This window comes from Hemitrygon akajei, chromosome 23 (assembly GCF_048418815.1).
Source record: "Hemitrygon akajei chromosome 23, sHemAka1.3, whole genome shotgun sequence".
Lineage (NCBI taxonomy): Eukaryota > Metazoa > Chordata > Chondrichthyes > Myliobatiformes > Dasyatidae > Hemitrygon > Hemitrygon akajei.
The window spans coordinates 59,790,719-60,367,434 of NC_133146.1; the positions used below are offsets into that span (position 1 = coordinate 59,790,719).

Here is a 576,716-nt window from a genome sequence, read left to right on the forward strand (position 1 = left end):
TATCTAAACTTCTCTGAAACATTGAAGTCCAGCTCACACGCAGCACTTGTGCTGGTAACTCATTCCACACTCTCATGATCCTCTCAGTGAAGAAGCTTCCCCTCACATTCTCCTTAACATTTTCACCCTTTACTCTTAACTCATGACCTCTGTTTGTAGTTCCACCCAAGCTCAGTGGGAAAAGACTACTTGCATTTACCCTATCTATAGCCCCATAATTTTGTACACCTCTATCAAATATCCCCTCAATCTGCAACATTCCAAGGAATAGAGTACTAACCAATTCAATCATTCCTTGTAACTCCAGACCTGGCAACATCCTTGTAAATTTTCTCTACACTATTTCAACCTTATTTACATCTTTCCTGTAGGTTGGTGACCAAAGCTGTACAGAATACTCCAAATTCAGCCTCACCAATGTCTTCTACAACTTCAGCATAACATCCCATCTCCTGTACTCAGTACTTTGATTGTAAAGTGCCAAAAAAGTGATCTGCAGGTCAGGCCAAGGCAGCCGGTAGCGGAGCAGCTGGAAGTAGACACACCACAAGAACCCCTTGTGGTGTGGGGAGGTGTTGGGAAGGGTTGAGCACTTTAACCATATAACAATCACAGCACGGAAACAGGCCATTCCGGCCCTCCTAGTCCGTGCCGAACTCCTAATCTCACCTAGTCCCACCTACCCGCACTCAGCCCATAACCCTCCACTCCTTTCCTGTCCATATACCTATCCAAATTTACCTTAAATGACACAACTGAACTGGCCTCTACTACTTCTACAGGAAGCTCATTCCACACAGCTATCACTCTCTGAGTAAAGAAATACCCCCTCGTGTTTCCCTTAAACTTTTGCCCCCTAACTCTCAAATCATGTCCTCTCATTTGAATCTCCCCTACTCTCAATGGAAACAGCCTATTCATGTCAACTCTATCTATCCCTCTCAACATTTTAAATACCTCGATCAAATCCCCCCTCAACCTTCTACGCTCCAATGAATAGAGACCTAACTTGTTCAACCTTTCTCTGTAACTTAAGTGCTGAAACCCAGGTAACATCCTAGTAAATCGTCTCTGCACTCTCTCTAATTTATTGATATCTTTCCTATAATTCGGTGACCAGAACTGTACACAATATTCCAAATTTGGCCTTACCAATGCCTTGTACAATTTTAACATTACATCCCAACTTCTGTACTCAATGCTCTGATTTATAAAGGCCAGCGTTCCAAAAGCTTTCTTCACCACCCTATCCACATGAGACTCCACCTTCAGGGAACTATGCACTGTTATTCCTAGATCTCTCTGTTCCACTGCATTCCTCAATGCCCTACCATTTACCCTGTATGTTCTATTTGGATTATTCCTGCCAAAATGTAGAACCTCACACTTCTCAGCATTAAACTCCATCTGCCAACGTTCAGCCCATTCTTCTAACCGGCATAAATCTCCCTGCAAGCTTTGAAAACCCACCTCATTATCCACAACACCTCCTACCTTAGTATCATCAGCATACTTACTAATCCAATTTACCACCCCATCATCCAGATCATTTATGGATATGGTTCTAAAAACCTTTAGAACAGGTTTTTATGCCAAAGTCTGCATTTAAGGTGAAAGGGGGGAAATTTAAAGCAGATGTGTGTGTGGGAGGGAGGCGTTTTTTCATAAAAGAGAGTGATGATGCCTGGACAAAGCTGCCGGTGTTAGAAATTGAAGCAAATATGACAATGCTACTTAACGGCATTCAGATGGATATGCAGGGAATGGAGCTGGCAAGTGATGGTTATGTGATGATGCCCGGGCAGTTTAATTTGGCAATATATTTAGTATAAGCATCCCAGCTCAATGTTCTAATTCAGGGGTTTCTATCACGTCCACCCAACCCTGTAAAAGTATCATCAGCAATAGAACACACCTGGAGTCTGGTTTTGCTGTTAACAAAACACTGTTTTATTAGTAACTTAAACCAGGTAAATCAAGAGTTAACAGTGTTATATAGGCGTGAATAAAGTTCCCAAACTTTTTCAAGCTCAGGTGGTAAGAGTTACAGTCTTTACGACGGCACGTAAGAAGAGTTCATTTCAGATGCACGGGATTGAAGTGAGAGAGAGGGATTTGCAATCTGAATAAACAGGTGTCCTTGATCCTCCTCGATGTCCTCCAAATCTTCCAAGTCAGCCAAACATGACCAGCTTAAGAGCGCCGTCTTCAAGTGATAATCTACCAACTCAGGCAGGGGTGAGACACACCGGTAGATTCCACAGAGTCGCCCTTACACGCACTAATAGTCACGAGTCGATCCCTCTTAATCGATCCTCATCCCCACCCTTTGTGGGTACTTAAAAGTTCAGTGGCAATTTCTGCCACCAGTCTGCGTGTTCTGAGAAGCAAGCGGTAATGCCCATTTAAATATCATTGAGCTGAACACCAGCTGTCCATCATGTACCTCCTCCCCTCTCTCTCTCTGCTACAAGCTGATGGTGCTGCAGCCAGTCTTGCGTTGTCTTTCATCTCTCTCTCTCTCTCTCTCACAGACATGGTTCTTAAAGGCACAGTCCATAATGAATAAAACTTAAGATTCCATCATAGTTTCCAACCTTTTTTATGCTATGGGCCCCTACCATTAACTGAGGGGCCAATGGACCCAGGTTGGGAACCCATGTACCATGTGACAAAGTGTGAAAATTTGAGTTACTAGCCAGGTTCATAGAGATGCCAAGAGACAAATCCATAGACTCATCTAGGAAGAAATAAAGCAGTGATTTTCCAAGCTAGGAGGCAATGAAAGGCATGTGTTCAGGGCAGATGGGTGGGGGAACAGTAGACGGAGGGGATCATAACGTGGGCAGCAGGGTTTCAGATGAGCTGATGTTTATACACAATGGAAAATGGAAATGTCATGAGGAGGGCACCAAATGTGGTAATAGAAGTACTGCATAAGTTTACAAAGGAAGATCAGGGTAAGGTTTTGATACAGGGATGGAGACGGATGTTGGGGAAGCTTAATCTAGGAACAAGGTTATCAAATCATTTATTCAGCTACAGACAGGTTCCAAGAGAAAAGATGAGCTAGTTGCCAAAGACAAAAGTTTTAAGTGTGGACCAAGGGCAGATATATGGACCAATCAGAGCCAGTGGAGGAGATAAATTAATGATGGTTTGTTGTTCATAAGAGATATCAGCCTTCATATAGAACCTGCTATGAGACTTACCATGGGCACTAGCCTCCCCAGCATCCAGGAATCTTCAAAGACTGATTCCTCAAAAAGGTGTCATCCATAATTCAGTACTCCCATCACCCTGGACATGCCCTATTTTCATTGCTGCCATCAGGGTGAGGGTAAAGAAGCCTGAAGACACACACTCAACAATGCAGAAATAGCTTCTTCCACTCTGTCAGCAGATTTCTGAATGGACCTTAAACTCATGGACACCACCTCACTGTTTTTTTCTCTCTTTTTGCACTACTTATTTAATTTAACTACTTAAAATATATATATTTCTTACTATGATTTGTAGTTTTTATTAATATTATGTATTATAATGCACTTCTGCCATGTAACAACAAATTTCACAACATACAGTATGCCAGTGATATTCAACCTGATTCTGAGGGAACATTTCCAAATAGCTCAAAATCTACCTTTGCAAAATTTCAATAGAAATATTTTTTCTATTAACTACTTTGATGCAAAGTATTTACCGTCTGAAGTACATGAACACAACATTATGTTAAAACATGCATGCTATTACAATGATCTAGCATTTTAAAGAAAATGTCCCTTAAATTCCTGAACTGTTCATACCATCAGTAACATAATTTGAACATTTTGTTGAGCTTAGTGGAAAGGTTGATCCTCATGGGCAAGAACACCCTATGACAATGAAACTAAGCTTCAAAAAGCACAAAATAAGCCAAATAACCAATAGAACTAATTCCATCACCTGCATGGCTTGGCACACCTCCTCCACCACACTGGTAAAATCAATAGATACTTCCCTAACTGAGCTAACTATCAAAACTTCTATGGATCAAATTATTTATTATGATAACTAACAGTTGTTGAAGTCAGGCCAAAAGCACAGCCTTGCATTGGGTTCATGAGAAGGTTAAACAAGCAAACTAAATTGCTGAATTCTCCTTGAACTTCACTCCGCTCATCTTTCTATTAATTATTAATTATTTCTATCTTTCTACAAAAACAATCAGATTTTTGAATAGACAATGAACCCATGTACACTACCTCACTATCTTTATTTCCTCTTTTTTCACTTATTGTTTAATTTAACTTTTTAAAAAAATATACACATACTTACTGTAATTTACTGTTTTTATTATGTATTGCATTGTACTGCTGCCATAAAACAACAAATTTCATGAGTTATGCCAGTGATATTAAATGAGATTCTGAATCTGAATTTTTGCTTGAATATTAGTTGCTTGATCCAGGTAGAATTATCCAGGTGTTCCTAAGCTTGGGCAGTATGAAACTTTTAATAATGCCCATTGTAGCTACTTTTCAACAGAAGTACTTATATTTTAAAAGATTTTAAAACCTTTGCACCTCCTAGGACACTTTTTGAACCAAATATTTAACACCTACTCAAAGGCATTATGAAGCCAATCTGCCTTGTCCAATTGTACTGTGTCAATGCACAGCAGCTCAATGAGTTTCTCCTCCCCAGTCAATTATCTCAGTAGTATTAGGCTTAGTTCTGATATTATTCAGGCACTGTTGAAAGCACTTATATGAATTCCCCGATAAACAGTTGTGTCATTTTGATTGCAGAATATTTCTTAAAAGAATCTGTACTTTAAGCTAAGTAATCATGGATGAGGAAAATACAAATCACTATTTAAACAACTGTAATTTAAACACAAGAGATTCTGCAGGTGCTGGAAATCCAGAGTAACACACATACAAAATGCTGGAGGAACATGACAGATCAGGTGGCATCCATGAAAAGGAATAACAAGTTGATGTTTCAGACTGAAATCGGTATCGACCTGATTCCTTTCCATAGATGCTGCCTGACTTGCTGATTTCCACCAGCATTTTGTGTGTGTAAAACAAAGGAATGCTTTAAAAGGCCCCCAAATAATTTAAACTACATTTTCAGAAAGATAATTAAACATTTTTAAATGAAGTCTTAAGTCTGAAGGGACACTTTTATTTGGAAGAAATTGATGGTCGTGGTTTTGTATATATACCATTGCATCAGCTAAAATGTCAGGTATATGTGAGTCCTGAAGAAGGGTCTCGAACCAAAATGTCAAATGTTTATTAATTTCTTTAGATGCCTCCTGACCTGCTGAGTTCCTCCAGCATTTTCTATGTGTTGCTTTGGATTTCCAGCAGCTGCAGATTTTCTTGTATTTGTGAGTTCAAGCACTATTCTACTACACCAACCTGAGCTTGTTGCATAACACCGTCCATCAGCTCCATCATCATTATGTGCCATGTCTTGTGACATGGGTGATTATGGTCTTTCCATGACCATGATTGTTCTTGGCAAATTTTTCTACAGAACTGGTTTGCCATTGCCTTCTTCTGGACAGTGTCTTTACAAGATGGATGACCCCAGCCATTATCAATACTCGTCGGAGTTAGGTCTTTATTCTTTGGAGCGTAGAAGGTTGCGGGGGGACTTGATAGAGGTATTTAAAATTGTGAGGGGGATAGATAGAGTTGACGTGGATAGGCTTTTTCCATTGAGAGTAGGGGAGATTCAAACAAGAGGACATGAGTTGAGAGTTAGGGGGCAAAAGTTTAAGGGTAACACGAGGGGGAATTTCTTTACTCAGTGAGTGGTAGCTGTGTGGAACGAGCTTCCAGTAGAAGTGGTAGAGGCAGGTTCGGTATTGTCATTTAAAAAAAAATTGGATAGGTATATGGACAGGAAAGGAATGGAGGGTTATGGGCTGAGTGCGGGTCGGTGGGACTAGGTGAGAGTAAGCGTTCAGCAAGGACTAGAAGGGCCGAGATGGATTGTTTCTGTGCTGTAATTGTTATATGGTTATATGGTCTGCCTGGCATCAGTGATTGCATAACCAGGACTTGTGATGTGCATCAGCTGTTTCTATGACCATGGCTTCATGTGACCCTGATTGGTAGTGGGGTGGGGTGGGGGGTAAGCAGGTGCTACACCTTGCCCAAGGTGGCCTGCAGACTAGTGGAAGGAATGTGTGCCTTACACCTCCTTTATATCTCCACCCCACCACCCATATCATGCCCATACCACCTCAATTAAGATCCATGATCTGACCTGAGGAAAGATGGATCACCCATACCTAAGCACTGATAATGTTCTCAAATGAAATATGGAAAGAGTTGTTAGCTCATTGGTTGACTCTGTTCCAGAAAACTGGCCATCATTGTTAATTTTGAAAACATTTTATTGTCATTAATAGTGAAGAAAACAGAATTCACAAGTGGGACAAGGTACAGTATATTGAGCAATCAGTTGGCAATAATTAACTCCAGGACATGGACCTAGAGTGTTTGAATATGTCACTTGGACCCTAACCTGGGCCATGGAAAATATTGACGCACATTGATTGATGCACTCATCCACCACTATCCTTGACCTGGGAATATCCCTGCAAATTAGTGGCAATTTCCTCCTTTATTTCCTGCTGGTTGGCCAACAATCACCTCATGCTCTTGGACAATGACATACTATCTCCACAGAAAAGTGTGTGTTGATAAGTACTCTCATTGGCTACTTTATTGGGTACGCTGTACGCCTGCTCATTCATGCAAATATCTGATCAGCCAATCATGTGGCAGCAACTCAATGCATAAACGCTTGCACACGCCATCAAGAGATTCAGTTGTTTTTTAAACCAAACTCACAATGGGGAGGAAACATGAACTAAGTGACTTTGACCGTGGTGCCAAACTGTGGGGTGGCTTGATTATCTCAGAAAATGTTGATATCCTGAGATTTTTATGCAAATCTTATGTTTCCCCCTTCTTCAAATCCCACCCTTCCCCCCTGCCCACCTTTTACCTCTTCTCTTCTCCTCACATGCCTATTTCTCCCCCCCCCCATTCTTTCCCTTTCTCCTGTGGTCCACTCTCCTCTTCTATCATATTCCTTCTTCTCCAGCCCTTTATATTTTCCACCCACCATATCCCAGTTTCTTTCTTCATTCCTCCCTCCCCGCCCATGGCTTCACCTAGCACCTTCTAGCTTGTACTCCTTCCCCTCCTCCCCACCTTCTTGTTCTGGCTTCTTCCCTCTTCCTCTCTCGTCCTGATGAAGGATCCTGGCCCAAAACATTGACTGTTTATTCATTTCCCTGGGGTTGTCTTTCTACTGTTTTTGTTGAATTTTCCCATGAGTATTTTCCCTTCCCAAAAGCTCTGATTTAAGCTGCCACTATTTAAGAACTCATAGTAGAGGGCATGTAATTGACCTGGGCTTTCCATGAGGTCTGACAGCAATATACCAGAGCCGTAGACCATGGGTTTTAGAAGTACTGGATACAATCCTAAAGTTTATCACCAGTAAAGCCCTCCCCACCAATGAGTAGATCTACACAGAGTGGTGTTTTAGGAAACCAAAATCTATCATCAAGAACCTCAACCACCAAGGCCTTGCTCTCTCTTGATGAAAGGTCTTGGCCTGAAGCATCAACTGTACCCTTTTCCGTAGATGCTGCCTGGCCTGATGTGTTCCTCAACATTTCGTGTGTGATTTCCAGCATCTGCAGATTCTCTCTTATTCATGAACTGTTTTCACAACCTATGAACTTACTTTTAAGGACTCTTCATCTCATGTTCTTGATATTTATTGCTTACTTATTATTATTATTATTATTTCTTTTTATATTTGTACAGTTTGTTGTGTTTTTCACATTGTTTGTTTGTCCTGTTGGGGAAGGCTTTGGATTGATTCAATTAAATTCTTGTATTTACTGTGAATGCCTGCCAGAAAATAAATCTGGTTGTATATGGTGACATGTATGTACTTCAATAATTAAATTTATTTTGAACTTTGAGCCTTGCATTGGGTTTGGGGTTTTGAACTTTGATGCACTTTCCGTTCCATGGTTAGTTGGAAGAGCAGTGAACTTCTTCATCAACCATTGCTTTCAAAGTTTGAAATTCAAAATACAAAATAAATTTATTAAGAAAGTGCACACATGTCACCATATACAACACTGATATTCATTCTCTTGTTTCACAGACAAGAGGCAGCAAAATAGGGAAAGATTCTGTGTTTTCCAGGGATGTGTTGTAGATCTTTACTTTTGGGGTCATGGTTCTCGAGAGAAGAAGCAGAATGGTCAAGGACCTTTACTGTTGGGATATGGTTCTAGGGAGCAGGGACAGAGTGGTCAAGGACCTTTACTGTTGGGATATGGTTCTAGGGAGTAAGGACAGAGTGGTCAAGGACCTTTACTGTTGGGATATGGTTCTAGGGAGCAGGGACAGAGTGGTCAAGGACCTTTACTGTTGGGATATGGTTCTAGGGAGCTGGGACAGAGTGGTCAAGGACCTTTACTGTTGGGATATGGTTCTAGGGAGCTGGGACAGAGTGGTCAAGGACCTTTACTGTTGGGATATGGTTCTAGGGAGCTGGGACAGAGTGGTCAAGGACCTTTACTGTTGGGATATGGTTCTAGGGAGCAGGGACAGAGTGGTCAAGGACCTTTACTGTTGGGATATGGTTCTAGGGAGCAGAAAGCAAAGTGGTCTAGGACCTTTACTGTTGGGATATGGTTCTAGGGAGTAAGGACAGAGTGGTCAAGGACCTTTACTGTTGGGATATGGTTCTAGGGAGCTGGGACAGAGTGGTCAAGGACCTTTACTGTTGGGATATGGTTCTAGGGAGCTGGGACAGAGTGGTCAAGGACCTTTACTGTTGGGATATGGTTCTAGGGAGTAAGGACAGAGTGGTCAAGGACCTTTACTGTTGGGATATGGTTCTAGGGAGCAGGGACAGAGTGGTCAAGGACCTTTACTGTTGGGATATGGTTCTAGGGAGTAAGGACAGAGTGGTCAAGGACCTTTACTGTTGGGATATGGTTCTAGGGAGCAGGGACAGAGTGGTCAAGGACCTTTACTGTTGGGATATGGTTCTAGGGAGCTGGGACAGAGTGGTCAAGGACCTTTACTGTTGGGATATGGTTCTAGGGAGCAGGGACAGAGTAGTCAAGGACCTTTACTGTTGGGATATGGTTCTAGGGAGCAGAAAGCAAAGTGGTCTAGGACCTTTACTGTTGGGATATGGTTCTAGGGAGTAAGGACAGAGTGGTCAAGGACCTTTACTGTTGGGATATGGTTCTAGGGAGCTGGGACAGAGTGGTCAAGGACCTTTACTGTTGGGATATGGTTCTAGGGAGTAAGGACAGAGTGGTCAAGGACCTTTACTGTTGGGATATGGTTCTAGGGAGCTGGGACAGAGTGGTCAAGGACCTTTACTGTTGGGATATGGTTCTAGGGAGCTGGGACAGAGTGGTCAAGGACCTTTACTGTTGGGATATGGTTCTAGGGAGTAAGGACAGAGTGGTCAAGGACCTTTACTGTTGGGATATGGTTCTAGGGAGCTGGGACAGAGTGGTCAAGGACCTTTACTGTTGGGATATGGTTCTAGGGAGCTGGGACAGAGTGGTCAAGGACCTTTACTGTTGGGATATGGTTCTAGGGAGCTGGGACAGAGTGGTCAAGGACCTTTACTGTTGGGATATGGTTCTAGGGAGTAAGGACAGAGTGGTCAAGGACCTTTACTGTTGGGGTATGGTTCTAGGGAGCTGGGACAGAGTGGTCAAGGACCTTTACTGTTGGGATATGGTTCTAGGGAGCTGGGACAGAGTGGTCAAGGACCTTTACTGTTGGGATATGGTTCTAGGGAGTAAGGACAGAGTGGTCAAGGACCTTTACTGTTGGGATATGGTTCTAGGGAGCTGGGACAGAGTGGTCAAGGACCTTTACTGTTGGGATATGGTTCTAGGGAGCTGGGACAGAGTGGTCAAGGACCTTTACTGTTGGGATATGGTTCTAGGGAGTAAGGACAGAGTGGTCAAGGACCTTTACTGTTGGGATATGGTTCTAGGGAGCTGGGACAGAGTGGTCAAGGACCTTTACTGTTGGGATATGGTTCTAGGGAGCTGGGACAGAGTGGTCAAGGACCTTTACTGTTGGGATATGGTTCTAGGGAGCTGGGACAGAGTGGTCAAGGACCTTTACTGTTGGGATATGGTTCTAGGGAGTAAGGACAGAGTGGTCAAGGACCTTTACTGTTGGGGTATGGTTCTAGGGAGCAGAAAGCAAAGTGGTCTAGGACCTTTACTGTTGGGATATGGTTCTAGGGAGTAGGGGCATAGTAGTCAAGGATCCTTATTTTATGTATACTTAGCACAAGGCTCATTCTCTTTTACACCTCAGTGCAAAAGTTAGTGATGACTCAGAGCAGTAAACTACATGGTGGAGGAACTGAATAAGTCAGACAGTGTCTGTCGGGGAGAGGATTTGTCAATGTTTCAGGTCAAAAACTTCAGTCCTGATGCAGGGTTTCGACCAGAAACACTGATCCTGCTAACTAACAACAGAACCTGCATCAGAATCAAACTTAGGTTTAATATCACTGGCATTGTCATGAAATTTGGATTCATACAGTACATAATAATAGAAAAAGACATGAATTATGGTAAATCTACAGTGCGGATGCCACTACACCGATGGCCAATGGTGTAGCAGCATCTGCACTAAACTTCGAGGTGAGTGATCCTGGGTTCAAATCCGGCCGACTCCTTTCACCCGTGCCAGGTTGAGCAGTGAGCTGGCAACTCAGCCTCATAGAATAAACAGACAAAATGCTAAAGAAACAGCGAGGTTGCTGCCCAATGCAACACAGAAACAGGAAGGAACAACTCTACAGATAATAGTCAAATTAAGTAAGTAGTGCAAAATTAAAACATTCTGGATGGACGTCTTCAAAAGGTGATGCCTCAACATGCCCTCTTCTCATTACTACCATTGGGGAGGAGGTACAGGAGTCTGAAGACGCACACTCAGTGTTTTTGGACAGCTTCTTCCGCTCCACCATCATATTCCTGAAGAGTCCATGAACCCATGTAAACTACTTCACCATTCCTCTTTCGAACACTTATTTTATTTTCATGTCATAACTTACGGCCATAATTTGTGTACTGCTGCCGCAAAACAACAAATTTCCGATTCATGCCAGTGATAATGAAACTGATTCAGATTCAGACTGTGTGTCAGTCTAGATTCTGGCATCTGTGTACTACAGCTCAGCCGGAAAGGTCAGTAGTTGAATGAGTTCCTGCTGGCCCTGGACACTCACGCCATTCCAGTATTGTTTTAAAGGAGGATTGGAGTGATAAGACATCATTGTTTGTCTCTGTACTAGACGGACTGATTCTGTACTGAATCCATTATTAGGATTACAGCTTGTATACTATTGTGAAGTATTTGTAGAAAGGTGGCAAATTTCTCCACAATCTCTCTCAGATGACAAAGTCAAAGACTTCTGCAAAAAAAAAAAATCACGTCTTGTGGCTGATTCTGTTCTCTGTATTTGTATTGGAGTTGTCATGTATTGGTGATCATATCTATGGTACTGCTTGATGGATAGAATCCGCTCTGGGATTCTGGGACCAACTCTTTGACCAGGTGAGAAGTTTCCCTATGTAAAACAGAAGGGTGGCAACTGGCTGATATGCTTCTTGTTCCCTATGACAAAGGTCTGTCAGCAGGTCTATAAAAATATCCTGGGGCCTTTCAGCTCAGTGCAAGAGGTGCTCCATGCAAATCTGTGGCACACAGCACCACCTGGTGGCTGATGAGAAGCTCTACATCACACTGGAAGGCTGCATGACTCACAGCATCTACCCACACAACAGGTGGACAGCACCACAACAAGCAAGAACTTTGTCGGCTTCTAATGTCTAATCCAAAGTCAATTCATATGTTGGACTCATCTCTGCTGTAACAGTTGTGCAGTAATCAGGACAGGCTGTAAAAGACACTCCATCTTGTGGTTGGAACGAATTGAAAGAGATTTCACCACAGTATCTATTCCCACAGATCCAAATCAGAACAGTAAGCATTTTAAAAAAAACTCTTGCTCTTACATGAGTGGTTTCCTCAGTCACTAGATCTTCCAAAACAATTTATAGCCAATGAAACACGGTTGAAAAGTAGCTGTAATATTACAGCTTTAATATTAGAAACTCCCATTACAGATGAAGAAATAAAAGGTGTTATTCTTTCAATGAATTCTGGTAAAGCACCAGGTCCAGACGGTCATACAGAAATTTTTAAGTGTTTCTCTTCCATTCTCTCTCCTTGGCTAGGTAGAGTTTTTAAAGAAGCAATTAAATTAAATTACCACAATCATTTTATAGGGCTTCTATTTCCTTAATTTTAAAAAATAAAGACCCTACTGATTCTGCACCATATCGACTGATATCTTTGTTGAACGTAGATTTTAAGATTTTTTCTAAGATATTGGCGACTAGGTTGGAGAAGGTGTTACCTCAAATTATATCTGTGGACCAAACTGGATTTATTAAAAACAGTTACTCTTCTTTTAACATTAGGAGATTAATGAATATTGTTTACACTCCTTCACGTAGTACTCCAGAATGTGTCATTTCATTAGATGCTGAGAAAGCATTTGACGGAGTTGAATGGCCATATTTATTTACTGTACTTGAGAAATTTAATTTTAGTTCAATATTTATATCTTGGACTAAATTGATATATGATACCCCAGTAGCTTCGGTTAACACTAATAATCAAAGAGCTCCCTTTTTTTGTTTATTTTGGGGCACCAGGCAAGGTTGTCCTCTTAGTCCATTACTATTTGACATTGCTCTGGAACCTTTAGCAATTGCTATTCGAGAATCACCTAATATTTTTGGCATTACCCGCGGGAATGAGATGCATAAACTATGATTATATGCAAATGATTTATTATTGTATATTTCTAATCCTAAGGAATCCATTCCCACAATTTTATCTTTGTTGGCTCAGCATAATAATTTTTCAAGTTACAAACTGAACCTTAATATGAGCGAACTGTTTCCTCTAAATACGCAGGTTCCAATTTATGGAAGTTTACCCTTTAAATTGGTTACCAACTATTTTATATATTTAAGGGTTAAAATTACAAAAAAAATAAGGATTTATTTAAGGCTAACTTTTTACCTTTAATTGATCAGATTAAGCATTTAGTTACCAATTGGTCATCAATGTCTTTGTCATTGATAGGTCGGATCAATGCCATCAAGATGATTATATTACCTAAATTTTTATATTTATTTCAAGCGGTACCAATTTTTATTCCGAAATCTTTTTTTGATAGTGTTGATTCTAAAATTTCTTCTTATATTTGGCAGAATAAAAATCCCAGGCTAGGCAAAAGATATTTACAGAAGTCTAAAAAGGAGGGTGGTCTAGCGCTGCCGAATTTTAGATTTTATTATTGGGTAATTAATATTCACTATTTGAAATTTTGGCTATGGGACTTGGATACAACTTCAAGCCCTCACTGGGTAAATCTCGAAAGTAAATCGGTACAAGGGTTTTCACTGGGTTCTATTTTAGGGACTTTGCTTCCCTTTGCTCTTTCTAAATTGTATAAACAATTAGATAATCCAATAGTTAAATACACTTTATGAATATGGTTTCAATTTTGGAAATTTTTTGGGTTGAATCAATTTATTTTAGCAAGTCCTATTATATCTAACTTTTTTTTCTATCCCTCTATTAAGGACCAAGCCTATTTGACTTGGAAAACTGAAGGTATATTACGATTTTGTGATTTATTTTTGGATAATTGTTTCATGTTATTTGAACAATTATTTAACAAATATAATTTACCTAGATCCCATTTCTTCAGATATTTACAGGTTAGAAACTTTTTAAATACCATCCTTCCTACTTTCCCGAATCTATACTCTATGGATAGTTTGGGAAAATTTTTTGATTTAAATCCTTTTCAGAAAGGTGCAATAGCAACTACCTACAATATAATTATGAAAATTCATTTAGATGCATCTAATAAAATTAAAAATGATTGGGAAAGGGAACATAAGCTTACTTTACCTATTGAAAATGGGAAAAAATTCTTCAATTATTTAACTCATCCTCTATATGTGCTAAACATTTGATTCGTTGATATAATTCAAAGCAGTGCACAGGGCCCATATGTCTAAGGATAAATTAGCTCCTCATCATTCTCATATAAGTCCAGTGTGTGATAGATGTCACTCTGAGACAGCCTCTTCAACCCATATGTTTTGGCCATGTTCCTCTTTGAAAAAATATTGGGAAGATAGCTTTGACACTATTTCAAATGTTTTGAATATTGATTTACAACCTCATCCTATTACTGCAATTTTTGGTTTACCAATGATAGAACCACACCATTTAACCTCTTCAGTGCGTCGGATGATTGCATTTCTTACATTAATGGCTAAAAGATCTATTTTGCTGAATTGGAAAGAGATTAATCCTCCCACCACATTTCATTGGTTCTCTCAAACCATGTTATGTTTAAACTTAGAGAAAATCAGAAGTGTTATATATGATCCATCCATTAAATTTGAAAAGACTTGGAGGCCTTTTATTCAACACTTTCATATGATGTGATTTGACCTCCTTCCAAACCTATTCTCTTGTGTTAATATATGCAGGGAGGTTTGGAGTTGATGACACTAAAGGTCCTTTCTTTTTTTTGATGTTATAAACAGCCCATGTTCTTTTCTTTTCAAACAACACACACAAAATGCTGGTGGAACGCAGCAGGCCAGGCAGCATCTACAGGGAGAAGCACTGTCGACGTTTCGGGCCAAGACCCTTCATCAGGACTAGTCAGGACTAGTGCTTCTCCTTATAGATGCTGCCTGGCCTGCTGTGTTCCACCAGCATTTTGTGTGTGTTGTTTGAATTTCCAGCATCTGCAGATTTCCTTGTGTTTGCTCTTTTCTTTCCTTAGTTTTTTTGGTTAGTATTGTTTAGATTAGTTTTTTTGGGGGGGTATATTTTCTTTTTTTTCTTTTTGGATATGTTAATCTTTTTTATGTATTCTACATTTGTACTTGAACATTTTTGGGAGCTTTATTACCTTTGTATTAACTGAATATATAATTATATATGTTATCCATTAACAATGTAATCCCAATAATTGTGTAGCAATATTATGTTATATCCACTACCTTGATATTAATAAAAAGATTGGAAAAGAAAAGAAAGAAAAAGAAAGAAAAGTAGGTGTGTTTTTTTCAATATAGTAAAATCAGCAGCTGATTTACACTCAACTAGGTCCACAGCAACACATGAAGGGAACTCAGAAAGTCAGCCAGCATCTACAGAGGGGAATAAATAGTCAATGTTTCTGGCCGAGCCCCTTCATTAGGACTATACCATGTGATAATGACTAAATCATCAAGTTACCTTTCAACCAGAATGATTAATATAAATGGGTCAGCATGGTAGAATAATGGTTAACACAACACTTTACAGTACAGGCAACCCAGGTTCAATTCCCACTGCTGTCCATAAGGAGTTTGTACGTCCTCCCCGTGATCGCGTGGGTTTCCTCCGGGTGCTCCGGTTTCCTCCCACAGTCCAAAAAAGTGCCAGTTGGTAGGTTAATGGTCATTGTAAATTCTCCTGTGATTAGGCCAGGGATTGCTGGATGGTGGGGCGGGAAGGTCCTATTCCATGCTGTATCTCAACAAATAAATAATTAACGTCCAAGACACTGGAGCACCTCTTCAAAATAGATTTCATTATCCATATGACATTCACCCTCCCATGCTAATGATTGGGGTACAGTCAAGGAATGAATGGTACAATCCCATTACATTAACACAGCCATCACTGACCCACCACCGCATCTAAGCTGATGGCCATGTTCCAGCAGCTTGAGGTAGGTTGGCAGTGCCCTGCACTGGAGAGACTTGGATTTCACTCTTCCTGTTGATGCCAATGGAAGGTCGCTGTGGCTATCCTGCCACTTCTGGAAGTGGAAGCTGTTTTATGCTTATGTTGTCATTATTTCATCCTGTCAGTGATTCATATACTGGCATTTTGAATGAAACATATAATACACTATATTACGGTAGTGTAGCAGTTAAAGTGACCCTGTTACAGCTCAGGGCATCAGAGTTTGGAGTTCAATTCCGACGTCACCTGCAGAGAATCTGTACATCCTCCCCGTGGATTGCGTGTGTTTTTTTCCAGGCTTAGCCCCCCTTCAGAGTCATGTGAAGCCCTGGGAGCAGGAGGTGGATGGCTGTATAGGCAGCCGGTGCATATCACAAGTCCTGGTTATGTGACCACTGACACCAGGCAGACTATCTCTGAAGAATATTGATATTGGCTGGGGTCACCCCTCTTGTAAAGACACTGCCCAGAAGAAGGCAATGGCAAACCCCTTCTGCAGCAAAATTTGCCGAGAAAATCACGGTCATGGAAAGACCATGATCACCCACATCATACAACACAGCACATAATGAATGAACAGTAGAGGAAACAATATCAACATTAGAATTAGTCCATTATGCAGCAAAGAGAACTGCTATAGGAAAGAATAGTGCCAGCACTCTGTCTGTCTTTGCCTATTATTCCATAAGCCTTTGCATTCAACACATCATCCTCTGCAACTTGTGCCACATCTACCACCAAGCATATCTTTACCACCCCTAGCTCTTGCTTTCCACAGGGATCATTCCCTCCACAATTCCCTTGTGCATTCGTCCCTCTCCACTAATCTCCTCCTAGCACTTTTCCTTTCAAGCAGCCAGAGTTCTACCCCTGCCCATTCACCTCCTCCCTCGCCTCCATACAGGGCCCTAAACAGTTCTTGCAGGTGAGGCAACACTTCACCTGCAAATCTGCTGGGGATGTTTATTTTATCTGTCTCTCCCGATGTGGCCTCCTCTACACTGGTGAGACTGTCGTAACTTGGGAGACTGCTTCGTTGAGTACCTCCACTCCATCTGTCAAAATGGAACTTCCCATTCTGAGATGTCAATCCATAGCCTCCACTTGTGCCGTGATGAGGCCACTCTCCGGGTGGAGGAGCAACACCTTGTATTCTGTTTGGGTAGCTTCCAACCTGATGGTATGAATAGCGATCTCTCCTTCTAGTAAAAAAACTTGCTTCCCTCTTTCCTTCTCACCTGCTATTCACCTCCCCCGGTGACTCCTCCCCTCTCAGATTCCGTCATCTTCAGCTCTGACTTGTCTCACCCACTTGTCTTCACCTATCACCTTCCAGCTATCCTTCTTCTCCTCCCCTCATCTTTTATTCTGGCATCTTCCCCCTTCCTCTCCAGCCCTGATGAAGGGTCCCAGCCTGAAACATCAACTGCTTATTCATTTTCTTAGATGCTGCCTGACCTGCTGAGTTCCTCCAGCATTTTGTGTGTGTCGCTCTGGATTTCCAGAATCTGCAGAATTTCTAGCATTTAAGATTTTCCTGTGTTCTGTTAGGGAATGTTGAATTTATTCAGGAAGGCACTCAGGAAGTGGTGCTTAAATTTGCCACAATCTTAAATGCCCGATATTTCAAAATATTTATTTATATATTGAGATAGAGCGTGGCATAAGTCCTTCCAGCCCTTTGAGCTGTGCTGCCCCGCAGTCCCCTGATTTAATCTGAGCTTAATCATGGGACAATTTACAATGACCAATTAGCCTACCAACAGGTACTTCTTTGGAATATGGGAGGAAATCGAAGCACCCAGAGGAAACACACAAGGTCTCAGCATACAAACTCCTTACAGACGGTGGTGGGAATTGAACCCAGGTCAGCTGTAAAGTGTGGTGCTGCGGAATTTTGTGAAGGCACAGAGAACAGAGGGCAAATACAGGAACACGGAGCTGAACATTGGTTTAGCTATGCTAGAATCAAATGATAATTCAATGGTTGAACGGCCTATTCCTGTTGCTACATACAATGCTCTTACAGTAATGAAAGGGAACTAGCAGACTGGCTCCCTGTGCTTCAGTCCAACTATTCCAAACAACAGAAACATCCACACTGTATATCACTGCAAAATGAAACATATTTACGAATAACATTCAATTACATTTTCAATTTTAATTCTCTTAGTGAGTAAAATAATTTTTATAAGTTGGGACAGATATTTAATGAATTTAAAGAAAGAGATAAATGTTGCGACTGATGTCCTTCCTATTCAAAGCAATCAACCCAATTTTATGAAGGATTTCAGTGTTTTGAAAGCACAAATGGGTCCGATAATGGATTTTACCAGAATCAGATTTATTATTGTTGAGGTATCATGAGATTTGTTGGTTTCCAGCAGTACAGTGCAATATATAGAAATTACAAGAACATATAAAAATCACGTGAAAAGAGGGAAAAATACTGAGGTCGTGTTCATGGACCATTCACAAATCTTACGGCAGAGGGAGAGAAACGGTTTGTAAAACACTGAGTTTACAAGTAAGCCATAGACTTGCCTGCTACTAAATGCCAACCTATGTACCTCACTAAAGGTCCATCCATATGAAAATGATGCCAGAGTGTTGGATACATTTCTGGTCTGGGCAAAATGATGTATGTGCAGATTTTATTTCCATGAAGCCTGATGCTAATAACTTAAGTTTCAAATAATCCTCCTGTGCTTAGATTGCAATAAAGAACTTCAGTTTTAATTGAGAACTAGGCATCATCATACCATCCAGATAGATGAGAAAGTTCAGTTAAATTGAAGCCAACTGACTACACAGTCTTAACAGTTTCTTCTCATTATTATGATCTATAACTAACAATAAACAGATATCCATCTACATATATAAGCTCCGGGTAAATATATGTATTTATGTATCTATTTATTTATTTATTAAGATACAATGCAGAATTGGCCTTTTCAACCCTTCGAGCTGCATTGCCCAACAATCCCACGATTTAATCTGAACCTAGTCAGGGGACAATTTACAATGACCAATCAACCTGCCAGATGGTACGTGGGAGGAAACCGGAGCACCCGGAGGAAACCTACATGGTCACGGGAAGACCATACACACTTCTTACAGGCAATGGTGGCAATTAGAACCCAGGTCGCTGTAACTGTAAAGTGCTGTGCTAACTACTATATTGTATATAGGTTATATTATATGTGGACCAAGCATCTGTTATCAGTTTTATCTTTTTACTATATTGCTGGTGGTGGAATATATATACACACACACAGATATATAATGGGTACTCTGTGCTCTAGTGAAGCAAAAATAATCTTGGCCTTTTCATTTGAGTGACTACTTTCGTATGAGCATGAGACATGGGAGCAAAATGAAGCCACTTGGCCCATTGAGTCTGATCCACCATTCCAACATGGCTGATTCATTATCCCTCTCAACCTCATTCTCTCACCTTATCCCTGTAACCTTTAATCAAGGACCTATCAACCTCTGCTTTAAATACAGTAGTCAATAACTTGGCCTCCACATCTGCCTGTGGCAATGATAATGAGATCTCCCCCTTTCTTCTAAACTCCAGTAAGTACAGGCAGGCCCAAAGCGATCAAATGCTCCTCACATATTAACCCTTTCATTCCCGTAATCATCCTAATGAACCTCCTTCTGAACCATTTCCAATACCAGCACATCTTTTCTTAGATAAAGGGCCTGAAAGTTTGGATAAAGCATAGTAGCTGCCTTGACTTACGCATATTGACAAGATTGGACCTGGCCATGTTATCTCTGCATGATCATAGTTAAAGTTAGACAACATGGAAAACAAGTCCTTTAGCCCACTGAGACATAAAGTCATAGAAAAATACAGCACAGGAATAGGCCCTTCAGCCCATCTAGTGCTTGCTGACTGCCTACTTCCATCGAACCGCACCAGGACCCTAGCTCTCCATTCTCCTCCCATCCAGGTACCTATCCAAACTTTACTTAAACGTTGAAATTGAGCTCACATGCACCACTTGCACTGTCAATTTGTTCCACACTCTCACAAACCTCTGAGTGAAGAAGTTCCCCCTCATGTTCCCCTTAAACTTGTCACCTTCCACCCTTAACCCATGTCCTCCTGTTGTAGTCCCACCCAACCTCAGTGGAAAAAGCCTATTTACATTTACCCTATCTATACTCATAATTCTGTATACATCTATCAAATCTCCCCTCAGTCTCGTACATTTTAAAACATACAGTCCTAACCCATTCAATCTTTCCCTATAAAGTAGCTCAGGTCTTCCAGACCCAGCAACACACTTGTGAATTTTCTCTGTATCCTTTCAAACCTATTTGCATCTTTCCTGTAGGTAGGTGACCAAAATATCCACATTAGGCCTCACCAATGTCTTATACAACTTCAACATAACATCCAGCATTCCAATTTATAGTTAGGATGGAAACGGTCTGTTCAGAAAAATAAAAGAAGATAACTATTTTTCCTCTAAAAATAAACATTTTAATCTTAGAAATTAATAATATGTTTCAAAGATTGTTTTTGTCTCTCTCTCTCCCCACTGCATATCGCTGGCCTAGACTTCCCCCTTTCTTTAGGGAGTTCACGCAAAAATACCAATGAAGGCGCCAGGCCAGGACTTGAGCAAGCAAACTCCCAGTTTGTCACAGAGTGAAACATTTGGTGCAAACTATTTTTAAATCTTAAAGAAGAAGAGATGAAGAACAAAGCACAAAACCATCTTTATTTACTTGATTAACATTGATTATGGTGGTGTCGAAGGGGTGCACAACATAAATGCTCCCTGCAATATAACAACATCAATCAAAGGAAATGATATTTAGGGGAACAATGACAGTGGCAGAACAAATTCTCCAATAGTGCATATGTGGAAAAATATTGAAGGCAAAACAAAAACTATACAATCGCAGCTGAAACATTTTACACTGAAATAGTAAATACAAGACAAAATGAGGTTCTGTAATTCATTCTGCTCTTTTATCAGGCACAGTGCCATTTATCTAACAGCAAATGAGTTTCAGATTTTTCTTTTGTCTACAGCAAAGCCAAACTAAACACATTATAAATGAGATATTGTTAGCAACGTGGATTTTACATTATGCCCCATCACATTAGCGGCGTGTCAAAGCACTTTTGGAGGAGAGAACGACATTGCAGAGGAGTAAGACAAGGAATGGGAGAGGTGAAACAAGGCATTATTTAAAGAGAATACATTTTCAAGTGCCTATAAGCTTGAAGAGAAACAAAAAATGTGATGGGGGAATATTTTACAACTGAGAACAAATACAGAAAAGGGTGAATGATTTGTAATTGTGGATAAAGATTTTCATCTCAATATACTGAGCTGTAGAAGCTGAGGATGGCAGGGTATAGGGAGGACAGATCTCGATTGAGAAAGGGAGAGGATTGAGTGTACAAAATCTTCATTAACTGCGACAGTTAGAAGGCTAGGAAGTTTGGCAGGAAAGTGATCAAGCATTTTGGGCAGCCGGAGTTCAGGACAAGACTTCAAGCAGATGACGGTTCAGGAGGATGTTTGGCGGTCAGCTCGGGGACTAACAAAGCAAATGGCAGAGGCAGGTAAGGCCCTGGTGAGCACCGCTGAAATGGAGAGCTCCAAGTCAGATCCTTAGCTGCTGCTTTCTTGAACTGAGCAAACTGTGACTTCAGTGAGAATTGAAAAGAGCAACAGGTAGGTTAGCAACAGACTGTAGTTATTGGCATTGGTTTTGGAGACAGTTACAAGCCCTGAGGAGTAGGCAACTGGAGCTTTGGTGTAAATCTAAAGGAGTCCATCACACTGGAAATAAACTCTTGAGAGGAGAATGGAAAATGGAGGCAGAGGGTACGGAAGAAATTATTTATGGTGATGAAGCACAGGAGGCCTATGGTATTACAGAAAAGATGCTAGCCTGGATAGAGCATTAGCTGATTAGCAGGAGGCAGAGAGTGGGAATAAAAGGGGCCTTTTCTGGTTGGTTGCTGGTGACTAGTGGTGTTCTGCAGGTCAGTATTCGGTGGAGCCACTGCTTTTCACGTTATATATCGATGATCTGGATGACAGAATTGATGGCTGTGGCCAGGTTTGTGGCCAATACAAAGACAGGTGCAGAGACTAGTAGTGAGTTTGCAGACGGATGGGGAGAATGGGCAATGAAGAGGCAGATGGAGTATAGTGTAGGGAGTTGTAATTCTGAGGTTTGCACTCGGTGTATTAGGAGCAGTTTTGGGCCTCTTATCTAAGAAAACTGGCATTGGAAAGGGTTAATTTATGAGGAGCCTCACATGGTTCTGGGTTGTACTCTCTGGAGTTTAGTAGAATGGGGGGGGGGGGTGGAATCTCATTGAAACCTATCGAATATTGAAAGGTCTGGATAGAGTGGATGTGGAGAGGGTGTTTCCTATAGTGGGGGAGTCTAGGACCAGGGAGCACAACCTCAGAATAGAGGGCTGTCCATTTTAGAACAGAGAGGAGGAAAATTTCTTTAGCTAGAGGATAGTGAGTCTATGGGAATAATTGCCCCAGGTGGCCATCATTGGGTATATTTAAAGCAGAGGTTGATAGGTTCTTGATTAGTCACGGTGTCAAAGGTTACGGGGGAGGCAATCTCATTGATACCTCCTGGAAACTGAAGGATGTGGATAGAGTGGATCCATTTGTGTGAGAGTCTAGTAGGTGGCCAAATGGCCTAATTCTGCTTCTATATCCCATGTCTTACTCCTTTGGAGTTCCAGGGTCACCTTGCAGTGATCAGGAGAGTGGACATGTTATTGCTGGAAGTGGCAAGGCCACCAATTTATCCAATCTGAATGATAGCCCATGGGACTTAAGACCATGCAGTTCAGTGTCAAAGCTGATGATGGTAAGGGTCAGTGTGCTTAGTGAATTTGGATGAAAGGGAAACAACATGACAGTTGATCTGCCCAGATGGATCATTCAGAGCAAAGCATAAAACGCGGGTTATACCAGTGCTTCCCAAATCTTCTTTATACCATGGAATCCTACCATTAAACTGAGGGGTCCATGGACACCGGGTTGGGAACCCCTGGGTTAAACAATCCAGCGCTCAGGGGGTCCCCTCTACTCAGATTACAGCAGTGGTCTGAAACCATCTCAGTCTGACAAGTCTTACCACAATGGACACTCAAAGTGTTAGAGCAGGGGTTCCCAACTCGGTTAATGGTAGGGGTCTGTGGCACAAAAAGGTTGGGAACCCTTGCATTAGAGAACGTTTCCAAATTTCTGTGAGACTACTGCTGGATCAAGCCAGTTTCATCAAAGGCAACAGCAAATAATAATCATTTAAGCAGGCCAAGTATTTAAAAGTGATTTGTACTTAAAGAGGTTCAACAGAAGTGCATTCTGTATTTATAGGTAGCAGGTGTTGTATTTAGTAAATGGTTACAAAGCAGATGTGACTACCTTTGCCTTTGGATACATTCCCTATGAAAATGAACATACCAATAGGATTCTCTTGTAACACACATTACTATGGAAGTTGTGCACAAAACAAGACACGTTTCATCCAAAACTCTAACCTTTCTCCACAGTCTCACTCCTCATCAAAATATTATTTTAGTTATGGTTCACTTCTGATAACTCAAAAAACTCTTCTTGCACTCAAGTGGAATGCAATAAAACTGAATTAAATTGCAAATAATGCAACACAGTGGGTGATCAGTATAAATGACAAACATTGAATTAAGCTGCTTTTAATTAAAATAATTGGACTGAAACTTAAATCTCCATTTTTATGTGCTTTGTTGAATCTAACACCTATGAGGATTGGAATGATTATAATGGTTAATAAAATTAAAGAAAGCATCACCATTTCATTCTCCCTATTGAAAAATGTTTTTTTTCAATTAATGAAATATTGCTATTCTTAAAATAAACCCCATTACATGTTGTCACTGATGATGAAAGAAGGAAGCAAGTTCCATCACCTTGCTGGCTAAATTCCTTGTTTACAGTTTTGGATGGAAGAAGGCCAACTGGAGACGGTAACATGTCTCAGGAAAATGAAGGGGAGAGGAATCTGTTAATCTGGTGGGAAATTCTGACTCCTTGTCAAAACCCAAATGCCTTCAGCAAAAATTTGGAATGAATTCAGCTTCCCAATGGCTAGTTACACACATGCGACTTCTTCAGATCAGAAAAAACTTTACTTTTTTTAAAACTTTGAAATAAATTTGGAATGAAAGTTCATTGTGATCAGTGGCTTCATAGATCTCCTTTAATGCTTAATTGTAATTCACAGCATCATAGAGATTTATATCAAGAAAGGAAGCCATTTGGCCCATCGAAGGACCACTGACAATCAAGCACCAAGATTTCCTGAACTAGTATTATACAACCAAGTGCACAGTGTGACAGTTCCTGCCGTTTTTTAACTCCAGTTTCTAAATACACATCTTGATCAATGTGCTGTCACAAGGAAATGGTGGGAAAATAAGTCCATTATCATTGGAGTTTAAGAAAAATAATTCATCTAACTGAAAACAGTCATTACTTCAATGTTGATGCTAGTAGCTTTTTCTCTTTTATGGTAGAATGTCGAACGGGTGGATAGTTTTTGAATAAGCAATTGTCCATTTAAAATGGTGAAGAGAAATAATTTCTTCTGTCAAAGAGGCCATGACCCTTTGGATTTGGCAGAGGCCTATTTATATTCAGTAATTCAATCTCTGCAAAGGCAAAGTAGAGGATATTGGGTCTACAAGGGATCGAGGGTAAACAGGTCTGAAAGTGGAGCAGAGATCAAGATCAGACTGGACATGGTCTTATCGAATGCCTGAGCAGACTCAAGGGAACCACATGACTTGGAGCTGCTCTTTGTTTTGTTGTAATGCTTTGATCACTGATTGTCTTAATACCACCCTGTAAAAACCTGTCACAATTATTCAAGCTTACAGCTATGATTATCAGTTCAAAAAGGTGGCATGTATCGTTAAAGACCCCCATCACTAGGGATGTGTGCTCTTCTCATTGCTACCATCAAGAAGAAGGTACAGGAGCCTGAAGGCACACACTCTACATTTCAGGAACAGCTTCTTCCCCAGCACTATCAGACTTTAAACCCATGAACACCACCTCAATATTTCTGCTTTCCTTTTAGCACTACTTATTTATTATTTTAATATATATTATATTTCTTATTATAATTTATAGTTTTATGTATACATTGCACTGTACTGCTGCTGTAAAATAATTAATTTCATGGCATATGTTAGTGCTTTTGAATTGAATCTGATTATTGATTTCAGCAGATCATTAAAATTGGTTTTGACTTCTGGTAAAGTTGCCAATGTGCTTCCCACTGACCTGTAGTGCTGGATGCCTGGATGAGACAGAGTAGCAGCAAACACCATTTAACATACAACGTCCAAAGGTCATTCTACTATAATTTTAAAATAACAGAGGGGGAGCAGTGAGAGAGTGTTTCAGTGAACTCCTTGGATCATAGAACAACAGTGAGAGAGGGATCACAGAGGGAGGGACTGTGAGAGAGGGTCCTGATAAAGGGTCTTGATCTGAAACATCAACTGCTCGGTCATTTCCACAGATGCTGCCTGACCTGCTGAGTTCCTCCAGCATTTTGTGTGTGTGTTGCTCTGGATTTCCAGCACCTGCAGAAATTCCTGTGTCTATTATTAAATCACCATTTACACAGTATAATAACGCTAACAATAAAGTCCAGTTTAACCAAGAGGCTCAGACTGCTGTTTGAAAGTCTTTGTTACTTTACTTTTATATTCGCTCCATATTGCACAACACAGATTAGCTTTTCATTAACGACAATGAAGCAACCACAAGGCATGCCCCGGAGACTGTAAATCAAAATGAGTTCTGACAACGAGCTCTCTGTGTGCACATGCACTGTGCAACAGTTATAGATTGTCAACATGATTCTTTGCACTTGCTCATAGACAGCACTGGTATGACCAAGTTAAAGCAAGGAGAAAATAAATTAAACACTAATAACATTGCTTTATTAATGAGCAATTATTGATGGATTGAAAGCAAGGCTAAATGTAATATATAGCTGGCCTTATTGCTCACTCTTAGCTATTACACTAATACCATAATACTTCTTTCTACTGGAATATTCTTTCTGGAATATTACATGAAAATGGCATATTTTATGAAATCAGAATGCTAGCTGTGTGGGTAGAAAGCACTAAGAGTGCAGAGCAGAAATGAACCAGTTATTGCAAAAGCAATCCAGATGAGAATATTGGCTTATCTAATATAACGGATTCAGTCAAATTAGGGTAAGGACCAATTGGGCGGACTTCTGATAAATATAGTAATATCAGTAAGTGAACACTCCTTTTTCAAAATTTAATTCCCTTGCCTATCACAAACATTTATTTATTAATTGAGATACAGTGCAAAGTAGGCCCTACCAGCTCTTTGAACAACCCCAGACTTAACCCTAGCCTAATCATGAGACAGTTTACAATGACTAATTAACCCCCAACCCGTAGGTCTTTGGACTGTGGGAGGAAACCGGAGCACCGGAGGAAACCCACACGGTCACAGGGAGGATATACACAATCTTTACAGACAACGGCAGGAATTGAACCCGGATCGCTGATACTGTAAAGCACTGTGCTAACCACTACGCTACCATGCACCCTATTAGCAGAATCAATTGAAGTTTCATATATATATATATATATATATATTGCTGTTTGTAGAACAAAACTGCTGGCTATTCAATAAGTGTTTATGAAGCCAGTTTTACCTTGTCAAAGGAAGGACAACCAGGAGAAATTTTGAAATAGAAACTGAGATCTCAAGAACTAATTATTCACCTCCAGTCACTGTGCCTTTCCCAAGAAGCTGGAAGAGAGATGCAAAGCTTGTGCACAGGGATTCTAGGCAAATGCAGCATGATGGATGAAATAAATGCCAAGGAGATAACCACCGTCTCATCCCTTAAGGTTGTAATTTAGATTTGACTGATTGTTCGGAATCTGGCAGAATCCAATCACGTCAGGCAGAATATGCTTGAGGGGAAAGATAGGGAATTGCACTGGAAAGTTATCAGATGATTTAGATGGGGTTTATCATCAGAATTGAGATCTGTTTGAAACAGTCTTCTTCTGGAGTGGATGACCTGCTGTCTATGTCTAGCATTTACAATTTTAATTTTAGACTTTAGATATCAAGTTATTTTACCTGCCGCAATGAAAGGCCAATTTTCATCTTGTTGTTTAATCAGTAGAAATTATAGCAATCATTATAAACAGCACCATTTTTGAGAGGGGCTTGCCTCATCCTCCCAAAAGAATTTCATGGATGTGGGATAGACGGAACTATGGGAATTATTGTTAAATCATAAAATTAAAAGTCATCAAAGTAACTATTTTTTAAATGGCTATTGAAAGTAAATTTGCCTGACTCTTACACAATTTATTTCAATGTAAATCTGATAAAAATATAATCTCATCTAGTTGCAGGCATTAACTGTACATTGAAGTCAGGAGGGAATTTTGCTTCATCTTGACACTGGCCACTTATCATTCTGTTTATCCTTCAGAATATCACCATGCCCACTTGAAACATGACATTAGCAACTCTGAGGTATAATTTAACCTTGAGCAGTAATGCAAATAGGATGCAGTCCATTTTCAAATCAGACCCAATCTCTCTGCATAGTCATAGAACACTACAGCACAGATCAGGCTCTTCGACCCGTCTAGTCTATGCTGTCTACTCCCATCGACCTGCACCGGACCAGAGCCCTCCATACCCCTACCATCCATGTAACTATCTAAATTGCTCTCAAATTTTGAAATCAACTTCATACATCAGGATTTTGGATACAGCATAAAAACAGCTGATTTGCTATTGACCGGAAAAAATTTGCACCCCGCTCAGTTCAGAAACACTGAAACCAATGCATTTGTTTCCGTTAAGCACAAAAAAAATTAGAAATAGAGTAAATTCGCTCTAGAGGTTCAACACTAAATTTAAATTTGAAATTTAATATTTGGGGGTTGAAGCATCAGTTAAATATGTTGATTGCTTTTGTTAAGTACTCTCCCCTGCACAAACACAATGAGAATTGTTTAATGGAAAGACTCCACAAAAAAAGTATTCTGTTAAACTCCTGTTTAAGAGTCTATGTGTCTAATAAACTGCAAACTTGCCATTGTCATTAAGATGTTGTTGAGGTTTTTACTCTGACATAATAGAAGCAGACAGTGAATTTAATTAATAAATAATCTTGCATGCAAAAAGAGCCAAATGAACATGTACAAGGAAACACCTTACCATACAAATAGGAGTATGTACTTTTTCTGTTGTATAATTTAGCCCTATCTAATTGTATTCCGTATTTGTTAAAGTAGCATTTCTAAAATTTAGTCTATGTGGCCTGCCTCATCTGAATCAATTCCTCACTATTACACAGACATGAGCAAATAATCAGATTTTGTAAAAATGCTGGATCAAATTCCACCCCCCCCCCCCCCCATCCAGAAGCACTACAAAGCAAATCTTTGGCAGGTGCACTGCAGAACTTCAAGACTAAATCCCATTTTCAAAACAGGAGGATATTAGTCTAGAAATTATACTGGATAACATTGTTGAATCCAATTACTTTGAGCACTATTATGATAGAGACAATCTGCTCACGTTAAACAAATAACTGCCTCAATTAAAACAGTTTGCAGATAATTACAGAACTTACAAACCCATTCTAAATTAATCTTCTCACAGTGCAATTTCCAAGCTATTAATTACAAATCATCTGGGAATGATATGAAAAAGAAACTGACCTATTAATTCAGAACGAGGACTTGATATGCAAGAGGCATTGCGTGATTTTTGTGTACACACCGTCTGAAATGCACAATGCATAAAAGAACTTTCCTGGTACTAAAGGTTTCAGTGCAAATGACGATTTGTCACATTAAGGCAGGTACAAACACAAGTAACAATTTGATACTGATACAAAGTACTCAGGCAGTAATTCCAACATTCTTTGTTTTGTTTTCAATAGAATTAATAAAATAACACACCAATGTTGGCTTTTGAGCTAAATGTTTTGTCCCTAAGTCAGCTGAACAATAAACTTTAAAGAGCATTTCTCTCCTCTCCATTTTTTTCTTATATATTTCTGTTTGGCATGACGATTATGTATAGCAGATGTAAATACACTCTTTCAACTACAGCACACTGTGTAAAAGATTTCAAGCAGTAAAGCCCAAAGAGCAACTTGTGTTCAAATCTCTTCCTAGTTAATTCCCCACTGTCCTACTACCTATAAATCCACACTTTCACCTTGCAAGGCACAGAACATGAGTTGCTGCACTTTACTTCAAGCAGTATGGCTAAATATTAAAATCTGTTTCCAAAGAATAGTATTCCAATCATTTAGAAAATAAAATGTTGTCCAACTCAGTATAATTTCCAATCTATTATAATTCTATAAAGATCAGAACAATTTATTATTTAACAAGAGTTATTACTACTCTGGCTCCCATTATTAAGGAAATATTGATAGAATTCTCAGAATGAAATCTTAGCAACTTTTGTGTGGGGATCTAATCTCCGTGTTCACACTGGTTGTTTGCTGCAACACGAGATGACTTTTTCTTGTTAATTTTTTGAACTGCTTCCCCACAAAATATAATGCAGATATTTAGACTGGAGGGTGCCCCTTTCCCAGCATGCACTGCTTGATTTAGAAGATGTGAGCTCTTTTCTTCAGCTCATTGCGCTTCCAGAGAGGCAACCTGTCAAATTCCTGGATGTTCATATGAAAGAGCTGGTAAAATTCTTCAGGGGCAAGATGACGCTGAAAGAGTAAATGACAATGGCAACAGTCAGTTACAAGTGCCCACTTGCATTCAAATGATTTCAATAAAGTTTTAATTGATTTATAATACATCTCCCCATTACTATGTGGCCAGTTACTCCTGAATTACCAGCCATATTTCTATTTTAATGTTATTTTTGTAGAAGATAGAATAGTACAACACAGAAACAGGCTCACTGGTCCACAATGTCTCTCAGAGCAGATTAAACTAAATCTCTTCTGTCTGTTTATAATCCATATCTCACTTTTCCCTGCATATTTATGTGCCTATCTCAAAGACCCTTCTAAATGCCACTGTTGTATCTAGCCTCAGAATCCTTCCTACAATGAGTTAAAATAGATTTGACTCTCAGAAGCAGAACACAATGCACAGTTGCTGCATTTCTTTAAGTTTGAGTGATTGTCGGCAATTTTGTCTGCTTTTGATGGAAGTATATTTTGATTACTTGGTTCAACAATGGTGCCAGGACAATGGGAGAGAGAGGGAGTGATTCACAGAGGTGATCTCTGATGTCAGAGAATCTAGTTATGAAGCTGGTTGAGAAAAAAGGCAGAGGATTTAGACCATAACATCAAAAGACATACAGTCATCATCATCATTATGTGGCATGTTGTATGACATGAGCAATCATGGTCTATGGCCATGACTGTTCTTGGCTAATTTTCCTACAGAAGTGCTTTGCCATTGCCTTCTTGTGGAGACATACAGTAGGAGGCTTGAAATCTATGTGGAGATTTACAGTTCTGGTCACCTGAGTTGCCATTTACTGGTCGTTGCACTGGTCAGAGCTCTCTGCAAAGGGTGAGATTGAAATTTAAAGCTCAATCATTGACAGTTTACTTCTTGACTAGACAACTGTCAGTGTGCTATATGAACAACCTTACCTATTCTACTTCAGCAAGGAAGTGCACCAGGATACTTATTATATACGTAGTAGAACACCTTGCAGTTCTGGAGATATTATCTTTGCAAATGACATTCAAATCCAAGAACATCTACACAATATTCAGCTTAATCTTAGGTGACTGTGATTCTTTTAGTTTTGACACTAGTTGTGTCAGCTCTTCAGATTTTTAGACCATAAGCAATAGGAGCCAAATTAGGCTCCACCATTCCGTTGTGGCTGATTTATCATCCTTCCCACCCCATTCTCCTGCCTTCCTCCTGTAACCTTTGCTGCCCTGATTAATCAAGGTCCTCTCAATCTTCCCTTAATATACTGGCAATGAAATTGAAAGATTCACCACCTTTTAGCTAAAGAAATTCCTCCTCATCTGTATTCTAAAGTGACATGCTTACTTATTTTTTCTTTACCACTTGCTTACTTTTATTGCTTGCAAGATTTGTTTCTTTTTCTCTCTGCACATTGGGCGTTTGATTGTCTTTGTTGGTTTTAATGGGTTCTATTGGGTTTCTTTGCTTTGTGACTGCCTCTTAAGAAACGATTCTCAAGGTTGTATAAAATATACTTTGATAATAACTGTACTTTAAACTTTGTATTCCGAGTCTGTGCCCTCTGATCCTAGACTCCCCCATTTTAGGAAGCATCCTCCCCATGAGCCCTCTATCTAAGCCTTTCAATATTCAAAAGTTTTCTCTGGCATCCACCCCCCCCCCCCCACCCTCAATTTGAAGAAAAACAATTACAGTTTGTTAAATTACAATCCAATGGATTTTGAAGAATACTTTTCAAGTAAAGAAACAGTATTATCTAGCATGCTTCCCTAAAATAACTGGGGGGGTCCGTCAATGTCTCTGGTATAATTTTTCTTTTAAAATGCTGATGTTTTGAATGAGAGGTTTCTCTGAGAGGATGGCCTGGGCAGATGGGACGGTATTCCTCATCTTTACTTTGTGATTTGAATATTCAGTAGTTTACCACCTACAGGACAAAATTACTTCATCAACCCCTCAAATTGCTCTGATGTTGATCACTATTCATGCAAAGTTTTAGCAGCCCAGGTTTTTTTTTTCTGGAGGAACTCGGCAGGCCAGGCAGCATCCACGGAAAAGAGTACAGTCAACGTTTCGGGCCAAGACCATTCAGCAGGACTGGAGAAAAACAGATGAGGAGTAGATTTGAAAGGCAGGGGGAGGGCAGAGAGGAACACAAGGTGATTGGTCAAACCAGAAGGGGGAGGGTTGAAGTATAGAGCTGGACAATTGATTGGTGCTCCTCCTCCTTCCCCTTTCTTTCTTCTATGGCCCTCTGTCCTCTCTGATTGGATCCTCCCTTCTCCAACCCTGTATTTCTTTCCCCAATCAACTTCCCAGCTCTTAACTTCACCACCCATCAATCACCTTGTTTTTCTCCCTCCCCTTTCCCCACCTTTTGACTCTGCCCCTCATCTTTTTTTCTTCTCCAGTCCTGCTAAGGGATCTTGGCCCAAAATGTTGATTGTACTCTTTTCCATAGCTGCTACCTGGCCTGCTAGAGTTCCTCCAGCATTTTGTGTGTGTTGCTCTGGATTTCCAGCATCTGAAGATTTTCTCTTGCTTCAGGTTGTTTTTCTTCCTATCAGATCTGAAAGAAGAGAATCCTGTGCCAATAATTAGGATTGAAGTGTGAAAATCTGAGAGGGATTGACAGAGAGACTGTCTAGAGCAAGGGAGTTTCCTCTCAGTGGAGTGTTCAACACTGTTTACAGGGAAAAGAGCCATTTTGGACTGAGTTAAGATCTTTTTCACACACATTATAAATCTTTGACATTCTCAGCCTCAGGGGGCAATGGATGCTCAGTCACTGATTTTGTTCAAGTGTAAAATGCTTTGAACTCCAAAGTTTTTTGTGATAATCAGGAAACACCCTCATATATGATTGCTGGACCCACCTTAAGGGTCATATGGTCTACACCTGCTTTTTTCCCCAGATAATGTTTCTCAGTTCCTTAATAGATAGACTGTATTCTCACCTCCAGTCTTGTTCTGTCTACATCTCTTGGTAGTTTGTTACGTCCTCGGTTGGTCACTGAAAGCACGTGATAAGGATAAATCTGTACAGTAGAAGAGAAATTAAAATATTACGGGAAATTCAGTATACACTACTTAGCTCAGTCAAGTATTTGTATAGCAAAAGTCTTCTGACTTAAGATCTATACATTTGATACCATGTTACTAACTATGCAAATTCCAGACCTACTGAAATACTTTGAAAGGCTTTATTTAAGTAAAACACATGAATTTAAAACCATTGATTGTGGCAACTGATAGACAAGTTCATAGGTCCTCACAAAATGAAGTTCTACATGTTTGTGTGGGGGAGACCTGGACACCATCAGCATGTTAAGAGGCAAGAAACATTCAGGTCAACTCTACTGTGGATGGTCCCCAGCCCAGCTGTAAAAGGAGAAGGGTTGGGCATGAGACTAGCTATCCCATTCCGTTAAAAACCCAGAGCTACAGAAGTGCCAACAGAAACTCCAAAGACCTAACCCCTGGCAGGGGAAGGAGAAGATGGGCTACATCTGAGATAACTTGAAAGACTGGCCCAGGACAGAGGAGTTTGGTGAGCTGGTGTTGGCGGCCTATGTCCTCATTGGGGTGATAGTCTTAAGGAGGTAAGTAAGTAACATACAAGTCACAAGAGTGACATGTAATGACCACCTTCAATAAAATAATGACTAAACATATACCCTAAACAATGACCATCACCAAGTGCCCCGCCATCAACATCTTAGGGCCATTTTTAACAAGAAAAACAACTGGACCAATCATATGAACATTTTAGCTGAAACAGCAGCACAGAGGCTGGTATCCTGTGGTGACCTCCTGACCCTCTCCATAGAGAAAATGAGAAGAAAAGCAAATGGCAACTCTGACCAACTTAAGGTACAGTAATCCTTCCAGCACCTATAAACATCTCCACTGTGAACCAATTTGTCAGAGAAACACCAAGTTTTTTTTTGTTTAGTTTGGTTATGCCTATCATTTGCACCAAGGCTACTGTTGTTTGTTACATTGACATGCTTTAATATAAACTGATTGCTTTGGACTTGCCTTTGGCTCCAGCATGTTAGGCATTGAAACTCCCCTGTCCATCCTTGCTCCCTGTACAGGTCCTTCCTGTGGAGGCTGGGAGAGACAGTGAGATACAGATGTTGTTCTGATGGCACCCAAGACTAATATGGATGCATGAATACAAGTTTTCTACTATAACTTTAAGGAACTAATGATTAGCATTTCAGTTAAAATTAGCAACACAAATTCTCTCCAAATTCTACATTACCGTATATCACAAAAAGATCTGGTTACCCTCATTGGTATGGTAGTAATTATCATTCATAATGATTTTAATATTAAGAGATTAACTGTAGTATTTACTAATAGGTAGCACTGTTGGATGGGGTGTAAAATTGTTATTTTTCTTGCAGATGAACTTTCCTATGGTTGCTTATAGTTTTTATGTAATTATCTATAGGTACATGTAATTGTTCAGTAAATTTTCCAGTAATTGTAGTATAACTTATTCTATATCTGTCTGAAAACTTCTCCATTTTTCTGCAGTAGGTATCACACCACTTTGAATCTGGCTATTTTATAGGTTAGTGGTCAATCACAGTTGGGTGGTGGGGAAGCGGTACTGTACATCTCTAGCAAAGGAGCTGTAAGATGCTCCATTTCTCTGCAGGTCACACTTGGGCAAGGAGTGGCATCTGCTCAGCCCTCTGATCAGGATCACGTGAAACCATGGGAGCAGCTGGTGCTTATCACCTGTCCTGGTTATGCGACCACTGACACCAGGCAGACAATCTCTGAAGAGCATTGACAATGGCTGGGGTCTCCTGTCTTGTAAAGACTCTGCCCAGAAGAAGGCAATGGCAACCTTTGTAGAAAAAGTTGCTAAGAGGAGTCATGGTCAAAGACCATGATCACCCATGTCATACCACACAGCACATGATGAAGTTATGATGAATTGTTATCATGGAGATTTTGTTTCCCTCTAGTCTGAGTCTGAAACAATCACAGATTCATTTTCTGTCTTTTCTTAATTCATTCTCCATTCTTGTAACACTTAATAAAACGGCCATAATCATCATTTTATGCTTCATTCTTGACTTCTGAAGAACCTCAGATCAGTACCACCAAATCCAATGTTCTTTGCATTGTTTTATTGTACATAACTAACAATAGGGTAGAATATACTTTCTATTTGAGCTTCACCTACAATTTAAATGGAGCATCATTTTGAAGTGAGGCTGCTTTTACAATATTCTGCAACTACACTATAAATGAATCTGAGCAGGTCCCCCCTTGATATGTCAACACACGATGATGCCTTACTTTCAGAGAAAATTTTAACTTCAATTATATTGGTCCATGAAGGAGAAGTAACTTTTCTTCTCACTGCCACCTGGCCAGAAGTGCTTAGATAACTTTAACAAATTTGATGAGGTTGATTTACACAACAACAAACAAGGCAGCCTACTGAACCATAATGCAAGTTCAAAATCTAAGTTGAATATAATGTGTTGAAAATAAATAGGCTGGAATGTCAGAGTTGACAGTCAGGGTAAGTGGGTTATGACTACTGTATTTGTTTTAAGATGATTAAAGTAATGAATAAAATAACAGGTTAAAATCCAAAAGTGAAAAGAATTAACTGCATTGTGGCATTATTTCTTTTGAAGAGGTGTGTGTTTCAAAGAATGAAAATAAAGTTTGTTAAACTCAAGTTTCACTCTTAACCCACTTTGGTGCCTATGTAATAAACTTGCACCAAGCTGTAGTTCATTTGTTGACAAGAATTAAACCAGGGCTTGCATCATACGCCAGGGAGATCTCTTCAGTAATCATTGCATTTGATTTAGTTATGAATTTTTATCTTATCTCATTATTATGCGCTGTGACATATGATGTGGGCAATCATGGTCTTTCCAAGACCATGATTGCTCTTGGCAAATTTTTTTACAGAAGTGGTTTGCTATTGCCACCATCTGGTCAGTATCTTTACAAGAAGGGTGACCTCAGCCATAATCAATACTCTTCAGAGATTGTCTGCCTGGTGTCAGCGGTTGCATAACCAGGACTTGTGATATGTACCAGCTGTTCGTACAACCATCCACCACCAGCTCCCATGGCTTCACGTGACCCTGATCCAGGTGGGGGGGGGGGGTGTGGGCATGAGCTAAGCAGGAGCTACACTTTGTCCGAGGGTAACCTGCAGGCTAGCAAAGGGAAGGAGCACGCCTTACACCTCCCTTGATAGAAACGTATCTCCGCCCCTCCAGCCAACATCTTAACTATTTGCACTTAATAGATATAAAAAAGGAAAAACATTCATTGTTTGATTGGCACTAATAACTTAAAATTACTCTACTGAAAGTCAAAAATTTTGAGGATTTCTTAAGAAAAAGTAACAATACTGGTACATAATACATCCTTGATGCATTGTAATAACTTTAAATTAGCTATTCATCTTTTTGAAACACATGATAATAATAATAAATATAGAAGATAAGAACATGCAAAACGTTAGCCTTTTTCCACAGTGTTCAGTTTGAAGTATTTAAAGCCACCAACATACCAGGGGTTCTGGAAAACAAAAGGACAGAACATTATTACTTTGCTGTTCATCAACTGAATATTTTATATACATCGTTACATTTTCTTTAATTATCTCAAGAGAAGTGAACCAATTGTGTTCTGCTCTATTGATCTCATTGTAGACCGGTGTTCAGCTCACTACTCAGTGAGGCTTCACTCGCCTTGGTGCTGAACTGACCCTGTAACTGCAGCCTGCGTCCATTACGCCCAGGATCCTCTTCAGTTTGCATATAAGGAGAAGGTGGGAGTGGAGGATGCTATCACGTATTTGCTGCACAAATCACTCTCTCACCTAGAGGGGGTCAGTTGTGCTGTGAGGATTACATTCCTTGACTTCTCTAGTGCCTTTAACACCATCCAGCCCAAGATCTTAAGGCACAAACTAACGGAGATGGGAGTAGACTCTCACATGGTGGATTGGATAGTGGACTACTTGACAGATAGACCTCAGTATGTGCGGTTGGGAGACTGTAGGTCTGACACGGTGGTCAGCAGCACAGGGGCGCCGCAGGGAACTGTACTCTCTCCGGTCCTGTTCACCCTGTACACATCAGACTTCCAATATAACTCAGAGTCCTGCCATGTGCAGAAGTTCGCTGATGACACGGCCATAGTGGGGTGTGTCAGGAATGGACAGGAGGAGGAGTATAGGAAACTGATACAGGACTTTGTGATATGGTGCAACTCAAACTACCTGCGTCTCAATATCACCAAGACCAAGGAGATGGTGATGGACTTTAGGAGATCTAGGCCTCATATGGAGCCAGTGATCATTAATGGAGAATGTGTGGAGCAGGTTAAGACCTACAAGTATCTGGGAGTACAGTTAGACGAGAAGCTTAACTGGACTGCCAACACAGATGCCTTGTGCGGGAAGGCACAGAGTCGAATGTACTTCCTAAGAAGGTTGGCATCATTCAATGTCTGTAGTGAGATGCTGAAGATGTTCTATAGGTCAGTTGTGGAGAGCGCCCTCTTCTTTGTGGTGGCGTGTTGGGGAGGAAGCATTAAGAAGAGGGACGCCTCACGTCTTAATAAGCTGGTAAGGAAGGCGGGCTCTGTCGTGGGCAAAGTACTGGAGAGTTTAACATCGGTAGCTGAGCGAAGGGCGCTGAGTAGGCTACGGTCAATTATGGATAACTCTGAACATCCTCTACATAGCACCATCCAGAGACAGAGAAGCAGTTTCAGTGACAGGTTACTATCGATGCAATGCTCCTCAGACAGGATGAAGAGGTCAATACTCCCCAATGCCATTAGGCTTTACAATTCTACCGCCAGGACTTAAGAACTTTTTAAAAGCTATTATTAATGCTTTTTGAGATGGTGATTTAGATGCATATCATATTTTTTTACTGAGTTAAGTATTGTATGTAATTAGATTTGCTACAACAAGTGTATGGGACATTGGAAAAAAAGTTGAATTTCCCCATGGGGATGAATAAAGTATCTATCTATCTATCTATCTATCTATCTATCTATCTCTATCATTAACACTCGCCTCAGTACTGAACCCGGCTCCACAGCTGCGGCCTGCATCTATCGGAACTCGCCTCAGTACTGAACCTGGCTCTGCGGCCGAGGCCTGCATCTATCGGAACTCGCCTCAGTACTGAACCTGGCTCTGCAGCTGCGGCCTGCATCTATTGGAACTCGCCTCAGTACTGAACCTGGCTCCACAGCTGCGGCCTGCATCTATCGGAACTCGCCTCAGTACTGAACCCGGCTCTGCGGCCGAGGCCTGCATCTATCGGAACTCGACCTCAGTACTGAACCCGGCTCCACAGCTGCGGCCTGCATCTATCGGAACTCGCCTCAGTACTGAACCTGGCTCTGCAGCTGCGGCCTGCATCTATCGGAACTCGACCTCAGTACTGAACCCGGCTCCACAGCTGCGGCCTGCATCTATCGGAACTCGCCTCAGTACTGAACCCGGCTCTGCGGCCGAGGCCTGCATCTATCGGAACTCGACCTCAGTACTGAACCCGGCTCCGCGGCCGAGGCCTGCATCTATCGGAACTCGCCTCAGTACTGAACCCGGCTCCGCGGCCGAGGCCTGCATCTATCGGAACTCGCCTCAGTACTGAACCTGGCTCCGCGGCCGAGGCCTGCATCTATCGGAACTCGCCTCAGTACTGAACCTGGCTCCGCGGCTGTGGCCTGCATCTATCGGAACTCGCCTCAGTACTGAACCCGGCTCTGCGGCCGAGGCCTGCATCTATCGGAACTCGACCTCAGTACTGAACCCGGCTCCGCGGCCGAGGCCTGCATCTATCGGAACTCGCCTCAGTACTGAACCCGGCTCCACGGCCGAGGCCTGCATCTATCGGAACTCGCCTCAGTACTGAACCTGGCTCCGCGGCCGAGGCCTGCATCTATCGGAACTCGCCTCAGTACTGAACCTGGCTCTGCAGCTGCGGCCTGCATCTATCGGAACTCGCCTCAGTACTGAACCCGGCTCTGCGGCCGAGGCCTGCATCTATCGGAACTCGCCTCAGTACTGAACCTGGCTCTGCAGCCGAGGCCTGCATCTATCGGAACTCGCCTCAGTACTGAACCTGGCTCTGCGGCAGAGGCCTGCATCTATTGGAACTCGCCTCAGTACTGAACCTGGCTCTGCGGCCGAGGTCTGCATCTATTGGAACTCGCCTCAGTACTGAACCTGGCTCTGCAGCTGCGGCCTGCATCTATCGGAACTCGCCTCAGTACTGAACCTGGCTCTGCGGCCGAGGCCTGCATCTATCGGAACTCGCCTCAGTACTGAACCCGGCTCTGCGGCAGAGGCCTGCATCTATTGGAACTCGCCTCAGTACTGAACCCGGCTCTGCGGCCGAGGCCTGCAGCCATCAGGCTTCTGGACCAGTAGGCCCTGAACTGGCTCCATGACTTTTGGGGACTCTGCGGTTCATGTTCTGTGAATTGTTTGTTTGCTTTTTATTATTGTAAGCATGATGTGTTCTTTCTTTTTCACACATTGGATGTATGACTGTTTTTGTGGTGTGAGATTTATTGTGAATTCTGTTGTATTTGTTTGTGGCTGCCTGCAAGAAGATGAATCTCAAGATTGTACGTGGTATACAAACTTCAGTAACAAATGAACCTTGAACTTTGATTGCCTTTAATAGTTTGGGTGGTGATCTCAACACAGTCACTGGTAGTACTGATCCACATCCAACTAACATGCTGCAGTAGAGCTGGGGAAATGTTGCCTGCTTATCAACACGTACTCTTGCCGGGCACTATGAGAACCAGGCAGATCAAAGGCCGAAGAGGTTTCTGAGTGATGCACCATCAATAACTCACGCTGAGACGTAGGAAGCGAGATATCGGCTTTTATTGACTGGAAGAATGAACAACACTACATCCTGGAGAATGAGGCTGGGCAACAGGCCTCAGTCGCCTTTATACAGGGGTCTGTGGGAGGAGCCACAGGAGCAGTCAGACAGGTATATCTAGTTCACCACACTGAGCAGCACAGTGTTAACAGGAACTCAGACATCTGCCTCAAATGCATACACTCCACCTTTCCTCAGTTGCTATTTTTATCTTGGTTGTGTGTCTTTTGGATAAAATTTGCTTTCTTTTTATTTCAGAAGAAAACACATTTGTTGATAAAAACGGATCTGTCAGAGACATACCCATCTGATGTTTTTAACTTGGTGTCTAGTATGCATAGCCAGGCAGTTCAGCTCGCTGTTTTTGAGACGGTTACCTGGCTCCACACTGAACTGAGGCCGTGGCTTCATGTCTGTGGACAGACTCACTTCTGTAGACTTCAGTTCTGAACACTATCTGCTTGCCTTTATTGTTTGCACAGTTTGTTTTTTCCCTCTCTGCACTGGCTGTTGATTTCTTTTTTTAAAATGGATTTCATTGTTGTGTGTCTGCCTGTATGGAGACGAATCTCAAGGTTGTACAATGTATACATACTTTGATAATTAATGTGCTTTGAGTTTTGAACTTCGGAGAGTGGTGGAAGCAGAACTGTGACAGCACTTTATTCGAGCCGAGATGAGCACTTGAATCACCCAGGCAAAGGCAGAGCCAAGTGCTGGGAGATCGGATTAAAATCGATGGGTGTTCACGGGCCAGCGTGGGAATGGGAGAGTCAAATGGCTTGGTTCCGTGTTGTGTGACACTTACGGTGCATTAAAATCAGGCTTAATTAGGCTAATCTATTGTTCACATTGTAACGATTTTACGTATAAACTGATCTTACACGCTGTTTACTTCAGCAGGGCTGATTTTGTGGATGGATGGATGGATTTTACTGTTTATTCTTGCCCTCGGCACTACAGTTAAGATTTGTCTTCAGATTAAAGTCTTCTGTTCATTGCTGTTGGGATGGTGTTGTAACTACCCCAATAAACTAAGACCACAAGAGATAGGACCAGAATTAGGCCATTTGGCCCATCAAGTCTGCTCTGCCATTTTCCCTCTCAGCCCCAATCTCCTGCCTTCTCCCCATAACCCTTCATGGCCTGATGAATCAAGAGCTATCAACCTCTGCCTTAAACATATCCATTAACCTGGCCTTCACAATGAATTCCATAGATTCATCACTCTCTGGCAAGAGAAATTCCTCTATTCTGAGGCTGTGAACTCTGGTCTTAGACTCCCCCATCTTAGGAAACATACTCTCTGCATCCATAGACCTTTATACAGACAAAATAATGGAGAGATTTCAAATCAATGGACCCCAATTTCAGCTTTAGGTTGGGGGTGGTGGCCGAGATAGCTGTGAAGTTATGGAGAGCTATTTGAGTGTGGGTTTTCACAGTCATTTTGTCTGCTCCTGCCCTAATATCTTTCAACCTACACTGACCTGCTGCCAGGGATCCTCAGGGCTAATGGATTTTCACATTGGCATATTGTGTTTTCCTATGTCACTGAGCAATGGTCACTGTCTGTTCTCCTGTGGTGGCAGTGCCAAACTACTAGTGAAAGAACCCTGGAGCCTCCTACATAGTTTTCCAGAGTCCTTCACACACACACACACACACACACACTTCAAGAATAAATGGGCACATTATGCTAGCTTTTCCTTAAAGTCGCAAGTGATAAACTTTGAAAAATAAATGGTGTGACAATGTGCTGGCTATAGATTAGAATTCAGAAACTATTATAAGCCAAGTTACAGGAATGTTAATGAACTCCATTTGGTCAAATGAAGAGAATAATATTTTCATTGGAACAACGTGGGGCACAGTATGCTACTAGAATGGTGGCCTTTGATACCCAGGGGAGCACCAGGCGGGATGGAGGGGAAGTAAAGCAGAAAGATTCTGGTAAGCACTCAGGAATGGTGGCACAGACCAAAGTCATTGTCTCAGATGCTTTGAATGAGATCATAGAAAAGGAATAGACTGTTCAGCCACATCAAACAGATACCTTCAAAACCTTTAATGTGACTATAGACTCTAGATAGGACATTAGGTGCAAGGAAAGCAGTTCTTGTGATAAAGATCCTTTTGGATGGTTATTGGACAAGGAAATCTGGAATTTAGACTCTGGGATGGCGATGTATCTTCAAGTCTTCACAGTGCTTAATTTGGAGGAAATCTTCAAAGTGGTTGCAATCCCACATGGAAGTAACGAGATCACGAGTCGAGTATGACGTTCTCCTAATGCAGGGCTTCCCAACCTTTTTTATGCTGTAGATCAATGTCATTAAATAAGGGGTCTATGGACCCCGGGTTGAGAACCCGTCCTAAAGGGTTGACTATTGGTAGGTGTATCAGTTGCTGTAAAGATCAATCCGGGATCCACTTAAATAGAAAACGCCTGTGCATGTCTTTGTTTAATGTGGGGAGGCTGATGCACGGGCAGCTACCACACGGTCTTTGACAGATCTGGGTCAAGTTCCATTGGTATGGAATGCTACATGACTGGGGACTCTTCACTGTTGCAGCACTCCTCTGCTTCACTCTCATTGTGAAGCACCAACATTGTCCACCAGCTCCATCTTTGAGGTCTTTGTTGGATTTCTCTTTGTCTGGAAACTCCTCTTTGAGCTTACCACCACAGGTGACCCCACCAGGAGCTAAATTCCAGATAGCATCACTCTCGGGATCTCAGCAACTCACAAGCCTCCTCTCCATGGCAAGGAGAATGCAGCACAGAAATCAGATCAGCAAAGAAACATGGCTGTGTACTGCTCTGTAATTACTGGTTCGGGTGCAAAGCTCTTAAAGAACCTATTATTTGAAGTGTTAGCATTTGAACTGCGAGTTTCTACACTGTTTTAGCCTATGGAGCAGGTGCATCCATTCATCTAAAAGCATGTGTTTAGAGAAAATGCAGAGTTATGCCATAGGTCCAGGTACAGGAATAGTAAAACTCCCTTTATAATAGAGCAACTTACTTTTATTCAGAGCATTTAATGAAAGACATACATATATGCTTGGGGCAGAAACAGGCAATACCACTTACATCAGAGTTGAGTACTACTGAATTTATAAATATTTCATAAAGACATGAGTAGAAACACAAGCCAAATGGGCATCCCCTACCTCTGACACCTTCGCTTACATCACTGCAGCTGTCGTACTGGGTGAAATCTGTCGACAATGGCTGCCAAAGAGAAGGAAGTGCAATCAGTCTTTGCAGGCTTTTTCGGTCAATGGTTCAGTCTACTGATATCGTAGTATTTCTCATCCAGATGCTATAGAATTACCATTGCATGGCCATGCTCTATCATAAATATGTAAAACCAGTAGTCAGCCAAACATTATCTAATAGTCATTGCTTAAATGTGACCAATTATGCATGATGACAGAGAAAGGTAACAAAGACTGTCAAGGAGCTTATTATGATCTAAGTATTCATATTTATAAATCCTCTAAGTGCTAACTTCAACCATTGGTAAATATACCAAGTGTACAGAGGGCCACCTTGTGTGTATTCTGCTTTTAAAATATACTCTGTGACCACCTTATTAGATACACCCGCTTGTTAATGCAAATATCTAAACAGCCAATAATCTTGCAACAACTCAATGCATGCAGACATAATCTAGAGGTTCAGTTGTTGATCAGATCAAACATCAAAATGGGGAAGAAATTTGATCTAAGTGACATTAACTGTGAATGATTGTTGGTGCCAGATGGGGTGGTTTGAGTATCGTAGAAACTGCAGATCTCCTGGGATTTTCACAACTCACAGAAAATGGTGTAAAAATAAAATAAAATCCAATGAGTGATGGCTCTATGGGCAAAAACATCTTTTCAATAAGAGAGGTCAGAGGACAAAGGGTAGACTAGCTCTAGCTCACAGGAAGGTAACAATAACTAAAATAATCATGTTACAGTAGTGATGTGCAGAAGAGCTTCTCTGAATAGACACCACAACGAACCTTGAAGTGGATGGGCTATCACCGGCAGAAGACCAGGAGCGTACACTCACTGGCTGCTTTATTAGGCACAGGAGGTATGTAATAAAGTGGCCATGGTGTTTATGCAGTGACGAGGTGGGTAACGGGTGAAAGCACAGATTAATCGACAATAGAATTTAATTACTAACAGTCTTGGACAGAAAGAGGAGTTGAGACAGCTGGACCTGACTGCTCTAATCCTGCTGAGAAATTACCAGTTCCTACAGAGAACACAATACCACCAAACAAACAACATCCAAATGTATTCTAGATGTTATCAATGCACTTAGATCAGACCATCACACAAAGTATAAACAAACATATTTTAATTCAGGTTCTATGTTGAATTCTGATGAATTCAGCCCACAATTCTAAATTTAATCAAAAGAATGAACACAAGCCCCTGGACTGAACGATGCTGGTGAATATTTATGACGCATGTTTAACTGTATTCATCGGCATTCTTTTATGCAAGTTAGATGATAAGGATAAATGCTGACGCTGTTACATCTGTGTTGAGTCAGAGATTTCTATAGGTTAACTTTCAAGGATAGGAAAGAAGTGTGGAAAAAGTTTACATTTAGCTACATTTGGTGGTAAAGCGTGAGCAGTCAAACATTACACACAAATGCACTTGTTCTTTAAGCAGTTTAAAGCTTCACGATTAAGGGGTGAACTTACGCTCCTGCTGCTCTCCTACCTCCCACTGCCCCCACTTCCCCATCTTCCTGCCTCCCTCTGCCTCACTTCCCCATCTCCCTCTGCCCCCACTTCCCCATCTCCCTGCTTTCCTCTGCCTCCACTTCCCCATCTCCCCCTGCCCTCACATCCCCATCTCCCTGCCTCCCTCTGCCTCACTTCCCCATCTCCCTGCCTCCCTCTGCCTCACTTCACCATCTCCCCATCTCCCTCTGCCTCCACTTCCCCATCTCCCTCTGCCTCACTTCCCATCTCCCTCTGCCTCCACTTCCCCATCTCCCTCTGCCTCACTTCCCATCTCCCTCTGCCTCCACTTCCCCATCTCCCTCTGCCTCACTTCACCATCTCCCCATCTCCCTCTGCCCCCACTTCCCCATCTCCCTGCCTCCCTCTGCCTCACTTCCCCATCTCCCTGCCTCCCTCTGCCTCACTTCCCCATCTCCCTGCCTCCCTCTGCCTCACTTCACCATCTCCCCCTGCCCTCACTTCCCCATCTCCCTGCCTCCCTCTGCCTCACCACCATCTCCCTCTGCCCCCACTTCCCCATCTCCCTGCCTCCCTCTGCCTCACTTCCCCATCTCCCTCTGCCTCACTTCCCCATCTCCCTGCCTCCCTCTGCCTCACTTCACCATCTCCCCCTGCCCTCACTTCCCCATCTCCCTGCCTCCCTCTGCCTCACTTCCCCATCTCCCTGCCTCCCTCTGCCTCACTTCACCATCTCCCCCTGCCCTCACTTCCCCATCTCCCTGCCTCCCTCTGCCTCACTTCCCCATCTCCCTGCCTTCCTCTGCCTCACATCCCCATCTCCCTCTGCCCCCACTTCCCCATCTCCCCATCTCCCTCTGCCTCACTTCCCCATCTCCCTGCCTCACTTCCCCATCTCCCTGCCTCATCTCCCCATCTCCCCATCTCCCTCTGCCTCACTTCCCGCATCCATTGCTTGTGCACTTCAATGACACTTTGTGTTGTTATAAACATCGGTCTCTGGGACAAAATCTGTCACAAATTCATCATTCATTTTGTGTTTAATAACATTATGCATTCCAACATTTTTGATAACATTGTCTGATTATTTCCTGAATTTATCTGGAAATATTCCAGACTGTTGTTACCAAATTGAAGTTGAGTATCTCTACAATTATTCAGCGATAGAATTTCTCCAACCATCACTTCTTCAAACCAAAACCAAAATTTATCGAAACATTTCTATTCATCACCTGGATAATTAGTTTCCTTTTAATTTAATGTGCTGGCACAAAGTGGACACAATGAGATCAACATATGCAACTCGCACCTTGCCCAATTTCACTAAAATAAATCGGGCTGGTATTTGACATACTTCTTCCCAATACCTGCCCCCGGACACAGTAACTTGTGTTCAAGGCTGAGCTTTGATTATACTGCATGTGGAAAGTTTTACCGTCTGCCGACAGTAAGTCACTGCTTCTATTGTTCATATGTGATATAATACTCATCTTTAATCTTGTAATCCTGTAATTATAAATTCAGAACTGACATCAATGCATTACTACTTAAGTAAATGAAATGCCGATATCTTCAGGTTTTTTTTATTATGTATAATTTTCCAAGTTAAATAATTAACACTCAAGTGGGAAATGTTTCATTAAACTCCCCTCTTCATCACTCAAATTTATTACATTTCTCTGGAAACTCATCTTGCTCATTTCTTGTTGGTACTGAACTTGAGCTTTATAGGAAGTGGTAACTACCTGGTCATGGACTACATTCCTAAGTTATTTGGAACCAAGACACACATGTTCTTGGCGGCCCAGCGGCAGGGCTAGTAGAGCCATTCCCTCACTGCATCAGAGACTTGGGTTCAGACACGTTCTCTCAGTGACCATGTGGGTTCTCTCTGAGTGCTTGGATTCCTCCCACATCCCAGCAGTGAGAGGGGTTGGTAGATTAGCTGGTCATAATAATATGCCATCGTGTGTTGGTGAGTAGTAGAACCACAGGGGGTAGAAGTTAATGAAAGTGCAGAGTTAGTGTAAATTTGTTCCTTTTTCACACATCTCATGGTCTTGTGGTACGGAGGTTTTCTTTAAATGAGTTCTATGGTGTTTCTTTATTTTGTGGTTGCAAGGAGACAAATCTCAAGGTTGTACACTGCGTACATGCTTTGATAATAAATGAACTTTGAAATGAGCTGCTGATTGTCGGCATGGACTTGCTGGACAGTGGGGCCGTTTCCATGCTGGCTCTCCAGTCAATATTTTACTGTCTTTGCAATATTGAGGAAAGGGTTACTCACAAAACTCTGTCAATGCTCCTTTTGCTCACCTGCCAAGAGACACACAACTTCATCCTGCTGGTGACTTATCCCTATCCTCTGAAATATACTCCAAGAAACTTACTATCAAACTAATCTCTGACCATTCTTTGCTACCGAGAATGCCAGGTTATAGTACGTTATTAATCACCTTACTGATTCAGGACTACAGCATTGTGTGGTTAATTTACTTTCAGTCTCTGTTCAAGGAACAAATTAATGTTCAATTTCTTTTCTTTCCTTCTGAGCTGTGCCACTACTTTACATTTTGGGTTAAATGGGGTATGGGACTTATCTAAACAAGTACAAAGTAGTGATAATTCAACTCTCAGCTGCAGATTAAAAGCAGAGGATGGTGATCTTCACAGCTGGAATATGAAGTGCAAACACAAGCTGGTCCTTGGATGTTGATAATTCACGTTTGTAGTTCACTTTTCTATGGGGAAATGTTTGCACTTATTGAATCCTGGCAATGGATTTCAATGGTTAAGAGAAATGTTGGTATTACTTGAATGGAAGGGGTATGGAGGGGGGGGGGAGGTGCTATGGTCCAGGTGCAAGTCGATGGGACTAGGCAGAATGATAGTTTGGCATGGGCCGAAGCAACACACACAAAATGCTGGAGGAACTCAGCAGGCCAGGCAGCATCTATGGAAAAAAGCGCAAATGACATTTCAGGCCGAACTGCTGAAGGGTTTTGGCCCGAAACATCGACTGTACCTTTTTCCATAGATGCTGTCTGGCCTGCTGAGTTCCTGCAGCATTTTGAGTGTGTTGCTCGGATTTCCAGCATCTGCAGGTTCTCTTGTTAGATGGGCTGAAGGCCCTGTTTCTGTGCTGTAGAGCTCTATGTCTGTGGGAAAGAGCATGTTTGAATTACAGACAGGCTTTTTCATGGTATCAAATGGTCCCAGAGTGAGGACTGTCCCAGAGAGTGGTGAGGGTGAAGTGAAAAAGTCTTCATCTTGTCCTCTATTCTTAAACCCCTCCAGAATATTGACATCATGCTGAGTCCTGCCCACCCTCGTGGTGGCCTTGCTGAGTGAAACAACCGCTTATTGCTGATCTGGGGGCAGTTAGACCGTTCAAGACTATGTGAAATCGTTTCTCACAGTCCTTTTGTAGCAAGGTTTCTACTCCTGGTTCCGTATTTTAACTTGGCTTTCAGAATCTGTCAACAGAGTCGGTGGCATCACTGGTTTCCCTTGTTAGCAGTTTATTTATTTTATTTATTTAGAGATACGACACAGAACAGGCCCTCTGGCCCTTTGAGTTGCACTGCCCAGCAACCCTCACTTTACCCCAGCCTAATCACGGGACAACTTACAATGATCAATTAACCTACTAACCACTACGTCTTTGGACTGTGGGAGGAAACCAGAGCACCTGGAGAAAATCTATGCATTCCATAGGGAGGATGTACAGGCTCCTTACAGATGTCGCTGGACTCTAATGCCCTGTGTTGTGCTAACCGCTATGTTACCATGGGGCCCACAATAATTATAAAATTAGGATCAAAGGCTTTTTGCCCCCAGGTTTCTATAAAGATATGGCATTAGCTCCAAAATTATTCCTCCCTTCCATCTAAATTCAATAAATACATGGGTTATTCTATTACTTTAATGCAAAGCAGATAAAAGTTTGTTGAGATGGAGTGTTAACTGTCTATCTCTCTCCACAGATGCTACTGAGAATTCCCAGCACATTGCTGTTTATATTTCAAAAATGGCACAATGACTTCCACATGTGGAGAACTGTACTAAGACACTGAACATTTATTCTCAATACTCTCAGAACTCTGCAGCCTGAATAGCATTATGCCTGGGCATGAACAATTTATCCCGTAGAAACCACATAGGTAATTACAAATTTTAATTTACAGTCAGGCTTCAGAATTATTCTTACAAATCTCCAGAGTTAGCAGCAATATCAGGAATAGAAAATGCGGTGGGGGGGGGGGGTAGATGGAACATATTGAAAACATGTAAGAAATACCAGTCATGGGCTTCTTGCCACTCCAGTACATAAAGTGCAGTGTGTGCTGGTCATGCCTTACCCTATGCAATCCACTTCGTCCGTAACTAGGGAGGGAGGAGGTTTTGGATGCAGAAGCATGCAGGGCTAGAGGACAAAGGAGTAAAATCTGTATTAGAACCACAGAGAACCAGACAACAGACAACAAACAAAGACACTTTTGAGTTTATATTTCAAAGCAACTTTCCACTTCCATTTAAAGGAAATGGACAATTTTGTGTGGGTTCCTCTGCCTAGTGTGTGACATACACAAAGAGGACTGGATTGGGACCACAAAGAGGAAACTGTTTTCAGTCCTATTTAACCTCTTCTCTTGCCAGATCCAAGGACCAAAGAATCCTTCCAGGCACGGCAGTCACTTGCTGTCTGCTTTCAGTGCTCGTAATGTGTACTGGACATCAAACACAGATTGCTTTGCAGTACGCTCTACTCCGTTCAGAAGGGCCCATAGGCTTGGCGAAGCTCATTTTCCAACTAAACACCTTACAAGATGCAAGACTTAATACTGGAGTTTACTTATTCAGGGGAAGACACACCCGTCCTGTCCTGGAACATCGAATCTCTTATCTTTCCTGCTGATGCTGTCTGACCTGCGAAGTGCTTCCAGCATTTTCTATTTTTGCTACTGAGTGTGAGTTGCCAAGTTTTGGGTGAGTGAGGACACTGTCCGACCACAAGTTTTTGTCCTTCCAGTCCTGTACTTACTGCCAAAGTTCCCATCACGGGTGCTAATATTGCAGGCAGCAGGAATCATGTGCTCTCTGCCCCAATAACTTTGAGTATGGTGTGACTATTACCTATGGCTAGCTGTCACCAACTGATAAACTGGGAAAGATTTTCACAACCCTGAAAACAGCACAAGGCCCATTCACAACACAGTTTGGTCCTGCAACAAGCAATTTTATTCTCTTCTTGCTTTAACCTTTGAAAACAAAATTGAGATATCAAACAATTCCAACCGAAGCATAAATCTGACTCCCCAAATGCTATCGAGTTAAAATGATTCCGGGACAAAAAATGTCCGCGAGAGTTTTATAGATGCTAAACTGAATTGATCGCTGTGTTATATGCTTCAATATAGATAAGAAATCATAACATTTCTGCTATTTATGTTATGTGCTGTTGGTAATATGTGTGGCACCTTGGCCCGAGAGGAATGCTGGTTTGTTTGGCTATAATCATGTATGGTTGAATGAAAATTAAACTTGAACATGAAGAGTCCATGGTGTTACGTAGTACCAGGAAGGATTGGCTGACTGAGAGAAGACAAAGTGGTGTTAAAGGGGTTCTTTTCAGGATGGCTGCTTGTAACTAGTGGAGTTCAATGGTTCACTGGTTCCATTTAATATCACAGAATGTATACAGTACACAACCTGAAATCCTTACTCTTCTCAGACATCTATGTAACAAAAGAAAACTTTAGAACCCCAAAACTCCCTTCCCCCTCCCGTGCACAAGCATCAACCCCCCTCCCCCTCCCTCAGCAAGATCATCAGCACCCCCCCTCCCACCACCCACCATGCAAGCAATAGCAAACCCCCCCAAGGTGTGCTGCCGAGAGTAGGATTGGAACCACAGCTCTTAGCATTGTCCATGAATGATCTGGGTAGCAGAACTGATGGCTCTGTGGCTGAGTTTGCAGAAGATACCAGGACAGGTGCAGGGACTGGTAGTGTTGCAGAAGGAGGAAGTCTGCAAAAGCACTTGAACAAGCTCAGCGAGTGGGAAAAGAAGTGGCAAGTGGAATAAAATTTAAGGAAGTGTGGGGCTATGCACTTTGAAAGTAATAATAAAGAATAAAGGATAGTTTTTAATGGGCAAAGAATTCAGAAATCAGAGGTGCAAAAGGGTTTGGGATTCCTAGTTCAGGATTTCCTCAAGGTAACCTGTAGGTTGAGGTTGGTAGTAAGAAAAACAAATGTAATGTTAGCATTCATTTCGAGAGGACTGGAATATAAAAGCAGGGATGTACAGCTGAGGCTTTAAAAGACATTGGTCAGTCCACATTTGGAATATTGTGAACAATGTTGGGTCCTGTGTGCAGGAATGTACTAGCTCCAGAGAGGATCCAGAGGAGATTCACAAGAACCACCCGGGAATGGAAGGCTTAATGTACGCAGAGTATTTGATACCTCTGGGTCTGGAGTTCAGAAGGATGAGAGGGAACTTTATTGAACACTATTGAATACTATAATTAATGCTTGGACGGTGAAGAGAAGAGAAAAGAGAATTTTTCCATTAGTAGAAAAATATAAGATTTTAGGGTCTAGCTTCAGAATAATGGGACATTTCTTTAAAACCAAGACAAGGAACAATTTCTTCACCAAGGTGGTGATGAATCCATGGAATTCCTTGTCATGGAGGCCAAGTCATTTGGTGCATGCAAGGCGGAGACTGATAAGTCCTTGATTGATAACAGGGTCAAGGGTTACAGGAAGAAGGCAGGAGAATCGGGTTCAGAGAAAAAAAATCAGCTTTGATTGATTAGCGGGGCAGATTAGATATGCCAACTGGCTAATTCTACACCTATATTTTATGATATTTTTAGAATATGATGCAAATAGAAGGCAAATAACATAGAGAAGCTTGGCAGAAAGTAATGTGTAGAGGTCTATTAAAATAATTGACAATCAATAAGGAATTGATCCATCCCAGACGTTTGATGGATGATTGATAGTCTTACATGCACTCCCTGCAGAATCATAACGATGCCTGAAATGAGGGTCACTAGAGAGAGAGTGAGATGCCAGGCGGGCTTGCTTCTCTCTTTCCAATTCTTCCTTCAGAATCAGCTTCCCGAGGCCTGACTGGATCTGTAAATTCACAAAGGCCAGTTGCAAAAATAAGTGAATCAATTATCTCTGAACAGCAACCAATGTAGCATAAATGAGATATGCTAAATATGGCACAATTTTTTCTTGTGAACAACGATCCTTTATAAACATGCTTCCCTTTGAACTGTTTCAACAGTAATAGTAGTTGTGGGTAGGAATTTAAGACAAACAATTCTATTTTGGTTAGGGATTGATTTATTTTCTATTAACTCTACCATTACTGAAGGAGAACAACTGGAGCCTGTGTGACATGGTCTTGATTATGGTAATACCTTGATTATGCTCAGGGGCATAAAATCAAAATAAAAGGAAGAAAGACCTGTATTTGCATAGAGGTTCTCGTAATCTCAGCACATCACAAATGCTTCTTGCTAAATGAGTATTATTTTTGAAATGAAAAATATGGATGCACACCAGTCACTGACTGAGCAACAGAAGACATCTGAAGAATATATTTGCACTCTCTGAACATATCCATGAGCGTCTAGAAATAATTCAGAAGATGTGTAACTCAGATAGTTAATGGTTGGGTTGAGTTGTTCTCCAATCTTGGCAAGTCGCTTGCAACATGTTTCATCACCACGGGAGGAGACATTGTCAGTGAACTGTTGATTGTTGATCCGAGGCAGCAAAGTGGCAAGACAAACTCTCTCTAGTCTTTACCCACGAAGATCGAGAGAGACCCAAATTCGACTGGGCATCAGTGAAAGTCATGGCACAAGCAAACACACAGCATACAAGAGAGTTCCTAGAAGCATCAGTTTCCACGGACAATTCTGCAAACAAGCACATACACTTTGATCCTATTTATGAGTTGACGTGGGCAAAGTTCCAGACCACTGCACAACAAGTTCGCCATACAGCCAATCAGCGACAAGATTTCCTCCCCACATCACAAATGAATTTTCAAAATGGCGACAATCAGCTGATTGAAAAATGCAAAAAGGCCAAGCATTTGGAAAACACACACAGTCAACAGCGCACTGACGATGTCTGCTTGCACAGTGACAAAACATTTGCAAGTAAATTGCCAAGATCGGAGATCAACTCAATCCAACCATATCTATTTGCTGCCTTGAAATTAAATTTTATCTATTTCCAGTCTGCTAATTGGATGTAATTTTTCACCTCAAATGTCAGATTAAGTGGTACCTTAAATAAAAAGCACAATATTATGAATGATATCGCTGTTTAAAAAAATTATTGTAGTGTAAGAAGCATTAAGACCGCACCTGTAAAATTACTCAGACAGCTTCTATGTACCTGGTGTATTGACTCAACACTTTAAGGCTATCATGGTCACGGAGGAGGAACAGGGTGGATCTGGTGGAGGAGAAGGGCATGGTAGTGTAGCAGTTTACAGTACCAGTGACCACATGGATTTAATTTAGGGTTAAATCGGGGGATTGCTGGGCTTCATGATTCAAAGGTCCTATTCCATGCTGTATCTCAGTAAACAAACAAACAAACAAACATGGTAATTGGCAGGGTGGCAGGCCAGGGATAACATGGGAGAGGAGTGAAAAAACTAATGAAGCACAGTTCTCCAGATATTAAAACTACCCCTGACTTCAACTGGAGCTATGCCAAGGATAGTCGCAAGGCAATGTGAGCAGCAGACTGGATCGAAATAACTGGGCATGATGCTATTACAACTCAGGGCGTCAGAGTTTAGAGTTTAATCCCACTGTCCTCCCGTGATGGAATGGGTGTGCTTTCTCTGGGTCCTCCCACAATCCAAAATTATACCGATTAGTAGATTACTTGATCATTGTAAATTGTCCCGTGACTGGGTTAGAACTAATTTGTGAATTACTGAAGGTTGCTTGGTGGCATGGCTCAAAGGGCTGTATCTCTAAATCAAATAAATAAAAGAGAGTAACTATGGTCTACAACTTGTGCTCAGGCCATGGGCTGGCTGCATTAGAATTCTAAAGCATGTGGGCAGTAGCACCAAAGCAATGTATAAGAAAAATTGATACTTTGCCTTAAATTATGGAAGGTCCACTAACTTTGGGCAGATGTTGAAAGAAGTAACTGTGTAGAAATAAGAACATTTTTCAGTCGGGGGGGGGGGGGGGGGATATCTTCGGCTTTCTTCACTCATGAAAGCCGTGCATTTGCAGTTTCTGAGGACCTGCTCTACCGTGGTCCACAGACACGCACGGAATGTGGGGTTAGCACAATGTGGGGAAAAGTACTCCTCACGTCAAATATCAACCATGATCTTAGTGAGTAACAACAGACACAAGGAGGTCTATTCCTACTTGTATTCCTTGCATTTTATTTGTTCCCTGCTTTAAAGAATTAAAAACAAGGGTCAAAGACACGACCTTTAGATCCATCTTCTGACAGTAATAACTACTGAATGCCGCATACATTGGTGATCTTGCCACGATACGTATATTGAACATGGAAATGATACGTGCATCAATGGGAATCATGACCGGATACACCGTCAAATCCTGTTCCATCATTGCCTTTGGGTGGGTCAGGAAATGGCCAAGTAAAGGATATTAGGGTAAAATATTTTGGGTGGCATGGTGGAGATACGTGTCTACCAAAGGAGGTGTAAGGTGCTCCTTCCTTCCACTAGCCTGCAGTTCACCACTGGGCAAGGTGTAGCACCTGCTTAGCCCCCCGATCAGGGTCATGTGAAGCCATGGGAGCAGCTGGTGGATGGCCGTATGAGCAGCTGGTGCACATCACAAGTCCTAGTTATGTGATCACTGATACCAGTGAATCTCTAAAGAGTACTGATAATGGCTGGGGTCGCCCGTCTTGTAAAGACACTGCCCAGAAGAAGACAATGGCAAACCCCTTCTGTAGAGAAAATTTGCCAAGAACAATCATGGTCATGGGAAGACCACGATCATGACTATGAAAGACATGGCTCGTAATGACGATGACAAATGATAATGGGCAGAGGTAATGGTAGTCACCTTAGAAGAATGCACGGATATAAAATGCTCTGGGGTATGCTAAAGCATGTCAGTAATTATTTATCATAAAACGATGCAAGAATTATTAGAATGAACAGCTGGAAGCGGGAAATATTACTGATACAAAGTAAGCAAAATAAAGATATTTTTTAAAATCTTTACAAAATAAAATAATGTAAAATAATACAAATAAATGCAAAAGGTTGGCTTGAATAGATTTTTCTTCCTAATATGTGCTATACAACAATATGAAATTTAAGTTATATTTATTTATTGAGATACTGTGCGGAATAGGCTCTTCAGAACCTTCAAGTTGCGCTACCTAGCAACAGGTTTAACCCTAGCCTAACCACAGGACAATTTACAATGAGAAATTAACCTGCTAACCACTGCGTCTTTGGAATGTGGGAGGAAGCTGGAGCACCCAGAGGTAACCCATGCACTCTACAGGGAGAATGTAAGAATCCTTAAAGATGGCATCAAAATTGAATTCCTAACTCTGAAGTCCTGAGCTGTAACAGTGTCACACAAAATAATTACGATACCTTTCCTATCAGCTTAGCCCCAATGGACAAGACAAGGAAAACAAATAAAGCTACCCTATGCATCAACACACCAAGTACTGACTCTGCCTCAGTCATGCTGTGCCTTTATGCGAAGATGTAAACTCCATTCTTTTTAACAGCCTTAGGTACACAAACCGAACATACTTTATTGAGTTGCTCCTCCTGGAGTTGCCTTCGTCTGAGTTTTTCCTCATCTTCCTCTTCTCGTTCACTGCCTCTCCTCCTGTCTGTTGTGAAACAGTCACAAAATACAGCTTTAGAGATCTACAAGAGGGACAGGCTTTGTATAAGTTAAATCAAAGAGAGATGAAGCTCACAATCTTCAAGATGGCATGGCTGCATCCAAGAAGATACTTACAGAAGGCTTCTTGAGATAAACTGTATCATGGGCATTCAATATCAATCTTCCTCCAAAAGAGATGTGTGGGACATCTTTTATCAAGTATTTGATTGAGGCAAGTGGCTGTCACTGTGACATCACCTAATGGTGACTCTACCCATATGATACACAACCCTCTTGGGAGCTACGTGTCAAATCGGGGCTCTGAACCACCACAAGATGGTGAGAAATTACTTTAGTCAGAGGGTGGTAAATCTGTGGAATTTGTTGCCATGGCTGTGGAGGCCCAGTCATTGGGTGCATTTAAGGCAGAGATAGATAGGTTCTTGATTAGTCAGGGCATCAGAGGGTATGGGGAGAAGGCAGGTGAGTTGGGATGACTGGAAGAATTGGATTACCGGTAGTCATGATTGAATGGTGGAACAGACTCGATGGGTCTACTTCTGCTCCTACATCTTATGGTCTTAAGATGCAAGGAAGATTGGAAGGAAGCTGGTTTTGAAAACTAAGGAGGGGACTTCAGTAATATACTAGTAACTGAAGGAATAGGAGTATCTTTCTCCTGATCACACAGGAATTAAAGTAGAAAGAAAAATTGGTTTTAGGGTTGACAGTAGAGTTTTTAAATATCTTATGGCAAAAACCAATAGCCAGGAGATATGCTCATCCCACCCATAACTCCATGAAAGTTGGACAAATATTCTGTCCTGAGAAAAGAGCAGGGCTGAATTATGGCCTATTTAATGGTCAGTTGGCAATATAAATGAGATGTAGGCATATGAAGGTATGATTCATTAATAATAGGAAGGTATACTTTTTAATATAGCAAAATACTTTAACTCAAACAAATGTACCTGTAAACTTATTTTCTTCAGGACTTTAAAATGTAAAATTCATTAAGATTTGTAAGTTCCAATGATAATTACTTCGGCATCTTATTTAGTTGTACATGCAGTTAGAGGATTGCTCATACTGCTCGTGATGACTACCTTTTAGCATGTGCTCGACATGAATGTGTGGTTGCATTCGTGACAGACAGTAATCTCAGTTGCGTGAACAGCAGTGAGCAGCAACACTGGGTGGCCATTCAGAAAGTCATTTGTTAATAAGATGGAAAAAAATAAACAAAATAGTCACAGAGGTTAGTGAGACGTTCTAATGGTAAAAAAAAATGTCTTTCTTCCATCTTCATTCCACTTCAAAAAATAATTTGAGCTAAAAGATCAAAATCTTTTGTACTGAAGACCCAGCAAAGAACCCAAGCCAAGAGCAAACATGGTTTATATAAACTTTACCAGTTGCCACGTCCAACCACGTTAAGTGAATTGCAGATGCTGCTGTTGTTTGTTATGAAGGAAATCAGGGCTTTGATAGAATAAAAACCACTCCATAACAAAAATGAAAAGTACAAAGCAGTTACACATGAAAAGTTCTATTAGGTCATAATATGGGTACCAAACTCTCTTTGATGGTAATGGATGAAATCAGTCAACCAGAGTGATGATGACCTTTGGAACTAAAATATTTATAGTGCATTATTCAAAAGACTCATTTCAAAGAGATTAATTGATTCAAGTTCCAATATTAAAACCCTATCAATCAATCCACAGTGCAGACCATTTAAATACTTTAAGAGCTCGGATGACAAAGTAATGAGAAATTAGAGATGTTTCTAATTTTAGGACATCGTGCTGGTGACAGTTTTCCTTAATGGAGCTGAAAATATATTCACTCAGTTTGAAAAAAAAGCGAAGGAACATCAGTGGAATGAAAACAAGGTCTGACGGAGATGGAATTAAAGGCGCCTTGGCTCGATGGCACGTATTGCCTTTCTGCATAGAACCAAGTGCCCCTTGTGACTTGGCAGGATGCACTGCATCAGAAATCTGAATCTCACCTTAGAGACAGCTCCAATTATGTGATAAACCCCCCCAAAAAATAAACATTAGTGCAGGAGCCAAGCATCTGTTTTCTATCTGCATTGTATTCTGTGTTACGCACTTGAACATGTTTATTACGGTAGATAGTCATGTGGATGGGGGGCGTGGCAGAAGTGAATAATTTTAATTACGTGTTCATGCTTTTTAGAGTCAGTCTGGCTAGTTTAGAACTAGGGAATGGGTCGGGATGATATCTTTTTGTTGAGCGTTTAATTTCGTTTAACTATTTGTGTTTAACTTCACTTAATTTCATTAGTTTAAGTTTCATTAGTTTTATCGTTTCAAGACTGTTTTGTTAGTTTCTATTACAGGATCGAATTAACTTTTTCAACTTTGAACACTACTATTATTGGATTCTACAGAACATACTGCCTGGATTCTAAGTGGTGTTGGCTTGTTCCAGTAGCCGCTAAAACTAGTATTAGCACTAATTAGCCGTCAACACCGGGAAAATCCATCTGATTCTACAATACATTTTTAGGGAAGTAAGCTGGTTGTATGCTTCCCTCATATAAATCTGGTCTTTATGTGACCTAAGCCCACAACACTGAGGTTGGTACTTAACTGCTGACTGAAGCATCAGTCAACTCAGGAGTAATTTGGTATGTCACCCGCAAATTTCTACAGAGGTACTGTGTACAGCATTCTAACCACCATCTGGTATGGGAGTGGGAGGGGGATGGGAAGGTTGGGCTGCTGCACAGGATGGAAGTAAGCTGCAGAGAGTTGTAAACTTACGTCAGCTCCATCATGGGCACTTAGCCTCCATAGTATCCAGGACATCTTCAAGGAGCAATGCCTCAAAAAGGTGGTGTCCATCATTAAGGACCCCCATCACCCAGGACATGACTTATTTTTATTGCTACCATCAGGAAGGAGATACAGGAGCCAGAAAGCACACTCTCAATGATTCAGGAACAGTTTTGTCCCCTCTGCCATCCGATTTCTGAATGGACGTTGAACTAATGAACATGAATTCACCACTTTTTATTTCTATTTCTGCACTAATTATTTAATTTAACTATTTAATGTGTATCTACTTACCGTAATTAAAGTTTTTTCTATTATTATGTACTGCAATGTACAGCAGCCACAAAAACCTGAAACTTCACAACATGTTGGTAATATTAAATCTGAGACTGATTCTGAGATGGGTAATAAATACAAAACAGCAAGGTCCATAAACATTTATAAAATAAACTTCCAATAAAAGGAGCCAATTAAGAATTTAAATGGTACTGCACAGTAGTCTTCACCTTTTCCCTGAATGATATGACATATGAAGATGTATTAATGCAAATGATAATCAAAACAGAAAAACCTGTTTGCTGTGAATTTATGTTTTGTTTCATTTAGAAAAGTTATTTTTAAAGAACTAATACCCAGATAAAAAGAGAGATTTTGAAATGTGCTTTAAGATTTTAGTTTTGTTAAATTTCACCTGAAAGCATTTACATTATTCCCTTTTAACTTGAGAAGGCAGAAAGAATTTTAAAAGTAATTAATGAACTGCAAGGCCTATGTGTCAGGCTCTTATCATACCTATGGTACCTGGACCTGGCCAGTAGTCAGTCTCCACCTCGGAAGTCTGATCAGGATCTGGAGCCTGGGCGGCGGGGAACTTGGATGACTTGATGATCTCCACGCCTGTCTTGAGTTGTGCTGCCATTGCAGCTGCATCTAGAGTGGCAATCAGTGGGAACTCAGCACAGGTTACTGTCTTTGCAATAGACTGGGGGGGTTCCCTTTAACTTCTGTGTGCCTTCAGCACCCTTTGCTAAAGAGTGTCATCATTGTAAACAACATCATAGTGTTTTGGCATAGAGGTAACACATTCTGTTTCCAATCAAATCACCATTATTGGACCCAACTGTTTACTCAAATATCTGCTGGTATTTTATATAATGACTGAAATACAAGTAATTCCCTAGTATGCTTGCTAGTGGTAATAGTATGTATAGAGCAGTTTGATATGTCTTCAGTGGTTATACAAAGTATAATTCTGGAAATCTCTTGAAGCTTCTTTGTTCTGCATTATATAACCATATATAACCACATATATAACTACTAGAAGCTCGTTCCACACAGCTATCACTCTTTGAGTAAAGAAGTTCCCCCTCGTGTTACCCTAAACTTTTTCCCCCTAACTTTCAACTCATGTCCTCTTGTTTAAATCTCCCCTAGTCGCAATGGAAAAAGCCTATCCACATCAACTCTATCTATCCCCCTCATAATTTTAAATACCTCTATCAAGTCCCCCCTCAACCTTCTATGCTTCAAAGAATAAAGACCTAACTTGTTCAACCTTTCTCTGTAACTTAGGTGCTGAAACCCTGGTAACATTCTAGTAAATCTCCTCTGTACTCTCTCTAATTTGTTGACATCTTTCCTATAATTTGGTGACCAGAACTGTACACAATACTCCAAATTCAGCCTCACCAATGCCTTGTACAATTTTAACATTACATCCCAACTCCTACACTCAATGCTCTGATTTATAAAGGCCAGCATACCAAAAGCTTTCTTCACCACTCTATCCACAGAGGAGTTCAGGGAACTATGCACTGTTATTCTTAGATCACTCTGTTCTACTGCATTCCTCAGTGCCCTACCATTTACCATGTATGTCCTATTTTGATTAGTCCAGCCAAAATGTAGCACCTCACACTTATCAGCATTAAACTCCATCTGCCATCTTTCAGCCCACTCTTCTAACTGGCCTAAATCTCTCTGCAAGCTTTGAAAACCTACTTCATTATCCACAACACCACCTATTTTAGTATCATCTGCATACTTACTAATCCAATTTACCATCCCATCATCCAGATCATTAATGTATACAAACAACATTGGACCCAGTACAGATCCCTGAGGCACAGCACTAGTCACCGGCCTCCAATATGAAAAACAGTTATCCACCACTACTCTCTGGCATTTCCCATCCAGCCACTGTTGAATCCATTTTACTACTTCAATATTAGCACCTAAAGATTGAACATTCTGTGTGGAACCTTGTCAAAGGCCTTACTGAAGTCCATATAGTCAACATCCACTGCTTTACCCTTGTCAACTTTCCTAGTAACCTCTTCAAAAAATTCAATAAGATTTGTCAAACATGACCTTCCACACACAAATCCATGTTGACTGCTCCAAATCAGACCCTGTCTATTCAGATAATTATATATATCATCTTTAAGAATGCTTTCCATTAATTTACCCACCACTGATGTCAAACTTACAGGCGGATCATTGCTAGGTTTACTCTTAGAACCTTTTTTTAAAGAAAGGAACCACATGAGCAATACGCTAATCCTCTAATGACATTTCTAATGACATTTGAAATATTTCTGTCAGAGCCCCTGCTATTTCTACACTAACTTCCCTCAAGGTCCTAGGGAATATCCTGTCAGGACCTGGAGACATCCACTTTTATATTCTTTAAAAGCTCTAGTTCTTCCTCTTCTTTAATCATCATAGTTTTCATAACTACCCTACTTGTCTCCCTTACCTTACACAATTCAATATCCTTCTCCTTACTGAATACCGATGAAGAAATAGTTCAAAATCTCCCCCATCTCTTTGGGCTCCACACATAGCTGTCCACTCTGATTCTCTAAGGGACCAATTTTATCCCTTGCTATCCTTTTGCTATCAATATGACTGTAGAAACCCTTTGGATTTATTTGAATATATTTTTGATTTTGGCATTTAATTTTGGCATTATTTGAATAAGTGCTTTTGCATTGGTTAAATCTTATCTACAAACTTGAATGGAATTTTCCTCATCTCTGTAGTATAAAAATAGCTGTTCTATACAAGGTACCATCTTTGTTCCTTTCTCTCTCTCTCTCTCTCCCTCTCTTTGCTTAGCCGACCTTCTATCATTGTCTGTTCAAATTTCCTTTGCTTCATCAACTCTTAACATAGCAGCTGTGAAGCAACAAGTTTTTTTGCCTCTTTCTTGACTTCTGAAAGATCAGAAAACATCAGAATTAAATACCATCAAGGTATTTTTATTATTGGTTAGTTCTGAAGACAAGCCACAATGTAAATGATTGACATATTTATGCAAAGTTTATAAGACTTTGTGATGTAAGATCTATAAGATATGAAAGTCTGCCTTATATATTCGAAGTAATTCTTAAAAGTTGTCTGCAATACTCAATGTTCATTTTCTTTAGCATGCTCTACGCCTTGATTTCATTTAGAATGGTCATTAATTTTTACAGTTTTAGTTGGCATAGGAACTGTTAGCACAAATGCAATTAAGATGTTGACAAGTTAAAAATAACTTCTCATCAAAGTGAAATCTCGGAATAGACATGGGCTTCAGATTGGAAACATGAATATTACAGCTTTGATCCTTTCACAATCTCACTTTATTTCAGAAAGGTTCCTCAGCGGAGGTGTAGGGTCAATAAGCTGACATCAAGCAAACAAAAAGGCAGGAGATCATCTCTGAAAAAGGTTTCCTTATGTTGCTCTCCAAAATCTACCCTGCACAACATATTCTGCTCTGTCATATTATTTGATCAACCTACATATTGATTGATAAACAAACTCCAACACTGTGATACAGTCTGATGGTAAATTCCCTGTGTTCCAGTCCATTTCAACTATCCCTCTTAACCACTGTTCCCTAGAAAAGTTACTTATGTTCACCTATGCCAAGGAAGGAGAAGCCCCTTCACCTTCTGAGCCCAAATCCACTGCTCCTACAACCCCAGAATGCCCAAACCTGGTGTAAATTGACAAATCACTCATCAGCATAAAAACTCTGACCTAAGAGCACCAAGAATGTGCATTACAAGAGGCTCTGAAATTCACTTTGGGATTAAACTGTCCCTCTCTTGGATCTTGTTAAAGATGAACATCTTGCTCAGTACCATCTTCATCAGCTTATTTGCCCTCGTAATGAAGGTATTTTTGTGGCAATTTGGCTTTAGATTCTTCAACTATTGCCGCAACTCCGCACCCCCCCCCCCCCCAATGAAATCACGTATGTTGAGTATCCTAATTCTCTGGTTTTATTACTTATGACCCAATCCCCAACGGCAATAACTCTGGTGCATGGTAAACTTACACTTTAGTTTCCTGTTAAATTTCTCCATCTGTGCTGCAGATGGTAGCTTGTTGCCTGGATATTTTAAACTAATGTGCAGGCTTTTTTGCTAGATCAGCGAAGTTAGTATCAATAACTACAGTGTCCTTAATATAGTATGACATCCCCTCAGCATAAACAAACAAATGCTGAGATTTGGTCATACAATGGCAAAGAACAGCTGCCTCACATCTCCAGTGTCCCAGGTTCAATCCCAAACTCTACTGCTCTCTGTGTGGAGTTTGCACACCTCCCATGTCCCGGTGACAGTGTGGGTTTCCCTGGGCCCTCTGATGCCTCCCACATCCCTGTGACAGTGTGGGTTTCCCTGGGCCCCCTGATACCTCCCACATCCCTGTGACAGTGTGGGTTTCCCTGGGCCCTCTGATGCCTCCCTTGTCCCTGTGACAGTGTGGGTTTCCCTGGGCCCCCTGATGCCTCCCATGTCCCGGTGACAGTGTGGGTTTCCCTGGGCCCTCTGATGCCTCCCACATCCCTGTGACAGTGTGGGTTTCCCTGGGCCCTCTGATGCCTCCCTTGTCCCTGTGACAGTGTGGGTTTCCCTGGGCCCTCTGATGCCTCCCACATCCCTGTGACAGTGTGGGTTTCCCTGGGCCCCCTGATGCCTCCCACATCCCTGTGACAGTGTGGGTTTCCCTGGGCCCTCTGATGCCTCCCACATCCCTGTGACAGTGTGGGTTTCCCTGGGCCCTCTGATGCCTCCCACATCCCTGTGACAGTGTGGGTTTCCCTGGGCCCTCTGATGCCTCCCTTGTCCCTGTGACAGTGTGGGTTTCCCTGGGCCCTCTGATGCCTCCCACATCCCTGTGACAGTGTGGGTTTCCCTGGGCCCCCTGATGCCTCCCACATCCCTGTGACAGTGTGGGTTTCCCTGGGCCCCCTGATGCCTCCCACATCCCTGTGACAGTGTGGGTTTCCCTGGGCCCTCTGATGCCTCCCACATCCCTGTGACAGTGTGGGTTTCCCTGGGCCCCCTGATGCCTCCCACATCCCTGTGACAGTGTGGGTTTCCCTGGGCCCTCTGATGCCTCCCATGTCCTTGTGACAGTGTGGGTTTCCCTGGGCCCCCTGATGCCTCCCATGTCCCTGTAACAGTGTGGGTTTCCCTGGGCCCCCTGATGCCTCCCACATCCCTGTGACAGTGTGGGTTTCCCTGGGCCCTCTGATGCCTCCCTTGTCCCTGTGACAGTGTGGGTTTCCCTGGGCCCTCTGATGCCTCCCACATCCCTGTGAGAGTGTGGGTTTCCCTGGGCCCCCTGATGCCTCCCACATCCCTGTGACAGTGTGGGTTTCCCTGGGCCCCCTGATGCCGCCCACATCCTTGTGACAGTGTGGGTTTCCCTGGGCCCTTTGCTTTCCTCCCATGTCCCTGTGACAGTGTGGGTTTCCCTGGGCCCCCTGATGCCTCCCATGTCCCTGTGACAGTGTGGGTTTCCCTGGGCCCTCTGATGCCTCCCATGTCCTTGTGACAGTGTGGGTTTCCCTGGGCCCTCTGATGCCTCCCACATCCCTGTGACAGTGTGGGTTTCCCTGGGCCCCCTGATGCCTCCCATGTCCTTGTGACAGTGTGGGTTTCCCTGGGCCCTTTGCTTTCCTCCCACATCCCAAAGACACGCGGCTGGTAGATTGATTGGTCACTGTAATAGGTGAGTGGTGGAATCTTGGAGAGTCGAAAATTTGGTCAGAATGTGGAGAGAGCCAAATTGGGAGCTTGATTGCCTGAATGTACTTGTGGGCTGATTGGCCTGATTCCATGCTCCAGCTCTTGATGAAAGATACTGAACAATATCAGGAAATACAAGGGCAGATGATCAAATGCCTGGTCAAGGTGATGAGTTTTATCAATAGTCTTTCAGAGGGGGAAGAATAGATATAGTTTAATGTCTACAAGGATCGTACTGCCCAAGTCCAATAGTTCCTGGAAAGTGACCACACCGGGTGGGTAGAGATGACGTATGGCATGCTTGCCTTTATTAGTCAAGGCATTGAGGAAGTTTTATTATAGCTAACTATAGTTAGGCCACATATGGAGAATTGCATTAAATTCTGGTTGTCCCATTATAGAAAGGATGTCGAGGCTTTGAAGAGGGTGATGAAGAGTTTTACCGGTTTGCTGCCTGGATTAGAGGGATTGGCTAATAAAAGCAATTGAACAGACTTATGTTCTTTTCTCTGGAGTATTGAAAGTTGAGGAGAGATCTGATAAAAGTTTATAAGATTATGAGAGGCATGGACGGAGTAGACATCACTATCTTCTTCCAAGAATTAGAATGTCCAAAACTAGAGGATTTGCCAGGATAGCAAGTTTCTCATGCTTAGCTAATAGATCACCAGTGCCCTCTCATGGCCCACCTCTTTTTCTTTGGCCTGCTGCTGGTATGATGATGAAGTGTCTTTAATACCCAGCCTCTCAAGTGGCAATCACACAAGAGCAGTATCACAGAGCATAGTGATTAGACTTTGTGTACATATGGAACAAACATGGAACAACCCAAAATCAGCCAGAGTTACAGAATTTTACATACAGGGTGGAAACTCTGAGTGATCAGAATTGACCACTTCAATTGCCATTTAACTTCCTCAGAAATCTCAGAGGAGGGGCACTAATGCAGGCAAGTGGTACATTTTGTTTTGATAATGTAAAGATTAAATCCATTAAAACTGATTATTTCCATTGATTGCATCATAAAATCTAAACTCTAGTTGATGCTGGATTAATTTTACGTATGGTAGAAATCAAGCCATGAATCTGGTTCAGAGCACAGCTTGAAACAATAACTGTAGTTGCAATTTAAGGGCTCATTAACGGAACAAATTTAAAATTTCTTTGCTTCAAAAGTTTGGGACTGTTAATAGAGGTACCTCTTTTCTTTCCACAAGACAACTGAGAAGCATAGATTGAGAAAGGGAATCGAAGACTTTTTTCCAATAATTTGATCATTATTATCATGTGTCGCATGATGAAGGTGATCCTGGTCTTTCCATGACCATCATTGTTCTTGGCAAATTTTTCCACATAAATGGTTTGCCATTACCTTCTTCTGGGCAGTGTCTTTTCAAGGTGGGTGACCCCAGCTAGTATCAATACTCTTCAGAGATTGTCTGCCTGGTGTCAGTGGTTGCATAACCAGGTCTTGTGATAAACACCAGCTGTTCAGATGACCATCCACCACCTGTTCCCATGGTTTCCCATGACACCTTGCCCAAGGGTGACCTGCAGGAAGTGGAGGGAAGGAGCGCCTTTGGTAGAGATGAATCTTCACCCTGCCACCCATAATTTGGTAAATTCATCAATCGCGATTCCATTGGGAAGTTACAGAACAGGTCAGTGACACTACTAGAATGCTGTGAGACTGATTACCTAATCTACCCTTCCCTCTGAGAGCAATGAATTGTGGGATTCATGAAGCGTCTTGATTTACTGTAAATAGTTTAAAACTGAAATTAAATACAAAGGTTAAATTATGCTTTTCTTCAATTATAAGTTTAAAAGATGGTTAAGTATGAAATATTTATGTTACTTAAACATTCCAATAATCAGAATTTTCTGCCAAGGGGTTTAGTGGAAGCATTTTAAATTATTTAGACATTTAGAAAGACTTGCAGTTAAGGAAATTCACAAGCAAACAGTACTTAGAGATTAGTATGAGTATTGTTAATAGGAAAACAAGGAACATATTAATGGAGAGATGAATTAGAATGAAAAACTGTCATAAATAATAAAGAAACAAGGAAATAGATTTGGTAACATTTCAAAAGTATTCTTTAAATTGCTGTAAACTATATATTATGAAAAATTCTATTCATACTTGAAAAAGTAATTTTTCACAAAATGGCCATTTGGACAATAAGTGTTGCTGTCAGTTAAGATAAACTAAATTTATATCCATGAACGAAGGTACGAATTCATGTCAAGGACAGTCACTCAGCCGTCCTTGATGGAGGAAATGAATTTTATCAGTTTCAATCCTGTTCAGTGTGAGTTTGGGTTTGAAATACAGACCCTCTCTCATTAGGCTCTGACTGTGCTGAATTTGCAATTGCACTCAATGGAGCAAATGTATAAATTGAAAAATGTTCACAGCAAATAGAGTAGAAGCAGCTTTCAGTTCTCATTCACAAAATCACTCTCTCCAGAACAACATGGTGCTGACTTCCATGTTATTTGCGGATCTTGACAGAAGAGAGTGCTTAAAAAGCTGCTCCACTCTCAGCCTGATGAGTGAGCGTAAGCACACAAGGTAGATGTGGGCCAGAGTGCTAAACTTCAGTAAAATGGGGTGGTAATCTTCACATTCTAAATTCTGGAATTTCATCTGGTACTCAAAAGACCAGAGTTGAGGGTTGAGCAAGTTGTGTTGCGTGGCATTTTACTCTGATCTGGTCTGTGCCACGGCTGGGGCTCTGAGGCTGCTCTGGGTTTCACAAGGGAATGCCCCACTGTGTGACAAACTAAGTCTGAGGCTATGGGCCTACTCTGGCTGCTCCGGGCTTTGGGTTTATGGGTTCAATTTGGTTCTGAATCTCGATGCTTTACTATTCGTATGATTTGTTTTTTTCCTCTCTCTGTGCATTGGATGTTAGTCCTTTTTTAAAAAAAAAATTGGGTTCTTTCAGGTTTCTAGTTTTGTGGCTACCTGTAAGCAGACGAATCTGAAGGTTGTGTAATTTATACATACTTTGATAATAAATGTATTTTGACCTTTGAGGAAACTGCCTTAAATATGACCTTATGTAGCATCTATTTTACAAGATCTTTATATTGGTCCTAATATCTTGACAGATATAACAAGCTGTTATAGAAAGCAAAAAAAAAGAGAATTTGGCACTATAATATACAATATACCAAAGAATCAGAAGGTAAATACAAAGTAGTAAGGAACTATACCATATTGCTTGTAGATAGGAGGCTTTCTGTATATATTAGTTCCTTGATCTGTGGAAAGAAAGTTGAACAGTTTACTGATTATTACACAAGACAATGAAGATTCTTTCCAATTTGAATTACAAATAAATTTGAAAATACACATTGATTTAATACAGGATGTTAAACACAGAAGGCAAATATCAATGTGTCATGTCAGAGTGCATCATAGAAACAGCAAAAGTAACCTTCACCAACCACACAGAAAAACATCAACCAATGTGGAAAGAAAAAGTGCAAAATATAAATACTTCTGAGCAAGGACAATGGCAACAATGCTCCACACAGTTTCTGCTTCTGACCTTTTCTTATTTAAGTACATTAATCGGGCTGATAACTGAGGATTACTATTCTTCGGATAGAAGTCAATTTGGTTGCGAACTGTCCTGTTCCCACTGGCTGCAGCACAGTGATCCAGCAGGTAAAGCTTTCACCTCACAGCTGAATCCCAGCCTCTGGAATTTGATGGTACTCACTGTGACCACATGGAGATCCTCTAGGAGCAGTGGCATTATTTATAGCATGCAATAGGCCTTCCGACCCTTCAAGCCATGCCACCCAATGTCCCCCCGATTTAATCTGAGTCTAATCATGGGACAATTTACAATGACCGATTAACCTACAAACCAGTATGTCTTTGGACTGTGGGAGGAAACCTATGTGGTCATGGGAAGGATATATAAACTCCTTACAGACAGTGGCGGGAATTTCAAACTTCCCAAATATGTGTGGGTTAGTAGCGTGATTGGGCACTATAAATTGCACTTGCTGTGTGGGCGAGTGAAGAGAGAGGAGAACTGATAGGAACGTGGGCAGAATGAGTGGCATTAAAAATGAATGTTTAATGGTTGGTGGGCTAAAGGTTCCATTTCTATGTTATTTCTTCCTTTGACTAACCCAAGTTTAACATAAGCTCATAGGTTCCTATCAGAAAAGTAATGAAAATATATTAAGAAATTCAGATATTTATTAAATAGGAAAAATTATAATTTAAAATGCAATGAATGCTTCGTATGTTACAAGTCAGATGGAGTAAGATAATAGAGAGACACAGAGTAGTACAAGGTATACTCTATTAGCCACAGTGCGAATAGTATTAAACCTGTATGCAGCCAGACAGATCTATCATTGTGTAAGGTCAGTAATGTTACTCGACTGCCATTGGACGAGGACAAAATTGATACAACAAAGAGTTGAGTGAGGAGGAGATTTATTTGAAGCCTGGTTCAAATTAGCCTATCACCTAGTTCATTAATAATTTGATATCTTGATACCGTGGGGTATGATAGCTTGGTGGTTAGTACAATGCTTCACAGTACCTGCGACCCAGGTTAAGTCCCTGACCCGGTCTGTAAGAAGTTGGTACGTTCTCCCTGTGACCATGTAGTTTTTCTCTGGGTGCTCCTGTTTCCTTCCATAATGAAAAACGTACTGGTTGGCAGGTTCCTTAATCATTGTAAATTATTATGTGATTAGGCAAGGGTTAAATTGGGGGTTGCTGGGTAGCGTGGCTCAAAGGGCGGGAAAGGCCTAATCTGCACTTTATCTCAATAAAATAAAATAATAGCATTTATAATTTAGAGTAAGCAAAGAAAATGACTGAGTGGAAGCAGTGCTTAAGTAGATAATAGGTTGGTTGTAAATGTTCCAGCCCAAGAACTGATGCAGGTAAACCAATGATTGTGGATTATTCATCTCAGTAAGACTCCGGGACCTGATCATGAGTAATGTACATCAATAATAAAATGCCTGAAGCAGAGCACTGAGTCATGAAAGATCAAAGGCTTGCTGTTGCTGATAAAGCATATAAACATGAAACACGGACAATGCTGTGTTCTGGCAGAGATCTGAAATGATGCCACAAGATTCTTTATTGTGCCTTCATCCTGCTGGTTAACCAGTTCAGTGCATATTTACATGTAGGAAGCTTATCAATTTAAATTTTGTTTCTCAGTTTTTGAGTTGCAGTTTCTAAAGTTGAGGTACAAGTGGGCTGTACTGGGAACATTAAAACAAATACTTATGGAACAGTACACCATTGTTATCATTTTTCCATTTGATTATTTTAATTCACTTTTCAGCTTTGCTGTGCACAGGTTTTGATGTCATCCCGCTAAAGTCCATTAGAAGCATCAGGGCCAAACGTCATTCTCCTGAGACCAACAGAAAAACTGGTCCTTCACAATATCAAAGTTAAGAGTAGTTTAGATGGATTTAAATTTGTTCAATTTAGTAGTTCATTACAGCATCAATAAACTACCAAAGAAATTTAATACTAAGCTTGAGTTATCCTCATGCCTTAGTGGCTCTGTCTGCAGTACAGAGATTGTATTTGTCATCTTCAAAGCAAAGACAGAGGATGGATAAGAAGTCTAGTTTGACTTTTAATGTTTATTGCTGAATATTCTTCAGAACTAACAATTATTTCCCGCACAATATATATAGCAATTAATCGTATTTCCATTTAAAAGAGTCTGCTGGGGAGAAGTTCTTCCTTCATTGTAGTGATAAATGACAATGTGACAGCATATCCTGCTTCTGAAATTTCTCTTTAGTGATGAATAAAATCAAATTTTGGAAGCAAAGCCCATTGCACAGAACAACCATATTGTTCTTGTTGCATTCTTACCGGTGGCCAACAACAAATTTCTACCCCGTGTTTCTCCCCCTCGTCCGCTGAAGGAGTCCCTGATCAAACTGAATGGGTGTGAATTCTGATCGATGTCGAAGCACTTTTGGGATTTATGAGCAATTCAAAAACACTCGAGCAAACCACACATTCTAAAGATGTCTGTATTAGCAATCACTGTGTAGGACTGCTTCGTAAGTGATCAGATAACTTTAAGCAAGGTGAACTCATAGACTGAAAAACTACTCCAAAGAATCTGTGAGGAGAAATGTAGACAGGACATATAAATAGAGACATAGCTACAGCCTAGACTACAACACTGACCATTGTGATTGAACTCCTACCTGGAAGATGGAAATGTTTAGGGGTCTGAACATAAGATGGTGTTAGAGGCCTGCTGTCTGGCCGCATAGGGAGAGGGGAGCTCCGACCACTGGATGGCTCAGTGCCTCCAATAAGAAGAGTAAAAATTAATGAGAATGGCACAGCTTCTTAAAATTTAATACAACAAAAATGGATCAGTAATAACATAAAAGCAAAATCAATTCAAAAATTACTTTACAGTGTTGCAACTTACATGAAATTGGGTTCACTTAAAGAACTCATTCATACTAAGATAATGAAAAAATACTTTGACCAAATAATATTAAATTTTGCTTCAAATGAAAAGCAAACTATCTATTTGACTCTCAAGTACAAATATTTTAACACACCTGAACAATCTTAGATTAATTTTACAAAACAATAACTTTTAGTTTAGTTGTAAACGTAATTTAAGAAAGCAAAGGAAACAAAAGATAGTGAGTGATGGTTTCCATCCCACATTAAAGTCACTTACTGCAAACAGTAAACTGCACGTACTTTAATCCAGGCATTCCCAACCTGGGGTCCATGGACTCCTCGCTTAACAACAGGGGCCCATGGCATAAAAAAGGTTGGGAACCCCTGCCTCAATCCTTTCATGAACATCAAAATGTTACTTTTGTGAAAGGTCTTATTTAGTTGTTCTGTATAAACCTCAAGAAAATCAACAGCTACTGCTCATTGCACAGGAAACATTACAGGACCTTTGAAAGAAATTTGCAATGAACAGTAAATGCAGTAAACACACAGCCGGACAGGCAACATCCAGAGAAACAGGGCAATCACCTTGGGTGGATTGGGACAATTTGTTTTATGGGAAGGATGTAATAGAGAAATAGGGGTCATTTAAAGGTGAAATTTTGAGGGTACAGAATCTTTATGTTCCTGTTAGGTTGAAAGGAAAGGTTAAAAGTTTGAGAGAGCCATGATTCTCAAGGGATATCGGAAACTTGGTTTAGAAAAAGAGAGAGATCTACAATAAATATAGACAGCATGGAGTAAATGAGGTGCTAGAGTAATATAAAGTATATAAAAAGAATCGTAAGAAAGAAATTAGAAAAGCTAAAAGAAGATACGAGGTTGCTTTGGCAAGTAAGGTGAAAATAAATCCAAAGGGTTTCCACAATTATATTAATAGCAAAAGGATAGTGAGGGATAAAATTGGTCCCTTAGAGAATCAGAGTGGACAGCTATGTGTGGAGCCAAAAGAGATGGGGGAGATTTTGAACAATTTCTTTTCTTCGGTATTCACTAAGGAGAAGGATATTGAATTGTGTAAGGTAAGGAAAAGAAGTAGGGAAGTTATGGAAACTATGACAATTAAAGAGGAGGAAGTACTGGCGCTTTTAAGGAATATAAAAGTGGATAAATCTCTGGGTCCTGACAGGATATTCCCTAGGACCTTGAGGGAAGTTAGTGTAGAAATAGCAGGGGCTCTGACAGAAATATTTCAAATCTCATTAGAAACGGGGATGGTGCCGGAGGATTGGCGTATTGCTCATGTTGTTCCATTGTTTAAAAAGGGTTCTAAGAGTAAACCTAGCAATTATCCACCTGTAAGTTTGACGTCAGTGGTGGGTAAATTAATGGAAAGCATTCTTAGAGATGGTATATGTAATTATCTGGATAGTCAGGATCTGATTAGGAACAGTCAACATGGATTTGTGCATGAAAGGTCATGTTTGACAAATCTTATCGAAATTTTTGAAGAGGTTACTAGGAAAGTTGACAAGGGTAAAGCAGTGGATGTTGCCTATATGGACTTCAGTAAGGCCTTTGACAAAGTTCCGCATGGAAGGTTAGTTAGGAAGGTTCAATCATTAGGTGCTAATATTGAAGTAGTAAAATGGATTCAACAGTGGCTGGATGGGAGATGCCAGAGAGTAGTGGTGGATAACTGTTTGTCATGTTGGAGGCCGGTGACTAGTGGTGTGCCTCAGGGATCTGTACTGGGTCCAATGTTGTTTACCATATACATTAATGATCTGGATGATGGGATGGTAAATTGGATTAGTATGTATGCAGATGATACTAAGATAGGTGGCATTGTGGATAATGAAGTAGGTTTTCAAAGCTTGCAGAGAGATTTAGGCCAGTTAGAAGAGTGGGCTGAATGATGGCAGATGGAGTTTAATGCTGATAAGTGTGAGGTACTACATTTTGGTAGGAATAATCCAAATAGGACATACATGGTAAATGATAGGGCATTGAGGAATGCAGTAGAACAGAGTGATCTAGGAATAATGGTGCATAGTTCCCTGAAGGTGGAATCTCATGTGGATAGGGGGGTGAAGAAAGCTTTTGGTATGCTGGCCTTTATAAATCAGAGCATTGAGTATAGGAGTTGGGATGTAATGTTAAAATTGTACAAGGCATTGGTAAGGCCGAATTTGGAGTATTGTGTACAGTTCTGGTCACCAAATTATAGGAAAGATGTCAACAAATTAGAGAGAGTACAGAGAAGATTTACTAGAATGTTACCTGGGTTTCAGCACCTAAGTTACAGAGAAAGGTTGAACAAGGGTCTTTGTTCTTTGGAGCGTAGAAGGTTGAGGGGGGACTTGATAGAGGTATTTAAAATTATGAGGGGGACAGATAGAGTTGATGTGGATAGGCTTTTTCCATTGCGAGTAGGGGAGATTCAAACAAGAGGACATGAGTTGAGAGTTAGGGGGCAAAAGTTTAGAGGTAACACAAGGGGGAATTTCTTTACTCAGAGATTGGTAGCTGTGTGTAACGAGCTTCCAGTAGAAGTGGTAGAAGCAGTTTCGATATTGTCATTTAAAGTAAAATAGGATAGGTATATGGACAGGAAAGGAATGGAGTGTTATGGGCTGAGTACAGGTCGGTGGGACTAAGTGAAAGTAAGCATTCAGCATGGACTAGAAGGGCCGAGATTGCCTGTTTCCGTGCTGTAATTGTTATATGGTTATATGGAAGGACCTTTGCTAGTCTTGATGTCTAACCTGAGAATTTCTAAGATTTTATGTTTTAGTTACAGATTTCCAACATCTGCCATTTTTAAAACATTTTGTTAACGAAATCTACACTTGTTTCACAATCCTGATAATACACAACATAATTGATAATAAAAGAAACAAAATTGACAGTTCCTAAATCATATAGTTGATCAATATCATTACTTAACAAAATAACATCAATTATCCAATTGACACCAACTGAAAGATCATTTGAGATGTTTGCTTTAAAAGTCATTGAAAGCTGAATAATTACTGCAGGTTCCATATTTTAGGCACAATATTATACCACCTTTAGTGACAATGGCTCAGATGTTGCAGAATTTTGCTCCTGCAAGCACAGTCCCTGCCTGCCCACAGGTACATGAGCTCAATGAGGAAAGATGGTCTTCCTGGTCCTTTGCGATACCCTTCAGAATACTCCTGGTACTTGACAGAGGCAAAGCTAGGACTGCAGCTTTGTCACTTGTCCAAGTTGGTATGGAATTAAAAAAATTTCTCTAATATTCAAGCTGTCTCTGCTGGTGGTGCAGTGGTATCCACACCCAGTCTCCAGAATAGGAGGTCCTGGGTTCAAATTCACCCAGCTGCTTGCACACTTTGCACTGGTGCTGGGGTGAGCTTCAAGCTAGCAACTTGGCCTCATAAAACAGACAGACACTAAAAAAGGCAAGGTTACCGCCTGATGCGCCAAAGAAGGCATGGAGAAGAACTTAATATTCAAGTATAGTGCTTCCCACATACCCAAACACCCAAGGTGCATCACATGAGTGTGAGTGAGTAAAACTCCAACTGAGTCAAGGGGATATTGAGGACAATGACCCCGAGTATGGTCAAGGATTTTAGAGGAGGAAATTCAGGTTAAAAAAGCAGAGATTATAGGGAGGATACTGCAAAAGGAATGCAGGAACTGGCAAAGCAACGACATTCCAAGTTGCACAAAGGATCAGAACTGGAGGACTATGGAAGTTGTAGGATTGGGGGAAGAGGCAGGAGAGAGGGGTGAGAGTGGGAGGCTGAAAGCAAGAATGTGAATTTTAAAATGAGGTGTTCCATTACTGCTGGCTAGCAAGAATGAGGTTTTCAGCAGCAAATGAATTAACTGCACAAATAAGCAGCATCTCAAATCACTCCTGCATTTCTGTGGCACTCTAGTAAAATTCATGCTCCCTTCTTTGTTCAAAATTGATTAGGAGAACACTCCAATATGTGGAAGTTACACCTTCAAGCCAACACACAGTGCATAATAATTTTGTTAGTATGCTTGTCTTTGAAGAGACAGCAGCATCCATGCCATGCAAAGTTATCACACAACACATTTGTTATATTTTCTGTGTATGCTTGTGTCACAAATTGAGCTTAAAACCGTGAACATGACATACCTATGTAAAATGGGAAAGCTGCAAAATAAAAATTGAAATGCAAATAAACAAGATTGGAAAATGCCAGATCACTGCATTTAGGAAATCAAAGTGTAGCTCATTCTATTTCTCAAGCACATTCTCTGGAATGAGGGCAAAAGAATGGAGAAATATTTATTCTTTTCTTACCTATAACACCATTAATTCAACTTTTGATACTGAGAACAAAATTAAACTAGCTTTACTTGCAGATTGGGTAACTGTGGACAGCATCCTGATTTGGAATGTCTAATACAATCATTAAAGCTCAAAACTTATAATGGGCTCTGGGAGCTGAAATCGATGCCTTGTTACTGGTTTCATGAGTAGAGTCAAATATCAGGCAATCAAAACATCCCTTCAGGGGATGTCTATTTATATATTGCATGTGAAATACATTTGTACCTAGTAATAGTAGTAAGATCAACATTACTTCTTATTGGATCTATATATATATCTCGCCATTAACTCTATAATTGAACATCCTGTTTTATTTCATTGATCTATTGACACACAGTGCAGAACAGACCCTTCCAGACACACTGCCCAGCAACCAGCACTTTCACCCAATCCAATCGCTGGACAATTTACAATGCTGCAGCAACTTGACTATTCCTTCCAGAATTTTAGTTTCCCGTGTAAGAAGCAAATTCATTCATTCTTGTACGGTCTTTCCAGTCTGAAGCTTCAAATTCTTTTACTATAACCAATTTGGTCAGGATGACATGCACTAAAGCAAAAAAAAATGTTGGGAAAGCACAACAAATTAAATATATTTGATCAAAAAAAGAAAGACTTATTTTGTAGGTCAGAAGTGAAATTAAATCTCTTTCAGGTGATGGCTATATTTCCCATGGGTGGCTTCTATTTTAAGTCATAAATAAGCAAAGATAATTAAAATTGCCCTGTACATTAATATTTTACCTGATAGAATTGTTATGGTTTTATGATACTAAAAAGAAAGAAAATACATCTCACAGATAGTAAAATGAAAAAAATCAATTGTTGGATGTTTAATAGTATGAGAATTATGATAACTGTATGCCTGTTTTAAATTATACTGTCCAAATTATATAATACACAGTACATGTAAATACATTGAGAAGACTATACTTTAAAAAGATTAGAGCATGGCCTGATGATGGAACAGGAGGCCACTAAAATCTACAGTTAGGCTATTCATTCATTCGTTATGTGCTGTGTCGTATGATGTGAGAGATCATGATCTTGACCACGATTGTGCTTGGCAAATGTTTCCACAGAACTGATTTGCCTTCTTCTGGGCCATGTCTTTACAAGACAGGTGACCCCAGCCATTATCAATTCTCTTCAGAGATTGTTTGCCTGGTGTCAGTGGTCGCATAACCAGGACTTGTGACATGCACCAGCAGCTCATATGACCATCCACAACCTGGCTTCACATGATTGGGGGGTGGGGGGCTAAACAGGTGCTACACCTTTCCCAAGGGTGACCTGCAGGCTAGTGGACGGAAGGAGTGTCTTACACCTCCTTTGGTAGGGATGTATCTCTACCTTGCCACTTAAACTTGGTTTTAATCTAAATTTGTAGGGAATTGGGAAACGATGATGTAAAATATGTTGGACTCTGCCAAAATCAATCATTATGGAGATAAAAAAGATCTATACTCAGCTGCAGTATATTGAAATATGAACAACGATTAAAGTCATTTTGTTGTCCGAACAGTGAAAATTGTGGTTAACATGTTGCATTGTTAATGATAAATATGCTTAGCTAAAATCTGGCTTGTACAGAAAATCATACGGTTTTCGACATCAATGTGACTGCGATTAGAGTCAATTATTCGCAAAACTAAGGCTGATCTTTTTTCCAATTATTGTGGCAATTAAAGAATTAAAGAATTGGACCAGCCTGATGCAGGTTACACAATTCTCCTTCTGGAATGGATGAATTTAAGATGTGAATTAATAAAATAATTTACATGGATTGTGTAGTGTGGGAGCCAGGTTTTAAATGAAAACAATCTGAGCGAAATGAAAATGTAATGAGTGAAGATATTTAAACATTTCATTTGCTTAACTGGATCAAGTGAAGAGCTCAAGAGTGCACATTCTTAAATGTTATTCTGGACTTATTTTCTCTCTCAGCTGTATATTGAAGCATCCATTATTAAAGTTGGTGAATGCTACAATAAATACTAGAACTCTAAGAAGATTTGTATTTTTTAAGCGATGCATACATACTCCTATTAAACCTATGGAAGATACATCATGCTATGATTGAAAGCTAAATTCCTTAGCTACAAATGATCAAATTGAAATGTTGCAAATTAATAAAGGATTTGATGAGGACGTCCAGTACCTTAATATTGGGGCTCAGAATTTGTAAACCAGGTGACTGCACAGATAGCCAATGCATTAGTGGGGGTGGTTGGCAACATCCGTCTGTCTCGGAGGACAATGGGTGATGTTCTTCATTATCACAAGCCTGGGCAGAAAGTATGGAGATCCTGAGATGCCCAGTTGTTAAGATCCCCCTCTCAGCCTCACAAGTGTAGTTCAAAGGAAAGCATATGAAGCAATATGTTTGGCATCAGCTTGACTGCAGGAGCTGCCAGAAGAATGTTCAATGTTATCTGGCCACTATAGGGACTCCACTTCAGATTTCTGTCTGGGTTTACTCCCACAGCCTTCGTCTCTCCTGAGACATCCCACAGGGCACTGGGGCTATTTAACCATTGCTGGGGATCTGGTTCATGAGCACCAGGGCGTGTCTACACATTGGTGGGCCTGCAACTACATGTGCGGGGGCCAGACCTCCTCCCTGTCCTCTGTAGCTCAACCTGAGTCCGAAGAGAGTTCAGTTTCCATGTGCTGTCAGTGAGGAGGCACTACATGAGGCTTGCTGTTGGAGAGGCTCTGTACTGGCACGGAGAGACTTACACATTCAGCTCTCCTCGCGAGATCGCTAGCCAACAGTGGAAGCTGAAAGTGAGAGCGTTAAGCACGACCCACTACACTACCACACTAGATGCATCACAACAACCATTTTCAACATAGTGACCATCTTTCAAAATCTCCAGACTTCTGGGAAAGTTCAGGTACATCAGATGGTAGCAAGTGCAGCAGTTTATTTCAGAAAGTAAAGTGAAAAACGTCGGAAAACTAATTATAAACACAAGAAATTCTGCAGATGCTGGAAATCCAAAGCAACACACACAAAATGCTGGAGGAACTTAGCAGGTCAAGCAGCATCTACTGAAATGAATAAACAACCACCATTTCAGGCTGAGACCCTTCTTTGGGATTCCAATTAGTTTCAGGAAACTTTTTAGTTAGTTATTTTGCTGACAACAAATTGGAACCCAACAGTACGGTAACAGGAAAATTAGGTTGAGTTTAAAGCCATGATTTGTCCAAAAGGACCACAACCTTGTCATAGGGTTTGGAGGCTTGAGTGCCTCAATGACCCAGAGAACTATGTTGGCTGGAATCAGGGCTCTATGCTTAGGCTCTTGGTAGGGTCACCCATGCCAAACAGGTCAAAGGGTAAAGGCCAGATTAAGAGTGGTCCACCAGTCCTCTGGGTTTGGGGGCTCAGTTCAGGGTTAACAACCCTGACTGGTAAAACAAAATTGTTACAGAAACAGCCATGAAGAATCCTTCTACATCTGAGTGAGCTGACATGGACAGACAAAGATGGAGGACTTTCATTGCTGCCCTAAATGCCAGTAGCATAATGGCAGTAACTAACTAAAGCCATGATTAGAACAGCCATGGACCCATTTTGGATATTGAATCAAGCTTGAGGGTCTTACCCCTTACTTCCAGAGTCATCAAATACCTCGTGGAATAGGCTATTCAAACTGAATAGTTCATTCTAGTTCTTATTTTTAGGAAAAATCAACAACCCTATTCAAATGGCTGATACGTCAACTAAAGCTGGTCCAAAGCTGGGGACCAATATTGTGGATACCTGACCATCATCTGAGTCTGACAAGGAACAACACTGGGCTCATTGTGCCTGCATCTGCTTCCAGCCATTGTGTACCGCCCATACAGTGATGTCTGGGATGCTGACATGCTCACTGCAGCTCCCCCAGAATGACAAGGTGGAAATCAGGGTGACCCAGCACCAAGTTCCAGATCGATGAACTTCATCTGAACCGGGAGTTGTCAGAGTAAAACAAGTTTTTGTTGCAGAGAAAGGGGGTTGGAGTTGAAGGTCTGTGATAGGGTGGAGACCAGGAAACACAGTTTGTGGCACTGAATGAAGGCCGGTGAATATCTAAGATTACACTTGTGGAATGAGGGGTCAAGGGTGAACGTTTAAATAGGTAAAGACATGAAAACCAAGAGAAAAAGCAGCAAAACAATGTTAAAATGTGAATTAGAGGTGATGGGATGAATTTTATTTATATATTAACAGAGTGTGGAATAGGCATCCTCTGGCCCTCCAAGCTTCTCCGCTCAGCAACCCTCTGATTTAACTCTAGCCGAATCACAGGACAATTTGCAATGATCTATCAGTCTACCTATTGGTACGTCTTTGGACCGTGAAGGAATCCAGGGCACCCGGAGGAAACCCATGTGGTCACAGGGAAAATGAACAAACTCCTTACAGGCAGCGGTGGGAATTAAACCCTGGTTACCTGTACCGTAAACCATTCTGCTAACCACTACACGACTGCGGCACCCCAGGGGGAGAGGAGAGAGATTCTGCTGGGACCTGAGGGACAAGTCTTTCAACCAGTGGGTAGTCCAGATCTGGAATGAGCTGCCAGAGGAAGTGGTTGAGGCGGGTATATCAGACGCATTCTAAAAGCACTTCGGAGGTTCATGGATAGGAAAGATTTAGAGGGATATGGATCAAATGTGGACAAATGGGAGCACCTTGATGGGGATCCTGGTCAGCATTAACCATGTGGCGTGAAGAGCCTACCACCCTGCTCTAGGACTTAATGTGAGAGACAAATCTGGGGCCAATTCCACTTTGGATATCTGAGAAAATCCAGCTGCTTCAACAATGGAACTTTCTCCAGAGAAAGTCTATCAAAGCTGGACAATTATGATAGTGTTCGTAAAGTAACAATAAACTGTATTCCAAAAGTTTTTGTATTTAGTTTTCCAGAATCCTTGAGGTATAAAAACACAGGAAATGATTTTTCATTGTCTGGGTTAAGTTTCAGGTCACAGGCTGATCAACACTGTGAGCTCATTTAAGTGCTCTCAGTCCATGACTAACCTCGACTGGGATGAGTGAGGGTGTAGATTTACATCTGGGGAGGAACAGGTGGTCAGCACTGTCTAAGTGAGGAAAGAGCTTGTGAGGGTCATGTGGGAGTTTATACGGGCAGATGAAAGGGAGAAAGGTGTCTGGAGCAAATTTATGCCAATATTGGGCTATAAAAGATGTTTTGACTAAACTTTTGGCCTGATTCACACTGCTGACCTGTTTCAGCCTATCAGGAATGTTGTCCTCTTTGAGATGTTCTGACTAATCCCTGAGGACCTCAGTTAATGTAGATTAGTGAGGGTAATGCAGCTAAAATGTCTCAGTGTTTCTAGACCTATGCCTGTTCACAATTCAGACATTTACAATAATCATGTACAGGCAAGTTAACTACTCATTGACAGCTCATTCAAAAGTAAAATTTTGTGCTGAAACAACACTCTTGGTTTTCTTTGGAATGCTAATTAAACAATAAATTACACAGGAGTCAGGGACTCCAGCCTGAATGAAATGAATGCTGTTGGATGTTCAGATGTTGGGAAAGTGCCAAATAATTAAATATTACTTTTACATTATTGAGATTTATGTAAATCTGTAACTTACAAAAGCAAGCCTCCCATGTTAAGCAAACACTGAGAAACATTTTAGCAAGAGACAAAATGGAAACAAAGCCACTAAAATCATATGCTAAATCTGAAGAGAGTTGCAGAGACTCTGTCGTTCCTCAAGATGGGGGGGGCAGGGTGGGGCTTGAAGAAGTGGTACGGACAATAGTAGCGTCGGAACGGTGTGCTGCTAATTTCCCTCAAGGCTGATTTATACTAGTGCGTATGGGCTACGCTGCAGCCTACGCTGTAGCCCTGATTTTCACTTCTGCGTTGCTCTATGGAACTGGAAACGTAAGTGTATAGTGTGATGCTACCGAGCGGACCAATCACAGTTGTTGCTCTCTGCGTCGCCGCGACGCGTAAGTAACTTTTCTGGAGAGGTGCACATCATCCTACTGCATAGGGTACAGTGTAGGTACGGTGTAGGGTATGCGACACCTACGACGTAGATGCGACACACAAGTATAAATTAGCCTATACTTGTTGTTGCAGGAGTGACCTCTCTCTCCTTCGATGCTACTATTGTCCGAGAGAGACTGTCTGATATACCGAATTGCTGGGTTGTGGACTGTAGTTTTGATGGTCTCTGCATCGATGTCTCTTTGGGGCGGGGGTTGGCCTTTTGCTGTTGCTTGCATGGTGGGGGCAGAGTCAGTGCTTTTGCTGGCATGAATGGAAGGGGGGAGGGTTAATGCTTCTGCTGCAGCTTGTGTGAAGGGTGGGAAAGGAGACTTTGATGTTTCTAGCATTCATGCTATGAGGTTTCTCGATTGTGAATATCTGTGTAGACTACGAATTTCAGGCTGTATACTGTATACATTCACTGATATTAAATGAATCTTTACAGAGTGCCTTTCATATATCTGCCAAGATTTCCCAATGTGCTTCATAGCCAATGAAGTAACAATATGAACACCACCAGTTCTTGTAATTAGCAACATACTTTTGTGAGGTTTATATTGTATTGTAGCGATGTGCTACACACAGCGCTGAAATAACGACACGCAGTCGGTAAGTCGTTTCGAGACTAGTTTATTCAAACTTCGTGGCGCTGGCATTTAGTCCCTAGCGCCCACCCTCTCCAGGCGGAAATGACGTCAGAGTTGCATTACCAAAGTCTCTACCCGCGCGCTGGCTATTTGTGAGCCGGTTCGCCTGCGCAGAAAGTGGGTCACCACATAACCCCCACCCCCCAGAACCGGCGATACACCCCCACAATGTCCACAGTCTGGATCAGCCTCTGCGCCGCGGTGCCTGAACCTCGACCGGCTGCGCTAAGTCCACATGCGCTGGTTTGAGTCGGTCCACCGTGAAAACCTCCTCTTTCCCCCCCAATGTCCAGAACTTACGTGGACCCATTGTTGTTGATCACCTTGAACGGCCCCTCGTACGGCTGCTGTAGCGGTGCTCGGTGTCCGCCTCTTCGTACAAACACAAACTTACAGTTCTGCAGGTCTTTGGGTATATGGGTTGGGGTCTGTCTGTGTTGTGAAGTTGGCACGGGGGCCAGGTTGCTGAGCCTTTCGTGTAGTCTGTCCAGGACAGCTGCGGGTTCTTCCTCTTGCCCCCTTGGGGCTGGTATGAACTCTCCCAGGATGCCCAGGGGCGCGTTGTACACCAACTCAGCCGATGAGGCGTGCAGATCCTCTTTGGGTGCTGTACAAATTCCAAGCAGGACCCAGAGAAGCTTGTCCACCCAGTTAGGTCCTCTCAGGCGGGCCATGAGAGCCAACTTCAAGTGACGGTGGAAGCGTTCCACTAGTCTGTTCGACTGTGGGTGGTAGGCAGTTGTGTGGTGCAGCTGCGTTCCCAACAGGCTGGCCACAGCCGACCACAGGCTGGAGGTGAACTGGGCGCCTCTGTCGGAGGTAATGTGGGCGGGTACCCCGAAGCGTGCTACCCAGGTTGCAATCAGTGCTCGGGCGCAGGAATCGGCAGATGTGTCGGTGAGCGGGACCGCCTCTGGCCACCTCGTGAACCGGTCTACCATAGTTAGGAGGTATCGCACTCCTCGGGACACTGGTAGGGGGCCCATGATATCCACATGAATGTGGTCGAACCTCCGCTGGGTGGGTTCGAAATGCTGCGGTGGGGCTTTAGTGTGCCGCTGCACCTTGGCTGTTTAGCACTGCGCGCACGTTCTGGCCCATTCACTGACCTGCTTGTGAAGTCCATGCCACGCGAACTTGCTGGAGACCAGCCGGACAGTTGTCCTGATAGATGGGTGCGCCAAACCGTGTATGGAGTTGAAAACTCACCGCCTCCAGGCTGCCGGGACGATGGGGCGAGGTTGGCCGGTAGTCACGTTGCACAGGAGGGTCTTATCACCTGGGCCTACGAGAAAGTACTGCAGCTGCAAAGCCGAGACTGCGGTCCTGTAGCTGGGCATCTCGTCGTCTGCCTGCTGCGCCTCCGCCAGTGCTGCATAGTCCACCCCCAGGGACAGGGCCTGGACAGCTGGTCTGGAGAGTGCGTCCGCCACAACGTTGTCCTTTCCCGAGACATGCTGGATGTCTGCCGTGTACTCGGAGATGTAGGACAGATGTCGCTGCTGGCGAGCCGACCAGGGATCGGACACCTTCGTGAACGCGAAGGTCAACGGTTTGTGGTCTGTGAACGCGGTGAATGGCCTGCCTTCTAAGAAGTACCTGAAATGCCGGATTGCCAGATACAGTGCCAACAGCTCCCGGTCGAAAGCACTGTACTTGAGTTCGGGTGGTCGTAGGTGCTTGCTGAAGAACGCCAGGGGTTGCCAGCGCCCCTCGATGAGCTGCTCCAGCACCCCACTGACTGCTGTGTCGGATGCGTCCACGGTGAGGGCGGTCGGAACATCTGTTCCGGGGTGCACCAGCATCGCGGCATCTGCCAAGGCTTCCTTGGCTTTAACAAAAGTGGCCGCGGCCTCCTCGTCCCAAGTAATGTCCTTGCCTTTACCCGACATCAGGGTGTACAAAGGGCGCATGATACGGGCTGCTGAGGGGATAAAACTGTGGTAGAAGTTCACCATACTAACAAACTCCTGCAGGCCTTTGACCGTGTTGGGCCGGGCAAAGTGGCGGATTGTGTCTACCTTGGCAGGCAGAGATGTTGCCCCGTCTTTGGTAATCCTGTAGCCCAGGAAGTCGATGGTATCGAGACTGAACTGGCATTTGGCCGGGTTGATCGTGAGGCCGAAATCACTCAGGCGGGAGTAGAGCTGGCGGAGGTGGGACAGATGCTCCTGACAACAACTGCTGGCTATTAGGATGTCATCCAAACAGATGAACGCAAAGTCCCAGTCACGTCCCACCGCATCCATTAGCCGCTGGAACGTCTGTGTGGCATTCTTCAGGCCAAACGGCATTTGGAGGAACTTGAACAGGCCGAACGGGGTGATGAGTGCTGTTTTGGGGATGTCTTCAGGGTGCACCAGGATTTGATGGTATCCCCGGACAAGGTCTACTTTGGAAAATATTCTTGCCCCGTGCAGGTTTGCTGCAAAGTCCTGTATGTGCGGCACGGGGTAGCAGTCTGGAGTGGTAGCCTCGTTCAGTCTGTGGTAGTCGCCGCATGGTCTCCAACCCCCGACTGCTTTGGGCACCATGTGCAGGGGGGAGGCCCATGGGCTGTCGGACCTCCGTACGATCCCCAATTCCTCCATCCTCTTGAACTCCTCCTTCGCCAGGCAGAACTTTTCCGGGGGGAGCCTTCGTGCGCGGCCGTGGAGGGGTGGTCCCTGGGTCGGGATGTGGTGCTGTACTCCGTGTCTGGGCATGGCTGCCGTGAACTGTGGTGCCAGAATCGATGGAAAATCCGCCAGGATTCTGGTGAATTCGTTGTCCGACAGCGTGATGGAGTCCAGGTGTGGGGCCGGCAACTTGGCTTCACCCAGGGAGAACGTCTGGAAAGTCTCGGCATGTACCAGTCTTTTCCCTTGCAAGTCGACCAGCAGGCTGTGAGCTCGCAAGAAGTCCGCCCCCAGGAGTGGTTGGGCCACTGCGGCCAGTGTGAAGTCCCACGTGAACCGGCTGGCGCTGAACTGCAGCTGCACTGTGCGGGTGCCGTAGGTCCGTATCGTGCTGCTGTTTGCGGCCCTCAGGGTGGGTCCTGGCTTCCTGTTGCGGGTGTCATACCCCGTTGGGGGCAAGACGCTGATTTCTGCTCCGGTGTCGACCAAGAAGCGGCGTCCCAACTGTTTGTCCCAGACGTACAAGAGGCTGTCCTGGTGGCCAGCCGCCATAGTCATTAGCGGCAGCTGGCCCTGGCCCTGGCCCTTACAGGGCGGGCGACAACGGCTTGCTTTTGTGCCCCACCACTGGTGGTAGAAACACCAATGTTCACTGGCCTCCTCACTCCTGTCTCTGTGTTGTGTGTGCCCCCCTGCCAGGCCTGGTCTGGTCTGCTGTTGGGCGCGTAGCCTAGTAATCTGACAGATGGACGCCATGCTCTCCCTCTTGGCTTTCCACACCACGTCTGCCTGGGCCGCCACCTTCTGGGGGTCGCTGAAATCTGCGTTGGCCAGCAGCAGATGTATGTCCTCGGGCAGTTGCTCCAGGAACGCTTGCTCGAACATGAAGCAGGGCTTGTGTCCGTCAGCCAGGGACAGCATCTCGTTCATCAATGCTGATGGCAGCCTGTCTCCCAAACCGTCCAGGTGAAGCAGGCAGGCACCCCGCTCACGCTGTGAGAGGCCAAAGGTCCCAATGAGCAGCGCCTTTAATGCTTCATATTTGCCTTCTTCCGGGGGCAACTGTATGAAATCCGGAACCTGGGCGGCCGTCTGCTGGTCAAGGGCACTCACCATGTGGTAGTAACGCGTGGAATCAGAGGATATCTGTCGAATCTGGAACTGGGCTTCTGCTTGGCTAAACCACACGCGTGGTCGCAGCGTCCAGAAAGTCGGCAGTTTCAGCAAAACTGCGTGAACAGATGAAGACTTGGTCATCTTTGGTCCGAATCCCGTTTGGACCGTCGGGGTCACCAATGTAGTGATGCGCTACACACAGCGCTGAAATAACGACACGCAGTCGGTAAGTCGTTTCGAGACTAGTTTATTCAAACTTCACGGCGCTGGCATTTAAATCCCTAGCGCCTGCCCTCTCCGGGCAGAAATGACGTCAGGGGTGCATTACCAAAGTCTCCCCCCGCGCGCTGGCTATTTGTGAGCCGGTTCGCCTGCGCAGAAAGTGGGTCGCCACAGTATATTGATAATGATTGACACAAAGTTTAATTGTCTTCCCTCAAAATAGTGCACTGGATTATTTTTTCTAAACATACTTAATAGAAGAGGCTAGGCTTGATAATTCAGTTCGAAGCGAGTTTGCCCGATAGTGCAATGCTACAGTACAAGAAGCTCAGTCTTGGTCTCTGGACTGACAGTGGAAACCCAACTCAGAGACAAGGGTCTCTCACTCAAACCATTGTTTAGACACCATAATGTACATATAAAGATCTTCACGTCAACATTCAATTCACAGTTTACATTGCTGTTACTCCTGAAATGAAACAGGTAATACAAAAAAATCGATGAGTACTCGTAGAGTCATAGAAAACTCCACAACAGAAACCGTGACTTCGGCCCATCTAGTCTGTGTTGAAACATTTAAACCGCTTATCCCATCAACCTGTACCCATCGTCATAGAAAATTCATTTTTCTCAGAAAACCTCAATTTCCACCTTTTTCTTTTTTTTATACACACACACTTCTTACTGTAACTTACAGCTTTTATTACGTTTTGCATTGCGCTGCTGCCGCAGGACAACAAATTTCACAACATATGTGACATATTAAACCTCATTCTGATTCAACCTGTAAAGAACAGCAGCTCATTATGATCTTTATGGCCTGTCAATTAAAACAAATTGATCATTATTATGACTAATATTGATCATTATTATGACTAATTTTGTAGTCTCTTTCCATAAGAAGAACTCTGCCACTGCCAGAGTTTAGAGATCAGAACCCAGATCTCCACAATGGATTGCTTTACTTACCAGGCCTGTGAAAGTGCTGCGGGGAGCGTGTAACCGTAGGTGTATAGCAGTGACGACTGTAGCTGGGTGAGCTGATGGACCCCTGACTGGATGACCTGTGCACCAGTCGATCACGAGCATCCTGGTATCCCTGAAATATATTTGCAGAGATTACATTCTCTGCCCAGGTAAGGAAGAGAGGCATACCACATAATGTTTTAAACAGAGAGTGAGGCATCTCTGCTAGAAGGCTCAGGAAAAATTCAACAGTGGAATGGACACACAATGGATAAATGTATGAATAGTTAAAGCCTAATGCATCACACTCTACAGCTGAATCTATCAAACTCTATCATCCATCACTGGCATCATCTACTCAAAGATCATTGCACTATAATATACTTCTTGCCTCTTGGGTGACTGGCAGTGAAGATTTAATTATCTACACTATAGGGTCATGCTGCATTTCCATTGGGCAGATCTAGAGGTAATGGCACAGGTGTAATGAAGCAGGGAGTCTCCCCTAACCATCTAACAACCTAGCTCCAATTAGCTTAGGGCAAGAGCAGACAGTAGACTTACAGAAGACCGGACATCTGAAATGGAGAGAAAGGAAAGAATTCTATGCTCTCAGAAACCATTCCTGCTAAGCAAATGATGATGTAAAATACTTGTGAGATCTTTGGAATCACTTCATTACATTCAGGTTTGATGTTGAACAAAGGTGAGGAGGAAAGAAAGTTGAGACAGAGGTCAAACTGAAGGTAAAAACAGGCTCACAGAGTCTGTAACACCATAAGACTGTAAAACATAGGGGCAGAAATAGGCCATTTGGCCCATCAAGTCTGCACCGCCACATCATCATGGCTAATCCATTCCCTCTCGACCCCAACCTCCTGCCTTCTCCCCATAACCTTTCCCGTCCTGACTAATCAAGAATCTATCAACCTCTGCCTTAAATACACACAATGACTTGGCCTCCAAAGCCAACTTTGCCAAAGAATTCAACAGATTCACCACCCTGAGGCTAAGGAAATTCCTCCTCATCTCTATTCTAAATAGACATCAAATGACTTCCAGTTTTTACATTCCGACATGAATGTCAAGATTGTGATTTCGAGGTCAGTCTTGGTCAAAATAAAATTGTATCCCTAAACTGTATTGATTGCTATCGATTCTCTTATCTACGGAATGGATTTATGTGATTTGAAGTCTTACCAACAACTTGCATGGTGATCACAGATGTTTCACCAGCAACAGGAGATAACGGTCTGGGAACACCATGGAGAATGAGGAAGTTAACATTTGTGCCGAAGAAAGAGGACGGAAGCTGGGCCGTGAGGTCAAAGAATGGATAAATACAGATAGAGACAAGGGAGCCAGTGGCAAATGTTGGAAACAATTGACAGAAAGACATGGGATTGACTAGCCACCCATAAGAAAAGTGCATGAGCTACAGTGTGCCTTGGGAAAAAGCAAGATCGGAAACAAGAATAGGCAGTGTTTGAATATCTCTCTCACTCTCACACTCTTCAAGTTCCTGGGTGTCAAGATCTCTGAGGATCTAACCTGAACCCAACAGATTGATGTAGTCACAAAGAAGGCAAGACAGCAGCTATACTTTGTTAGTTGTTTGAAGAGATTTGGCATGTCAACAAATACACTCAAAAACTTCTATAGTTGTACCGTGGAGATCATTCTGACAGGCTGAATCATTGTCTGGTATGGAGGGGCTACTGCACAGGACTGAAAGAAGCTGCAGAACGTTGTAAATTTAGTCTGCTCCATCTTGGGGACTAGCCTACAAAGTACCCAGGACATCTTTAGGGAGCAGTGTCTCAGAAAGGTAGTGTCAATTATTAAGGACCTCCAGCACCCAGGGCATGCCCTTTTCTCACTGTTACCATCAGGTAGGAGGTACAGAAGCCTGAAGACACACACTCAGCGATTCAGGAACAGCTTCTTCCCCTCTGTCATCTGATTCCCAAATGGACATTGAATCTTTGGACACTACCTCACTTTTAAAAAAAAATACAGTGTTTCTGTTTTTGCACATTTTAAAAAAATCTATTCAATATACATAATTGATTTACTTGTTTATTTATTATTATTATTTTATTTATTATAATTATTTTTTTCTCTTCTGTATTGCATTGAACTGCTGCTGCTAAGTTAACAAATTTCACATCACACGCCGGTGATAATAAACCTGATTCTGATTCTCACTCTCATACACACAAACACCACTGTCGCACCCCACCCCCTCCAATTGGCCCTTCCAGACCTTTGAGCTGTGATGCCCCAGCAAATCAGATTTAACATCAACCTAATCTCGGGATCTCGGGACTATTTACTATGACCAATCAACTTACTAACCCAAACACTAGGAAATCTGCAGATGCTGGAAATTCAAGCAACACACACAAAATGCTGGTGGAATGTTAATGCCCCTCTCCCCTTCTTACCCCATCCCTTATCTGTTTGTTTATTTATTTATCTCTCTCTCTCCCCCCCCCCCCCCAAACTTTTTCTGTTTTCTCTCTCTGCCCCTCTCACAATCACTCCTTGCCTGTTCTCCTTCTCCCCTTGGTCCTCCCCTCCCCTTTTCTTTCTCCCTAGGCCTCCTGTCCCATGATCCTTTCCCTTCTCCAGCTCCGTATCCCTTTTGCCAATTAACTTTCCAGCTCTTAGCTTCATCCCTTCCCCTACTGTCTTCTATCATTTCAGACCTCCCCCTCCCCCTTCAAATCTCTTACTATCTTTTCTTTCAGTTAGTCCTGACAAAGGGTCTCGGCCTGAAACGTCGCCTGTACTTCTCCCTATAGATGCTGCCTGGCCTGCTGCGTTCCACCAGCATTTTGTGTGTGTTACTCGACTTACTAACCAGTGCTTGTTTGGACTGTGGGAGAAAACTGGAGCACTGGGGAAAACCCACATGTTGCACAGGAAGGACATACAGAGGACACCGGAATCTGATGCCCTGAGCTCTACTAGACTCACGCTAACCACAAGGCCAGGGGAATTGGAGCGTTAAGAGCCAACATGAACTGAAAATTTGGGAGGTAGCTGGCAGAGCCTGTGAAATGGATCGATAACTGACACAGAGATACAATTCAAGATTTCCCATTTCTTCCATTAATTTTAAAAGCTACTATATAGTGCACATGGTCCGACTGATTTACAATTATTAAGAGCTGCTTCTCATTGCATTCAGTTTGAGGCCTTCAAAGAGGGTACATAATTAAGCAGGGACTTCTGGAAATCAGGACACTAGTAAAAGTTTTTAAAAATATTACAATTTAAAATTAAATCATCTTATGAGCTCTGAACTGATACTGTATATCGGTATCCCAATAAAAGATACATTTATTTTAAAGGTTATTTTAATCTTTTCAAAACATGTCACTCATGGGTGATTAAAACTATTTGTTGTGGTAAACCACCTCTTTGCCATTTTCATCTTACTCCAAATTGGCACTCTGAAAATATATTTCAATCCTCTTAAAGCAGATTTAATTAAATGGAATTGCATTGCAAAATACGCTGTGTTTTATTTTAGCAACTTCAGTAGAAACTGATTTGCATATTTTTAATATTTATAATGATTCATCCAATTACATCCAAAGCTTAAGCTCTTCTCCTTTATCCAGACAAAACCTTTTGCCCGGAGGCAAAAGGAGGGTGTGTCTGACCTCAGGCAGGGTGAGCACAGCACCTCCGAATCACGGAGGGCGAACTGGAACTGGAAGCATTAGGCGTGTAGGAGCCACATATCTGTTTTTGATCTGCATTGTATTTTGTGTTGTGCATTTCTTATGGTAGTTAGTTATATGGGTGGAGTGAGGGTAAAAGCAAAGAGTTTTGTGACAGTTTCAAGTTTTGTCTTTAGTTTGATTAGGTGAATTTAGAGTTAGAGACCGCAAGGCGTGATATAGAATCATAGAAAGTACAACACAAAACAGGTCCTTTGGTTCACCTAGTCTATGCTGAGCCATTTTTAAATTAAAAGTAACATTAGCAAATTTGCCAATGACATAAAGATGGGTGGCAGTGTGAAATGTCAGGAGGATGTTAAGAGAATGCACAGTGACTTGGACAGGCTAGGTGAGTGGGCGAATGTATGGCAGATGCAGTTTAATGTGGATAAATGTGAGGTTATCCACTTTGGTGGCAAGAACAGGAAGGCAGATTACTATCTAAATGGAGTCAAGTTAGGAAAAGGGGAAGTACAACGAGATCTAGGTGTTCTTGTACATCAGTCAATGAAAGCAAGTATGTAGGTACAGCAGGCAGTGAAGAAAGCTAATGGCATGCTGGCTTTTATAACAAGAGGAATTGAGTATAGGAGTAAAGAGGTCCTTCTGCAGCTGTACACGGCCCTGGTGAGACCCCACCTGGAGTATTGCGTGCAGTTTTGGTCTCCAAATTTGAGGAAGGACATTCTTGCTATTGAGGGAGTGCAGCGTAGGTTCACAAGGTTAATTCCCAGAATGGTGGGACTGTCATATGTTGAAAGATTGGAGCAACTGGGCTTGTATACACTGGAATTTAGGATGAGAGGGGATCTGATTAAAACATATAAGATTATTAAGGGATGCAGGAAGCATGTTCCCGCTGATGGATGAGTCCAGAACTAGAGGCCACAGTTTAAGAATAAGGGGTAGGCCATTTAGAACAGAGATGCGGAAAAACTTTTTTACCCAGAGAGTGGTGGATATGTGGAATGCTCTGCCCCAGAAGGCAGTGGAGGCCAAGTCTCTGGATACTTTCAAGAGAGAGTTAGATAGAGCTCTTATAGATAGCAGGGTCAAGGGATATGGGGAGAGGGCAGGAATGGGGTACTGATTGTGTATGATCAGCCATGATCACAGTGAATGGCGGTGCTGGCTAGAAGGGCCGAATGGCCTACTCCTGCACCTAGTGTCTATTGTCTACTCCTGATGACGTGCACCAGGACCATAGTCCTCCATACCCCTACTAATAATGTACAGTGCCTATAAAAAGTAGGGACTATACAACCTCGCTTGGAAGTTTTCATGTTTTATTGTTTTACAACATTGAATCACAACGAATTTAATTTGGATTTTTTGACACTGATCAACAGAGAAAGACTCTTTCATGTCAAAGTGAAAATAGATCTCTACAAAGTGGTAGAAATTAATACAGATATAAAACACAAAATAATTGATTGCATAAGTATTCATCCCTTCAAGTCAGTATTTAGTAGATGCACCTTTGGCAGCAATTACAGCCTCGAGTCTGTGTAGATAGGTCTCTATCAGCTTTGTACATCTGAACACTACAATTTTTCCCCATTCTTCTTTACAAAACTGCTCAACCTCTGTCAGATTACATGGGGATCATGAGTGAACAGTACTTTTCAAGTCCAGATACATCAGGTTTTCCTCCAGGATTTCCCTGTATTTTGTTGCATTAATTTTACCCTCTACCTTCACAAACCATCCAGGGCCTGCAGCAGTGAAGCATCCCCACAGCATGATGCAGCCACCACCATGCTTCACAGCAGGAATGGTGAGCTTCTGATGATGTGCTATGTTTGGTGTTTGACTAAACATAGCACTTAGTCTGATGGCCAAAAAGCTCAATTTTGCTTTCATCAGACCATAGAACCTTCTTCCAGCTGACTTCAGAGTCTCAATGTGCCTTCTGGCAAACTCTAGCCGAGATTTCCTGTGAGTTTTTTTCCCCAACAGGGGCTTTCTCTTTGCCACTCTCCCTTAAAGCTGCAACTGGTGAAGCATCTGGGTAACAGTTGTTGTATGCGTAGTCTCTCCCATCTCAGCCACTGAAGCTTGTAACTTCTCCGGAGTTATCCTAGGACTCCTGTTGGCCTCCCTCACTAACTCCCATCTTGCATGGTCACTCAGTTTTTGAGGATGGCCTGCTCTAGGCAGATTTACACCTGTGTCATATTCTTTCCAATTCTTGATGATTGACTGAACTGTACTTCAGGGGATATTAGTGACTTGGAACTTTTCTGTATCCATCTCCTGACTTGTGCTTTTCAATCACCTTTTCACAGAGTTGCTTGGAGTGTTCTTTTGTCTTCATGGTGTAGTTTTTGCCAAGCTAACAACCCTGGTTGGTCAAACAAAACCATTACGGAAACAGCAATAAAGTTTCCTTCTACATCTGAGTGTGACAGCTTTCCTGAGTCTCCACCTGGGACTTGCATGATTGACTAGTGAGAACTGAGAGGAAGCTACTGGCACGATGAAGGAAGCCATGTAAGTTGTCAGAGATGGGGGCATCTTCATTGCTGCCCTAAATGCCAGCGGCAAAATGAACAAAGAAGAACTTCTATGTACAACTGGCCCTTTCCTTTGTCAAATCCCTTTCTTTTCTTGTTCTCAAAATAAGCATTCTGGAAACTTCCAGCGAGTAATGAGATTGAAATCTGCAACAAATTCAAGATGTCTGGCTGTCCCAAGCAAATTTGTTTCAGTGAACATGCAACCTTATTTACTCAGGGCTCTGGCTGTGTTGCCAGCTGGGACTCCTTTCACCTAATACTGCAGCCAACATTGTTCAGTAACTTTTCCAGCTAAACCTCAGGGAGACTCTCTGTGGGGAAGCAAACAGCCCAATGCACAGGTAAATGTACTTGGGATTTACTTCGATTAAGATTTTATTTGGATTAGTTTGGGCCTTCTTAAGCAGACTAAAAAATTGGATTGAATAAAACTTTCACTGAAACTATTTTTATATGTTGCTAATTCTACACTTGTACTTTTGATTTCAGTGGAAAATTTTGTGCTTCCAAGTCCATAATGCTTGATTAACATCAGCTTGGCTAAGACGGGTAAGAAGGGGCCCCTCTACAGTCCTTTAACATCTCCAATTCTTTAGAAACTGAGTTTTCAGTCAACATCACAACCAACCAGAAAGCTCCAAGAAATACAACGTTTTTTCCAGCTTTGTCAGAAACCTTCCCGCTGAAAAGAGCAAGTTTACTGCACAACAGTCGCTGTGTCAATGGAAACACGCCAAGGGAGAAAACAAAATGTTAATCTAAGCCAACTCAATGGCCTGTTTGAGAAAACAAACTGAACAGAAAGCTGAGAGGACAGAAAGATTATTCAGGTAACGTAAGGAGTATCGCAAGAGAGGAAGGTAGACACCACACAGGAAATGAATCCTGCACGAACGAGAAGTGGGGAAGGAGGAGCTAGAGACTGCGGATGCTGGAATATAGAGGAACTAAAAAGCTGCTGGAGGAACTCCCTGTGTTAGCCAGCGGGAGTGAAGGCAGGGGGATAATTGACTTTTCAGTCCTGACGTTGACTATCCCTGCCTCCACAGATGCTGCTTGACCTGTGGTGTTCCTCTAGCAGCTTGTGTTTTGCTCTAGGTAAGATGTGATGACTTCACTGTGGACAGATTGAATCCTGGCTGTGAAAGGACAGGGGTTGGGCATGGTGCTTGCAACCCTGACTTGTAAAAAGCCAGTGCGACAGAAATGCCAAAGACCTCAACACTGGGAGAGGAAAGATCTTCACTAGAAGAGTTATGTCCTGTGGTGAAACCGGAAGCCACAAAGCTGATCAATCAACACACACAAAATGCTGGTGGAACACAGCAGGCCAGGCAGCATCTATAAGGAGAAGCACTGTCGACGTTTCGGGCGAGACCCTTCGTCAGGACTAACTGAAGGGAAAGATACTAAGAGATACTAAGAGCTGATCAATCTTTGTCCTAGGACAGAGGACTCTGATGAGCTGCTGTTGGCAGCCTATGCCCCATTGGGGTGATGGGCTTAAGAAGACGAAGGAGGAGGAGATGTGATGATTTAGGAAGAGTTTTAGGAGGGTAGACAATTTAAACAGTTGGCTTTTTTGGCCCTTCCATTTTATTTAATAGTTTTCATAGAAAATATTTGTTTTAATAGAAAACAAACTCGATACCGAGAGCAGTAGAAAAAAAATCACACAGTATACTTATAATCACATAACCAGGAGGTCAGTCTGATTGAGTGGTGGGACATCTGATTAATTCAACATGAAAAGATTAGGTTAACTGTGACTCCTGGTGTGATCTTCAAAGAGGCCTTTCAATGGTAACTGAGAACATTTATAATTTAGGCATTGAACTATTGTGCAAGTTTATGAACTAGCAAGCAGCCACCACAACCCCATACTGGAGCCTTGGATAGATGTACTACAAGAGAGAGTTCAGGAACATCAGAGGCAAAGGATGATGGGGATGGACTAGGCCTTGTGTAGACCCTATATTTTAAAGGCAGCAACACTGCTGACAGGAATTAGCAAGTGACACAACATTCCAGAAACGGCTCAGTGATCTGTCTGGGCTCTCCTCAGAAATAAACAATGCAGAGGCAAAATTAAAAGAAAACAATTGCAGCTAGCCTGCAATCGCCACGTAGTTGTTACACTCGTATGACACACCCTCAACTCCAATAAAATGATTGCTCCAAAGAGATCGGATAGAGGTTTATAAGATTATGAGAGGCACAGATATAGCAGACAGGGAGTATTTTTGTCCCAGGTTAAAACTATCTAATAGCAGAGGGAATGCATTGAAGGTGAGGGGGTGTTGGTTCAAAGGGGATGTGAGGGGTAAGTTTTTCACTCAAAGACCCCTGGAATGGCCTGGTATGGTGGTACAGGATTTTAAGAGAAGTCAGGCACATAAATATGAGGAAGATGAAGGGATATGGATAGTGTGTAGGTAGGAGGGATTAGTCTTTGGTGTCTTTTGATGTTCTTTTTAGCTGGCTCAGCACAGCATTGTGGGCCAAAGGGCCTGTTCCTCTGCTGTACTCTTCTGAGTTCTATGAATTAAAATCCTTTATTCGAACCTTCATTAATTAGCAAACATACAAACTTGAAGCAATATTAAGTGGTCAGCAACGGTACGACCTCCGCTGGTCCTGAGCTACAAACTGCCACAAAGTAAGCAAGAACATGTAACTTATCCACTTCCTATTTACCACACCTCCACTCATGTGACTAGTTACCATAATAACCAGAATCCAAAACAAATAGAGAACAGATGCATAGTTCCTACAAGCCGGTTCTGCATTTACAGATGTCCATAAAATGATTTGATTCATAAGTTAAAAAGTACACAAAATTCACTCAATATTGTGACCATGACTCCACAGTAATGAATGGCATCAAAAGAACATAAGACTGCAATAATGGATAATTACTAGAAGTGGAAAACAAGAGGAAACTGGTTCTAGCATTGACAGGAGAGAATGTATGTACTTAAGTTGGGATTTTGAGTTTAATAGTATTATGAGAGCACAATTATACATACAGTTGTCCATAACTTTGGTATCATAACCCAGAGACGGCCTATAATTCTCACTGGCTCATCTCACTGCCATCTGGAACTACAATATGTGAGTTTCCTTCCACAAACTGAGCAAAACTTGAATCAGGATATGAAGAAGAATCGTGAAGAGAGATTAAAAATAGTGTTCTCTGTTCCTTTCCCCAATTTGTTACTCAACAGCATTCGACTACCAGACAAAATGAGACTTAAAAATAAACTTAGTTCAACTGGAAATAGCTCTAATGTCGCATGGCTTGGACATATTAATTTGTTCATTTTAAGTGTGACCAGAAATTGGGATTTGCATGTGCCCCAGACAAATGTGGTATTATCCATCCCAAGTAGATCTATTTGTTTAAAAAAGATAAATGTAATTGTAGTGGACATGAATTGACTGTTTTCTGTGTTAATGTTGATCATTGTTCCCTCTTAGCTGCTGCACAGTAACTCAAATGCTTCCACACACACTGCCTTTGTTGCCATACAGCTGGAATTGGACACACCCCATCAGATCTGTTAACCTAACTTTACAGCTCTGCTGATGCACTGAAGGCCCTAATACCCCTCAACCATTGAAGGCCCTAATACCCCTCAATCATTCAGGCTCATGGACCAGTTCGTTCAAATTGCTGCTACCATCAGAAAGGAGGTACAGGAGCCTCAGGACTCACACCTTCAGGTTCAGGAACAGTTATTACCCCTCATCCATCAGGCTCCTGACCAGAAGGGATAACTTTACCCAACTTCACTTGCCCCATCATTGAAATGTTCCCACAACTAATGAACTCGTTTCCAAGGACTCTCATGTTCTCAATAATATTGCTTATTTATTATTATTATTATTATTATTATTATTATTTCTTTTTGCATGTGCACAGGGTTTGTTGTCTTTTGCAGACTGGGTTGTTTGTCCATCCTGTTGCGTGCAGTCTTTCATTGATTCTATTGTGTTTCTCGTATTTACTGTGAATGCCCACAACAAACTGAATCTCAGGGTTGTGTATGGTGACATACATGTACTTTGAACTTCAAACACTATTGCATGAAGCAAAAGGAGAAGGCTGGGAGGCAAATGTGAAGGGATATACTGACCTCAGCTGAAGGTGTAGGGGAAAGTGTCCTTGGCGACTGGAGATATCAAAGAAAAGGAAAAAAAAACATGTAAAACCATTTTGTGGGTACATCAGATAGAAATTAATTAAGTCTCAGAAAGTGACTCACCATAAACCTCTTGGTTTGTTTCTGGGGCATATAAATTTAGCAAAACACACAATTCAAAATGAAACAGGTCATGATACATCAAACAAAATATTCCATAAATGTCATAATGAAACAGATGAAAATCAGGAAAACATGTGGACAAAGTATGAACCAAGACACACAAGTTGTTAATACTAACAAGCAATATAATATGTTGTACATATATCAACACTTACAAGTTTTTTCCTCATTGAATCATTTACTTTAGTTTAGGAATCATAGCAAACCACATTTTTTGGAAAATATGCAGACCAGTTGATCAGTATTGTGTCTCCTTCCTGGATTGGATTAACAGCAGCTCATTTTAATTGAGAGGCTAGACAAAAGGCTCTAACGTACAAGCAAATGCATTCACTCTGTCCCTGTCTCTTTCTGACTTGATAACATCACTGAGGAAACATCACTCAGGACCAAATAACTGCGGTAGAGGCCTGAACTAATGATCTTGTAAAACAGGTTCAAACTATACACAGCAGCTAATTCTGTCACAGTCATAAATTTAGAATCCTAGCTTCAGCAATAATGCCCCTAAAACCACTGGACTGCCATCAAATTCACGACTGGATCATTAATGAAAGTTGATGTCTTCACCAGACTGATTCTAGAACCCCAGCAATGGGGCAGAATTTCTACTGAGTTTTTGAAATGACTGGACAAACTACAGAGTTCAAAGTGAGTTCAGGATGGGCAATCATGTTGCCCTTGTTGGCAACATCCACATTCAATGATTGCACTAAAGAGGCAAGAAATTTTCCATGTAGTATAAAGTGACATGCACTTTTATAATTGCAGATTTTAATATAAACATCTGCCAGGTAATTTGGACAAAAAAGCATGATTTCCAAAATAATTTGCTTCTGATTAAGCAATAACTCCCTCAAAGATGTACGTTCAAATCAGATCAATGAAATTCCATTTTGATAAATTGCAAATTGGTGTATACTTTTATTAGGATAGTTTGATGTTTAGTAGTATTGTTTAGCTCTTTAACTCAAGAATCAATGTAGTATTGCAGGATTTCTGAAAATATATTTTTAAATGCACTCAAACCAGGATGAGGCATTACATAAGAATGTTAATTGACTCTTGGCAAACTTTCAAATCAAGCATTAATTACTTCAGGAATTTCAGAAGATATAAAAATGACCTTTTGTCATATCCCTGTCCTCTGTACAAGAGGGAGGTGCAAATATAAAAGGTATGACAGAGAACATAATAATAGAGTTTAGTCCCTCGGTAAATCATTATTTCCAACCATTTAAATCTCTTCTTAGTATATGCAGTGTTAAGTATCCAATGTATTGATTTAGTCTTTATTTGTTGCTAGTGTTATTGCACAGTTTGATGGTGAGCCACATGAAGTTCACTGACGTGAATCTGGACTGAGTTTTCTGAACTCATCCTCACCATAGATTGGCCTCAGCTCAAATGAGGCAAAATAAAAGAACTGCCAATGTCCCCAAACCCTGAATGAAACCTAATAAATCTTGCTGCAGCTGGACATGGGTTGCTAAACAAGAAGACCTGAAGGGGCTTGTCAGATGCCTAATCTGTCAACGATTATTAAAGTTCCCCTATTTGTAACAGTGAGGCACCAAAGGAGAACTGCTGATCACGAACACAAGAGATTCTGAGGATATTGGAAATCCAAAGCAACACACACACAAATGTTGGAGGATCTCAGCAGGTCAGGCAGCATCTATGGAAAAAACTAAATAGTTGACATTTTGGGGTGAGACCCTTCATCAGATCCTGAAGCACTTTGTTTGTGCTGCTGATCATAAAGCTATGTAGTGACAGGATAACTGTGCTATGCTGTCTATCCTACCTCTGTTCTTCATACTTTCTCATGAACTTTGATCACCCACACTACACAAGCACCTATATTACCTTTGCCTGTGGTAATTGACCATGAGATTGAAAGACTGCTATTATTATTTTACTGCTACCAACATTTCTGCTGGAGAGCTAGATTCAAAGGGAGGGGTACCTTTACATCCTTCCTATTTAAGCTTTGGGCTTGAGTTGATTATTGGACTTTCAAGAGAAGGTGATGAAAACAAAGTTTCTGCAACCACAGCCACCAGAATTTTTTTATTAAGTCTGAGCTGCCACCGAGACTGCCGAATTTATACTACATATGGTATGAAGCTGTGACATCACTTCCTGGCTTGTCATCACTGGACTGGCCTACCATTTATGCCAACATGCAATTATCCTACCAAGTTGCAGGGAGTGAACCTGGTGTGACCTTTGCAGATACCCCAATCTAAGATAATACATTGGGAAATATGGTTTCACCATTTCTTTACTTCATAACAACCTATCACCAAGTACCTCACCACTTCAAATAAATAGTGACAGAATAATTTTAGTCTGGGGAAATATCAGCTGCAGAAAGCAGTACATCTATCCTGTAACTAATATGGTAGCTGAACACACTAGAGAAATTATTATGTGTTTTTCTTGAAAAAAGGGAAACAATGTTCAGGTTATTATTCCCACATCATACAAAACATCCTCCCAGGATGCATCACGTCCAGATAATTAATCTGTACGTGACCACAAGAAACTGGAGAGAGATACGGACACGGCTCAGCACATCACAGAAACCAGCCCCGCTCTATCAACTCCATCTATACATCACAGAAACCAAACTCCCCCCATCAACTCCATCTCTACTTCACAGAAACCAACCGTCGCTCTATCAACTCCATCTATAAATCACAGAAACCACCCCCCTCTATCAACTCCATTTACACATCACAGAAACCACCCCCTCTATCAACTCCATTTACACATCACAGAAACCAGCCCCCCACTATCAACTCCATCTATACTGCACAGACACCAACCCCCCTATCAACTCCATCTCTACATCACAGACACCAATCCCCCCATCAACTCCATCTATACATCACAGAAAACAACCCCCCCATCAACTCCATCTACATATCACAGACACCAACCCCCCTATCAACTCGATCTCTACATCACAGACAACAATCCCCCCATCAACTCCATCTACACATCACAGACACCAACCCCCCTATCAACTCCATCTACACAATACAGAAACCAAACCCCCTCTATCAACTCCATCTCTACATCACAGAAACCAACCCCCCATCAACTCCATCTATACATCACAGACACCAAACCCCCATCAACTCCATCTATACATCACAGAAACCAAAGCCCCCCATCAACTCCATCTACACATCACAGACACCAACCCCCCGATCAACTCCATCTATACATCACAGAAACCTACCCCCATCAACTCCATCTATACATCACAGACACCAACCCCCCCATCAACTCCATCTATACTGCACAGACACCAACCCCCCCATCAACTCCATCTATACATCACAGAAACCAACCCCCCGATCAATTCCATCTATACATCACAGAAACCAAACCCCCTCTATCAACTCCATCTATACTGCACAGACACCAACCCCCCCATCAACTCAATCTATACATCACAGAAACCAACCCCCCCATCAACTCCATCTATACATCACAGAAACCAAACCCCCTCTATCAACTCCATCTACACATCACAGACACCAACCCCCCCATCAACTCCATCTCTACATCACAGACACCAATCCCCCCAACAACTCCATCTACATATCAGACACCAACCCCCCCATCAACTTCATCTATACATCACAGACACCAACCCCCCCATCAACTCCATCTATACATCACAGAAACCAACCCCTCTATCAACTCCATCTCTACATCACAGACACCAACACCCCCATCAACTCCATCTCTACATCACAGACACCAATCCCCCCAACAACTCCATCTACATATCAGACACCAACCCCCCCAAAAACTCCATCTACACATCACAGACACCAACCCCCCCAACAACTCCATCTCTACATCACAGAAACCAAACCACCTCAATCAACTCCATCTATACATCACAGACACCAACCCCACCATCAACTCCATCTACACATCACAGACAACAACCCCCCCAACAACTCCATCTACACATCACAGAAACCAACCCCCCCTCTATCAACTCCATCTATACATCATAGACACCAATCCCCCCAACAACTCCATCTCTACATCACAGACACCAATCCCCCCAACAACTCCATCTCTACATCACAGAAACCAAACCCCCTCTACCAACTCCATCTATACATCACAGAAACCAAACCCCCTCTACCAACTCCACCTATACATCACAGAAACCAACACCCTATCAACTCCATCTCTACATCACAGAAACCAACCCCCCCATCAACTCCATCTATACATCACAGAAACCAACCCCCCCTCTATCAACTCCATCTCTACATCACAGAAACCAAACACCCTCTATCAACTCCATCTACACATCACAGAAACCAAACCCCCTCTATCAACTCCATCTATACATCACAGAAACCAACCCCCTATCAACTCCATCCCTAATTCACCGAAACCAACCCCCCCATCAACTCCATCTCTACATCACAGAATCCTACCCCCCATCATCTCCATCTCTTCATCACAGAAACCAACCCCCTCTATCAACTCCATCTACACATCACAGAAACCAAACCCCCTCTATCAACTCCATCTATACATCACAGAAAACAACCCCCCATCAACTCCATCTATACATCACAGACACCAACCCCCCTATCAACTCCATCTACACATCACAGAAACCAAACCCCCTCTATCAACTCCATCTCTACATCACAGAAACCAAACCCCCATCAACTCCATCTATACATCACAGAAACCAACCCCCTCTATCAACTCCATCTACACATCACAGAAACCAAACCCCCTCTATCAACTCCATCTATACATCACAGAAACCAACCCCCCATCAACTCCATCTATACATCACAGAAACCAACCCCCCTATCAACTCCATCTCTACATCACAGAAACCTACCCCCCCCCATCAACTCCATCTACACATCACAGACACCAACACCCCTATCAACTCCATCTCTACATCACAGACACCAACCCCCCCATCAACTCCATCTCTACATCACAGAAACCAATCCCCCCATCAACTCCATCTACATATCAGACACCAACCCCCCCATCAACTTCATCTCTACATCACAGAAACCAATCCCCCCATCAACTCCATCTACATATCAGACACCAACCCCCCCATCAACTTCATCTCTACATCACAGAAACCAATCCCCCCATCAACTCCATCTATACATCACAGAAACCTACCCCCCCATCAACTCCATCTACACATCACAGACACCAACCCCCCCATCAACTCCATCAACACATCACAGACACCAACCCCCCCATCAACTCCATCTACACATCACAGACACCAACCCCCCCATCAACTCCATCTCTACATCACAGACACCAACCCCCCATCAACTCCATCTCTACTTCACAGAAACCAGCCCCCCTCTATCAACTCCATCTCTTCATCACAGAAACCAGCCCCCCCATCAACTCCATCTGCACATCACAGAAACCAGCCCCCCTCTATCAACTCCATCTATACATCACAGAAACCAACCCCCCATCAACTCCATCTACACATCACAGAAACCAAACCCCCCCTATCAACTCCATCTCTACATCACAGAAACCAACCCCCCATCAACTCCATCTATACATCACAGACACCAAACCCCCATCAACTCCATCTATACATCACAGAAACCAAAGCCCCCCATCAACTCCATCTACACATCACAGACACCAACCCCCCGATCAACTCCATCTATACATCACAGAAACCTACCCCCATCAACTCCATCTATACATCACAGACACCAACCCCCCCATCAACTCCATCTATACTGCACAGACACCAACCCCCCCATCAACTCCATCTATACATCACAGAAACCAACCCCCCGATCAATTCCATCTATACATCACAGAAACCAAACCCCCTCTATCAACTCCATCTATACTGCACAGACACCAACCCCCCCATCAACTCAATCTATACATCACAGAAACCAACCCCCCCATCAACTCCATCTATACATCACAGAAACCAAACCCCCTCTATCAACTCCATCTACACATCACAGACACCAACCCCCCCATCAACTCCATCTCTACATCACAGACACCAATCCCCCCAACAACTCCATCTACATATCAGACACCAACCCCCCCATCAACTTCATCTATACATCACAGACACCAACCCCCCCATCAACTCCATCTATACATCACAGAAACCAACCCCTCTATCAACTCCATCTCTACATCACAGACACCAACACCCCCATCAACTCCATCTCTACATCACAGACACCAATCCCCCCAACAACTCCATCTACATATCAGACACCAACCCCCCCAAAAACTCCATCTACACATCACAGACACCAACCCCCCCAACAACTCCATCTCTACATCACAGAAACCAAACCACCTCAATCAACTCCATCTATACATCACAGACACCAACCCCACCATCAACTCCATCTACACATCACAGACAACAACCCCCCCAACAACTCCATCTACACATCACAGAAACCAACCCCCCCTCTATCAACTCCATCTATACATCATAGACACCAATCCCCCCAACAACTCCATCTCTACATCACAGACACCAATCCCCCCAACAACTCCATCTCTACATCACAGAAACCAAACCCCCTCTACCAACTCCATCTATACATCACAGAAACCAAACCCCCTCTACCAACTCCACCTATACATCACAGAAACCAACACCCTATCAACTCCATCTCTACATCACAGAAACCAACCCCCCCATCAACTCCATCTATACATCACAGAAACCAACCCCCCCTCTATCAACTCCATCTCTACATCACAGAAACCAAACACCCTCTATCAACTCCATCTACACATCACAGAAACCAAACCCCCTCTATCAACTCCATCTATACATCACAGAAACCAACCCCCTATCAACTCCATCCCTAATTCACCGAAACCAACCCCCCCATCAACTCCATCTCTACATCACAGAATCCTACCCCCCATCATCTCCATCTCTTCATCACAGAAACCAACCCCCTCTATCAACTCCATCTACACATCACAGAAACCAAACCCCCTCTATCAACTCCATCTATACATCACAGAAAACAACCCCCCATCAACTCCATCTATACATCACAGACACCAACCCCCCTATCAACTCCATCTACACATCACAGAAACCAAACCCCCTCTATCAACTCCATCTCTACATCACAGAAACCAAACCCCCATCAACTCCATCTATACATCACAGAAACCAACCCCCTCTATCAACTCCATCTACACATCACAGAAACCAAACCCCCTCTATCAACTCCATCTATACATCACAGAAACCAACCCCCCATCAACTCCATCTATACATCACAGAAACCAACCCCCCTATCAACTCCATCTCTACATCACAGAAACCTACCCCCCCCCATCAACTCCATCTACACATCACAGACACCAACACCCCTATCAACTCCATCTCTACATCACAGACACCAACCCCCCCATCAACTCCATCTCTACATCACAGAAACCAATCCCCCCATCAACTCCATCTACATATCAGACACCAACCCCCCCATCAACTTCATCTCTACATCACAGAAACCAATCCCCCCATCAACTCCATCTACATATCAGACACCAACCCCCCCATCAACTTCATCTCTACATCACAGAAACCAATCCCCCCATCAACTCCATCTATACATCACAGAAACCTACCCCCCCATCAACTCCATCTACACATCACAGACACCAACCCCCCCATCAACTCCATCAACACATCACAGACACCAACCCCCCCATCAACTCCATCTACACATCACAGACACCAACCCCCCCATCAACTCCATCTCTACATCACAGACACCAACCCCCCATCAACTCCATCTCTACTTCACAGAAACCAGCCCCCCTCTATCAACTCCATCTCTTCATCACAGAAACCAGCCCCCCCATCAACTCCATCTGCACATCACAGAAACCAGCCCCCCTCTATCAACTCCATCTATACATCACAGAAACCAACCCCCCATCAACTCCATCTACACATCACAGAAACCAAACCCCCTCTATCAACTCCATCTCTACATCACAGAAACCAACCTCCCCTCTATCAACTCCATCTATACATCACAGAAACCTACCCCCCCATCAACTCCATCTACACATCACAGACACCAACCCCCCCATCAACTCCATCTACACATCACAGACACCAACCCCCCATCAACTCCATCTATACATCACAGAAACCTACCCCCCATCAACTCCATCTATACATCACAGAAACCAGCCCCGCTCTATCAACTCCATCTATACATCACAGAAACCAACCCCCCCCTCTATCAACTCCATCAATACATCACAGAAACCAACCCCCCCCTCTATCAACTCCATCAATACATCACAGAAACCAGCCCCCCTCTATCAACTCCATCTATACATCACAGAAACCAACCCCCCATCAACTCCATCTACACATCACAGAAACCAAACCCCCTCTATCAACTCCATCTCTACATCACAGAAACCAACCGCCCCTCTATCAACTCCATCTCTACATCACAGAAACCAAACCCCCCCCATCAACTCCATCTATACATCACCGAAACCTACCCCCCCATCAACTCCATCTACACATCACAGACACCAACCCCCCCATCAACTCCATCTACACATCACAGACACCAACCCCCCATCAACTCCATCTATACATCACAGAAACCTACCCCCCATCAACTCCATCTATACATCACAGAAACCAAACCCCCCTCTATCAACTCCATCTATACATCACAGAAACCAAACCCCCTCTATCAACTCGATCTATACTTCACAGAAACCAACCCCCCCATCAACTCCATCTATACATCACAGAAACCTATCCCCCATCAACTCCATCTACACATCACAGACACCAACCCCCCCCATCAACTCCATCTACACATCACAGACACCAACCCCACATCAACTCCATCTATACATCACAGAAACCTACCCCCCATCAACTCCATCTATACATCACAGAAACCAACCCGCTCTATCAACTCCATCTACACATCACAGAAACAAGCCCCCTCATCAACTCCATCTATACATCACAGAAACAGACCCCCCTCTATCAAATCCATCTCTACTTCACAGAAACCAAACCCCCTCTATCAACTCCATCTCTACTTCACAGAAACCAACCCCCCTTTATCAACTCCATCTATACATCACAGAAACCAACCCCCCATCAACTCCATCTATACATCACAGAAACCATCCCCCCTCTATCAACTCCATCTATACATCACAGAAACAAGCCCCCTCATCAACTCCATCTATACATCACAGAAACCAGCCCCCCTCTATCAACTCCATCTCTACTTCACAGAAACCAACCCCCCTCTATCAACTTCATCTATACATCACAGAAACCAACCCCCCTCTATCAACTCCATCTATACATCACAGAAACCAACCCCCCTCTATCAACTCCATCTATACATCACAGAAACAGACCGCCCCATCAACTCCATCTATACATCACAGAAACCAAACCCCCTCTATCAACTCCATCTATATATCACAGAAACCAACCCCCCTCTATCAACTCCATCTATACATCACAGAAACCAACCCCCCCATCAACTCCATCTATACATCACAGACACCAAACCCCCCCATCAACTCCATTTATACATCACAGAAACCAACCCCCCATCAACTCCATCTACACATCACAGAAACCAACCCCCCCATCAACTCCATCTACACATCACTGAAACCTACCCCCCATACATCAGACACCAACCCCCCATCAACTCCATCTATACATCACAGAAACCTACCCCCCATCAACTCCATCAATACATCACAGAATCCTACCCCCCATCATCTCCATCTCTTCATCACAGAAACCAACCCCCTCTATCAACTCCATCTACACATCACAGAAACCAAACCCCCTCTATCAACTCCATCTATACATCACAGAAAACAACCCCCCATCAACTCCATCTATACATCACAGACACCAACCCCCCTATCAACTCCATCTACACATCACAGAAACCAAACCCCCTCTATCAACTCCATCTCTACATCACAGAAACCAAACCCCCTCTACCAACTCCATCTATACATCACAGAAACCAAACCCCCTCTACCAACTCCACCTATACATCACAGAAACCAACACCCTATCAACTCCATCTCTACATCACAGAAACCAACCCCCCCATCAACTCCATCTATACATCACAGAAACCAACCCCCCCTCTATCAACTCCATCTCTACATCACAGAAACCAAACACCCTCTATCAACTCCATCTACACATCACAGAAACCAAACCCCCTCTATCAACTCCATCTATACATCACAGAAACCAACCCCCTATCAACTCCATCCCTAATTCACCGAAACCAACCCCCCCATCAACTCCATCTCTACATCACAGAATCCTACCCCCCATCATCTCCATCTCTTCATCACAGAAACCAACCCCCTCTATCAACTCCATCTACACATCACAGAAACCAAACCCCCTCTATCAACTCCATCTATACATCACAGAAAACAACCCCCCCATCAACTCCATCTATACATCACAGACACCAACCCCCCTATCAACTCCATCTACACATCACAGAAACCAAACCCCCTCTATCAACTCCATCTCTACATCACAGAAACCAAACCCCCATCAACTCCATCTATACATCACAGAAACCAACCCCCTCTATCAACTCCATCTACACATCACAGAAACCAAACCCCCTCTATCAACTCCATCTATACATCACAGAAACCAACCCCCCATCAACTCCATCTATACATCACAGAAACCAACCCCCCTATCAACTCCATCTCTACATCACAGAAACCTACCCCCCCCCATCAACTCCATCTACACATCACAGACACCAACACCCCTATCAACTCCATCTCTACATCACAGACACCAACCCCCCCATCAACTCCATCTCTACATCACAGAAACCAATCCCCCCATCAACTCCATCTACATATCAGACACCAACCCCCCCATCAACTTCATCTCTACATCACAGAAACCAATCCCCCCATCAACTCCATCTACATATCAGACACCAACCCCCCCATCAACTTCATCTCTACATCACAGAAACCAATCCCCCCATCAACTCCATCTATACATCACAGAAACCTACCCCCCCATCAACTCCATCTACACATCACAGACACCAACCCCCCCATCAACTCCATCAACACATCACAGACACCAACCCCCCCATCAACTCCATCTACACATCACAGACACCAACCCCCCCATCAACTCCATCTCTACATCACAGACACCAACCCCCCATCAACTCCATCTCTACTTCACAGAAACCAGCCCCCCTCTATCAACTCCATCTCTTCATCACAGAAACCAGCCCCCCCATCAACTCCATCTGCACATCACAGAAACCAGCCCCCCTCTATCAACTCCATCTATACATCACAGAAACCAACCCCCCATCAACTCCATCTACACATCACAGAAACCAAACCCCCTCTATCAACTCCATCTCTACATCACAGAAACCAACCTCCCCTCTATCAACTCCATCTATACATCACAGAAACCTACCCCCCCATCAACTCCATCTACACATCACAGACACCAACCCCCCCATCAACTCCATCTACACATCACAGACACCAACCCCCCATCAACTCCATCTATACATCACAGAAACCTACCCCCCATCAACTCCATCTATACATCACAGAAACCAGCCCCGCTCTATCAACTCCATCTATACATCACAGAAACCAACCCCCCCCTCTATCAACTCCATCAATACATCACAGAAACCAACCCCCCCCTCTATCAACTCCATCAATACATCACAGAAACCAGCCCCCCTCTATCAACTCCATCTATACATCACAGAAACCAACCCCCCATCAACTCCATCTACACATCACAGAAACCAAACCCCCTCTATCAACTCCATCTCTACATCACAGAAACCAACCGCCCCTCTATCAACTCCATCTCTACATCACAGAAACCAAACCCCCCCCATCAACTCCATCTATACATCACCGAAACCTACCCCCCCATCAACTCCATCTACACATCACAGACACCAACCCCCCCATCAACTCCATCTACACATCACAGACACCAACCCCCCATCAACTCCATCTATACATCACAGAAACCTACCCCCCATCAACTCCATCTATACATCACAGAAACCAAACCCCCCTCTATCAACTCCATCTATACATCACAGAAACCAAACCCCCTCTATCAACTCGATCTATACTTCACAGAAACCAACCCCCCCATCAACTCCATCTATACATCACAGAAACCTATCCCCCATCAACTCCATCTACACATCACAGACACCAACCCCCCCCATCAACTCCATCTACACATCACAGACACCAACCCCCCCCATCAACTCCATCTACACATCACAGAAACAAGCCCCCTCATCAACTCCATCTATACATCACAGAAACAGACCCCCCTCTATCAAATCCATCTCTACTTCACAGAAACCAAACCCCCTCTATCAACTCCATCTCTACTTCACAGAAACCAACCCCCCTTTATCAACTCCATCTATACATCACAGAAACCAACCCCCCATCAACTCCATCTATACATCACAGAAACCATCCCCCCTCTATCAACTCCATCTATACATCACAGAAACAAGCCCCCTCATCAACTCCATCTATACATCACAGAAACCAGCCCCCCTCTATCAACTCCATCTCTACTTCACAGAAACCAACCCCCCTCTATCAACTTCATCTATACATCACAGAAACCAACCCCCCTCTATCAACTCCATCTATACATCACAGAAACCAACCCCCCTCTATCAACTCCATCTATACATCACAGAAACAGACCGCCCCATCAACTCCATCTATACATCACAGAAACCAAACCCCCTCTATCAACTCCATCTATATATCACAGAAACCAACCCCCCTCTATCAACTCCATCTATACATCACAGAAACCAACCCCCCCATCAACTCCATCTATACATCACAGACACCAAACCCCCCCATCAACTCCATTTATACATCACAGAAACCAACCCCCCATCAACTCCATCTACACATCACAGAAACCAACCCCCCCATCAACTCCATCTACACATCACTGAAACCTACCCCCCATACATCAGACACCAACCCCCCATCAACTCCATCTATACATCACAGAAACCTACCCCCCATCAACTCCATCAATACATCACAGAAACCTACTCCCCCATCAACTCCATCTACACATCACAGACACCAAACCCCCCAACAACTCCATCTACACATCACAGACACCAACCCCCCATCAACTCCATCTATACATCACAGAAACCTACCCCCCATCAACTCCATCTATACATCACCGAAACCAGCCCCGCTCTATCAACTCCATCTATACATCACAGAAACTAACCCCCCCCTCTATCAACTCCATCAATACATCACAGAAACCAGCTCCCCTCTATCAACTCCATCTATACATCACAGACACCAACCCCCCATCAACTCCATCTATACATCACAGACACCAACCCCCCCATCAACTCCATCTACACATCACAGACACCAACCCCCCATCAACTCCATCTATACATCACAGAAACCTACCCCCCATCAACTCCATCTATACATCACAGAAACCAGCCCCGCTCTATCAACTCCATCTATACATCACAGAAACAAGCCCCAAGCCCCCTCTATCAACTCCATCTATACATCACAGAAACCAACCCCCCCCTCTATCAACTCCATCTATACATCACAGAAACCAGCCCCCCTCTATCAACTCCATCTATACATCACAGAAACCAACCCCCCCCCTCTATCAACTCCATCAATACATCACAGAAACCAAACCCCCTCTATCAACTCCATCTCTACATCACAGAAACCAACCGCCCCCATCAACTCCATCTATACATCACAGAAACAGACCCTCCTCTATCAAATCCATCTCTACTTCACAGAAACCAAACCCCCTCTATCAACTCCATCTATACATCACAGAAACCAGCCCCCCTCTATCAACTCCATCTATACATCACAGAAACCAACCCCCCCCCTCTATCAACTCCATCAATACATCACAGAAACCAAACCCCCTCTATCAACTCCATCTCTACATCACAGAAACCAACCGCCCCCATCAACTCCATCTATACATCACAGAAACAGACCCTCCTCTATCAAATCCATCTCTACTTCACAGAAACCAAACCCCCTCTATCAACTCCATCTATACATCACAGAAACAGACCCTCCTCTATCAAATCCATCTCTACTTCACAGAAACCAAACCCCCTCTATCAACTCCATCTATACATCACAGAAACCAACCCCCCCCTCTATCAACTCCATCTACACATCACAGAAACCAAACCCCCCTCTATCAACTCCATCTCTACATCACAGACACCAACCCCCCCCATCAACTCCATCTATACATCACAGAAACCAAACCCCCTCTATCAACTACATCTACACATCACAGACACCAACCCCCCATCAACTCCATCAATACATCACAGAAACCTACCCCCCATCAACTCCATCTATACATCACAGAAACCAACCCCCTCTATCAACTCCATCTCTACATCACAGACACCAATCCCCCCAACAACTCCATCTATACATCACAGAAACCAACCCCCCTCTATCAACTCCATTTCTACATCACAGAAACCAACCCCCCTATCAACTCCATCTCTACATCACAGAAACCAATCCCCCCATCAACTCCATCTACATATCAGACACCAACCCCCCATCAACTTCATCTCTACATCACAGAAACCAATCCCCCCATCAACTCCATCTATACATCACAGAAACCTACCCCCCCATCAACTCCATCTACACATCACAGACACCAACCCCCCCCATCAACTCCATCTACACATCACAGACACCAACCCCCCCATCAACTCCATCTCTACATCACAGACACCAATCCCCCCATCAACTCCATCTACACATCACAGACACCAACCCCCCATCAACTCCATCTACACATCACAGACACCAACCCCCCATCAACTCCATCTATACATCACAGAAACCTACCCCCCATCAACTCCATCTATACATCACAGAAACCAGCCCCGCTCTATCAACTCCATCTATACATCACAGAAACCAACCCCCCCCCTCTATCAACTCCATCAATACATCACAGAAACCAGCCCCCCTCTATCAACTCCATCTATACATCACAGAAACCAACCCCCCATCAACTCCATCTACACATCACAGAAACCAAACCCCCTCTATCAACTCCATCTCTACATCACAGAAACCAACCGCCCCCATCAACTCCATCTATACATCACAGAAACAGACCCTCCTCTATCAAATCCATCTCTACTTCACAGAAACCAAACCCCCTCTATCAACTCCATCTCTACTTCACAGAAACCAACCCCCCTTTATCAACTCCATCTATACATCACAGAAACCAACCCCCCCATCAACTCCATCTATACATCACAGAAACCTACCCCCCATCAACTCCATCTATACATCACAGAAACCAGCCCCGCTCTATCAACTCCATCTATACATCACAGAAACAAGCCCCAAGCCCCCTCTATCAACTCCATCTATACATCACAGAAACCAACCCCCCCCTCTATCAACTCCATCTATACATCACAGAAACCAGCCCCCCTCTATCAACTCCATCTATACATCACAGAAACCAACCCCCCCCCTCTATCAACTCCATCAATACATCACAGAAACCAAACCCCCTCTATCAACTCCATCTCTACATCACAGAAACCAACCGCCCCCATCAACTCCATCTATACATCACAGAAACAGACCCTCCTCTATCAAATCCATCTCTACTTCACAGAAACCAAACCCCCTCTATCAACTCCATCTATACATCACAGAAACCAGCCCCCCTCTATCAACTCCATCTATACATCACAGAAACCAACCCCCCCCCTCTATCAACTCCATCAATACATCACAGAAACCAAACCCCCTCTATCAACTCCATCTCTACATCACAGAAACCAACCGCCCCCATCAACTCCATCTATACATCACAGAAACAGACCCTCCTCTATCAAATCCATCTCTACTTCACAGAAACCAAACCCCCTCTATCAACTCCATCTATACATCACAGAAACAGACCCTCCTCTATCAAATCCATCTCTACTTCACAGAAACCAAACCCCCTCTATCAACTCCATCTATACATCACAGAAACCAACCCCCCCCTCTATCAACTCCATCTACACATCACAGAAACCAAACCCCCCTCTATCAACTCCATCTCTACATCACAGACACCAACCCCCCCCATCAACTCCATCTATACATCACAGAAACCAAACCCCCTCTATCAACTACATCTACACATCACAGACACCAACCCCCCATCAACTCCATCAATACATCACAGAAACCTACCCCCCATCAACTCCATCTATACATCACAGAAACCAACCCCCTCTATCAACTCCATCTCTACATCACAGACACCAATCCCCCCAACAACTCCATCTATACATCACAGAAACCAACCCCCCTCTATCAACTCCATTTCTACATCACAGAAACCAACCCCCCTATCAACTCCATCTCTACATCACAGAAACCAATCCCCCCATCAACTCCATCTACATATCAGACACCAACCCCCCATCAACTTCATCTCTACATCACAGAAACCAATCCCCCCATCAACTCCATCTATACATCACAGAAACCTACCCCCCCATCAACTCCATCTACACATCACAGACACCAACCCCCCCCATCAACTCCATCTACACATCACAGACACCAACCCCCCCATCAACTCCATCTCTACATCACAGACACCAATCCCCCCATCAACTCCATCTACACATCACAGACACCAACCCCCCATCAACTCCATCTACACATCACAGACACCAACCCCCCATCAACTCCATCTATACATCACAGAAACCTACCCCCCATCAACTCCATCTATACATCACAGAAACCAGCCCCGCTCTATCAACTCCATCTATACATCACAGAAACCAACCCCCCCCCTCTATCAACTCCATCAATACATCACAGAAACCAGCCCCCCTCTATCAACTCCATCTATACATCACAGAAACCAACCCCCCATCAACTCCATCTACACATCACAGAAACCAAACCCCCTCTATCAACTCCATCTCTACATCACAGAAACCAACCGCCCCCATCAACTCCATCTATACATCACAGAAACAGACCCTCCTCTATCAAATCCATCTCTACTTCACAGAAACCAAACCCCCTCTATCAACTCCATCTCTACTTCACAGAAACCAACCCCCCTTTATCAACTCCATCTATACATCACAGAAACCAACCCCCCCATCAACTCCATCTATACATCACAGAAACCATCCCCCCTCTATCAACTCCATCTATACATCACAGAAACAAGCCCCCTCATCAACTCCATCTATACATCACAGAAACAGACCCCCCTCTATCAAATCCATCGCTACTTCACAGAAACCAAACCCCCTCTATCAACTCCATCTATACATCACAAACCAGTCCCTCTCTATCAACTCCATCTACACATCACAGAAACCAACCCCCTCTATCAACTCCATCTATACCGCACAGAAACCAACCCCCCCATCAACTCCATCTCTACATCACAGAAACCAAACCCTCCTCTGTCAACTCCATCTCTACTTCACAGAAACCTACCCCCCCATCAACTCCATCTACACATCACAGAAACCAAACCCCCCTCTATCAACTCCATCTCTACATCACAGAAACCAGCCCCCCCATCAACTCCATCTATACTTCACAGAAACCAAACCCCCCATCAACTCCATCTACACATCACAGACACCAACCCCCCATCAAATCCATCAATACATCACAGAAACCAAACCCCCTCTATCAACTCCATCTATACATCACAGAAACCTACCCCCCATCAACTCCATCTCTACATCACAGAAACCAACCTCCCTCTATCAACTCCATCTATACATCACAGAAACCAACCCCCCTCTATCAACTCCATCAACACATCACAGAAACCTACCCCCCATCAACTCCATCAATACATCACAGAAACCAACCCACCATCAACTCCATCTCTACATCACAGACACCAACCCCCCCCATCAACTCCATCTATACATCACAGAAACCAAACCCCCTCTATCAACTACATCTACACATCACAGACACCAACCCCCCATCAACTCCATCAATACATCACAGAAACCTACCCCCCATCAACTCCATCTATACATCACAGAAACCAACCCCCTCTATCAACTCCATCTCTACATCACAGACACCAATCCCCCCAACAACTCCATCTATACATCACAGAAACCAACCCCCCTCTATCAACTCCATTTCTACATCACAGAAACCAACCCCCCTATCAACTCCATCTCTACATCACAGAAACCAATCCCCCCATCAACTCCATCTACATATCAGACACCAACCCCCATCAACTTCATCTCTACATCACAGAAACCAATCCCCCCATCAACTCCATCTATACATCACAGAAACCTACCCCCCCATCAACTCCATCTACACATCACAGACACCAACCCCCCCCATCAACTCCATCTACACATCACAGACACCAACCCCCCCATCAACTCCATCTCTACATCACAGACACCAATCCCCCCCATCAACTCCATCTACACATCACAGACACCAACCCCCATCAACTCCATCTACACATCACAGAAACCAACCCCCCCCCTCTATCAACTCCATCAATACATCACAGAAACCAGCCCCCCTCTATCAACTCCATCTATACATCACAGAAACCAACCCCCCATCAACTCCATCTACACATCACAGAAACCAAACCCCCTCTATCAACTCCATCTCTACATCACAGAAACCAACCGCCCCTCTATCAACTCCATCTCTACATCACAGAAACCAAACCCCCCCCATCAACTCCATCTATACATCACCGAAACCTACCCCCCCATCAACTCCATCTACACATCACAGACACCAACCCCCCCATCAACTCCATCTACACATCACAGACACCAACCCCCCATCAACTCCATCTATACATCACAGAAACCTACCCCCCATCAACTCCATCTATACATCACAGAAACCAAACCCCCCTCTATCAACTCCATCTATACATCACAGAAACCAAACCCCCTCTATCAACTCGATCTATACTTCACAGAAACCAACCCCCCCATCAACTCCATCTATACATCACAGAAACCTATCCCCCATCAACTCCATCTACACATCACAGACACCAACCCCCCCCATCAACTCCATCTACACATCACAGACACCAACCCCCCATCAACTCCATCTATACATCACAGAAACCTACCCCCCATCAACTCCATCTATACATCACAGAAACCAACCCGCTCTATCAACTCCATCTACACATCACAGAAACAAGCCCCCTCATCAACTCCATCTATACATCACAGAAACAGACCCCCCTCTATCAAATCCATCTCTACTTCACAGAAACCAAACCCCCTCTATCAACTCCATCTCTACTTCACAGAAACCAACCCCCCTTTATCAACTCCATCTATACATCACAGAAACCAACCCCCCCATCAACTCCATCTATACATCACAGAAACCATCCCCCCTCTATCAACTCCATCTATACATCACAGAAACAAGCCCCCTCATCAACTCCATCTATACATCACAGAAACCAGCCCCCCTCTATCAACTCCATCTCTACTTCACAGAAACCAACCCCCCTCTATCAACTTCATCTATACATCACAGAAACCAACCCCCCTCTATCAACTCCATCTATACATCACAGAAACCAACCCCCCTCTATCAACTCCATCTATACATCACAGAAACCAACCCCCCTCTATCAACTCCATCTATACATCACAGAAACCAACCCCCCCATCAACTCCATCTATACATCACAGAAACCAAACCCCCCCATCAACTCCATTTATACATCACAGAAACCAACCCCCCCATCAACTCCATCTACACATCACTGAAACCTACCCCCCATACATCAGACACCAACCCCCCATCAACTCCATCTATACATCACAGAAACCTACCCCCCATCAACTCCATCAATACATCACAGAAACCTACCCCCCCATCAACTCTATCTATACATCACAGAAACCAACCCCCCATCAACTCCATCTACACATCAGAGAAACCTGACCTCCACAGCTACTTGTGACAACAAATTCCACAGTTTCACCACTCTTTGCCTGAAGAATTTCCTCCTCATCTCCTTTCTAAAAGGCTGCCTCTTTATTCTGACGTTGTGCGCTCTGGTCCTAGACTCTCCCACCATAGGAAATATCCTCTTCACATCCATTCTATCACGGCCTTTCATAATAAGTCAATTCCAATTACAAAACAAGTTCTGTTCATGTGGTTCTGTAAGCTGTTGCGTTGGGCCAAGGGAAAATTGTGTTCAAGTTTGGTTACTGTCATCTCCCACTCAACATAGCTCTGCATCTCCACTTTCAAATTATTTATCACCTTGACAGAAATTGTTAGTAGGAAAAATCTGCACAAATGCACTTTTGATACCTGCAAATACTGCAAAGGAATTATCTCCCCATACATGGGATTTACAAATTACAACAGATCAAAGCTGTCCAAAGCTTTGCATTATGCTTAACGTGTAAAACATCAAACTGACAACAGATTTAGCTCTGGCGTTTGTTGAAGCATTTCTCTGCATTCTTCACTAGTAACGCTCAAGAGGACTGCAGTCATTTAAACTTCAAACTGACAACAGATTCAGCTCTAGTGTTTGTTGAAACATTTCTCCACAATCTTCAGTGATGACACTCAGAAGACTGCATTCATTTAAATTTCTCGGCTTTTCTCACATAAATAATGTCTTGAACTATGAGACTGTGACAGTTCCTGTCACAAGTGATCACTATCTCAGTAACTGAGAATTTGAGTTTGAATTTGAGAAGGCATGGGACATGCTACACTTGTATTCATAGTAAACAAGTTTTCATTTCTTTGGTAAGTTTTGTGTTGAATTTTTAAATGTTGTGCCACTGTGGACAGGGAACAATCGAAGCAAATGATTTTAATTGTACATCACATACTCCTGTCAGAGACACCTAATGTATAGTCACTGCTGTACCTGATGTCATTTGTACATACAATCAATCTATAAATATAATCTATCCTATGTATTTATACTTAGTGTTCTTTAACTTATTGTGATTTTTTTTGTGCTGCATCAGATCCAGAGCATCAACTATTTCATTCTCCTTTACACATATATACTGGAAATAACATTAAACAATCTTGAATTATAACCAAGCCTCCTGCTCAAAGTGAACTCACAGTAGCAGTAAATAAGACAAGCTGGGACATGAAAAATTTTATAATTTTATAAATTATTATTGAAAATTTTATAAACTAAAATTGGCAAACATTTCTTTCAATTTGTAAAATTGCTCTAAAAAGTAGGAACGTTTGACAATTGGGGATATTCATCTGAAAGGAACTTGTCAATGGTTCTCTATAAAACAGTTCTAATTTCAATGTTAGTAATGTTAGTTGGGTCAACAGAAAGATGCTTCAGCTATTTCCATGAGAAAAACTGCAACAATCTCACCATCCAAAATCAATTAACTTCATTCATGTGGTCAGTTATCCCTATAAATAATGGTAAAGGAAAATATTTATTTAAGAAAATCCAGTGTAGAGTAGGCCCTTTGAGCTGCCTCACCCAGCAAACCCCGATTAATTCTAGCCTAATCATGGGCCAATTCGCCTACCTTTGGACTGTGGGATAAATCTGAAGCAGCCACAGGAACCCACATGGTCACATAAAGAACATACAAACTCCTTACAGGTAGCGGTGGGAATTGAACCCAGGTCATTTGTACTGTATGGCATTGTGTTAACCACAATGATCCTGTGTTAAACAATTTGAAAATATGAAAGTACTCAATTGAATTTATTTATTACTTTGCTCCTGATTTAGATCAGAGTAAGGATTAATTCAAATGGTGGACTGTTATGCAGAGTTTGCCCAGGTTTTCTGCAGATTTCTGTTGACCCGTTAGCTTTAGCATTCACAGAAGTTAGTCATGTTCAATTGCACAAGGATTTTTGTGCAAAACACTCATTTACCAACTTACAGTTTCACTCTGAAAAACTGAGTCGCTGTCGCTTCTTGTGTATTGAGACTGTCAACAAAGAATCCGTTTTTAATTTTCGGCACTGAGCATCAATTTTTAACTGACATCCTCTTTGATAGTCTTGGATTTCTAGCACATTGTTCTAAATACAAACATCACTACCATTCAAGAAAATTGCAGCCAATCTTTGGGCTATTTTCTTACCCAAATTCCATGCATCTTCATTGTCAAAAATCTAGGTACTTATCTTTCCCTTGAGTATACCAAATAACAGTGGACTGATAGCTTTTTGATGTTAAGAACTGCAAATATTCAAATTCCTCTGAGTGAAGAAATTCCTACTCACCTCAGTACTAAAAGACTGACTGTTTATTCTAAGATTACCATCGCTGATTCTAGACTACAGCCACTCTCTCATTGGTTATATTTCTCTCAGATGTTATGTTTTAGTGAGATCACTTTAGTTTGTTTAAAGTGCTGCGTTCAGCACCACCATATTTAACAACTTCGCACAGAATAACTCATTTATTGTGCAAGCAATCTATGCTGCAAAAGTATTACTGAAAAATATATTCTTCTTTAATTAGTCAAAGATAGGTTGGCAAAATAAAGATTAAGGTTATTTCAGTTCTTTGATATTTAGATTGTGCTCTTTACATTTCATGGGACCTCTAGTCTGCTGACTGGTTGACCAGTGACCTGGCCACTCCCTCCTGTTTCAAATGCTCACCTCATCACTGTCAAGTCTGCATCCCACCAGAATTGCTACCCTCCCGAAAGCTAAGTCTTTGATAAACAGCACAATCAGTGCAGGTTTCTGTCCTGCTCTTTGGACCTTTCCTCAACATCATTTGGACGCCTGGGGTAGACACACTTCCCATTATCGACTCCAAGTGGATCAGAAATGAAAGATACTCCCAGAATGGTTAATGAAATGAATATAAGACAGTGGATGGTTGAAATCACCAGTCAGCTATACCATACCTCACCCATACTATGGCGTTCATGTCGATCCTCAATTGTAGCGCCAAAGTATGGCTCATAGGTGATCAGGTCAGGGCGTTCAATATCATAAATAGCCTTAACTTTGGGGATGGCAGCCAGATCCTTGTAGTCAAGAATCTCATTGTCCACTTTGGCCTGGAAAGATAACATAGAAGAATATTTTAGAGCCAAGCAGATCTGATGTATCCATCTTTCTCAATCTCAAGAACACTTATGAGACAACAGTATCACATCTATAGAAATAGGAGTGAAGATCAGAATTTCAAATGGAACAAGCAATTAGGAAAACAAGGCCTTTAGTTGGTCTATGATGTTCTGGAAGTTTCAGCACAACTGGATACAACAGGCTACGTGCAATCAATTGCCAATAATCTTGCACACATTTCATGTTAGAGATCAAAGTGGGTTTTCTTCTCTGTAGTTTAATTTGCCTACTTGTTGGGTGCATTTTACACTAAGGACATCAGCATCCACATTTCAGAATAGCAAAGATTGAAGCTTTACCTGCTTCTCTCCAATATTTGTCATTGGACCTGTTTCTACTTTCAAAGACTACCCTCTGCTATTTCAATGATCTTGAGTGCTTGGCTGTGAACTTGACAAAGAGTGGAGTTCAGTGGCTGAATGATCTTGACTCCTTGGCTGCAAACTTGGAGAAGAGTGATGTTTGGTGGTTGAATGGGCTACTTTTATCCCATTCACATGCCAGCTTTAGAATTTTGTGCTCAACGATAACTCAGGGTAAGACGGATGTTGAAAAAACATATCAATGTAACATTTTACCATAACTTTGTACTGTATATTCTAAAATGCCATAATCAAAAGTAAACATAAAAACATTAAAAACTGAATGTCACATGTCAAGTGAAATTATGGCTCACATTACCAGATCAACTGGTGTTTGTTCTGTTTCCTAGAAAACCATTTTTACTTTGTCACAAGAAATATGACAGTTCACAGTCATACATGTTCAAGAAATGCACCAAAAGTGAAGCATAATCCATGAAATGATGGTCAAGCAGTGACAAACACTGCTAAATGAGTTCAGACTATGAAGAGTGAAGATCATGCAACAGCTATCGGTGGAGACTGTCCTCCGAGGGAAAGTTTTGGCAGATCAGCTCCTGTTGGCTGCTCTCATGCCAAAAGCTTCTCAGAATAGACACAAAATCTTCTGACATCTCAGCCCAACTAACAGGGCAGGGATCCAACCTTCGTTGTGGAGAGTTGAAAATACTGAGTACCTCAGCATGTTGACACCAGTAAGCAGCAAAAGAGCTTTCCATTGTCACATAGGGGAAGAGAGCCCAGCCATTGCAATATGCAGGCAGACGGTGATTGCTTCTTCTAAATAAGCATTTTAGTTTTTTTAAAACACCACCGTAGGCTTGATCAGCACCTGAATTATGGGATGTCTGAGGCATCCAGCATTGTGAAGTGGTATTAACAGCAGATGTAGTGTAAAAGGTTATCACCACCTGATTTATCATTGCAACACGAATCCTGTTTGGGTCAGTCATCCTCTCAAGTTGGGAAAGGTCAGGAGAAAGCCCTCCACATGGCTCTGAATATTATGAATTGAAAAGCAAGCAAATCTGCCGTTATTACTCACATATATTGTGTGACCAGGGGAACTGGGGATACTGGAGCCAGGTCTGGAGGATATACTCTCAGAAGAAGATCGTGTTGGCTGCAAACATAAAGCAGAGTAAAAAGAGAGAATAAGTTTCCTGAGAGTGAACTACATGACACTCTGTGATAACATGTTCAATGTAGAACCCTTTCTGATGGTTTAATTTAATATCAGAGAATGTATACAGTATACAACCTCAATCCAAGAACCTTTACAAAGCAAAAATGGAAAGCGTAAACTCAACATGCCAAATGTTTTTATCATCATATTCTGGAGAAGGCTTGTGCTTTTATCTCCTTTATTTGCACCTTGGCCCAGATATTATTCATGTATTATTATTTAATATGTTGCTAGCCAACAAGGTTAAAAAGCTTCTGATGTAGGGAAATGGTTCTATGTGCTGGCCGGGTTAGTTGGGCTAGGGCAGGGATGTGTCATCACCATCATCATTATGTGCTGTGTTGTATCACGTGAGTGATCATTGTCTTTCAATGACCCTGATGGTTCTTGGCAAATTTTTCTACAGAAGTGGTGTGTCATTGCTTTCTTCTGGGCAGTGTCTTTACAAGTCAGGTGACCCCAGCCATTATCAATACTCTTCAGAGGTGGTCTGCCTGGCATCACTGGTCACATGACCAGGACATGTGACCAATCACCACCTGCCCCCGTGGCTTCACATGACCCTGATCGGAGAAGTGGGGGAGCCAGGCAGCTGCTACACCTTGCCCATGGGTGACCTGCAGGCTAGCGGAGGGAAGGAATGCCTTTCACCTCCTTTGGTAGTGAGGTACCTCAATCCCAGCACCAAAGGGATTGTGTAGTCGGCTGAAATACTCACCCTTCTGAACTGCATACATAAAGAAGAAATCTAGCCCAGACCATGATGACCTTTGATGAACAGGGATGAATGGGCAAATAACCTGATGCCAAAAGGCACAGGAGAAAGCACCAACCACTTGAACAGAAAAGCTTCAGCTTTGTAATATGTAAAATGCCAGTAAGGATCCAGGTTCACTTCAACTATGGGGACCAGGTATTAGTAAAAAAAAGCTGCATGCTATAGGGGTGTTGAACTTTGATGTGAATATTAGGAGTTGAACATTAGAGGTGACATTAAACTGATTTACTCCAGTGGTCTAAAACTAATTGCTGACAAGGGAAGTACAGGTTTTTAAAAACTTTTATTGAGATACAGCACTGAACAGGCGTACGCCGTCCAGCAATCCCCCAATTTGACCAGAGTCTAATCATGGGACAATTTACAACGAACAATTTACCTACCAAATGGCATGCCTTTGGACTGCAGAAGGAAACCCACGCAGTCACAGGGAGAGCATACAAACTCCTTACAGACAGTGGCAGGAACTGAACCCGGGTCACTGGTACCGTGAAGCGTTGTGCTAACCTCTACACTACTGTGCCACCCACTTACAAGCACAATTAGATTGGAAGGGAAGATATGCACTTGCCGTCTAAAACAGCCAAACTCCTTGCAAGGGTGTGACACATGATATATCAGTTGCTGTTGACCGGTATTGTGCCCAGAGAAAACCTTGAGCTTATTTGCTGTCAGTCATTCATGGTCCATTGAAATGTGGTTTCTCATAATAACATACCCAAGGCACTTCCCTTCTCTCCACCACCTCCAACCTTCAAGCAAAAAGTTGAGCAGATGAAATGGTCATTGTTGGTTGCCAATTTAGTTTTGTGGTAGGAAACTGGAAAATGCAACTGCATGTGGAACTGATTACTGGCCCTTCAATTTTCCAGCCATCCTCATTCCGACAGTATCAGAGCCAACACCTGCATCCATAATGCAATGCATTTTTGTCACATCACCACTGTGCCAGATCCCCATATCAAATCCCAAGCCACACACTTTCTGAACAAGTCAGTTTGAAATCCTTAAGAGGACCACATCTATCTCTGAAGATCCTCACCATCTGGGTCACACTCTCTTCTAATTGAAGATCTAGGAGTCTGAAGCCACACACTCAACAATTGAGAAACAGCTGCGTCCCCTCATTCTCAACAGTCCAATGCAGTCCCCCTTTTTCTGTGATTTATTTATTTATCTAATTTACAGTAAATTATGCCTGTGCATTGTACAGTTACTGCAAAACAACATATTTCATTAAAGTCAGAGATAATAAATCTGATTCTGAAAATGTGGAAAAGAACAATTGACCTCAATATTTTATGACTAGATGGTGAAGATGGTGCTAATGAACAATTCAACCAAAAGCGAAATCCTTCAGACAGTTCACAAAGCGTTTCTTCCACTTCCTTTGCTTATTTTTCTTCTTTCAAATATGATTCTGCCACTATTGGAGCCCATGATCTACATTTTGATGGTGTGTTTTCAAGCCTATCGAGTAAGCTAGTGCTTTGCTGTTTCCAAGGGAATTCAGAGAAATTTTGAGCGAACTGTGTGGCCTCAAAGCCAAGAAGCCTGGAGATTGGGCACGGGCCCATGATCGACCCAATTTCTTCCCAATCTCGCCGATTAACGCATTGAGGAAGATTGAAATCATCGAGGACGGGAGCAGAAGGTGAGTGTCTGTTTAGCACCGTCTGCGATTGGCCTTGCTCTCGCTCTCGCTCTCCATAGCCAGCGAAAGGTGCCTGGTCTCTCTCACTCTTGTCCACTGCTCCCGGAGGAAGGTCTGTTCAATCGGCCTCTCTCTTCCTCTCGCTCATGCTGCTGGAGGTTGGTACTGGAGTTTTGGGTCTTGAGCAAGGTTTAATCGATGAGGATTGTGGTTTGATTCTGGTTCGCACTGTGATGTGTTTCAGGTTCCATTTTTTTGAGCTGTTTGCGCAATATGTTGTTTGCACGCTTGGGGCTGATGCTTTTCTTTGAATGGGTTCCATTGTTTTCTTTGTTTCGTGGCTGTCTGGGGAAGACGAATCTCAGGGTTATACACTGCATTCATACTTTGATAAGAAACGTACTTTGAACTTTGCCTGCACAGCAGCAAATTTAATTCACAACTGTTCGGGAGAGCTTCAACTGGAACAGATTGTTGATAAACTCTATTGACAAAGATTAAATCGTCATCTTCCACTCAGCACTCTGAACCCAAAACCACCTTCCTACTCGAGCAAGTTTACCCATGTAATTGCAGTTACAGGCCCAAAGGGAAAATGAATAGCTCATTGTAGTTGCTGCTGTGATGTCTACAAACAGACTACTCCTGATAAATTTTATAATGACCACTTCATTAGCTGTTTCCTGGGCAAACAATGATTAAGATGGCAGTGTAATTTACTCTGCATGACAGTGGCATTTCTCTTGAAGTTACTCCATACTCAAACCAGCATCAGTGCACTTGAGTAGAATAATGACTACTTTCTGTGTCCAATACAATATATTCACTTCATCCATCAGCAACAATTCCAAATTATGTAGTAAACCAGAGCTTCACTGAATCATTTCCTCCAAATAAATCCCCTAAAGATGATGTAAAATATTGTTAAATTACTTCTGGTTTAATTGGTCTACACTTTGAATACAAAGGCAGACTGTTATAGAGACATACAATGTGGAAATTATGGGGGTGGGTGCATGGCAACATAATGGTTAGCACAACGCTTTACAGTACCAGCAGCCTGGGTTCAAATCCCACCACTGCCTGAAAGAAATCTGCATTTTCTCCCCGTGATCACGTGCATTTCCTCCGGGTGCTCCCACAGACCAAAGATGTACTGGTTGGTATGTTAATTGGTCATTGTAAATTGTCCTGTGATTAGGCTAGGATTTCATCAGCAGATTTCTGGGGAGGTGGGGGGGTGGGTGGGTGTGGCTCAAAGAGCCAGAAGGACCTATTCCATGCTGTATCTTAATAGATAATAGCAATGAATAACCATGCTCTTGGGCTCACTAAATCCACACTGATCAATCTCCACGCACCTACAGTCACTTCATGTCCTTTTCAATTCTCTCTGCATTCTCAACCAGTCCCCACACATCAAATCAGTTACATTCTGGGCAAGGATCATTTACAGCAGTCAATTAAACTGCCAATTTGCATATCATTACAACATGAAAGGAGAACATTGGGAGAAAACCAAAATCCTCATGGTCACGAGGAGAATGTGCAAACTCTGCACAGACAGTAGTGGCACCAGCAATGGGACTACACTGTTCTTAAATGCACTGATCACACTAAAACTGTGCAAATTAAACCTGACTTTACCACACTGCCCACCCATCCAGAGTTCCTGCAGCCCAGCCTTTATTGTGCTCAGAAATGAGCAGCAGTTTTACGTTCCTTAAAGTTGTCACAGCATGAGGTGGGGATAAGCTCCCACTACCTATTAAATGCTCCCAATGGTGTGTGTCTCAAATAGCCTCTGACAACCAATTCCAATTCCTAGCCTAGTGTGACTTAACTAGTCAGCCCGGCAGAACAGCTTCTACTGACGGGAAGGGAAATGGCGGGTTACTGCTGCTTTTAAACCAGTCGCTTCGGTCAGATGGAACTCATCAGCTGTACTTGGCAGCTCAGTTAGGAGAAGGAAAACTGATCTCAAACCTCTGCTACCTTGTAGCTAAACTCACTCACGGGGAAGGATTCGGGAGTAAATCTTGAGGAAAAATCCAGGACTGGAATCCCTAAGACAGTCCTACCTGGAGTTCAATGCTGACTAGCAAATCCTGTGGTGCCATTAGTACCAAACTATTGATCTCTGCTGTAACTTTGGATTCATCAGCTGCACGGAGACGGGGAGCCTGCTGCACGGGTAACAGCTTTCTCCCCATATCGTACTGTCCTGGCTTGTGTATCACGTAGCCGCTGGACGCAACATCCAGGGTCGACCATGACCAATGGAGGGCTTCAGAAATGAGTAATGAGAGTAAGTGGGTCATGCACTTGCTTCTTTTGTTACTGATTGTCTGCAGACGGCACGGCACATCTCTACAACCTCATTCACTGACAAATAATAGCAAGGCTGAAGCTCTCAAAGGAGACGTGACCAATAAGGCCGATCAGTTCGAAGTTTGTGATTAACGTGGTCAAAATTGACCCACGTGGTGGAGTTCTTTGAGTCGTGGAGACTGACCTCATGGGCAAGGTAGAGAGGGTGAAAAGTCAAAAAGTGTAACGGCAGAAAATTCCACAAGCAGTCTGCAGGAAACATGAAATAGAGCTAGTTCAGTTCTGGAAACTGATAAAAAAAAAATGGAAGAAAGGAACTGAGAATAAAAGAAACTCTTTCTGCAGATGCCACATGAACTGCAGAGGGTTGAGAGAGGGCAATGTTGTTTTTGGAAGGGACAGCAGAGAGACTTTGCCATTATCAGTGCAGAAAGGCGAGAGGTAGCTGGTTGAAGTTGCTTTCCCGATCAGATGCTACATCTATGTCCTCATCAGCTCTCAAAGTTGAGTATCAGTGACTTCCCACAACAATAACTTCTCATTTAATGTCAGCAAGACCAAGGAGATGAGTATTGACTTCAGGAAGAGGAAACTGGTGGTCCATGAGCCAGTCCACATCTGGGGATCAGAGGTGGAGAGGGTCAGTAACGTTAAATTCCTTAGTGATATCTTTTCAGAGGATCTGTCCTGGGTCCAGCATGAAAGTGCCATCACAAAGAAAGTACGGCAGCGTGTCTACTCCCCTAAGAGTTTGCAAAGATTCAGCATGCCACCTAAAATATCGACAGACTTCTACAGATGTGCGGTGAAGAGTATATTGACTGGCTGTGTTACAGCCTAGTATGGAAACACCAATGTCCACGAATGGAAAATCCAACAAAAAAAAGTGGAAATGGCCCATTCCATCACAGATAAAGCTCTCCACATCACTAAGCACATCTACCTGGAGCACGGTAGCATGAAAATAACATCCATCATCAGGACCTCACCACCTGAGGCCATGCTCTTTCCTCACTGCTGCCATCAGGATGGAGGTCAGGAGTCCCAGGACTCACATCACCAGGTTCACAAACAGCTATTACCCCTCAACAATCAGGCTCTTGAACTCAAGGGGATAACTTCACTTATCCCATCACTGAACTGTTCCCACACCCTATGGATTCACTTTCAAGGAGACTTCATCCCATATTCTCAATATTTATTGCTTGTTTATGATATTATTATTTTTCTTTCTTTTTGTATTTGCACAATTTGTTGTTTTTTGCATATTGGTTGTTTGCTGGGTATGGTCGTTCATTGATTCTATTGTGTTCCTTGTATTTACTGTGATTGCCCACAGGAAAACAAATCTCAGGGTTGTACATGGTGACGTATATGTACTTTGATAATAAATTTACTCTGAACTTTGCTTTTTGTATTATTTCAGTATAGTTATGTATGAAATTATCTACCTGGATGGGTAGCAAACAGAAGCTTTTCACTGTATGTGTAAAAATAACAAACTGATTAATAATCACTGAGGATAAAACAGGAATTCAATCATTTAGTGCACAAAATTGCTGTGCTATGCAATTGAATTTCTAGCTAATTTTCATATACGACCTAAAAGATTATTCTTTGTTTAATCAGGTATCCTGATTGGATTCAATACCACTATTAGTATCCTTAGCTGTAAGATTATATTCATTCTAATACCAGTAATGAATTCATTTGTTTAACCTGCCACAGCAAAAACACTGAGCTTCAAATACAAGCTCATTACTTGTAAATTAATATCATCTTTGACATCAATTTACTTTGAATATTAATGAAATGGCCTCCCCATTGATCTTCCGCCAATTCTCCCATTTCTGACTCTTTTCCTGAATGGCACCTCCAGTTCTCCATCCACCACTTCAATCTCCCTTCTCCTCCTGGTCTATCCACCTGCTAACCATAACCACGGACTTGTACATTTGTACCACACCGCCACACTTCCGCTACTACCCACACATTTTACCCACCAAATCCCCTCCTCCATCTAGTTAAATATTTCCTCCAACCCTCCCCTAATGGCTCTATTATCATCTTCCTGCACTGGTAGGCTTTGTGTTCCCTCATATCACTCTCGAGCACCGTCAACACCTTCACTCTCCCTTCCCTTCCCCTAGCTCTATCTGCCATTTGTTTTCTTCTCTCTTTGCTATCTGTTTCCACCCATCCCCTACTGAGCCCCTTCTCACCACTTCCTCGCTCCTCTCTATACTGACTATATGGCACAGAAACAGGCCCCTTGCCCATGCAGTCGTTATTGAAACATTTAAACTGCCCACTTCCATCAACCTGCACCCAGACCATAGCACTCCATACACCTCCCATCTATGTACCTATCCAAACTTCTCTTGAAAGTTGAAATCAAAATTGCATCCATCCCTTGTGCTGGCAGCTCATTCCCCACTCTCATGACTCTGACTGAAGAGGTTTTCCCTCATGTTCCCTTTAAACATCTTCTCTCTCCACTGTCAATCTGGATACAGGGTCTCAACCCAACATGTTGACAATTTCTTCTTTCCCCATCAATGCTGCTCATCCAGATGAGGTCCTCAAGCAGATTGTTTGTTGCTCCAGATTCCAGAGTCTGCAGTCACTAGTGTCTTCCCAATGGTTTCTCTGATTGAACGATCTTGCTACTGAAAGTGAACAGCAAGGCTGCTCTGTAACCTGCAAACCAAAGTAGCATGACTCCATCACGATGATCACTTACGTCACTGACAAGATGAGTCCAAGATCAATCCTTCCACTTAAGCTCAGCATGAAATTACTGCTTTCTTCATGAAATTTGCAAAACAGTGCAGCTTCCAACCGGGGGGGGGGGTAAAATCTCATCATTCATATGTTACGTACCATGTCGTATGACGTGAGCGATTATGGTCTTTCTATGACCATGATTGTTCTTGGCAAATTTTTCTACAGAAGTAGCTTGTCATTACCTTCTCCTAAGGCAGTGACTTTACAAGGCGGGTGAACCCAGCCATTATCAATACTCTTCAGAGATTGTCTGCCTGGTGTCATAACCGGGACTCGTGTGGTATGCACTCGCTGCTCATACGATCATCCACCACCTGCTCCCATGGCTTCCGGTGACTCTGATCCCGGGGGTTAAGCAGGTGCCACACCTTGCCCACGGGGACCTGCAGGCTAGCGAAGTGAAGGAGTGCCTTACAGCTCCTTTGGTAGAGATGTATCTCCACCCCACCACCCTAAACTCTCAAAGAAGGGCAGAAATTGAGTTGAAAGAGCAGACTGTCCAGGAACCAAGGTTGTTCAAAACTTCTGAGAAGACAATCAGTGCACATTCTCCCACAAGGCTGAAATTTGTTCCTGTCCTGTAGGTTTACATCTGTGAAGTGCAGGGAAGTTAAAATGCTTCAGTACATTGCACTAGAGCAGAGGTTCTCAACCAGGGCTAGGGTCCATGGACTCTTTGGCTAATGGTAGGGCTCCGTGGCATAAAAAAGGTTTGGGAACCCCACATCCAGAGGCAGGAAACATGGTTGGAAATAGCCTCTGAAAATAGCCGTTGATGTTTCACTTCTAATGGAATTCTGGAAAAGTTTTGGAGCATTAAAAGCATTTTCAATTCACTACATTTTAAAATAAATTAGTGCAATTTAACAGGGAGTTTCTAAAATATACACTGACACATGAATCATGAAACTCACACTTTTACTTTTTTTTCCGCTTTTGGACCATGGTTTGCTGAATTATTTGTACAAAAAATAATATTGTTCTATTTTATTTTTGCAAGACAAAATGCATTAGTTGGAACAAGTGATCTATTACACAGTGACAGAATCTGATTTGACAATGACAACCTGTTAGCTCAGTGCTGTGGCCTACACAGAATGAGACAAGGTGGTGTGGAGAAAGCAAACCTGTTCAGATAGGGTTGTCTGTGTTGCTTTTGGTGTGGTCATATCATTCTTTTCAATGGCAAATATTTACTGTATGTACTCTCACCATCTTCTTCCTAACCCACCCTGAAAATCACATAACATCTTCAAACATACTAAATGTCTCAGTAGTCGCACCATGAGCTCAAATTAATTCCTTGTCAACTGGATTATGCAAAGCAGGTAAGGTGAAACTGACATTTGTTTTGCTTTGCATCATCAATGCATTGTCTCTAAATGGTCGATCACATGAACTCTGCATTGTCTCTATGGCTGGTCACATGGTCTCTACATTGCCTCTAAAAGGTTGGTAACACGCGTATTTTATCTTGGCCTGAACAAGGACTAGAAATGATAATATTCTGGCAAGCTCCAAATGCTTCTACGGTGGCAAATTATTAAATGCTTAGAAGTACTTCTTCAATTACAAGGGGGGGCATCCAGGTGGAACATCACTTTATTCACCTGGATGGTCTGAACAAATTGCTCCCTGAGAGAAATGTAGCTTGAAATGAGGTACCTATGGGGAGGGCTTTGTGCCAATCGTGATTTGGTTCCGTAAGTATTCCAGATTGATGGGATGGGCCATAAGTGTACTTGTTGCACAAAAGCTGATTGTAAGAGGGAATCAATTAAAGTAGGAAGCTGATACAAGGTCTCGGAGTAAGTATGGGCCATTTGGCCCTTCCAGCTCGCTCTGCCATTCTGAAAGGGTCTGGCTGGTCTAGTTCAAGTATTATTCTCATTTCACTCAAATCTCTTAATTTCCAGCCATTTTGTGAACTTTGTTCTGAATGAACTTGATTCTATAGCCCTCTGGGTGGAGAACGCTGCAGATCCATTAATACTTCGAGAGAGAAATTTCCCCTCCTCCAAACCCTATATAGTATTTTCCTTATTTGGAGACTCATGATTCTCAGCTCCTCAGTCCACCCCGCTAAGCCCCCTCAGAATCCGCCATTTCAAGAGGTGTTCCTTCTTTTAAACTCCGTAGAGTACATTCCTAGTCTACTCAATCTCTACTCAGGCAGTAAACCCACCCACCCATGAATCAGTCTCGTGAATCGTGTTGTACTATGCAAAATTATCCTATATTTCTGGCAAGCAAAAGGAGACCTAACCAATCCACAATACACATCGTGACCCTCTGTAATTGCAGTATTTTCAACAAATAAAAATTAGCATATCAATAGCATTCCTAATTGCTTACTTCATCTGCATGTTAACTTCCAGTAGTTTGCATAATTAGGCCTCGGGATATTAATAATTCCCCACCTGATATGATTTAAGAAACACTTTTCTCTTTTTCTGTTTTGTACAGGGAGGAGGAGGATCTCTCATTTTCCTACTTAATATTCCGCCTGCTACGTGCTTGCTCATTCAATTAGTTTGCCTCCATCCCCTTGAATTGTCATCAGAGGTTCAAATTGTACTTCGTAATTTATGTAATAAATGTAAGCTCATGAAATTATGTGGTGTCACAGAATGCTTTTCAAGTTACGTGAAATTAACAATTCTAAATTCTGGCGAGGTCTGAACCAATTACTGAAATAAAGCTCGTCTCCACCCCGAATGAAGTGCTGAGTCCTTAGCTACCGCTTCATGAAGGAAATGATTAGTAATAGGTGACTCCACATAAAGAACAAGAAATTGCAGGAACTTGTGCAGAAACAGGAAGAACGCCATATGAACAGGTTTGCACAAATCTTATTCACACCCTAATATCCCACCACCCCTCAAGTGCTGGTTAATACTGACGAGTGACACAAAACAAAAGGTGTTGTGTAAGAGCAGCATCCTACTCGAAAAAGGCAGCAGGCAATCGTGGTGCCGGAATTAGAACACCAATAACACAGAGGAGCAAACCTTTCTCAACAGTGGCCTTTGCAATTGCTTCTTAAGCTAAACAAAAAAAAGACAAGGTTGAATGCAAACTTCAATAACTGAGAGGAAAAGGAAACTAGATTAATATATCAATTCACTCATCAAATCCCTCTCAACAAGCCACCAACACACAATGAATTGCAGAATGATAGGAGGTTGAAGCTAATCACTGATAACTGAATGTAATGCCCAAAATAACATTGACACCTGACGGTAACCCTGGTAGCATAGGGGTTAGTGCATCCCTACTACAGCACGGGGCGTTGGAGTTCAAAGTTCAATTCCGACGTCATCTGTAAGGAATCTGAACATCCTCCCTGTGTAACACATGGGTTTCTCAGGGTGCTCTGGTTTACCACCCCCCCCCCCCCCCACAATCCAATAATATACTGGTTAGTATGCTAATTGGTCATGGCAAATTGTCCCGTGACTGGGATGGGGTTAAATCGGAGGTTTGCTGGGCAGCGCGTTCGAAGAGGTGGAAGGGGTTGAAGCTCTAAATATATAAAAATAAACCACAAGATTCTGATGAAGGGTATCAGCCCAAAATATTGACAGTTTAACTCTTTTCCATTGATGCCATCTTCCCTGCTGAGTTCCTCCAGTATTTTGTGTGTGTAGCCTGCTCCTCTTACGTCATTAACTGCTGGTTTGCATGAAGCACTTAGAAAGGTAATGATTTTCCCGCTGTTTGATTTACTCTGCCCAACCTGTATTTCTGAATCAACAGAATAATCTGTAGCCAAGGAAGTGTCTGATCCATTATAGTGGATGCAGTAGAGATAGAAACCGTGTTTCTGATAAAATAATGAGCAAAGTCATTTCATCAAAAGGCATAAACCTATGTGTACACTGACTTAACACAACACAATTCCTCTCCATCAATACAGTTAATTAAAGTTACTTCTTTCAACAGTTCCAGACCAAAAGCAACAAGCTGCTGGCAAAACAAAAAAAATAAATTTCCAAGTTGGAGTGGTCTTTCATTGGTTTTATTGTCATTATTATTCTATGAGTTGGCCTGCGAGAAAATCAGTCTCAGGGTTGTAAAGGGTGACATATGTGTACTTTGATAATAAATTTGCTTTGAACTTTGAAATAGCTGATCAGATTGCCAATGGTTTGCCTTCTGTCCTTGCACCAACTCTGCAGCTGAATAAAGCAGCAGAATTCTTCCATTAGTAACACTGAATACTAGGTGGAAATTAAAATTCACTGCTGTGCTGAATGTGTGAACGGAATTAATTCAGAAAATCACAGAGGGTGATCTGAGTTAACAATGCTAATAGAGACATTCATCTTCACCTTGATTGTTTATTGGAAGGGTGTACTGCTGAGAAATTTCATTTCACTCTTTGCTGGTAAAGATGTGCTGCAGTTTGTGTTAATGCCCAATAGGATTCATACTAAATATGTCAAACACAGCATCAGAATGGTTTATTCTAAGAATCCTGCATCAAGTGTTTCTGATGGGCCACACAAAACTACTGAGCATCAGAGAGAGGTGGGTGTCAGTCTTTGAAACCACGAAGGATAGCAGGAACACACACACGATGGCTATTGGAGGAGGAGAGGGGCAGGGCAACATAGGTCACTTAGATAGATGTAGAATTTCTGATGTATATTGTAGAAAGTCAGACGAGCATCCCAAAGAGAAATATAGTCTAACTTAATACTCTTACAGGAAGTTGCTTGGAGCTTGTAGACCACAACCTTGCTTCTGAGCAAGGCGATGCTATACGTCAGTATGTGGCTCGCGCATGGGAGAACCGAGCAGATAGCTCTTTCACAGTGGTCGTGCCACAACCATGGACCCTGCTGGTAAGCCTGGGCATCCTCACAGGCTGGCAGCTGAAATGGGTCAGCAATCACGCTGGTGAGATCCAGCCCATTAGAGTTCCCTTGTACTGGTATTTAACTCCCTTCTTTTAGTTTCAGTCTTGTCGGGTTTTGACCAACAGCATAGCAATGTCAATGATCCCTGCTTACCTCTGGCTCTTTTCAGGAAAGAAGACTACCATTTAGATTGACGCTGTACAGCCGCAGTGTTTATTTTGTAATAAGTTACTGCTTCCGTGCCACAGTCTCAGCACTAGCTTTCAGTCTGAGTGTTTTTGTTAACAGCCCTGTTGGCCTCACATTTACTGCTTCTCCCTTTAATTCTGCACAGTCGCAATTAAAAGTCAGTGAACTGATTATCTGCTTCAGTGTTTCTCGCTCTGCACTTGGGCCATAACTGCACATCGCTGTCAGGCTGACCTACAGGAGATCCAGACTGCTCCAGAAGCAGGGGTATACATCCTCCCTCACAACTGCTCCAATGCCTGAGTGAAACACCTCTTCTGTAGTACAGATAACTTCCATTCATTCGCTGAAGATAAAAGCATAACAGGAACCAGGTTCTGTCATCTGGTTCACTTCCAGGTCTAGAAGTTAAAGCAATAATTTGCCCTAAAGTGTTCAGTCACTGACACCAATTAAAAAATAATTAACACAAAAAGTAACATTTTTTCTAGTAAGATCCCACAACTTGTACCTTTCCTATGTCATTATCTTCTGTGATAAAAACCTCTTTATCCTTTAGATCAGCAGCACACCAGTGGAAACAGTTTCAAACTCCTGGGAGTGCACATCACACATAACCTCTCACTGTCACAGGACACATCCTACAGAGTCAAGAAAGCTCACCAGCGCCTCTATTTTCTAAGAAGGCTGAAGAGAGCTGGAATTTGTACATCTACACTCACATCGTTCTACAGACACACAGCAGAGAGCGTCCTGACAAGCTGCATCACTGCCTGGTACGGAAACCGTGCTGCAACAGATGGGGAGGCTCTACAATGGGTCATCAAAACTGCCCAATGCATCACTGCCATCAGCTACCCACCATCAAGGACATATATACAGACAGGTGCCAGAAGAAGGTCAGTGACATCATGAGGGATCCCACACACCCTGTTTGTCCCACTCCCATCAGGGAGGAGGCTATGTAGCATCCATGCCAGGACCACCAGACTCAAAAACAGTTACTTTCCCCAAGCAATAAGACTAATCAACACCTCCACCTACTCTCCACCACTATTTATTAAAATTTCCTGCATCGGATCCAGAGTAACAATTATTTCAGACAGAGTGGTCAGCAGCACTGGGGCTCCACAGGGGACTGTCCTGTCTCCCTTTCTCTTCACCATCTACACCTCAGACTTCAACTACTGCACAGAGTCTTGCCATCTTCAGAAGTTTTCTGATGACTCTGCCATAGTTGGATGCATCAGCAAGGGAGATGAGGCTGAGTACAGGGCTACGGTGGGAAACTGTCACATGGTGTGAGCAGAATCATCTGCAGCTTAATGTGAAAAAGACTAAGGAGCTGGTGGTAGACCTGAGGAGGGCTAAGGCACCGGTGACCCCTGTTTCCATCCAAGGGGTCAATGTGGACATGGTGGAGGATTACACCATGGGATACGAATTGACAATAAACTGGACTAGTCAAAGAACACTGAGGCTGTCTACAAGAAGGGTCAGAGCCGTCTCTATTTCCTGAGGAGACTGAGGTCCTTTAACATCTGCCGGACGATGCTGAGGATGTTCTACGAGTCTGTGGTGGCCAGTGCTATCATGTTTGTTGCTGTGTGCTGGGGCAGCGGGCTGAGGGTAACAGACACCAACAGAATCAACGAACTCATTCGTTAAGGCCAGTGATGTTGTGGGGGTGGAACTGGACTCTCTGACGGTGGTGTCTGAAAAGAGGATGCTGTCCGAGTTGCATGCCATCTTGGACAATGACTCCCATCCACTCCATAATGTACTGGTTAGGCACAGGAGTACATTCAGCCAGAGACTCATTCCACCAAGATATAACACTGTGTATCATAGGAAGTCATTCCTGCCTGTGGCCATCAAACTTTACAACTCCTCCCTCAGAGTGTCAGACACCCTGAGCCAATAGGCAGGTCCTGGACTTATTTCCACTTGGCATAATTAACTTATTATTATTTAATTATTTATGGTTTTATATTGATATATTTCTGCACTGTTCTTGGTTGGTGCGGCTGTAACGAAACTCAATTTCCCTCGGGATTAATAAAGTATGTCTGGCTGTCTGTCTGTCCAATTTCATTCTCCTTAAACCAGTGCACATGAAATGACATTAAACAATCTTGAACCTTGAATGTGAATTTCAAAGTTCTAGCACAGCACTTCCTCATCTCCTGAACAGAAATACTGCTTTCAAGTGCCAGCAGATCTTTGCATCATGGTCCATCCAGGTTTCTCAGAGTTGTCCTGATGCGGAGATTATGAAACCGACATCAGCTCTCCAGAGAGCATCAAGTACTCTGTACCACTGCTTCTCGGGTAGCGCACTCTGCTCTGCCCTCTAGCTGGACATTCTGGACCTCTCCTTCAAGTGACCCTGAGGCAGCTTCCCAAAGCAGACTCACTTGGAGCAAAAGCTTCATGTGGATCATGAAGGATACCCGTGCAGAACGAATGGGAAAATGAACAGTCTTCCTGTAGTCATTCAGGGGTCATAGTAAAGCTGTGTTTCAACAAGGTACAGAAACGAGAAAGGCACCAGATGTTTAATGTTATACACTTGGTGCGTTCAGTCCTGAAGAAGAGTCTCAGCCCGAAGCATAAACTGTTTACTCTATTCCATAGATGCTGCCTGACCTGCTGAGTTCCTCCAGTATTTTCAGTTAAAAATTCATATAATTTTACAGAAAACGTGCTTTCAGTATTATTTGACAAAAAAATTTAGAGATACAGCATTGAAGAGGCCCACTGATCTGCATTGCCCAGGCCCCCCCTGACAACCCTGATTTAACTGTACATGTTACTCTTGGGACAAATTACAATGACCAATTAACCCACTAACAGGTACGTCTGTGGATTGTAGGAGGAAGCTGGAGCAATCTGAGAGAACACACACATCCCACAGGGAGGGTGTACAGAGATTCCTTTCACAAGATACTGGGACTGAACCTGAACTCCGATGCCACGAGCTGCAATAGCCATTACCCTACCTTTATAGTTATCAATGATTCTAAACCAGAAGAAGAGGGCCTTTAAAGATGGTGATCGGTTGGAGCTTAAAAGAGTTCAGAAGGAACTCAGAGTACAGATAAGGGGGGCAAAGGAGCAGTATAGGAGAAAGTTAGAACAAAAGCTGCAGAAAAAAAGCATGAAGGAGGTGTGGGATGGGATGAAGATCATCACCGGATGTGGTGCAAAGCGGGGGGCAAACATAAGTGGAGATGTGGAGAAAGCGAACCAGCTGAACAACTTCTTCAATAGGTTCGACAGCACAATCTCACCCTCACTGCAGAACTCCACACCAGGCTTACTTCCCTCACAGGAAAATAGCCACTCACAGGAGACCTGGCCCACGCCCAGGTTTACGGCTGCACAGGTGGAAGGTCAACTGAGGAAGATCTGTACCAGCAAGGCGGCTGGACCGGATGGAGTTTCCCCACGATTACTGAGGGCCTGTGCGACTGAACTGGGAGAACCACTACAGCGCATCTTCAACATGAGTCTAGATCAGAGAAGAGTACCCAGACAGTGGAAAACATCTTGTATTGTCCCAGTACCGAAGAAACCACAACCAAAGGAGTTGAATGACTTCAGACCTGTTGCCTTGACGTCGCACGTGATGAAGACCATGGAGCGGCTGATAATACAGAATCTGAGGCCACAAACCAGGCACGCCCGGGATCCGCTTCAGTTTGCGTATAAGGAGAAGGTGGGAGTGGAGGATGCTATCACGTATTTGCTGCACAAATCACTCTCTCACCTAGATGGGGTCAGTTGTGCTGTGAGGATTACATTCCTTGACTTCTCTAGTGCCTTTAACACCATCCAGCCCAAGATCTTAAAGCACAAACTAACGGAGATGGGAGTAGACTCTCACATGGTGGATTGGATAGTGGACTACTTGACAGATAGACCTCAGTATGTGCGGTTGGGAGACTGTAGGTCTGACACAGTGGTCAGCAGCACAGGAGCGCCACAGGGAACCGTACTCTCTCCGGTCCTGTTCACCCTGTACACATCTGACTTCCAATATAACTCGGAGTCCTGCCATGTGCAGAAGTTCGCTGATGACACTGCCATAGTGGGGTGTGTCAGGAATGGACAGGAGGAGGAGTATAGGAAACTGATACAGGACTTTGTGATATGGTGCAACTCAAACTACCTGCGTCTCAATGTCACCAAGACCAAGGAGATGGTGGTGGACTTTAGGAGATCTAGGCCTCATATGGAGCCAGTGAACATTAATGGAGAATGTGTGGAGCAGGTTAAGACCTACAAGTATCTGGGAGTACAGTTGGACGAGAAGCTAGACTGGACTGCCAACACAGATGCCTTGTGCAGGAAGGCACAGAGTCGACTGTACTTCCTTAGAAGGTTGGCGTCATTCAATGTCTGCAGTGAGATGCTGAAGATGTTCTATAGGTCAGTTGTTGAGAGCGCCCTCTTCTTTGTGGTGGCGTGTTGGGGAGGAAGCATTAAGAAGAAGGACGCCTCACGTCTTAATAAGCTGATAAGGAAGGCGGGCTCTGTCGTGGGCAAAGTACTGGAGAGTTTAACATCGGTAGCTGAGCGAAGGGCGCTGAGTAGGCTACGGTCAATTATGGAAAACCCTGAACATCCTCTACATAGCACCATCCAGAGACAGAGAAGCAGTTTCAGCGACAGGTTACTGTCGATGCAATGCTCCTCAGACAGGATGAAGAGGTCAATACCTCCCAATGCCATTAGGCTTTACAATTCAACTGCCAGGACTTAAGAACTTTTTTAAAGCTATTATTAATGCTTTTTGAGTTAGTGATTTAGATGCATATCATATTATTACTGAGTTAAGTATTGTATGTAATGAGTTTTTGCTACAACAAGTGTATGGGACATTGGAAAAAATGTTGAATTTCCCCATGGGGATGAATAAAGTATCTATCTATCTATCTATCTATCTTTAGCACTGGGTCATATGTTATCCAATTTTGTCAATCTAATCCACGTCAAATTGTCTGTAAGTGTGGTATGGGCATAACAAAAAGGCAGTAATTGATCCATTTTCCAGGCTAAATTCTTGAAAACTTGAATGTATCTGATTGACTGTTAACACATTAATTAAAGGAACAAGTTAGGTCTGTGTTCGATATGGTATCAAAGTGACAGGCCAATATTATATTGCACCCTGTTTCAGTCTAAACCTGCTATTATATTGTTCATGTATGAATTCAAGGCAATAATTACAAGGCATAAATAACATAGTATTACTTTAGAATTCTGTTGCCAACTGCCACTTCAAAGCCAGATTTTTCTGCAGATTAATTGGTGGGTCTTCAAACTAATTGGCCTCTTCTCCATTTGAAGGATTATCGTTCATGAACATCTTGTGAGCTTGATTCCCTTTCTCTGGAATTTCTCCCAAACATTTCTTAAGCTTACATTTCAGCAATTCCTCCAACTACATTGAATTCCTTGCTACAAGGATAAGCCTATTCCATTTTGACTACTTCCAGACATTCGTTGCTCTCACTTTAGATTTGAGATTAATAATCTCTTCCTGTATGTAGTACATAACAGTGGAAATTCTGGTTTAAGCTGAGTGAATCTTGCCTCCAATATTTATTATTTTGCCCACTGTCGGTTAATAAATCTGGATACAAGGTCCAAACAGATACAAAGTGATCTCCAAACAGTTTCAGTGCTATAAATATCCCAGTAACTTTCTAATCTAAAAAAAAGCTGACAGGCAAGAGAAACGCTGAACATGTTAAGTCACTCCCTGTAATTTCAGGTTAGAATCCCAATTTCCTCTGAAAATTGTCTGCCACGACTGAATGATTCTGGAGTGAGCTTTATTTGTTTTACATCTGGAGGAGAACCAATTAATTTTCTTAAATAAATATTGAGCTTATGTGTCACAGTGTCATCCAGTGAGAGGAGAGGCATCTGAGCCAGGCTCAAAGCCGAGATTTAACCACCCTGATTGGGTGAAGCAGTCATCCCTGTGCAGCCCCAGGGTGACACCAATAAATCACACTATGAGCACAGTTGAAAATCTCCAGCTAGTTACCAACAATATGTCCAAGTCATCAATGAACTCCCAATAATACAGAACAATTGTTGGGTTTCAGGCAGATGGGGCTCATCAGCCATTATTGGCAGCTCATCTAGGAGATGAAAATCTCTGATCGCAAAGCTCCACTTTGGGGAAAGCTTTGGGAGTAAATCCCGAGGAAAATTGCAGAGCTGGAGTCCCTAAGACAGTCCTACATGTAGTTCAATGCTGACTGACAACTCCTGCAATATTGCAAGTACCAAATTGTTTCGGTCTCTGCCATTCCTTTGGATTCATCGGCTGTGTGGAGAGGGAGAGCGTGCTGCATGGGCAACATCTTGCTCTCCATACCATCGTGCCCTGGCTTGCGTATCGACTTTGACAGCTAGGACACAACATCCATAGTCAACTCCAACCAACAGAGACCGTTATCAATTGCTGTGTGTTCAAGCCCACTCCTGCTCATTTGATACGTCTGGAACCTTTCCTTCCTGTAACAAGTTCCACAAACAGGATCGCCAAACCTGCTCTGTCATTCAATATTATCATGACTGACCTGACAGCAATCTCAATGTTACCTTCCTGCCTGCCACTGGTAACATTACACTCACTTGCTTTATCAAAAATTTATTTTCTATCCTAAAGATATTCGGTCTCTGCTTCCAGCATTATTTCAGGAAGAGATCCAAACACTCATGACCTCTTAGAAAGAGAGAAAAAAAAATCACCTTACTTCTTAAGTGAACGACCCATTATTTTTAAAGAGTGACCCCTAGCTCTAAATTCTCCCACAAAAGGAAACATTCTCTCCACATAATTTCATCTGCTTTTGTAATCAATATCATTAGTGTTGTGTATTTAATATTTCAGTAATATTTGAGTTATCTTGAAAATACATTGTTTGATTAAGCATTCTCTATTGTTTACATAATGGTTATGGTTATATTTATTATGAATTGCATACATTATCACACTATCATGTGAAACATGCACACCTTACATGGAGTTAAATGCTCATTTCAGACTCCCGTGACTTCCTCTGAATTAGTTTAATGTTTTAAAGTTACAAAACATAACTTCTAGCTTCCCTAATTACTTGCTATATCTGTTTACTATCCTTTTGCAAATCATACAGCCAGACACTCTGAATACTTCACATCTCTTGCCAGTTCAATATTAAGCTTTTAACTTTTCTCCTGTTAATTTGCATTTTATGAATAGCGATGTGGCATCACTGTTTTCAAGTATCAAATGAAATGATCATAAGCCCCTTGCTGCTGCACAGATCTTGAGATCCAAAAACAGTTTTTAAAACCCTTACATCGGCCATGCTGTGCTATCGCCATGTTGAAGAAAAGAATACAAAACCTGGAGTTGAAAGATGCCAACAAAAAGCCTTCAGTAGTGTCAGAAGTGACTAGGGTGCAGAAGAGGTTTATCAGTAGGCTGCCCCGGATGAGAGGGCATGTGCTATAAGAAGAGGTTAAACAAACCTAAATCATTTTCTTTGGACTGGTGCAGATTGATGGGAGATCTGATAGAGGTTTATAACATTATGAGATAGAGTAGGCAGCCAGTATCTTTTTCCCCAGGGTGGAAATGTCTAATACCAGACAGCACACGTTTAAGGTGACAGGGGAAAGTTGAAGGAGATATAAAACCATAAGATATAGGAGCAGAAGTAGGCCATTCAACCCATTGAGTCTGCTCCGCCATTCAATCATGGGCTAATCCAATTCTTCCACTCATCCCCACTCTCCTGCTTTTACCCCAGACTCTTTGATGCCCTGGCTAATCAAGAACCTATCTATCTCTGCCATAAATACACCCAATGACTTGGCCTCTACAGCCGCTCATGGTAACAAATTCCACAGATTTACCACCCTCGGACTAAAGTAATTTCTCAGCATCTCAGTTCTAAATGGACGTCCTTGAATCCTGAAGACGTGCCCTCTTGTCCTAGAATCCCCTACCATGGGAAATAGCTTTGCCATATCTAATCTGTTCAGGCCTTTTAACATTCAGAATGTTTCTATGAGATTCCCCTCATTCTCTTGAACTCCAGGGAATACAGCCCAAGAGCTGCCAGACATTCCTCATACGGTAACCCTTTCATTACTGGAATCATTCTCGTGAATCTTCTCTGAACCCTCTCCAATGTCAGTATATCCTTTCTAAGATAAGGAGCCCAAAACTGCACACAATACTCCAAGTGTGGTCTCAGAGTGCCTTATAGAGCCTCAACATCACATCCCTGCTCTTATATTCTACACCTCTAGAAATGAAAGCCAGCATTGCATTTGCCTTCTTCACAACCAACTCCAGCTGGAGGTTAACCTTTAGGGTATCTTGCACAAGGACTCCCAAGTCCCTTTGCATCTCTGCACTTTGAATTCTCTCTCCATCTAAATAACAGTCTGCCCGTTTATTTCTTCCACCAAAGTGCACGAACATACACTTTCCAACATTGTATTTTGTTTGCCACTTTTTTGCCTATTCCCCTAAACTATCCAAGTCCCTCTGCAGGCTCTCTGTTTCCTCAACATTACCCGCTCCTCCACCTATCATTATATCATTGGCAAATTTAGCCACAAATCCATTGAAACGATTTCAAGATGGCGGCGTGACGCAGCAGCTTGCAGCGGCCACTCCGGAGCTGATATCTGTATTTGTTAAGCAGAGTGCTGTGCTCAATCCTAATTTGATGAAAAACGGACGTGGGAGCACGGAGGAACATCTGGAAATCTCCAGGAAGGCCTTCTTTGTTGCTGCTGCTGTTGTGAGGTCCGGGTCTCTGCTGAGAAGAACAGGCCCCCAGTCCTCGGGGTCGCGCTGCCGGTGGCCGTTGGCGGGGGCGTCTTAATATGCTCGGCAGAGGATGGTGCTCAGAGAGGCTGTGCCGGAGGGGATGGTCAGAGGCTCGGAGGTTTGACGGACTCAGAGTCCGCTGCGGTCAGAGCACATTCACTGTGTGCTGTGTCTGCGAGGCTGGGTTCAGCGGCGCCATGGAAGTCCATAGCGGGGGTATTCCCTTCTGCCTCCTACGTGGAAGTCCATAGCGGGGGTATTCCCTTCTACCGCCTGCATGGGATGATGAGTCTATTGGGACCCTGAGGACTTGTGGAAACTGTGTGGTGGTTTCTTTTGAACTTATAGTCTTTTAACATCTTTGGACTATTTTTACTGTGCCCATGGTCTGTTTTTTTTTAATCAATTATGCTATTGTTTGCACTGTTGTAACTATATGTTGTAACTATGTGGTTTTGTGCAGGTCTTGTAGCTTTAGTTTTTGGTCTTGTTTTTTCTGGTGGGTTTGGAGTTCCTTTCTGGGGAATGCGCTAAGATGGTAGCACGATATTAATACGCATCAGCCTCTCCGGACTCTGGATTGGGGATTGCCAAACATTATGTGGATTTTCTGGTGTAGTCTGTTTTGTCATATGCTTTTGTGATATCATTCTGGAGGAACGTTGTCTCATTTTTTAACTGCATTGCATTTGTGGTTTCTAAATGACAATACACTGAATCTGAATTAATACCGTAGTCCGAATCATCGACGTACACTGTAAAAAGCAGCGGCCCCAACACGAACCCCTGTGGAACTCCACTGGTAACCGGCAGCCAGCCAGAATAGGATTCCTTTATTCCCACTCTCTGTTTTCTGCCGACCAGCCAACGCTCCAGCCATGCTAGTAACTTCCCTGTAATTCCATGGGCTCTTATCTTGCTAAGCAGCCTCATGTGCGACACCTTTCAAAGGCCTTCTGAAAATCCAAGTACACCATGTCTACTGCATCTCCTTTGTCTACCCTGCTTGTAATTTCCTCAAAAAATTGCAGTAGGTTAGTCAGGCAGGATTTTCCTTTCAGGAAACCATGCTGACTTTGGCCTATCTTGTCATGTGCTTCCAGGTACTCCGTAATCTCATCCCTAACAATCGATTCCAAATTCCAAAGATTTGTAGGGCAAGTTTATTTTTTAAAAAGCAGTGGGTGCCTGGAATGTGCTGCTAAGGTGGTGATGGAGGCAAGTACAACAGAGGCATTTAAGAGGCTCGCGCGGGAAATGAAATTACCTGACCAGGTGCAGGGAGAAGGCATTCATTTAGTTGGGTATTTGATTATTAATTTAATTAATTTGGCATAAGGGTCTGTACTTGTGTTCTTAAATTAAATGTTATGATTATTATAAACAACTAATTACTTCCTTTATCCAATTGAATGATTTTTCATTGGTGATCTGCAATTGTTGTGTATCAGATTAACCCTTTAACACAGATGATAATTGTACCAGAGTTGAAAGATAACAACTCGATCAGTTTTCCCCCTACTGATAAAACCTTCTACACATCCACTTCTTACAATAAGACACATTCTTCACAAAGAAGCTTATCTAAGGAGTGTTTCACATCAACAAATCCTTCCTGACTTGGACTGAAGAGGCAACTAAGAGCAGAATTGATGAAGGATGCGCTAAGACTGCTTCTACAACGGGTAGTCAAAACTGCCCAATGCATCATAGGCACCAGCCTACACACCATCAAGGACATATATACAGAAAAGTGCCAGAAAAGGGCTAGTAACATCATGAAGGGCCCCACCAATTTGTCCCACTCCCATCAGGGAGGCGGCTATGTAGCTTCCACGCCAGGACCACCAACTCAAAAATAGTTACTTTCCCCAAGTAGTAAGGCTGATCAACACTTCCACCTACTACTTGATTATTTCCTGTCAGTCATCTTATGTACAACCTAGTATCACTTTATGGACATGCAATCTATGTTTATAAGCTATTCTATGTACGTACTTATGTTTTATTGTGTGTGTTATTATTATGTTCTTTGTATTTTCTGGGCTTTTTTACTGGAATGGATTCAGAGTAACAATTATTTAGTTCTCCTTACACTTGAGTACAGGAAATGACTTAAACAATCTCAATTCTTTAAACCAAATTGGTAGTAACAAGGTTTTATGAATGTAGATTTTTAAACACAGACCAGTCTTTTCTTAGAATGAGCTCACCCTTTGGTTTTCTTCAGCCCTGGTAGACTTTTTACAATCGGGATGCCAAACTGTAGAGCCTATGATTGAGAAACAAATAGAAAGTGAACATTAAACTCCACAGACCAAATGGCTAGTTCCAATGACTGAACTATATTTGCATCGTCTTATATTGCATTGATTTCCAGCATCTGCAGAATCTCGTGTTTGCACTACATTACTCAATTCAGTTTGAATTGCTACACAACAGAATAGAAAGAAAACAACATGAAACCTTATAAAACAACAAAGTGTTTAATCAAAAATGTTCACAAACTTTCCCACAGAATATGATCCTAACAATGGAGCTAAAAGTCTATTCTACTGGCATTGATGATAAACTATGGGAGGACCTGAGAAAGGTAAAATATTGTATTTATTTAAGAGCAAGAGCATCCATAAAAAACCATTTATTTCAAATAATAATTATTTTAGAATCACAGTGTTGGTACGGTGCAGGAAGGAGCTTCAGCTCATCGACTATATGAGCTAATAGTAAAGCATCCATATCCTATTAACCTACTTTTTCTCCAGAGCTTTGCAATTCATCCTCTTTTCACTGTCCATCCAGTTCCTTCTTTTAAGATATCAATTGATTCTCCTTCCACTATTCCAAAGGCAGAGAATTCCAGATCAGAGCTAATCTTTGGGTGAACTTCTTCCCCTCTGCTATCTGATTCCTGAATGAGCATTGAACTGATCAACACTGTACTTTTTGCACTACTTATTTAATTAGACACACTCACACACACACACACTACTGTAATTCAGTTTTTTGTTATTATGCATTGCAATGTACTACTGCTGCATAACAATAAATTTAATGACATATGTGTGGTGAACTACATACACCTGTCTGGACACGCCCCCTGATGACTGTTCCTGTATAAAGGTGATGGAGGTCTGAGCCCGGCCTCTCTGTCTCCAGGATGTAGTATAGTGGTCACTCACTGCTTGTTCCTTGTTCCAGTCAGTAAAAGCCGATATCTCGCCTTTACGTCTCAGAGTGAGTTACTGATGGTGCATCAATATGCCATTGATATTAAACCTGTTTCTGATTTCAAATTCTCTTTGTATCCTTCATGTAACATTTTAAATGTGTCAAGTCAGTCTTTGAACCATTTGCTAATGGGAGCAAGTTATCTTCATTAGCTTCCATGTGATACTGCACATCTTTGTCAAATGTCCCATCAATCTTTCATAGAAAGGACAGAGCCTCCAGTCTATTCTCTTGGTTGCAAACCCTCATCTGTGTAGCGGTTACCATAACGCTATTACAGCTTGGGGTGTTGAGAGTTCAGAGTTCAAATCTGACATCATCTGTAAGGAATCACTACATCCTCCCCATGGAATATATACATTTTCCTGGGTGCTCCTGTATCCTTCCACAGTCCATTGATTGATCATTGCTTGTGCGTCGAAGGAGGGAATGGGGGGGGGGGGGCTTTGAGGTTCTAATGTTCTTACTGTCACTCTTTAGGATACCCTTGCTTTGTGGATGTCTGTGAAGATCAAGAATTTCAGATTGTATATTGTATACATTCTCTGATTTTAAATGGAGCTATTGTTAGCCCCTCCTACGTAAACACTTTTGTAATGCCTTTTACACTGTAAATCCATGCTGGTATTGCTGTATTGATTCACTTGTTATTCGATATCTGTACTTCTAACTTCATTTTAAATAATTCTTTATTCCTTATAATTGTTTAATGTTTTTTTTTGCATGTCACGCCAACCACAGTAAATCCCCAACGCATGTAAATGTAAATGGCAAATAAAAGTTGCTTGTTGATCCTTGCTATTCAACTGCAATATTCTGCAAAACTTTACAATGACAGCAGCAGTCACAGACCGGCCAGTCTCACTTTCAGGTAACATTATCGTAGGTGACAAAAACTGAATGAAGGCCCATGATTTGTGTGTAACTAATCTCACTGCAGTTTCTGTGAAAACAGCTTGCCTAGAGAGGGAAAAATTATAGAACTTTCTTTAATTACTTGTTTTCTCAGGGTTTTAAACTGTTGCCTGAGAAAATGAACATTGCCAGCTGTACAATCCATGGGTTATGTGATCCTAGGCATGTAGAGAGGTAGACTATTGTTGCAACTGTGGAAGAAGAACACCTGGAGCATCTGCTGCAAAACACAAGCTCCTGAACCATGCTAATTGTGCTTGGTTTCAAGTAGAACAGGGGTTCCCAACCTTTATTATACCATGAACTCCTACCATTAACCAAGGGGTCTGTGGACCCCATGTAGGGAACGCCTTAAGTAGAAGTTTGACTTGCAACCAAACCTTGTCCCACATTTGAACTGAAACTAATCTGTCCAATGTCAGAAGGGAGGTTCAGTTACGGTGGACCAAATTCAATCATCATCAAAATTATACAATTCAAAGTGCAGGTTTTTGTAATTATGTTCCAAATGAGAGGTTTTGTCATTCAATGTCTGTAGTGAGATGCTGAAGATGTTCTATAGGTCAGTTGTGGAGAGCGCCCTCTTCTTTGTGGTGGCGTGTTGGGGAGGAAGCATTAAGAAGAGGGACGCCTCACGTCTTAATAAGCTGGTAAGGAAGGCGGGCTCTGTCGTGGGCAAAGTACTGGAGAGTTTAACATCGGTAGCTGAGCGAAGGGCGCTGAGTAGGCTACGGTCAATTATGGAAAACTCTGAACATCCTCTACATAGCACCATCCAGAGACAGAGAAGCAGTTTCAGCGACAGGTTACTATCGATGCAATGCTCCTCAGACAGGATGAAGAGGTCAATACTCCCCAATGCCATTAGGCTTTACAATTCAACCGCCAGGACTTAAGAACTTTTTAAAAGCTATTATTAATGCTTTTTGAGATAGTGATTTAGATGCATATCATATTTTTTACTGAGTTAAGTATTGTATGTAATTAGTTTTGCTACAACAAGTGTATGGGACATTGGAAAAAAAGTTGAATTTCCCCATGGGGATGAATAAAGTATCTATCTATCTATCTATCTATCTATCTAACTGAAATGACAACCATATCTCATCTGTGCACCGTACATGTACAATGACGTTCACTGACTGAGAGGGAGATGGAGTGACACACACGGTACAGTATATTGTTATACACATACTCTATAACCCCAACATTAATTTGGAGTATATGTGTGATGTGTAAAGATGCCGTGATGGCAGAGAACTACAAACTGCCCTGTCTTCCCATGTGAAGCTAGATTCACCTGCTGGAAGGTAGTTAGTTAGGTAGGGATTTACAGGTGCTTGTGATGTAGGAGTGCTTGTGGAGTTCACGTGAATCAAGAGAATCATAAGATATTCAGTGCCAATACAAAGTGTTTACCTCCACCCCCTTAGAAGCTTTCATGTTTTATTGTTTTACAACAGGGAATCACAATGGATTTAACTTGGCTTTTTCAACACTGATAACAGAAAATAACTCTTTCATGTCAAAGTGAAAACAGATCTCTGCAAAGTGATCTAAATTAATCACAAATAGAAAGCACAAAATAAGTATTCATCCCCTTTAATATGACACAGCAAATCATCACTGGTGCAGCCAATTGGTTTTAGAAGTCACGTAATTATTTAAATGGAGATCACCTGCGTGCAGTCAAGGTGTTTCAATTAATTGTAGTAAAAATACACATGGATCTGGAAGGTCCAACTGCTGGTGAGTCAGTATCCTGGCAAAAACTACACCATGAAGACAAAATAAAACTCCAAACAACTCTGTGAAAAGGTGATTGAAAAGCACAAGCCAGGAGATGGATACAAGAAAATTTCCAAGTCACTGAATATCCTTTGGAGTACAGTTAAGTCTATCATCAAGAAATGGAATTTAAAAAATCTGCCTAGAGCAGGCCATCCTCAAAAACTGAGTGACTGTGCAAGAAGGGGATTAGTGAGGGAGGCCACCAAGAATCCCTGGACAACTCTGGATAAGTTACAAGCTTCAGTAGCTGAGATGGGCGAGACTGTGAATACAATAACTGTTGCCCGGGTGCTTCACCAGTCGCAGCTTCATGGGCGAGTGGCAAAGAGAAAGCCACTGTTGAGAAAAACTCACATGAAATCTCGGCTAGAGTTTGCCAGAAAGCATATGGGAGAGAGACTCTAAAGTCAGCTGGAAAAAGGTTCTATGATCTGATGAAACCAAAATTAAGCTCTTCAATTGAGCCATCAGATTAAATGCTATTTTTGGTATAAACCAAACACAGCACATCATCCAAAACACACCATCCATACTGTGAAGCATGGTGGTGGCTGCATCATGCTGTGGTGCTACTGTGTTAGCAGTGTTCAGTTGGACTCTGTCTGCTATATGCTGTGATATGTCTGTTCTAAAGATGCTCAGCACTGTCACTGAGCGACTGGGGGAATCGAATACTTATCGTTCATGCAGTTGCTGAAATCTGCATCTACAAGTGAGCTGCTGGAGGAACTGAGTGGGTCAGGCAGCATCTGGAGAGGAGAAACGTTTCATGTTGAGACCCTCCATCTGCACTGAAAGAGTAGAGGAGGGACAGCCAGTACAAAGTGTGGAAATAAGCACCTAAAATTCTCCATTTTCCCATTTCTAATCTTGAACAAAATAAACACTTCAATATTTTGAAAGAAGATGCAGCTTACCTTGCAGGTACATTTCTTCCCCTTCTGTGAACATCTGATTGCATTTGCTGCATCGTGCACAGCTCGGGTGATAATGTTTGTCTCCTGCCTAGACCCAAAGAAAAAGGCTGTTACTATTGTGCACCAGAGAACAGCACTGCACGAATCAAATCCTACAGTGGTCTTGAACAATCACAAAGATACAAACTTGGAAAGTTAAGAAGTGAGAGTTTCCAATTAGATTCAGACAATGATCCTAAGATTAGTGCTTCCAGTTCTCAAACTGAATTCTGTAGTTACAGAGAACATTCTCCAAAGGGCATAAATGGGGGCAGTGTTTTGGACACTGCACAAAGTTGTAAGTTCAAAGAGACAAGATACTTAAAACTACATTCTGAACTGTGAAACTTGGAGATCTTCCACATTTCAGCTCCTTGGAAACAAAAGGAACAATGCTCTTTAATTGTCCTCCTTAACTCACTAGTTGCCTTGGTAACCAATGAGGTGACAGGAATAAATTTCTAATGCAAGCCAAGTTGCAATCTGTCACATTAGTAAACACCAACTCTTCCTAAGCTTTCGGTGCTGCTGTGTAGAGTAATGTAGTGTGTAGAATGGTTATCAGGATAACTCGAGCTATATAGATCTCAGAGTGCATTGTTTAGAACAAAATTCACAATCCAAGTGTGCTTTAGACACAATTTTTAAATATGTCAATGTACAGAGTTACACATTTGGAAATGGGGTTAACACCTGGAACGTGTAACCAAGGTGCTGAGAATAAGAATATGAAAAAAAAAATCAGAAAAAATCCTAGAAATACCTGGTAACAAATCACAAAAGCAAGAAATTCTGCAGATACTGAAAAACCAAAGCAACTCACACAAAATGCTGGAGGAATTCAGCAGGTCAAGAAGGAAATGAATATAAACAGTTGATGTCTCTGGCTGGGAAAGGAAGGAGAAAGATGCCAGAATAAAAAGATTGGGGGAAGGGAAGGTGACAGGTCAGGCCAGGTGAGTAGGAAGGGTAAAATGCTGGAGAAATAATCTGATGGGAGAGGAGAGTGGGCCATGGGAGAAGGGGCTCTGGGGGAAATGATAGGCAGGTGACAGGAAGAGGCAAGAGGCCAGAGAAAAAGAAGAAAGAGGGAGTTTTAAAAAAAAATAACCTTTGTTCATGCTGTTAGGTTGGAGGCTATCAGACGGAATACGAGGTGTTGCTGGTTGGGCAGCATATGTGATGAGAGAAAAAGAGTCCCTTTCATCAACCTGAAATGTGAAGTGTGTTTCTCCCTCCACAGAGCCTGCTGAGCATCTCTGACATTCTCTGTTTGCAGATTCTGGGATCTAGAGCAAGAACAACACGTGAGGTGCTGGAGCAACACGGCAATTCTGGCTGCATCTGCGGACAGAAATGGACGGGCAATGTTTCAAAATGAGACCTTTCTTCTGTAATGAGAGACAGAGGGGAGATAACCAATAGAAAAGGGTGACAGGAAGGGGCACAGGAACAGACCCAATCACTCCGTGTGGATGTCCTACCTATCAGTGCCCATTGTGCAGTGTCATTACACTTATTTACATACACCACACTCATTTATTTTTATTTATTTAGAGATACAGTGAAGTAATGGCCCTTCCAGTCCTTCGACCTGCACCACCCAGCAACCCACCTATTTAACCCTAGCCTAATCCTAGGACAATTTACAACGACTGAACTGGTATGTAACTGGTACAAGAAGTGGACCAGCCTCACTGCCAGAGATGCAAAAGGTTTGACTGCTGACAGATCGCAGAGGAAGGAAGTGGTCACTGAGGCTCTGGCAGAGTATGGCACGATGATGATGAAACTGGTATGTCTTTGGACTGGGAGGAAACCAGAGCACCCGGAGTAAACACACAGGGTCATAGGAAGGAGCGCACAAACCTCTCACAGAGAAAATTGAACTCTGAACTCCAGTGCCCCGAGCTGTAACAGCATCTCGCTAACCGCTACACAACTTTGGCACCTTTCCCTTTATACGACAAAGGCTGAGACTAGTTTAACAATAGTTACATGTATACAATTGTGTGGCAAATTATTTTCCAATTTCTGTAATGTTGCTGGCGTTGTTTGAGTCAGTCCAGGGACTCCCAACCTGGGGTCTGTGGACCTCTCAGTTAATGGTAAGGGTTCACAGTATTTTTTTAGTACTACCCCGTATTAATGCCGCTCTAGAGTCATTTGGAGTATTAATTCTTAAATCTCTTCAGTATTGCTCTGAGTCAATTATTCAACAACTGTGGGACCCCCTCCACAGCTACATTCAAACTCACAATCATGGCAATTAAATTTGAATTGGATTGATTTGAATAGAACCTGACTAAATTTCTCAGCTACACTTACGCAATAATTCTTGGAAAAAGAAAATTTGCACAAACTTTTTGCTTAATCGATTGTCTCACTTGCCAAGTCACGTCAGTAAGTCATCCAAATCCCTTTCCTTTACACCATTCATTATAATGTTGGTTTTCCAAGCCCCACTCCCTCCAGCTTTAAGGTGGCTTTCCACCTTCCTTGCCAGGTTTGCTTGAACCTGACACTGAGCCATCTCAAGTCCCTTGCAACCCGTCAACTGCCGGCTTACAGGAAAACTTGCACACGTATACTTCACAGCAAGACCTGATAGGCCAGTGATGACTTGCTTCCATTGTACCTATTGACTGGTCTCCAAGAGGAAGGTGTCTATGTTTGACTGGTCTCTCTCAATGCTGCCAGAGTCCTGAGTCCAGGGCAAGGTTTAAATCGATTTGCAGTTTGCGAATTGGGCTCTGCAGTTCATATTATACATATTTCTGATTATTCCTTTTTTATTGCTATCTTGTGCAATTTTAATCGGGGTGGACTGGCTCTGTGGCCTTCATCAACAAATGACACAGCACTAAACTGAACTGACCTGAACTAAACTGAACATTCCTAGACTGTTTTAATGATTCTGTGGTTTGATGTTTTACATTGTGTTTCTCACTCATTTTTTTGCCGTTTGCACAATTTGTTCTTTCTTTTGCACATCGGCTGTTTGATGTTTTCTTTGAATGGGTTCTACAGTTTTCTTTGTTTCATGGATGTCTGTGGGAAGATTGTCAGGGTTGTATACTGCACACATACTTTGATAATAAGTGCACGTTGAATCTTTGATTTCATTTCAGGCCAGATAAGAATGAGAGGTGAATCGAAGTCCGATCATGTTTCACCTCACAAAATGTCCAAACTGAAATGCTCCAATTTGCAGAGCACCATCTGATTCATTCTCATCGGTACACAATGTATATTGGAAATGAATTCATAATCATGAGCAAATGGCTACATAACTTTGATTGGCTTTATTGAAGTTTAGCTTTATTTATTACATTAAAACAATGAAGTATGTCAATTGTGTCAAAGACCATCACAGTCTGCAGATTGTGCTGGGGGTAGCCAGCAAGTGTTGCCATGCTTCCTGTGCCCACAATTCACTAACCTTAGCACTAACTAATCTTTCGACAGTGGGAGGAAACCAGGGGAAACTCTCATGATCGGGGGAGAATGGATGAATTCCTTATAGACAGCGGCAGAAATGGAATCCCGCTCAGGGGTTGCTGGCGCTGTAAAGTGTTACGCTAACTGCTACTGTACACTCGTGATCGGGGAGAATGGATGAACTCCTTATAGACAGCGGCAGAAATGGAATCCCGCTCAGGGGTTGCTGGCGCTGTAAAGTGTTACGCTAACTGCTACTGTACACTCGTGATCGGGGAGAACGGACAAACGCCTTACAGATGGCGGCGGCAATCAAACCCTGCTCAGACTTGCTGGCACTGTAAAGCATTACGCTAACCGCTATTGTATGGTTAACAAATGCAGTCTTCTTGTTATTTATCACTGACCATGTGGCCATGCTACAAGTGGATTTAGTTGACGGTCTGTGGTAAAATAGATTATTGTTACCACCTTTTCTGAGAAACAAAATTGGCGGCTTTGCTCAATGCATCAGATGGTCATAATTGTCCACTGAGGCAGGAGGGCTGAGTCTTTGGATGAAGAGAAAGGAGAACATTGATAAGGACTAACCCACTTGCTGGTTGAATGTTTTCCAGACCCATTGAGCCACAGCAGATCCCAGCAAATAAGCAAAATGAAGACATATGGCAGACGGCCAGTCATGTCAATGTGCTACCCTCCAACACTGCCTGCTAAACAGTCTGAATCTTCAGGGAAAGGAGGGAGTTGCATTGTGCAGCTGTAGTTTACTCGCCCACCCCCTCACTCAGGGTGCGGCAGGGGTTGTTAACAACTGTGAAATAACAACCACAATAGTGTTTTACCAGAACATTTTAGGCCAAATCACTACCTGTACAGTTCTTCATCAGAAATGCCCGTAAATAGGTGCCATTGCACCTTCCCCAAGCAGTAAGGCCTCCAGCCACCAACTCTACCAGTACTTTATTATTTCCCGTCATTCACCATGTGTCACTTCATGGAAGTACAAACAATCTATACAGAAGCCATCTTAAGTAATTATATTTATTGTGTTTTATTATTACTGTGTTCTTTATCGTTTGTGAGTTTGTTGTGCTGTATCAGATCCAGAGTTATAATTATTTCATTCACCTCACACTTTGTACAGGAAATGACATTCAACAGGAATGTTTGCAATTCTGAGTAGATATTACCACAACGTTGGTTTTGTGTTGTACAGTTCCAAGAGAACCACTGGGAATGGCATTGCTCAGGTCAATGTGATTGGGATTAATATATCTGCAATATTGTAATGCAGAAGTCAGAAATCTGCTGGCAATTAGATTTGCCGCCCCACTCTGCCTCTGTTGGACTCATTACAGAGCCTCACGTGAAGCTGGATGTGTTTTTCACCTGTTCCCTTCAGTTTGAAAAAGATCAAAGTCTGTAAGCTTTTACTACAACCTTTATGTTTTCTATTTATTAATAGTACCGGTAGTTAAATGTGTTAAGTAAATGTGGTTTTAACAATAAATTTCTAAATGTCTGATTACCAAAGACATTTTAAAGCAATTCAATTGCTTTGACCTTGTCAGAAGGTTTCAGGATGAGTTAGCAGAGACCTACTGTGCTGTGCAAAAGTCTGAGGCACGTACAGTATGTATAGCAAGGGTGCTTAAGGTTTTTGCACAATATTGTAGTTTCTGTCCTTCCAGTTACCAAATAACACAATACAACTGAGCTAATATAAAGCTATGCATTCTTATTTCTGTTTCCCACCCACCTTCCTATTTTAACCAGTGTACGGTGTTGTGCAAAAGGTTTAGGCACCCAAGTGCCGGAGACTTTTGTGCAGAACTGTAGTAGTGAGGTGACCTACACGTGCTGATTATTGCAAGAAACAATTGACTTCAGGATGGGGAAACCAGGTGTCCATGAGCCAGTTCTCATCGGGGATCACAAGTGCAGAGGGTCAGAAACTTCAAATCCCTTGGTGTCATTTCAGAAGATCTGTCCTGGGCCTGGCACATAAATGCCATTTTGCAGAAAGGACCCCCACCACCCAGGACATGTTTATTTTTCTCTGCTGCCATCAGGATGAAGGTACAGGAGCCTCAGGACTCACTCCACCAAGGTTCAAGAACGGTTATTATTCATCAACCATCAGGCTTTTGAACCACAGGGGATAACTTCACATCTTCACTTGCCCCATCACTGAAATGTTTCCACTACCTACCGACTCATTTTCAAGGACTTTTCCTCTCATGCTATCGATATTTATTATTTATTTTATTTACAATAGTGATGATTATTTATTTATTTTTGCATCTGCACAGTGTGTCTCTTTTGCTCACTGGTTGCATGCCCAAGTTGGTGCCGTCTTTCACTGTTTCTATTCGGGTTAATATTCTATTATGGGTTTATGGAGTATGCCCACAAGAAAATGAATCTCAGGGTTGTATATGGTGACAGATATGTACTTTGATAATAAATATATTTTCAGGTTTGAAGAGTTAACAAGCCATGGTCATTCGAATGAGGTTTGGAGCTCAGTTTAAACCATGGTTTGCCAAAGGCTGGTGTAGCTGCTGCTAAGTGTGGGTGCTAAGGGTATGGCTTGGGCCGCATTAAGCATGGATGGGGTTATTGCGTAATGAGACACAAGACTGCGGATGTTGGAACCTTGAGCAACACAAACTCAGCAGCATCTATGAAGGCAAATGTTTTGAAATGAGACCCTCCAGATGAACATTCAGCTCGAATCAAAACCGACTGTCCATTTCCCTCCAGAGACACTGCCTGACTCATTGAATTCCTCCATTTCAACATTCACCATACTGCCCAACCCATTGAATTCCTCCAGTACAACATTCAACATACTGCCTGTTCCTCTAAATTCCTCCAGCACATCATATTAATTCTGTATAAATCCTTTCTCAAAGCAATAAGCACAGTTCCTTACCATGTCCATTTCATTTGTTTGGTCTGTCCTTTGACAACTCTTATCACTACATGACTAGGTCACACTAATTGAAAGCAATGAGAGAGCAGCCTTAGATATGCCAAACTTTGCTTATCAAGCCATTCAAACATAATCTTCTACCTCTCCTTACCACTGTTAAAAGAATGGAAGAAGTTATTTCATTTATTCACGTACTGAGATACAACCTGGAAAAGGCTCATCCAACTCCCCGAGCCAGGATGCCCAGCAATTCCACTGATTTAACCTCAGCCTAATCATAGGACAATTTATAATGCCCAATTAACCTACTAACAGATATATCTTTGGATTGTGGTTGGGAACCCACACTGTCATAGGGGGAACATACAAACTCCTTGCAGGCAGCAATGGGAATTGACCCAACTCACCAGTATTGTAAAGTGATGAGCTACCCAGTACACTGCCGTGCTGCTCCGTGAAAGAATTCCAATGGAAGAAACCTTAATTCTTTCTTGCATTCTTTTAGCACTACCTGAACTCTTTCCCAGATTCTACTGCTGCCTGTAAAACAGTCTGTATTTGGTGAGGGAGCCTTGCTCTACATCTGTGCTCTGTACATGTGCCCATCATCCTAGCTGGTGGCATACTTTTAAAGTTTGGATTTACATTTGGGGTGATTTGTAAGTTTTTTCTTGTACAGGGAAGGAATGTAATATTTTTCTTTGAACGATTTCCATCCTTTTCATTGTTTTGTGGCTATCTGGAGAAGATGAATCTCAGAGTTGTATACTGCATACATGCTTCAATAAAAAATGAACCTTCGAATCTTTTAGAAATCAAATCCTCACAAATTACTTCCCAAAACAAAAAACATTTGCTTCATCCATTCCTCATCCACAAAATATACTTTATCAGTCATGTTTTTGATCACTCAATCCAATACTTCCTTCTTCCACACAGTGTGCATCTTCATTATACCTCTACAAAGGACATGGACAACTCCAAAATTCACTGGCCATTGTTGAAAATACAAGAAGGCTAAACATGGAAGATGATATCAGAGTTTCATACAAGACTGAATATCTGCAAACTGCACAATGAAGCTCACCTTCATCAATATTCTTCCTTTGTGTTACAACAATAATTCCAAAGTATTTGATGATCTGTTAAGTACTCAGAAGGCCAAAACACTCTAAAAATGTTTTGGAGACAAAACATAACTAAAGTACATCAATATATACACCAACAGAATGATCAAAAGATCTAAAGCATCATAAACATGAGAAAATCTTAGATGCTGGAAATGCAAAGCAGCACACACAAAATGCTGAAGGAACCCTTGGTTCTCAGCTCAAAATGTCAACTGTTTACTCTTTTCCATAGATGCTGCCTGACCTGCTGAGTTGCTCCAGCTTTTCATGTTGATCCAATACATCAGCTCTGTGTCACTGAACGTAATCAAATCAGTCTCTATGTTTATAACTACTATTATATTCATTATTACCCTTTCAATGGATGTGGTCATCACATATTCAAGCTTAATTATCTAACAGGTACTGTATTCTTGCAGCTGGTGCTACAATCAAACATGCACTAAAGATGAAAGGCAGTAGTCAACACTAATAGAGCACAGAATCACTCATGTAAATATACCTATGAAACTCCACGGTGACACTTCCACTAAAGTACCAAGGGCACCATGTATTATGAAAGTGAGGTTGGTAATGATGTCATCATTATTAAACAAGATATGATTTAATGGATTGCTAGCTGTGAAATGCCTGACTCAGTACTTACAGAGTTACACTGGAAATGATTCAACTGTTTTAAATCACTTGTGGCTTTAGACATAGAAAACATAATAACAGTCTAGGGCCAGAAAAGGCGTCAGCTCTCATTAAAGAGAAGTTTGCCTCCTGACTGCAGGTGTGGCTACGCTTGTTCCCACTCTTCCACAATGTGATATTCTCGGAGCGGTGAGAAAGCTTCTTTCTCCTTCTCTGCATTTCTCACAGGCTATTTTGATTCAATGTAACTAGCAGCAAAACAAATTATAAAAGGTAGAAAAATATTCATTTAATCCTCTCACTTCACCTCAGTAAAGACATACACACGTGAGGACAGTAAACATATGAAAGCTTTAATCAGCTTTTTCTTCAATCAGTCACATCAGATACTGTGCAACAGGTAAAAGCAGCTCACAATACTCCTGACAGCTTCAAGTCCAGACAAATGGATCAGAAGAGTCTGATTAAATAGTTTGTAAAACACCTTGTGCCTCTGATAGAAAAAGACTAGCAAATACAGGCCTTTATTTCTCTTCACGTCTATTCAGTGCATCAACACAACGAACCCTGGCCATCAAAACATCCTCACCACCCATTCAACTGACCTGAGTTCAGATTTCCCACCATCCGCCCCACTTGCCTTTGCTGGGAATGAACACTGCTGCTCTCCCATTGACAACCTGGATCAACTACTTCAGGACTCTCCGGTCACATGACTCTGGGCAAGGGAGTTTCAAAGCTTGTTTGTTCACTTTTTACAGCGCTGTCGAGTCCTACTGACACCACTTACTGCAGGTGTTGCCCTTACAACTTTAATCCTATTGCAGAAATAATTATATTCTCTAGAATCACAGCTCAGTCACATTGCTATTGCCCAAAATGTATATTCCAAACAACTGCCTATTTCATTTTAAGACTGAGCTTTCAATCAACTTAAAATAAGTGCTGAAAGAAAAAAAACATTTTAATCTATTTTATAAATGCTGTTCTGTTCTTCCATTTGGTTCCACCTGATTGGTTCATTACAAAAATGGGCAAGTCTCATATAAATAACATCTTGCTCAAATCACCTTTACAGCTTTGGAATAATTATAAACATGGCCATCAAAGGAAGTGGAAGAAGGTTACCCCAGCAACAATAGCAAGTCTTTAATATAGTGAAATAAGAATGCCTTTAGTGTATGGAAAAATGTCAGGGTGCTTCAGAACAGGGTTATAAAATAAACTGTAGTCCCCCAGACACAAGCAGGAGAAATAAGGTCCATTGCTTGTTGTAAAATTAGGTTTGATGAAACATCTGTATTGGAGGAAAAAGGAGGAAGAGAAACAGAATGATTTATTGAGGGGATTCCAGAAGGTGAATGAATTAAAATCGCAGCTGCTCAGGAGCCTGGATGTGGAGAAGTGTGGATATCCCAGAGTGCTGTTGTGGGGTTGGAAGAGAGATGATCATCATTATGTGCCATGTCATATGACATGGGTAATCATGGTCTTCCATCTGACTTTAATCGGAGAAGTTCTAATAAACTCTTCAAAAGTTTTGTCTGTCCATCCCTTGATGTAACTCATGAATGTCAGACACTTTCAACCACAACTTTTTCTTCCACCACTTTTTCCTGTCACTGTGAGATGTTCAAACTTTTTTTCTCAGCACCTATCCCAGAAATTCCAGCTGCTGTTTCCTGACTGATGATATCTGCTCTCTTCTTATTCCGGCTTTTCTCAACACTTTCACCATTCTTCTCAAAAACCACATTTCTGCAGCTTTGAGTCTTTCCTCATTTTGCTTTGATATTGTCCAACATTTCCTTCGATGTGTTAGTGTGGATTGAACGTAGCATCACAACGCTGAGTTTCATACCCATAGAAATTATGTCATTCTTTTGTATGTTGCTCAAACGCTCGAACGTGCATTTAGCAATTCCAATTCAAGATAACCGAAAGGAAAATGTAAAGCAACAAAAGATGGGCTTATAAAACCAAGGCACTGCTTAATAACAAGTCACGAATGATCAGCTAATGCAGTTCTAATGGGTGAAAAGGATTTTGCACAAGTGTGAACATTGATAGACAGTTCAATAAGCTGAGGTTTATGAAGGTTAAAAGAGGATCCATTCAAGTTCAAGTATATTCCCAACTGATTTTGTACTGCATATACAAAACAACCAAATGAAAATGTTCAGCTGGAGGAAGGGCCACCAGCAGCCCACTGGAATAGTCACACTTCAGTGTGGATTTTGCAATTAGATTTAAAATTTATATCATGAGCAAGCGTCATGAAATTTGCTGTTTTTGTGGCGGTAGCACTACAATACCGCATCATTATAGAAAAATCAGAATTACAGTAAATGTAATGAGGTAGTCTTCATGGTTTTAATGTCCAATCTGAAATCTGATGGCAGAGGGGAAGAAGCTGTTCCTGAATCGTAGTGTTTGTCTTCAGGCTCCTGTACCTCCTCCCTAATGTAACAATGAGAAGAGGGCACGTCCTTGGTGATGGGGGCCCTTAATGATGGATGCCACTTGTTTGAGGCATCACTTTTTGAAGGTGTTCTGGATGCTGGGGAGGTTAGTGCCCATGGTGGAGGGGACTGAGTTTACAACTTTCTGCAGCTTATTTTGATCCTGTGTTCTGGATGCTGGGGAGGCGAGTGTCCATGGTGGAGGGGACTGAGTTTACAACTTTCTGCAGCTTATTTCGATCCTGTGTCTTGGATGCTGGGGAGGCGAGTGTCCATGGTGGAGGGGACTGAGTTTACAACTTTCTGCAGCTTATTTCGATCCTGTGTTCTGGATGCTGGGGAGGTTAGTGCCCATGGTGGAGCTGACTGAGTTTACAACTTTCTGCAGCTTATTTCGATCCTGTGTTCTGGATGCTGGGGAGGTTAGTGCCCATGGTGGAGCTGACTGAGTTTACAACTTTCTGCAGCTTATTTCGATCCTGTGTCTTGGATGCTGGGGAGGTTAGTGCCCATGGTGGAGGGGACTGAGTTTACAACTTTCTGCAGCTTATTTCGATCCTGTGTCTTGGATGCTGGGGAGGTTAGTGCCCATGATGGAGTTGGCTGAGTTTACAACTTTCTGCAGCTCATTTTGATCCTGTGTTCTGGATGCTGGGGAGGCGAGTGTCCATGGTGGAGGGGACTGAGTTTACAACTTTCTGCAGCTTATTTCGATCCTGTGTCTTGGATGCTGGGGAGGCGAGTGTCCATGGTGGAGGGGACTGAGTTTACAACTTTCTGCAGCTTATTTCGATCCTGTGTTCTGGATGCTGGGGAGGTTAGTGCCCATGGTGGAGGGGACTGAGTTTACAACTTTCTGCAGCTTATTTCGATCCTGTGTTCTGGATGCTGGGGAGGTTAGTGCCCATGATGGAGCTGGCTGAGTTTACAACTTTCTGCAGCTTATTTCGATCCTGTGTCCTGGATGCTGGGGAGGTTAGTGCCCATGGTGGAGGGGACTGAGTTTACAACTTTCTGCAGCTTATTTCGATCCTGTGTTCTGGATGCTGGGGAGGCGAGTGTCCATGGTGGAGGGGACTGAGTTTACAACTTTCTGCAGCTTATTTCGATCCTGTGTCCTGGATGCTGGGGAGGTTAGTGCCCATGATGGAGCTGGCTGAGTTTACAACTTTCTGCAGCTTATTTCGATCCTGTGTCTTGGATGCTGGGGAGGCGAGTGTCCATGGTGGAGGGGACTGAGTTTACAACTTTCTGCAGCTTATTTCGATCCTGTGTCCTGGATGCTGGGGAGGCTGTTGCCCATGGTGGAGCTGGCTGAGTTTACAACTTTCTGCAGCTTATTTCGATCCTGTGTCCTGGATGCTGGGGAGGCGAGTGTCCATGGTGGAGGGGACTGAGTTTACAACTTTCTGCAGCTTATTTCGATCCTGTGTCCTGGATGCTGGGGAGGCTGTTGCCCATGGTGGAGCTGGCTGAGTTTACAACTTTCTGCAGCTTATTTCGATCCTGTGTCTTGGATGCTGGGGAGGTTAGTGCCCATGGTGGAGGGGACTGAGTTTACAACTTTCTGCAGCTTATTTCGATCCTGTGTTCTGGATGCTGGGGAGGTTAGTGCCCATGATGGAGCTGGCTGAGTTTACAACTTTCTGCAGCTTATTTCGATCCTGTGTTCTGGATGCTGGGGAGGTTAGTGCCCATGATGGAGCTGGCTGAGTTTACAACTTTCTACAGCTTATTTGGATCCTGTGCAGAAGCCCAACCACACCACACCCCCCACACCGTCCGATACCAGACTGTGGTGCAGCCAGTTCGAATGCTCTCCACGGTATGTCTGTAGAAATTTGCGAGTGCCTTTGGTGACATTACAAATCCTTTGTGCTGATGTAGAGTAAAGGCAGAATTACTTAGATAGAATCAGGGTATTTCAACAATACCACGGATGTGTGGTTGACAGTGCATTTTGGGTCTTCATAGGACACTAAAGCTGCCAATAGTTCCACTTTAGCTGCAGGCAATGAGTCACTCTAATTCTGACTGTTGTTTGGTTTTGTTTACCATCTTAACATAAGATCATTTTTCTTTGAAATTCATAATTTTCAACGGGATTACATCATTTATGGCATGGAATCAGCAAAGCAAAATGACTCAGACTCAAATGCATCCAATCATGCTTGCGGTGACATATCTTTGATCCTTTCAGATGATTTTCACAGTGTGATGCAGAGAGTGCGATTCTCATTCAAACATACATGAAGATCCACTTTTACAGGCAAACAAAACTATGTTCCTTTGAGACGAAGGTTCAAAACCCATTACCAATGGTCATTCACAGCACAAGACACATATGAGATAGCAGTAAACACAGTCACACAAACAAATAATCCAAGTCTCTGAGTCCATGAATGCTGCAGCAGTCTGCAGTCGAACAAAGTACAGCTTGTCTTCCACCAAACGACACCAACACCAGCCTGTGCCACACCAGGTCTCCTGGACAGCTCCCAACAACCCACACCATGGCCTGAGGCTCAATCCTCCCTATAACTGAGGGCACACAGCTGCCCAACCGTCTAGTTCTCCAATAAACCAGTGACCACATTTCCACATTACCAATGTCCGACAGGGCCTTGTGATCAGAAGAAAAGCGAGTAAATTAATCACTCACTGTTACACAGCAAACCGCCTTCACGCACCAATGCCTTTCTGTAGCATGGTCCGCACCAAGTCTAGCTCCTTCAGTTTCTCCGCCAACTTGCTGATGGGGAAGACCTGCAGTACTTTAAGTTCTTAATGTTCAGCAGGGTCTTGCGATCATATTAAATACATTTTTAAAAGACAGTAACACCTTTGGATGGCCCAATAAAAGCCATTATGTCCAAGTGTACCGCCATCTTACGGCTGGTGGCGGTGACATTAGCGTTGGACTTCAGGGCGAGAGGTCCCGAGTTTGAATCCAGCCGGCTCCCTTGCACGTTCTCCATCCGTGCCTGGGTTGAGTGTTGAGCCAGCAACTCAACCTCATAAGAAAAAACCTGGAGAGGGATGGGCTCTGCCAGGTTTCAGATGCCCAAGGCATGCAGCACAATGAGCAATCACCAAAAAGATCAGTGCAAAAAGCTTGTCATGACAGCGCCCCGACGACTCCACCAGCAGTTAAGGCCACACACATGCACACACACTGCCATCTTACCGAAAGAATAATGCAATATTGCAAATAAAATGTTCGTTAAACTATTAACTTTTAGTGTACTATTAAAGGAACATTTAAAGGATTTATTACAGTTTAAAAAAAAATTTAATTAGTTTTTCAAAACATTTTACAAAATTAAAAACCCCAAATCCCAATGAGGAACATTAATACAGTGCAAGATTAAGCATATAATAACAATATGCTACAAAGGAAGAGAATTTAACAAAAAAGCACCTAAATTAAAGACAAGTCAGCTTAGTGTCCTCCCCAAGCCCTACAACACAAGAAAAAAAAACAACAACTCCAGACCGACCACCACACATTATAAAGAGTATAAGTCCGGACAGTCAAACTCCCAGACTGTGAATACACTTAGTAACAGAGGATAATAATGCCTACTACCAGAAAAAAAAGGGAGCTGAAAGTAAGGGACCGAAAAGAAGAAAAAAAAAGAAAAAAAAACCCTAGTCAAGAGGAAGGTTATGAAAGTACTCGATAAAAGGTCCCCAGACCTTATGGAACTTTAGATCTGAATTAAGAACTGAATAATGAATTTTTTCGAGGTCCAAGCAGGCCATAATGTCGTTAAGCCATTGCGCATGAGTGGGCGGGGCAACATCCCTCCATCTAAGGAGGATCAAGCGTCTCGCCAGGAGAGAGGCAAAGGATAGTATTCGGCATTTGGTTGGACCCAGACATAAATCTGTCTCGCCCCAAAAACCGAACAGAGCAATTAAGGGGTTAGGTTCTAGGTGCTGATTCAGAATACCCGATAATGTAGTGAAGACATCTTTCCAGAATTTCTCCAAGCTAGGACAGAACCAGTACATATGGATGAGAGAGGCCACGCCCCTCTTGCATTTATCACAGAACGGACTAATGCCAGGGTAGAATCGAGATAGTTTAGATTTAGACATATGGGCTCTATGAACAATCTTAAACTGTAAGAGGCAATGGCGAGCACAAAGGGAGGTTGAGTTAACCGATTTGAGAACTGAGTCCCAGCTCTCCTCGGATAAGGAGATATTTAAATCCTGCTCCCAGGCCATTTTAATTTTATCCACAAGGGCCCGTTGTAAGGCTGCTAGTTTATCTCAGATAATTGAAATTAAACCTTTACCTAGTGGGTTAATGGAAAGAAATAGGTCCATAGCATTTTTCACAGGCACTTCAGGAAAGTTAGGAATTAAAGGAGCAGTAAAGTGTTGGATTTGGAGATATCTGAAAAAGTGAGCGTTAGGCAGGTTGAACTTAACGGAGAGCTGCTGAAAAGAAGCGAAGCGATTATCAATGAAGAGATCTTTAAAATGTCTAATGCCCTTCCTGTACCAAACATGGAATGCTGAATCATACGTAGTAGGTAAAAAAAAGGTGATTATGTGCGCCAGGGCTAGAAACGGAAAACCCCTGGAAACCTTAGCATTTCCTGAACTGAGCCCATATACGCAAAGTGTGTCTAACCAGAGGATTAGCTATTGATCTGGGCAGACTGCTAGGGAGTGCAGAGCCAAGAAGTGCAGATATAGATAATTCTTTAGTGGAGCTCAACTCCATTGCCACCCAGTTAGGGCACTCGGGTTGACCGTGGAAGAAAGACCAGAAGGCAGCACAACGTATATTAGCTGCCCAGTAATATAAGCGAAAGTTAGGTAAAGCCATGCCACCCTCTTTTTTAGATTTTTGGAGGTGGATTTTATTAATTCTAGAGCGCTTATTCTGCCACAGATATGACAAAATAATAGAGTCTAAGGAATCAAAAAAAGATTTAGGAATAAAAATTGGGATAGATTGAAATAAGTATAAAAATTTGGGGAGAACATACATTTTAACAACATTAATATGACCTGCCAAGGACATAGATAGAGGTGACCATTGTACCAGACTCTGTTTTATAGCATATGAAAGATTGACAAAGTTTTCACGAAAGAGATCTTTAAACTTCCTTGTGACTGTAATTCCCAGATAAGTAAATTGATTATGGACTACTTTAAAAGGGAGATCACAAAATATTAGTTCTTGTGCTTCTTTATTAATTGGGAAAAGTTCACTCTTATGTAAGTTGAGTTTATAGCCAGAGATCTGGCTAAACTGGTCAAGAAGTGAAAACATTAGAGGTAAGGATGTAGACGGATTTGAGAGAAAGAGTAATAAGTCATCAGCATAGAGAGAAACTTCATGCTCAACACCCCCTCTCCAAATCCCGGTCAATTCAGGACAATTTCGAAATGCTATCGCCAGAGGTTCTATAGCCAAATCAAAGAGAAAGGGACTTAAGGGGCATCCCTGACGGGTGCCACGTTTGAGATTAAATACTTGGGATTTCTGAAAATTAGTTAGAACAGAAGCAGTAGGACACAGGTACAGCAATTGGATCCAAGATATGAAACTTTGGCCGAGGTCAAATTTTTCTAAGACTGCAAAAAGGTAGTTCCACTCTATACGGTCAAATGGTTTCTCCGCATCAAGGGAGATAACACATTTAGGAGTGGATTTATTACAGTTTGAAGTTCCAACATCCCAGTTCTTCTCATCATCTATTAGTGTATTTCTACTGAGGGAGAAGCACTAAAGGGAGGCTTTTTGTTGGTTATGTGGAACAGTCTATGTTCCAAGCCTACACCAGTATCACTCCCCGACACTGAGTATTGATTTTATATATCCCTCACTGTAGGAGAGGGAGTTATCCAACATACACAAGTCCCATCAGCAACTACCCTCTGCAAACTAGTTCTTGATCCTAAAAGCCAATTCACCACTGATCCCATGCATCTTAATCTTCTTGGTGAGCCTCCCATGAGGGACCTTGTCAAACGCCTTACCAAAATCCATATAGCCAACATCCACAGCTCTACATTCATCAATGACCCTCGTCACTTTAACAAAAAACTCACCAGGTTAGTAAGATATGACTTGCCCCTCACAATGCCATGCCTACTCTCCTGAAGTCGGCTTTGCCCATGACTCTTATCCCTAAGGATTCTCTCCAGTACCTTTCCTGCACTGACATGAGACTCGCCAGTCTATTCAGCAAGTCCCTCTCCTACAGAGCAGTACTAACTTGGAATTACATTTTGTTGTTACAAATACTAGTGACTTTTTAACAGAGGTGTGTAGTAATGAGTAGCAATTAACTGCCCTGTCACTAAACAAAATGACAAGTATGAAGTTGTTTTCCAGAGTTTGAATTTTTCAAGAGTTAAGTTAAAATATCAATTTATGCGCTTTATCTAGTTTCCCTTTCTGCTTTCTTTCTCTTCAGGACACTCCTGAAGAAGAGTCTTGGCCTGAAACATCAACTGTTACACTTTTCCATAGATACCGTCTGAGCTGTTGAGTTCCTCCAGCATTTTGTGTGTGTTGTTGAGGTTGAATCGATCCTGTTTAATTAATTTGTTTAGAGATACAACATGGAGTTGGCCACGACACCCAGTAAACCCCAGTGACCCCAATTTAACCCTAACCTAATCGCAGGACAATTTACAATAACTATTTAACCTAACTGGCACATCTTTGGACTTTGGGAAGAAACCAGAGCACCCAGAGAAAACCCACAGAGATACAGGGAGAACATAAAACTCCCTACAGAGGATGCCAGAATTTTAGTTCATTTTATTTCTCAATCCTATTAATATTCTTTAAACCCTTAAATTCTTTGTTAAATTTATTTATTACATGTACATCGGAACATCCAGTGAACTGGATTGTGTGTGTTAACAACCAGCACACCCAAGGATGTTCTGGGGGCAGCCAGCAACTGTCAGCACACATTTAGGCACAAATGTAGCATACCCACAATGTTCCACAGAACTTCAAAGAAGCAACAACAACAAAACAAAACTTGGCTATTACTGCAAAACAAGCCCCTTTCCCATCCCTCCCACCCACTCATACACCCAGACAGGCCTCCAGTTCCAGGATAGACCACCTCCGGGCCTCCAACCCCAGAATATACCATGTCCAGGCCTCCAACCCAGGATGGACCACCTCCAGGTCCCCAACCCCAGGATAGACCACCTCCAGGCCCCCAACCCCAGAATATACCATGTCCAGGCCTCCAACCCAGGATGGACCACCTCCAGGTCCCCAACCCCAGGATGGACCACCTCCAGACCTCCAACCCCAGGAGATACCACGTCCAGGCCTCCAGCCCCAGGACAGACCACCTCCAGGCCCCCAACCCCAGAATATACCATGTCCAGGCCTCCAACCCAGGATGGACCACCTCCAGGTCCCTAACCCCAGGATGGACCACCTCCAGACCTCCAACCCCAGGAGATACCACGTCCAGGCCTCCAGCCCCAGGACAGACCACCTCCAGGCCCCCAACTCCAGGATTGACCACCTTCAGGCCCCCATCCCCAGGACAGACCACCTCCAGGCCTCCAATCCCAGTATGAATCCTGAGACTCACAGACATTAGGCTTCCAACTTCGGATTTCATCATAGGATGCTAATCACGTGTTTGACCCATTTGGCCTCAACATCTGTACGCTCAGACCTCTGACGCCAGTGACCCAGGCTCTCATTACTCCTTCAGACCCTCAAGACTCCTTTGGGTCTCTGTCATCAATCTTCAACCTTCAGCTTTTCACTTTGTTTTCTGACTTCACCAGGTTTGACACTTAGGTCTCTACTTCCAATCGCAAGGACCTCTGACCCAATGACCAGGATGGTCACCAAACCTCATGACTCCTGCCTATACAGGCTTCCAACCATGGACCAGTCTCTGACCTGGGCCACTGACTGCTCGGAGCCTGAGCCACTAGTTTCAGGATTGGTGGCATTCTACCACGGAGCACTTGAACCTGGACCCAAACTGCTGACCAGACTCCTCATTTACTCCCCTTCATCCCTGACCCTAAACCCAACCCTGACCCCTCTTTGTCCCCAGAACCATTCACGAACAACCATGAGTTTGACAGGGATCACAGCTCAGCTCCAGCTCGTTGAGAAGTTCCCATCCACTGAAGAACAGCTTGGCACCAGCTGCATGTGCCACAAACTCAATGTTTGGAAATGCCAATCCTTAAACAGAAAACCCTACAAAAAGTAATAGATATGACCTAGTCCATCATGGGTAAAGCTCTCCCCACTACTGAGCACACTACACAAAATGGTGTCGCAGGAAAACAGCATCCATTATCAGGGACCTGCACCATCCAGGGAATGCTTACTTCTCATTGCTGTCATCAGGAAGAAGGTACAAGAGCCTCTGGGCTCATGTCACCAGGTTCAGGAACAACTACTACCCTCAACCATCAGGCTCTTGAGCCAGAGGGGATAACTTCACTTGCCCCATCACTGAAATGTTCTCACAACCAATGGACTTACTTTCAAGGACTCTTCATCCCCATGTTCACAAGTATTTATTGCTTATTTATTATTATTATTTCTTTCTTTTTGTATTTGCACACATTGTTGTCTTTTGCACTCTGGCTGAACACCCTAATTGGGTGGTCCTTCATTAATTCTGTTATGGTTGTTATTTTATAGATAATTATTGAGTATGCTCACAAGGAAATGAATCTTAGGCTAGTATATGGTGACATATCTGTACTTTGATAATAAATTTACTTTGTACGTACATTTTCAGAAACTTGTCTGTAAGAAAGCCATAAGTGCAGGGGGTGGGGGGCAGATACAGTTCAATCTGCCTGGCAGAATAAAATCCATCAATGTTATAGACAACCCTGGCGAACCCTCTATCTCCCAGTGGCCTCTGCTAGAGAAACAACATCCAAGGCTGTTCTCTCTTTAATTTTCAGATCATTTAAGAGGAACACTTGGAAGCAGTCATGGTCAAAATATCCAAATCTTCCATATCACATAGACTTGCAGCTGGGCTGAGGAAATAGTATTTATATATTGGGTAACCATAGCAGCATTGTTTCCAAAATGATGTAACCACTTGTTACTCCTGGCCAGACAACTCAACAATCCTGTTTCCTTTTGCCCAGCTGGAGAAATTTTCCTAAATCCAAAGTAAATCTTCTGTGTTTATGACAAAAATTCAATAATTTGTATGTGCAGCTTTCCATGGACATTTACTTACTGCTGGGAGGATTTTGACCATTATTATATTCTAATGAAGTGCAATGTGCTGTAATAGGAACGGGAAACCTGATCAATGTTTAACTTTGTCTAAAAATAGCACTGAGAAAGACAAATTAAAGATGAGAGTGTAGATTGATCTTTATTTATGGAGAATCAAAACTAGGATTTCTAAATATTAGAGAGCTGCAAAGAAATCTGGTGGGGAAATCAGGGATAACGTCTTTGCCCACAAGGCATAAAACAAGGACTTGAATTTGCATGGAACAATGTAGGCAATTGGCATAGATGCTTTTAAAGACATAAATGTAAGGAAGAAAGGAATAGAAAATTAAGCTGACAGGGTCAGATGGAAAGTGGCGGGAGGAAGTTTATGTGAAGCCTAAACATTGGAGTATTAATTTGCATTATTGCAGTGTAGAAAGATGTGGGAAGCAGTTTCAGCGACAGGTTGCTATCGATGCAATGCTCCTCAGACAGGATGAAGAGGTCAATACTCCCCAATGCCATTAGGCTTTACAATTCAACCGCCAGGAGTAAGATATGTTAAAGTGCCGGGGTTGATTGTATTTAATGTATTTAAGTAAACTACTTAAGAACTTTTAAAAAGCTATTATTAATGCTTTTTGAGAGAGTGATTTAGATGCATATCATATTTTTACTGAGTTAAGTATTGTATGTAATTAGTTTTGCTACAACAAGTGTATGGGACATTGGAAAAAATGTTGAATTTCCCCATGGGGATGAATAAAGTATCTATCTATCTATCTATCTATCACCAGTCCCTGAGAGATTAGAAGTGGAAAGAGTGTGCAGTTTGAATCTCCTCAGGATCTCTGAGGATCTCTCCTGGGCCCAGCATATTGATACAGCTACAAAGAAAGCACAGCAGACATTACATTTCATCAGGAGTTTGAGGAAATTTGGTATGTCATCAAAGCCACTCATGGAGAGCACTCAAACAGGCTACATCACCATCTGATATGGGTGGGGGGTGTGCTACTGCATATGGTCTAGATAAGCAGCAGAGAGTTGTAAACTTAGTCAGCTCCATCATGGGCAACAGCCTCTGTAGAATCCAGGATATCATCTAGGAGCGCTGGCTCAAAAGGGCAGCATCCATCATTATGGACCCCCATCACCTGGGTCATGTCTTCTCGTTGCTACCATCAGGAAGGAGATACAGGAGACTGAAGGCACACACTCAATGATTCAGGAACAGGTTCTTCACCTCTGCCATCGATTACTGAATGGACAATGAACACCAACTAACTCACTACTTTTATATTTCTATTTTTCTACTACTTATTTAATTGAACTATTTAATATATACATACTTATGGGAAATCACATTTTTAAATGATTATTATGTATTGCTGCCACAAAGTTAACAAATTTCTGGACATTTGCCAGTGATATTAAACCCGATTCTGATTTTGGAAGAGCAACACTTTATATTCTGTCTGGGTAGCCTCCAACCTGATAGCACGAATATCGATTTCTCTGGCCGATAAAAATAATATTCCTCCCCCTCCCCTCTTCTTTTATTCCACTCTCTAGCCTCTTACTTCCTCCCACCTGCCCATCACCCTTCTCTGATGCCCCTCCTCCTTCCCCTTCTCCTATGGTCCACTCTCCTCTCCTATCAGATCCCTTCCTCTCCAGCTCTTGACCTTTCCTACCCACCTAGCTTCACCTATCATCATCTAGCTATCTTCCTTCCCCTCTCTATACCTTTTTATTATCATCTCTTCCCCCTTCCTTTCCAGTTGAAGAAGGGACTCAGCCGAAAATATTGACTGTTTATTCATTTCCATAGATGCTGCCTGACCTGCTGAGTTCCTCCAGCATTTTGAGTGTGTTGCTTTTGCATTAATGGTTTGTTTCTGTTTCATATTCAACGTGACTAAATAATTAAGACCCAGATTTGATAATGACAGTAAAAACATTAGCATTTAACATCAATGTAGAATGCGGTATTTGGAATCTTCTCACCTGCAGCATAATACAGAAATTTAGATATTGCTGCAAGGAATAAACTTGCTAGCCATCATGTTTGCCAATACAAAACAATGCAATTTTAATGAATGACCAAATGATGTGGAAAGTTGAGAACAATTGTGTTGGCTTTCCTTTTGGTTCCTTCAATGTGTGTGCCAGTCAAGGAGGAGCCCCATGTGGATGTGCAATGCACGACTGGACCTCTTCTTCTTAAGCCCATCACCCCAACTGGGCGCAGGCCACCACCTGAAGATGATGTTGGAGTCCATGGAATTTATAAAGGTGGATAAAACCCCAGTGCCAGATGAGATTTATTCTGAGATACTATGGAATATAAGGGAGGGGATTCATTAGACACAAGATGAGGTACCAGATGACTGGAGGACAGCTAATATTGTTCTTTTATTTTAAGACTGAGAGCAGGGATAAAACACCACCATATGTGTGTGTCTGTAGTACGTGTGTAGTATGTCTGTAGTACGTATGTAGTATGTCTGTACTACACACATACTACAGGCGCACACATATGGTGGTGTTTTATCCCTGCTGCCAGTCTTAAATAAAAGAACACCATTAGCTGTTGTTATATACGTACTGCTGCTGCAAAACAACAAATACGCCAGAGATATTAAACTGGATCCTGATTCTAATTCTGAATCAAGCATGGGGCTACAAACCCTATTTAGGAAATCCCAGGGCAATGTTGCATGCCACTCTTTTATCAGAACTACTATGTCCTGACTTGTGGCCAACAAGCACTTTACAATGTAATCAGCCACTCCGCTCACTTGATACAGGCTGTCCTTGGGTAATGAATGATTCTGCTTTTACAGACATCCATACGTTGAACTTGTGAGTGAGTCAGAGATATACACAAAAAAACTATTCAAAGCGGTAACCATACCTCCACAGCACTGCAATGAATGTTATCCAAAGCACAAAAGATTGATAGAAAGAACAGTTACTACAAGCTCTGTCATTCATTGCAACAAAAGCATGTACTTATGTCAAACTTTTGAATTTAATATTATGGGACCTCATTTGCACATAGGATATCTGTCAGATCTTCACGACCCAGAGACACACTGATGTTGCTTGCAGCCAGATACTCCTGTCACTCATGGACAAAACACATACCATAGAATTTACTTTATTTATTTCTTACATCCTTTACATAAATGAGGAGTAAAAATCTTTATGCTACATCTCCATCTAAATGTGCAACATGCAATCACAGTAATTTATAATAATTTTATAATAAATAGAACAGTCAATGTAATATGGAGTACACTTAAATCAGCATGAATTAATCAGTCTGATGGCCTGGTGGAAGAAGCTGTCCTGGAGCCTTCTGGTCCTCGCCTGTGGTGCCATTTCCCGGATGGTAGCAGTTGGAATAGATTGTAGTTGGGATGGCTTGGGTCCCCAATGATCCTATGGGCCCTTTTTACACATCTGTCCTTGAAAATGTCCTGAATCATGGGAAGTTCACAACTACAGATGCGCTGGGTTGTCTGCACCTCTCTCTGCAGAGTCCTGCGGCAAAGGGAGGTACAGTTCCCATACCAGGCAGTGATGCAGCCAGTCAGGATGCTCTCAATTGTGGCCCTGTAGAAAGTTCTTAGGATCTGGGGGACCGTACCAAACTTCCTGAACCGTCTGAGGAGAAAGAGGCGCTGTTGTGCCTTTTACACCACACATCTGATGTGTACAGACCACGTGAGGTCCTCGGTGAAGTGGATGCTGAGGAACTTGAAGCTGTTCACCCTCTCAACCCCAGATCCATTGATGTCAATAGGGGTTAGCCCATCTCCATTCCTCCTGTAATCCATAACCAGCTCTTTTGTTTTTGCGACATTGAGGGAAAGGTTGTTTTCTTGACACCACTGTGTCAGAGAGATGACTTCTTTCCTGTAGGCTACCTCGTTATTTGAGATAAGGCTAATCAATGTAGTGCCGTGGGCAAATTTAGTTAGCAGATTGGAGCTGTGGGCGGTGATACAGTCATGTGTATACAGGGAGTAAAGGAGGAGACTCAGTACACAGCCCTGAGGGGCTCCTGTGTTGAGAGTCAGAGGGAGCCCAGTCTTACAACCTGATGGCGATCTGACAGGAAGTCCAGGATCCGGCTGCACAAGTCAGGGTCAAGGCCGAGGTCTCTGAGCTTCTTGTCGAGCCTGGACGGAACTATGGTGTTGAGTGCTGAACTGTAGTCAAAGAACAGCATCCTCACAAAAGCATCCTTCTTCTCCAGATGTGTAAAGACGGTATGTAGAGCAGTGGCTATTGCGTCATCTGTCAATCAGTTGTGTCGGTAGCCACATTGTAGAGGGTCCATCTTGGGTGGTAGCAAGCTGCAGATGTAATCCTTGACCAGCATCTCAAAGCATTTGCTTATTATTGCGGTGAGTGTGACAGGACGTCAGTCGTTCAAGCATGTTACCTCGGTCTTTTTTGGTACAGGGACAATGGTGGATAATTTGAAGCAGGAGGGCACTCTACACTGGGAGAGGGAGAGATTAAAAATGTCTGTAAACACACCTGCCAGTTGTGCTGCGCACATCCTAAGTACTCGCCCTGGTAATCACTACACCTTTGTACACAACTTTCTTTGAGCAGAGAATAAATCAAAATCCTGGATATTATATTGCCTGAGTATAAAACTAAGTATAGGATTTCTACACTAACTATGTACAGGAATAGATGCTTTATTGCATCAATGTATTCCAGAACAATTCTATTTAAATTAACTTAATCCCTTTAAAAAGTCTTTAAGGCCAAATGCAATGAAAGATGAACTCCTTTTGATGATAAAACATTTACAGTTTGTCAATGGCCTTTACATTCAAGGGCTTCTAAGTCTCATGTTTAACCCTTAGAAGTGATGTCCAGTATGTGATGGGCACACAAGGGGAGAAGTGAGTCTGCTGCCAGCAGTAACTGTGTACTGTATTGACCAGGAACTGTAGTCACCCTCCAATATTTAGCTCCAAATATTTGGTGCGGGGGGGGGGGGGGGTGGTGGTGTATACCTGATTGCACATATTTAACAATGCCAACCAAAAAAGCTATTTCTTTTTACTAACTTTGATTAACGCAGTGGCTTGTCTCTCATTGAATACGCATGGCACAACTGAAGGGTACTGTAGAGCGGGCTTGATTAACGGGACGGATCTCTGTTATAAAATCATCTATTATAGAGGACTGTTCCCCACAACTGGAACCATCCTATCAACATTTACTCTATCTAGGTCTTTCAACTGGTATTCTGGTATTATGGTATCTAAAGTTATTGTGGTGCAGGCTTGATTAATGGGCTGGGTCTCTGTTCTGAAGGGCAGCCTTGTATTCTGAGGGGGTGCCCTCTGGTCCTAGACTTCCCCATGATTGGAAACATCCTCAAAACATCTACTCTATCTAGGTCTTTCAATATTAGATAGATAGATAGATAGATAGATAGATACTTTATTCATCCCCAAGGGGAAATTCAATGTTCCTCCAGTATGATATCATATAAACACAAGACAGACCAAGACTAACTGACCAAAAAAACCACATAATTATAACATACAGTTACAACAGTGCAAATCAATACCATAATTTGATAAGAGCAGACCATGGGCACGGTAAAAAAAAGTCTCAAAGTCCCAGATAGCCCATCATCTCACGCAGATGGCAGAAGGAAGAAACCTCCAACGTGGCAAAACTTCCCGATGCAGCCTCTGGAAGCACCCGAGCACAGCCAACTGTGAGTCCGTCCGAAAACTTCCGACAACTTCGTGCCTCCGACCAGCCCTCCGACACCGAGCACCATCTCTGCCGAGTGCTTCAACCCCGGCTCCGGCCACCAAGCAACAGGCAAAGCCGAGGATTCGGGGCCTTCCTCTCTGGAGATCTCTCCGATCGCTCAGTAGCAGCGTCAGCAGCACAGGCATGTCAGAAGTTTCGCCAGATGTTCCTCCGTGCTTCACACATCCGTCTCAATCCAGCATGTACAGGCCCATAGACATCAAACACTCCTCACATATTAACCCTTTCATTCCTATGATAATTCTCTTGGTACGCAAAACTGCACACAATGCTCCAAATGCAGTCTGACCAATTCCTGAAAAGCCTCAGCGTTACACCCTTGCTTTTCTATTCCAGCCCTCTCAATATAAATGCTGAGACTGCATGTGCTTTCTTTCCCACTGACTCAACCTACAATAGAATCAACATTGTTTATTCTCTCCATAGATAACTGCCTGACCTGTTGAGTTCCTCCAGCACTTTGTGTATGCTCACTTGGAAAAGAAACCGGGCACAACTGCCAGATCTCTGATGCATGTCTAGTCATGATCGAAGAATAGGAATTCAATCACTTACAATCTCATGGTACATCTTCACACTGACCATTGCTTCATTCTCACAGCCAGATGTCAATACTTGAGGAACATGAGGTACAGAGATTGAAATCAATTTTTAATTACGATCCCCGATCAATTTGTAATTTATTCACATCTAAGCTTCGCTTCAAATATCTCAAACAGTTTGCAATTAATTCCACCTAGATGCAGCAGCCAATTTTACTCCAATTATACCTGGAAGACATTCTATTCTGAATAAGATTCACTGCTCTTACAATCAAACATTGCATAAATAAATGGCAAAAGGATTCAAGAAAATAATGGAATGTGAAGCACACATTGAACAAATAAAGCTCAAAATTAAATGATTCATTTAAAATTAATTTATAATTGACTACATTCAAAGAAGGAACATTTTAGAGCACTAATATTTCATTCAGTGTAATCTTGGATGCTAAATATACTTAATAAAATCACTAATATTGGATACTACATTTTAAAGTTCATTGTTTAAAAAACAGCAAATATTGAATCAAAGTGTTTTTCTCTAATATAAAAAGGTTCAAAATTGCTTTGTGTTTCCATCTGTGCTTTTCTCAAATTCCGCTCGCCGTGGACTCTGTCCAATTGAAAGGGCAGGTGGAGCTTTTCCACGCATCTCTCTGTATTCTTTCAGCAAAGACAGAGCAGGAACCCAAGGGTGATTTGACCTGGGATTTTTTTGTACTGTGCACTAACACATTGCATAGTCACCGAACTTAAACTGTGAAGTCCTAGTTAATGGTTTCCTCTATGAAACTTGTTTACAAAGGTCAGATGCACAATTTCACTGCAGAGGTGAAAACCTACCCTCCAACAATTAACCACGTGCTGCAATTCTGTTGCACAGCATGGTGAACACAAATGAGCCATGGCAATGTTCCACATGTTCTCGAGCAGGTCTCTCTGGTGTGAGCATTGTAATATTATGTTACAGAAACAGAGAAAACCTACAGCACAATACAGGCCCTTCAGCCTACAATGCTGTGCCAAACATGTACTTACTGTAGAAATTATCTCAGGTTACCCATAGCCCTCTATTTTTCTAAGCTCCATGTACCTATCCAAGAGTCTCTTAAATGACCCTATTGTATCCGCCTCCACCACCATCGCCGGCAGCCCATTCCACGCACTCAACACCTTCAGCGTAAAAAACTTACCCCTGACCTCTCCTCTGTACCTACTACCAAGCACCATAAAACTATGCCCTCTCATGTTAGCCATTTCAGCTCTGACAACCCACACAATCAATTCCTCTCATCATCTTATACACCTCTATCAGGTCAGCTCTCATCCTCTGCTGCTCCAAGGAGAAAAGGCCAAGTTCGCTCAACCTATTCTCATAAGGCATGCTCCCCAATCCAGGCAACATCCTTGTAAATCTCCTCTGCATCCTTTCTATGGTTTCCACATCCTACCTATAGTGCGGTGACCAGAACTGAGCACAGTACTCCAAGTGGGGTCTGACCAGGGTCCTATATAGCTGCAACATTACTTCTCAGCTCCTAAACTCAGCCCCACGGTTGATGAAGGCCAATGCATCGTATGCCTTCTTAACCACACAGTCAATTTTGAGTGCCCTATGGACTCAGACCCCAAGATCCTGCTGATCCTCCACACTGCCAAAAGTCTTACCATTAATACTATATTCTGCCACCATATTTGACCTACCAAAATGAACCATTTCACACTTATCTGGGTTGAACTCCATCTGCCACTTCTCAGTCCAGTTTTGCATCCTATCAATATACCACTGTAACCTCTGACAGTCCTCCACATTATCCACAATACCCCAACCCTTGTGTCATCAGCAAATTTACTAACCCATCCCTCCACTTCCTCATCCAGGTCATTTATAAAACTCACGAAGAGAAAGGGTCCCAGAACAGATCCCTGAGGCACACCACTGGTGACTGACCTTCATGCAGAATATGACCCGTCTACAACCACTCTTTGCCTTCTGTGGACAATCCAATTCTGGATCCACAAAGCAAGGTCCCCATGGATCCCATGCCTCCTTACTTTCTCAATAAGCCTTGCATGGGATTAATTATTAATTGCCTTGCTGAAATTTACATCTACTGTTCTACCTTCATCAATGTGTTTTGTCACATCCTCAAAACATTCAATCAGGCTTGTAAGGCATGGCCTGACTTTGACAAAGCCATGCTGACTATTCCTAATCATACTATACCTCTCCAAATGTACATAAATCCTGCCTCTTAGGATGTTTTCCATCAACTTACCAACCACTGAAGTAAGACTCACTGGTGTATAATTTCCTGGGCTATCTCTACTCCCTTTCTTGAATAAGGGAACAACATCTACAACCTTCCCATCCCCATTAATGATGCAAAGATCATTGCCAGAGGCTCAGCAATCTCATTCCTCACCTCCCACAGTAGCCTGGGGTACACCTCGTCCAGTCCCGGAGACTAATGCTGCTTTCCATAAGCTCCAGCACATCCTCTTTCATAATGTCTATATGCTCAAGCTTTTCAATCCACTGTAAGTCATCCCTACAATTGGGAAGATCCTTTTCTGTAGTGAATACTGAAGCAAAGTATTCATTGAGTACTTCTGCCATCTCCTCCAGTTCCATACACACTTCATTAGTCCTATTCTCTCATGTCTTATCCTCTTGCTCTTCACATACTTGTAGAATGCCTTGGGGTTTCTTTAATCCTGCTCACCAAGACCTTCTCATGGCCCCTTCTGGCTCTCCTAATTTCATTCTTAAGCTCCTTCCTGCTAGCCTTATAATCTTCTAGATCTCTATTATTGCCTAGTTTTTTGAACCTTTCATAAGCTTTTCTTTTCTTCTTGATTAGATTTTCAACTGCCTTTGTACACCATGGTTCATGTATCCTACAATCCTTTCCCTGTCTCATTGGAACGTACTTATGCAGAACTCCACACAAATATCCCGAATGTTTGCCACATTTCTGCCACACATTCTCATGAGAACATCTGTTCCCAATTCATGCTTCCAAGTTCTTGCCTGATAGCTTATATTTTCCCTTACTCCAATTAAACATTTCCTTAACTTGTCTGTTTCTATCCCTCTCCAATGCTATGATAAAGGAGATAGAATTGTGATCACTATCTCCAAAATGCTCTTCCACTGAGAGATCTGACACCGGACCAGGCTCATTTCCCAATACCAGATCAAGTACAGCCTCTCCTCTTGTAGGCTTATTTGCATATTACATCAAGAAACCTTCCTGAACACACCTAACAAACACCACACCATCTAAACCCCTTGCTCTAGGGAGATGCCAATCAATATTTGGGAAATTAAGATCTCCCACCATGACCACCCTGTTATTACACCTTTCCAGAATCTGTCTCCCTATCTGCTCCTCGATGTCCCTGTTACTATTGGGTAGTCTATAAAAAACACCCAGTAGGGTTATTATGTGCTGATTGTGCTGGAAATAAGATAATTTATGTTAGATATTATCAACATTACAAAAGATTTAGTATTCCCTTTGTTTTCTTTCTAAATCCAGTGTTATTCAAAATGATTTTTTTCTGTATTAGCAACAGATTTGTGCAAATAACAAGGCAAATCAGCTCATCATTTGAAACTGAAATTTAACTGAGTAAATTTGATGAAGGACTCTCTCAAACATTTTTGGCGCATCTCCAATGAACAACAGCAAACAGACTCAATGGGCTAAAAAAACATCCTTCTGTGCTATAGCAATCATCATGAAAACCAGTTTGGACACCCAATTTGTTTCAGAGATTTAGAAAAAAAATAAGCTAATTTTAACCTTATCTTGAATAAGGCAGGAACGTGGTTAAAGGTGTTAGTGAACAAAATCTGTTGCATACCTGATAAATTCACCATTTTAACTCTCAAACTTTAGGCAGCAAATAGTCTCATGTTATAAACACACAGAACTCTGATGAGTATAGATTCAACCAACAAGAACTCAAGAAAATAGGAGCAGGAAGAGGCCAGCAGACCCCTCATTCTGCCCTAGCACTCAATATCATCATGGCTAAACTATGTTGTTATCTACTCTTCTTTACTGCCAATTCCCTAGAGCACTGAGTTCTACAACCTTCAAATATTTTTCTACCTCAGCCTTGTATGTCTAACGACATGGCCTCCATCACTATGGAGACAGAGAACTCCAGAGATATACTACTCTCAGAGACAAAATTTCTACGCAGCTCAGTTTTAAATGACTGAGGCCTCATTTTGTACATCCTGCCTGCAAAGTACACTCTTGTCCTCCCAGGTAAAATTAAAGTTTCTGCATGGGTCGAGAGTACATCATCTTGCTCCTCATTGAAACATGGATGTCTCTTTCCCCCAGGATTTCCTTCCTCCTGCTGTGACCATTTACGCCTCAGACACACTGCTCCCCACTCAGTAGATTAGTTTGTGGCCTTATTCCCTATCTCTGGCCTGCTGATTAACAATTTCTCAGTCCTGCCCACCCTTCATATCTACAAAAAATAGTAAAAGATTAGCATGTTCAAAGAGCTCCAGTCCTCATGTCAGCCTGAAGCATATCCTGTGGCCAAGAACACCATCTTTTATAGTCATAACCCAATTTAAATGTAGGCATGGAAGAGTGGCAAAATTGGAACAAAACCTGTTGGTATGCAAACTCAGGGCAACCTACCAGTTGCTCCAATCTGCTTGTCCACATGTCACTTCTAAAGTTGTGCTAAATTTCCAATCCTGTGCAAAAGTCTTGGGCACATATACATAACTTGGGTGCCTAAGACCTTTGCACAGAACTGTGGTAATTTTAGATATTGCACTGTACTGCTGCCACCAAAAAATACACAAATGTTATGACATATGTGAATGATGAGAAACTTGATTCTGATATGGATGTCTACTGTGGACTGAGAATGAGAAGGGTGAGGGATATTTCTCTTTGGTTGAAAAAAGGAAGAGCAGGGTGGGTGCAAGAAGCACCAGAGAGACATTCTGTAATAATCAATAAATCAATTATTTGGAATCAAATGACTCTGCCTGGAATCTCAAAGCTGGGTGTATCTGTACCCCTGCCACCCAACCGCTCTGGCACTCCTTCTCTGCCACCTGTCCCACACCGCTTCACCCTCGCCATTCCCAATATCCTCTGCTCCTGCCTGATTTACAAACTTGCTCTCCACTCCATGTTGGCAAATAAAATACTGTGCAAAAGTTTTAGACACTGAATATAGTTTGTGAATGGCCCACATTCCCTTTGCCAAGCTTCCCTTTCACTTGGAAACACAAAGAATTGGAGAATGCTGATCCACCATCAAATCCCCAAAGTTCCCAATTCGATAGTCATATACATTCTGCAAGAGAGTCACTCTTTTCTGACAGGTGATGCAATAGCAGACAATCTCTCTTCTCTCTCCCTCTCCCTCTCCCTCTCTCTCTCTCTCTCTCTCCCACCCCCCCCAAACTATCTGCTAATTGTAGGCCCTTCTTATAACTGAAACAGTAGTTGAACCAGCAGTAGTTGAAGTTAATCCATCAAAAAAAAGGTTGAGCTTAGTATAAGCAGTTTTATTTCTCCTCCCAAAATTATTCTCATATTATAATAGATAAAGAATAAAGATTGTTTAATATCAAGCCAGATGACCAATGGGTTCATTACTGTGTAAGTTTCGAGTGGGCCAACATTCCAAGGAGCAAGTTAACCTGATAGCTTTGAATGCAAAGATAATCTAGAAATATTGAACCAATTTACGTTACTTCTGGTTACAAATATATGACTGTTTATCTTTAATCAAAATTTTCTAATTTTGAATTTCTACACCTTCACCACACTTTTCTCTCTGGATAAGTATTTTGACTGCCCATTGAAAGAAATGACCAGCACTTTTCATCACCCATTAAGCTCTCTCCAGTGGATAAGCCACAGGTGGCGTCGACACTAGGTTGAGAACTCTTGGGCCATTTTTTCATCATTCCTAGCTGCGTCAGAATCAGGTCTGAATAGTCCTCTGATCTGTGACCAGAAGTACTGAATCCTTTGAATCTGGTTTCAGCTTCTTGGCTATGCTGGTGTCATTTCTGCAGAAAATGCAGGCTGTAGTGATCTTTAAAATTCTACAACAAATAGTTAAAGCTAATAAGATATATTTGAAGGATTGTGTAGTTTCTCAATAGGAGTATATAAAAAACAGAAAAGTGAAAATTGTAACCTCATTTAGTAAGTAGTGGAACACTGAAAGAAGATTTAAAGAGCTTCTTCATATACAGCTGCTATGAAAATTAAAGCAGATCAAGTATCACCTCCCTTGTTTATTTTAAGATATGTTTTTGATCTTAAAACAAGATTACAAAGGTACACATTTCTGTCTTGATTCTACACTGAATGGCTATTAATTTTGATCAGCATTTCAATTTCAGTCGCTTTTCCCCTTCAGGCAAGTGTTGCCATGGTAGCTGCACTCTCTTGGGCACCCAGCCAGGGTGATGTCCTCTTGTGTCATGTCACATAATCAACCTAAGCTGGTGGGAGAGGGGGATTTAAGGCTGGAGATCCAGTTCATCAGTCTTTCCATCACCTCCGCTGAAGAGGCTGAAAGGAACAGTGAGTGCACTGGTGCTTTGGAGTGTTGATGGCAAGACTGGGTAAACCCAAAAATTCAGAGCTTCTGAATTCAGCACGACCTCAAATGATTTGACATTAATGATGGAGCTGAAATATCTACATTACGTGTCAGATTTCCACCACGGTGCTAAGCAAATGTACTTTCATTGCAACTGGACTTCTTGTATAATTGCTGATAAATTCCCACTTCATTCCTTCAAAAAACAATAAATTCATCAAACCAAGCATATTAATCTCATTCTTAAACTGAAATATAATAATTTTCCAATCAATTTCTAAAGCTATGGTACATGGATCTATGTTTTACAGATTTTTTATGAAAACACAAGCTATGAAAAAGAAACCCTCACAGAATACATGAGAGTGGGAATACCCAGTACTCACCCTAATCTCTGAATCTGTCAGAAGCAAACCCCGCTAAGTGTCAGCTTGTTCAGAATACTGAAATGGCTCAGAGATGTCTATCAGTCCCCAGCTTCAACAAGCAGCAGTGATGTGTCCTCTCTCTATTTGACAAAATTGTCTTGCTCATCAACAGACACCGGTTTCAAACCCGCTCCAGTAAACATCTACCTACAACTGCTGGAATAGTCCACTTTGAACAAAGGGAGGATTCAAATCAGAGAGGGGAAAGCACCATTATACACAGTAGATTTTTATTTACACAATCCTGCCACTATTCTAGAACATTACAGCTTTACGATTACTATGCTATTATTGAAATCAAATCTGGCACCAAATGTAACTTTCAATATGAAACTGAATGATGACTGCAATAAACATGGAACAATAATTATGTCCCCAATTTTAAATGTTATTTATTAAAGAGCTTCAGTGTGAAAACTCCCAATGAAGATTTTGAGAACTCAACCCAGAGATTCTTTGGACATATTCTCCTTATTATTCCATGCTTTAGGTATGACCTTTATTTCAGTAATCAAACACAAATTTTACAATTTGATATATGTTTTGAATGAATTCTCTGGTGGTAATATCTGCCATACCGGCTTTGTATTCTCAGCTAATGCTGCAGAAAGAACTTTAACTTGCTCTGACTTTCTCCTGTTAATGGGTGAGAACATGAATCCATCACGTCTCAAAAACAGCAAATTATTCTAAAACAGTTTCAAATAACAGTGAGCAAACAAATGCAATTTCACAAAATACATTTTTAAAGTTCAAAGTACATGTATGTCACCAGATACAACCCTGAGATTCATTTTCGTGTGGGCATACTCAATAAATCCATAGAATAATAACTCTAAAAGCATCAATGAACGACCATCCATTAGGTGAAAAGAATTTCAGACTGCTAGATTTCAACCAATATTGTAAAACACTACAGATCCAAGTAGAACATCACATCCAAGCAGAAAGCATTATCCAATTATCTATTTTGTACTGTTCAGCATTCCTAATATATCCAACTTGCTGCCAAGTCTCAGTGGGAGGTAAAAGCTTACTTTGTAAATCTGATTGACTTAATATGAAAAGCAAGGTTCATTTCTGGGTACTTTACATACTGGTTAAATGCTGTGGTACAATCTGCTAAATAACCCTTTCCTCTCTATTCCATTTTAAGTTCTTAATCCAATATTATCTCCAATTTTAACACTTACAGTACTGTGCAAAAGTCTTAGGCAAATAGAGAGCTAGGGTGCTAAGGATTTTTTCAGAGTACTGTAGTAATTTTATGTATTGCACTGTACTGCTGCCACAAAAAAAAACAAATTTCATGGCATATGTGAGTGATGTTAAACCTGGTTCTGATATGGGTCTCTATCGTGGACTAAAAGAGTAGGAAGGGGCAGGGAGACAGTGATCATGGTTGGGAAAACGGGGAAGGAGCAGGAAGCACCAAACATTCAGTAATTATCAATAAACCAATTGTTTATAATTAAATTACCTTGCCTGGTGTCTCCAGTGCTGGGTGTGTCTACATCTGTTCCACCCAACTCTTGGCACTCCTTCTCTGCTACCTGCCTCACACCCCTCCATTGTCCAATATTCTTTGCTCTTGCCAGATTTATAAACTCTCTTTCTGCTCCACGTACTGTGCAAGGATAAAGGTAACAGTTGCATGCGGATGACATCACCACTAGCAAATTCTCTCTTCAAGGTCCAGCTTGACTTAGAAACACTTACTGTAGTAGTTATTCAATGTCATTGGGACAAAATACTGGGACTCCTTATCCAAGCTCCTTCCACAACTTTTCCCCAGGACGGAAATGGCTAATACTGGGGGCATCATTTTAAGGGGATTGGAGGATAATATGGTGGGGAGGGGTCTTGGGATGTCAGAGGCAGGTTCTTTACAGAGAGACAGGTGGATGCATGGGATGCTCTGCCAGGGGTGGTGATACAGGCAAATACATTAGGGGCATTTAAGGAACTCTTAGATAGACACATACATGGTATAAAAATGGAGGGTTATGGATGAAGGAAAGGGTTAGACTACCGTAATCATTGAGTATGTTAAAAGTTCAACACAACATCTTGGACCAGTGAACCTGTACTGTTCTGTCATATTCTCTGTTCTATATAATTATAGCTGTTCAACGCAATGGCTCAGATCCTGCACCTTTTGAGTAATAAGGGACGGGTAACAAGCACTGCTCCCTCTACGCAGCACGGGTGTGCTCCGCCACACAATAACTGAAATGCTCTCGCACACATAGCCTTTGTTGCCATGCAGATGAAAACTTCTTTTATATAATATTAATGTAACTTTGAAATTATACTGCTATAATTTTGAAATCTATGTTAATATACTTAAGAAATACCCAGTAATAAATGATGTATTAATGAATATAATCTATAAATTTTCTAAATAATAAACATACTGCATGCTTTACCTTGAAGCACTTTAGCACTTCCATGTACTTATATTGCTAATGTTTCAAGTTACAACACTGTTACAAATTGTAACTCTAAACACAGAGTGGAAGCTTACAGTTTCAAAAAAACAGTCCTTCCAGGTGAGGCGACACTTCACCTGTGAGTCGGCTGGTGTGGTATACTGCATCTGGTGCTCCCGGTGTGGCCTTTTATATATTGGTGAGACCCGACGCAGACTGGGAGACCGTTTCGCTGAACACCTACGCTCTGTCCGCCAGAGAAAGCAGGATCTCCCAGTGGCCACACATTTTAATTCCATGTCCCATTCCCAATCTGATATGTCTATCCATGGCCTCCTCTATTGTCAAAATGAATCCAAACTCAGGTTGGAGGAACAACACCTTACATACCGGCTGGGTAGCCTCCAACCTGATGGCATGAACATTGACTTCTCTAACTTCCGTTAATGCCCCTCCTCCCCTTCTTACCCCATCCCTGACATATTTAGTTGTTTGCCTGTTCTCCATCTCCCTCTGGTGCTCCCCCCCCTTTCTTTCTCCTGAGGCCTCCCGTCCCATGATCCTTTCCCTTCTCCAGCTCTGTATCACTTTCGCCAATCACCTTTCCAGCTCTTAGCTTCATCCCACCCCCTCCGGTCTACTCCCATCATTTCGCATTTCCCCCTCCCCCCTCTACTTTCAAATCTCTTACTATCTTTCCTTTCAGTTAGTCCTGACGAAGGGTCTCAGCCCAAAACGTCGACAGCGTTTCTCCCTATAGATGCTGCCTAGCCTGCTGTGTTCTACCAGCATTTTGTGTGTGTGGAAGTTTACCATTTGATTCATTCAATATGTGTATAATCACTTGGATAATAGATTTCCTGACGATGAGTTAAGAGAATGGCAAGCTTTTGATCCTGTTGCTATTGCAAATACAATTGATTCTGAATTAAGAAAAGGGAATGCTGTGTAATGCCCTGGTTAAGATTTCAACTGCTATGCTGCAAGGCATTTCATTTTAGCAGTCTGTAAATTGAATTGAATTGAATAGAATTTCGGTTTATTGTCATTTAGAAACCACAAATGCAATACAGTTAAAAAATGAAACAACATTCCTCCAGAATGGTATCACAAAAGCACACGACAAAACAGACTACACCAGAAAATCCACATAACATTTGGCAATCCCCAAATCCAGAGTCCAGAGAGGCTGTTGTGTATTAATATCGCGCTACCATCCTAGCACGTTCCCCGGAAAGGAGCTCCAAACCCACCAGACAAAACAAGACTGCCCAGACACACCAAGTCAAGAGACCAACTCTACCACCCAACAAACCAAACACTAAATCTACAAGACCTGCACAAAACCACATAGTTACAACAGTGCAAACAATACCATAATTGATAAAAAACAGACCATGGGCACAGTAAAAATAGTGCAAAGATGTTAAAAGACTATAAATTCAAAAGAAACCACCACACAGTTTCCACAAGTCCTGAGGGTCCCGATAGACTCATCATCCCACGTCGGCAGCAGAAGGGAATACCCCCGCTATGGACTTCCATGGCGCCGCTGGACTCAGCGTCGCAGACGCAGCACACAGTGAAAGCGCTGCCAGACCCAGCCTCGCAGACGCAGCACACAGTGAAAGCACCCCAACCGCAGTGGACTCTGAGTCCGTCGAACCTGCGAGCCTCCGACCATCCCCTCTGGCACAGCCTCTCTAAGCACCATCCGCTGCCGAGCGCAATACGACGCCCCCGCCACGTGACCCCGAGGACTGGGGGCCTGTTCTTCCCAGCAGAGACCCGGACCTCACAACAGTAGCAACAATGAAGAAGGCCTTCCTGGAGATTTCCAGATGCTCCTCTGTGCTCCATGCTCCCACGTCCATTTTTCATTAGATTAGGATTGTGCACGACACCCCGCTTAACAAATAACAGATATCAACTCCGGAGAGGCCGCTGCAAGCTGCGTTGCGCCGCCATCTTGAAGTCTGAGTTGATTGTATTAGTTGATGCAGTATTAGTATTTTGGTATCTTGTATTAGTATTAGTATCTTGGTATTAGTAAATGCAGTGTGTCCTGCTGGTAGAATGTTTTGGCTTCGGCTAAAGATAAGGAGCCATGTTGTTCAACTTAGGAATGTTGTGTCAGCCATTCAGGATGGTGAGATCAGGAAAAGGTTCTAAAAAAAGCAGGTGGAGAGAGATTGGTGACAGAGAGTGGTCGGGTTTGTGGTCTTCTGGCAGGAGATGCAGAGAGGAGAGGATCTGGGAGGACACCTAAAAGGGAGACCCTAATGGAAGGAGCACTACATAAGGCGAAGAAGTCGAAGAAGGAAAGTTCTACCAGTGATTGATGATGAGAATTCAGCACTGTGAGTAAAGCGGTACAGCCAACCACTACAGACACAACATGAGCTCCAACACTGTGCGCACATTTAGACTGGTTTAATTGTAATGGGCCCTTTTCTCTCTCCTATTAACTGTTTGATAAAGCTGAAATTGGTAAATATATTTTCTTTATAATTTTATAGGGTATATGATCTGTTATTTTTATCAATAGTAAATTGTGTATGAGCAGTATTTACACAGCTTTTGCTCAAATCGAGGTTCCTTTAATCCAGGGGTGTCAAACTCATTTTAGGTCACGGGCCGGATTGAGCAAAATGCAGCTTCATGCGGGCCGGAACAGTCGGACGCATGCGAACGCAACTTTCGTTGCCTCCGTTTTTTCAGCCTGCTCTCATGTGTCTCAGTCTCTGCTATAACTACAAAGTGTTTCACTTTACAAATTCCATTTCTTATGAAGAAGACTGCCGAGCAAGACTGCCAAATAAACACTAAAAACCCTGAAAACCTGGTACCTGAATAAACTCAGCATTAGCCATATCATACGCCATAGGCGCTTCGATTACTGGGGCCAGCTTTAATAGTAATTAGATATTATCTCGTGGGCCAAAGATAATTCCACCGCGGGCCGGATTTGGCCCGCGGGCCTTGAGTTTGACATATATGCTTTAATCAGAACATCACAATATCCCCGTTTGGTTGAACCCCAAACCATACTGACCCTAGACACATGTTGTTGATGAAAGGTGCCTTTCCCACTGCTGAGTCGTGTGGCTGTTAGCAGAGTTAGCCAATGAGCCTGGTGAGAGGGTCATAGTTTTATGACGGACGAAACAATACTCAGCTACTGTTATGAAGAATGACAAAAGCATTGCCTCAAAAATATCGCAGCAATACTGTGATTTCAAGTTTATTGTTTCTGAGAAAGTTAAGACTGGTTTAATTAAGACATTTACTGATATGTTGAACTACATGCTTAGAAATGAAGAATGTGAAGAACTGTCAATCTTTGTTGACATTGTTGGAACATTTCATGCATCGAGTGCTGACTGTAAACATGAATTCAGTCTTATTAATTCAACTAAATACAAATCCGGTAACGGATTATAAGTGGAACATTTGGATGATTTAATGAGGATTAATATGCATCCTTCACCTGGTTGCAAAATTAATCTGCAGTGTTTATAGTGATGAAGGCGGACAAGAAAAAGTTGAAAGGCTTTCTTTGTTGTAGGGTAATTCATTATAACCTTCAATTAATAAATAAAATCAAAAGTATGTGATTTTTCAATTTTCATTCTAAATATGAATAGTATGCACATTACAAAAACATTTAAAATGTCACGCAGTTTGCAAGCCATGTAAAAATTTTCTGCTCAGAGCAATGGTGGTCTGCACAAATGTCAAAAAAAATTAGAGGGAATGTTGACAATGTGTTTTAATAGTCACCCTTCTCTCTCACACAGCCTATTTCTGATTTCCTTTCCCTCAGGCAGGGGTTCCCAACCTTTTTTATGCAATGGACCAATACCATCAAGCAAGGGGTCACCCCAAGGACAAGGCTAGTGCAAGCCCACTAACTCTACACTTATTCTGACTACACTTTGGTTTCTGGAAAGTTCTCTTTTCTGCTCAGTTCTGATGAAAGGTCATTGGCCTGAGGCTTTAGTTATGATTCTCTTCCTGAAGATGTGGCCTGATCTACTGAACGCTTCTATTACATTCTTATTTTGGATTTCAAGCATTTACAGTTACTTTGATTTTCACTCTATTATATTTTCCCATTTTTTCTGACTCCTCCATATACGCTCTGATTAGGTCTGCCTCACCAATACCTTTAAAAGAGATCTTTAATTTTCCTTAATCAGGCTCCCCTCCACCATAGTTGACAGTACTCTCCACCTGACTTCCTGTATTCTCACATTCCTTTGTGATAGTATGATTTCCTGAAGTCGTAACTATACGTGTTATTTGTGCTGTGTGCTGTTGGTAATATGTTTTGTACCTTGGCCATGGAGAAACACTGTTTTGTTTATCTATATTCATGTATGGTTGAATGATAATCGAATTTGAAACTTGAAACTGGATTCCAGATTCAAAGACCCTCTCTGCAACTTGTAAAACTTATAATTGAGTTCCATAATCCATCACATCTTCTCGTACCCCATCCTTTCAGCATAACAAAGAGCCTGTTCCAGCCATAACCCCCTGGGTCCCCTTCCCCCTCCAATGACTACTTCCCCCTTTCCCATTTTCTCATGCAACTATGAAATATGCTAACCATCTGATCTATTGCTTCAAACCTTCCCACCATTCAGAGACCAAAGACTCATTTTATGGGGAGAAGTCAGGAGCATGGGTTGAGAGGGACAATAAATCAGCCATGACGGAATGGTAGAGAAGACTTGGTGGGCAGAATGGCCTAATTCTGCTCCCATGCCTTATGATCTTAACTCGGAAGAAGTAGCAATCACCTGCATTTCTCCTAATTAATGTAATGCATTCAGTGCTCACTGTGCGATGCCCTGGTGTGTTGGAGAAACCAAACGCAGATTAGTGAATGTTTTGTAGAGCACCTCTGTGAGGATGATCCTGCACATCCAGTCACACGTCACTTTAATTCCCCAGCCTTGTCCTGGCTTCCTAATTTGCTCCAACGATGCTCAATGGAAATGCTAGTTTGCAGTTGCTTGGACTCAGTACTAAATTCAACAGTTTCAAGCCACCTCCTACTCTTACACTTTCTTTCTGTAGACATGGCTATACCATTCTCTTTCAAGCAAACTCACTTTACTCCTGTTTCTAAATGTTTTAAATGTTTAAAATAATTAACTAAGTGTGCCTGCCATTCACAGATACTCTGTTCTCTCCAACGCTCCCCCTCTCTGCCACTTAAAACACAATTGCTTACTCACTAATCCCATTCTGATGAAGGATCCTTCACATACAACGCTGAGTCAGTTTCTTTCTCTACTGACGCTGCCTGACCTGCTGACTGTTTCTGGTATTGTGTCATTTATGCTTCCGATTTACAGCACCTGCAGTTTATTTTGCTCTCATTACAAAAGTACAATTCTACTTTACATATGTCATATTGCTGACTGCCTGTTCACTCAGTTCAAAACAAACAGGGGTTCTCTGAAACCCCAGGGCTTTTCCACATTCACCTTGTCAATAAATAATGCAATTGGCAACTGGAGAACCGATGTCAAACAAAGTAATGATACAATAGGAATGTGGTATTACAAAGTACAAAACACAAAACAAGCCAGATGATTCAATAGAGTGTTTGTAGTGCATTCCATTCACAGCGCTGGGATATACCAACAGCATAATGATGGCATATAAAAATTACTCATAGAGTAACAAACATATACCGGTATATTAAAAAATTAAAAGTTTTGCATCATCTTTTTGCAGCAGCTATATTTCATTAGGGGTTTGAGGAGATTTGGTGAGTTACCACAGACTTGCAAATTTCTGCAGATGTACTGTGGAAAGCATTCTAACGGGCTGCATCACCGTCTGATATGGGAATGGGCAGGCCACTGCTCAGGATCAACACAACCTGAAGAGAGTTGTCAACTCAGGGGCACTAGCCCCCCCCCAGCATCCAGGTCATCTTCAAGGAGGGCTGCCTCAAAAAGGACCCCATCACCCTGGACATGCTCTCTTCTCATTGCCACCATTAAGGAGGAGCTACAGGAGCCTTGAAGAGAGACATTCAATGATTCAGGACCAGCTTCTTCCCCTTTGCCATTGGATTTCTTAATGGACATTGAACCCATAAGCACTGCCTTGCTACTTTCTTTTTGCACAAATTATACACACACACACACACACACACACATATATATACATACATATATATGTGTGTATATATACATACACACACACAGTAATTCAGTTTTTATTGTTATGCATTGCATTGTACTGCTGCTGCATAACAACAAATTGCATGACATATGCCACTGATATTAAACCTGATTCTGATTCTTAAGGCAGGAAGGAGTGGGATCGAGAAGATGCCAGAATAAGGAAGTGAGGGGAGAGAGCAGGGAGGACAAGCTGGAAGGTGATAGGTGTAGCCAGGTGGGTGGGGGAGAGGGGAGGGGGTTATGAAGTAAGAGGCAAAGAGGTAATAGACAGGAAAGGTAAAGGGCTGGAGAAGAAGGAATCTGATAGAAGAGGAGAGTGGACTAAATGAGAAAGGGAGGGAGGAAGGGTACGGGGGTGATAGGCCGGTGAAGAGAGGAGGTAAGAGGCCAGAGTTGGGAGATAAAGAAGGGGGAAGAGAAAAACACCAGAAGGAGAAATTGATGTTCATGCCACAAGGTCAGAGCTACTCAGTCAGAATATGAGGTGTTGCTCCTCCAACCAGAGAGAAGCTTCATCATGGCAGAAGAGGCCATGGGCCTCAATTTCGGAATGGGAATGAGGATAGGAATTAAAGTGGTTTGCCCCTGCGGAATTGACAGATGGCGCAGGGATACCTGACAAAGCAGTTCCCCCGATTTACACTGAGTCTCACCAATGCAGAGGAGGCCACATCGGAGCACCAGATACAGCCACCGATCCCAACAGATTTGCAGGTGAAGCTGGAAGGACTGTTTGGGGCCCTGAATGTTGGTGAGGGAGGATGTGGTTAAGGTCCTTTGGTCTACATTATACTGCCAATACCTATGCTGCTACGGCTGATCTCAAATATCGGTTTAACATCAGAGGTCACTATGGATCAATTCCTTTAAGAATAATACTTGTGATTAATATTTCATGCAAATGAGTCAGAAAATTCAGGGGATTCATGGATATGCTGATGTTGCACACTTCACTAATTTGTTCTTTCAATATTTACTGCTCTGGTGCATATTTTGCCCAGAAGAAACCTCATCCATTTCCCTTCCTGTTAACTACATGCACCTTTGTGTCAGCTGCTGATAGTGAGCATTCCATAAGGGATGACAGTAGATTGCACAATTAACAATTGTTTAAAGTCAGTCATTTGGAGTCCAAAAAGAGAAAAAGTTAACTGCTGAGTATTATTCCTGCATGGATAAAAGTATAAAAATCCAGAAGTTTAAAAACAAACATTTAACATGTATTTCATGATTTTCCTTTTTACATGTTCTTCGATGTCTCTAAATCTAAGCATATTTTCCTATTTAGTTTTCCTTCTATGACGGATTTAATTTAATTTTTGTTTTAATTACATTCCTTTAATTTAAGCAGGTGCACCGGCCAAGCCATTGCTCAGCCAAGTCCCAGATGGCAAATGCTTTCACCACATGATTAGCCTTTGTGGGAAGAGGAACGATTCTGACTGAGCTGGGAAAGTTCCACACAGCAACAAACACAGAGTGCTGATGGAATTCAGCAAGTCAGGCAGCATCCATGGAGGGGAAAAATCAGTCAACATTTCAGGCCGAGGACCTTCATCGGAATATTGTTCAGTGATTTCACACACAGCACAATGATTCAGATAAACAAAGTAACACACAGGGTGCTTCCTGACCCGTGAAGAATCAAACATCTCCTTTTATTTTTGCCTATCCTTAAGGTTGTCATAGCAAGTGGTGGCAGGGGAGAATAGTGAGGATGAGCTCTGCCTATTAAATGCCCCCAATGGCATACATCTCAAATAGCCCTGACAACCAAGTCCAGCTCCTGGCCTACATGTGTGACTTAGCTAGTAAGCCTGTAAAAATCGTTCCTACTGACACCAAAAGGAGCAAAGATGGCTTACTGATGTCTTAAAACCAGTCTCTGTGGGCAGATGGGGCTCATTAGCAGTTCATCTAGAAGGAAAGCTCCGATCTCAAAGCTCTGCTGCTTCATGGCTATACCAGCTCATGGGGAAGGCTTTGGGAGTAAACCCCCAGAAAAAATCCAGAGATGGAGTCCCTCAGGCAGTCCTACATTTAGTTCCAGGCTGACTGGTAACTCTTGCAATGCCGCTGGTGCCTGACTATACCAGTCTTTATGTTCCTTTGGATTCATCAGCTGCAGGGAGAGGGGAAGCCTACTGCATGGGCAACAACATGCTCTCCATACCCTACTGCCAAGGCTTGTGCAGACAACTAGGATACAACATGCATGGTTGACCCCAACCAATGGAGGATCTCTCTTTTACCAGCTGAACTGCCACTGCAGTGGCTAGATATTGGACAACTCACAAAGTTATGACAGAAGTTGCTTGCAATCTGAATGAAAGAGGTTGTCTTGCACATTTTATACCCAACAGCACTCTGTGTCAGCTTGTCTCAAAGCTATAGTGGTGAACTCACATCTCTGGCTGAAGGCACAAAGTCATCTAGGTTTTCTAGACTACATTTCCTGGAGGAAATCTTCCCCACTTTGTCCCCCTTTGTCTTTCAATTGGCAGTGAGTTTTGAGCTAATTTGTCCTGGAAAGCAACAAAATGTACTTGAAGTATCAGCTGAAGAGAACCAGCTTGATGTTTCAGCTGATGAGAACCAGCTTGATGGTTCAGCCGATGAGGACCAGCTTGATGGTTCAGCCGATGAGGACCAGCTTGATGTTTCAGCCGAAGAGGACCAGCTTGATGTTTCAGCCGAAGAGGACCAGCTTGATGGTTCAGCTGATGAGGACCAGCTTGATGTTTCAGCCGATGAGGACCAGCTTGATGTTTCAGCCGAAGAGGACCAGCTTGATGTTTCAGCCGAAGAGGACCAGTTTGATGTTTCAGCTGATGAGGACCAGTTTGATGTTTCAGCTGATGAGGACCAGCTTGATGTTTCAGCTGAAGAGGACACTAGTCATTCCCTCATTCATCAAACAACATTTTGGAATCTACAGATCCCTGCTGATCTAGTTTAGTGGCTCAGTTTGGTCAAACAACATTGAATTTTCCACAAGCCTGTTTCAGCTGGAAATAATCATGAATCCAAGGACCATTATTGGTTCCCCACATAATGATCACAAGTAACCACCTGAATTACATGGTGTGAAGGAGACTTGCCACTGGTCTAACAGTGTCAAGGGGAAGTGGAGAGCCTGCATGTCTTGGTAAAACAACTTACATCAGAACCTTGGCCACAGAACAAATGCTATCTTGCTGAGTAGACCTTTACCGGGAATACAGTATCACATTTCATATACAAGGTTAGCAGAATAGAAAATCACAATGATTGGGTTCTGAACATCTTTGGAGAAAACCGGACTGGGACTTCGTGAGGCTCAACTATCCACAGAAAGCTATGTAAGCACTTTATATGGCATACAAGTTTGGCCAAACTCCACCACAGATGGCCCCAAATGCAGCTATGAAAGGAGGAGGGTTAGGCATGGGGCTAGCAACCCCATCCCATAAAAAACATCTGTCACATCACGTGTTACCTCTGTTACACATGGCCAGAAGTGTCCTGCCCATTGAGGTGAACATTAAGACAGCCTCAAATTTCTTCTCTGAGCAATCGCTCTGGGCTGCTGCTACTGGCTGGTGTCCTTTAACACTAACTCATCATGGAGGATCTGCTGACACTGCTAACCATAGAGTCTAATCCGTGCCTGTGGTGAACTACACATACCTGTCTGGACATGCCCCCCTGCTGACTGCTCCTGTGGCTCCTCCCACTGACCGTGGCTCCTCCCACGGACCCCGGTATAAAAGAGATTGGAGGCACAGCCCCGGCCTCAGTCTCCAGGATGTAGTGTGGCGGTCACTTGCTGCATGTTCTTTCTTCCAGCCAATAAAAGCCTATATCTCGCCTCACGTCTCCGAGAGTTATTGATGGTGCATCAGTGCCCTTCTCCTTGCACTGGAAAGAGTAATATGTGCCAAGGGCTTGGTGAGCATTTTGAGCTACCTTACAGCCAAGAACCTGAATGGACTCTCGCAGCCTTAAGAACACCCAAGCTGGGCTTCTATTTCTGATTAAAAAGAAAACATTTGCTAGATTGTAGAACAGTTCAAAGTTGAAAGTAAATTTATATAAAAGTACGTTTATGTCACCAAATACAACTCTGTAATTCCCTTTCTTACAGGCACACTTAATAAATCCATAATAGAATAATAACCTTAATAGAATCAGTGAAAGACCACACTGACTTGGGTGCTCAACCGGTGTGCAAAAGACAACAAACTGTGCAAATGCAAAAAGAAATAATTTTAGTAAATAAATCAAGAATAAATATCAAGACCATGAGCTGAGACCAGCTGAGGCATGACTACAATGAGAGGTTTCCCCATGGTCAACCCTAGGCATCTGTGTTGCCATCGAGCCCACCTGCAGACTGGCACAAGGATCATGACTAAGCAGTCAGTGGTGTTCTGAGACGCTGAGACAGATTTACAGACACTGATGGGTCTCCAGATTTGTAGTGGCTAGTGTTATTTCCCACAAGCTGCCACTCATGCAGACTCATGTACTAGCAGCATCAGGGGTGAGACCACAGGAAGGGAATGGGCAGACCACAGCCTGCGCAGCAAATGGCCCACAGATCATCAAATCCTCTTGACCACTTTTTGAATTTCATTACCAGTGTACTTCATCAAGCTCCAAATCACACTCGTACAACTTTAACTTCCATAATGGATTTATTTGGAGTTATTTATTTATTTAGAGATACAACATGGAATAGACTTTACCTGCCATTCTAGCCCCAGCAACCCGACAACCCCGATTTAAGCCTAATCAAGGGACTGTTTACAATGACCACTTAACCTACCCAGTATGTAATTGGACAATGGGAGGAAACCGCAGCACCCAGGGAAAACCCATGCATTCCACAGGGAGGATGTAAGAATCCTTACAGAGACCATAAGACATAGCAGCAAAATTAGGCCATTCAGCCCACTGAGTCTGCTCTGCCATCTCACCATGGCTGATCCCAGATCCCATTAAACCCCAATACACCTATGCTCTCACCATATCCCTTGATGCCCTGACCAATCAGGAATCTATCAACAGGCGTGGCCTCCACTGCAGCCTGTGGCAGAGCATTCCACAGATTCACCACTCTCTGGCTAAAAAAAATTCCTCATTACTTCTGTTCTAAAATGTCACCCCTCAATTTTGAGACTGTGCCTTCTAGTTCTGGATACCCCCACCATAGGAAACACCTCTCCAACTTCAACCTTATCCAGTCCTTTCAACCTTCGGTAGGTTTCAATAAGAGCCCCATGCATTTGCCTTCTTTACCATAGACTCAACCTGTGAATTAACCTTCTGGGGGTCTTGCATGAAGACTCCTAAGTCCCTCTGCACCTCTGATATTCAAATTTTCTCCCCAGTTAGGTAATACCTAAGCTATTCTTCCTTTCACCAAAATGCATTAATGTACATTTCCCAAGTGTATTCCCTATTACACTATCCATAACTGCACCAATCGATGTCATCCACAAATTTGCAAATTCACCCATCTACAGTTTCATCCAAATCATTGAGATATGTCCAAGCACAGATCCTTGGGATACACACTGGACCTCCATCAGAATAATAACCTTTCATCCCGACTTTCTGTTTTCTACGGGCAAGCCAGTTCTGAATCGAAACTTGCAATTCCCCCATGTATCATTATCATCTGAATCTTATCAAATGCCGTACTAATATCCATGTAGATAACACCCACTGCCTTACCTTCATTAAGTACCTTTGTCATGTGATTAAGTTTATAGGCATGATCTGCCCCACACAAAGCCATGCTCTCTATCTCTAAGCAGGTCATGCCGTTCCAAAAGTGCATAAAGGCTACACCTCAGTATCTTCTCCAACAGCTTCCATACCACTGATGTGAGGCTCACAGGCTTATCCCCATTTCCTTTCTTGAACAAAAGCACAACATTTGCTACACTCCAGTATTCTGGGACCTTGCTTGTTGCAAGTGAGAACACAAAGGTCTTTGGTGAAGCCTCCAGCAGTTTCTTTCCTTGCTTCTTTCAATACTCTGGGACATACAGTATACCTGGAGGCCTAGGATTTTACCCACCGTAATGATTTACAGAAGTCCCACCACTACATCTTCCTTAATCTCAAAATGTCCCAGCATATTAGCATACCTCCTCCTCTCTCTTTGCCCCATCTTCTAAATCTTTTCCCTCAATAAATAACAGCAAACTACTTTTTTAATACCTCAGCCACTTGTGTAGACTCCAAGCACAAATTCCCTCCTTCATCCTGTAGTGGACCTGTGCTCTCCTTCATTATCCTCTTAGTCCTAAGTATAAAATGTTTTGGGATTCTTGGAGATCCTTCTTGTCAAGGGCATCTTATGGCTCCTTTTGACCATGATAATGGCCTGCTGAGCAGTTTTCTGTAATCCAGAGCCCAGCCTGATTTTAGCTACCTAAACTACATAAGCTTCCTTTTCCTTCCTGACTAAACCTCAGGTCATCCAAGATTCCCTTACTTTAGCATTTTTGTCCTTACTCCTTACCAGAACATGCTGATCCCGAGCTTCCATTTGTCAGTTGTAGACTTGTCCAACAGTATCTGCCCTTTAGATTCTGCCTTATCCGGTTGTAATATGCCCTCCCCCTAATTTGGTACCTTCCTGCAAGACCCATTTTTATCCTTAATCATGACCATCTTAAAACATAATCAGTTATGGTCAATGTTCCCAAAAATTTCACACAACTCACTGATGTTTTTAATTTTTCCAGATACATAGAGTATCTGCAACACAGTCAAGGTGAGCTTTGAAGAAAAGACACAATAATTCAGAAAAGTACTGCAGCTTGCAATATACAAAAAAAAATTACATTAATTTTATTTTGATTCCGTAAGGTTGTCATAGCTGGAGGGTACGGGGATATGCTGCCACTACCTATTAAATGCTCCCAACGGCAGGCACCTCTGACAACCAAGTCCAGCTCCTGGTCTTCACATGTGACTTAGCCACTAAGCCCATAGAACCACTTCTACTGAGAGGAGAAGAGGCAAAGGCAGGTTTACTGGCACCTTAAAAGCATTAGCTTCAGGCAGACGGGGCTTGTCAATCATTGTTGAGAATGAAAACTTTGATCTCAAACCTCCACTGCCTTGCAGGCTTTGCGAGTAACCCTGAGGATAAGTCCAGAGCTGGAGTCCGTAAGGCAGTTCTATGTTGAGTTCAACACTGACTGGCAACTCCTGTGACAATATTGGTGCCAGACTGTGTCAGTTTCTGCCATTCCTTTGGATTCATCAGCTGTGTGGAGAGGGGGAATCTGCTGCATGGGCAACAGCTTGCTCTCCATATCCCACTGGTTTGGCTTGCGTAGACAGCTAGGATGCAAGTTCGTTCAAGTTTAATTGTCATTCAAGCATACATGAATGATGAATAAAGCCAAACGAGACAGTGTTACTCCAGGGCTATGGTGCAAAACACAGTACCAGCAGTCACACACAGCACGAGGCACAAATATCAGTAAAATATAGTCACAGAAACAGAGAGAAAGAAAATGGCAACATCCACGGGGGCCTATAAAATATATTTCAGCATGTTGACTTTATATCTGAGGCAGCTATACTGCAATAATTGCCGAATGATTCAGGGAAACAAAATGCTAAATCTTGCTTACATATCTTTGAGACTATTGTTCTCTTTACATGATGTAACAGTGCTATCTTGTGGTACCTCTGCTATATTTCTTCAAGTTAGTTGTCTTTTTATATCTCAATGGATAAAATCATATAATGATAATGTTAGTCAGATCTCGCAAATAGAAGCTTGTGCTCATTTAATATCAAAAAGCAAAATTGACATTGTGAAGGGAAGATTAATTTTTAATCTTTTTACAGAAAGATCAATTGGAAGGCAAAGCAATGTAAATAGTTTGGGGACCAAATAGAAGCTCCTTATTACTTACTTTCTCAAAGATACTGCAGATAATAAAACTAGTCTCAGAATTATAGCGCATAGTCAAAATAATGCTGGAAATATGCTCATTTCTTTGCATCTATTTACAGAATATAAATTAGAATGTAAATTAACATTATAGGTATATATCATTTATCAACACACAAATGGCAGTTTTTTTTTACATGGTTGAGATCTGCAGCATAAACACATTTGTGTTTCTGTTCTATTGTATTAAAGCTTCGATTGAGCAACTGTTAACAACTATTATTTTGCATTCCATCATGGCTTTCGTGATTGAGGTCTCGACTGATCAATGAGATGATACAAAGGTGACTTTCTATGTCACCTGCTCACTGCAGAACAGCCAGCCACATTCTGGAGAACTGACTATTCAGACCAACAGAATGGACTGCATTGTTGAAAGCAGGTTGTTCAATGGGGGGCATTCTGTAACAGAAACACACTATACAAACAGCAATATGAGGAAGCCCTACTTTTCCACACTCAACACAATGATCAAACACTAGAGAACTTGTTGAAAAAATATTAAATAGAGCTGAATTTCAGAGAAATAAATTATTAGCATAAATATTTCTGCATTAAAATTTTAAATTCAACATTCTGTTGGTGAGAGAAAGCTGCAACAAGTTTAGTATTTGAATTCAACTGTGAGCTCAAGACACACATAGATCTTACTTACTTATTGAGTTACAGTGCAGAACAGGCTCTTCTGACCCTTCAAGCCACACCGTCCAGCAACCCCCAATTTAACCCCAGCCTAATCACGGGGCAATTTACAATGATCAATTAACCAACTAATGGGTACATCTTTGGACTGTGGGTGGAAACCAGAGCATCCGGAGAATATCCACACATTCCATGGGGAGGACGTACAAGTCTTCTTATGGATGACATCAGAATTAAACTTGGAACTTCAACATCCGGAGCGGTAACAGCGTTGCGTTAACTCTGTGCAGCCATGGCGTGCACGGCTGAGGGATCGTGATGCTGCCTTCAGATTGGGGGATGTGACAGCAAGAACTGTGCTTTCCTGCTCCATCAGGAAGACAAAACAGGAGAATATATAGCCACTAGTATGGGAACTAGCCAAGCCTCAAACCAGAAGTCCCTACAAAGGACTGTAAGGATGGCTGAGAGGATTATAGGGGTCTCCTTACCAGAGGGACAACTTCACTGCACTGCTCCCACAACCTATGGACTCACTTTGAAGGACACTTCATCTCATGTTCTCCATTTTATTGCATATTTTAATTAATTAATTTACATATTATTTCTTTTTTTTCCTTTTGTATTTGCACAGTTTGTTGTCTTTTGCACACTGGTTGTTTGTCCACCCTGTGGGGTGCGGTCTTGATTTTACTGTGTTTCTTGTATTTACTGTAAATGCCTGCAAGAAAATGAATCTCAATATTGTACCAGTAACAGGGCTTCAAACGTCAATGTTGTTGGGCTTTCTTATTTAATGCTATTCTGTATTATCATTGGACACATTTCTGATATAATGAATTGTCTTCACACAGTACTTTACTCAAAATGTAGATCTTGAAAGGGTCACACCAAACACTGTTCCACCAACTTGGAACCCACTTGGTACAAGTGCTATAAAATTCAAACTTCTGTAGACCGAACTGAGATTCAGAATACAATTCCTTTGTCCACAGAGTGAAGATGCAGGATCTACAGGTCCCATTCTCTCATGCATCCTTGATTTTGTCTGGGGACATCAGAATCTCCCTTAGACTGCTTCCCTATCTCCCAGAGTCTCCCAGCTGTCCTCTGTTTTCCTATTTGATAATCCCTTTCAACGCAAGAAAGTGCAAATCACTTAGACTGAAGTATAATAAAATCAGCCCCATTAAACTCCCTTAGTAACAAGAGGGAAAAATGACCAGCATGGAGATACAAAAATAGGCCAGTGGACATGTATTTGGCAATGAATCACTTCTTAAAAGCTGTTTACTACTTACAAGATGCAAGTCAGAAGAGTAGTGGAAGCTTGACACTAACTGGGATAAAATAATCCCGTTTGATTGGTACCTTTTGGTGCACCGTGGCCACTATGTACAGTGAGTACAGAAGCAAGTTACAACAGGCTCTCACGCAGCAACTTCCAATTCCAGAGGCAAATGGACACCCCGACTCCAAGTCACGCACCACCCTCATTTCATACACATAAAATTGCTGGTGAATCAATGCTCTATGTCTCTGACCTCCATTTGGGAAGATCCTCCTTCAATTTTGAGGAGAATTGTAAAACATAGAGTGAAACTGCATATAAAAATGCACAAAAGGTAACAGGAAAAATAAAGAGCAGCTAGGTTGGGTGGGACTACAACTAGAGGGCGAAAGGTGAAAAATTTAAGGGGAACATGAGGGGAAACTTCACCCAGGAGAGTTGTGAAAGTATGGAATGAGCTGCCAGTGCAAGTGGTGCATGTGAGCTTGACTTCATTGTTTAAGAAGAGTTTGGATTGGTACATGGTTGGATGGTAGGGGTATGGAGGGCTATGGTCCCAGTGCAGGTCGATGGGAGTTGGCAGTTTAAATGGTTCAGCACAGACTAGATGGGCTGAAGGGCCTGTTCCTGTGCTGTACATTTCTAAGACTCTACACAGATTAAAACGTTCTGTTTACTGTCACAGAAGCAGAGAAAATGGTAGATCTTGCAATGCAGGAATTGCTATTACTCAGTAATTTCCAACAGTGACAGCATTCTTCACATGTTAATGTCATTTCCCCTGTTCCAGAAATTTTTATTTATACTAGTTTCCATTCCAGATGAAGGAAAAACAGGCCTTGCATCCAGGGGAGCAGGGGTAAATTATGGCAAGTTGGAGGAATCGACGTTCGTGCCATCAGGTTGGCGGCTACCCAGACGGAATGAGGAGGTGCTCCTCCAGCCTGAGTGTGGCCTCACTGTGACAGTATTGAAATGAAAATGGGAAGTCAAATTCAAATGGGCAGCCACTGAGAAACCCCCCCTTCGTGGCAGACAGAGTAAAAGGCGCTTTGACCAAATGGTCCCCAGTCTACGGCGGGTCTCACTAAAGTACAGGAGTAGCACTGGGAGCACCAGGTATAGTAGGTGACACTGACAGACTCACAGGTAAAGTGTTGCCTCACCTGAAGGGACCTGAATGGTGGTGAGGATGGCTGTGTGGGGGCAGGTGTAGTGTTTGTCCCACTTGCAGGGATCAGTCCCAGGAGGAAGATCAAGTGAGGAGAGACAAGTGGACAAGGGAGAGATCACATGGGAGATCACTCGTCTCTGGTGCCCCTCCTCCTCCCCTTTCTCCCATGGTCAACCATTCTCTAATGTCAGATTCCTTCTTCTTCAGTGCTTACCTCTTCCACTCATCACATCCCAGCTCCTTATTTCACACCCCTCCCCCACACATCTACCTTCCCTCATCTCTCACCTGCCAGTTTGTACTCCAATCCCTCCCCCCACTTTCTTATTCTGGCTTCTTCCCCCTTCCTTTCCAGTCCCGATGAAGGGTCTCGGTCCCAAAAGATCAACTGTTTATTTTTCTCCATAGATGCTGCCTGATCTGCTGAGTTCCTCCAGCATTTTGTTTGTGTTGCACCTGGAGAATCTCTTGTGTTTATGAATTCCCATTTAACTCACGGTCATTTTGTCTTCTTCTCACCAGATCTCCTCAGATACAACCACTGACCTACGCACTCAAGGAAGCTGGCCGTGAGAGATCAGTCTGCACGTGGTTGGGAGGTAGGATAAAATGGGATCACTCAGTGAAAACCTATGCTGTCACGGGGAGAACAAGCAAACTGCACGCTGACAGCACCAGAGGTCGGCACTGAACCAGGTTACCTGGTGCTGTGAGGAAACCGGATGACCAGCTGTGCTGCCCTGAATGTTCCAGCAGGGGTGATGCTGGGATGGGGACAGGTAACAGAGAAACCTTTATTCAACCACAGGATCGATGAAAGCAGAACAAACACACCAGAATATTCACTACAACCTTTTAACAGCTGGTGAGATAACTGCTGAGGTCCGGGGCCTAGTTTCCAGTTGTTATTTGGCCTTTTCACACAGCAACGTTTGCTGTCTCATTATTCATTTATATGAAGTCAACAGAAAGTGGGCTGCTGATTCAGGCCGAGTGCATTTTGTGCAATAGGCAACAATAATTTCATCCTCATATAGTTCCAAGTATTTCAGCCTGAAGCAAAATAAATCCCTGCGAATCTAAATGTGAGAACTCTTCAATCATGTTTTTGCAGCACCCTCACTGTCAGCCAAACCATCACAGGGATTTTTATTATAAAATATCTCAAGGCACTTTAAGCTGTGAATTTCTTTGAGGTTCAATGACTCATTTTAATCCATCAAAATCAAAACGTCCCTTCAATCAGTCTGACCTATAAACTACATGTAGCATTAACATCACTGGCTCATCACTCTGTTCCTGTCGTCATTTTCTGTTTTAATGTATTACAATCCATCCTGGGCCCAACATATCAATGCAGTTACTAAGGCAGCACGTCAACAGCTATATTTCATGAGGGGTTTTAGTATCTCACCAAAGACACCTGCAAATTTCTACCATGAAGAGCATTCTAACTGCCTGCATCATTGACTGGTATGGAGGTGGTGTACTGCACAGGATTGAAATAAGCTGCAGAAAGTTGTAAGCTCGGTCAGCTCCATCATGGGCACTAGCCACAATATTAACAAATTTCACAATATATGCCAGTGATATTAAATCTGATTCTGAAAATTCAGGCTAAAATATTTACCATCATAAAATAAAGTTCTCAGGAATTAGTAGTAATTCATTCAATCCTGTAGATTATTTGCTTTAAGTGGATCATATAGAGGGGTTAAATAACTTTCAGTTGCTTAAATGTCAGCTTTTGCTTGCATACATCCAGAACCTATTGTTTAATCTATTGGTAAAACACATCAAACACTGTAAAAGATTGAAATAGACAGCAAGTCAGGAAGGGAGCCATCACACAATAACTGCCTGGTGTTTTGTGAATTTGTTAGCTTTGTTTTGGATGTCCAGATTTTACCTTTTTTTTAAAGGAAGATTTTCAGTTTTATACGGCATCTTCAAGAGAGGCAAGTGGGAGAGGAGGATTCAGGAGGGAAGTTCATAGCCTAGGCCCTCAGTAACTAAAGGCAAAATGAAGATAGCTTTGGGACTGGAGAAATTGCTAGAATTAGAGGGTGTAAGTGCTCACGAGAGAGTTATAGAACTGAAAATGATTAAGGAAACATGTAAGGAGAGTTCAGAAAATTGGGATCTTAAGAGTAAAATTAAGGTATTGTTTAATAATTGTCCACAAGTACATGAGTGATGTATGAAAGGGTTTGGTGCAAGTTGGTTATTGGAACTAGAAAAACGATTGAACCAAAACACCTCCAATTTAATAGAATGCAGAATTTGATCTCACTTGGTCATGATTTACATGAAGAACATATGTTCTCAGCAAAACCACTAATTTTTATTAAGGAGTTGCCATTCACATACCTCCAAGACCTTTCCTGTGATGAATTTGTCACACTCTTCACATTTCACACCGAAGAGATTTTGATAATCCATTTCGCAATAAGGAGCACCATCTCTGTCAGAGATTTATGAAGAAAGGAGGAATAAGAACAACTTTGCAAAGAAATGCAATATAACTAAGCTCACAAATTTAAACCAAAATTAAACTTGGTATTGGATACAAAAGATTAATAAAGGTGGTTTGGAGACCAGAGTATGTTAGCAATATACTGCATATGTTCATCATATAACATTGAGGATAATGTTTAAAATCTGAAACTAACATCCGATTCAATTTGACTAAGCAAGCTGCCATATTTTACAAATTAGTCAGTGATAGACTCTTCTAAATACTTACACCAGATAAATATTAACGCCACTTCAAGAGTTTAATATAATCTCGAGAAACAGCACCTTATATTTTAGAAAAGAACCATAAAACATATTTTGACTCAGAACATTACAGAATTCCAAGTTAATTATAAAGTTTAACAAATTCTGTGAGACACTGTTACATTCATTTATGCCACACACAGTCCAGTATTTTGTTTCTTTACTTGTCCCATTACCATCGATTTTTGCCTTGCACAATTGTCTTTTTTTTCCTTTCATTCTACCTGTTCTGCATTCCATTTCATTACAAATCTTCCATTTCCTCCTCTGTATCTTAAATTTATCTTTAACTGCTCTAAATTCTGAATAAAGATACTACCCCTCAACCTTCAGGCTCTTGAACCAAAGGGGCTAACTTCACTCAACTTCACTCGCCCCATCACTGAACTGTTATAACAATCTATGGACTCACTTTCAAGGGTTCTTCATCTCACGTTCTCAATATTTATTGCTTATTTATTTATTATTAGTATTTCTTTATTTTTATATTTGCACAGTTTGTTGTATTTTGCACTTTGATTGAACACCCAAGTTGGTGCAGTCTTTCATTGACTCTGTTATAGTTACAATTCTATGGGTTTATTGAGCGGGCCCACACAAAAATTAATCACAGGATTGTATATGGTGACATATATGTTCTCAGGTAATAATTTTACCTGAAATGTTAACTGTTTCACAATCACTTGTTGAGTTACACAGCTATTTCAGCAATTTATCTATATAGTTTGCTGTGGTATTAAACAGTACTGTGTAATACTGTATTTTACTTTTTTATTTTCAACATGATATTGATATTTCTAAACACAAGAGATTCTGCAGATGCTGGAAATCTAGAGCAACACAGACAAAATGCTGGAGGAACTCCTAATATCAGTTCCCCCAGATTCAATTAATGCCAGTGTTATATTGCATTAAACTTCAAAACAGGATAAAACAAGCTCACCATTGTACTCTGTGCATTTTAGCAAAGAGTGTGATTTGCACTTACTTGCTGATGTACTCTCCGGTGAGAACCTTCCCACATGACTTGCACTTGAAACATCCTAGGTGCCACTGATGCTCGAGAGCCAGTAAGGCTTGTCCATTTTTAATATCTCTGCCACAGCCGGCACAATCTGAAAACAGAAAGGAATCCATGTAAGAGATATAAACAATAAAAATCATTAGCTCCCTAAGCACCGTCCCCTCTAAGCTGTGCAGGTGCGTGGCCTCGCAGTAGCTGAAACGTGCCTGTGCCTATTTACTGAGATACCACGCAGAATAGGCCCTTCCAGCCCCTCGAGCCATACCCCCAGCAAACCCTGATTTAATCCAACTGGCAGCTCTTTGGACAGTTGAAGGAAACAGGAGCACCCGGAGACAACTCACACAGTCACAGACAGAACACACAGACTGGGATTTGAACCCAGTTTGCTGGTACTGTTGAGTTATTGCACTGCCCCTTTGTTGCCATGCAGCTGGAATTTTCTGTTCTATAATGTGCCACACAGTTTTCAGGCTGTGTAAACATTTCCTACTCAGAGCAACGACTGGTTCATGCAACTGTACAAAAATAAAATTGGAGGGAATGTTGCTCCTAAACCAGGGATTGTGGGTTGAAGTCCCATCTGGAGTGGTGCAACTTCTGAATAGGCAATGCACATCGATTCCATTAATACTTGAAAGACTGAGAGTGCCTCAAGTTACAAAACTGCTACAAACTGTAACAACCAACACAGAATGGAAGTCAGTAGATGATTGTTAATAAACCACTGGCCCACTGAATGCCAATGTCATAATATATATATTACAAAAGTAGCATTTAGGGTGCCAGGCAGATTTCAGGCCATGTACATTTTCCTGCTCACAGCAATGTTTGGTCTGTGCAGCTGTAAAAAAATTAAAGGGATGCTGACAAAGATAATTTCCAGAAGCATATATCAAACAAAAGTGATCATTGAATCAAATGAGAAGATACCAAGGGTAGTAACAAACTAACTCTACAAAAAGCTTTGCTTTGATGACTTCTATATTTATAACCAGGCAAGAATCAGCCTTTTAATTCTGACAATTCGATACTAGTTCTAATTTCTTCACAGGAGTAGAGCTATTTTTGTCAACTTCCTAGTCTCACTTACAAACATGTTATTGCTCAGAGAACTATAGTCAGTAAATTATTGGGTTTTGTGCTTTTTCATCTGCTTAATATGTACAGTACTCTTCCTCAAGGAGGCAAGAACCAAATGTAGTGCTTACCAACAATCGCAGAACAACTCATGTCCACATCCAGGTTACTTAATGAACACACACCAATTAGGACCTTAGAGCCCACAGTTCAAGATCGACTATTTCCTGTCCCTCCTATAATTGTAATCCCGTGGGAACAGAAGGATGGAATGATGTATTCCTGTTAAGTTGCAGGAAAAATGACAAGAAAAAAGTACAGTATTGAAATGTGGCAGAATTTGGCTGAAATGTCAATTGGCGTGGTGTGACAGGAACACATCCAAGCATGTTCTAGCAAGTAGCTCATGCAATATTGTGCAGTTTCTCCAGCTTTTTGGGTGTTGCTTTGAATGTAGTATCTGCATTTGCAATCTGACAGAGCCTGAGCAGTTTTGTAAAGAAGAATGGGGGAAAATTGTAGAGTCCAGATGTGCAAAGCTGATAAAGACCTGTCCACACAGACTGAAGCAAGAATTGCTGCCAAAGGTGCATCAACTAAATACTGACTTGAAGGAGGTGAGTAATTATGCAATTATTTTGTAATGAGTAATTGTAATAAAATCAGACCAATTTGTAGAAATCTGCTCTCACTTCCACATGAAAGAGACTTTTCCTGTTGATCAGTGTTAAATAAGTCAAATTAAATCCACTGTGATTCAATGTTATAAAACAATAAAACATGAAAACTTCCGGGGGGGGGGCGGGGTTTAATACTTTTAAAAGGCACCGTATTTCACTATTACAACCCTGAGATTCTTGTCTTGTGGGCATTCACAGTAAATACAAGAAACACTTGTATCAAGAGCCTGATGGTTGGGAGGTACTGTTGGCCCTCCTTATCCGTGGGTTCCACATGCGCGGATTCAACAAACCGCGGATTGGGAAAACCCAGAAGTTCTCACTCCAGTTCTCATTATTTGAGCATGTACAGACTTTTTTTCTTGTCATTATTCCCTAAACAATACAGTATAACAACTATTTACGTAGCATTTACATTGTATTAGGTACTACAAGTAATCTAGAGATGATTTAAAGTACAGACAGTCTTTAAGTCGGATTTGTACGTAAGTTGGAGCAGGTACATCTGGTATTATTATTTAGCATCAGTCAAATGTGTGTCTTAGTATATAGTATATATTTTACCTTTCTATGCATATAAAACACTTAAGAAACGTATATATTTCAATAATTAAACCACTGCGTTGCTTAGTAATAGTTGTAGCTTTCATCCGGGCAGGGCCTTTCCCATGATCCATTATTCTCACTTTATCCTTTAAAATTGTTCCGATCATTGACCGACTATAGCCTAACGCTTTTCCAATGACTGATGGCGTTTCACCTCTTTCAGATCACTTTATTTCCACGTTCTTTTCAACTGTGATCGTTTTCAGTCAACGGAACAGGAACACTGCGGACTCAGCAGCAGCCGCGGGTGGCGGGTCCAGAGCTCCGCCGGGTCCTAAAGACCACCGCGCTAAAGACTTGAGCATCCACTTTTTTTGGTATCCGCAGGGGGTCCCGGAACCAATCCCCCGCGGATAAGGAGGGCCGACTGTAATAACTGTTCCTGAACCTGGTGGTGTGGGCCCTGAGGTTCCTGTACCACTTTCCTGATGGCAGCAGCAAGAAGAGAGCATGGCTTGGTCGGTGGGGGCCCTTGATGATGGATGCTGCTTTCCTGCGACACTGCTCCATGTAGACATGCTCAGCGGTGGGAAGAGTTTTTCTCCTGATGGACTGGACCATGTCCATTACTTTTTGTAGGACTTTCCATTCAAGGGTGTTGGTGTTTCCAAACCAGGCCGTGATGCGTGCAGTCAGTACACTCTCCACCACGTATCTATAGAATTTGCCAAAGTTTCAGATGTCATGCTAAATCTTTGGAAACTTCTGAGGATGCAGATGCACTGCCTGTGCTTTCTTTGCAATGGCACTTGAGTGCTGGACCCAGCACAGATCCTCTGAAATAATAACATTGGGTCATTTAAAGTTCCTGACACTCTCCACCACTAATGACATGGCAGAGCAGATTTGATAGGTTGAATGGCCTAATTCTGTTCCTTTGCCTTATGGCCTGATGATCCCCAGATGAGAACTGGCTCATGGACCTCCAGCTGCCTCCCCCTGAAGTCAACGATCAGCCCCTTGGTCTTGCTGACATTGAGTGAGTGGTTGTTAACTCAGCCAGGTTTTGAATCTCTCTCCCATATGCTGATCCATCACCAGCTTTGGTTCAGCCAATGACATGGTCACCAAGTGCAGGGCAATTTACTACTGAAGCATGCTATTTGCAAGATCACTCTGCATCAGGGTTAACATCATGAGCAACTTAGTAAATCAAGCAGTTGTGCCAGAAGATCCCCTGGTGGGAATGAATAACCTCACTAACTTAATAACCTTGCTTTAATGGACCCAGGCCTGGATTCTACAAAGTTAGCTGATTTCCGCAGCCTGTGTAGAGAGATAAATGGCCCAAGAAATGCTGGGCAGTGGAGGGGATAACATCAGAGGTCCAGTGAAGAATCAAAAATTGATGAATTGCAGCATAAAGTGAGTCCACATGATGGCAGGTGGTGGTTGTGACATGGTCCACGGATGAATAATTGGTTGGAACTCACCGTTCAGACGCTTGCATTGAATGTGATCAGAAGATCGCTGAAGAAACATGAGCAGCTGTTTCAAGACAATCAGATATTCAGAATAATATGTGACGTTAAAAAATTCACTTAGATTATTGTATAACCACATTAATCAACACAGCAAGGAATATGGAAAATGGCAGCTTGTGGTTTAATTGGGTACACCAGTCCGAAATGCCAAAACTCATCCATCCCGCTGACAGCCACCATTCAGCTCCAAGAACCACAGGAAGAATTTCCAGGGTAACTTTAAAGCGAAGGAACAATATATCTCTTATCACCTAGCCAACAACGTTTTTCAAAGAACTGCAGGCTTGTACTTCTCACTGCCCAATACCTTTGGTCTGGACATTGAATACAAGAATTTCTTGGCCAAACGGCAGAATTTTGCAATTTTCCTCGTATCAGAAACTCAATTTTCCAGCTAACACCCATTTTCAAAGCATTTGTTCTAAAGCCTGAGAGAGATTTAATTTGCAGCCAGAGGATTCCTCACATTTAGCTGGCCCTGACAATCGAACACTAGATGGCAGTCATGAATTACAAGATCTGTTAAACACAACAGAGGTGGGTCATCGAACTACAACAGTGCTTTCAGTTGCTGCTCCTGTGTGCAGCTGTAACTGAGATGACTTTCAGGTATCTGCCATACCAAAGAACCTTAGGAAAGATTTTGAGGATCAGCAGACAGGACAGACACACTACCACCAGAGTACTGGAGGAGGCCAACATGAACAGCATCTCCACCACGATAAAGGGACACCAACTCCGATGGACAGGTTATATCATCCGGATGCCTAACTCACGCCTCCCCTAACAGATCCTTTACTACCAGTTGAAGGAAGGTCAGTGAGACGCTGATGGCCAAAGGAAACACTTCAAAGATCACATTGATATCAGTCTGAAGAAATTCACAATGTATCTAAAAGCTGTGAAGAGCTTGTATGTTCTCCCCATGAGTTTCCTCTGGATGCTCCGGTTTCCTCTGATAGTCTAAAGACGTACCAGTTGGCAGGTCATTGTAAATTGTCCCATGATAGTTTAGGGTTGAATCGGGGTTGTAGGGTCGCTGGGCCGTGCGGCTCGAAGGGCCGGAAGGACCTGTTCCACTCTGTATCTCTAAATAAATGGCCATTTGATGAACAGCACAGACTAGGTGGACTGAAGGGCCTGTTACCAGGCTGCATATCTATGACCAAGACACACACACACACACACACACACACACACACACACACACACACACACACACACACACACACACACACACACACACACACACACACACACACACACACACACACACACACACACACACACACACACACACACACACACACACACACACACACACACACACACACACACACACACACACACACACACACACCAGATCCCAAAGCTTTATCTATGTATTTTCTTGCTGATGAGCTGTATACCAGAATCCAGTCTATCCTAGGAATCAGAATCAGAATCAGGTTTATTATCACCGGCACGTGACATGAAATTTGTTAACTTAGCAGCAGCAGTTCAATGCAATACATAATCTAGCAGAGAGAAAAAGTAATAATAAATAAAATAAAACATAATAATAAACAAGTAAATCAATTACATATATTGAATAGATTTTTTAAAAGTGCAAAAATAGAAATACTGTACATTACAAAAAGTGAGGTAGTGTCCAAGGGTTCAATATCCATTTAAGAATTGGATGGCAGAGGGGAAAAAGCTGTTCCTGAATCACTGAGTGTGTGCCTTCAGGCTTCTGTATCTCCTCCCTGATGATAACAGTGAGAAAAGGGCATGCCCTGGGTGCTGGAGGTCCTTAATAATGGACACTGCCTTTCTGAGACACCGCTCCCTAAAGATGTCCTGGGTACTTTGTAGGCTAGTCCCCAAGATGGAGCTGACTAGATTTACAACCTTCCTCAGCTTCCTTCGGTCCTGCGCTGTAGCCCCTCCATACCGGACAGTGATGCAGCCTGTCAGAATGCTCCCCACGGTATAAATAGAGAACTAGAGTGTATTTGTCGACATGTCAAATCTCTTCAGACTCTAAATAAAGTATAGTCACTGTCTTGCCTTCTTTATAACTACATCAATAGGTTGGGACCAGGTTAGATCCTCAGAGATCTTGACACCCAGGAACTTAAAGCTGCTCACTCTCTCCACTTCTGATCCCTCTATGAGGACTGATATGTGTTCTTTCATCTTACCCTTCCTGAAGTCCACAATCAGCTCTTTCACCTTACTGACGTTGAGTGCCAGGTTGTTGTTACAGTACCATTCCACTAGTTGGCATATCTCTCACCACCTGAGATTCTACCAACAATGGTTGTATCGTCAGCAGCCTCTCAAAGCATTTCATCAGTGTCGATGTGAGTGCTACTGGGCAATAGTCATTAAGGCAGTTCACATTATTCTTCTTAGGCACTGGTATAATTGTGGCCTTTTTGAAGCAAGTGGGAACTTCTGCCTGTAGCAGTGAGAGGTTGAAAATGTTCTTGAATACTCTCACTAGTTGGTTGGAACAGGTTTTCAGAGCCTTACCAGGTACTCCATCGGGACCTGCTGCTCTTTAAAGATAGTCTAACATTGGCCTCTGAGACAAAGATCAGAGTCATCAGGTGCAGCAGGGATCTTCACTGCTGTAGTTGTGTTCTCCCTCTCAAAGCGGTCAGAGAAAGTGTGCAGAGAAGGAGGAAGAATAAACAACTTTTCTCACAGATGCTGCTTGTCAGAAGCAGAGTAGGCCAGTCAGCCCCTCAAACCTGCTCTGTCATTCAGCACCACTCTCCTGCAGCACCACCATATCCCTTTGTTCAGTGGATAACTGTCTGGAATATACTCAGCAGTTCTGCCTCCACAGTGCCAGAAGGTAGAGAACACTCCAGCTGACAAATTCAGGATCAAATTAACGTTGATTGTTATTGCTGGGCCGGATTGAAAAGGTCAGGGTGTCAGGACTTGAGGCAAGGGACAGGCCGGTTCAGCGTGCTACTCTGCTCTGCACTGAACCAAGTCTATCTCAGGATGAACTCTCTTTGTGGACTTGCTCAGAATGCTATTTGATTGCATTCATTGCTTTCGCTTTTTATTTGTATGGTTTGTTTTTTTCCCTCTCTGCACACTGGGTGCTGGACAGTCTTCATTTTCTGAATGGGTTCATTGGGTTTCTTTGTTTGGTGGCTGCCTGTATGGAGATGATTCTCAAGGTTGTATAATGTATAGATACTTCGATAATAAATGTCCTTTTAACTTTGATCTGACTGTACATACATACAACCAAGCAGCGCATCCACAAAACATACCTCACACACACCACAGAAACCAAAATATCACCAAAACAAGTTAATAAAATATAGTTGAAAATACAGCACAATTAAACACCATATGCTAAGGGATTTGGGGGGCACTGCACAGGATTGAAATAAGCTGCAGAAACTTGTAAACTCAGTCAGCTCCATCATGGGCAACAGCCTCCCCAGCATCCAGGACATCTTTAAGGAGCGATGCCTCAAAAAGGTGGTATCATTAAGGACCCTCATCACCCAGGTCATACCCTCTTCTCATTGCTACCATCAGGAAAGCGGTACAAAAGCCTGAAGCACTCAACAATTCAGGAACAGCTTCAACAATGAACCCATGAACACTGCCTCACTACATTTTTTCTTTCTTTTCACACTATTTAACCTTTTTTATACTTACTGTAATTCACAGTTTTTATTATGAATTGCAAAGTACTGCTGCTGCATAACAACAAATTTAACAACATATGCCAGTGATGTAAACCAGATTCTGATTCTGAACTGTAAACAGCTCACTGTCCGAGTGACGAGACCTCAGTGGTGGCTGGGTATTCAGGAGTCTCAAAGCCTGAGGTAAGAACCCGTTACCCAGTCTGGCAGTCCTAGTCCTGATACTCCTGTACCTCTTTCCAGATGGCTGTGGGTCAGACAGTTTGTGGGATGGGTGGCAGGGATCCTCAACAATGCCTCGGGGCCCTTTGTATAGAACGTTCCCGGTAAGTGTCACAAATAGGATGGAGGGAGACCCCAGTGATCCTCTCAGCTGTTTTTACTGTCTTCTGCAGGGTTTTGTAGCTTCCATACTACACAATGATGCAGCCAGACAGGACACTCTCGATGGTTCTCCTGTAGAAGATTATTAGAATGGATATGGGGAGCCATGCACATCTCAATGTCTTCTCACATATGTCCCGAACAGCCAACCCCTCATTTTGAGGTGCTATGCCTCATTCTCAGAAACCCAGCAAGATTGGTTCAGCAGATGTGTGGTTGATCCACACATCTGCTGAACCAATCTTTAATATTTCATCGAGCTCAAGAGAGTATAATCCTGCTCTGCTTCACCTCTCATCACACGACAAACGCATCAGCCCCAGGAATCCGTCCAATGAAGTTTTTTTTTGCAATACGTTTCTCAAATCCTCAGGCGAGGTCTGATTACACATTTATAGTCTCACTAGGGCCCCAGCTAATCCTCTTGCAACGAAGCCAACATGTTGTTTACCTTCTTAACCGCTTGTTGGACAAGCTGGTCAGCAAAATGTTGTAGTTCGCTCTGGGCAGGAGGAATGAGTTCCAATGACTCCCTGGGCTTGCGAATCAGTAAGACTAGAGCTCAAGGTTTACTACACTATGTACACTACCTCAACATATTTTGTTCTAGTTTTGCACTACTCATTTAACTTAATTTTATAAATCTATTTCTTATAATAATTTATATTTTTTCTATTATTATGTATTGCATTGTACTGCTGCCACCAGATAGCAGATTTCATGACATATGCCAATGATATTAAACCAGATTCTGATAGCATCTGGGGTCCCATCATCGGCGAGCCTGGAGTTCCTGGCCAAATGTTCAGTGATCAGCGTGTCCTGGGACTAATGTCGAGGACTGAGGCCAGAGACTCGAACTTGAAGTTGGCTAGGGCCTAGTCTGCAAATCTCTGCGAGTCTGCCAGGGAGATCGAAGCCCAGTTTTCACAAGCCTGCTGAAGGCTGGAGGCCACAGGCCTGTCAGGTCTCCAGCGTGGCTGGGAGGGAGGGACAGGGCTGGAGATGTTGGTTTTGCTTGTTGCTTGTTGTGTTCAGTATTATTCTGCCAAGCATCGTGGACATGCTATGTTGGTGCCAGAATGTGTGGTGACACTTGTAGGCTGCCATCAGCATGCCTTTGGGTGTGTTGATTGTTAATACAAGTGATACATTTCACTGTGTGTTTCGATATTTACATGATAAATAATCTTGAACATCCAAGTCTGTCAAACACCAACATTTTGTAACCGCTCCTCACTTAAAAGATCAGCTTTGCTGATTTAATTTTAAATTTTAAAATGACTACATCCACAGAAAACTCTCTGCCACCAAGCTCAATATCATCAGCAAACCTGGATAGTATCTCCAGCCCTGTGCACTGCACCAGTCACAGTCTCCCAGCCCCAAAATTACCAGTTCATTGCTATTTTCCATTTGTATTTCCATTCCTTCCACCTCACTCCCTCCACCCAACCAGCACCCAGCAGTATATTCCACAGTGGTATATACCCCCTCCCTCCACGTTCCATGGTATATAACCCTCCTTCTGCCTCACTCCCCCCCCCCCCCACCAACACCCAGCGGTATATACCCACTGCTTGCGCCTCACCACCCCCAACTCCCCACTAACATTCAGTTCACTAATTTTGTTAAACACTTTTTCTTATCTTCCACCTTACTGAAGGCTTTCCAGAAGACCAATTTCACTACATCCAGTTGATCAAGATAACCTGTCCTGCCAAGAACAGACTCAAAACACAGTTTTTGTCAATTTTTCAATAAATATAAATTCTGATAAATACAAATTGACTCTTCCAAGTCTTAGTATTTCTTTTTATATGTCCTGATCCATAATAATGTATGTCTGTATCTTCCCCGTGACTGTTGTTGAATTTTCTGGCCCATGGTTTGCAGTTTTCTTTTATCCCCTTTTGTAAGTAATGAGGATGCATTTATTGCCATCCAACCTGTAAACCTGCCCTAGAACGTATGGAATGTGGGACGATGACAATGCAGTGTATCCACTATCACAATAGACACCTCCTTTAAAAGTTTGGAAAAGAACCATCATGTCCTGCAGACTTACACTACCTTAGCTCGTCTAGCTTATATTCTTTTAACATAGCTATAGAAGCTCTCTGGGTGGCAGGGTGTTGATAAGTCCAAAGAAGGTGTAAGGAGCTCCTTTCCTCTGCTAGCCTGCAGCTCACCTTGGGCAAGATACAGGACCTCCTTAGCGCCCCCACCACTGCCGGTCAGGGTCACGTGAAGTCATGGGAGCAGGTGGTGGATGGTTGAATGAGCAGCTGGTGCATATCACAAGTGCTGGTTACGCAACGCCAGGCAGACAATCTCTGAAGAGTATTGATCATGACTGGGGTCACCCGTCTTGTAGAGACACTGCCCAGAAGGCAGCAATGGCAAACCATTTCTGTACAAGAAATTGCCAAGAACAGTGATTGGCCACATCATACAACGTGGCACATAATGATGATAATGATAGAAGCTCTCACTTTAGTCGAGGCCCAAGGTTATCAGTACCTGAGATTGGTTTGATCAAGACCCAGAGGTTAGAGAAGTCTGGAAGGTCAAGCCAAAGGTCCAAGTCCAGAGCTCAGCGAGTCTGGAGGTAAGGGCTTGTATTTCACTGCATGTTTCGACGTGCATTTGATAAATAAATCTGAATACTCATCTCCTCATTGACCTTTGGCTCGTTACTCTGTGAGCTTTGCTAATTTCTGCACCAGACTGTGGCTGTGGCCTACAACATCACGGTGTCAACTCACTTTTGTCAACTTTATTTGCTTACTTTTATTGTTTGCACTTTTTTTCTCTCTGCAGGTTGGGTGTTTAACAGTCAGTCTTCTTTTATTTCAATGGATTCTACTGGGTTTCTTTATTTTGTGACTACCTATAAGAAGATGAATCTCAAGGTTGTATAAAAGTATACATAATAAATGTACCTTGACTTTGAATCTAAGCCTATTGTTGTACTCTACTTTGCCTTGCCTTTATCAAGAGCTCGTTCTCTTGACCCTTAGAATTCTGAAAATGTTGCCAGTCCTGAGGATTATTGCTTTTGTTGGCAATATTGTAAGCCTTTTCCTTTAATCTAATGCCATCTTTATCGTGACACCCACAGCTGGATCACTTCCTGGTGTTTTTGTTGCCTGATAAAGAGGATATATATTACTCTTAATTATTATGCTTTAGACCTGGCACTGACTTGAATACCCTATAGATTCCAATAGAGATTGCAAGACAAAGAATTAGGAAGCAAAGTAGAAGGCAAATTGTTTTCATTTAAAATATTTTTGTTTAGCTTAATACTTTTATAAACAATAAGAGAAGGGAAACTCTGATCTCAAAGCTCTGCTGCTTTATGGCTATACTCACCTATAGGGAAGACTTCAGAGTAAACCCTGAAGGAAAATCCAGAGCTGAAGTCCCTAAGGAAGTCTTACATTGTGTTCAACACTGACTGGCAACTCATGTGACGCTGCTGGTACCGAAATGTATCAGTCTTTGCTCTTCCTTTGGATTTATCAGCTGCGTGGAGAGCTTGCTTCCCATATTATACCACTCTGGCTTGCATATCATGAAAGCAGCTGGGATACAACATCCACAGTCAACGTGGCCAACGGAGGGCCTCAATGATACTTCTAAACATTTCTGAGCACTGTAAGTAAGCTTTCATTTTCACACTGAAAAATAAACTTCTTTCACTTCAGTATTTTTAATTCTGAATGTCAAAGACATTTAAGAGATATTAAAATCAACTAAGACTTCCACAATCTAAGCCCCTTTCTGACTTTGCTGGCTGTCATCGCATCAGACTAGACCGAAACAGCACTAATGGACTTGGGGGTGTGGAAGACCAGCGAGAAAAGGTGTCCACCGATGGACAAGCATGGGTGTGGACATAGGTGGGGAAACCACACCAGCAGGAAACAGTCCATCAGACGTGGAACCAGCCTTTTCAGCAGCAGGAAAGGTAATGTTTCATTCTCCACCTTACGTCAACTCCAATGAAGGTCTATGATACGAGGGGAATACTTTCAAACTAAAATAGAACAAAATTCTGATCTCAAACCTCTGCTGTCTTGTGGCTATACCCAGTGATAGGGAAGGTTTCAGGAGCAAACCCAAGGAAAAATCTGGAGTCGGGAGTTCCTAAGGCAGTCCTGCATTGTAGTAAACACATTATTATTTCAGTACAAGCAAACACTGGCACTCATCTGACTAAAGCACCAGTGACCCAGGTTCAATTCCCACTGCTTTCTGCAACCAGTTAGTACATTCTCCTTGTGACCACATGGGTTTCCTCTGGGTGCTCTGGTTTCCTCGCACATTCCAAAAACGTGTGGGTGAGTAAGCTGTGGATATGCTATATTGGCAATGGTGACACTTGCAGGTTCTCCCAGCACATCCTCAGATCCTGTTGGCCATCGATGCAAATGACTTATTTGTTGGTATGTTTCCACGTACGTGTGATAAATAATGCAATATTTAATCTTTACAATCTTTGGATAAAATGTACGTTGAATGGTAGAGCTGAACAGAAGGCAGTGAATTGCTAGCCCATTCAATAAAGAGCCCAATTCAAATGGAGGGAAGTGATAGGGGGTTTATAAGCTGCTTGTTCACCATGATGGATCTCTCTTTTATGCTTTTGCCCAGAACAAATCATTATCATTGCAATATTCAGGTACTCCAGAACGCCCACAACAACCTAACTGCAACCTTTCCCATTGTTATCCTTTGTGCAGTCTTCATCAGGAAATACTCAACCGCAATTTTCATTGTGGTCCATTTCACATTATTTTCCAACCACAGGAATTATCTGCATACAAATCAGCAATCAAATCTATTTATTCCAAACCTCAATCTTAAAAATATATTGTCACATCAGATACATTGGAGAATCTTCAGTCCATACATAGGTATATAAACTCGAATGCCCTTAAATGATAAATCCTATGAAAAGTAGTGGATGTAACCCAATGCATCATGGGCAACCCCCCCCCCCCCCCCCCCAAGCCACAGAGCACTGTTGCAGAAAAGCAGCATCCCTCGTCACGGACTCCCACCACCCAGGCCACGGTCTCCTCTCGCTGCTCCCATTAGGAAGGTGCTAAGGAGCCTCAAGACTCAACCACCAGTTCCGGAATAGTTACTACCGCTCAACCAAAGGGGATAACTTCACTCAACTTCACCATACTCTCGATATTTCTTATTATTGCTTATTTATTTATCTATCATTATTATTTCTTCTTTTTGCATTTGCACAGTTTGCAGCTTTCGTACACTGGATGAACTCCCAAGTTGGTGCAGTCTTTCATTGATTCGGTTATAGTCACTATTCTGTTTTGGATTTTCTGAGTATACCTGCAAGAAAATGAATCTCATGGTTGCATATGGTAACATATTTGTACTTTGATGATACATATATTTTGAACTATTTTGCATAGTGTGGATGGTCAGAGGCTTTTTCCCAGGGCTGAAATGGTTGCCACAAGAGGGCACAGGTTTAAGGTGCTGGGGAGTAGGTACAGAGGAGATGTCAGGGGTAAGTTTTTTACTCAGAGAGTGGTGAGTGTGTGGAATGGGCTGTCGGCAACAGTGGTGGAGGCGGATACGATAGGGTCTTTTAAGAAGCTTTTGGATAGGTACATGGAGCTTAGAAATATAGAGGGCTATGGGTAAGCCTAGTAATTTCTAAGGTAGGGACATGTTCAGCACAACTTTGTGGACTGAAGGGCCTGTATTGTGCTGTAGGTTTTCTATGTTTCTATATTTCTAACTTTGACCTTTGTTTCTTTGACCTAGCTTTTTATGCTTTCCAGTGATTGAACTTTCATCTCACAAATATTTATCTTTTTTGAGACATTTTCCTATTTCTTTAATAAAATTCCAATAATTACATCTCTCAGAAGCTGATTTACTGCCCATCTCATGCTTATCCTATTGATAATTTTGCTTCTTTGAGGACCTTTCGTCTTCCCCACACCACAATTGAGGTTCTGAAATGACAACCAATCAGCTGATTGATAAGTATATAAAAGCCAAGCACTTGGAGGACACACCACAAGTGAACAGCGTACTGATGATGTCTCCTTGTATGGTGACGGAACGTCCATGGTTTCCATGGTGATAAATTATTAATGAAGCCATCTGCTTGAAAGAGTAATGAGCATAGTTAGAGAGATAGAAGAGGAAATGTTAAATATAAACATTTACCCCTGGTGTTCTCAATTACAGAACTGTTCAATCACAAACTTTAAGTATCCATTCCATGCACCAGTAGATTAATTCTCACAATGGAGGCTCACACACTCCCGGACATAAACTCTCTACTCTAAATGCTGTACTAACATAATTAGGGGTGCCACGATAATGTAGCAGTTAGCGTGACGCTATTACAGCTCAGGGCACTGGAGTAAGGAGTTCAATGCCAATGTCCTCTGCAAGGAGTCTGTACAGCCTCCCCATCAAATGCATGACTTTTCTCTGGGTGCTCCAGTTATCTCCCACAGTCCAAAGGCGTACCAGTTAGATGGTTAATTGGTCATTGTAAACTGTCCCATGAGCAGTCTACGGTTAAGTCGGGGTTTGCTGGGTGGTGCGGTTCAAAGGGTATCTCTGGATACAGCCATATATCTACATAAATAAAATGTAAAAACAACTATCTCCACAACTATAAATACCTTGCATTCCATGTTAAGCTTAAAACAGCCTTTTAATCTACCACAGTTGCAACTTCACATTATTGAATATCTTGAACTAATTTTTTTTTAGAGTTCTACTATTTGTAAGTCACCACATGTCCTCAGCCGTTGCTTTCACACGCTCCTGCAACCCTTCTCCTATTCTAATTCCATGCAGGCAAGACCTTTCCTGGCTTTTAAATTTGAGGTCACTAAGTCACTTCCTCTGACAGTCCCAATCTCCCCCTGGATTGTCTCCAGTTTTTGCAATTCTGCCAAAACTAATTTCAGACCCTCTCGTTGTAATTTGGCTCCACTGCATCAGTCAATTGCGAGTGACAGCAGCACCCTCTGGAATTTCGAGCTTTTGAATTGTCTCCAAAATGCAAGGCAGCTCACCCCTTAAACAGCCAGGTCAGTAACTCCAAAACAACATACCCAAAGTTCCTCCTCAATACCTGTGCAGTTCAAGACCCGGAATGGGGAGTGGAAGAACAAGTGATATGATAGTGTGAAGACAAAGGAGGGTGCCAATACTGGAGTTTGAAATTCAAAACTGGAAGAACTGAATGGATCAAGCAGACACTGAAAGGCCTGAATAAGGTCGTCATGGAGAGGATGTTTCCATTTGTAGGAGTTCAGATCCCTACAGACTGAAAATAAAAGGATATCCTTTTAAGACTGCGATGAGGAGGAATGCCTTCAGCCAGAGGGTTTCTTCAGCTGGAGAAGGCTGTGCAGGCTAAATCACTGGATGTATTTAAAGTAGAGATTGATGGGTGCTTGATTGGTTGTGTGGTTAAGGCATACAGCCATTAACCATGGGTTGAAAAAGCAAATCTAAAATATCAGTCATGATAGAATGCCCACATGGCCTAATTCTGATCCTCTGATGAAGTGAAGTGTTTGTTATGACTGGACCACACTCCAAGCACTTTTTCAAGTGAGGAACTCATGGGAATTAGCTTTCCCTTCCCTTTCTTTATTTATTGACTTACAGAATAGCCCTTGTGAGCCTTCAATCCACACTGCCCAGCAAAACCCCAATTTCATCCCAGCCTACTCGCAGGACAAACTGGAGCACCTGGAGAAAACCTGTGTGACCACGGGGAGGACGTACATTCTCAAACAGGCAGCAGCAGGAATTGAACCTGGGTCACTGATCACATCATACCAAAGGATCGCATCCCTTCCCATCCATGCCTTAAAATTACCTGGGGGAATAAATTTATAAGCAACCTTTTGGAGCACAGACATGACTTGTTTACAAGGTGAGAGCGCAAGTTCTTTTTAGCCTCACATGTACAGTACATGAGGCATATGCACTGATGATTAAAGTGTATTTGTTCCATTACAGTGAGTCAAAGAGTTAGAAGATATTCATTCATTCCATGGGGGGGGAGGGAGTACTCTCATCACCTGTGAAATTCCTGATGGCAAAGCTATGAAAACAATCCTCTTCCAGTTATCCTTGCCTTTAATGCCTTATTTATTGAACTCATCGCCTCTTGCTTGACATTCTTCACTCAAGGTAGCAGAGTCAATATCTAAGTGAGGAAGTAAGGTCCCGCAAACTGCTGAAAGCCATTTGCAGAGATCTGAAGCAGGATAACGATTCACACTTAGATCAGGGTGTTCTAACCTGGGGTCAATGGATCCCTTGCTTAATGGAATTGGTCCACCGTTGCTTTAGAGTAATGCCTACTATTGGGTTCATTTGAAGTTGCATCTTAATTTCCTGTCTACTAACATATCGACACCACTCATCTAAAAGGCAGGAATATGCTCTTTATTATTATTATTATTATGCAGATCAAAGAATGTGTTATCTACAGCAAATAAATGAACTGAAACAATAGAATCAAATGGACTGGTCTTGCTGCGCTCAGTGCACGGATGAACAATCCACGTACACACTAAATATTAAATTCCATGAATTATACATTCATGGGCACTGCTGCTTTCTGCTTTACAATGATCAATCAAACTACTGTGCATATTCTTTCCCTTTTTAGGACAGTGTCCTGATTGCAAGTGTACCACTGTGTAACTATTCTCAGCTAGATATTTAGATATATATCTGTAGTTTAGTGGTTAAGTTACTGAACTTGCAGTAAAAGTGCTTGACCTGCAATCCAGATAGAACAGCTCGAGTCCTAGCATAGAGCTGGGGAATTTAAATTTAATTAATTAAGTAAACCTGGAATAAAAGATGGCCTCAATAATGGTGAGCAGAAAACTCTGGAAGTGTCATTAAAAACACTTTGGTTCACACAGGTTCAGGGAAGGAAATCCACCTCAGCTGCACTCAGTGCTCACTTTATGAGATACCTCCTGTACCTGGTGAACCAGTATGTTATGTAATGGATCAGTGGTGTTGTGTGATGAACTGGGGGTGATTACAGAGCTTAAGGTAAAAGAACCCTCAGGAGACAGTGATCACAATATGATTGAGTTCAACTTGAAATTTGATAGGGAGGAAGTAAAGTCTGATGTAACAGTATTTCAGTGGAGTAAAGGAAATTACAGCAGTATGAGAGAGGAGTTGGCCAAAGTAAATTCAAATGAGATGCTGGCAGGGATGACAGCAGAGCGGCAATGGCTTGAGTTTCCGGGAAAAATGAGGAAGGTGAAGGATAGATGTATTCCAAAAACAAAGAAATACTCAAATGGCAAAATAGTACAACCGTGGCTGACAAGGGAAGTCAAAGCTGATGTAAAAGCAAAAGAGAGGGCATACAACACAGCAAAAATTTGTGGGAAGACAGAGGATTGAGAAGCTTTTAAAAACCTACAGAGAACTACTTAAAGAATCATTAGGAGGGAAAAGATGAAATATTAAAGCAAGCTAGCAACTGATATCAAAGTGGATAGAAAGAACTTTTTCAAGTGTATGTAAAAATAAAAGAAGGTGGATATAGGACCTCTAGAAAATGAGGCCGAGAAATAATAATGGGGACAAGGTGATGGCAGATGAACTAACTGAATATTTTGCATCAGTCTTCACTGTGGAAGACACTAGCAGTGTGTCAGATGTTGAAGGGTGTGAGGGAAGAGAAGTGGGTGCAGTTACTATTACAGGGAGAAGGTGCTCAAAAAGCTGAAAGACCTAAAGGGTACATAAGTCATCCAGACCAGATGAACTGTGTCCTTGGGTTCTGAAAGAGGTAGTGGTAGAGATTTTGGAGGCATTAGCAAAGATCTTTCAAAAATCATTGGACTCTGGCATGGTGCCAAAGGACTGGAAAATTACAAATGTTGCTCCACTCTTTAAGAAAGGAGGAAGGCAGTAGAAAGGAAATTATAGACCAGTCAGCCTGACCTCAGTGATTGAGAAGTTGTTGGAGGCATTTGTTAAGGACAAGACTGTGGAGTACTTGATGACACAGGACAAGATAGGACAATGTCAGCATGGTTTTCTTAAAGGAAAATCTTGCATGAAAAACTTGTTGGAATTCTTTATGAATTCTTCATCATCCTCTTAGCTTGATCCAGTCTGGCCATTCACCACTTACTTCTCTTGTTAACAAGGCATTTTTGCCCACAGACTGCTACTCACTGGAGTTTTTTTTGTTTTTCACACCATTCTCTGTAAACTCTAGAGACTGTTGTCTGTGATCAGATCAGCTGTTTCTGAGATACTCAAACCACCCCATCTGGCACCAACAATCAAGTCATTTAAATCACAATTTTTCCTCATTCTGATTTTTGATCTGGACAACAAGTGAACCTCTTGGCCTTGTCTGCATGCTTTTATGCATTGAGTTGCTTCCACATGATTGGCTGATTAGATATCTGCATTAATAAGATGCACAGGTGTCCCTGAAAACTGGCCACAGAGTATAGTGAGAATTGAGCCCCACCATTGCGATTGATTCTTAACTGCACCAATTCTGGATGGACAAAAACAAATTAGGCATTGCCAGTGGCAGCATAAATGGAAAAGGTAATACACCATGTAGTTGCAACGCAATGTTGCATTTCCAGACTAACCCATTTAATACACCATGAACTTTACAGTCAAGGAAACTATTCTTTCCTATAGCTCATGCAGGAATGTTAGGAATCCTGCTGGCAGACACTGATCCCAGCACATCAACACAAACATTCCCATAGACCATCTCACACAAGTGACTGCATGCCGATCATTTTTTTTCTTCCAATGTCATGCCTTTTCTATTTTAACACAAGCACTCTCCAGAGGCAAACTCTCCAGTTGCATTCTTTATGTTGGTTTGGCAAACTGCCTCTTCCATGAAAGAAATGTTCCATAGACTTGTTTTATGCAGATCAGGTTCAATTACATAAAAGATACTAAGTATGTCTGTGTTTTTCTCCTGAAGATGTCTAGATGCCAATGCTTCAGGATGAGGCTACCAGTAACACAGTGACCCACAATCATCCAAGGCAAGGGAGAATGTCAGCATGTTAGCACTATTACAGATTGAGGTGTCGGAGTTCAGAGTTCAGTTCCGGTGTCATCTGAACGGAGTCTCTGGACGCCCTCCTTGTGGAATGTATGGGCTTACTCTAACTATTCCGGTTTCATCCCACAGTCCAAAGACATACCAGCTGCCCATCAACCTACCTATTTAACCCTAACCTAATCACAGGACAAATTATAAAGACCAATTAACCTACTCACCAGTACGACTTTGGACTGAGGGTGGAAACCAGAGCACCCGAAGGAAACCCAAACATGCACAAGAAAGAAAACACAAACTTGCTTGGAGGACACCGGAATTGAACTCTGAACTCTGATGCCCAGAGGTGTAATATCATCAAGCTAACAACTATACTACCCTGGTTTATCACATTGCACTCCAACCAGCTTCCTAAAGCAAACAATCAATGTACCAGTGTAGTCATGCCATAATCTGTGATGAAGGAATGCATTTTACACAAATGCATCTGTGTAGAGACATTATTGCACATTTACCATGGCCGCACAGTTTAATACTCCCCAGACGCTCTGCTTAAGCACATGAAAAGATAGAGTGGTGTCCACAGCTCATTATATGGTGTGGGATGTTTAGGAGAAGCTTGCATTAAAATTCAAAGTAAATCTATTATCAAAGTACACACATGTTACCATATGCTACCTTGAGATTCACTATTCAGAATCAGAATCAGTTTTAAAATCACTGGCATATATCTTGAAATTTGTTAACTTTATGGCAGCAGTACAATGCAATACATGGTAATATAAGGAAAAATGATTACAGAAAGTAAAAATCTGTATATGAAATAGTAGTGCAAAAACAGAAATAAAAAAGTAGTGAGTTTGTATCCATAGGTTCAATGTTCATTCAGAAATCTGTCGGCAGAGGGTTAGAAGCTGTTCCTGGGTGCATGCCTTCAGGCTTCTGTACCTCCTTCCTGATGGTAACAGTGAGAAAAGGGCATTTACAGGGAAAAAGTTATAATAGAATTTTATGAGAAACTATACATAAACTGATAAACACCAATGGTAAATGAATAATGTGTGCAATTAAAATAATATTAAAAGTGTAAGTTGTAAAGTGTTCTTGAAAGTAAGTCTGTAGGTCGTAGAATTAGCTCTGAGCAGTGGTGAATGAAGTTATCCATGCCGGTTCAGGAGCATGATGGTTGTTCGATAATAACTGTTTCTGAGCCTGATGGTGTGGGACCTAAGGCTTCAGTACCTCCTACCTGATATTAGGAGCATGATGAGGGCATGGCCTGAATGGAGGGGTCTTTGATGATGGATGCTGGCTTCTTCAAAATTCAAAGTAAATCGTATTATCAAGATACATATACAGAATGTCATCATATGCAACTCAGATTCATTTTCCTGTGTGCATAGTCAGCAAATCTAGAGAATAGTAACTATAATGAAAGATCAACCAGAGTGCAGAAGACAAACTGTGCAAATGCAAATATAAATACACAGCAATAAATAATGAGAACATGAGATAATGAGATGGAGTCCTTGAAAGTGAGATCATTGGTTGTGGGAACAGATCAATGATGAGACAAGTGAAGTTGAGTGTAGATCTCCCCTTTTATTGAAGAGCCTGATGGTTGAGGGGTAATTGCTGTTGTTGAACCTGATGGTTCGAGTCCTGAGGCTCCTGTACCTTCTACCTGGTGGCAGCGGTGAGAAGAGAGCATGGCCTGGGTGGTTGGTGTCTCTGATGATGGACGCTGCTTTCCTGCAACAGGGTTTCATGTAAATGTGCTCAGTGGTGGGAAGGGCTTTACCTGTGATGGGTTGAGCCATGTTCACTACGTTTTGTAGGATTTTCCATTCAAAGGCAAACACTCTGTGTAAGTGTACTCAGAGGTGGTTTATTCAAGTAGAAATGTGCTAAAATACTTATACTTGAGAACAGATGAAGAAAGGAAATTGGGGTTTCAATTGCATTTGCCATGCAAAGGCAGTGTTACAGAGTCACAGAAAAACACAGCACAGCAGCAGGCCCTTTGGCCCATCTAGACTGTGCCAGACCAATTAAACTGTCTACTTCCATTGACTTGCACTGGAACCATAGCACCCCATATTTCTGCCATCCAGGTACCTATCCAAACTTCGCTTAAATGTTGAAATCAAGCTCACATGCTCCACTTGTGCTGGCAGCTCATTCCACACTCTCACAACATTCATGGTGAAATTTCCCCTTGAGTTCCCATTAAAACTTCCACCTTTTACTCTTAACCCACGACCTCTAGTAGTAGTCCCACCAAACTTCAGTGGAACGAGCCTGCTTGTGTTTGCGCTATCTATTCAAAGATACACCAAGATAAGGGCCCATGTCATAGGCAAATTTGATTCAATGACCCCTACACATATGCTAATTTACTAAGTTAAGCAGTATTTTCCTCTATTCTAACTCAATGTTAAAAGAAAATCAATTATTGTTGTTTCACTCCCCTACAATTTGTGTTCCAGTTTGTTCATAATGATGACTGGTAAATTAGTTGTTTATTCCTGAACTCAAGAGGATCGCTCTGTCATTTCTGATGGGTCTATGCCAATGATGAAAATGAAAGAAAATTTGTCAACGTCCTTGCCTATGCCAGGATGCTCAATAATAACCTTCATGATACAGCTTGGGAAACTGAGTATGCTGAGATAGATTATCTGCTTAATAATTAAGACAGAAAAGTAAAAACAATTTCCATCCAAATGGAAAATTCAGGAGCACATTGTTATTTAATTTGATGCAAACAACCCAAGACTGATAAATAAAAGATAGATCATTGACATAAAATATACAGGTTCCCAGTTATACAAGAAAACACTAACAGATTCTCCTTGTTTAGTCACTGGAGTCACTGATCTAGAAAGTAGCAGAATTTCAGATAAATGGACCAAACTTCCCTTTACTAATGCCTCACAGATTCATCAAGGCTGTTAATTGAAAGTGGCACATTTAATCCTGCAGCAATGGACATAGTCATAGAGAGAACGAATGAAATTCTTCCTCACGTCTTAATAAGCTGGTAAGGAAGGCGGGCTCTGTCGTGGGCAAAGTACTGGAGAGTTTAACATCGGTAGCTGAGCGAAGGGCGCTGAGTAGGCTACGGTCAATTATGGAAAACTCTGAACATCCTCTACATAGCACCATCCAGAGACAGAGAAGCAGTTTCAGCGACAGGTTACTATCGATGCAATGCTCCTCAGACAGGATGAAGAGGTCAATACTCCCCAATGCCATTAGGCTTTACAATTCAACCGCCAGGACTTAAGAACTTTTTAAAAGCTATTATTAATGCTTTTTGAGATAGTGATCTAGATGTATATCATATTTTTTACTGAGTTAAGTATTGTATGTAATTAGTTTTGCTACAACAAGTGTAAGGGACATTGGAAAAAAAGTTGAATTTCCCCATGGGGATGAATAAAGTATCTATCTATCTATCTCTAGCGCAGCTCCAGGATTCCGCAGTGTTAACTTTCTAAGACACAATACTGTGTTCCCTGTTGCAACAACATCCAAAGTTATTTGTAGGCTTTGCTTTTTCACAGATTGTTTGGCACCTCAGGTGGCAACTGTACTGTTTCTTTAGCATTTGTTTAGCTCAATGCTCAACCCAGTATGGATGAAAAGCGTGCAAGCAGCCGTCTAGAGTCGAACCCTGGACCACTTGCCTCAAAGTCCAGTGCAGGTGCCATGAAACCATGAAACCAGCTTTTGTTTTAAAGGGACTATGTAAAAAATAATACTTCAGATTTTATACTGACAAATCAGTCATACACACATATCTAGCATAAAAATTCAGATGCATTGCATTAGTTCCTGCTCCCTACTTTAATCCCATTGTTTCTGCAATAAGACTGCACCTTAGAAAAATGATGACTTCCTTTGTACAAATCTATAGCATCAAATTCAGTTGTAATTATGTCATATATAAACACTGTCGACATTTCATACAAAGAAGGCACGTGTTCCTAAGGAAAGAAGAAATGTTTGTCATTAAAAAATGACAGTATTTAAAGCTGCTCTGCTTTGTATCGTCATTTATTAACAGTCTCAGCCCATGGGTGCAGTGTCTACTGCTGTGCTAGAACCAGGGGAGTCACAGCAGTGTAGTGGTTAGCACGATGCTATTACAGCTCAAGGTGCCTGGGTTCAGGGTTCAGTTTTAAGTCATCTGTAAGGAGTCTGAGCTCCCTCCCAATGGAAGGTGTGCTTTTTCTCCAGGTGCTCCGGTTTGCTCCCAGTCCAAAGATGTACTGGTTAGAAATCAATTGTAAATTGTCCTGTGACTAGGCTAGGGTTAAACTGGGGGTACTGGGCTGCCGGAAGGGCCTATTCTGCACTGAATCTCAGTAAACAAATCTGTTATTACATTTCAACAAATCCTGACTGACATCTCAGTGTAGCACTGCACTATCAGAGAAGTAGGTGGTCTTTGGGATTAAACATGTTTAACTGAGGGTCTGACTGCCCAATCAAATGCACTAAAACAAACATACTTGTGGTAGTACAAGTAAGAGCAGCGTTCCCCCTTTCCCTACCCAAAAAATGCACAAGAGTTATTCAACTAGATTTGCCTCCTCCATATCAAAGGTCAATAGATGACACCCTTTTTCAGAGATAACAGCAGTGATTGCAGCTCCCAAGTACTTTGTTAACAGAGAAGTACATTGTGATGGGATGCAGGTGAAGATACTGTAAAGGTAAACTTGTTGAAGCATTGGTGGAAATTTGAGTTATAACATTATGCTTTTTCCATTGTTTTACTTTAAAGCAGTGTGATCCAAGTGCTCTGCACAGTCAACTTGTTTCAAGGGTGAATGATAAAAAATCCACACAAACATTATAAATCATGACTTAATCTTTTGGCTCTGTTTCTGATGAGCCAAATTCTTTGGAATTTTTTTCTCGTAATACACTGAAAACACAGACTTGGTTCAATTGTTCCACTCAATTTATGATTTAATCTAAAGAACAAGCATGCTTCATTACACCAACTCATCTGTCTTTCTTTCTTGACAGTTTAAAGGGATCTCAGTGACTTCACTCATAAATATGTTAAATAATCTCAATCTCTCCATAAATGCTTTAAGCATTTAGATTCGAAGGAGGTTTGATCTTTCTTAAGTAGTTAAAATTTAATTTAAAATGAAACAAATATTAACATTAAATTTATTATGCAAAAACATTCACTTGAATGCTTACATAATGAAATTCATTATCACAACAATTAAAAACATGCAACTTGCCTAGCAGACTTTCACAATACACTAAAACTATTGAAATGAATGTATCTGACTGTCTGTTCAAATGCACAAAAGCAGACCCTGCACTCACAAGTAGGAGCAAAGTCACTTTCTGGGCTGAAATCATGGGCCACATTGACCCTGAGGCAGCATCCAGCAACAGACTTCCTAGCCTAAATTCTGGGACATTTCAATGGCTTCATATGCTGCGAGGGTTCCACTGGCAGAGCGTACTAACAGACCCAGCAGCTGCAATGGAGCTTCAGCCTTCGGCTCTGCACAATCTCAAGACGTAAATGTCCGCAATTCACCATGAAATTGTTGGTATATACCAACATCTCTCAGACCAATTAACTTTCACCTTATGAGATGGTAAACTTGTACAAGAACTGCACCCAGAATTCCTCTGGTATAATAAATTCCTCTGGTATAATAAATTAGAGAGAGTGCAGAGATGATTTACTAGGATGTTACCTGGGTTTCAGCACTTAAGTTACAGAGAAAGGTTGAACAAGTTAGGTCTCTATTCATTGGAGCGTAGAAGGTTGAGGGGGGATTTGATCGAGGTATTTAAAATGTTGAGAGGGATAGATAGAGTTGACGTGAATAGGCTGTTTCCATTGAGAGTAGGGGAGATTCAAACGAGAGGACATGATTTGAGAGTTAGGGGGCAAAAGTTTAAGGGAAACACGAGGGGGTATTTCTTTACTCAGAGAGTGATAGCTGTGTGGAATGAGCTTCCTGTAGAAGTAGTAGAGGCCAGTTCAGTTGTGTCATTTAAGGTAAAATTGGATAGGTATATGGACAGGAAAGGATTGGAGGGTTATGGGCTGAGTGCGGGTAGGTGGGACTAGGTGAGATTAAGAGTTCGGCACGGACTAGGAGGGCCGGAATGGCCTGTTTCCGTGCTGTGATTGTTATATGGTTATATGGTAATACAAATACAGTGAATTCTGGTTAATTAGGCTATCGGTTAGTCGGGGCAGCTTCCATTTGGGACAACTCGTACAGAACAAAAACTAATTGAGAAAATAGCCGGGATTCTTTTTGTTTATTTGAGACACTGTGCCGTTTAATTGGGGCAGGAGACTCGCTGAAGAGGATCTGTTGCGCACACTTGTGTGGCCATCGGACGCGGCACCATGCTTACAGTGAACAGTGTTTAAGTAGCATCAGTTGCATCTGTTTTTGTTCAAAAAGCAGAGGTTTTTTTTGCCACTGATAGTTGGCGAGAAATGAGCAGTAATTCAATTCCAAACTGTTCTGCCCACCGCGGTTTCAAGCTTTCAGGCTTGGAGATGGCAAACTATTTCACTACTTCAACAAGTTAGATACTACGAAAAATTTGAAGGTGTCAGCAATCATCTTGAATATTGCAATGAAAATGAAAATTTGGAGGATACAGTCATTGACAATTTAGAATATAAAATCAAGGAGATAATGCTGAGGCTTTATAAGACACTGGTCAGGCTGCACTTGGAGTACTGTCAACAGTTTTAGGCCCTTTATCTCAGAAAGGATGTGTTGTCATTGCAGAGATCCACAGGGCATTCACAAGGTGTGGTGAACTACATATACCTGTCTGGACACGCCCCCTGCTGACTGCTCCTGTGGCCCCTCCCACTGTCCGTGGCTCCTCCCACAGATCCCGGTATAAAGGCGATTGAGGCCTGAGCCCGGCCCTCAGTTTCCAGGATGTAGTATGGTGGTCAACTACTGCTTGTTCTTTCTTCCTTTCTTCCAGTCAATAAAAGCCGATATCTCGTCTTCACGTCTCAGAGAGAGTTATTGATGGTGCATCACAAGGATAATTCCGGGAATGAAGGGGTTAACATATGAGGAGTGTTTGGCAACTTTGGGCCTGTACTCCCTGGAATTTAGAAGAATACTGGGGGGGGGGGGGGGGCGGGGGAGATCTCATTGAAACCTACCGAATGTTTAAAGGACTAGTTAGAGTGGATGTGGAGAGGATGTTTTCTATGGTGAGGGTATCCAGAACCAGAGGGCACTGCCTCAAGATTGAGGGGCAACCTTTTAGAACAGAAGTAAGGAGGAATTTTTTTAGCCAGAGACTGGTGAACCCGTGGAAAGCTCTGCCACAGATTGCAGTGGAGGCCAAGTCCGTGGGTATACTTAAGGCAGAAGTTGATAGTTTTCCTGATCAGTCAGGGCATCAAAGGATAAGGCAAGAGGCAGGTGGGATCAGGGATCAACCACGATGGAATGGCGGAGCAGACTTGATCGACTGAATGGCCTAATTCTGCTTCTATATCTTATGGTCTTACAACACGGTATGAGGGCAGTCCATTATCTGCATTGTCTGCACTAATTTTGTTCATTGTATACCTTACACCGGATGAATTTGCCCGTCAATAACTATTAGCAGCTAATACAAAATTTTATATTTCTGTAGTACTATTGGCAATGTTCTAATTTGTTATGTATTTCATTTAAATACATAACTCATCATTTTTGTACATTTTAAATTATTTCCATGAAACTTCAGCTAACTGGGATAGTCACTTAATTGGGACAAAATGTTTGAAGGCAATCCATGTGCATGTCCCAATGAACCAGAATCCACTGTACTCATTAAATAAAACAGTTTGAAATACAATAGGGAACACACAGCGCATCAAGCAGCAACTAACAAAGGTCAGAGTCTGAAATGAAAGACTGTGACTTAAACATTTGTTTTTTCCTCAGCAGACGCTGTCTGACCTGATGAACATTTCCAGTTCTTCCTGTATCACTTCAGATTTTCACCATTTGTGTTGTATTTTGTTTTTGTTGAGTGTGCACAAAAAATTATATTAACTTTGCTTTAAACAAGGCATTAAAGGGGTTTTAGCTACTTGGACAATACAATATATGTATTCAGATAAAACTTGACAAATTTGATTGAAACCTTTTGCCCCTATTTAATCACACTAGAATATTTTGTTTTGCTTTTACATTTTGCAGTAAAAATTGATGGCCACCATGAGAATGTCATGGGGAGAGATGTTGTTCTAACATTTTTATTTTTAACTGATATTTGTGTGATTAATTACTAGTCAATAAATAGATTTCCTTACATTTCTAAAAAGGGATTTGGGATTTCCCATTATTTCAAATTTACCTAAGATTGGAATCAGAATCAGGTTTAACAGCACTGATAACTTGTTATATTGTGGCAGCAGTACATTACAATACATAATAAAACTATACATTGCAATAAGTATACATATAAAAGAAAATTAAATTAATTAAGTAGTGCATAAAGAGAGGAAAAAAATGATGAGGTAGTGTTCATGTATTCATTGCCCTTTCAGAAATCTGATGGTGGAGGGGAAGAAGCTGTTCCTGAAACGTTGAGTGTGTGGCTTCAGGCTCCTGTACCTCCTCCCTGATTGTAGTGTAGGGCAACGTAATTGGGAGAAATGTATATAATTCACAACCACCGACATTAAATTGGGGTTTCACTTTAAGAGGCTGATCTGATGTGATGAAGTTGTTATGTCAGGATTTTTTAGCGTACTTTTGTGTTCAGATTTTAGAGTTCAATAAAATGTGTTACGGGTTTCATCAAACATAAAACGCCTCACTTTGTTTTATTTGCATTGGTGACCCCAATGCTCCAAGACAAATCCAGAGTTATTGAACATGTTTGGCCAATACAGTTACTTTGAAATTGCTGGAGCTTTGGAGCAAAATGTCATTTCTTGTTCTCTGCAAGCTGAGGCCCAGTTCGTGTTGTGGGAAACCACCGCTGACAATACTATTCCATGGTAGTGTCGCTCAGCAGTTCCGTGGCTGCGAGAGTGGTGAGTCTGCTTTAACACCTGAATACCAATCGCTGAAAACTCACCTTTGGACTATCGGAGTCTGAGTGTGCCAAACAACTGTTCTCCTTACCCAGTCTCGGCGAATCTAGTACCTCATCCTGTCTCTCCTGAAAAAACCACTATCCTTGTTTAATTTTTAAAGAAGGCTTCATGCAACACACGCCTGATCAAGCTGGTATAGCCCTCGCCACTACTACTGACACCTCAGACTATGCTGTGGATACGGTGTGTGAACAGTTGGTCAGAGGGGTGTGGCAGCTGCTCACCTTCCTCAGCCCCACACCCCCCCCCCCCCCGACAGGAAGTCCAGCGCATTTGGCCGCGAGCTTCTCAGTCTCTGCCTGGCTGTCCCTCACTTTCATCTTCTACGTGATTTCACAGCGCTCACTGACAACAAACCCCTCATGCACATGATGGCTGAAATATCAGACCCTTGGTCTGCGTGGCAGCAACACCCCCTGGCCACATATCCGAGATCACAACTGATACAGATCAAGGGGAAAATAATGCCGTAGCTAATTGGCTCTCACTGTCAGCCACTGAGGTCATACACATAGTGGCTGACTATGGCAACATGGCAGCCGGCGAAGTTACTGACCCACAGGCCCAGGCTTACCGAGCAGCAGTCACGGGCTTGCCATTGGCTGACATTAAGTATAGGGAAGCTGGGGTTTCTCTCCTGTGCAATGTCACAACCGGTCACCCTCGCCTCAACATGCCTGCAAACTGGAAACGGACTGCTTTTGACTCCACGTGGCCTCCTGTATCCAGGCCGGAAGGCCTCACAGAAACTGGTTGCACAAAGTTTGTGTGGCAAGGCCTCAGAAAGGATGTGCGTGATTGGACTCCAGCCTGTATGAAGTGTCAGTAGGCAAAAATTAACTGTCATGTTCAAGTGCCACTGGCAACTTTTGACATCCCTGAGCAACAGTTTGGCCATGTCAATGTGGACCTTGTTGGTCCTTTGATCCACTGCCGTGCTTCCGTGTACCTGCTTACCATGGTGGGCTGTACCACCGGGTGGCCAAATGTCATCCCTCTAGCATCCATGGTGGCCGTAAGTGTGGCTCAGGCATTCATCAGCACCTCAAGTTGCTTGGTTTGGCACCCCATCTGATATTCTCTCTGACCGCGGTCCCCAATTCATTTCAGATTTCTGGGTTGCGATGGCCCCGAACTTTGGCGTTATGCTACATCACACCAGGGTGTGTCACCCCAGTCCAACGGCCTATGTGAGTGGTTTCACTGCTCCTTAAAGACTGCTCCGAGGGCTTCCCTGACACGTGAGTGTGGGTATGATCATCTCCTGTGGGACTTCCTGGGGCTCAGAACAGCTCCAAAAGAGGGCCTGAGTCATCCAGGCCTGAGTTGGTATATGGGCAGCTGTTATGAGTACCAGATGATTTCATTTCCGATGCTACGACCACCTTGTCAACCTCTCAAAAGCATTGCACACCCTCAGTAAGTTCAATTCCTTTGCACCTATTCCTACCTCCCATCACGGCGTACTGCACCCTTGGGCTCCTGTTGACCTAAATTCTGCCTCGTTTGTTTTCATACGCCATGATGCACACCAACATTCCCTTAGGCCCTCTTTTGATGGCCCATTCCACATTTTGGAACGTGGAGAGAAGACTTTCATTATAGATAAGAATGGTAATCCTAAACATATTTTAGTAGATCGCCTTAAACCAGCCCACCAAGATTTGGAAGATTCCTTTACCATGCCCCTAACATCAGAGCATGACTATGAGTGAATCAACACACCTCTGGACGAGCCAGAGGCACCTGCTGTTCCCCCACCTCCACCCAGGAACACAGGACACAAGCAGGGCAGCTTGTCCGAGCTCCAGACAGGCTCACCATGCCAGTTTGACTGAATTCAGGGGTTGTAGAGTAATGTAATTGGGAGAAATGTACATAATTCACAACCACTAACATTGTGCTGGGGTTTCACTTTAAGACGTGGGTCTGATGCTTTTGTCTTTAGGTTTAGGAGTTCAATAAAATGTTTTATGGTTTCATGAAACGTAAAATGCAAAAACCTAGAGCAGCAATGAGAAGAGGGCATGTCCTTGGTGATGGATACCACTTTTCTGAGGCATTGCCCTTTGAATGTGTCCGGGATGCTGGGGAGGTTGGTGCCCATGATGGAGCTAACAGAGTTTACAACTTCCTGCAGCTTTTTTTCCTGATTAGCAAACTCTGCTCACTAATATCTGCGATAATAATTATGAATGCAACTAAAAATGACAGTAAAAGGAAAGATGAGAAAGGTATCAAGATATTTTTTATAATTAAGTATTCAGTACAATTTGCCATCCTTTCCTATTATAGGTAAGCTATTTCTGCCATTGTACTAAAGGAACAGGTTTTAAACTGATCAGCAAACACTGATCTGTAACTCAAGTGCCTGGGAACTTGGAGAAAGCAAAAACTCAGTGAGAGCCATTGAGTCTTACTTCAGCCTTCCAGAACTTGTTACTGTTGTTACAACAGAAGGAATGTGATTGCTAGCGAGACTTGACCAATTCTCCCTGCTTTATGTACTCACTGTTGCTACTGACAACCGCTTTGGGACTGGAGGACTTTGGCTGGGCACAGCGCTCACACAGACACTCTTTTCCGTTGAAAGTCACACGGTCTCCTGCTGGGAAAGGACGTCTGGAAAGCAACAAAAAAGCATTAGAGAAGTGTGTTGAGCATAGCAAACACAGTCATTTCCTACAACAAAGTCAAACCTTTCCTTTGACTGTTAGCTAAATAATCCAAGAATTACAATTTTTCAAAGTCTAACTTTACCTACGTGAGAGTCTATAGATGAATTAACACAACACCACCTCGAATGGTTAAACCCTATCCTTTGGCTTCAGATTCTAAACTGAAATTAAACATTAGTGCCTCTTTGCTTTGCTTTTGAAAAGTTCAAAGTAAATTTATTATCAAAGTACATATATGTCTCCATTACAACCTTTTTTTTTGCAGATACACTCTATAAATCAATTATAAAATCAATGAAGGACTGCTCCAACAGGGCAGACAACCAGTGTGCAAATACAAAAAGAAAGAAAAATAAGTAAATAAATAAATAAACAAACAAACAAGCAAGCAATAAATATCAAAAACATAAGAAGAAAAATCCTTGAAAGCGAGTCCATAGGTTGAATATGTCAGTGATGGGGCAAGTGAAGTTGAGTTATCACCTCTGGTTCAAAAGCCTAATGCTTGAGGGGTAGTAACTGTTCCTGAGCGTGGTGTAAGTCCTGAGGCTCCTGTACCACCTTCCTGATGGTAGCAGTGAGACGAGAGTTTGTTCTGAGTGGTGGGGTTTTCCTGATGATGGATGGGGCTTTCCTGTAAGATTTTCCATTCTTGGGCATTGGTGCTTCCATACGACACTGCATATAAAAGCTAATTAAAATTCTGGGACATTGTTTCAGCATTGGGTTCCCTGTGCTGCAATTTGCTGTGCAGCCAACTTGTGTGCGCTCAAGGTATTTAATGTGCCAGTCAACAACGTGCACTTGTTAAAAATCCCGTCGCACTGCAAGTGCCTCATCTGCTGTTTTATAGAAATAAAGATATTTCTTTATTATCCGATGGTGGTACAAAAAAGACTGGGAATCCTTGGCTGAGGAATCTTCTCCAACAGGAGACTGGTGATATAATAGCAAGGCCAGGGAAGTTCTCAGTATCAACAGTGCAGACTGGGTTCCGGTGACATCATCGTCCAGAATGGCAGCTTAAGTCACTAGCTTCTCTGGAAAAATGCATATTTTGCCCCGTTAACCCATCAAATATAGGATTTTTCAAAGTATTTGCAATGATAAGAGGGGCAAGAATGGGGAAAAAGAATGGAAATAAAAAAAGCAACACTGCGGAGCCTGTGGACGAGTGGAATGCAGCGAGCGGCTGTCCTACCCGACCACGTGCTAGCGAGGCTGACGATGGGCCTTGTTCAAGCGAAGCGACGAATATGATCAAAATTTTGAAAGAGATACAGGAGTTCCAGAAAGATATAAAACAGCAACTACATGATATTAAGTCAGAGCTCGCCAACATCAATCAAAAAATAGTGGTGGCAGAGACTCGAATTGAAGCTGGAAGATTGCGTACAAAACGTGGAACAGATGCTAAGTAAGACGATAAAAATATTAAATCAACAAGAAGGTAAACTGCTTGACCTGGAAGGAAGATCACAGCGGAAAAATATCAAGATATACAACGTTCCAGATGGAGCGGAGGGTTTGTCTATGACGGAGTTTGTAGGAAAGTTGCTGCGGGACGCGCTGGAGCTTCCCTCGACTATGGAGCTGGAAACTGAGAGGGCGCATCGCGCGATTGTCCCGAGGCAGAGAAGGTAAGCCACGCTCAATAGTAATTAAATTCCTTCGATACAGTACCAAGGTGGAGATTCTACAAAGGGCCTGGGGTAAGAAGAGGGTGATTTTAGATGATAAATTAATATATTTTGATCAAGATTACCCACCCCCACGGTCCTGCAGAAATGTAAAGAATACTCTGAAGTAAAGCGAATACTAAAGCAAGAAAGGATTAGATTTCAAACTCTAAACCCTGCTAAACTTTGAGTGTTTTATCAAAATGGGATCTAACTGTATCAGACAGTGGAAGAGGCCACTACAGACATGAAGGCCAGAGGGTTGCCCGTCAGCGTGATCAAACCAAGGGAAAACCTGGCAGAGGAATTGTCCCACTCTGCTTGGGAAATAGTCCGAGAACCGAGAAAGCAGGAGACGGGAGGAGGCTGAGAGAAGTATATCAGGAAGAGACTGGGAGTTTTCCAAAGACAGCCCTCACCCCCTCCAGAAGAGCCATAAGGTTTGGCTAACTTTAAAAATGTTGAGAAGCTAAATGAAAGCAAAAGTAGATGGTTATATACCTATCTCGAGAAATACTTATTATAATGTGGATTTTATATTACTTAGCTGTTATTCTTAATTCGCTCACTTATTCCTTTTTCCCCACCAAAATGAGAATATATATATTTGTGCGCGTGCACGCGCGTGTGTGTGTGTGTGTGTGTATATATATATATATATATATAGAGAGAGAGAGAGAGAGAGAGAGAGAGGAGGAGTACACAGGGAAATCTTTTCTGTGGAATGAATTTGTTCATCGACTTTTATGAATACTGTAATGGGGGCCCTCAACTCACAAGTAGGAGGGGTTATCCTCCACAGCTAGACATTTCCTCTAGCTCAACGAAGGGTCATCTACTAGAGACCTCAGCCTTGGAATCACAACTTTGTTGCCTTTTTTGATATTATTTGCATTTCTTGGTTCTTATTTGTTCAGGGAGTAGATCGATTAAGTTTTATTCTGCTAATTTCAATGATACATTGACAGATAAATACAGATGACTAAGGACAAAGTAAAATTCATTTCTTTTAACATCAATGGGCTATTAAATCCAATCAAATGTAATAGAATTTTATCCAGAATGAAAAAGGAACAAGCCCATGTAGTATATTTACAGGAAACTCACTTAAGTGATAATGAGCATAGAAAACTAAAGAGAATGGGCTTCACTGATTTGTTTTTCTCCTCATATAAATCAGAACATAGGAGAGGAGTTGCTATTCTTATCTCAAGTAAGCTAAATTTTGAAAAAGAATTTGAAATGGGAGCTAAGGAGGGCAGATATATTCTGGTAAGGGGGAACATAGATGGAAATTCAGTTACTCTATTGAATATATACGCACCCCCGGGAAGTGATATTGGTTTCTTTCAGAAAATTACTGATATTATGGTAGCGGAAACAGAAGGTCTCCTGATATGTGGGGGAAGACTTAAATTTACAATTACAACCAAACTTAGACTCTTCCAATAGAAAAACCTATGAAACAAAATCCTTACATAAGAAAGTTAATACACTTTTTGAGGATGTTGGTTTAATTGATATATGGAGGGACCTTTTTCCTGACAGAAGGGATTACACTCATTATTCTGCTCCCCATTCTGTATATACAAGAATAGACTATTTCATAACATTTGGAAAAGACAAAGACAAAATAAACACCTGTGGAATTGGGACAATAGATGTAAGTGACCATGCACCCATATATATTTATCTGTTGATTATGACCTACAACCAAAGAATACTACTTGTAAACTAATTCAAGTCTACTCTATGATCCGTACTTTAAGGAACAAATTAAAAAAGAAATTGGTCTCTACTTAGAATTCAATGATAATGGAGAGGTTTCACTTCCCATTTTATGGGATACTCTGAAGGCTGTATTAAGAGGGAAAATTATAGCAATATCTTCATATAAGAAAAAAAATAAGGAATAAAACATTAGAGGAATTACAAAATAGGTTGAAGGAACTAGAGAAAAAACACAAATTGAATTTGGCACAGGATACATAAGAGGAAATTTTAAAAATTAGGAATGAAATTAATAGTTTTGCTATGCAAGAAATCAAGAAAAATTTAATGTTTCTGAAACAGAGACATTATGAAAGTGGATCAAAGTCTATGAAAATACTGGTGTGGAAACTGAAAAAAAAAATAGCAGAAAATACAATTCATAGAACTAGGGACCCAAGAACGAAAATGATAAAAAATAAGCTAAGTGAAATTCAAGAAGTGCGTACACAACGCTGGAAGAACTCAGCAGGCCAGGCAGCATCCGTGAGAAAAGAGTAGCCAACGTTTCGGGCCAAGACCCTTCATCAGGAATAGGGGGGAAGAGAGGGCCGAAGCCCAGTAATAGAGATAGGGGAGGGGGTAGGGCCTAGAGGAGCCAGGTGGAAAACCAATCAGAGGAAAGATAAAGGGGGGGAGGGGGAGGAGATAAGCATGAAAGAACTGTAGAGATAAAGAAGCAGAAAGTTGAAAGGGGAGAGAGGCAGCGAGGGACCTGGGATAGAGGAAGGGGAGGGGGAGGGAATTGCTGGAAATTGGAGAATTCAATGTTTTCATACCACCAGGCTGGAGGCTATCCAGACGGTAGATGAGGTGTTGCTCCTCCAATCTGAGTTTGGCCTCATCATGGCAGTAGAGGAGGCCATGTATGGACATATCTAGATGGGAATGAGAGGCAGAGTTGAAGTGGGTGGCAACCAGGAGGTCCTGTCTATTGTGACGGACAGAGCGTAGGTGCTCGACGAAGCGGTCCCCCAATCTGCGTCGGGTCTTGCCGATGTAGAGGAGGCCGCACCGGGAGCACCGGATGCAATAGACGACTCCAACAGACTCGCAGGTGAAGTGTTGCCTCACCTGGAAGGACTGTCTGGGGCCTGGAAGGGTGGTAAGGGGAGAGGTGTGGGGACAGGTGTTAGAAATTCAAGAAGCTTTTGAAATGTTTTACAAAACTCTATATTCCAAAGTTCCAGGGGGAAGCATAACCCAAATTGACACCTTCTTGATTTCTCTAGAGTTACCCACTTTAAGCGAAGAACAAAATAGAACGATGTCTGCTGACATAACTGAAGTTGAATTAAAAGCTGCAATTAGTAGGCTTAAATTAAGCAAGTCACCAGGATCAGATGGATATACGGCAGAGTGGTACAAAGAATTAAAAAATGAGTTAATTCCTGTTTTACTCCCCACACTGAACTGGGTTCTAAAAAAGGCACAAATGCCACCCAGTTGGAAGGAAGCGATGATCTCAACTATACTGAAAGAAGGCAAGGATAAAATGGAATGCGGGTCATTTAGACCAATATCCATTCTTAATGTAGATTATAGATTATTTACCTCTATCACGGCCAAACGATTAGAGGAGTTTCTACTCATGCTGATACGTAACCATCAGACAGGTTTTATACAACAACGCCAGACACAAGACAATATACAAAGGACACTTCACATTATGGGTCATATACAAAAAAAAAATCCAAGCAATAGTGATAAGCATTGATGCTGAAAAGGCATTTGATTTGGTTAATTGGAATTTTCTTTAGAGTTTTACATAGATTTGGTTTCCAAGACACAATTATTAAAACTATGTAGACACTATATGACAACCCTACTGCTAGGATTAAAATCAATGGATATTTATCAAATAGTCTTACCCTAGAAAGGGGCACGAGACAGGGTTGTGCATGGTCACCGCTACTCTTCTCATTATATCAGACAAAATGAAGATATCAGGGGAGTTACTATTAAAGGGACAGAGCATAAATTGGCTTGTTGCACAGATGACATTTTGATCTATCCAGGGCAACCAACATATTCTTTACCTAAATTGATGCAATCCTTTGAACAATATGGTCAATTATCAGGATACAAGATCAACATAGATAAAACCCAATTACTTTCATATAACTATAGCCCACCAAGAGAAATTGAAAGTAGATATCCCTGGGCATGGCAAACAGAGTCTTTCAAATATTTGAGCATCATTATGCCAAAGATGTGGCAAAATTATCAGAATGTAATTATCAGCCTTTATATAAAAAATTAAGGAGGATATGGCAAGATGGAACCTGATTCCTCTTTTTAGTCTCAGTTCAAGGATTGAGTCTATTAAAATGAATATACTGCCCAGACTGTTATATCCCTTTCAGACCCTACCAATAGAGATGAATCAAAATCAATTCAATGAATGGAACAAGATGTTATCAAGGTATATTTGGCAAGGTAAAAGGCCTAGAGTTCATCTCAAAACTTTGCAATTAGCAAAGGAAAAGGGGGGAATGGGGCCTACCTTCTCTTAGAGATTATTATTTTGCAGCACAGTTGAGAGCTGTGATATGCTGGTGCAACCCATCATATGACGCTCAATGGATAAACATTGAGGAGCGGGTACTTCCCATCCCCATACAAGCAATTTTGCCTGATAGCAACCTGCAAAGGTACAAAAATACTATTGATAACCTATAGGTGAAATTGACTCCTAAAATATGGAAAACTACTATAAAAGAACATAAGTTAGAGGGAGATATTGCAATTCTAAATTGGTGTGCATATGACTCGGATTTTACACAGAATAAACTGGATGCTAGATTTAAGGACTGGACAGCTAAAGGAATAACAGTTCTTTGCAACATAATGAAAGAAGGAACACTGTTCAGTTTTGAAATGCTTAAAGAGAAACACTTATTAGAAAAACAAGATTTTTATCGGTATTTACAGATGCGACAATATGTTAATAGGATGCTTAAAAATGTAATCAAGGCAAGAACATGCTTGATAGAGCTATTTAGAAAAGCATATAATTCAGATAACAGTAGTAGAATCATTTCAAGCATTTATAAGGGTTTGTCAAATCTTAAAACACATTCGACTTCATACATTAAAACAAAATGGGAGAAGGAAGGAGAGATAATTATATCTGAGGAAGAATGGACAACAATATGGAGATATCAATGGAAGTGTACCAGTTCACAGAAATGGAGGGAGTTTGGATGGAAAACCTTGTAAGATATTTTATCACACCCTCTCAGAAATTCCATTATGATAGTAACCTTCCTGTTTGCTGGACAAATTGCAGAAATCAAAATGCAAATCATTATCATGTTTTTTGGGACTGCCCTGTTATCAAAGACTATTGGAGGGGGATACACAATGCCCTACAAGACATCTTTAAATGTGAAATACCCTTAGAGAGTAAGACCATATATTTTGGGTATATACCTCAAGAATGGTTGAAAAGAGATAAATATTTAATGAATATACTGTTGGTGCCTGGTAAAAAGACTCTTACTAAGAAATGGTTATCACAGGAGAGCCCAACTTTAAATGCATGGACGGAAATTACAATGGACATTTACAAAATGGAGAAGATAACAACATCCGTTAATCATAAGCTGGAACAATTTGATTCATACTGGGAAAAATGGTTTAACTACATAATGCCCCATAGGCCTGATTTTATTCTCACAAATCAATATGTTGTAAAAAAAAAGATCACTCCCTACTTGTACATAGTTTTTTTCTTTCCACTCTTTTCTATAAGTGTATACCTCAGATAAATACTATGTGGAGATTTGTGACATATATGATTATATGATATATATGTACAGTGTCTGAAATACATCTTATGGAAATGTTTGTTTGATGATGAACTTTAATAAAAAAATTACAAAAAAACAGTGCAGATGATAACAGTAGGAACAAAATAAAGAACAGAAAGAAATTGAACATAATTTCCTTTTTACTTTTGTTATTTTGAAAGATTAATGAAATTTTATGATGGGGATCTGAATTCAGTACAAAATACAACTGCAATAAATTGACATGTCATTTATCTATTAACTGTTAATGATGAATAAAATTTTATCTTTCCAAATTTTAAAAGACTTTACAATGAGGCTGTATAAAGCACTGGTGAGAACTCACCTGAAGTACAGTGAGCAGTTTTGAGTCCCTTATTTAAGAAAGGATGTGTTGACATTGGACAAATGTTTCCAGGATTGAACGATATGAACGGAGACCGAAGGCTCTGGGCCTGTACTTGCTGGAATTTAGAAGGAGGAGGGGGGGGATCTCATTGAAACCTATCGAATGTTGAAAGGCAAGACGGAGTGGATGTGGAGAGGATATTTCCTTTACATGGGGGATTCTAGGACCAGAGGGCACAGCTGCAAAATAGAGGGACATCCATTTAGAACAGAGAGGAGGAGGAATTTCTTTAGTGGTGTATCTGTGGAATTCATTGCCACTGGCAACTGTGGAGGTCAGGTCACTGTGTGCATTTAAGACAGAGGTTAATATGTTCTTGATTAGTCAGGGTGTGAAAGGTTATGGGGTGAAGGCAGGGGAATGAAGTTGAGAGGGATAATGAACCAGCCATGATGAAATGGCAGATCAGACTCAATGGGCTGCTCCTTTGTTTTATGTCCTAATAGAACTTAAAGTTAATGTTTGAATAATTCTGACTGGTGTAGGAAGGGAGTTGCAAAATTAAAAGAAAACATCTCAATGAACAAGTAAGGAACATGGCTAAAATGAAGAAGAATTTAGGAAACTGATCAATAGTCACACTGGAGAAGTTACTTGTCACGAGGGTCTTGCAGTGGAAGTAAGATAGCTACAGAAACCTATCTAGAGGTTACGGGGTATTGCGGGTTTAGTACTCATATTCCTTAAAATAATGGGTCGACACAACATTGAGGGCTGAACGGCCTGTATTGTGCTGTAGAATTCTAGTGTCTAGAAGGCATTCCAGATGATGGGAATATGGCAACAGCAGGTACAGTAACTAGCAGAGCAAGAAAGAAGGATTATCTTCACAAAGATCAAAGATCTTAAGCTCTAACTTAGTGAAAGGAGGAGACAAATATCATGAGGGATCAGATAAGGCGTGATTTAAAACACAATTAGAAGTTTAAATATAAGGTTTAATGCGATTGAACACCAACAATATCAGTCTACAACTCTGCTGTGGAATCACAAAGGAAGGTCTGCAAGGACAATGTGTAGTACTTGTTGCAGAATGGAACGCAAGCCAAAATTTCTTGGCAGCACGAAACAGATCAACATTGTACCGAAAAATAGTGAATCACCACAGAACAGTAAACTAGCTCAGGATCTCTTAACTACGAACTCATTTTGTCTTGACATATAATGCTCAAGAAATGTAAGAGCAGTTACAATTAGGAATGAAATGTTTAGAGCAGAAATCTTGCAGCGAGGTGGTGGAAAATCTGAATCTAAATGTCAATGTTTAGTTAATGTCCTGACCTTATAACCACACAGAGGGGGCAAAATCTCCCCTCTGAGAAATGTAGAGGCAGCTCTATCACATTCGGAGTTTAACAAGAATTGATATGTCACCAAAGGCATTTGCAAATTTCTAGAAATGTATCCTGGGGAGTACTCTACCTGCTTGCATCACTGTTTGGTATCGGAAAAACACTGGATCGGAAAAACAGCAGAAAGTTGTTCAACTCAGCCAGCTCCATCGTGGGCACTAGACTTCCCAGCATCCAGGACATCCTCAGAAGGCAATGCCTCGGAAAGGTGGCAGCTGTCATTAAGGACCCCCATTATCTAGGACATGCCCTCTTCTCATTGCTAATCGAGGGGGGTGAAGAAACCTTAAGACACACATTCAACATTTCGGGAACAGCTTCCTTCTGCCATTAGATTTCAGAATGGACAATGAACCCATGAACACCTCAGTAATTTTTCCCTTTCCTATACAATCCTTATTTAATGTTTTAATATATAGTTCAAATTGTAGTTTATAGTTTTATATTGCAATGTACTGCAGCTGCTGAACAATTAATTTCATGACATGTAGTGAACATTTTAATGGATATTTGATTAAACATTTGACAAGAGCAACATACAGATTAAACATAAGATGGTTTTAGATCATCTCAGTACAGAATTCAACCAAATTATCCTAGCACATTAGCAAAATGACCTGCATCAGCACTATGAAGTTTCAGATTTCAGGTATCGAGGCTAATTCTCATGGTTAACACCACAGTAGTGTAGCAGTTAGCGTGACATTATTACAGCTTGGGGCACTGGAGTTTAGAGTTCATTTCTGGTGCCATCAGTAAGGGGCCACTACTTACCCGAAGAATCACGTAGATTTCCTCCAGGTGCTCTGGCTTTTCCCCCAGTCCAAAGATGTACCAGTTAATCGGTTAATTTGTCTTTGAAATTGTCCCATGGTCAGTCGAGATATTGCCTGCGTACAACAGTCCTTCAGTCGACATCTCCCGGATAGAACATGGAACCATATATTTCATTTTGTTCATGTCGTTTTACATTTTTTTCATCTTTGATGTGACTCTGGAACTGCTGGAACCTGTGATTTGCTGTTTGTAGAACGTTTGGGTGTTCCAGTGCTCTGCAGTCTCCGAGAGAATTCCAGGAGGCAGAAGCAGCGTGTGCGAACCTCGTGGCAGACAGGCTGCGAGCCGATGTTCTACTCCACTTTGCAGATTACAGCTTCCATTGTTTGCCAATTAAAGTGACGAGGGAGACTGAAACATCAAGGCAAATGTGGAAGCTTGGAGATCGGTTGGGTGCTTCAGGCTCTGCATTCTCCGAGAGGATCCCAGGAGACAGAGACAGCATGTGTGGTAAGAAGACTGTGGGATCGGGCGCAAGCCATTGTTTGACTCCATTTCATCGATTAAAGCTCCCATTGTTCTCCAATTAAAGCAACAAGGGAGATTGAAGCTTCAAAGCGAATGCAGAGGGAGAGCACCAGCTGTCTGTCTTTTGATCGACCAACTATGGAGAAAGGAAGGCCTATCATTGGGCCCAGAGAGTGTTGCCCAAGTATTCTGCATTTTGCATGTGGACTTGGATTACAGACCTTTTTTCAGAGTTACGAGTTTTTAAAATTGTGTTTTTCACCCAATCTTTCTTGTTTTTTTTGTGTGGGGAGGGCAATTTGGTGGGTCAATGTGCCTGTTCTGTTTTGTTCATTTTTGTGTGGGAAGGAGGGATTTGGAGGTTGATGTGCATATTCCATTTTTGTTTGGTATTTTTGTGTGGGGAGGAGGGATTTGGGGGTTGATGTGCCTGTTCTTGTTTTGTTCATTTTTGTGTGGGAAGGAGGGATTTGGAGGTTGATGTGCATATTCCATTTTTGTTTGTTATTTTTGTGTGGGGAGGAGGGATTTGGGGGTTGATGTGCCTGTTCTTGTTTTGTTCATTTTTGTGCGGGAAGGAGGGATTTGGGGGTTGATGTGCCTATTCCATTTTTGTTTGGTATTTTTGTGCGGGAAGGAGGGATTTGGGGGTTTGATGTGCCTATTCCATTTTTGTTTGTTATTTTTGTGTGGGGAGGAGGGATTTGGGAGTTGATGATCATGCTGCCCATCTTTTCTTTCTTGGTTTCATAGCTACATGGAGAAGAATAATTTCCAAGTTGTATACATTGATAGTAATTGAACTTTTAAACTTTTGGATTAGGCTGTGGTGAAATAGCTGGCCTGCTGGGCAGTCTGGGTTGATGGGTCGATGGGCCTGTCCTGCCCTGTATGTCTAACTAAAGAAACATAGCACAGAAGAACACAAAATAGCAGGAGAAGGCCAACAGAACCCTCAAACCAAACCTACTATTCAATGGGATCACGGCTGATCAATACTGGCCTCAACTCTTTTTTGGTGCCAGTATCCCATTACTCAAATACTTAACCATCTCCATCTTAAACATACAGTATATTTAATAACTAGTTAATAATTTGGCCTTCACCAATTTAAAAATCAGTGTATTCCAGAGATTCACTACCCTCAGAGGAGGGATTTCTAACAATTTAGTTAGAAACACATCAGAATCAGGTTTATTATCACCGGCATGTGACGTGAAACTTGTTTTTATTTTATATATATATATATATATATATATATATATATATATATACATACACACACACACACACACACAAACACACATATATATACTTTGATAATAAATTTACTTTGAACTTTGAAATAACTGGTCCCTAACTTTACAAATATGTCCCCTTCTTCATGACTCTCCCACAAGAGAAAACATCTCAACTGCTAGGATTTTATATATTTCAGTAAGAGCACCTCTCATTCCTCTAAGCTCCAACATTTCTTGTCAGTTTTGTTTCCCAGTTCCCCCAGATTTCACACATGTAATATGTTATCTTACTTGCATATGGAGCAGACGAAGCACTTGGGGTGATAGGTTTTCCCTAGTGCTGTCACTACTTCCCCCTCAACGAACTCTCCACAGCCTTGGCAATGGGTTCCATACATGCGCTGATAATCCAGGGAGCAAAGGTAATCGCTGTTCTTCATGAAAAATCCACCCTTGGCCAGGTCACAGCCACAAACTGAGAACAAAAAGCAAATAAAAGTAACGTTAGATGAGTGATCTACAATCAACAACTTGTTACAAACAAAGCCAAACATACTCGTCAGTAATCAGGCAGCCATTATCCCACTTCTCCTCAGCTTCTCTCCAAGGAGAGAAGAAAACAGCTGCTTCTCAGAATTGAGAGATAACCACAAACCACAGAACAACTTGCAAATCCTGATGCTCAATAGTTGATCCTCAACTCTACCGTACCAGTTAGATCATAGGGTCAGAAAAGCACAGCACAGAAAACAGACCCTTCAGCCCATCTAGGCTGTGCCAAACCATTTAAACTGGCTACTCCCATGAGCTGTCACACTCTCACAATCTTCTGAGTGAAGTAGCTTTTCCTCATGTTCCCCTGAAACTTTTCACCTTTCACTCTTAACCCCTGACCTCCAGTGGAAGTCCTATCCAATCTCCATTGTGAAATGTAATACTCATTATATTTTCATTAGTTATGGGGGATTATGCTAAGATGCAAATTACTAACATGGACATAATACCCATGCACATATTCTAACTTACATTTTAGCTTATTGAATTGCTGTTGCCAAACAGTCTTTATTCAGGCCCAAACCACATCTCTATGACTACAGTGAAACTCCACCCAGCAGTTCTTGGATACATGTTCCTGCATATATCAACTTGTTAACCTTTAACCCAGAGTGAGTTTACAAGGCACTTCTAGCGTACTTAGCAAACATTTATCCACTGAAGGTCATTGGGAAAATTCCGTCTTCAACCTGCTCATTGTAAAGTTAAAGATGATAGAATACATTCTCATTCTCTCTCTCTCTCTCTCCCTCTCTCTCTCTCTCTCTCGTGTCTATAGGTCATTCAGATGTTTTCCAAATTGTCTACTCTTCCCCAGTATCTATTTGTCTCTGCCCCAGAAACTGGGGGAATTGGTTGCCCACTTCATGCCTCAGTTTCTCTACAAATACTATCTCTGAAACAAATATTAAACAAGGCAGCAGGCGCAGAATGGGGAATTTTCTTGAGATTCAGATCTAAGAATACTCATCCCACGTGGAGGCATGTGGCATACTTGCAGAGCACCAGCTTGATCACCTTCAGAACCATGTACTGAGAAGTTCAGCTAGACAGGGAATGCCAGAGAGTCAGAATTTTTTTCATTACCATCTGAACATCTTTAAGCAACATGTACAAACGACACTTCACCATTTACTACGAAGAGGCAGATGTTTAGCATGCCGGTCTGTAGCTTGACACCTGATGCTGATGATGTAATCTCCGAGCTAGAGCAACACACATGGCCCAAAAGCCACTGCCTCTACTTTAGGAAGACTTCCCTCATACCTTGGGTGCTAAATATTCTTCAATGCTTATGTAATCATTGGAGTCATCAAGGTTGGCCTCTAACTGCACGACCAAGTCAATCACTAAATATTTCACAAAAGACTAGAGCAACATGTACTGCACTAAAACTATTTATTTTTATCCATTGCTTCCACATCACCAGGTTAACAAACAGTTATTGCCCCTCAACCATCAGGCTCTTGAACCAGAGGGGATAACTTCACTCACCCCATTACTTATGATTTACTTTCAAGGACCCCTCATCTCAATTTCTTGATATGTATTGCTTATTTAATTATTATTATTATTCTTATTTTTCCCCTTTCTTTTTGTACTTGCATAGTTTGTTAACTTTTGAACATTGGTTACTTCTCCATCCTGCTGGGTGCAGTTTTTCATTGATTCTATTGTGTTTCTTGTATTTACTGTGATTGCCCACAAGAAAATGAATCTCAGGGTTGTATATGGTGACATATATGTACTTTGATAATAAATTTACTTTGAACGCCTTGTTGTATGTGTTGTATTATCCAAAAGATCCCCAGTATTCTTTGACCACCTTTAAAGTAATCAACCCATTGATCGATTTGAAGTAATTTGAGTGACAATTGTCTAATTTTCTCCCTTTCCATTTGGGAAGATTCTCTCATTTATTCTTTACTTTAAAGCCCTGAAAAATTATTTAAAAGGAGGTCTAAAGAAACATGCAGTGAACTTCCAAAATTTTGTCAACATTTTAGCATTTAGACCATAAAACCACAAGATATAGGAACCAAATTAGACCACTTGGCCAATTGAGTCAGTTCCACCATTTCATCATGGCTGATCCAATTTTTCTCTTAGCCCTAATCTCTTGTCTTCTCCCTGTATCCCTTCATGCCCTGACCAATCACCATCTATCAACCTCTACCTTAAACATACATAAAGACTTGGCCTCCACAGCTGCTTGTGGCAAAGAACTCCACAGATTCACTACTCTCTGGAGAAAAATTTCTCCTCAACTGTTCTAAAAGGACACCCCTCTATTTTGAGTCTGTGTCCTCTGGTCTTAGACTCTCCAACCACTGGAAACCTCCTCTCTACATCCACTCCATCAAGGCTTTTCACCATTCAATAGCTTTCAATTACGACACTCCTCATTCTTCTGAATTCCAGACAATACAACCGTGAGCCATCAAGCGCTTTTCATACGAAAATCCATTCAATCCTGGAATCATTTTTCTGAACTTCCTTTGAACCCTCTCTAGTTTCAGTACATCCTTTCTAAGATAAGGTGCCCAAACCTGCTCATAATACTCCAAATGAGGCCTCACCAATGCCTTATGAAGTCTTAACATTACATTCTTGCTTTTATATTCTAGTCGTCTTGAAATGAATGTTAACATTGTATTTGCCTTCCTCATCACAGACTCAACCTGCAAATTAACCTTTAGGGAATCCTGCACAAGGACTCCCAAGTCCCTTTGCTCCTCAGTTCTTTTGTATTTGCCTCTTTAGTCAACCTTTTATTTCTTCTACCAAAGTGCATGACTATACTATTCCCAACACAGTATTCCATCTGCCATTTCTTTGCCCATTCTGCTAATCTGTCTAGGCCCCTCTGTAGCCATTTTACTTCCTCATAACTACCTGCCTCTCCACCTATCTTCATATCGTCTACAAACTTGGCAACAAAGCCATCAATTCCATCTTTCAAATCATTTACATATAACATAAAAAGAATCAATCCCAACACAGACCCCTGTAGAGCACCACTAGTCTCCGGCAGCCAGCCAGAAAAGGTTCCCTTTATTCCCACTCTTTGCCTCCTGCTTCATCCATGCTGGAATCTTTCCTGTAATACCTGGAACTCAGAGTTTGTTAAGCAGCCTCATGTGCGGCACCTTGTCAAAGGCCTTCAGAAAATCCAAGTACACGTCAACCGATGCTCTTTTGTCTATCCTGCTTGCTATTTCTTCAAAGAATTCCAACAGATTTGTCAGGCATGATTTTCTCTTGAGGAAACCACGCTGACTATGGCCTACTTTATCACATACCTTCCAAGTACCCTGAGATCTCATACTTAATAACTGACTCCAATGCCTTCCCAACTACTGAAGTCAGACTAACTGGCCTATAGTTTCCTTTCAACTACCTCTCTCCCTTCCTGAAGAGTGGAGTTACATTTGCAAATTTCCAGTCTTCCGGAACCATTCCAGAATCTAGCGACTCTTGAATGACCTTTACCAATGCCTCCACAATCTGTTCAGCCACCACTTTCATAACTCTGATGTGTTCACCATCTAGTCCATCTAGTGATTTATCTACTTTCAGACCTTTCAGTTTCCCAAGAACTTTCTCTCTAGTTATAGTAACTTCACACACTTCATGACTAGCACCATACTGCTAGTGTGTTCCACAGTGAAGACTGATGCAAAGTACTTATTTAGTTCATCTGCCATTTCATTGTCCCCCATTACCACTTCTCCAGCATCGTTTTCCAGCGGTCCGATACCCATTCTCATCTCTCTTTACTTTTTCCTCTTAGTTAAAGGATAAAACAATGCGAGACAAAAGTTATCACAAATAATTGAATGTCTTCAGATTCTGTAAGATGTTACTCTGTAGAATAATGCAACACTCATTTTGCATGTTAATCTTTCAAGCTGTCCCCTCATTTTAAAACCTCAAGTCCCTAAGTAAAGATGCACTGCTCCTTCTAAACTGCGCAGGAACACAACTGCGCAGTAACTGAAATGCTCCCAGTAACTGGAATTGGACGCAGCTAGAAAAAGTTTATGAAACATTGAAGATTTTCTGTGTTGTATTGTATTTCATTACACTCTTCAATTAACAGTATGTGATTTTTCAATTTTCATTCTAAATATTCATTATATGCATATTGTAAAAAAAAATAGAATTTAGAGTGCTGAGCAGTTTTTTAGGCCGTGTAAAAATGTCCTGCTCAGAGCTATCGTTGGACTGCACAGCTGTAAAAAAATAAATTAGAAGGAACATTGTGAAGATGGCAGGTAATTTACTGCAGCTTTCTGAATAATATTTACAGGAAATGTGCAGACAGAAAGGGAATTTGGAGAAGGAAATGATTGAAAAGTCAATAGAGACTGGCAAGACACATGTGACAAATAGGCAAAACAACGCTTCTTACAGTTGTCTCTGGAGTCAGTTTAACAAATGAATTTGCTTGTTGAACATTTTCCAGTGGAATCCATCCTGTATTCCTTTAACTGCATCGCTGTGAGCAGCTTCTGTAATCTCAACACATTCAAGTAACACAACACAAGGTTGTCAATTTGGAAAGATGGGGCTGGGCCATTTGAGTCAGTATACCTTACGATTAGCCAAAAGGTATCGGGCACATTTTAGCTGCAATATTCTGCGTGCAACAGGATCAGATTTCTCATGTTTATATCAGGTACTGACCCCCAAAACCCTTGCAAAATGCTGAAATCATATGCAAGATGGTGGATAACTGCTTGTTCTTCTGTGACAATGCGAAGATCTGAATTTTGCAAACACCTAACATAAATAGTGTTATCCAGCTGTTCGTGCTTGCTATGGTTAACTTACCCCAAATTGCCCTGCATTTGCATTGGGAAACTATGTTATTGGGCCACATACTTTCATCACTTCACAGATTCATTCCTGTTGCTGTCTACTTGTTGTGCTAGCAAGGATTCAACAACCATACACGTATTTCAAAGTTCACACTAAATCTATTATCATATGACATAGATGTCACCATATACAACTCAGACAGGCATTCACAGTAAATGCAAGAAACACAATTGAATCAGAAAAAGACCTCCCCTCAGTAGGATGCATGGCCTTGCTCCTGTCACTTATTAGCAAGTCTGTAGGAGTCATGTATCTCTTTATTGATTGTCTGTCTTGTATTTGTGATGTGTAGCCTCACTCCGGGTTAAAGTAATCTGTCACATGGGTTTGTACGCGTCGTTGGGTGGCGGTGAACATGAAACAAGTATAGTCACCTGTTCACGTGCTTTGGCGGTATAGAAAGGGGGTGAGTAGGGAGGGCACATTTTTCCTTGTTTGAATTTGATTTAATTACTTTTACATGAAATACACAAGAGTTGAATGATTTTATTGTTGGTTTGTAATAAAGGATTAAACATACTTTTTCAACTTGGAATTCAGTTAGTTGGAAGCTCGACATACAGTGCAATACTCTCTCACTTTGCCTCTCAGTGACTCTTAAGTTTGTTCTCAAGTAGTCGCTACAAAGACCTAAACAGGAGAAAGTCTGCAGATGCTGGAAATCCAAAGTAACACACACAAAATGGTGGAGGAACACAGCAGGTCAAGCAGCATCTATGGAGATGAATAAACAATCGACGTTTTGGGCTGAGACCCTTCTTCAGGACCAGAAAGGAAGGGAGATATCATCGAAATAAAAAAGTGAGGGGAGGGGAAGGACAATAGCTAGAAGGTGATAGGTGAAGCCAGGTGGGTGGGAAAGATAAAGGGCTAGAGAGGAAGTAATCTGATAGAAGAGGAGAGTGGGCCATGGAAGAATGGAAAGGACGAGAAGTGATAGGCAGGTGAGAAGGGGTAAGAAGAGGCAGAGTGGGAAATGGAAGAAGGGTGGGGAGTGATTTTTTTTTTATCCCAGAAGAAAGATCTATATTCATACCATCAGGTCAAGTGCTACCCAAACGGAATACAAGGAGTTGCTCCTCCATCCTGAGGATGGCTTCATCATGGCACAAGAGGAGGCCATGGACCGACATATCAGAACAAGAATGGGAATCAGAATGAAATTAAAATGTTGGGCCACCAGGAATTTCCACTTTGGTGGATAGAGCAGAGGTGTTCGATTAAGTGGTACCCCAACTCCCAATGGGTCTCACCAACGTAGAGGATTCTTGTTCTTACTAACAAGAATGCTTTTAGTTAAAAAGATTCAGGTAGCAGTTCGGCAACCGTGAATACTGAAAAAAAAATGCCTGCTAAAAAGCTATGATTTTAAAAGGGCCTTTTTAAATCAGCAAGCTCGTTAGCTTGTCATTTTGATGTAAACACTGCTAAGATTAAAAATTTATTTGACATAACACTCTCATTCAACAGCCGGTGTAAATCAGTAATACTATGGAAACCCAGTACACACAAGAACTTTGCACAGTCAAGTTTTGTGGTAGATAATTACGTGAAAATTGAAACGCAAATTTCAAAGATAGCATATTTGTAGCTAAATCAGTTACAATCCAAGTGGATTTAAGGTGAGAGGGAAGAGATTTAATAGAAACCCAAGGGCCAATATTTTCATCCACAGTGCAGTCAGTAGCTGCCAGAGGAAGTATTTGGATCAAACTCACTGGAATCAAGAGCAGTGTAGATTCACTGCAGTGATACAACATCTACAAAATGCTGAAGGAACTCAGCAGGTCAGGCAGCATCGATGGAAATGAATAAACAGTCAACATTTTGGGTCAAGACAGATGAAGGGTCTGACATGTGTGTTGCTCTGGATTTCCAGCATCTGCAGGATCTCTTTGTGTTAGAACATCTAATCAGGGTTTCTTAAATTCTGCAAAATAATGGGGCTGCATGGAAGTGTAGTGGTTAGCACAATGTCTTACAGTACAAGCGACATAGGTTCAACTCCCACCACTGTCTGTAAGGAATTTGTACGTTCTCCCTGTGACTGACTGGGTTTCCAGCGGGTGCTTTGATTTCCTCCCACGGTCCAAAGACATACCAGTCTGTAGGTTAACTGTTCATTGTAAATTGTCCCGTCATTAGGCTAGAGTTAAACCAGGGGATTGTTGGGCAACATGGCTCAAAGGGCTGTAAGGGCCTATTCCGGGCTGTAAGGGCCTATTCCACGCTGTATCTCAATAAAGGAAATCTCGCCAGCTCTGAGAATGTGCATGCAACTTTAATTACTATCAAAAGGAAAATATCTTTAATTGCTTCTTCCTATTTTTGACTCTTTACTCAACACATTTGGTTTACCTTATAACCTGATTAGAACTCTTGGCTGCTCACTACCTATTCTTCAGTCAGTTTGGTTAAGGTACGTACAGCCGTGTCCTTTATTCACCTGGTCACTCGATGGAACACAGCACACTTGTTCTGCAATTTATGGTAGAGTGAGAGAAAAGCAGCCATAAGCCACACTTCACTAGGTAGGTATAAGAAATGGCTTCTTGGTGCTCAGAGAAAGATCCAGCCAATCCATGAAGTGTGTAAATATAGTAAATAAGGCACTTCATTGTGGACAATTCTGATTAATAGCTCAAATGTTTCAATTCTTCCTCCTTCCTTTCCAGTCCAGATGAAGAGTCTCAGCCCAAAACATAGCAGGTCAGGCAGCATCTATAGAGAGGAATTCTCCATAGATTTATTTTAGTCTATGTTATGTAAAGACAAGTGATTCTGCAGTTGATGAAAATCCAGTGTGTGTCCCCTTCGCTTGCCCCCCACTCTCTCTCTCTCCCCTCCCCCTCCTATTCTCCCTCCCTCTCTCCCGCAGTCTCTCACACAATGCTGGAGGAACTCAGCAGGTCAGGCAGCATCTATAGAGAGGAATTCTCCATAGATTAATTCTAGTCTGAGTTCCTCCAGCATTGTGTGAGAGTGTGGGGGAAAGAGAGGGAGAAGAGAGGGAGGAGAGAGGGGGAGGGGGAGGGGGAGGGGGAGGGGGAGGGAGAGGGAGAGGGAGAGGGAGAGGGAGAGGGAGAGGGAGAGGGAGAGGGAGAGGGAGAGGGAGAGGGAGAGGGAGAGGGAGAGGGAGAGGGAGAGGGAGAGGGAGAGGGAGAGGGAGAGGGAGAGGGAGAGGGAGAGGGAGAGAGAGAGGGAGAGAGAGAGGGAGAGAGAGAGAGAGAGAGAGAGAGAGAGAGAGAGAGAGAGACAGACAGACAAGGGGGGAAGAGAGGGAAGGTGGGGAGACTGGATTTCCAGCAACTGCTGAATCTCTTGTCTGTGTTGTTTATCCCATATGCTTTTGGTGTATTATCCACCTACATATACTTTGTAAGTTAAACAGGGTTCTAAATAATCAGGTAGCAGGGTAGAGATATGTCTCTACTAAAAGAGGTGTAAGGTGCTCCTTCCCTCCGCTAGCCTGCAGATCACCCTTGGGCAAGGTGAGTGCCTGCTTAGCCCCTGAGCAGGGTCACATGAAGCATGAGGTGGTGGATGCTTGCATGAACAGCTGGTGCATATCACAAGTCCTATGTGACCACTGACACCAGACAGATAATCTCTGAAGAAGGAAGAAATGGCAAAACACTTCTGTAGAAAAATTTGCCAAGAACAATCACGGTCATGGAAAGATGATGATCGCCCACGACATACAACACTGCACATAATGATGATGATGATAAATAACTTCATCTAAGAAAGAATGTGCTGACATTGGAAAGGGTCCAGAAGTTCATGAGAATTATTTTGAGATGAAAGGGTTAACATACGAGGAGCATTTGATGGCTCTGGGCCTGTACTCACTGGAGTTTAAGAAAATGAATAAATACTGAATATTGAAAAGCCAAGAAAGAGTAGACACGGATAGAATGTTTCCTATAGTGGGGAGTGTAGGATCTGAGGGCACAGCCTTATAACAGAGGGACATCCATTTAGAACAGAGATGGGGGGGGGGGATTTCTTTAACTAGAGGGTGGTGAACCTGCGGAATTCATTGCCACAGACAGCTGTGCAGGCCAAGTCATTAGGTATATTTAAGGCAGAGGTTGATAGGTTCTTGATTAGTCAGGACGAGAAAGGTTACACAAAAAGGACAGGAGAATGGGTTTGAGAGGGATAATAAATCAGCCATAATGGAACAGCAGAAAAGATTCAAAGGGCTGAATGGCCTATTTCTGCTCCAATATTTTATGGTCTTATATCGGCAACTGGTCAAATGAGAGAAAATACATTACATTGTTACACTGTTATTGTTATATTTTGTTACACGTACATTGTATTTTGTTTTACAAATGCATTCCATTTCTTCTACCCTGCAAACTACGTAAAACATTCGGTAGTTTGCTGATCTCCCATTGACCTCATGATAACAGGAGCTAAGATTTCCTGAATGGCTTGAGGAAGTGAGTAGCTGTTGTAATGGGGGGGGGGGGGATAACCCATTATCAGCGAGCAAAACTCAGAACTGAAAATATATTAATTCAAGCTCAGTTCTTTAGTGTTGGTTCCTTAAGGTTGTCGTAGCCAGGGAGCTAGCGGGGATAAGCTCCCACTACCTATTAAAAGATCCCAATGGCACGCATCTCAAATGACCTCTGACAGTTCCAGGCCTTAACGTGTGGCTCAGCTACTAAGCCCAATACTGTAGAATCATTTCTTCTGACAGCAGAAGATGCAAAGCGAGTTACTGGTGCTTTAAAACAAGTCACTTTGGTAGACGGAGCTCATTAGCCATGGTTGGCAGCTCATCCAGGAGAAGGAAAACTGTGCTGCTTTGTGGAAGGCTTTGGGAGTAAACCCTGAGGAAAAATCTGGAGCTGGAGACCATGAGGCGATCCTAAATTCAACGCTGGCTGGGAACTCCTGTGATGCTAAACTGTATCAGTGTCTGCCATTCCTTTGGGATCATGAGATGGTTGAAGTGGGGAAGCCTGTTGCATGGGGTACAGCTTGCTCGCCATAGCCTACTTCCCAACCAACTGATGAGGGGGCAGAGGTGAGCTGCCCACATGATTCAAAGGTGTTCCTTCCCACAGGCCCTTCAGGAGCTCCAGATTTCATCTCAGAAGTGAAACAAGAATAGTGATAAACATTAGTTTGGAACAAAATGGAGCTCACTGGAGAAACTGAACACAGTGGTAATCCATTGTCCCATTATCATCTGAATGATCCACATTGCCAGTCGGACGGGACTTCACAACTTGTCCCATCATTGAAGTGTTCCCACAGTCTATGGACTCACTTTCAATGTCTCTTCATCTTATCTCAATATTTATAGCTTATTTATTTATTTATCTATCTATTCATAGCTTATTTATTTATTTGTTTATTTATTTTTATATTTGCAGACTTTCTGTCTTTTGTTGAACACCTTTTATTGATTCTATTATGGTTATCCTTCTATCATGAATTTATTCAGTATGCCTGCTAGAAAATGAATCTCAGAGTTTTTCATGGTGACATATATGTAGTTTGATAATAAATTTACTTTGAACTTTAAACTTTGAAGAAGCCAGGCAGATGCTCCTTCTGCAGCTACAGTGACCAGTGATAGAGTAAATATTTAAAGAGGTAAATTGAGAGTTCGGTTGAGGTGTGGCATGGTAGACAGTTATGTCTGGTAGTGTGTGATAATCAAACAAGCTGACTGAATTTAGTGAGTTAGTTGAAATAGACTAATTCAAGAAAACTTCATAAAAGATAACAAAGAACAATAGGAGCAGGAGTTAAGACTTTCAGCTCTTCAAAAGCACCTACCTTTCAATGAAATCACTACTGATAGAGTCAACGAGTGATACTGCACAGAAGCAGGCTCTTCAGCCCATCTGAAAGAGTCCATACCAAAGTATTATTCTGCCTAGTCCTATCACAGCCCTCCATGCCCCTCCCATCCATGTACCAAACCAAACTTCTCTTAAATGTTGCAATCAAACCACTTCCACTGGCAGTTCCTTCCACACTCGCATCATCCTCTGACTGAAATTCCCTCCTGATTCCCTCTAAATATTTTACCTTTCACCCCTAAGCTATGACCTCTAGTTCTAAACTCACCCGATCTCAGTGGGAAAAGCATAGACCCCACACGATCATCTAGTTGCCCATACCCATCAATACCTTTCGTGGCTATAATAGCCAAATAGTGCTATCGGCACAAGTTCAAAGCTGACTTCGGGTGCTGAGTGAAGTTTGCACATTCTCTCCCTGACTGCACGTGCTTCCCTGCACACGTTCTGGATTTTCTTGCCTCACATTCCAAAGTAAGTTAGTACGTTATTTAGGACATAGCATAAGATACCCATCTCGGTGTAGATGGGGTCTTACTCCATATCCTGATCAAACACGGGGAAATCTGCAGATGCTGGAAATTCAAACAACACACACAAAATGCTGGTGGAACACAGCAGGCCAGGCAGCATCAATAAGGAGAAGCACTGTCGACATTTCGGGCCGAGACCCTTCGAGACCTGACAAAGGGTCTCGGCCCGAAACTTCGACAGTGCTTCTGATTATAGATGCTGCCTGGCCTGCTGTGTTCCACCAGCATTTTGTGTGTGTTGTTTCCATATCCTGATACTGTGACCCTTCTTTCGAGACACCCCTACTAAGGGAAACGCAATCCTTGCATGCAGCCTGTTGAGCCCTGTAAAAATGTTGTACAAAATCCACAATGTCTATTTTTTCTGCTTCTAATCATGTGATATATGAGTGGTGGGGAGGGGATACATCTCTACCAAAGGAGGTGTAAGGTGCTCCTTCCCTCCACCAGCCTGCAGGTCACCCTTGGGCAAGTTGTAGCACCTGCTTAGCCCCTCCCCCTGATCTAGATCACGTGGGTGGGAGCAGGTAGTGGACAGTCGTATGAGCAGTCAGTGCATTTCACAAGGCCTGGCCATACGACCACTGAAGCCATGCAATCTCTGAAGAATATTGATAATGTCTGGGGTCACCCATCTTGTAAAGACACTGCCCAGAAGAAGGCAATGGCAAACCACTTCTGTAGAAAAAATTGCCGAGAACAATCATGGTCATGAGACCCTGATCACCCACATCATACCACACGGAACACAGTGATGATAGTGAATTACGTGTTACAGGCTCTTATGGGAGTGGCAGCACTGTCCATCACAGGAACAGTCCTCTTCACCACTGAGCCACGAGACTACAGTCTCCACCATCCACAACATGCTCTCTTCCTGTGGCTGCCATCAGGCAGGAAGTACAGGAACCTTAGGTTCCATACAACCAAGGTCAGTTATATTTGCAGAGAAATTACTTTAGTCAGAGGGTGGTAAATCAGTGGAATTTGTTGCCACGAGCAGCTGTGGAGGCCAAGTTATTGAGTGCATTTTAGGCAGAGATAGATAGGTTCTTGATTAGCCAGGGCATCAAAGGCTATGGGGTGAAGGCAGGAGAGTGGGGATGACCTGGAAGAATTGGATCAGCCCATGATTGAATGGCCAAGCAAACCCGATGGGCCGAAGGCCTACTTCTGCTTCGATATCTTATGGTCTTATTCCTTTAACCATCAGGTTCCTGAACCAGTGTGGATAACTTCACTCACTTCAACACTGAACTGATTCAACACATCAGGTTCCTGAACCAGTGTGGATAACTTCACTCACCCCAACACTGAACTGATTCCACACATCAGGCTCCTGAACCAGTGTGGATAACTTCACTCACCCCAACACTGAACTGATTCAACACATCAGGTTCCTGAACCAGTGTGGATAACTTCACTCACCCCAACACTGAACTGATTCAACACATCAGGTTCCTGAACCAGCGTGGATAACTTCACTCACCCCAACACTGAACTGATTCAACACAACAGGCTCCTGAACCAGTGTGGATAACTTCACTCACTTCAACACTGAACTGATTCAACACATCAGGCTCCTGAACCAGTGTGGATAACTTCACTCACCCCAACACTGAACTGATTCCAAACACCAGGTTCCTGAACCAGTGTGGATAACTTCACTCACCTCAACACTGAACTGATTCAACACATCAGGCTCCTAAAACCAGTGTGGATAACTTCACTCACCCCAACACTGAACTGATTCCAAACACCAGGTTCCTGAACCAGTGTGGATAACTTCACTCACCTCAACACTGAACTGATTCAACACATCAGGCTCCTGAACCAGTGTGGATAACTTCACTCACCCCAACACTGAACTGATTCAACACAACAGGCTCCTGAACCAGTGTGGATAACTTCACTCACCCCAACACTGAACTGATTCCAAACGTCAGGTTCCTGAACCAGTGTGGATAACTTCACTCACCTCAACACTGAACTGATTCAACACATCAGGTTCCTGAACCAGTGTGGATAACTTCACTCACTTCAACACTGAACTGATTCTACACATCAGGTTCCTGAACCAGTGTGGATAACTTCACTCATCCCAACACTGAACTGATTCCACACATCAGGTTCCTGAACCAGCGTGGATAACTTCACTCACCCCGACACTGAACTGATTCAACACATCAGGCTCCTAAAATCAGTGTGGATAACTTCACTCACCCCAACACTGAACTGATTCCACACATCAGGCTCCTGAACCAGTGTGGATAACTTCACTCACCTCAACACTGAACTGATTCCATACATCAGGTTCCTGAACCAGCGTGGATAACTTCACTCACCCCGACACTGAACTGATTCAACACATCAGGCTCCTAAAATCAGTGTGGATAACTTCACTCACCCCAACACTGAACTGATTCCACACATCAGGCTCCTGAACCAGTGTGGATAACTTCACTCACTCCAACAGTGAACTGATTCAACACATCAGGCTCCTGAACGGTGTGGATAACTTCACTCACCCCAACACTGAACTGATTCCACACATCAGGTTCCTGAACCAGTGTGGATAACTTCACTCACTTCAACACTGAACTGATTCAACACATCAGGTTCCTGAACCAGTGTGGATAACTTCACTCACCCCAACACTGAACTGATTCAACACATCAGGCTCCTAAAACCAGTGTGGATAACTTCACTCACCTCAACACTGAACTGATTCCATACATCAGGTTCCTGAACCAGCGTGGATAACTTCACTCACCCCGACACTGAACTGATTCAACACATCAGGCTCCTAAAATCAGTGTGGATAACTTCACTCACCCCAACACTGAACTGATTCCACACATCAGGCTCCTGAACCAGTGTGGATAACTTCACTCACTCCAACAGTGAACTGATTCAACACATCAGGCTCCTGAACGGTGTGGATAACTTCACTCACCCCAACACTGAACTGATTCCACACATCAGGTTCCTGAACCAGTGTGGATAACTTCACTCACTTCAACACTGAACTGATTCAACACATCAGGTTCCTGAACCAGTGTGGATAACTTCACTCACCCCAACACTGAACTGATTCAACACATCAGGCTCCTAAAACCAGTGTGGATAACTTCACTCACCTCAACACTGAACTGATTCCATACATCAGGTTCCTGAACCAGTGTGGATAACTTCACTCACCCCAACACTGAACTGATTCCACAACCTATGGACTCACTTTCAAGGACTCCACAACTCATGTTCTCAATATTATTTATTACTAATTTATTTATTATTAGTATTTTATTTATTATACTTGAACTATTTGTTTTCTTTTGTACTTTGGTTGTTAATCTTCGTGTGTAATTTTGGTTTTTTCTTTGTGTTTCTTCGTATCTACAGCGAAGGCCCATAAGGAAAGGAATCTCAGGGATGTATATGGTGATATATATGTAGTCTGATAATATATTTACTTTGAACTTTGATTATAGAGATGGTAGATTTACAACTAACAGACATGCATCATACAGATCACAATCTGAACCTTATTTTGGTTTTTCATCACAGTAAAACTCCTGACAAACAACCAAAAAAAGTCAGCGAACTGCAATACTCCGACATTTAACCTAGAAAGCTACCCAGTAAATGAGTATCATTTCATACATGAAATCTCTCAAACTAAATGATTTTAATGTTTGTGTTTGAAATGTATGTTAATGCACTGTGCAGACCGCTTGAAGTGCTGCAACAGGTCTTTCGTCCACCAATATCTGGAGGAGAAATTCCAGTGAAGTACTATAGTAAACAGTGTTCAGGAAATGTGGATACACGTCACCTAATACATTATCCGTGACAGTGTTCAAACTCTAAGACTAAACTTGATTCACATGACCTGCCTTTTGCTTCCCCAACACAGGAAAACATTGCCAGGGTAGCTGTAGAGGCAGGTCCAACTCCACAAATACATGAAAGGACGTGGACAAGTCATGAACTTTATCATTGTTATTTATCACAGTCTATAGCCAACCTGAGGCAATGCCTTGTATTTCATCTGAGTAGCATCCAACCTGATGGCATGAGCATCAATTTCTCAAACTACTGATAGTTGCCCCCCCCCCCATGGTCTTCTGTCCTCTCCTATCAGCTTTCCCCTTCTCCAGTCCTTTAAATCTTTCATCTTTCAACTTCCCAGCTCTTTTCTTCACTCCCTCCCTTTCCTGGTTTTACCTATCACCTGCCACCTTGTACTTCTTCCTCCCCTCCCACCTACACTTCTTACTCGAGTTCTCCCCTTCCTTTTCAGTCCTGATGAAGGGTCTCGGCCTGAAACGCCGACTGTTTGCTCTTTTCCATAGATGCTGCCAGGCCTGCTGAGTTCCTCCAGCATTTTGTGTGTGTTGCACTAGTGCTTTATTCTGGGAAGCACTGAAGTAGAAACTGATTTCTACTGATTTGTCATCTAAAGGCAATCTGGGAATTTATCAGCGGAAATGGATAGCTGTACAGTTTATTGATGTTGGAATGCAGCCAAAATACTTTATTGCGCATAGTTTTGAAAACTTGGATAATAATTGCTCTGAGATTTATTGTCCATTAATTCCAAGATTTAAGTCTCAAAAAATCCATATGCTTAATTAGGAAAGCGACCTGCTTTGGCTCAAGACCACAAAAAACAATCTCTTAAGTAATTTCTGTCAGTGATGTATTCAATCAGCAGCATGGATCGTGTGTACAAATCAAAGACTGGAAGGATTATCTGCAGGAAAACTGTCTTGGTTTTTCCGAGCACAAATCCTGAAGGTCACCTTTGATCATCAGTATGTTAATCAGCGTCAGGTCATTTGTACCAATATGACATTCCTTCAGTACTTCAATCTCCCCAGTCACTAGCACAAGTGCAGGTGAGCAGATAAGACACAGACCACACGGAACATAATAAATTAGTCCAATATCATACAAAGTCAATTCCAAGCAAAACACCAAATCAGCAAATTGCATGCGTTAATAAAATTCACATCCCAAAGAGTCTTGGATTTGTGCATTCCTGATCTGTGCAATAGATAATATCCACGTGCAAAGAGGATATAACCAGATTTTACAAAAGTATAATTCAATCTTAGCAAGGCTTAAGTAATTGATCTGATTAACTCATTATCTTTTACAATTGGATCACGCAAATCGCATGCGTCTCCATCCAAATCTTGTTTCATAGTAATGGTATTCTGGCACACAGATGCTTCAATCCATTTCCAAATGCATTTACATATTTACACAGTTGGGAAGTGCATCTTTCATCTGGAATCCTTCTAATCTTCAGTAAAGTATTTTATTTCTTTTATTAATCAAAGAATAAGGCAAATCATTTACTTGCTCAACTAATGCCAAGCAGCTCGAGTCTAATCATTTCCAATTGCATCAGATGAAACAATGAAACTACAGTAACAAATGTGGAAAAACTGTTGGAAAAGCAATGAATAAAGTCTGCTTATAAAACCTGCCAGATGAAAACAATAATCACAAACATCTACTGGGAACCTACCGCCCCTCCCAAATTTCCAGTGGGATACTTGGCCACAATCTATTCTCTTTCAGAAGGAGTTTCAGCCATAGTGTAGATGGTGAAGGATTCACCAGTCCAATAACCAAATTTCACACTTCATAACGTTTTAGGTTCCTTGCTTTCTCCACACAATTCCACAATGTTTTCTTGCCCTTCCCAGTTGTTACCTCTCCCCAGAGGGGTCATAGCTCTCAGCCAGAGCCTGCTCTAAACAGCAGCTGCTGCCAAGCTCAATGGAAAAGCTGGTCTTTCAATAAAGTTATTTTATTTAATATGAAGAGGAAAATATCAGAGATTCTGAAAATTAAACGCAAAGCAAAAAATGCTGCATTTATCTTGGTAATCAATCAGCATCCATATAGAAACAGAATTAACAAGAAAATGGAGTTTAAGTTCTTTCCAACATGACATGAATCAAAAGTACCTTTTCATACTATACGCCTTCTGCACAACAACAGCAAAACTGGTAATGTTGAGCTGCTGCATACAACATCCAAGATAAGAACTCCTCAAAGCCAGGAGTGTTGGAAAAACACAAGTCCTGACCTGCTCGAGCAATGACATAACTGCACCAAATTACAGTGCCCTGTGAAACAGTCTAGGAGCCCTCAAGGGTATAATTATTAAAATTCAGGGTGTTTAGGATGCCAGAAAGAAATGACCTTGTTAAGATTATTCACTGAAAGATTGTGCCAGTATTTGGAGCACATTTGGGGCAATACGTACCTCAATTTTTTTACAATAATGTAAACAAGGTTCAACAATGAACCACAAAGTTGGTGATGCACAAGATGATGAAATCTGTCAAAAGGCTAAGTGGGGAGGAATGAGACTGAAGAGGCAGCCAAAGATCCCAGGCACTTGGCAGCTTAAAGAAGAATGGGTAAGACGAGGGAACATGAGCCAATCCTCATAGAGGGATCAGAAGTGGAGGGAATGAGCAATTTCAAGTTCCTGGGTGTCAAGATCTCCGAGGATCAAACCTGGTCCCAACATATCAATTAGGCTATAAAGAAGGCAAGACAGTACTATATTTCATTAGAAGCTTGAAGAGATTTAGTTTGTCACCTAAAACACTCAAAAAATTCTATAGATGTATCATGGAGAGCGTTCTGACAGGCTGCATTACTGTCTGGAATGGGGAGGGGGGTGGAGGGGGAGGTGCTACCACACAAGACCAAAAGAAGCTACAGCAAGTTGTAAATTAGTCAGCTCCATTATGGGTACTAGCCTCTGCAACATTCAAGACATCTCCAAGGAGCAGGGCCTCAGAAAGGCAGCGTCCATTATTAAGGACACCCAGCACCCAGGGCATGCCCCTTTCTCACTGTTACCATCAGGTAGGAGGTACAGAAGCCTGAAGGCACACACTCAGTGATTCAGGAACAGCTTCTTCCCCTCTGCCATCTGATTCTTAAATGAAAACTGAACCTATAAGTGCCACTTCAATTTTCTCAATATATATTCCTTCTGTTTTTGCACTATTTAATATACACATATACATAATTGACTTAATTATTTATTCTTTTTATATTATCATGTATTGCATTGAACTGTTGCTGCTAAGTTAACAAGTTTCATGTCACATGCTGGTAATAATAAATCTGATTCAGAGTCATCAATATTATCTTCAGCATCATCATTATGTGCCATGTCGTATGACATCATTATTATGTGCTGTATCGTATGATGTGGGAGATCATGGTCTATGCACGACCAGGATTATTTTTGGCAATTTTTTCTACAGAAGTGGTTTGCCATTGCTTTCTTCTGGACAGTGTCTTTACAAGACAGGTGACCCCAGCCATTATCAATACTCTTCAGAGATTCTCTGCCTGGCATCACTGGTCGCATAACCAGGACTTGTGATATGCACCAGTTGCTCATACAACCTCCACCACCTGCTCCTACCGCTTCATGTGGCCCTGTTCAGGGAGGGTGGGTGTGGGACTAAGCAGGTGCTACACCTTGCCCAAGGGTGTCCGTAGGGAAGGAATGCCTTACACTTCCCCTGATAGGGGCGAATTTCCAACCCCACCACTATCAGCTAAGAGTAGAGCGATTAAAGTTGAGAGTATGGGGTGGGATGAAATATCTCAATAGATTGTTGGGCTGTGAATTGCAAACATGGGGAGAGAAGCTACAGAGGGATTTGAAAGCAAAGACAGGAATGTTTAAATTATGACATTATTTAATTAGGTCACCAAGCACAGGATTAATGCATGAATAGGACAGTCAAACAAACTAATGACCACATTTTCTACATGATACTTGTTTGAATACAGATGGGATAAAGCAAAAATTTGTGAAGGGAATGACGACCTCATGCTGGGTCAGCAGATGGCACAAGGCACCAATCCAGCCTTCAAGCCAAGACAAACAAAACCCTGGAAGTCAATATTTCTGCTCTGCTAGAGGCAGAGCTGTGGGAAATAAAATGCAACATTTGCACATTAGTCCATTATTACTTCCGCTTACATCGGCATCAGAAGTGACACAATATGCTGTGCATTCTATTGCTAATACTTAAACTAGGCAACATGTTAAAACCATCTGTACTAAGGACACATGTTGATCTGATGCTGTTTACAATATTATGGAAGAGGTATTTATAAGCAGAATCTTGTTGTTTCCATTTCTAACATCCAGCTTCTTTCTCCAGAGAGAGAGAGGTTGATTCAGCATTCTTGTTGATTTAAATAATTCATTATGGGTTAAATGTATACGCAAATGAATTTCATACTTCATCACGAGGCTGCTGCAACATTCATTGACTCAGGGACTTGGACTATATATTTTTTTAATGTGACCATATTTTACAGCTGTCTTATACGTGCTATATGTGCTCTGTGCCGTGTAGAACTGTCAGTACATTGTTTTGCACCTTGGCCCCAAAATAACGCTGCTTTGGCTGTCTTCATGAATGGTTGATGACAACTAAATTTGAACTTGACTTGATCAAAGTTCAAAGTAAATATATTATCAAAATATGTATATGTTATCATGAACTACCTTGAGTTTCATTTTCTTGCGGGCAATTACACAGAGAAATAATAAGTTTTGCAAAAAACTACATAGTCAAAGAGTGACAAAAATACAAAAGAAAACCACCGGCAAATAAATACAACACTGAGATCATGAGTTGTAAAGAGTCCTTGAAAGCGAGTCTGTGGTCATAGAATCAAATCAGAACAGTGGTGAATTAAGTTATCCCAACCAGTTCAGGAGCCAGATAGTTGTAGGGTAATTACTGTTCCAGAACCTGTTGGCAGGGGATTTAAGGATTCTTAGGCTACCATGGGATAGAAACTCTCCAGGACACACTCCTGAAGTCTTCATACTGTTCACGTCAATAGTAACGCCCACCCGCTCAACTATTGAGGAGAAGATCTGTGCACCTCCCCTCCTTTAGGGAAATTGTTTGCCCAAGAGGGCATGGTACCTCATCTTCTCAGTGGATTGTCACCTTATCATGGTGGAGAAGCTTGTGTGGTCCTGAGATCCCAAGAGTGATGCAGTCTGGAGTTATGCTCCTGGTAGGGTCACCAATGGCGGTAAGGTCGAGGGTGAGGTCCTTGACAAAGAACAATCCAACCAAGACCTCAGCAGTGGAACAGGCGGATAAAGTTACTTTGAACTCAATGGCTGTGAAGGCAGATGAAGGCTGCAACAAATCCAGCAGCTCCAATCGTCGTGGTTTCCATGGCATTGGAATCAGTTGGTTGATTTGTGAAGCATCGTGTACTTCTTGGAGTGCAACATCAAGTAAACCTTAAACAAACACACGCACAGGCTTCTTTGCTCTATGATAAATCAACGGAACGAAGACCATCATCCTCGACTTCAAGGGGTAGCCACGGTGACAGCACCTCATCTGTGAATCAGTTAAATGCACATGGAAGAATATGCAAGTGGAGGTTTGGTGTAATGAGAAGGGAGGTAGTGTATATGGAGCTTGTCTGATACCTGTTTCTACACCTCACCTTCCTTCAGTTGTGTGTAACACATTGATGCATTCTCAAAGAAGGCAATGCCAGTGATAACACTCCATTAAGAGTTGGTATGTCACCAAAGACTCTTGTTTCCACGGATGTTCTGTGGAGAACTTTCTGACTGGTTGCATCACCACCTGGGATGGAGGGACTGCTCACCTCAAAGGACTGGAAAAACTGCAGAGGGTTGTAAACTCAGCCATCTCCATCACAGGTACAAGCCTCCCCACCAGCAAAACCTCGGTGCACCTATCGTTACGGGCCCTCACACCCAAAACAAGCCCTATTATTATTACCATCAGGAAAGTGGTACAAGACCCTGAAACCCACACTCGATATTTTAAGAACAGTTTCCTCCCCCAATGACATCAGTTTTCTGAACTCTCCAAGAACACTACCTTACTCTTGTTCTTTTGTGCTACTTATTTGTATCTGAAAGTAACTTTTTGTGTCTTACACTGTACTAAAATAAATTCCCCTACATAAGTCAGTGATTCTGACTGTGATTAATAATTGGCACTGGGAGCCAGATTAAGGAGACGAGTCCAGTAGAACTGAAGACAGACCATATCCACGTTAAAAGTGGCCTTACGTGAGGAATGGTGCATCGATAACAACCTGTCCAAATTGCAGGGAGCAGGCCCTATCACAAGCCCAGGTTTTCAAATCAACTGTCAGATTAAAGGCTCCTGTTACATCCAAAGTAATTAAATTCCTATAAATAGATACAAATGGCTGATCAATTATTTCCAAACAGCAAAATGGCAACTGGCCTTGGCAACATGTCAGATTCAGCTTCGTCACGTCTGTCAATTCAACAAGACACACAGGAACACAAGGTTCTGCTTCCCACTCAACGCAGAAACCTTCTGCAGTTGAGAAGAAAGAGAAGTAATTAGGGCGGGAAAAAAAAGTATCTTTCAAGAAAATAACTTGGCAAGAAGAACTGTTTACTCTTTACTGCCCTTAAATGTGACATACAACACAAAATTAAAACATGCAATATTTGTATCACAAAACTACTTGCAGAGTGAACTTCTAACATTGAAAGTTTAGAGAGCATAAAACTAACGTTTCTAAAGAAATCTGATAGACTATTTAAATATCAGCATTTTCAAAGATAATTGTTGTTAACAGTTTGAAATCAGTTACAATATATTTACTTAGAGATAAGGCATAGAGTAGGCCCTTCTGTCCCTTCAAGCCATGCCACCCCAGCAATCTCCAACAAACCCAATTAACCCTAATCTAATTACAGGACAATTTACAATGGCCAATTAACTTACCCAGTATGTCTTTTGGACTGCAGGAAGAAACCAAGGACCTGTAGAAAACCCACTCATACAGAGACTCCTTACAGACATTCTGGAATTGAACTCCAGAATGCCCCGAGCTGTACTAGCACCTCACTAACTACTATGCTACCCAGCTAACTTTTACGGTGTAGTGGAAGTCAAGGGGTGATTTGTGGGGGGATCTCATTGAAACCTACCATATGTTGAAAGGACTACATAGGGTGGATGTGGAGAGGATATTTCTTATGGTGGGGGTATCCAGAACTAGAGGGCAGAGCCTCAAAATTGAGGGGCGACCTTTTAGAACAGAAGCAAGGAGGAACTTCTTTAGCCAGAGCAGTAAATCTGTGGAATCCTCTGCCACAGACTGTGGTGAAGACCAAGTCCATGGGTATATTTAAGTTGGAAGTTGATAGTTTCCTGATCAGTCAGGGAATCAAAAGATACGGCAAGAAGGAAGGTGCATGGGGTTGAGTGGGCTCTGGGATCTGCCATGATGGAATGGTTGAGCAGACTTGATGGGCTGAATGGCCTAATTCTGCTCCTATGTCTTATGATCTTATAGATCCATGTCAATTAAGAGGAATGGATAGGGCGGACAATTGGAATCGTTGTCCCTTGATAGGAACATTAAAAACAAGAGGGCATAGTTTTAAAGGTGAGAGGAAAGAGTTTTAAATGGGATCTGAGTTGTACAAAGAGAGTGCTGCCAGAGGAGGTAGTACAGTCAGGTACAATAACAACTCTTCAAAGTCATTTAAACAGGTACCTGAATAGGCAAGTTGTAAGAGGAAACAGATGGGATGCAGGAAATGAGATTCGGATAGATGGACAGGATGGGTCAAAGGAATGTTTCTGTTTCTGTTCTGTACATCTTCACAACCATGTGGCAGCTTTGCTCAGCAGTTCCATCTCCTGACATGGATTTATTTATATAAAAGGAAGAACCACCAATCTCAAAATCAGCCCAGTTCAGTGCAGAACTCTCGTCTCAGACTGTGAAAGAGGCAAACCAAGCTCACTGCTGCCAGCACAGTAGTCTAGTGGTTAGCACAAAGCTTTACAGTACCAGTGACTTGGGTTCAATTCCCATCACCGCTGTCTGTAAGGAGTTTGTACATCCTTACTGAGACCATGTGGGTTTCCTCTAGGTGCTCCGGTTTCCTCCCACAGTCCAAAAATCTACCAGTTAGTGGGTTAATTGGTCATTGTAAATCGTCCTGTGATTAGGCCAGGGTTAAATCGTGGGTTGCTGGGCAGCACAGCTCGGAGGCCTGAGGGGCCTACTCCGCACTGTATCTCAATAATTTTTTAAAAATCATATACAAATAAAATAATTTCATTCACCAATTGCTATAGAATAACTCATTAGTTGCGAGAAATTATTGAGAACAGAACTCTTGATTGGCTGTGGTGGATCTCAGCAGAAAATGTTTCATTATGTATAATTTTGTACCTTAGTTTGAAGTCAATTCCAGGGCTGTATTTTCCTCCATTATCTAAATTGAGTAATACATGTAGTTACAACAGAAATTAAAATACACTCATCTATGCTAACATCTCATTTGGGGTTAAAATTAGAAAACTATAATTGCCTTCCAAGAATATTTGATTTTTTAGTACACCACTTCAGGCAAAGCACATTTAATTTGTCAGGTTGCTTTAAATAAATCTTTCAGAGCAGCTAAAAATATTTCATTGGTAAAGTCAAAATTTCAGACCACACTGAAATTCCTCTAAAGAATCCTGACTCCACATTTGATTAGTTCAAAAATTAACAGGATGTGAATGAAACTAGTGGAATGAACATGTTTATAATTCCTTTACAATTCACAGTGAAGTTGGAGAACAATTATTCTAATCCAGTCACTCTGCTACTGGAAAAAAATCTCATTGTAGTTTATCTGAGAAACTGCTCTCAATATAATCCAAGTTGAAAACTGTGACCTTGAAAGATGCATAGAGGGCAGCAATGATTAGATTAATAGATTTGCAATCCAAAAGTGTAATGAACGAGGCACAGAAATTCAAATCCCACCAAAGCAGCTGGTGAATTTAAACTCAGTTATTTAAATAACCAGGAATTAAGTCAAGATTAGTTCTGATGGTCCTAAAAAACTGGAGAGTTGTTCTAAAGAGAAAGAACCCATCTGGTTTGCAAGTGGATCTATACTCATAACACTGAGGATAAAGCTCTCCCCACCACTGAGCACACCTACATGGAGTGCTGTCACAGGAAACCAGCATCCATCATTAGGGAACCCTCACCATCTCCTCACTGCTGAATAGTTCTTACCTCTCAACCATCAGGCTCTTGAACCAAAGGGGCTAACTTCACTTGCCCCAACATTGAAATGTTAGCATCATCTATGGACTCACTTTCAAAGACTCTTCATCTTATGTTCTCAATATTTATTGTTTTTGTATTTATTATTATTATTTCTTTTTGTATTTGCACAGTTCATTGTCTTTTGCCTGCTGGCTGAATGTCCAAGTTGGTGCAATCTTTCACTGATTCTATTAAGGTTATTATTCTATGGATTTATTGAGTATGCCCACAAGAAAATGAATCTCAGGGTGCCGTATGTACTTAGATAATAAATTTACTTTGAATTCCAATCACTAACTGTCCTCTGAAAGTAACCCAGCAATCCAACCTGTTCAAAGGAAATTATGGAGAAATATGCAAAGCTGATCTTGCTCACACCCATAACCTACAATTTTATTTTACAGAAAGGGCAAAACCTTGAATATTCAAAGGCTTTGAGAGATTGTTTTACCTCCTAAGGTAGCATGCTTTCCTTCCACTTTCTGCTACTCAGTTTAACAGACTGAAGGAAAGGGTCTCAACCCAAAATGTAGTCTGCCCCTTTCCCCTCCAGAGATGCTGCCTGACCCGCTGAGGTCCTCCAGCTTTTTAGATGTTATCAGGTTAAATACTTGACGTGCAATGGAACACAGTAGCTGAATCAAGTTTATGCAAAAGCCAACTATGAGACTGAGAGCATAAGAAGCAAATCACATTCAAAATTAAAACCTTTAAACATCGACTAACCAGGTAGCTCTTAAGAATGCCTTGAAGTACAAGCTCCAACCGCAGTAATGTAGACTTCATGCATCACTCAATAAGTAAAATAAAGGTCAATTTGACCTTTTGAAAAGGTAGGTAAGCACAGTGGGGTTAATAAACATGGCTGTATAAACTCATGTCCTGTGTCGAACCATCCCCAGTAGAGTCACATTTAGTGCAACACTATTACAGTTCCGGGCATTCCGGAGTTCAGAGTTCAATTCCAGCACTGCTCTGTAAGGAGTCTCTACACGTCCTCCCCGGGGAATAAGTGAGATTTCTCCAGATCCTTCCCACAATCCAAAGAAGTACTGAGTAGGTTAACTGGTTACCGTAAATTGTCCTGTGATTAGGTTAGTGTTAATCAGAGTTGCGGGGCCTACTCATCACTAAAAATAAATAAATCATTTTAGGCCAGATTTGACAGGAGCCAAAGCAAAGGACTGCACATGCTGGAAAACTGGAAAAAAACCTAGAAACCATGCTTGAAATATTCACCAGGTCGGCCAGTAACTCTGGAAAGAGAAACACACACAAAATGCTGGAGGAACTCAGCAAATCAATAAACTGTTGATATTTCAGGCCAAGGCCCTTCATCGGGACTGGAAAGGAAGCTGGAAGACATCAGGATAGAAAGGTGGGGGAAGGAGGATAGCTGGAAGGTGATAGATGAAGCCAGGTGGTTGGGAAAGGTAAAAGGCTGGAGAGAAAGGAATCTGATAGGAGGGGAGAGTGGACCATGGCAGAAAGGGAAAGGGAGGGGCACCAGGGGGAAGTGATAGGCCTGTGAGGAGAAGAGGCAAGAGGCTAGAGTGGGAAATAGACGAAGAGGGAAAGGAAGGGGAAAATTAAAATATGACCGGAAGGAGAGATCTATGCTTGTGCCATCAGGTTGGAGGCTACCAAGATTGAATACAACATGTTGATCCTCCAACCTGAGAGCAGCTGAAAAGGAAATAAAAGTCCTTAAGAATTCAGGTTAATGGCTTTTCATTAGAATGGGAAATGATAGAGATAAACATATTAACATGTCTAGATGAGGATGAAATGGGAGGTCTGTAACATAACTGGGAGGTGCTTGTGAGGAGAGAATTAGGGCCACAATTAAAGCTACAATATGAAGGTCCCATTGCAAAGGCCAGGTACTTTTTAAATGCCACTAGCATTTTAGAACAAGAGTTGAGAATCTCAAGCACAGAGCAACTACTTCAGCACAGGAGCACTATGAATAGATTACCCAGTTTATTCTCACACTCTAACACCGAATGTATATCCTGCTCCTCTGTCCTTGTAGTGGTACAATCAAATAATTGCCCCAGTAAAGTAAAAGCAAATATGAAGCAACACACACACACAAAGTGCTGGAGGAACTCAGCAGGTCAGACAGCATCCATGGAAATTATTAAGCAGTCAATGTTTCCGGCTGAGACCCTTCTTCAGGACAAATATAAATGACATGTTTCATAAACCATTGATATGGCTTTTGGAAATAACACAGTGGATAATAGATGCTAGCTGTTCATACATTATTAATAACAGGTCTGTGAATGAGGTTAAAATAGTCTATAGCCAGCTATAAACACCACAATATTTCAGTCTTCACCCCCTGTTATCTCCTGTTTCTTGTAATATAAATAAATCGACACCATTGAAAAGATTCAGGTTATGCATGATACCATCATAAAGGATTCTAGCTGGTCTGTCATCACTGGAAAAATGCACTCATCAAATCTTCAATAAGTTACTGGAAAAGAGTACTGTCCCATACATAATAAGGAAGCAATAGCTTCAAAGCTGCCAAATTCAACACAATAGCATCTGGAATTTGGGTTGTCAAGATTCCATTGTCTAATAGTTTTGACACAAGGTTTTGAATTAAAACTACGCAACTCATCTTTTATTTGCTGAACTACCTGTGCCTCTCCCACTCACTTTCCAAGACCATGTCTACAAGAGACATTTCACAACTAGCAAAGCACATAGGTGTAATACCCTACCTGCACAGCACAACATTCGTTAAATGGTCTTTCCTGCTCTCCTTGTTCTGTTGATAATTATTGAGTCTGTTCATATGTTCACATTTACTGAAGTTTAATTATTGACGTTTGAGCATGTGACCATTGTGCTAATTGTTGATTGATCATAGCTGTTTGCACTATGGTCTTGTAAATTGTTGGTTGCCCTTGTTTTGCCTGTTATGGTATTGTCCTGTGTTTTATAAATGGCACCAAACCACAATCAATTCTGGTATGTTTCACAAAGTGGCAATATTTGGATTCTGAATTCCCCTTTGGAATGGAGGACCTTCCACTGTCTATTGACAAATGGCCACAGTGACGTCACTCTCTGCATGGACGTTCCGTTAATGGGATCTTCCTGAATCATCATATCATGCCATGCATACAAATTAAATAATTCTTACATTGGTACCACTTAGACTGAGAAATTGGCAATGCTGTGGCGGGATGGCTCTCTGATCAGCTCAGAACACCTGGAGACTCAGTAAAACAATGTATTCATGCCCTTATTGAACCCCCAGTGTCCTTGTTAATTATATTGACAGCTGCTGAGTGAAGCAATGCCCACTTATCAAAGCCCTATACATCTTTAGGATAAGTGTGGCTATTTCTGAAATCCTGGCTCCTTATCAGCTTTTGAGGATTTTGTAACTGCATCAAAAATAGAAACACCCCAGTGACAAATGCATCTGAGATTGAGTCAGCTGCACATTTATGGTCCTGGAAGAGAGAAGATTTGAACATTGGGATTCTGAGAATGTCAGCTAGGAGGATGAAACATTTATGGTCCTGGAAAATAAAAGATTTGATTATGGGGATTCTCAGAATGTCTGCAAGGAGGATATGACATGGCAATGATGTTAGTCACATAATTAAACTTACAGCATGCTCTAAAAGTAGAACAAGATCTTGTTAAGAGAATTGGGGAAGCATGCATAGTGCAGGCCATTTACAGTATTTAAATATGCAAGATTAGTTTTTATAAACCATTATTCTGTCATCATGGTGGTAATGTATCTAATTCTAGAGAAACAAGGCTTGAGGCTGGAAGCACTATTGGCTCAAAGCAACTCTCCAATTTTTAATAAATTCATTAAAAATTCTATTGTAATTGCATTGCAACACACACTGTAAATCAATTAATGTTTGTTTTTTCCATCTTGCCAGTCTCACCTCTTACTCTGTGACACCTCCCTGTCCCTTTATTAGGACAGTTTTTGTCGTACCGCAGATCGTTGTCTTTCTTGTGGGCTTTGCTGTTGCTTTTTTGGTGGGTGGACTGTGATGATGCTTTTTGCTGAAGTAAGTGAGGGTAGGGGGGCTCGAGGCTTTGCTGCTGCTTGTGCGTGGGGGTGGCAGTGGGGGGGCTTTAGGGCTCTAACATTTTTACTGTGACTCATTCTTTGGGGTACTCTTCTGCTTTCACGGATGTCTATTCAGGTTGTACATTGTACACATTCTCTGATACAAAATGGAACTAATGAACAACCTGAAGTGGGAGTGTCACTGATTGAACAAAATGATAATTAAAATGCATTTGATTAAACTGGAATAAATAAAACATTTGCAACAATTTTTTCCTCTTTGCTTCTAATAACATGGTCAATTGATTAATACTTTCCAGAGAAAATGCACAGGTCCACCATGGATGGACCCAATTCTGTGAAAGGAGAAGAACTCAGTGTTCAGCAAGGAAACCCATCCTGTTTAAAAGAAAGTGTGACAGAAGTTCCAAAGAGATCATTGCTGGGAAGGGAAAGGAGGCACCAAGAAGATGGGCTAAACCTGGGGACAATTTGAAAGACTGGCCCAGGACAGAGGACTCTGTCGAACTACTGTCAGCGGCCTTTGCCCCAGTAGGGTAATGGGCAAAGTAAGACACAACATACATAGTTCAAGATTGTACCCCAGACCTCATCCAAATGCACTTGTCTTCCATGGGCTGATTTATGGTCATGTCCCACAATCTGCACAACAAGCATTTTGTTTCATCATCTTAAAAAGAGGCTAGAAATCCATTCTGAATCAGTAGACTTAAGCATTCTTTATAGCGTTGTTCATGTAGTACATACTGGCACTGAAATTCATTCTGTTTTGTTCACTGTATTCCACATTATTACTGGGCAGTCATGTCTTTACAACCAATTTTATTCTTTCAGATGATGTGAAGAATGTGTCACACAGTATACATCTGATGGCAGAGAGGAACAAGCTGGTCCCCTCTGAGGAAGAACTGAGTATGAGTCTTCAGGCTCCTGTAGCTTCTCCCTGATGGCAATAATGAGAAAAGGGCATGTCCTCGGTGATGGGGAGTGGTTTCTTAAAATTTTAGGGACACCAACAAAACTTGCAAACCGAAGGAATTCTGAGTAAAGTAATTCATTAACTGCTTGCAGGGGGGTGTGGTGGTGGAGGGGTGACAGCTGTAATCCCTTTTCTTACTCCAACCAACTTTCCCTCTATTTCTTATTAAACACATCTGCACAGACCAACCATTGCTCTGAGCAGAATACTATGAATATTTAGAATGAAAATTGAAAAAATACATAATTTTGATTTTATTTATTATTGAACGGTAAAATGAAAGGCAATACACAAAGAAAATCTTTTACATTCCATAAATTATTTCTCATCTGTCTTTATTACAAATCCATTGTCTATAAATACTGTCCAGATTAGTTTCATTCCAAATGTTCAGCAGGCCGGGTGTTTACTAAGAATGAGGTATCAACTTCTATTCTGGGTTTATTGTTCCAATTTGTAATAGTGTTGTACCTTAAAAAACTGACAGTGTAAATATACTGAAGCTCTAAAATACTTCGAAGTAAATGTTGTATATTATTTAGAAAATGTATGAATTATATTAATTAACACAATTAATTACAGGTTATTTGACAATTACATTAGCATTTCAAATCATATTAACATTTTATAAACAAAAATTCCTGCTGCACGGCATCACTCACTACGTGCACCGAAGCTTAGAGTGAACAGTGGTAGAGAGGGTGTCACCTACTTAGCTCCAACTATTCAGTGTCCTTTTATCTGACCATTGTCACCATTTACCTTCGGATCTTATCCTCATCCACCAATCAATCACCGTCCCAAAGAGTTGACTTTAACTACCGTAATCCCCTGCTCAGGATTCCATGTGTAATTCAAATTGAAGAGAAGATTAAAATGCTGTAGAGTCAAAAGGTCCATGACCACTTTGCATCATCTGCATATTCACTGCCTTTGAGGCACCATTTTCTCTCTGATCTGCACAGGCATGGAATTCTGCTCTTTGCCGAGGCTTCCAAAATGCAGCACTCAGGACAGCAAGCTCCAATTTTGAGAGAAAACAGAAATACCTAGGAAATTTAACATCTCTCTGCATGACATGGCCTCCAAGTGCTTTGGATAATCAGTCTGCGATGAGTCATCTTCATAAAAGTAATTAAGCCCAAACTTTCATTCACCATTAAAAAAGGCAACTAGATCACAAGTTCTTTGGCTGCCTTTTCTAAAATAACTGTGCACAAATTTGTTCAATATTATAGTAGTGTATTTAATATTTCAGAAATATTTGAGTAATATTGTAAATAATTGTTTAGGAACATAGAAAACCTACAGCACAATACAGGCCCTTCAGCCCACAAAGTTGTGCCAAACATGTCCCTACCTTAGAAATTACTAGGGTTACCCATAGCCCTCTATTTTTCTAAGCTCCATGTACCTATCCAAGAGTCTCTTAAAACACCCTATCATATCCGCCTCCACCACCGTTGCCAGCAGCCCATTCCACACACTCACCACTCTCTGCGTAAAAAACTGACCCCTGACATCTCCTCTGTACCTACTCCCAAGCACCTTAAACCTGTGCCCTCTTGTGGCAGCCATTTCAGCCCTGGGAAAAAGCCTCTGACTATCCACATGATCAATGCCTCTCATCATCTTGTACACCTCTATCAGGTCACCTCTCATTCTTCTTTGCTCCAAGGAGAAAAGGCCGAGTTCACTCAACCTGTCTTCATAAGGCATGCCCCCAATCCAGGAAACATCCTTGTAAATCTCCTCTGCACCCTTTCTATGGTTTCCACATCCTTCCTGTAGTGAGGCGACCAGAACTGAACACAGTACTCCAAGTGGGGTCTGACCAGAGTCTGATATAGCCGTAACATTACCTCTCAGCTCCTAAATTCAATTCTATGATTGATGAAGGCCAATACACCATATGCCTTCTTAACCACAGAGTCAACCTGCACAGCTGTTTTGTGCATCCTATGGACTGGGACCCCAAGCTCCCTCTGATCCTGCACACGGCCAAGTTCATTAATACTATATTCTGCCATCATATTTGACCTACTAAAATGAACCACTTCACACTTATCTGGGTTGAACTCCATCTGCCATTTCTCAGTCCAGTTTTTCATCCTATCAATGTCCAGCTGTAACCTCTGACAGCCCTCCACACTATCCACAACACCCCCAACCTTTGTGTCATCAGCAAACTTACTAACCCATCCCTCCACTTCCTCATCCAGGTCTTTTATATAAGTGTTTTATAATTGTTTGAATAAGCATTCTGTTTTTTACATAATCCATTATGAGTTATGTGTAAAAGTACATGAATAGCGTATGTTATCATGCCACCACATCATAAATTCACACCCCGCAAAAGGTATAAAGGAAGAGTATGCATGTTATCCCTGGGCTCCCATGTTTTCCTTTCAATTAGTTTTATGTTATTGAGTTATACAAAACATAACAATTATGGCTATCTTACTTTACACTGCGGCAAAGCACTAATTAAACAATCCTTCCTTGAAGGACATTTTCAGTTTTATCCGTTTGATTGCATGAGGTACAACTTGATTTTGCAATTCACGTGAACAAGTTGCTCAAGACATTGCTATCTATCGAGATGGATCCACAAACTAAATTTCAAATTCAAAATTATAAACAAAAAGGAATCACTCGCCACCTGTTAGGTCAATCGTTGGCCTGAGTTCACCATTCTGTGTGAACTCAAGAGTTACAGCAGTGTTTGTAGCATTACTGCACTCACTAAGAGCCCCGGTGAGATAGGGACATGCCTGTCCAAGCATGTCAGCTCTGGTGGACTGGGTGGATGAGACCCAAAGACCGGGAAGACAGTTCTGCAACAGCCCATGGAAAGCGAAGGGGATGATGAGGTACAGAAGACATCGTGCTCATCCACTGCAACCAAGAAAGTCCCCCATTTGTGACTCTTGTTCACACCACTGGACCTAGCCTTCTGAGGTCGACAGAGTGGAACTTTGAAAACTACTTTGAAAGCTCTCCCACACATTTTCTGTTATCATTGGACATGCTGGACAACCACCATTATATTCATTGATACTTGTCAGCCAAGAGCTTTCTTGCTTGTATCTCACCAATAAAGGTCATAGGACAGCATCCAAGAGGCTTTTTTTTAGTATGGAAGCCTGAACAGTCACTTGTTTATAATGTGATATGCATTGTTGATCCTAAGGTACAATATAGATTTAAAAATATATAGTACAGTCTTTACCAAGACTTTATTTAGTGATACAGCACAGGTTGGGCCTTTCTAGCCTCTTCGAGCCGTGCTGCCTCAGCAACCCCCACCAAAGCTGATTAACCCTAACCTAATCATAGGGCAATTTTCAATGACCAATTAACCTATCAATCGCTGACCCCTGAATATGAAAGCAAAAGGCAGTATTGAAGTATCCACAATCACATTCGTCCAAAAGTGGATAACCTACCTTAGCTTTTACTGAGAACCACCACAGTCATTAAAGCCATACTTCAACAACTGATAGCCTGGGGTGTCGGACCAGATAAAATCCAAACTAAAGTACTGAGATTACGTGAAAGATGATCATTTTGAAATAGATCTTAATCAATGCATGCTCGGAAGCAAAGTAATTCCTCATCAAACTTGCATGTGTAAAAATTGGTGGCAAAGAAACCTTGTGACTCCAACACATCCCAAAGTACCACCTGATGTCATCGTCGTAATGTGGGAAACTCTCAAGAGTAAAGCAGAAGCATCTGGGCAAAGGATTACTGAAGTAGTACACCACCAGCCTGAGAAATATCTGGTTCAGCATGAGGAAACATGAACCACTATCGAGCTCCAGCTTTTCCAGTGGAACAGATACTCACAGGTACCATTCAGTTATTGGTTTGGACAAGTCAGAACACAAAACACAGTCATGTCCTCAACAAAGGTCATTCTGTACATGACAAGCAGAAAGAGTGAGAAGTATCACCGGAACAGTTAAGTTCAGGAAGTAACTTGTGTAAATATCCAATGGTGCATCTCAGATATGTTGTTAGATGACATAATGAAATAACCAGGACAAATAGAATATAGTCACAATTTACGCCATGGCTTTTGTTACCCACTGTTTGAGTAAACAACTTGTTATTAGGAATTGAACTTTTCTACTTGACTGTTCAGTCAGTTTTGACATTTTTGACACTGAGATGCTGGACAGGTTCTGTGGAATAGTATGTACACTCAATGGCTGCTGAGTGAATGTCCATGGTCTTCTGCTGCTGTAGTCTATCCACTTCAAGGTTCGATGCACTGTGCATTCAGAGAAGCTCCTCTGCACACCACTGTGGTAATGTGTGGTTATTTCAGTTGCTGTCACCTCCCTGACAGCTTGAACCAATCTGGCCATCCTCCTCTGAACTCTCTCATTAAACGAGCAGCTTTCACCCACAGAACTGCTGCTCACTGGACTTTTTTTTTTTGCTTTTCACACCATTCTCTGTAAACTCTAGACAATTGTGTGCGAAAATCCCAGGAGATCAGCAGTCTCTGAGATACTCAAACCTCCCTATCTGGCACCAACAATAATTCCACAGTCAAAGTCACTTAGATCAAATTTCTTCCCCATTCTGATGTTTGGTCTGAACAACAACTGAAGCTCTTGACCATGTCTGCATGCTTTTATGCATTGAGTTCTGCCACATGATTGGCCAATTAGATACTTGCAATAATCAGCTGGTGTACCTAATCAAGTGCTAGTGAGCGTATGAAACACATTGTCGTCAGGTGATGTTTTTAAGTAGATGCACACCAGACCAATATTCATCACACACAATCCAGTCCTGCTCTTTGCTATCTTACTGGTCATAAAGAGTGATATTCCAGGAGCTAATGCAGACACTGGAATCTGGAACAACGAACTCCCGACTGGGGGAACTCTACAGGTCGAGCAGCATCTGAGAAAGGAAATAAGCTGTTGACGTTTCATGTCAAGATTGTGTAACAGGATGAATGTAGATGCACATTGGTGCAGGGTAAAGACCTAAACTGTCAACAATTCCTTTCCTCCCACAGATATTGCTCAACCCACTAAGTTCCTCCAGCAGACTGAAGACCACAGAAGTGATGAAGGAATCAGCTGAAGATGGCACAGTGACTAATAGATCTGTTGGCTCTCTGCTCTAGACATCAGGTTCATCCCTGAACGTCAATGCTGTCTGTGTGGAGTTTCACACAGATCCTTGTGACCCTACGAGTTTCACTCAGTTTCCTCCTCAATAATGGGTAAATTGTTTTGATTAATTGGTTACTGTAAATGTTACCTAGTGAGTGGTATCTGGAGAGGAAAATAAATGGGAATCAGTGTGTGATTAGTGTCAATAGGTGCTTGATTAGTTTGGAATTGATGGGCCAAAAGCTTTCTTCAGTGTTGAATATCTCCAAGGTCCACCAGCTTTTGCAGGAAGCAGTTACCCAGGTGAAAGATGGACAGACCCACAAAAGGAGAGCAGTTCTGGGCCAACATTTGGGGTGCCATGGTAATGTAGTGACTAGTGCGATGTTATTACAGCTCAGGGGCATCACAATTCAGAGTTCAATCCTGGTGTCTTCTGTAAGGAGTCCCTGTACGTCCTCCCCATGGAGTGCATGGACTTTCTCTGGGTCCTCCAGTATCCTCCCACTGTCTAAAGACGCGCTGGGTAGGATGATTGGCCATTGCAAATTGTCCTGTGATTAGGTCAGGGTTGAAATGGGGTTTGTCAGGGGATGCTGGGTGGAGCAGGCTTAAAGTCTAGAACGGCTGACTCCACGATGAATCACTAAATAAATAAAACACCGTCTGCTCAGTCTACTGAAATGACAGACACAAAGTGAACTGTGGAAGGTGATGACTTCAAGATTTAAATATTAGCAGCATGATAACAAGCCTAAAGAAGCTGTGTTCTTGCCACAATAGCAGCAATGGAAAAGGTTAAATATGGATGACAATTCAACACAATGCAGAAATAGTACAGGATTTCCATATAACACGATTAAGTTCCAGCTTCATAGGACAATACAGCTCAGTACAAGCCCTTCAGCCCACGATCTTGTGCCAGCCCTTCAGCCAACTCCAATATCAATCTTACCCTTCCCTCTCACATATCTCTCATTTTTCCTTCATCCGGGTACCTAGGAGTCTCTTAAATGCCCCTAATGTATCTGCCTCTACCGTCACCCTTGGCAGTGTGCTACACGCACCCATTGCCTTCTATGTAAAAGACTTACTTCTGACATCTCTCTATACTTTCTCCCAACACCTTGAAGTTATGCCCCCTTGCATTAGCCATTTCTGCCCTGGAACAATGTCTCTGGTTATCCACTCGATCTATGCCTCTCATAATCTTATACACCTGTCAAATCACTTCTCATCCTGCTTCTCACCAAAGAGAAATGCTCTAGCTCATTCAACCTAACCTCATGAAACATGTTCTCTAATCCAAGCAGCTTCCTGGTAAATCTCCTCTGCACCCTCTCTGAAGCTTCCACATCCTTCTATGCTGCAGAGCTAAACTACTAGAGCTCCAAATGGCTACAACAGCTAACAACCAAAGGTGAATGAACACAAGAGAATTGCTTGCCAAACAACATTCACTCTAATTTTTTTTTTACAGCTGCGCAGACCAACCCTTGCTCTGCAAAGGAAACTTTCGCACAGCCTCAAAACTGCACGGCACTTTAAATTTGTTTTTGTAATACGCATACTATGAAAATTGAACAATCACATACTTTTGATTTCATTTATTAATTGAAAGGTATCATGAAATACAGTTCAAGAAAGAAAATCTTTCATGTTTCGTAAACGTTTTCTCATCCGCCTTTATTCCAGCTGTGTGGCAACAAAGGCTATGTGCACGGGAGCATGTCAGTCACTGTGTGGCCGTGGAACTTAGTGTTGTCAAATATAACATTCTATGGGCTGAGGGAGTAGTTATGTGCCGCTGCTTTGGAAATTTACGTTGAAGACTTACGTTGATGATGTAGTAGTTCATGTTGAAAAGTCATTAAATTCATTACTTGAATTTGTTGAAACACCAGGATCATAAACTCTATATAACACCGAATACTGTAATCCCCAAAAAAACAATAATAAGAACTGAACACAATATTTCATGTGAGGTCCAACCAGAGTTTTATAGACCTACAATAGTTCCTCCAAGTGAATCAGGAAAACTACTGCAATTGCAAATGAGTCTGACACACGGTCATCTCCATGCCACTGTATGCTGCCCACAATGAGACAGGGCAGTGGCAGCTGAGAACAATAATAATCATTTGTTCGTTATGCGCTATGCCATATGACATTGATGATCGTGGTCTTTCCATGACCAAGATTGTTCTTGCCAAATTTTTCTACAGAAGTAGTTTGCCATTGCCTTCTTCTGGGCGGAGACTTTACAAGATGGGTGACCCCAGTCATTAACAATACTCTTCAGAGATGTTCTGCCTGGTGATAGCCAGGACCTATGATATGCACCAGCTGCTCGTATGACCATCCACCACCGCTCCTGTGGCTTCATGTGACTCTCATCAAGAGTGTCAAAGCAGTTGTTACACCTCGTCGAAGGGTGACCTGCAGGCTAGCAGAGGGAAGGAGTGACTTACACCTCCTATGGTAGAGATGGATCTACACTCTGCCGCCCAATTATAATAATAAGAGGAGAAATAAAATCAAGTTTGAACATATCACAGCATCGTGCAATAGATCAAGCAATGTGACTAGTTCTCCACTGGAGAAAGACAAAGCATTTCATTATCTGTCTCCCATCAATGCTGCTGTCATGCTTCCTCCCAGTAAGCATTGGGTTATGGCATCCCGACATGCAGTGGAATGAGTGCAAAGTCAGCTTTCTTTAACAGCTCACACTGCAGTGGACAAGATTCCGTAACTGGGTTAAATTTTATTTTATTTGCTTAGAGATCCAGTGCAGAACAGGCCCTCTGGCCCAATGAGCCACACTGACCAGCAACCTGTCCATTTAACTCTAAGCTAATCACAGGGCAATTTACAATGACCAGTTAACCTACTAACTAGTAGGTCTTTCGAGCATGGGAGGAAACCCACACATTCACGGGGAAGTCGGGCAAACTCCTTACGGACAGGGCTAGGTTGAACTCCGGACTTTGATGCCCCAAGCTGTAACACTAGCCCCACTGATTAACTTATTTTTTTAAGATGCTGCTACGCAGAGCTCCAGCCCTCAGAATGGTAGCATTGTGAGTGCTGGCAGACAGCTCCACACACTCAGCCACAATAAAAACAGCTTCTTTCGAGATTATTTTGGCAACAGAACACTGGTACTACTTAACATTGTTCCGATACAGAAGAGCAGCCCTTCAGAAGGAGGTCAAGGTCAACAGTTCCCTTTGCAAGGTTATGTCTCACTGGGTCTGGATGCTGCTGCTAGTACTTCAGATCTTCTGGCTATCTGAGTTCATAAAAGAGCGCATTGCAGGAAGATTATTAATGGCAGGCACAGTGAGCATAATTAGATAACAACATATTTAACAAAGCTTTAAAGTGTCACTTTGAACATTTATAAATATCCACTACTGAGCACTATTATATCAAGCTATTTAAGGTCCTGCTCTGGAATGATGAAAGATAATGCAATTCTGTCTCAGGCATTTGGGGACAGTCTTCTAGTTTTATCAGCAGAAAGCATGCAGTGACTTTAAAATCTTTAAACTGGCCTGGATCACAAGAGGCTGCACAGGATTGTAAACTCAGACAGTAACATCATGGGAACAACCTTAAACAACTTTAATTCTTCAAAAGTTTTATATGTTTTCCTGTCATGGGATGGCTATGTAAATATGCTGTACTGTATCTGCTCTATGATATGCTGTGCTGCTTTGTAAAATAAGAATGAATAATAATAAAAATTTGAATTACAAAAAAAGGCAGTACCTTAATGTAACGTTGAGACTTTATAAAGCACTGGCGAGGCCTCACGTGGAATACCGTGAACAATTGTTCAGAAAGGATGTGCTGAAACTGCAGAGGGTTCAAAGGAGGTTCATAAAAATGATTCCAGGATCGAAAGGCTTATTACATGAGGAACGATTGATGGCTCTGGGCTTATGCTCACTGCAAACTCAGAAGAGAGAGGAGTGACCTCATCAAAACCTATTCACTGTTGAAAGACCTCGATAGAGTGGATGTGAACGGGATGTTTCCTCTAGTGGGGAGTCTAAGACCAGAGGGAACAGCCTCAGAATAGAGGAGCGTCCATTTAGAACGGAGATGAGGAGGGGTTTCTTCAGCCAGAGAGTGGTGAATCATTGCCACAGGTGGCTGTAGAGGCCAAGTCATTGAGTATATTTAAGGGAGAGAGGTTGACAGATTCTTGATTGCTCAGGGCATGAAGGGATGTGGGGTGAAGGCAGGAGATTGGAGCTGAGAGGGAAATAGATCAGCCATGATGAAATGGCAGGACAGACTTGATGGGCCAAATGGCTGTATTGTCTTAAGCAAGCAGCATCCATTATTAAAGACCCTCACCATCTGGAACGTGTCCTTTCTGCTTAACTAGTATCAGCAAATAGGAGCTGGAATCTGAAAAACCCATCGTCAACATTTTGAAAGCAGCTTCTTCCCCTCTATCATCAGATGTCTGAATGGTTCATGAACCCATGAACACTACCTCATTATTTGTCTTTTGAATTATTTATTTTGTCACAATAATTTTTATGTTTTGCACTGTATTGCTGCTGCAAAACAACAGGCTTCATGACATATGTCAGTGATAATAAACCTGATTCTGAATTCTGAATTAATTTGATGTCAAATGTGAGGTATTCATTTGGCAATCATTTTGAGCTTCTTGACAATGGTCTCACACCTACAATTTTGTACTATGGGTTAGTTTAAAGTTTTATAGATTGGTTGTCATTTGACAAGCCATGGAATAAACGCACCTCTGTCAAACTGAATCAACGATATAATAGGAAGCAAAGAAAGGATTTATGGGCTCTAACGATCTATTATTTAGGCTAAAAAAGACAAAAGCATGGGAAATTATCTCAGCCTTAAAGAATGAAAATAGGCCCTTCAGCCCACTGAGTTCATACTAACCATCAAGCATCTGTTCATGCCAATCCAACATTCATCCAAATGTTCTTCACTGCTCCACTGGACAACACATTTTTTTCAAAAGTGCTGCTTCCTCAGAATTTTTTTGTTTAGGATAGGCTGCTTGAGGCTGAACACAAATATAATTTCAGACTACTTATATCATGCAGGAATTTGGAGAGACAAGAAACAAATTTTTATTTTTATTAAGTATCATGTGTTTAATTGCATAATAGTTCAACTAAGTTAAAAATGTTTTGTTGATGATTTTCATTTGTACTCAGTGTCTGAAGCTTCTTGCTTAAGTATCAAACAATAATCAGCCAGCATTAGTGGATTCCAGTTGCCCTGAAATTGTTTCTCCATGACTGCAATCCCGGTGAAACCTTTCACCATGCTTGCCACTGATAGTGCCCAGATTTACAAGGAATAACTATGAATGCAGAGAATGAATCTTCAGTGACATGTTGCAATTTATGGTTTTGTATGCTTGAAGCATGTTGTGCTCTATAGTTACCAAGAATATTTTCAACCTCCTTAAGTGCCTTCTATGCAATTTTCTCCAGTCCTACTATAAGTTCTTCGAATTGCCTGTCATTGATGACCAGTTTGATTTGCGGGGACCAACAAAAAAAAAAAGGTGCCTTAAAAGAACTATAGAACATTACAGCACAGAAACAGGCCTTTTGGCCCTTCTTGGCTGTGCCGAACCATTTTTCTGCCTAGTCTCACTGACCTGCACCTGGCCCATATCCCTCCAAACACCTTTCATCCTTGCACCTGTCCGAGTTTTTCTTAAATGTCAAAAGTGAGCCCACATTTACCACTTCATCTGGCAGCTCATTCCACTTTCCCACCACTCTCTGTGTGAAGAAGCCCCCCCCCAATTTTCCCTTTAAACTTTTCCCCCTTCGCCCTTAACCCATGTCCTCTGGTTTTTTTTCTCCCCTAGCCTCATTGGAAAAAGCCTGCTTGCATTCACTCTATCTATACCCATCATAATTTTATACACCTCTATCAAATCTTCCCTCAGTCTTCTACACTCCAGGGAATAAAGTCCAAACCTATTCAACCTTTCTCTGTAACTCAGTTTCTCAAGTCCCAGCAACATCCTTGTAAACCTTCTCTGCACTCTTTCAACCTTATTAATATCCTTCCTGTAATTCGGTGACCAAAACTGCACACAATAATTTTGGCATCAGTTATTCTGAGTTGAATTATGAATTAAAATAGCAAATTGAGGTGATTTTAAATAAATGGTGCATGACAGAGAAATTTCATGGTGATTTTCATGATCAGCAGCTCAAAATCCACTCAAAAGTTATAAGGAAGCAAAATCTTTGTTGTCTAGTGTTATTACAGAAGAGAAAAGTCATGACCTGAACAGAACTAAGCAGAATTTTTATACATGGGTCTGCACAGTAGCGTAGTGGTTAGCACAATGCTTTGCAGTACAGCAACACCAGTTCAATTCCCACCACTGTCTGTCAGGAGTTTGCACGTTCTCTCTGTGACCAGGTGAGCTTCCTCCAGGTGCTCTGGTTTCCTCCCATAGTCCAAACGCATACCAGCTGGTAGGTTAATTGGTCATTGTAAATTGTCCTATGATTAGGATAGGGTTAAATCGGGGGTTGTTGGGAGGCATCACTTGAAAAGACAGAAAGGAATATGCCACACTGTATCTCAATAAATTAAAACTTCCCCTTACCCCAACAGATTCTACATTCAGCTACACACCAGGAGCATTTAAGTGGCCAATTAGCCTATCAAAAGTTTAACTGAAAAAGGCTTCTTAAGCTTACTGATACTGTACATAGTTAACTTATTCTTAAAATTCAATAATGCTTTGTCCAGTTTGACACGATGCCTCTTAAATTAAACTGCTATGAAGAAAATTAAGCAGATTTGTGATCATTTCAAAAGTGGAGATAACATAACAAGCACGATACTTGTTCCAACCACTTCTATTCCAGTCTGGTTTTCTGCCGCCTCCTCCCTCTGCAAGGCCAGGTGCAGCAAGTGGTCCACTCAGCAGAGAAGAGCTTTGGACGTTGGCTACCAATACTAAAAGACTTGCTTGTCGCCAGAGTGATGAAAAGAACTGGAAAACAACTGCTGATTCCACCCACCCTAGCAATCACTTGTTCACCAAATTACCATCAGAGGGACACTACGTCCACCACCACCAGGACTACATGTCACCTCTGAAGCTTCTTTTCTGTAACTAAAGAGTGAGTATGTTCTCCCCGTGACTGCGTGAATTTCCTCCCACATTCCAAAGACGTGCGGTTGGTAGATGAACTGGTCATTATAAACTGTCCCACAATTAAGCTAGAGTTAAATCAGGAGTTGATGGGCAGCACAGTTCAAAGAGCTGGAAGGACCTATTCTGCACTGTACCTGTGGTGAACTAGAGATACCTGTCTGACTGCTCCTGTGGCTCCTCCCACAGACCCCTGTATAAAGGCGACTGTGGTCTGCTGCTCTCCCTCATTTTCCCAGGATGTAGTGTTGTTCTTCAGTCAATAAAAGCCGATATCTCACTTCCTAAGTCTCAGCGTGAGTTATTGATGGTGCATCAGTACCCCAATGAATAAATCTGACTGAGGTCATTATTCCTCAGACAGTTTAGATGACAAAGCAGCTCCAAAGTAGCAAAGATTGGTTTCCATTTGCAACATCAGTTAGACCAACATTAGATAACAATGTATTCTTTTGTAAACTTATTGAAGAGCACAAGAAAATGAGGCAAAACGGAAGGACCTAATGACATCACCTGGGAACATAATTGAGCCAGTTAGATGGCCAGTGTTTTATCCAAGTAACTCTTCCGTCCTCTCACCATACAACTTCAGTTAAACAGGGAGACAAAAAGCCACTGCCATGCTTTGGAAATAAGCTTTCATGGCTTAATGGTTCAACAACCCCCTCATCTCTGGAGTCAACCTGGTGAACCTCCTCTGCACTGCCTCCAAAGCCAGTATACCCTACTTCAAGTAAGGAGACCAGAACTGAACACAGCTGCTCCAGCAGATTGCTGATCCAAATCCCAACATCTAGAGCATGGGTTCTTAACTAGGGTTCCATAGACTCCTCGGGGGTTCATAAATCTTGTTATTAAAAGTACTAATAAAGACACATATTACTATATCAAAGATTGTCTTTCTAATACTTTGATAACTGTATATCAATAGAATTGATTTCTTTTATAATCCTATGTATTTTTATTTATTTATTTAAATAGATTGTTCTGAGGAGGAGTCCACAGGCTTCACCAGACTGACAAAGCAGTCACTTGTATAAAAAAGTTTAAGAGCCCCTGATCTACAGTCTCTTGCATTTCCATGGCTGAATGGTTGCTGAGACAAACTGAGCAACAGTCATAACACTTAATTATTTTACCCTACAAAAGTGAGCACTCTGTTTGTCTACTGCATAGGATAGCTTACTGTATTCAATACCAGGAACAATGATCCTTGCTGAACATTTTTCTGGAGTCCACAGACAAAGAATGGGAAAACTATGAGGTCCTGAGGGCTAAGGATGTGGAAGTAACTGGGCCCTGGGCAGATACTGCACACTCTCCTGCTCTGGACCTCCTCCACTTAAATATTCAATGCCACATCTGACAACATGGAAGGTGACTACCCCTCAGTCTCCAAGTTATGGTGCCTCAGATGCTAATGGAATCATGGAGAGCACAAATGTTGCTCCCACTGCTTCTGAACTCCAGTGGGATGGTAAATCTGCGTCAACACCTCTCGGTGTTCCTGGGCCAGGGTCATTTTCAATCAGCCCAAAAAAGTGCAGTCGAGAGACTCACAAAGAGACAAAGGAAAATTCTGTAATTACACCCAGATGTGAACTGCAAACGAATCTTCTAGATGCTGATAACTTACAAACAGATCACCAGAGGGCAAAGAATAAGTAAAATCATTCGTCAGTCCTCAATGTGCTATGTTTTCATATCAAAGCTCTTCTGCATTTATCTTTCAAGTATTTATCCTTCTGCTTTTGAAGAATTAGCAATTACCATTTTAATTAGTAGTTGCCATCTCCTTTGATTTATTTTTGAAGTCATTACAGGATGTTGGAAAATCAAGAAGAAAGAAATATTTAAGGCATCAGGTATAGAGCGGAAAATCTGATTGTAATCTTGGCAACATCCATATTCCTTTAACTAAGATTCCGAGAATTTATTCAAAATTCTTGGAGAGGGGTTCTAAAATGGACAATTAGCACTTCCAACATTGCTGAGCATTGTTTTCCCACCATACAGCTTCAATGGTTCTATGATTCCATTTAATATTAGAGACCGTATGCAGTACACAACCTGAAATCCTTATTCGTCAGACATTCACAAAACAGAGTGAAAAATCCCCGAAGAAAAAGTGAAAGAAAAATGTTAGAACCCAAAGCCCACTCCTCTCCCCTCCTATGCACAAGCAACAACAAAAGCATCAACTCTGCCCTTCCACACTCCAGCAAAAGCATCACCCCCATCCACAGTGCAATAGCAAGCCCCCAGACACCATGATCTAGAGTCCATCAGAAACTACCGCCCATCCCAACACTTCAATCTCTCTCACTAACGAGGGGAGAGAGAGAGAGAGAGAGTGAGAGACAGAGAGAGAGCTATCACTCCTGCCACAGTGAGAGGGGCAGCCAACAGCTCATTGTTTCAATGTTACAATCAACTGTGACACTTCTCCGAGTTTTCCAGATGGAAAATTTTTTCAAGTACTGACTGAAATACTGACAAATAACAATTAATCCATAGAAATAAGGCACCAACATAGTAGCAGCTGGTTACTACAATGGGAAAGGTCACCGGCTTAGTTAATGAGGCATTTCAGAGTCTGTTTCATTAATTTAGAACAGCTTTAATGAACTTCTTTATAACGTGAAATCCACATGAAAACACTGATGTGACACATAGATAGAAATTGGTCTTCAATCTCCTGCCTAGGCATAGGTACCAGGGAGAGCCAGCTGGGTATTGCACTCCACTTGTGAGATTCAGTTCCACTGACTTCAGGAGCAGCTACAACCAGCATCACCACTCAACGGTAACTGCCTGTGTTAGCTAGGGCTTCTCATGAGGCTTTTATTGTTATCAACACAGCAGAATTTCAGGAATGAAGTTTAACCAAATTATGAAAACTCACAATCTTACTTAATGCAGTAATGGACATCCCGAGCACTGCAATCTGATGTTCATAACCTTGTAATAAGCTTGAGAAGACTTAGGGGTGTAGCAGGCCATTCTGTTTGAGATTGAAGGAAAACATAGAGCTTTAAAGGGGTTAAGGGCATTCATTTTGACAGCTATCTCAGTTGTTAGAAATAACTGGAATACTATTTAATCCCACAGTTAGCGACAGGTATCAGTGTGACAAAGGAATTGAAACTTCTGCTCGGAATGGCCACAGAGCATCAGTAAGCCTTTCTAGCTCCCTGCCAGATGCCAGTGAGAGATATTTTTGGTACATGGTTGATCTAATTACTCCTCTTTAACATTGTTCAGTGAATCAAGGGTCAATAACCATTTGCAGAGGAAATGAGTTCAGCTTAAAGGACCATCACCGCTTACTGTTCATTTATCATTGGAGGTCTCTGGACCATTTCAATGATTTATCACAAATATTCTATAAATTCTCTGCGAACATCAGTTATAAAGGACTTGCTGAATTTTTCTACTTCAACAAAAGAGACAGAAAGGATCATGGAACTTAGTTCACTGAGCTCCGTTGCTCACATCCCAATTGGCGCTAATTCCCACAGACAAACGACTTTCTTCGGAATGTATTTAACAGAGGGATGGAGGAAGACATGTGCCTGCCAGAGCAACACCATCTGTTGCAGGAAGGACATTTGGGAGGCTCTCTTAACTTTGTCAGGGATAAAACAACATTTTTTCTTTCCCATAAACCATATCTGGAATCACCAGTGTAATTTTCAAGAATCTGCACATTCTCTTGCTGATACTCTGAGTCAGTCTGAAACATATTTTTGCATGTCTGCCAGTGCATGCCACAAGGAAGGAATTTGTCTTTAGGAATGAATGGGTATGGGAGCACTGGTGCAGTTTGTACCAATATGCTTTTTGATGGAGAACTATTATTTAGATAGAACTCAATGTCTGAAGATGGAGCTGACAACACGGCTAAAGGTCTCTGTAGCAGCCAAAGTAAACTAAAACAATTGCCACTGCTGGCAACCCTATAGATTTTTATGCCGTCCACTCCGACAAATGACTGCATCCAAAAGTTGAATCCTTTACTGACAATTAGCAAATACACAATCCTGAAGCAATGTAACTTAAGCATACCCAAGTGTAAGCTAAGTGTAATTAATTGTCATTCAGCAGTCAGCAAAAGGTACAACATCTGTCAGGCCACAGCTTCCAAACTGCCCAGAACAAAGCATGATTACACAACTCATTTCCCTCACTATTACCGTGCCTCCACCTGTATGACTAGATACCACAATAAACGCACAACACAGAATATAGTGCAGATAGAGAACAGATACGTGGCTCCTACAGACTCTCATCAGTATCAAGGACAAATGATTTTCCTTTCATAAGCAAATGAAAATGGTGAACTAGAACCAGTTAAAAACCAATCTGATTTATTGGTTCAGGGTCCAGTTCCACTGTTTATCCAAAACAACTTCCTTAATACAAATAGGGTACCCATCACATCTATAAAGGTATACATGCTTCCTGGGTCACATCATGGGCCCGAGAAATATAATGTCAGTGTTGTCTAAGAACTAATGACTATAGTGATCAGAAAGTGGCTTCGTCTATGAAGTATAAACCACTTACTCTGACTCGGCCCCTGTTCATTTTCAGTAAGGTGACAGAAAATCCAGATATATACAAAAGAGACAAACAGCAGTTACAGTCGCCCTACCTTTGCAGGTGAAGCATTTAAGGTGGAAGTGCCTGGACTGGACACGCAACACTTGTCCTTTACATGGATCTCCACACTTGAAGCAGCGGATGGCCAGCTTTTCTGTTGGCTGGTGTGGATCCTGAGGGTGAGCCACTGCAGAGAAGCAGAAGGTGAAACATCATCTCTCTGGGTCAACAATTCTTAAAATTCAACAGTTATTTGTGTTTCCAGCATCAGATTAAACACACACTCACACACGACACACACACACACACACACACACACACACACTCGACACACACACACACACACACACACGACACACACGACACACACGACACACACGACACACACACACACACACACACACACACACACACACACACACACACACACACACACACACACACACACACACACACACACACACACACACACACACACACACGACACACACACACACGACACACTCACACACCACACACTCACACACGACACACAGGACATAGGACACAGTGGGACCAGTACATTTTGGCCCAATTAAGCAGCTGCCCAATTAGCCAAAGTTTCACAGAAGTAGTTTTAAAAAGAATTTTAAAAGAAAGAAACTCAGATTAACTGAGTAACAATTTATGTATTTAAATGAAATACAGAACAAATTAGAACACTTCTGATTTCTCCACAGTATAAAAATGTGCATTAGCTCCTAAGCATTATCGGAGAAGTTCATCTTCCGTGTTGTTTCGATTGACTGTAAATTAACAAAATCAGTGCAGACACCTAGTGCAGATAACGGACTGCCTTCATATAATGCTATCAATGATTGCATCCTGATGCACCATCAATAACTCTCGGAGACGTGAGTTAAGATAGGCTTTTATTGGCTGGAAGAAAGCAGTGTCAGCAGCAAGTGACCACCACACAACATCCTGGAGACTGAGGGAGGAGCAGTGCCTCCAATCGCCTTTATACAGGGGTCTGTGGGAGGAGCCAAAGGAGCAGTCAGCAGGGAGGCGTGTCCAGACAGGTATATGTAGTTCACCACACATCCTCCAAATCTTTATTTTAATTGTAACATTCAAGATACCTTCAAATTCTTCATAATACCTAACCTGTTGAAGTAATGAAATAGTTTCATTTTCACTCCTGGCTCTTTCTGGGAATGTTTGAAATCACAGTGAGCAAAACGGTTCCAAATTGTCTTACTGCTTATTTCTCAACTACTATCAGTGACAATAATCACTGCTTTTTCAACAGTAAAACATGCAAGTGACGCCATTTAAAAACTGATTGTTCTAAGCACGGTGTAATGTCGACCAGCCACTCATGTACATATGACTAACGTTAGTTAGAAACTGTTCAGCAACAGTCTCCTGTCATAATTAAGCAGCACAGTCTCCCAAATAAACACAGGGAACCCTGGCTATGTTCTCAATTTAGTTTTTGTTCTTGTCCCAAATACGCGGCTGCCCCAATTGACTGAGAACCCAATTACCAGAACCGGAAATATGTTTAGGTGATCATATTGTATTTGGCAATTCACAGATGCATCACTCAAACTTTCAAATCATCACAGGATTCTAAAGTAAAGACCCTTGAAGACTATCTAAACTGAATAAACTCACAGGAGAAAGCATTGCTTGTGATTTTCCAAACGAATCTCATCCTTCATTGGACAGGAAGGTAAATCTAACTTACAAATATAAAATGAAACTGAGAAATGTTAGGAGCAGAACTGGAGAGATCTTATTTGTAACCAGGGCGTGTACTGCATGAGCCATTCCTGGCTGCCCTCAATAACAATACAGAGTCAATTTCTTGGCATTGTCAGACCAAGTAGTGACAGTCTCCCCTCCCTAAGGGGCACGAGGACATCAGTACTTCCAACAATGCCACAGCACAACTTTCTGGTTATTATCGCATATCAGCAAACAATTTACCTGATTTATTGAGTTAAATGTTCACAGTTTTCCCTGTGGCATCGCAAGATCCTCATCCAATAACAAAGCCAATAGATTACCGTGACCAAGTCAAATTTAAACTAGGCACCACAGTAGCGGAGCTGTCAGTGCAACACAGTTACAGCACGGGGCTTCCTGGAGTTCAGAGTTCAATTCTGATGCTGGTCTGTAGGGAGTCTCCGTATGTCCTCCCCATGGAATGTGTAGATTTTCCCCTAGTACTCCAGTTTCCTCCCACAGTCCAGAGAGGCACTGGATAAGCTAATGGGTCATTGCAAATTGTCCCGAGATTAGGCGAAATGTGAATCGTGGTTGAGGGGCTGCACAGGGCTGGAAGGGCCTACTCTGAGCTGTATTGCTAAATAAATAAATAAATCATTAATGTTTAACTCAGAAGTCAGTCATGCTGCAAGTTCTGCACTTGTGCAGAACTATTTCACATTAATTGATATGTAACATCAAACCGAAAGGTATTTATAGTTTGTCCAAGAGTGCAAGAATGCCTGGAGGAGAGAGTCATATATCAGTTTGGTTACATGTGAAACACAATGTCTAAACACAAGGAATGCTAGTTCTTGCCCAGTAACAAACAGGTCAGTAATGGCCTGAAACAGCTGACCAAAGCTCTAAAAACACATTATCTAACTATACTCTGCACTTTGTGCCTATATTTCAGTACAAATACACAGGCGTCTGTCATATATATTTATCTCTGCATTACCTCAAAGAAGAGTGCAAGCACAGAACATTTTCCAATTTAACACTTCTATACAGAACTTTGTAAAATAAAAACACTTAACTGTTTGCAAAACTTATGCAGCTCTCTGGCTAATACTAAAACTAGAAACTGTGCACAGATTAATTAACAAAACAATTCCATATGCATTTGGTTTGTGCACAGGTTTGTGCTGATTGTAAAGGTTTTCTGGAGCCTCCAGTATTCCTTCATGTATTTGGTTCTGGCACGAAAAGACACTGGGAAATTTCTACAGAAGTAATGTGGAGATCGCGATAACTGGTATGGAGGAGCCAACGCACAGGATTGAAAAAAGCTGCAGAAAGTTGTAAACTCAGCCAGCTCTATCATAGACACTAGCCTCCCCAGCATCCAGGATACCTTCTAAAGGTGACTCCTCTATAAAGGCATTAATCATTAAGGACCCCATCACCCAGGACATGTCCTCTTCTCCTTGCTACCATCAGGGAGAAGGGACAGAAGCCTGACTCAGTGATTGAGGAACAGCTTCTTCCCCTCTGCCACTGGATTTCTGAATGGACAATGAACCAAGAATACTACCTCACTATCATTATTCCTCTCTTTCTGCACTACTTATTTAATATAATTAATCTATTAATGTAATTTATGGTTTTTATTACTCTGTATCCCAATATACTGCTGCCAAAAAAGAACACATTTCACGACATAAGCCAGTGATAATAAACCTGCTTCTGATCCATGCCTGTAACTCAGTTATCTGTTCCAAAATTATACTATGAAGACAAAGAATGCAGAGTAATTATTGAAAAGGTATTGTTTAATGAGATATTTGCAAAGAGCTAGGATTAAAAAGGTGAAAGGCAAATTGGAAACAGACAGTCCAAGCAAAGGTGCATTCTTCAAGAGTCCCACAGTATCTTGTACACATGCAAAAATGGAGTCACATCAAAATTCAACATATAGAGAGGAAAGTAACGTTACCTTCCCACTTCTGCTGAACAAGGCATAAATCGGCACAAAGATGAGAAAATCTGCAGATGCTCGAAATCCAAGCAACACACAAGGGAACGGGGAAGAGCACCAGAGAGAGGTGTTCGGCAGGTAAGGAGATGAGGTGAGAGGGGGTAAACAGGAATGGTGAAGGGGGGTGGCGTTCACTCATCAGCTTCCCAGCTCTTTACTTCACCCACTCACCTTTCCCCAGTTTCACCTATCACCTGCCACCTTGTACTTCCTCCTCCTCTCTCCCCACCTTCTTGCTCTAATTTCTTTCTCATCTTTTTTTCCCAGTCCTGAGGAAGGGTCTCAGCCTGAAACATCAACTGTTCTCTTTTCCATAGATGCAACTGAGCTCCTCCAGCATTTTGTGTGCATTGTTGAAGGCATAAATTGGATTGCATTAAGATGCCAATTCTTTTGAACCAGGCATGAGATGTGACATCTCAAATTACCTTTATTATGAATCAGGATGGACACGCACGAGTAGGTGCATGCAACTATTTGCCCTTGAGACAGCTGAAACAATGCAAGCAGAAGAGGACAGCAGTTTGACAACCAACTTGTACTCAGATTTCAGACTGAGTTTGCAATGGTGTAGCAGCTAAATGTGTCATTTAATGAAGGAATGTGGCATGGATGATTGGCAATCATTCTGTATTTAATATTTCAGTAATGTTGTAAATATATTGTTTGATTCACCATTCTTTGTTATTTATATAATTCATTAAGGTTAGGTGTAAAAATACATGAATTGCATATGTTATCACACCGCCATGTGATTCGTGCACACCTCTCGCAAAGTAAACACAAAGTTAGAATCATACTTTGGACTCTCGTGTCTTCCTTTGAATTAGTTTAGTCTTTCAAAGTTACAAAACATAACAACAATAACCAGGTTAGTGTAGGAACAACAGAATTAAGAAACAAAACTGAAGTGACAAGTGTACTGTAAATAGGGCAGGAAAGGGAGCAAGAGAAGGCTCCGGTGAAGTAAAGAAAGAAAGGTTCAGGACAGAATTGTAAAATATGATAATTAATATAATACTTATTGGTCATGAATTAGACAACATGTGAACAATGGACATGAAGTTGTAAAGTAACCAAATTAATCTAATCTGATTAAATTGCAGTCATGAAAAATAAAAAAACTACAGTGACTGCCTCCCTCAATCCATTGCCCCTAATTCAACAAGGATTCTACAATGTTTTCTCAAAGTCGACCAAGGCTGTTGGAAAACTAGGACTTGGGTCAAAATACTTTGGAGTGTTCCAAAGTGAACAAATGTTTTACTGGGGGTGGGGGTGGTGGAAGGCTGATGGAATCAGTTACATTGTTTACTTGGAGATGTAAAATTAGTCAGCTCCAACATGGGTACTAACCTCTGTAGTATCCAAGCCACCTTCAAGGAGCAGTGTCTCAGAAAGGTGGCTTCCATCATTGAGGATCCCCACCACCCAGGCATGCTCTCTTCTCATTGCTACCAGCAGGAAAAAAGTTACACTCAGCAACTCAGAAACAGCTTCCTTCCCTCTGCTATCCAATTTCTAAATGGACACAAAGTCCACAAACACTGCCTCACCAATGTTCCCTTGAATTTGTAATGGCCACTGTGCACAAAAGTCTTGTGCTGTGCAGTTTTTTGCCCAGTGACAACGTGTGCTCTGAACTTTAGATATAGAGGTATTCATTTTAACAACTAGCAAAACACTGTCAATAAGAACCTTGATCTCCTCTGATTTTGATCGCTTTCATTCTTGTTCATCTGCACTCTCACAAAACATACATAGCAGGCCTACAGCAGGTAATGAAGGATTTTCTCGCCGGAGCTTTCGCACACTGTCCATGTGCATCCTGCTTGCTAAATGATGTTTTAAAATGTCAAGTTTCCAAATATCACTCCACTTCTTCCCACTGGCAAATTCTCCAGCAATTTTTGCATCACAACAATACACACAGGTAACACCAGTTTCTGTATTGTACATAAATATTTCTCGTAGCTGCACATTCCTGACCTCGTGAGCTTTTAGTGCAGCAGTTTCTACCGTTTCATTCCACTTTAAATGAACTACTGGTTCTTTGCACTTCACGCCCTTTGCTTCTTTACAATTCCACATAGTGAATCAATAAAAACAGTATAAATAACCCAGTTCTAAAATATGCAGACCAATCATCACAAACTCCTTGTTGTCAACACTGTCTGCATCAGAAAGTGGAAAAGGAAATGTGATTGTGTACGATTGTGAAATATACTTAACAGGCCTACGAGGTAGAGGGTGACAACCTTTTGTGTGCAGTTTAAATTCCTTTATGCACTAGTAGCAAAAGATTGTGCACATGCACACACCTTAGAGGAAATATTGTACCTCACCACTTTTTAAAAATTCTGTATTTGCACTATTTAATTTAACTAGGTAATATACATATATATATATCTATTGTAATTCAGTTTTTTCCTATACTTATGTATTACGAAGTTAACAAATTTCACAATGTATGCCAGAGATGTTACACCTAACTCGGGTTCCAACGAAAGCTGGTGTGGGAGGGAAAATGATTCCTGGTGCTACTCAGCTTTGATGAATGGCAATTCATTTACTATTGTCTCCTGTACAGAGAAGCTTTTGTCTATTTACTATCCTGGTATATTATTCCATACACAAGTACACTGCAGTTGTACAAAAGATAAACAATAGCAGAAAAGCATTTACACAGGAAGTAAATGGAAGGTTGACAAATAACATGCAAGGTAGACTGAGTTCATCTTTGTTGTACAAGAGGCCCACTCAAAGTGGGATTAAGCTGTTCTTCAGCCTTATGGTACATATTCTCAAAGATTTTTGCAAGGGTGTATGAACGTGAACTGAACAGATGTGGAGGGGGACTATCATCAGGTAGTGAAATGACCTGTAGCCTCAGCAATGGGAGACAACTTTATGACTCCACTCCAGACTAAACTACTGGAATTTCCAAGCACAAATTTTAATTTTGTTTCTATGATATTTCCTTCCTGCCCATTACACCACTGGCATTTGGGACAGCAACGAAGGTCCTCCAGGTTTAACGCAGGTTTAGCACTTCCCTTATTGTGTCAGTAGCTTCCTTCTGATTTTCGCTACTGTCAGTCATGCAAGTTCAGGTGCAGACTCAGGATACCATCGCACTCAGATGCAGCTGGATTCGTCATTACTGTTTCCATAATAATACCTGAGTTGAACCCCTGAACCTGGAGGACCGGTGGACCACTCTTAGCCTAGCCTCTACCCTTTGACCTGTTTGGCACGGATGACCCTACCAAGAGCCAGGGCACAAAACTCTCTAGGTAATTGAGGTACACAAGCTTCCAAACCCATCAACAAGGTTGTGGTCCTCTTGGAGGTGTATCTATGGTGTCTTCAGTTTATTCTATCCATCCATCTTTACACACTATTGGCAAGCATAGCATTACCTCAGGAAGACAACATCCATCAAAGTCTCCCAGCACTCAGACTGAGGCATCTTCTCACAGCTGCCAATGGTAGAGAAGCCTGCAGTCCCACAGAACCGAGTTCAAGAACAGCTACTTCACTTCCACCACACAGTTCTTGGCAATTAGGCAAAACCCTAATCACTACAGTTTAAGCACTATGTTTTGGTGCGGCAGCACCCAGAACCAAAGAGCAGGTTTTGTTTGCTATCTATTAAGAACCAAATGAGAGATAATTACATTGAATTCTGCACAAAACAGGAACTGAGCTTTTTTTAAGTAACTATAATTCTGAATGAGATTTTCAGTAGACGGAAGAGAAATTATCTTCTGCACTGAACCAAAAACATCAGCCATTAATCTGAAAAACAGTATAAAAGGGTCATTATTGAATTACCTGTCATTCTGTACCAAGCATGAACAGAACAGGATAGAATTACTTATTTCTCTGAACCAGGCAAGAATCAAAAAGAGAATTATTTATCAGTCTGAACCAGGGACAAGTTGGGTAGCATAAGATTACTTATATTCAGAACCATACATGAATTTTTAAACTAGAAGCATTCTATTAAAAGCATCGAAACAGCCAAGTTGATTTATCTTCAGAAAGTTAATTTGCATCAACTTACAGCACATTTCCCTCTGATATGTCCCAGTTCGTCGCAAGTAAAGCTCTCCCCACTATCGAGCACATCTACATTTAACATTATCGCAGGAAAGCAGCGCCCATCATCAGGGACCCCCACCACCCAGGTCAGGCTCTCTTCTCACTGCTGCCATCAGGAAGGTGGTACAGGAGCCTCAGGTCTCACACCACCAGGTTCAAGAACTGTTATTACCCCTCAACCATCAGGCTCCTGAACCAAATGGAATTACTTCATTCAACTTTACTTGCCCCATCACTGAAATGTCCCCACAACCAATGGACTCGGGACTCACTTTCAAGAACTCATTTGATGTTCTCAATATTTATTTCTTATTTATTATTTCTTTCTTTTTGTATTTGCACTGTATTTGCTCTCTGATTGAACCCCCAAGTTGGAGCAGTCTTTCATTGATTCTGTTATGGTTATTATTCTATAGCTTAATTGAGTATGTCTACAAGAAAATGAATCTTGGGGTTGTATATGGTGACATAAATTTATATGAATTTTGAAGTGTTTTAATTCTTGGTCAGAGCAGAGTATACAACGTTAAATATACTGACTTTTAAGAATTTGCATCAGTTTTCTGAGTTTGAGTCTATGTTAGTAAAGAGCCAGAAACTTCTCAACTGCATATTTCATTTCAGAAACACTAACAATTTCAATTATTTAACTGGAATATCATACTCAGTTTTCCCCAGGAATATATTCTCCAAAATATTGGCTGGTGAAATCTAAGACAGAATGTGTCAGCTTCCATTAAATTAAACACAATTAGTTTCATTTAGAAGATTGGCTTACAAAAATAATGCATCAAACTTGCAGTATCACCTTGTAAATACAGGAACCTTGATCAATTTTGTAGATGTTAGCTCCTAAACAGAACTACTCACTCCATTCCCATTGAAATAATGTGGGTCAAAACTCATCAATCAAGTCTCATTCCCAACTCTGACTTTTACTTTTTAACAGTTTACCCTTCAAATGTTAATCCAAGGAAGAAATTATTTTGGCTGAGTGTAAAATGAAAGACTCACCAGATGTTGCATTCCTAATTTGTACACTTAAAAGACAAGGTAGCCAGAACAATACTTCAACCTTTATTTATGCCCAGTAGAACGCTGGTACACGATAAAGAGCAACCTTGCCAAGCTGTTGCTATTCCACACCATGAGCCTTCGAAAGATCCTCCTTATCTTCTGGCCAAGAAAGATCTCCACCCACGCCCTACTCCTTCAGTGTCATCAAGAGGACATGGCCACAATCAACACAAGTAAACATTGGAGATGGATTGGGCACATGGTGAGAAGAAAGGCCAACTCCATCACCAACACAGCATTTCATTGAACCCCTGAAGGGCAGTGGAAATGCAGAAGACCAAAGACAAACTAGCACCATACTGTGAAGACAGAAATGAGGACCTTGAACCAAACCTGGGGTACAATACAGAAGATGGCCAAGACAGAGAAAGGTGGAACACCTTCACTGCTGCCCAAAGTGACTGTGGCATAATGGGAAGTAAGTAAGTGTCAATGAGATATTAGAGGCCCTGCCCTGTAATTCTAATATGCTCTTAACTCTAGTGAGTGCTGTTTTGTAAACTCCAGCTGCTCATTGATTCTAATGTATTAACAACTGACCTTCCAAACAGTCTTTGCCAATTGACAAATATCACTCCCATCCGTGCATAGCAGTGACACTGTAATGTTATCTTAAGCCTCAGATTAAAGGAATAATATCAATCAATTTCAAATTCCCTGGGTCCAGCAGTATTCACAATAAAAATATTTTAGATAAAAACTGAACAAAGATAGCAAACGATAAAGGATGCTTTTCCAAAGTCAAAGCAAATTTTAAATGCTTTACAATTTAAAAAATCCTCCAAAAAGTAATGGATATTGTCCAGTCCATCATAGGTAAAGCCCTCCACACCATTGAGCACATCTACACAGAGTGTTGTCGCATGAAAGCACCATACCTCTTCAAGGGCCCTCACCATCTAGGCCATGCTCTCTCCTCACTGCTGCCATCAACAAAGTGGTACAGGAGCCTCAGGACCCACACAACCAGGTTCAGGAACAATTATTACCCTCAACCACTGGGCTCTTGAGCTAAAGGGGATAACTTCACATCTTCACTGAAATGTTTCCAGAACCAATGAACTCACTTTCAAGGACTCTTCATCTCATGTTCTCAATACTTATTGCCTATTTATTTATTATTATTTCTTTCTTTTTGCATTTGCAGAGTTAGTTATCTTTTGCACACTGGTTGAATGCCCAGTTGGTGTTGTCTTTTATTGATTCTATTATGGTTGTTATTCTGTTATGAAATTATTGGGTATGCCCTCAAGAAAATGAATCTTATTTAAATATGTGGTATATAGTGATATATGTATTTTAAACATACTTATGTAAAATTGAAATCTGTCTCTTCAGAAAATGTAATTGTATTGGTCTTTGAATTCTGTGAGTATTTAAACTATGAATATTTGGAGCGCATACTCCACTGCAAAGTATAGAGCAGAAGATTAAACTGTGGATTTGGGCAGGTAAAGGACCTATCATACCAAAATACCGTGAAATGACTTTGCACTATTATGCAATTGTACCATTGCAGAACTGCTCTTCTGTGCATGCTTACACCATAAATAATACAAATACAAATGTGAGGAGACTTTCTAGTGATCCTCTTAAACAATAAAACTAGGTCATGGGTTAAAAATTTGTCTATTCTGGTACAGGAAACAAGTGGTTATAAAAATAACATTCCCTTACATGGCAGTCATTACAACTCAATAAATAAATCAGAATGAGATTTAATACAACTGGGATATGTCCTGAAATTTGTTGTTTTTGGGGCAGTAGTACAATGCAATACATAACAATAAACACTGAATTAGTTTTATATATATCATACACACACATATACATACAAGGGATGATTGATAAATTCGTGGCCTAAGGTAGAAGGAGTCAATTTGAGAAAACCTAGCACATTTATTTTTCAACATAGTCCCCTGCTACATTAACAAACTTAGTCCAGCAGTCGTGGAGCATACGGATCTTGGACCTCCAGAAAGTGTCCACAGCAGGGGTGATTAATAAGTTTGTGGCCTAGGGTAGAAGATGAGTTATACAGCTCTCGGAACAGGCTCGTTAATAGCTCATCTCCTTCTACCTTAGGCCACGAACTTATCAATAACCCTTGATGCGTTATTAACTGATGAGGTATTAACTTCAAACCTTCTGCATAATCACTCAAAGAGCTGAACTGCATGTGCATGTAACGAGAGCTGTATAACTTATCTCCTTCTACCTTAGGCCACGAACTTATCAATCATCCCTGCTGTGGACACTTTCTGGAGGTCCAAGATCCATATGCTTCATGACTGCTGGACTAAGTGTGTAAATGTAGGAGGGGACTATGTTGAAAAATAAATGTACTAGGTTTTCTAAAATTGACTCCTTCTACCTTAGGCCATGAACTTATCAATCACCCCTTGTATACACACATACAAAAGTTAAATTTATTAAGTAGTGCAAAGAAAGTAGAAGCTGTTCCTGAATCACCGAGTATGTGTCTTCAGGCTCCTATATTTCCTTCCTAATGGTAGTGTTACGTACCCCGTAACTGGGTCACTTACCAGCAAAGATAGAGAGGTCCGTTGAAGTCTGATGGTACTATTTTTAACGGTATTTATTGATAAAAATACACGAAAATAGTATCAATGCAAACATACAGATAATATACGTCGTGAATACTAAATCTAAAAGCACGGGTATAATAATAATCAATAAGAAATAGCTCTATCGTTGTCTAGGGGATAATGTATTGTCCGATGGAAATATAAAAGTCACTTTAGTTCATTCAAGCTGAAGGCTGCAGCCTTTGGTTGGAGTCAAGAGAGAGAGTTTAAACTTGCCCATTCCTTTTATGATGTCAATCCTTCGAGAGTCGGTGGGGGCTGATTTCTCCTTTGGGTTAGCTAAAGCCGTGCTTCCGTGGTAAATACCCACCAATTCCGAGGCAAATGGAAAAGGACGCACGTGGGCTTTTCCACCGGCTTTCGCTATTACGCTGTTACAGGAGTTCTAGCGTTTCTTCTGGTGCGTCTGAAGGGCTGTTCCCACAGACCCTCTTTTATCCTGACTCACAGGGTCTCAGATGTCAATCAGGGTGGAATGATGCCATCCCCCAACCAGCCCATGTTGCCTGAGGGCTTCCACGAAGTACAGTACTCAATACACAATTCCGTCTCCAAGAGACAATGACCTGTTCCGTGGCTTTGTATCGCTGGGGCCAGGACATTCCAAACGTCTCTCTCTCATTTCCTGGGTCTCCTGACCTGACTTAATAGCGATCTTGCGATTCTCAAAAGGGGGGGGGGGGCACAGGCGTAACAGTAGCAATGAGAAGAGGGCATGTTCTGTGTGACGGTGTCCTTAATGATGGATGCTGCCTTTTTGAGTAAAATACAAGGCATTCTTTAAAATACAAGTTGAAACTCTCTAACTCTGATGAAATCAATTGGATTGCTATTCTTGTCTATTTTAACTAAATTTTACACACTTAATACAATGTTTACCGAATTCAGAAAAAGTACTTCAAAAACATTCTTTTTTAGATGCACCTTGGACTACGCCCAAGTGCTCTGCATAGCTGAAAGTACAATCACTTCCTCTTCAAAGCTTTTAAACAGCACATCATATTGTTCAGTTTACTGTAGCAGCATGAGACTTGCCAAGGTCCTCAACAGCAAATGATGCGCTTTCCTGTTATTGCTTTGTTGGCATTCTTGTAATGAAACATCATTTTGCTCTTCTCTGTTTTAGCTATTATCTGAAAAGCTCAGAGCCTGATCTGATCCCTTCCTTCAACAGAACCAAAATATTGATTTATGAATTAGCTGGTTGGAAGAAATTGAATTGCAACTAGTTTAAATGATAGTTTGCATAACTACAGTGATCATAATGTATATCTAAAACAAGAGGAAACAGCCATTCATCATCTCCCAATTATCAACCCTTTAAGAATATATTATTCCTATTTTACATCATACACATTGATTTTTATTTCAGAATTCATGTCAGTTATTTATTTCAGAATATGTTATTGATATTTTACAATATACTCTTGTTTTTATAGTAACTTAGAGTAGTCTTACACTGTATTGCAGCCACAAAACAAATTTCACATTTGTCAGTGATAATAAATCTGATTTAGTTTAAGGATTTTGTACATCTTTATGAGATTCATTGGAATTTCATAGAATATACTAGCTTCCTCAAGTGCACTTTATAGAACAACTACCTCATAAATTTAATAAATTAAAACTGTACTGACAACAGGTAGAGAGATCAGTATTATACCATGCTGGCTCAGCTTCAGCATGATTTGGCCGGGTTGTTATTGAGAAAATACAACAGAGTAGAACCTCTGAGAAAGGGAACTCTTTAAAACTTCCTCAGATTTCTAAGTGTGCTGCTTTATTACATGTAAACAGTAATACTCGTCTTTAGGCCTTGGCCATTGTGATAAGATTAAGATCAACTTTATTTGTCCCAGATACATTGAAGTAACTGCATTTCACTGGATGTTTAGTATTTGCATCAACAACCAACACAGTCCAAGAACATGCAAGGCAGCCACTGATGCCAACGTAGCATGCTCAAATTACTAACCTGTACATCTTCTGGACGTGGGAGGAAACTGAAGCGCCTGCAGGCGGCCCGCGTGGTCCTGGGAAGACCATGCAAACTCCTCACAGACAGCAGCAGGTATCATGTAAAGTTACTTTCTGAACAATTTCAGGTTGGCATTTACCTGTTGCACTGGCAGGGGCATCATCCAATAGTGCCACCATGCTGATGGCTGCACATGCTGTTGGTCTAGGGCAGGGGTTCCCAAACGAGGTTAATGGTCAGGCTCCAGGTGTAAAAAAGGTTGTGAACCCCTGGGTCAAGAGGGAAGCATCAACCCTACGCTGTCAGTCTAGAAAGCTACACGTGAGCCAACATCTAGCTAAACCTGGAGTGGATATGCAAATAACTTGGAGAAATGGCTGCCATTGGAAAAGGAGCAGATTTCAGAAAAATATCAGATTTAGTCAAAAAGATTTCTAGTTGTGAGAGACACAGAGCAAGATGATGTTTGAATCTTTTACTATTTAAAACATCAACAATTTTATTTTTGACACATCCCAGGTGAACATTTGTGAATGTCAAATTTTCAAATACAGTACCCTCTTAGACAGCCAGCAGGCCCAAAGATAGAGCCTCATCAATTGTCAAAGTCCTTCTGAGAGTGCAAGGCCTTTGTGCACCCTGGCAGCCCCTGTATAGCACTTCCATCTATTCTGGGCAGTTGGATGCGGCAAGGAGTCCCGTAGCTCAAGATCCAGTCAACTGAAAAAGCTGAGACTGGACTGGTATTGACTACTTGAGGTGCTGCAGGAGATTAGGGCATCTTGGAGGGAAGCCATGGGGAAATGTGGAAACAAGAAACGTTTCAGTTTTGGACTTCCCTTAACTATGAAGCAATGAGATATTGCAGATATGAACGGTAACTGACATCCTGGTTGTATTTGTTTCCCCTACGCTAACTGGTCTACCGTTACATGCCACACACAAAACTTTTTTTTAAATATGAAGAAACATTTAACTCAAAATAATAGTAAAAATATGGTCCTCAACCACAACAATTAGCATTATAAAGTACCTTGGAATCAAGTCTGGAAACATCCTACATATAACGAAGCAGAAAATATACAAATGTGATAAAACAAATGTTTTCCAATTCTCAAAGGCTTTACGTTTCCTTGTTATTGTAGAGAAAGTATTAAATCTGAGGAATGTGAAATAATTTCCTGCTCACAAACTCTTCTGTTCAGCTTCAGGAGATCGTTGGATGTGTATCTGGGGGTTGATGATAAGCCTCAGTGACTGCACTGAAATTGTAAGCAATAATGCTGATTGTAGGCTCAAAATACATTCTTACAAAAGGCTCCAGCTGCCAATGGGTTTGAATACTGGGTCTCAGTGAATAGAATTATTTTTATGGTTGTACACTTGCCGGAAAAGGGTGTCAGTGCCTGTTTGACACCCTGTCGTAATTTCCCATTGCAGCTAAAATGCAGCAATGTGTCCCCAGATCACCAATTTGTCACTGCTCATCTCCTCTCCATGCAGCCATCTCAACTCTCCACTCTGAACCCCGTTGCAGGGTTTCAACCCAAAACACTGACTCTTTCTTTCCTCAAACAGCTGCTGCTCAGCACATGGAACAAAGAATTCCTTCAGCGTGTCAAGCAGCAGCTGTGGGCGGAAAGAAACTTCCCTTGAACGGAAAGTCCTATAAAAAGTGGTGGATACAGGCCAGTCCGTCAAGGGTAAAACCCTCCATCCACATGCAACGCTGTCACAGGAAAGCAGCGGCCATCATCCGGGATCCCCACCACCCAGGACATGTTCTCTTCTTGTTACTACCAACAAGAAGGTGGTACAGGAGCTTTAGGAATCACACCACCCGGTTCAGGAACAGTTACCACCCCTAACCCCATCATGGTAGTGATGCACCATCAATAACTCACTCTGAGACGTAAGAAAAGAGTTATCGGCTTTTATTAACTGGAAGAATGAACAACCCAACATCCTGGAGAATGAGGGCCGGCCTCAGGCCTCATGATAGATAGATAGATAGATACTTTATTCATCCCCATGGGGAAATTCAACTTTTTTCCAATGTCCCATACACTTGTTGTAGCAAAACTAATTACATACAATACTTAACTCAGTAAAAAATATGATATGCATCTAAATCACTATATCACCTATATCTATATCTAAATCACCTTTATACAGGGGTTTGTGGGAGGAGCCACAGGAGCAGTCAGCAGGGGTCTGCTGGGAGCAAACCACTCTGGTATATGTAGTTCACCACAGGTAGCTTACGTGGTTAACACAACACTTCACAGTACAGGCAAATCAGGTTCAATTCCTGCGACTGCCTGTAAGGAGTTCATACATTCTCCCCATGACTGTGTGGGTTTCCTCTGGGTGCTCCAGTTTCCTCTCACAGTCCAAAGACATACCGGTTAATTGATTAATTGGTCATTGTAAATATTCCCATGATCAGGCCAGGATTACATCGAGGATTTCTGGGCAGTGTGACACAAAGGATCATAAGGACCTATTCCACAAGATATCTCCATAAGTAAACAAATTAACCACAGAAACAAGAGAAAATCTGCAGAAGCTGGAAATCCAAGAAACACACACAAAATGCTGGGGGAACTCAGCAGGCCAGGCAGCATCTATGGAAAAATGTACTTTTTCCCCCCTCATAGATGCAGACTGGCTTGCTGAGTTCCTCCAGCATTTTGTGTGTTTTGCTCAAATACACCATCAGGCTCTTGGACCAGAGGGGAGGATAACCACTCAACTTCACTGCCCCATCATTGAAATGTTCCCATAACCAATGGACTCACTTTCAAGTAACTCTTCATCTTGGGTTCTCAATATTTATTGCTTATTTATTATAATTTTTTTCTTTATATTTGCACAGTTTTGTTACCTTCTGCACTCTGTTTGAACATCCAAGCAACGCACACAAGTTGGGTGGTCTTTCGTTGATTCTGTTATGGTTATTATTCTACAGATTTATTGAATATTCCCATAAGAAAATGAATCTCAGCCTTGTACTTCATGACATAAATTAACTTTGAAATTGAATCCCTCTAGTAGATTATTTATTGCTTCATATTAAATTTAACTGCTTTACTTTCAATTTTGTGACAGAAGATTGGAATGTTGCACAATGCATTCATGGGATCTGGGCTGATGATGGGGTGACAATGGGTTGGTTAGCTGGTTCATTAACTGCATAGCAAGTACCGTAACTCCATTATTTCCAATGGTGCAACTATAGCTCATTGTTAATTAGATTGCCACTCAGGAAATTGTCTTGTTCGACTGTGTTTATTGCTCATGGAACAAAGAACTTCTTTGGCTTCCCACTCCCCCATTGCTAACTGACTTTATTTATTTAGCACGAAGTAGACCCTTCCAGTCCTTCGACCCACACCACCCCAGCAACTGCTGACAAACTCCAATTAGCCCTAACCTACTCGCGGGATGATTTACAATGACCAACTAACCCACCCGATACGCTGTTTGGACTGTGAGAAGAAACTGGACCTGCCAGAGAAAACCAACTCAGTCTATGGGCAGGACATAAAGAGGCTCCTTACAGAACGACATCATTAGTGAACTCTGAACTCCAGAATGCCCCAAGATGTAACTGCGTCACAGTGACCACGATGCTACCGTGACACCCTTCGGATTCCTCCTGCATTCAAATTCAGGACTACTCTCTGTCATTACGGATCTTCACTGGTTTACTAATTTTGAGCAATCAGCAGCGTTCTCTAGTTTGAGCGAAGATTAACTCGATGCACTTGCCTTTATATTTTATGGAGGTACAGCACAGTAACAGGCCTTTCTAACCCAACGATTCTGTACTGCACAACTACACTCCTGTGACCAACTAACCTACTAACCATACACATTTGGAATGTGGGAGGGAAGCCAGAGCACCTAGAGGAAACCCATACAGGTTACGGAGAGAACGTACAAACTTCTTATGGACATCAGCAGAATTGAACCTCAATGACTGGTACATAGTGTTTCACTACGTATCTTTCAATCCTGAGTTAGACTGGTTCCCCCCTCCCACCAAAAAAATGAGATATATTCTGCAGGTAGAAAGAATCAGAGTTAGAGAGTTTCAACTTGTATTTTAAAGAATGCCTTGTATTTTACTCAAAAAGGCAGCATCCATCATTAAGGACACCGTCACACAGAACATGCCCTCTTATGCTCAATGTGTAGGTTACGATAATATTCCTTAGAACATTAATTGATGTAGTAGTTGAGCTGAGTTACATACACCCTAAAATTATAAATATTTACAAGTTTATCTTTCTACTCTTCCAATGGAAATTTTTACCAAATCTGAAGCAGATTGGGAGCCTACAAGCCTCATGAAATCTAATATGAGAAAGTGTGCAGATGCTGGAAATCCAAAACAACACACACACAGAATGCTGGAGGAACTCAGCAGGTCAGGCAGCATCTATAGAAGAGAATATAGTCAGTGTTTCAGGCTGAAATACTGCTTCAGCAGGTGTGCCTCACCCAGTTTCATCAACTTTCCTTCTCTCATTTGAAGACTTATTGATGATTCTCTTAAAATTCACTATTCAACATTCAGAAACCTACCAAATCCTTGGCAGCGATGCTGGAGAGATGAAGGGAGGGGAGATTATGGTGCTCAGCTGACTGTTGTCCAATGGTCCTCAGGGTGAGGCTCATTTCTGGCCCATCCAAATTACTGGGCGCCACCACTTTCTATCCAACTTCAAGTCTCGCCCAATTGGCACCGGGGAGCTTAAGTGGCAGGTATAAGCAGCAAGCTACTGTCTGCAAGTACCAGCTGTGCAACTGATGACTATTTACATTCTCTGCTTATATTCTGTGATATCTGCAGTTAGCATTTCACAATAAAGAAACTGATTCGAAATAGAATCAGAGTCAGGTTTAGTATCACTGGCACACGTCATGAAATGTGTTGTTTTGCGACAGCAGTACATTGCAATACATATTGTTTCGTATGGCAGCTGTTTTTCCTCTTCACACTTCTAATTGGATTTTGTCCCCCCCCCCCCCTCCAGCTCACGGCCGCATCGATGGGCCTCAGATCTCGGTGAGAGGGCACGTTTGGACCAGGTGGAAGATGTCCTGGACAGGGGCAGACTGGGGTTTGTCAGGCACACCGTCAGTGTAGTGTTTGCACTGTTTTGGCATGTTGACTTATGAGTCTATTTGTGGCTGTCCAATTTTTTCTGTCAGCTGTAGTAAAGCCCGAGAGAAACAGGGTGGGGTCACCAATCAGATCTCCACCAGAAAATGTGTTGGTGTGCCAGTATTGGCACCATTCAGTGTGTTTGTCATCGGAGTTGAGGTTTTTCAAGTTGTAGAAAGGATTTCCAGATTAGATTCAGGAAGTTGGAGGAGCATTTTCAATACAATACATATGAATTACAACATGAAAAATTAAATATACTATACATATAATTTATTATAAATAAATACTTATATAATTAAATTAGTGCAAAAGAGAAAAAAAAATACTGAGGTAGTGTTCATGGGTTCATTGCCCATTCAGAATTCTGATGGTTGAGGTGAGGAAACTGTTTTCGAAACATTGAGTTTGAGTCTTCAAGCTCCTGTACCTCCTCCTTAATGGTAGTAATGAGGAAAGGACCTGTCCTGGGTGATACGGTCCTTAATGATGGACACTGCCTTTTTCAGGCATCACCTTTTGAAGGCGTCACCAATGCTGGGCTGGCTTGTGCTCATAATGGAGCTGGCTGAGCTTACAACTTTCTACAGTACCTAGGGCATCTCCAAGAAGCAATACCTCAAAAAGGCAGCACCAGCATTAAGGACCACCATCAGATTTCTGAATGGACAGTGAACTCAAACACTGCCTCACTAAGTCTGCTACCAAAGAACAATAACTAAAGGTTCAGAAGAAACTGGCTCTGCCCTCCAGTGATAGGAGCCTGTGTACTTACACTGGACCTTTGAATCTAATATCATGGAAGCTCATTCACACGCTGACACATCTGTAAATCAGGTGTTCATAACCTAGGGACAGCCTGTACACATGACAACACATTTCCTTCAAGTATTTATTTCAAGTCTCTACACTGAATTTGGGTGGCAGGTTGGAGATATGTCTCTACCAAAGGAGGTGTGAGTCACTCCTTCCCTCCACTAGCCTACAGGTCAAGGTGTAGCACCTGCTTAGCCCCCCTCCCCCCACACCCCATCAGGGTCACAGGAAGCCATGGGAGCAGGTGGTGGATGGTCATACGAGCAGCCAGTGCATATCACAAGTCCTGGTTATGTGACCACAGGCGCCAGGCAGACAATCTCTGAAGAGTATTGATAATGGCTGGGGTCACCTGTCTTCTAAAGACACTGCCCAGAAACCACTTCTGTAGAGAAATTTGCCAAGGACAATCATGGTCATAATATCATTATCACCCACATCATACAACACATACAGATAATGTCATATGACATAGCACATAATGAAATGACGATGATACTGAATTAAATACAAGAGTAAAGTAAAATATTCTGCTTTAATCTTCAGGACTAATCTCAGTTCAATCTAACTTGCATTTTGATTTTGACCTATTTCAAATTTTATGTTGTCCAGACCTATTCATCAGCAGACAATATAATGCCTAAAAATAATTACACCTTGTAACAAAGCACCGCACAGAACAAGCAGCAACATTAAAAGCCGTCCATCTATTTCATACCAAACTAACCCATTAGTGTGTTAATGACAGGCCTTTAAGATAAGCCATACTTTTAAATACATACAATTGAACACCCAATCCGTGCTGAACCGAGGCTGTGGCCTACAACTTGCTCGGATGTAGTGACGACCAGCTTTGTGACTACGGACTCACTTTGCTGAACTTCAGTTGCTGCACGATTAGATATTTTTTTCTGAACACTGGGTGTTTGATGGTCTTTTTCTGGGTTCTAATGGGTTTCTTTGTTTTGAGGCTGCCTGTAAGGGTTGTCGATGATATACATACTTTAGTAATAAATGTACTTTGACTTTGATGTAGAGAAGATGACTGGTTTGTAGTTCTAATAACTATAAGGATGGACACAAGGATAGCAAAGGATTAGAGCAAGGGTTCCCAAACTTTTTTATGCCATGGGCCCTGACCATTAACCAAGAGATCTGTGGACCCTTGGTTTAGTGAGACTTGGGCCAGGCTTGGGCAAATGGAACTTGCTTAGATAGGATTCTTGTCAGTACGATGATGTTACATGGTAACTTCTACTAGGATTTTACTAGATCAGCAAATAAGCCTTGAAATAGGTACAAGTAATTTTGAGACAAAATGCAGCCCTGTCCCAAAAGGCACCTGCCTTGGGCCAACTGAATTATAACAAACTCCTTAGGGAATTCCAACAGGGGAGCACCATTGTCCAACTCCTAGTCGAAGCTGACACAATCAAAACTCAGTCAAACTCTACCCCGGCAAGAAAGGCAACCTAATATTTTCATGTGATTCATCAGTTTAATTGTTTTAAGAACTATTTTAAAAGTCTGTTCTTAAGTTTATGAGTGTTAATATTTTTAAGTAAAGCTCCAGTTAAGGAGGCTTCAAGCTGTTTTGAATGTTTTTGGTCAAAGACTTTTAGTTAATTAATTACAGGAACATTTTTGACAGCTGGTCCTCTTGTCTGTCGAAGCCTATCAATGACAGGGAACTCAACCTTGGGGCATTGTGGTGAACTACATATACCTGTCTGGACACACCCCCTGCTGACTGCTCCTGTGGCCCCTCCCACTGACCGTGGCTCCAGTTAGCACACACTATTACAGCTCAGGGCATCAGAGTTTGAAATTCAATTCAGGCATCCTCTGTAAGAAACTTTGTGTAATCTTCCCATGTGCTTGTGGGTTTCCAAAGATGTATAGTACTGGTTAGTTGGTTGATGGTCACTGTAAGCTGTCAGTGATTAGGCTAGGAGTTAAGTCAGTGAGTTGCTGGTTGGCACAGCTCAACGGGCCAGAAAGGCCTGTTCTACACTCTGCACCTCTAAATAAAATGAACAATGCCGATTCAGTCTAGGTGCTACATTGATAATGAGCTGAAAGCAAGTGCCCAGGGCAAGGCTAAAGGGAATTCTGTGGTCCAAAGGTAAGCAATAAGCAAACAGAGGATTAGCAGATCTGTTCCAATTAAAAACACACAATTCCCCTAGGTGAATGATGCAGCACTTGAGTGCCGTGTGATTGCACCTGATGTCCTGATTTATCATGGAGGAAAATACCTCCCAAACCCTCACTACCAATGTTCCAGATTGAGAGGGATCTGCCTTCATTTTTTAATGCTTCATGATTCACAAATGTTACCGCGGAGGGCAAGTACAATATACATAAACACACTTTTACAGTTTGCCCAGGAGTGACTAACACCTTGCCATAGTTATTAAAATAAAAACTGTAAATAATTTAACAAGGATTTAGCCAAATCCTTCTTTAAACTTAAGTCACTAAGCCACAACTTTGATTTAAATCAGTTCCGTGGAAAGCTTTACAAGTCCATCAAGTGTAAAAAATCCTGTCCCATGTATTACATCCAGCTCAACATTTTGATTAATTCATGACATACAGTAAGTAGTAACAGTTATGATAGAATCATTTACTGCATTTATGAAGCAATAAATGATTCCCACCATAAATGTTACTACTTACAGTATGTCATTAAGTAGTCCTACTTACAAACTGATGAATAGCCTGTACTATGGGTTGTCTAATAAACTCACTTTTACCTCCTGCTCTCCACAGTCACACTGAATATGTGAAGCTCTTTCCGTGCACCATTTCAGATTCACTTCTATTTGCTGCTATGTTGTCTTCTTCGGCTAAATGAAGATGCCAATACAGCATTGATACCATTTTTCCTTGCACTAATGTGTGCAAGTTCACTATCACTGCGTGCCTTTTCAAGACAAATTATCGCTACTCCTATGGTATTCCCTGAAAATTTTACATTCCCTTGTTTCAGCATTTCATCAGTCAGTTCATGCTTTAAAGTCTGACCGATTGGTTTCTCCTAGCATTCTGCAAGCCATGTTTCCAACATGGCACCTCCGGTCTCATTCATTGATTATGATTGCTTGACTAAACAAATGAGGTTCCTGCTTTTTAGGGGTGCACATTAATTCATGTCTATGGTATGGGGGGGGGGGCTACGGTACAGGATTATAGTAAGCTGCAGAGAGTTGTAAAATTAGCAGCTCCATCAAGGGCACTAGCCTCCCTAGTATCCAGGAAATCTTCAAGAAGTGGTGTCTCAAAAAGGCAGCATCCATCATTGAGGACCCCTGTCACCCAGGACATGCCCTCTTCTCATTGTTACCATCAGGAAGGGTGTACAGGAGCCAAAAGGCACACACTCTGTAATTCAGGAACAGCTTCTTCCCCTCTGCCATCTGATTTCTGAATGGACATTGAACCTATGAACACTACCTCACTACTTTTTTCTGCATACTTATTTAACTATAATACATCTTTTTATGTATTATATATATAGATAGATATATACACACACATACCGTTACGAATGAGGAGCAACTCTGATGGGCAGAAGGGTGCAAAGTCCCCCCCCCCCCCACCTTTTGGAGAAATCGCAAATCGCTATTATTTCAAGGCTGCTACCAAGTAAATGAAAGGGACAAAAAGAAATCTGCCAAGACAGTTGTTATTGATAAACAGCTCATGTCAGTTAATGAGAGAGAGACAACGCAGAGATACACAAAGTGGAATGTCTCCTCCTAACAAAAGCGGAACAGAACCACTGATTACTGCTATTGTCTTTTGGAGAAGTTTTGTGTACTAGGTACTGTTCTATTCATTGAAACCCCTCAGGGGGCAACCAGAGTGGGCTGGGTTTGATGGGTTGTATCATCCCAACCTGATTGACACCTGAGACCCCGTGAGTGGGGATAAAAGTAGGGTCTGGGGCAACACCCCTCAGACGCACCAGGAGAGACGCTACAAGACCGGGGGGGCTTGTGTGTGTGTCCATCCTTGCCTGGGTGACGAGCCCTCCAAAGAATGGTCTAGCTAAAGGACGGAGGGGTCATACGTGAATGGCTACAACAACAACACATCGACGGATCAAGATCATAAAGGAAAGTCGGCAAGTCAATAGCTGTTACTCTCTCTCTCTCCCCAACAATTGCAACACAGCGACCAACAACTACCGCAGCCTGCATGAACTGAACTGAACTTTATATTTCCATCGGACAATTCATTATCCCCTAGACAACGATAGAGCCTATTTCTTATTGATTATTATTATACCCGCACTTTTAGGTTTAGTATTGATGACGTATATTATCTGTATATTTGCATTGATATTATTTGTGTATTTTTACTAATAAATACTGTTAAAAATAGTATCACCAGACTCCAACGGATACTCCTATCTTTGCTGGTAAGACACCCAGTTACGGGGTTTGTAACAATACACACACAGACATACACTTATTGTAATTGACAGCTTTCTTTTTCTTTCTATTATCATGCATTGTATAGTAATGCTACCGCAAAGTTAACAAATTTCACAACATATGCCAGTGATATTAAACCTGATTCTGACTTAATTCATTTTATCTAACACTCAAAGCCACGTTATTCTGATTATTTTTGTCTCATCAAATCAAAATCTGCCTGAATTTAATTGACTTTTAGTGACTTTCTCCTCTCCCACTTGGGAGATCTGGTAGATGTTGCAGGTCACTAGGATTAACACCTTCATCACAACAACTGAAACATTCAACATCTGATAAGGAAATTAACAGGTGGTTATCTATATGGACTGCACAGTGACTCCGTTCCAGCAAGGCAGGTTCAATATTGACCTCCAGTACCACGTGGAGTTTACTTCTTCTCTTTGTCAATGCACAGGTTTATTCTTCTCCCAACCCCTTTTATGTCCTAAAGATTAAAGGTTCATTGGTGAATTTAACTTGACACTACTACAGGTGGATGGCGAGAGATTTGGGGGGTGGTGTTAATAGACATACAAGAATAGGTTATAGAGAAGTACAAAGAATGGGATCACTCAAGGAGCCAGTTCAGATATGGTGGGGTGGGGAAAATGGCCTTCAATAAGGAAATGTGAAATATTAGCTAAACACCAGTGGTTTCCAACCTTTTTTATGCCATGGACCCTTACCATTAACCAAGAGGTCCGTGGGCCCCAGGTTGGGAACCCCTGTCGTAAACCAACTTTGAAAGAATCAGCCAAGAAATAACTAAATAATGGTGCCTGCAAGAAAGCCTGCTGAGAAATAATACCGTCCACCTCTGTGTCACGGGCAATCTATATTTTTGCATGAATCAAACAAAAGGAGACCCAAAATGTTCAGTTAAATGTTAACGGTGAGATATTCTCAGCCACTACAATATTATGCAAGTTTTGCCAGTTTGAAGGCGTGTCAGTATAGATAGAAATGGACAGTTTGTTTACATATGCTGCATACTCATTTTAAGGAAGAATGGTGCGGATTCGATATCATGAAAATGAGGAAGTGGTCAAGAAGGTGATTTCAGACAGGCCGACTTTAGACCTCCAACACTCAATGGCAAAGAAATATCCTCAACTGGTTCAGAGATCTCGTGATTAGTTTAAACAGAGAAACATTAACAAAGGAGCTGCTTAACTGCAGTTAGCTCTGTTTATAACTTGTCACATGCTATAAACAGTCCACATTCACTCATAAAGGAATCTCAGTCACAATATTATTGGGGTTAATACAGACACATTGTATTTGTAACACACTAGTACAAACACATCTGAAACAGAAGATAGCTGAGTCATTCACCATTGGATCTTCAGATGAACACTTTCCATGCTGCCATCTCCCATTGCCAACATCATAGGGGCTACCACTGACCTGGACAAGAACCATCAATACCATGGATACATGACAAGGCGAGACGAGCAAAGCTCCTGGGTTGGATAGTCCAGAGGTTGGAGGCCCAGTGTCTATGAATTGGAGCCAGGAAATGGAGGCTTGGAGATACCCTGTCCCTGGGGTTGTGGCCTGTTGCTGCTGCTTGTGTTACTCTGCTGGACACTGTGGCTGTATCATATTGAGGCCAGAATGTGTGGCAACACTTGTGGGTTGACCCCAGAGCATCCTTAGGTTTTAGTGGTTGTTAATGCTAGCAACACATTTCATTGTATGTGTCAATGTATATCTGATAAACAACTTAATTTCAACCTGAGTGGGGCAGTTACAGGCTAATCTGGAACAAGTTTGACTTCCCTCACCAGTCCAATGTACAAGACTTAACTCTGGGATCAGGTATGATGATCAAACATACCACCTGCTCGGATGTGGTCATCAAGTAATAATGCTTGAGCAGTTCAGCTAATTGTGCCCCTTGGATGCTGGATATTTCCTTCATGCTGTTGCAGGAATTCCAGAATGGTATGATGTTGGTGGTCTTACTCTCCTCAAAATATCATTGTTCCTGACTTGTGCAAGTCACTCTGAGTTGGTGCAATGAAATACATCTGACATACAAGGCTGATCTGTCATGATTATGTAGGAAAATGATATTCCCAACAGAAAATGGACTGAGTTTAACACACACACTTACTTCACTATTCTGTTCAACTGTAAAGACAACAATCATAGCAAGCAACTTTATAATATGCTAAAGACTTAATTTGTGAAGGGAGTTTAAATTTTCTTTATGTAATGTTGGGATGCATGCATTGATATTTTTATTTCTCTTTATACAAGACCATCCTGTAAATCTCATATATTTATAATGGGAACATGAACATTTATGACTCAACCATCTGCAATGTGCAATATTCTTCTGCACTACACAATAGAATTTTACCTGCTAAATGCAATCAGCATTGAACATAATGCACATTGGCTCATGCAAAGTGTCTGCTGTGAATGCAGTAATATCAATTCATGTCTTATCATGAATAGCACAGTTCTTGACTGCAGAGGAAACCTCAAACAGATGTACATGCAATCCCTAGATAATCTGCTCCTTTTGAGCTGGTCTATCATCAGTAAATCGGGCACAAAAGCTGTCACCTGATCTCACTAGCAGTCCCATGCTCGCTCTTCTCAGAATTAGAGTACTTTGTTCTCTGTCAGTGGGTTATTCCAACTGTTACAGTCATAGGTGCTCACCTGTCAGCATGATATCATTTCAACTGGTGTTGAAGGCACCAGTTGCCCATCCACTTATTCCACTTCTACTGAGAGGAAAGGCACAAGAGATACAACAAACCATGGTTCTGCATTCTGTGCACAATTATAGAAAGGCAACCCAAGATTTGCAATTCTAACCTGCATGGTTACATGAGTAAATTAGCTTCTCCTAGTTTTCTAAACTAGTACAAGACCTTCACACAAAACAACTAGAATTGACATTCGAGTACAGGGGGATTTCTAGATCCTGAGGATTATAATTTCAGGTCTGAAATTTAAACTTTAATCTTCTCAAATCCATTACTGCAAATCTGACTCAAACTCTTGCATATCAATTTTCAATGACGCGAGGGTCTCTCGGTCATTCTAACACATCTGAAGAGTTTCCAGAAACCAGCCCAAGACCACAACTTGTAGGCAGAAGTCATCATAATGAGCAGTTAAGAATCCAAATCATTATCCTGAAGTGTCCCTCTGTCCTGTATTCAGAGGAACAAAGGAATTGATTGTGAACTTCAGGAAGGGGAAGTCAGGAGAACACAAAACCTGTTGTCATCGAGGGATCAGCAGTGGAAAGGGTGAACAGCTTCAAGTTCCTGGGCATCAACATCTCAGAGGTCCTATCCTGGGCTCAATACATTTATGCAATCATGAAGGCATACCAGCAGTTCTAGTTCATCAGGAGCTTGACCCAGGACTCCAGCAAATTTCTACAGATGTACCATGGAGAGCATTCTGACAGGTTACGCCACTACTTGGTATAGTGGCTCCAATGCACCAGGATCACAGGAGGCTGCAGAGAGTTGCAGGGCACAATGCTCTCCATCAGAGGACATCTTCAACAAACGGTGGCTCAAGAAGTGGCATTCATCATTAAATCCCTCACCATCTGGAATACGTCCCCTTCTCATTACTATTAGAGAGGAGTACAGGAGACTGAGACCCACACTCAACGATTCAGGAATAGCTTCTTCTCCTCCGCTATCAGATTTCAGAAAAGTGTATGACCACTACCTTTCTATTTTAGAGTCAGAGTCATAGAAAAATGTTTTTTGCATTATATTTTTAATTGAAGTAATTTTATATGCTCCCGCTGCGAAACAACACACTTCACATCATACAAGGCAGTGATAATAAATCGGATTCTGAAACAAACATTTCAATGACCATTTGGCCGACAGTGTACAAGGACTTAGGACTAGATGGCAAGTCTACTAAAAGGCTAGATTAAGCGAACACTTCAAAAGTAATCCCCTACTTTCTTCAGTAAAGAGAAACAAATGAGATGCTTTTCTCCCCAAATTGCCATTAAATTGTATATTATCTAAGATCCTTTCCGCACCCCAGTTTAGATGTGTGCACATTAGAGCTTTTTTCTCAGATCTGTGCTACTTCTTCATAGTTGTGAACATCAATTAGATATCCGTTCAGTTTCATTTATGATATAGAAAACAATCACAGGAAATCATTTGGAAAAATATCCAATTTATTGTCAGCCCCACCTACCAAGCCAGAAGCAGCCAAGTCCTGGTGAGAAATTAGAAATAGAGTTGGGTTTCATCCGACCAGATTTACAAATTCACTCTCCACTCCACGTTGGCAAATTCAGTATTGTGCAAAAGTCTTAGGCACCCTTGCTATATACGTGTGCTTAAGACTGATGAATCAGAAGTTAGAATAGGCTATCAAGAAAATGTGTTTCTAAATAAATTCTTGTGATTATTTATTCTGTTGATAATTAACTGAACTTTATACTTCAACCAGGTCTCTAGGTCAGCACACAACCTTGTGGAATTCCAAGGGAGTTTTATATTACCATTTTCTTCAGAGTATTAAATCACTGTTCCCAAATTGACCCAGAGGCCTCAGTGGCCACTTTCTTAGGTACATCTGGTCATTAATACAGGTATCTTATCAGCCAATCAGGAGGCAACAACTCAATGTATAATAGCATGCAGACATAGTCCAGAGTTTCAGTCATTGTTAGGACAACATCAAAATGGGGAAGAAATTTATTCTAAGTGACTTTGACTGATGAATGACGGTTGGTGCCACGTAGTGTGGTTTGTGTATCTCAGAAACTGCTGATCTCCTGGGATTTTCACACATAACACTCTTTAGAGTTTACAGAGAATCATGTGAAGAACAACAAACATCCAGTGAGTGGCAGTTCTGTGGGTGAAAAAGTCTTGTTAATGAGCGGGGTCAGAGAAGATTGGCCAGACTGGTTCAAGCTGATACAGTATCTCAAATAACAAGTAACAACAGCGTGTGCGGAAGAGCATCTCTGAAAACACGCGTTAAACCTTGAAATGGATGGGCTACAGCAGCAAAAGAGCACAAACATACACTCAGTGTAGATCCTGTACCTAATAACGTGGCCTCTGTGCGCACTACACACTGCACACATTTCTTTTCTCTGGTAGCCAGCAGGGAGGCACCCAAAGGATCCACTTACTGTCCTTATCAGTTCCAGTTTTGGCTTGCTCTTCTGGGCTGGCAGGTAAATTATCCATCAGAAATAGAGGGGTAAGTGCACAGACTCTGGTTGCAACCTTAGCCAGAGTCCTCTCACCCAAGTTGCCAGCCGAACCTTGAAACCAAAAATCAAGACTTTTATTTATTATTGAGATACAGTGTAGAACAGGCCCTTTTGGCCCTTCGACCGTGCTGCCCAGCAATCCCCTGATTTAACCCTAGCCTAATCATGGGACAATTTACAATGACCAGTTGGCCTTTTTAAACTGCCGTTCATTCTTTGGGATGCTCCTCTGTTTTTGTGGATGGTTGCAGAGAAGAAGTATTGCAGGATGTATATTGTATACATTGCTCTGACATTAAATGTACCATTGAAACCTACCAACCAGTATGTCTTTGGACTAGGCAGGAAGCTGGAGCACCCTGAGGAAACCCAAGCGGTCACGGGGAGAACGTACAAACTCTCTACAGGCAGCAGTGGGAATTGAACCCATGTCGCTGATGCTGCAAAGCGTTCTGCTAACCACTACGCCATCCCTCGACCTCCAACTGCCCAGAATATTTCACATTTGAAGGGCATTTCTTTTCCCTCTGAGTGCACGCCTGGTCCGCTTAAACTTCTGCTCCTGCTACTTCCACAGTAGGCTGTGATGAGATCCTGACTGGCCCTCTCCAGCAAGTTAACATCCCTTGCAGTCAGTGTTGGCTTCGAATAAAGCAACGCGCACAAATGCCGCAGGAACTCAGCAGGCCAGATAGCATCTATGGAAAATGACCCAGACCCTGCTTCAGGATCCACCCCTACCATCTCTTAGCTCTGGCATTAGCTGAATGTCCTCATTCCCTCTGTACAGCTGTTGTCATTGTGTTCAAAATTACATCTTTGATGGATTTCTGGCCACTCATCCTTCTAATTTAGTGTCTGCATTTTCTCTCCAGAGCTGAAAGGGACATTTCGTTCCTGTAAATGGGGCAGATGGAACAAAACAGGGCATGTGCCCATCAAGTTGGTTAATGTGTTACTAGGAAAATATAATTTTATGAATTTGTTTACAAAGGGCAGTTCCTCTGTTTGCTGACTTTGTGATGGCGATGGTTTTTGACACTTGGTTGATAAACTGAAAAACAACTTGTTGAGGAATTTCCTGACATCTGGTGTGTGCAAGGGGCCAAAACATCAAATGACTAATATTTACCACAATATAAAAAAAACTGAAGGGAAACATTGGCAGGGCCTTGGGGAAAGGGCAGGGACTACAATGGTTTGACTTGCTGAAAAGACCCAGCGCTTAAACCATGTGCCAAATGCCTTTGTGATTTTCTGATCTGTTATCCCAGATCACATCATTAAAAACCACTTCTGTGGCAGTATTCAAAAATGAAATTGCTGAGTTCCTTCCATCTGACTATAAATAAATTTCACTGCAATAGCCTCGTGAATCCAATATCACTGAAGGTCAATAATAAACTTCCACCTATTTTAAATTTCAGAAGCCCTTACTATCTGAAAGTGTTCTCTCGTGCAGATATCCCGTCTACATCCACCAATTCAAGAAAATATTCCAACACCGCGGGACCGTTCCCTTTAAAGAAAATTAATGCGAGCCTTCGGTTTTCAAGCCCCACTGCGGAACCCATCTCTTGGGTGTTTCGTCCGCTCGCTCTGCTAACGCTGTATTCCCCCGCTGTTTCTGGGAGGTTGTCACACCGAGCAAACGCGCTCCCTTATCACACTATCGGACCCAAGTACTCAACATTTCTCATTTCAGGCGGATCTCCGAGTTCTGGCGCAATCTATCAATAAGGACGTTTACCGCAGCAACTTCATTTTAAAAACTGTCACTGCTAATCAGAAAAAGGAAATGCCTAAAAAATAGCGAAGGCTTCATTGATGAAGTGCGGAGTTTGCATATGGGTCTGTATGAAGTTCACAATATGCAAAACGGCCAAGAAGCAGAAATTTAAAACTGCGTGCCGTTTACAAAATCAAAGATGAATATAATGCAGGCTTAAATAGAGACGTAATAACGCCTGGCCGAAACAAAAAATGGACAATATTGTACCTTTTTCATTCACCATGACCATTTCATCTGCAGCGTCTCTTATGCAGTCCGTAAAGCCAGATTCACATCGTTAACAACGTTATTGCCCGCCGTCTGCAGTTATCCCCGGCTGAACGACAGTCGCCGAGCTGCACTGATAACCGAAAGCAAGGTCTGCGAACGACTGGTGCTCAGGAATTGCAGTGCATTCCCCAAGTGAATGTTACCCCCGCTGAAATAATCACTTGGCAGCTGCTCCGACGTGAGCACAAATTCCACTGCTCTCTGTCGTCCTGCCCTTTAAATGACACAATCTCTCTCTCTCTCTCACACACACACTGCAGAAAATCACATGGGTGGGGTCATCGTTCACTGGCGCTATTCTCGCTGTTTGACCTGAGCGAAGCACCAGAAATTGCCAAGGGTGGGGTCATTCACACAGCTGTAATCTCTGCAAGAATGATTCTCAATTTTGTCGTTTTCGATTCAGGGTCGACAAAGCAATCTTGAGAACTCTGTGCAAGGTGCTGCGTAGCGTTGGCGTCCCAAGTCTGTCTGTTTTACCGCCTTTCATTTCTCTGCCCCCGTTGATTATTGTAATATTAACTCCATAGTGGATATGTTATTTTAAATCACATCCAGGGATCTGAGCTATTGGTGGGGAACAGGTGACGGCTGGAAAATTCAAATTGAACTAAATAATAAACACAACCAACATAAAAGTCTGACTGAGGGCGACTTCAGCATTATCAATAATGTCCTTCAGAACAGGAAATCTGGTACCCTTAACTAGACAGTTAGCTGTGTAACTCCCAGACCCTCGGCTGCTTGCCCGATTAGCCCAGAAGGCCAAATGGCCCAAAGAACCTTCACATAAATAATTAAAGATGTCTCTTTCTAAAATTTGAAATAAATCAGAAATATTTAATCAGCAGGTCAGGCATCATCTGTAATGACTCCCTCTCTTCATTGCTACTTTCCCTCAATCAAAGGAAATGCAACATCTGCTCTATTATATCTTTCCTTCTCACTACTAAGGGACTGAAACAGCCCTCCCAGACAAAGCTTTTATTGCAAATGGTGTTCAGGATGAACTCTCCTCTACAATGCAGAAACAAAATACATAGAAACATAGAAAACCTACAGCACAATACCAGCCCTTCGCCCACAAAGTTGTGCCGACCATGTCCCCACCTCAGAAATTACTTGGGGTTACCCATAGCCCTCTATTTTTCTAAACTCCAAGTACCTATCCAAAAGTCTCTTAAAAGACCCCATCGTATCCGCCTTCACCACCGTTGCCGGCAGCCCATTCTTCACACTCACCACTCTCTGCGTAAAAAACTTACCCCTGACATCTCCTCTGTATCTACTGCCCAGCACCTTAAACCTGTGCCCTCTTGTGGCAACCATTTCAGCCCTGGGAAAAAGCCTCTGACTATTCACACGATCAATGCCTCTCATCATCTTGTACACCTCTATCCTTCGTCGCTCCAAGGAGAAAAGGCCGAGTTCACTCAACCTGTTTTCATAAGGGCAGTAGTCAGTCTGCAAAGGCGATCCGGAGCTTTCAGGTGCTGATCACTTTAATTCTCCAACTTGCTCCTGTTGACACCCTTTCTTTGATCACTTACACTCTTCCAATGAAACTCAAGTTGAAGTGCAAAGGATCGCATCTCCACTTCTAATATGGAACACTGAATTCCTTAGAGCTAAGTAATAAATTTCAAATAGCCAGCCTTTCCAGTTGTTTTTTTTTTAGAAGTGGCCATTCATCAAACATTAATTTTGTTTGCTGCTTCGCAGATGCTACTTGACCTGCTGAGCATTTTCATCACTTTTGTTTTACTTCAGACTTCTGGCCTCTATACTGATTTACTCCTCCAGTGCACAAGAGATCCTGCAGTTGCTGGAAATCCAGAGCAGCACACACAACATGCTGAAGAAACTCAGCAGGTCAGGCAGCATCTTGTAATGAGCTCTTCAGGTCTGTGCAGGGAGCTGGACAGCACCGGGCTCTGAGGTCCTTAGAGCACATGAACTGGTTAATTGTTGTTTAACGAGAATCATTAATCATTACATTGAATTGACTTGACTTTATTACTTACATCCTTTATGTGCATGAGGAGTAAAAATCTGTACGTTTTGTCTCCATCTAAATGTGCAATGTGCAATTTATAATTATTTATAATAAATAGTATGTATAACAGGACAGTCAATATAACATAGAAATACAATTGCATCAGCATGAATTAATCAGTCTGATGACCTGGTGGAAGAAGCTGTCCCGGAGCCTGTTGGTCCTGGCTTTAATGCTGCGGTACCATTTCCCGGATGGTAGCAGCTGGAACAGTTTGTGGTTGGGGTGACTCGAGTCCCCAATAATCCTTTGGGCCCTTTTTACTCACCTGTCTTTGTAACTGTCCTGAATAGTGGGAAGTTCACATCTACAGATACGTTGGGCTATCCGCACCACTCTCTGCAGAGTCCTGTGATTGAGGGAAGTACAGTTCCCACACCAGGCAGTGCTGCAGCCAGTCAGGATGCTCTCATTTGTGCCCCTGTAGAAAGTTCTTAGGATATGGGGGCCCATACCAAACATTTAGAGTTCCTACAACAACACACACAAAATGCTGGTGGAACACAGCAGGCCAGGCAGCATCTATAGGGAGAAGCGCTGTCGACGGTTCGGGCCGAGACCCTTCGTCAGGACTAACCGAAAGGAAAGATAGTAAGATATTTAGAGTTCTTTGTGTTTTTCTCGAGTGACTTGCTCTTTGTAATGCGGTCTCCTGGTGCTTTCTGTTTAAGCTTGTTAAGTTTATTTTGATAAGCTCAGGGATTCGTGTTACTTGGATACTTGATTAGCGCTAATCGTGGGGTCCTTGTTTAGAGAATGTTACATCTTGCAGTGTCACTCAGCCAAGCCACTGATGTTCTGTCAAAACTCTCATGAATAAACACTGGTCATCACCTCTACATTGGAGTCTTCTTTCCTCCATACTTGTGTTCACCCATTGCCAGTGCACACTGTGACACATCAATGGAGAGGAATAAACAGTTGACATTTCACAGGGTCTCGGCCCAAAACTTTGAGTTTATTCCTCTCCAATAGATGCTACCTGGTCTGCTGAATTCCACCAGCGTTTTGTGTGTGTTACTTCTCCAGTGTATTTCATTTAATTTCAAAGTCTCATATTTTTTCTCTCTCTCCTCCAGGAAGACCACCTGTGATTAACAAGTCTTCACAAATGTCTCGTATCATCCTCTCTCACTTAGTTTTCTTTCCCATTGTTTTCTCCAGCTCCCCCACATCTCTACAAATGTTAGTTTCTAAGTTATGGCAAAAGGTCATCAAATTAACTCTGTTTTTCTTCTTGACTATTTCCCGTATGCTACGGAAGGTGGAGCAAAGTCAAGATGGTGCTAAACGGTGAATCCTTTGCTTGCCTCTTTGGAAACAGCTCTATTTCTATCTTTGATATTTCTTTTTTCTCTTTTCAAGGTGCTTTTGAAGACCCTGACCTGGAGTGAAACTCTGACTTTGGTTCTCTGTGGGAATGGGACCCACTCTCAGGGCCTCATGACCAACCATCCCAGGACGCAGCCTGGAAGGTGAGAGCACCTTCAGAGTACTGGATTTTTGTGGCTCTGGAGATGGGCTGATTCAAGGCTGATGCCCCTGATGGAGGCATCATGAAACATCGGGAGCAGTGAGGTAGCTGCTGTGGGCTGTGTGTCCGGAGACCTGAGCCTTTCTGGGGCTGATTCTCTGGGCACAGAGCTCCGGAAAAGCGACAGACTTTTAACATCATGAATCAGTGAGTTGTTTGTTATGTCTCCCCTCTCACTGTGAAATGGGGACACCTCCTTTACCCTTATTGGGGAGACAGAGAGAGCCTGTGGTATGTCAAATTACCGAGTGAACAAGTAGTCCTTGGGGTACTGCAAGTCTGTGTCTTTATTGATGGTTTGTTGCACGCTTGAGTGCTCGGTGGAGGGTGCTGATGCCTTTTTGCTGGTGGGGGTAGGGGGGTTATTGCCTTGCTGCTGCTTGTGTGTGGGAGGGGGGTTTGGGGAGGCTTTGGGATTCTAACGTTTAACTGTCATTCATTCTTTGGGGAACTCCTCTGTTTTTATGGATGTTTGTGAAGAAAAATAATTTCTGGATGTATATTGTATACAATTCTCTGACATTGAATGTACCTATTGAATCCATTTTTGTCTGCTTTTGATTAACTTCCTAGATTATTTGCTTTTGTTAGGCTCAGCAAAGTCGAAGTCGAGTTCTTTATCACATGCACAGTATGTACAGGTGCAATGAAAAGCTTATCTGCGGCAGCATCACAGACACATCGCGTCAGGTAACCAGCATACACAAAAGAAGCATAAAGACAATTTTTACAAGAAATAAAACAATCAGCACAAAAATGTAAATTTTCATGCAAAGTGATGAAAATAGCTCTAGTGTTGCTGAACTGTTGTCAGAAGGTTTAAGAACTGAGTGGTTGAAGGGAAGTAGCTATTCTTGAACTTGGTCATGTGAGACTTCAGGCTTCAGAATCTCCTGCTCGATGCAATTGTTTCATTTTTGTTCACACAGGTTAGAGGCCTGAATTAATGAAACAAAGTAAGTGGCTACAAACCCTAGATTTCTGAAGATAAATTAATTTACAAAACCCTCAGATAAAAAGGTTGGAATCAGTTAAGACAAAATGATGTTATCAAATCAATCCTATACTCTACTCAATGCATTGATCACATTGCCGCACTTAAAAATAGCCTTAAAAATAAACCTTTAATGTTCATTAAACTGCCATGATGAGTGGATACCAAGAGTAATGCAAAGCATGAGATGACAATTGCATACCGACCCCAGTCCAGTGGACATTTCCATCCCGCTCACTAACATTGGGTGACTGTTTCAAAGGAACTGACTATTGACTTCAGGAGAAGGAAACCAGAGTCCATGAGCCAATCCTCATCGGGAGATCAGAGATGGAAATGGTCAGCAGCGTTAAATTCCTCAGTATTATCATTTCTCCTGGGCCCAGCACTTGTGCAATTACAAAGAAAGCACAGCAGCGTCTCTACTTCCTTAGAGGTTTGTGAAGATTCAGCATACCATCTAATACTTGGACAATCTTCTATAGATGTGTGGTGGAGAGTATATTGACTGGTTGCATCACAGTCTGGTATGAAAGCACCAATGCTTTTGAACAGAAAATCTGACAAAAAGTAATGGAAACAGCCCAGTCCATCACAGATAAAGCACCCCTCACCACTGAGCACATCCACATGGAGTATTATCGCAGGAAAGCATCAAGGACCCAGGTCATGCTTTCTTTTCGCTGTTGCTAACAGAAGGGTGGTATGGGAGCCGAGGACTCTCAGCACCAGGCTCAGGAACAGTTACTATCCCTCAACCATCAGACTCGTGAACCAGTGGGGATAACTTCAGTCTAATACACTCTCTCCATCAGTGAACCATTCCCACAACCTATGGACTCACTTTCTAGGACTCTTCATCTCCTGTTCTCCATACTTATTGCTTGCTTATTTAATTATTTATCTATCTATTTCTCTATCCATCTATCTTTTACACTTGTGCACTTTGTTGTCATTTGCACATTGGTTGTCCACACTGTTGGTGTGGCCTTTCATTGTTTCCTTTATGGTTATTGTTTCTTTGAGAATGCCCGCAAGAAAATGAACCTCAGCATTGTATATGGTGAGATATATGTACTTTGAACAGTTATCATGCAAAATCAGGCAAGCAACAGCCTGGAAAGAGTTATAAACACTTGTACAGAATAAGAGACAGCTGCTTACTCTTCACTCTCGACCTCAGTAACGCTCATTAAATCAGACATAAGCAAAGTATTGATCTGTGGATTAGTATCTCTCCAGTGCTCTTTTAGCCAGTGAATCAGCCCTACTCCTTGTTGAAACTTACATGGAAGAATCACCAGAGGTAGTATGGATTCACTGTTCATTCTAAAAATGAATAAAAGCTTTCTTTTGCACTCTTTCCCCATCCTGCATCCTGTCTGTGTTGAAATCAGGTTTCATCACAGCATCTCGGTCTCTGTGTTGTTCTTTCCAGCATTCGCTTTGCAGAACACAAAATGCAGGCCTTCCACAGACTGCAGAAAGTGAATGAGCAGCACCCCTCCTTCCAAAATGGGTGGCTGCATCAGCCAAAATTAGTTAGTGCCTGCTGTTCCACACTCTTGTTGATGGATTATTGAGATACAGTGTGGAATTGGACTGTCCAGCAATCCCCCGACTTAATCCTAGCCTAGTCACGGCACAATTTATGATGACCAATTAACCTACCAACCAGTACATCTTTAGATTGTGAGAGGAAACCAGAGCACCCAGAGGAAACCCATGCGGTCACAGGGAGAACATACAAACTCCTCACAGGCAACAGCAGGAATTGAACACAGATTGCCTGTACTGTAAAATGTTGTGCTAACCACTATGCCACTGGCACACCATTTCTGAGTTCTAACATTTGATAAGATTCAAGCAGGAGTTGAAAGTCTTTTAAAATATATATTATGTCCTCAGTGATTCCTGGAACTTCTTGATGAAAAGTTGAGACAATGTGCTTTGTTTCTAATCGAGTTTAGTGGGGGGGGGGGGAGAGGAGGAGGGAGAGAGAAAGAGAGAGGGAGAGAGAGAGGGCAGAGGGAGTGAGAGAGAGAGAGAGAGTGAGAGAGAGAGAGAGTGAGAGAGAGAGAGAGAAAGAGAGAGAAAGAAAGAAATTTATAAGGTTGGTCCTGTCCTACCTTAACAATATAGATGTGGAGAGGATATTTGTCAGGAGAAGTCTCAGACATTGGGCTCATGTTCAAACATAACAAGTCACCATACAGGAGAGAGGTAAGGTGAAGTGTTTTCTCTCAAAGGTTTTGCATCTTTGGAACTCTCTTCTTAAATGGTTGGTGAAAGCAGAGAGTTTGAATATTTTATGTTGATAGATTCATAAACAAGAGGATGAACAAATACCATGGGTAAATGGGAATTCATAGTTGAGTTTATAACCAGACCAGTTATGATCCTACCACATGATGGAACAGGTCCAAGGAGCTGAAAAATTTACACCCAATTCTAATTCATACATTTGTAGGCACAGAAGACCCACGGTATAAGAACCAACTATGCCAGAGCATGTCTTGCTCCATGTGGAAGGAGTTCCAGTCAACATAAATTACAGGCCTTTACAAGTAACAACCTTCAAGAGATATTTGCCTACGTATTAACTATCATCCACTTTTGTAGTGTGAATGTGGGTTGTGCGCTGATCTGACGGGTTTTTGTGTTTAATGTGGGTTGTGTGTTGATTTGACAGTTTTTGTGTTTAATGTGGGTTGTATGTTGATTTGAAGGGTTTTGTGTTTAATGTGGGTTGTGTGTTGATTTGAAGGGTTTTGTGTTTAATGTGGGTTGTGTGTTGACCTGATGGGATTTTGTTGTGTTTAATGTGGGTTGTGTGTTGATTTGAAGGATTTTGTGTTTAATGTGGGTTGTGGGTTGACCTGATGGGATTTTGTTGTGTTTAATGTGGGTTGTGTGTTGACCTGATGGGATTTTGTTGTGTTTAATGTGGGTTGTGTGTTGATCTGACGGGTTTAGTTGTGTTTAATGTGGGTTGTGTGTTGACCTGATGGAATTTTGTGTTTAATGTGGGTTGTGTGTTGACCTGATGGGATTTTGTAATGTTTAATGTAGGTTGTGTGTTGACCTGATGGAATTTTGTGTTTAATGTGGGTTGTGTGTTGACCTGATGGGATTTTGTAATGTTTAATGTGGGTTGTGTGTTGATCTGATGGGTTTAGTTGTGTTTAATGTGGGTTGTGTGTTAACTTGAAGGGTCTTTGTGTTTAATGTGGGTTGTGTATTGTTCTGATGGGTTTAGTTGTATTTAATGTGAGTTGTCTGTTTATCTGAAGAACTTCTGGATTTACCAGAAAGTTGAGAGCAGCACGGTGGCACTTTGAAAAGGATAATTTTGGAGCAGACTCAATGATCGGAATGGCCTAATTCTGCGCCTATGTCTACGGTCTTAATAATGAGATGAGCTGCCAGTGTGGTGCTGGCTGCAGAATTTACATTTGCAATGTCACTATTGTACTGAATGCTTCAACACCAGTCAGCACTTACAGACGTCTCCTGCAGCAACCATAGCACAGCAGTAGGGAAGACCACCATGGAAACGGAGAGAGAGAGAGAGCAAACTTGGGGCTCTCCTGGCCAGATCAGCCATGGTCTGACACCACCCGAAGATTAAGGCTGATGTCAGGGCTAGTGGATGGACTTCGTACAACAGTACCACATCGCACCTTGTACAGATTTCTCAAGATTGCTTCTTTGACCCCAAATCAAATATGGTGGGAGATTGAAAAACACTCATGCAGAGATAATAGCAGCGTGAGTGACTCTACCTTTAGCAAATTCTATCTTTTTCAAAGGTCAACTTTGAGAATTTGCACAGTTTGCTGTTAGTAAAGGACCTCCTTTGAATTCTTCTCTGTATTGAAAACAGAAGACAGAAGATGTTGTGTGCAAGACATTTGTGTGACCATGAATGTCCTGCTGCCTCATTACCTAACTTTTTGTATGAAAAAGATGAACTCTTGTTCTCTCAGTTTACCTCAGCATGGCCTTACACCGTATGGTCTACCTGTACTGCTTTCTCTTTGTAACTGTAACGCTACAGTGCCGATAAAAAGTATTCACCCCCCCCCCCCCAACCGAAGTTTTCATGTTTCACTACATTGAATCACAGTGGGTTTAAATTGGCTTTTTTTGACACTGATCAACAGAAAAAGATTCTTTCGTGTTAAAGTGAAAATGGATCTCTACAAAGTGATCTAAATTAATTACAAATATAAAACACAAAATAATTGATTGCATAAGTATTCACCCCCTTTCGTATGATGCACTAAATCATCACTGGTGCAGCCAACTAGTTTTAGAAGTCACATAATTAGTTAAATGGAGATCACCTGTGTGCAGTCAAGGTGTTTCTATTGATTGTAGTAAAAATACACCTGTATCTGGAAGGTCCAACTGCTGGTGAGTCAGTATCCTGGCAAAAACTACACCATGAAGACAAATGAACACTCCAACTCCACAAAAAGGTTACTGAAAAGCACAAGTCAGGAAATATAAGCAAAGTTTACTAATCAGTTTCCCAATGGATGTGAGTTCAACAGGAAGAGATTGTGAACACAGCCTGCTCTGAGCAAGTACAACCGCAGCTATGAATCAAATCCACATAGAAAATACACACGTACAAGACCATGAGATATTGGAGCAGAGTTAGACCATTCAGCCCATCGTCTACTCTGCCATTCCATCCTGGCTGATCTATTATTCCTCTGAATCCCATTCTCTTCTCTTCTCCCCATAACTTTTGGCACCCTTACTAATCGAGAACCTATCAACCTCCATATTAAATACATCCAATGACTTGGTGTGCATAGCCATCTATGGTGATGAATTCCACAGATTCACCACCCTCTGGCTTAAGAAACTCCTTTGAATATGTGGAAGTGGATCTCATTTCAGGCTATTATTGTAAATGGTTTTGCTCCTCACACACTGAGACATTATTCAATTCTGATCTGAACTAATGGATCCATGTTTACTCTGATTATCTTTATTGGCTATATAGGGAAAATGCAAAAAGCAATTTCATCCACAATTCTCAATGGAAAAGAAAGATACACATTTAGAGAGTGCATCTTTAGAGGACGTCCAAAACACTATAGCTAACAAAGCATTTTGAAGGGTAGTCACTACTACTTATATTACGGGAACATAATACACAGTCGTGCCACAGGAGAAAGGAGCAATCTTCAGTCCTTCTGTCTGGAATGGAATTAAACACAAGGACTCATGGTGGGAAAGCCCTATTCAAACATATGTTAACACGCAGTCTCCACGCTTCATCTTACTTTCTTCCCAACTTCTAAAAGTCATTACTTTTTGGAATTACACCCAGATTAGTCTGACCATCAGTAGCATCTTTTAATCATATCGGTAGGGTAGCAGTTTGCACGGTGCGATTACAAAGTACATTACCCCTACTATGGGTGCCACAGTTAGCGCAACGCTATTACAGCTTAAGGGCGTTCCATGGGTCAGAGTTCAGTTCTGGCACTGTTCTGTAAGGAGTCTCTCTATGTCCTCCCCCTGTATTAAATTTTGTAAAGTGGATGAAAGCTCCAAGTGACTTTTTGTGAGCTCACAGCATGCAAGGTGTCTGTTACATACTGTAGTTTGTTAATGTCTAATGTTTGCTGACAGTGGCTGGAGTCTTTGCTGGTCTCAAGGCACCAGTGGCATGAAAATGTCTGCCAAAGGACACATGAGTTGTCTGAATGAAAGAAACCTTTAATACACCTGTACCACAGCACATTGGGAAACTGGTGCTCCAGTTTCCTCCCACAGTCCAAAGACGTACCAGGTAGGTTATTTGGTCATTATAAATTGTCCCACGATTAGGTTACAGTTGATGAAGTGGCATGGCTCAAAAGGCTGGAAAGGCCTACTCTGCACTGTATCACTTAATAAATAACGAGAGTTTTGCGATGCATCTGCTCACATGCAAAACCCACTTAGGAGAGATGTACGACTTAAAGAACTGAAATATAATAAATGGAAAATAATGCAGTTCACTGGTTGTAATGAGCTAGGTTGATCGGACCCAAAAGAGACAAACTGTGTGTGTCCAGGAAATATGGTAATAATCAGACAAGCACAACGCAGTAACTTAAATCCAATTTATTACTGAAGAATAGAAACCACACAAAATACGACAATGTAAGTCACAAAGATTTCTACACAGGGTCACGATTCGTAGTCTCTACTTGATTGTCGCTGTTGTCAGAGGGATCTCCTAATTCAGACTTGTGAATCCACCCTTGGACTGGGTCCTGGGCACCAATCTATTGCGATTCTCCAGACTTAGTGAAGTCCCAAGAACTGAGGGAAAGGTGCCTCAATAAATAGGGGTTCAGTCCACAGGCATAGAGAGAGACACACAAACTCTGATCTTTTGTTCTCATGGCACTAACCCAGCACGGTTTCTTTCATTCAGACAACTCATGTGTCCTTTGGCAGACATTTTCATGCCACTGGTGCCTTGAGACCAGCAAAGACTCCAGCCACTGTCAGCAAACATTAGACATTAACAAACTCCAGTATGTAACAGACACTTTGCATGCTGTGAGCTCACAAAGAGTCACTTGGAGCTTTCATCCACTTTACAAAATTTAATACACCTGTACCACAGCACATTGGCATTGCTGCTGGATGTTGGTATTCTATGCCAGCACATGTGCTCGGATCCTGAAGTCCAAAATTATATTGTAATTGGTGTTTCCACTGATTTCTCCTTTGCCTAAAATCTAACTGAATCCCTCTGCTGTCACTTCAAAAATTTTCAAGCAGTCAGAATGCATGGAATCATAAAATATGAATCATCACTGTCCTGCATCACAAATCCATTTCAATTGACTCTAAAGCCAGCGTTCAGAAGGTACTTGTACATAAACAGAAGATTTTCCACACTTCCTTCAATCTAAAGCATTAACTTCCTTGTTCGTGCAATAATATTTTTTTCTCCCTCTTCTCATTCTGAACATTGGATCATCTATTGTTTTATACACACAAGGATTCTGGAAGTAAGTTGTGAAGAAGCATGACCTTCCACAAAACAATAGTCTACAATTCAGAAACAGCTTCTTCCCCTCTGCCATCTAATTTCTGAATGGACATTGAACCCATGAACGCTCTCTCACTACCTGTTTATTTCTATTTTTGCACTACTTATTTAAATTAGCTATTATAAATACACAGACACACTTACTGTAATTTAGTTTCTTTTTCTATTATTATGTACCTCTGTCATGAAGACAAATTTCACAACATATGCTGGTGATATTAAAACAGATTCTGACAAATGCAGTCTATAAGATATAGGAGAAGAAGTAGGCCATTTAGCCCATCGAGTCTCCTCTGCCATTCAATCACGGGCTGATTCAATTCTTCCAGTCATCCCCACTCCCCTGCCTTCTCCCCATACCCTTTGATACTCTGGTAAATCAAGAACTTATCTGTCTCTACTTTAAATACATCCAATGACTTGGCCTCCACAGACGCTTGTGGCAACAAATTCCACAGATTTATCACCCTCTGACTAAAGTAATTTCTCTGCATCTCAGTTCTAAATGGATGTCCTTCAATCCTGAAGTCATGCCCTCTTGTCCTAGAACCCCCTACCATGGGAAATAACTTTGCCATATCTAATCTGTTCAGGCCTTTTAATATTCGGAATGTTTCTATGAGATCCCCCCTCATTTTTCTGAACTCCAGGGAATGCAGATCTGGAGATAATGGGTGTAAACTACTTTATTTGAAACAAAATTCTACTTAATATGTAATAAAAAGCACTTGTATTCTGATATTTGAGATTTCAGCCTATCAGATTGAGTTGCGGCTTACTTTTAATCTATATATACAGCTTGGCATGGTCTATTCTTGATGAGTAATATTGTCAAAATAAGATGTTCAGGTAGGTGGCAGAATAAAAAAAAGATAAAATGTACAACTGGTGTTGTAAATAAACCACGTGGCCCTTCAGATTTCAAGTTATTCCCAGTGAAAATTGTTCAGCACAGCATTGTGGGCTGAAGGGCCTGTATTGTGCTGTAGTTTTTCTATCTTTCTATGAAAACTCATTTCCCCAAAATTTCCGCTTCAATGGGAGAACCACTATCCCCTCCCTTCCAAGGAAATCTTCATCTGCACCGACCCCACAGATTGCTGCTGTGGTATAGTTTTATCAAGAGATCACAGTACAGATATTACTGGATGCTGTGAGAGGACAGAAAGTATAATAAAGCTTTCAGACATGGTCATCAGTCCTGAATGCTACCATGTGCAAATTTTTGGAAAGGTCAACACAAGGGTGGTGCTCTACTGTCCAGCTGTCTCACAACACTCAGGAAGATGGGAATTCTGGCTGCTTTAAACATTGCTTTTTCCATTGGGCTCAACCTCCAAATGGTCATCAGATCAACGTTGTGCAAAGTTTGACTCCTGGATCTGTCCGCTTCCAATATGAGCAAGAGACTGTCTGCGATCATGGCCCCGTGACTCATGCACACGGACATTTTGCAGGTAATGCGCTGCAAGTGGACGTGAGTTACTGAAGCAACTAGTGATACTACAAACCCCATTTCCAGAAAAGTTGGGATATTTTCCAAAATGCAATAAAAACGAAAACCTGTGATATGTTAATTCACATGAACCTTTATTTAACTGACAAAAGTACAAAGAAAAGATTTTCAATAGTTTTACTGACCAACTTAATTGGATTTTGTAAATATACACAAATTTAGAATTTGATGGCTGCAACACACTCAACAAAAGTTGGGACAGAGGCATGTTTACCATTGTGTTACATCACCTTTCCTTTTAATAACACTTTTTAATTGTTTTGGAACTGAGGATACTAATTGTAGTAGATTTGCAATTGGAAATTTTGTCCATTCTTACTTGATATAAGACTTCAGCTGCTCAACAGTCCGTGGTCTCCGTTGTCTGATTCTCCTCTTCATGATACGCCATACATTTTCAATAAGAAATAGATCTGGACTGGCAGCAGGCCAGTCAAGCACACACACTCTGTGTCTACAAAGCCATGCTGTTGTAGCCCATGGAGAATGTGGTCTGGCATTGTCCTGCTGAAATAAGCATGGACGTCCTGGGAAGAGACGTCGCCTTGATGGCAACATATGTCTCTCTGAAATCCTAATATAAGCCTGAGAGTCAATGGTACCTTCACATACATGCAACTCACCCATGCCGTGGGCACTGATGCACCCCCATACCATCACAGATGCTGGCTTTTGCGCCTTTCGCTGAAAACAATCAGGATGGTCGTTTTCATCTTTGGCACAGAGAACTCGACGCCTGTTTTTTCCAAAAACTAGCTGAAATGCGGACTCATCTGACCACAGCACACAGTTCCACAGTCTTTCGGTCCATCTGAGATGAGCTCGGGCCCAGAGAACTCACCGGTGTTTCTGCATAGAGTTGATGTATGGCTTCCTCCTTGCGTAATACAGTTTCAAGTTGCATTGCTGGATGCAGAGACAGACTGTGTTAAGTGACAATGGTTTTCCGAAGTACTCCCGAGCCCAGGTGGCTATAATTGTCACAGTAGCATGACAGTTTCTTAGGCAGTGCCACCTGAGGGCTCGAAGATCACGCGCATTCAACAGTGGTTTCCGACCTTGCCCTTTACGCACTGAGATGTCTCTGAATTCTCTGAATCTTTTCACAATATTATGTACTGTAGATGTTGAAAGACCTAAATTCTCTGCAATCTTGCATTGAGAAATGTTCTTTTTGAACTGACTAACAATTCTCTCATGAATTTTGGCACAAAGGGGTGAGCCACGACCCATCCTTGCTTGCAAAGACTGAGCCTTTGATGGACGCTACTTTTGTACCCAGTCATGATACCTCACCTGCTACCAATTAGCCTGCTTAATGTGGAGTCTTCCAAACCGGTGTTACTTGAATATTCTGTGCACTTTTCAATCTTATTTTAACTCTGTCCCAACTTTTGTTGAGTGTGTTGCAGCCATCAAATTCTAAATTTGTGTATATTTACAAAATACAATTAAGTTGGTCAGTAAACCTATTGAAAATCTTTTCTTTGTACTTTTGTCAGTTAAATAAAGGTTCACGTGAATTAACATAGCACAGATTTTTGTTTTTATTGCATTTTGGAAAATATCCCAACTTTTCTGGAAATGGGGTTTGTAGAAACAGCTAGTTATTCTAGCTGAATACTTTCAATTTCAGAGTCTCACTGCCTATGCTCAGATGGTAAGAGCTTTCTGGGTTGTGAAGGTGGAAGACTGCTGGTGTCAATGTCATTAAAGCACCAATCGCTGTGACCTGAGCGGGGGGATGGGGGAGGACAACAAACATAAAGAAATGACCAGAGATGGAATTGTCAATATTTACACTGCAACAGTTTCTCCACACTGTGTGGATGATTATTTCTTTATCTTTAATGGTTGAGGTCCTTTATTTCAGAACAGAACTGGGCTTGATGACCATGCATTTATAAGTCTTGTTTCTTGTACATATGCTCAATTATTAGGTAACCACATAGCTGTTACTGCCTCTCACCTTCCAAAGCTTTGAATTTTTGAACTGATTCAGTAAATCTAGAGTTATTACTGAAATATTGAGGGATTGCTGGGTGGCATGGTTCGAAGGGCCAGAAGGGCCTAATTCTGTGCTGTATCTCAATGAATAAATAAATGTGCTGTGGAGAGACATCTGACTGGTTGCATCACCCTCTGATATGGAAGGGCCACTGCCCAGGATCGGGAAAAGCTGCAGAACATTGTAAACTCAGCCAGCTCCATAATGGGCACTAGCCTCTCCATCATTAAGGACCCCCATCACCCAGGACATACCCCCTACTCATTGCTACCATCAAGGACGTGGTACAGGAGCCTGAAGACGCACAATGCTTCAGGAACAGTTTCTTCCCCTCAACCATCAGATTTCTGAATAGACCATGAACCCATGAACATTACCTCAGATTTTGTTTTCCTATCTTTTTATAGTACCTATTTAAATTTCTAAACACAGTATATATTATTTTTATTGTAAGTCATACTTTTTATAATATATGGCAATGTTCTGCTGCTGTATAATAAATCTCACGACATAAGCCAAGGATATTAAACCCCATTCCAATTTGACAAATCTCTGAAAGTTAACATTCAGCCTCAGCGAACAACTGCAACCACATGTGGTTTCTTGGTTTTCAATACAGGAGGATTTGAGGCTAGAAGTATAGATAGCTTACTGAAATTAAATAGGTAAGCCTGTAGCAGTGATATTATGCACAAGTCCTGTCTCCCTGTTCAAGGAAGGACAAGTGGACTGAACACAAGCCCGTCACCCCTAGCAGGCCAAGGCCACCGACAGCAGTGTGGCAGAGACCTCTGTCCTGGGCCAATAGGCAAGGACCCTTCACTTCCCAGGGATGAGTTCTGTGGAGCCTCTGTTGGCATTTCTGTAGCTCTGGGTTTTTACGGGATGGGGTTGCAGCCCCATACCCAACCCTCCTTTCACAGCTGGGCTGGGGACCGTCCATGCAGAGTTCAGTAAAGACTGATTGGAATGATTATTAGGATAGAGCACTTGTCCAAAGTGGAGAGATTCAGCAAGTTGGCTGTGAGTGTCTAGGATTTAGAAAACTGTGGGTGATTTCAATGAATGTATACAAAAGTATTAGCAATGCAAATGCATAAATAATGTTTTCACTGCCTGTGAAGCCCTCAGGAATGAGTCATATCCTAAAATAATGAGATAGTACTTAAGGACAGATTGGAAAAAAGTCTTCACCCTTAGAATCGTGTAATTTAGATTTCCCTGCACAGGATGGCAGAGGAAGCTCAATCTCAAAGTAAAACTATGACAGAAAATGAAACATTCTTCAATTTTAAGGGAATTAAAGGCTATGGAGTTAGTGCAGGAAAGTGGTATGAAGGGAAAGCTCAACCACAAACTGATGGAAGAGCTGGAACAGGTTCATTCCCATAACATAGGCAACCATGGTCTTCCCATGGCCATGATTGCTCTTAGCTACAGAAGTGGTTTTCCATTGCCTTCTTCTGAGTTGTGCCTTTACAAGACGGGTGACCCCAGCCATTATCAATACTCTTCAGAGATAATCTGTGTGGTGTCAGTGGTCGCACAGCCAGCACTTGTGATATGCGCCAGCTGCTCATACGACCATCCACCACCTGCTCCCGTGGGTTCACGTGACCCTGATAGGGAGGGCGTGGGGCTAAGCAGGTGCTACACCTTGCCCAAGAGTTACCTGCAGGCTAGCGGAGGGAAGGAGCACCTTACACCTCCCTTGGTAGAGACACATCTCCACTCTGCCACCCTCTAGAACAGGTGCAGGTGCTGAATGGCCTATTCCCACTTCTGTTTCTTATTTTAACAAAGGAAGTTCAATCATTTAAGAACAAGGTAGTCCAGGGTCATTCAACAAGCTGTGGATTAATCGAAATCCGACATGATGCACCTTTTGTAGGTATCAGTTAGGCTCAATGGTCTCACTCCTATCTGCAGATTGGAATGCTGTAGTTTCCAGCGTCACTACAGAGGCTGGAGCATAGTCTTCTAGGGCCATTAATTGTTCTGTTTAGGTGGTGAGATTGCACCTCGTCTCAAATTAATATACGAGAGCTCATAGTACAATTTAAAGAGATTAACAGTTCTCTCAGGAACACCTTCAAAAGATAATGCCTCAACCAGGTGGCATCCATCGATAAGGACCCCCATCACCGAGGACATGCCTTCTTCTCATTGCCTCCATCTAGGAGGAGATACAGGATCTCAGGAACAGCTTCTTCCCCTCTGCCATCAGATTTCTGAATGGACAATGAACCCAGGAACACTTCCTCAGTGTGTTTTTTTTTTTGCTTTTTGCTCTCTTTTTGCACAACTTATTCCTCAGACAAGGTTTATTAAACACTAATCATTTGGCTATTGCTGTTTGTGGGACCCTGCTTTGTGCCAATAAGATGCCATGCTTTCTCATGTTACCATGGCAAACAGACTTTTAAGAAGTTCTAAACAGCGTGGAGCAGATTTCCATCGTGAAAGGAATTCTAAAATTGCAAGGCTTTTCTTTCAGTTCTGTTTCACAAAGTAAAATTCGGTACATAGTGAGTTAAAGCAGATCTTACAGAAAGAATCAAGTAAAGGCTGCAATAATATTAGAGGCAATGTTAATCCCATCCAGCTAACTGATGCAATGTGCTGTACCACATCCAGTTCTCTCAGCTGACTTTCCAATGATTAATCCCTTTGCTTCAGGAGAACTGATTTAATTCCCATATTTTTTTAAGGAGCCGCCCATCCCCAGATCTCATGCTTTCACTGAAGTGGCTGTTTCATGCCTGCTCATTACATTGCTCAGTTTGCCTAGAGCCTGTCTGACATTGGCCTGAGGTGGAATGTACACCACTTCTAAAATAATCACTGAAATCTCCCGCGGCAGGGAAAATGAGTGGCACATAATTGAGAGGCATTCCAGGTCTGGTGAGCAATACTGGGACTTCACCAACACATTAATACACCACAAGGAGTTGATCAGGAGGCATATACCTCCACCTCTGTTTTTGAGAGACTCAACCAACCTATCTTGACGATGTGTTGTGAACCCTATTCAAACCACTGCATCTGGCACGGAAGGGGTTAACCAAGATTCTGTGAAACAAAGGACACAAGTGGTCCTAATGACCTTCTGATACAGTGCCCTAGCTCCGAGATCATCAATCTTATTTTCCAGGCACAGTCCATTTGCCAGCAAGATAGCTGGTATAGGGAATCGAAAACATTTTTTAATATACAAATGCACCATCATTTGTGATCAGATAAGCCTTAAAAATGTTCTCAATTACCCACCTGATCTTGACTTTGAACTACAGACAGGGTCTACTGCATATACACCCTCGTAGAGGGGTGAGGTTCAACTCAGGAGCCTCACTGATGTGCATTGATTGAATCCCCAGCTGAAGTAACAGCAAAGTGGCTATAAAGTGGCTATAAAGTGGCTATAAAGTGTCTGCAAATGGAAGGGGTTTACAGCAAATCAAACACAAGAGATTGTGCAGGAACCCAGAACAACACACACAAAATGCTCAGAGGTCAGGCTGTAATTATAGAAATGAATAAACTGTCGTTTTGGAATGATGGCCTTCCTCAGGACTAGAAGGAAAGGGAGAAGATATCAGAATAAAAAGGTGGGGTTTACAGTAATCAGTGAAGTAGAGGAAATGGGATTCCAAGAGAGTCAGGAATGGATAGAATTAGGGTTATTGTAGACTCACTCAGAACTGCATTTGCAGCCTTTAATTATAAAGATAGCAAAAAGAGTCCAGATATTGGCATCAGATTAAAGCCAAATATCTGAAGGTCACAATTTCAAAATGGCAAAGATCAATGGGATGATAAAGATAACAGCAGGCCTGTACACAAATCTCAGGCAAAGCAACGGTGGATGAACTTTCACAGCCCAACAATATTGACTGTCCAGATTAGAACGGTTCAGAAAATTGTCATCTGGTGTCCTTTTCTGGTCAGGCACTCACATCTGTAAAAGTATTTACCAACAACTATCCACTTTAAAATGTCTGATTTCATATTTTTTTCTACTAGCTCTTGGTGGGGGCTCAGAAAACTGATGGAATACTGGTGCACAGTTACCACATTGGCACTCTGCTAACTGTACATACCAGCAAATGGCTGCCACAACCTGCCATTAACCTCACATTGGTTTGGTGATAGTTACTTGATAAGCGGAGCTTCAAGTCTGAGCCTAAGCAAACAGTTCTGCACACCAAGTAACAATCGTTCCAACTTACTCTACTGTTTTCAGCCTGTAAACAAAGAGACAAATGATTTGAAGCAGTTGGGTGAACTACTTAGTTGAGTTTTCGAATGACAGCTTGTGAACCATAATTCTGTGTATAGTCCTCACAAATTTTCCCTTCCTTCACCCCACCTTCTTATTCTGGCTTCTTCACCCTTCCTCCTCAGTCCCGATGAAGGGTATCAGCCCAAATTTTAACTGTTTATTACTCTCCATAGATGTTGCCTGATCTGCTGAGTTCCTCCAACATTTTGTGTCTTTCTCTCGCTATTTTGTCAGAATCAGGTTTAGTATCACTGGAGTATATTGTGAACTTTTTTGTTATGTACATGATTAAAATAAAACTGAATTACATTATATATAAAAAAGTTAAATTAAATAAGCAGTGTAGAAAAGGTAGTGAGGTAGTGTTCATGGGTTCAAAGTCCATTCAGAAATCCGATGGCAGAGGGGAAGAAGCTGTTCCTGAATCACTGGGTTTCGGTCTTCAGGCTTCTGTATCTCCTTCCAAAATGAAGCAATGAGAAGAGGATGATGGGGGTCCTTAATGATAGAAGCTGCTTTTTGAGACATCATCTTTTGAAGGTGTCCTGGATGCTGGGGAGGCCAGTGCCCATAATGGAGCTGGCTGAATTTACAACTTTCTACAGCTTATTTCTGATCCTGTGCAGTGCCCTCACCTCCCCCCCACCATTCCAGATGGTGATACATCTGTAGAAATTTGAGAGAGTCTTTGGTGACATATCAAATCTCCTCAAATGTCTAATGAAAAATTGTCACAGTTTGAATTGTCCATCCTTACAAAAGGATTAATACCGTTGCCTTATTCTTTGGTAAATTACAAATCATGACACCAAAACTCTGATAGTAACATTAACTTCAGATCTATACACACTAATGGAACATTCAGTGAAACATCACAGACACTGGTAACCATTTTTTTGTACACAGCTCATGAGAGACCAATGTGAATCAGTGACCAGGCAAAAAAGGTGGACTGTCACTTGGTCACCAAGGAAAAGGGCTTCATAATGGACATTATTCAGATATATTCCAATTTTTGATTACACGATCATCCTTCGATTTTTCACCAGCAGTATTTGTTAGTCACATTGATAGATTGATGGATACAGAGAAAGGGGCCACTACATTTTCAAAAGGTATTAAAATATTTGTCCCACATAGGACTCCTATCCAAAAAGATCCATGTACTCTTTTAGCAGAAATACAGGTATGCACACTTGTGCACTGACAAATCTTGCAACTAAATCTTACCCAGGCTACCATGTTATTCTGTATAACCTGGTTGTTAACACTTCCTTCAAAAGGATTGGCTGTGGGATGTATGGGGAGGGGTAGTACCTCTGGTGAGGGGGCTTGTTATGTATATTCTAAGGCAACTCACTCATTTTTGGTCCCCACTAGACACAGCTTTCACCTGTGGCTCCAAGTAGCTGTTTGCATGTGGCAGAGGCCACATGTCGGTACACTGCTTTGACAGACAGGCTACACCAGGCAAGGGTAGCCAGTGGCCTAGGACTGCAGTGAGATAGGGACGAGCTTGAAATTAGCTCCGGTGGACTGGTGGATGAAATCTACGGCGAGAACCAGTAGCCTGGAAGACAGTTCTGCAATGCTCTGTGGAGCATGACGGGCATTACAAAGCACAAAAGACGTCATGCTCATCCACTGCAACCAGAGGAGACCCCAGTCTGTGATGCTTGTTTGTACCAATGGACTCTGATTTCTGAGGTAGAGAGAGTGGAACTGCCCCAGTCAGTGGCCTTTCCATTTTAAAAACTCTCCTTCGCTGGTTTCCTGTCATCGTTGGAGATGGCGGACTATCACCACATTGGCTGTAAAGCATTTAGCGGCCCTCAGAGCTCATGAAAGGCACTATAAAAATGCAAAACCTACTGTTGTCCAACAATGTCAAAAATGGAATGGCTTATCCCAAAATGATGATTCAATGCAAAATTGACAAACACTTTCTATCACAGTTATAGGTACTAGTTGAGAAACAGGACCACCATTAATACAGAAAGTGGGGTTCCTTGAGATTAGGAATTGAAATGCAGTGTTAATGTAATGTAAGTAATTTGTTAGCCCATCCACAAAGCTTTGTCTTATCAAACCGATAGAAGACACCAAAATACAAAAGTATGGAATTTTCAAAACTAAACACAAATTCATCTTAGAACTAAAAGATGTTGTGATCCCAACAGTCTGACTTAAACCATTCAATATGTCCATCCCAAATCTCTCCTATCAAAGAAATAAAGAATTGAATTGTAACCAAAAGTGCAAATAAATTACTTCCAAAGTATAGACACTGTATAGATAATAGACAAGTATAGACAATATAGACAACAGAAAGAATACAAAATCCACTGTGATATCTCACTGATCAAAACTCTGTTCTGGTGATGTTGAGCAGAATTATTGATGTAGATGCTATAGAAAACTCATTGTCAAGGCACATTCAAGTCTTTCATTGATATGACAGTCTTTGCCATTGACATGTTGAATCATTTGAGTTGGAATGTTTGGAGCACAACAGCCCTTAAGTTCCAAGATGAATTTTGAGCCCAATTTTGAAACTTTCATACTTTTCTTCAAAATAGTGCAGCAGGGTCCACAACATAGGTCAGTAGCACAGTAAAGTTTTGAGCACTTTAACAATTTGTGCTTAACATGTTCATACAAAAGCACAGTTACTCTGCAGTTTGATTCAATGAGCTCAGTGCAATGGAATTTCAATGCAAAAAGTCCAGTTAGTGCCGTATTGTTTATTTAGTGTGAATGGCTGAGGACAAATTTCTGTTTGCCCATTTTTCCATAGGATTCCAAGTGAAAATGAATAACTCCACATGAGTGAAAAATCCCAGTTTTCAGTGTACAGCTAACAGCACACTTCAGGTGAAGAAATCAAGCAGCAATACTTCTGAAATTAAACACATTCTTGGAGGATAATTCTATGGGTTTTAAATACATCCAGATTAAAAATGTATTTAATAAATAAGAGGTTAAGAGGAGTAATCACCTTGGACTTTCCTGCAGCCCACTATCACAAAAGCAGGAAAAATGCTTCCATTCAGTCAAATGTTAATTTTATTTTGTTATTGAGTTACATCACAGACAGACTCTTCTGCCTCTTTGAGCTGTGCTGCCCAGCAATCCCCCAATTTAACCCTGGCCTAATCCTGGACAATTTACAATGACCAATTAACCTACCAATCAGTACATCTCTGGACTGTGGGAGGAAACCAGAGCACCCAGAGGAAACACCCACAGTTACAGGGAAAATGTAGAAACTCCTTATAGGCAGCAGCGGGAATAGAACCTTGTTCACTGGTTCTGTAAAGCATTTTGCTAACCACTACACCACACTCTCAGGAGGAGGAGAGTGGAAATTATAACAACACCAAGATTTAGTTGATAATTGTAAGGAAATAATAGTTATAATATGGTCGTAATCTGTCACAGAAGGAATCATTTGCTCAGTATGTGGCTTCTATTTCCACTCCCACTCCTTTGTGTTATGTCACTCTACATCTTTCCGGCGTGTTGCCAAATTCATTGTTCGTCCATTGCGAAGTTAATTCAATATTAATTGAGAACCAAGCATCGCTGGTCTCTGTACCCATCCTGAGCTTATCATCAGAGCTGCATGCATAACTCCCCAGAATTAGCCACAATAATATTGAAAATGAGCTGAATGGTATGAATTCATTATGTAGGATATTTGCATGTTATTATTGATGAGAAGTCAAAACACAGGCCTGCCAGCACTTACAAGTTCAAGTGCTCTTTACTTTGCAACTACAGGAAATGTATCAGAAGTAAGATTTGCTTAGTTCTGAGATTTTTTTTTATTGATGATTAATTTATAAGTGCACACATTTGCGCAGCAAAGAGACTGTGGAGAGACAATACCCTAGACTCCCATCCACCAAACACATAAAAGCCATGGCCTTCTGAATTCTTGATGAACCTCATTAAAAAATATATCATTTCATGACTGGTTACAAAAACGGCAAGACAGCAGATGACTCCAAATCAAAAATTTAGCTTTGTGAATGTACCTGACATTTGAGTTGCATAATATAGCTGCAGAATTTCAGTGGTTCAACCTACAGTTGGTGTCTCTCCTGACACTAGCATTCCGCATATAGCATCGCCTTTCTAATAGTAAAGCAACACAACATAACTATTATATGTCAACCTTGAAGACCTTTCAAAGATGTGGTGGGGACTGAGAACTCACTGCGAACTAAACCTCGGCAAATAAACCATTCATCAACTTCTAGTCAGATCTCTAGGTTGGCTGCAGTAAAACTATTTTCCACGGAAGAGGAAGAATTTTGTTGGATACAATGAAACATTTAAATTATCACAGGTGCTCCTACTGGAATCATCCATGCACATTTCCCCCTTTCTGTTGGGTTTGATTTCTGGTTTTACACTCAAGATCAGTTTACAATGGCCAACACAATAAAGCGAAGTTGATTGAAAAGTTATTAACTGGCCAGAAAATGAACCACACAAGAAGCACAAAACAGCATCTGTGCAGCAATCAAATGCAAACATTTCTTGTTCGCCTTCTATGTATAAGAGCAGATTCCAAAAAAAGGGCTACTCGTCTCTTCCATTGCTTTCCATCTTCTTTTTGTTTGATTTCCTTTCTCATGAAAACACATTGAGAACGATACCCAGAAACCCATTCTACACAAATCAGCAATATTAACTCAGATTCTGTCCTTGTTATTAAACAATTTACCCCTTCCTTAAGTTGTTCTGGCAAGTAAGTTTATAGTATGGAAACTTGAACTACAACAATAATCCTTTACATTTATGTAGCACCTTTGATAGAGTAGAACATTCCAAAGTATTAGTCAAGGCAGATTAAGAAATAAAATTTGGCCCCAGGCTACTAGAAGAAATTTTCTGGGCAGGTGATCAAAGAAGCAGGTTTTTAGGAAATTTAGAAGGTTGAAAACTAAAGAAGAGAGGAGATTTTGAGAGCAGTTTTAAACCTTTGGACTTTTCAAGAGTATAAAATAACGGTAAAAAATCATGGAACAATTAAAATCCAGGACATCCAAGAGGCCAAAAAAGGAGAAGAACCAAGGTGACAGAAAATTACAATTGCACCAAGTTTATGGAAGTCACTATTGTAGGATCAAGCTCACTTCCTGATTTGTGCTGTAAGATGTTGAGAGTTCATTATCATCACAATTATTGTCATTAACTCTGCCTATTTTAATCATTTTTACATTAATATTAACTGCAAATTTGGTTTGTTGTTATTAAAGAAGCTCAGAAACTAAGAACATCTAACTATTACCATTTCAGCAATAATTGGGTTGTGGGTGCCTCTGTTGAACTTCAACTGAATATCAAGGAATTTTTATTATATGATACTATTAACATATAGTAGTAAACCAGTATTGTTTGTAAAAACCTCCCCCACCTTTTTACTCTGGCATCTTCCTCCTTCCTTCTCAGTCCTGAAGGAGGATCTCAGCCTAAAACATTGACTATTTATCCATTTCCATAGATGCTACCTGACCTGGTGAGTTGCTCCAGCACTTTTGTGTTTCTTTGTCACCAGTTGCAGTAGAAATAAAGTTTTTCCTCAAAAGCTTCAAAGCTCTTTTGCAACTAGACACAACTTGGTCTAATGTGAAGTTTATTCATTTGTTCTCCCTCTCCCACACTCCAAGAGGATTTATTCAACAAGGGGAAGGAGAGGGGAGTGATATGGAACAGCCTTGTGGCTCGACGGACATCTCGCAGGCACAAACTGATGTCTGTTCATCAAATGAATGGTAGCATTACACTATTACAGCACCAGTCACCCAGATTCTGACTACTGTCTGTAAGGAGTTTGTATGTTCTCCCTACCCCCACATGGGTTTCTTCAAAAGAAAGAAAAATAAACTAATCAAACAAACTGATTAAAATTTATTTCCAAAAATTAGAAAATGTGGCTTGTGTGCAGCTGTTTGCCAAGCCAAGCGGTTTATATATGAGCTGATTTTCTACTTTGACTTTCAATATATTTTTCCTCATTTCAATTATCTTCTGATACAAGGTGTGAGACCAGATGGTTCAAGTCGAAGAGAAGTAGTTTAGCAGCACTGATTAAGTTTTGTAAATGAATTACCAGCTGAAACAAAGCATAACACATACTTGCTGCTGAGGTGTGCTGACTCCTGATAAATTATCCGCAGCTGCTCTCAAAAGATGCTGACAGCTCCACACATCCTCATCTGTTTTCCACTGACGTGCAAGAGGCGGCCAGCCACAGTTCATCTCAATGACAAACAGCAATTATTCTCACCTCATTTCTGTTCTGGAAAACTTATTTGAAAAGGGGGTGAAGAAAGCAGTACCACAGGAGGCATTTTACACGTTATCCATCACTAGGTCCTCACACCCTACCTTTGTGTCTTCACTGGGGTCAAGCCTTATCCAGTCAATGCCTTCTGTTCTTAATGAGCTTTAATGAGATAGAACATGTAATGCCTGCTTTGTGTGCACAAAAATTGTATCAAAGAAATATCACTCCAATTTAACTGCTTTGAAAAAGCTGGATTACCTTGATGGCTATCTGATAGTAATTTTCTACACATATTATTCCATCAGTTGATAAAACTGGGGTTGTAATAGTGTGGAGTTCCTTATATTTCTTATAGGAATTGAACTGACTTTATTATTTACATACTTCATATACATGACTAAAAATCTTTGCATTACATCTCCACCTAAATGTGCAATGTGCAATTATTGTAATTTATAATAAATATTATGTACAGCAGGACAGTCAATATAACATAGAAATACAGTTGCATCAGCGGTAATTAAGCAGTCTGATGGCCTGGTGGAAGAAGCTGTCCCAGAGACTATTGGTCCTGGCTTTTATGCTACGGTACCATTTCCCAGATGATAGCAGCTGGAACAGAATGTGGTTGGGGTGACTCATGTCTCCAATGATCCTTCAGGCCCTTTTCACACACCTGTCTTTGTAAACGTCCTGAATAGTGGGAGGTTCACATCTACAGGGGCAATGGTGGTAATGGGGATAAGTTCCCACTAACTATTAAATGCTCTGAGTGACATGTGCCTCAAATAGCCTCTGACAACCAAGTCCAGCTCCTGGCCTTCACGTCTGGCTTAGCTACTAAACCCGGCGGAACTGCTTCTACTGAGAGGAGAACGGGCAAAAGCAGGTTACTGGTGCCTTACAACCAGTTGCTTTGTGCAGATGGGGCTCATCAACTGTGGTTGGCAGCTTACCTAGGAGAAGGAAAACTCAAGATCTCAAACCTCTGCTGCTTTGGGCTATACCCACTCATGGGGAAGGCTTTGGGAGAAAACCCCGAGGAAAAATCCGGAGCAGAAGTCCCTAAGGCAGTCCTATGTTGAGCTCAATGATAACTGCCAACTCCTGCAATGCTGCTGGTGCCAAACTGTATCGGTCTCTGCTGACCCCGCAGTATGTGCATAAAATAAATCCATACCTCTCGATATATCTACTAAAATCATTTCTGTTCTGATGTTCAAAACAAAATGAGGGCACAGCAATCTTTTAAAACATTATTACTAGTTTGAAAGTTTGAATCCAAGATAAATGGAAAACACATATTGGTAAATAAATTGATAAATTGATTTATTACTTGCACATATACTGAGGTACAGTGAAAATCTTGTCTTGCATAATGTGATGGTCAGCCCTTGGTAAACGCATTCCTTACACACCCACAATCACACAAACTGCTGCCGTTGTGCTGAGTGGATACTCTTCAATGTCTTCTCCGGTATATTCTCATAATGGGTCCTAAACCAAGCTGATGTGCTCAGGTTGACTTTATGGTGCCTTTGTCAGTACCACCAGTTGAACTTTGTCTTTTTGTGTGTTCCCCCTAGCCATCAGTCTGTGGTTTTGTATTGCCATGTGCTCCTGTCCCCGCTTCTGCTCTACTCCGGCCCCTGTATTACTGAATATGTCTCTCACCTGTTTCTCATTATTACCTGTTCTGCTGCCACCTGTGTCTCACTGTGCTCCACCTATTATCTGCCTCTCGGTTTATTGCTCAGTGTATTTCAGTCCTGTGTTTTCACCTGTTCGTTGTCAGGTTGTGCCAGTGAATTTTCCTGAGCCTTTCCAGCATTCGTATCTGAACTCTGTCTGTCTGAATATCGACGCTGCCTGTTTTCCGATTCCGGTTTTAGGATTTCTCTGGACGTTTTGATCTCTGCCTGAACTTTGACACTGACTTTGTTTGCACCTTGGAATTTGTTACTCAATTAATATCATTGTGTGCACGGTACTGGGTCTGGGATTGAATCCCTGCTCCAGCATCCTGACAGCCTTTCCCACCAAACATGACAAAATATTCAAATTTTTCAGTAATGGGGATGTGTGAATGTGTACATGTTGTTTGTATACTGTATTTAAGGTAGATACTTCTCTTTTGTAATATGACTAACTACATTGTGGGGTGCATTGTATTCTAATGTGTTAATTTGGTTGATATTTAAAGATGGCATGTCCTAGTTTTAAAGACCTGAGCTATTTGTACTCAGTAGGACAGAGATATATCAGGGATGCCAGGAGTTCACATTGGACAAGAGTAAGTATGGGCTATTATTGTGTTTTCTTGCAGATATCATTTTATAAGTACTAGTATTTTTCTTTTCACTATTTTCACTAATTTTTGTAAGTTTAATTTTTGACACATCTAATAAACACCCTTGCACTAAAGTGCTAAGCAACTCCAGCCATTTTCCTGTGGTCAGAATCCATGTATGTAGCACACACTATTCATTCAGATCAATTTGCTACAACAGTGCATGTTGTAATAAAGCTAAAACAATAGCAGAATGCTGAACAAAGGGTTACAGTTGCAGAGAAAGTGCAGGTAGACAATAAGGTGCAGTCATAACGAGGTCAAGAGGCCATCTTATTGTACTAGGGAACCATTCAATAGTCTCACAGAAGCTGTCCTTGAGCCTGTTGGTATACGCTTTCAGTCTTTTGAATCTTCTGCCGAAGGGACAGGAGAGATGAGAGAACATCTGCAGCAGATGGGGAGAATATCTGCTGGCAACTTTATCATAATGAATTTGCATTGCATTAAATTCAATAAATTCTTTAATAATATGATAACTGAGAAAATTCAATTAATTGTTGAAAACAATTAGTACCATAAACACTTTATGAAGGATATAAAAGCTGAGAAATTAATTCCCTATCTCCGCAAATGCTACCTGATGTGTTGAGTTCCTCCAGCACGTTGTGTTTCTCAAGATTTCCAGCATTTGCAAAATCTCCTGCATTTATAGTTGTTGACTCAGCCTAAATTTGCATGCAATAGGTGCACATTCTTTATTTTATTTAGCAATACAGTGTAGAGTAGGCCCTTCCAGTAACACTACAAACCCGTTTAACCCCAGCCTAATCATGGGACAATTTGCAATAACCAATAACATACCCTGTACAACTTTGGACTGCAGGAGGACCCAGAGAAGACCCACACATTCCACAGGGCTGACATACAGAGACTCCTTGCAGAATGACGCCAGGATTGAACTCCGAAACACATCGAGCTGTATTAGCGCTGTGCTAACTGCAACTCTATTGTGTCACCCCTAAATAAAGATATTCTCAAAATTTATTTGTTTATTTAGAGGTGCAACACGGTAACAGGCTCCTCCTGCCCAATTACACCTAGATGACCAATTAATCTGGTCCTCTGAAATTTCATACGTCAGACTTTGTCTGAAGTAAATTGCAAAAGAACTAGTTTGTACAGTAAACAGGCATTTTCATCATTTTCAGCATTAATTGGTTGGCCTATATTTCCAGCCCCTCAAACCCGAAAAACACCAATATAAATGATGTTTTAATTGCTACAAAACTCTGGCTTGATAATGATGTTCTGTCATTGATACTAGCTATACACTCAATGAACTCAAGAAAATATTATTTATTTTTCTATTTCTTTTTCTGCTTTTCCATCTTCCCTTCAAGGAAGCATCTGTCATTTCTGCTGGGCAACTTTCCCACATTAATGCCTGAGATCAACATTCAGAATTTTTCAGTGCAGAAAGCTCATAAGTGGAGAGGTTGAAATGAACCTATGTCATTGTTGCTGTACTGGATTTCCTGAATGAAAGAGCAGCCATTGTACTGTGGACCTGTAAGAGTTACAATGGGCAACTGCACAAACAGGAAGCCAGGTCCAGTGAGTTTCAACAGATTTCAACTGTTCATATTTTTCTGGAGTGCAGGGAAACACAAAAGCACTGCCCAGAAACCACAAGGTTGTGAGCTGAGCTCGCTGCTGTCCTCACTTGGCACTGATGACTGTGTGACTAAGCACGGTGCCAATGCCACATTCAAGCTTGATGATCACACGACCGTCATCAAAGGTGGTGATCAATCAGCATATGGGAGGGAGATTGAAAATCTGGCTGAGTGATGCCACAACAACAACAACCTCTTACTCATTGCCAGCAATACTAGGGAGCTGGTTATTGAATTCAGGAGCAGGAAACCAAAGGTCCACACGACAGTCCTCAGAGAATCAAAGGTGGAGAGGGTCAGCAACATTAAATTCCTCAGTGGTAATATTTCAGAGGGCCTGTCTTGGGCCCAGCACGCAATTGCAATTACAAAGAAACCACGACAATGCCTCTACTGCATTAGGAGCTTGTGAAGATTTGGCATGACATCTAAAAACTTTTGACAAACTTCTATAGATGTGTGGTGGAGTGTATATTGACTGGCTACATCACAGCCAGGTATGGAAACACCAATGTCATTGAATGGAAAATCCTACAAAAAGTAGTGGATATGGTCCAGCCCTGTGCACCTCCCCCACACCACCACTGAGCACTCTACACAGTGCTGTCGCAAGAAAGCAGCATCCATCATCAGGGACCCCCACCACCCAGGTCATGCTCTCTTCTCACTGCTACAACCAGAAAGGTGGTACAGGAGCCCCAGGACTCATACCACCAAGTGTGATACCAAAGAGGATAACTTCACTCAACTTCATTTGCTCCATCACTGAAATGTTCCCACATCTTACAGATTCTCTTTCAAGAATCTGTCATCTCTAGCTGTCAATATTTATTGCTTATTTATTATTACTAATTTATTTTTCTATTTGCACAGTTTGCTGTCTTTTGAAAACTAGTTGCCTGCCCTGTTGGGGTGGTCTCTCGTTGATTCTATTATGGTTAAAATGAATCTCAGAGATGTATATGTACTTCGATAATACATTTACTTTGAACTCAACTTTTGTTTGACAACATTCCTGTGAAATGTCCCATTCCTTTGGAACATTTGGCAACACTAAAGCCACAATATTATTGCATTCTGTTGTTATTGTGTTGATTAAAAAAAAACTTATTGCAGTGAAATTAATTTATAAAACACTTTTCTTCCTCAAGAAAAAGAAGAGATCTGTTTTATCTGAAACTGATACATTGAAACATGCACTGCAATGCATCATTTTGCATCAAATCAAATCAGCGAGGGTTGTGCTGAATGTTGTCAAGTGTGCCCACAACTCACTAACCCTAACCATACATCTCTGGAAAATGGGAGGAAATCTGAACACCCAGAAGAAGTACATATGGTCACAGGGAGAATGTACAAACTCCTTACAGACTGTCACAGGGACTGAATCTCGAACTTACAGGCGGGTAACCGCTGCGTTACCATACCACCTCAAAACTTAACCATGACAATTAATCTTCCTCAACACTTACAGACTACTTTTTATTCATTTAAGAAACTGCTATGGAATTTACTTATTTGTACTTCAAGGCAGTTTCTCTGCAACACACTGTTAAACCAAATTGCCTCCTTGCTTTGCCCATACCTGACTGTTTTTCCCAGGGATGTGAACTATTCTATTTTGGTAGAGGCAGAATCGACACACTAATTTCACCGAGTAATGGGAATTTTGCTTACTGTGTCCTCACTCTGTAGTAATTTCCTTTTTGTAGACATTTGGAGATGAAGTATTCTCGATCATTATCCAGTTAACATCACAACTGGCGTAATCCACAGAAGACTGATTTATGGCAGTGGGCCATAAGTTAAAGCTGTTATTGTTTCCAGTAACCAAATGTTCTAGCACTACTTTTTAAAAGGGCAGAAGATGGGTGTTGCAAAAATACTAAAGTAGATAACACGTATAATCTGCAGAGATTGTTAGAGTCAGAGTCATAGAAAAGTACAGCAGGAAAACAGGCTCTTCAGCCCATCTAGGCAATACCAAACCACAAAAACTATCTATTCCCATCGACATGCACTCAGACCATAGCCCTCCGTATCCCTACTATCCAAGTACCTATCTAAACTTCTTAAACATTGAAATCAAGCTTGCATGCACCACTTGTGTCGACATCTCGTACCACATTCTCAGCTTCCTCTGAGTGAAGATCCCCTCATGTTCCCCTTAAAACTTTTCACCTTTCACAATTAACCATTGACCTCTAGTTCAAGTCCCATCCAACCTCAGTGGAAAAAGCCTGCTTATGTTCACCCTATCTAGACCTGTCATAATTCTGTATATGCCTATGAAATGTCCTTTCAATCTTCTATGTTCTAGGGAATAAAGTCCTAACCTATTCAATCTTTCCTTGTAACTTAGGTCCTTGAGTCCCAGCAACATCCTCTGGGAATTTTCTCTGTACTCTTTCAGCTTTATTTAAATCTTTCCTGGAGGTAGGTGATCAAACTGCACACAATACTCTGAATTAGGCCTCACCAATATCTTATACAACTGCAACATAACGTCCCATCTCCTGTATTCAATACTTTGATTTATGAAGGCCAACGTCCCAGAAGTTTTTTTTTTAAAACGATCCTATCTAATGCGACACCACTTTCAACGAATTATGGACCTGCATTTCCAGATCGCCTTGTTCTACCACAGTCTTTAGGGGCTTACCTGGACATTCAGGATGACTGAATTCTTGTTAAATAGTACCACTCAGGGGAGCTACATTAATTCTTTGCAGTTTGTACAAAACTGCAATGCACATCACAGCAGTCACGCAGCACTCACAACAACCCTGCGTGGTTTGAAACTTACAAATCTGATCTTCTGTCATGGAGAGAACTCTTCAGATGGCATTTCCAAATCAGAATCACTGCCATGTAGTGACAGGAAATTAAGTAAAGGTTTCACTTTGAGTGTAAGTTGTGTCCCTTCAGAGGGGAATAAAAAGTTGATACTTGGGGCTTCCTCAGATGTTTTGGGCCAAGACCCTTCATTGATCCTTCCTCTCCCTCCACTTTCTTACTCTGACACCACCTCCCCACTCCTTTCCAGTCCCGATGAGGCGACTCCACCCAAAACTTCAATTCCTTACTCCGCTTCACCGATGCCACCCGACTCGCTGAGTTCCTCCAGCACTTTGTATGACTTTCCAAAGCCATACTCCACTCATGTGAGGGCTTTGTCATAAACCAGTGAGCCCAAAATCTGAGTCTAAAGAGCAACTCAATTCACTGACTTCCATCAGAAAGTCTGAGTTCTGCCATTTCAGTCTCAAGTTAGAACGGATCCTTCACATTCTATTTCACATATCAACTCCATTCCTTCACTTGATGGAGAGAACCAACCAAAGGGCACGATTAATTACTGTCAGCGTACGAATGCAGATGTGTAATCAGAAGCTGAATGGTGATACAGTTGTCCACCAGATCAGTACAGTGCTCAAGTTGTATTTAATCAACCTCTGAACTTCAAATTCTTCCAGGCAGACAGTACAACTATTTACAATGCAAGACTGAAATTCTGCTCCAAACAGAGCTTCCAATCTGCTTGTCTCTGTGCAAACTCTTGACAGCAATTAGGATTCAGCCTTACTAAAAATATACCAAGTGAATGCTGTGGATCATACACATGAGAAAGTCTGCAGATGCTGGAAATCTAGAGCAACACACATAAAATGCTGGAGGAACTCAGTAGGTCAGGCAACATCTATGGAAATGAATAAACAGTCAAGGTTTTGGATCAATGTAATTAATGGAGTATTGCAGCATTGTATGAAATAAAATAAAGTTCATGTTTCCTGTATAGTTTTATACAAAAAAGTGCAGCAGACTGACATAAGATGCTGATTTGTCAACAGACTACCCTCCCTGCTTGAGTGGCGGGGTGGAGGTACATCTCCACCAAAAGGGATGTAAGGCACTCCTTCCATCCGCTAGCCTGCAGGAAGGATCACTCTTGGGCAAAGTGCTTAGCCCCACTTCCCCAATCAGCGTCACATGAAGATAGTGGATGGTCGTATGAGCTGCTGGTGCATATCACAAGTCCTGGTCATGTGACCAGGCAGACAATCTCTGAGGAGTATTGATGATGACTGGGACCACCTGTCTTGTAAAGACACTGACCAGAATGCAACATCGGTAGCGCACTTCTGTCGAAAAATTTGCCAACAATCATGGTCATGGAAAGACTGTGATCACATACATAATATGACACAGCACATCATGATGATGCCTCTCCCTGCAATTTTACAATTATATTCTGGATTATTAAATCCTTTACTAATCTGCAGAAACCAGACTTAATTTTACATGAAAAAACTGAAAATATATGACTTTGTATCACACGCTTTAAATCAGAAAACAAAGAGAATCTGCCCAGTACATTAGGAAGTTGATTGTATCAGAAAATGCAAAAGCATTTTCCCAGATCAAAGTGTATTAATACAAGGTCTAACGGGCAGAGTTATTGCAGAATCATTGAGGTGGAAATAGAACGTGCTTTTCCTCAATCCAATTAGCCATCGCATTATATTCCTAGATTAGCTAAAAGAGTCAGTAGCAAAGAGCTGCTCTACTTGGGAGTGTCTCCATTTTGTAAACTGAAGTTCAGACAGCAGGACGAGAATTATATTTCCAGCTGTTTAACGAACAATATGTATCCTGTAATATTCTGAGACTGAAAACTGCCCTGGGCAGGAGCCAATGTCGATGTTCTTGCAAAAAGAAACTATTATGGCAAACAGAACTAACACTAAATATGTTTTTTCTCCCCAATGGTTTAGATAATCAGTTCACTTAACCACTTTGCAACTGCACACATTTTGGTCTGTATTGATGCAATCTTAAGGAAATGCCATACATCCTGCCATAATGAATGGTTGACGACAATAGCCAAAGTAAAAGTAATTCAGCTGAAAATTTGATTGGTAGCTAACAGGTGTAAGGCACAACTTCCTGTTTATTCTTTCAGAGGATTTTTGCAATGGTGGCTTAACCAGAATGTGTTTCCTAAATTCCTTTTATAAGATTATTGAATGGTTCCCTAGTGTGACAAGATGGCTTAGCATCTACGTGCCATGAATGTAATTGCTACATTGGCCCTTAACCAATATTTGTCTTGATCCATGGTCTCCTCTACTGCCATGATGAGGCCACTCTCAGGATGGAGAAGCAACACTTCATATTCTACCAGGGTAGCCTCCAACTCCATGACACAAACACTAATTTCTCCAACTTCTGGTAATTTATCCCCTTCTCCCTTCTTCCATTCCCCACTCTGGCTCCCCTCTTTTCTCTTCTCACCTGCCTATCACCTCCACCTAGAACCCTCCTCCTATCAGATTCCTTCTTTTCCAGCATTTTACCTTTCCCTGCCTATTGCCACTCTACTTCTTACTTCACCTCTCTCCCACCTATCTGGCTTCACTCATCTACTATCTTTTACTCCTTCCCCCCTCCCCCCACCTCTTATTCTGACATCTCCCCACTTCCTTTCCAGTCCTGATGTAGTGTCTGGGCCCGAAATGCCGACCGTTTATTCCCATCCATGGAGTCTGCCTGACCTGCTGAGTTCCACCAACATTCATTCCATTTACAACATTAAAGCAAAATCCCAGGTACAGCATAGTCCCAGCTTTGCTGGAAATAGGCTGGAAAGAACTAATCCGGGATCTTGGGCCTGAGCCCTGCAGGAGTGGGTATGGGTTATGGAATCCATATTTGAGTGGCCCAATGAGCGTAAATACTGTCATGGTCCACTCTTCCCTCCTATCAGACTCCTTCTTCTCCAAGCCTTTACCTTTCCCACACACCTGGCTTCACCTAACACCTTCCAGCTTGTTCTCCTTCCCCACCCCCACCTTTTTACTCCTGAAGAAGAGTCTCAGCCAAAAACTTGAACTGTTTATTCATTTCCACAGATACTGCCTGTCCTGCTCAGTTCCTCCAGCATTTTCTACATATTCCTCTGGATTTCCAGCACCTGCAGAACATCTTGAGTTAAGGTATACAAGTTCATCTGGTCTCACCTACCACCTGCCAGCTTGTACTCTTTCTCTTCCTCCTTCTCCCTCCACCCTATTTTGACTTCCACCCCACCCTCCCACTTTCCAGTCGTGATCAAGGGTCTTGGCCCAAACCACCAACTTCTATTCCTCTCCATAGGTGCTGCCTGAGCTATTGAGTTCCTTGAGCGTTTGTGTGTGTTGCTCTGGATTTCCAGTGTCTGTAAAATCTCTTGATCTCTTGTGTTCATGATTCTATCCTTTGTATTGTTGGTTGTTTAATATTGTGTGTATGCATCTGGATTTCCACCATCTGCAAAATCTCGTGTTTTTCTTAATTTTGCTGTGTTAATATATTGACTATTTCACCATGAGGAGCTGCAAATTGTGCATTTTATATTTGTCAACAAAATCTATCCAGTGCTGACCTAATGACGAAGCAATTGAAGGTGCACACGTTTAAGATACGTCCCTGGTAAACTGCTGCAGCAGCACCCAAGGACTCTGAGGTGACTGGCTCCTGGAGCAACAACCATTGTTTTTAAAAGCAGTGTGACTCTAGCTGCTGGAAGATTTGCATATGATTCTTATTGACTTCAGTCTCATTGCAACTTCGGGGGACCAAGTGATGTTTTGATACCAAGACTAGTCACTGCTAACTCACCTCTGGAATTGATGTCCGAGTTCAATCTCTAATGACCTGGAATCATTGACAGCTTCAATCAATTTACTGAGGATTTTGAGTAGACTGATGGGGTAGAATTATTTCTGGGAAAGACGAAACTAGATAATATTTCATATTGACAGGTAGATGCCCGTGCATGAGCCTTCGCCGGGATGTTGTAGTCTGTAGCGTCTCCTGTATACGGTGCATTCAGCCACTTCTCAGTCCCCTGGAGTGAGAATAGAACTGGCTAAAGACTGGATTCTGAGTTGCCAAGATCTTCAAGAGAAAACCAGAAGGGATCATCCACCTGGCCTTCCACCTGAAACATTATTAAAAACATATTGGCAGCCAAATGCAAGCTCACAGAAAACGTAGAAATGCTGAAATAGTAATGAGAAAATACCTTGATTTTGGGAGAGAAAAGCAGACTTGAAATCCATGTGTCCCACACATCCATCAAAAATCAATGATTCGTTTCTCCCTTCCCTCCATTTCCAAGAGGTTGGTGAACCTACAACACCCATGTCAGAGTCTGCTCCATATCATCAGCAGTAAGAAATTTTTATGCCAAACTGCTGTTACATAAATTCTGCTTTCATTTGTAAAAATCGTAACAGAGAACTGGAAGAATTTAACTAAGAGCAGTGTTATTGTCAGATTTGGAATGAAGGAAAGCTGGTGTTTTGTTTTTATGCTATTATCATGACCCTGTAAGTGATAGAAGGCCAATTTTAATCTTGCCAGTCTGATGAGAATAGGATGTTGGATGATTATTTCAGCTGTGGACTACTTACTTCACAAGTGCCCTCTGCACTTCCTAAATCCCAGGAATTCCCAGACCACACAGGGCAAGGGCTGGGTCAACATCAGTCCATGGAATGATGCACCATTGATACAGTAACCTGGTGACTTGCTTTCCAAGTCCTCAAGACAATCAGTCTGGAGATGCCTTGGCATCTTCCTGCCACTCTGTCAGCCACCTCCCACCCCGTCTCACCCTGCCCAGTTTGACTAGGGAGTTAAAGCACAGTTCGAATCACATTACTGGCACAAGGCATGCAGAAATACTGAGTGCTTAAATATCTGGCATGCTCCTGCTGAGGTTGACACCCACCTGTAATGGTGTAACAGCAACTGAATAATGAGCCAAGTAAAAACACAAGTATAATTGAAAATTGCAAAGCTGGAGAGTATGCTCAGTTTGTGACTGAGATTAATTCAACAATTAACATTGCTTTAAATAGCACATCACTCCAGACTACTTACCTAGTAATAAGAAGAACGAGTATTACAAACTCTGCAATTAACAGTACCAATAAACTAAGTATGTAATAGAAACATAGAAACATAGAAAATAGGTGCAGGAGTAGGCCATTCGGCCCTTCGAGCCTGCACTGCCATTCAGTATGATCATGGCTGATCATCCAACTCAGAACCCTGTACCTGTTTTCTCTCCATACCCCCGATCCCTTTAGCCACAAGGGCCATATCTAACTTCCTCTTAAATATAGCCAATGAACTGGCCTCAACTGTTTCCTGTGGCAGAGAATTCCACAGATTCACCACTCTCTGTGTGAAGAAGTTTTTCCTCATCTCGGTCCTAAAAGGCTTCCCCTTTATCCTTAAACTGTGACCCCTCGTTCTGGACTTCCCCAACATCGGAAACAATCTTCCTGCATCTAGCCTGTCCAATCCCTTTAGAATTTTATACGTTTCAATAAGATCCCCCCTCAATCTTCTAAATTCCAGTGAGTATAAGCCTAGTCGATCCAGTCTTTCTTCATATGAAAGTCCTGCCATCCCAGGAATCAATCTGGTGAACCTTCTCTGTACTCCCTCTATGGCAAGAATGTCTTTCCTCAGATTAGGGGACCAAAACTGCACACAATATTCTAGGTGCGGTCTCACCAAGGCCTTGTACAACTGCAGTAGAACTTCCTGCTCCTGTATTCAAATCCTTTTGCTATGAATGCCAACATACCATTTGCCTTTTTCACCGCCTGCTGTACCTGCATGCCCACCTTCAATGACTGGTGTACAATGACACCCAGGTCTCGTTGCACTTCCCCTTTTCCTAATTGGCCACCGTTCAGATAATAATCTGTTTTCCTGTTCTTGCAACCAAAGTGGATAACCTTACATTTATCCACATTAAATTGCATCTGCCATGAATTTGCCTACTTACCTAACCTATCCAAGTCACCCTGCATCCTCTTAGCATCCTCCTCACAGCTAACACCGCTGCCCAGCTTTGTATCATCCGCAAACTTGGGGGTGCTGCATTTAATTCCTTCGTCTAAATCATTAATATATATTGTAAACAACTGGGGTCCCAGCTCTGAGCCTTGCAGTACCCCGCTAGTCACTGCCTGCCATTCTGAAAAGGTCCTGTTTACTCCCACTCTTTGCTTCCTGTCTGCCAACCAATTCTCTATCCACATCAATACCATACCCCCAATACCATGTGCTTTAAGTTTGCACACTAATCTCCTGTGTGGGACCTTGTCAAAAGCCTTTTGAAAATTTAAATATACCACATCCACTGGCTCTCCCCTATCCACTCTACTAGTTACATCTTCAAAAAATTCTATAAGATTCGTCAGACATGATTTTCCTTTCACAAATCCATGCTGACTTTGTCCAATGATTTCACCTCTTTCCAAATGTGCTGTTATCACATCTTTGATAACCGACTCTAGCATTTTCCCCACCACCGATGTCAGACTAACCGGTCTATAATTCCCCGGTTTCTCTCTCCGTCCTTTTTTAAAAAGTGGGGTTACATTAGCCACCCTCCAGTCCTCAGGAACTACTCCAGAATCTATTGTCTTGATAGAGAGCTTGGGTTCCACATTACAAGGACTGATCGATGGCTCGTGGCTGTGGATTCACCCTGAGGGACTTTGAGGTTCACAATACATGTGTTTCTGCATTCTGGTTACTTTTTTTGCTGTTTTTGAGCAGTTTGATAGGTGTTTCAGTGCAGTCTATGGCACTTTGGCAAAGAATTGGTCTGCGTCCTGCAGTGGGTTGGCAGCACAGTGCTGAACGTAACGAAGCTGAATACTCCTGGACTCCTGGTTTGACGTTTGATATTCCGTGTTTGCTCACTTTTTGCTGTCTGCACAATCTGTTCTTTCCTCGAGCTTCGCATGTTTGATTCAAACGGGTTCCATGGTGTTCCTTTGTTTCCCAGCTGCCTGCAGGATAATGTATCTCAAAGTTGTATTCCGTATCCATAATTTGATATTAAATGTACTTTGAATCTTCTGTGCTGTAGTGATTTATGACTCTGTATGCTGTGGCTTCATCTACAAATCAAGTTCAAGTTCAATTGTCATCCAACTACACATGAATACAGCCAAACTAAAGAGCATTACTATGGGGCCAAGGTGCAAAAACACAGTACCAACATTCATTCACAGTACAATGCACACGTAGCACAGATAAGACAGCAGTGAAATGCAGTCACACACATTACATATATTTTAAAAAATTATTGTTTTTCCCCCAAGTCCCCGATTCCATGAATTTTGGAGTGGTCTGCAGCTGAACGCAATGCTCTTGCCTTCCGCACAGTTAACTCTGGAGGCAGCAGCAATTCCAGTACGGACACCATGCCATATCGCCTCCAGTGGACTCTGATGTCTCTCTTCAGGGCAGCTGCGAACAGCTGTCCATTCAACAACACAATGGCATCATTAGTATTTAATTAAAAAGCAGACACCATTATTTTAAGTTGCCAAATTTCAGGTTGATTAATCTAAATGCTGAATGTTTGCCCCAGCATTTACTGGGCATTACCAAGCACTCCAATAATGAATCCCCATCTTGAACTACAGACCACGCGATGAAGGGTTTCTTCCATAGCAAATTGTAACATAGAAAGCAGTTTACAAGAGCGAATGGCCAGAGAAACACTAGCTCAAGGAGATGATACATCAGGAAAAATGAGGTCTATATGAAAAGCATGTTTGGGGATATTATACACATCAATTTTCTTACCTGGAGATTTACGAAGTGTTTCAGACTGAACTGCTCGTACAACATGTTAATGAGCACAGATCAAAGTTATGAGCCTTCATGAAATGGCAGTACATCTCACCTCTGCTAAGCCTCATTGACACAAGGGTTTACTGTAATCTCTTAAAGAGAGATGCATTTTAACAAATACAAAAAGGAAGCAACTGCAGACACAGTTCATTGGTCAGCATGTGTGAAGATGGCAACAGAACCAGCAGTTTTTGGTCATTGGCCTTTGGTGTTGTTTAAAGACCTAATTTTTTCCCCTGCATTCTTCATTTTCATTTCACAACCTCTTTTTCTCTTTGGTTTATATTTGGAAACCCCTTTGGAAAAGTTTGCTTCAAAAATAGTCTGTCACTGTTGAGATCTCAAAGTAGAAAATCATCTCCAGGACAAAACAAAATGGCATTACGCTGTAGAAATTGACATATGGGAACTATTTTGCCAGTACCTCAGGGTAATGGTGTCTGTGGACTGATCAGTTTCCTCATTCATTTTTAATCAGGATTTTCATCTGTCCTCATACTTTTGTTCTGGAGTAAAACTGGAGCAAGATTGAAAGAGTACAGGGCAAGTTTACAAGGATGTTACCGGGTCTGAAAGAACTGAGTCATAAGAAAAGATCAAATCGATTCCTTGGAACACAGAAAATTGAGAAGAGATTTGATAGAGGTATAAAAATTATGGGAGGATAAATGCAAGCAGGCTTTTTCCACTGAGGATGGTGAGACAACAACTAGAGGTCATTGGTTAAGGGTGAAAGGTGAAAAGTTTAAGGGGAACATGAGGGGAAACTTCTTCACTCAGAGGTTTGTGAGACTGTGGAACGAGCTGCCAGTGCAAGTGGTGCATACAAACTCAATTTCAACATTATGGATAGGTACCTGGATGGTAGGGGTATGGAGGGTTATGTTCCCAGTGCAGGTCAATGGGAGTAGGCAGTTTAAATGGTTCTGCATGGACCAGATGGGCCAAAGGGCCTGTTTCTGTGCTGTACTTTTCTATGACTACGACTCATTCAAATGATATCAGTAATACAACATGTGAAACTCGTTTGCTGTGAGATTTTGAACCTCTTATGTGAAAAAATGCAGTTCTTACCTATTCAGATGAACCATATTAATGAATGAGTCAATACTTGATATGCAATCTTTGAGACCTAGAACCTTCTGTAACCTCTTACGCCCTGGCAGTTTTCTGCTTGGAGTCAGGGCCAAGGTTTGTCTCAGCTTCCCAGCCACAGAATTCTTCCAGGTATTTGAAAGTTTGCTATTCTCTAATGCAGGGTCTCGGCCCAAAGTGTCACCTGCTTGTTTCCCTCCACAGATACTGTCCAACTTGGTGAGCTCTTCCAGTGTTACCTACTGTTGTACTAGATCAGTCATTCAAATCCAAGAGCAGGACCACATGACTTCATCTGTTCCAGCCCAAAGGGAAGCAGACAGAGTGGGGGTGATCCTTCACCTACTTGCAGACTTTTCCAAAGCGCAGGCATTCAGAGACTGTGCTCCTAACCCTATGGAGACTTTCCAAGGAACATTGAGCACAAGTTCCTGGCTGAGTTCTTGGAAAACCTCTGACTTCACCAAACACAAAGAACATGTCTCCTGTGGGCACCGTTCTTCAACCACAACATCATTCTCTGCTGTTCTTTGAGGTATCCATTCATTCAGGGGAGTCACTCCCATGGATAACTTTTGTTTAAGAGTCCCTTGGAAAAGTGAGTAATTGGGCCCTGAGGAGTTCCCTGAGAGTGGAGTCACATGCAGACAGGTTATTGAATGGGACTTTTGGAATGCCAGTGTGCATCATCAGGGCATTGAGTATAGAAGTCAGGATGTTATGGCGCAGTTGTACAAGATGCTAGTCAGGCTTCGCTTCGAGCATTATGTTCAGTTTCGTTAGGATAGATCTTATTAACTTGGCAAGAGCACAGAAAAGACTTACAAGAACATTGCAAGGATTCAGGGGCCTGAATTAAAGGGAGAGGTTGGACAGGCTAAAATATTTTTATTCTGGCATCTTCCCACTTCCTTTCCCATCCTGAAAAAAGGTCTTGGGCCACAACAGCAACAGTTTATTCATTTCCACAGATGCTGCCCCACCTGCTGAGTTCTTCCAGCATTTTGTGTGTTACTTCGGATTTCCAGAATCTCTTGTGCTTAGGACACTCTTTTTCCTTGGAGCATAGGAGACTGAAATGTGGCATATAAAATCCTGAGGGCATAGATATGATGAATACACTGGGTCTTCTTCCCCCAGGAGCAGAGGATCATGAACTAGAGGCACAAGACACAAGAGATTCTGTAGATGCTGGAAACCTTCAGCTTCACACACAAAATGCTGAGGAAAACAGTTCAGGTAGAATCTATGGAGAGAAATAAACAGTTGGTGCTTCTGCCCCCTTCCACTCCAGTCCTGGTGAAGAGTCTCAGCGTCTCAGCCCAAAATATTGATTGATTCTTTCTCTCCATTGATGCCGCCTAACCTGCTGAATTCCTCCAGCACTTTGTGTGTGTTACTCAAGAACTAGAGGCTATTGGTTTACACAAGAAGAGAAATCAGAATCAGATTTAATATTGCTGCCATAGGTCATGAAATATGTTAACTTAACAGCAGCAGCAGTACTACGCAATATGTGAAAATATAGAAAAATAAGTAAATCGATTACAGTAAGTATATACATGTACATTACATAGTTAAGTTAAAAATAGTGCAAAAACAGAAATAACATATATAAAAAAAAGAGAGGTAGTGTTCATGGGCTCAATGTCCATTTAAGAATCAGATTTAGGATAGTAAAGATTTAATAGGAACTTGAGGGGCAACATTTAAGACTGTCGGTGGTCTGAGTATGGATGATTTGCCAGAGGGAGTGGTCTGAAGCAGATATAACAACGACTTTTAAAAGATGGTGGGCACGTACAGTACTGTGCAAAAGTCTTAGGTACACACATAGTGAGGGTGTCTAAGACTTTTGCTCAGTACTGTAGTAATTTTATGTATTGCATTGTACTGCTGCCACAAAAAACATTTTCACAACATATGTGAGTGATGATAAACCTGATTCTGATCTGGGTGTCTGTCGCGGACTGAGAGTGGGAAGGGGGCAAGGAAAAGGGGATCGTGGTTGGGAAAAGAGGAAGGGAGAAGGGAGGAAGCAGAAAGCACCAGAAGGCATTCTGTAATGACTTGCCTAGTTTCTCAGCGCTGGGTGTGTCTGCACCTGCGCCACCGCCCCCCACCCTGGCACTCCTTCTCTGCCACCTGTCCCACACCCTCCCGTGGCGCTCCACCCTCACCATTCCCAACATCCTTTGCTCCCGCCAGATTTACAAGCTCGCTCTCCACTCCACATTGACAAATACAGTGTAAAAGTCCTAGACACCCTAGCTATGTACAGTATGTGCCTCAGACTTTTGCACAGCACTGTATGTGGATAGGGATTGCTTTGAAGCTTATTCTAGCTGGGATGGGCATCTTGTCCAGTACAGAACAGTTGAGCCAACGTGTCTGTTTCCATACACTATGTTAAAATAGTCGCATCGGCTGTTTTAGATTGTGCTAAGCTGCCAGCATGTACAAAGCATCAACTGGGAAAGCTGTGGTGAAACCAGCAAAGTTGCTTTTAGCAGAGCATGACAGAGGGAAATCCTTCCACACGGTTCTGTGATGCCACCAGAGAAATCCTTGAAGCTTATGCAAATTTCACAGAAAAAGCTTAGTGTAATTTATCATGATGCTTGTAAGTCCAAAAATAGCTGGTTGCTACACTGAGCAGGTTGCAGTCAACAACCCTTTATGCAGGAGATTTACAAAGATCAGGGCTGCTAATACTATACATGTCTCTGTTCACGTGCGAGAACAGGGGTTCGTAACCTGGGGTCTTAACCAGAGGGGTCCATGGATATATTCCAAATGGTCCATAAAAAACAGTTACATCTTTATTTTCACTAACCTCTCACTGAAATTTAGCATCTCCTTCAGTTCTGAACGGAGGCAACTACTCTCAGCAGTATTAGCAATACCAGTGACTTTGTTTTGATATTTTAGTCATAGAGTCATAGAAAGGTACAGCACAGAAACAGGCCCTTTGGCCCATCTAGTCCATGCCAAACCATTTAAACTGCCTACTCCTACATCGACCTGCACAAGGACCATAACCCTCCGTACCCCACTACCGACACACCTATCCACACTTCTCTTAAACGTTGAAATCGAGCTCAAATGCACCACTTGTACTGGTAGCTCACTCCATACTCTCACAGCCCTCTGAGTGAAGAAGTTTCACCTCATGTTTGCCTTAAACTTTTCACCTTTTACCCTTAACCCATGACCTCTTGTTGTCATCCCACCTAACCTCACTGGAAAAGGCCTGCTTGCATTTACCCTATTTAAACCCCTCAATTTTGTACACCCCTGTCAAATCCCCCCTCAATCGTCAATGTTACAAGGAATAAAGTCCTAACCTATTGAATCTTTGAAATTAATATGTAACCTATTTAATTTTGATAACTGTATTTCAATAGAATTGTTTCTTTTGTAATCCTATGTATTTTATTTTTTATATATTTAAACACATTATTCTGAGAAGGGGCCCACAGGCTTCACCAGTCTGACAAAGGGGTCCATGGCATAATAAAGATCAAGAACCTCTGATCTAGAGAATGGCAAAGAAATTGAAAGAAAGATCATTATTGGGCCTAAGGAACTTTGCTGTAAAGTATCAGAAATGGTACAAATTAAAGTGGATCATTTCCATGAGATTATTCTTCAGATATTCTTAAAAGCAGCAAGATTCTCTTAAAAAATATGATATAATTGATCTGACGAAAATTTAGGTTAGCATTTGATAGAGGCATATATTTCTGTAAGTTTCCAACTATGAGGATTTAATAATCACACACAAATGATTAAATGTCCTTTGAAACTACCCATCAAGATCTGTGTTTGCAGATTCTGAGATGTAGAAATAATTCTTCGCTGTCTTTTTGATGCCAAATGACTAATCTCAAAGTCTTGTGTAATACACAGATGCAGGCAGTCTTTATGTCTTCTCCCAAGCACTGAGAAACAGATAAGTGGTGGACTGTACATCAGGGGAGTTATTTCCGAGAGCTGCACATTCAATCCACTTACAAGCTTGCTTATCGCCAAGACAAAATGAATAAAGTTGCCAGGGAATATTTTGCACTTGCACTAGTGCCACCAAAAGACAAAATAAACAGGAGAATAGATTCTGGTCTAAAATGTTTTGAGGCCAGCTGGTTTCCTACTATTGAACCCACCAGACTACATTGAAAAAATTTAAACTACTTATTGCCTCTGAATTGGTTTAGAATTTAACCTGTCACCCTAAACCCTAAACTCTAGGGATTTACATGAAAGCATAACATCCATTCACGCTAATTTATAGACAAACTAAAACTGAAAGTCTCACGAACTAATTTAAAAACACAAGATTCTGCAGATGCTGGAAATCCAGAGCAACACGCACAAAATGTGGGGAGAACTCTGAAAGTCAGGTAGAATCTATGGAGAGGAACAGTCAACATTCTGAGCTGAGATTCTTCAGAGCCCTGATGCCACCTGACTGTTATGGGAAGCAGGATTATGGATTCGGTAAGTGAGACGGAGGACACTGATTATAAGCAAGCATATTAACCATTTGTTTACAGACTAACAGCAAAACTCTCGACCAAACATCCAAGTCAAACAAGTACTCATCTAAGTCACCCTAAATTACAAAAACTACGACACTAAACATTCAGTAACACTTCAAACTCAACAGGTGCCGTAAGTCTCCCCAAGTTACACAACTAGAAAACTAAACATTCAGCAGATAATCAAGTGTGCACATGACCCTCCTATATTTGTCACACACCTTCCCAATGGTTCTCCAGTACTGATCACAGCTTCAGTGTGAAGAGAAGCCCCTGGAGACAAGGGAAAGACTGTGAGTCTCTCGTACTTGCTATTCTTATACACGAGGTGCCCAGAGACAGAAACCGGTGCCATGGCAAGCAAAGCAAACAATTAGAAAGAGCTGCTGCACCCTTTCAGCGGGTCAATCAACGACCGGCACAGTAGAAAGGGCTTTTGACCAGCAAGTACACCAACTCTTTGTATTGCACTGGCCTGCTGAGTTCCTCCTGCACGTACTGTGTCGAACTCCGTGATAAATTAAGCTTCCAGTGATTTTGAGCATCTTGCTTCTGCTTATCAGGCTTGGCGTGTGGCCGGATGAATTGCCTGGGTACGTGGGTGCCGTCATTAAATACGGACAGGTCAGCCACTCCTTTTCCTCAGTCTAGCAAACCGTGCGGACGATGACCTTCCCTCACTGTGCATCGCTTTAGGGTCCAAGATAAAATACACCAGAAATTATTGGAAACATGAGAAAGCCTGCAGATGCTGGAAACCACGACAACACACACAAAATGCTGGAGGAACTCAGCAGGTCAGGTAGCATCTATGGAAATGAATTAACTGTCGACATTTCTGGCCGAGACCCTTCATTAGGACTGGAAAGAAAGCAGAATAAAAAGGTGGGGGAGGGGTAAGGAGTACAAGCTTGTAGGTGGGTGGAAAAGATAAGGAGCTGGAGAAGGAGCAATCTGATAGGAGAGGAGAGTAGGCCATAGGAGAGGAGGAGGAGGGGACCCAGAGGGAGGTGATAGGTAGGTGAGGAGAACCGATGACAAAATATGTCAGAATATACTCAGCGAATAGTCATCTGGGAAGGGGAATGTGACATGACATTTGAACTTTCCTCAGATTATCAATATGAAGCATATGTAATTTTTGTCTGCATTAGTGACCTGCTGAATATGTCTTAACATTTCCAGTTTCATTTTTAATATCAGATTTCCAGCATCTGCAGCAATTTGCTTTTGTAACCCTCTGGGGCTCCAAATCTGGGTGGTTCAGTTCTGCAACAATGAGCTGGTCCAAGGTTAACAGATGTTTCCCTCCTAGTCCAAATCGAAATGCTTACAATTACCAGCAGATACAAAGCATGTCGTTCTGTGATGCTGTGCACATTCCTAATTCCACACGCTGAGATCTGCTTGCGGTGCAAACCAGAGCCTGCATGTACAGGATCATTACAGACTGGAGTCACTACATGGATGGTTTTATCTGACTGAAGTATTAATTATTCAAGCAGAAAAGCAGACTGCTGGACATTCATACAGCAGCAGCTCAAGGCCAGTCAGATGTCTGATTATGTCATCCATAAGAGAGAAAAAAAATCACCAGCTCAAAAAAAAATCAAGTTTATTGTCATCTGGCTGTCCTTTAATTTGGACGCTTGCAAATTTCCACAGATGTACCATGGAGAGCATTCTGACTGGCTGCGTCACCGTCTGGTATGAGGGGGGAGGGGCCACTGCACAGGGTCAAAGTAAACTGCAGAGAGTTATAAAATTAATCAGCTCCATCTTGGATATTGGCCTCCATAGTATCCAGGACATCTTCAAGGAGCAGCGTCCATCACTAAGGACCCCCATCACCCAGGACATGCACTCATCTCACTGTTACTGTCAGGAAGGAGGTACATTTCCCTGAAGGCACACAATCAATGATTCAAGAACAGCTTCATCCCCTCTTCTATCTGATTTCTGAATGGACATTGAAACCATGAACACTACCTCATTACTTTATTTCTGTTTTTACACTCTTTACAATATTTAACTAATTATAAACATATATACTTATGTTTACTGTAATTTACAGTTTTCTTTTTCCATATTATCACAAATTGCATTGTACTGCTGCCACAATATTAACAAATTTCACAACATGTGCCAGTGATATTAAACTTGATTCTGATTATATATAACCAAATGAAACAACTTTCCTCTAGACCACGTTGCACCCACAAAACATATCACACGCAGTACATATAACATAATATTACCATAAATAAGTTAATAAAAAGAAATTCAAAACGCATGTGGTGTGCAGCACAGATAAACAGTAAACAGCTCACAGTCCTAGTGACGAGACCTCGGTGGTGGCAGGGGATTCAGTAGTCTCACAGCCTAGGGGAAGAAGCTGTTACTCAGTCTGTCAGTCCTAGTCCTGGTGCTCCTGTACCTCCTTCCTGGCAGAAGTGGGAAGGAATAAATGATGCAATTCATACAGCTGTAGGTTAGAACGCTGTTTTTGAATTGTGTGAATTCTTGCTCTGACTTTAAATAATGGAGTATTAATCGGTCCTTTCTATACAGTAAGAACTCAAATGGAAACTGCATTGATTAACCTGCACTAGTTCATGACAAAAGTACAAATTGCTGTATATTATTTCTGTGTATCTCACTTGGAGTTCCAGTGATCTACATGTAACACTGGAACACGACCTAGTCTGCACGACGAGATGAATACAATACAGTACTAGTTTAACACTGAGCCCAAGTTTGCTCTCAAGTGAGGCTGACAGACTGTTTTACGAGGCTGGATATTAATCTAGATTTACGGCCATCTGAAATACTCAACGGAAACTGTCTGCCATGAAGAAGAGAAAAATCCCTGGAATGCCTTTGTCAACGTGCTGCCCATTTTTCCCAGTAATTGACATCACCAGTGACTGCAAGGTTTGATTATCCAATCAGTGCCCTCTCTCAGCTACTTGACTCGACACTTTGATAACTAGAAGATTGATCCAAAGCTTTTACTCATTTATTTATTGACCCAATGGTTAACATTCAGCTTGGAGACATCGTTAATATTTTAAGTGCAAAGCAAACAAACTTATTCCAAACTTATTCCATCAAGTAACCTCTTTAATGCATTTGTAAATTCTCGATCTGGGATAGTTGGCATCAAACAAGTTTACCACATGGGTCCTTTGATCCAAGCTGTACCAATGACCCTTTTTTAAGAAATGCATTATTCAATACTGAACTGTATTGCATCTGCAACTAATTAATTAATAAAAAGATAGTTTTTATTTGAATAAAATCATTCCATGTACAATCACAGTTCTTAAACTATTCTACTTTGGGCTCCACACATATTTCAGTGAATGGATACAAAAACTTGCATTTAGAAGGACTTTGAATAATCTCAATGTGCTTCAATGGTGCTATCTGATAAACTAGACTAGGCCACATAATAGGACATCAGAAAATTAGGGTGGCACCATAGCGTAGTGGTTAGCACAATGCTTTACAGTACAAGTGACCCAGGTTCGATTCCTGCTGCAGCCTGTAAGGAGTTTTTAATGTCCTGTTTCCCACCATAATCCAAAATCATACCAAGTAGTAGGTTAATTGATCATTGTAAATTGTCCCGTGATTATGCTAGGATTAAATCGGAGATTGCTGGGTTGCACCAGAGGGCCTATTCAGCGCTGTACCTCAAATAAATATATATAGTAAATTTCCCAAAATCCAGCAGCTTCAGAACATGGGTGGCAGATTACCAGATTATTGTAAGTTATCAATTATGTGGCAAAGTCAAGTTCGTAAGTTGTGGGAATGCTGTGCTGTAGCTGAGAACGTGGTGACACTTGCAGGCTGTATCCAGCATATCCTTGGGCTCTGTTGGTCATTGACGTAAATAATGGATTTCATTTTATGTTTTGATGTACATGTGACAAATAAAATAAAGAATCTTTAATCTTTATTGTCCATATAGTAAAGTCTCGAGATCACTTGTAAATTTCACTCATCCCAATTCTATCAGCCTTGAGGCTGCTTGCCACGTGTCAACAGATGCACTTAAGAAATCAATTAAACCAAATTAACAGCATGGTACCACAGAGCCACCAGATGAGAAACAGATACTGACATCTCTCCAGGACTGCTTACGTGCACAGATACACACCCCTCATTAAACATTGGGAATCATTTCAGCAATTGACAAAATACCAACTTCCTAACTCCACACACCATACATAATTAAACTACAATTTAAAATGTAACAACTGAAATACTCTGATGCTATAGTTTCATGCACAACTAGATTCCCAGCCTCCAACAACCTCAGAATTTAAAATTAAATTTCCATGTGCTTTCCATGTGCATCTTAACCATTTCTAAAATTAAAGGAGAAAGTTTGAATGAGAATTGAATCGGGTCTTTTATCAGAATCAGAATCAGAATCAGAATCAGACTTTAATCACCAAGTACCTATGCACATACAAGGAATTTACTTCCGGCAGATGTTGTCTCTCTGCTCATAACAATAATAATGATAAATATAAATGAAAATATAGATTATACATACAGGTAGTGCAATCCAAGTAATAGTTAACCGACAGTTAACCGGCAGTTAACTGTTCAGCAAAGTGACTGCAGTAGGGAAAAAACTTCTCCAGTGCCTATTAGTCTTAGTCTGGAGGGATCTGAAGCGCCTACCAGACGGAAGCAGATCAAACAGTCCGTGCGCAGGATGGGAGGAGTCCTTTATGATGTTCCCCGCCCTCTTATTCAACCTGGAAGAGTACAGGTCCACAATAGAGGGCAGGGAGGCTCCAATAATGCGCTCGGCAGTTCTCACTGTGTGCTGTAGTCTGGTTCTATCCTGCTTGGTGGCGGCTCCAAACCACACAATGATGGAGGTGCACAGGACAGACTCAATGACTGCAGTGTAGAACTGCAGCAGCAATTCCTGAGGCAGACCGTATTTCCTCAAGAGCCGTAGGAAATACATCCGCTGCTGGGCCTTCTTCAGGATGGAGCTGATGTTCTGCTCCCACTTCAGATCCTGAGAGATGGTGGTTCCCAGGAACCTGAAGTTCTCCACGGTGGACACAGGGCTGCTGAGGACTGTGAGGGGAGACATAGCGGGGGGATGTCTCCTGAAATCCACTATCATCTCTTTTGTCTTGAGCGTGTTCAGCTCCAGATTGTTCCGACTGCACCAGAGCGCCAGTTGGTCCACCTGCCGTCGATGTGCAGACTCATCACTATTCTGGATGAGTCCGATGACGGTAGTGTCGTCTGCAAACTTCAAAAGCTTCACATAGGGGTTGGAGGAGGTGCAGTCATTGGTGTAGAGGGAGAACAGCAGTGGAGAGAGGACACACCCCTGGGGGGCGCTGGCATGTGTCGTGAAAGTTGTTAACTTAGCAGCAGCAGTACAATGCAACATGTGATAATATAGAAAGGAAAAATAAATAAATCTATTACAGTAAGTATACATACATTAAGTAGTTAGACTGAAAATAGTGCAAAACAAATATATAAAAAAGTGAGGTACCATTCATGGGTTCAATGTCCATTTAGGAATTGTATGGCAGAGGGGAAGAAGCTGTTCCTGAATCATTAGGTGTGTCTTCAGCCTTCTGTACCTCCTCCCTGGCAGCAACAATGTAGTCCTGGGTGATGGGGGTCCTTAATAGTGGATGTCACCTTTCTGAGGCACCGTTCCTTGAAGATGTCTGAGATAATATGGAGGCTAGTACCCAAGATAGAGCAATTTTACAATTTCTGTTGCTTCTGTGCAGTATGATGCAACCTGTCAGAATGCTCTCCACTGTGGGTCTATAGAAGTATGAGTGTTGTAGGTGACTAACCTAATCTCCTCAAACTCCTAATGAAATGCAGCCACCATCTTGCCTTCTTTTATAGCTGCATTGTAATGTTGGGACCAGGTTAGATCCCCAGAAATCTTGACACCCTGGAACTTGAAGCTGCTCACTCTCTCCACTTCTGATCCCTCTATGAGGATTGGTATGTGTTCCTTCATCTTACCCTTCCTGAAATCCCCAATCAGCTCTGTCATCTTACTGACATTGAGTGCCAGGTTGTTGCTGCGACACCACTCCACTCGCTCTTCACTCCTGTACGCCCTCTCATCTCCATCTGAAATTCTGCCAATACACAAAATGCTGGAGGAACTCAGCAAGTCAGGCAGCATCAATGGAAAAGAGTACAGTTAACGTTTTGGGCCAAGACCCTTCGGCAGGACTGCCAGCCGATTTCAGCCCGAAATGTTGACAGCACTCTTTTCCATAGATGCTGCCTGACTTGCTGAGTTCCTCCAGCTTTTTGTGTGTGTTGCTTGGATTTCCAGCGTCTGCAGATTTTCTTTTGTTTGAAATTCTGCCAACAATGGTTGTATCATCAGCAAGTTTAGAGATAGCATTTGAGCTATGCCTGGCCTCACAGTTATGGGTATAGAGACAGCTAAGCACATACCTGAGGTATGCCAGTGTTGATAGTCAGTGAGGTGCAGATATTATTTCCAATCTGCACAGACTGTGGTCTTCTAGTTAGGAAGTCAAGGAAAGATTATCCACTATAAGAGAGAGATTGTTATTGGAGCACTTCAGGAAAGATTGTACATTATGAAAGCAAGATTGTCATTGGAGCATTACAGGAAAGATTGCACATTATAAAAAAGATTGTTATTTGAGCATTTCAGGAGAAATTGTACATTACAAGAGAGATTGTTATTGGAGCATTGCAGGAGAGATTGTACATTACAAGACAGAGATTGTTATTGGAGAATTACAGGAGAGATTGTTATTGGAGCATTGCAGGAGAGATTGCACACTACAAGCGGGAGATAGTTATTGGAGCATTTCAGGAAAGATTATACACTATTAAAGAGAGAATGTTATTGGAGCACTGCAGGAGAGATTGCACACTACAAGAGGGAGATACTTATTGGAGAATTACAGGAAAGATTATACACTATAAAAGAGAGATTGTTATTGGAGCATTGCAGGAGAGATTGCACATTACAAGGGGGAGATAGTTATTGGAGCATTTCAGGAAAGATTATACACTATAAAAGAGAGATTGTTATTGGAACATTGCAGGAGAGATTGCACGCTACACGAGGGAGATAGTTATTGGAGCATTGCAGGAGAGATTGCACACTACAAGAGGGAGATAGTTATTGGAGCATTGCAGGAGAGATTGCACACTACACGAGGGAGATTGTTATTGGAGCATTTCAGGAAAGATTATACACTATAAAAGAGAGATTGTTATTGGAACATTGCAGGAGAGATTGCACGCTACACGAGGGAGATAGTTATTGGAGCATTGCAGGAGAGATTGCACACTACAAGAGGGAGATAGTTATTGGAGCATTGCAGGAGAGATTGCACACTACACGAGGGAGATTGTTATTGGAGCACACAAACGGTGGCATTGGAAATGGACTAAAAATTGCAAAAAAGATCACCTTTGAGCAGATTCCTAACTCCAGGAGACTGGGATGTGGAACAAATACTGTAGTAACAACTGACTTAAATATAGTAAATTTACAGTAAAAATGGCTTCCAGAAGGAAAACAGTGAACACAGGAAGCAACTGCAACTTTTATCACTTTAGCCAAGTCAACCAAAACTGTTCAATGTAATGTTAGAATTAAAAAGATACTTCAAGAATCCATCCGCAGCAGATCATAGTGTCTGAAGGGGTGGTCAGAGTTCACCCGATGAGCTTAATGCTAGGAACGAGATATCATGCCAAGTTTTCAACTGACTGGCCATGCAACTCACCTGCAATCCACATTTTTTCCACTAAGTTGCAGGACACAACACACAAACCATGACCTGCGTGTGCTTTTCCAAAGGTTCAAGATCTAACAGTTGCCAATTCATTGTGTGACAATCAAGGATCATATAACAGTAAGAGGAATTCAATCTTGTAATGTTATGGCTAACAGAGCAAAGGCCAGGCTTGCATCTTTGTGCAGGATATCCTCCAAGTAATACCAGGACCCATGGAACAAATCCAGACTCAACTTCAAGATACACATGTTCATCGGTCCTCTCCTTGTCACTCTCCCACAGGATAATGTGCTTAACACAACAAAGATTGTTTTACATTCAAATCTGTACTGTACAACAGAACCCAAAGTGAGCTTCTAATTTAAAAGAATCAAACCTTCATGGAGTTTTTGTCTTTACCAGTGGAACAAAGTACAAGTTAATCTTTTCATATATATTGCTTAATATTCAATCAACTTTAATGTTTTACTGTTTGGAGTCCGATTGCAAAAGCATTCTATAAGTGTATACCTCAGATAAATATTTGTGAAGATTTGTGATATATATGATTATATGATATATATGTACAATGTCTGAAATACATCTTCTGCAAATGTTTGTTTGATGAACTTCAATAAAAAAATAAATTACAAAAAAGAAAGAATTTCTCAGGCACGGAATCACTCAGGCACGGAATCACTCACCCACACAAACTGTATTTCCTGCTTCATCACCATTCATTACTTCTTGAATGATTTATTCAATAACACCGATCATTTTTCATGAGTATTTTGTTAACTTTGAAAAAACACAGGATAATAAAAGACGCACAGGAAAAAAAAAGTTAATAACTGCATTTCCCAAGGAAGCAGAAGGGTCATGAGCTAAAGAGCTGAGTTTAGGATTTTGTTGAGGGCTGGTTTCAGTCCAGTGGGACTCACATTAGATATCTACTGAGTTACTGTAAACAAAAAGAGCCAGATCTCTGATGTACTGATCAGTCTACCAAGCTAGTCCTTTCACAAAGAATTTACAGCAAGTTTAATACTGGCCTAAGACCAATGTAAAAAAAGAATTCCTCACATTAGACCCTAATCTTCAAATGCAATTGTGCACTTTAGATTCAGCAGATCTAAGGCACAGAGGCCATATGGATCATGTTGGTCAAAAATGGACTGTCTAGTTTGATCTACTTTCTTATCCCTTGAGCCATAGCTTATAAATTATGGCTGCTTCAGTGCTTATTCAGAATCAGATTTATTGTCACTGTCGTATGTGATGTAAAATTTGTTGTTTTGCAACAGCAATACAATACAAAGACAAAAATAGCACAAATTGCAAAACAAGTATTCAATACAAAAAGGAGATGAAGTCGTATTTATAGGTTCATAGATCATTCAGAAATTTCACTTAAACATTTTGTTTTAATTGTGGTGAAAGTTTCTGTCTCCACCATCCTTCTAGCCAGTAACTAGCTTTGTTTAATAATATTCCACATTAAGATTGTGGATTTGCTGGTTAAAGTTCAAAGTAAAATTTATTATCAGATTGCATACATGTCACAACGTACACCCCTGAGATTCGTTTTCCTCTGGGCTTATGGCCTGCATCCCATCACAAAGCAGACTTGAAGATGGGGGCAGAATTCGACAGCAGCTGCGCTGGAGAAGATGGGTACCACACACAAGGTTAGAAAGCATTGAACTTCAGTTCTGCCATCGCTTCACCATCTCACCCAACAGGCACAATGATTTCAAGGATACTGAAGTTTTATCTGTTACACCACACAATGGGATGGTACTTGGACCTGAAAACGTAGTTTTCTGAGAATTAGAGGGAATTTCTGACAGAGGAAATTTACAAAAGGTGCTGCTGGGACTTGAGGACCCAAGTTAGAGGCAAAGGTTAAATAGTTAAGAACCTTGTTCCCTGGAGCATAGGAGAATGAGGGCAAATGGGACTGAGGCGTTCAAAATTATGATGCTTGAAGCCTGAAGACACACACTCAATGGTTCAGGAACAGCTTCTTCCCCTCTGACATTCGATTTCTAAATGGACACTGAACCTATGAACACCACCTCACTACTTTATTGCTATTATTACACTACTTAATTAATTTAACTATTCTATATATTGTATACATATACACACACTTACTGTAACTCAGTTTCTCTGTTACTATGTATTGCATTGTACTGCTGCTGCAAAGACAACAAATTCTGCAACATATGCTGCTGATAGTAAACCTGATAGAGAAAATGCAAGCAGGCTCTTTCCACTGAGGGTGGGTGAAACTAGATTTAGAGGTCATGGGTTAGGTGAAATGTGTATGGAGAATCTCTTCACTCAGAGTGGTGAGAGTGTGGAACAAGTTGTCAGTGGAAGTAGTGGATGTGGGTTTGATTTCAACATTTAAAGAGAAAGTTGGATAAGTATATGGATGGGAAGGGTATGAAGGGATATGGTCCAGGAGCAGGTCGACGGAACTAGGCAGAATAATAGTTCAGCATAGACTAGATGGGCTGAAGGGCCTGTTTCTATGTTGTAGCATTCTATAACTATTTCCCTATGTTACCATCAAAATGTTCAAGATAAATCAAAGGTTCTATCTTGGGTCCAAAACTGATGCACCTATGACAAAGGCGTGACTGTGGTTCTATATCATTGGTAATTTGAGGAAATCTGTGTCAGAAACTCATTCAGGTTTCTACAAGTGCACTGTGGAGAGTATTCTGATAAGTAGCATCACTTCCTGGCATGGAGGCTCCAAAGCTCACGATTGAAAAAGGCTGCAGCGGGTTATTGACCCAACAAGTTCCATCATGGGTCAACCACCCCGTCCCCCAGCATCAAGAACACCTTCAAAAATGGTGGCTGAAGGAGGTGGCATTTATCATTAAGTAAACTCATCATCTAGAGCATACCTGCATTTCATTACCATCATTGGGGAAGAGATACAGGAGCCTGAAGTCCCACACTCAACACTACAGGAACAACTACATTATTAGAATGATAAATTGTCCATCAATACTACCTCATTAATCTTCATTTACACTATTTATCTTTGTAACTTAAAGTAATTCTTCTGGCTTGCTCCGTACTGTTACTTCAAAACAATAAATTTCACAACATATGTCAGTGATATAACCCTGATTCCTGTTCCCCTGAAAAGTTATCAGTCCGGGTAAACTGTGGCTTTAACAGGAATTTATCAGTTCCTGTAAGACTGACTGATGAGCTGCTTTGTCTGTAAAAAAAATTATACAGATTTACCACCGAGCATCATCCATAGCCGACCCTAACCAACGGAGGCCTTACCGCTCAGCGCAATGCAAGATAATCTGCGTCATTTATTTCACACTCAAGACCCTGAGCATGCTCAGAACCAGTCATAGAAAATAGATTTATTTATTTATTGATTTTTTTTGATTTCTTGTAATACAGCACGGAGTCGGCCCTTCCTGGCCCTTCGAGCAGCACTGCCCAGCAACCTCTGATGTAACCCCAGCCTAATCACAGGACAATTTACAATCACCAACAAACCTACCAACTGGTATGTTATTGGACTGTGGGAGGATACCCACGCGGTCACAAGGAGAACATACAAACTGCTTACAGACAATAGTGGGAATTGAACCCAGATTACTGGTACTGTAAAAATATTGTGTTAAACAGGACGCTATTCTATGGTTAAAATGATCTTCATAGTGCCATTAAAATCTCCGCTCTTAAAACAATATCCTGTTTTTAAAAGTTTTTGGATCACTTTGTTACAAAATATTTCAGCGTCTGAGAAGGCTCAAGAGAAAATGCAGATACCAGAAATTTTCTGCCATAGGCACTGCCTGACCTGCAGAGTTCCTTCAGCGTTTTTCTGTTGATTCAGATTTTAAAGTCAATTCCAATTGCCCAGTAGATAACACTGTGATTATTGGTAGTTGCAACAAGTGGAATCATTCAATCTTGGGCAATAGATTTAAATTTACCAACTCTTGAAAGTGTTCCAAGTGCTCAGATTAATGTTATTTTTCAGTACAGGAGATGAGATGTTATGTTGATGTTGGCGAAGCCTAATTTGGAGTATAGTGTGTAGTTTTGGTCACCTCTCTACAGGAAAGATGTAAATAAGGTTGAAAGAGTACGGAGAAGATTTACAAAGATGTTGCTGGGTCTGGAGGACCCATGTTACATGGAAAGATTGAATAGGTTAGGACTCTTTTCCTTGGAAAGTAGAAGACTAGGGGAGATTTGATAGGGGTATTCAAAATTATGAGGTGTATAGATAGCGTAAATGCAAGCAGGCTTTTTCCATTAGATTGGGTGGGACAACAACCAGAGGTCATGGGTTAAGGATGAAAGGTGACATGTTTAAGGGGACCTTGAAGGGAAACTTCTTCACTTGGAGGGTGGTGGAAGTGTGGAACGAGCTGCCAGTACACATGGTGCACAAGCTCGATTTCACCATTTAAGATAAGTTTGGAAGAGCTGCGGAGAGGACGTTTCTTATAATGGGGGAGTCTAGGACCAGAGGGCACAGCCCCAGAATAGAGGGGTACACCTTTAGAACAAAGGTGAAGAGGAATTACTTTCACCAGAGGGTGGTGAATCTGTGGAATTCATTGCCACAGACAACTATGGAGGCCAAGTCATTGGGTGGATTTAAAATGGAGGCTGATAGCTTCTTGATTAGTCAGGGGGTCAAAGGTTATAGGGAAAAGACAGCAGAATGGGGTTAAGAGGGATTATAAATCAATCATAATGAAATGGTGGAGCAGATTCGATGGGCTGAATGGCCTAATTCTGTTCCAATGTCTTATTGTCTACAATGTGAAAAGCTGACACTGTGTCAAAACTAAAAGAATCACAGTCACCTGAGATAAGCCCGTAAGATACAGGAGCAGAGTTTGGCCCAATGAGTTTGTTCCACCATTTCATCATGGCTGACCTACTTTCCTTCTCAGCCCCAATCTCCTGCTTTCACCTCAAATCTCCTCATGCCCTGACTAATCAGGAACCTATCAGAATCAGGTTGATTCACCACTCTATGGTTAAAGAAATTCTTCCTCATCTCCGTTCTAAATGGACATCCTTCTATTCTGAGGCTATACTCTCTGGCCAGACTACCCTACCACAGGAAACATTCTCTCCACATCCACGCTATTGAGGCCTTTCAACATTCAATAGGTTTCAATGAGATTCATCCCCCCCCCCAGCTCATTTCATCTGAATTACAATGAATGCAGACCCACAGCAATGTCATCAAATGTTCCTCATATGATAGGCCATTTAATCACAGAATCATTCTCGTGAACCTCCTTTGGACCCTCTCTAACATCAGCACATCCTTTCTTAGATAAGGGGCCCAAAACTGCTCACAATACTCCAAGTGAGACCTTATCAGTGCCTTATAAAGTTTCACCATTACATCCTTGCTTTTATATTCTAGTCGTCTCGAAATGAATGCCAACATCTCATTTGTCTTCCTCACCACAGACTCGATCTGCTCAAGGTCTTGAGCGTCAACACAATATTCAGCTTTTTGATTTGAATGTCATTTGCATTGATAATATCCACAGAACTGCAAGATGTTCTACTGCGCATATAAATAATACCCTGGAGCAGTTCCTTGCTGAAGTAGAACAGGCAGGGTTGTTGATATATTACACTGACAGATGTTCAGTCAAGAAGTACACAGTCAGTGATTGAGTTGTAAGTGTTCAATCTCACCCTCGGCAGGGTGCTCTGATCAGAGTAATGAACAACAAATGGATCCTCAGGTGTTCAGAATTGTAAATCTCTACATAGATTTCAATGCTCACCAGCAGCTTGAGTGAGTTGGGCTTACTAAACAACAAAGATTTTTTAAAACAGCGATTTTTCACACAACAGAAACTTTATCCTTCCAGCAAGGAGTTCTGCTTTGTGAAGATAGCTGCTATCACCATTTTTAATTCTTTCCGCCTCTGAAATTCAAGTTCAAGTTTATTGTCATCCGACTGTACGTATATACAACCAAACAAAACAAAGTGCCTCCGGCCCATAGTCCACCTACACAACATATATCACATACAGCACATAAAACAAAGTATTAGACGATAAATAAGTTAATAAACTGTCATTCAAAATGCATGTAGTAAAGCACAACACAGGTAAACAGTAAGCGGCCTACTCTCCTAGAGATGAGACCTCAGTGGTGGCTGGGTATCCATTAGTCTCACAGCCTGAGGGAAGAAGCTGTTATTCAGTCTGGCAGTCCTAGTTCTGATGCTCCTGAACCTGATGGTAGTGGATCAAAGAGATTGTAGGATAGGCGGTAGAGATCCTCAACAATGCTTTGGGCTTTTTGTCTCCAATGCCCTCAGTAAATGTCACAAATAGCTGGGGGTGGGTGGGAAGACCCCAGTGATCCTCAGTGCTTTTTTACTGTCCTTTATTGATGCTTTGAAACAAGGGGTTTTCCTCTGTTGTTAATCATCTCCACAACTCTACTCTTTTTTATATGAGAGATGCAGCACGGTAACAGGCCTCTCCAGCACAATGAGCCATTGCAAGCAATTATCCTACTAACCCATACTTTAGAGTGAGAGGAAATCACAGCACCCTGAGGCAATCCATATGATCAAAGGGAAAATGCTAGTACCTTAGCATGCCACAGCAGTACCTCAGTACCTCCATCTTGTTTTGCTAAAACTGAAGATGATCACAAGCAGCCGGATGGTTTGACATTTTCTCGTCACCATTCAGGGACCTGTCAGTCCTTCTAGGTAAGACAATACTTCAGCTGTGAAGCTGTTGAGGTCATCTACTGTATCCAGTGCTCCCGGTGTGGCCTCCGGTGAGACCCGATGCAGATTGGGAGACCGCTTCACCAGCACCTACGTTCTGTCCACCAGGAGAAATGGGATCTCCTAGTGACCACCCATTTTAATTCTACTTCCCATTCCAACATGCCAGCCCTTGGCCTCCTCTACTGTTGCAATGAGGCCACACTCAGGTTGGAGGAGCAACACCTTATATTCTGTCTGGATAGCCTCCAACCCGATGGCATGAACATTGATTTCTTGAACTTCTGGTAATGACCCCACCTCTCCTTCTCCATTCCCATTTCCCTCTCTCATCTCATCCCCTTACCTGCCCATCACCTCCCTCTGGTGCTCCTCCCCCTTTCTCTTCCATGGCCTTCTGTCCTCAGACTGCCCCTACTCCAGTCCTGTATCTCTTTCATCAATCAACTTCCCAGCTCTTCACTTCACCCATCCCCATCTCCCGATTTCACCTACCACCTTGCGATTCTTCCTCCCCTCCCCTTCTTTCTTATTCTGACTCCTCATCTATTTTCCAGTCTTGTTGAAGGGTCTCGGCCCGAAATGTCGAAAACTCTTTTCAATGGATGCTGCCTGGCCTACTGAGTTCCTTTAGCATTTTGTGTGTGTTGCTTGGATTTCCTGCATCTGCAGATTTTCTCTAGCTTAATATCCTGCTCAAATGCTTTCATCATAGTCATTATTTTGTTCTGCATCCTTCAATAATCCGTGTTTTTCAACAATCGTTTCGGATCAGAAGATTGGGAAATCTGATCACTGGATGTTACAATATGAGATTGGGAGCAGATTTGGTAGAATACACACACACACATATACACATTAGTTTGATTAAGCAATCATGCTCATTTAAATAATTAATTACAGGCTATATGTCTAATCAAAAATGATTTTATCAGTGGATTTTGGGCCATATAGCCATGAAATGTTGGCAAACTTACTTCAGCTACACATGGGAATCAAATACAGTATTCAGTTTTCATTCTAAAGGCATCATTGATCCAACTTCATAATGGAACACAAGACCATAAGTCATAGCAACAGAATTAGGCCATTCAACCCATCAAATCTACTCCATCATAGTTGACCACAGATCCCACTCAACCCTATACACCTGCCTTCACGCCATATTCTTTGATGCCCTGACTTATCAGGGAACTATCAACTTCCGCCTTAAATATACACACGGACTTGGCCTCCACTGCAGTCTGTGGCAGAGCATTCCACAAATTTACTAATATCTGACTTTAAAAAATCCTCCTTACCTCTTTTTTAAAAGGACACCCCTCAATTTTGAGGCTGTGCCCTCTAGTTCCCCCAGCATAGGAAACATCCTCTCCACATCCACCCTATCTAGAAACATTGACCTGCAACAACTCTCCTGGGTTAGAAGATAACGCCACACTCCAACACACACCATATTCAGACTGAATTCTTCAAGCTTGCTTCTTTTTCGGCTCCTGTGACTTATTGTTAGAAGTTAGCAGCTCACCGAGTTCACAGGGTGTTCCTCAGGAAGAAATGCTGATTTAAAACGTTACACATTGACCAACTGGCGGAAGCATTTCCGAAGCCCACGCTGTCAACAATTACAGTGAACAGGTGCAGGCACCAGAGAAACTAGATGCTGGAAATCCATCGTAACACACACAAAACGCTGGAGGAACTGAGTAGGTCAGGCAGCAGCTGTGGAAGTGAACAAACAGTCGATGTTTTAGGCCAAGACACCTTTTCAGGACTGGGAAGGAAAGGGGAAGATGCCAGAATTTTAAAAAAAAGTGGAGGGAGGGGAAGGAGGATAGCTAGGTGATAGGTGAAGCCAAGTGGGTAGGAGAGGTAGAGGGCTGGAGAAGGAAACTGATAGGAGAGTAGTGGACCATAGGAGAAAGGGAAGAGGAAGAGACCAAGGGGGAAGTGTTTGGCAGAAGTAAAAGGCCAGAGTGGGAAATAGAAAAGGGGAGAGGAGGGGATTTCTTTTGTTTTTAAATCAGAAGGGGAAATCGATATTCATGCCATCCAGTTGGAGGCTACCCAGACAGAATACAAGGTGTTGCTCCTGCACCCTGACAATGGCCTACAGAAACTACTCCATTATATTGTGTACAGTTCTGGTCACCAAATTATAGGAAAGATATCAACAAAATAGAGAGAGTACAGAGAAGATTTACTAGAATGTTACCTGGGTTTCAGCACCTAAGTTACAGGGGAAGGATGAACAAGTTAGGTCTTTATTTTTTTGGAGTGTAGAAGGTTGAGGGGGGACTTGATAGAGGTATTTAAAATAATGAGGGGGATAGATCGAGTTGACATGGATAGGCTTTTTCCATTGAGAGTAGGGGAGATTCAAACAAGAGGACATGATTGAGAGTTAGGGGGCAAATGTTTAAGGGTAACATGAGGGGGAATTTCTTTACTCAGAGATTGGTAGCTGTGTGGAACGAGCTTCCAGTAGAAGTGGTGGAGGCAGGTTCGGTATTGTCATTTAAAGTAAAATTGGATAGGTATATGGACAGGAAAGGAATGGAGGGTTATGGGCCGAGTGCGGGCCAGTGGGACTAGGTGAGAGTAAGTGTCTGCACGGACTAGAAGGGCCGAGATGGCCTGTTTCCGTGCTGTAATTGTTATATGGTTATATTGCTTTGATGCTGTAGTTTTTGAACTCAAGGTAATTGTCAAGAGAAGGTAAAACAAGGGCTTGGAGTAGTTTACAGCAAATTAGAGATTTGACAATGAATGTTAAAATGTCAGGAAATTAACCGTAGAAAATTCAGGAGTCTGACAGGATGTCAGAATGTTCAACAAATGTATACATAACAATGGATAATATCCCTTTAGTAATATATGGCTCAAACTGGATTCAAAATGGAAAACACTGCTTTGAAAGCATTGTTATTGAGCACTTGTTTAACAGTGCTACATAAATACATATGGGTTAGCAGAGGAGATAGAATAAACATTTCCTTAAGAAAAGCAAATATGATCTAAAATCAGAACAAGGTGTTCTTTAGAAAAACTGTGGAGGAATAAATACCAGAGCCTGAAAGCACGAACGTGGTGTGCCAAGTTCAATTGACCCATGTCCCTCAACACAGATGCAAGCAGGAGCTTTGTGCTGATGTCCCGCTTCATAATCTCTGTTTCCAGTCAGCAACCGTGCTGCTCATTTTGCCCACTCAACACGAGGGGCCAGAATTGTAGATGGTGGGTTTCTATCGAACAGTCTGCACCATGTAAGTCTTCTTGTTCTTAAAAAGGCAAAGTCCACTCTGGCTGCATCCAATCCACTTTCGGGCAGATGGAGCTCATCAACTGTAGTTAACAGTTCATCTAGAAGGAAGACTCTGATCTCTAACCTCTGCTGCCTTGCAGCTATACCCACTCATGGGGATAGCTTCGGGAGTAATCCCAGAGGAAAGATCTGGAGCTGAAGTCCCATGTTGAGTTCAGCGCTGACTGGAAACTCATACGATGCTGCTGGTGACCAACTGTACCAGTCTCTGCCTTTCCTTTGGGTGGAGTGGGGGAGCTTGTTACACGGGCTTTCTCTCCATATCACGCTGCCCCAATTTGCACATAATCATGGTCGACCCTGACCAGCAGGGGGCTCCCAATCTGTCTTCACTGTCCTTTCAGATGACAACTACTCACTTTTAAATACAACCTCATCACCACGTAGTTAAGAGTCAAAGCATCACAGCACAGAAACTGGCCCTTCGGCCCATCAAGTTATGCTGAACTACAAGTCTGCTTACTCCCATCAACTTGCACCAAGACCATGGCCTTCTGTACCTCTCCCATCCATGTATTAATCTAAATTTCTCTTAAATGTTGAAATCAACCCCTCATCCACCACTTCTACTGATAGCTTGTTCCACATTCTCACCACCCTCTGAGTGAAGAAGTTCCCCTCATGTTCCCGTTAAACATTTCACCTTTAATCCATGACCTTTAGTTCTCATCTCACCCAATCTCAGTGGAAAAAGCCTGTTTGCATTTCCCTTATCTATACCCCTCAGTTTCTCTTATCTATATCTATCAAATCCCTCGCCCATCCTCCGAATTCCAGGAAATAAAGTCTTAACTGATTTATCATACCAGTTGTTGTAATTAAGTGATAACTAATCTCCGATGTTCCCACTGATACCCATTTCATCATCACATCCCTTCATAATATTATACATAAAAATCATCAATACTTTCCACGTTACTGAGTCCATAGAAAAGTACAGCACTAAAACAAGTTCTTCAGCCCATCTGGTCCATGCCAAACCATTTAAGCTGCCTACTGCCAATGACCTGCACTGGGACCATAGCCCTCCATACCCCTACCATCCACGTACCTGCCCAAACTTCTCTTAAACATTGAAATCGAGCTCGCATTCACCATTTATGCTGGCAGCTCATTCCACACTCTCATGACCCTCTGAGTGAAGAGCTTTCCCTCAAACTTCTTAGCTTTCACCCTTCACTTCTGTGGTGAACTAGATATACCTGTCTGACTGCTCCTGTGGCTCCTCCCACAGACCCTGCTGACTGCTCCTGTGGCTCCTCCCACAGACCCCTGTATAAAGGCGACTGTGGTCTGCTGCTCTCCCTCATTTTCCCAGGATGTAGTGTTGTTCTTCCAGTCAATAAAAGCCGATATCTCACTTCCTAAGTCTCAGCGTGAGTTATTGATGGTGCATCAACTTCTAGTTGTCGTCCCACCCAACCTCAGTGGAAAAAGCCTGTTTGCATTCATCTTATCTGTTCTTTAAGTAAAGTAATTCCAATGAACCAATAAATGACACAAGCATGAAGAATATTTATACAGAAGTTTTACATTTTTATAAAAATCCTGACATCTAGTTTTCCCTTTTCCTGTCCTGAGTACATAGTGTAGGAGTCACAGCTGTGGGAATGTCTATGGGCAAAATGGACTCCTGTGTCAAAACAATTCTACAATTCTTTGCAAAACTTCCTGTTGCCAATGTGACTTTACAGCATGTTATGGAAAGCAGTGGGACAGAACAGTGACTGTCAATAACATTGCAATTCTTCTTGTGCAAAGTGGGGGTGAGGGGAGAAATCAGGCCCATTGTGGGTATAGAATTAAAACCAAAGTGAAGTAAGTGCAAACATCTTAAATTTCAGCAAAGTTGCAAGACATTGTTATTTTCAAGTTGTACCGATCATTCATAACACTGAAAATTAATTCAAAACCATTTTTAAAAAGCGAGGATACACATTTCAAATGATATGCTGCAAAGCCTAAAATTGCAAGGTATTATTTTCAAACTGTGCAGTTAATTTATAACATGCAAATCTAATACAGACTAATTCAATAAATGGTGAGGATGTGAGTATCATGTGGTGTGCTGCAGAGCCCAAAAGATTCCCAGTGGAGATGAGCTGCCTCACCTTTGCCAAAGCTAGTCTTCAGTGTCCTCAGGGGAAGGGCAGTATTATTGTCTGTAGATCTGGCTTTCACCAGCTGGGTGTATGTTTGTCAGGATGCTGGTTAAGAACAACAACAGCAACTCAACATATGTGGCATATTTAATATATCCAAATACGCTTGGCAAGACGGGTTTGAAAATTCAGCACATGCTCAGCTTTGAGGGAACAGCAAGGGCAGTTGAGGTCAAGCTGAAATATTCTGTCCATGCTAGAAGTGTGGACAGATATTCCCTGAAATGTTCTGGGCCATTAGGCACTTTGTTTCATTACGACTGTTTAAGGGTTCATCTTTTTAATCGTAAATCCATATAAAATTATTTTAATAGATTGAATTATTTAAAATGAGTTTGAATATTTCTGAATATTACAGGGTTCCACAAAAATTTAAAGTGGTTAATAGCTTTGACAGTTTAGGTTACTTCACCAGAGAGTGTAAACTGGCTCACCAATCCCACTAAACTCTGGGACACAGATTTGTCAAATGCACTCCAAGCTATTTCTTACATACATTCTTCTTCCCCTTGAGCAGGCCTTTGGGAATGAGTATGATTCCATTTTTTGGGGGTTCTGGGGTAACTGATGGGGCTAGGGTTAGAATGGACATCTGATGCGCTAAAAGACGAAAACTTGATCTCCCAGTCGACCTTGCCATGACCTTTGCACTTTTTCTGCAACTGCAATGCTATATTCTGCATTGTTTTCTATTACTTGTTTGATATAACTACGCATCACAAAATCAGCCTAGATGGCATGCAAGACAATATCTTTTTTATTGTATCCAGATACCAGGACATTAACGAAGCAATACCGAAACACAAACACTTACACATGTGGGGCAAGGAACAGGTAAAGCCCTCCTTGTTGCAGGAAAGCAGCATACATCAGTAGGGATCCCCACCACCCAGGACACGCTCTCCTCTCACTGCTGCCATCAGGAAGACGGTACAGGAGCCTCAGTGCCTGCCACCAGGTTCAGGAGGTTAACCATCAGGCTCTTGAACCAAAGGGGATAACTTCACTCCACTTGCCCCATTATTGAAACATTCCCACAACCAACGGACTCATTTTCAAGGAGTCTTCAATCATGTTCTCAATATTTATGCTTACTTATTAATTATTATATCTGTCTTTTTGTATTTGCAGAGTTTGTAGACTTTTGCACACTGGTTGAACACGCGAGCTGGTGTGGCCTTTCATTGATTCTATTAAGGTTATTATTCTTGTTGAGTCTGTGCACAACTACATATATATACTCAATAGAAACACGCACACAGGAGATGACTTTAATGGATTTATTCACATTTCAGTGAGGGAACGATGCACAAACAGATCAATACGTAGTGCGGGGGGAGGGCTCTAAAAGAAATAGATCTATACATTACACTTCCTGCACTTTAGATTAATGCAACAAAACTGTGAATGCACAAAAGACTGAATTTCCCTTTCATGAACCCATATGTCAAATAAACATGCCTTCACAATAATAGTCCATAACAACTTTTCAGTTCTAAAGGTTCAGCCTTTGGCTGGCGCTCTGTTTCTTTCAGGATAGTGCATCTGGGCCTGTGGAGTGGCATCGGGTTTGGTAGCTATCTTGTCAGTGATAACATTCTCATCGCACCTCTGGACCAGGTTTGGTAGGAGTCTTGTCTAAAACAACATTCTCAGTTTCTGGTGTCACATTGCTGATAGTAACTGTAATGTGTCCATATTATTGGATGCAATTGACTCAGGTGTGCTCTTCAGTTGAGCATCCACTATCTGGTCCACATGACGTCTCCATGTCTGATCTCCAACATCCACTGTGTGCAGTGGTCTAGTTCTTGTAGCTATCCTACCAAGTGTCCATGGTAATCGTGTGCTAAGGCCTGTCCCTACACCTCCTCTCTTACCAGCATTCAGGGCCCCAAACAGTCCTTCCAGGTGAGGCAACATTTCACTTGTGAGTCCGCCGGGGTCATCTATTGCATCTGGTGCTCATGGTGCGGCCTCCTCTACATCGGCGAGACCCGACGCAGATTGGGGGACCACTTCGTCGAGCACCCCCACTCCATCCACCACAGCAGACAGGATCTCCCGGTTGCCACCCACTTTAACTCTCCTTCACATTCCCATTCGGATATGTCCATTCATGGCCTCCTCTACTGCCATGATGAAGCCAAACTCAGGTCGGAGGAGCAACACTTCATATACCGCCTGGGTAGTCTCCAGCCCCTTGGCATTAACATTGAATTCTCTAACTTCTGGTAATTCCCTCCCTCCCCCTTTCCCCTAACCCAGTTTCACTCTACCTCCTCTTCCAGCTGCCTATCACCTCTCCCATGATTCTGCCTTCTTCTACTACCCATAGTGCTTTCCCCTTACATTCCTTCTTCACCTCTCCTGCCTATCCCCTCCCTGCTTCCCCTCCCCCACCGCTTGATCTTTCCTCTGATTTGGTTTTTCACCTGGCACCTACCAGCCTTCTCCTTCCCACCCTCCCCCCACCTTCTTTATAGGGCCCTTGCCCCCTCCCTCTTCAGTCCTGACGAAGGGTCTCAGCCCAAAACATTTCCACGGATGCTGCCTGACCTGCTGAGCTCCTCCAGCTTGTTTGTACGAGTTGATTTGACCACAGCATCTGCAGTGTACTTTCTGTGTGCTAAGACTTCCTGTCCAATCTCGAAGCTCCTTGCTGCTTCACTTGACCAGGGCAGGGAATTGAAGAAAAGGGAAGGGGGAAGGGGAGATGCAATTGGCTGAACTGTTTATTCTGCACTTCCCTCTGTAGATCTGGTTTCGGGAGGTCTATGTGAGATCTCAGATTCCTGCTCATGAACAGCATTGCAGGTGTTTGATTTGTCATTGCATGAGCAGAGTTCTGATACACAAAAAGGAAGCTGTCCACCTTGCGCTATAGAAAAACTTCCTCCTTGTTCATCGCTTCAACGGACTTCTTGAAGGTTTGGACAAACCTTTCAGCTAACCCATTCGTAAACAAGAGAAAATCTACAGATGCTGGAAATCTGGCCAACAAACACAAAATGCTGGAGGAACTCAGAAGGCCAGGCAGCATCTATGAAAAAAAGTACCGTTGACGTTTCGAGCTGAAACCCTTCGACAGGATTGACCCACACTAGCTAATCCCTTCATTGCTGAATGTTGAGGAGCTGACCTGAAATGTCTGATGCCATTTTTTTTCATGAACAGTCAGAATTCTTCTGACACGTATTCTGGTACATTTTCACTCACAATTTGCTCTGGTAAGCCATTTCGGGTGAAGATGTCCTCAGAACAGAGGCAGTCTTTGCTAAGGTGGTTGACTTCAATGGTATAACATCTAGGTCTTCATATGAGCACCGAAAGCATCAGAAACATGGAGTCTATGAATGGCCCAGCAAAGTCAATCTGTAGTCTTTTCCATGATGATGACGGCCACTCCCAGTGCAGTGCCTGCAGGGGTGCATTTTGAACTTTTTGGCATCCCAAGACTTTTGGCCAAGTTTTCAATCTGTTTATCTATTTCCAGCCACTACACGTAGCTCCAAGCAAGACTTGTTATCTTGACTATACCCAAGTGTCCTTCATGCAGATTCTCTAACACTCTGGTGCACAGTTTAGAGGGAACCACAACACAGTGTTCTCGTCTCAAAGAGAACTCTGGAAAACATAGGGTTACCATGAGCTGGCCATCTTTGCATGGTGATTTCAAAGACTTTTGACAGTGTTGGGACTTCCCTTGTTTCCCATTGTATTTCAGAATTTCATTCCAGCAACTGGTCCACCAACGCAGTGTGGAACTTTTCTTCTTTTTCAGTTGCCAACAGTGGAAGATGTAACAAGCCATCAGTGTTGCTGTGTTGCTTGGTACCCTTGAACGCAATGTCATAAGAGTGGGCTCCAAGGAACAATACCCAATGTTGTAATTGGGTAGCAGTCATCACTAGAATTCCCTTCCAAGACTGAAAATGAATACAAGGGGCTGGTGATCAGTCATTAGTGTAAAATTTTGTTCATAAAAGGTAGAGATGGAACTTCTTTATTTCCCGTACTAGACTAAGGCCTTCTTGGTCGACCTGTGTGCAGTTGCATTCTGTGCTCGTCAGTGAACTTGAAGCAATCACAATCAGGTGTTGAGATCCATCTTTCGTTATGTGTGACAACACCACGAGGGGACGCGTTGCACTGATGCCAGCCTGATGGGCAGCAATGGGCCATACAAGTGAGCAGTTCATTGGATGTTATTAGTCTCATTGTTTCCTTGAATGCTCTTTTACATCCTTCTGACCAGTCCCACCTTCCTCCCATCTGTAACAGGGCATTTAATGGATGCAGCACTGTAGCAATGTTTGGGGGAAAGCGGGGGTACTAGTTTAGAAGGCCCAGTACAACCTGAGTTGTGACACATTTTCCAGTTTGGGTGCTTGTAGCACTACTTCAATCTTCTTTTGTGATTTATGTAAGCCGTGCTTGTCCATAACATGTCCACAATAGGAGACTCGGTACATGAAAAACACTTTGCGTGCAGACCATACTCACTCAGCCTGGCGAGCACTTTACCAAGGCTCTGGAGGTGCTCTCCATCATTTTTGCCAGTCACGATGATGTCATTAAGGTAACATTGTGTTTCTGGGATATCTTAGAACACTTAGTCCATTGCTCTTTGCCAAATTGCTGGAGCTGATGCAATGCCAAAGACAAGAAGATTATATTGGAACAGTCCCTTGTGAGCATTGAGGAGTCAAGCAGGAAGTTCCTCACAATCAATCTCCATTTGCAGAGAGGAGTGTGACAACTCAATCTTTGAAAACTTCTCCCCACCTGCCAAAGATGCACAAAATGTCTTCAGTTCATAGCAGATACTGCATAGTATGCAGCACCGGGCTGATGCTCACCTTGAAATCTCCACATATGTGAATCATTCCTGTCTTCCCTTTTTTGATCACTGAGACAATGGGCATGGCCAAATCACTCCACTCACCCTTGGAGAGAATTCTACAGTTCAGCATCCACTTTAGGACATAGTGCATAAGGTACTGGACACACTTTGTGGAATCTTGGTGTTGCTGTTTCATCCAGTTCAATTCTGGCCTTCATATCTTTGAGTTTACCGATCCACTTCTCAAACACTTCCTCATTCACATTAAGCAGCTGTGGCAGTTTCTGATTAGTGTTACCATTTGGGTTGCTGTTGCATTCTGATGTCACATTGAGAGCTTTAATTGAGCACCAGTCAAGTTGGATTTTTCTCAACCATTCATGTCCAAAAAGTGCTGGCCCTTCACTTTACAACACGTAAAGCCTAACTGTTGTGTTTGGTCTCCATATTTCACATTTAGTTTCAGTTTGCCTTTGGGACACACTTTCTTCCACCTGTGTAAGTCTTTAGCACCTCTGAGGTCTCCTCTAATGGTATCTTAGAAAACGGTCTGTTGTAGTCAACCTATGGACAAAGCTGACCCTGTATCCAGCTCCATTTTCAGTTTTACACCGGACACACCTATTGTGATCCAGATGATTTTGTGATCTGCTTCAGTTATACTATGCAGTTCTAAGCGTGACAGTTCACCTTTGTCAGACTCTGTGTTGTCTGATTCTGTTTTACATTCGGTAACTCTATGCATTTGCTTAGTTTTGTGTTTGAGACTCTTCATTCGGTTGTGCTTTTTGTCTGCCTTGCACTTTCTCGATGTGACCTTGTCTGTGACACTTTCTGCAGACTTTCTCTGAACCAACAATCATTTACATCATGGGAGGATTTACCACACCGATAACGATTTCATCTTTGGCTTTTGCACTATTCAGGGACATTTTGTGCATTTCACATTCTAACCTCTTTTTCTGCAGTCTCTAACGATAGTGCAATGGTCAATACCCATCATCTCTTTCTGAGTACTTTGACTATGCAAACCACATACAAGTCTGTCCCTAATGCATCCGAAAGTCCATTTCTAAAGTCACAGAACTGGGAAAGTTTGCACAGTACTGCAATGAATTCAGAGAGGCTTTCATCCTTTGGCTGGTTCCTCTCTCAGCTATTACCAGCGGTTTAAGGCTCAAGTGAATGTGTAAAATCATAACAGTTTAATTGAACATCTGGCTTGGTGGTTTTGCAGCGGTTACTAAGTTGCGTAGGAAACTGTACATTCTTGCATCCATTAAGCTAAGAAGCAAAGGAGCTTTCTTTTGCTCCACCACATTGTTCACGTTACAATACAATTCAACCCTCTCAATATACAACACCCAGCCTTCATTAGCACTATCAAATTCATCAACTTTCCTGACTGAAGTGATCGCCATGTTATTTTCACTTACAATTCAGTGCATCTTTCACTGTAACTCACAGGCCCTTCGGCATTCTCAGCTGTTTAACTCTCACTGCTTTGTCCCGTAATCGTGCTGTAACTGTCGGTGCAGTCTGTGATATTTTCTGACATTCAGGCTTACTGCCAATTTGAAGTGTCTGTGCCCAGCTACATATATTAAATAAAAGCACGGTTGCAGGAGATGGCTTTAACTGGTGTATTCACATTGCAGTGAGAAGAAGCCATGCACATTAGGTACAGAGGAGATGTCAGGGGTAAGTTTTTTTTAAACCACAGAAAGTGGTGAGTGTGTGGAATGGGCTGCCGGCAATGGTGGTGGAGACAGATATAATAGGGTCTTATAAGAGTCTCCCGGATAGGCAATGGAGCTTAGAAAAATAGAGGGCTATGAGTAACCCTAGATAATTTCTAAGGTAAGGACATGTTCGGTACAGCTTTGTGGGCCAAAGGGCCTGTATTGTGCTGTAGGTTTTCTATGTTTCTATATTTTTTTCTATGCGCTGACAATAGCTCAATACATAGTGCTATAGGGTGGGGTCATTGCTCTTAAAGAAATAGATTCATACATTACTATTTTATTATGGATTTATTCAGTATGCCACAAGAAAATGGATCTCAGGGTGTACATGTTGACATATATACTTTGATAATAAATAAATTTACTTTGAATTTTAATAATGAAGTTTTCATTCCAATGACAGGTCATAGATAAGTAATGCATTAAGTTAGTCTCCCAATATAGATGCTATCTGGTCTGCTAATTATCTCCAGCACTTTGTTTTAATCTCATCTTGAGGCAAGGTAGAGAAGCAGATTAGCCAGTATAAATTAATAGGGGAGACACCACAGCAGAAAGAAAGTGCATATAATTACAAGCAGATTAATCTTAGTGACGTCAGTATTGTTATTTTAGGCAAAACTAATTGCTTCTGACCCTCCTCTCAGCTTGTTCCTTAAAAGTAATTAAAACAGTTAATTGCAATGCCGAATTACCCTTTAATTATTCACCACTGATGCCATAATCTGTTGCTTGGTAATGATCGAATTAAAAATGGCAGAATCAAAATGTTCATTTGACTGTTCAATTTACCTGCAAATCAGAAAAAGCTCCTTCCTGCACGTAATCAACTGTAAGATTGTGTTGGATTGGCAGACCAACTATTTTATTGATCTGTTATTGCAGCTATAAACTGCAAAGATGCAACAAAATTGTTTGAAAGTATCACTTAACTTCAAAAATGCTCACTTCCAAAATTCACAGATGCAGATACGCAACATGGCTTCAAAGTTGAATTTAATCTCAGAGCTGATTGTATAATGAAGGGAAGAAGCTTATTCACACAGCTTTGTTCGGAGATTTCTCAAACAGGAACAGTGAGGTATTTTTTCCAGTATACACCCATTATTGTGCACTTTGATGCATCATCAGGGCCAGCCTCTGTGAAAGACACAAAATCGTGAATGTGTGGGTGAGATTACGCTTGGAGTATTGTGTACGGTTTTGGCCATCCTGTTATAGGGAAGGCATTATTAAACTGGAAAGAGTGCAGAGAAAATTTGAGGATGTTGTCAGGACTTGAAGACCTGAATTAAAAAGGGAAAGTTTGGACTGGCTAGAATTTTATTCTTTGAAATGTAGGGGATTGATGGGTGACCTTGTAGAGGTGTATAAAATCACAAGGGGTATAAAAAGAGTGAACACAGACTGTCCTCCCACCCACTCCCACCCCAGGAAGGGAAATTAAAAGCCAGGATGGCACTGTTAAGGTGAGAGGGAAAAGACTGATAAAAGGATGTTAGGGGAACTCCTTCACATGGAGAATGGCACGTATGGACTGAGCTACAGAGAAAGAGATCAAGGCAGGTACAGTTATAACATTTAGAGCACTCCTGTACATGAATACAAGGGGTCGGGAGATTTGGGCCAAAAATAGAATTGTGGACGTAAAGTGTAGTTGTTAGAGTGATGCTATTACAGCTTGGGGAATTCTGTAGTTTTGTGTTCAATTACGGTGCCATGAGACCATACGATATACGAGCAGAATTAAGCCATTTGGCCAGTCAGATATCCTTCACCATTTCCTCATAGCTGATCCATTTCCCTCTCAGTTCCTCATCACAGACTCAACCTGCACATTAACCTTAAGGGAATCCTGCACAAGGACTCCCAAACCCTTTTCACCTCAGTTTTTTCATATTTTTTCTCCATTTAGAAAATAGTCAATCCTTTCATTTCTTCTACCAAAGTGCATGGCCATACACTTCCAACAGATTTGTCAGCAAGATTTTCCCTTCAGGAAACCATGCTAACTACGGCCTATTTTATCATGTGCCTCCAAGCACCCCAAAAGCACATCCTTAATAATTGACTAACAGCTCCTCAACCACTAAGGTCAAACTTGCCCCTCTCCTTTCTCAACTCCACTCCACTAAGGGTGGAGTGACATTTGCAATTTTCCATTCTTTCAGAATTATTCCAGAATCTAGCGATTCTTGAGAGATCATTACTAATGCCTCCGTAATCTCTTCAGCACCTTTTTCAGAATCCTGGGGTGTACACCATCTGGTCCAGGTGACTTATCCACCTTCAGACCTTTCAGTTTCCCAAGGACATTCTCTCTAGTAATGGTAACTTCACACATGTCTGACCCCTGACACTCTGGATCTTCTACCATACTGCTAGTATCTTCCACAGTGAAGAATGATGCAAAATACTTAATCAGTTTGTCTACTATTTCCTTGTCTCCCATTACTACCTCCCCAGCATCGTTTTCCAGTAGTCCGATATCCACTCTCACCTCTTTTACACTTTATATATCTGAAGAAGAATTTGGTATCCTCTTTAAAATTATTGCCTAGCTTACTTTCAAGTTCCATCTTTACCTTCTTGATAACTTTTTTTCAGACCATAAGACATAGGAGCAGAATTAGGCCATTCAGCCCATCAAGTCTGCTCAGCCGTTCAGTCATGGCTGATCCCTTTCTTCCCCCTCCTCAGCCCCACTCCCCAGCCTTCTACCGATAGCCTTTGAAGCCATGGCCAATCAAGAACTATCAAACTCTGCCTTAAATGCATCCAACGACCTGGCCTCCACAACTGCCTGTGATAACATATTGGACAAATTTGCCACCTTCTAGCTAAAGAAATTTCTCTGCATCTCTGTTTTAAATGGATGCCCCTCCATCCTGACACTGAGCCCTTTTGCCCTAGACTCCCCCACCACAGGAACATCTTTTCCACATCTATTCAACATTCAAAAGATTTCAATGAGATTCCCCTCATCCTTCTAAGTTCCAGCGAGTATAGGAGCAGAGCCATCAAATATTTCTCACATGACAACCCTTTCATACCCAAAATCATCCTTGTGAACCTCCCCTGAACCCATTCCAAAGCCAACACATCTTTTCTTAGATGAGCAGCCCAAAACTGTTCACAATACTCAAGGTGAGGCCTCACCAGTGCCTTATAAAGCCTCAGCATCACATACCTGCTCTTATATTTAGACCTCTATGCTTTTAAGAAGCCTTCTAGTGATTTTTAAAAGCTTCCAAATCCTCTAACTTCCCACTATTTTTTGTTCTATTATATGCCCACTCCTTGGCTTTTTTGTTGCCTTTGACTTCCTTTGCTAGCCACGGTTATGTCATCTTGCCTTTAGAATACTTCTTCCTTTTTTGGGTGTATACTGTATTCTGTAAGGAGACTCTACATTCTCCCCGTGGATTTTGCCCTGATCTTCCAGTTTCCTCCCACATCCAAAGTCACACTGGGTAGGTTAATCGGTCATTGTAAGTTGTCCCATCAGTAGGTTAAGGTTAATCAGGGTTATGAGGGGTTGCTGGCTGACACGGCTCGAAGGACTGGAACAGCTCATTCCGTGCTATATCTTTAAATAAATAAACAAACAAACAAGGAACTAGCTCGGTGGGCATAGATAAGTTGGACCAAAGACCTGTTTCCAGGCTGTATTACTCTTAGACTAACGACATGATGTGAAGCATTCAAGTTCCCCCCCCCCCCCCCCCCAACTTTGAGCACTAATATTATCAAGCCCAACGGAAAATTCAAATTCAGCAACTTCTCCTCTGAGTGTGGAACCAACATGCTTCAACGAGAATATATAAGCAGTTCAGACACATTCATATTCATGATCTAACTTGGAAGCTACATCCCCTGTTTCCAAGCAGGATTCAAATCAAGCTGATCCTTCAGCTTAATGAGGTCCAAGCGCTTATTTTAAACAGTGTAAAGCACAGTAGAACTGTGTAGTACATGACCCCGATAAGGTGTCGAGAAAAGGGACTACCAACTCGTGTTTATATTATGTTACAAAAGGACCTGTTGTGGTTGCGTTATAAACTGTACAAGGGGTCTGCCAGTGGAAGCTTTCAAATGCATAAAATGTCACACTGGACATGTGGAAGTTGGTAGTAAGAGTTTTCTAATACAAACTCCACTATTATTCCAGACAAAACAAATCTTTATTTAGTGTTGGCCATGTGCAGGTATATTTGAGTTTGTTTTGATAATCACAGGTGTTCTCATGTCTAAATCTAAACCAAATTGAATCACTTGACACCAAGGGCTGCTCCATATTTAACCTGCGTAAAATTGTTTTCCATTTCTGTTTAATTACTTATTATACCATCTTTGTTTTCCAACAGTCCTTTTTCCAAAGAAAAACTAAAAAAGTCATTTATCATCCGATAGTTAATGTATTTCCTTTCTTAATCTCCACAACATTATTTTCAGCAGCATTAAGAGCAACAACCATACTTACTTTCCGTCTGTCTCTGGTTAACTAACTCTCTCAAGAATTAGAAGATATTCATGTTCAATTTGACTCAAACTGCTCAGTGAGTTAGGCATTGCTTGTGATAAGCAGGATTGTAAACGGTTTCATAACGAAAGACACATAATTATAATTATTTAGTCCATAAACACCACCTAAAAGTACAATGAAAATGGAAGACAGCATAGAACAGTACAGCACAGGAATGGGCTTTTTGTCCCACGTATGCCAACCATGACACCAAATGAAACTAATCCTTTTTAATTACATGAGGTCTCTATCACTCCAGTCCCTGAATGAACATGTGTCCATTGAAATGCCTCTTAAATGCACCATATCTGCTTCCATCCTCTTTCCTGGCAGTGTGTTCAGGGCACTTACCACTGCTTGGGGAGGGGAGGGATCCTCACCTTGTAAACCTCCTTTAAACTTTCCCTCTCTCAACTTAAATCTACGCCCTCTAGAATTTGACATTTCCATCCCAGGGAAAAGCCATCAACTCAATCTCAGTCTCATAATTTTATGTACTTGTACCAGATTGCCGCTTGCCCTCCAGAGAAAAACAATTCAAGTTTGCAGATGCAGTCTCTTTACAGCTGATACTCTGCAATCCAGGCAATATTGTGGACGGCCTTTCTGCACCTTGCCAAAGCACCCACTGCATTCCTATAATGAAGCAATGAGAACTGACCACAGTCCTCCAAATATAGGCAAACCAAAAAGTTTTTTATACAGTTACAACATGATTCACCAACATTTAGACAACCCTATACACTTGTGTTGCCACTTTCAGGGAACTACGGACCTGCATCCCAAGATCCCACTGAACATTAATGTTCCCAATGATCCTGCCATTCACTGTGCACTTTTCTCTTGCACTGACCTCCAAAACTGCAAAACTTCACACTTATCTGGATTAAATTCCACCTGTCATCACTTCACTCTTACTTACAGCTGATTTATATCTGCTCTATGCTTTGATATCCTTCCTTGCTCTACAAATGTTGTGTCATTGTCAAAATTACTCCAACCCATCTACAGTTTTGTCCAAGTGATTTATATATAATCAGAAACATAGGTCCTAGGGCTGATCATTGTGGAACACTACTGGTCATAGGCCTCAAATCAGAATATCATCCCTTCACCACTCTTTCTTCGATGACCAAGGTTCAACCCAATTTATCAAATCACCATGGATCCCATGTGTGTTAATCTTCTGGATTGGCCTATATAAAGAACCTTGCAGAATTCTTTAGCAAATTCCATGCAGACAACAGCTACTCAATCTTCATCACCACCTCAAAAAAAAACTAAATCAAGTTAGTAAAACATGGTCTCTTCCATTGCAAAGCCATGCTGACAAATCAGAATAAGTGCAAGCTTTGCCAAATGTGACTAAATCCTAGCCCTAACAATCTTCTCCAGTAATTTCCGTACCACTGATGTAAGGCTCACTAGTTTATGATCTGTTAGTCTGTCCTTCACAAACAAGGATCAACACTGTCTTTTCTCCGGTCCTCTGAGACCTTGCCTGTGGCCAAAGACGATACAAGTGTCTCTAACAAGATCTCTGCAACCTCTTCCCACCCCCCTCAATAACCTGGGATAGATCCCATCAACTCAGGGGACTGACCCACCTTAATGTTCTTCAAGAGATCCAACATCTCCTCCTCCTTAATAACCACATACCCCAGAAGATCAGGTCCCTGCCCTGTTCCAGCTTCCATGACCTTCTCCTTAGTGAATGGTGATGTGAAATATTCACTTAATAATTCATCACTTTCTTTGCCACCTTTATCCAAGTGGTCCTACCCACTCTCTAGATACTGTCTGGTTTTTAAATGCATGTATAAGAACAAGCCCTTTGGCCCACAATGTTGTGTTGAACCAGCTTAAAAGCAAATCAAAGACACTCAAACACTAATCCATCCTACCTACACTATGTCCATATACTTCAATCTTTCTTAAATCAATATGCCTATCCAAACATCTCTTAAAGCCTCTTAACGTAGTTGCCTCTACTACCGTATCAGGCAGCGCATTCCAGGCATCCACAACTGAGTGAAAAAAAACTACCCCTATGTTCCCCTTGAACCTACCCCCTTCAACTCATACCCTCTGGTAATAGACATATTGTATCTGTGCACAACTACTTTTCAATTAAATAAAAGAACGCACCTGGAAGATGGCTTTAACTGGTGTTTTCACATTGCCACGTAAGACCGCAAGAGAACAATGTGCATGCTTAGGCAATAGATCAATACATAGTGCTAAGGGGGTTATTGCTCTAAAAGTAACGTATGGATCTATTTCACTTCCTCCTCCTTTAAAATAATGCAACAAAACTGTATATGGACAAATCATTGAATTTCCCTTTCACAAACCCATATTCCAAATGAAAATGCTTTCATGACAACAGTCTATAACTAACTTCACAGTTCTAAAGATTCAATCTTTTGGGTGTTGCTCTGTTTCTTTCAGGATAATGCCTCCGGACCTCTGGAGTTGCATCCAGTTTGTTAGGTGGCTTGTCTCAGACAAAGTCCTCGGTTTCTAATGTCACGACGCTGTTAGTGACATGATCAGTGCTGAGAGGCAAGTCCGGTGACTGTAATGTGTCTGTCTTGTTGGATGCAGTAGACTCAGGAGTGTTCTTTGTTTGAGCATCCACATGACACCTCCATGTGTGATCCCCAACAACAGTTGTCCATTTCTTGTAGATATCCTACCGGGTGTCCACTTGTCTTCTCAGTAAACACGTCCTGTCCAATCTCGAACTCCTTGCTGCTTCACTTGACAACTGGCAGAACTGTTTATTCTGTACTTCACTCTGGAGATCTGGCTTCTGGAGGTCTGTGTGAGATCTCTGATTCCTGTCTGCTCATGAACAGCATTGTAGGTGTTTGATTTGTCATCACATGAACAGAGCTCTAACACACAAGAAGGAAGTTGTCCACCTCGTGCTGTAGAGAAATGTCCTCCTTGTCCATAGCCTTCACAGACTTTTTGAAGGTTTGGATAAACCTTTCAGCTAACCTATTTGTTGCTGGGTAGTAAGGAGCTGATTTGAAATATCTGATGCCATTTTTCTTCATAAACAGACAGAATTCTTCTGGCATGTATTGTGGTTCATTGTCACTCACCATTTGTTCCAGTAAGCGTTTCTGGTGAAGAACGTCCTCAGAGTAGAGACAGTCTTTGCTGAGGTGGTTAACTTCATTGGTACATCCTCTGGCCACTTCGAATGAGCGTCCACAGCAATCAGAAGCATGGAGTCCATGAATGGCCCAGCAGAGTGGTGATGACGGTCACTCCTACAGGCATAATGGTGCCTGTAGGGGTGCATTTTGAAATATTTGGCATCCCAAACAGTTTTTGGCCAAGAATTCAACTAGTTTATCTATTCTCAGCCACCACACATAGCTCGGGGAGAGACTCTTCATCTTGACTGTACCCAGGTGTCCCTCATGCAGATTTTCTAACACTCCAGTGCGTATTTTAGAAGAAACAACAACATGAGATCCACACATCAGCGTTCTTTGATATACCGACAGTTGGCCTCGTCTAAGGGCCTCTTGGTCGATCTGTGCGTAGTTGTGTTTTGTGCTCGTCAGTGATCTTGAAGCAAACGTAATCAGGCACACAGATCCATCTTTCGAAATGTGTAACAAAACATTTCCAATGCCATGAGGGGACACATTGCATGCCCGATGGCAGGGATGGGTCACAATGGGTGAGCAGTTCAGAGTTTATTATGTTTCTGTGAATGCGTTTTCACATCTTTCTAACTATTCCCACTGGGCTCCTGTCCGCAGCAGTGTGCTCTGTGGATGCAGCACTGTAGCAATGTTTGGAAGAAACTGGTAGTACTAGTTTACAAGGCCCAAGTATGACCTGGATTGTGACACATTTTCCGGTTTGGGTGCCTATAGCATTGCTTCAATCTTCGTTTGAGACTTATGTCAGCCATGCTTGTCAATGACATGTCCACAATATGAGATTTCATTCTTGAAAAACTCTCATTTCTCCCTCTTTGCGCACAAACCATACTCACTCAGCCTGGCAAACACTTTACCAAGTTTCTGGAGATGCTCTCCATCATTTTTGCCAGTCACGATGATGTCATTAAGGTAACATTGTGTTTCTGGGATATCTTAGAACACTTAGTCCATTGCTCTTTGCCAAATTGCTGGAGCTGATGCAATGCCAAAGACAAGAAGATTATACTGGAACAGTCCCTTGTGAGCATTGAGGAGTCAAGCAGGAAGTTCCTCACAATCAATCTCCATTTGCAGAGAGGAGTGTGACAACTCAATCTTAGAAAACTTCTCCCCACCTGCCAAAGATGCAAAAATGTCTTCTATTCATAGCAGATACTGCATAGTATGCAGCACCGGGCTGATGCTCACCTTGAAGTCCCCACATATGCAAATTGTTCCTATGTTCCCTTTCTTGATCATTGAGCCAAAGGCTGTGGCCCAATCACTCCACTCAACCTTGGAGAGAATCCCAGATGCCTGCAAGCTCTGCATTTCAGCATCTCCTTTAGGATGTAGTGCGTACGGCAATGGACACACTTTATGGAATCTTAGTGTTGCTGTTGCATCCAATTCAATTCTGCCCTTCATGCCTTTGAACTTACCAATCCCTTTCTCAAACACCTTCTTATTAGCAATAAACAGCTGTGCCAATCTCTGGTTAGTGCTACCACTGCCTGACGATGTCACACTGACAGCCTTGATTGAGCGCAGTCCAGTTGGATTTTTCTCAACCATTCATATCTGAAAAGTGCTGGCCCTATAAAGCTCTAACTGTTGTGTTTGGCGTCCATACTTCACATTTAATTTCAATGTGCCTTTGGTAGACACTTTTTCCACCTGTGTAAGTCTTTAGCATCTCTGAGGTCTTCTCTAATGGTATCTTAGAAAACGGTCTGTTGTAGTCAACCTATGGAATTATGGACAAAGCTGACCCTGTATCCAGCTTCATTTTCAGTTTTACACCGGACACACCTATTGTGATCCAGATAATTTTGCGATCTGCTTCAGTTATACCATGCAGTTCCAGGTGTGACAGTTCACCTTTGTCAGACTCTGTGTTGTCTGATTCTGTTTTACATTCAGTAACTATATGCACTTGCTTAGTTTTGTGTTTGAGACTCTTCACTCAGTTGTGCTTTTTGTCTGCCTTGCACACTCTCTCTATGTGACCTTGTCTGTGACACTTTCTGCAAACTTTTTCTTTGAGCCAACAGTCATTTACATCATGGGAGGACTTATCACACCAATAACATCTTTGGCTTTTGCACCATTCAGGGACATTTTGTGCATTTCACATTCTAACCTCCTTTTCTGCAGTCTCTAACGATAGTGCAATGGTCAATACCCATCATCTCTTTCTGAGTACTTTGACTATGCATGCCACATACAAGTTTGTCCCTACTAAGTTGTGTAAAACACTGTACGTTTTTGCACCCATTAAGCTAAGAAGTGTAGGGGCTTTCTTTTGCTCCTGCATGTTGTTCACGATACAATACAATTCAACGAGAGACAACTCTCAGCTTTAATTAATACAATCAAATTTGTCAACTTTCCTGACTGAAGCCATCGCCACGTTATTTTCATTTAAACTTTACTGCATCTTTCACTGTGTACTGTGCTGTACCTGACCTTCGTTAGCGTCTCTGACAGCTTTCTTGTGCTGTTTAGTCCTGTAACTGTTGGTGCCGTTCATAATATTTTCTGAGAGTCAGTTTCATACTTGTTGACAACTTGTTGTGTGCACAACCACGTATCAATTAAAGGACACATACAGAAGATGGCTTTAACGGGGAGGGGAGAGGGGGGAAGGAGGATCAATGCACTTTTGTAGACAACAGGTCAATATGTAGTGCTGCGGGGGGGGGGGGGGGTCATTGCTCTACAAGAAATAGATCCATACATTATACATTTCAACCCTGGGAAACAGATACTCTGTCTGCTCTACTATGCCTCTCATAATCTCGTGAACTTCTATCAGATTTCCCTCAGCCTCCAACACTCCAGAGAAAACAACCCAAGTTTATCCAGCCTCTCGTGATAGTACATGCCCTCTAAAGCAGGCAACACCCCGTTAAATCTCTTCTGTAATCTCTCCAATGCCTCAACATCCTTCCTATAGTGGGGTAACCAGAACTACCTCCAAATGAGGCCTAACTAGAGTTAAGTTGCAGCATAACTGCCTGACTTTGGAACTCAATGCCTCGACTAATAAAAGCAAGCATTCTATAAGCCTTCTTAACCACCTTATTGACCCATGTAGCCACTTTCAAGGAGCTATAAAGGATCCCAAGATCTCTCTGCTCAGCAACACTATTAAGGATCTTGCCTTACCAGTGGTCTGTCTCCTTGCATTTGTCCCACCAAGATGCAACACCTCACATTTGCCTGGGTTAAACTCCATCTGCCATTTTGCAGCCCACAACTGGTCTACATCATGTTGTATTCTTTGCCAATTATCTGCAAATTTACTCACCCGCCTATTTTTACATTTTCATCCAGGTCATTTATATACACCACCAACAGCAGAGGTCCCAGCGCAGATCCCTGCAGAACACCACTAATTCCAGACCTCCAGTTCAAATGCAACCCTTCAACCACTACCTTCTGTCTGTTGTACACAAGCCAGTTCCGGAATCCAAACAGCCATTTTGCAGTGGACCCCATGTATCTTAATCTTCTGGATTTGTCTCCCACAAGAGACTGTCAAACATCTTACTAAAATCCACATGGAGAATACCCATTGCCCTACCGTCATCAATCTTACTCGTCACCCTGTCAAAAATCTCAATCAAGTTGGTAAGACACAACCTACCCTGCACAAAGTCATGCTGCCTCTCCCTAATTGGGCCATGGGTTTCCTAATGTTCATATATTGGAATTTTCTCCAGAAATTTCCCTACAACTGGCATGAGACTCACCAGTTGATAGTTCCCCGGATTTTACCTTGTTTCTTTCTTAAATACAGGTACAATATTGGCTACTCACCAATATAGGCTACTCTGGGATCCTGCCTGTGGCTAGGGAAGACTCAAAGATACTAGTCAAGGGCCCAGCAATCATGTCTCTTGCCTCCTTCAATAAGTTGGGGTAAATTGCATCAGGCTCCGAGGACTTATCCACATTAATACTCATTAGAAGACCCAACACTTCCTCCTCTTTGACCTCTAAATGCCTTAACACTCATTAACACTGATATCCTGGTCCTCCATATCCTGTTTCTTCATAAATACTGAAGGAAAGTACTCATTATGTACCTCACTCACATTCTCTGCATCCATGCAAATTTTCTCCCACTTGATCCTTGAGTGGTCCCAGCCTCTCCCGAGTTATCCTTTTACTCTTGTATAGAATACCCTGGGATTCACTTTAATCCTTCTTGCCAAAGCCTTTGTGGCCCCTCCTGGCTTTTGCAATTGCCTTTAGTTCTTGATAATCCTCATGTGCTTTGCTTGATCCCGATTTCCAAAGCTTTACATAGTTTTCCTTTTTCTCCTTGATGGAAGCCTTAGATTTTCCTTCATCCCACTTACGTGTATTAACACAGACTTCCATAACTTCAAGACACTGACAGTACCTATATCTTATGGACCACAAGTTTAAAGTTTAAATGAAAACGACAGGTGCTAGAAATCCAAAATAAACACAGTGTTGACCAAGGGCCTCGGATTTGGAAATTAACTTTTTCTCTCCTCACAAATGCTGCCTGAACTGCAGCTTGTTTGCAGCTTTTTCTGTTTTACTTCCTTTGAAGTGAAGATGCTATTGTAAAGTAGGAAATGATATTGATATTGATGAAGGGAGAATTATTGGCCAGGTTACAGGCAGCAGTCAAAAGCAACATACAATGGATATCAGAATCCCAAAACAACCTTTCTTTATTTCTCATTTTCTTTGTGACAGAGGACATATAGCACATTAAGTTCAAAGATTCAAAAGTAAATCAAATTACTGTATATACCGTATACCACCAAGACTAATTTGCTTGCAGACATTCACAGTAGAACAGCAAAATACAATAGAATCAATGAAAAATGACACACGAAGACTGCCAAGCACCCAATGTGCAAACACAAAAAGCAAGTTATAATAATAAACAGAGAACACGACTTGCATAGTCCTTGAAAGTAAGTCTATATGGTTTTCAGATTCTCACCAAGTTGTATCCGCAGATTTCCTGTAACCTATTTTCCCTCACATGGGTACCTTACAGAATCTGGTTAAAGTATCAGTCTGTCTTTGGGACGGGGAGGATTATGGGCACTAGTCAGAAACCTGTATGATCACAACCAAGAACACATCAATTCCACAAAGGTACCATCCAAGGTCAGGATTGAATGCAGATCACTGGAACTGTGTGACAACATTAACCATCATGTCATTGTTACTAAAATAGTGTAATGGAATCTTTTAAATCCACATTGGAGAGCAGGTGGGACCCTGGTTTAATAGCTAATCCGGATGTTGCATTTTACAGTCCTGACAAATAAAAACAATTCTCAATATTGATTTGATTTTGGAAGACACAGTTACATGGCATTATACTGCATGAAAACTGCCTTCAACTGGGATGGCTTGGCAGCTAACAAAATGGCCTGGGGTGGAATGGAAAAGATGACAGAGACACCAACAATCTGCTCAACCAGCATGAGGTCATTCCTCTGCTACCACAGCACAAACTGAAGCGGAAGAAGTGAGCTGATAAAAAACCCCTGAAATAACTATACACATAGTACAAAACTAATAGCTCTCCTGTATCAGCTCTCAACCCCACGCAAAGAGACAATGATAGATTGTGCTGCATTATAGATCTTTATGAACCGTCATGACTTAATAATTACTCACCAAAAAAATGACTTGCTCTTTCATTATTCATGGTTGGAATCTGAGTTTCCCCAGCAGTATTTCAAAGTTCAAAGTAAATTTATTATCAATAACTTCTGAGATTTTTTTGCAGGCATTCCCAGTAGTCTACTGTGAATGCCAGCAAGGAAGTATTTATTGCTCATCTCAATAGAGAGGTGATGGTGAACTGCTGTTTTGAACTATTGCCAGGATAACACTTGTGGTGCCAGATCAACAAAACATGATCTAATCCTTCTTATTTTGCAGCTTTTTGTAAGATATACAATCTGTGCTCAGTCATATGTTTTTTTAAAAAAAAACATTCTGCATATATCTCAGCTTCAGCAATTTCCTGGTCATACACAATCACATACTGTCTATAAGTTAAATACTCTGGAGGAAAGTTTCACCCTAAATGTCCAACTTTGGCTTTACACACTTCATTAAAATGATTATAAACAGTCAAGTGTTACACATCCACGGGATTCTCCCAAGATACAATCACAACTTTGACTAAATGCTCACTGAAAATCGCTATGGAATGTACTCTACTCTATTCCTATGATTTCTGTAGTTCTTAAATCAAAGTTTCAGTGGAGCTACAAGAAGAAACCATAGACATTCATCTCCTTGTCATCTTATTTTCCTGTTAGTATTACAACATAAAATATTTCGCACTGCCAAAAAACCTTTGCAAAATTGTTATATGAAATTTAATAGAATATTCTACATTCTAACCTTCTCTTTGCCATGACAGGTGCAGCCTGATGCTGAGGGTGCCGAGATAATTAGGTCACGGTTTACCTTATATGGCAGCAGCAGGTGTAGGGAAAATGACTCCATCGTTCAATAAGGACAGACCCCTGTGTTCACAGACCTACTGAACGTGTAGACCACCTTGTACAACAGTGATCAGCTTCAAGTCCCACTTCAGACACTCGAGTACAAAAATCTAGCCAGTTAACTCCCTTTGCACTGCACTGTAGACATTTAAACCACAAAATAAAATGGCAAACTAAGGCCTACCTTCTCTCTCAGATGGGTATAAAATATATCATGCCACATTCGTATCCTAGTCTATATTTACTCCCTAATCATCACTCAAATAGATGATCCAGTTCTCATCATTGTTATTGTTGAGATTTAACTGCATTCAGATTGGCTGAGTTAATCTATAACGTTTGAAATAAAGGAAAATATTAAATCAACTCAAACCAAGTAGACAAAACCTCTTGAACTGATGGATTGCAGCCACACATTCCTAAAGCATCTCATCAAGGGAACATAGTATTACACATATTTATTAACTTGGAGTACGGGCAGGGGAGTTAATATAATATCTGTAATACGAAATAGGGAATCTGTAATAGGGAAATATGCATCAGTTGGTTTAGCAAACAGCAGAAAGGGCAATACATTCACTCTCAGCTCAAGAGAAAATGGTTTTAAAATCCACTAGATCTCAAAAATAAAACTGAACAGCCAGCATGGACTCAGAACAAGAAAATGTTGCCGGAAGCAGCAAGGCAGATCAAAACCTCTACCCACTAACCCACCACCCTACTTCATTTCCCATAGTCACCTTATCTACAGACACTCCTCTGCCTAGTGTCACTTTATGGACATGCAATCGATGTATATGAGCTATGTATTTATATTTATTGGGGTTTTATTGTTGTGTTCTTTACTTTTTCCTGTATTTTTGTGCTGCATTGGATCCGGAGTAACAATTATTTTGTTCTTATTTACACATGTGTACTGGAAATGAGATTAAACAATCTTGAATCTTGCTTGATGAACCACAGTAGATTATTTGACAATATAACAGAGACAGGAGGCAAGGCCAAAGCTGTAGATGTCATATACTTAGACTGCCAAAGGTTTTTGATTAAGTTTTCCATTATGGCTAATGAATATTTCAGACCATGAGTACAAGCTACAAAACAATAGAATAGGCAGGCAGCTGAAAGGAAGCAGTGAAGAGGAAAGGATATCAATGAGTCAAAGAGGTGCAAAATTAAAAATAGAATCCCAAAGCAATCAAGATGTTTTAATAATTTCAGTGTTAGAATCAAAAGATAAATTGTTGGATGACAAAATCAAGAGGGATAATTAACAACAATCCAGTGGCAAATCATAAGAAAACATGAATTAAAAGCAGAATAATGACATAATTCTTAAACTAAATTCAACATGGATAAAATGAGGGCTGAGGTAAGGGAAGTGTGGTGGATATACACATTACATAGAAAGTGAGAATCTAAATGGTGCAGAGAAGTGTAGGATTTAAATGTACAAAACATGTGGTATCAAATGTGGCAGCATTGGTTAAAAGGGTCTTAAGTAAAGCAAGCTAATACAGAGTTACTTCTAGAGAAGTAGAATTGAAAAGACATTATTCCAAACTAGGACCTCACATTATAGGGCATGGTTGATGTGAATAGTATGGATCTAGTTAAGGAAATCAGACAGAGAAGGGAACAGAGATTAAGTTGAAGAAACCACTCCCATTCTGTCACCTGTAAAAAAAAATGCCTCCGCTTCCTACACTTCCTCCACTTTCGCCACGTTTGCTCTCGGGATGAGGTTATCATTCCAGAACTAATAAGATGTCCTCCTTCTTCAAAGAAAGGGGCTTTCCTTCCTCCACCATCAATGCTGCCCTCACCCACATCTCTTCCATTTCGCACATGTCTGCCCCCATCCTCCTGCCACCCAAGGAGGAATATGGTTCCTCTTGTCCTCACCTACCACCCCAGTAGCCTCTGCTTCCAGTACAATTCTCTGTAACTTCCGCCATCTCCAAGAGGATTCCGTATCTTTCCCTCTTCCTCACCCCCCAACTTTCCACAGCTATCACTCCTTACGTGACTCCCTTGTCTCTTCACCCCTCCCAACTGATCTTCCCCCGATACTTATCTTTGCAAGTGGAATAAGTGCCATATCTGCCCCTACACCACCTGCCCCTAACAGTCCTTCCAGGTGAGGCAACACTTCACCTGTGAGTCCGTTGGAATCATCTATTGCATTCTGTGCTCCTGGTGTGGCCTCCTGTATAATGAGTGACACCTGACGTAGACTGAAGAAATAAGAAAGAATAAGTTACTTCAAACACTCGAAGAGGAGGGTGTCATCACTTCCCCGGCTATAGGTTGGCTTATTGTAGAGCCTGATGGCTGCAGGCAAGAATCACTTCATATAGTGCTCTTTGGACCGGCACAGTTGCCTTAGTCTATTACGGAAAGTGCTCCCTGTTCAGCCAAGGTGGCATGCAGAGAATGAAAGACATTGTCCAGAGTTGCCAGGAGTTTTCATAGGGTTTTTTGTTCTACCACAGCCTCCAGCCTATCTAATCAGATCATTGAGCCTGTTGCCACCACCCATGTTGACGTCATGGCCCCAGCACAAAACTGCAGAGAAGATTGTACTGGCTACTACAGACTGGTAGGGCATGTGAAGGAGAGGCCTGCATACTCCAAAGGACCTCAGTCTCCTCAGTTTCTGGGTCTTCTTGCACAGTTTCTGTGTTGGTGCTCCACTTAATTCCATCACCCAGGTGTACCCCCCAGGAATTTGTAGGTCCTCACCACATCCACATTCTCACCATTGATAGTAACAGGGAGCAGTTCAGGCTTGGTCTTCCTAAAGTCCATCACCATCTCCTTCGTCTTACTGATGTTGAGCTTCCACCATTTGACAAAGTCCTCCAGGACTATTGATGGGTCACAGCATCTCTGTATTTGACACAGGCATTAAAAATTAGACCAAGCTGACGCTTGTTTGCACACTGACTGACAACTTATGCAACCCAAACTGCCTTTCTTGTTGTAACATGAGACATAACAACTGCAGTGAGGCTTCAGTGCCAGAGCATGACATCAACTATGACTCACTGTAGCATCCTGAAAATTGGATTAACTGTAATATCAGCAGATTATTCTCAGTTACGCACTAAAGGATAATGACGCAAGCCATCTTTATCACGGAGTAGCTGGAAGGGTGTTGCTTCTATCATCCAAATGATGGGGTGAGTGGCTATTTTAATCCCATTCCACTTGTAACAACATAGTTAATTGAGAAATCAATGCAAATACATGCAAGTTTATTTAGTGAACGCAACGCATGAATATCAGAATTCACATTCTGCAGCTAGAAAGTGTTTTGTTTAATTATTGAATTTAGCATTTGAAACAATATTCACTAAGCTACAAAAATAATCTTTAATTTATTTATGTTTACACTTAAGGGCAGAGTAATTACAGGCTGATCACCTTTGAGGAGTTGGCACTTCATTTGGTAGTGAGCAGAGTCATTTATTTAAACTTATTTTTGCTGCATTTACACATTTGTAATACCTGTACCAATTACTAAGGTGCTGTGGCCCATCAATGGTGCTGACAGGACAACAGAAAAAAAAAGATTAGCATTTACATAGTATGACTGTTTAGCCATAAAGTACAGAAATACAGTGTAAAACATTATTATTTCAAAGGGTAAGATGGTGATATTTCATTTGGCAATCTATTTAAAAGCATAGGCATTAGATTACAACCATGTGCAGTAATGTTTGTATCTGAGCAATTCTCATGCAAACCTGTACTTTGCATCCTTACTGTGAGGATTCACAACCATCTGGATGAAGACCTTTCTTCCTTCCTCTGTTCAATTGGATTCCCATTTTTTTAAGTACAGTCCCAGTTTCAGACACTCCACTCAGATGAAAAATCAATTCAACTTCGAACTTGTCAAATCTTAAGCATTTTGCATATTTAAAAAGCACCTTTCCTCTGCTAAATTCAAAGACAGTATAATTTAATCTCTCTTCATACAACCTGCACATGACCTCAGGAATCAATCTACTGAACCCTTATCTGTTTCCTCTATCACATGTACAGTACTGTAAAAAAGTGTAAGGCACATGTATAGCTAGAGTGCCTACAGCTTTTGCACAGTACTGTATTTGTCAACATGGAGCACAGAGTGAGTTTGTAAATCTGACAGGAGCAAAGGTTGCTGGGAATGGTGAAAGTGGAGCCCCACGGGAGGGGTGTGGGACAGGTGGCAGAAAGAGTGCCAGGGTGGGAATGAAGTGAGGGGAGGTGGTAAAGGTGCAGGCACACCCAGCCGTGAGACACTAGGCAAGAACACTGAATTCTAAATAATTGGAATATTGATCATTAGAGAATGTCTCTCTAGTGATTCCAGCCCCCTCCTCTCTCCCTTCCCCTTTTCTCAACCTCCATTCCCCTCCACAATGGAGATCCAGATCAGAATCAGGTTTATAATCATGCACATCATGAAATTTGGGTGTTTTTTGCAGCAGGAATACAGTGCAATGATAAAATTACTACAGTACTGTGCAAACACCATACAAACCTGAGCTATATACACTATATGTACTCAAGACTTTTTCCACAGTGCTGTACATACTTCTTTATGCAGGGAAACAGACCTGGACACAATGCTCCAGATGTGGTTTCAGCAAAATTCAGTAACAGTACTAAGACTTCACTACCATTTTTACTCAAACCTTCCCACAACAGAAGCCAACATGACACTTGCCTTCCTAATTACCAGCCTGTGGTTTGATAACATTTTCTTCACTGAATTTTAAAGCTGTTTACAGAATAAATCCCTTTTGAGAATTAAGTTCAAGTTATTATGTACAATGCATGGAATTCACTTTTAAAGTGAATTTCAAATCAACCTAGATTGTCACCGACGTTTGAACTGACTCCCTATTTGCTGTTTCTGTGGGCGCAGTTTGAGAGATGTTCAGCCAATATGTTCTCATTTTCACCTTTGGAGCAACTTTGAAAGACAATAGACAATAGGTGCAGAAGTAGACCATTCGGCCCTTCGAGCCTGCACCGCCATTCTGAGATCATGGTTGATCAATTCCTATCAATACCCGGTTCCTGCCTTGTCCCCATATCCCTTGATTCCCCTATCCATAAGATACCTATCTAGCTCCTTCTTGAAAGCATCCAGAGAATTGGCCTCCACTGCCTTCCTAGGCAGTGCATTCCAGACCCCCACAACTCTCTGGGAGAAGAAGTTTTTCCTTAACTCTGTCCTAAATGACCTACCCCTTATTCTCAAACCATGCCCTCTGGTACTGGACTCTCCCAGCATCTGGAACATATTTTCTGCCTCTATCTTGTCCAATCCCTGCCAAAAATCTTGTTCAAAGAAATTCAGGGTTTTGGTATCATGGTAACTCGAGGATGTGCCTTCACAATGACTTTAAAAGGAGAGTTTAAGCAAGTGAGCTTTTCTTCAAAAGAAACTGTCAGAACATATTTCCCCCCAAATGAGAGCATAATGTGATTTGAGAAGTGGAAAAAAAAACAAAAAAAAAATTCCCTCCCTTCCATTCCCCATACTGGCTCTTCTCACCTGCCTATCACCACCCCCGGGTCCCCTCGTTTCCTTTCTCCTCTGGTCCACCCTTCTCGCTGATCAGAGTCCTTCCTCTCCAGCCTTTTACTTTCCCACCCACCTGGCTTCACCTATCACCTTCCAGCTATCCCACTTCCCCTTCCCCACTTTTTTTTATTCTGGCATTTTCCCTCTTTCTTTCCAGTCCTGATGAAGGGTCTCAGCTCAAAACGTTGATAGTCTATTAATTTCCATAGATGCTGCCTGATCTGCTGAGTCGCTCCAGCATTTCATGTGTGTTACTTTCTGCTTTCCTCTATTCTGTCACCCTGCAGTGGGGTAGTCAGTGCTTGAAATGTAGCCCATGTGCTGCCAGCCCTCAAATCACTAAAACATAACTGGAATAGGTATAAAGCAATCTACAAGTTTTAGGGTGATACAGGGTCACACACTCAATTACTTTCTGTAGTATCCAGGCCCATTTTATGATTCAAATTACCTGAGCTTTAGATTAACTTTTTTTACATCAACAATTTACTTTAAATTTGGATGCACTGCCTGATTCTATATCTGTGGTACATAGAACTAATACTAATGGAGTAAAATGTTAATAGGAAATAGCCATGTAAATGCACCACTGGCCTCCTATTATTAAATATGGCATTGGATGGAATATATTACAGGAAGCTCAATAATCATACAGTACTGTGTCAAAGTCTTTGGCGTATATATCAGTGGTATGCAAAAGTTTGGGCACCACAGTCAAAACTTCTATTACGGTGAATAGCTAAGCGAGTGAAAGATGACCTGTTTTCCAAAAGGCATAAAGTTAAGGATGACACATTTCTTTAATATTGTAAGCAAGATTACTTTTTTATTTCCATCTTTTACAGTTTCAAAATAACAAAAAAGGAAAAGGGCCCAAAGCAAAAGTTTGGGCACCCTGCATGGTCAGTACTTAGTAACACCCCCTTTGACAAGTATCACAGCTCTTAAACGCTTTCTGTAGCCAGCTAAAAGTCTTTCAATTCTTGTTTGGGGAATTTTCGCCCATTCTTCCTTGCAGAAGGCTTCTAGTTCTGTGAGATTCTTGGGCCGTCCTACATGCACTGCTCTTTTGAGGTCTATCCACAGATTTTCAATGATGTTTAGGTCGGGGGACTGTGAGGGCCATGGCAAAACCTTCAGCTTGCACCTCTTGAGGTAGTCCATTGTGGATTTTGAGGTGTGTTTAGGATCATTATCCCATTGTAGAAGCGATCCTCTTTTCATCTTCAGCTTTTTTTTTACAGACGGTGTGATGTTTGCTTCCGGAATTTGCTGGTATTTAATTGAATTCATTCTTCCCTCTACTAGTGACATGTTCCTCGTGCCACTGGCTACAACACAAGCCCAAACAGTGATTGATCCACCCCTGTGCTTAACAGTTGGAGAGGTGTTCTTTTCATGAAATTCTGCAACCTTTTTTCTCCAAACATACCTTTGCTCATTGCCGCCAAAAAGTTCTATTTTAACTTCATCAGTCCATAGGACCTGATTCCAAAATGCAGCAGGCTTGTTTAGATGTTCCTTTGCAAACTTCTGACGCTGAATTTTGTGGTGAGGATACAGGAAAGGTTTTCTTCTGATGACTCTTCCACAAAGGTCATATTTGTGCAGGTGTCACTGCACAGTAGAACAATACACAGAGTCTGCTAAATCTTCCTGAAGGTCTTTTGCAGTCAAATGGGGGTTTTGATTTGCCTTTCTAGCAATCCTACGAGCAGTTCTCTCAGCAAGTTTTCTTGGTCTTCCAGGCCTCAACTTGACCTCTACCTTTCCTGTTAACTGCCATTTCTTAATTACATTACAAACTGAGGAAACGGCTACCTGAAAATGCTTTGCTATCTTCTTATAGCCATCTCCAGCTTTGTGGGCATCATGTATTTTAATTTTCAGGTGCTAGGCAGCTGCTGATTGTTGGGACAAGGTTTGAGGAGTCAGGGTATTTATAAAGCTTTGAAATTTGCATCACCTAGCCTTTCCTAATGATGACTGTGAACAAGCCCTAGCCCTAACAAGCTAATTAAGGTTTGAGACCTTGGCAAAAGTTATCTGAGAGCTCAAATCTCCTGGGGTGCCCAAACTTTTGCATGGCGCTCCTTTCCTTTTCTTCCCCACTCTAAAATTGTACAAAACAAAAATAATACACTAATCTTGCTTAAAATGTTGAAAAGAATGTTTCATCTTTAACTTTATGACTTTTGGAGATCAGTTCATCTTCTACTCACTTAACTATTCACAGTAACAGAAATTCTGACCGGGGTGCCACTGTGTATATAGAGTGTTGGGGGGGGGGGGGAGGGGGAGATATTAAGTCTTTTACACAGTATTGCATATCGGTTAAAACAGGAAGGTAGCTGGGAAACATACAAGAGAACTTAGCTTTGTATTAGCTCAGTGGTATTATGTGTTATTTGCAGCTGGAAAGACAATCTACAGTGCTATACCCTAGCTATATAAATGTGCCTAACACTTTTGCACAGTACTCTCCAACAAGTGTAATAAGAAAAATTACCAAGAAGGGGAAAACCAAGAGTCTACATGAGATGAGCAGTCAACATGTGACAGTGCTAAACTGAACTGAACATTCCCAGACTGTTCCAATGAATTTGTGGATTGAGGTTTTATATTCTGTGGTTTTGTGCCGTTCGTACAATTTGTTCTTTTTTTGTGTGCATTAGGTGTTTGATGTTTTCTTTGAACAGGTTCCATGGTGTTTCTTTTTCTTGTCACTGTCTGGGGGAAGATGAATCTCAGGGCTGTATACAGCATACATACTTTGATAATAAATGTACTTTGAATCTCCTTGAGACAATGTGGTTTTCCCCAAGTGCTCCGGTTTCCTCAATGTGCAGGCTGTTGGGTTAATTAGTCATTGTAAATTGCCCCCCAGTGAGTAGGTCAGAGATAGAATGTGGGGAAAGGAAAATTTAAAAGAATGGAAGATTAAAGATAAAGGTTATTTGTACATTAAAATCAGCAAGGATTGTGCTGGGCAGCCTGCAAGTGTCACTACTCTTCTGGTGCGAACATAGTGCACCCACAACGCATTAACCCTAATCCACAGTTTTGGATTATAGGAGGAAACCGGAGCACCTGGAGAAAACACCCCCACCCCCCTCTGCGACAGGGTGAACAAACAAACACCTTACCTACAGCAGTGGAAATTGAACACTGATCAGTGATCACCAGCTCTATAAAGCCATGCACTATCCATTATGCTAACATGCCACTGGATTTCCGAGTGGAGAGAATAAAAATGGAATTATTGTAGGATTAGTGTAAATGTGTGTTCAATGGTTAGTGCAGACCCAATGGGTCGAAGGGCCTGTTTCTTGCTGCGTGTCACTATGACTGAAGTGTTTTTTTTAAATAGAATGAGCAATGTATCAGCCTGTTGGGAAACTCTGCATTGCATTTCTTCTCTCTGCTATGTTAATATTTGAAGGGTGTTAATTGCTTTATTGGCACATGGTATGTAACATTTCACAAGTTCACAACACATGCTGATACATGATTTTGTATATGTGAATTGCATTTCTTAAACTGCAGTGTAGAGATATTGATTGTAATAATTCAGTAAATTAGTCACCTTGTCATGCCAATGCTCTATATCTGTTAATTACTTAATTAGATTTTTCAAAATGCATATGCAATTCATTTATAGTACCGAATAGATACCTAGGGAGCCCAAGACTTTTGCACAGTACTGTATATTGTGTCTTTCCAATTACCAAATAAGATTTAATACTGCTGAACCAAGTACTCATTTCTTTTTCCCAATCATCTTCATATTTTAACCAACGTACAGAACTGTGCAAAAGTCTCAGGCACATTTATAGAGCTCGAGTGCCTCAGACTTCTGCACACTGTATAATGACAATATGTTTTTAAACTGGAGAGCAGATCAGGTGCAACAATATAGAGACAGAGGTAAACAAGTAAAAGGACAGAAGATGCTGGAATTACTCAGCAAGACAAGCAGCATCTGTGGAAGATGAAACAGTGAGAGCTGTATTGTCATTGTTCAGGACAAAGAGGTTGCAGTGTTACTCCATTCACCACCAAGCAGCAATCTGGCAATTCAATTACGAAAAGCACAATTTAATAACACCTGAGTTACTTAGAATGACATCCAAGTTACAACTGAATTAAAAACAACTTTAAAATGGGCCATTGTTCAGCTGCACAACAGCCCTGGGGAGAAAACCTGTTTTTCAATCTAAATGTCTGTGCTGAGATGGTTCTGCATCCACTGCCAATGGTAGGAGATTGAACAGGTGATTACTGGGGTGCGATGAGTCCATCGCAATTTTACAAGCACACCAAAGACATCATGAGTTGTAAATGGTTTCCATATCTAGTAGTTGTGTCCCAGTGATGTTCTGTGCAGTCCTGATCGCTTGTTGAAGTGCTTTCCAGTTGATCTTGTTGCATCTAATGTTCCATACTGTCATGCAGTAGGGCAGCATGCTCTCAATTACACATCAAGCAGCTTCTGGGGCAGATTTGCTCTCTTTAAACTCCTAAGATCCTTCCCTACTTTCAAGGAGTTGGAGGTGGTCCAAGAAAGCTCCTCTGTGATGTTCATTGAAGAGCTTAAAGCTGGGGACCCTTTCCACTGCTTCACCAGTTACGAGTGGTGGAGCTTGTTGCAGTTAATGGCCTTTCATCAAGACCTTAGTGATGACAAAATAAAATTTGGAATCAATTATGTTTCATTGGAACCTCTCTTTGGTCTGAGAAATCTTAGAACTATTTACCATGTAAACTATTCTAGAGTTTAAAAAGAACACAATGTTCAGTACAATTGCTATTTTTGCTCAAAAATGCGATTATTTTTACTAATACAGATGCCACTAATCCAATATTGGGTGGCATTCCCATTCTGATTTGAGCATCAAAACATACAGTGAAATGTGTCATTGGCATTAACAACCAATATACACAAGAATGTGCTGGGGCAGCCCACAAGTGTCATCTGCATAGTGGGCATGCTACATTGGCACATCCCGGCCCCAACATAGCACGTCCACTACGCTCAGCAGAACAATACAAGCAGCAGCAACAAGACATCAGAACTAGTGCCTTTCTCACCCTGCATGGGGGCTCAGCAATTAAAGAACGTGGTGAATGGGCAATTGCTCCTCTAGAAGCCGGCATGAACTGTCGGATCAAATTGTCTGTGTTTTTAAAAAGGGTTCTGTTGACCTGATACAAAATCATTTACAGTATGTATATCAGATTTTGGCAAGAATGGACACAATAGAAATGGGTGTAAGTGTTCAATTTTTTGAGTATTTTGAACAACTTTGTTTTTATGGATATTTGAATACGAGTGTACATCATTTATCTGTAGAGCCTTGCTCATGCAGAGAGCACATTGGTATAATTCCTCATTTCTCGACAAACCAGTATAGATTAAAATGTTCAGATCAATAATCAACTACATTGAGTGAAATTTCAGAAGCAGAATACAGACTACACATATTCAGCATGAATGGCCATATCCACTCTCCCCCACCCCCATGTTTATATGTTTATGGACTGTATATTGAACATTACTCATAAAGAAATCAAAAGCTCAAGTTCACTTACGAAGTAGGGTGATTTGGAGGTTTCAATTAATCTGCAGGGCAGCAAATAAAAATATAGAGTACAAGTTACAATAAATGCAATTTGTGTTGTGGCATTAGAAATAATTAATTCTTCAAGACATTGCATCCAGGATTTCAGGAAATTATACTTTCCACAGATGATTAATTGAACTGCTGTGTATTTCAACAATATCAAAAGCTTTGCAATAGAATCTACCGATGTGAAAAAGCGTATGATTTTTAAAAGTTAGTTAGCAATGAGACAAGATAGAAGCAATAGAAATTAATTGAAAGCAAAAAGACAGAAAGAGTGATGATAAATGTAGAACAATGGTGATGAAAGGAGCAGGAAGTAAAAGACCAAGGTGGCATGGATCCAGTGGCTCACTTAATGCTATTACAGCTCCAGTGACCTGGGTTCAAATCCTGCCACTGTCTTTTACGAGTTTGTACATTCTCCCATGACAACATGGTTTTCCTCCCACAGTCCAAAGACAAACAGGTTAATAAGGTTTAGTAAGCTGTGCACAAGCCACGTTGGCATTGGAAGCATGGCAACACTTGCAGGCTGCACCCAGCACATTCTTGGACTTTGTTAGTGTTACGTACCCCGTAACTGGGTTTACAGACCAGCAGAGAAAGAAGAATCCGTTGGAGTCTGGTGGTACCAAACTAAAGGTGTTTATTAGTAAACTACACAATACAATATCAAAAATGCAAATATACATATAAAACAAGTTAGCAGTAATAAACCTAAAAGTGTAGGAATAATAATAATCAATAATAAATAAGCTCTATCGATGTCTAGGGGTAAATGAATTGTCATAGAAGAATATAAAGTTCAGTTCATGCGTGCTGAGGTAATTATGGTTGTTGTGTTGTAATCGTTGGAGAGAGCGAGCGAGCAAGAGATTAGGCAGCTGCAGCAGGCAAACCTTCTGTTGCTTTCTTATTCCGTCATATCGTTGTGGTCATTCAGCTATGACCCCTCTGTTCTTCAGTTAGACCGTTCTTCTGTGGTGGACTCATCACTCTAGCATGAGTGGACACACACACAAGTCCCCACCGGCCCTGCCGTCACACTGTGAACTTTACTGACAGATCTCCTGATTCAGTCCTTGAAGCCCCCACCTTCCTGTGGGTTCACAACACTCAGTCAGTGTCCACTGGCGTGTCTGAGGGGTGTCTCCCCAGACCTGTCTTTTATCCCTACTAACGGGGTCTCAGCTATTCATCAACTCTAAATGGCTGTGTCCATCAAATCAGGCCACTCCTGCTGTCTACCGAGGAATGTTATCTCTGCACCCCATTTCCATCAGGTCTGTTCATCACTCATAACATTAGTCATTGACATATTTCACTATGTTTTGGTATACATGTGACAAATAAAACTAATCAAATCTGCAAGAGATTATTGTTAATTGCAGTTCATTATCACAACAACAAAACTATGCATTGTCTAAGCTGTCTAACACTAAGAGGCTCTTTAAGTAAATAAAAAAGCTGAAGAGAGATTTATGCTGGAGGTATTTAGCTTTGTATCCACTCAGCAGCAAAATTTATTCCTTATAGCCAATTCCTGAATAGACTAATTTGACTATACGAGACTCACAAGCTAACATAATACAAGTATTGGGGTTGATTGCAGTGAACAAGGCAGAAAAAAAATCTACTCTTAACCAACTCACTCCCACTTAATTGAAATGTGCGGTTTTCTTCTTGGCTTCTAACAATGAACTACAATGCTATCAACAATCTCCTTCAAATTGTGGCTCAGTCACAAACACTGTTTGATGAGAGAAAGGCCAACAGTTTCCCAGGTCTGGGGGACAATCTGATTACTTGATTGGCATCTCTCCAAATTCCTTTATGAGATACATGCCCCTTTGAAAATTTAAATGGAATAAAAGCGACAAGTTTTGCTTTACTGAGACACAATATTGTTAATGACTGGATCAAAACCATCCATCCACCAGAATTTAGAGTGGAAATGGATGCAGCAAGTTGGTAACCAATGAAGGAAATACATCTTGTGTTTCCTGGATGCCAAGCTGCTTTTTGGGAGAATCCATATTAGGTGAATGGATCCCTTCAGAGGGATGGGAGGTGTTCCTGTATTCAGAAGCAGAATGTCCCTGGAAAAACCAATGTTGCGATTTATTACCCTTGATGAACATGCCTAAGGCTTGCTTGAACACACCAGAAGCCAATTATTAGCCTCAAACATATTTGTGTTGTTATGAATGTGAAGCAACTCTGAGGGGCCCCCTCCTTTTTGAGAATCGCAAGATCGCTATTAATTCGGGTCTGGGACCCAGGAAATGAGAGAGAGACATCCAGAATACACAAGGTTTGGAATGTGTCCTGACATCGGCAGAACGGAACCACTGATAAAATGCCATTGTCTCTTGGAGAAGGAATTGTGTATTGAGTACTGTACTGTTCATTGAAACCCCTCAGGGGACAACCAGAGTGGTCTGGTTGAGGGATTGCATCATCCCAACCTGATTGACACCTGAGACCCCATGAGCAAGGATAAAAGAGGGGTCTGGGGAACAACCCCTTTAGATGCACCAGGAGAAACGCTGGAAATCCCGTGACAGCGTTTAATAGCTGATGTACCATTAATAACTCACTCTGAGATGTAAAAGCAAGGTATCGGCTTTTATTGACTGGAAGAAGGAACAAGCAGTGAGTGACCACCATACTACATCCTGGAGACTGAGAGGCCGGGCTCAGACCTCCATCACCTTTATACAGGGGTCTGTGGGAGGAGCCACAGGAGCAGTCATCAGGGGACGTGTCCAGACAGGTATATGTAGTTCACCACAATAGCGAAAGCCGGTGGGGGCTCGTGTGCGTCCTCTCTTTGCCTGGGGTGGCGGGCTCACCACGGAAGAATGGTTTAGCGAAAGGAGAGGTCACAATTGAACGGCCACAACAACGAGACTCCTGACGGATCGAAATCATAAAGGAAAGCCGGCAAGTTTTTCTCCAAATCTCTCTCTCTCTCCAACAATTGTAACACAGCGGTCCCCAATGGCTGCAGCCTGCATGAACTGAGTGAACTTTATATTTCCATCGGACAATACATTATCCCCTAGACAACGATAGAGCTTATTTCTTATTGATTATTATTATACCCGCACTTTTAGATTTAGTATTGATGACGTATATTATCTGTATATTTACATTGATATTATTTTTGTGTATTTTTACTAATAAATACTGTTAAAAATAGTATCATCAGACTTCAATGGACATCTCTATCTTTGCTGGTAAGTGACCCAGTTACAGGATTCGTAACAGTGTAAATAAAATTGTAAATGACAATGGGCTCTTCTGAACTGATATTCAGTAAAGTAAATTGCAAGAGTTAACCATCTTATTTAATTCACTGAACATTCAACAATAGCAGTGGCTGGGACAACAATGTATCAGTCATGCAATAAGGGAAACATATTCCTTAAAGACACATGTACATTCAATATACACCGTGGTCAACAAGGCAAGATCACTTTTATTCTAAAATTTTCTACTTATTCCCAGAGTCATTTTCAAATATATTTAAATTTTCAAACCGCCACGGTGAGAATCGAACTTCAAGGCTGACTTTCATTTCCATAAACTGGCATTAATAGGATGATAAAAAGGAGGTAGAACATGCAGTTGAACGGCAGGGCAGGCACAAGGTATCTGTTCCGACTGCTTTATCTCTAACCATGAGGACAGTGCTATTTTTAAAAGGAACCTTTCACATAATCTACCAACTAGCTGCCCATTTCAGGTGAAAGATTCTTTTCCCAGTGGAAAATTGGCCCTGTGAGGTAAATAAGACCAATTCTCTGTTCAGGTTTAGACTTGCTTAAGAAACCTGTATGACATACAGGCACATTCATACTCAATAGTGAGATACCAAAGCTGACTGCAGAAATTAAGACCAAATTGACTTGCAAATCATGAATATTTTAGAAATTTATTATTTTCTAAAAGATTCACACTAATATCATTTTAAGTAGGAATATCAATGGTTAGTTTAATATTTCAGTGATATTTGTGTAATCTTGTATATACATGTTGATTAACATTCTTGTTCATTAAAATAACTGATTATGAGTTATATGTATAAATACGTGAATCGCATACGTCATCACACTACCAGGCAATTCTTGTGTGCCTCACTTAAAGCACAAAGTTAGACCTACATTTTGAGACTTCCATGGCTTCCTTTGAATTACTTAATGATCTGAAGTTACAAAACACAACATTAGTAACTTTGTTCACACATTGTAATAAAGAAACTGAGGATCATAATCCCAGCACAAACCATATCAGAGGACAACAAATTCAAAGCTCTGGAACCAGAGCTTTGATGAAAATTCTTGGGGTTATTAGTGTGGAAATGATACATAGAACATTTCTAAGCATTGTGTCTTACACACGAATTCTGAGTATTTCAAATGGATGGATTTGATAGATCATAAGTTTCTTTTCTCCTAATTTAAATAGCAATACTGAACTAATACAGGTGTCCCCCGTTTTTCGAATGTTCACTTTACGACAACTCGCTGTTACGAAGGACCTACATTAGTACCTGTTTTCACTAACCAAAGAGGATTTTTGCTTTAATGGAAAAAAAGACGCCCACTTTATACGTGGTTTACCCCAAGAAAGACTACAATGACCGTGAAACCTTGTGCGGGCAGTTGTTTGCGCAAGCGTGTACGTGCATACGTATGCATGTACGTGCTGATTTTTTTCTCCAAATCGACTTTGGCTCACTGTCTTCCCGATTTTGATAAGTGAAACTACACCATACATACAATATTTCTACTTTATATAGGATGTATATTTATCACATCATTCCTGTTTTTACTATATGTTCGTGTTATTTTAGGTTTTGTGTTATTTGGTATGATTTGGTAGGTTATTTTTTGGGAATGGGAACGCTCAAAACTTTTTCCCATGTAAATTAATGGTCATTGCTTCTTTGCTTTACGACATTTCGGTTTACAAACAGTTTCATAAGAACGCTCTACCTTCAGATTGCGGGGGGACCTGTAGTAGAAATCACATCAGATTTTTGTTTATCTTCATACTTTTTAAAAATTAGATAGAAGTTTTACCCTGTCAGTTGCAGCACTGAAATTAGTGTGAGATTTTCTTCATTATGTGACAAGTTAAATTTGTGGCTGCCTGAATTGCAAATTTTCTTAGTTTCTATTGGAATTATTAAGATCACGGTGTAAAACAGAGACACAGTGAAATTCAAACTGTCAGCTTATTCAATGTGAAATCTGACCTAAATATAGCTTTGTTGTTCTGTCACACTTTGTCTGAATGCCCAAAATAATTCCCATTCCTTGTTTTTTGCAATATGCAGGGCAATTTAATAGGTATTAATTTTAGCAACATTAGTCTAATGCTGTAATAATACAGCACTGCGCAAAAGCCTTAAGCATATATATGTAAGATAGAGTACCCAAGACTTTTGCACAGCAGTGTGTATTATGCCTTTCCAGTTACCAAACAACACTTAATACTACTGACCTAATATAAAGCCAAGTACACTTATTTCTGCTTCCCAACCACCTTCCTATTTGTCCACAGTACTGTATTTAGTAGATACTGAAACCAGTCTTATGGATAACTGAAGCGACTTCAAGGTATTGTTGAAAATACAATTCAGGTCAGCTGGGAACTTTGAATATAGCACAGGTTTGATGCAGCCCTCAACTACTGTTTGTTTTGGCCCTCAGGAAAACAATTGTCACAGGGAAGAGTGCAACACCAAGTGAATCTGGCCTCCAAGAGCACCATAACGTTGTGGTTTGGTGGCTTGCATGCCTCAATAACGCGGAGAGCTTTGTTGGTTGCAGTTAGGGCTTTATGCTTTGGCTCTTAGGGGAGTAACCCATCCTCAGTAGAGGCCAGACTGAGGATGGCCCACTGGTCCTCCAAGTTATCGAGGTTCAGCTCAGGGCTAACAACCGAGTGGTTAGTCAAAACGTATGGAAACAGCAATGAAGAACCAGTTTAAATTCACATTACGACTCTCAGTTCAGAGGAAATCATGGACCTCAGTGTGCAGAGATGAGTACAGCAGACAGGTGGAACTCTTGCTCAAGTTCAGCAATAGGAATCAAAAACAAATAGTCCCCCTGCACTGTTCCCTCTAAGCTGTGCAGGCGCACGGCCACACAGTAACTGAAATGCTCCCACACACATAGCCTTTGTTGCCAATCAGCTGGAATGTTATATAATAATAATACAACTTTGAGCTTGTTAACATAATTATGAAATACCCAGTAATTTATGGTAATGAATAAAATTCATAAATTTTATAAATAAATCTTTCACAACTTTTACTTTGAAAGATTTTAGAGCTTCAACATATACAACACTGTTATAAAGTGTAACAATAAACACAGAATGGAACTCTGTAGCTCATTGTTAATAAACAGGCGGCTCACTGAATGTCGATGCAGTCCAGTCAAAACATTTTACATTTGCCATTGTGCCTGTCAGTTGTTTTGACTTTCTGACATCATTAATTTGTGAATTGCATTTATTTGATGTGCATATTACAAAAAAAAATTAAGTGCCATGCATTTTTCCGATCATGTGAAAATTTCCCACTCAGAGCAATGATTGGTCCATGTGGAACATTGTTGCCCTGTATCATTGAAAGGTTATTGATGCACCATCAATAACTCACGGAGACGTGAGGCGAGATATGGGGGGGGGGGGGGTGTCCAGACAGGTATATGTAGTTCACCACAGTTATGCAATGAACTAGATACCAAACCCACTTTTTAAACATTACGGTATGTCTTGCACATTTGTTTCAGTTTATTTATTCTAGATAAGGTTAGAGTAGTTAAAAAAACAGCTTTAGGTAACACCCTTCCAATATACAATTAATATAATTAAAATGATTTAATAAGTCTGGGCTATATCAGGAGCTACACAAATGTCAGAGAATGAAGACAAGATTCAGCTTATAGGAGAAGTTGCACAGATTCAGGAAATCTTGAGCAACACGCACAAAATGCTGGAGGAACTCAGCAGGTCAGGCAGCAGCTATGGAGGAGGGTAAAGAGTCAACGTTTCAGGCAGGATCCCTTCACCAGGTCTGTTTATTCCCCTCCAGAGTTGCTATCAGACACACTGAGTTCCTCCAGCATTCTGTGCGTTTTGTTCCAGAAGAATCTGAGTCACTTATGGAATTTGATGCCCAGCCAGTTCTGTAAGAATAGATGTCGGGAAAAAAATAATCCAGTGCATTTAACTCACAGAAATGCAGTAGGGAACAATTTAATAATTTCTACACAAACCTTTACCAGATAACATCTTCTAATTAGGGTTTCAACAAAAAATAGATTTAAAGATTTTTGTGACCATTCTGGATTGGTGGAAAGGGGAGGGAGGATTTGTACAATATTGGTCTTGCTAATTTTTCATCCAAATATGAGCAGTAACACCAGATAGAATTACTAATATCTGCACAGGCATTTCTCTGATTTTTTAAACAGGCTTTCTAAAAGTTGGCTATAGTGAAAGTAATATTGTATATAGAGTGGCACAGTAGCATAGTGGTGAGCACAACACCTTACAGTCCAGGTGACCTGGGTTCAATTCCCACCACTGTCTGCAAGGAGTTTGTATGTTCTCACCATGTCTGTGTGGGTTTCCTCCGGGTGCTCCGGTGTCCTCCCACAGTCCAAAGATGTACCGGTTGTTAGGTTAATCAGTCATTGTAAATTGCCCTGTCACTAGCTTTGGATTAAAACTGGGGAATTGCTGGAAGGGACTGTTCTGTACTGTATCTCAATAAATAAATAACAGATTTTTAGATCTGTTAAAAAACTATAGATGCAGGAAATCTAGATAATAAACAGAATATGCTTAAAGTACTCAGGTCAGGCCATAGCTGCAGAAAGAAAATTAGAGCTGATATTTCAGATTGAAGATTCTTTGTAATCTTTCTCTTCATATACATCTTGCCTGACCAGCTCGGCGTTTCCTGCAATTTCTCTCTTGCACCCTCCCCCCACCCCCAAGAAAAAAACTGGCTTCTACATGCAAACTTGCTACATTTGTTCATTAATGCAAACAGATACATGATTCATGTGTTCCTACCTCAAAATATCTGGACACAAGAGATGATGCAGATGCTGGAAATCTGGGACAACACACAAAATACTGGAGGTATTTTCAGCAGGTCAGGCAACATCTACGTAGGGAAACAGTTGGTCGGCATTTCAGGTCAAGACCCTTCATCAGAATTGGAAAGAGCGAGTGGAGATAGTCAGTATGAAAAGGTGGAGAGGGATGGAGGTAGAGCAAGAGATAGCTGGTGACAGTTGGATTCCTGTGAGGGGAGGGAGCTGCTGAGCAGGTAAGAGAGGGGTAGAGTGGGAATGATGTAAAAGGCTGGAGGTGATAGGTGGAAGTGACTAGTGTTGCACATTAATAACAGAAACACGACTTACAAAACAAGCAATAATACTCTCCATGGCTAAGGGGACATGGAAGCTGAAAGATGAAAGAGATTGTCAAATAAACGTCACAGTTTTTCTCCATTAAGGTGATGGATTATGCCTGGACCAATGTAATATTCACTGACAGTCAACAGACAGATTTAAATAATACCATTCAGACCCTGACTACATTTTAACGGACTAAAAGCTGATGTCTAGTCTTACTTGGGAATTCAAGAATCAAAGATCAGTTGGTCCTGAAGAGAACAGAAAAAGAAACAAAAAACTTTTTCTTCTTGGAAGATTTATTTCAGAACTCTTCTCATGATGGCCAGGTTTTGATCTATTTGATAAAAATTGTGGTTTTTCTTTTTATATTGCAGATCTCCAACATCTGCAGTGTTTTACAATTAAAAAATTAACATTACTTGACAACAGTAACAATGCATCATCTTGTTGAATTATTAGGTTGAAAGAGTAGAGAGAAAATTTACAAGGGTGTTATAAGGAAAGATTAAATAGGTTTGGACTTTATTTCTTGAACCATAGAAGATTGAGAGGAGATTTGATAGAGATATACAAAATTATGAGGGGTATAGATAAGGTAAATGCAAGCAGGCTTTTTCCACCGAGGTTGGGTGGGACTACAATCAGGGGTCATAGGTTAAGGGTGAAAGGTGGTAAGTTTAAGGGAACATGAGAGGGAACTTCTTCACTCGGGGGTGGGGGGGGGGGGGGTCGCAAGAATATGGAACGAGCTGCCAGCACAAGAGGTACATGTGAGCTCGATTTCAATGTTTAAGAGAAATTTGGATAGGTACATGCATGGTAGGGGTATGAAAGGTTATGGTCTCTGTGCGGATCGATGGGAGTAGGCAGTTTGAATGGAACAGCATGGACTAGATAGGCCAAATGGACTGTTTTGGAGGTGTACTTTTCTATGACTGACTAAAACAATTATTTGAACAAACTAGCAAAATAAATATACATAATTTTATTTTTAGGGTGTATTTAGATGAACATGAGCTGAATACAGCAAAAGATGTAAAATTATGATTTATGATATTCAGGGGATGGTGTACAATTTTCCAACAGAATACTATAACTTCAATGAAATTACTGCTGCCAAACACCGAGTACAGCCACATCCTGGGATCCACACATCCTGACAATCAACTTGGCCAGCAATGGATTTCCATCACCTATCAGATGCTTCATCTTGAAATCGGCATCAAACCATTAACAAGGCCAAAGTATGGTGGAAATTTACAACTCTCTCTCCCTCAGGAGGGAATAGTTTAATTGACAATCTTAAAATTGAGACCAACTTTCATTTCCCATAAAATGTTATTTGCTGAAGAACCAAGATGTGAGTTACAAAACATTTCAGCCATAATCTGAGTTTCTGTGATCCTACTTATAGTCCCATTGAAAGCTTCTACGTGATATGGCCTTCCCCATTAGATAATAATTATCATTCACCACTAATATCAGGAGACATCTATTATTTTAGACATGCTGATCGGATTCGGGAAGTCAAGCAGCATCTCTGGAAGGGGATAAAGAGATGAAATTTCAGGCCGAGACCCTTCATCAGGCAATATTTCTGAAGGATCTTGGCCAATCGTTGACCTGTTTTATTTCCCTCAGTAGATGCTGCCTGACTTGCTGAATTCTTCCAGTATTTTGCACACGTTGCTTAAGATTTCCAGCATCCGCAGAACCTTGTGTCTTTCAGAGAACTACAGAAGATTCTGCAGAAAAGCTCCTGCATAATCTTAGACCATGTGAAATTTTCAAAATCTGGTTATCCAAATGGCATTTGGTCAGAAGATTTATTTCTGCCCTTGAGATTTATCCCAGATTTCATTTTGGCGAGTCTGTTGTTCAGTCACTGTCAATACAACATTACTGGTAATCAACTTAAGAAAGTCTGTGCCTGCATTTGAGGAAAATGCTTTATACATCAAAATCATTCAATTATCACAAAAATTGATTTCCTTAAGTGCCTCAGCTACACGCCAAGAAATTTTATCAGCTTTCTGGAAAAGACACCTCCGTTAAATCAAAGTTAACTTGAGCACAGTGTGGCTTGATTTTTAAAGGTGGTTAGATCATCAAGCACAGCCCACTGTCGATGGAAGTCAGGTGCATGTGTAATCCAGTGAAGAAAATTATTAAGCTCAAATTCTCAACTAAAATGTAACCCTTGTAAGGTACTGCACACGTGCAGTGTTTGAATGGGTTATTGTGAAATGCATCACCAATGATATGAATTGTCTGGAAACCAAGGGTTGATCATGCACAATTCCTTGAGAAAAAGAGCAAAATCATGAATATATCAACTCTACCACATTTCCAACCTCTGTCCTGCAATTAGACAGCAGCAGCACCAGGCCTGGCCTGGTTGTAATACATACAGACATGCGTTGGTAGATTGTGATGGGGCTATTGCTTTCAGAACCAGGAGAAGTTGGTGGTAATATGGTAGTCCTTCTGGTGAAGACACACCCTGATTGGCAAGTTCTGAGCCAGGAGGTTATGGGGTTAGGCTCCACTCCAGAGGAAAAGACTATATATTGTGGATTCCAGTTAGTTGGAAAACATTTGGAACAGTACATTTTGGCACAATTAAGCACTGCTCCAATTAGCTGAAGTTTCATTGAAATAGTTTAAAAGTTATAAAAATGACAAACTGAGTTACAAATTATGTACTTAAATGAAATACAGAACAAATTACAACACTGCCGATACTACTGCAGTACTACAAAACTGTGCACTAATCGATATTGACAGAGGAATCCATCCAGTGTTTGCTGCCGTGTTCTTTGGACTGACTGTAAATGAACAAAATCAGCGCAGACACCGCCAGCAGATAATGGACTGCCTTCATACAATGCTTTCCATGATTGCATCCTCCAAATATTCATTTTCATTGTAACATTCAAGATCATTGTCGATACCTTCAAATTCGTCATAGTTGCTAATTTGTTGAAGTAGTGAGATTATTTCATTTTCACTCATGGCTGTTTCTGGCATCTCCAAGCCTGAATGCTTGAAACCACAGTGAGCAAAACAGTTCTGAATTATTTTACTACCTATTTCTTGCCAACTATCAGTGACAAAAATCACTGCTTCTTTTGAATACAAACACACGCAATTACACTAATTAAAAACTGTTTACTTTAAGCACAGTGTAGGGTTCTACAGCCACACAAGTCTGTGTGACTGACACCAGCTAGAATCTGTTCAGTAACAGTTTCCTGTCCCAATTAAGTGGCATGGTGTCCCAAATAAATGAAGGGGACACCAGCAATTTTCTCTATTAGTTTTTGTTCTTTCAGAGTTGTCCCTTATAAATGGCTACCCTGATTAACTAGACTCCACTGCATACAGTATGTAATAAAAAAAATTAGGTGGGCAGGGTTCAGATACATCTCCACTAAAGGAGCTGTAAGATGCTCCTTCTCTTTACTAGCTGGCAGGTCACCTTGGGGCAAAGTGGAGCCCCTGCTTAGCCCTCCCCCAATCAGGGTCACCTGAAGACCTGAAGTCATGGGAGCAGGTGGTGGATGGTCGTATGAGCAACTGGTGCATATCACAAGTCCTGGTTGTCCAACCACTAACACCAGGTAGAAGAGTATTGACAATGGTTGAGGTCTCCTGTCTTATAAAAACACTGCCCAGAAGGTGGCAATGGCAAACCACTTCTGTAGAAAAATTTGCCAAGAACAATTATGATAATGAGACCATGATTGCCCATGTCATATGACATGGCACATAACAAATGAGCAGCATAAAAGATGGCCCAATTAACTGGAATCCACAGTACATAAAAGTCAAGGCTTCCTTTTCAAAGTCATATTGAGCAAGTGCACGTAACATCTTCCTGGTAAGATTCCATTTGCTCACTGAGGTGAACATAAGATCCAATGCTATGAGAGCTATTCTTGTCATTTTAGTCTATTATTTTTCTGTCAGTCACCACTTCTGAATAAACCAATTGCCAAGACACTTCAACATTGTTTATGGGAGCTGGGAGGGTGCAAGTTGGCTGGTGTGTTACTTGCGTTACAACAATGCAATATTACAACATTTACATCAACTCTTCAAAGTGCATAATTAGTCGTGTAGAGTCCTGCAAAGTTCAGAATTGATTGTAAAAAGAACATAATTAAAACGTCATTCATAGTACATGGAAATCGCAATGGCAGCATTCACTCCTCACACTTAACGCCGGAGGTAAAAAAGCAGTTAAGAATCAAACACTTTGGCAGAGTTGGAAGCACATACAGGTGAGACAAAGTCTGAATAGCAATTGTCTTTCCCTGAAGGGCGTGAGTGAACAGATAAACACTATTTTCATGGATATTGCTTTTGAGAATGGCATTTTTTTAAAACATATAAATATAGACTTACTTGCTTGAATACAAATTCTCCCTCTGGCACGGTGGGATTCAAGTTTGTATTTCTAAATTAATGATACAGAATTCTAGCTGTTAGACCAATATACCAGTTATGATAAAGCTCTAAAATTGTAAGTATACAACTACACTGGTCTTTGGTCCATTCACAAGGAGACAGTTGATAAAAATACAATCCAGATGAGACAAATGGTCAGCATAAACATTATTCAATGGCACAACATTAAGATCTTGGACTTTACCATTTACCTGCACTGCCCTCTTTCAGCAGTTTTAAAAACTTTATTCTGCCCGGTTAGTGGTTTTCCTTGTTCTACCTCAAAGCATTGGACAATGATCTGATCTCTATGAACAGTCTGCAAGCCAAGCTATTCATTGTATCTTGGTACACGTAGCAATAATAAAACAGTTTTAAAAACATACACATCTTCCACAGAACAAATATTATGTTTTTTGAATACTGTCAGTATTTCAGCAGCTTCAGCCAAAGTCAAAGCAAAGTTAAAACTCAGATGTATAGTTCAGTCTGGTTCAAAAAAAGGCCTCAATCTGTTTGCCTCACCATGAGTTCACGGCCCAGCAGTCAACTGAATAAAATGTCCACTATTACTTGGAGTATGCTTTGGGAGCAATCTTCCATTGCAAAGCTGACCCCTAGCTGATTACTGTTGGCAGGTGTAGATGGGGTCTCTTTAATCAAAATTATCAGGCCCCGCAGCCTACTGGTTTGACAGCCAATTAAATCACAGGTCAGACAAGTCACCAAATCTATCAAGAGCATTGACCGGAAATTTCACCAAAATGTATAAACATGTATAAATATTTTAAAAGCCTATAATTCAATTTATTTTTTGAGCCAAATATGACTTGAAAACATCAATAACTATTAAAACAATAGCTAACATTAAAGTCAACTCTATTGAAGATTAAATAAAGTAAATGAGTTTGTGATCGTGCTTTTGGTATCAGCTGTTTTTGTAATTGAAATCAGTGACTCCATTGGGCCCAACATAAATGCTGTACATCTAGAGAAGCTTGTGTCCCATTACTGAATTCCACAAGTTGGCCAACAGCAGTGTGCAGAATGGCCTGGGACTGCTGATTATCTGATGGGTGAACCATGAACACTACCTCAGTATTTTAAAAAAATCACATACATATATAGTAACTTGTAGTTTTTTTATTAGTAGGTATTACAATGTACTGCTGCTGCTGCAAAACAACAACTTTCCTGATATATTAAATTTCAATGAAGGTCTTTCCTTGGCCAACTTCTCTGGTGATGTTCAGGGCTTCCTTCATCATGCTGGTAGCTTCCTCGCGGTTTTCATTACTGTCAGTTATACCAGTCCCAGATGGAGACTCAGGAATACAGTCATACACAGATGTAGAAGGATCCTTCATTGTTGTTTCCATGATAGTGAAATTTGTTGTTCTGACAATTAATAACAGTGATATTAAAACCAATTCCAGTTCTCATTGGGAGCTCTAGGCTTATATCTATCTTCACTTGGGAGTCATGAATTACAGTACAATTACTGAAGTCCAGCAGTTCCAAGCAGAATTGGTAGAACTGGGCCCATGTAAGTGGCATAAGGAGATCTGCTGTGTCACCAAAGACACTTGCAAATTTCTACGGATGTACTGTGGAGAGCTTTCTAACTGGTTCCATCACTGTCTGGTATGGGAAGGCTACTGCACAGGATCAAAATAAGCTGCAGAGACTTGTAAACTTAGTCAGCTCCATTATGAGGACTGGCCTCTACAGTATCCAGGATCTCTTCAAGGAGCGATGCCTCAAAAAAGGTGGCATCCATCATTAAGGAACCCCATCACCCTGTTCTCATTGTTACCATCAGGAAGAAGGTACAGAAGCCTGAAGGCACACACTCAATGATTCAGGAATCCTAACTTTCTTTGACTTCTCTCCTTTCTCTCCTAATTCAATTTCCTTTCCTTCTCTGTGCATGTTTTAATATTGACTTGTTCATGTCTGCTGGCACTTGGGGCAGCAATGAAGGATCTCCATCTCTGTATGTCCTTGTCCATCTTCTCTGGCGGTGTTCCGGGCTTCCTTCATCATTCTAGTAGCTTCCTCTCGATTTTCATTACTGTTACCCATGCAAGTCCCAGGTGGAGACTCAGGAATACCGTCACACTCAGATGTAGAAGGATTCTTCATTGTTTCCATAACAGTTTTGTTTGACCAGTCAGGGTTGTTAGTCCTGAGCTGAACCCCCAAACCTGGAGGACTGGTGAACCACTCTTAATCTGGCCTCTACCCCTTGAACTTTTTGGCATGGGGGGACTCTACCAAGAGCCAAAGCTTAAAGCCCTGACTCCAGCTAATATAGCTCCCTGGATCATCGAATCACACAAGCCTCCAAACCGTGACAAGGTTGTGGTCCTCGTGGAGATTTTTAAAAAAATATTTATTTCACTCTATATTCCCTTCTCTGTTCTCTGCTTCTTTAACATATTTCACAACCCTTAATGCGGGGGTTCTCAACCTGTGGTCCACAGCATAAGAAAAGGTCGGGATCCCCTGCCTTCACGTGAGGGTGCTGAGGATACTCAATGCTTGCCTCATTCACTCAGCCCCTCAGTTTCGTTCAATGACTGTCTGCACCCGTACTTTCAGTAGCCTGGCCCACAAACATTTTCTCAACCAGAGCTTGGTAACAAATGCCATCTGCCCCTGTAAAATATCCTGTTACAGCCAACTATCTTCCAGTATCTTAATTCCACATTTTCAGATTTAAGATACTTGGTACAATGTCAAAAGCAAAGATGAGAAGAATTTATTTGTGCAATGCACTGCTATGATTTGAAATGTAATGAGTGAATGCAGATTCAATAATAAATTTCAATAGAAAATTAGATATGTACAATTATATTCAATGGCCTCTTTAGCAAGGTAGTGGACCAAATTAGATAGGCCTTCAAAAAGCCAATAGAAACTTCATGTCTGAACAGCCTTGCTGTATATAATATTATTTATCTATAGAGAATGGCTTACTCTTTGCAAAAATGCATTCATTTACGTAAATCATGTAGTGTTATCGCAAATGCTAGCTCCAGTTAACATCACAATATAGATATTGGATTACATAGCATTGGTTCATTTAGTGTTAAGGAATATGAACTGGATTTAACTTGTATTTGCAACCACTTCCAGATCAGACCATACCAGATCTATCTGTTTATCTATCTATCTGTCGATCAATCTAGCTATCCATCTATCTGTCAATCAATCTATCTATCCATCCACCTATCTGTCTCACTATCTATTTGTCAATCTATCTATCCCTCTATCTGTTGATCAACTTTCTATCTATCCATCTGTCTACCTGTCTGCCTATCTGTCTATCAATCTATCTGTCTGCCTATCCATCTGTCTATCTATTTATCTATCTGTCTGCCTATCCATCTGTCTGTCTATCTATCTATCTGTCTGCCTATCTATGTCTATCTATCTATCTATCTATCTATCTGTCTGCCTGTGTGTCGATCTGTCTATCTAGCTCTGTATGTATTTATCTATGTATGTATGTATGTATGTAGTTATTCCTTCATTCATTTGTTATTTATTTAGAGATACAGCACAGAATTTCTGACCCTTTGAGCTGCTCGAATAGCAACACACAGATAAACCCCTAGCCTAATCACGGGACAATTTACAATGACCAATTCACTTACTAATAGATACGCCTTTGGACCGTGGGTTGAAACTGATCACCAGGAGGAAACCCATGCATTCCATGGGGAGAACGTACAAACTCCTTACAGGCAGCGGCTGGAATTGAACCCAGGTCACTGGTTCTGTAAAACACCAACCACTACGCCACTATGTTTAATTGATACTGGAATTGTCTGCTTCATATGTGGCAAACAGACAGGATTGAATCTATTCATATCGTCTTCTGATTTAAAACTAATTAAGCTACTTGTCCCTTGAAGATTCTCGGAGCTATTAGTTCAGAATATTCAGTGCATTTCCTCCACACATTAATCATGATGGTGAATGTATAGATTTTAGTTCGCTGAAACTGCTGAAATGTATTTTACCTGTTACTTACCCTGACGTAATTGCTTCAAAGTTTTTAGCTGCTCTGTCAGTAGAAGGTAAAACATTATCAAAGAAATGTATGCATTTGCAGCATCATTGCAGGGGAAGTAATGTAGACTGCGGCCATTTTATTAGGTATTCCTTGTGTCTAGCAAAGTGGCCACTGAGTGTAGGTTCATCAGCTTCAGCTGCTGATTCATACCCATATCAGAGACAGCATTTGAGAAACAATGCAAGAGCAATTCCTAGGAAATGGATCTACATTGTGTACGTTCATAACCTTCTGCTGTTGTGACCCATCCACTTCAAGATTTAACATGTTGTGCGTTCAGAGATGCACAGCAATCAAGTTTCAACTTGAGGTTATTTGAGTTACTATCACCTTCCTGTCAGCTTCAACCGTTCTGCTCTGATCTCCCTCATTAAAAGGCATTTTTGCCCACAGAACTGTTGCTCACTGGATTTTTTTGTTTTTTGCACCATTTTCTGAATACTGTGTGTTCAGAGCGGACACAGTTTTAAGGTGCTTGACAGCAGGTACAGAGGAGATGTCAGGGGTAAGTTTTTTTTTTTACACAGAGAGTGGTGAGTGCGTGGAATAGGCTGCCGGTGATGGTGGTGGAGACGGATACAACAGGGTCTTTTAAGAGGCTCCTGGATGGGTACAAGGACCTTAGAAAAGTAGAGCACTATGGGTAACCCTAGGTAGTTTCTAAGGTAACTACATTTTCAGCACAGCTCTGTAGGCCAAAGGGCCTGTATTTTACTGTAGGTTTTCTATGTTACTGTGTTTCTAAAATACCAGGAGATCAGCAGCTTCTGAGAAACTCAAACCACCCTGTCTGCACCAACAGTCAAGCATTCCACAGTCAAGGTCACTTAGATCACACTTCTTCCCCGTTCTGATGTTTGGTCTGAACAGCAATTAAACCTCTTGACCATGTCTGCATGTTTTATGCATTGAGTTGCTGCCACATGATTGACTGATTACATATTTGCATTTATGAGCCGGTGTACAGGTGTACCTAATAAAGTGGCCACAGACTGTATAGTTAACCAGGTGAAGAAACATAGAAAACCTACAGCACAATATAGGCCTTTCGGCCCACAAAGTTGTGCTGAAAATGTCCCTACCTTAGAAATTACTGGGCTTACCCATAGCCCTCTATTTTTGTAAGCTCCATGTACCTATCCAAAAGTCTCTTAAAAGACCCTATCGTATCCACCTCCACCACCGTTGCCGGCAGCCCATTCCACACACACACCACTCTGTGTTAAAAAAACTTACCCCTGAAATCTCCTCTGTACCACTCCCCGGCACCTTAAACCTGTGTCCTCTTGTGGCAACCATTTCAGCCCTAGGAAAAAGCCTCTGACTATCCACACAATCAATGCCTCTCATCATCTTATACACCTCTATCAGGTCACCTCTCATCCTCCGTTGCTCCAAGGAGAAAAGGCCGAGTTCACTCAACCTATTCCTATGTTGACTGTTTATTCTTCTCCATAGATGCTGCCTGACCTGCCGAGTTCCACCAGTATTTTGTGTGTGTTGCTTTGGATTTCCGGCATCTGCAGACTTACTCCTGTTTATGAAGTAAACATGGTGTGGCCCTCTATTGGTTGAGTTTGACCATGGATGTAGCTATTTACATTGTTAGTGCAGTGCCAGCTAAGGCTGACAAGACCAATGCGAGAGTGATGGGGTTGATTGCAAAGGTTTCATCGACAAGTGATCTCGTCTCTGCTGGAGATGCAGTGTGAGGAACAAATCAGTGCCTGTACTTAGGATCAGTTTTTGAAACAAGCCAGCTCTTGATCCTATAACTTTGCAGCAATGAAGTTCCTATTGTGGATGCATCCACATGAAATCCACAGCGCACTGATGCATCTTTGACAAAACTGCATGATCAATTGTCATGATTCACGATACTACAGTTGTTGCTAAGAATATCCACACAACAGACCTCAGAAACACAATCAATAAACCAAATTCTGAAAAAAGTTTTTTCCAATCTTATTGGATTTTGCATTCAATCCTGCTATTACTGCAGCTTGACTGTGATTGTAGAGTATGTAACTGTTTAAATTCTTTATTTCTTTGCCAGTTAATTAACCCCTTAAAATGTATTATCACTATCCTGTGTGCTTGGATGTGTGAGGACTAGGCCTAAGGCCCTGGTGTCACCTGTTTACAGCCACCAGGAGAGAGGCGTCAGAGCCAGTATGCTCCACCGGGGGGCAGTGTGGCACTGCATCCAGGCTGGGGTCAGTACTGCCCCCCAGTGTTCACTCGGCAGAAGACAAACTATATTGTGATGGACCGCAGATTTCTGTGGCATCCGTGGCTCGAGCTGTATCTTTCTGATATTTCTATGTGCTTGCTGTCTTGTGTGTGCTTTGTACTGTGTGACTGTTGGCACTGTGTTTTACTCCTTGCCCCCAGACTGATGCAGTACTGTTTGGCTATATTCGTAGGTATTCCTGTATAGTTGAATGACAATTAAACTTGAATTGAAAAGTACTCAAAAACTTCACTAACAAAGTGGCTCCATCACAAAGCATACACTTGGAAATGTATAGAGCTGATATAATTTGGGTGGCAAGGAGGAGATACATCTCTACCAAAGGAGGTACAAGGTGATCCTTCCCTACGCTAGGCTGCAGGTCACCCTTGGGCAAGGTGTAGCATCTGCTTAGCCCCCACCTACCACCTGATCAGGGTCACGTGAAGCCATGGAAGCTGGTGTTTGTATGAGCAGTTGGTACATATTACAGGTCCTGGTTATTCGACCACTGACACCAGGCAGACAATGTCTGAAGAGTGTTGACAATGTCTGGGGTCACCCATCTTGTAAAGTCACCGCCCAGAAGAAGGCAACGGAAAACTGCTTGTATAAAAAAATTTGCCAAGAACAATCATGGTCATAGAAAGACCATGATCACTAATGTCATGTGACATGGCACATAATAATGATGATGACAATCAGAGGTCACAAATATAATATTCATTTGTCAGTAAGAAAGGCACTTTGAACCAAAATATCCTTCAGTATTCATGAGGAATATACTAGACATTCATTGTTTTTTTTTCCAGAATCCGCAATCTTCAATCTTCAGGACACATTGCATATGAACTACTTTGCAGTCATTTCCCGTTCCACAAATAATTTCATGCCCAAAAATGTAGTAAATGTCCAATTGGCCCAAGCACAGAACAGAGGAGGAGACAATTTAGTAGTAAGCAAGCACTTTACTAATAAACTGCAAAATGGTCACAAGAGACAGCAGAAACTTAACACGACTAGGCAACAAGGTAACCGAAGGCTAGAAGCAACAAGAAGAGGCTGGCTGGTTCAATGGATGAACATGGACTGCGGATGAGAGCTGGGTTTAAATAGGCTGCTGGTGATGAGTTGGAAATGAGTAGAAGGTGACTCACGTTAGTTTGGTGGAGACTGGGAGGTGTCTGCCTATGCAGGCCTGACATTTTCAGCAGAAGAATTAAACAGAGCAAACAATCATGTAAGACTTTTGTTTAAACCCGCCCCCACAGTCCCTTCCAGTTCGCTACGATCCCAACACTAAGATGTAGGATTTGGAATCATGCTTAGCTCTGGGCATATTACTTAATAATTCAAGGGAAAATATTTTCAATTTACAAAGAACACAAGTAAGATGATCCGGAAGTAAAATAGATGCTGGATGCTCATGCTCAGAAATCTCACTTACTGCAGACTGAAATATCTATTCCATCTATAGGGATGAGAGCTAAACACTTATTCATTCAGAATCAGAAATAGTTGTCCCTTCATTAGGAAAATTACAAGAAGATTCTCCCTCAAGAGTTGTGTTGGACCAGCATAGCAGCAAGAAACTCAAGGAAGAGTTCCCCCTCCCACTCCAAGCTTCGTGTGTCTCCATGGGCATAAGCAGTCGATCATTATTTCAAAGTTAATTTATTATCAAAGCGCACTTGAGATTCATTCATTTGCAGACACTCACAGTAAATACGGGAATCAAGACCACACCCAACAGGGTGGACAAACAACTAATGTACAAAAGACAACACACTGTGGAAATACAAAAAGAAAGAAAACAAATACATAACTAAATAAATAAACAAACAAACAGACAGAAGTATCAAGAACATGAGATGAAAAGTCATTGAAAGTGAGTCCATAGATTGTGGGAACGGTTCAGTGATGGGGTGAGTGAAATTGAGTGAAGTTACATCCTCTGGATCAAGAGCCTGATGGTTGAGGAGTAATAACTGTTCCTGATCCTGGTGGTGTGAGTCCTGAGGCTCTTGTACCTTCTTCCTGATGGCAGCAGCAAGAGGAACGTATGTTTTGTGTGGTGGGGGCCCCTGACGATGGATGCTGCTTTCCTGCGACAGCCAACACAACAGCAATAAACTCAAGAAAGAATTGCCTCTCCCATTACAAGCTTTTTTTTAGTCTCCATTGGCAGGAGCATTACTTAACTATTATGGAATAGGGTTCAAACAGCATAACAGTTGGTTTGATGCAAGGAACGGATGCTGTGGTCTGGGGAATCCAGAGAAGGGAAATGAGCTGCATTTGATTCATGTAAGGGGTTAAATTGCCATTTGGAAGGTTCAGTAAGCGATTGCTGTTTTAAGAGGCTGCGATACCCAGAGTGTAATCAGCCTCCATGGCTATTTGAGCTTGGTCGCAGAAAACTGTACCCCGACCATATAGAAAAGATAGTTTAGTGCCACGCACACAAAACATTGGAGGACTATGAAAATGAATAAGCAGTCAATGTTTTGGGCCGAGACCCTTCATCAGGATAGGAAATAAAGGGGAAAGACACCCGAATAAAAAAAAGGTGGGAGAGAGGAAGGAGGAGTGTTAGAAGGTGTTAGGAGAAGCCAGGTGGGTGGGAAAGGTCAAGGGCTGGAGAGGAAGGTATCTGATAGGAGAGGAGGGTGGACCATAGTAGAAAGGGAAGGAGGAGGATAGGCTGAGAGGTGATAGGCAGGTGAGGAGAAGAGGTAAGAGGCCTGAGTGGGGAATAGAAGGGGGAAGGGAAGAAAGGATGGTTTAGTGTTACATGTGAGCGATCTCCCCCGCCCCTCCCAATCAGAGATTGCGGAAGAAACCAGTCTACATCTACATCTACGGGAGTGCTGCTCCCGGCAGGTGGGATTCAGACCGGTACGTGACTCGCCGGCAGCCAGACGAACTTCAGATGCGTCTGTCTCACTGGGGAGGGGGGGGGGGGCATCAAAACAGTAAATAGGTGGAGAAACCCCGCAGAAAGCTGCTGGGGATAGTCGCACAATGCAAGCAGACACCTGCAGCAAGTGTGGCTCGATCCTCGTTCCGCCCGCGGGGGATCAGTTCTCCTCTCCGCAGGCTCAGCTGCAGCGCTCCCGGGATAACCAGCGCCAACCCTTCTCCCTGGCACGGGTGGCGCAGCGCAAACATGCTCCAAATGTTTCCATTTCTTTAGGAATTAATGAACCCCAGGTCCAAAATATCATCTTAATCAGAAGACGACGTGCTGGGTGGATTTGCAGTGAGGATATTGAACAGACTGGCCGGTCTGACGGGCGCACACTGCGATGCAGTTGCAAAATTCTGCGGAGCAGCTCGGTTATCCGCGAATTTCACCAACTAAAATAATCCACCTGTCTCTGCCTAAAATAGTATGCGGATTCTCCGCACGTAGATATAAATACCCACAAAAATAAGCACATACACTGTCATGTTTTCTTTCTCGCATTATACCCAGCCATACACACACTGAGCAACAAAAACAATCTATCTGCAGCAGACTTCAATGCAGACGAGGAGCAATGGGGTGAGGAACGTTTACCGACAATTGTGCTCGCTACTTGCACATTCTGGTTGAAGTCACTCACCTCGAGTGGACATGGCTGGGCAGATGTGCTTGTTTTATCGGAAGTGCAAGCACTGAGCACGGCTGGCAGGTGGCGAAGGGGAGCGAGAGGCGAGGAGGTGGGGTCGAGTTTCCCCCGGAGTGTCGCTGAACCGGAGGCTGCGTTTGCCGGATCGCGGGCAGACGACAACAAGTGCAGAAAGCCGAGCCCAGTTGAGACTGGTGCGGATGGTAGAGGGTTAGGCGGACGCCTCCTTTTACACAGCATCACCAGCGCCAAACAATCGGCAGCTCATGCAACAGCCACCTCCCACAGTCTTCTCCTTCACGTCAATCCCTGAAAAAGCTATAAAATGCCATCATATTGTAATTTTAACGCAGTATCTGATCATGCAGCGAATGGACATTACCAGCAATGAATTAGTCACCGTTATTCTATATAATCTGCAGCAGTTCAAAAATATCAAAGGTTTATCAGAAGCAGTAATAATCTGTGAACTATATTCGAACATTAATATTACAGGAGCATGCATTATTAAGAACATTATAAATATTTTGCAATAAGTCGAAGTATCTCTCTACAATTTCAGCATTAAAACAGAATTCTGAACATTTGCGGGGCGTATGATCATCCTTAACGTGGGTGGACGATCATATCATCGACATTTAAAAAGAAGGGCTGTCCGTTCTGTTCTGCCCCATCCAGGGACATCAATGACTTCGCTGTAAACCCTCTGATTCCCCACTCTCCAGTTTCCCTGCATTGGTCACTGTCCATTTCTCCGTTTAACAGCTCTGTTGTAAATCCTTGGATAACAGAGTCGGGCCAGTAGTTTAAGAATTAAAGAAAAAGAACAAAGTTGATATTATCAAGAGGGAATTGGTCACTGATGTATGAAACTAACACCAGTGGTTGTAGAAAAACAAATTAGATAATAAGTAACAGGTGCTATAGGGTGAGTAGAGAGAATTAAAAACACAAGATAGTTTATTGTCATTCTTCAACAATGAATGTAAAGGCGAATGAAATGATTGTTACTTTGGGTCCAATGCAGCATAAAAAAACACAATAACCACAAAGAACACAATAAAAATAAATATAAAAACAATCCTATAAAACACAATGTACAGCCGTTACATACTCAGACCATTTTCGTTCGTCACACAGAACAATAACCAGCCTAATTTGAAAGTAATCCACCTGTCACTTGCAGGTATATTTGAGCACCTGCTTGTGTAACGGTTAGTGAAACACTATTATAGCTTGGAGCATTCCGGAGTTCGAAGTTCAATTCTGGTACTGTCTGTAAGGAGTCTGTACATTGTCCCAGTGGAATGCTCTGGTTTCCTCCCATCATCCAAAGATGTACCAGGGAAGTTAATTGGTTATTGTAAATTGTCCCGTAAGTAGGTTAGGGTTAATCAGGGTTGTTGGAGATTGCTGGGGCAGCGTGGTGTCATGGTCCGGCCGTGAAATCCACATTCTGGTTCACGGTCCTGGCCATGTTCCTTATTCCAGGTTTTCTGGTTTTCCCCAGTTTCTGTTGAAGCAGCTGATTCTCGTTTGGGCTGGCTTCATAAATGGCTTCAGGATTCAGCCTCTGGCTGCTGGATTGTTCCTGTCCTAACCCCCTGTCTGTATCCCTTCCCTTCACCTTCCTCCTGGAGCCTCGTCTGGAGCCTCGTCTGGAGCCTTGCCTTCACCGCTGTCAAGTTCAACCACAGGAACAAGATAAGGAGCTGTCTTTTGTTGTTTTGAACTGTCTCTGTGTCCACACCTTCACTGGGTGGGTCTGGCTGTTTGCCACTACCTTGTGTTGGGAACTGTCTGTGTCTCTGCCTTCACTGGGTGGGTCTGGCTGTTTGCCACTACCTTGTGTTGGGAACTGTCTGTGTCTCTGCCTTCACTGGGTGGGTCTGGCTGTTTGCCACTACCTTGTGTTGGGAACTGTCTGTGTCTCTGCCTTCACTGGGTGGGTCTGGCTGTTTGCCACTACCTTGTGTTGGGAACTGTCTGTGTCTCTGCCTTCACTGGGTGGGTCTGGCTGTTTGCCACTACCTTGTGTTGGGAACTGTCTGTGTCTCTGCCTTCACTGGGTGGGTCCGGCTGTTTGCCACTACCTTGTGTTAGGAACTGTCTCGTTGTATTCTGCATTCTGTGTAATGAGTCCCGGCCCTACGTCCTGTACCCAAGGAGGGGTCCTGGCTCTGTGTTCCATGTTCCTGTCTTTCCCTCGACCAAGCCTCCACGTTCCTGTCTCTTCCTCGACCAAGTCAAGGCTTTGGGGTCTCGTCCACTCCTAGCCATGTCCAAGAACCTTGTCCTGTCCAAGCCACGGCTTTGTGTTCTCGTCTTGTCCATGTGCCTTGCCCAGCCCAGGAGTACCTTGCCCAGCCCGGTGCTTGGGTTCCCTTGTCCTGTCCATGAGTCTCACATCCAGTCCTCTTGCCTCTCCTTGTCCTGTAGCCACGTCTTGTTCTTGCCTAGTTCCAGGGTCCAAGCCCGAGTCAAGACCCAGGTTCTGGGTCCTTGTCCAGTCTCTGGCTCGGAGTCCAAGCCCAGGCTCCTAGTTCCCAGTTCCATGTCCTGGTTCTGCTATCCTTGTCAAGTCCTAGCCCAAGCCTGGAATCCTTGTCACGTCTGGGGCCTGTGTCATGTCCAGTGTCCTTTCTTCCCCACTTTCCTTGCTTCCTTCTCATGCCTAGTCCTGTTCCTGGTAGTTCAGTGTCTGTGTCTTGCATTTGGGTCCGTTCCCAATGCCTTCCTTATGACACATGGTTTGAAAAGCAGGAAGGGACTACTCCACTCTGTATCACCAAATATTTTTATTGCAGTGTAAAAAGCAATTAAGTAATATATGAAGTGTAATGTATGGATCTATATCTTTTAGAGCAATGAACCCCTCACCCCAACACTACGTATTTATCTCTATCTCTATCCTCCCATGTGCGTGCTTTTATATAAGTGATATGTAGTTGCGCACAGACACAACAAATTGGTGACGAGTACAAAACCGAATGTCAGAAAATGTCGCAAGCTGCACCGACAGTTACAGCATGAAACAGCGAGAGTTGAACAATACAGAGAAGGCCGTCACAGATCCTCACAAAGGTGTGAGTACAGCATAGTACACGGAGAAAAATGCACTGAATTCAAAGAATTTGATAGTGCCAGTGAAGGCTGGGAGTCGTATATCGAGAGGGTGGGACTGTGTTGTAATGCAAACACTGTGAAGCAAAAGAAAGCCCCCACACTTCTTAGTTTAATGGGTGCAAGAACGTACAGTCTCCCATGCAACCTAGTAGCCGCTGAAAAGCAAGATGCTCAGCGAAATTGTTACAATTTTACAATCTTGTTACAATAGTTACAATCTTCCCATGATGTAAATGATTGTTGGTTCAGAGAAAGTCTGCAGAAAGTGTCACAGACAAGGTCACATAGAGAGAGTGTGCAAGGCAGACAAAAAGCACAACTGAGTGAAGAGTCTCAAACACAAAACTAAGCAAACGCATATAGTTACTGAATGTAAAACAGAATCAGACAACACAGAGTCTGACAAAGGTGCACTGTCACAACTAGAACTGCATGGTATTACTGAAGCAGATCACAAAATCATCTGGATCACAATAGGTGTGTCCGGTGTAAAACTGAAAATGGAGCTGAATACAGGGTCGGCTTTGTCCATAACTCCAGAGGCTAATTACAACAGTGTTTTCTAAGATACCATTGGAGAAGACCTCAGTGATGCTAAAGATACACACAGGTGAAAAGGTGTCTCCCAAAGGCAAACTGAGAGTAAATGTGATGTATGGAGGCCAAGCACAACAGCTGGAGCTTTATATATTAAAAAGTGGAGGGTCAGCATTTTCTGGACATGAATGGTTGAGAGAAATCCAACTAGACAGACAATCAATCGAAGCTCTCAGGGTGACATCAGCAGGCAAATGCAGCCCAAATGGTAGCACTAACCAAGAGACTGGCACAGCTGCTTACTGCTAATGAGAAGGTGTTTGAGAAGGGAATATAGATAAACAAATTGAACACTTGGCCAAAAGCATTTGGGGATGCCAAAAAGTTCAAAATGCACCCCAACAGGCAACATTCCTCCCAAGGGAATGGCCATCATCATCATGGCAAAGTATGCATATCAACTTCCCCAGGCCATTCATGGGCGCTATGTCTCTGATTGCTGGGATGCTCTTTCGAAGTGGCTGGAGGTTATATCAATGAAGTCAACCACCTCAGCAAAGCCTGTCTCTGCCCTGAGGTCTATCTTTGCCAGAAATGTCTTAGCAGAACAAATTGTGTGTGACAACGGACCACAATACACATCAGAAGAATTCCGACCGTTCATGAAGAAAAATGGCATCAAACGTTTCAAGTCAACTCCTCACCACCCAGCAATGAATGGGTTAGCTGGAAGGGTTATCCAAACTTTCAAGAAGTCCACTAAAGTGATAGAAAAGGAGGACATTTTGCTACAGCATGAGGTGGACAACTTTCTTTCTCTATATCAGAACTCCGTACAGGCAATGACAAATCAAACACCTGCAATGTTGTTCAGAAGCAGGAACCTGAGATCTTGCACAGACCTCCTGAAACCAGATCCACCAAGGGAAGTGCAGAATAAACAGTTCAGCCAGTTGCCAAGTGAAGCAGCAAGGATCTTCAAGATTGGACAGGAAGTCCTAGCGTGTGATTACCGAGAGGATGTGGACACTTGGTAGGATAGATACAAGAACTGGACCACTGATGTACACGGTGGATGTTGGAGATCAGACATGGAGACGTCATGTAGACCAGATACTGGATGTTCAACCGAAGAACACACCTGAATCAATTGCATTCAGGATGGACATTACAGTCAGCAGATTTACCCCTCAGTGATGATCATGTCACTGACAGCAACATGACACAGGAAACTGTAAACGTTGTCTTAGGCAAGACACCTACCAAACCTGATGCCACTCCACAGGTCCAGAGGCACTATCCTGAAAGAACAGAGCTCCACCCAAAAGACTGAATCTATAGAAGTGTGAACTTAGTTATGGACTGTTTTGTGAAAGCATGTTTATTTGGATATGGGATTAGGAAAGGGAAATAAAAAGTGTTATACATAATCTGGTTAATGTTGCATTAATCTAAAGGGAGAGGAAGCGTAGTGTCTGGATCTATTCCTTTCAGAGTAATGACACCGCCCCTTAACACTACGTATTGATCTGTTGTCTGCACATGCACATTGCTCTCTCTTTCTCTCTCTGTAATGTGGATACACCAGTTAAAGCCATCTTCCACATAGGTGCTTTTGTTTAATCAATATGTAGTTGTACACAGACACAAAAGGAAGTGATTATTTCTATAAAGAATCCTCAGTTTTTATCATCACCAGCCCATCTCTATCTAGTTGTCCTTAATGAGGTGCTGGATAATTTAGTTGAATAGCACAGCTGATCAGGCAGATGGGGCTTGTCAGCTGAGATTGGCAGCTCATCTGGGAGAAGGATTCATGATTTGAAACTTCCGCTGTCTTGCAGCTATACCCACTCATGGGAAAGGCTTTGCGGGTAAACCCCAAGGCAAAATCCGGAGCTGGAGTCCCTAAGGCAATCCTACATTGAGTTCAACACAGACCGGCAACTTCCGCAATGTCACTCGTGTCAGACTGTATCAGTCACTGCCGTTCCTTTGGATTCATCAGCTGCATGGAGAGGGGGAGCTTGCTACATGGGCTCGTGAATCTAGATAGCTAGGACACAACATCCATGGTCAACCCTGACCAACTGAGGCCTCAGTACAGATGAACAGTCTCAGTATGAAATGTCCTCTGTCCATTTCCCTTAACAGATGCTGAGTTTTGTTTTGCTCTTAATTCAATCAAGATTTCCACAAATTGGCAGGTAGCAAGTTTAAGAATTTTCACTCATCGCCATGGAATGAAAAGTGATGTCAGGGTAATGCCTTGTCAGGATTGGTGGGAGACATGCTGCTCCCTGTTATCATTCACCTACCACCATTGTCCTTCCAGCCAATAAGTTTGAAAGGTACTGCCAAAGAGCTTTGGCATTGTCTTGCAGAGAGCAGACACAATCTCAAAGTGTGGACCAAAAGGAATGCAATGCAGATAAAGTAGCTTGCTTTAGAGTATTTTGTGGTGGTTTTTGTGAATTTCCTGAATATGTGGTTTAACCTTGGGTAAGTAAGTCGGAAATTTACCTGCTGCATCGGAAATCTAAGAGTGGGGAAGGGTGTCTGTAAATGAGAAACATGGAAAGGGGGAGAGGGGTTCAGGACTGGAATGCCTGGTCTTCCTTTACGGAATTTAAGACTCTTCATCTCACGTTCACAATAGTTATTGCTTATTTTTTCATTTATTATTACTACTTTATATTTGCACAGTTTGTTGTCTTTTGCACACTGGTTGCCCATTTGAAATGTAATTCTAAATTTTTGTTGATTTTAAAACACTCTGAGCTGAGATGAAGATATAATATTCAGCTCAAGTATGGTTAAAAATGGGGTGATAATTGGAGTCATTGATGGGAGAGGTAACACTCTGCTGTAGGGAGGGGGCAAGGGAGAGTTGGAGGAAAGAGAAAATGTTTTTGGAAAGAAAGGGAATGAAACTCTCTCTCCCCACCCACCCACCTTCCCTCCCTCACCTGGTCTCACTATCACCTGCCAGATTGTACTTTTCCCCACCCCACCCCCCCAGCTTCTGCCCCCATCCTTTGCAGTCCTGAAAGGTCACAGCCTGAAACATCACCTAATTGTTTTGAGAGTGTGTGAGAGTGTGTGAGAGTGTGTGAGAGTGTGTGAGAGTGTGTGAGAGTGTGTAGCAACTTTCTTCACATATTGTGGTTTAAAATGATCCAGTACAAATCAAACCACGATTAGTGCCCCACCTCAAAACATCACTGACTCAGTGACTGTGGTAAGTTCCATCTCGCCCTGGCTACTTCAGCAGTACATTGTAAACACACAATCTCTACTACCAAGCAGGCCTTGTGCCTTAGGGTTTCTGGAGCACCATGCTTCCCTTTAAACACACATTATCCTGGCTTCTTCCTTGGTTGTCACTGGGTTTAGATCTGGAATTCCTTCCCCATTAGCATTGTTGGAGTACCTTCATTAGAAGGACTGCAGTGATTCACCATTTCTTTCTCCAGCAGGTTAAGCAATGAGCAGTAAATGGTGACCTTACCAACTGTGTGCATACCTGAAAAATGAATAAAAATTCAAACTCAGTGGTCTGGTCAATGTTTGGTAAATCTGCTCTGCATCCTCTGGTGTACATCAATTTGTTTTTGGATAGTTTGGCTTTAATTTATGCTGCTGGGATTGCTGTTGGCTTAACAAGCTGTTTCACAAATTTACCTTTGCAGCATTGTCTGCTTGAGTTCATTTTAGAGTGGGGTTCCCAACCTGGGCTCCCAGACCCCTTGGCTGATGGTAGGGGTCCATGGCATAAAAAAGGTTGGGAACCCCTGGTTTAGAGCTGATTGCTGCAAAACAAAGTCCAGGTGAGTTTTAGGACAGAAAAATTACCGGAAGCCAATGTCAGGCCTGCACAGGCACCCTCCCTTCCCCCAGTCTCCACTCAGCTAACAGGAATCACCTGCCACTCATTTCCAACTCATCACCTGCAGCCTATTTAAACCCAGCTCTCATCCACAATCCTTGTTCACCCACGGAACCAGTCGGCCTCAGTCGATTGCTCCTAGCCTTCAATTGCCTGTTGTGTTTCATATCCATTCTCTCTTGTTTTGTGACCCCCTTGTGGCTAGTTATTTTGAAGTTTACTATTAAAGTGACCTCTCACTGCTAAATTGTCTCCACTGCTCTGCATTTGTGTCAAGCCTCTGCTGCCTTTCCTGATACCCAGCAGATTATATGATTTCTGAGGCCTATTTAGCCTTCTGTTTAGATTTCTGTTTAGCCTTCCACAACTAAACACACCCTTCTAAATGGAATTTAGCTTGAATTCAATTCCACTTTAGAATAACGTCCAACCCTTTGTGTTCAACATGCCTTGAGATATAAGGTAGTATTTCAGTAACACGGGAATGCAGTTGTTTTATCCACAGTCTTTCTGAGATCTTCTACCAATGCCAATAGATTGGTTCCAATTCCATACCCTGCTACTTTTGTCAAAAGTCTCTTGTGCAAGACCCTATTGAACAGGTCCTGGAAACCCATACGCTTATCATTCATTGACACTCACTTACCATCACATCAGTTTTCCCCTCAATATATTTAAACCCTAACCACTTCCTCAATGTGAGGAAATTGAGGATCCAATTGCACAAGGAGGTATTCTGGGCAAGGTCTTGGTATTTATTTATTAATTAGTTTTGAGGGGATGAGTTGAATTGAATTTATTTAAACCTTACATCCATCCCACAATGAGAGGGAGTAAAAACCTTTGCATTATGACTCCATCGCAATGTACAGACATGTGAATTTATAAGTCTAACAGCATGTAGAAAGAAGCTGTCCTATAGCCTGTTGGTCCTGGCTTTTATGCTGTGGTAGCATTTGGCAGATGGAAGCAGCTTAAGCAGTTTATGGTTGGGGTGACTGGTGTCCTCGATGATCTCCCAGGCCTTCTTTACACACCTGCCTCTGTAAGTGTACTCATTGGATGGAAGTTCACATCTACAGATGCGCTGGGCTGTCCGTACCACTCTCTGCAGTGCCCAGCGATCAAGGTTGGTGCAGTTCCTGTACCAGGCGGTGATACAGCCAGGTGGTGCCCCTGTAGAGAGTATTGAGTATTTGAGGTCATGATGCTATTGAATGCTGAGCATTCTAATGAATAAATAGCATTCTGATGTATGCTCTTTGCTGTCCAGATGCTCCAGGGTTGAGTGAAGAGCCATTGAGATAGTACCAGCTGTGGACCTGTTGCAGTGGTAGGCAAATTGGAGTGGATCCAAGTCACTTCTCTGGCAGAACTTGACATGTTTCATCACCAGTCTCTCAAAACACTTAAGCACTGCAGATGCAAGTGCTACTGAACAATAGTCATCGAGGCAGGTCACCACATTCTTCTTAGGCATCGGTAAGACTGAAGCCTGCTTGAAGCAGGTGGGTACCTCAGACTGCTGAAGCAAGGGGATAAACACTCCAACCAGTTAATTACCACAGGTCTTTACTACTTGGCCAGGTACCCAACTGCACTGGTTGACTTCCGTGGGTTCACCCTCCTGAAGGCTGCTTGCACATCAGCCTCAGACCAATATCACAGGTTCATCAGGGATTGTGGGAGTTTGTGATAGTTCCTCCATGTTTTTTTTACTATCAATGTGAGCATGGAAGACATTGAGCTAATTTGGAAGCAAAGCCCCATGGTCACCTGATTTAACTTTGTAAGAGGCGATAGTATTCAAACCCTGCCACAACTGTCGAGCATCCTTCATTGATTCAAGTTTAGTCTGGAACTGTCACTGCACCTGTGAGATAGCTTTCCAGAGATCATACCTGGACCTCTTGTAACTTCCCTGATTGCCAGACATGAATGCCTCCGATCTGGCTCAGCAGATTGTGGATCTCATGGTTCATTCAGGGCTTCTGATTGGGGAAGACTGAATGATATTGTGGTAACATATTTATGTAAAGCTGTTTTAATAAAGTCTGTTACAACCATGGTGTATTCATTCAGATCTCCAGACGAGTCCTTGATGACAGCCTAGTCCACTGACTTGAAGCAATCCCGTAGTCATTCCCCTGCCTCCCGTGACCACCTCTTTGTTGTCCTCGTCTCTGGAGCTTTGCTCTTTGGACCCTGCCAGTATGCAGGTAGGAGAAGGACAGCCAAGTGATCCAATTTACCGAAATACGGTCTAGGTGTGGAACGGTAGGTATTTCTTATCTTAGTATAGCAGTGGTCTAGTGTGTTGGGATCTCTGGTGTTACAGGTTACATATGCTGATGGTAATTGGGCAGGGTTGTCTTCAAACAAGCCTGGTTGAAGTCCCAGACTATGATTTGAAATGCGTTAGGATGGACTGCTTCTTGTTTACGCCCAAGTTAATGGTGACATCAGTGAGGTGGTGCCCCAGTCAGTTCAGATTGGCAACAACATCTTCTTCACAATTTCCATCAGCACAGCTGCACCACAAAGCTGTGTGCTTAGCTTCCCCGCTCCACTCTGTGTGGCTAAGTGCACCTCCATTGCCATATCCAAGTTTGCTGATGACACCACTATCAAATCGTAGGTGGTGACGAATCATTAGATAGGAGGGAGATTAAAAATTTGGCTGAGTGGTGCAATAGCAACTGCCTCTCATGCAATTTCAGCAAGACCAAGGAGATGATTACTGACTTCAGAAAGCGGAAACCAGAGGTCCATGAGCCCGTCCTCATTGGGGATCAGAGGGGGAGAAGATCAGTAACTTTAAATTCCTTGGCATTATTATTTCAGAGGACCTGTCCTGGGCTAGGCACGTCAGTGCAATTACAAAGAAAGTATGGCAGTTCCTCTACTTCCTTCAGAGTTTCTGAAGATTCGACATGGCATCTAAAACTTAGACAAACTTCTATAGATGTATAATGGAGAGTATATTGAATGGTTGCATCATGGCCTGGTATGGAAACACCAATGCCCTTGAATGGTAAATCCTACAAAAAGTAGTGGATACGGCCCAGTCCATCACAGGTGAAGAATACATACACAACGCTGGAAGAACTCAGCAGGTCAGGCAGCATCCTTGAGAAAAGAGTAGCCAACATTTCAGGTCAAGACCCTTCAAATACTTTGACCCATAACTTACTGAATAAATAAGTATACTCACTTTGCCCTGTTTTGTCTTTGCTGGTATGAAGATGGTTTACCTATTTATGCAAGTACTTCTCTGAGAATAGTCTCGGCCCGAAACGTTGGCTACTCTTTTCTCACGGATGCTGCCTGACCTGCTGAGTTCTTCCAGCGTTGTGTACGTATTCTTTGATCCACAGCATCTGCAGTTGTATTTTTGTGTTTTGATCCATCACAGGTAAAGCCCTCTGCACCACTGATCACATCTACATGAAATGTTGTTACAGGAAATCAGAATCCAGGGGCCCCCACCACGCAGGACATACTCACTTCTCTCTGCAGGAAGGTGGTACAGGAGCATCAGGACTCACACCACCAGGTTCAGGAACAGACATTAACCTCAACCATCAAGCTCTTGAAGCAGAGGGAATAACTTCATTATCCACATCATTTAAATATTCCCATAACCTACGGACTCACTTTCAAGGACTTTTCATCTCATGTTCTCAATATTTATTGTTTATTAATTTATTATTATTATTTTTGTCATTTTATATTTGCACTGTTTGTCGCCTTCTGCATGCTGGTTGGTGCAGTCTTTCATTAATTCTATTACGGTTATTATTCTATTATGTACTTACTGCATATGCCCACTAGAAAATGACACAGGGTTGTATATGGAGGCATATACAGTATGTACTTTGGTTATAAAATTTACTTTGAACTTCAAACTAAACATACCTGGAGAAGGAGGGAGCGGCCTTCTTCCTTCTGTTGCTGACATCTGATTGAAACTATTCCCACAGTGTTACACGAGCGAGGCAGTGGACGATCCCAAGTGCAGAACACGGGCGCAGAGGCAGAGTCGGGAGGCACTCTTGACATAGCGAGCATGGAATTGGTATCCAGGGGCGATGCTAGATTTAGAACTGGCAGTTCTAAGAACCATGAAACAAGGTTACTCATACCAGAGTCAACCAACGAACTGGCAGCTCCTTGCTGTGATCACAGGGTTTTTATACTGCATTTGCTGATGGAAAGCAGGTGTTTGTAGTTAGTGGAGCCTGGGAATGATTGGAAACTAAACGAGGTGATTGAGGCCCAATTCCTGAGGTAAATAGCCAGGTGGGCGATTGCCAGAAGGGACCATGACAGTACCCCTCCCCCCCCCCCCAACGGGAGCCTTCCGGCTGGATGGTCCCAATGAAAATCCTGGATGAGTGAAGGGACTAGGATGAAGGAGCAGGGGACCCAGGAAAGCTCTTCTGGATCATACCCTTCCCAGTCTACCAGGTATTGGAGACCCCTGCCCCTACTTCGCACATCCAGTTGTCTTCGGACAGTGTATGCCGGATGGTTGTCGATGATAAGGGCAGGTAGGGGAGTCTCAGCTGGGGGACACAAGAGGCTGATGGAAACTGGCTTTAACTGGGAACCATGAAAAGTCAGGCGGATACGCATAGACCTTGGTAGTTTTAGGCGGACCGCTGTCAGATTTATAACACTTTCGACCTTGAATGGTCCCAGGAAGCGAGAGGCGAGTTTCCTCTGTTCGTTCTTGAGCGGGATGTCCTTGGAGGAAAGCCACACCATCTGCCCCGGTTGGTACTCAGGCGCCAGAGTCCAGTGTCGGTCGGCCGTTTTCTTGTTGCATTTTGCTGATCTGAGCAGGGCCGTGCGTGTCTCCTCCCAGACCTTAAGGCACCGATCGATATGGTCCTGAACCGACGGTACTGCAATCTCCTCTGATTGTGCGGGGAGCAGCGGGGTATGGTACCCCAGGGAACACTCGAACGGAGACCTCCCAATGGCAGAGCTCACCAGAGTTGTGGGCGTTCTCAACCCACGGGAGGTGGTCACTCCAGGTCGATGCATTGTGGGTGTACTCAACCCACGGGAGGTGGTCGCTCCAGGCCGATGGGTTGTTTGCCGTTACACAACGTAGTGTCACCTCCAGGTCTTGGTTGACCCGTTCCGTCTGCCCGTTCGCCTGGGGGTGGAAGCCTGACCACAAGCTGACTGATGCACCCAAGGCTTAACAGAAGGCCTTCCATCCCTGTGAGACGAACTGGGGATCATCATCGGAGACGATGTCCACGGGGATTCCATGGAGACGGAGGACGTGGCGGACGAGAAGATCTGCGGTTTCTTGAGAGGAAGGGAGTTTAGGGAAGACAATGAAGTGCACCGCCTTGGGGAACCAGTCTACCACGGTGAGTCCAGTGGTGTTCCCATGTGAAGGGGGTAGACCGGCGACGAAGTCCAGTGCGATGTGCGACCAGGGACAGATAGAGGATGAAGTAAACCCGCAGGTGGCTGATGAGAGGCTTTTCCCCGGGCACAGATGGAACATGCCAAGACATAGGAACAGGTATCCGCCTCCATGGACGGCCACCAGAAGTGTCTTTTCAGGAGCGCTAGGGTCCGATCACTCCCGGGGTGGCAGGCGAACCGAGACGTGTGCCCCCATTGGAGAACCTGAGGCCTGAGGGAAACGGGCACGTACAGGCGATCGCCGGGTCCATTGCCGGGGTTGGGGTCGTCCCGGTGGGCTTCCTTTACTTTAGCCTCGATCTCCCAAGTGAGGGTGGCCACCACGCAGGGTGGTGGGAGGATAGTCCCTGGGCTGGAGGTGTCCTCCTTGTAGTCCTATTGGCGGGGGAGCGTGTCCGGCTTCCTGTTCTTTGACCCCAGATGGTACATGAGGGAAAACTTGAACCGTACAGAAAATAACACCCAACGGGCCTGGCGGGAGTTCAATCGTTTGGCGGTCTGAATATACCCCAGGTCTTTATGATCAGTCCATACCACAAACGGGTGTTCTGCCCCCTCCAGCCAGTGCCTCCATCCTTCCAGTGCTAGTTTGACCGCCAGCAGTTCCCATTTCCCCACTTTGTAATTCCACACGGCGGGGAACAGTCGACAGAGTAGAAGGCGCAGGGATGAAGCTTTTCGTCCGAACTTGATCATTGGAACAGGGCTGCTCCTATCCCGGAGTCAGAGGCGTCCACCTCGACAATGAATTGACGGGCTGGGTCTGGATGGACCAAGATGGGAGTGGTGGTGAACCGCCTCTTTAGGTCGGTGAACGCCGAGTCAGCTTCGGAGTCCCAACAGAAGTGGGTAGTAGGCGAGGTAAGCCGGGTAAGGGGGGCCGAACTTGACTGTAGTCTCTGATAAATCAGCAGTAGAAGTTTGCAAACCCCAGGAATCATTGAAGTTGTGTGCAGGTCGTGGGCCTAGGCCATTCTCCCACTGCCCGGATCTTCTCGGGGTCTGCTCTCACTTGCCCACTCTCAATGATATAACCCAGGAAGCTGACCGAAGGAACATGGAACTCACATTTCTCCGCCTTCACAAATAATTGGTTTTCCCACAGTCTCTGGAGGACTTGATGGACAAGGTGAACCTGTTCTTGGGGGGGGGGGGGGTACTATAAAATATCAGGATATCATCGAGGTAAATGAATAGGATAAAGTCCCTCAGTATGTCATTAATGAGGGCTTGAAAAACAGCGGGAGCATTGGTGAGGCTAAACGGCATGACCAAATGTTCGAAGTGGTCCAGAGGTGTATTAAAGGCCGTCTTCCACTCGTTCCCCCCTTCCTCACCCTGAGAAGGTCCAGCTTTGAGAAAGTGGTGGCTCCATGCAATGGTTCAAAAGCCAAACTAATGAGGGGTAAAGGGTACTTATTCTTAACTGTTATACTGTTTAGGCCTCTAATCAATACAAGGACGAAGGGACCCGTCTTTCTTTTCTACAAAGAAGAAACTGGTGCCCACAGATAAAGGTCTGATAATGCCCACCGCGAGGGACTCACTAATGTACTTTTCCATGGCCTCTCTCTCTGGTCGGGATAGGTTAAAGAGGTGACTGGTGGGTAGCGAGGCCCTGGGGAGAAGGTCGATGGCACAATCATATGGGCAGTGCGGAGTCAGGGAAAGGGCTGGTTGTTTACTGAATACCGGTCCCAGGTCATGGTACTCAGGACAAATCGAGGGGTTCTGGGGCAGGCAGAGCCACGGTAGCTTCCCTGGGAGATGGGGCTGACCGCAGACAGTTGGCGTGGCAAGACTGGCTCCATTTGGCTATCCTCCCAGTAGACCAGTCGATGTGGGGATTGTGTTGGGTCAGCCATGGATACCCTAGAACTACCGGGGCTTGAGGTGAATGTATGAGACTGAATCGTACCTCCTCCCGATGGTTGCCGGATAGGATCAAGGTCAGGGGCGGGGTACAGTCGGTCACCCGAGCCAGCAGTTTTCCGTATAGGGCCCAGGCCTCCAGGGGTTAGTTAGCGGTTCGCGAGGTATTCCAGCCTGGGAGGTTATGTCTTCATCCAGCAGGTTGCCCTCGACACCGGAATCCACCAGAGCAGACAGGAACAGAGACTGTCGTTGGTAATTCACGGTAGCCGGGATCTGCATCCGAGTCTGGGGGGCTGACGGGAGTATCGTCCAGCTCACCAGGTGTCCTCCTTTTTCACTGATGGCCGCTGAGGGCAGGTATCCCGGAAATGTCCTGGCTGGCCACAGTAGAAACAATTCCTAGCTCTCCACCTCCAAAGTCGTTCGGCCAGGGAGAGCCTGTTCCATCTCAGCTGCATCGGTTCCTCCCCCAGGGTGGTGGGGCCGTCAGAGCAGGAGCTACACTTGGAGCGGCTGGGGAAGGGAGGCTGGCTGGGACTGATAAGGTGGACCGTGGGCTTCCGAGAAACGGGGCAACTGGTTCTTTCTCTCAGCCGCTCTTGAAGTCGATTTTCTAATCTAGTGGCTAGCGAGATCAGAGAGTCCAGACAATCCGTGTCGTCCCTCACTGCCAGTTCATCCTTTATCTCGTCTGAGGTGCCCTGTCGAAAGACCTCCCGAAGGGCCTCGTCATTCCACCCCGAGTCTGCGGCTAAGGTCCAGAACTCGATGGAATACCTTGCTACGATTCGCGAACCCTGTCAAAGAGTCAGCAAGCGTTTGGCGGCGTCCTTATCGCAAATGGGTTGTTCGAAGACCTTCCTCATTTCATCAACAAAGGAGGGGAAGGAGGAACAAACCTCTGGTCTGTTATCCCATATCGCAGCTGCCCAAGCCAAGGCATCCCCTCGTAACAGCCTCATGATGTATGCAATCTTTGATTTATCTGGTGTAGGTACGTGGCTGTAGCTCAAAGACCAGAGAGCATTAAGATAGAAACTAAGAAACATAGAAAATAGGTGCAGGAGTAGGCTATTTGGCCCTTCGAGCCTGCACCACCATTCAGTATGGTCATGGCTGATCATCCAACTCAGAACCCTGTACCTGCTTTCTCTCCATACCCCCTGATCCCTTTAGCCACAAGGGCCATATCTAACTTCCTCTTAAATATAGCCAATGAACCGGCCTCAACTGTTTCCTGTGGCAGAGAATTCCACAGATTCACCACTCTCTGTGTGCAGAAGTTTTTCCTTATCTTGGTCCTAAAAGGCTTCCCCCTTTATCCTTAAACTGTGACTCCTCGTTCTGGACTTCCCCAACATTGGAAACAATCTTCCTGCATCTAGCCTGTCCAATCCCTTTAGAATTTTATACATTTCAATAAGATCCCCCCTCAATCTTCTAAATTCCAGTGAGTATAAGCCGAGTCGATCCAATCTTTCTTCATATGAAAGTCCTGCCATCCCAGGAATCAATCTGGTGAACCTTCTCTGTACTCCCTCTATGGCAAGAATGTCTTTCCTCAGATTAGGGGACCAAAACTGCACACAATATTCTAGGTGCGGTCTCACCAAGGCCTTGTACACCTGCAGTAGAACCTCCCTGCTCCTGTACTCAAATCCTTTTGCTATGAATGCCAACATACCATTTGCCTTTTTCACTGCCTGCTGTACCTGCATGCCCACCTTCAATGACTGGTGTACAATGACACCCAGGTCTCATTGCATCTCCCCTTTTCCTAATCGGCCACCGTTCAGATAATAATCTGTTTCCCTGTTCTTGCAACCAAAGTGGATAACCTCACATTTATCCACATTAAATTGCATCTGCCATGAATTTGCCCACTCACCTAACCTATCCAAGTCACCCTGCATCCTCCTCACAGCTAACACCGCCACCCAGCTTCGTGTCATCCACAAACTTGGAGATGCTGCATTTAATTCCCTCATCTAAATCATTAATATATATTGTAAACAACTGGGGTCCCAGCACTGAGCCTTGCGGTACCCCACTAGTCACTGCCTGCCATTCTGAAAAGGTCCCGTTTACTCCCACTCTTTGCTTCCTGTCTGCCAACCAATTCTCTATCCACATCAATACCATACCCCCAATACCGTGTGTTTTAAGGTTGCACACTAATCTCCTGTGTGGGACCTTGTCAAAAGCCTTTTGAAAATCTAAATATACCACATCCACTGGCTCTCCCCTATCCACTCTACTAGTTACATCTTCAAAAAATTCTATAAGATTCATCAGACATGATTTTCCTTTCACAAATCCATGCTGACTTTGTCCGATGATTTCACCGCTTTCCAAATGTGCTGTTATCACATCTTTGATAACCGACTCTAGCATTTTCCCCACCACCGATGTCAGACTAACCGGTCTTTAATTCCCCGGTTTCTCTCCTTTTTTAAAAAGTGGGGTTACATTAGCCACCCTCCAATCCTCAGGAACTAATCCAGAATCTAAGGAGTTTTGAAAAATTATCACTAGTGCATCCACTATTTCTTGGGCTACTCCTTAAGCACTCTGGGATGCAGACCATCTGGCCCTGGGGATTTATCTACCTTTAATCCCTTCAATTTACCTAACGCCACTTCCCTACTAACATGTATTTCCCTCAGTTCCTCCATCTCACTAGACCCTCGGTCCCTTACTATTTCCGGAAGATTATTTATGTCCTCCTTAGGGAAGACAGAACCAAAGTAGTTATTCAATTGGTCTGCCATGTCTTTGTTCCCTGTGATCAATTCACCTGTTTCTGACTGTAAAGGACCTACATTTGTCTTGACCAATTTTTTTCTTTTCACGTATCTATAAAAGCTTTTACAGTCAGTTTTTATGTTCCCAGCCAGTTTTCTCTCATAATCTTTTTTCTCTTTCCTAATTAAGCCCTTTGTCCTCCTCTGCTGGTCTCTGAATTTCTCCCAGTCCTCAGGTGTGCCACTTTTTTTTGCTAATTTATACGTTTCTTCTTTGGACTTGATACTATCCCTAATTTCCCTTTGTCAGCCACGGGTGCACTACCTTCCCTGGTTTATTCTTTTGCCAAACTGGGATGAACAATTGTTGTAGTTCATCCATGCGATCTTTAAATGCTTGCCATTGCATATCCATCGTCAACCCCTTAAGTATCATTTGCCAGTCTATCTTAGCTAATTCACGTCTCATACCTTCAAAGTTACCCTTCTTTAAGTTCAGAACCTTTGTTTCTGAATTAACTATGTCACTCTCCATCTTAATGAAGAATTCCACCATATTATGGTCACTCTTACCCAAGGGGCCTCACACGACAAGATTGCTAACTAACCCTTCCTCATTGCTCAATACCCAATCTAGAATGGCCTGCTCTCTAGTTGGTTCCTCGACATGTTGGTTCAGAAAACCATCCCGCATACATTCCAAGAAATCCTCTTCCTCAGCACCCTTACCAATTTGGTTCACCCAATCTATATGTAGGTTGAAGTCACCCATTATAACTATTGTTCCTTTATTGCACGCATTTCTAATTTCCTGTTTAATGCCATCCCCAGCCTCACTACTACTGTTAGGTGGCCTGTACACAACTCCCACCAGCGTTTTCTGCCCCTTAGTGTTATGCAGCTCTACTCATATCGATTCCACATCCTCCAGGCTAATGTCCTTCCTTTCTATTGCGTTAATCTCCTCTCTAACCAGCAATGCTACTCCACCTCCTTTTCTTTCCTGTCTATCCCTCCTGAATATTATATATCCCTGGATGTTGAGCTCCCATCCTTGGTCACCCTGGAGCCATGTCTCTGTGATCCCAACTATATCATATTCATTAATAACTATCTGCACATTCAATTCATCCACCTTGTTACGAATGCTCCTCGCATTGACACACAAAGCCTTCAGGCTTGTTTTTACAACACACTTAGCCCTTATACAATTATGTTGAAAAGTGGCTCTTTTTGTTTTTTTGCCCTGGATTTGCCTGCCTGCCACTTTTACTTTTCACCTTACTACTTTTTGCTTCTACCCTCATTTTACACCCCTGTCTCTCTGCACTTGTTCCCACCCCCCTGCCAGATTAGTTTAAAGCCTCCTGAACAGCAGTAGCAAACGCTCCCCCTAGGACATTTGTTCCAGTCCAGCCCAGGTGCAGACCGTCCTGTTTGTACCGGTCCCACCTCCCCCAGAACTGGTTCCAATGCCCCAGAAATTTGAATCCCTCCCCCTTGCACCATTTTTCAAGCCACGTATTCATCTGAAATATCCTCCTATTTCTACTCTGACTAGCACGTGGCACTGGTAGTAATCCAGAGATTATTACCTTTGTGGTCCTACTTTTTAATTTATCTCCTAACTCCCTAAATTCACTTTGTAGGACCTCATCCCGTTTTTTACCTATATCGTTGGTACCTATGTGCACCACAACCACTGGCTGTTCACCCTCCCATTCCAGAATGTCCTGCAGCTGCTCAGAGACATCCTTGACCCGTGCACCAAGGAGGCAACATACCATCCTGGAGTCTCGTTTGCAGCCGCAGAAACGCCTATCTATTCCCCTTACAATCAAATCCCCTATCACTATAGCTCTCCCACTCCTTTTCCTTCCCTCCTGTGCCGCAGAGCCACCCATGGTGCAATGAACTCAGCTGCTGCTGCCTTCCCCTGATGAGACATCTCCCCCAACAGTATCCAAAATAGTATATCTGTTTAGGAGGGAGATGACCTCAGGGGACTCCTGCACTACCTGCCTACTGCTATGCTGTCTAGTGGCCACCCCTTCCCTTTCTGCCTGTGTAGCCTTTACCTGCGCTGTGGCCAACTCACGGAACGTGCTATTCACAACTTTCTCAGCATCGCGGATGCTCCAGTATGAATCCAATCGCAGCTCTAGACGCTCAATGCGGTCTGCCAGAAGCTGCAGTTGGACACACTTCCTGCACACACAGTCGTCAGGGACACTGGAAGTATCCCTGATTTCCCACATGCTGCAGGATGAACAAACCATGGGGCTGATCTCAGCTGCCGTGACCTACCCAATACTTGCCTCAACTTTTGAAACTTTCTCCTTTGAAAGGAACTTATCCGGCCTTACCTCACTTGGAGTGAAGCTTGTACTCCGCCTCTTCTTGTTGAAGCCTCTCGAGTCAAAGCCTCAAATCTCCACTCCTTCACTGGCCCACTCACTCACTCACTGGCCACTTTCCATTGTAACAGCAAGGCCTGGCACCTCCCCAGGTCCCCAGCGTAGGGTTCAGGCTCGGGGACATATGGCTCTCGAGGGGACTGTGTTGCTGATACCAGGGGCGACACCATCCCAAGCGGTGCAGTTTGGGTAGTCAGGATTCTTGGAGGGGACGGAGAAAGGGAAGCAGTCAGTCCACCTGCTCGCAGACCTTCCATACATTCATGGACAGTGTCCGAAGGTTTTCCATGACCTCCCTAAGTAGTTGGTCGTGGGCACCCTGACTGGTGAGGGCCTATTGTATGGGATCCACGTCCACTGGGTTCATTATGGCCAGTTCATTCTGTTACACAAGCAAGGCGGAGGACAAACCCAAGTGCAGAACACAGGCACGGAGGCAGAGTCAGGAGGCATTCTTGACATAGCGAGCGTGGAATCAGTATCCAGGAGCATTGCTGGGCTTAGAACTGGCAGTCCTGAGAACCATGAAACAAGGTTACTCACACCAGAGTCAACCAGTGAACTGGCAGCTCCTTGTTGTGATCACAGGGTTTTTATACTGCATTTGCTGATGGAAAGCAGGTGTGTGTAGTTAGTGGAACCTGGGAATGATTGGAAACTAAACGAAGTGATTGAGGCACAATTCCTGAGGTAAATAGCCAGGTGGGCGATTGCCAGAAGGGACCGTGACACACAGTTCTGTAACAGTTCTGGAATTTTCACCTAGCATCAAATTCTATTTATAATTTTAATAACCTTGTATAGTACCTGTGTGGAAAATACGTTCATGGACAAAATTTCTAGAAGTGTACAAAATACATTAATGTTGAAATTACATTACCTGGCAAATTTTCTAAAAGTGTACAAAGAGCCCACACCTCCACCTCTCGAAAATAGACACCTGCATAGTGCTTTCATACAAAATAAATCCTTTTAATTTTTGAAACCAGGACCAAAGCTGAGTTTTTGTTTAATTTTCAATCTGACACCAAATAAATTGGTTCAACAGAATGGAGTCTTCGCCAACTTCTACTTGCATCGATGAAATTTCAAGTCCTGTTTATCCTCTCCATTTCCTTCCAGAGCCTTCCATCAACAACCAAGAAAAGATGAAGTTGGTTCCATGTTTTCTTTATCTGTTATCTGTGCACTTCCTCTCCTCAAGGCATGGACTCCTCCAGATGGGGTGGTATCTCTCCCAAATGAGCTGATAGGACAACTATTATGGGAGCAACAACCCTAGGCTCAAACAATTCATGTTTTCTGTGTTTTTTTAAACATCAGGCATTGAGATGCATTGCACAATATCAAGAAAATTCCTGAAAATGTGGGGTGTCCTTAGTTACTAGTGAATAAACACACTCAACCATTAGCAGCATTCTTCCAAGGATTTTTTTATCCATATGTATGCAGCAATATTTAAATTTAAATTGGACATTTTTAGGGATAGGGAATAATTGTTCATAGAATGACTTGTATGTATAACCAGCCTGTTGCACTCAAGTTCATTGTGAAATCAGTGAGATGGTGCTGCATTTTGAACACATCCATATTGTTGATGACGTAAACCTTCGTCCGGCTAAAAATATCCTCCCTTCCTCCGACTAATATTTTCCTCCATTTATCTATTTATTGGACTGAAATAGTTAAATCAATATATGAAAAGGATTATATTCACAGAAAAAGAATTGTTAGCGAACTATTATAGTTCATGGAAAGATTCATTTACTGTCATGTTCTGCCCTCTAGTGGCATAACATTAGCATCACGGCTAGCCAACTGAGTATGATCAGCCAGAACCAAGTTGCAAAACGGAAATTTTTAATGCAAAAGGATAACAACATGAACATATAAGGAACAGGAAAATAAGCCGTTTTTCCTGCTCCCATCAGAACTCCATCACACTGCTGTCCTATAATTGAGTTTGTGTGCATTGTGCAGCTGCAGATACATAGTTTTCTGCTGAGAGTCGTAAAGTTTAGAATCAGGTGTATGGTCACTGGCATATGTTGTAAAATTTATTGTTATGTGCCAGCAGTACATTGCAATACATAGTAATAAAAATCTGATAACTACAATAAGAAAAAAATATAAGTTAAGTTAAATAAGTAGTGCAAAAAAAGTAGCGAGTTAGTGTTCCTGGGTTGAAGTCCATTCAGAAATTGGATGGCAGAGGGGAAGGAGCTGTTCCTGAATCAGTGAGTGTGTGCCTTCAGGCTTCTGTACCTCCTACCTGATTATAGCAATGAGAAGATTTATAAATGTTGTGTGGTGTTCAAAATTGTACTTCAGTATTTATATCTACGTATATAAATGCAAATAAGTGACTTGCGCAAGTCACGTAATTTCATTATTTAATCTGGAATTTAATTTTGAACCATCTCCCTTTGCCCTTAGATTTTAAAATGTCATTGAATTCCATCATTTCAAAGATGAGATACTTTGCATGGAGCTATGTGATGCACTTCTTGTGAAATGGGGTTCATCAATGTCACTTCCCTTTCTTGGCTCTCTGGCCATTTATTTCACTCTGACCTGTGTAGGATATTAAAAACATTTTTTATTCCAGACTCTACATACTTGCACATTGCTCGTGTTAGTGTTGAGCATTCAGTTCTGTGTTTTGGAGCTGCATCTCAGGATATTGAGAATCATTGCATGTGAACAGAACAAACAGACTAATGTATGAGAAAAGCCAACTGAATGGTAAAGAAAATATTCAGAAGAAATTCTGTCCGTCACTGATGCTAATAACGATGTTGCCACAAATCTGTTCTACGCTGACCTTGTGATGGTGAAGTCCAAATTCTGTTGCAGGAAGTTGGATGTGTGAAGTCTGTAATCCTGATGTCTGACATTGCTGTTTTATAGTATCTCTCAATGCAGTTTGGAGGTCTGTCTGTCTGTCTAGGTACTATATCCGATGCAGACGTTGGTGACGATGGTTTTCCATACAGATCTATCCCTTGTTCTTTGGATGACTTCCATTTCCTCGATGTGTAGCCACCTGGCTAGGCTTTTGATGTACATAAGCCGAGATCTTCCTCTAGGTTTGCTCCCCTCGATCTTTCCGGAGAGTGTGAGTTGTTCTAAGTTCATCTTTCTACATGATGTGTCCTAGGAATCTGAGTTGTCTTTCTCTTATTGTCGGTATGAGTGATCTAACTGCTTGGGCTCTTCAGAGAACTTCTTCATTTGATGTCCATGGTATTTTTAACATTCTCCTGTAGAACCATAATTCAGCTGCTTCTAGTCTCTTTTCCATTGCTGGGGAAATGGTCCAGCGTTCACTTCCGTAAGTCAGGATAGAATAAATGTCGCACTGCAGTATTCTGTTTTTAGTGTACCTGCTCATCTTTCTGTCTGTTAATACGGTCTTCATTTTCTGGAAAGCTTCTTTCACCATTGCTATTCTGTATTTGATATCTGTATTGCACCTGCCATCACTTCTTATTTGGCTGCCAAGATATCTGAATTTGTTGGAGAAGCTTGGAGATACTTTCATCAAATCTGTTGCATGTTCTCTTTACAGGGTTCCCTGTGAGATCAGTCCTGAACTGCTTAAATGAAATCTGTAGGACTTGTGCCAAACCAGTGGAGACGACTGTTCTTTGAACTGATTTATGATCAACCCTTTCTGAACAGCCCTGTCTCAGATCTCCATCCAAGATCATTTTTGGAGACATCGGTCTTCTATCTAGTAAATGCGGTCTTACCTACTCAACCTATACTTGTTGTAGCATTTCCTCAATGGCATTCCCAGACTTCAATGCTGCCATTGTGTCCTGCAGTAATTAATGTGACAATAATCAGATATGTTTTGTGATGTTTATTGATGGCCAAGAAGCACTCTTTTTTTTGCTCACCTTCAGAATAATATTAGTGAATCTTTTCAGTTTATCAGAAATGACAGAGTTGCCTTGAATATTTTTTCACAATTAGATCAGATGGGACATGTGTTGAACATTCCTGCTCCAAGTCCTTAAAGATGAAACAGCAACTCATCGAATGCAATAAAGATATGGAATTCCTGAGTTTTCACTCTTTCCCTGTTTATTGAATTGTATTTTCTACTGTTTCATCTGAATCAGACCCCAAACACAAAGATGTTGGAGTAATAAGCAAGATTCTGGACTGTTTATTCATTTCTATAGTTGCTGCCTGACTGGTCGAGGTCCTCTAGCATCGTGTGTGTTGCTCTGGATTTCCAGCGTCTGCAGAATCTCTTCTGTTTATGATTTGCTACTCCACTGCGAAGTCTCTTTAAGGTTATGTTTATCCTGAAGATGTTTAAATCTTCTATTCTACAGGAGCTTAGTGAGACCCTCTCTCACTGCTCCCCTTCTGTGATCTCTGCTGCCCTCCAATTCTCCAACTTGCTACCACAGCCGCATATACTTTGCCCATCCACCTGGCTTCACCTTCCAGCTAGTCCTCCTTCCCCTTTCCCTGCCTTTTCATTCTGGCGTCTTCTCCCTTCCTTCCCAGTTCTGAAGAAGGGTCTCAGCCCAAAATATCGACTGTTTATTCATTAACAAGAGAAAATCTGCAATTGCTGGAAATCCAAAGCAACACACACAAAATGCTGGAGGAACTCAGTGTTTGCTCAGCAGTGACTACTGAGTTTCTCCAGTGTTTTCTGTGAATTACATTGGAGGAATTCAGTGGGTCAGGCAGCAGCCATGGAGGGAAATGGACACTTGATATTTTGCATGGAGGTGCTTCAACTGGACTGTTATCCTTTAATTTGGACAAATTCTGCACTGGAACAAAAACGTAGGGAAACAGTTCATTCACAGGCACAGATCTGATGCATCTATAGGCCCATTATGTGCCCTGTCGTATTCCATGGAAGATCATGATCTTTGCATGACTATGATTGTTCTTGGCAAATTTTTTTTACAGAAGTGGTTTGCCACTGCCTCCTTCTGGGCCGTGTCTTTACAAGATGGGTGGCCCCCAACCATTAGCAATACTCTTCAGAGACTGTCTGCCTGGCGTCAGTGATTGCATATCCAGGACCAACCACTCATATGACCATCCACCACCTGCTCCCATGGCTTCACGTGACCCTGATGAGGGAGGGGAGAGGCCAAGCAGGTGCTACACTTTGCCCAAGGGTGACCTGCAAGCCAGCAGAGGGAGGGAGTGCCCTACACCTCCTTTGTTGGAAGCAATAGACAGTAGGTGCAGGAGTAGGCCATTCAGCCCTTCTAGCCAGTACCGCCATTCACTGTGATCATGGCTGATCATACACAATCAGTACCCCGTTCCTGCTCTCTCCCCATATCCCTTGTCCCCACTTGTCCCCACCTGGCCGTCTGTAGGATACAGAGCGAATTCAGGACAAGTGTATTAACGTCAGGGCTCTGACTTTCGGCACCTTCACAGCCTGATCGTGGAAACAGTGTAACTCAGCAGACAAGGTAAGCAACAGCATTAACTTGAGGAGCGGCAGATTTGTCATCGGCAGACAGAATTAGCAGAATGTTCCACCTGTCAGTCCGGATATTCGGATGCTATGGAACCTTTCGGGATTAAACCAAGCAAGAGAGGTAGAGTGAAGGATCAGTCCACTGCCCTCTCAGTGTGTTACATACGAAGCTGGGCAGGGAGTTCAAACTTTGTGAAAAGATAGTGTTGTTGCAAGGGCAAAAAGAGAGTGGATGCAGGTGTCCACACAAAGTGCTGGATGAACTCCGCAGGGCAGGCAGCATCTGTGTAAAAAAGCACAGTCGGTATTTTGGGCTAAAACCCTTTAGCAGGACTGGAGGAAGAAAAGCTGAGGAGCAGACTTACAAGGTGGGGGGGGAGAGAAAGAAACACAAGGTGATAGGTGAAACTTGAAGGGGGAGGGATGAAGTAAAGAGCTGGGAAGTTGATTGGTGGAAGAGATACAGGGGACCATGGAAGGAAGGAAAGGGGGGAGAAGCACCAGAGGAGGTGATGGGCAGGCAAGGAAATAAAGTGAGAGAGGGAAATGGTGAAGGAGAGGGGAGGGTTGGGGGGGCATTACCAGAAATTTGAAAAATTGATGTTCGTGCCATCAGGTTGGAGGCTACCCAGAGAGAATATAAGGTGTTGTTCCTCCATCCTGAGTGTGGCCTCATCCTGACAGTGGAAGAGGCCATGGATAGACATAGGGAATGGGAAGTGGAATTAAAATAGGTGGCCACTGGGAGATCCGGTTTTTTCTGGCGGACGGCGCATACATTCTTAACAAACCAGTCTCCCGATCTCCGCCAGGTCACACCGGGAGCACCGAACACAGTATATGACCCTAACAGACTCACAGGTGAAGTGTTGCCTCACCTGGGAGAACTGTTTGGGACTCTAACTGGTAGTGAGGCAAGAGGTGTAGCACTTGTTCCCTTGCAAGGATAAGTGCCAGGAGGGATATCAGTGGGGAGGGACAAATGGGCAAGGGGCATTTCACCTACCACCCCACCAGCCTCTGCGTCCAGAACATAATTCTCCGAAACTTCTGCCACCTCCAACAGGATCCCTCCACCAAGCACATCTTTCCTTTCTCATCACTTTCTGCTTTCTGCAGGAATCACTCCCTACGTGACTCCCTTATCCATTCATCCCTTCCCACTGATCTCCCTCCTGGTACTTAGAAAGCATTTGATAAGGTGCTTAGCAAGATAAAACCTATGGTGTTACAAGAAAGAAACTGGCATGGGTAGAGGAATGGCTGACAGGCAGGAAACAGCAAGGGGGAATAAAAGGGGCCTATTCTGATTGGCCGCCAGTGACTAGTGGTGTTCCTCAGGGGTCAGTATTGGAACCACGACTTTTGACATTGTTTGTCAGTGATTTGGATAATGGAATTAATGGCTTTATGGCAAAGTTTGCAGATGATACGAAGATAGGTGGAGGGATAAGTAATGCTGAGGAAGCAATGTGATTGTAGCAGGACTTAGACAAATTGGAAGAATGGGCAAAAAAATTGGCAGATGGAATACAGTGTTGGGAAATGTATGAATGCATTTTGGTAAAAGGAACAATAGTGCGGACTATTATCTACATGTGGAGAAAATTCAAACATCAGAGGTACAAAGGGACTTAGGAGTCCTCATGCAAAACTCTCAGAAGGTTAATTCAACGGTTGAGTCTCTGGTAAAGAAGGCAAATGCAATGATACCCCTTATTTCAAGGGGAATAGAATATAAAAACAAGGAGATAATGCTGAGGCTTTATAAGACACTGGTCTTATGCATATGGATTATTGGGCCCCTCATCTCATAAAGGATGTATTGTCATTGGAGAGTCCAGAGGAGGTTCACAAGGATGATTGCAGGAATGAAGGGGTTAATATATGAAGCGCGTTTGGCAGCTTTGGGCATATACTCACTCAGATTTAGAAGAATGTGGGGGGATCTCATCGAAACCTACCAAATGTTGAAAGGACTAGATAGGGTGGATGTGGAGAGGGTGTTTCCTCTGGTGAGGGTATCCAGAACTAGAGAGCACAGCCTCAAAACTGAGTGGCGACCTCTTAGGACAGAAGTAAGGAGGAATTTTTTTTTGCCAAAGAGTGGTGAATCAGTGGAATGCTCTGCCACAGACTGTGTATAAAGCTAAGTCCATGGGTATATTCAAAGCAGAATTTAATAGATACTTGATTGGTCAAGGCATCGAGGAATATGATGAGAAGGCATCTGTATGGGGTTGAATGGGATTCAGGATCAGCCTTCAGGACCGGAGTCAAAGGGCTAAATAGATAGATAGATAGATAGATAGATACTTTATTCATCCCCATGGGGAAATTCAGCATTTTTTCCAATGTCCCATACACTTGTTGTAGCAAAAACTAATTACATACAATACTTAACTCAGTAATAATATGATATGCATCTAAATCACTAACTCAAAAAGCATTAATAATAGCTTTAAAAAAAGTTCTTAAGTCCTGGCAGTTGAATTGTAAAGCCTAATGGCATTGGGGAGTATTGACCTCTTCATCCTGTCTGAGGAGCATTGCATCGACAGTAACCTGTCGCTGAAACTGCTTCTCTGTCTCTGGATGGTGCTATGTAGAGGATGTTCAGGGTTTTCCATAATTGACCGTAGCCTACTCAGCGCCCTTCGCTCAGCTACCGATGTTAAACTCTCCAGTACTTTGCCCACGACCTAATTCTACTCCGATGTCTTGTGGTCTTATGGTCTTAAAAAGTGAATTATACTCCGGGGTTCTGATATTACCGTTGTGGTTAATTTCACCTGAAGTCTACTGACTGTCGACACTGAAACTCTATCTGTCGTACTTGCCAAACAAAAGAGCACTTGGTAAGAGTTTGCTGATTTTGGCCTCCATTCAAAGCAGAACGTTCCACAGCAGCACAATGCGCAGTTACGGAGCGGTTTGGAATGCACTCAGATGGTCTAGGCCAGTTCCCCCATATGAATGGTTTTAAAGATTAACGACAGACCCATTCCCTTTGAACTCGACACTGGGTGCACTGTTACTCTCTGTAGTGAAAAGACACAGGTAGATATGCTTAGCCCTGACTCTCTGCTAACACCTATGCCTCTGCATTACAGACTGAAGGCCTACACAGGGGAGCAGTTCCAGCTGCTTGGTTGTGGCAGGGCTCTACTCTTCTTCAGCATGAAAACCATTCGCACCAACTACCAGTGCATATCACTAAGGGAGAAGGAGTGAACTTGAGCATGATTGGCTGCAGCAAGTGTATGTCCCATGTGTGCATCGGATGAAAACTGACATGTCCGTCAAGAGCTTACTCAAGCAATATTAGCTTCCTTTCAGCAATCCCAATGAGAGTAAGCTTACGGATACCAAAGTACATCTTCCAGAATCAGGCTCCTGTTCACCCTGTACACATCAGACTTCCAATATAACTCGGAGTCCTGCCATGTGCAGAAGTTCGCTGATGACACGGCCATAGTGGGGTGTGTCAGGAATGGACAGGAGGAGGAGTATAGGAAACTGATTCAGGACTTTGTGATATGGTGCAACTCAAACTACCTGCATCTCAATATCACCAAGACCAAGGAGATGGTGGTGGACTTTAGGAGATCTAGGCCTCATATGGAGCCAGTGATCATTAATGGAGAATGTGTGGAGCAGGTTAAGACCTACAAGTATCTGGGAGTACAGTTAGACGAGAAGCTAGACTGGACTGCCAACACAGATGCCTTGTGCAGGAAGGCACAGAGTCGACTGTACTTCCTTAGAAGGTTGGCGTCATTCAATGTCTGTAGTGAGATGCTAAAGATGTTCTATAGGTCAGTTGTGGAGAGCGCCCTCTTCTTTGTGGTGGCGTGTTGGGGAGGAAGCATTAAGAAGAGGGATGCCTCACGTCTTAATAAGCTGGTAAGGAAGGCAGGCTCTGTCGTGGGCAAAGTACTGGAGAGTTTAACATCGGTAGCTGAGCGAAGGGCGCTGAGTAGGCTACGGTCAATTATGGAAAACTCTGAACATCCTCTACATAGCACCATCCAGAGACAGAGAAGTAGTTTCAGCGACAGGTTACTATCGATGCAATGCTCCTCTGACAGGATGAAGAGGTCAATACTCCCCAATGCCATTAGGCTTTACAATTCAACCGCCAGGACTTAAGAACTTTTTAAAAGCTATTATTAATGCTGTTTGAGATAGTGATTTAGATGCATATCATATTTTTTTTTTTTACTGAGTTAAGTATTGTATGTTATTAGTTTTGCTACAACAAGTGTATGGGACATTGGAAAAAAAAGTTGAATTTCCCCATGGGGATGAATAAAGTATCTATCTATCTATCATATATGCTTCACCCCAAAGTTGTAGCGGAGCTTACGCGATAACAAGAAACCAGGATTATTGAACCAGTGAGATTTTCACACTGGCAACCCCTAATGTGCCAGTAGTCAAGAGTGATGGAAGCATGCAAATATGTGGAAACTACAAGATCACAGTAAATTTAAGCCTACCCATCAAGATATACCCAATTCCAAGGATAGAAGACATCTACGCGACACTAGGAGGTGGAAAATTCTTCACTAAACTTGGCCTTGCACATGCATACCAACAGCCTGAGCTAGAAGAACAGTCAGAGAGCCAAAGAGAGTCAAAGAGTCCAGTATATGATGCTCCCATTTGGCATAAATTCAGATTTGGCAATATTCCAATGTCTTATCAAATCTTACATTAAGACCTGCTCAACACAGATGATATTCTGCTTACTGGGTCAATCCAAGAATAATCTTGATAAAATTTCTCCCAACAGATGCAACTTGGTCTGTGACTGAATTGGCAAATTGTGTAGAAGACCTGCGTTTCCACTTGGATTCCAAAGGTATACATCCAATAAAAGAAAAGCTTTGCCCCATTTTTGAAGCCCCAGTACCAAGGAATATCCATGACCAAGTCAAGTCACTTTTATTGTCATTTCGACCATAACTGCTGGTACAGTACATAGTAAAAATGAAACGACGTTTTTCAGGACCATGGTGTTACATGACACAGTACAAAAAACTAGACTGAACTACGTAAAAAAACAGCACAGAGAAAGCTACACTAGACCACAGACCTACCCAGGACTGCATAAAGTGCACAAAAACAGTGCAGGCATTACAATAAATAATAAACAGGACAATAGGGCAAGGATCTTCACTCCTCTCAGGGTACATTCAACCATTATGCCAGATGTGTTTCATCAGAGCCATACTTTTGCTGTGCTTAACGATCTATTGAAGAAAGGTACGAGGTGGCCAAACAAATGCTGACTCAATTCTGAGCATGAACACACTTCAGACCTGGGGCGCTGATAGCTTTCTACTGTGATGCCTCCCCAGCTGGTGTTGGTGCTGTGCTAACCCAGAAGAGTATGGATGGTGATGAAAAGCCTGTCGCTTTCACGTCACGCACCCTTAACCCGGGCAAACGAAACTACGCACGGTTTGACAAGGAAGCCTTGGCAGTTTTGGGGTCATGCGTTTTCACCATGACCTGTATGACCATGTTTGGAGATTCATATGGACCTCAAGCTATTGGTGGGATTGCTTGGTGAGAGCAAAGCCGTGCTGCAGATGGCGTCACCGAGGATGAAACGGTGGGCCCTATATCTGTCCGCTCACCAGTACACAATACCTTATGTTCCCGGTAGAAACAACAAAACCGCAGAAGCCTTAAGTCGCCTGCTGTTACTGGAATATCTCATAAATCAGAACTTCCTGGAGAACTAGTAGTACTGATGGACTAGGTCAAAAAATCTCTGATCACTGCTTCTCAGGTAAAAGAAACTGAGCAAGATGTAACATTGGCACAAGCAAAGAGGCATGCAGAAGATGGGTGGCCAACTAATGTGCTACCCTCTGCCAAGCATCAAAAAAAGCTTTGCATCTATGACGGTTGTCTACCACAGGGAACTCGTAATTCCTACACGATTACAGTCCCCTAACCTGAAGGGTTACGTCAGGGAAAATCACATATGAAGGCACTGGCCCGGAATTACATTTGGTGGCCGAAAATTGATGAAGACGTTGAGCACATTGTTCAGGCATGCGACCCATGCCAGCAGTCTTGACCTTTAATTGCTCCTGTACCTATGGTTCCATGGCATTGGCCCACCAAACCCTGGAGACATCTACACATTGACTACACAGGTCCAATGGATGGTCACATGCTATTGGTAGTTGTCAAAACAATAAACATTTTATGCACCCTATTTTATATGCATGAAATCCCCAATACTGTGGTCTGTGATAATGGTCCAGCATTTACAAGTCAGGAAATCAAACAATTTTCACAAAACAATGGATTTCAACTGCAACCCATCATCAAACGGTGTGGCTGAAAGAGCTGTTCAGACAGTCAGGCAAAGGGTACAAAAGAAAAACGGGGATGTGTGCACCAGGATCAACTGGCTTTTGTTTGGGTATTGAATAACCTCACAAACTACCACAGCTTTCCCTCCGAACTGTAGATGGGCCTTCCCGATTGGATTTATTACACCCAGAGCTGGAGGCCCAAGCAAGAGACAGACCAAAGACAATGGAAGTGCAGTACGATTCAAATACGGAACATCGCATTTTGAGTTGGGAGATCCAGTTTACGTTCACCTGAACCCTGGGAGCTGAAGGTGGATGAGAGGAGAAGTTGTGGTGAAAAAGGGCCGACAAGTTACTTCAGCACTTGAGGATGGTAGTGTATGCCGCGGACATGTACGTCAGGTTATGGCCAAATGAATTCCTCATTTCAGAACGAGCCGGTGAACAAGATCGGTTAGCACCGCAATCTATCGAAGCAGAATCCCCAGATGAAAGCTCTGAATCCGGACCAACACTCGATTCCGGGGCTTCAGGATTGTGCCGATCAGAAACCAGTGGAATATTATCAAGCTGAAAGCTTACAGGTGGAGAAGTGTCCTATCCACCAGGTGATGTCATGTGTCATCGCGTGATTGGATGATTTCATGTACCTGTCCATCTATCAATTAACATTTGACCTATAACCCTGTGTGTGTGAAGCTGTTCATTGTTTCCGGGTGACTATCAGTCACGCAAATCTACCCGGCTGCACTGGACGTGGTAAACATTCTGTCCCTGTCTCCGGGTTTCTCCTTCATTGTAACAGAGACCGGAGGTCAGAGGCGGTGTGTGTGAGTGAGGGGGCTTGCTTTGCTGCTGTCGTTGTTGGTGTTATTGTTGTGTGTCTTGTTCTGCTGGACATTGTGGGCATGTTCTGTCAGCACTGGAATGTGTGGCAATGCTTGTGGAGACACTCTTTGTTAACGCAAGCAAGCCTTTGGCTGTCTGCTTTGATGGACGTGTGATGAATGACTGAATCTGAAGCAAAAGGTACCGGACTGCTGGAGAAATTGAGCAGGTTGAGCAAAGGACGATGTTCCAGGTCTCAAGGCAAGATCTGGACCTGAATCATTGACGATCTTCTTTCCTCCACAGGTGATGGTACTGGGGAATCCGTGGTGGACGTCCCCACTATTCAGATCAAGCTCTCTTCTCACTGCTGCCATCAGAAAGAAGATATAGTCAAGTCGAGTCACTTTTATTGTCATTTCGACCATAACTGCTGGTACAGTGCATAGTAAAAATGAGACAATATTTTTCAGGACCATGGTGTTACATGACACAGTACAAAAACTAGACTGAACTATGTAAAAAAATAGCACAGAGGAAAAAAAAACACATATCAACTACACTAGACTACAGACCTACACAGGACTGCGTAAAGTGCACAAAAACAGTGCAGGCATTACAATAAATAATAAACAGGACAGTAGGGCATGGTGTCAGTCCAGGCTTCGGGTATTGAGGAGTCTGATAGCTTGGGGGAAGAAACTGTTACATAGTCTGGTTGTGAGAGACCGAATGCTTCGGAGCCTTTTCCCAGACGGCAGGAAGGAGAAGAGATTGTATGAGAGGTGCATGGGGTCCTTCATAATGCTGTTTCCTTTGCGGATGCAGCGTGTAGTGTAAATGTCCGTGATGGCGGGAAGAGAGACCCCGATGATCTTCTCAGCTGACCTCACTATCTGCTGCAGGTTCTTGCGATCCAAGGTGGTGCAATTTCCGAACCAGGCATTGATGCAGCTGCTCAGGATGCTCTCTACAACCCCTGGAGAGTGTGGTGAGGATGGGGGGGTGGGAGTTGGACTTTCCTCAGCCTTCGCAGAAAGTAGAGACGCTGCTGGGCTTTCTTTGCTATGGAGCTGGTGTTGAGGGTCCAGATGAAATTCTCCGCCAGGTGAACACCAAGAAATTTGGTGCTCTTAACGATCTCTACCAAGGAGCCTTTGATATTCAGCGGAGAGTGGTTACTCCGTGCCCTCCTGAAGTCAACAACCATCTCTTTTGTTTTGTTCACATTTAGAGACAGGTTGTTGGCTCTGCACCAGTCCGTTATCCGCTGCACCTCCTGTCTATAAGCTGACTTGTTGTTCTTGCTGATGGGACCCACCATGGTCGTGTCATCGGCGAACTTGATGATATGGTTCGAGTGGCTGTGGATTAGCTGGGTGTGTGCACGCTTTGCCCCTCTGATGGCCCAGGACAGTTTGGCCCTCGCTGTTGTTATGGCTGCCTTGTCGCCTGCTCTGAAGGCGGAGTCGCGGGTCCTCAGCAGTGCACACACCTCCGCGGTCATCCATGGCTTCTGGTTAGCGCGTGTAGTGATGGTCTTGGACAGAGTAACATCATCAATGAACTTGCTGATGTAGCTGGTCACTGATGCTGTGTACTCCTCTAAGTTGGTAGAGTCGCCATTGGTTGCAGCCTCCCTGAACATGTGCCAGTCAGTGTGCTCAAAGCAGAGATGGCTCCTGCTGGCCAGGTTTTCACCTGCTTCTGACCTGGTCTGGAGTGCCTGACCTGTATGCTGTATGCTGTATGCTGGGATTAGCATAACAGAGATGTGGTCTGAGTATCCGAGGTGGGGGCGGGGCTCTGCCCGGTACGCGTCGGGGATGTTTGTATAAGCAAGGTCCAATGCGTACTCCCCCCTCGTTGCAAAGTCCACATACTGATGGAATTTGGGGAGCACTGACTTGAGGTTTGCGTGGTTAGAATCACCAGCAACAATAAACAGTCCATCAGGGTGTGCGTTCTGCAGTTCACTAATAGTCCCGTACAGTTCACAGAGTGCCTCCTTAGCATTAGCGCTGGGGGGAATGTACACACCAAATATAAGGACAGAGTTGAATTCCCATGGCAAATAAAATGGTCTGCATCGAACTGCCACAAACTCCACTAGCGACGAGCAGTGTCTGGAAACCAGCACAGAGTTCTTACACCATTCGGTGTTGATGTAAATACACACACCACCACCGTGAGTCTTACCGGAGACAGCTGCATCCCTGTCTGCTCGAAACAAGACGAGCCCGTCTAACTGAATAGTGGCGTCCGAAATCCCATCAGTGAGCCATGTCTCTGTGAAGACATACGCGGAGCAAACTCTGTACTTCCACCGAGTATTACGTTGGAGTCGGATGTAGTCCATTTTATTGTCCAGGGAGCGGACATTGGAGAGCAGAATGGACAGGAAAGCCAGCCGGCTAGGGTCTGCTTTTTGCCTCGCACGGACCCGTCTGCTTGCCTCGCTTCTGCTTCCTTGCACATCGCTTACGATGTCTCGATCTCTGGCTACCAGTATCAGGCAAGTCCGAGGAATGTAGGCCCGTTCCCCTCAGCAAGCCAACATCGCGTAATTCAGCCAGCAGATCTTTGTGGAGGTTTGTTTTTGGATGATCTCTGTATTGTAGTAGTATCTGGCAATGGTAGATAGCCGCTCTGTTATCCCTGTGCCCTAATCGAAAATTGTGTATCAAACTTAAATTAGAAAATTTAATTAAAGTAACACCAGGTCTGAAAGGCCGCTGCTGCCATGCCGCGCCGCCTCATGGGAGCCTCAGGACTCGCACCACCAGGTTTAAGAACAGTCTCTACCCTTCAACCATCAGGCTCTTGAACAAAATAGGATGACTACACTCACTTGCCCCATCATTGAAGTGTTCCCATAACTAGTGATCTCACTTTAAGGACTCTTTCTCTCATTATCTCATGTTTTCATTATTTATTGCTATTTATTTATATTTATATCTGCAGTCTTCTGCACTCTAGTTGATCTTTCATTGATCCCATTATAGTTATTATTCTATAGATTTGCTGAGTATGCCCACAGGAAAATGAATCTCAGGGCTGTATATGATGACATATTTGTACTTTGGTAATAAATTTACTTTGAACCTGAGGACATTTTGGAAATACTGACATGAAATAACTGATGCAAGAGACAGGGAAATATTGGAATAGAAAAGTGTATTTATGAAAAGTAGGTGACTAAAAAATGTTGCTTTATGAGCTACAAGAGTCTAAGGTGCCACTTTTCCGATCACAGAACCCGACTTTAATTTTTGAAAATTGCAAAGTACTGTGGAATAACTTATTTCTTTGATAAAACAAATGATCCTTTTTAATGACTGGTAGAGTTTGTTAAGCAATGCTCTGCCTTTAAGACCCACCCAATGCTATTCAGAGACCAGGACTTTCAATTGGCCCCGCCTCAGGGATGCCTCCTGCACTGAACTCTTTACTACCCCCTGGCCGCAGGATGATCATTGTGTCAGGCTGGCAGACTGCATCCTGCGCCCTCTAGTGCCAGGATGACTACTGCCTGCATTCTGCGCCCTCGGTGACGGGAGGCCCTCGCTGCTGCCACGCCCCTGGCGGCGGGAGGACCACGGCGCAGCTGGAACGAGCAGTCAGTAAGCGCACTGCCACCGTGTCGGTTGTGTGCTCACAAGGGCCGTCCAAAGTGTTTACTGTCTGCGTCTGTGGTCCGTCATCTGATTTCTTTTCCGTGTTCTGTATTACTGTTTTACTGTGTTGTGAGTCGAGGCCGTATGAACTGTCAGGCTGGATCGAACCAGGAAGAAGATTGAGGAATCCAAGGAGAAATTCCGCCGGGAGATCCGCGAGTCCAAGGCCAAGATGTTCACCAAATTCACCAACATCCTGCAGCAGGCGGTGGAGGCGGTGAGTCCCGGCCAGACCTGCCTAGCCCTGCCCTCCCCTCCCCTTCACTTTACCGCGGGATTCACACCGGGCCTAGGGACCTGGCATAACAATACTTCATGTATTTCCTTAACATTGCATCTTTTGCTTTGTTTCGATTTATTTCTAAAGCTTTATCAGGTACAGGCCTTGCGATAATTGAGCTGTCTCCTCCCCTCCAGCTTTCCTCCCCCACTTTGATGGTCCAATTCTTCTGGGGTGGGGAGAGTAGGCATTATATATTGCGACTGCGGCTACATTGTTGTCCTGGAACCAGCTGTTAGCCCCAGGCTTGACTTGTTCGTGCACAGTGTGACCCCCCCCCTCCCCCGCCAAACAGCCCCAGCACCTTGTATACAGGGTATGCTTAGGGGGAGGATATGTCTTTTGTCTGTGTAATTGCAAATTCCACTAGTTTGGGAGTGATCTGGAGAAAACGACGATTTCCTTTTCCAGACTGGAGAAACACTTGCTTTCGTTTATTTCTGCCTTTTCTGTTTGTAATTGCAATGGGCAATGCAAAAAGGAAACAAAGCAAGCAATAAATAAAGCAAGTGTGATTAATAATGCAGAACTTATGAATAAAGGCAGGTTGGTCATTAACTAATCTCTTTGTTTTAGGAAGTCTGCATACTTAGAAACAACAATGTGTTTCAGCACATTGACACTATGAAGGGAAATAACCTGAAAATTTGCTTTATTATGCTTATACTCTCACTTTTTATTCCTCTCTGTCCACTTTTCCATCTCTACTACATAAAGTGCTTTGAGGGATATTTTTCCAAATTAATACTAAATTAGAGTTTATCTCAAGAAACTTGGAGATAGTTGCCGAATTTTACCTTTCAAGCTATAATTCTTAATGGAGTATTTGAACTACAGTGGTCATCATCATCATCATCATTATGTGCCTTTTGGAATGACAGAAGTGATTTGCCATTGCCTTCTTCTGGGCAGAGTCTTTATAAGACAGGTGACCCCAGCCATTAGCAATACTCCTCAGAGATTGTCTGCTTGGTGTCAGTGGTCACATAACCAGGACGTGACATGCACCACCTGCTCCCATGGCTTCATGTGACCCTAACTGGTGCTCTACCTTGCCCAAGGATGACCTACCTACATGCTAGTGGAGGGAAGAAGTGCCTTCCACCTGCTGTGGTAGAGATGCATCTCCAACCTATCATCCATCTGCAGTGGTATAGGGTTTAACTTGCTGGAAGATAGAAAAAAAACACCAGTCTTTTACAGAGGTGCAAAGGAGAAAGAACATGGACACTAATTAAGACTTTGAGAAGTTTGGTTAAAAATAAAGGAGTATTGGTTTAATTGAGCTGAGTTCAGAAAGAGTGGAAACAATGGGAGAGCTGAGAGTTGAGGTAACGAGCTTACAGAGGTGTGGTGCTTGTTTTAGAGAAACTATTGAGATCAAAGGGTGGCAGGGTGGAGATATGTCTCTACCAAAGGAGGTGTATGGTGCTCCTTCCCTCCACTAATGCGTGGGCCACCCTTGGGCAAGGTGTAGCATCTGCTTAGCCCCCCCACCCCCAATCAGGGCCACATGAAGCCATGGGAGCAGGTGGTGCATATCACAATTCCTGGTTATGCTATCACTGACGCCAGACAGACAATCTCTGAAGATTATTGATAATGGCTGGGGTCACTCCTCTTGTAAAGACACTGCCCAGAAGAAGATAATGGCAAAACACTTATGTAGAAAAATTTGCCAAGAATAATCATGGTCATTGATAGACCATGATCCCCTGTGTCATACAACATGGTACATAATGATGATCAAATTTACCAATAAGTGGTTTTTTTTGGAAGGTACGATCATCCTTTCATTGGAGAACACTTGGCTAGTATTTGATATCATTTTGTATGGTGTTTTACAGGGGAACAAATCAGTCTTTTGAATAGTATGGATATGTGTTTAGCAAAATAAACTTGATCAGAATTTGCCTGATTCTTAGATTCATACCTGCCTCTGTCATGTAACTTTTTCTGGACATTTAATAATTACCATTTCTGTTTTTAGCAGTTATTGTATGAAGTGTCACTTGTATGTGTAAGTTGCACACAGATACCCACATGAAAAATTTTAAGCTTTAAGCCAAGCTAGACACTTTGTTAAAATTTCCATACTTTATGTGATCACACACTACCGGGACCCACAGTCCAAATTTCGGACAAATAAGTCAGCTGTCAAAAGTAAAATGTTGCTTTTGTTGCACAAAATGATTTTTTACTAATGTGCAGTGATAAATAAGCTATCCTGCTGTGAACAAACACACTGATCTCATGAACTGTGGTCACCGTGAGATGTTCTGCTGAAGGTCGCTTGGGTTAAAACATCCTTGTTTGTTTGTTTATGGGACATGAGAGTTGCAGATAAGGCTGGCTTCCTCTGTTCATCCCTAACTGCCCTCGAGGAGCCATTTATGATCTACCATCTGCTGTCACTTTGGTGAAGATATTCTCTGTGTCCTGACGAAGGGTCTTGGCCCGAAACGTCGACAGCGCTTCTCCCTATAGATGCTGCCTGGCCTACTGTGTTCCACCAGCATTTTGTGTGTGTTGTTCTCTGTATTATTTAGTGAGTTCCAGAATTTAAACACTATAATGATGAAAGATCATAGATTATTTATTCATTCAATTGCTCGTTCATTTATTGAGATACCGTGCAGAATAGGCTATGCTGACCCTTTGAGCCTTACTACCCACCAACCCACAACTTAACCCGAGCCTAATTACAGAACAATTTACAATGACCAATTAACTTACTAACCGGTAAGTCTTTGGACTGTGAGAGCCTTCATAATCCATTTACACCCATGTGACCAATTAACCCACTAACCCATATGTCATGGGAATAGTGAGGGTGGAGTACCATAGGAGGGCTCTGGGATAGGTAGCAGAGGAGGAGTGCCTAGGGCAGTGGGTGGTGCAGATGCAGACACACCCAGCCTTGAGATGCCAGGCAAGATCATTTGATGCAAACAATTGCTTCGTTGGTCACTACAGAAAGTCTCTCTGGTGCTTTCCTCTCCTTCCTCTTTTCCCAACCATGATTCCCCTCTCCCTGCCCCTTTCCACTCTCAGTCCACAATAGAGATCCATATCAGAATCAGATTTATCATCACTCGCATGTCATGAAATTTGGTTTTTTTCGTGTGGCAGCAGTACAGTGCATTACCCAAAAGTATTACAGTACTGTGCAAAAGTCTTAGGCATCCTAGTGATATATATGTGCCTAAAACTTTTGCATAGAACTGTATGTATTAATATGACATCATCTTGTTTGTGAGTAAATGTACTACTTCTGAAAAACTTTTAAAGTATTAAGGAACATTATTCTTCAGAAAATTGTATTATGGGCTTCCTCCCACATTCATCAACAGCATTATCTGTCAAATTAGGCTAGGCTGTTGTCTTTGAGGCAAAATCTTGTCACTTGATTTCACAAGCATTCTGTACTGTTATATTTCACCAATAATGCCTTTTCAATTTGATTATATATTTTCCATCTGGTTGGTGAACCAAATCATTGATTTATTTTCTATTCTTTCCTGTGTCCCCAACATGTGGGATACTTTTCTGTGACTTGCATTTATCATATAATGTAGACATAAGTTTGCAACAAGAGCTTCCTCCAGTAAGCTTAAAAAAAGAGGGCAGAGTATTTCCAAATCTTATTCCTTTACTTAAGCAAATTAAAAAGTTAAATAAAGTTCTTCTTCTTCTTCTTCTTCTTAAACCTCATCATCCCAACTGGGACATTGGCCACTAACAGCAACTTGCCACAGTCCTCTGTCCTGGTCCAGTCTTTAAGTCTTTTAAAAGTGTAACCCATCGAACATCCTTCTTCTCCCAGGGATGACATCTTTGGAGCTTCTGTTGGCTTTTGTTTGGCTCTGTGTTTTTACGAGATGGGGTTGCCAGCCCCCACTCTCTTCCTTTCGTAGTTGGGCGTGGGACCATCCAAGGCGCGGTTAGGTAATAGTTACAGAGAAGGATAAGGCAATCTATCTTGCACTTTTACATCCACGTGGTCCAATTAGTCCACTAATCTTTGTTGTAGAGAGATATGATAAAATTATGACTCAGATTAGTCTTGCAGAGTATATGGGAGTCAAAGTAAAATAAATTATTTAATATCAAAGTACATCTATGTCACCATATACAACCCTGAGATTCATTTTCTTGGGTACGTACTCAATAAGTCAATGATAGAGTAATAACCATAACAGAATCAGTGAAAGACGGGATCACTGTGGGATTCAGCCAGTTGTGCAAACCAGAACAAACTGCAAAAATAAAAGGAAAAGGAAAGAATTGAGTGAATTTATCCCCTTTGATTAAAGAGCCTGATGGTTGAGGGGTAATAACTGTTCCTGAACTAGTGATGTATGCCCTGAGGCTCCCGTGCTTTCATCCTGATGGCAGCAGTGAGAAGTAAGCATAGCCTGGGTGGTGGGTGTCCTTGATGATGGATAGGCTTGTCTAGTATGGAAACATGTCTTTGGCTGAATTTGTCCATGTCAACCAAGATGCCCACCTGAGCCAGTCCAATTTGTCTGTATTTCCTTCACATCCCCCTTCCTATCCATCTGTCTGTTTATGTGTCTTTTAAACATTGTGATTGTACCCACTTCCTCTGTGTTTCAAAACTTTTAAATTGTTCCTTTCTCTTCTTAAACCCATACCCTCGACTTTTAGACTTTCCTACACAGGAACAAGGTGTTATAATTCAGCTTATCTGTGTCTCTCTTGATTTTATAAATCTTTATAAGGCCACCCCTCAGTCTCCTCGGCTCAAGGAGAAAAGCCCCAGTGTATCCAGTCTCTCATTATAACTCAAGCCATTCAGTCCTGGCAACATCTTGATTCAAAGTTTGTCCAAATTGCAGTCAGTATAAAGAAATTATTTAGAATATTGGCAGTCTCTTGTATAGAGCCAGGCTGCCTTGTAATGAGCTATCTCTTCATCGTCAGTCTCATGGGGTTCATTCTGCTTTTGAGGGTTCTGAGGTGACAGATGAGTTCAATGTGAAAACCTGATTTTTTTTTCTACAGATGGGGCAGAAGGTGCCCGGTAAGGTAGGTGGGTCATTTGTGGGGTGATGCACTCCTGCTGAGTGCTGCTGATCATGGACCCGGTCCTCGATAATATCCTGAAGTTTAAAGGAAGTTTATTATCAAAATATGTATATATCACCATGACTCCCCTGAGATTAATTTTCTTGCAGGCATTCACAGTAGAACAGCCTACCTGGAGGAAATGACAGTGGCCGGGCCTCCGGCACAGAGGATGGCCCTGTAGCTCAGAAGGGTAGGGATAGAAGAAAGAGGACCATAGTAATAGGGGACTCGATAGTCAGGGGTTCAGACAGGCGGTTCTGTGGAGGTGATCGGGAGTCCCGGATGGTAGTTTGCCTCCCTGGTGCCAGGGTCCGGGACGTTTCTGATCGCGTCCAAGATATCCTGAAGTGGGAGGGTGAGGAGCCAGAGGTCGTGGTACATGTAGGTACCAATGACATAGGTAGGAAAGGGGAAGAGGTCCTGAAACGAGAGTATAGGGAGTTAGGAAGGCAGTTAAGAAGAAGGACCGCAAAGGTAGTAATCTCGGGATTACTGCCTGTGCCACGCGACAGTGAGAGTAGGAATGGAATTAGGTGGAGGATGAATGCGTGGTTGAGGGATTGGAGCAGGGGGCAGGGATTCAAGTTTCTGGATCATTGGGACCTCTTCTGGGGCAGGCGTGACCTGTTCAAGAAGGACGGGTTACACTTGAATCCTGGGGGGACCAATATCCTAGCGGGGAGGTTTGCTAGGGCTACGGGGCAGACTTTAAACTAGTAAGATGGGGGGGCGGAAATCAATTTGAGGAAACTATGGGAGAGGAGGTTAGTTCACCAGTAGAGCAAGTAAGTAGACCGTGTGTGAGGGAGGACAGGCAGGTGATGGAGGAGGGATGCGCTCAGCCCGAAGTTGTAGGGGAGAAGAAAGAAAAGGATAATAAATTTGAATGCATTGCTAGGGATGAAAAGAGAGGAGGAGGTGGAGAGTATCTTAAATGTATCTATTTTAATGCTAGGAGCATTGTAAGAAAGGTGGATGAGCTTAAAGTGTGGATTGATACCTGGAATTATGATGTTGTAGCTATTAGTGAAACATGGTTGCAGGAAGGGTGTGATTGGCAACTAAATATTCCTGGATTTAGTTGCTTCAGGTGTGATAGAGTAGGAGGGGCCAGAGGAAGAGGTGTTGCATTGCTTGTCCGAGAAAATCTTATGGCGGTGCTTTGGAAGGATAGATTACAGAGCTCCTCTAGGGAGGCTATTTGGGTGGAATTGAGGAATGGGAAAGGTGTAGTAACACTGATAGGAGTGTATTATAGGCCACCTAATGGGGAGCGTGAGTTGGAAGAGCAAATGTGTAAGGAGATAGCAGATATTTGTAGTAAACACAAGGTGGTGATTGTGGGAGATTTTAATTTTCCACACATAGATTGGGAAGCTCATTCTGTAAAAGGGCTGGATGGTTTAGAGTTTGTGAAATGTGTGCAGGATAGCTTTTTGCAACAATACATAGAAGTACCGACTAGAGATGGGGCAGTGTTGGATCTCCTGTTAGGGAATGCGATAGGTCAGCTGACAGATGTATGTGTTGGGGAGCACTTCGGGTCCAGTGATCACAATAGCATTAGCTTCAATATAATTATGGAGAAGGACAGGACTGGACCTAGAGTTGAGATTTTTGATTGGAGAAAGGCTAACTTTGAGGAGATGCGCAGGGATTTAGAGAGAGTGGAATGGGTCAAGTTGTTTTATGGGAAGGATGTAATAGAGAAATGGAGGTCATTTAAGGGTGAAATTATGAGGGTACAGAATCTTTATGTTCCTGTTCGGTTGAAAGGAAAGGTTAAAGGTTTGAAAGCGCCATGGTTTTCAAGGGATATTAGAAACTTGGTTCGAAAAAAGAGGGATGTCTACAATAGATATAGGCAGCATGGAGTAAAGGAATTGCTCGAGGAATATAAAGAATGTAAAAGGAAACTTAAGAAAGAGATTAGAAAAGCTAAAAGAAGTTACGAGTTTGGTTTGGCAAATAAGGTGGAAGTAAATCCGAAAGGCTTCTACAGTTATATTAAAAGCAAGAGGATAGTGAGGGATAAAATTGGTCCCTTAGAGAATCAGGGTGGTCAGCTATGTGTGGAGCCGAGGGAGATGGGAGAGATTTTGAACGATTTCTTCTCTTCGGTATTCACTAAGGAGAAGGATATTGAATGGTGTAAGGTGTAAGGTGTGGGAAACAAGTAAGGAAGTTATGGAACCTATGACAATTAAAGAGGTGGAAGTACTGGCGCTTTTAAGAAATTTAAAAGTGGATAAATCTCCGGGTCCTGACCGGATATTCCCCAGGACCTTGAGGGAAGTTTGTGTAGAGATAGCAGGAGCTCTGACGGAGATCTTTCAGATGTCATTAGAAACAGGGATTGTGCCGGAGGATTGGCGTATTGCTCATGTGGTTCCATTGTTTAAAAAGGGTTCTAGAAGTAAGCCTGGCAATTATAGACCTGTCAGTTTGACATCAGTGGTGGGTAAATTAATGGAAAGTATTCTTAGAGATAGTATTTATAATTATCTGGATAGACAGGATCTGATTAGGAGTAGCCAGCATGGATTTGTGCGTGGAAGGTCATGTTTGACAAACCTTATTGAATTTTTTGAAGTAGTTACGAGGAATGTTGACGAGGGTAAGGCAGTGGATGTAGTCTATATGGACTTCAGCAAGGCCTTTGACAAAGTTCCACATGGAAGGTTAGTTAAGAAGGTTCAGTCGTTAGGTATTAATGCTGGAGTAATAAAATGGATTCAACAGTGGCTAGATGGGAGATGCCAGAGAGTAGTGGTGGATAATTGTTTATCGGGATGGAGGCCGGTGACTAGCGGGGTGCCTCAGGGATCTGTTTTGGGCCCAATGTTGTTTGTAATATACATAAATGATCTGGATGATGGGGTGGTAAATTGGATTAGTAAGTATGCTGATGATACTAAGGTAGGAGGTGTTGTGGATAATGAGGTGGGTTTTCAAAGCTTGCAGGGAGATTTATGCCGGTTAGAAGAATGGGCTGAACGTTGGCAGATGGAGTTTAATGTTGAGAAGTGTGAGGTTCTACATTTTGGCAGGAATAATCCAAATAGAACATACAGGGTAAATGGTAGGGCATTGAGGAATGCAGTGGAACAGAGAGATCTAGGAATAACAGTGCATAGTTCCCTGAAGGTGGAGTCTCATGTAGATAGGGTGGTGAAGAAGGCTTTTGGAACGCTGGCCTTTATAAATCAGAGCATTGAGTACAGAAGTTGGGATGTAATGTTAAAATTGTACAAGGCATTGGTAAGGCCAAATTTGGAATATTGTGTACAGTTCTGGTCACCGAATTATAGGAAAGATATCAATAAATTAGAGAGAGTGCAGAGACGATTTACTAGGATGTTACCAGGGTTTCAGCACTTAAGTTACAGAGAAAGGTTGAACAAGTTAGGTCTCTATTCATTGGAGCGTAGAAGGTTGAGGGGGGATTTGATCGAGGTATTTAAAATGTTGAGAGGGATAGATAGAGTTGACGTGAATAGGCTGTTTCCATTGAGAGTAGGGGAGATTCAAACGAGAGGACATGATTTGAGAGTTAGGGGGCAAAAGTTTAAGGGAAACACGAGGGGGTATTTCTTTACTCAGAGAGTGATAGCTGTGTGGAATGAGCTTCCTGTAGAAGTAGTAGAGGCCAGTTCAGTTGTGTCATTTAAGGTAAAATTGGATAGGTATATGGATAGGAAAGGAGTGGAGGGTTATGGGCTGAGTGCGGGTAGGTGGGACTAGGTGAGATTAAGAGTTCGGCACGGACTAGGAGGGCCGGAATGGCCTGTTTCCGTGCTGTGATTGTTATATGGTTATATGGTTATATATGGTTAACAAAGAAGTACAATAGAATCAATGAAAAGTTACAAAGAATGACAAACAATCAACATGCAAAAGAATGCCAACTGTGCAAACCCAAAATACACCATTAATAAATAATATTGAAATCATGAGTTGTAGAGTCATTGAAAGTGAATCCATAGGTTGTGGAATCAGTTCAGCTTTGAGTTGAGTGTAGTTTTCCACGCTGGCTCAGGGGCCTCATGGTTGAAGAGTAATAACTGTTCCTGATCCTGGTGGTGTGGGTCCTGAGGCTCCTATTCCTTCTTCCTGATTGCAGCAGCGAGAAGAGAGCTTGGTGTGGATGGTGGTGTCCTTGATGATGGATGCTGCTTTCTTGTGGCAGCGTTCCTTATAGATGTGCTCAACGGTGGGGAGGGCTTTCCCTGTAATGGACTTGGTTGTATCCACTAGATTTGTAGGATTTTCTGTTCTTGGGCATTGGTGTTTCCATACCAAGCTGTGATGCAACCAGTCAATATACTTTCCACTGTGCATTTATAGAAGTTTGTCAAAGTTTTAAATGACGTGCTAAATCTGTGCAAACTTGTAAGAAAGTACAGGCACTGCTGTGCCTTCTTTGTAATGGCACTTATGTACTTGATAATGCCAAGTTACTGTGCCTCTCACCCTTTGATTTGTTGGATGTGGACTGGCTCATGGACCTCTGGTTTCTTCCTCCTGTAGACAAGAATCTGCTCTTTGGTTTTGCTAACATTAAGTTGTTGTGGCACTATTCAGCCAGGTATGGTGTTAGAGCTTAGCCTCACAGTCACAAGTATAAAGCAAGTAGAGCAGGGGGGCTAAGCACACAGCCTTGTGGTACAGCTGTGCTGTTGGTGATTGTGGAGGAGATGATGTTGCCAATCCGAACCGACTAGGCTCTGCAAGTGAGAAAATCGATGAATGTTCCTTTAACACTTTGAATGTTCATCAGTCAAAGGTTCCCTGGAGTTGGTGGGGATGCTTCAAAGGAGGATTTGAGAATATTTGCAATTAATTTCCGCTGTACACCTGATAATCACTTCTTTTGACAGAGCCCCGAATGGATCATTTTAGCGAGTCTGCTGAGAGGCATGCAAACGGCTGGCCTGCCTGGCAGCTGGTGTTATGTGTAATACACAACCATTTCCGTTTTTTTTAAGAGGGCTCTACAACGGGTAGTTAAAACTGCCAGCGCATCACCAGCATCAGACTTCTGCCTTCAAGGACGTATGCTGTATACAAAAGGTGACAGGAAAAGGTCAATAATATTATAAAGGATTCCACTCACCCTGCTTATGGACTGTTTGTCCCACTCCCATCATGGAAGAGGCTATGCAACGTCCATGCCAGGATCATGGACTTAAAACTGTTACCTTTCCCATCAACACCTCCATCCATTAACCCACCCTACCATCCCATGTTTCATATGCCCTGCTATTACCTAAAAGAGTTCCTTTTGCCAACAGTCACTCGTCACCTGATCATTCCTGTCAGAGTTACAGAAAGATGTTGCAGTCCGGGCAGAGAAGTTTCGATTCTCATTCAACTGGCCTGGGTGCAAGGTTGAGATTGCTCTGAGTGCTGAGTTCATTTGAAGAGCTTGAGAACGGCTTTGGCCTGGACGACGGAATGTGAGCTGGAAGAGGGTCGCTGGGCAGCGTGGTCCAGGCCTGGAGCCTGGGTCCTAATGTGAGGAACAATACGTTGTTATAGACAATTTAAGTGCCGGCCCAGATCAGAGGTGAGCGCTGATTTTGCTCAATCTCCATGATCTTCACTCTCTCTATGGCACTGGAGTCTTTCGATGTCTGTTGTTGGGTCAATTTAAACGCTGGCCCAGATAGACTGGTCGGGACGAGAGTTGATCTCGTTCGTTCTCTGTGATGGTATCTTCATGCCGCTGAGCCTACGAAGACTGCCCTGGCTGCTGCACTCCTTGCCCGCTAATATGATGAACTGATAAGGCTTTGGGCTTGCTCCGGGGTTTGGATCTGAGGACTCAATTTTGGTTCGAATGCTGTTCTTGTTCACTTCAATTGCATGATTTTTTTTTTGTTTCTCTTGCACATCAAGTGTTTGGTCTTTTTTTTAAAAATTGTTTTTTTTTCAGATTTCTTGCTCTGTGGCTACCTGTGAGCAAGGAGGTCTCAAGGTTGTACAATCTATGCATTCTTCGATAATAAATGAACCTTGAATCTTGAACCTTGTGTTACTGTATATGCATACAATCAGTCTAAGCTAATCTTATGCATATACGGCCACACTCAGCAGTTACTTGGATATTGTTTTATAGAATTGTTTTTATATTATTGCATTTTTATGCTTACTGTTCTTTTATGCTGCATCGTTTCTGGAGTAGCAATCATTTCATTCTCATTTACACTGTTGTACTAAAGAGTGACAATAAGTAATCTTGAATCTTTTTTATGCTTCTGTGAATAAGTCAGTCAAAGCTGGGATCCTAGTTGTCTCTGAGTAGATGTAACAACAACTTGGTTGTGGTCAAGTTGGTGTGGTCTCTCGTCGATTCCAGTATGGTTATTATTCTATTCTGGACTTACTGAGTATGCCTGCAAGAAAATTAAACTTATGGTTGTATATGGTGACATACCTGTACTTTGATAATAAACTTACTTTAAACTGCACCTGTGTATTGCATTTCAACCGCAAAGGTTCAGGTGAGCTTGTTCTGGAGTGTGAGTGACATGGGTTGAAAAGTTCCCAACTAATTCTAAAGATTATGTCTGCTCCAGCAGGAGGTTTGTTAAAGCTGAAATCCAACATTGCTATGAGGAAGAACATTGTAGCAGTGATACAGTCTCACTGAGATTGGAAACTCATTGCCTGGGATTGTAGTTTGTATACTGTCAGGAAGCAAATACTGTTTCCAATTGGCTATCAACTTTGAGGAGAGCATTCCACAATCCTTCCATTAGTGAGGTCAAAAAAGGACTCACTTCCAAGGACTCTACAACTTATGTTGCCAGTATTATTTATTTACTATTTGCACAATTTGTCTTGTACACAATGGTTGTTTGCCAGTCTTTGTATCGTTTTTCATAAATTGGATAGCATTTCTTTATTTTCCTGCAAATGTCTGTAAGAAAATGCAACTCAAGGTAGTATATGGTGTATACTACTTTGACAATAAATTTTAATTTGACTTTGTGTACACCCACACCCACCCACCCAAGAATATGTATGGGCTTGATGACTGTACAATGGTGTGTGTGTGAAAAGTTTGACCACAGATGTGTGTGTTCTTCCATATGATTGTTTAGGACGTAGCTATCGGTAGCTAGGCCAGAATTTAATATTTAATCGCTATTCCATATGGCCTTCAGCCACTAATGAATACCTTTAATCACTGAAGAGCTGCTGGGCATTGGTTTTCATCATTTTCACCCAGTAACAAAAACTGTTGTCAGTCTCCAAGTCAGTGTGCTTGTGTACTGGATGTCACAAACTTGGAAGATACTGAGACGCTGTGTAATAAAATTTGCTGAGATGCTGCAACATGGCCTGTAGTTTATAACACACTATAGCTGGACTATGCCAGTGGCGGAAGTGGAAGAGCGTGTTTACATTTGTGGATGGGATGTTAATCAAGTGGGCATTGTGTGTATGTTGCTTTGGAGTTCTTCATTCTGGATGGATTTGGGAATTGATTTCACTCTTGGAGAGTTGATACAAAACATTTTATTGATGTTAAAACTACATCCAGTACACCAGGGGTGGGGGAAATGAATGGTTGATGTGGTGGTTGGAGAGTATTCATACCTTGTCCTGTTTGAATTTCTTCATTGTTTGTGGAAATGTACTCATTTACTACGAGTGGAGAGGTTTCCCTCACACTCCTCACCTGTGAAGTGGAATTATGGAAGCCTCGGAGAGTCAGATGGTGAATCACCTGCCCCAAGATATCATCAAGAGGCATAAAAACAAAGCTTTGCAGATGCTAGAAATCTTAAGTAGCAGAAAAAAACAATTGAAAATTGGCACGTGAGGCAGTTTTTATGGAGAGGGAAACAGTTAACATTTCAGATGTAGTGTTAATTTTGCTTCTGAGTTTATATATACTGCATGATCTGACCAGAATTTTGTGCTGTGGTCATGAACTTGCTTGAGTACATGGTCACTACCTATTTGACAATTATGTAGTGTGAACTTTTTTTATGATATGTAGACTTATGTCAAGAATGCGGTATAGTTTTGAGTTTAGGTCTTTTTTTACTGACTCTTAGATTTTGATAGGACAATAAAGTACATTGTCTGGGTGTAAAAGTTAGAGTACTAATCTGGACAGCTGGCTTTCTAAATAAACCATCCTGTTTTGTCCTGAAAAGGAGCCTCAGTCTGAAACATCGACTATGTTCATTTCCATTGATGCTGCCTGACCTGAGTTCCTCCAGCATTTTTTGTGTGTTGTTTTGGATTTCCAGCATCTGCAGAGTTCCTCATGTTTATCCAGTTTTCTGTAGTGTTATACATCAGTTTTAGTGTTTACATTGGAGACATGTCTTGCTCTCATTAAGATTAAACCAAAATTCCCTTTAAGTCTGGAGCAGTGAAATCCTAAAATAATTACCTTTATTTAGCGATGGGTTCATAATATTGCTGCGATATTAGCAAATGACTATAGACTCTGAACATAATTTACAGTATTTCTTTCTATATATTTTGTGTCTGACATGGTAAACTAAGTGATAAAAATGTGTCTGCATATGTAATCATGAGGCTGATCAATATAAAATGATCAGTAATATCTATCTAAAGGTAGTCATTCAAGTTTGTAGTTGGGTCCATTTAAAATGAAATTAAAAATAGTTTCCATGTGATATCTGGTAATTATGCCAAACAAGTGAAGAACCAATCTTGAATCAGATAATCCATTGTTATTTAAAAGCAGGTGTAAGTTCTCTTGCTCTGTTGTAATCCTTTGATACCAAAATTGGTCTGGGTTCATACTAATATCAGGACAGCATTTGAGAAATGATGCAAGGCAATTCTTAATATAACAATTAAAGGTAGGAAATCTATCTAAACAATTTATGTTCATCGTCTTCTGCTGCTGTAGCCTATCCACTTCAAGGTTTGATGTGCCTTCAGAGATGTTCTAACACCACTGTTGTAACACACGGAATTTTGAGTTGCTGATGCCTTCCTGTTAGCTTCACCCAGTTTGGCCATTCTCTTCTGACCTCTCTCATTAGCACTGCGTTTTTGCCCACAGAACTGCCACTCATTGGATGTTTTTTTTTTGTTTTTTGCAACATTCTCTAAACTTTAGAGATTGTTGTGTCTGAAAATCCCAGGAGATCAGCAGTTTCTGAGGTATTGAGACTACCCTGTCAGGCACTGACATTCATTCCTTTTTCAAAGTCACTTAGACCACATTTCTTCCTCATTCTGATGTTTGTTCTGAGCAACAACTGAACCTTTTAACCATGTGTGCATGTTTTTATGCATTGAGTTGCAGCCACATGGATTGGCTTAAGAAGCGATTGGGGCCTGTCAGGCTTGTCTGCGAAGTGAGTTGGAGGCAGTTCTTTGTGGACTTTACGTGCCAAGTTTTAAAAAGTGAGCAGGGTCTGTAGGGACTTGTCTGCGGAGTCGGAGGTTGCTGATTTAGAATAGTAACGTAGAAAGAGCCAATAAAAAGACGTGAGGTTTAGGCAGAGCAGCCATTGTTTGAGTGAATAGTGTTAGAGTGGTCAGACTTGGGCAAGAACAGGCGCTGGCTAGAGCTTAAGTTTGAGAAGTTAGAGATATAAAAGTTTAAGCAGGATGGTAGTTCAGGCAATGGAATGCTCTTCCTGAGAGATGTAGGATTTCAGGTTACCTAAATGTTTTCTTAATGACCTTATCTGCAGTAAGTGCACCCAACTTCAGCTCCTGACTGACAAAGTCAAGGAACTGTAACTAGAGCTGGATGCACTCAGGACCATCTACGGCAGCTGGAAGCTTCATAGATGAGACATGCAGAGTCCAAACTTGAGATAGTAGATTGGTGACCACCAGGAGAAGTAAGGGGAGTAAACATTCCATGCAGAGTTTCCCTGTGGCCATTCCCCTCAGTAACAAGTGTACCCATTTGGATATTGCTGGGGGCAAGGGGGGGTAGAGTAACCTATTAGGGCACAGCAGCAGCACCAGGCGCTTGGCACTGTGGTCAACTCTGAGGCTCCTCAGGGATGGGGAAAGTCAGGCAGAGCAATAGTGTTAGGAGTCTCAAAAGAGAGGTATGTCCATTTAGAACAGAAATGAGGAAGCTTTGTAGACAGGGTGATGGATCTGTGGGATTCATTGCCACAGACAACTGTTGAGGCCACATCATTAAGTGTATTTAAAATGGATGTTGCTAGGTTCTTGGTTCATCAGGATGTCAAAGCTTATGGGGAGAAGCCAGGAGAATGTGTTTGACAGGGATAATAAATTAGCCATGATGGAATGGTGAAGCAGACTCAGGGGAACAAATGGCTTAATTCTGCTCCTGTGTCATATGGTCTTATTGCTGAAAGAGTTTTGCATTAACAAGCATGTACAGGTGTACTTAATAAAATGGCCACTGAATATTAACTGAGTTAGTTTACTATGAAGGAAAATTCTACCATTTCTAATCTTACTAGGCTCCAAAAATGCTGACTGGTTCTAAATGGCTTTTGGAATTGATTAATAATGTTGATTATGTTTTCTGTAAGCTTGAGTATCAGGCTCAGATCAGGTGAATGTTCTGATGAAATAAGGTTTGAGCCAGGCTAGAATATGTCATGCCTTCCAGCTCAGTATTACCCATATCAAAATGATTTGTTGAGTATTTCACCATGTCCCCTATTCTTGATCAACAGCAATGGATCCTTTTTGAGCAGAGAGATCAGAGAATCCAAATGATCTGTCAGCACAGAGTAGCCACTGCCAGTGCCTGCCACTCACTGTGCTGGCAAGAATGCATCTCTGAGCCTCACACAACAGCACTGAGCATTTGCGGCACTCGCCCCAGTTTGCGCAACACCAGATCTTGTTGGCAGCAATTGCAGTGTACCTTATTGGCTCACTCCACACTGAACTAGCCATGATGAGGTTACTTTAACCACTTCATTGCTGCAGGAGTGCCAGTGGATGGCTGAAGTTTCTGCTAGCTTCCTGATGCAGCAGTATGAAGGACAAGGGTTCATATCAGGTTCATAGCCCAGCAGAGATGTCAGTGATATAAATCTTTGCGCAGTGCTATCATGTTCCCTTTTGCAGCGATTCCATTTCTACTCTTGGCCCCAGGAATGCATCTACACAGCCAAGTGCTGTTAGTGTATTTTGTAAAGACACTAAATCCATGACACTGTGATAATAATTAATGGAAGGAGTAAGGTTAGTAAAATAGTAAAAATAAAATTAATTAAAATGACAGCCAGAAGGATAATTAAAGTAACTCTAGTGTCAGGCAAAGATATGCTTGGGGATTCGGGGGAGAAGGAAGTTCAGATCCTTTATAACAATAATAGGAAAAAAATTAGATTTGGTCAATAGATACCGTAGATTCCGGACTACAGAGCGCACCTGATTAAAAGCCGCTGGCTCTAATTTTAGAAATAAAATCAATTTTTTACTTGTAAAGGCCGCACCGGATTTTCGGCCGCAGGTGTCCCACGTTGTAATATGAGATATTTACACAGAAAGATATTACACGTGAGGATTTTTTAACTTTTAATTAAATCCATATGGTAACAAAAACAAATACATATTGCAAATGCTTTTTTTCGAACCGTGCCCGTAACGCGGCTACTTTTAAATATACATTGCGTATACTTCTTTACTGAACAACATTCCAATATCTCCTAACGACTGGTAAAAAATATATATACTGCAGCCTACCAGGAAAAGTTATTGATCGCCTTTAACTTAAAAGCAGCGTTTTGGCTCCGCCGCTCCGCTCGCGTAATGTGCTCCCTCCCGCCGTCCTGTTTATCGCAAACCGGCGTTTTCCCACAAGACGCGGCGAAACCGGGTGTGACGTCATAGCATCCCGCGATGTAGTACAGAAAACAAATATAGTTAAAACTCTTCTAACTTTAACTAGAAAATGAATTACTAAGCGAAAATATTATAAACTAAATAACTGCCATAAGGCAGCACAATGCTTCGAGTGTTTTCCATGTTGATGAGGGTGAGTACAAATGACTGATTTACAATAATTTAATTGTGAAAGTGCGCTTGATTTATCGTACAATTTCATTGGACCTCTGTGAACTACTCATCAATTTTATTGGTCTACTGTTACGAGGCAAAATGTTTACGAGGCGGCATGAAAAAAATCATGTATTAGCCGCTCCGTTTTAAAGGCCGCAAAGTTCAAAGCTGTTCAAAATGTGGGAAAAAAGTAGCGGCTTAAAATCCGGAATCTACGGTAGTTCTTATTCACATGAAACTTCCCTTGCCAATTTTTTTTTGAGCAGGAAAATGGTTATGAATCTTAAGTACAGTGGATTCTGGTTAATTAGGACAGCCACTTAATTGCGCCAACTCTTACAGAACAAATCTAAATCGAGAAAATAGCTGGGATTCCATTCAGCTATTTGGGATGCTATGCCACTTAATTGAGATAGGGAGCTGTTGCTGAACAGTTTCTAACTAGCATCAGTCATGTGCACCTGCGTGGGCATTAGACTCAACACCCGTGCTTCGAGTGAACAGTTTTTAAATTGTGTCAGTTTTGTCTGTTTGTCTTCAAAAAGCAGTGACTTTTGTCACCGATGGTTAGTGAGAAATGAGCTGTAAGACAATTTAGTACTGGCTTGCTCACTGTGGTTTCAAGTGTTCAGGCTTGGGGATGTTAGAAACAGCCGGGAATGAAAAAGAAACAGTTTCACTACTTCAAATTAGAAACTATAAAGAATCTAAAGGTATCAACAATCTTCTTGAATATTACATTAGAAATGAAGATTTGGAGTATGCAGTCATCGACAACATTGTATGAAGGAAGTCCTTAATCTGTACGAGGTGTCTCAGCTGATTTTGTTCATTTACAGTCCAAATACGGGTGAATTATGTAACCCGGATGAATTTCTCCGTCGATAAATAGAGGAACTAATACAGTTTTATAGTACCCGCAGTAATATTGGTAGTATTCTAATTTGTTCTGTCTTTAATTTAAATACAGAATATATTACTCAGTTGGTCTTTTTATACCTTTTTAACTGTTTCCATAAAACTTCGGCTAATTGGGGTAGCCAATTAATTGGGCCAAAATGTACTGGTCCCTGTGTGTCCTGACTTACAGGAATCCACTGTATTCTGATAGTAATAACAAAGTTTTATTGATGTTAATATGTTTCTTATGAAGGGGCTCATTGTTTAATACTGTATATCAACTGTATCTATTTTTCATTTGCTTCCTAACCTGCTGAGTGTTTCCAGCATTTTGATTTTATTTCTGAATTTAGTACTTGCATTTTTTTAAAGAATTTCCATTTCATAAATTTAGATTTTGTATACTTAGGACAAGGGATTACTTAACTTGTTTAAATGTGCCGAGGTAGGTTATCAAATTGAATACTTAAAATGAAAGGGAACATCTCCTGACCCTGAAATACAATGAAGCAGCGTTTTTCACAAATTATTCTTTAGGTGGCAAGGTGAAGATCCATCTCTACCAAAGGAGGTGTAAGGTGTTCCTTCCCTCTGCCTGCAGGTCATCCTTGGGCAAGGTGTAGCACCTGCTTAGCCCCCCCTCAGCCCCACCCCTCCCCCTTCCAGATCAGGGACACGTGAAGCCATAGGAGCAGGTAGTGGACGGTCGTATGAGCGGCTGGTGCCGATCACATGTCCTGGTTATGCAAGCACTGACACCAGACGGATAATCTCTGAAGAGTATTGATAATGGTTGGGGGTCACCCATCTTGTAAAGACACTGCCCAGAAGGAGGCAATAGCAAACCACTTCTGTAGAAAAATTTGCCAAGAACGATCATGGTCACAAGACCATGATCACCCACATCATATGACACGGCACATAATGCTGATGAAGATATTATCCTTTCACTAAACTTGGTCATAATCCTGCTATTTAAAAGGCAACTGCACAGTTTTAATTCTATAAAGCATACTCTTAATTCACATTTTACTTGTTACACAGTAGAGTAATAAAATTTCAAGTGAAGCCGTCTGGGAGGGTTGGAAACGGAATCGGTTAAGATTAACAGGAACATGGCAATTGGAACCCTTCTGAATTTAAAGAAAGTGCAGGACGCTGAACAAGATGTGTTGAAAGGGAACAGAGAACTAGGAGCCTAGTAAGTTCAAAGGATTTGTGCGATCTGGAGTTATTATGAGTCTAAAGAGGGTATGGGAACATAGGTGCCATTTAGAGAGAACAAAGGATTCTGAGCCACAGTGTGTGAATGAAAAATAAATTTAAAAAGGGAGCGTGGAAACAGCTACTGATGTGTGAGAGGAGGTTGGGGAAACAGCACTCAGATGCTAAACCAATTGGATTTTCAAATAGAGAATTATCAGAATTATTATGAATTAGATGTTCAAAACTCTGCAGTGTCTGCCAGGAAGGATTTGGGATCTGTACAGCTGTGTATCTCAGCCAGTCACACTGGGTCATATTAGAGCATAAAGTCTAAAACCCTGACGCAAAAACAGAAAATGGTGAAGATCTTCAACTGGTCGAGCAGTATTTGTGGGTAGAGAAATAGTCAGCATTTGGGGTCACTGACACTGACCTTTTGACACTAGTTCAAAAGTTAACTTGTATGCTTAATCTCTCAATAAAGTACCATTATTACTAAACTTCTGGTGGATTAAAGCAACTCAGACACCAACATCCTGTGCTCGCTGAACCTGCTGCCCAATTTATGGCCTAGTAACAGGGAGCCCTGATAATTCATGATTGTTACTGAGACAAAATCTGAAATATAGTTACGAGAATTGCAGCTAACATGGGAAAAGTGTAGAATCTTTGAAATAAAGGCAAGGCAGTGGATGTTGTCTACATGGGCTTTAGTAAGGCATTTGACAAGGTCCTGTACAGGAGTTTGGTCAAGAGGTTCAGTTACTCAGCATTCAGGATGAGGTAATAAATTGGATTAGACATTGGCTTTGTGGGAGAAGCCAGAGAGTGGCCTCTTTGACTTGGAGGCCTGTGTCTTGTGGTGTGTCGCGGGGATCAGGTCTGGCTCCTTTGTTGTTTGTCATCTATATCAATGATTGGAATGATAATATGATTAAATCAGCAGATTTGCAGATGACACCAAGATTGGGGGTGTATTGGACAGTGAGGAATTCTATCATGGCTTGCAGGTGGACCAGAATCAGCTGGAAAAATGGACTGAAAAACGGCAGATGAAATTTAATGCAGACGAGTGTGAGGTTTTGTAGTTTGGTAGGACCATCTAGGTTAGGTCTCCCCAGTGAACGGTAGGGCACTGAGGAGTGTTGTAGAACAAAGGGATCTGGGACTACAGTGACATACCGTAGATTCCGGACTACAGAGCGCACCTGATTAAAAGCCGCAGGCTCTAATTTTAGAAATAAAATCAATTTTTTAATTGTAAAGGCCGCACCGGATTTTAGGCCGCACCGCTACTTTTAAATATACATACGTATCGGTAACACAAATTACGTTGCATATACTTTTTTACTGAACAGCACGAACAACATTCCAATATCTCCTAGCGACTGGTAAAAATATATATACTGCAGCTTACCAGGAAAAGTTATTGATCGACTTTAACTTAAAAGCAGCGTTTTCGCTCGGGTCTAATCGGCTCTGACGCGCTTGCACAATGCGATCGGGTCTAATCGGGTCTAATCGGCTCTGACGCGCTTGCGCAATGCGATCGGGTCTAATCGGGTCTAATCGGCTCTGACGCGCTTGCGCAATGCGATCGGGTCTAATCGGCTCTGACGCGCTTGCGCAATGCGATCGGGTCTAATCGGGTCTAATCGGCTCTGACGCGCTTGCGCAATGCGATTGGGTCTGATCGGGTCTAATCGGCTCTGACGCGCTTGCGCAATGCGATCGGGTCTAATCGGCTCTGACGCGCTCGGGTCTTGCTTTTCTTCGAGTATTTTCCATGTTGATGAGGGTGAGTACAAATGACTGATTTACAATAATTTAATTGTGAAAGTGCGCTTGATTTATCGTACAATTTCATTGGACCTCTGTGAACTACTCATCAATTTTATTGGTCTACTGTTACGAGGCAAAATGTTTACGAGGCGGCATGAAAAAAAACCATGTATTAGCCGCTCTGGATTATAGGCCGCAGAGTTCAAAGCTGTTCAAAATGTGGGAAAAAAGTAGCGGCTTATAATCCGGAATCTACGGTAATTTGTTGAAAGTGGCAGCAGAGGTAGATAGGGATAGGGTCGTAAAGAAAGCACATTGGCCTTCATAAATCAATGTATTGAGTACAGAAGATGGGATGTTATGCTGAAATTGTTAAAGATATTGGTGAGGCCAAATTTGGGGTATTGTGTGCAGTTTTTGGTCACCTACCTACAGGGAATATATAAACAAGGTTGAAAGAATGCAGAGAAAATTTACAAGGATGTTGCCGAGTCTGGAAGACCTGAGTTACAAGGAAAAATTGAATAGGTTAAGACTGTATTCATTAGAACATAGAAGATTGAGAGGAGATTTGATAGAGGTATACAAAATTATGAGGGACATAGGTTAAACGCAAGCAGGCTCTTTCCGCTGAGGTTGGGTGGGACAACAACCTGAGGTTATGGCTTAAGGGTGAAAGGTAGGAAGTTTAAGTGGAACATCAGGTGAAACTTCTTCACCCACAGGGTCATGAGAGTGTGGATTAAGCTGCCAGCACAAGTGGTGCATGCAAGCTGGATTTCAGCATTTAAGAGAAGTTTGCATAGTAGGGATATAAGACATTGGAGCAGGATTAGGCCATTTGATCCATGGAATCTGCTCTGTATTCAATCAGCTAATCCCCCTCCACAGCCCCACTCCCTGGCCTTCTCCCTATAACCTTTGATTCTGTGGCTAATCTGTGTCTTAAATACCCCCAATAACCTGGTCTTTACAGCTGCCTGTGGTAACAGATTCCACAAATCAACCACCCTCTGTCTAAAGATATGTCTCCACATCTCTGTTTTAAACCCTCTAACCTGAGGCTGTGCCCTTTTGTCCTAAACTTCCCCCATCATGGGAAACATCCTTTCCCCATCTACTCTGTCTAGGCTTTTCAATATTCAAAAGGCTTCAATGAGATCTCCCCCCCCCCCCCCCCCATCCTTCTAAATTCCAGTGAGTACACACCCAGAGCCATCAAATGTTCCTCACATGATAACATTTCCCCGAAATCATCAGAGTGAACCTCCTCTGGACCCTCTCCAATTCCAGCACATCTTTTCTAAGATGAGGAACCCAAAACTGTTCACATTACTCAAGGTGAGGCCTCACCAGTGCCTTGTAAATCCTCAGTATCACATCCCTGCTCTTATATTCTAGACCTCTTGAAATAAATGTTAACATGGCATTTGCCTCCCTCACCACTGACTCAACCTGCAAGTTAACCTTTAGGGTGTTCTGCACCAGGACTCCCAGGTCCCTCTGCATCTCAGATTCCTGGATTTTCTCCCCGTTTAGAAAATAGTCCACACATTTATTTCTACCAAAGTGCAGAACCATGTATTTTCCAACATTGTATTCCATTTGCCACTTTCTTGCCCATTCTCCTAATCTGTTTTAAGTCCTTCTGCAGCCTTCCTGTTTCCTCAGCACTACCTTCCCCTCCACCAATCTTTGTATCGTCTGCAAACTTGGCAACAAAGCCATCTATTCCATCATCTAAATCATTTATATGCAGCATAAAAAGAAGCAGTTCCAGCACCTCCCTGTGGAACACTAGTCACTGGCAGCCAAACAGAAAAGGATCCTTCTGTTCCCACTGGCTGCTTCCTACCAATCAGCCAGTGTTCTAACCGTGCTATTAACTATGGAGGGCAGGTCAACGGGAATAGGCAGTTTAAATTGTTCAGCACAGGCAAGATTGGCCGAAGGGCCTGTTTCTGTGCTGTAATTCTCTATGACTCTATGTGATAATTCTCTAGTTTCTTTGATATTAAGTTCCTTTATCGTACCTGCTCTTTTTCCAACTTTTCTGCAAATACTTCTGATGAGGTCAGCTCTAATATATCACTGAAATCCACCCAGGAGATAATGTTATAACAGAATTTAAACTACACCCTCCCCCACCCATCCCCATCCCCATCCCATAGGGCATGACAACTTAATAACTGAGCTGCTGAAAAGTAGTTACTTTAAGCTTCAATTTGTAATATCCTTATCAAATGGCAAAAAGCAATCTGCCTGATTGTTGTTAGACTCCAGCATCTGCAGTGTCTTGTGTCTCCATCCTTATCGTATACTTTTGTATACAAGAATTTATTATCTTTTTTTATTTTGACGTGCTGGCAAAGGACTCCACTGATGCCAACATAAACATCTAGTATGTTTTCTAACTTTGGGATATTGATTCCTTAGTTCAGTAATAAATGCAAAACTGATTTGTCTGGCTTGGTCCCCATTCGCTGCCTGACTTCTTGATTTCCAAAACAATTGAATACAAACTTTAATTATTTTGAAAAATTATTTTACAAAGCGGCTCAGTTCATGTTTTTTGTCTGCACACTAACACCGCCACCCAGGACATGCTCTCTTCTCGCTGTTGTATAAAGAAGAAGGTACAAGAGCCTCATGACTCGCACCACCAGGTTCAGGAACAGTTATTATCCCTCAACCATCAGGCTCTTGAAACAAAGGTGATAACTTCACTTGCATTATTATTGAAATGCTGCAACCTGTGGACTCACTTTCAAAGACTCTTCAATTCATGTTCTTGATATTTTTTGTCTGTTTATTTATTATTTTCTTATTAGTTCATTTTTACTATTTATTTACTTTTGTATCTGCACAGTTTGTTGCCTTCTGTACTTTGGTTGAACACTCTAATTGGGCAGTCTTTCATTGACTCTGTTATAGTTATTCTATGGATTTATTGTGTATGCCCACAAGAAATGAATCTTGGGGTTGTATATGGTGACCTATATGTACTTTGATAATAAGTTTACTTTGAAGTTTGAAAGATTGGTAATCATTTAATTCAGGTTAAAAAAACTGCTCAGTGTATTTTTGCACAGTGAACGTTTTGCTTGTATCCGATTCTTTATAAAAATACAGGCACCCCTCTTTATGGAAACGTTCTGTTCCTAGAATTATCTTAAGCTGATTTCTCTGTGTTAGAAATGCCCATTTTCCATAGTAGCCTATATCATAATGCTCTACATACACTAGCTATAATTATTTTATTTCATTGAATAATCGCCCTTTACTGAATACATGAAACCTACTGGACAATACATTGCTAACTTGAAATATGTTTGAAAAGTAAATGGGAGAAATTGTGTGAAGTTGAGCTTCCATAAGTCAGGTCATTCATAACTCAAGAAGTTGTTTGACATTGGGATACTGTGCTACATTGGATTGGTTATTTGAATGTTGTATATGAAAGGTTTTAGAAATGTAGGATTGCTTTTCCTGAAGCTGGTATTACCATAAACTTTTAGCTGTCAAAAAGTGACAGTGGTTAAATAACACACACAAAATGCTGGTGGAACACAGCAGGCCAGGCAGCATCTATAAGGAGAAGCACTGTCGACGTTTCGGGCTGAGACCCTTCGTCAGGACTAACTGAAAAGAGAGATACTAAGAGATTTGAAAGTAGTGGGGGGAGGGGGAAATGCGAAATAATAAGAGAAGACCGGAGGGGGTGGGATGAAGCTAAGAGCTGGAAAGATGATTGGCGAAAGTGATACAGAACTGGAGAAGAGAAAGGATCATGGGACGGGAGGCCTCGGGAGAAAGAGTGGGGGGAGGGGGGGGGGGCAGAAGCACCAGAGGGAGATGGAGAACAGGCAGAGTGATGGGCAGAGAGAAAGGGAAAAAAACTAAATATGTCAGGGATGGGGTAAGAAGGGGAGGAGGGGCATTAACGAAAATTAGAGAAGTCAATGTTCATGCCATCAGGTTGGAGGCTACCCAGCCGGTATGTAAGGTGTTGTTCCTCCAACCTGAGTTTGGATTCATTTTGACAATAGAGGAGGCCATGGATAGACATATCAGAATGGGAATGGGATGTGGAATTAAAATGTGTGGCCACTGGGAGATCCTGCTTTCTCTGGCGGACCGAGCGTAGGTGTTCAGCGAAACGGTCTCCCAGTCTGCGTCGAGTCTCACCAATATATAAAAGGCCACACCGGGAGCACCGGACGCAGTATACCACACCAGCCGACTCACAGGTGAAGTGTCGCCTCACCTGGAAGGACTGTCTGGGGCCCTGAATGGTGGTGAGGGAGGAAGTGTAAGGGCAGGTGTAGCACTTGTTCCGTTTACAAGGATAAGTGCCAGGAGGGATATCGGTGGGAAGGGATGGGGAGGACGAGTGGACAAGGGAGTCGCGTAGGGAGCGATCCCTACGGAAAGCAGAAAGGGGGGGGAGGGAAAAATGTGCTGGGTAGTGGGATCCCGTTGGAGGTGGCGGAAGTTACAGAGAATTATACGTTGGACCTGGAGGCTGGTGGGGTGGTAGGTGAGGACAAGGGGAACCCTATCCTGAGTGGGGTGGCGGGCGGATAGGGTGAGGGCAGATGTGCGGGAAATGGGAGAGATGCGTTTGAGAGCAGAGTTGATGGTGGAAGAAGGGAAGTCCCTTTGTTTAAAAAAGGAAGACATCTCCTTCGTCCTGGATTGAAAAGCCTCATCCTGAGAGCAGATGTGGCAGAGATGGAGGAATTGTGAGAAGGGGATAGCATTTTTGCAAGAGACAGGGTGGGAAGAAGTGGGAATAGTCCAGGTAGTTGTGAGAATCTGTAGGCTTATAGTAGATACCAGTAGATAAGCCGTCTCCAGAGATGGAGACAGAAAGATCAAGAAAGGGGAGGGAGGTGTAGGAAATGGACCAGGTAAATTTAAGGGCAGGGTGAAAGTTGGAGGCAAAGTCAATGAAGTCAACGAGCTCAGCATGCGTGCAAGAGGCAGCGCCAATGCAGTCATCAATGTAGCAAAGGAAAAGAGGGGGCAGATACCCATATAGACTTGGAACATGGACTGTTCCACAAAGCCAACAAAAAGGCAGGCATAACTGGGACCCATGCAGGTGCCCATGGCTACACCCTTGGTTTGGAGGAAGTGGGAGGAGCCAAAGGAGAAATTATTGAGAGTAAGAACTAATTCTGCTAGATGGAGGAGAGTGGTGGTAGAGGGGAATTGGTTAGGTCTGGAATCCAAAAAGAAGCAAAGAGCTTTGAGACCATCCTGGTGGGGGATGGAGGTATATAGGGACTGGACATCCATGGTGAAAATAAGGCGGTGGGGGCCAGGGAACTTAAAATCATTGAAAAAATTCAAAGCATGAGAAGTGTCATGAACATAGGTGGGAAGAGAGTGGTTAAATATTTCATTTCAGTAAAAAACAAGTGAAAGGAATCACAAAGGATTGTACATAAAATTACTTATGGACCAGATATTCAGCTGTTTAAATAATCTGAGAAAGCTGGGTTCTTTTATATTATTTATTTTAGCCCAGCTCTGAAGAAGGGTCACAGCCTGAAATGTTGACTGTTTATTCATTTCCATAGATACTGCTGAGTTGCTCCAGCACTTTGTGTGTGTGTTTGTTGCTCTGGATTTCCAGCATCTGCAGAATTTCTCATGTTTATTATGTATTTTAACATAGACTGTTGAACACCATAGTATAGATACAGGCTTTAAAGCTATGTGATTTATACTTGAGCTCCATTATTCACTGATTAGCTCTCTGCAGGTGTGCATATTTTTGAACATGACCTCGGGCAACATCTCAAAGTTTTGTTTGAACAAATGTATTTTTATATTGGGGAACCCATCTATTTTTGTATAAATAGATCTGTTTCCAGACCACTTGTGTCAAGTGGGTCCCTGTAGCTTGATATAGGTGGTCATTGTTGCCATAGAGCCAATTTGGAATTTCCAAAGCAGTCTCTGTTTTTAAGTCTCAGTACATTCAATAGGAAGTGTTTGTTGGCTAATAATTCTTTTTAGGCACTTACAGTGGCAACATTAATAAAAAAAAACTGGTCAGATTTCTCAATACAAGATGTAACCTGAATTGCCTGTATGTCCTGTGTTAACAAGTTTCAACAAATCTCTTGCGATACTGTAGTTGAAGTAAGAAATGCTGGAAAAGTTAACAGATGTGGCAGAATTTATGGAGCAAGGAGGTGAGGTGGTGAGCACCTCCAAATTTGTTAATGATCTTTTCACCAAGTTTCCTGATGAATGGTTCTGATGCCATAAACCAGAAATGTTAAGTCTTCTTTCACCATAGATGCTGCCTGACCGCCAAGTGTTTCCAGCATTTTTGAGTTTTATTTCAGATCTGCATGGTTTTTTTTTTTGCAGATGGGGCAGATGGCCTAATTCTGCTCCTACGTCTCATGGTCTTAAGGTTTTTTTAATTTTTGGATTCTTATTCTAGTGTTAAGATCTATTAAGAACTGGCTGGAGGGTGCTGACTCCGTTCTTCACCAATTCCAGCATACAGACTGGAGCACGTTTGCTGCCCATGCCACCACAGACTCTCAGATTAACAAACACGAGGAAATCTGCAGATGCTGGAAATTCAAGCAACACACAGAAAATGCTGGTGGAACACAGCAGGCCAGGCATCATCTATAGGGAGAAGCACTGCCGACGTTTCGGGCCGAGATCCTGACGAAGGGTCTCGCCCCGAAACGTTGACAGTGCTTCTCTCTATAGATGTTGGCTGGCCTGCTGCGTTCCACCAGCATTTTCTGTGTGTTGCTCTCAGATTAACATTGACTTATATACCATCTCTGGCCTTGATCACATCAACAAGTGTGTAGATAGAGTGACATCACAAAAACAAAAAAAAGTTTTCCCCAACTAGAAACCATGGTCGAACAGAGGGGTTCGCCTCCTGCTCAAAGCCAGAGATTCAGCTTTCAGGTCTGGAAACCGGGAGGCTTACAGCTCAGCCAGGGCCAACCTGAGCTCAGACTAAACACTTGGACCCCTGGTGCATGTGGCATGGCATACAAGTCATTACAGACATCAAACCACCTAGTACTGTGCCCCTCTCCAGCTCTGCTTCCCTTCCTGATGAGCTCAATTACTTCTACACTCCTGACGGGTCCTGACAAAGAGTCTCGGCCCGAAACGTCGACTGTACTTCTTCCTATGGATGCTGCCTGGCCTGCTGCGTTCCACCAGCATTTTGTGTGTGTTAGTTCTACACTTGCTTTGACCGAGAGAACAAGGAGGTCACTTTCAAAGCGGATCTCCCACCTGGTGACCTGCCTCTCTCGCTTTCCACTTCCGATGTTTGTGCCACCCTGAGCAGGGTGAATATACGGAAGGCAGCTGGTCCAGATGGAATACCTGGCCGTGTGCTCAGAGTCTGTGCAGGGCAGTTGGCCGGGGTCTTCACGGACATTTTCAATCTGTCCCTGGCCCAGGCAGTTGTCCCCACAAGCTTCAAGATTGCCGCCATTGTGCCAGAGCCGAAGCATTCCACTGCCATGGATCTGATTGACTTCTGCCCAGTTGTATTCACCCCCATTATTGCAAAGTGCTTTGAGAGACTGGTTCTATCATATCTGAAATCCTGTCTGCCCACTACCCTGGACCCTCATCAATTTGCCTATCGCACCAACAGGTCAACAGGATGCCATCTCCACGGCACTTCACTCTGCCCTGATCCACCTGAACAGCCCCAACTCTTACCTCAGAATGCTGTTCATTGACATGCTGTTCGGCATTCAATACTGTGACCCCCTCGAAGCTGATCGCCAAACTTCGCCAGCTTGGTATCAGCTCATCCCTCTGAATTGGACCTTGGACTTTCTGACTAACAGACCCCAATCTGTTAAGTTAGACAACCTCTCCTCCTCCACTCTCACCCTGAACACCGGCATGCCTCAAGGCTGTGTGCTGAGCCCTCTTCTGTGCTCGCTTTTCATCTATGACTGTGTTCCTGTACATGGTTGTAACTCCATAATCAATTTCACAGACGACACCACGGTGATTGGCCCGATCAGAGGGGATGACGAGATGGCCTACAGGAACGAGGTCCAGCACCTGTCCGCGTGGTGTGCCGACAACAACCTGGCCCTTAACACCCAGAAGACCAAGGAGATCACTGTGGACTTCAGGCATGCTAGGAGCCACACTCATGTCCCCATCTACATCAGTGGAGCTGTAGTGGAGCGTGTATTAAGCTTCAAATTCCTTGGTGTCCACATTTCCGAGGATCTCACCTAGTCCCTGAACTCTTCCATCCTGATCAAAAAGGCACAACAGTGCCTTTATTTCCTGCCGAACATCAAGAAAGCTCACCTCTGTCCCAGGATACTGACGGACTTTTACCGTTGTACCACTGAGAGCGTACTCACCAACTGCATCTCAGTGTGGTATGGCAATTGTCACGTATCGGACCGCAAAGCACTCCAGCGTGTGGTGAAAACTGCCCAGCAGATTATCGGCACCCAATTGCCACCATTGAGAACATCTACCATAAATGCTGCCTGGGCAGGGCGAAAAGCATTATCAAGGATGCATCTCACCCTAACCATGGACTTTTTACTCTCGTCCCATCTGGTAGGCGCTACAGGAGCCTCTGCTCCCACACCAGCAGGCACAAGAAGAGCTTCTTCCCTGAGGCTGTGACCCTGCTGAACCTCACATCACAGCACTAAGCAGTATTGCACCCATACTGTACTGTCTCAGTACTTTTATATTTGTGTGTTGTAGCACTTACTTTTTATTCGCAGTTATTTTGTAAATAACACTATTCTTTGCATTTCTCGTTAGATGCTAACTGCATTTCATTTGGCTTTGTATCTGTAGTCAAGTCAAGTCACTTTTATTGTCATTTCGACCATAACTGCTGGTACAGTGCATAGTAAAAATGAGACAACGTTTTTCAGGACCATGGTGTTACATGATACAGTACAAAAACTAGACTGAACTACGTAAAAAAAACAACACAGAGAAAGCTACACTAGACTACAGACCTACACAGGACTATAAAAAGTGCACAAAAACAGCGCAGGCATTACAATAAATAATAAACAGGACAATAGGACAAGGTGTCAGTCCAGGCTTCGGGTATTGAGGAGTCTGATAGCTTGGGGGAAGAAACTGTTACATAGTCTGGCCGTGAGAGCCCAAATGCTTCGGAGCCTTTTCCCAGACGGCAGGAGGGAGAAGAGATTGTATGAGGGGTGCATGGGGTCCTTCATAATGCTGTTTCCTTTGCGGATGCAGCATTTAGTGTAATTGTCCGTGGTGGCGGGAAGAGAGACCCCGATGATCTTCTCAGCTGACCTCACTATCCGCTGCAGGGTCTTGCGATCCGAGATGGTCCAGTTTCCAAACCAGACAGTGATACAGCTGCTCAGGATGCTCTCAATACAACCCCTGTAGAATGTGATGAGGATGGGGGTGTGGGAGATGGACTTTCCTCAACCTTTGCAGAAAGTAGAGACGCTGCTGGGCTTTCTTTGCTATGGAGCTGGTGTTGAGGGACCAGGTGAGATTCTCCGTCAGGTGAACACCAAGAAATTTGGTGCTCGGCATAATGACAGTAAAGTTTAATCTAGTGTGCTGTTCTGTGCCATCTCAAAAGACTGATAAGTGAAGGTGCTGATTTCATCAATAGTGTCAGAGTATGATTAATATTTGTTGGAGAAGCAAATTTGTTGGGTGCCATGGTAGCGTAGCGGTAAACGCAATGCTGTTACTGCTTGAGCCATCGGAGTTCAGTCGTGGTGCCCGTGATTAGGTTAGGGTTAAATTGGGGTTTGCTGGGCAGCATGGCTTGAAGGGCAGGAAGGGCTTATCTGCTTTGTATTTCATTAAGTAAATAAATAAATTTAGAATCAAACCATAATGAAGAAAGTGAGGTTGGCCATGTTGTCAGATTCTAAATTGCATCCAAATTTAAAACTACAGCAATGCACAGTTTTGCTAGCCGCCAGAATCTTATTTTTAGCATTTGAATTAAAATTAATTTTCTGTTGATTGTTAATTAATCTGATTAAATGCTGTTGACTGTGCACCACAGTCATTATTTGTCCCAAATTCAAGTAACATTTTCAAGTAACACCTACACCCTGAAGTGCATTTTAATCATTCAACCATACAGGTACGGTACTTTATTAACTAGATTCAAAGCAATGTGGTGCTCCACACCAAGAAGAATAAAACATCAGGGTTCTGCGACCTTGATTTTCAGTTGTTATATACAGGAGGGTTGAGGAACTCAAGATCAGGCAGTATCTGTAGGGGAAATGGACAGTTGACGTTTTGGATCAGGACCCTGCATCTGGGTTTTAATACGAGTTCCCCAGCTTCTTGCTTATTATTCCACATTGCAGCATCTGCAGTCTTGTGTTTTCATGAAACAGAATGCAGATTGTACAGTACATCAGCTAAAGAATTAAATGTAGGCTCTTGTAGCTGAAGATGGCCTCTTTACTGCAACTATTGGTAATAATAGGTTAAATCTTTACTTGTACATCATTTATAACAAAGTAGTGCTGATAGGTTTGGCCAAATATAAAAAGCTTTATTCTAGTTCTCTGTATTCCATTACTGAACATTGTTTTAAATTGCATTCACATTAATAGTAATGGCATTGATTTTTTTTAGCATTAAGGTTTAGATTGACTGCACATTTTAGCCTGCAATTTAATGTTATGAATTATTTCCATAAATGATATAATATTTCCCACATAATATTTCTGTAAAATTGCCATGATTAGGAGTGCTTTGAGGCCTGTTAGGCTTTTTGTTTGGAGATCTTTTTTGCAAGTTAATTCAGGATTGAGAAGGAGTTGTGTCAGGCTTTGATGAGTACTGTGGTTCATTCAAACTAAAGGTACTTACCGTAGATTCCGGACTACAGAGCGCACCTGATTAAAAGCCGCTGGCTCTAATTTTAGAAATAAAATCAATTTTTTACTTGTACAGGCCGCACCGGATTTTCGGCCGCAGGTGTCCCACGTTGTAATATGAGATATTTACACAGAAAGATATTACACGTGAGGATTTTTAAACTTTTAATTAAATCCATATGGTAACATAAACAAATACATATTGCAAATGCTTTTTTTTGAACCGTGCCTGTAACGCAGCTACTTTTAAATATACGTTGCGTATACTTCTTTACTGAACAACATTCCAATATCTCCTAACGACTGGTAAAAAATATATATACTGCAGCCTACCAGGAAAAGTTATTGATCGCCTTTAACTTAAAAGCAGCGTTTTCGCTCCGCCGCTCGACCCCCTCCTTCCCGTTTATCGCAAACCGGTATCCCACAAGACGCGGCGAAACCGGGTGTGACGTCATAGCATCCCGCGATGTAGTACAGAAAACAAATATAGTTAAAACAGTTCTAACTTTAACTAACAAATGAATTACTAAGCGAAAATATTATAAACTAAATTACTGCCATAAAGGCAGCACAATGCTTTTCTTCGAGTGTTTTCCATGTTGATGAGGGTGAGTACAAATGACTGATTTACAATAATTTAATTGTGAAAGTGCGCTTGATTTATCGTACAATTTCATTGGACCTCTGTGAACTACTCATCAATTTTATTGGTCTACTGTTACGAGGCAAAATGTTTTCGGCGGCATGAAAAAAAACCATGAATTAGCCGCACCGTATTAAAGGCCGCAGAGTTCAAAGCTGTTCAAAATGTGGGAAAAAAGTAGCGGCTTAAAATCCGGAATCTACGGTATATAAGTTAACAGGACAGGATTCTTTCCTTTGTTGGTTTGCTTGGGACTAGATTTTGTTTTGATTTGCCTGCATGTTCTTCCTGTGACAGCTGAGGTTTGTGCAAGGTACTCTGGTTTTCTCTTGCATTCCAAAGACATGCAGGTTGGTAGATCGGAACATTACCACACAGGTACAAGCGTAATGCCAATGTAAATTAATCCCGTGTGCCTGCACATGATCCATGTGCATCTACTTCCTGTCTGTTCATGTATCTGTCTAAAAGCACCTTAAAGTATTACTACACATACAAAATCTAGGGGGATCTTGGGTCAGGCAGCATCTATGAAAATTTATTTATTTATTGAGATACAGATTGGAATAAGTCCTTCTGGTGCTTTGAGCCACGTCGCCCAGCAATATCCTTGTTTAGTCCTAGCCTAATCACGGGACAGTTTACAATGACCAATTAGCTTACCTGTACGTCTTTGAAGCACCTGGAAGAAACCCACATGGTCTTAGGGAGAATGTACATACTCCTTACAGGCAATGGCAGGAATTGAACCCCCGTCACCTGCGCTGTGAAGCGTTGTGTTAACCACTATGCTACTGTGCCACTCTAATGACGTTTCAGGCTGAGACCCTTCAGGACTGAGAAGGAAGGGGAAGATACCAGAATAAAACAGTGGAGGGGAGGGGAAGGAGGAAGGTGATAGGTGAAGCCAAGTAGGTGGCAAAGGTCAAGGGCTGGAGAAGAAGGAATCTGATGAGAGTGGACCTTAGGGGTATTGCTGCCTTATCTGCTTCTACCATCTCTTAAACTTTCTCCCTCCCACCTTAAGCCCATGTTCTGGAGAAAAAGACTTTGACTATCCACCTAAGCATGCTTTTCATAATTTTATATATTTCCATCAGGATGCCCCTCAGTCCCCGAAACTTTAGGGGAAACCATTCAAGTTTCCTGCTGTCTCAAAGCTTTTACACACTGATCTTGGCAACATCCTGATGAAACTCTTGTGCACCCTCTCCAAAACTTCCACTTACTGTCTCTAGTGTGGCAATCAGAACCACACACAATTCTCTAAATGTAGTCTAACCACTGTTTATACAGCTGTTGCATGGCTTCTCAGCTTTTAGACTCAAAGCCTAATCGATGAAAGTAAGTATGCCTTACCTTCTCTTCTTTATGAATCTCTCTCTTATGTTGTCACTTTCAGGGAACAATAGACACACCCCAAGATCCCTCTGTACATTAAGCATTTAGCGTTTTGTTATTTACTCTATACTTCCCTTTTGCATTTGAACCTCCCACACTTGTATGGATTAACCTCCATCAACCTAATTTCTCTACCCAGGTTTCCAACTGATCTATATCCTTTGACAACCTTACACAACTCCACCAATTTTTGTGTTATCTGCAAACTTATCAATCAGATCACCTATGGTTTCAGTCAAATCATTAATATATACAACAAACAACAGAGGTCCCAGTACTATTCTTTATGGAACACTCCTGGTCATCAACCTCCAGTCAGAAAAACACCTCCTCACCCCTACCCTTTATGTCCTATGGCCAAGCCAATTTTGAATACAATTTACAAAACCTCCATGGATCCCACATGTTTGATCTTCTGAGCCAGCCTACCATACTTAATAAAGTCCACGTAGACAACATTCACTGTCCAACCTCTTCACTTCATTATTTCTTCAAAAGCTCAGATTTGTGACATTGGCCCTCTCCAGCACAACCCAGCTGACTATCCCTAATAAGTGCATGCAAATAATTCTTAGAAAACAGAGCCTGCTCATCCCTTTCTTGTAAATAGCTTAGGTGTTGGTTTTCCAGTTAAGTCTGTTGTCGGGGTGAACAGCCAAGTATTTGTACTCCTTCACCACTGCAACTTCTTCTCCCAGAATGTACACAGGGCTCATCACAGTCCTCTTCCTCCTAAAATCTATCACCAACTCCCTGGTTTTCACCACATTCAGGAGCAGGTGATTCCTCCTGAAGTACTCCACATACTTGTCCACCAGTTCTCTGTACTCCAACTCCTGCCCATCTCTGATACACCCAGACACTTCAGAGTCATCAGAGAACTTCTGCAGGTGACAAGAGTCAGAGTTGCACTGAAAGTCCAAGGTGTACAGTGTGTACAGAAACGGAGACAGGACAGTCCCTTGTGGTGCTACAGTGCCACTCACCACCATCTCAGGCAGAGAACTATCCAGCCATACAAACTGGGGTCTAACTGTCAGGTAGTCAGAAATGCAGGAGATAGTGGATTTTCTCCACCCATCCCTTGCAGCTTCTTGTTCAGAAGAAGTGGCTGGATTGCATTGAAGGCACTAGAGAAACCAAAAAAAGTGATTCTCACAATACCACCAGCATCATCCAGGTGGGAGTGAGCTCTCTGCTCCAGGTAGGTGATGTCATCATCCAGGTGGGAGTGAGCTCTCTGCTCCAGGTAGGTGATGTCATCATCCAGGTGGGAGTGAACTCTCTGCTCCAGGTAGGTGATGTCATCATCCAGGTGGGAGTGAGCTCTCTGCTCCAGGTAGGTGATGTCATCATCCAGGTGGGAGTGAGCTCTCTGCTCCAGGTAGGTGATGTCATCATCCAGGTGGGAGTGAGCTCTCTGCTCCAGGTAGGTGATGTCATCATCCAGGTAGGTGATGACATCATCCAGGTGGGAGTGAGCTCTCTGCTCCAGGTAGGTGATGACATCATCCAGGTGGGAGTGAACTCTGCAACAGGTAGGTGATGACATCATCCACTCCCACATGATGCTGGTAGGCAAACTGTAGAGGGTCCAATGAAGATCTCAGCTGCTGTCCAATGTAAGTCAGGGCCACCCTCTCCAGCACCTTCATCACATGAGATGCGAGGACAATTGGGCTGTAATCCTTAAGTTCAGATGGAGTCACCTTCTTGGGTACAGGAACCAAGCAGAAAGTCTTCCATAGCACCAGTATCTTTTCCTGACTCCGACTCTGATTGGAAAGGTGCTGCAAAATACCAGATAGCTGGTTCACACATGCCTTTAGTACCCTGGATAATGTAGATATTAGCAATTCAAAATAAAAATAGAGAATGCTGGAAACATTCATCAGATACTATGGAAAAGCTATGATAGATGACTACAATGATAAAAGATGAGGAAACAATATTTCAGGTTGATGACTGTCTGTCAGAAGTTTCTTCTTTAGCTATCCTTAACCCAATTAACAAAGTCCATGAATCTTTATACTTTTTAAAAGTTTTACCAACTTATCCTTCTTTTAAAGAATTGTGCGCCAGCCGATAGTGTAGTGGCATCCGCACTGGACTTCAAGGTGACTGGTCCCGGGTTCGAACCCGGCCTGCTCCTTGCATGCTTTCCATCCATGTTGGGTTAAGCATCATAAAAAACGGACAGATGTGAGAGAAACAGCAAGGCTGCCACCCAAGGCGAGGAGAGGAACAACAAATTTCTTTTGCCTTCTACTTTTAGCATCAACCTGACCATTCAGTTTTTCAATGAACCTCCCTTTGCTTCATAAACAAAATGCTGCTTGCCCTTTCATTGTTTCAAAGTGCTATCTTTTCATATTTCTTCCACTCTCATTCTCTGTCTCATCCTCAGAAACTTTGTTGGCAAAACCTCGTTCTCATGTTTCTGGGTTTTTTTTTTGTTGCCCATTATAGAATTATAGCGTCCAAATTTCTGATGGACAGTGCATTTCCAAGACTTCCAATCTGAAGAACTGGGGAAACTTTTTATGCTCCATTCCAGTATTTTTTCCCACTCTATCCCATTTTACAGACAGTTCCATTTGTTCCTGGCTCCCTATATAAAATTTCAGTTCGAGATAATGTGATTCTGGAAAGCAGTGTTTGCTCATTAGTAGAAACATGAACGTGAATGCAATAAAGTACTTGAAATTTGCATTTGTGCATGTTAATAAACAAAATACGTGCTGGAGGGGTCTTTGTCCTGAAAGGTTCACACTGTTTTCCTTCCCGTAGATGCTCTCTGACCTGTTGAGTGTTGGCATTTATTTCAGAATTTCAGCAACTAGTTTTATTTTCATGTGTCAGCACTTGTCACTGATATGAGAAAATTAATAACTCTTCATTTGCATAGTAACTCATTTTAATGTAAGCAATAATTATTGGTACTGCAATATAACTGTCATTGATCCAAAATACAGTGAATTTCTTTAATCTTCAGATTTGTCTCCATTTCAATACTGAATTAAATGATTGATAAATGTGAAGAAATGCATGTAACATAAGAATAATTATTAATCAAATTTTTAACTTCAAACAAGTCTAAACTGCTGTCTAAATTTTCTCTTGAATTTTATAGCTCGCTCCTTCTCTTCCTCTGCAAGAAGACTTTGTGTATCATTGGAAAGCTATTACCCATTATTATATTGAAACAACAGGTAGGAGGCTGTCAAATTCTATTTTTGATTAATAGTAATTAAATTAAATAGATGAGAAAGCTTGTGCATTGAACTTGTTAATAGCATGCCTGAGACAAGTTAGTAAATGATGAAATGTCTGACTGGAGACTCTGAAGCATAGAGTTTTTGTATGAATGGCCAGGCTGACAAGTCTCAAACTTATGGAAAGGTTCTTGCTGCTTGTCATTCCAACTCCCAATTTAGATGTGTTACGAAGTTCAGATGGGTAGTGTTGTGGAGGGTAGAAAACAGTTAATGTTTCAAGGGCCATGACCTTTCCTCAGGACTGGACTATTGACATGAAATGTACTATTGAATCTTGCTAATCTCACCCACTGTCTGGGATCACCGCTCGAAGTCTTTCATGTCTATATTTTTTCCCGTCCAGATACAAAGGATCTGTGTTGCCAACCCAAAGTGTCCGAGACTTAAGCGGTGTGACCCAACTAATGGCAGGGCTTCCAGTTGATTCTTGAATACTTTTAAATATGAATAATACTGAGTAGTTGCTGAAAGAATTAAAATAATTAAAGCATTAAATTAAGCAGAATCAGTTGTAGAAGGTGAGATGCCTTCCCCTTAGAGTGGAGAGACATCCCTACCAAAGGAAGGTGCTCTTTCCCTCTGCAAGCTGCAGGTCACCCTTGGGCAAGGGTTAGGGTTAGCACTTGCTTAGCAACCCCTCCCTGGAATCAGGGTCACATGAAGCCATAGGAGCAAATGGTCGATCATTGTATGAGTAGTTGGTACATATCACAAGTCCTGGTTTTGTGACCACTTTCACTAGGCAGACCATCTCTGAAGAGTATTGATAATGGCTGTGGTCACCCATTTTGTTAACGCACTGCCCAGAGGAAGGTAATGGCAATCCACTTCTGGAGAAAAATTTGCCAAGAACAATCATGGTCATGAGGCCATGATCACCCATGTCATATGATACAGCTCATTATGAATGAACACCTTTCCCTTTGTCATATAGTTTTTCCCTATAATATTCAGTGGATCAGGGATCTTGTACCAGGTCTGATGTGTCAGCTACAATGTTTTCTGTCATTCAATCAGTTCGTGATCTCTTCATTTGACAACACATATGGTAGTCTTAGACCTGCAATCTTGTCTATCAACTGTTTATCTCTGTTAATGGACACGGTCAGATGTAATCTTTTTTTGCCTCTTGTGGTGTTTCTCTTTGATATTAACTACCTGATAGACTTTGTGTCCCCTTTCCCGAGCTTTACTCATGGCTAGAATTTCCATGATTTTACCAGAGTAAGCCTAGTATTCAAATATGATGCTGGTTTTATCATATTAGAATGATTTAGCATTAAATAATTGACAGCCTGCTGTTAGTAGTATTTATTTTTTAAATGTAGTTTGATCTTTATTTGCTGATATCCTTCTAACCCCATTGGCTAAGCTTTCGCTTTGTGCAAGCATACATTGCCTAACATTTGAATGTAGTTTAATTTATCTGTGGTTAAAGAACTATGGTGCAATCACTGGTCAAGTAAGATGTTCTCGGAGGTGATCCTGTTGGTGGGTAATCAGGTGGCTGTAGAGGCTGTTCTGGGATCCACATATTCTGGTGTACTGTGGACATGAGTAAGTGGTGGCTGTGGTTAGTGTCAACAGTGGTCAAAGTGTTTGCGTGACTCCTTCTGCTATCTGAAGAAGTACTTCCTGAATCACAGTGTAGTTTCCACCCATCAAGAGGTACCGCAGACATGATCTTCACAGTACACCAATAACAGGAAATATAACATAAACAAAGGCAACCCTTGTACCTGGTTTTCATAGATTTGACAAAGGCATTAGATATAGTGGACTGAGGCTATTACATGATGGCATGTCAGCCACAGTACTCAACAATAGTGGTTAAAGAACAAGATATCTTGAACATTGTATGACACGAGAGTAGGACAGGGTTGCTGGGGTTTTGAATCTACTCTGAATAAAATAAGTCACTACTTAATCAGTATTATTTAATTCCTTAAGACCATAAGACAAAAGAAGAACTAGGCCATTTGGCCCATCAAGTCTGTTCCACCATTCCATTATGGCTGATTTATTATTCCATTCTCCTGCCTTTTCCCTGTAACCTATGATGCTCTCACCAACTAAGAACCTATCAACCTCTGCTTTAAATATACTCCATGACTTGGCCTCCACAGCTGTCCATGGCAGTGAATTCTACAGATTCTTTCCCGTTGTTAATATAAGTATAATTATTGACAAGATTGATATCAAAAGTAGATACCAAACTTTGAATAGTTTTGCTATTTCATTGGTCTGTTGAAATGCAGTAATATTGATAATAAATCATGATTTTTTTAATGTGTTTTCTCAACAGATGATAAAGCTCCTGTAACAGATACAAACATCCCATCACATCTGGATCAGATGCTCGATATTTTAGTTCAGGAAGAACATGAAAGGGAATCTGGGGAGACTGGGCCTTGTATGGAGTACTTACTCCATCACAAGATTTTGGAAACGCTGTACACATTAGGAAAAGCTGATGTATGTTTCATGCTGCATTCTTTCTTTTAGTCAGAAACACAGTTGTAGGATATTAAAATTTTTGTAAGGTTTTCAATGTAATAAATATTGACAGTAGATATAGCTTTTGAATATATAGTCATTGCAGGATTGCAATGGTCTGCTTTGTTTTTCTCTCTTTTCAGTTTACTCAGGATAGAAATGTATCATCTAGAGCAACACAAACAAAATGTTGGAGGAACACAACAGGTCAGCGTCTATTGAAATTAACAAACAGTTGACATTTCAGGCCGAAACCCCTAACTAACTTATGTTCTGCCTGTTATGCTGCTGACATTTTGGGCAGCAATGAAGGTCATCTATAACTGTCTAACCTTGCCCATATTCTCTATTGTGCCCCAGGTGTGGTTCAGGGTCCATACAATTGCGCACGGATATAGAAGGATTCTTCATTGCTGTTTCCATAACAATTTTTCTTTTTCACCGGTCAGGATTGTTAGCCCTGAGCCGAACCCCTAAAGCTGCAGGACCAGTGAGCCACTCTTAGTCTGGCCTCTACCCTTTGACCTGTTTGGCATGGGTGACTCTACCAAGAGTAAAGGCACAAGGCCCTGACTCCAGCCAACATAGCTCTCTGGGTCATTGAGGGATGCATGCCTCCAAACACTACGACATGGTTGTGGTCCTCTTGGAGGAATACCCTTAACGTCAATTGTTTATTCATTTCCGTGGATGCTGCCTGACCACCTGAGTTCCTCCAGTATTTTGTGTGTGTGGCTTTGGATTTTCTGCAGAATCTCTTGTGTTTATAATGTATTATCAAGTCTTTTCCTTTTAAGCACTGAATTTAAGTTGACCTTTACGTGTCTGCATTTAGTTTCCAAGCTAATACTGAAACCTGAATGGACAAGCGCACTTAGAAACTTATAGAATCAACTGATATTATGGGCTTTAAAGCACTTTTTAATTTAAAAATACTTGACTCAAACTATTAGGAATAAGTATTTGGTTAGTAATTGATCTGTTTTATAGACCTAATGTAATGGGTTCCAAGACATAATTTGAAGAGAGCAAGTTGTCTATTGCTGAATCTCAGTGTCTTTGAGTTCAAGTTTAGTTTATTTTCATTCTACTGTACACATGTATACAGCCAAACTTTCCTTTGGACTGGGTGCACAAAACACTGTACATATAAACCCACACATGTAACACAATTTATCTGTGGTAATATTACTTTAACAAATAGTAAGATGGATGTACAGTACAAGTTAAAAAGTAAACCGTGTAACGCTACTAACACTAAATACATGAGATTCATACATGGTGACAGGGAACAGGGAGTTCAGTAGTCTTCAGGGCAGGAGGCTGTTCCCCATCCTAACAGTTCTTGCCTTAATGCAATGGTACCTTCTTCCTGATAGTAGTGAGGTCAAAAAGATTGCTGGACAGAATTGAGGGATCAATGCTAAGGGCCCTGCATGCTCCTGATAAAAATCTCCAGTGGGTGTAAGGGAGACACCATGACCAGACAGTGATGCAGCTGGTCAGGATGCTCTCGATGGTGCTCCTGTAAAAGTTGGTTAACATGGTGGGGGGCGGGGAGCCTCACTCACCTCAATATCCTCAGGAAGTGGAGACACTGCTGTACTTTATTGACCAAAGAGGTGGTGTTGTGAGACCAGGTGAGATCGTACGTTATGTACACTCCCAGAAACTCGGGTGTTTTTAACCATCTCCACAGAGGAGCTGTGTACGTGCAATGAGGAGTGATCAGCCTGCACCTTCCTAAAGTCCACATTCATCTCTTCGGTCTTGTCCACAGTGAGACACCATTCTCACAGCCATTTGGGAAAATTTGTTACAAAAGTTGATACAAAGCCTTAAAATTATTTGCAGACCTTAAAATTAAAGCAAATCACAATTATTTCATCACTGAATTATTGGGGGAAAAAAGCACTGTGCCCATTCCAGTTAATTATATGTGCATTTTACTAAAATTTTGGAATTTTAGTGATTTGGTTGAATTATATTTTCCTAATGGGCTTATAATTTTTCTTTCTATGTTTGTTAGTGCCCACCTGGAATGAAACAGCAGGTCTTGATTTTCTATACAAAATTACTAGGAAGGATCAAGCAACCCTTGCTACCGCACATAAATGTTCACAAACCTGTCCAGGTATGATTTGTTTATTGCCATGTAAAGCTGACAGGTGACAATTTCTGTATCATACCAAATATCTTGCATGGTTGTAGAAATTCTATCATGTAATTTTGGCATGCGTGTCTAACTTGAATGCAGAATACTATAAAAGAAAAAAATCTATAAGGTAGCTGGCAGAAGTACTTTTCCATGTTGTCTGTGGACTTACAAAGAATCACCTCCAGCTAGCCGTGAGCTTGTTATTTAATTGCTTTATCCAGTGAAGAGCTAAGTTCTACAAATCACCTGAATCCCAAGTGGACTATTCTGTGAAGAGCTAAATCTCATTACTTGTTATGGTTGGGGTTGGGCGGTTCCAGATTTTGGCAAAAATTGAGCTTCCTGCTTCAGTCCATTTCTTATACTCGGGATGTTAACAGTGTCACAGAGCACTACAGCATAGAAACAGGCCTTTTGGCCCATCTAGTCCATGCCAAACTATTATTCTGTTAGTCCCATCAATTTGCACCTGGACAAAAGCTCTCCATACCCCTCCCATCCAAGTACTTACCTAAACTTTTCTTAAACACTGAAATTGAACCTGTATCCACCAATTCTGTTGGCAGCTCGTTCCACACTCTCACCAGCTTTTGAGTTAAGAACTTCCCCCTCATGTTCCCCTTAAAAATTTCACTTTTCACCCTTAACCCATGACCTCTAGTTGTAGTCTCACCCACCCTCAGTGGAAAAGCATGCTTGCACTTACCCTATCTGTTCCCCTCATAATTCTATGTACTTTTATCAAATTTGATAGCGTTACATAACATTCTGTATATGCTCCAGGGAAAAAAGTCCTAACCTATTCAATGTTTCCCTATAATTCAGTATGTAAGTTCAATACTGACACAATGCAAAGATGTGTCCTGCAGTTAAGGTTCCTGTGAAGAATCTCTATGTTTACATGAGTACTTAAAAAAAAAGATGATCGAAAGCATTTGTCAGTTGAAAATGGTGGTGTCTCACAAAGGTGGCATCTATCGTTAAGGACTTTCAACATCTGGGACTTGCCCTCTTCTCATTACTACCATTAAAGAGGAGATACAGGAGCTTGAAGACTCAACAATTTCACAACTTCTTCCCCTTCATCAGATTTCTGAATGGTCCATGAACACTATCTTATTTTTCCCTTTCTTTGTATTGTTTATTTAATTTTGTAATTTACAGATCTTTATGTTTTTACACTGTACTGCTGCCACAAAACAACATATTCTACAGTACTGCCCATGGTAATAAATCTGATTCTGTTATTGGCTTCATATTTGCACAAGGAAAATGATTCCTCTTCAGTGTACCCATAGATCCTGGCATAGATGAGATGAACTATCAGCATAACTTAAGTCCAGGAAAAAGAGAGATGAAGTCTGCTTTCCTGTCACTATATAGAATAACATCAAATAAGAAGACTGATGAACATTTTTAAGTTCGATAAGATATGTTAATTTTCATTGGTGTACTGAATTGGTTAACTAAGAATGAATCGGGAATTGAACTAGGTAGATATCAAAGTCAAAGTAAAATCTATTATCAAAGAATGTATATGTTACCATACACAACTTAAGGTTAATTTCTTGCAGGCATTTACAGAGAAATAAAGAAATACAATATAATTTATGAAGAACTATAAAGACCAACAAACAGCCAATGTACAAAATAAAACAAATTATGCAAATGAGGGGAAAAAACCACTGGTAGTAGTGAGAAGACAGCATGATCTGGATGGTGAGGGTCCTTGAGTCCATAGAACAATACAGCACATGAACAACCCCTTGCCCCACAATGTTGTACTGAACCAATTAAATTGGTAATCAAATGGCTAACTAAACTAATCTTTTCTGCCTACACAATGCCTATATTCTTACATTTTCTTCACAATCATGTGTCTAAACGCCCCTTTTGAGTCTCTAATATTTCTGCCTCTGCCAACTCCACAGGCAGTGCACTCCAGGCACCCACCACTCTATGTATATAAAATAAAGTCTTGCTCCTCACTTCTCCATTGAAATTACCCCCTTTCTCCTGAAATGTATGACCTCTGGTATTAGACATTTCAACCTTCAGGAAAAAAGATATTGGATGACTATGCTATCTATGTCTGTCATAATCTTATAAACCTCTAATCAGATCTCCCTTCATTCTCCACCACTCCAGAGAAAACAACCCAAGTTTGTCCAAGCTTTCATTATAGTACATGCCCTTTAATCCAGGCAGCATCCTGGAATTCTCTCCAAAGCTTCAACGTTCTTCCTATAATGAGGCAACCAGAACTGTGTGCAGTACTCCAGATGTGGAGTATCTGAGGGTGGGAGCTGCTTTGCTGTGGCAACGCTCCATGTAAATAGGCTCGTTGTGGGGCAGGCTTTGCCTGTGATTGACTGGGCTGTACCCACCACCTTCCATTCCTGGATATTGGCATTTCCTCCACTGTATATCAAAGTTTGTCAAAATTTTTGGTGCCATGCCAAACCTGCACAAACTATTTAGAAAGTCTTCCAAGACATACACAGATGTCCATGGTTTTTCAAGCAACATACTGTGTTAGGTATTTTTAGGGAGGTGGCGGTCAAGTGGTTGGATGTATTTATAAAGTTTCCACTTTTCTGCTATTTTTTTTTTCAGAAATTAATTAGACTTTGTGGTGAAGTTCTTGCTGCCCCGACAGAAAATGAGGAAATACAATTCCTCTGTATTGTTTGTGCAAAATTAAAACAAGACCCATACTTGGTTAACTTCTTTCTTGAGGTATGTATTTTCTACCGTCCTGCATTATACATTTTTAAAATGTATAATGTTGTTGCTTTAGTTAACTACTTATAATTTTCTACCGTAGATTTCGGACTACAGAGCGCACCTGATTAAAAGCCGCTGGCTCTAATTTTAGAAATAAAATCAATTTTTTAATTGTAAAGGCCGCACCGGATTTTAGGCCGCACCGGATTTTCGGCCGCAGGTGTCCCACGTTGTAATATGAGATATTTACACAGAAAGATATTACACGTGAGGATTTTTTAACTTTTAATTAAATCCATATGGTAACAAAAACAAATACATATTGCAAATGCTTTTTTTCGAACCGTGCCCGTAACGCGGCTACTTTTAAATACGTTGCGTATACTTCTTTACTGAACAACATTCCAATATCTCCTAACGACTGGTAAAAAATATATATACTACAGCCTACCAGGAAAAGTTATTGATCACCTTTAACTTAAAAGCAGCGTTCGCTCAGATCCAAAGCCGCTCGCGTAATGCGCTCCCCCCCCCTCCTTTCCGTTTATCGCAAACCGGCATTTTCCCACAAGACACCGCGAAACCGGGTGTGACGTCATAGCATCCCGCGATGTAGTACAGAAAACAAATATAGTTAAAACTCTTCTAACTTTAACTAGAAAATGAATTACTAAGCGAAAATATTATAAACTAAGTATGCCATAAGGCAGCACAATGCTTCGAGTGTTTTCCATGTTGATGAGGGTGAGTACAAATGACTGATTTACAATAATTTAATTGTGAAAGTGCGCTTGATTTATCGTACAATTTCATTGGACCTCTGTGAACTACTCATCAATTTTATTGGTCTACTGTTATGAGGCAAAATGTTTACGAGGCGGCATGAAAAAAAATCATGCATTAGCCGCTCCGGATTATAGGCCGCAAAGTTCAAAGCTGTTCAAAATGTGGGAAAAAAGTAGCGGCTTAAAATCCGGAATCTACGGTATATTATAATGTTACACCAGGAACTCAGAACTTGTGTAGTTTTTCCATATAATAAAATTGGAATCAATAGATCTAGTAATTTGCTCAGCAACATAAAAGATTACGTTGAAGGTCAATAATATCCCAATCCTAATCACTGAAATTCAGGAATATTCCTTTTAAAGGGAAGAATATCAACTTTTCCTTCTGCATTAACCTCTATTCTACTCCAAATAAAGCTATTGTTTAACATTCTGTGAAATTGCTGAGCAAGACAGTCAGTTGTAATCTGTTAGGCAAACATGTCCTCAATGTTAATTTTGTTTAGGCTTGTTAAGTTAGAATCAATAACATATGGATTTTAAGAAGTTTTTTTATTAAAAAAATGAGAATCAGCAAATTGGCAATGTGACTTCATTATGAAAAAATTTTGCAGCATTCCAGCTATTCTTATCAACCAAACAATGGTTATTTCTGTTTCTTACTGCTTTTTGCAGTTGAATCATTACTCTTCTGACTCTAAGCTTCTTATTACTGGGTAATATGACAGCTGTACTGTGAAGTGCTTTTGTTCCAGTTTGCTAATGGACTTTCCACATTTATTTGACCCTATTGCTTTCTGTTGAATCTGATGAGCAATAATTACCTTTCACACATTCATCCCTTTACAACTTCATAGACCTCAGCATTTTCCACAAGGAGTTTCTGGTATTGGGGCATAACAATTAATGCAATGCTACTACAGCTCAGAGCTACAGGGTTTGGAGTTCATTTCCAGCATCCTCTGTAAAACGTTGGTACATCCTTCCCATGAGCATGTGGATTTCCCCCACATGCTCTGGTCTCCCCTCTATAGTCCAAAGACGTACCAGTTAGTAGGTTAACTAGTCATTGTAAATCGTCCTGTAATTAGGGTGGGTTGTTGGGCAGAGCGGATCATTGCCTAGAAGGACCTGTACTGTGCTGTATCTCAAAATAAATAAAATAAAGTAAAAAATAAGGCTCAGTTGAACAGTGCATTCTATTCAGATATTCTAAAGCAGTGATTCACTGTTTCACAATATCATGGCCCAAAATTTACACAGATATGACATGATAGTGTCACTACTGAGGTCCAATTCTGTCATTAATCTTATTAACTTGCACCACTGTGGATTAACAAAATCATCTATAAACACTAATAACTTCAGTGGGAATTTGGGAGAAATCATATTTATCTACTCACTGATCAATTATGAAGTTTGTGAGTAGTTGATGTCTGAAACTTAGCAAAGCAAATTTTTAACATCAGTAAAATTGGAGCAAAAATGTAATTCTATAAGAGTGCAGACTGGATAAAAGACAAATAGTAGGAAAAGGCTCTTTGCTGCAGTTCTGTTAAGATGAATAGCTTGTTTCTGTGCTATATACGCTACCTAATATCAGTACATAATTGCTACAGAAGACAAGCAATCCCTTTTCAAATCAGCTTATCTCTTAATTCTTTCCAAATCTGCCTCTTTCACTGTGATCTGTCAGTATTTTTCGAGAAGTATACTGCTGTTCTGCAAGAATATATTGTCATCATAATAGTTGCAAGTAACTGTTGTTTTACTTGTGTAAAATGAACAAATTAGTGCCTTAAATTCTTTTCTAGCTTTCCTGAGTTCTCCCTTAAAGTTATAGTTATAAAACCAAATCTTTTCTTCTTTCAGAATAAATCTCCAAGAGATGCAGGAATTACAAAACCACGGCAAACAACGGGAGATGTTGCAAACAAAACAGTCACAAACAGAGGTGTATCGTCAGACAGTGAACAGGCCCAATCTCTTGAAGCTGAGATAAGTACGGGACTTTGCAGTGCCACCTGTGGAGCTGTAACCAGCCCCCTGGACAGCAGTAGTGGATCATCTCAGCAGAGTACTGATCTGTCTGCATCATTTAATGAGATGGTCCTCTCTCCACACGTAATTGCTACAACTGATCACTGTCAAAATCAAGACTATAACTTGGTGAATTCATTGATAAATCTGAGTAAAAGCCCGGTAGGTATTCTTTTGACAGACAGACATACTTTATTATATACTTTATTGATCCTGAGGGAAACTCTTTATGAACTGATTTCATTTAGGAAAAAGTTTAGGAGTTCAGAAAAAACTTTTTCACCCAGAGAGTTGTGGATCTATGGAATGCTGTGCCTCAGAAGGCAGTGGAGGCCAATTCTCTGGATGCTTTCAAGAAAGAGTTAGATACAGCTCTTAAAGATAGCGGAGTCAAGAGATATGGGGAGAAGGCAGGAACGGGGTACTGATTGTGAATGATCAGCCATGATCACACTGAATGGCAGTGCTGGCTAGAAGGCCCGAATGGCCTACTCCTGCACCTAGTGTCTGTTGTCTATTTACAGCTACAATTGTGTAATACTTCTGATGTGATCAGGATCAGATTTTAATGGTGTCCAAGGTGAGCAAAATAGCTAAACAGAGATACCACTGCACCTATATAAATATGTAAAGATTGTTGGGCTTGAAATTCTGCCCTGTGTTCGTTTAGGAAGAGAGACAACCAACACCGGAATATTACAAAACTTAGGTTTATTGCAGAATTCGTAACTGGTACAGCGAATCGACGGAGTCGCTGGAGAAGGCGCGTTCCGACTTCCCCTTACAATCTGCTCTTATTTATATCCCTTTTCCCCCCAGCACAACCCCCCGCTACATATTAGGTAATATCGGGCACTTGTGTCCATCTTATTGGCCCGCAGCCATATGCTCACGAGTTACCTGTTTCTTTTGTTTACTGAATCGCGTGACACTGTTAGTTTCGGTGTAGCGGGGTCCCCAGTTTCGCTCCCCCCTCCCTCTCATTACGTGAGCCACTCCTGACCTGTAATGGCAGTCTCGAATTAACCCTAACATTAACCCTAACAAGATGAAAACATCATTTCATACAGACAGGAGAAGTAGCAGTGGAAACATTTGAATTTTTGGACTTGCTTCTAGAAAATCTCTATTTCATTGCTTGTACATACAACCCACAGGAAAAAGAATCTCAGGGTTGTATGTGATGACATGTATGTAATCTGATAATAAATTTTTCTTTGAACTTTGAATTTGCAAGGGCAATCAGTACCCACAGAACTTAGAGAAAAGCTGCCTACATCCACATATATCATCAATGCTTAAAAAAACATGCCACTTAATGGCATTGAATTTTTGTGCCCTTAAAAACATGCAACAACTGTATAATAAAATGTCAGAATGTGTTAAAAGAAGGTTGATACAAGAGTACTGTATCTGGTGCTCCCAATGTGGCCTCCTCAACATTGGTCAGAACCAGTGTAAATTGAGGATTTGCTTAGTTGCGCACCTCTGCTCCATTGGCAAAAAGTGGAGTTTCCTTGTGACCACCTGTCCTAATTCCTGTCCCCAATCTCGTTCCAATATGTTGGTCCATGGCCAGAATGAGGCCACTGTCAGGTTAGAGAAACAGTACCTCATATTCTGCCCAGGTTGCCACCAAGCTGATGACATGAACATCGATTTTTCCAGCTTACGGTAATTTTTTCCCACTCACCCTTTCCTCTTCTTAAATTCTACACTATGACCTTTTGCCTTTTCTCACCTGCCTGTCACCTCCCCCTGATGCCCCTCCTCACCTTTCTCCCATGATCCAAGTTAAAAAAGAGAAAAGTAAGGGTGGAGTGCAGAAAAGTCAAGTGCGTAAGAGACAAAGATGACCAGATTTTAAAGGCATAATGAGTGTAAGGGTACTTTATCTGAATGCCCATAGTATTCATAACAAGGTCAGTGAACTTGTGGCACAAATCAGTATGATTTAGTGGCCATAATAGAAATGTAGTTGCAGGATGGAGAGGATTGTGAATTAAATATCCAAGGATATCAGGTAAAACAGAAGGATAGGCAGGAAGGTAAGGGAGGTGGGATAGTGCTCTTAACTAAGGATGAGATCAATAGACAATAGGTGCAGGAGTAGCCATTGGGCCCTTCGAGCCAGCGCTGCTATTCAATGTGATCATGGCTGATCATCCACAATCAGTACCCTGTTCCTGCCTTCTCTCCATATCCTTTGACTCTACTATCTTTAAGAGCTCTATCTAACTCTTTCTTGAAAGCATCCAGAGAATTGGCCTCCACTGCCTTCTGAGGCAGAGCATTCCATTGATCCACAACTCTCTGGGTGAAAAAGTTTTTCCTCAACTCCGTTCTAAATGGCCTACCCCTTATTCTTAAACTGTGGCCTCTGGTTCTGGACTCCCCCAACATTGGGAATATGTTTCCTGCTTCTAGCGTGTCCAATCCCTTAACAATCTTATATGTTTCAATCAGATCCCCGCTCATCCTTCTAAATTCCAGTGTATACAAGCCCAGTCGCTCCAATCTTTCAACATGACAGTCCCGCTATCCCGGGAATTAACCTCGTGAACCTATCAGGACGATAGTAAAAGATGATATAAGATCGAAGGAGCAAAATGTTGAACCCATCTGTGAAGAGATAAGGAATAGTAGTGGAGAAAAATATCACTGGTGGGAGTTGTCTATAGACTACCGAATAATAACATTACAGTGGCACAGGCAATAATCTGACGCATATAAGAATGGAACAGAAGCTATCATGTGGGACTTTAACTTGCACATAGATTGGGTGAATCAAGTTGATTGAGGCAGTCTTGAGGAGGACTTCATAGAATGCATCCTTGATAGCTTTCATGAACAGCATGTTACTGAATCTACAAGGGGTGATGCTGTCTTAGATCTGGTCCTGTGTAATGAGACAGGTAAAATTAGGGATCCTCTTGGAAAGAGTGATCACAGTATAACTGAGTTTCTCATACAAGTGGAAGGTGCAGTAGTTCAATCTAAAACCAGTGTGTTATGCCTAGACAAGGGAGACTGTATTGGGATGAGGGAGGAGTTGGATAGGGTAGACTGGGAACACAGGCTATGTTGTGGGACAGTTGAGGAACAATGGAAAACTTTCGAAGAAATTTTTCACAGTGCTCAACAAAAGTATATTCCAGTTAAAAGCAAGGACAATAATGGTGGGGAGAGTCAGCTGTGGATAACTAAGGAAATAAAGGAAGGCATCAAACTAAGGGCTTGTGCATACAAAGTCGCCAAGAGCAGTGGGAAACTGGAAGATTGGGAAAACTTTAAAAAGCAAAAAAGAACCACTAAATGAGCAATAAAGGAAGGGAAGATAGATTATGAAAATAAAATAGCACAAAATATAAAAACGAATAGTAAAAGTTTTTATAATTGAATGGTGGAGCAAGCTCGACAGGTCAGATGACCTACTGCTCCTATTTCTTGTGTCCACTCTTCCCATTTAGATTCCTTTTCTTCCTGCCCTTTGCCTTTTGCCCTTCTCACCTCCCAGCTACTTACTTCATTCCACCTCCCCCACATACTTGGCTTCACCTTTCACCTTTTAGCTTGTCCTCCTTCCACACCCTCCACCTTCTTATTTTGGCATCTTCCTCCCTCCTCTAGTCCTGATGAAGAATCTTGGCCCCAAATGTCGACTGTTTATTCAGTTCCATAGATGCTGTCTCACCTGCTAAGTTCCTCCAGCATATTGTATGTATTGTTCTGGATTTCCAGCTTCTGCAGAATCTCTTAGGTTTATGATACAAGAGTAGATTTATTGTAGTAATACACTTTATTGATAGTTCCAGAAAACTCTGGAATTAATCACTTAATAATAATGTGAACTACATAAAGCAACAGAACACCCAAGCGCTTCTTTCCTATTTGCATTTCAGGACGGTCGAATTGTTGTTAAAGCTTCTGAGGGTCTAATGCTACTGGTTAGTTTGCCAGAGCCAGCAGCTGCAAAGTGCCTGACTGAGAACACTTCGCTGTGCCAATTGCTAACAGAAAGACTGAGCATGCTTTATAGAGCATTGCCACAGTCAATAGATCCCATGGATATTGAATCTTTGGAGTCGGTTAACTGGGGGTAAGTAGAACAGAGTAACTCCAATGTATTTTACCTTGTGAAGAAAATCTTACAATAATTATTGTAAATAATACTGTGCAGACAGAGACAGTTCACAATAATAATTATCCTTGAAAACTGTTCCTTTTTTTAACAAACCTCTGAAGTATCTCTACAAGCAAGACAAAAATTACAAAAGAACATAAGAAATAGGAGCAGGAGTAGGCCACCCAGCCCATCGAGCCTGCCCCGCCATTCAGTACGATCATGACTGATCTGTCCGTAAACTCAGCTCCATCTACCTTTTCCCCATAACCCTTAATTCCCTTACTATGTGAAAACCTATCTAACTGTATCTTAAATATATTTAGTGAAGAAGCCTCAACTGTTTTTCCTGGGCAGAGAATTCCACAGATTCACCACTCTCTGGGAAAAACAGTTTCTCCTCATCTCTGTCCTAAATCTTCTCCCTTGAATCATGAGGCAATGTCCCCTAGTTCTAGTCTCACCTACCAATGGAAACAACTTTCCTACTTCTATCTTATCTATCCCTTTCAAAATTTTGTATGTTTCTATAAGATCCCCTCTCATTCTTCTGAATTCCAGAGAGTAGAGTCCCAGGCGATTCAATCTCTCCTCAAAGGTTAACCCCTTCATCCCTGGAATCAACCTGGTGAATCTCCTTTGCACTGCCTCCAAAGCCGTTATATCCTTCCTCAATTATGGAGACCAGAACTGCACACAGTACTCCAGATGCGGCCTCACCAGTAACCTGTATAGTTCCAGCATGACCTCACTGCTCCTGAATTCAATCCGTCTAGCAATGAAGGCCAACATTCCGTTTGCCTTCTTAATAACCTGTTGTACCTGCAAGCCAACTTTTTGTGATTCATGAATAAACACTCCCAAGTCCCTCTGCACAACAGCATGCTGCAATCTTTCACCATTTAAATAATAATCTGCTCTTCTATTATTCCTTCCAAAGTGGATGATCTCGCATTTACCAACGTTGTATTCCATCTGCCAGACCTTGGCCCACTCACTTAACCTATCTCTATCCTTCTGCAGACTTTTCACATCCTCTGTATCTTTTCCACTCAGTTTAGTGTCAACAGCAAATTTTGCTATGCTACACTCAGTCCCCTGTTCCAAATCATCAATGTAAATGGTAAACAGCTGCAGGCCCAGCACTGACTCCTGCGGCACCCCACTCACCACTGACTGCCAACCGGAGAAACACCCATTTATACCAACTCTCTGCCTTCTATCGGTTAACCAATCCACTATCCATGCCAATACACTTGCTCTGACTCCATGCATCCGTATCTTATTTATAAGTCTCTTGTGCGGCACCTTATCGAACGCCTTCTGGAAATCCAAGTATACGACATCCACCTGTTCCCCTGTATCCACTGCACTCGTTATGTCCTCAAAGAACTCCAGTAAGCTTGTTAAACAGAACCTGCCCTTTCTGAATCCATGCTGCATCTGTCGAATGGAGCCACTCCATTCTAAATGCTTTGCTATTTCTTCCTTAATGATAGCTTCAAGCATTTCCCCGACTACAGATGTTAAGCTAACTGGCCTATAGTTGCCCGTCTTTTGCCTATATCCTTTTTTAAAAAGCGGTGTGACATTTTCTGTCTTCCAGTCCGCTGGGACCTGCCCAGAGTCTAGAGAGTTTTGATAAATGATTACCAACATGTCTACTATGAGCTCCGCTAATTCCTTCAGCACCCTGGGATGCATCCCATCAGGACCAGGGGACTTATCGACCTTCAGGCCCTCTAGTTTGCTCATCACTATTCTTTAATGACAGTGATTTTCTCGAGGTCCTTACCTCCCATTTCGTACATAACATCCTTCTTTGGCATATTAGACATGTCCTCCACCATGAAGACTGACACAAAATAGTCGTTCAATACCTCAGCCATTTCCTTATCACACAATATCAATTTCCCCTTCGTCTTCCAAAGGACCTATGCTGACTTTAACCACCCTCTTCTGCTTTATATATTTATAAAAACTTTTTCTATCTGTTTTTATATTTTGTGCTTATTTACTTTCATACTCTTATCTTCCCTGTCCTTATTTCTTGTTCAGTTGTTCTCTGTTGCTTTTTAAAGTTTTCCCAATCCTCCAGTCTCCCGCTACTCTGCAACTTTGTACACGAGCTTTTCATTTGGTATTATCTTTTATTTCCTTAGATATTCAAGGCTGGCTCTCCCCACACTTACTGTCCTTACTTTTGACTGGAATATACTTTTGTAGAACACTGTGAAAAATCTCTTCGAAAGTATGCCACTGTTCCTCAGCTGTCCTACCAAATAACCTGTGCTCCCAATCCACATTAGCCAACTCCTCCCTTATCCCGTTGTAGTTTCCCTTGTTCAAGTATAATACAGTAGTTTTAGATCTATTTCATCCTCCATCTGAATGTGAAATTCAATCATACTATGATCACTCTTTCCAAGAGGATCCCTGACTACAAGATCGTTAACCTTACCTGTCTCATTGCACAGGACTAGATCTAAGATAGTATTTTCTAAGTTGTTCCACTTTAATCGGGTATTCTGCTGCTATTGTGTTAAATATTAATATACAACAGTGAAATTACCATGTAGACAGTACTGATAAGCTTCACTATTCAAAAGCATGAGGAATGTTACAAGGTATCTGAGAGACTGGAGAATAACATACCCACAACTTTGACCTCATTTTTGTCTGAAAGGTTTTGTACATTTTCTTATATTTCATGAACCAAAACAGCAAATATCCTTAGATGTGTTCATGAGGCAGCACGGAAGTGTGGTGGTTAGCACAATGCTTTATAGTACCAGTGACCCGGCTTCAATTCCTGCCATTACCAGTAAAGAGTTTATACATTCTCCCTGTGTGGGTTTCCTCCAGGTGCTCCGGTTTCCTCCCACAGTCCAAATATGTACCGGTTGGTAGGTTAATTGGTCCTTGTGAATTGTCCTGTGATTAGGCTAGGATTAAATTGGGGGACTGTGGGTGGCTCAGCTCGAAGGGTAGGAAGGCCCTGTTGTGTGCTGTACCTCAATAAATAAATGTCATGCTCTGGTTCACTACCTCAAATTAGCAATTCTGTTCGTACCCAGTCAGAACTGCCATGGCTACTTCTGTCCCTGTCGACTCAGTGAAAAGAATTTATCATTTCAGATTGTTGGCCTCTTAATTCCTGCCAATCAATTGAAAAGTAATGTCGATCAAGATGCAAAGATGTAAATCAGGCTGTAAGTTTGAAATAAAAACAAAATTCGGCATTTATGGCCACATCAATGGAGACAGAAACAATGTTAAAGACTTAGGTTGACGATTTCTTGTTAGAACTAGAAAGACGTCCACCCAGGAAGTCGTCTCTCCTTGTTACTGCCATCAGGAAGAAGGTATTGGATCTTCAGTACCCACACCTCCAGGTTCAGGAACAGTTATTACTCCTCAACCATCAGACTTTTGAACCAAAGGGGATGAATTCACTCAACTTCACTTGCCCATCATTGAAATATTTGTACAATCAATGGATTCAATTTCAAAGACTCTTCATCTCATGTTCTTGCTATTTGTTGTTTAGTTATGTATTATTATTAGTTATAGTTAAAATATAGGGTAGCCAGGAAGGAGCTAAAGAAAGGACTTAGGAGAACTCGAAGGGGGCATGAGAAGGCCTTGGCATGTAGGATTATGGAGAACCCCAAGGCATTTGATGCGTATGTGAAGAATAGGAGGATGACGAGAACGAAGGTGGGACCGCTAAAGGATAAAGAGGGCAACGTGTGCCTGGAGGTGGAGGAGTTTGGGGAGGTACTAAATGAATACTTCGCTTTAGTATTCACAAGTGAAAAGGATCTTGATCAGGATGGGGTTGAAGTTGAGCGGGCCTGTGTGCTGGACATTGTGGAGATTAAGGAAGAAGAAGTGCTGGATCTTCTTAAAAACATTAAGATTGATAAATCCCCAGGGCTGGATATGATACACCCCAGGTTGTTGTGGGAATTGAGAGAAGAGATCGCAGGAGCATTAGCTATGATCTTTGAATACTCTTTGGCTACAGGGGAAGTGCTGGAGAACTGGATAATGGCAAATGTAGTTCCCTTGTTTGAAAAAGGTAATAGGGAGAAACCTGGGAACTATAGACCGGTGAGTCTTATGTCAGTGGTATGCAAACTACTGAAAAGGATTCTTAAGGATAGGATCTACGAGCATTTGGAGAAGTACAGTCTACTCATCGATAGTCAACATGGCTTTGTGAAGGGAAGATCATGCCTCACAAGCCTGATTGAGTTTTTTGAAGAGGTAACAAAAGAAATTGATGAGGGTAGGGCAGTGGATGTGGTCTACATGGACTTTAGCAAAGCATTTGACAAGGTCCCTCATGAGAGACTCATTCAGAAAGTCATGAGGTATGGGATAAGTGGAACCTTGGCTGTTTGGATAAAAAATAGGCTTAAAGGAAGAAAGCAGAGGGTAGTTGTGGAAGGAAAGTATTCTTCCCTGGAGGTCGGTGACTAGTGGAGTGCCGCAGGGATCTGTTCTGGGACCCCTGCTATTTGTGATTTTTATAAATGACCTGGATGTAGAGGTGGAAGGATGGGTGAGTAAGTTTGCGGATGACACGAAGATTGGAGGAGTTGTGGATGGAGCTGTAGGTTGTCGAAGGTTACAAGAGGATATAGATAGGCTGCAGAGTTGGGCAGAAAAATGGCAGATGGAGTTCAATCCGGACAAGTGTGAGGTGATGCAGTTTGAAAGGACAAACCAGAAGACTGAGTACAGGATTAATGGTTAGTTACTTAAGAGTGTGGATGAACAAAGGGACCTTGGGGTTCAAATCCATACATCCCTCAAGGTCGCTGCACAGGTTGATAGGGTAGTTAAGAAGGCCTGTGGGATGCTAGGTTTCATTAATAGGGGGATTGAGTTCAAGAGTAGAGAGGTCAAGTTGCAACTCTACAAATCTCTGGTGAGACCGCAGTTAGAGTATTGTGTTCAATTCTGGTAACCTCATTATAGAAAGGATGTGGAAGCTATGGAGAGGGTGCAGAGGAGATTTACTAGGATGTTGCCTGGTTTGGAGAACAAGTCATATGAAACAAGGTTAGCAGAGCTGTGACTTTTCTCTTTGGAGCGTAGAAGAATGAGAGGGGACTTGATAAGAGGTCTACAAGATTATGAGAGGCATAGATAGGGTGGATAGTCAGTATCTGTTTCCCAGGGCACCAATAGGAAACACAAGAGGGCATATGTACAAAACTAAGGGAGGGAAGTTTAGGGGAGACATCAGGGGTAAGTTTTTTACACAAAGAGTTGTGAGTGCCTGGAATGACTTGCCAGTGATGGTGGTGGAGGCTAAAACATTAGGGGTATTTAAGAACCTCTTGGACAGGCACATGGATGAAAGAAAAATGGAGGGTTATGGGGTAGTGTGGATTTAGTACTTTTTTAAAGGATTATCTGGGTCGGCACAACATGGAGGGCTGAAGGGCCTGTACTGTGCTGTAGTGTTCTATGGTTCTATTGTATTTGCGCAGTTTCTTTTGCACTCTGGTTAAACCCTCTAGTTGGGTGATCTTTCATTGATTCTGCTATGGTTATTCTGTAGATTTATTGAGTATACCCACAAGAAAATGGTGACATATATATATATATATATATATACTTTGATAATAAATTTACTTTGAAATTTGAACTTTGATTTGGAAAACAGACATGTTTTAAGTAATAACAACAACACACACAAAATGCTGGTGGAACACAGCAGGCCAGGCAGCATCTATAGGGAGAAGCGCTGTCGACGTTTCGGGCCGAGACCCTTCATCAGGACTAACCGAAAGGAAAGATAGTAAGAGATTTGAAAGTCTTTTTTAAGTAATAAAGTGTTTTGGGGAGAGGGTGAGGTAAAGAATACAAAGAAAATGATAAGGTGGAGACCAAGATACACAGAGGGTGTTGAAGGCTTAATGGCAGCTAATCTGTCTAATAGGAGATAAATGGCAAAAGAGAATAAAGTCCTTGGATAACTTAGTTTGCTCGAGAGAGAGAGAGAGAGACAAGAGATTACAGATTCTGCCTCCTGCTTCTCTTAATACCAACTGTCATCTCACCACCCTCAGTCCTAATGCAAGATCTCAATCCAAACATCTGACAAATGCTTCATCCCTGCACGTGCTTCAAGTTCCTCCAGCAATCTGATTTTTGCTTTAAATATACTTGTCCTTTTAAATACTAGTAACATTTGTCCCTTCTAAAATTTGCATTTTTGCTTGCATAGTGCAGACAAGTATTCAGTTTGTCTTTCTTTGACAGTGGAGCATTGTCGTCCAATTGGTGGCATTTCTAACCTATCCAATATTACAACTATTGGCAAGATGACCGTCAGTGTATTTGTGATTTAAAAGCATGAATTTATTAGGGTGTGTGTGAATGTTTAGTTTCAGTTTTCCCTTAGACTTCATTATAAATTGCAACAGAAGAAACATATTGCATAATGTCCTGGCTGAAACGTAAATGAAAGCTAACGTATGTACTTTTGCATCACTTATGAACTGTTGCGGAGCAGACTTGATGGGCCAAATGGCCTAATTCTGCTCCTATGTCTTATGGTCTATAAATAATGCTCTTTCTACCTGATCCAGTTTTGATCCAAATCCGAATTATGGAATAATACAATTACCAGAAGTTTTGCAGGAAAAGATCTGTGCTCTAAAATTTTTAAACTGCTGAAATTGCATGTTCCTTCAAAATTAACTTAGCATCTCTACAAGTATTAGGAATAGTTTTGTAATGTGTGTTAGTTACATAGAGTTACTTCATCACCAAGACTTCCCCTTCCTCTGTCAACGTAGCTGGATTGTTGTCATGATGAAATAACCTTGACCAAACCAGTGGTTCTCAACCTTTTTCTGTTCATGGTCCACTTGTGACTTTCATTTATCTCTGTGACCCACCCACTCTTCATAGTCTCCCATTAGTTGCTGAAGTTTTTTTTTGTCATCTGTACTAATTATTCTAATGTAATTGAAAATATTGAGGAACTATGCTAAGTATAATCTCACATGAAAAAATATCAGTATTGAATATATGTGTAAAAATAAAACTAGCATTTTAGGCAGCATTTTTTAAATAATTTAATTTTTAGGCATTTTTAAAAAATACTATTATATATGCAAATTCTATGTTGTAATAAAGAGTGTGTATTGTAGACCGCTTCTCATTTGCTGCCGCTCTTTTTGGCCTAAGAATCAATGTCTCCAAAACCGAACTTCTGTACCAGCCTCTTCCTCCGTGAGACCCAACCACCAGTCATATCGGTCAATGGGGTTTTGTGTTTCACCTATTTAAGCCTCTACAATACCTTTCTGTCACTATTTAACTTACCTTAATGGATGTGAGGTATTTGAAGGGATGTATAAATAGTAATGAAAGTGAACAATATTCACATGTTCAAAACAATGTTCCGTTTTGAGAAGTAAACAATTTTTGAGAAATAAATTTTGCAAAGCTCCCGTCACCTGTTGGGAGTTGATACAGGTACATGGGACATGTGCACCAGGCCCCATGGGGATGAATGTTTTTGTTTCTGTTGGCCTTGGGGAAAAGTCCAGATTGAGCAGGACCACCTCTATACATTGGGAACTCTTTGAAAGTGCCTGGTATCCCATGTTAAGGGAATCCTGGGCACGAAGAACCTTTGTATAGATAGCTTCAGTAAGTGCATAATCATAGAACAACTCAGTATGTCATAATCTAAGCATTTTCCTTCATCAGTGCAAAAAAAAGGATTTCACTAAATTTCTTGAAGATTAGCAGTTTCAAAATATGACAGATTCAGAAAATTATACTATCCATTTTCACAACTGATTTTATTGAATCAGAATCAGGTTTAATATCACTGGCACATGCCTTGAAATTTGTAACTTTATGGCAGCAGTACAATGCACTGCATGATAATAGAAAAAAAACCCCGAATTACAGCAAGAATATATATGTATATCAAGTAGTTAAATTTAATAAGTAGTGAAAAAAGAAACAAATAAAAAAAGTAGTGAGGTAGTGTTCATAGGGTCAATATCCATTCAGAAATTGGCTGGCAGAGGGGAAGACACACAAAATGCTGGAGGAACTCAGCAGCCCAGGCAGCATCTACGGAAAAAAGTACTGTTGACGTTTCGGGCCAAAACCCTTTGACAGGATCTAAACATCAACTGTACTTTTTGCTTTAGATGCTGTCTGGCCTGCAGGTGAAGATTTTCTCTTGTTTATGTTTCTGAATCGCTGAATGTGTGCCTACAGACTTCTATAAAATGGAAAGAAGTTGCACTTTATGTTGGCTTTTCTGATCACAGAGCAACTAAAGTACGTTTCTCTTAACTAAGATTTTGAAATGTAGTTATAGTGCAGAATTTCAACAAAATGTGTTTAATAATTCAGCATTGGAACTAACTTGGTGTATATATATATATATATAGTAAATTCCTTTTTAATAACCATTTAACAGGAATCTATCAGCATCTGTGGATCTTACTCAGTTCTCACGTTAGGTGATTCACCTAAAATATTGTCCAATTCCCTCTTCATAAGTGCTGCCAGACTTGCTCTCAATGTTCAGCAGTTTAGTTTTATTTCCAGTTTCTAGCATCTTTGGTGTTTTATCATTGTAACCTTGGGTTAACACAATGTGACAGGGTGTTTTGTTTTCCTTTTAATTTCAAGCTACTAAAAATCTTCATACCAATCAAATTTTATTCTTTACATTCTGTATTACAGTTTGGATTCTTATAGCCATAAAGAAGACACCACAGCTTTTCCAGGAAAGCGACCTCTCATCTCTTTCCTGTCTTGGTTGGATTACTGTGACCAGCTGATTAAAGAAGCCCACAAGGTCTGAAAGCTAAGTAAAAAGTATAACTGTTTACTGTTAGTTTTCCCCACAAAATTATATAAATAATTAAAATTTGATTTAAATTTTTTCTCACAGATAAAGCAAAATAATTTCAACTGGATTGTCTCTTATATTAAGAGAGTAAAATAATTTTATGAAGTTTTACTTTGTGGATAGCCAATAGAATACTTCCAATGGCAGAAATGAAAGTATGAAAGATCCAGTAAATCCTTCTGGGGAACAATTAAGTTATAAATTAATTTACATAAAACTTATTGGATATACTTTATCCATGTTCATTCTTCAATTTCTTTAAATATTTTCCATAATAAAATAGTGAATTGAAAGGGTATTTCAGCCTTATACCATAATGGGATTTTTTAAAATTGAAATCCACATTTATGTACCACAGGTGAGGTAACACACACAAAATACTGGAGGAATTCAGCAGGCCAGGCAGCATCAAAGGAAAAGAGTAAATGGTTGACGTTTTGGTCCGAGACCCTTCGTCAGGACCTGATGAAGGGTCTCAGCTGGAAACATTGACTATACTCTTTTCCATAGATGCTGCCTGGCCTGCTGAGTGTCTCCAGTATTTTGTGTGTGTGGCTTGGATTTCCAGTATCTGCAGATTTTCTCGTGTTTGTGATTCTACCACAAGTGAGGTGTTGCATTTTGGGAATACCAACCAGGGTAGGTTTTATACAGTGAACAGTGGGGCACCGAGGAGTGCAGTTGAATACGGTCCATAATTCATTGAAAGTAGTGTCACAGGTAGAGGGGGTTGTAAAGAAAGCTTTTGGCACATTGGCCTTCATATATCAAAGTATTGAGTACAGGTGTTGGGATGTTATGTTGAAGTTATATAAGATGTTAGTAAGGCCCTAATTTGGAGTATTGTGTGCAGTTTTGGTCACCTACATAAAGGAAAAAATGTAAATAAAATTGAAAGAGTACAGAGAAAATTTACAAGGACAGGAGGAACTGAGTTATAAGGAAAGATGGAATAGGTTAGAACTTTATTCTCTAGAACATAGAAGACTGAGGAGAGATTTGGTAGAGGTATTCAAAATAATGAGAGGTGTAGATAGGGCAAATGCAAGCAGGCTTTTTCCACTAAGATTGGGTGAGACTACAACTAGAGGTCATGGGTGAAAGGTGAAATGTTTAAGGGGAACATGAGGGGAATCTTCTTCACTCAGAGGTTGAGAGTGTGGAACGAACGGCCAGCGCAAGCCAAGGACGTGATTTTAATTTCAACGTTTAAGAGAAAATTGGATAGATACATTGGAGGGGGGGATGTGGAGGGCTATGGTTCAGTTGCAGGTCTATGGGACTAGGCAACTTAAATGGTTCATTGCTGATAGGCTGATGGTCCTGTTTCATTGCTGTACTTTTCTATGATATATCTGAGGTGGTAAACTTTCAGTTACATGGTTATAATGCTTTTGCTATTTTAAAATGGTGTATCACCCAAGTTGAGTTCCACGGATCATCTACAAATAGCAACCAATATTGGAAACATTTCTGAAATAATTAATAAAAATCAAAAAACTGCAGATGTGAAAGTCCAGTATAAAACAGAATATGCTGAAAATATCCAGCAGGTCAGGTAGTATCTTCAGAAAGAGAAACAGTTAAGGATTCATGCAGATGAATGCTTATCAGTACTGAAAGAGAAAGAAAACAAGTTGGTTTGTAAGACAGTAGGTAGATCATGCTGTGATTTTAGGAGCCATTTTGATACAGACAAATTTCAGCCTATCAGAAATATTGTCTTTGTCCTATTCAGCCGTCCCTCAATATCTAGAAACTTAAGTGAATTTGTTTTCCTTCTTTCCCTCATTCTGTTTGAGTTTTTGACATGAAAGTCTAACTATCTGTTTTCCTTTCTCCAGATAATGCTTGAAATTTTCCAGTAATTACTGTTATGTTTCTGAAACAGTACTAAATGAAAAACTATATAATAATGTAATTCAAAAGTGCTTGCATTATTTGGGTTCCATTTGACAATTCTGCTTTTTGGGGATATCTTGATTCAGTGGGTCATGGAACTTCCCAGGATGTTTAAGCAATCGGGAAAAGATATATATACTGAGAGGTGAAGGAAGAAAATTAATCTGAAATTAAGTATATTGCAGGAAGTTTAAAAAAACTCACATTATACAGATGGAAATTATATTACTTACTAAATAATGTCTCAAATGTAAAGTAACTAAGCCAAAGGGTACAAACAAATAATATCAATTTGAGAAAATTAGTGTATACATTAAGAAAAACTTTAAACTTCGAAGAATGATAAATATTTTTTCCAATCCATTGTACAAAAACTGTTTAAAATTGGAAACTTGAGATTGCTAACAGAAAAGTATTTAGCTAAGACAAAATCTTTACATTGTCCTTTTCCTTAATGAATATTTGTTAGGTTGTATCATGGATTGGAATGTTTTATGATGTGGAGTACAAATAACCAATCAGCTGTATAATTCTTTATGCTGCTTTTCATTTTACAGGTCACTGCTGCTGCCTTGGCAAGAGCTATCCGAGAGAGATTCTTTGTCCCAGTTATGGAACCTCAATTGCTTCAGACGTAAGTCGCTTAATTTCTCCCATCATTTCACTGATTTGTTCTATTTGTCTTATAAAGTAAAGCAGAAGAGTGCTTTCAGTATTTTCCTGTAATTTTTAACCATTTGCTGCTATGGAAGTAATGATTGAGGGACACCATACCTGGAAATAGGGCGGATTTGCTTTCCCAGTCTTGACAGTTAGAGAGGTTGAATTCCTCAGAGAAAACATGTAAAAGTTCTGTCTATGTATTCAATGTGAAAGCTTGCATGAAAATGTAGTTGCTGTCATATTATAGTTCCTGTTCATTAAGCTTGCTTTATTCTGTATTTACCTGCTTGAAGAAGCCAGAAACCCTAATCTCAAGATGATTACGATAGTTTCTTTTTAAAAACCTCTTCAAGTCTGGATAATAATACCTAAAATATCTTTTCTTTGTGTGTATAGATCTGAGATCGGTATTCTGACCTCAATATCACTACTTAATCGCATCATCCGTCAGATCACGTCAAATGCAATGCTACAAGAGTTAGTTTTCTTCTTGTTAGGGGAACAGAGACAGCCTGAAGCACCTGGACACAATAAACATCAGCTGCGGTGCCGGCTCATAGAACACTGTGACCATCTGTCAGATGAGGTAAACATCGATAAATACAAAGCTTGCACTAACATGAAGCTACATTTCTTTTGTAAAACTTCTCCCATGTTTTTTCTTGCAATGTAACTCTGATGCAATTTTGGAAAATTGCAGTGCTTTGGCATGTGGCTCTCCAGGTTTTGTTTGTTAGACTCCCTTCCCACTCACAGGGGCCCCAGTTCCTGTGCTCAATTTCCATCAACGAATGAAAATCAAAAGAGCAAACGCAAATGCTGAAAATCTAAACTAAAAGCAGAAAATACTGGAAATATTGAGATGGTCAGGCTGATGAAGGACCCTATATCGGAACTGAGAAGCAAAGAAAAGAATATCATTAAGCTGCCGGCTGGGTAAAGGAGACGGGGATATCTCTTGTAGGTCAAAACCAGAGTGGCCACTGAGAGAATTGGAGCAGGTAGACAGTGACAACATGTAGAAAGGAATGTAGGAGTTGCAAATTGCAGAACAGGAAGATACGCCCAGCAGGTTAGGCTGGGCATAACCTCCACTTTATGAAAGTGGGGAAAAAACTGACCCATAGTACTCTCTGCTATGAACAGTCCACAAACACTACCTTGTTATTCCTTTTTTTTTTGCTCTATTTATTTAATTTTGTAATTTATAATTTTTTAATATATTTGCAGTATTTTACTGCTGCAAAATAACAAATTTCTCATCAAATGTCAGTGATAATTCTGATTAAATACAGGCAGAGGTATCATATTACTTGCAGTTATGGAATTTAGTATTGATTCCAGAAGGCTGCACTGTGCTCAGATGGAAGATGAGATGCTGTTCCTCAGGCTTGCGTTGGGCCTCATTGTTATAGTACAGGAGGCCATAGGCTGAGAAGTCAAAGTGCACAATTAAAGTGGAAGGCAACAGGAAGCTCAGAGTCACCCCGCAGTGTTGTACACAGATGCTCCACAAATCGTTTGCCCAGTCTGCATTTAGTTTTTCCAGTCTGCATGTTGTGAACAGTCTCCCAAAAGCTTCTTTCCTTCCTTCCCATTTCTAACAAGAGGTCTTTGACCTGAAGCATTGACTATTGTGCTTCACAGGCGCGGCCTGACCTGCTGAGTATTTCCACAGTTCCTGCGCTCCTTTACAATTCACCAGGGCCCCACTTCCTGTTCTCGCTTTCAACTTAACCAAGTTCACTGGAAAATTTATACCTTAAGACATCAAAAATTAAGTGAAGTATGAATTATAAATAGTCTGTAAAAGTGTGTCAGGCACCTGAGTATGCCAATTTATGATGACAGTTTTACTGTATTTCTTTGAACTTTTTTCTTTAAAAAAAACACTTCTTGTAGTATTTAAGGAATTGAGTAAAATCCAGGATTATTCAGTTTGTTCTAGCTCTTGCAATACAATTGAGTCACATTATTGAACATGCAGGCTATTGTGCTTGTTGGGTAAAATAGTGTATATTCAGTTCCTACCTCTCTCTTTCAACCTGTGTTAAGAAGAACAGTTCTTGTCGGGAAAACAATTCTGCTAAGCAGTATTGTCTTTAAAAGTGCACCAAATCCTTCAGCATTCAATTGCAATTAACGCAGATGAAGGAAATATATCCTTGGCATAGAGTCTGGCCCTGTGGCTTAGAAGGATAGAGAAAGGAGGAGGATGGCAGCAGTGATATGGGACTCTATAGTAGGGGGTCAGACAGGCAATTCTGTGGACGCAGGAAAGAAGGTAGTTTGCCTGCCAGGGTCCGGGATGTTTCTGATCATGTCCATGATATCCTGAAGTGGAAAGGAGAACAGCCAGAGGTCGTGGTACATATTGGTACCAATGACATAGGCAGGAAAAGGGAGGAGGTCCTGAAAGTAGACTACAGGGAGTTAGGAAGGAAGTTGAGAAGCAGGACCTTTCTGGATTCTGCTTGTGCCACGTGATAGTGAGTATATGAATACTCACCTTCTGAGGTGGAAGATAAATACATGGCTGAGGGATTGGAGCAGGGAGCAGGGATTCAGAATTCTGGATCATTGGGACCCCTTTTGGGGCAGGAGTGACCTGTACAAAAAGGACAGGTTGCACTTGAATCCCAGGGGGACCAATATCTTGGTGGGGAGGTTTGCAAGGTTGTTGGGGAGAGTTTAAACTAGGATTGCTGGGGGGGCGTGGGAACCAAACTGAAGAGACGGAGGAAGAGGCAGTTGGTTCACAAATAGAGAAAGCTTCGAGACAGTGCGAGAGGGAGGATTGGCAGGTGATAGAGAAGGGATGCACTCAGACCGATGGTTTGAGATGTGTCTATTTTAATGCAAGGAGTATTATGAACAAAGCGGATGAACTTAGAATGTGGATCAGTACTTGGAGCTATGATGTTGTGGCTATTACACAGACCTGGATAGCTCAGGGGCAGGAATGGTTACTTCGAGTACCAGGCTTTAATGTTTCAGAAAGGACAGGGAGAGAGGCAAAAGAGGTGAGGGCGAGGCACTGTTGATCAGAGATCAGCAGGAAGGGATCAATAACTCTACTAGGTGTTTTTTCTTGACACAATATGTAGATAAGCCTACAAGAGGAGAGGCTGTACTTTATCTGGTATTGGGAAGAGAACCTGGTCATGTATCAGGTCCCTCAGTGGGAGAGCATTTTAGAGATAGTGATCACAATTCTATCTCCTTTACCATAGCATTGGAGAGAGATAGGAACAGACAAGTTAGGAAAGTGTTTAATTGGAGTAAGGGGAAATATGAAGCTATCAGGCAGGAACTTGGAAGCATAAATTGGGAACAATTGTTCTCAGGGAAAAGTACAGAAGAAATGTGGCAAATGTTCAGGGGATATTTGTGTGGAGTTCTGCATAGGTACGTTCCAATGAGACAGAGGTTATGGTAGGGTACAGGAACAGTGGGGTACAAAGGCTGTTGTAAATCTAGTCAAGATGAAAAGAAGAGCTTACAAAAGGTTCAAAAACCTAGGTAATGATAGCGATCTAGAAGGCTAGCAAGAAGGAGCTTAAGAAAGAAATTATGAAAGCCAGAAGGGGCCATGAGGATGCCTTGGCGGACAGGATTAAGGAAAAACCCAAGGCATTCTACAAGTATGTGAAGAGCAAGAGGATAAGTCGTGAGAGAATGGGACCAATCAAGTGTGACAGCGTTGAAGTGTGTATGGAACCAGAGGAGAAAGCAGAGGTACTTAATGAGTACTTTGCTTCAGTAGTCACTACAGAAAAGGATCTTGATGATTGTAGGGATGACTTACAGCGGGCTGAAAGGCTTGAGCATGTAGATATTAAGAAAGAGGATGTGCTGATGCTTTTGGAAAGCATCAAGTTGGATAAGTCGCTGGGACCAGATGAGATGTACCCCAGGCTACTGTGGGAAGAGATTGATGAGCCTCTGGCGATGATCTTTGCCACATCAATGGGGACGGTAGAGGTTCCAGAGGATTGGAGGGTTGCGGATGTTGTTCCATTATTCAAGAAAGGGAGTAGAGATAGCCCAGGAAATTATTGACCAGTGCGTCTTACTTCAGTGGTTGGTAAGTTGATGGAGAAGATCCTGAGAGGCAGGATTTATGAACATTTGTAGAGGCGTAATATGATTAGGAATAATCAGCATGCCTTACAAGCCTGATTGAATTTTTTGAGGATGTGACTAAACACATTGATGAAGGAAGAGCAGTAGATGTAGTGCATATGAATTTCAGCAATGTATTTGAAAAGGTACCCCATGCAAGGCTTATTGATAAACTGAGGAGGCATGGGATCCAAGGGGACATTACTTTGTGGATCCAGAACTGGCTTGCCCACAGAAGGCAAAAGGTGGTTGTAGATGGGTCGTAATCTGCATGGAAGTCGTTCACCAGTAGTGTGTCTCAGTGATCTCTTCTGGGACCCCTACTCTTCATGAATTTTATAAATGACCTGGATGAAGAAGTGGAGGGATGGGTTAGTAAGTCTGCTGATGACACAAAGATTGGTGGTGTTGTGGATATGTGGAAGGCTGACAGAGGTTACAGTGGGACATTGATAGCATGCAAAACTGGGCTGAGAAGTGGCAGATGGAGTTCAACCCAGATAAGTATGAGGTAGTTCATTTTGGTAGGTCAAATATGATGGCAGAAGGGTGCTAGCTTTCATAAGTTGAGGGATAGAGTTTAAGAGTTGTGAGGTAATGATGCAGTTCTATAAAACTTTGGTTAGGCCACACTTGGAGTACTGTGTCCAGTTCTAGTCGCCTGACTATAGGAAGGATGTGGAAGCATTGGAAAGGGTACAGAGAAGATTTACCAGGATGCTGCCTGGTTTAGAGAGTATGCATTATGATCAGAGATTAAGGGAGCTAGGGCTTTACTCTTTGGAGAGAAGGAGGATGAGAGGAGACATGATAGAGGTATACAAGATATTAAGAGGTATAAATAGAGTGGAGAGCCAGTGAAATACCCTGTATTTCCCAGGGTACCACTGCTCAATACAAGAGGACATGGTAAAGGGTGGGAAGTTCAAGGGGGATATTAGAGGAAGGTTTTTTACTCAGAGAGTAGTTGGTGCGTGGAATGCACTGCCTGAGTCGATGGTGGAGGCAGATACACTGTGAAATTTAAGAGACTACTAGACAGGTATATGGAGGAATTTAAGGTGGGGGGTTATATGGGAGGCAGGGTTTAAGGGTCAGCACAAGGGCCTGTACTGTGCTGTGCTATTCTATGTTCTATATGTAAGATAGTATTAACGGTAAGACTCTTGGCAGTGTAGAGGATCAGAGGGATCTTGGGGTCCGAGTCCATAGGACACTCAAAACTGTTGCGCAGGTTGACTCTGTGGTTAAGAAAGCATATGATGCATTGGCCTTCATCAATCATGGGATTGAGTTTAGGAGCCGAGAGGTAATGTTGCGGCTATATAGGACCCTGGTCAGTACTGTGTTTAGTTCTGGTCACCTCACTATAGGAAGGATATGGAAACCATAAGAAAGGTGCAAAGGAGATTTACAAGGATGTTGCCTGGATTGGGGAGCATGCCTTATGAGAACAGATTGAGTCAACTCGGCCTTTTCTCCTTGGAGCGATGGAGGATGAGAAGTGACCTGACAGAGGTGTATAAGATGAGAGGCATTGATCGTGTGGATAGTCAGAGGCTTTTTCCCAGGGCTGAAATGGCTAGCACGAGAGGGCATAGTTTTAAGGTGCTTGGAAGTAGGTACAGAGGAGGTGCAGGGAGTGGTGAGTGCATGGAATGGTGATGGTGGTGGAGGTGGATGCGTTAGGGTCTTTTAAGAGACTCTGGACAGGTACATGGAGCTCAGAAAAATAGAGGGTTATTGGTAACCCTGGGTAATTTCCAAGGTAAGGACATGTTCGGCACAGCTTTGTGGGCCAAAGGGCCTGTATTGTGTAGTAGGTTTTCTGTGTTTCTATGTTTTTTTTGCAAGTGCACTAAGAATTGTGTGCAAGTATATGCTTTTGAGTATTCCACAGAAATTAACAAGTTTCTTTAAGACAAGTCAAGGAGAAAGGTTCAATAACATTTATATCAAGCTAGAATCTAAAGCTTGTATTTTAATAATTTAATGGTTTAATGCAAGTGGTAATTCATGCTTCTTTATCATGTTTTAAATGTTTTCTGCCACTAGGTGGGGCTGTTTTCCTTTGCAAAGGTAATTACATTAACTAAGCTGGATGTTATCCTAAAATCAGTTGGTCAGTGAGGAGAATTGCTGCTTTGAGGTGCTCACCTGGGATGATATAGGCTGTGACCGGTGAGAGGGCTTAGGGAAGTGAAGATTGGAAGAGCCAACGTTTTAGCATTTTAGATAGATCCAGAAAGTAAGTGCAAATGATGAACTTGCCAGGTCCAGCGGTACTTTCTTGCCTTTGGTACCTGATTCCCTGTAGCTGGTGAAGGCCGTGAGGAAATCCACACCAGTCAGACAGCATCTGCAGAAATTTTCAGGTTGAGGACATTTTATCAGAAAAACTGGGAAAAGACATAATTATTGGTTAGAGACATGAAGAGGGACTGATTGGGCAAACGGGAATATCTCTCATAGGACCAGGTCAGGATACCTAGAGGGATAAGCTGTTAATGAAGTTAGTTAATCGATTAATAAAGGCATTTAGCTGGGGGGTGGGGGTGTTCAAAGGGGCATGTAAAAGCTGCACACTTCAGATCAGAGCTGTGGGAAATGACCAGCAAATCAAACAGTGTTAATGGAAAGAGGATTATTAATATAACCTTTAGCAAAACAGCTCTGTTCTGATACAGACAAAGTGAATTATCTGAAATGGTTGTACTCCATATTGAGCTCTGAAGTCTGCACTGTGTTTGAAAGATAAAGTACTGTTGCTTAAGGCTTCATTGGGTCTCATTGAAGTGATAAGCCACAGACACACGGGTCATTGTGGGATGGAGATTCAAAGGGAGAGTCAGAGTGCTGAGATTACCTCTGTGCATTGAACAAAAATTCTCTGTGAAGCAGCCACCTAATGCACATATAATTTCTCCAGTGTATAGTGATATCCACTTGTAATATCCAGTGTTTCCTTGTCTACTGACACTGCCTATTCTGCCGGCGTTTCTGTTGTTTTATATTGCCTCTTTGTTTACTTTCTTTCTAATACCCTCATTAATCTATCAATCAGATGACTTCATTTTGGGCCTACCCTTTCAGACAGATTGCCTTATCTGCCTGTCCCTTATTCTCCCTGCAATTTAAAACTAAACTTTAACAGTACTGATGAAATATCTTCAACCTGATATTGACTCTTTCTCTTTCTATAGATGGTATTTGGTGTTTTCTTCATTTTTTTGTTGTGTTTTTGATTTTTGGGTTTTCATTTACATTCAATTGTTTTGATTCTGATGGATGTAACCCTATTATAATATTTAAGTGACCAATCGGTGTCCTGTTAGACTATTAATTGTCACACTCCCAAACAATCACAGTTCTATGGAGTTAAAATTCTCTTGTTACTTAAATCTCTGGTGACATTGTTTAATTGACCTTTAAATTACTCATAGTACCAAAAGAGCTGGCAGATAGCTGATAATCTGATTTCAAGGAAAGCTACTACTTTGCTACTGAGATCAATCCCAACTTTTTAAAAAGTCTCCCTAAGAGATGTCAGATTTGCCTAGATATGTCAGCACTAATTGAAGTATGCAGACATTTGGGACTCTTGAACAAATGTCAAAGTCACAAACTCTGCTGAGGTGATTCATCAATCCCGAAGCAACTGTGCTTTGCCCTCTGACTCCTCATGGAGTAGGTTGCCACGTAAACTGGAAGATCTGTCTGCTAAGTGACACATGTTCAGCAGACATTTATGTCAAACTGGAAGGAAAACGAAGTACAGAAATGTGAGTAGAAGGTATTTTCCTTTTTTTAAAAAAAGTATTGAAGTAAATATATTGAATTATTTCATAATTTTAAATAGATTGAGTGTCTTTGAATTTTCAATCTCCTTGACTTAACTGGTTCTCAAGGCATTTCAGGTACAGACCTTGCCAGTTGCAATTAGAAAATGGTGTGCTCTTCAGGGAGCTGATGACTTCACAGTGGAAGACTGTGGGGTAGGCATCTAGGGCAAGTTGCATACTAAGATGGAAGATCCATACTATTGTTGGTTGAGTCAAATGCACTCGTACCCAAACAATTGCTCTAAAGAAAGCAGATTATCTGTGATGCAGTTGTGCATTTCTCACCAAAGGTTAATGGTATTAAGTTATTTAAATGAATGCAGCATTAAACTATCATGTTTGAATTCTTAATATATATCATTGTGTGCAAGTCTGTAGCCTTCCGGTCAAGCAATTAGTTGTTCGTCAGATAGTATGTAATGGGATGATTGAAGGTATTTACTATGTCTTACAGATCAGTATAATGACTTTGCGAATGTTTGAGCATCTATTGCAAAAGCCAAATGAGCACATTATTTACAACATGGTGCTAAGGAATTTGGAGGAACGGAACTATGTGGAGAATAAGCCACCTTGCCAAGAAGACAAGGATATAGTTGAGAATGGACAAATAGCAGGAGCAGTGTGAGTTTTTAATTTCTTTTTACCTAGTTGCTAATTTAGTCCTGGTTCACATTAACATTTTTATTGAATACATTGAAGATGAATGAAATGGAAAGGTCCGTTTATTTCTCCAAGTGAGACCACTGTATCTGTTTTATATGTATACGGTACTTTTAACGCCTTCGTAATATTTTATGTATCAGCTTTTCTAATTTCAAAAGATGAAGTATCTATATTTAGCTAGTAGTAATTTGAATGTAGGCGGTTTGCTCCTTTGTTAAACAAATGTGAAATCCTTCATTGAAGTTTAAGTAGGAACAGTACTGTAGTTCAATTCTGTTCTTTCAGCATCTTGGCATTATATTTGGCCCCAAAAAATGCTGCCCAGGATATTTGGAATAAGGCATATTGCTTGGGTTGAAGAGAAAAGGGTTTAAACAGTAAACATGCATGTATAAAATATAACGTGTCAGTCCATAGGCTCCTCTTGTGCTAAGTTGAGGCCACCCTCAGAGGCAGGAACACCTTATATTCATCTGGGTAGCCTCCAAGCTGATGGCATGAATATCAATTTCTCCTTCCAGTAAAGAAATTCCACTCCTCCTCCTCTACTCACCACCCTGACCTTTTACCTCTTCTCACCTTCCTCTCAACACCCCAGGTCTCTTCTTCTTTCCCTTTCTCCTATGGTTCACTCTCCTCTTCTATCAGAATCTTCTGCTCCAACTCTTGACCTTTCCCACCCACCTGGCTTCATCTATAACCTTCCAGCTAGCCACTTTCCCCTTCCCCCCACCTTTTTATTTTGGCATCTTCTCCCTTCCTTCACAGTCCTGAAGAAGGGTTTCAGCCTGAAACATTGACAATCTATCAGTTTCATAGATGCTGCCTGACCTGCTGAGTTCCGCCAGCATTTTGTGTTTTGCTATGTATCAAACATTTTCTACAATCAACCTGAAGCATGTTGTTGGAAGAACTCATCAGCTTGGAGAGAAACAGGATCAATAATCCTTCATTAAAAGTGAAAAGATGTTTAAGGCACAGAATGGAAGATTGACAAAGGGAATAAATGTGATACATTTAACCCAAAGTCTTTGACAATATTCACCTGTATCATATCATAATAATGGACAGACAAAGGAGAATTGGTTAATGTTGTGTATGTGGATTTTCAGAAGGCCTGTGACAAGGTGCCACATGAGGCTGTTACAGGGAAGATCCTAGCATGGGTAAAGCAGGAGGAGGCAGAGAGTGGGAATAAGGAAGCCTTTTCTGGTTGGCTGCCAGTGACTAGTGTGTTCCACAGGGGTCTGTGTTGGGACTGATTCTTTTTGCATTATATTTTAATGATTTGGATGATGGAATTGATAGCTTTGTTGCAAAGTTTGCAGATGAGACAAAGTTTAGTGGAGGGGCAGGTAGTTTTGAGGGAGTAGAGAGGCTACAGAAGGACTTAGATTAGGAGAATGTGCAAAGAATGGGCAGTTGGAATATTGTGTTGGGAAGTGTATGGTCATGCACTTTGGTAGAAGTAATGAAAGTTGACTTTTCTAAGTGGAGAAAAATTACAAAAAACTGAGGTGCAAAGAGACTTGGGAGTGCTTATGCAAGATTCCCTTAAGATTAATTTGCAGGTCGATTTTGTGGTGAGGAAGCCAAATGCAGTGGTAGCATTCATTTCAAGAGAACTAGAATATAAAAACAGGAATGTAATGTTGAGACTTTATAAAGCAGTGGTGAGACCTCACTTGGAATATTGTGAGCACTTTTGGGCCCCTTATCTTAGAAAGGATATGCTAAAACTGGAGAGGGTTCAAAGGAGGTTCATGAAAATGATTGCAGGTGTGAACATATTGTCATATGAAGAGCGTTTGATGGCTCTGGGCCAGTATTCTCTGGAAATCAGAAGAATAAGGTGTGTCCTAATTGAAACATATTGCATGGTGAAAGGCTTTGATAAAGTGTCTGTCGAAAGGGTGTTTCATATGGTGGGAGAGTCTAAGACCAGAGGATACATCCTCAGAATAGTGGGGTGTCCTTTCAGAATGGAGATGAGGAGGAATTTCTTTAGCCAGAGAGAGGTAAATTTATGAAATTTGTTACCATATTTAAGTTTGATAGATTCTTGATTGGTCAGGGCATGAAGGGATATGAGGAGAAGGGGGCTTAGAGGAGAATTGGATCCACCATGATGAAATGGCAGAGCAGACTCGATGGGCCAGAAGGCCTAATTCTGTTCCAATATCTTAAGGTCTTATAATTATGCTCCCTTTTCTCTCCATTGCTCCCTGTTTTTGCTGCTTAAAACATGATTGTTTTCTCACTTTTCCAGTTCTAATATTGGGTCATTGATAATATTCATCTCTCTTTGCAGTTGCTGCCTGGCCTTCTGAGATTTTCCAGCATTTTCTTTTTGTGTTACAGATATGAAAGTACTCTTCTAAAGGCTTTAAGCTGCATTTGAAAGGATATAATCCATTCCAGTAAAGTTGGCTGTTTTTGGTTTAAATGAGCAGAGCATTTGGCTCTCACAAACTCGTGGTTGTCCTTCGATGAAATCTTGAGCATGCTGAGTGTTCATTTATTAGATATTATGCAGTATTTTTAATCCTGATTCCATTCTACAGTGACTTGGAAGAAGATCCACTTTTTACAGATCTGTCACCTGATAACAGAATGCTGGGCTCCAACTGGCTAACTGCATCCCCACCTCCAACTCCAGACCACATAAAAACTGATGGGAAAACAGAAGTGCATAAAATTGTAAATAGGTGTGTAAGAAGTTTAATTGTTTTCTTTTCACATGAAACCTATTATTTATATATTTCTTTTCAGTTATGCAGTTAAATTGGAATATTAAATGTTGATTATCTATTCTTGTGCTCTTTAGTATTTGGGATGGATTCAGAAAATATGCTTGCACAATTTCCATTAACAATATTGGACACCTTTTTTTCTACCGGTTCTGTGTGTCAGGAAACTTTAAACATTAATGGCTGAAAACTAAACTTCCTGGGAGTTTTTTGTTGTTAGTACTTTGCACTTGGACATTGGAATGAAATTTTATGCAGTGTATCACTGTTTCCACTAAATTTAATAGCAGTTTTGTGCCAGTGCAGCTGACCTTTTGTCCTACTACTGGACTCCTTACTGATTACAGAGGCATAGCTTAACTCTTTTGAGCTAAAGGATTGGGTGCACTTTATATTTAGCTATCAAGCTGCCCTGTTTCTTTGATAGGGCGTGCTGTCATAAATGGAAATCCTATGCTGAAATATATGGTTAGCAACTTTGGCTCTTTTTTTCTTTTTGTCCTTTTAAGCTTTTATTTTTATTTAATATTTCAAACTTAAGTTTATATCAACTTTTTTTCAAATGCCTCTGAACATCAGAGGAATTTAGAGGTAAATAAAAGACCTGTAATAACATTTGCTGTTAAAATGCATTCCATCCAATACATGGGTTAGTTTTCAGGGTTTGCCACTTGAAGACTACTTACCACACATGGACCTTTACACTTTGCAGTGTGCTTCCACAGAGGTTATACTCTCAATGGATTAGTGCATCTGTCGGCAGTGGGAAGAGGGGTGGAGGGAAAGGGCACGATACAGAAGCTGGGCCATGCACAGTCCAGTCCCTTCAGATTACTTAGCAGCTTTGAAAGTGAATTATACCTGAGCTCATAACTCAGCTGGCTGTCAAGCTGTGTGCAACATGATGCCATTTTGATCCAGAAAGACCTTAGTTATTTTCCAAACAATTTGGAATCAGTGTGTTGAAAATTTTGCCATTTGCAGTCCTCCTCAAACTAAGCATACACTTAACAGACAAGGGCAGACTATCAAACTTACAACAGCAGAAACATTTGAACAATAGCATAGCAATCCTGCTCTAAAGGGTTCATCAGTAACTCATTGAAATTTGGCAAGTTTGCAAGGAAAGCAAGCATTCCTGTCTTTCTTTTTCATAACTGCAGGTCATCACAAAATTCCTTTTAATTGAAGTAACAAAAAAGGGCAGCAGCAGTTTGTCCATAGTGAAATACAAAATATAGTCATAAGTAAATTGGCATTTCTCAAAGAAATCCACTCAAATGTTGTTAATGGCACAAATACATTTTCTGAATATAGTTATACTGGGGTGTCATGGTAGCATCACAGTTAGTACAGCGCTATTACCGCTCAGGGCATGAGAGTTCAGATTTAAATATAGGCGTCCTCTGTACGCTAGTTTGAATGTTTCTTCCCATGTGGGTGTGGGCTTCCTCCGGGTGCTCCAGTTTCTTCCCACAGCCCAAAGACATACCAGTTAGTAGGCTAATTGGTCATTGTAAATTATCCTGTGATTAGTTTAAGGTTAAATCAGAAGCTTACTGGGTGACATGGCTCAAAAAGCTGGAAGAGCCTGTTCTGTGCTGTATCTCTAAATAAATAAAAATAACTAAGTAATTCCTATACTTGGCGTCATTGTTGTTAATTGCTAGGGGTTGGCCAAGGCGTGAGAAAATGACCACTCAATTTCATTTACTGAGAAATTAGATGCTGTCTTGGGAATTCAAGTTTCAAGGAATTTAACCAAACTTCTAAGTATAAATTGGAACGAAGACTTATCAGTGTAACTTTAATATGAAAGAGCTCATCATGAATCATATTTCACGTACCTGCAAAATATATATTGATTTGATTCATAATCAGAAGTAACAGTTCTTTTCAAAATTTATTCGATCTTTCAGTTTTCTCTGTCTTGTTCCTGATGAAGCAAAGTCGTCTTACTATGTTGAAGGTACTGGATATGATACCTACCTCAGAGATGCACATAGGCAGGTAAGGGATATAAGTGCTCATCTTACAATATAGGCAGTAAGTTTCCATATTTGTGTTGACAACGTCTTTTATTTCTTCTCTGCATTTTGATTCCATGCATTTTGCTGTCCTGTTCTACCACTGAAATCTGTCTGTGGACAAATCAGAATTTTACAGCAGCCAAGAAAGCAACATTTGGACTCAGCATCTGGAGATTCCCAAAGATCTTTCTACTGGATACTCATCCTCCTTTCTGGCTGTTGGTTCAGGATGAATTTTATGGTGCACTAATTTGATATCTCAGTGACCATGAATGGACCTTCCAATTCTCTATATAGTTCACCACCCAGCCTGTTCTTGTCACTCTCCGAAATAATACCAGTCTCTACTTCAGCTGTGTCCAAGTTGATGATTGCTACTCTAATATACACCTTCTTATTCAATATATCTTTAATCACAGCATTCCTAGCACTACCCCCATCTCCCCTGCCACTGAGCTTGATACCACTGATTTCTCTCACATTCTGAAACATTTCTGCATTGTTCAAAGCCTGAAGTATTATTAAAGTTTTAAGTCCTGTTAAAGTTGAAGTTTGTAATTTCCAATGAAAAGTAGCTTTAGACTTTCTGGTGCAGTATAGTAACATCTTAAATTCATGAAAGTATCAGCTATTCTTCCTGTAGTTTTTAAAAGCAGTGAAAGAAGCACTATAATTTTTTAACTGTTTTCTGAGTCTGCATCCTAACAATACTAATTGCTAGTTCTAAGATGAAAGGAAATTATTCCTGAGTGTGAAGGCATTAAATATTAGATGCTGGTTGTAAGAACGTGATTGGTTTTACATAGCTTGAGATCACTTTATTCTTTTGAAGATTCTTTATGAGCAATGTCATAAATATATGAAAATATAATTCGACTTACAATTCATCTGGGAATTTTACCATCAAAATAATTTAATACAAGGTATAAGGTGCCACAATGGGCTGCTTTCTTCCATTACTGACAGGAGGAAGAATTAGTTAATTAATTGGTTTTCTTTGCTTGAGTTAATTAATACTGATTTCATTAACAGTTCCGGGATTGTTGTGGTAACTGTATGAGGTGGGACTGGCCAGGAACACCCAAACCGTTGGAGAAATGTAACCTGGAGTCCTCTTTCTATGAGGGACATTTTCTAAAAGTACTATTTGATCGAATGGGCAGGATACTTGATCAGGTACTGTGAAATAGTTGAAATTATTATCACTGTTTATTAGAGAAAAGAAGGCATCCTAATATTTAGATTCTGTTTGCACACTCCAGAATTTAGAAATAGAACTGATTGTGTGTGAAATTAAAGTGACAGCCCGTCATTGAAGGGGTTTTATTATTGCTGTCTTCTGATGGTAGAATGGACCAAATTCATCCCAGTATGCAAAATAACAAATTACTTTTCCTTGGTATTGGAAGTCAAGAGTTTCAATGTGGAGCTTTTGTTACTGTACCATAAAATGTCCTGTGATACATTTACTGAAACAAGTCCGTTTATAATTTGTATTGTTAAACTGCTGCTACACCTGAACGATCAATAGTTAGACCAAAAGACATAGGAGCAAAATTAGGCCATTTGGCGCATCGAGACTTTTCCACCATTCTGTCATCGCTGATCCTTTTTTCTTCCCCCTCCTCAGCCTCTCCCCGTAACCTTTGATGCCGTGGCCAATCAAGAACCTATCTCTACCTTAAATACACCCAACTACCTGGCCTTCACAGCTGGCCTGTGGTAACAAATTCCATAAATTCACCACCCTCTGGCTAAAGAAATTTCTCCACATCTCTGTTTTAAATGGATACCCCTCTTTCCTGAGGTTGCATCCTCTTGTCCTACACTCCCCCACCATGGGAAGCATCCTTTCCACATCTATTCTGTCTAGGCCTTTCAACATTCAAAAGGTTTCAGTGAGATACCCCCACATCCTTTTGGTACAGCTGGTACAGGCTCAGAGCCATCAAACATTCCTCACATGATAACCCTTTCATTCCTGGAATCATCCTTGTGAACCTGTTCTGAACCCTCTCCAATGTCCACACGACTTTTCTTAGATGAGGAGCCCAAAACTGTTAACAATATTCAAGGTGAGGCCTGAATTAAAGCTGAATAAAATAAACATGAACGTTAAAAAGAGCAATGGACTAAATCTCACAGCTCCACAAATCTGGTTCACTCAAGGTTAAAATCATGGTATAAGATTTCCCTAGTTTCACTTTCCTCTGTCGCCATTTCTTTTGGTGCCTCTGATGTCAGAAAATGAGATGGTTTCAGTCCACACTCAACATCTGTAGCCCCCTGCAGTGCAAAGTTTGAATGATTTGCAATCCTCTGGAAAAATATTTCCCTCATAAGTGGGTGATTATGTTTTAATGATTTAGACTTATACCTGAATCAAGAGTTCCCAACCTTTTTTATGCCATAGGCTGCAACCATTAACCAAGGTGACAGTGGACACAGGTTGGGAACCCCTGACCTTCCATGGAGTTATAAAGCTATTTGTGGATGACACAAAAAATCACTATGTGGTTGACAATGAGGAAAACTTAGATTGCATTAGGTATCTAAAGACTGTGAAGAAAAATGGTAAATGAAATTCAGCTTGGCAATGAGTGAGGTGCTGGATTTAAGGAGTTGTAGCAAGAAAAATGCACGATAGGAAGATACTGAGGGATGAAGTTGGACAAAGGGACTTTGTGGAGCTTAGATCTACAGATCTTCAAACATAGAACAGGTCAATAAGATGATTAAACAGCACTTTTTTAGCTGAAACTTAAGAGTAGAAATGTAGTTAGATCACAAAGTGCTCTGTCGTGTAATTCCAGTCACCATGTAACAGGAAATAAATGATTACTTTGGAAAAAATGAAGAGGAGATTATTAAAGGTGGTGGCAGAACTTGCAAATTTTATATATGAGGTAAGATTGGAACAGGGGAGACTGATTGAGGATTTGAGGTACATGAAATGACAAAGGGTTTATTGGGTACTGGAGTAGAATGTTCAAAAACCCAGAAGGGATAGATTGAAATGATTGGTGCAAAGATTAGATGGAAATGAGGAAAACATTCTTCGGTCAGGTAGTGATAAGTGTCTGGGGCACAAACTCCTCGCTTTTCAAAAGTTCTTGAATGTGTAAGTGGAGCCATTGTCTTAGGGGTTATAATTCTATTGCTGGAAAGAGTAACTAGCCGAAGTAACTCATATTTTTTGCCTGCATGAACGTGATGAGCTATAAACCAGCTTCCTGTGTCGTAAATTTTGTGATCACTTGACTCCTCCTTGAGCTACATGTTAACTGACAGCAGTTTTCGATCAAGACTGAATAACCAGTTTCTAACAAGTTCAGAAGATTTCTATTATATGAAAAGAATAGATAATTTAGCATCTGCCAACATAATTTGCTCTCCCCATTTTCTTATTTTACAATCTCTTGTTGAGCTCTTCACATTTTAATTTTTCAACCATCTTTGTATTGTCTGCAAAATGGATAACATGAATTGATTGCACTCTATTTCAATGGTCTTCAAAGGAATAAAAGAGCTCAGCAGCTATTAATTCTGATGAATTCCACAAATGTGGCAGATTTTCTTAGCTTAATGATAAAAGTTACTTAACCAATCCATTTGACATGTTGGTGTTTCAATAAGTTGGTAGGACAACTGAAACTTGGGAAGATTTAAAATACGCTTCCTTTCATATAAGACTTCAGTACTAGAAATGTCATAGTTACCACTTTATATTCAATGAATGCATTTAATTACTTTAAAATTGAATGTAATTTAGATTAAATGCAAATTGCCCTTGCTTTTAAAAACCTAACGAGAATCAGAACAATGTTTTAATTTCAGCAACTGAATAACTGTACACTTGCTTTGAGATTAGAGTTATTCTGAATGAGATTACCCTTCAAGGCATTTCTGAGATATGACTAAAAACAATTCAAAACCATTAGAAAACTTAGATAAGCCATTTTTTAAAAAAATTGCTTGGTATTGTTTTGGTGTTGTGATATTGTTTTAGGATACTAGATCAAGATGATAATAATTTTACTTTTTTTCTAAATTCTGCAAGATATGCTCAAGGAAAATTTCTCATTGGAGTGCCAATGAAAAGCTGATGTTAATAGATAACATAATTTATTCTTGTGCATCATTTTTCAGTTAAGGCCTCCATGATTAATGTATGTGACCTTGTAGCTGAAAACATACTGTGTTATTTGAAATAATGTTTTTCTTGTTATTTATACATATACATACTTGAAAATTTCTGTTCCCTTTCCAGCCATATGATGTGAATTTGCAAGTGACCTCTGTGCTTTCCAAGTTATCTTTATTTCCGCACCCGCACATACACGAATATTTATTGGATCCTTATATTAACCTGGCTCCCAACTGCAGGTCTTTGTTTTCTGTTATTGTAAGGGTAAGTGCATATCTACACACTTAGTCTTTCATATCATTAAATCTGAAAATTAAGTACATTTATTTGAACCAAATTGCTTTCTGTAATGGTTGCAAGATTTTTTTAAAATAAATTTGTAATACAGTGGATTCTGATTAATTGGGCCACTGGGTTAATTGAGCTTAAAGGAACTCTTAAAGGAACTAAATCAAGAAAATTGCCGGATTCCCTTCATTTATTTGGGACACTATGCCACCTAATAGGGCCAGCAGACTTGCCAGACAGTTTCTAACTAGCACCAGTCATGTACACTTGCGTGGCTGTTAAGCACTACATTGTGCTTAGAGCAACTAGTTCTTAAATAACATCAGTTATGTGTGTTTGTGTACTAAAAGCAGTACTTTTCTCACTGATAGTTGATGAGAAATAAGCTGTAAAATAATTCAGAACTGCTTTGCTCACTGTGGTTTCAAGCATTCAGGCTTGAAGATGCCAGAAACAGCCGGGAATGAAAATGAAATGATTTCACTATTTCAAGAGGTTAAGAATTACAAAGAATTTGAAGGTATTTTGAATGTTAGAACGAAAATGAAGATTTGAAGGATGCAAATGTCTGCACTGACTTGTTCATTTACAGTCAATCATAAGAATATGGCAGATGAATTCCTCCATTGATAACTGTTCAGAACCAATACACAGTTTTATAGTACTGTAGAGGTATTGGTAGTGTTCTCATTTGTATTTTACTTAAATATATAAATTGTTATGGTTAAATGGTAGTTTTGTCCTTTCTTATACCTTTTAACAATTTCCATGAAACTTCAGCTAATTGGGGCAGCTGCTTAATTAAACCAAAATGTACTGGTCCCAGTGTAAACCAATTAACCAGCATCCACTGTAGATGTTTACATCCACATTTAATTAAAATGACAGTTAGTTGTATGGTTGAAACACTAATGGCGTTATACAAAATTATTACTAAAATTTTCTAGGTGGTTGGAGACCTAATGTTGAGAATACAACGCATCCCAGACTTCACGCCAAAGCTTTTGCTTGTCCGAAAACGTTTGCTAGGTTTTGAGCAAGATGGGCCCATGTAAGTTCAAATCAGTTGCTTTTCCAGATTCCCCATCATAATATCAGCTAATGTAGATTTTTTCCACATGTATAAATCTGTTTAGTGCCAAAACTTGAGGTCTCTCACAAATTTGATTTCTTTTTAAGTAAGTGACGATATAATTGACAAGGGCAAGGTGTTAGATGTCCCAGATTTTAACAAGCCTTTTTACAGGGTCTGCATGGTAGACTGGTCCAGAAGGTTAAAACACATGGGATTCAAGATGAGGAGCAAATGAGACACAAAATTGGCTTGGTTGTAGGAGGCAGAAGGTGGTAGTGGAGATTTGATTTCCAGATTGGATGGGATCACAGGGATTATTGCTGGGTGCCCTGATGTTTGTCATGTATATTAATGATTTGGATGGGAACGTGATTGGTAAGTTTGTGGTGGCATAGTGGGCAGTGAAGGAGATGTCCAGGGTTACAATAGGATAGTGCTCAACTGGAAAATTAAGTTAAAGAATGTCACTTATTTACCTACTGTCCATTACGCCAGTGGTGTTTAAGACAGCAATGAACGTCCTCCATCTCCATCACACAGATATAGAAGCATTCTTCATTACTGTATAAGTAACAATTTTTCCTGTTAGGGTTGTTACCCCCGAGCTGAAACCCCAAACCTGGAGAACTGGTGGACCACTCTTAGTCTGACCTGTACCCTTTGACTTGTTTAGCATAATGACTCTGTCAGAAGTCAAAACACGAGGCCCTGACTCCAGCCAACGTAGCTCTGCAGGTCATTGAGGCAGGCAAGTCTCCAAACCCTATGACAAGGTTGTGGTCCTCTTGGAGGAAGGGAATGTTAGATAATATTTAATGGATATATGTGAGGTTAAACCAGAGCAGAATATACACAGTGAATGGTAGCATCCTGTGTGTGGTATTGAACAAAGAGACCTTGGAGAACAAGTACACAGTTCATCCCAGGTGAACAGTGAAGGCCTTATCAAGTGCTTGCCTTCATTTATTGCATACAGTTCTGGTTGCCACTTGATAGGAGTGGTGTAATTAAACTAGAAAATGGTTCAGGAAAGATTCAAAAGGATATTGCATAGATTGGAGTGCTTCAATTATAAGGAGAGATCAGATAGGCTGGAGCAAAGGAAGTGAACGATCCCAAGAAATCGGTATATACAGTTAGTTATAGGTAGATGGTCAGTGTCTGTTTCCCATCTTAGGGCATATAAAACCCAAGGGCACAGTTTTTAGATGAGAGGCAGGATGTTCAGAGGGTGAAATTTCTCACAGAAATGGTGGTTGATATCTGGAATGAGATGTCAGAGGATATGGAGGAAGTGGGAACAGTAACAGCACAAAAGTGGCATCTGGACAGATACTTGAACAAGGCATACAGAGCTGTGAAATAAGTGGAGGCAAGTGGAGTTAATATTTAAGCATAATAGTCAGCATGGAGCAGGGGTTCCCAACCTGGAGGTCTACAAAACCTTCGGTTTTTGTAGAGGTCCAGGGTCATTTCCAAGCTGCACAACTGTGACTTTATTTCCCCCAACCCCCACCAGTACTCACCTTCGGAATTCCCTCTCTCATCTTAATCAATTATCTTGTGTGATTTCAACCTGAAAGCATACATCTTTATGCATTAAAATAATTTAAAAAATTATTGATACCTGTGCTGGTAACTTTAAGCAAGCACTCATGTCCCTCAGAATTTGAATATTGTACATATTAAAATGAGTCTTCCCTATAAATTCATATGGCAAAAAAAGAGTTGGATATGTGCATCATGCACACCAAATTTGTCTATTTTACATTATTCTTCTAAGTTACCTAAAATGAAAATTTGTATTGAGATTTGCAGAATGTTTATGAGAATGTATATTTAGTCAGTAACAGATTTTCACTTTCAGCTCACCTCTTATCTTTATTTGCACATTATCAAATCTCTTTTAAAGGCATGTTAGCCAATAGGCACTTTGTAATTAAACATTGCATGTTCTAGTAATCTGCAGGGAACTGGTGATTTTTAATGGACTGGATTGGGCTGGTCCTGACGTTTACCTTACATTCACCTCAAATTCAAATACCAACTCAATTTTTCTACTCCAAAAGAAAGCCATACGAATTGTAAATAAGATAAGTAATTATGAGCCAACCAATCCACTATTTATTCAACTAAACACTTCAAAATTCAGAGATTTCGTAGATTTTAAAATAATACAAATTATGTATAAAGTAAAAAAAATGGGCAGTTACCACAAAGTATTCAAAGATTGTCTAAAGTGAGAGGAAGTCAACATGTTATTTCAAAAACTAAGGATAAGAGCAAATGTAAAAAATCATTGTAAATCAGTCAGAGGGGTGAATTTATGGAACAGTTGTAGTGAGAATTTAAAAACATGTACCACACAAGAAGTTTAAAAAATTATTTTAAAATAATTTAATGAACAAATATAAAATACATGATTTATAATGAATGGAGTAATGTAAATAAATGATACTTGAAATTGGATTTTATGTTAAAAGATTATGAATTTTTTGTTTAGATGTGATGATTGACGCCAAATATGTTTTTGTATAAGAGGGGTAGGCGTAATAAGCTGTAGCTTCAACCTACACCCTTTCGGTCTGTTTTAAAGATTTTTATTATTTAATTTTGTCTTATGAAATCATCTTTGAAAATGATGCTTTTTGTTATGTTTGTATTGACCAAAATAAAATTTCATTCATTTCATTTCTTTTCATTCATTTCATTTCACTTCTCAAGGTAATGCATGACTTCTGTGCCCAGGCTATTCAGTATCCTAGCAGTCATGACCAAGGCTTTTTGGCAAAGTAGAGCAATCCACAGCCTCATCCCACACAGTCCTCTGGTGTATCGGACCTTATCCATTGTTTTGAAAAGTTTCTGATGATTAGAAACTGCTTAAAAGTTAATATTTAAAAACATAAATAAAAGTATTGCTACAAAATTATTTAAACCATATTAAACAAGTGAATTAATTGAAAAGATTGATATATTGGTCCATAGCCACCTCTTGTGCTAAAATGAGGTAGAAAGTATTGTTGATGCCCCATCTAGAGTTTTGGTTTCCTTATTAAGGCAGTTCAGCCCAGCACCTGGAATCTGTGGATTGTCTTATGAGGATGAGTTAAACAGTATGTGCTGCACTTTGGAGAAGGGAGAGATGCTTCTCTAAGATGTGCAAGATCATGAAGGGTCTTTTCAAGATTGATGTGGAGAGAATGTTTCATCTTTTGGTGCAACCTAGAGCTAAGAATCACTGTACGTTTTTTTAAAGAATGCCCCTGTGAGATGGAAATTTTTGTGAAATGTTTCTCTCAATTGATTTATGATTTGTGGAAGAGAATTTTATAATATTTTTAGGATCAAAGTTGGATTCATGATGTAGGTGTAGTGGGGGGTTGGTGAAATGTTACTCAGAGAAGATGGAGTTTAGATAGCAGATGGAGTTTTGCAGATTTGAAAGCTGACTGGTTGACGTTTTCTGATTAATACTTTCCAATTCAGAGGTGTTCACTACTGCATATATTCAATATTAAAATTAATTTTAGCAATGATCAGGATTTTAATTGTTTACCTGTCAATGGAACAATTTTATCTGAATTTCTCAAAACTGATTTCTTTCATCTTTTCTTCATACAGCATAGATCATATGACCTTGCTGGAAGGCGTGATTGTTTTGGAAGAATTCTGCAAGGAATTAGCTGCAATAGCATTTGTTAAATTCCATGCTTCCACTGCAACTTAATTTGCTGACTGGTTTCCATACAGGAGCATCCCATTACCACTTCAGTCTTACTGGTCAGCTTCCATAATAAAACAAGTTTTTTGAATAACATGGACTACTGTGACTGCTAGCTGTGGAGTGCTGCCCGTCACTGTTTTAGATATGGATGGAAAAAAGGGAAAGATGTGCAAAAAATGGAACAATTTGATACACTTATCCGAAAAGCTGAGATGTTGGGTCTGAAAGGAAACCACTTCCTTATGATAGTCACTTTGCCTTGCAGGTGACTTGACTGCAGTATTGGACAGATGTTGATTTACTAATACAACAACAGTCTCAATGTTGTGTATGCTGAGTTTTACAGTGGGGCTGGTTGTGTCTCTACTGTCCCTTTTTAAATCATGATGCATTCTCTTACTGTTCTCAACACTTGGGAATAGGTTGGGCAGAGGTCAATAATAGAAATGTTTATCAGTATTTTATCAAATGATTATTTAAGTAAAGAAAGTTGGAATGCTGATTTGAAATTATTGTATATTGTGCCTTTGAAAAGGGCAGCATTAAGTGTTAAGTCGTGTTTATCTTTTGTCACTCTGTTCTCTTTCACCTCAACACTTTCAGATAGTCTGGAAACTATAGCCATGTCACCAATGGCCTTGTGTCCATTCCAAGCCTAAGCCTTTGTGCTCACCCCAGGGAATGGTCTGCATCTGTAGAAGAAAAGTCCTAAGTATTGTATACTTGCACAGTTGGAGAGAGTGATTTTTGTGTTTATGACTAATGCTCCACTTTTAATTGTTCGCTATTAACAAGTACTCGGCAAAGCTTTAATGCTACATTGATTTGAATATAACAACACCACCCAGTATTAATAAATCATTTAAAACAGTTATCACTAATTCTAACCAGCAATACAGAACAATAACTAATAGATGTCTATAAAGTAGTATGTCCTGCTTACTTTGAAAGTAAGTTTAAATGGTTAATATAATTCACATTGGATACCCAATATGATATGGTGTCATTGTGCAATAATCCTTTAAAAGTGGTTCATAACAAGGTTTTGTTATAAATTACACATTACCAAATAATTGTTCTGTATTTGAGGTTTTTTTGAAATTGTTATTTGTGATATATCATTTCTGTTCTCATTTTAATACCGAATATTAACATTTCACAGATCTGACAGCATTTTCTGGATGGTAGCATTGAATTTTCTTAAGGGAGTACTAGTTTTTAGTAAACATTAGATATGTTTTTGCTTCTGTAAATAACTTATTTGGAATGTATTTGGTGTATAGAAACCAAATATTTTGAGACTTCATCACATTCAATGTCGGTCTTCCTTTTTCTTGTCATGCGTGCAATATCGAAGCTGTATTGCCTTACATGCAGCTTAAATGCAACACTTTTTTCATATATAAGAAGGTCTTATATATTGATCTGTGCTTGCTTCTAGTGTCACTGTTGTATATGGTAAATGGGTTCATAAACTGCCTAATTTACATTAAAAATTCATTTATAATTTTCCTATTGAAGGAATTCTCTTTATAGCACATTATTTTGACATGTTATACTATTGGGACTTATTTCAGATGAATTTTAATGTTGGTCTCAAGTGCAAGTTTATTGTTAGCATGGTTTTTAATGTTTACATTTTGGTTAGCTGTGACAGAAATTCTGATCCAAACTCATCATTTAGAACATAGAACAAAGAACAGTTAAGCACAGGAACCAGCCCCACAAGGTTGTGCTGAACCAGCTAAAAAGCAAATCAAAAAACACTCAAACACTAGTCCTTTCTACCAACACCATGTCCATATTCCTCCATCTTCTTTACATCCATGTGCTTATCCAAATGTCTCTTAAAAGCCTTTAATGTATTTGCCTTTACCACCATTCTCTGAGTAAAAAACAACTTACCCCTCACATCACCTTTGAACCTATCCCCTCTCAACTTCAATGCATGCCCTGTGAGAAACAGATACTCACGTAACCTATTTTTTGCATGTAACTCCCTAGCTATCAGAGTAAATCAATACTGTTTTTTTTTTTAATTTTTCATCCTTTTTAAGCCTTAATTTTTTACATCACCTGCATTTTAATTAAATTTAATCTGCAACACTTGCAGATTCTGCACTTCCTTTTTTGTTTAGCTCTGAAAGCTTTGGTAGTTTTGATGTGAAAATATTGAACAGCAGAACTTTGTTTGGTGGTGTTATGTGACCATTAGGGCAGACTTCTTGAAGAACCCATAACAAGTCCACATTTGATTCAATCATTTGGCTTCGTGTTAAATTTCTGTGACATCTTTTTAATATTCTGCATTTTAGGTTATTTATTCTTTCAGTGAGAAGAACATCATCCAGAAGGCTGCATTTTTTTAAAAACTTTGTGATGGCTTTGAATATGTTAGCAATACTTCGGTGCTAATTTGAATCTGAAATGGTAATATATTTACTAATTTTCACAAGTAATGTTTTAATATAATTCATTTGTGTAAGCAAACCATTTCATTATTAACTGCTGGTACATTGTGGGTAAATTTAATTGATGTTCTGACACTTGAAGCACACACACATGTAGTAAAGTGTCCATTTTTTTCCTTTTCTTGTGATGCTGGTTGCTAATAGCTTTTCACTCAATGTTTTTGTGGCATTTCATGCAAAGTTCTGAGCAATGATGCCAGAAAGTGCTGCAGAAGCGTGAAGCCTGACAGAGTTGTCTTCATTCATTGAATTAAAACATGATTTACACAATTTAGGATTGTGTCAGTATTGTTTTGTTAGAAATAAACTCGTGGTTCTTCAAAGAGAATTGATGTGAGGGATCCCTCGGTAGTGTTTTTAACAGAATGCACAACAGCAGTGATGTGGTATTTTTTTCTGATTTGAACATGATGCAAGAAAGACTCTTTCCAAGTCTTTTAGAAGATGTCAGGAGTCCATCATGTCAAGGGAATTGTATTCAAATATTGAAGAAGAGCTTCGAGTTGTCAACATCATGTTGATGAAAAGTGCCGGAAAGTATAGTAAAAGTTATAGCAAAAAAAGGAAGTAGAAACATCAGCTGTCAGCATGCACCTTTCTGACTGGGAGCCATCTATAACTGTTGAATCCAAAAATTATTTTCTTTTTGTTTAAAACATTGTACTGGTTCATAGCCGAGATTATCAAAGAGTAAGGTGATGAGGTTGAAGAATTCCCCTAGATCTATAGATTCTAGTTAATTTTGATGTTGATGTGCATTGCTCTTTATCTATCTGTAAAATAACAACCTGTGTAAAGCAGTCCCGTTTTCTCAAAGTGGCTACTGTAAACATGCACATTCTTCCTGTCAGTACTTCTGCAATCTTCCAAATAGCTGAACTGCCTGGCAAAAGCAAAGGCTCTGGTCAAAGTAGAGGAAATAATAACTGAAAAAAGCAGAAATATATGTACTGTTTCAAGTATTCTATGGAATATTCACTTCCTTTCTAATCATTCTGTAGTTGACAAAATTGACTTCTAAATCTCTGACTTGGGCAGGGGAAGCTTTCTCATGACATTTCAGGACCTGGTAAATACAACTCTTTGTTAATTCTACATTAGGAAGTGCAATCTCTGTCCATTATCCTGGAAGCTGTCATGAAGTATTCATTTGATTTACTTTTCAATCTGCAATATTGATTCTGACTGGAATATTGAGACTAATTTGTATTTTCTGTACTGTGATTCTATGAAGTACTGTATCTCACAACTTCAAGGATTAATTCAGAACCTAAAATATAAGTAGTGAGACTTTGTACTTAAACAATAAACTAGCCCATGCCCAAAATCATTCTAGCCACTGTTTTTCTGACTTTAAATGTAAGATTCCAAGAATTGTTCTGAGATGGCTGACTTCCAGGGAAGAATTTGCTCCAGAACCACATGGCAGAGACTTGTTGGACAAAGTTATGCACTGTATGGTGAATTCTGCTCTCGGCAATCTTTGAAATTAAATGGAAACTCACCCTCCATCAATCATCTCAGCGACTACTTGGTCCAGGGATTTGCCGCAGAACTTTTTCTCAGAAATGCAGGAAAAGCATCTCCAACTGAGCGTGTTCTGAAATCCTATTGAATTCCAATGTAACCCAAGAACAAGGATGGAGAATAATGGAAGTAAAGCATTAGTATTACCAGGAAACTAACTAATTTCTCTAATTTCAACAGCAGGAGAACATGTTTACGAACTTTAGTTAAAGTACTATATTGAGATTAGCATTGTGATTTTTCTTTAATATATGTTGAAAGGAACAATGTCAACAGTTTCTGGAGAAAGATTGACATGGTTCAATGTTTTAGTAGAGTTAATTCTAAAGACAGTAATGTGCAAGCTGCAAGCTGATTTCACTGTCTGAAAGACTGTTAGTTACGAAGAACACCAGCCTAAAAGTAATTCTCAAAAATTCTGATTATCAGAAATTCCCATCTGTATGCTATAGTTTGTTTCTCTTCAATTGTCTTTGCCATACATACAATGGCAGTGAATATAGGCGGGTGGTCACACCGGCGCCACGGGAGACAAACAAGTGGGTCACAGTCAGGAGGGGTAAGGGGAAGAGTCAGGTACTAGAGAGTACCCCTGTGACTGTACCCCTTGACAATAAGTACTCCTGTTTGATTACTGTTGGGGGGTGGGGGACAGCCTACCTGGGGGAAGTGGCACTGGCCGTACCTCTGGCACAGAGTCTGTCTGGCCCTGTGGCTCAGAAGGGTAGTGAAAGGAAGAGGAAGGCAGTAGTGATAGGGGACTCTATAGTTAGGGGGGTTAAACAGGCGACTCTGTGGACGCAGGAAAGAAACTAGGATGGTAGTTTGCCTCCCAGGTGCCAGGGTCCGGGATGTTTCGGATTGCGTCCAAGATATCCTGTGGTGGGAGGGAGAACAGCCAGTGGTCGTGGTACATAATTGGTACCAATGACATAGGTAGGAAAAGGGAAGAGGTTCTGAAAAAAGGCTACAGGGAGTTAGGAAGGAAGTTGAGAAGTAGGACTGCAGAGGTAGTAATCTCGGGATAACTGCCTGTGTCACATGACAATGAGAATAGGATGAGGTGGAGGATAAATGTGTGGCTGAGGGATTGGAGCAGGGGGCAGAGATTCAGACTTCTGGATCATTGGGACCTCTTTTGGGGCAGATGTTACCTGTACAAAAAGGATGGGTTGCACTTGAATCCCAGGGGGACCAATATCCTGGTGGGGAGGTTTGCTAAGGCTACTGGGGAGAGTTTAAACTAGAATTGTTGGGGGGTGGGAACCGTACTGAAGAGACTGGGGAAAGAGGAGGTTGGCTCACAAATAGAGAAAGCTTGTAGACAGTGTGAGAGGGAGGATAGGCAGGTGATAGAGAAGGGATGCGCTCAGACCGAAGGTTTGAGATGTGTCTATTTTAATGCAAGGAATGTTGTGAACAAAGTGGATGAGCTTAGAGCGTGGATCAGTACTTGGGGATATGATGTGGTGGCCATTACAGAGACTTGGATGGCTCAGGGCCAGGAATAGTTACTTCAAGTGCTGGGTTTTAGATGT

General features: G+C 41.8%; 2 protein-coding genes across 14 annotated transcripts; one reads left to right on the top strand and one right to left on the bottom strand.

Moving 5' to 3' along the window:
* Positions 1–20,653: 20,653 nt before the first annotated feature.
* Positions 20,654–449,149, bottom strand: ablim1b (actin binding LIM protein 1b). 13 transcript variants are annotated; one of them, XM_073027825.1, is made up of 23 exons: positions 327,781–328,083; positions 296,609–296,743; positions 249,856–250,039; positions 237,849–237,958; positions 207,150–207,276; positions 205,751–205,844; positions 150,378–150,465; positions 145,737–145,795; positions 121,925–122,002; positions 120,292–120,447; positions 96,953–96,988; positions 86,561–86,690; positions 70,370–70,474; positions 67,361–67,408; positions 58,893–59,030; positions 55,215–55,297; positions 51,412–51,541; positions 48,751–48,815; positions 42,843–42,903; positions 41,743–41,750; positions 33,784–33,858; positions 32,700–32,780; positions 20,654–29,765 (listed from the first exon to the last, which is right to left on the bottom strand). In XM_073027825.1, exons 1-23 carry the CDS (start codon positions 327,800–327,802, stop codon positions 29,652–29,654), a joined length of 2,127 nt encoding a protein of 708 aa, XP_072883926.1. In that variant the 5' UTR covers positions 327,803–328,083; the 3' UTR covers positions 20,654–29,651. The 13 variants fall into 13 exon arrangements, with proteins under 13 accessions (XP_072883926.1, XP_072883914.1, XP_072883913.1 ...); XM_073027813.1 differs by lacking the exons at positions 20,654–29,765; positions 32,700–32,780; positions 33,784–33,858; positions 41,743–41,750; positions 327,781–328,083 and adding exons at positions 74,749–74,766; positions 119,308–119,355; positions 132,627–132,662; positions 448,853–449,149 and having other exon boundaries at positions 42,675–42,903; XM_073027812.1 differs by lacking the exons at positions 20,654–29,765; positions 32,700–32,780; positions 33,784–33,858; positions 41,743–41,750 and adding exons at positions 74,749–74,766; positions 119,308–119,355; positions 132,627–132,662 and having other exon boundaries at positions 42,675–42,903; positions 327,781–328,089.
* A 35,982-nt stretch (positions 449,150–485,131) lies between these two features.
* On the top strand, positions 485,132–574,966 carry fhip2a (FHF complex subunit HOOK interacting protein 2). Its single transcript, XM_073027811.1, has 17 exons — positions 485,132–485,433; positions 522,578–522,656; positions 525,028–525,197; positions 527,248–527,352; positions 529,993–530,115; positions 532,764–533,093; positions 536,834–537,030; positions 545,797–545,911; positions 548,425–548,501; positions 548,927–549,116; positions 556,952–557,121; positions 559,728–559,871; positions 561,833–561,923; positions 562,976–563,119; positions 566,214–566,354; positions 567,326–567,429; positions 571,078–574,966. Exons 1-17 carry the CDS (start codon positions 485,389–485,391, stop codon positions 571,181–571,183), a joined length of 2,331 nt encoding a protein of 776 aa, XP_072883912.1. The 5' UTR covers positions 485,132–485,388; the 3' UTR covers positions 571,184–574,966.
* Positions 574,967–576,716: the final 1,750 nt, after the last annotated feature.

Coding starts and splice junctions, on each gene's coding strand:
- fhip2a (XM_073027811.1), top strand. CDS start 485,389: ATGTTCACCAAATTCACCAACATCCTGCAGCAGGCGGTGGAGGCG. Junction 548,502..548,926: donor GAACCTCAATTGCTTCAGAC/GTAAGTCGCTTA, acceptor TTGTGTGTATAG/ATCTGAGATCGGTATTCTGA. Junction 563,120..566,213: donor TGGGCAGGATACTTGATCAG/GTACTGTGAAAT, acceptor TTCCCTTTCCAG/CCATATGATGTGAATTTGCA.
- ablim1b (XM_073027825.1), bottom strand. CDS start 327,802: ATGGTCATGGTGAATGAAAAAG. Junction 150,466..205,750: donor TCACAGGAAAGGTCTTGGAG/GTATGTGAATGG, acceptor CTTTGGGTCTAG/GCAGGAGACAAACATTATCA. Junction 29,766..32,699: donor TAGACAGAACAAGACTGGAG/GTGAGAATACAG, acceptor TTACTCTTTCAG/CGTCATCTTGCCCCTGAAGA.